General features: G+C 39.8%; 5 protein-coding genes and 1 long non-coding RNA gene across 15 annotated transcripts; 4 read left to right on the top strand and 2 right to left on the bottom strand.

Annotated features, from left to right (window-relative positions):
* The first annotated feature begins 152,650 nt into the window (after positions 1-152,650).
* On the top strand, positions 152,651-159,103 carry LOC120746346. The gene is made up of 3 exons (XR_005698827.1): positions 152,651-152,835; positions 154,282-154,290; positions 159,078-159,103. It is a non-coding gene; the product is annotated as an uncharacterized LOC120746346 (long non-coding RNA).
* A 38,058-nt stretch (positions 159,104-197,161) lies between these two features.
* On the top strand, positions 197,162-208,719 carry spry2 (sprouty RTK signaling antagonist 2). Of its 5 annotated transcripts, none has more exons than XM_040051567.1 (3): positions 197,162-203,192; positions 204,784-204,878; positions 206,316-208,719. In XM_040051567.1, exon 3 carries the CDS (start codon positions 206,364-206,366, stop codon positions 207,363-207,365), a length of 1,002 nt encoding a protein of 333 aa, XP_039907501.1. In that variant the 5' UTR covers positions 197,162-203,192; positions 204,784-204,878; positions 206,316-206,363; the 3' UTR covers positions 207,366-208,719. The 5 variants fall into 5 exon arrangements, with proteins under 5 accessions (XP_039907501.1, XP_039907499.1, XP_039907503.1 ...); XM_040051569.1 differs by lacking the exon at positions 197,162-203,192 and adding an exon at positions 203,199-204,206; XM_040051568.1 differs by lacking the exon at positions 197,162-203,192 and adding an exon at positions 203,199-204,356.
* Positions 208,720-245,885: 37,166 nt separating this feature from the next.
* On the bottom strand, positions 245,886-261,586 carry ndfip2 (Nedd4 family interacting protein 2). Its single transcript, XM_040051431.1, has 8 exons — positions 261,339-261,586; positions 256,425-256,659; positions 256,100-256,230; positions 254,567-254,654; positions 254,132-254,256; positions 251,969-252,035; positions 251,780-251,885; positions 245,886-249,335 (listed from the first exon to the last, which is right to left on the bottom strand). Exons 1-7 carry the CDS (start codon positions 261,363-261,365, stop codon positions 251,782-251,784), a joined length of 777 nt encoding a protein of 258 aa, XP_039907365.1. The 5' UTR covers positions 261,366-261,586; the 3' UTR covers positions 245,886-249,335; positions 251,780-251,781.
* A 21,836-nt stretch (positions 261,587-283,422) lies between these two features.
* Positions 283,423-339,939, bottom strand: LOC120746322 (gamma-aminobutyric acid receptor subunit beta-3-like). 4 transcript variants are annotated; one of them, XR_005698823.1, is made up of 11 exons: positions 339,485-339,939; positions 339,270-339,361; positions 339,095-339,162; positions 316,059-316,279; positions 310,588-310,670; positions 308,238-308,375; positions 299,448-299,600; positions 292,376-292,623; positions 290,967-291,035; positions 285,749-287,651; positions 283,423-285,717 (listed from the first exon to the last, which is right to left on the bottom strand). XR_005698823.1 is itself a non-coding variant. In XM_040051766.1 (10 exons), exons 1-10 carry the CDS (start codon positions 339,562-339,564, stop codon positions 287,280-287,282), a joined length of 1,524 nt encoding a protein of 507 aa, XP_039907700.1. In that variant the 5' UTR covers positions 339,565-339,939; the 3' UTR covers positions 283,423-287,279. The 4 variants fall into 4 exon arrangements, 3 of the variants coding, with proteins under 3 accessions (XP_039907700.1, XP_039907702.1, XP_039907703.1); XM_040051766.1 differs by having other exon boundaries at positions 283,423-287,651; XM_040051768.1 differs by lacking the exon at positions 290,967-291,035 and having other exon boundaries at positions 283,423-287,651; positions 339,485-339,938.
* Positions 339,940-343,127: 3,188 nt separating this feature from the next.
* Positions 343,128-389,888, top strand: LOC120746323 (gamma-aminobutyric acid receptor subunit alpha-5-like). 2 transcript variants are annotated; one of them, XM_040051770.1, is made up of 11 exons: positions 343,128-343,735; positions 344,317-344,398; positions 345,673-345,797; positions 347,531-347,598; positions 350,587-350,807; positions 357,581-357,663; positions 369,153-369,296; positions 378,818-378,970; positions 379,236-379,447; positions 383,199-383,494; positions 386,623-389,888. In XM_040051770.1, the coding sequence occupies exons 1-11, from the start codon at positions 343,720-343,722 to the stop codon at positions 386,738-386,740; spliced, it is 1,518 nt and encodes a 505-aa protein (XP_039907704.1). In that variant the 5' UTR covers positions 343,128-343,719; the 3' UTR covers positions 386,741-389,888. The 2 variants fall into 2 exon arrangements, with proteins under 2 accessions (XP_039907704.1, XP_039907705.1); XM_040051771.1 differs by lacking the exon at positions 386,623-389,888 and having other exon boundaries at positions 343,130-343,735; positions 383,199-384,499.
* A 2,489-nt stretch (positions 389,889-392,377) lies between these two features.
* LOC120746324 (gamma-aminobutyric acid receptor subunit gamma-3-like) lies at positions 392,378-561,448 on the top strand. Of its 2 annotated transcripts, XM_040051772.1 has the most exons (11): positions 392,378-392,882; positions 393,352-393,506; positions 448,531-448,598; positions 493,804-493,895; positions 494,338-494,469; positions 501,042-501,124; positions 517,192-517,329; positions 532,408-532,560; positions 549,646-549,839; positions 552,583-552,696; positions 557,130-561,448. In XM_040051772.1, exons 1-11 carry the CDS (start codon positions 392,827-392,829, stop codon positions 557,409-557,411), a joined length of 1,467 nt encoding a protein of 488 aa, XP_039907706.1. In that variant the 5' UTR covers positions 392,378-392,826; the 3' UTR covers positions 557,412-561,448. The 2 variants fall into 2 exon arrangements, with proteins under 2 accessions (XP_039907706.1, XP_039907707.1); XM_040051773.1 differs by lacking the exon at positions 552,583-552,696 and having other exon boundaries at positions 392,379-392,882; positions 557,130-557,411.
* Positions 561,449-576,716: the final 15,268 nt, after the last annotated feature.

Below are 576,716 nucleotides of genomic sequence, written 5' to 3'. Positions count from 1 at the left end.
TGCATTGCGATGGAGACTGCATCCTCTGTGCTCCTGTTCTGGCGGTATGCGAATTGGTGGGGGTCCAGGGTGGGGGGGAGACAGGATTTGAAGTGTGCTAGGACCAGTCGCTCTAAGCACTTAGTGATGATGGGGGTGAGTGCTACTGGGCGGTAATCATTGAGGCAAGATGGGTTGGAGTTTTTGGGTATCGGGACGATGGAGGTGGATTTGAAGCAGGCCGGTACCACAGCGTGGGCCAAGGACAGATTGAATATGTCTGTGAGCACTCCTGCAAGCTCCCCAGAACACGCTCTGAGAACACGCCCGGGGATGCCATCAGGGCCTGCAGCCTTGTGGACATTGATCCTGCTCAGCACCGCTCCTACATCGGTGGGGGAGAGAGTCAGAGGTTGGTGGTCTGGCGTCATGTCTGCTTTGGTTGTGGTTGTGGGGTTCCCTCGCTCAAAACGAGCATAAAAGTTGTTGAGCTCGTTGAGGAAGGAGACATCAGAGGATGCGGGGGAGGGTTTGGTGGTCCTGTAGTCTGTGATGGTCTGGAGTCCTTGCCACATGCGTCGGGGGTTGGAGTTGGAGAAGTGTTCTTCTACCTTCTTTTTGTAATGGTGTTTGGCTTTTTTGATGCCCTTCTTTAGATTAGCCCTGGCTGTACTGTAGGCGTGTGCATCTCCTGACCTAAAGGCGGTGTTGCGGGCCTTCAGGAGGAGACGAACATCCCGGTTCATCCAAGGCTTCTGGTTGGGGTACATGGTGATCCGTTTCTGGGTGGTGACACTGTCTGTGGTTTTGGAGATGTAATCCAGTACAGATGAGGCGTACTGGTCCAGGTCTGTGTGGGTGAACATATTCCAGTCTGTGTTTTTAAATCTGTCCTGGAGCACTGCGTCTGTCCCCTCTGGCCACACTTTAATTGTCCTCACAGCAGGTTTCACACGTTGGATGAGTGGTGAATACCGAGGTGTGAGGAACAGGGAGAGATGGAGAGACACTGAGCCTCGCGTTGTTCACGCGCCGCCATCTTGACATATAAATCTATATATAAATCTTATAAAGTTTTTATCTGTCTTGTATGAAACTTGTATGAAAAGCATACAAGAGTGAAAACACATATAAGATCCCTTGAAAAATTATATAATGAAACTTGTATGTTTTGTATACTTACTAAAAAAATATATGAAAGTAATGAGAAAGTGGCCACTTTCATGAGTAAATCATGTAAGCCTTATATGATTTATATATGATTTACTCATGAAAGTGGCCACTTTCATGAGTAAATCATATATGTTTTTACTATTTCTTTTCCATATGGGTATGTCAGGCCAGTATTATGAAAACCAAATCGGGTAGACAGTAAGAACTGAAAGAAGGGTGTAAGTGATAAGAAATGATCTATTGTGTCCTTATGGAAATCAGCTCCAGTTGTTTCATTGTTTCAGCTTGCAGGAGGTCAGCTTAAAAAGGAGCAGATGTTTGACTTTAGAATTCGCTATGAATAAAGATGTAAATTCCATAATAGCTGTTGTTTCCTCACAGGCGTTTTACTCACTCCATTTGCCCTTGTTCTTTTATTCCTTTGTTGCTCTGGCTTTGATTTGGTATCACAAGTCAACACGACTAGAAGCAACTCATTCTGTCCCAAGGATTACCAATGTAAGCCGTCATGCTCAGCTGCACTGCAGATGAGCCTCAGCTTTGCTAAACCTTTTTATAATTGCATTTTTATTTATGGAATTCCTGACTATTATTGAGCCGGAAATGAATCATGAATGTAGCTTGGTGAACACTATATGTACAAATGTTTTTTTTTTAAATTGTCAGTTATGAAGCAGAGAAATGAAATGTTTTCATTTCTCTGAATTTGCTCCGCTTGTGATTTATAATGAGGAAGAAATGAGGCATACCTTGAAAAATTACCTTCTCTATGCATAGATCTGAAAAAAACTTAAAGATAGCTTTTTTTTTTAATGCAGCAATTTTCATGTTCTTCACTGATCAGAGAATCAGTGAACTAGAAAAGTGGACAAAAGCACTCCAAATCTTTTGAACTACATACTTTAACCCAGCATTCCCGATAGCATCCAAAAGTTCCTATAGCAGGATGTAACAATTTGCAAAACCCAAGTTTTATTCACAGTGGAACCAAAAAATAAATATAAAATTGTAAGAGAAATATTAGCTCTATTATTGAATTTGATGTCAGCAACAGGTGTCAAAAAGTTGGGACAGTGTCCAGTTTTTTGCCGTGTAGCAGCAACACTGATTCAACAATCAAAGGTCAAAGGAAGCAAATCCATTTTCAATGCTTTTACAGCACTGGCAACTGGAACATCATCATGCTGAACAAAATGAAGCCACTACCAATTAGATTGCTTTCCAGATGGTATTGAATTGTGGATTAAAGTCTGATGGCAGGTTTCTCTGTTCATAATTCTATCAATTTTGACAATATCCTCAACACCACTCACTGAAATGCTGCCCAAACTATGACAGTGCCTCCACTGTGTTTTAGAGATGGCAGTAGACACTCACTGCTGTACCTTTCTACTGGCTTTCTTCATTCATGATTTGGATTTGGATTTTCACTCCATGTGAAAATTCCTGTTGCTACTTGATTTTCAGTCCTGGTCTTGTGTAATACCACATTAGCCCTTTCTCCCCATTTCTCTTGTTTAAGAATGGCTTCTTGCCTTTCTGCTGAGATTATTTCTGAGAAGTCTTTGGCAAACCGTGGTTGGACAAACTAAGGGGAAGGATGTAGCTTTTGGGTCCTGTGTCAGATCTTTCCTAAGGACATGATTTCCAGATACTGCTCATCTGTTGTAGATAGTCTTATTTAGGTCCGCCACTTCTTCTTTAGAACACATCACATATAACACTGAGATATGCTAATTTTTTGACTAATAGTGTAAAGTAAAACAGAGGCTTAAGCCCAAAAAAGAACTTTGGGCAAAGAAAAAAATCTTCAGAAAGCCCAGAGAACTATAGATCAAGACCTCTTTTAAAAAAAGAAAGACCAGGAAATCTGAATCATTGAAAGAAATAAGGGGTGGTTCAAACCCTTTGGACAGTACTGTATTAGACAGTACACTTAGGTGAAGGATGACAGGGAAATTCGATCCTTAAAAGGATCAAAGGATTCATAATTTGGCTAAAAATGACTGCAAAAAGCTCCTAATCCATCCAGTGGAACAACCACTGGATGGATTAGGAGCTTTTTGCAGTCATTTTTAGTGAGGAAATATGCTTGGATGGACACTGGGCTGCACTGACATTGCTTTCCTGAGAAAACTGCCACTGGCAACGGTTAAAATATTGTGTATTCATGCATTGACCTAGACTGGCCTCATTAGCAGGCAATATTTTGTTGGGACAACTCTTATGTGAACTGATCTGGACATAAGGTGATAAACATCCTCTCTACTCTCCAGCATACTTATTACCTTTTGAATCCTTCCTCACTGCTTCTCAAAGTTCTCAAAGGCAGAGTAAGCCTTTTCATTACAGTTTGACACCTCACTGATGGCAGTAAGACCTTCCTTTTTTTTCTAAATGTGTAAGAACTCTTAAATGGTTTAATTGTTTAGTTTTTGTTTACATGTGCACAGCTATTAACACGATGGTAAAGTGCAAATTATGAGGGCTTTAAGAAAAGATTTCTACAGCTGAATCAATTAACTTCCTAGGCTGTAGTTCAATGCAACTTTCATCCACTTTCGGCTTATTGTCCGTATCTCACTGATCCGCCATTATAAAGACCAAAAGCAGCTACCCTCAGTAAAACCACAAGCTGATTGTACAGTGGTGAAAGAACTGAACAATCAAGCAAGCTAAAATTGGATAATTTTCTCAGGAAATGCTGGAGAAAAAATGTATAAAGATTAGAATAAGCATTCACACAAAGATCTTCAATAGTACAACCAATAGAGTGCGGAAGGACACAGTCGCTTGCTGCGTTATTAGTCATAACAACTTTCCATCTTCACCAAAGCACAGGTCAGGTTTAACTTTTCAACAGTTGCCTTTCTAAGAAGAAGCAACATCAATGGAGGCTCACTGCACCTGTGAGTCTTCCAGTGTGGATCGGAGAGCTTTTTAACGGCAGCTTGCCCTGCAGGTCAGCTTGATGAGCAAGTATTTGTGATGTATTCAAGAGTGCACCATGTCGTAGTTAGATATAACGAGATACTGTACACTGCCTGCAGAGTTTTGCCTCACTCTGTCATGGCATGTGGATATATTTAGCATATTAATAACTTAGGGATAACAGACACATTAAGCATGCTAATAGGATGCAGATAATATTTGTCTGCGGGCTTAAGGGACTGGCTTCACAGAAACGTGAGCAGATTTTTTTTAGTTGCTTAGGACCTAATGAAACTAGCTGACAATTCAAAGTGACAAACATATTCATGTTCCAGAGTAGAAAAGGCTGCTGAGTGCAATGGGGAGCTGTTTGGCCTTTGTCAGACAAGTTGTCAGCATCCAAGCCTGCACCATTAAAAAGGTTGTAGAAGAAATAGTTCAAGCGAACATGTAACGTCTGTTAGAAAACATAATGCAAAATCGACAAGCTAGGCCAAAACAAGATCAAAAGTGGTCTAAAGTACTCACATATATGCGAGTGTGTTTGTGTCTGGAAACTCATAGTGAAAATTTCCGTAGAAAAAAAATAATAAATTGCAATTGTTAATATCCAACAAATGACAACATAGTGGCATCTTCACTAGATTTAAGTCTTTACAAGATTTATTTACTTACTTATGCCTAACACCCCTCCAAGCGTCCTCCAAAATGCTCAAGCTGGAAGCATCGTCCCCGTCCGATAACAGGTGTATCCCAACTTTGACACCATGTATTCTTTATTTTTTCTTTTCTCCTTTCTTGTGGGTTCCATGTCAGGGCATGTCTTGTTAAGTTGTTGCCTGGCTTCCACAGCGTATGTCTTATCCATCTGCATCTTCTCTTTCTCTACAGGTAACTGCTTCCCTTTTTCCCCATAGGTTCTGATCTTGTTAGGCCAGGAGACGTTCAAAATTTTTCTTTGGCAGCTATTGATGAATATCTGTATCTTATTGATACATATTGGTGGCCTTTGTTATCCTTTAAGATTCTACACTAATTTCACATTCGCAGATTCTGATCTGGGTGTGTTGCCCAAGTATTCTTGTGTTCCAGATGCGCATCACCAGGACTGAACTGCCAGGCATGCAGGATCTCTTCAGACAACGCTGCATGAGGAAGACGCAGCAGATCCTCTCTGATCCCAGCCACCCCAACCACAGACTTTTCACACTCCTGCCGTCTGGCAGGTGGTTCAGGAGCATTCAGACCCGCACTAGAAGACACAGGGATAGTGTAATAGGAATAGGGATAGGGTAACCCACAAGCCATCAGGCTTTTGAACTACTGACATTCTGTACACACCATTACGGGACTCTACATGCTGTCACTCCAACAAATGCCACTTAAATGTTCATTGCACAAGTTTTTTGCGCAAACTGTAAATACCAACAATTATCTTAAATTCTCTAAATATTTAATACTTTAGTATTTTGTTTGTTTGTTTTATATATTTTTATTATTATTAGCATTATTATTACTGTTATTTTTACTGTTATTTGAGCAAGGTACCGTCCCTACACACTGCTCTCTGGGCGCTGGATTGGCTGCCCACTGCTTCACTAGAGTGAATAAATAAAGTATACATTATTATTTTCTTGTTATTTTCATCTTAAATATAACTGCACACTTTCTATATGCTCATGTAAAGCTGAGGAGCAGGAGCCAAAGAATCGCATTATGGATAAATGTGGCTACACTGTTTCTCTGTATATTACAATGAAACTTGAAACTTGTTTAGGCTATGCTCACCTTTACATCAGCATCTATTCCAAGGAGAAAAGCAGCTGGACTTCTTTAAGTTGCTCGAAGACAATTCACCTCTCATCCGAGAAGCTTCATCAGTTCTAAGGTCAAATGGTGGAGAGTCCCAGATTTAAGCCCTATGGGAGTGTCCCCAAGAGGGGCATGGACCCCCTGTTGATCCTCTACCTAATCACACAAGCCAAGCTGTGGAAACGGGTGTACGTCACAATCAGCCAAGGTTTTGGGTGAACTCATTGTCCTATCATGTGATTTATTCATTAGCTTTATGATCATTTGCTATTTTAAATTTGCATTCTCTATATCATAACACCAGGTATTTGCTGCAATAATTACATTATAGCTGTATAATGACTACAGCAGTGTACTTTTTACTTACATGGTCTAGACCCCTGGAAAAACAGACATTACAGACCCTTCTGTTTGAAATTCAGTAAATGCATACAGTGGTGAAGCCATTAGCCTATTAACCTTTTTGATATTTGGAGTCTAGCATTTAAGAAATAGGTCTATATAATGGTAAACAACAGAAATTGTGAATGCTAAAATAGAAAATAATAACCAACAGCACCAGTGAAAATCAATAAGAAAAACAGTTTTGTTTGTAATTCTGCTTTTGCCACGGGGCTCTTGCTGTTTCTCAGCAGAAATTCACATTCTTGTTATTTCTATTCCGTGAATTTCTACAATGGAAAAAGTTGAGCCTAATAATTATATTTAGAGCTATGAAAGGCAAAAGCTGATCCATAATGAGGTGTTCTGTGTTTCTGATGCCCCATTTGAACTTTTGGCTGCTTCGTTATTTCCCAAGTTGTCACCACAGCAGATGGATCCACATGTTGATTTGACACAGATTTTATACAAGATGCTCTTCCTAACACAACCTTCCCATTTACTCCTGCCTAGGAACAGCACTAGCTTGTGAGTTTGTATCTCCTCCCAGTCTCAAACTAGAGATCCTTCTCATGTAAGGCAAATATGTTAATGACTAGACCATGGAGCTATGAGCCCAAACATGGAGCAGAAAAAGAGATCATTTTATATTTTATAACTTAAGTTTTTTTAACAAGCAAACACAAGTAGTTAGGTAGTTCTAAGTTAACAGAAAATGAGGTATAATTAAAAAATGAATTTTAGAGTGTTTTGTCAGTTTAGTGATTTAAATGTTCTGTTATTTTTGCAGCCGCTTTACTGCCAGTGTTAATAAAATTCCACCCAGTGCAATGTGACTATTGTACTGGAGTTAATTTAGCATGTTTTAGGTAGTAAAAGATTAGCATGAAATAAAAATGAGGTATCTAATCAGAGAAATTCTCTGATGCTTTTAATTCATTCTTATTCCCTTATGATGGTGTTAACTTTTCAATGAGTCTTTATTTAATGATCATTGTCTCTTTATTTTAGATGAAATCTGTCCGGTTAATAACAAGATTAGCTCCTGTTTCCAAGTCCTCACCTTGGATAAATGACAGTTTTCTTTGCTTAAAGCGTTCTTGCCGAGAAGCAAGAGGAAAACTCGTTTACACGTTCATCTGTTTTATTTAAAGGATCTTTTAATTTCTTTCAACAATTCAGTTAGAGATGTGAGTGCTTCCTGTTTTTCTCTTTATGAATAGCAGAGGTAATCCTAAGGTGTTATTTGACACCATTAGTGATATTGTTCCTCCTGCTCCACCTCTTCTTCAAATGAAGATTACAAAAATTTTCCTTCTTTCTTGGTTGAAAAAAAACCCACTAACGTCAGAAGTGCTATTTCTCCATCTGCATCTACACTGTCTTTTCCTGCTACAGCGCGGCCTCATAGTTTAGTACGTTTTTCATCTGTTTCTTTTCCCAAGCTGGTAAAATTAGTTGACTCAATGAATGCATCCTTCTGTTCTTTCAACAATTACGTTGAGAGATTCTGCCTTAAAAGGACAGCTGGAGCTCATCCTCCTTTGTCCCTGCACCACTACTTCACACAGACTGCATCACAGACTGGCTGGCCTTTCCCCTCTTGTCTGCCCTGTGGGTGTTGCTATTTGAGCATTTTAATCAGAATTTCAGCTGTGGATGAATTTTCATTTTAAAAAAGATGTCATTTTGTCATTTTGTTCTGTGATTTACTTTTCCTGTAAATTAATCTCGATTTGGTGTCTCAAAAAACAGGAGGAAAAATCTCGGCACGTCTTTTGTAAATATTAGCAAAACCAAGTAAATTGATGCTGTTAGACACACTTATGCAGTCTGATGCCATGTGGCTTTTGTGTGCTAATGTTTGTTCCTTAATTTCATATATTAGGAGCAGGACTCTAAAAAGGAGGAAAAAATAAAGTAGAGGCAGAAAAAGGCCTGTTTTTTGTTTTTTTAAGGCTCGCCCAGATGTGATGTTGTGACTTTATCTTGCTGTAACAGCAGCAATTTAGACTCCTACCAGAAAAGAATATGAAAACTAACTGTAAGACTGAAAGCCTGTAAGAGAAAGGCAAAATTGCAGAAGTGATTATGTTCCTAGGTTGAAGATGGAGCACATCAGCATACATCTGCACTTGCAAGAAGCTAGTGCCATTACTTTTCTTACCAAATGAAGACACAAGTGCTGTACTGGGACTGTGTGGTTATAAAATGTATGAATGCTGAATGCTGGTTCCCAGTGCTTCATATTAGTGACACTGTGACTTTGCTGTGGCACCAGAATAACCAGATAATCTGTTGTTGCTATGTGCCAACCTCTAGGGCTGAAAAATGAAGCCAGTGTGAAAGTGCCAAAAGCTGTACTTCCACTAATCGCCACTTCGGATCCAAAGAGAGTCGATCCACAAAAGACTTGCATGTTTAAATGTCCAGTTCAACAGTATTAAAAAGATTTACTGCTTTTTTGACCCCAGCTTTTTTACAGCTTCTTTTACATATGAATGGTTTTACATGAAGCTGCAAGGTGGATTGAAATTTTTCAGAATTTTTAACAACTCTATTGCTGTAATGAAAAGCTCCTCTAATTTTAATTCTCTGCTGTGTTTGTGGTGTTGGTGCTTTTTGGAAGATTTATTAGAATCATCTGACAAATACTAACCTTCAGAAAGTTTGTGCTTTAGTTTTTGTGAGTGAAATTCTTTTTTTTTTAGTATCTTAATAAGCACTAATCAGCAGATGGCTCTGTGCTTTGCTCTGTATAATTTATGAATGCAGTTTGCTAACTATTACAGTAAACCTCATATAGTGCACACTATTTGGAAATGCTTTGTAGTATGATCTGTGAGTAGGGGTGTAATTTCCTTGTGATTAAAAGGAATTTCAATTTATTTTATTTGAAATTAAAATGTAATTATATGTACATACAAATACTTAATGTAGATACAAGAATAAGGAAGTAACAAGTCAGGAAACAGAAACAGTTATACTGTAATTTTACTGTAAATGAGTAGTGCAGTTTATTTAATTTTAAGTAGTGTAAAAACGACCTGGTAATTTTGCAGAAGAAGAAAAAAGTGTGCTGTACTTTTTGGGGTGTGGAATGGAAGAAGCTTCTCGGATGAGCGGTGAAACGTCTTCAAGCAACTTAAAGAAGTCCAGATGCTTTTCTTTGCAAGCTCCTTTGACTACAATGACCTGGATGACTGAGAACCTTCACAGACATACTGGAATAGAATGACTTAACCTTCCCCAACTTCGGAGTATTTTGCGGGAACGGAGACTCACGTTATACTCTAAAAAGTTGTAAGTACAGTGTAAGTTAAAAAGGATAATAGTATAATCAAATACCATCATCCACATGAACATAATAATTAGTAAATAATGATGTAAAAAAAAATAATAAAGCTGCATACATCTGCAAGCTGCTTAGCAACCCACCTCTACCCCAGCTCCACCTTTCAGGGTAACAATCATTCCTATCCTCGTTGTTATTGATATCTGCTCTGTTCTGTGCTGGTCTTGATGCTGCTGGTCTTGCTTCTAGCTTTTAACTTGTAAGGGTAGGGAGATTCTAGAACATGCTACCAACTAATACACATATGTGTAAGTTCAACAGATTTAATGAAGCTTATGCCTAAATTCAGTAAGCAAAATCTGTATTCACTCATCTGTCTGCTTTCCTTGGCATTTGTCTCCTAGTGCGTTTCTTACATCACTTCCACTTTTCCACCCTGTCAAACTCAGGGCTGACAACATTTATCCATTTAAACAAATCAGCCTCCGCTCAGCCCACCTCCTCTCCATCTCTGCTTCACCTGAGTCACTCAGAACTCCGTCCAAGCATCCATTTTCATCTTCACCACCACCACCACCGTCTAGACTCCTATCACTGCTGGGATTCTGTTCTGCCACAATGGGTCATCGGAGTGTAATTGCCAAATAGATTAAATAATCATTCTACCTAAATAAATCATGTTCAATTCTCCCAAATGAGTTCTCCTTATTGAATTGAAGATCAACAGTCTCCTTTTCACTCTCTTTGACCTGAGTGGAATTCATTTTGGTAAGAGAACATTTTTGAATGATCCTTTGAAGACTAAACCATTTTTAAGATCAAACACCCGTGAGGCACTTTCATTTTCAGGTGAATTGAACTGAAGAAACAAAGAGGAAAGCACAACCGGTGTTATAGAGTAAGGCATATTTTCAGAGAAATCTATAGTAAAAACAAGACTGTTAAATGACAAAGAACTGATCTCAACCTTGGTAGAGGTTTCATTCAAACACATTAAAAAATGTTTAAATTTGACTGAAAAGTGGAATTCATCACTCTTAATAGTGGCCCGAGGGAGTGCAAAGTGAGGCCGCACTTTGGCACTTTACTGCAAATGAGCCACTCCACTCGAGTGGCCACCTGCTGAATACTGATGATGATTATTGTGTTGTTTGACTTTACACATGTTGTGGTTTTAAAGCAGGTGCATCATATTTTTAGCAATCACTGTAACGTGATCTCGTCTTGGAATTCACTACCACCATCATTCATGGTTTTTATTTGTATTTTTTTCATCCCTGCTACCAAGTCCGATAAGGGGGAAAAGGTACAATTTCTTCCCGAGACTTTCCAGGTACAGAATGATCAAATATTGCTCTAACTCACCCCAGTTTTCACAGCCTTCAAATTGTAGCACTACTGTTCACCCTTACTTCTGCCAGATCTCTACCAGAAGCTTTTCTAGGCTGCTATAATTTATATATTCTTGTTTTTCTCTTCGGTAATGTATACATTCACTAGCTGGTTCCATCACTTTGCACCGAACAGGTACTTTCAGCAACACAAATTTTACAACATAATCCAAGTCTCTCACCTCTCAAAATATCTTTTTCCTGCTTCTACCTCAGTTGGATGTCATATATGCACTGTGTAGAATAATTTATGTACCGTGGATGGCTGTGTTCAAAGTCATCAGCAGAAGGGAAAAGTTTTGCTGTGCTCACATTAAACAGGACTTTAAAATGTGCATATGCGTGAATTGGAAATTGGCATCAGATGTGGGAGTCCTATTAGGGCTGGGTATCGTCACTGATTTCTAGAATCGATTCAATTCCGATTCACAAGGTCCCGAATCAATTCGATCCACGATTCGATTTAATTCGATTCGATTTGAATCTGGGAAATTTTGACAGTCAGAAATATTATAATTCAGATCAGTACATTTACATATTTTTGTATCTATTAAAAGGAAGCTGACACACGCAAGACTTTATCAAAGGTGTGAGCATCACAGCAGAGGCCTTTGTGTCAAAGTAGCTGAAGATAAAACACAGAAAAACATGAAGGTGATTTTCCTGGCCTGGGATTTTATAAAAATAATCTGCAGTACATCAAAAACGAAAGAAAACCATTAATCAACACATGAACATTACCTCTGAAGTTACAGCGGTTTTATTAGAGACACAGCTAAGCGTTTTGCATTTTGCTTAATTTTAAAAAGTTTAAATTTGTTCAATATTGAAAGGCAGAAATTAGGTTTACTTTTCGGAAGTAAGTAAAGGGGGGAAAAAAACGTCGGCCGACAGCACTGTAAACAACGGTAGACTTGTGCGTAACAAGCAAGCGAATAATGCAGAAAAGAGAGAGAGAGAGAGAGAGCTGTGCATGAAGTGTGATTTTTATCCTGAAAAGTCAGCAAAAGTCAGAGGGAATTCATGACGATGTTTATGTGAAGCGTAGTTTGGATCTTCTTTTGCTGCTGGTTCGGTCAATATTGTTTGGAGAGAGATAAAACTAACAGCCATATGATCAGCGCAAAAAGGGCGTAAACACACAGCGCGGACCCGCGGATCAGAATCAGCGAGCTGTCGGCTTTCAGCCCCGACCGTCAGCTGAGAAAGGCGACATCTCACTGATTCTGATCCGCGGGTTGCGCTGTTTGTTTACGTCTTTGTGCAGAAGCCGTGTACCTGCTCTCATTTACTGTCTTAGCTGTTTGGTGGTTGTTGAAATTTTGTGATCTTTCACCTGAGATTCTGGCATTTCGGGCAAAATAAATTAATATTAAAAAATCAATTCAGGATTTTAATGAATCGATTTTAAGTTATCCAAGCCAGAATCGATTTTAATCGATAAATCGATTATAAAAACCCACCCCTAAGTCCTATGTACCCATACAGTGAAAATAATAGAACATCCAACATGCAAAAAGTCAGGACCACAGTAGTTAAAACAAGATTTATTTCTATTTGCAGTAATGTCTAGTTGGTGGTTTTGTCTCCATTCTGGGACCTCCCTTCTGTGCGACTGTAGCCTATAGAAAAGATCCACATAACTACAATGACACCATCAGTTGGTTTTGGACTTTGTATTTTGACATATTAGCATTAATGTTTTGGCTGCTGCCATGTTGGTTTTCTGAAGCCAGAGAGAAATAAGTGAAAGATTGCTAACAAAGCTTGCTAGTGTTAACTAACTGTATTTTTAAACTGTATGGTTGAAACACACTGACATATATGTATTTAAAGCCTCAAGATTTTGTATTATCAGCTGTCATGTTGATATATTTAAAGCCAGAAGTTACTGTATTTGGATGAGGGGAACAAGTGATCAGCTAACGCTAACAAGCTTTGTTGGCAGACTGTATTTTTAAACTATATTGGTAAAACACGATGACACGACTATTTGAAGCCTCATTGTTAGCATGCTACTCTATCATCCAAGTAAGTAACTTCAGGCACAAAAGATATCAACATGGCAGAAGCCAATGCTAAGTCAAGTCATGCTAGCAGGCTTGGTTTAGTAATTGTAGTGCAGTGCAGTAGCCAAACAGACATATCTGCTAATTAATATTAAGTATTAGATTAATAAAGCCACTGAATTCCAGTCTCCAAAACTGAAGCAGAGGCTTCTATTAAATATGATCCAAAAGAAACTACTGCCCCAAACATTTCATGACTTAATTTAGTAGAGGTAAAGCCTGGCAGACAGCTATCAACAGCAGACAGCTATGTAAGTGACATCTGTCAGCCAAAGTTGACATATCCAAAAATTGAAGCTTTACCAGGATTTGAATTGATGAGTTGCTGCAAACTTCACCCACTGTATTTTTTTTATCAATGGGAAAAATATTCACTATTATTATAGGACAAAACAAACTTTTTCATACAAGGCTGTAAACTGTCTTTTTGAAGCTCTAAAATTGAGCCTTTTAACACGGGAGTCTAAGGGACTGACTCTTTCTTTGAAGCCAGGCTGAAGTGGCCATTAGAGGAACTGCAATTTTTGGCACTTCTATGTTTGCTTCATTTTTCAGTCCTAGAGGTTTCCACTTGGCACATTCATTTGAAAGTGGAGGCAGTGTTTACCCCATACAAAGCAGAACAGCCATCAGTCACAACAGACACGACACTGGATAAGTAACATGAAACAAAATGGAAATAGGAGGCTGGGGTAAAGGTGGGTGTAGGGGTATAGGGGGTCTTATGCATGAAAACTATTAAAATAGTAGTTGTCATTTTGTGGACTTTTTTACTAAAATAACTGCATAATAAGTCTTTTAAACTTATTTTGATGATGTTTTGTCAGATTTTCACAGCAGGACTTTAGAATTAAAGAGAAAACTGTATGGACACACACTCAGTTGTTAAAACTGCCTAAGGTAACTGGCAACGTTACAACCAACCAATTAAATCAATTTAAATGTGGATGTTATTTTTCCTTAAAAAGATAAAAATATGTTCTGTATTGCTATCATAGCACAACTGTAGTTTGTTCAAACATATTTTCCATTGTTTCCTACAATTCAGACATCGGACTCAGTTATAATTCAAGATCAATAGTGAAGTGTTTTTAGATCATTTGGGTAAAAGCAAAGGAAAAGCAGGAAATGGAGGGACCAAAACATTGGCTGGAAAGAATAAAGCACAGAAAAAGAGTAAGGATGCTTTTATGACAATGCCACCATTTCAACAATTCTATCACTGGTAAAAGGAAAAGTTAACTTGACATTTCTCAGACAGCACAAATTGAAACATCAACGCTGTTGGACCTCCTGCGAGGCACAGACCAGCTTCACAGCATCGCTCTTGCAGTGCATTTGTTTATCCGGAGACTCCCAGGAAGCTAAAGGTCATGTGTTTCTGAATCAACATTAGAAAATGGATTTGTGGGCTTGGGTATAGTTTTCCACAGTGCACCCCAGTTACATTTGCAGTATCCACTGCAGTTTGATCCTACTGACAGAACAAGTCACTTACTGGGTCAGCAAAGCAAACTCCATCAATTTCTTTTGTTGTTTTGTTTTTTTCTTGCCATCTACATTTATGTTATCGTATATCCAGCATGAAATTTTCATTTTCTGGTGTCTTTTCAAGCAGACGTCGTTGCATATCATGGGTTTTACTGCTGTGTTTATGTTTTAAAGTTAAGCACAGCTCTCTGTTGATCTCCTTTGGCTTTTAATAAGACCCGATATTAACAGAAAATACTGTAGAACCATGAGCTGGATGATGTATAATCGTCATGGGACAATCCATGCCTTTGGATTGATTTTTTATTTATACATCCATCTACTTCTCTGCTTCTTTAATCCCATCTCAATTCCTATGTCTCTGTTTTGAAAGTATATATATAAAAAACATTTCCTTGTCAGTCGTTGCACAGCTGATTTTCTTCTTCACAGAGCACTTTTTATTTATGGCAACATAACTTGATTTATATATCTCATAGCAACAATAATTTGGGCTTTCACACTTTCATATTCATGATTTCTGTGCCTCATGTACAGTTTTGTACAAAAACTCTGAATTTTTGTTGATAGTCTTGAGCAATCATTCTGAAGTTATTCTTTGGACATTGGCTGTTTTTTCATTTAATTTACAATTCAGTCCTACCTGAACATTTCCAGAGAAATATTTTTTGTCTTTTAAGCCACTTAACACTGACTTATGAATTATTTAAGACAAGGATGTCAAACTCATTTTTAAATATCGAGGGACACTTTGACCTTAAGTGGGCCAGACCAGTAAAAAACAGTATTTTAATGTTAAAAAAAGTTCAATTTCAATAGTAATGCTGCTGCAGCCCAAGTCTTTGGGCTGAGAGTGCAAGAAATAACCATGTAACTAGCTCATTGACTTTCCTGTAATTATGAAATAGAAAGTTTTTGTCAATTCACAGAAAATGTCTGACTTTTCTGTCTTTTAATTTTTTATCTATTGGTGTAGTATCAACAGCTGTGGGGAGGTATTTATCAATAGAAAATTGTCAAACTGTCAAAATACAGTTAAAAGTTCAAGATCTCTGCACTCGGTCATATTTAAAGCCATCCACTGATCCAGCAAAGGCCCAACTCAAAGGATGAAACACTGTGTTGTTTTACAAATAACAGCTAGCTTAGCAAAGAACCAGTTTTAAGTTATTTTGCAGCCTGTCACAGAAACATATCATTTGCTCCGATTTCTTTAGCAGAATCTATCAAACAAGTCAAAGAAGGTTTTAACTTCAGGACAGGCTGTCCCAGAAGGTCTGTGGTGTGTTTTGGGTGTGTGAGATGCTAGCATTATATTAGCCGATAACGTCACCCTCTCACTTAAACATACCGGTATTCACTTGCGACGTTAAACTCAAATGGCAACACCCCTTAAGCCATAAAGCTAAAATAAAGTTTAGAAGCGTATTGCTCACTCACTGTTTGTTCGGTCCATTGTTTATATAAAGTCTATGATCTGGAAAGAAGCAGTGAAGATGAAACCATGGCCAATGGAGAAAAGAGCATCACAGGTCTTAAGAGCTTAGAGGATCTTGCATTCCTTTTTGTCTGTTTTCTTGTTGTTTTGCTGATTAAAGATCTTTTGGCAACTTTACTTTCAGATCTGCATTTTACTTCCGTAAAGGTTGGGTAAGCAGGTCTGTGCCCACAAGGTCAGCAGTTCAAATCCCTGAAGCAGCTTTGGGAGAAGAAAAAAAATCTGCAGGAAAAAAGTGAAAGCGTGAGTAATTCTCACCTCCCCAGTGGTCTTGCTAAGTGTTTTCTGTCAGGGCTTAAGCCCTGAATGTTTTGAGATTAGCCCCAAACAGCTTTTGATCTGGGAATTTAAATAAGTTTTACATAATTCTCACCATTTCACCTCGCACCGTCCCTGTCTTTTTTTTTTCTTTTTTTTTTATGAGCACTGCCTGCAGAATTTCCACTGCATAAAATTGCAGGTGAAGTAAGAATCAGCACCATGGACGTGGCAGCTTTTTTAAATCAGCTTTAAACCCGTCAGAGAGCAAGTTCAAATAGTTTATGTGTCAGTGTGTGCACCTTGTACAGTCATCTTTTACTACATCTGAGGGAAGATGATCAGTATATAGTTTTAATCAGGGCAAAGTCTGGGTCAGGGAAAGCAAAACACATTTACTGCTAAGCCCGCAGTAGCTTAACATGGAACCAGTAATAGGGAAATTTAGTATCATAGATAAAAAAAAAAAAATATGTGTTTAAAAAAAAATAAAATCTTTCAATCAGGATAAAATGCTGATTTAAAGAAGTCTTTTGCTGTTTAAGAAAAAACTAGTGTGCAAGTCAAGAGCCATCCCTCGTTTTTTAAAATATAAACTAATTTTTAATATCTTTAAGCCTGTCGGAAAACAATCACCTGTTCTCTTGTTTAGTTAAAAACAATGGAAAATTCTAAAGATAACATAGTTTGACAAGCATATTTTTAAATACTAAACTTCACATATTCGCATGGTGTGTATTGTGTTCTTAAAAAAACTGAACTAAAAAACACTATTTACAGCAAATAAAAAGTATCTGATACTCATGTTCTTTTAAGAAGCAGGAAAAAAATCAAGCAAATACTGCAAGACACTGGACACTCCAGAGATGTCTATGATGTCCTTCAAAAAGCTTGGAGAACTATTCTTGAAGACCACTTAAAGCAGGGGTGTCCAACTCCAGGCATCAAGGGCTGGTATCCTGCAGGTTTTGATGTGTTCCTGATCCAACACAGCTGATTTAAATAGCTAAATGACCTCCTCAAAATGTCTTGAAGTTCTCCAGAGGCCTGGTAATGAACTAATCATTTGATTCACGTCTTGACCCAGGGTGATATCTAAAACCTGCAGGATACCGGCCCTTGAGGCCTGGAGTTGGACACACCTGACTTAAAGAAATGACAAGAATTTTTGCCTCAGAAAGTTCAGGTCATGATGAAGAATAAAGACGGTCACTTATATATTGTACTTGCACATATGTTTTCATATGTTTCAATACATCACTGTGCCTATATTCAATTTTCTTAGCAAAACCTAAAGAAATTAGGGCTGGCTCAAAACCTTTAGACGTGAGTGTATGTATACAAAGTCATATTAACAGTAAATCATTTTTTTTCAAGCCAGTTTCTTGCATCCTTGGTTATTATCTTGACTCTGCACACAAAGTATATGTTAGGCCTGGGTGAAGCATAATTTTAGATGCGACGTATTGATTTTTATCCATTTTAGACATTTATTGACGTATCACATGCCATTTTCTGTTAGAGTCTATAGATTAATCAATATTTTGTGCACACATTTTTTACAACAGAGAGCAGATGAAGGAGCAGATTATTCAAAGTCATAAAACATTCATGTCGTGTGTATATTTTTTGCCTGTGAGCTGGTGAGTTGGTGATATTTGCTTTGTGACAGCAAAATTCTGAGGAAAGATCTGACACAGCACCGCAGTTTTTATTTCGGTATGCACCTTAAGCATGTAGAAGTGATGTCATATGATCTAAATGGTATTTGCCACATTTACATGGATGCAGGGATGATGGTTTTCTTTGGAGGATGAATGAAGGTTAAGGAATTTCAATCTTTGAATCCAGACTATTCAAAAACCCCTCCGCAGCACCGGAGTGACACTTCAAAGGCAGGAATATTATTTTTGGTTCTCTTTATTTAATCTCAGAGATATTATGACACAGTACCCTCCCAGTTATATCCTGTGTGTAACATCTCCCCCGAAAGACATTCACGTGACTGAATTATATAACAAATCTTTGTTGTCATCGTCATCATCATCATCATGGCAGGCTGCTGCCGCCCCAGAGAAAACTTTGAAACCTCTGAAATTTAGTCGGACATGTTCTGGGTTAGAGCTCCACAAATAGAGCTCTTTTGCATAGGCTTGAGGAGAGGGCTATGGGCAAATTGCTTAGGTTAATGACTTTATGAATTATTCATGGTCAGGTCTAAGTGAAATGAGTGAGTCTGAGTAATCCGGCCGACAGTGGTAGTCATGATTCATTTTTTTTCTTCTCCTTTTTGCTTTTCATACTAAGAGTCTCACCTACTTGATGATCTGAAACAAATACTCCGTCTTGTCTTAACCCTACTCAATACACCAGTTTTGTTCTTTGGTTTAAATTTGATTTTTTGGGGATTCAACCTGGGCTTTGTTAAACAAACTATTCAGTGATAGAATGCAAACAGATATACCTAAATTTGTCTTGAATTTAAGTGTAAAATGAATACAAAGGCTATGTCTGTCAATCTGAATCGGTTTAAATCTATCTAAAGAGCCATTTAGAACCTGAGTAGGTAAATGCTGTACCACTGCTTTCTTAAGATCCTACCACAGCATTTCAGTTGAGCTGACGTCTGGACTTTGATAGAGTCACTGCAACACTTTTCTATTTCAGCCAACTTTGTTGTAGATTTGCTGCGGTGCTTGGGATGATTGTTCTGGTCCATGAAGCAATTTGGGCCAAGGTTTAGTTGTCAGACAGATGGCACCACATCTGACTCTGGAATACTTTGGTATACAGCAGAGTTTGTGATTGATTCGGTGACCGCAAGGTGCCCAGATCATGTGGCTGCAAAATAAAAACCCAAAATCATAGCCCCTCCACCACCATGCTTGATAGTTAGTTTAAAGTGTTTGTGCTGATATTCTGTGTTTGCTCATGATGCACAGCACAACGTTTGGAGAAAACCAAACATCTCTGTTTTGTTCTCATCCAAAGGACAGATGTTGTTTGTTCAGAGTCAACTTTGTAAATCTAATCTGTGCTGCCATATTCTTTTTATTAGAAGAGGCTTTCTCCTGGTGATCCTTCCAAACAATCCATACTTGTTCGGTTTATGGAGTCTGAAATGCAGCATTTGCATTATTTTGCAGTTTCTCTGAGGACTGCATGTTCTGACCTTGAGGTGAATTTGCAGGGACATGCACTCCTGGGAGGATTGGCAATTGTCTTGAACACTTTGTACTTGCAAATAATCTCTCAGTGTAGAACGATAGACTTCAGATTGCTTGGAAATGGCCTTTGAACCCTTCATAGATTTGATGGTTAGTAACAATTGCTTCTCTAAGATCATTGGTAATGGTTTTATTCCTTAGCATTATGTAACACACACCTGAAAGCCACAGACCAGAAAACTGTCAACATGTTTGCTTTATGTCATCAACTGGTGACTGTGTGAAATATACCTCTTTCATGGTCCAGCTTATGAGACCAAACAAGTCCTACAAGATAAATAGTTTTAACAAAGTGGCTTTTGATGCCTTATTTAGGTGGAGTTCAAGTGGGTGGAATTTCCCTTTTCTTACAATGCCTGATCTGAAGAGAAGTCAGTTCACAAAAGTATAAAGATAATTTGTTTTGTAGAGGTTTTATATTGGTGCTCAGTTGAATATAAATTGGCATTCCTATTGTGTGGTGTTGTGACAAAAGAAAAGGTTTCAGTCATCGTTCTAATATCAGGCTGATTTCCACCCACAAGAAAGCATTAGCGTGTCATGTAAGTTGCATCACCTGATGATTTTTTTCTTAACTTTGACTTTTCCAAAGATCAAACATATGTTTGCAGATTTACCTCAACAGGAGTCTGAATCTTTTCTCATCTTTTCTTGAATGCACCCCCCCCCTTTTCTTCTCCAAAACCAACCACCCACATCATACACACATGCAGTTGATCATCCGCTCTGGCACAAATCACCTTTTCAGAGACTGCCTCCTCCCTTGTGCAGTTTTAACTTCAATGGGGTTAGCAACACAATTACCTCATCTACTCTTGAAATATAATCTGGGACTGTAAAGAAAAATGAAAAGGGGGAGAGCGAGAGACGTCGGCAGAGGGAAGCAAGCTGAAATGAGGGCAGGTGTAAGAGAGATAAGGAACGTTAGCTGTGCTCATAAGATGATGATTCAGAAAAGGAACGGTGGGGAACAGAGTTCAAATGGGCTGAGCTTTCAAACAGCGCCTTAATCATTCCCACCGTGTATAGCCTCTTATGGTGTGCCAAAACCTCTGCAGGAGCAAAGGATGATTCCTGCATATAAAACTGAGGAATGGAGATCAGAACAGCGTTATATCACTGTGGGAAGATGCCGTGCAGACATGACTGTATAACGTGTGAAAATATCGCACTTTGTATGGCAACCAATGTGTAATATACAGTAAAATATGAAGTGGTAGTTTTAGCATATTGCCAGGGAAAGAATTCATTTCACATCAGGGTCATGCCAGAGTGAAAAAAATAAATAAATAAATAAATGAAAAAACATCTCAGCTATCAGTGAGAATAAACGCAACCTGTCACAAAACACTCAGGTTTTCTTCTTGAGGCTTATAAAATCTAATTACATAGCATTCAAACCTGCCGAGCTTTTAATTGCACAATAAAAGGTTTAGAAATCCATCTATTTGATAACACACTGTCATGGTGCTGGGTCGTTGACCCAGCGTTTTGTGTTTTATGATTATTTTCTTCTGTTCTAGTTATTCTGTGTCCTCCCCCCTTGTGCCGGTTCGGGTTCTAGATTTCCTGTTTTGTTCTGAAGGTCTCTGTCTGTTGTCATTGGGTTCAGCTTGTCTCCTCCGGTCATCATGTGCAGAGGTGTGGACTCAAGTCACATGACTTGGACTCGAGTCAGACTCGAGTCATTAATTTTATGACTTTAGACTTGACTTGAAAAAATGTTCTAAGACTTGTGACTTGACTTGGACTTTTACACCAATGACCTGGGACTTGAATTGGACTTGAACTGGTTTACTTGAAAAGACTTGATATTTCACCCCAAATATAAAATTTAACATGCATATTATATAGAGATTGAAAATGTGACGTCATTCAGGGGTAAAACCGCAAAGGATTCTGGGAACTCGTGACAAGAGGTACTAGCGCACGCAGGCTTTCAATTGAAATCAGTCACACAGCGATAAAAAGAAACACAAAAATGTCAAGAAGCTGTTGTATTATTAACTGCAATAGCCGGTCGCATGACAGCCACGGGAAGCCGACGGGTAAAGAGATCGGTTGTTATCGGATTACGTCGTTGAAGAGAAATTGTTCGAGCCATGTTTCCGAAGTAACAAAGAGGCGACGGATGGCCTGGATTGCAGCCATTCAAAGACCAAATATAACGTCCTAGAACACTCCAGCTCACAGGTTAGTCTGCTCAAGCATTTACACGAAGGTCAGTGTTTTTTAGTAGTTAATACGTCATTTTCATAACATAATTGGTGATATAGGTTACAAGCAAGTCTGGCGCTGAACAGAAATGGTCGCGCTATGCTCCTTTATTTATTGTGCATAAATAGTGAATTGTCCTGACACAATATTGCGTTTCGCTTCTGTTATTATGGTACATTGACAAAAACATATACTTTTATTCACAGGATAAAACAGGTTTTTTGTATCACTAATTGCCCAGTACGATTACAGCATACAGTATTATTGTCACTGCTACATTTCTGTAACGCGTACCAGAAATTATTTTCACTACTAATTAATTACCCTTGAGCTCAAAGGTCCTATTAATAAACGGTTAACGAATGTGTATTTATGAAGACAATTTGTGAGACTGGTAAACTTATGATAGGTACGATGGTCTTTCGTTCTACACGGTGCATTTCAAGGTCCTGCACCCATCCGTCGGTAAACTGTACCTGGGCTTGTTGCAGTGACCTGAAGTTACTAAACTTCACGAGTGTATGCACTCACTCCAAGAACCGTATGATTATAAATATGCATATAAATATGCTACAATGAGATAGCTGACTTCATCTAACTAGCAATTGTTGTCCAGGCTACGTTGGTGATGCAGTTTTTTTTATATGTATGATATTTTTGTCATGCGATTTTAAAGCCAGTCCTACAACCGCATCCAAGAATAACATGCAGCTTATCTCAGAACTGTTGGTGAAAATTATTCTTGGAGCTAGGTTTAATTGAGCTGCATTTTAAAGAGGTGCAATTTCACAATTTGTGTATATTTTCTAAGTTCACTATTTTGTCATGTGTTGAGAAAACACAGATTTTAAAATTACATGGTCTAATATTTACATTTAGCATATAACTGCAACATTCTTTTTTCGTTTTTGTTTTTTTTTTAAAGACTCGAAAGGACTTGAAATTCAAAATTTCAGACTTGTGACTTTACTTGGACTTTTACACCAGTGACTTGAGACTCGACTCTGACTTGCCTGACATTACTTGAGACTTGACTTGAGACTTGAGGATAAAGACTTGAGACTTACTTGAGACTTGCAAAACAATGACTTGGTCCCACCTCTGATCATGTGTATTGGGTTCAGCTGTTCTTCCCTCCTGTGTGAGATTACCCGATTACCTTGTGTGTGTATATTTAGTGGGTGTCGGTCTGTGTTCGTTGTCGGCTCGTCTGTGTTTCATGGTGTCCTGTTCCTCGTCTGCGTCTCTCTGCTGCCCCCGTTCGTATGATCTCCGGTTTGTTATTTAGTTTTCCCAGTTTAGGTTTCCGTTAGTATTTCTCATGCTTCGTTGTCTGTTTCTGCCACTGTCACCTGTAAATAAACCCTCAGTCATATCATCAGTCGGCTGCCTGCATTTTGGGTCTTCCTTTCATTCCACAACACGACTGCTGCCCCAGCCGTGACAGTACGAGCCGACCAAACATGGACCCAGCAGCTTCCGCACCTTCCCAGGAGTTTCGGGAGGAATTGATTGACTCCGTTTCAAGGTTGGTTAACCTGTGGCTCGAACGTGAGGGAGAGGAATTTCACCGCGCTGTAGAAGCCAGGCTACAACAATTAATCTCTGCTCACTCCTGGCTACTGGACTCTCTTCAGCCGCTCGCAGAGAATTTGATTCTTAACGAACTTCACCTCCACCCTCCAGCCGCTACCGCTTCCCGACCCAGCCCAGTGGTGAATGTTTTGCGCTGCCTGCTGGGGAATCTGCGGCCCGGCCCGCCGGATGTGGAATTACCCGGCCGGTCGGAGCTATCTCCGAGAAGGAAGTGACGTTCACGCCGCCGACGCCCATCGCCACAGCCGGGCCCCAAGAGTTCTGAGTTGCCGGCTGTGGTGAGTGGAAAAGACACTCTTTCTGTTTCGCCAGACCTTGTGACTGTTTATACCGGGGCTGTGTTTTTTGAGTCAGCTGCCCAGCCAGTAGCTCAGTTAGCTGCCCAGCCAGTAGCTCAGTTAGCTGCCCAGCCAGAAGCCCAGCCGTCACCTCCATCACATTCAGCCTCACTACCCATAGCCCAGTTACAGTCACAGCCAGACTTATTACAAACTATGTTACAGTCCATTGCCCAGTCAATAGCTCAGTTGGTAGAGGAATCATCAGCCGTATCATCAGCTCAGTCTCCAACTTCACCACCATTATTTTCCCAACCTTTTCTTCAGTCGCCCTCAGCTCAGCCACCTGTTCAGCCATCATCTTCACCTACTCCTCCGGTATTGTCTATTCAACCCATAAAGAACTGTTCTACAACCGCTAATCCTGAGCAGAGAGACAAACCACACAATATTGTTGTCAGTCCTCAAAAGCTGGCCGTTTCAGATACTGTGACGCACTCCAGGGCCTCCCCAGAGGTTGGGTTTCAACCCTCAGCCCACTCTGGACCCCTGGAGGCTAAGAACCCAGCTGAGGACTGCACCCGGCTGTCGCTGCCTGAGCGGGGTCAGTGCTCCGCGCAGCTGCAGTCAGCCATGTGTGTGCCAGGGGCCCCTGTGCCCGCTGGTTCAGTGACTGTTTCCGCTGGAGGTTCTGGAGAGCCCGGCCAGCTCGTCCTTGTCTCCACTGGAGGGTACGAGGGACCGCTCCGGCCTCCTGTCTCCGCTGGAGGGTCCGAGGGACTGCACCGGCCTCCTGTCTCCGCTGGAGGGTCCGAGGAGCCCGTCCGGCCTCCTGTCTCCGCTGGAGGGCCCGAGGAGCCCGTCCAGCCTCTTGCCTTGTCAGCTGGGGGTCTTGGAGGACCCAGCCAGAACATCCTCATGCCTGCTGACGGTCCCGGGGAGACCGTTCAGCTACCACTTGCTTCACCTGCCGCTCCCACGCCTGCAGCAGCCTCCGAGCCATCATCCTCGCCTGCAGCAGTCTCTTCATCAGCGTCGCCTGGTCCAGCTTCAGCATCGGCTTCACCCACGGCGTCGCCTGGTCCAGCTTCAGCTCCGGCTTCATCCTCGCCTGGTCCAGCTCCGGCTTCATCCTCGCCTGGTCCAGCCTCCGAGTCAGCCTCGTCCTCGTCTGGTCCAGCCTCTGAGTCAGCTTCGGCTTCGCCTGGTCCAGCTTTAGCCACGTCTGGTCCAGCCTCCGCTTCAGCCTCTGCCTTGCCTGGTGCTGCGGGGGCCACGCAGCCTTTGGGTCCCAAACTGCTGCCTCGACATCGGTGCCTCGACATCGCCCTAAGCCTGTCCCTACCCCCACACCAATCACAACAGTGAAGGCGGGACCAAACTATGACCCCCCACCCCCACTAGGTGATGGAGCTAATCAAAGGAGCCCAGAGCAATTGATCTGATGTGGTGGCAGAGGCTGTATCAAGACTAATGTAATCTAATAGATAATTTCTATATTGGTTAGAATTAAGATTATTTTTATTTTTCCAGTTCATGAGGACTGTTTTCTTGGCTATGCATAGGGCAGTGAAAACCATATGGGCGATATTCTTTTCTGAAGTGACATTATCTAAGCTGCCCAACAAACACACTAAGGGGGAAGTTGGAACGTTACATTTCAGACACTTCGATAAGTCTTCACATATCTCGCGCCAAAACTTCTGAACTGGTGGACAGAACCAAAGAGCGTGGATATAATTGTCCGGTGAGTTGGTTTGGCAGTGTGAGCAGTTGTTGGTAGACGTAAAGCCCATCTTGAACATCCGATGACCTGTATAGTGCACTCTGTGTAATATTTTGTATTGAATTAATTGAAGACTGGGATTTCTAATTAGATGAAAGGTTTTTAAGCAAATCTGAGACCAGAAGTTTTGGTCTAAGTTAACTGATAAATCCGCTTCCCATTTTGCAATAGGAAGTGATATTGATTCATCTGTTTTAGAAAGCATTCTGTATATTTTGGATAGTAATTTGGGGGTTTTAAGAGTAAGAAATTGAACCACACTTGGTGGTGTTTGTAGTTCAACTTGACCCGGTTTAAATTTCTTTTTTACTATGGATTTAATTTGTTGATATTCTAAAAATCTTTTCTTGTTGATCCCATATTGTGTAACTAGTCCGTCAAATGAAATACATTCTGTTCCTTCTAGTATATGTTCTAAATATTTGATTCCTTTACCACTCCAATCTGAAAAGTTTATCATATTATTGTTTTGTAATATGTCAGGGTTGTTCCAGATAGGTGTACGTTTGCATGGGATTAATGAAGACGCCATCAATTTTAGAAACTCCCACCATGCTGTCAGAGAAGAGCTGATGTTGATGCTTTTAAAGCATTCATATCGTTGGATGTTTGAGCTGATAAATGGTAGGTCTGAGATCTCTAGATTATTGCAAAGTGCTTGTTCTACATCTAGCCAAGGTTCATCTAAGAGGGTATGTTTTAGCCATCCTGAGATAAACTGAAGCCTGTTGGCTAAGAAGTAGTGCTGAAAGTTAGGCAGTTCTAGTCCTCCTTTATCCTTGGTCTTTTGTGGTGTTTTTAAGCTTATACGTGGGGGTTTATTTTTCCAAAGGAATTTGGACATACATGAATCTAGAGATCTGAACCAACCTTGTGGCGGTTTAGTTGGGATCACTGAGAATAAATAATTTATTTTTGGTAAGACCATCATTTTTATAGCGGCAACCCTTCCCATGAGTGATATGGGTAGACATTTCCACCTAGCCAGATCATCTTCTACCTTCTTTAAAAGTGGGATATGGTTTAATTTAGTTAGATCTGCAAGCTTGGGAGAAACATTAATACCTAAATATTTTATATTTCCCGATTGCAGTGGTGTAGAAGAGGAATTATGGAGGGAGCAATTAATCGGTAGAACTGTAGATTTTGACCAGTTAATTGAGTAATCTGATATTGCAAAAGAGTTTATCAATTCAATCACCCCAGAGATATTGGTTTGTGAATTTTGGAGAAAGAGTAACACATCATCCGCATAAAGGCTGATTTTATGTTCCACGTTCTTGCATTTTATGCCCTTAATTACTGAATTCTGTCTAATTGATGCTGCTAGTGGTTCAATAAAAATTGCAAACAGTGAAGGGGAGAGTGGGCATCCCTGCCTGGTGCCCCTCAAGAGACAGAAGCTGGAGGATGTCTGGTCATTTGTTCTAACACAAGCTGTTGGGGAATTATATAATATTTTTAACCAGTTTATGAAAGAGGATCCAAAACCAAATTTGTGTAAAGTTGCAAATAGAAATTTCCAGTTAACTCTGTCAAATGCTTTTTCTGCGTCTAAAGAGAATATTGTAGTTTCTAGGTTTTTACTGTATGAGTAGTCTATCAAATTAAGTAATCTACGTGTATTTGTTGATGAGTGCCTACCTTTTATGAAACCAGTTTGGTCAGGATGAATTAAGAGGGGGGTTATTTTCTCCAGTCTCTTTGAGAGAGCTTTGCAGATTATTTTAAGGTCTACATTTATAAGGGATATTGGACGATAGCTTGAGGGATATACAGGGTCTTTGCCTGGTTTTAGCAGGAGATTAATGTTTGCAGAATTCATATTTGATGGAAGTCTGCCCTTTTCTTTAATTTCCAACAACGTTCTGTAGAAAACTGGTGCTAGAATCGACCAGAATTCTTTGTAGAATTCTGCAGGAAAGCCGTCTGGACCTGGAGCCTTATTATTGGGCATACTTATCAGGGCTTCCTGGAGTTCACCTGGTGTCAGTGGTGAATCCAGTGCCATTGCTTGAGTGTCCAATAATTTTGGAAGAGTTATGTTGTCCAAAAACTGATCAATTTCTTTTTTAGATGGGTTTATTTGTGGTGAATACAACGTTTTATAGAAATCCCTGAAAATGTTGTTTATTTGTATCGGATCATATATTGTGTTCCCAGATGAATCTTGAACAGCACATATAGTTGTTTTTTCTTTATTTATTTTTAGCTGGTTTGCTAGAAATTGACCGGATTTATTACCATGTTCATAATTTTGTAGGCGTAGTCTTTGTACTAAGAATTTTGTTTTTTTATCAATTATCTCATTTAATTCTAGTTTTGTTTTGCGTATTTGGTTCAATGTTTCCTGATCTTGGTGGGACACGTAGGCTTCTTCTAGTGATTTGATGTTTTTTTCTAATTCCTGAATATTTTTGTTTTCTTTTTTCTTTTTATGTGATGAGAAAGAAATTATTTTACCTCTCATCACAGCTTTCCCTGCTTCCCATAGAACAGAAGCTGATGTTTCGGGAGTGTCATTATAGTCCAAATATGAAGTCCACTCTTTTTTAAAATATTTAATAAAGTCTTCATCTTTAAGTAGTGATATATTAAATCTCCAGTTTTTTCTTGGCGTAGTATTATTCTTGTGCATTAGTGTTAAAGATACAGGAGCATGATCGCTGACAGCTATAGGGTGAATCTCAGTGTCTGTAGTGGAAATAATTTCTGGTACGCATCACAGAAATGTAGCAGTGACAATAATATTGTATGCTGTAATCGTACTGAGCAATTAGTGATACAAAACAACTGTTTTATCCTGTGAATAAAAGTATATGTTTTTGTCAATGTACCATGGTAATAACAGAAGCGAAACGCAATATTGTGTCAGGACAATTTACTATTTATGCACAATAAACAAAGGAGCATAACGCGACAATTTCTGTTCAGCGCCAGACTTGCTTGTAACCTATATCACCAATTATGTTAAGAAAAATGACGTATTAACTACAACAGAAGACTGACCTTTGTGGAAATGCTTGGAGCAGACTAACCTGTGAGCTGGAGTGTTCTGGGACGTTATATTTTGTCTTTGAATGGCTGCAATCCAGGCCATCCGTCGCCTCTTTGTTACTTCGGAAACATGGCTCGAACAATTTCTCTTCAACGACGTAATCCGATAACAACCGATCTCTTTACCCGTCGGCTTTCCGTGGCTGTCATGCGACCGGCTATTGCAGTTAATAATACAACAGCTTCTTGCCATTTTTTGTGTTTCTGTTTATCGCTGTATAACTGATTTCAATTGAAAGCCTGCGTGCGCTAGTACCTCTTGCCACGAGTTCCCAGAATCCTTTGCGGTTTTACCCCTGAGTGATGTCACATTTTCAATCTCTATTCTTTGTGATATGACCATATGGGAAACAAATGATCATTTAGCCATTTATTTTTAGCTCAAAATGACAACATTAACACAGTAAAACAGGTCTCTTTCTTAAACAGAAGCCTGTCATGCTTAACTTTTGAGAATATAAGTAAATATTTCTTTAAAAGAACTCTGTCCTGCTTAACTTAAAATTATATAAATTAATAGAAAACAATAGAATGAAAAATATTCTTGTAACAGTGCACATATAGTGCATTTAGTACAATTGGCTTCAGTAGAGGCATTATTTCAGCTTTTGCTCCCGTTTGTAAACCCGCTTGTTCCCATGATTACGCATCATAACTCATCATCATTATTAAAATATGTATTACTTTTATGTATTAGTGATCTATTTGTTGTAATCATCTATCCTTGCAGTTGTTTATTAAACAAAATAAATTATATTATCACACTTCTGGCCACATAGCGCTGATATTCACTGCACATGCCCATATTAACCTTAACCAGAGGGTTTAAAAAAAACAAACCAGTGTTTACATACCATATCTGCTTCTGCCGTGGCCTGGTGGACGAAAAATTGGTTAAGGGTTCCCCGAGCTTTCACGCCCCTCATGTTCTTCATGTGCCCACCACTAGGCCTCTCTGTGTGAGGATCTAAACGTATTCTACGCTAGATTCGACACAGCGAACACCATGAGACCGGACAGTGTGCGCACCGCGGATGACGTCAGTGCGCACACTGTGTCTGAGGAGGATGTGCGAAGGTGCTTCAGGAAGGTGAACGCACGCAAAGCTACTGGTCCGGACGGGATTCCCGGCCGCGTCCTCAAGTCATGCGCGGCTCAGCTGGCTGGAGTGTTCACGCACATCTTCAACCTTTCCCTCTCTCTGTCTGTAGTCCCAGCCTGCTTCAAAATGGCCACCATCGTCCCTGTACCCAAATCCTCCACCATCTCCTCATTGAACGACTGGCGACCTGTAGCCCTGACCCCCATCGTAAGCAAATGCTTCGAGAAGCTGGTCAGGGACTTCATCTGCTCTGCACTACCCGACTCACTGGACCCTCTACAGTTCGCATACCGCCACAACAGGTCCACTGATGATGCCATAGCCCTGACACTACATACTGCCCTGTCACACCTGGAGAAGAGAGACACGTATGTGAGAATGCTGTTTGTAGATTACAGCTCAGCATTCAATACCATCGTTCCCTCGAAGCTGGACAGGAAACTGCAGGATCTAGGACTGAGCAGCTCCCTCTGCAGCTGGATCCTTAGCTTCCTGTCTGACAGACGCCAAGTGGTCAGACTGGGCAGCATCACCTCATCCCCCGTCACACTGAACACTGGTGCTCCACAGGGGTGTGTACTGAGCCCTCTCCTGTACTCACTCTACACCTACGACTGCACAGCCACTAACAACTCCAACATCATTGTGAAGTTTGCGGACGACACTACAGTGGTGGGTCTTATCACCAATGGTGATGAGACGGCTTACAGGGAGGAGGTCAGCGCCCTGACCCACTGGTGTCAAGACAACCATCTCACCCTCAACGTCGCAAAGACAAAGGAGTTGATAGTGGACTTCCGGAGGTGCAGAGAAGTACACACCCCCATCACCATCAACGGCGCTGCTGTGGAGAGAGTGAGCAGCTTCCGCTTCCTTGGCGTACACCTGGCTGAGGATCTTACGTGGTCAGTACACACAAACAAAACAGTGAAGAAGGCGCAGCAGCGCCTCTTCTTTCTCAGGAGACTGAAAAGATTCGGCATGAGCCCCCGCATCCTCAGGACCTTCTATCACTGTGCCATTGAGAGCATCCTCACTGGATGCATCACCACCTGGTATGGCAACAGCACCGCCTACAACTGCAAAGCTCTCCAGCGAGTAGTGCGGTGCTCTGAACGGATAATTGGAGGTGAGCTTCCCTCCCTCCAAGACATCTACAGGAAGCGGTGCCTGAGGAAAGCGGGGAGGATCATCAAGGACTCCAGTCACCCCAGCCATAAACTGTTCAGACTACTTCCATCAGGAAGGAGGTTCTGCAGCATCCGGTCCCGTACCAGCAGACTGAGAGACAGCTTCTTCCATCAGGCCATCAGACGCTGAACACTTCATAGACACCTCACAGTCACTACTGGAACTTTAACATTATGCACTCCATACTGTACAGTAACGCCACTGTTTTGCACATGTCTCACTCTGTATATTTTATTTTATTTTATTTATTTTATATATTCTATTCATTGTTTACTCTATTTAATTTGTAAAATATGTGTACACACACACACACACACACGTAGGAAAATATTTAGTATACACATCCAGAAATGCATATACTATTATATATTGTACATATATTTATTAGTTTCAGATGTAGCCATTCTTGTACTTTGCTTGTTTACATTATTGTATTTTGCACAACTCTGTTGCTTGTGAAGCTCGCACACAAGAATTTCACTCACATGTGCTGTACCAATGTACCTGCACATGTGATGTGACAATAAAAGTGATTTGATTTTTGATTTGATTTGAGAAGCATGCCTATGGAAAAAGTGCACCGGCACACAGTGCAGTGCGCTTTAAAGGTGTTATCGTGCATTTTCCCAGCCAGGTGTTTTCCTTTTCCCATTCCTCCCTGTACTTTTGCAGCCTTTTTTTCCCTCTTTCTCTGAGGGGAACAAACATTGCTGCTCTAATGCTGGGCTTACACTGTGCGATTTTTGGCCCATTTTGAGACAATTTTTGAGTCGTGCGACCGATTTGGTGATCAGCCCGATTTTGGCCTTCATCGTGCATCATTTAGTATACGTGGGGTAACGAGAAGCGGCTGTGTCACCACAGCCGCTCACACTGCTCACGCGCAAACACGTAAACGTCGGTGAAAAAGATGGAGCAGCACGGCTGTGCAGCGTGTGATCTGGACACAAGTGATGGAGGCACAACTTGTAGAACTTTGGAAAGCTCATCCGAGCCTTTTCGATGTGGCATCACAAAATTATCACGACCACAACAACCGTGAAAATAGTTGGATTTACACTGCTGCTTAATCATAGCTGCCTGATGAATGTTTTTCATTAGCAATTTAGCAAAGTTGATGGTGGTGGTGTGCGTGTCTGTGTGAGTGAAAGACAGAGAGCGAGAGAGAGAGCGACAGATTTTCTGTTATAACCTTCATTTTATGGAGGCACAGTGTGAGCACTCAGGTCGCATCAGAGCATCGGGCGGTATAGTGTGAGACCCTGCATCGTGACCTACGAACTTCTAACCCCTGCGAGTCAATCGTGCAGTTTGAGCAGGAGCTGAATAACGTGACTGAAAAAATCGCACAGTGTCTGCCCAGCTTTAGGTGTACTGTCGTCCGATACTTGCACCGCAGTGTCGGCGTTTGTTTCCCTGTTGGCCATGCTTGTTGTTGTGGTCATCTGTTGTCTTCCGGTATTTTCTCCGTAAGCGACCTTTCCTCGACCAGTGAGATGAGCGGTAATCTGAATTGTCATACTCGAATTGTCATAAGTGTGCTGTCAGCTCATTGGTCACAAAGCAGGAGAGGGGCTGGGAATTATGTTTTCAAACAAAGCGTTAATTCCATTAACATTTATAGACTACTTTTGATTCTCACTGTATTACGGGACAAAGTGCGTCCCTTATTAGCTCAATACGGGACGTGTACTTTTGTTTCTAAATACGGGACGATTCCGTTTTTTAAGGGACGATTGGCAACCCTATTTATAATTAGCATTAACTAGCTTAGTAGCTTACATAGTGTATTAGCATAGGATAATATTAGCATAGTCGTGAGGGAACAAATACACACAATAGCATCTGACATACACAACATCATGTAAACAGAACCCACCTTCTGGCATTCACACACAGCAATAAACCAAAACCCACGAGATGCTGATGAGCAGGGCTGGACTGGGAAAAAAAATCGGCCCGGGCATTTTGACTAGAGACCGGCCCACCAAAAATGTGACGTCATTCAGGGGTAAAACCGCAAAGGATTCTGGGAACTTGTGGCAAGAGGTACTAGCGCATGCAGGCTTTCAATTGAACTCAGTTACACAGCGATAAAAAGAAAAACAAAAAATGGCAAGAAGCCGTTGTATTATTAACTGCAATAGCCGGTGTTGTGCCAAAAAGTGATTGTCTGCCAAAAAGTGATTTCCGGTATGTGCCAAAAACTGATTGCTCGTATTTAAATTGCTATAAGTAACTTGTTGGGCTATAATATGTGAAACATATGTCAAATGCATCCCTCATGGATGACATAAAGTCATCTCTCCATCTCTCTCTCCTGCTCTTTTATTTCTCTCTCTTGCTCCATCTCTCTCTGCTGCTCTTCTGTCTCCTCTGTCACAGACTTCTCCACTTTTGATGATAGATCAGCCTGGTGCAACATGTAAGGATTGGCACAATTTGTTAAGATTTTGAGGAGTTTGAGAAACTAACCTTAAGCATAAAATAAAATTTACTATCAGTAACTTCATAGCACCCGCCCAGCAGTATATAAACTCTGTCATGCTAGCTAGTATGCAGTACCAGTTATTCTAAGCGACTGTAAAAAGTCAGCACAACGAAAACAAACTACAACTAAACTTGGTTTATATCTGATGTTGCTAAATCTGTGGAAGCTATGCCATAGCTTCCACAAACAATTCCGTTATTTTTACACATTTGGCAGCATCTGCCTGAAGGGCTTGTTTCTTTTTGGCCCTAATTTTTTCTGCACCTCCTTTCCTTTTTTTGTTCTCCATTTTCTTGTCTATAAGATTGCTAAACAAGGGGGAGGGTGCATCCGACCTCCTCGGCTGTAATTGGTCCAGCCCAGAGTCGATCATGACCAATTGGCCAATCCAACACCTTTCATTATTTATACCCTTCCAAAAAAAAAAAAAAATCGATCGGCCCATAAAAACAAAAAATCGCCAGCGGCCCACCGGGCAAATGCCCGGTATGCCCGATGGCCAGTGCAGCTATGCTGATGAGAGGACACAAGAAACAATGCTGGCTATCAGCAGCTACAAGGGCAGACTAGCAGCACATGGCACAGAGTGGTGCATTCAAGGAGCGTCAGCATAGATATGGTGAGTTCAATGACGTAGGACATATCAATTTCCACAGCGCAAGCACTATCTATAAACAAACCACAACACTTCAACCAAGCAAATAACGTGTAAACAGTGGGCTTTCTAACAATAATGTAGTATTACATCAAATATAATTGAATATACAACTTTTTTTCTTACATCAAATGATGTTATTTAACCCAACTGTTAACTGTATATTTCTGTAAATTTAAGCATTAGTATTCATATTGCCACATTCATTGACCTTGTTTATAGGTAATTTCATTGTTTAATCACATTAAAATGTTCCTAATTTAATGTTTAAAAGCACTTGGAAAAGGCAAAATCCCATGTAAAATTAGCGCAACAAACTATTTTCATTACTGAAAATAACTTTTTTTATGGGAAAGTTATTTTCTTTTATTTTACGGTATTATTTTGGCGCCCCAGCGGCCGCAATATTACTGGTTTTTTTTAGATGTTGTTTTAACAGTGCATGTAAAGAAAATAATAATCAAAATGGAAAAGAAAATAGCATCTTTTTCCTGGTCCTGGCAGCACTTTACTATGACTCAGATACACGACTGATAAAAAACAAAAATGGCAGTTGTACTAAATCATTCTGAAGGCTATTGGAGTTACCCATTTAAAGGTGTTTCATAGTTTTTATTTCAATTTTAAGCCTTTATTCCTGTTACTGGTGGGACTGGATTGGCGCTGGCAGTTTTGAAAACTCTTAAAAATAGTAAAAGGCGTCAGCTTGATACAAAACATGGGAGTCAAATGATGAAGAATTAAAAGGTTGTGCGTTTTGAAGAAAAGCTTTGAGGACAAACTAATGGGTGTTACTAAGATAAGAGGTGTTGTGTCAAAGAACTTTAAAGCAACACTAAAAACAGCTACAGAAATGTGAAGATAGCTGTCAAATCCAAATTGTGCTGGTTTGGTTGAAAAGTACAGGAGATCTTAGGGCCTCAGTCACATAGGCATCAGGGCCGCTGGTAACCCCTTGGCCTGTCATGATACACATTGTGGCAAGCAGGGTTGTAGAAGAATGTGTTAAACTGGGAAATTATATGAGAAACACACACACACACACACAAAACGGGACGCACAGCAGGAGGGATAAGGGAGATCACAACAAATGACAAAGGAAGACTGAGACATATATACACAGGAGGGCCATAAGGGTAGTGGAAACACCTGAGGAACACAGCAGGAACAAATTAAGCTTGACAAGACTGGACACAAAAAAGGGAACTTACTAAATCAGAAAAAGAAATAAGAACTAGAATCATGGATAAATAAACTAAGGAGTGCAGGGAAATAATACAAAGCTCTCAGTCTAAGCAAAGTAAAACACATAAATTCAGGAATACATCATGAACCCATACAAACTCAAAACACTGGGTCAATGACCCATGATCCAACATCTGGTCACTAGAGAAAAATACATGTTCTCTGAGATTGTTAGTGACTGAGGCAATTGAAACAAGGCTTTTGATGCAACACCCTTTTTGCAACTGATTTCACCCAGAGACAGGACTCAGCCTCCAACCACCACAGTACCAACCTGCCAACCAACGGACGGTGGTTTCTGAGCAGTTCCTGGCTGGTCTCTGACTATGTGACTGGGACCTAATGAAATTAATGTGTCAGTATTGCTTTATTAAGCAGTTTTTATCAAGCTGATCTGTGTATCTGTGCACTATGTGTGATGATATAAGGATGAGCAATTAATTTATTTTACCTCCACTACCCCTTTAACCATGGGTGTAAATTACAAGGGGCATGAGGGGCTCCGGATCTCAATTTCCTGGAACATGTATGCTCTCCACAATTCTTCAGTGTGAACATTACTGTGTCTCACAATGGTTTTCTACCATTCGTTAAATGATTAATTTTGCAGAGGTGAACTCAAAATGAATCATGTGTGAGACGCTGTTCTTTTCAACTAATAGCATAAAATGTATTTATAGTGTGAACTAGGTTATGCCAGTAGATAATGTCCTTTTTCAAAGCTTGTTTTTTTCCATTAATGTTTGCAGTCAAGATTACCTTCACTATAAAATTCTCATTAAATTTAATAAGCCCCACTTTAGTTTCATATCAGCGTCTGTACATATAATAACACTAGCGAATTGGAAGTGGTCATGCTTGCAGCTCTGCCCACTTTTAAATGAGCGTTTGTGCGGTGAGTGGCTACATCGATCCATCTCAGGAGGAAAAACAGTTGGAGGGTGTTTTTGATTTTTAAATTAGAGTTTAACTGTGGGGTTTTTAGTTTGTTTTATGTTTTTTTTTTTTGTTTGCACATACAGTCTTTCACTAACAAACATATGAGATGAAAACAAAGCAAAGGGCATGGTGAAGAGCGAGGAGTGAGTCAGGTAGAACAGGTAAAAACAATTTCTTTTCTTTTTCATTTTACTACTAAGAAATGTTTTTTGCTGTTCAGGTGATATCTGTAAATGTAAGTAACTAATTCTGTTAGGCCAAATTATTACAGTATTACATATTATTACATTATTACATATACAAGCAATGCTCCTTTGTTGGTGTGGTCTATAGTCTATACTGCTATATTACTGCTCTGCCTTTGTTTTTGGGCCCCACAATATGCATTATGAAGAGTGGTTAGCACTAACCTAAGGCTCAGTAGCACAGGCCTAGAGACCAGTCTGCAACCTCTGGCAACCACTGGTCGCTAAGGGGAAATGTTTCAGACAAGGCAAGGGGTTGCTAGGGGCTGCTGCTAGTCACTAGGTGGAAGTGCTCACAAAGATATACAGTGCTGTACCAAAAACTTCTTTGTGTCAGTAATAGGTTGCCACGGTTACCCATAGTTTGCATAGAAGACACCAACCAACTTCTCTGCAACCACTTGCAAACTAGCAGCAGTGGCACTTGACAAAGTTTAATACAATTGCACAATTCTAATACTGGAAATGAACATTTGCATTCAAAATTAAAGTTGTGACTTTCCACTGCAGTGGAGGTATTTCAATGGTAAATGGCAAATGGCCTGTATTTGTATAGCGCTTTTCTAGTCCCTAAGGACCCCAAAGCGCTTTACACAACCTGTCATCCACCCATTCACACACACATTTACACACTGGTGATGGCATGCTACACTGTAGCCACAGCCACCCTGGGGCGCACTGACAGAGGCGATAGGTGGACCATTTGTACTTTGAAGGTTATGTTTGTCTCAAACAGTTTAAAGGTTCACTACTGCACTTAATTAGTCCAACACAAATCAGAAATGGAGAATGTTCAGTTTCAAAGTAAAGGTTATATCACACCACTACAACAAACAGATTTCTTAAGGTGTCTGTCTACTGCTGAGTGTTTGCTGGCATATCAGTGTGTTGGCCTCTCAGCAACCAAAGTAATCTCAAAGAGGTTTTGGTGCAGTACCTCTATGTGACCAGTTTCACCTTGCCACATTCACAAAACTCCAGCAACCACTTGTCAGCTACCTGAAGATTACACATTTTTCCCTAGTGACTGGTGGTTACCAGTGGGTTTTTGACTGGTCTCTAGACCTGTTAGACTGATGCCTAAGGTAGAACTAACCAGCCTCTATAATAAACACTATGATGCCTTTTACAAAGGTAAAAGCAGACAGTCAATATAGATGTACAGACTGTCACAAGCACAGTCTGTACTGCATAAGAGCAGTGCTTACTGTATATGCATCAATGAAAGGTTTAGCCTACCACAATAAGTGAATATAAGGGGAGAAAGTGGAGATGTGAGCATTTTCTTTTGTTTAGAATGTAGCTGCAGCTGCTGTAAATGCACCTTAGAACACACATGCATCAACACTACATATGAGCGGGCGGAGGGAGGTTTGGAGTCTTCACACACCCCCGTTCTCTGTTGCCTGTTGGGGCGGGGGGGCTGGGAGGAGGAGTTGGCCGTCCGATTGGGGTCTGGAATGTGGGACCTCCCTGCTGCTGCGGAGTCGGGGCGGTCTGCTTCTCTCCACCCCAGTGAAGAGGGTAACATTACCTGGGTCTAGGTGCAGTTTCCCCCTCCAGGGGCAAGGGTACCTAGACCTGGGGTATAGAGTACGCTTGGGGAGTGTGATTGTGTGTACAGTGTCTATTTATGTCTGTCTCCACGTTGGGTGAGTGCTGAGTAATTGCATATGAGACCATGAGGGTGGGACTGGATGTTTGTATCTGTGTATGCCTGTTTGTCTGTGTCCATATGTCAGGTCGGATATCAGACGCCACCTCTCTAGGGACATCTCAGGACCTCCAAGGTATGGAGGCCTATCTCCCCCCACCACTCCCCCTGCCAGTGGCAGACGCCCTCAGACATCGGTGCATTGGTGGTTCTTGGTGTCCAGGGATGGGCGTCCAGGTACGCACCGGCTCACTCCTGGTGGCTGCTTGTCGGGGCCTGTATCCTGGGGCTCGCTCGGGCCCCTTCGGGGGATGAGGTGCCCTCGGCCTCTCGGCCTGGGGCTCGGTCACTCTAACACAGCTGGCTCACGGGCACGTCACTGCAACCCCCCCCCCCCCCCCCCCGGCTTCTGCTCTGCGGCTGCTGAGTGACCCCTCATCTGGGACTCTCCTCAGCTCTTTCCGGGAGAGTGGCACGGTAGCCCCTCCATTGGTCTTCCTTGGTCTCTTGTGCTCTGAGGGCCTCTGGATGTCTAGAGCCTGAATCTCCTTCATACCTGCTTCATGCCCTGGAGGACGGGGCTGTGGCTCCCCACACCCTTTAGCATATCATTACATGAAGGAACCTTTTAAATACAAGCGCACTCATGCTCACAGGTGTACACACGGGTGCTCACACACACAAACTACACCCTTTTTTTTGGCTCCTACCTCAAAGCACACTGTGCGCTGTCAATCCTACGTGCTGCACAATAATATTCAATATTTAGTATTTACTGTTATATTCACATAGATTATTGATGATGTTGTTTATTATATTGCTCTTTTTGCTTGTTTTCTCTTTTTTCTTTCTCAACAGGTGAGCCAGATGATTGATATATGTATTTTTTGTCTGTTTGTTTTGTTGGTTTTTGTTTTTTGCCCTTTATCACCAATCCTCTTCCCCACTGTTTTTCTTTCCCTTCCTCCCTCTTCTTTCCCCCTGTCAAGTCTGTCCCGTGTGTAGCAAGTGAAAATAAAATAAAATAAACAATAAAAGCAAAGGTGAATCAAATAGACCAATACGGCAAGGCTGGGATGGTCCATTTGGTAAAGTAAATCCATTGGGCATCTTTCTTTGCCTTTAGACAATAATTCTGATGGCAAAAGAACCAAACGGGACAGGCGGGAAAAGAAAAAAAAATAGAATGTAACTGCTGTAAAAAAATCTGAAAGTAAGATTTGAATTATACGGAAAAACGATTGTTTGGAGTAAAAGACACTTCATTCATACAAGTGACTGTTGAAAATTAACAAGTTGAGAGTGAAAATATTGGCTCCTTAGTGTCTTTATGACACTTTTCCCTCTTCCCCAAAATGACGTCTAAAATGGCGAGTGTTTTGAAAGCCAAAAGCAGATGCATTAGAAGACAACCTTGAATGGAACACGGGCAAATTTAAATCCTGAAACTTTTTGATCATATCTCATCTCTGTGACTAAGGCTGTTGTCTATTACAGCGGTCCCCAACCTTTTTTGCGCCACGGACCGGTTTATGCCTGACAATATTTTCACGGACCGGCCTTTAAGGAGTCGCGGAAAAATACAACAAAATAAAACTAGTACCGGTACCAAAAAAAAGAAGATTTATTCATAACACACGTGAAAAGACCCAGGAAAACCAAGTAAACGATAAAAACGATAATAAAATAACGCTGAAAACCGATAAAAACCCTGAAAACCATACATTTCACACCTTAGCCTCAACTCTCGTGGCCCGGTACCAAACGACTCACGGACCGGTACCGGGCCGAGGCCTGGGGGTTGGGGACCGCTGGTCTATTACACAAAAGATCCCTCGTTCAGAACCGTGGGGAGATGCAAATATATTTGGGGTTGTTTCATGAATGGGTGTCCGGTGTTAAGATCTAGCAAATCAAATATGTGGAGCTGTCTGCTGTGGCAACCCACTGGGAATATGGGAGCAGCCGAAAAAAGAGGCTTTGTGTGCAGAGGAGGGGAAAAAAAAGTCATTTCAGTTATTTCAAATGATGACATGTATTTATGCCATCAAATGTCTATCAAAGATTAACTGGCTTGCATGTCTGAAAAGTGAAGCCAACATGGGAATTCTTTAAACTAACATTCTTTGTAATTTTCAACAGCATGTGACTGGTGGTACAAAGAAGTTTTATTGTTTGGAAACCTGCTGGAGGACAGCTATAAATGCTTTCCTGAGGATTTAATGTTCTAGTACCAAGGCTTATAATACAATGATTTTGATTTTGTAAACATAGCCCCATCAGCGTAAAAAAAAGAGGATAAACTATTGTTAACTATTGATTGACAAATCATTACAGTGTGTGATCCTTTCACTTCATTGTCAGATTTCAAAACAGTGAAATGGTAATGGCAGAAGCACCCAGCTCGCGGCTTCATAACAGGATTACACTAATGTTACAATCATGTTAGTGAAAACAATAGTTAAAGACTATGGTGTGACCAAAATTAATGTGACCATGTGCAATGAACCAGTTATTTTATTGCATTTGAAATGGTTGCTTGAAGAACTGGACCAGGTTGCAGTCGCTGTCTTCAAAGTGACTTTGAATCAGAAGTTGTAAAATTTCCTCACAAACCGGTGACTGCAAAATGGCATAGGTGCTTGGCAACCTTGCTCTTATATAGGAACATGAATGGAAACCATGTTCCTGTGTAGGAGTCCTCAAGTAGTTTACTGATTTTCACATTCCACTGCTCTAATCTTCAGCATCTTATAACAGACAGTTTAAAAACTATAAAAAATTTAAAAGCAGAACAAGAGGTAAAGTTTTTTCTAACAATTAATTTTTTCTAGTTTAGTCTTTCCAAAATACTATATTTCATCTATTTTTACAGGGAACAGTCAGGCAAACATTTGACGCACGCGTTTTCTTTATCATCGGCCTTTCTCTTATGCTATTTTGAGAACAGAGAAGAAGTGGCAATACAAAACTGATTTTATACATACCTCAGCTTGCTGTAGTTTAAAGTTATACAATTCTGACCTACAATCTAAAAAAAGATAACTCTGTGACTGAAGGTAAGCTGGGAGAGAGTTTTCTGCCTCAAGTTTATCCTCTCTTGACAATATCTACTCCCTAGCTGCAAAACTTTGCTGCTCCGGGTTTTCTTTTTAAGCACAGTTCACATCTACTGAGAGACCTTCACCTAGTTTTTTTTGTTTTTTTGTTGTTGGTGGTGGTTTTTTTTTGCAGGACCTACAGACTTAACCCACTTCACATTTCTGTGAGAGTTAGAGTGCAGTGAAGATATCAAACTGTACCTCAACGCCATAAAGAATGGCACGTATTAGAGTGGTAAGTGAATTAAAACCAACATATCATGTCTGTTGTAGTGATGGGTCGGTCGCAAACGAAATGGCTCTTAGAGCCGGATCTTTGATGTGAACGATGCGAGCCGTGGTTTTTTTTTTTCTTTTTCCTGCCCTCTCTTTCACTTTTTTTCGCTTCACGCTGCGGGGCGGTAGTTACACTCGCAACAGCAGTAGCACACAACAAGAGCAGGAGAGAGAGGGAAAGAAAGAGAGCCAGGAACAACAACAAGAGACAACACCGTCACATTGGAAAGGTACAGTAAAGAAAATGAGGGACACCAAGAAAAGAAGCAAAGTCTGGAGCCATTTCAATCTTATTGACAAAACAAAGGCAGAGTGTAGAGCAGAGGCGGAGCCAGACATTTGAAACACCCGGGGCTTAGCCCAAAAGGGTAGTATGCATGTGGGATTATTTTTTTATTTTTTTTTGGAGGGGAGGGTAGAAATGACTGAAAGATTAATTGGCTCTGTTTTGAGTTTTGGAACTCATCCCCCAAGTGGAGGAGTTCAAGTATCTCGGGGTCTTGTTCGCGAGTGATGGGAGAAGGGAGCCGGAATTCGACAGACGGCTTGGGGCTGCAGCTGCAGTAATGCAGACGCTGCACCGGTCCGTCGTGGTGAAGAGGGAGCTGAGTGTAAAAGCGAAGCTCTCAATTTACTGGTCGATCTACGTCCCTACCCTCACCTATGGCCACGAGCTGTGGGTAGTGACCGAAAGAACGAGATCGCGGATATAAGCGGCAGAAATGAGCTTCCTCCGAAGGGTGGCTGGCCTCTCCCTTAGAGATAGGGTGAGAAGTTTGGCCATCCAGGAGGGGCTCAGAGTAGAGCAGCTGCTGCTCCACATCGAAAGGAGCCAGCTGAGGTGGTTCGGGCATCTGACAAGGATGCCCCCTGGGCGCCTCCTGGGTGAGGTGTTTGTAATGTCGGGTTGCGTTTAGTGGTTGAGAGGAGGCGGCAAAACACTTAGCAGGGTAGCCAAAAGAATACGCACTCACGCTGGCGTTGGGAATTCCACAGTGTGTTCTTTAATATACCTTCTCTTCATCAACCATATAAGCCCGGTTGAACGGCTGCAGCTTAACAACAAAATGCCCAGTGTTCGTACAACCCATAACGTTGCAAACAAAGGTGTCTGGAGAGGTAAAACATAAAATCCGTCCCTCCTCATGCACTAGCGTGCAAGCACATGTCCACACAATCACACAGAGAGAGAGCAGAGCAGTGGCACAAACTGATGACACCATCAACCCTCGACTTGGGTGTCTTAAAGGGACACCACACCATAGTGGCTGTTACATGTTCCAGGCATGTCCCACCGGGAGGAGGCCCCGGGGCAGACCCAGGACACGCTGGAGAGATTATATCTCTCGGCTGGCCTGGGAATGCCTTGGTGTTCCCCCGGATAAGCTGGAGGAGGTGGCTGGGGAGAGGGAGGTCTGGGCCTCTTTGCTTAGGCTGCTGCCCCCACGACCCGGCCTCGGATAAAGCGGATGAAGATGGGTGGATGGATGGATGTTTTGAGTTTTGTTCAAAAAAGAATGACTTCGTATAGGGAAAAATATATATGTGCTTCAAATATTGTGTGTACTTTTTGTTTTATACAGTTGTCAGCCAGGCATCTAACTATGAAAAAATTACACTCCAAAAGACCCCTGGCTTCTGACAAAACAACCCGGGCTTAAGCCCAGTAAGCCACCCCCACGCTCCGCCCCTGGTGTAGAGTCTACAAGAAAAGGATATCATATAGAGCCGGCTCCACAAACAACATGCACAGGCACCTAAGAACTGTCCACCCATCAGTGCAATGGGAAGATAAAACGCAGTCAGTTGAGTGTGATATTAATATTTCTAAATGCCAACCTTTCCCTTAATTAAAGATCTGGGCGTTCTTTTTTTTCCCTTTTTTCCCATAAATTTTATTGTGTTGTGGTTTGCAGTGTTTTGTGTTGTTTCACTTTAAATTTGTTTAAAAGGAAAAAGCTGAAAATTTAAGTTAAAAGTTGAAATGTAAATAGTTGGTTTCTGTATTTTATAATTTATTTATTACATTTTATGTGGAGTGAATAAATAAAAGTATATTTACAGTGGCCCCTAGAGACAAAACACGTACACACTCCAAAACATGTACAAACTCCAAAACACAACAGAAGTGCTCCAGGATGCTAGGGGCCATGTTGAGCTTTTGTTACCTAGTGGCTACACAAGCCAGGAAGTACCAACAATCGGATTGGCTGTGTGGTAGTAACAGGTAAATGAAGTTTTTTTTTTTTAATTATTTGAATATATATATATGAGTGTTTGTGTATTAATACAAAAACAATAGACATATGAATTCGATTGTGTAATTTAAGTGATCTAGGTAGCTCTGTTTTGGAAGTTCAGTTAACGCTAGAAATGTGTTTTGGAGTTTGTACGTGCTTTGGAATTTCTACTGCTTTGGAGTTTGTACGTGTTTCGTCTCTAGGGGCCCCATAAATATTTATATATAAACAGACATAAAGAAAACCATGTTTTTTTACATTACTAATTCCTTTTGTGCATAATTTTATATTGTTGTTGATAATTAATTAATTAATTAAAGCAACAAAATAACCTGAAGAGCCAGTTGGGAGCCGAAAGAGCCGGCTCTTTTTAGTGAACCGAGCTGAAAGAGCCGGAAATCCCATCACTAGTCTGTTGGATACTAGTGTTCAAACCATGTGCCATTAATTTAGGGCACAAAATCATGGCTAAAGAATATTTTCCCATAGAGTTTTATGCTAATCCAGGCTGTCACAACCCAGACTGGAGCACATATTTAATACATGTTCGTCTATAGGAGCCCCCACACGCTTCAAAGTGTGTCACAAGGACGCGTCGCAATCCCTTCTACGCCAACATCTACCAGCAGGTCTCCTCATCACTGTTTCAGAATGACTCACACAGCTGGAGACTAAAAATAGCTTATAAGTCTCCTTCCTTGGCTCACAATCTCTCCCTCTTATCTCTTTACCCGCTCTCCGCTTCTCCTTTTCTCTTAATTTGTCTCTCACTATTCCCTCTCTCCACATCTTCCACACAAATACCCCAGACTGGTGAATTAGAGTATGAATCATCAGTGTCCTCTGGAAAAAAGCAAAAACAAAACAAAACAGAATTATACAGGATTGGGAGGGGAGGGGATGATGTAGCACAGCTGGAAAATGATGAACTCAGAATATAGGTCATAGCGAGATGATGTTATCAAAGCTTAAATCAGACAAAAGGAAATGATATGGCTCGGGTCCATGTTTGCTATTACGCAAACGTAACCTACTTTCCCACCTGCCTGTGCTGTGATACGGTATTATTTTTTATTTTGTCCACACAAAAAAATCATCCAAATGAACATTGTTCTGTTGTAAAATACACTCTTCCACAAGGCAACCAGAGCTTTACACTCAATCACAGATTTTCACTTGGGATCTGCAGAGTACAACCACAGCCTTGTAGAGATGGTCACTGAGCTGTTCCACTGGAGCGGCTGGAGGGTTAAGTGCTTGACTCGAAAACATCTTGACAGTAGTTGCTGATGCAGGGCGGCGTGTTCCCTGCTAGCTAAAGCTTTTATGTTGACACACAGAGCTCATGTCAACCTTTTATGAAATGTTATCAATTAGCCAGGTAGGGTTTTCCTTCATTGTGCATGAAACCTGCAATTAACTGCAATGAAAATGGCTGTGCCGTAAAAGGCTATATTTAAGGTGGCTCAAGAGCAAATTAAATAAGAGGGTTGTGGCTTTGGTTCAATATGTATTTACAAAATAAATAAAGCAGCCAATATTCCCATTTTACAACTGATAAATATTGATATTTTAATGACACTAGAAGGAATATACTGATATGGTACTGGATAATATCTGCATAAAGTCAAATATAATATGACATATGATGTGTTACCTCAGAATATGAATAAAAGTAAGAACAAAATAAAAAGACTGAAATATAATTAGTTGCTGCTGGTCATATTGCTTTAAGCAATGGTATTAATTCAGAATTTTACAATCAGTGTAAATCCTCTCACATGGAAACACTGGTACTTTATTTTATGTTTGTGGGCAAAAAACTACCAAAAGCAGTTTTGTTTATAGAATTCATGCCAAGATATATTTACAAATGAGTCTAAAACTGGACCCAAAGAAAAAGAGTGAAAAGTCAAATGCTAAAAACTGCACTTCCTGTAATGGCCACTTGAGCCTGGCTCCAAAAGTGAGTCAGTCCTCATAGAATCGCATGTTAAAATGCACAAATTGACAGCAGAAAAAAAAATGCTTTTGGTGACTACAGCTAATTTCTTCCTTTGTCTTCACTGTATGGGGAGAATTTGTGTACAATTCTGTAGTCTTCATCATTTAAGTCTAACAGTCAGACATTGTATTGGGCCGCACGTCTTGATCTTTGAATTCAGGTGTTTTCAATCCTGTTACTACAGGTGTCTAAATTCAAGCACGTATCCAAGCATGATAGTGTAATAGTGTCACCGTTGGTGGTCAGTGGCGGTGAAATTTCACCGACGGTATAATTGCAAAATGAAAATATATAGGAACCACCACAGCTCAGTTATGAAGTCGCAAAGGCACAGATTAGGGTTCACTGAGTGCTGACTTATAGTCTGGACCTCTTGACTGTGCTACAGTAGTAATGTTGGTGCATTTGGAGCATTTTAATGCGTTTATCCGATAAGTAAAAGGGGCTGTGTGGTTAATCTTACTAACAGCCCACCCTAGAAGTCGCTGCTCTGGTTTTGGTGAGCTACAGCCTGCTATACACATTTATTAGCTGATTTATTACCTTTTACCATATGTTGTTGAATTTAAAGTGGAAGTTTGAAGAGCAATGTGTCATCACAGTGGCTACTTGCATTTCTTAAATACAGCTTATGGTGCAAAGTAGGTTACCAAGTCACTGCATATAGATTATTTCTATACTTTGCTGTTTCAAGCATTTGATTAAATATGTTTATTGTCCCAAAAATCCCCAAATGTACTTGTAAATAGTTTGCTTTCTGGTTACTGAGTCAAATCAGTGAGCCAACTACTATGGAGAGGATTAATATGTGACTCTAGAATGCATTTAGGTTAAAACCTTGACCACTGAGTTTTTGCATCCAGCCCTGAACAGTTTTAATTGTAGAAACAGCAGCTCAACACTATCAAAAGAAAGATTTAAAGGCTTGATACAGCTTTGGGAAGCCTAGTTTATCATTTACTTTTGGAGGATTTGTTGACTCTCTGTAGTATTTTATCCAGTTTCACTCCTGTAATCCAATTTTTATGTTTGGACATAAAACCTGTAATGAAATGTATATTTAATAAATACTTTTTCAACTGTAGTCTGGCAAAACAAACATCTGAATCTATAACGGACCGTAATTCAGCTTTCCTGCTACAGGCCTGTTCCTTTAGCACATGCTGTGCGTATTGTACCTGATATTTCAACAGTGCCTTGTTTTTGATCTGCCATGTACTCCATCATTTAACAGCAGCTGATTAAAGTTCAGAATCTAACCAGCGGCCCTCATATACACCCTTGCCAGCTAACTTCCCCCTTACCAGTTTTTGGTGAGGAACATTTGTTCATTAGTAAAACCAACAGCTCACTCCCACCAGACTTTCATCCCTGTATCCAAATACTTGGCATATTCCAAAATATTAGCAAGCGTTTCTTGGCAAGAGCAGGAAGCAGGGATTTAATTTGGTGAACTTTGTGTATTTTAATGGTTTTGATACTAGCAGTGTTAATGTAGAGAGCTATAGCAGCTAATAACAGGCACGGCTCCATATGACTCAAAGCTGGCGTCTGCACTGTTTGAGTGGTAACGCAGACACTGCACCATGATATCAAAGCAACCAGTTCTGCTGTGTGAAGGCACAGTTTGCTTATAGTACACTGTAATCACTAATGACTTAAAGAGCATTTTAACACCCACTCCAACGCATAGATTGATATTACACCTGACAGTCAACCACAATTAATAGAATTATTGCAAACAGCTTGGATTCTCTTGTATGACTTGAAGCATGTTATCCCTGAGATTGAGCTTTGTTTCATAATTTGAGGGCCTATAGACCCTGTGCACGAGAAAATGCTAACTTCCTGGTTTGAGACCGGATGTGGGGTTGTACATTTCCGGTAGCTTTACTTTGCGGTCAATTGGTACTGCAAAGATATACTCCAAAACTCGAAAACGGAAAGATCGTGTTAAGTTACAAAGAGCAGAAGGTGGGAACACTCGCCACTGTTGTGTCATAAAAAATCTAATGATCAATTTTGACGTTTAAAGAGTTTAGATTGATCAGTTGTTTACATCACTCAACACAAGCAGAACTGCATTACTGCAGCAGAAGACACATCGTCCACATTCAGAAGCACATCTCTGTATAGTGACTGGTCTTATGATTTAAACAGGCAAATGTTCAGCATACAAACTACAGGTGAAGAATAGTCAAACCAGATGTTTCCCCCGTTATGTCGATATCAGCTAGTCAATTACACACCTACACAGCATGTTAACAAACCGTGAAAAAAAGCCACACAAAAAATGAATGATTGCTGGTAAGGGTTTCTATACATTAGTATGTACGAAGGGTATGTTGTGACTTACCTTCAAAATTACAGTGGTCCCTCGCTATAACGCGGTTCACCTTTCACCTCGCTGTTTCGCAGATTTTTTAGTGCAAGTTTGCATGTTTTTTTCTTTGTTACATCACATTGTGTCCTGTGTCCTGATCACTGCAGATGATCTCCTCCGTGATGTCTCTCCTGTACAGTACAGAATCGCTGCATCGATCGCTACCAGTGTGACTCTGAAGTGCAGTACTGTATGTCGACGATGTCGACGAAACGTTTTTAAAAAATAACATTGGCTACTTGATTTCAACTATCGCTGGTTATTTTTAGAACATAACACCCGCGATAAACGAGGGACCGCTGTTTACAGATACTGAGAAATATAAAATTTGAATTCCTTTTCTCTTTTGCTCTGAGGCGCGGGGGAAAAATATCGACAAGTCGATGAACATCATTTACAGATATATTGGATGAATGCCCAAGACATCTATAGAAATGTAAATCGCCGCTTGATTCATTCATTTGCTAAACTTGTTTTGGACCGTAAACAAGGCGCGAATAGGACACCGGAAACAAAGCTCCCCACAGGAGTTTCCGCACCGGAAGTAGCATATGCTAACGTGCACATAGTCTATAGTACCACAAAACATTACAGATTTTTCAACAATTTATTTTTTTTTCTTGAGGACAGAACTACAGAAGCGAGCGGTCTCTGTATCTCAAAGTAAAGATATGGCCAAATGTAATTTTGGCATGCGTGAATAATTTCCCCCTTCATAACAATTCTAAGAGGTTACTTTTTTTACAGCTCTAGCATGTTACTGAAGTTAGGAGTGTGGGTGCTTTCACTGACAGGTGTGGCAAACAGCTATAGCCAATAGCTGTTTGAACTAGACCTGCCAAGCTTGCTTGTGCTGTTTGCTTTGATGTAAAGTACAGGGTATCCAGGAATTTCGGGCATCAGTATTATTTAGCAGAATTCTAGCATTTTATATCACTGTTGCGTAGGATTTGGGGTGTGCTGCACAGATGCAGATACTGGCTAATTACAGCAGTTCACTAGCCTATGCCTTGACTCCGCTGACTTAATAAGCACTTTCACACAATCCAGCAAACTATACTGCTGCTTCTGAAGTCTCATCTCTTCAGAGAGAAACTGGGCCTACCTCCAAAGGCCACCAATCTGAACCACGGTGCATCTTTAGCTTCCATGTTAACATAAGCCGACTGCTAGTGTGGGGTGGCGCAATCTAAAGCAGAGATATGGAGTTCAAACTGCCTCCAGGACAGAAATGACTGAATTTTAGTTTGCTCTTTGCAAACATCTACAAAGGCAACATCACAAGAGTGATCTTAAAGCTAAGTGTATGCTGACCCTAACCCAGAAATCAGAGCCTGATCTCCAACAAATAACAACAGCAGTGATGAACAGTCAAGTTTGGAACCTACAGTAAAATCACTGTGGTCATCACTGAATGCTCCTTGGGTTGATTTTCATCATTGCTTTGTGTTGTGGGCTTTGTGTTCATACATAAATACTGAAAAAAAGATCCTATGTGTGTCCTCTTTAGCAAAGGGATTTGTATAATATAAGTGTGCTGGACTATAGCCTCAGGTTTATGTTGTTAACTGGTAAATATGAGACAGTGCATTTCAGGTCATTTTGCAGAGTAACCCAAAAGTAATGTAATGAGTAGTGTAAAAAAAACTATATGTTCTGGTGAGTAACTACAGACACATAAGTAAGTTACCTTTTAGAAAAATAATGAAGGACTGGCTCCAATACGTCCTACAACAGCTGATACCTGTGAGGCTGATGTCTATTGCCAATCCATCTCAAGCCATAAGGAAGATATCAGGCTTTTCTTTAGGTGATATAGTCAGTGGTGGTCCTAGCCTGTTTGGTGCCCTGGGCAAAATTAAACACCCCCCCTGCCAGAGGGGTGTTTAATTTTGCACTCCAGATCACCCATCCCCCAACCCGAGGATCACCACAACATAACCTAATGGACCTACACCTTAGTTCACAGATTAGCTTTGTCTAGGGTTTATTTCTGGGATTTCGCACAACTCAGGACTCAGATCAGGAATACAAAATGGGCTTGGATTTACAACATTACGAATGAAATGTGCTCTATTTGGAAGCAGCAGGGCCTCCTCCCCTTTCAACGGGTTGTGTGTGAGACTTTAAATCATCAAACTGTAAATTATACATTTTAAATTGTTTTTGATCCTTTTACCCCTGGTCCTAAAGTGTATATTTATTTTCTCACTCTTCTTATATTTATTGTTTGTTTACTTGCACTGCTGTAACTGGTGCCTCGTCATCTCATCTCTCTATATACTGTACTGTATATAGCGAAGATGACAATAAAGTTTGCTTTGACTTTAGCACAGCAGCAAGCAGGTGCACCGAGGGCTCTTGCGCTCACTTTATAGAATTTTGAAAAAACATTGGTACAAATTACAAAAGTCTATATCATAATGTCTTATTTTGTTTTATTTTGCGAGTTGGTTATTAGATGCTGGTCCAGCCAGCCAGAGAATCCCCTGCCGCCCTGCCCTCTCCTCCCTGTGTCACAAGAAGCAGGCGCACCTCGCAAATGGAGGGCGCCCTTACTCCCAGCAAATGGGTGGCAGAAAACCGATCAGTGCCTTTGCCATCTCCAAAAATGCGCTGGCTGATGTTGGGGCAGCATGAGTACGAGCAACTTTTTTTTTGGAGATGCCCGTGATGCCGCTCCCACCACGATGCCGCCACGGGCAACTGCCCGTGTTGCCCCTATCAAAAACCGCTACTGGATATAGTCGTCTGCTATGGTGGTTAGCTGTGGTTAGCTGCTCCACATATGAACATGTCTGACTTTTCTGTCATAAAACCTCTAACAATTCACTCAGAACTTCCTGAGCTGTTCTGCATTGCAGCAATAATGTCTGAATGTCACAAAATCCCATGGCGCACCATTTGGAAGGAAAATAACTTTTATTGGTGCAAACACTATAAAATAAATTCAACACATTACATGTAAAGTCATTTTATTACACTTACCCATGAATTTGGAATTAAATCACTCTTTAAACCGGTTCCTTTAATAACCTTTTTTTTCCTTTTTACCCATGGGAGAGAGAAAGTTAAGCAGGAAGGTATCCAGCGAGTGTATTTGATTCTGATTTGGATTCATTACTATTCATGCAATTTGCCAGGCCCAGACACCAAAAGAAGAAAAAAAGTGTGCAGAGAAAGCTGCTCTAAATTAGTTCAAAGACCAAAAATAGCAGCTTTTTGGAAACAAGTATGTAGTAACTAGCTAATATGACTGTCAGTGTGATAAATGACATACTGTATTTATTATTCAGTTCCATATAATGGCATGGGATACTCATCTCTTTTCTTTTTTTTACTGCAGTGCCCTTGCTTTTAACTCATTGTTCAGGCATCTAGAAGTGGACCTAAGGAAGCATTGCAAAGGGTCCAGTTTAGTCCACAGGATGGCCTTTCAAAGTGTGAAAAATTAATTTAATTACACATTAATTTCAAAAGAATGCACTGCTGTTCCATTTGTGTCGATCCCAGATGTACTGAAATTAATGTTTTTTGATCCTTCTCCTGTCATTGTGAAGCAGAATCTAATGCTGGATTGTTCACATACTAAATGACAAGAGATTAAACCCATGTTTCCTGACAGGTTTCCTGACAGGTTAGTTCGAGCTGATGATGTCTTGTTGCTATAGCAATACTGTTCAGTATGAGAGGAACTGCAGGTTCACACATTTTATTTATGTGCCTGGCTGATGAGCCAGTGGTGCAAAGCTACTACCTGAATGCCTCCAAGTCAGAATCCTGTCTAGATGAAGTGATACCAGACTGATGTGCATCTTTGGAGCTTGCTCCATGGCCAAAAGCAACTAGAGTTGAAAATGAAGTCAATGCAGAAGTGACATAAACTGCAGTGCTGCTAGGTGCCAGTTGAGGCTGCAAAAGGGAGTCGGTGTCTTAGAAAGTGCTCAACTTTCCAGCATCACAAAGGATGTTTGCAGGCTGAACTAGACCTCTCCTCCACTTTTGTGCTTTTGGTGTTTTTTGGGCCTTTTTAATGGAATTATCTAACAAAGACCTGCTGGGGGTTACAAATTATCCAAGAAGTTTGTGCTTCAGTTCTGGTGGGTGGAATTCTAGTGTTTTATCAGGCGGCTAACGGCAACATTTTAAATGAAGAGTCCAAAAGAAATGATGACGTCACAGTGGGTACCTCCATCGTTGACTGGTGAAGGAGAGCTGCTTTTTTCCTGCCTCCCTTTCCTCACCCCGACTCGATCGCTGCCGCTCCCTGAGCCTGATTCTGCTAGAGGTTTCTTCATGTTAAAAGGGAGTTTTTCCTTTCCACTGTTGCCAAGTGCTTGCTCATAAAGGTTCATCTGATTGTTGGGGTTCTTTCTCTATTACTAAAATGTGTTTAACTTACAATGTCAAGAATCTTGCGGCAGCTGTTGTGGGTGATTTAAGTTTAAAAAAAGGCAATATAAATAAAATTAAATTTAACTGAACTGCATCTTTGTAAAGAAAAGAAGAAGAAACTCTCAGCTGTTGCCTTATTTTACATGGAGTCACTTCAGCGGATGGATTCACATGTTTCAATTGGCACAACCCTCCTGTTTATCTAGGCTTAGAATTGGCACTGTGAGTACACTAGCTTTGTGACACCCTGAGACTAGATGAACATGTTAACCATGACACTACAGAGTCATTATTAGCCCTTTTTCTGCTATTAGCTATTTGGCTCGATTTGACTCGGTTTGGGTCATTTTTCAATTAAAATCGAGCACCACTGAATGCGTGTGGCTTTATTGCACGTGTTAGGCACAGCACAGAAGCATGTTGAGGTGAAGGTAAACCTGCTGCTAAGTGTATGGCTTTTCGTCAGAGTCTGGAATCCCAGTGTTGTTTTTTGTGTAGCCATTTCAATCATGATTCTACTGACTAACCAATTGGTAGCATGCACTCTGCTGAAATCACATTTTTTGGATTGCCTCAGATTGCTTGGAAACCCAGCTAAGTAGGTACTAAAAAAGTGGCAGGTACTACCTTTAAATGGAAAGTCCTAAAAACCGAGCTGACCCGAGTAGGTACTAGTGGAAAATGGCTATTAGTTTATTAAGAACCCAGTGAACAACTTTTCAATAACACTGCTATCTCTGTGTTAGCAGAGAAAGCTGCCCTAAATTAGTTCAAAGACCAAAAATAGCAGCTTTTTGGAAACAAGTATGTAGTAACTAGCTAATATGACTGTCACATCTTGAAGAAGCTCCATCCCTCCCACAACTCCCACATAATGGTTAAAAAATCAATGGATAACACGGTTAATCACCACAGTCCATCAAAGGGCTCAGGAAATAAAGCAATGCAGTAATTCGAGCCCTACTTTCTCCAGCACACATGTGAACAAGACAGCAAACCCAAATTGTCCAGATGTGTCCAGCAGTGTGAATATATTTGTAAGAGGTAAAAGCATCTAAAGGCAAAGAATAAAACATGGTTTGAATGGGTGACAACAGCTTGTAGTAAAAAGTGCAGCGAGTGCTGTGTAAGAGTAGAAAAGTACTACATAAGTACCAGGCCATTTTAAAAGTATTTAGAGATTGTGACAAGTTGTCTGAGTGAAGATTTTGTGCCTGTGATGTGTAAATAGCAATATCCATATAATAGCACTAGGCTGTAGATATAAAAATGTATTTGCTTTTCATCTGTTTTCTGAAAGGAAGTAATCTTGTTGTGTCTCTCTGAAGAAATACACTGCATTAGGTCACTTAAAACAGTAAATATAAAGGTGTTGGGGTTTTTTATGCTTTAATATGTTTTAATGAGACCAAATTTAGATGCATGCGGTCCAAGAATTAAAATAAACTTGATTGCTTTGCAACAAGGCAAGCTCTTCCTTTGTTGTGTTCTTGATTTTTGAATTACGTCCATATAAAAAAAAAATGCCACTATCTACTTACTTCGAAAATTTCAGCATCATTGAACTGTCTATTCTTTCCCGAGCTTGTTAATGGCTCCACCCTTGAGGAATTCCAAGCCCAAGTGTGCATTATGCTCTCCTTCACTCCCAAAATACGATTAGTAGGCAGTCCCGGTTGCTGACTACGTAATTACACTAGCTGCTGCCTTAGTAAATCAGACATTAATTTCACACAGATTGCAAATGCACGCTTCCATGAAAGGCACTGCGAAACATCCATTGCACCTTTTCATGTATGTAAACCTGCCCCCCACCCTGTTCCCCCATTATGCTATTATCCCACAGAAGAAAGGAATGACATAATACAACACCTTTTTTTCTTTTTTCTTTTTTTTTTTGGAGTGACTTTTCTAAAACATGTTTGTGATGTGAGGTTGCTGATTGTAAATAAAACACTTACAGTGCCTGTGTCGTGTTTCCTTTATAGTAAAAGGAACAGGAGAGAGCGAGAATGCTCACTAACTAGATCCCTTGCCGCTGCAACAGTTGGTGTAGCAATCAATAAAGCATGGACAGCTCAGCCCTGGGAATCATCAGCAGGCCTGGGATACATCTTTGACCAATCAGATGGCTTCAGTGACAGTACCTGTTGCGTAAATTATCCAAAGGCCTAGAGACAGCCGAGTCCAACACCATATGTTATATGGATGATAGATGTGTGTGTGTGTGTGTGTGTGTGTGTGTGTGTGTGTGTGTGTGTGTGTGTGTGTGTGTGTGTGTGCGTGTGTGTGTGTGTGTGTGTTCGTATGCAGCACGTGTGGGAATGCTCGCTGCCTGCGCCTCACATCTACAGCCCGACTACTTCACAGGATGCGGCGTCTGTTCTTTGCCGAGGTTTAGACTCAGAGCCACTTCCTATCCATTTTTGATTGCCGCTGTGCTTGTCAGTCATCTGATTTCGAGGCAAACTGCACAGCCGTGTTATCCGTCCCAGAGACAGTTTCACTTGACAGATTCACTCTGAAAGCCTGGAGGAAGAGCTCAGCTCAGTGAGGCGGCAGAATCATCAGGGTATGTCAGGTAAAGACTAGACGAGTACGACTGTCTGATAGGTATTGAGGGAAATTCCATCGTGGCTTCAGTGAAATTTCATCCATGTCTTTTAGCAGGTTTTTTTAGTCATGTTAGTGGCATGGCTGTAGTATTTGACGGTCAAATAATTAATTGCTTTAGCACCAGGATGATATTCTTAGCTTTTAGCAGAATTTCTTTGACATCATTTCATTTAAATGGATACGATTGTCCCCGGTCCATACCTGAAACTCAATTTGTTTGACACGTATGCCCAGTAGACTTCTTTCTATCCTTACCTTTCACAATAAAAGCCCTAGCAACTGCACTAAATGACTGCAGTAGTCTTGAAATAGCTTGCGGATAAACAATTAAATAAAATGATATACAGAAATATGTTAGAGCAACTTACAGCAGGAGTGATTCTCATTTTACTGGTGGACTCTAGTAGAGTAGCTCTGCATAATTTACAGTTCGGTATAATCCCTGTTAATCTTACACTGTCTCTTAGTGCAGCCCCTCAGTTCATCCTCTGTCTGAAATGGGACTGTCACACCCATATGGAAAAAAATATATATAAATCTTATGAAGTTTGTATCTGTCTTGTGTGAAACTTGTGTGAAAAGCATACAAGAGTGAAAACAGATATAAGATCCCTGGAAAATTTATATAAATGAAACTTGTATGTTTTGGATATTTACTAAAACAATATATGAAAGTGGCCACTTTCATGAGTAAATCATATAAGCCTTATATGATTCACTATATGAAGTTGGCAACATCTGATGCAACTCTTTTATAAATTTTTTCTATTTCTTTTCCATATGGGCAATATCACTGTTTCACTTCAGCAAATAGCATGCTCAAAAAACATTCATGATAATGACATTGTTGCTACATCAATAGATTTTTTTTTTCAAAGGAAATGATTTGTGTAATTTGTCTAGCTCATGGCTTTAAATAGCAAAGTTACCAAGTGGGGTCTTAAGCAGTACACAGGAAACAGCAATTGGCAGTTCAGAAACTTTATTAACACAACAGAGAGTTTAACTAGCAAATTATACAACAGGGAGGGCTCAGCTGGGTCAACAGGACGAGTGCAGGGAAGGTAGCCACTGATCTGTTTTCAGGGGCAACTCAAAGCCAAAGGAGGGTGAGCAGGCAGGTGAGTATGAGAGTTGAGTGCCCATCCAAGTCCCTCAAGAAGTAGTGGACCGGTCCAAGAACAGCAACAGGATTAGAGTCAGAACCACTCTTCAGATGTACACAAAGCTCAACTTGGAGGCTCACAACAGTCCGGCAAAAACTGGGTGCTGCAGCTGGTCCTTAAGTACTGCTGCTACTGATGATGCTGATGAGAACCAGGCTGTAGGGCAGGATCTAGGAATCTAGCCCTCAGGCGGAGCCTAGGAGACCAAGCCCCTCCTCCTTAAAAAACAATGCACCGTAGAGACATGTTGAGTTGACCAGATTATTACGCTTATAATGCAAGTGCATTGAGGTTCCAAGAGAATCCTTGATTATTACTATTTTACAAAACAATAGAAAAAGAACAATTACACATTTTTTCAAAGAAATTAAATTAAATTGAAGTTATTATTAAAAAATGGTCATCATGACATCCACTTGAAACAAGCCAATTTGGCAACCTTGCCCTTTAAGCCAGCTCTTTTCTGATTGGCTGCTCATCTAAACCAGCTTCCGTGTCCACATAATCACCATATTAGAGATACATGTTAGCTCATCTCAGCTGGGTTTCATGCCAGAAAGATGTATTTGCTCAAAGCTGCTCTTAGGTAAGGCGTGACCATTTTTACGCTCTTTTGACTGTCAAACTGTTTGCCTTTTCCAAATGTAAATGAGTCAGCCAATGAGAATGCAAGGTTAAGTGTAAAAGTAAAAAGCCAACAAACAAACTGTTTCAATGTGGAAATTCAAACAATACCATCTTCACTAAATGATTAGAGACTTGTGGCTGTGTCGCATCCTCCTACACAACCTGAATCAGACTTTGTATCTCCATCAGAATGAAAGCCCTTGAATTTCTGCACATGACCATAACTAAAGAGAAACTCTGGCTGTTTCACAAACAGCCCTCAAACCTTTTTGTATTGGACTACATAGGAGTCCAACCTTGTGAAATATTAGAAACATCCATTAGATGGATTGGCATCAGCACCTCTCAGTCTATCAGCAGGTTGGTCTGTTGGGTTCTCAAAATGAATCTTTCCTTCATCTACCCACAACAGCAGTCAGATTTCAGGCATCACACTGACCTGGGTGTCTGCTGACATGGCAGCACATGTTTTTATGAAAGAATGAAGTTAATTCAATGTTAATAATAAGTGGAGCTGTCAAAACAAAAGCCTGTTTTGTTTTCTTTGTGCCAAACCGGAGCAGATTTATTCTAAACATTATGGATGCATTTCAATGTCTTACGGGTGGTAGATGCTCTTGAAGGCTCGAGGTGAAGCATCTACAAACCAGACAGTATGCACAGTATACTTAAAATCTGTCCATCACCACCCACCTACACACACATACACACACACACACACATGTAGCATTGCTGTTTTACCATTTCTCATTCCCTTTATATCTCTCTGTTCTCTCTTTTCAGTTTCCAAGAGCAGGGTGCAGGGAGTCATTTGCTAATTGGTTTTTGCAGAGAAAACGTATTCGCTCGCCTCTTTCTCCTCAATACCCCAGGGCTCCCTTCCTCTTAGATGATTCCCCTGTCTCTTGCTCCTGCCAACTCAGCCGAGCATTCTCAGAGGCTTGTTATTCTTCAGCGCAGTTTAAATCTGCAGAGCTGCAGGGGCTTCAAAAACACTTCCCCCAGACCTGGAATCTGTAAAGTGTTTAAGGGTGGGAATCTGCTGCCTTACACTTGTTTTACAAAGGTAGAAAATTATATTACTTTGCTGTTAAAAGGCTCAATAAATAAATGCAAGGTCCCAATCATGCTGATTATTGGGGCGGAAAAGCTTCACATCATAGCATTTCAAAAAGGAATTCTGCAAGTTTCATGAGCTTGATTACATGAGAGGAGTTCAAATTTAGTGCACTAATTAATTGGTTCAGGAGGTTTTGTAGCAGGCATGAACATGTGCAGCGAGATCACAAAAGTAACAACTTCTGATATCCAATAAATCACCACCCAGTGAGAAATGATTTGTACACAACAAACATGATTCTTCTTTTAAAAAAATGTTTTTTTTTTAAATTGTAAAATAAATACATAAAGGGATACTTTTGAACTCCAAATGAAAGACAGTCAGCTATGTTGTACAGCTCCAGGGCCCTGCTATAAAGACCATCTGAATGTATTAGGTTGTAGGGCAAAAAATAATAAATCCTGTATGTGTTCTGGCCAAGGTCCTTGTTTTAAGTGGTTCCCATGTTCACGGTCTCTCTCTGCAGTTGAATATTGAGAAAATAAATACTTCAGCCATTCATTTAGAACCACATTGTTACTGTGTCTGATGGTGTCCCACACCTGTTGCTCATTCACTTCATAACCCCACCAGTACTTAAGACCCCCATGTGTAATTAACTCATTGTGTACAATAAAGACTTATTGTACACTTGGGTCTTGATTTAGAGTCCGCTCACCTTTTGGCGTTGTTATGACTTGCCACCAGCGGGTCAGTCATGGATTTGCCTCCCCAGAGCCAGTGTAGGATCATCTTGAACGAGAACAAAACAAAAGGCAAAATATTAATTTCCAAGCTCATCAGAATTGTACAAATTCTAAATTAAATCCAATATGATGCACGGCAAAACTTTATTATGAGCTACTGTACTAACAATGACCGTCTGTCGACAGGCACATCTTTATCTTCTTCTTATGTGAGTTTAAAAGTATCACATTCACACACCTTACACAACCTTTTCATTTAACTGTGTTAACATGCTGTGTGTACCCTGGATATGTCTTCAGCCTCAGCAAGCTGTTCTCCCCAGTTTCAATGTGTGAGAAATGAAACAAATCACAGATGGGCACATCTGCTCAGGGGTATTTAGGCGTTTGTAAAAGGAGGAAAAAAAAAAACCGTGAAAGTCTTGAAAACTTGCAAAATATCCCTTGTTTGTAAGAATGGAGTGCACTGGATTGTGGATGAAAAAAGCCTGAAAATGCTTGTCCTCGTTTCACATACTCTTCTGCCAAAAGCATTTCTTAGAGTCAGCTTTTAAGATTGTACGGGCTCTCAGGTGTGATTGTTATGAGCGACGGGTCGTTTATATCATAAATCACTCAAGTAGCTTGTTAATCTACAAGATAATTATTTGGTCACTTGGAAAACATGAAAACATGCATGCCTACAGACTCTGAAGCCAGTAATGAAGTCTTTCAAAAAAGAGAAAAGTAGACACCGAAAATAGAACTTTCAAGACTGAATGGACTGACGCAAATATGTTCATTCTTCCGGCCGCAAGCAGCAAACCAGTGTGTCTCATATGTTCAGAAACCGTGGCACTGATTAAAAGTGGCAATGTCAAACGCCACTATGAGGCAAAGCACCGAAGTCTGAACTCAGGTCCCAGAAAATTAGCAGTCTCAGAGCCCAATATGATCAATCCACAAGGATCTTAACCAGTTCTTTCACCGCCCAACAACGTGCTCATGAATGTTCCCTCAGAGTTGCTTGGATTTTAGGTCAATACAAAAAGCCCTTTACAGATGCAGGTGTTGTCAAAGAAACATTACTTGAGGGTAAACAAAAAGAAGAGCTTTGTGACAAAATAAAGCAAATACCTATGTCAGCATCAACAGCCACAAAGAGAAGTGAAATATTAGCTCAGGATGTGCTGTCCCAGCTGGAAGAAGCTATACATAAGACACCATGTGTAGGCTTGGCTGTAGATGAGTCCACTGATGTGTCTGACAATGCTCAGCTTTATGTAAGGTTCTTCAACAACGATAAGAAAGAGTTCTGTGAAGACCTGCAAGGTGTAACTTCCCTTCAGAGCACTACAAGAGGAGAGGATATTTGCCTGGCCATTAAGGAAATGTTAACAAAGCAAGGAATAGAGCCAAACCAAGTGGTTTCAATAACCACAGATGGATCCCCTGCTATGATGGGGAGAGAGAAAGAAGCTGTAGCAAGAATGAAAGAGGACAATCCTGAGCTAATCTCTTACCATTGCAGTATTCATCAGTCTGTCTTATGCTCCACGCTGTCAGATGAGTATGCTGAGGTGATGAAAACAATGATGAAAATGATAAATTTTCTCCGGGCATCTTCTTCTTGTTAGCATCGCATGCTCAGGGAATTTCTTAGAGAAGTTTATGCACATGCTGATGATCTTCTGCTTCACAACAATGTGAGATGGCTTAGCAAAGGCAGGGCATTGGAGCGATTTTGGTCAATCAGAAGTGAAGTAGCAGCTTTCTTGGAAGAGCTGGAAAGTCAGAAAGCAACAAGCTTTTCTCTCTTTTTAAATGATGGGGAAAACATGGATATTGTGGCCTTTTTGGTTGATATCACTTCACACCTGAATGAACTGAATTTGAAGCTGCAGGGCAAGGACAATTCAATTTGTGAACTGATGACAGCTGTCCGCTGCTTTCAGAGGAAACTTGAAGTGTTCAAAGAAGACCTGATACCTGAAACGTTTTGATAGCTTCAGCTTTGGACAGCAGCTCACCATGTTCATAAAGAACCCATTTCTCATCACTGATGTCAGAGGGTTCTCAAAGGAAGTCACACAGCACTTCAAGTGGGCAAATGCTGGGCCTCTTCAAATGATCTCCAAACAGATGTGGCCCTGAAAGAGCAGTTTGGAAGAACTGAACCTGCCACTTTCTGGCTCCAAATGGTCTCTGAGACAGCTTTCCCAAATCTGAGGAAAGTAGCCCTTGACTATGTTTGGCTCCACATACAGCTGTGAGGCAGCTTTCTCCACAATGAACATAATAAAAACTAAGTATCATTCCAGGCTCACCAATGAGCACCTACACATGTGTATGAGAATGGCCCTGACACCATTCCAGCCCAGATTTAAAATCCTAGTAGAGCAAACTAAAGCTCAATTCTCTCACTGAACAACAGAAAGTGGGGAAGTGGAATATAAGGGGGAAAGAAAGAGAAACTGTAAAATTGTTAAGCTGTTTTGATGTTATCTGTTGAAAATGTATTGAGACTGTTAAGTCGACAGGTAAAAGGGAAAGAAAAAGGGAAACTCAAGCTGCTGCTATTTTTTTTTTCTGAAATTAAGGACTTTGTTTTAAGATGCACAATTTTGCCATTTTATTTATTTTCCCTAATTCATTTTAAACAGCAGCCCTATATCGAATGTAGGCCTACTGTGTGTTTCAGTGTTAACAATAAATTTTGTTGAAATGTTTTTAACCCTTTAGAGCCGATCGGAGCGGGCACGCTCTGTTTTGCGCAACTATTTTTAAATCCCGGTAGCACTGCAACCACGTAAGCTAGCGCAAAAATTTTTTTTGCACATGAAACCGGAGGAGTTGTACTTACATCTTATGCCATCAGCTTGTCCTAGGTCACGGTTTCCTTCCACATATAGCTTTGCAAAACTGCATAAAAAGCACTTGCAGGAACAAAAACATAATATTCCAGAAACACGCTTTGCCGATCCGATCAGCTGTTTGTAACACTTCCTATGTTGGAATAGACGTCAGCGCGAACTTTTGCATTTCTGCCATTACCTGCCCGAAACCGGAAGTGACGTCATTTTCGCGGAAATGTAGTCTTTTTTACCATCAGGGCCTCAGGGCCTATACTGGTCTTTTTAAAAGTTATCTTTGACTTTATGACTTTCTGTGTCGTTTCTGGGATGCTTAGGACTCATATTGCAGTGCTGGAAATAGTTTATTTTGATGCATATGCTGCTTTTTTGCAAATTTGCAGTATAATATTTATTTTCGTTTTTCCTGCAGTGTATAAAAATTGGTGTATTTCAAAAATAAAATTATGAAGACACTCAAAATAAATTTCCTGTGGTGGGAAACTATTTTGTGCAACTTTTTTGTATTTACAGTTTTGAGGGATAAGCCTCTTAAATTTCTCTAACTACAAATATATGTTAAAAAAGCAAAAACGATTTTCAATTTTTTTGTAGTTTATTGCACTTTTTTGCAATTTATGTAATTACTATGCACTTAATGAATACATATTATTAAAATCTGGGCTATAATGGTTGTATTGATGTATAGCAACTTGAAATGCTCCCAAAAATGGCTCCACAGCATGTAAAAATATAATATAAGCTCTGGCGGACTTGGTTCTATGGTAGGTCTTAAAGGGTTAACTTGTATTTTCATTGATTTGACAGTCTATTGTTCATACATTCAGATATTGATTTAAAAAAAATAAGGCTGCTTCTCTATCAAAATCATAACACAAGTTAGACATTATGATGTCCCGTGCCTCTGCTTGAGAAGATTTTCTCCAACTGGACCTCCTCAAATTTTAGTTTAATACCCCTGCTCTAATGCATGCTTTGGTGAGTCAGTTGCCACAGACAGTCATGGTAAAATGTCCAACTTCAGCCATGAATATGACATGTTTGACATGCAACTTTGAGTCAGCGAACTAGACCGTTCAACTCTCTGTGTGTTGGCAACTTTTGGACATTTTTAATGGAATTATCTCATACATAGAATCACCTCTTTGTGAGATCATTCAAAAAGTCTGTGCTACAGTATTGGTAAATAAAATTCTACTACTTTACTAATTAGTTAATAAAGTCATTGTTACACCTACTGTTGGGTCTGTGCTTCACAGGCCCCGCTGGTTTAGAGACTTATGATTGTGTGTTTTTGTGTTTGGGGGTGTGTTTGTGTGACCTCCTGCTCACCAAAAGGGTCATAAAGGCAGAAATTTTACTACAATCTCCCCCACCATTCAACAGGCTGGGGAGGGGGTCAGAAACAAAGGAATGTCTTTGATCATATAGTTTGAACCACGACTTACAAATTTAAGTACAATAATGGCAACATTTAACAATTTGACTCCAACACCTACAGTTTGTTTATTCTGGTCCAAATCAGTTAAAGGGTGTTTTTTTAACTTGTTGCTTTTGTATTTTATTTTCATACAGAGAAAACGGAAAAAAAAAACTCACTATAAGCCATATGAGAATGTTCACAGCACTTATTGGCTTATCAGGCAACAAAATTAGTACAAGAATAAGGTGCTGTATTCTGTACTACCGGATAACTTTTAGTGGACAAATTACACCTAACTCATATTTATTTGAGCCATACTTTACAATTTGCATGCTCTCCACATCTATAGTACTCATTGTATTTACCTCAAACTTACAATGTACCCCTAGTAGTTGGTTGATTGACATTTGCTCATGTTCTAACCATAGAAAAACCCATGTGAACTTCTCTTGGAACCTTAGTAAGACCACTCTATGGTCAAAATATGCTAACCTTTGGCACAAATAAAGTAACACTGAGGCAGCTAGAACAATAATGTTGAGGATTCAAAATACAGAGTATAGAAACCCGTGGATGATATCACCATCCCTACATACACTAATTGTGCACACTTCACAGTAAAATAATAGCTATAAACCTACCAAAAATACTACTGCTTCCACAACAAAAAGAAAAAACACAATCCAGCAAGAGCAGACACATTCACTGTCACCCTCTTGATAAGTTCACATTAAAACTCTCAAGTCACACCCATGTGACTGCCACTGTCTGGTCGGACCCTGGGTGACAGAGAAGAAGTCGTGTCCTCGGGGTTATATGTGCATCTAAGAGCAGAGATGAAGCTCCATAGGCAATGTTTTGTCTGCTGTCACGCTTAGTTTTTTTTTTACACCCTAAGTTTCTTTGACTTTTGGGACTTTACTGCTGTCTTCCTGCTCATGAGATTTTTCTCATCCAGTGAGTAGCTCTGCTGTCAAATTCTTGGATTTGTTGGAAAAAAAATCTTACTACCACTGTTTTTGCAATGTATTTTGATGTATATTGTTAAATTTATGATGTAACTGCTAGAAAGACCAGGAAATAACATGGAGAAAAATGCCCCACTGTAAGATAAATGCTGATTTTTCCATTAATATTCCAATTAAGTGAATATAGGAGAAGCGCTTCTTGATTTTTAGCTTTTACTCCATAACCCAGACACTGACTACATTGCAAAGGCATCAAAAAAAGGGCTGCACTAACCTGGGAAGAAAATGTTTCCTGTAAGGCAGAAGGGAAAGAAAAGGAACACGCATTTAAAGAAAGCTCTTAAAACATTTTGTTATCCCAACTGGGTCTTGATCAATTTGGCAAAGACACACAAGAAAGAAGGTCAGACACCAACTAGGGAGAAACAGAATGATGAAAAAACCCAACATTGTCATCCCTTATGTAGCAGGTTAAAAACTAAGGACAATTTTCTTGAAGCATGAGATCCCAGTACACTTTAGACCTATCTACACCCTCAGACAAAAACTGGTTCATTCCACGGGCAAAACTCCCGAACACAAACTAAACAACGCAGTGTATGCTGTGCAGTGCAGCAAGGAGTACTCAGACCTCTACGTTGGAGAAACCAAAAAGCAACTTCATAATTGCATGGTAAACATTCGGTGGTGTGAAAAGGTGTTTGCCCTCTTCCTGATTTCTTATTTTTTTTGTATGTTTGTCAAATTTAAATGTTTCTCCCATTATAGGGTGAGGCTGTCTCACGATGGTTTCACTCGAAACCTCTACTGTTAATGACCCACACATTTCTTCACACCTTGGCACATGTGATGAGCCACATGATCAATAGTGGTTCAACTGACCTATTGAGGGACAACTCCCACTGGGGATTAAATACCTGGGACTCTCCACCATATGGTCTTAGAACTGAAGAAGCTTCTTGGATGAGAGGTGAAGAAGCAGAAGTCCAGTCGCTTTCTTTCCACGCTCCTTAGACTACCATGACCTGGATGACTGAGAATCTACACAGACATCATACTTCTGTGTTAAATCTTCAGTGTAGGTATTCCATATCTTACACTGTAACCTGACATGCACCTCCGCAGCAGCTGCCATTTCCTCCTATATGTTTCCTGCTACTGGCATACCACACACAGGCACAAATGCTTGCAGTGGCCTTTGCCACTGAGTAGGCTACAATGTAAACACTACATATATTTCAGGCATGAGTATAAATTAAACTTTAACCTCAATTATCCAAATTTGCAATGCGAAAGAAGAGCCTTGTATTGTATGTACAGACCATCCATCCACCTTCTCCCACTTACCTACAGTTCGGCTAGTAGAGACCCAAGACAAGAGTATAAAATAAAACCTGAGATGGACATGTTTTAGAAAAGTATTTATTTGTTCCTTATGGGAACACTAAAATGGGTGGGCATCATGAGGAGCAAGAGGAAATGATCATTCAAATACAGGGATTAAAGTAGACATTTTCTGACAAAAAGGTGGTGCGTGAGTCATAGCACAGTAGCAAATTCCATGCAACGCATGATGGCATTTACAAGACTATTTGGCTTTCCTGTTCTTTCACTCCTGAGAGATGGAACACAGAAACATCCAAGTGTTGCACTAAAAAGAGCTTCAAATATCTTCAGTGCATCTTAAGCAAGTGGTTAAGGGGTAGGGCAATCTTACCAGTGCTAAATGTCAATGGAGAAAAAAAAATGCATTATGATGTAAGTGCAAAATGTGTTACGGAAATTGCTGTTGTTATTATGTCATTTCATAATACTCGACCTGCTCCTTCTGCTAAACTGGGCACTGGGGGCTTTACCTTTCTTTTGCACATCAGTTATCTAAACCGATATTTGCATCTAAACCAGTTTGCAAGCTCCAAGGGTAAACAATTGGCCCAATATGGAAATGCAAAAAAAATTACAGTTCCTCTAATGGCTATTTGAGGATGGCTCAGAAAAGCAAATCAATTTCCAAAGATTCCCATGGTAACATACCCAGTTTAATAGCATTAAAAAGCATTTTTACAGCCTAGTACAAAAAAGTTCTTGGCTGCTATGGATAGTTTGCACTTTCATTGCAATTGTACACTGGAAATTATAGTACCTTATTAGACTGTTGTCCAAACGGTAACTGCTGTTTTTTTTTTCCATTTCTTTTTTTGTTGAGTTCAACCACCTCTTCGCCTTTCACCTGTGTAAGGCTCTTTTCCTGTGACCCCACTCGAGACTGAACGTGCAACCAACCATAAACTCATAAACATGGAGCCCTCAACTCCAGTGGGGATCAGAAAAATCTTGACATAAAAAAAGAAAACTTTCTACAGGAACAGTGAACACTTGTTTGGCTGTCATCCCAAGGTTGCACTACCACTGAAACAGCCAGCATGGTGATACAGACTGTACAGCAACTGTGACAACCAAAGTTGAAGTCAGCTCCCAGTGACAGTAGAGCAGCGAAGGCTTCTCTCCAGAGGTAGTGTAACCACTGTCAGGTATAGGCAGGATCCCATTACCATCCTCATCCATCTCCTTATTCACTTCCTTTTCTTTGTAGTAAGAGGAAGGGGGGAAGGATATAAGTAAGCAGAGATTGACAGAAACAGATGGTCCCGTCTCAACAGAACCATGGTCACTCTCTATCTAACAGTCCTCCCAATGGACCTCACACAGAGACTCAGCTTGGGCAAAGTAATCCCTGCTCTGCTTATGCTGGCCAATCTCTGTGCCCAGTCACAGTGTGATTGACCCCCGAGCAGAGGCAGCTTGCCTGCTGAGGAACCCTGCCAGGCACTGTCTTAAATGGCCAAAGTTATCTTACGCCACTTCTTCATGTCCCACTCTGGCATAAGCTGATGTTTGCTTTGTAGAACTGTTGTAATAGAAAGATGCCCTTTGAATTTGATGAATAAAAGTGAGGCTTTTTTAATAAAAATATGTTTTTATAAAATGTGCAACTTTGATATAGAAGTCTGTTTCATATCATCGTGGTATGTTCAAAGCCTCTTTTATTGTGTGTGCTGCATAGGGAATATTCCATGCAGACAGTTTGGATTTAAGTGCCAAAATTTGTATAAAACGCATTGTTTTCATTTTTAATATTTAATGAGCTTTCATAAATCTTACATAGCATGTAGTTTCAAACTGCTCACATTTGTGCCAGTTGCAGTTTAGCATTTCTGATGTTTGGGAAGCAGTTTGCATAGCTGAGAGGTTGGTCTAATCCTCAAACTTAAAGACATTAATATGACTGACCCACTGAAGTATTTGTACAAGAGGAGGATGACAGTGTAGGTACTTGTGTGCCTCTGCAGAAAAGAAACTACTGGTAAGGGTTAATAATTATTGTTAATAAATGGTAAATTAACATTTTTTTATTGTTAAATAAAAAAAGTATAAAGTAGAATTTTACATTTCAGTTAATAATTAGGATATAGAAATGTATATGGATGGTCTGATAAGGAGCGAAAACTATAATTACAATGTAACATGTAAAGGGTTCCCGACTGTAGTTGATATGCATCTAATGGCATGCCTGAATCTAAATTACAGCCAAACTACAGGGAGTGCAGAATTATTAGGCAAATGAGTATTTTGTCCACATCATCCTCTTCATGCATGTTGTCCTACTCCAAGCTGTATAGGCTCGAAAGCCTACTACCAATTAAGCATATTAGGTGATGTGCATCTCTGTAATGAGAAGGGGTGTGGTCTAATGACATCAACACCCTATATCAGGTGTGCATAATTATTAGGCAACGTCCTTTCCTTTGACAAAATGGGTCAAAAGAAGGACTTGACAGGCTCAGAAAAGTCAAAAATAGTGAGATATCTTGCAGAGGGATGCAGCAGTCTCAAAATTGCAAAGCTTCTGAAGCGTGATCATCGAACAATCAAGCGTTTCATTCAAAATAGTCAACAGGGTCGCAAGAAGTGTGTGGAAAAACCAAGGCGCAAAATAACTGCCCATGAACTGAGAAAAGTCAAGCGTGCAGCTGCCAAGATGCCACTTGCCACCAGTTTGGCCATATTTCATAGCTGCAACATCACTGGAGTGCCCAAAAGCACAAGGTGTGCAATACTCAGAGACATGGCCAAGGTAAGAAAGGCTGAAAGACGACCACCACTGAACAAGACACACAAGCTGAAACGTCAAGACTGGGCCAAGAAATATCTCAAGACTGGTTTTTCTAAGGTTTTATGGACTGATGAAATGAGAGTGAGTCTTGATGGGCCAGATGGATGGGCCCGTGGCTGGATTGGTAAAGGGCAGAGAGCTCCAGTCCGACTCAGACGCCAGCAAGGTGGAGGTAGAGTACTGGTTTGGGCACCTTGTTCACCTGATCTGAACCCCATTGAGAACCTGTGGTCCATCATCAAATGTGAGATTTACAAGGAGGGAGAACAGTACACCTCTCTGAACAGTGTCTGGGAGGCTGTGGTTGCTGCTGCACGCAATGTTGATGGTGAACAGATCAAAACACTGACAGAATCCATGGATGGCAGGCTTTTGAGTGTCCTTGCAAAGAAAGGTGGCTATATTGGTCGCTGATTTGTTTTTGTTTTGTTTTTGAATGTCAGAGATGTATATTTGTGAATGTGGAGATGTTATATTGGTTTCACTGGTAAAAATAAATAATTGAAATGGGTATATATTTGTTTTTTGTTAAGTTGCCTAATAATTATGCACAGTAATAGTCACCTGCACACACAGATATCCCCCTAAAATAGCTAAAACTAAAAACAAACTACAAACTACTTCCAAAAACATTCAGCTTTGATATTAATGAGTTTTTTGGGTTCATTGAGAACATGGTTGTTGTTCAATAATAACATTATTCCTCGAAAATACAACTTGCCTAATAATTCTGCACTCCCTGTAATTGCTAGTAAGCTTACAAATAGGAGTAAATAAATTGTAATTTGTACCTGGCTTGGTTGGTAAAATGACCTTGGCAGAATAAATAAATAAATAATGACAACAATTCAGGCACATCCCTGTGTCAGTATCTAGGCTGTCCTAGATACTAATATAATCGTAAAGCTGTAATATTTGAAATACATCAGAGCTACGGTTTCATTTTCACAACACCTTTAAATAAATGTAAATAACAAGCAATAGTAAATCATATAACCAGTTACTCCTGCAATAGCTCTTAAAAATTACATATTGTTTCAAGATTAATGTTTTTAACATGCTATTTTTGTTTCTCTTTTTGTTTCCAAATGTCCCTCTTGCACAAAAATAGCACATCACTTTCTGTGATGTGCTATTTTCTGTGAGAAGTAAATTTCTTTCTGTGAGAAGTAAATTACATTAAAATTACATTTATGATATGTTAAGTCTAGAGTTTTGTTAATTAGCAATTCATATATGGCACTAATTGCCAGTGGAAACAAAAATTGCATTCTGATTACAGCATGAAAATAATTTCTAAATAATTTCAAATAATTGGTCTGTTTCATGATACATGATACTTAGCATAGATTAACCTACCTTGCTGAACGCTATCTTGGTCTTGCACATTGAAAATTCAGTTATGTGACAATAATCAGAATCAGAATCGTGTTTATTGGCCAAGTATATGTGCAGACACATACAGGGAATTTGGTTCCGGTAGATGGTGGCTCTCAAGCACAGCAATGTAAATCACACACACACACACACACACACACACACACACACACACACACACACACACACACACACACACACACACACACACGTGTCTATATATACACATTACACATACATACACAAAGCTGTGTAAACCAACTATAAATAACTAATCTGAACTTATATACATAAAATACAGAAATGAATGAGGTGGAATGAATACTACAAAATGTACATAAGGTGCAGCTGCAGTCTGGCAGTGGGAGCAGTGTGACAGGTCAACTGTTAAGAAGGGAGATGGCGAGGGGAAAGAAACTGTTCCTGTGTCGGGTGGTCCTGGTCTGCAGGCTTCTGTACCGTCTGCCAGAGGACAGCAGATCAAAAAGTCTGTGTTCAGGGTGTGAGAGGTCTGTGATGATTTTCCCTGCCCGTTTCCTGGTTCTTGAGAGGTACAGATCCTGGATGGAGGGCAGGGGGGTGCCGATGATCCTTTCTGCTGCCCGTACAGTCCGCTGCAGTCTGCTCCTGTCCTGTTTAGTGGCTGCTCCATACCAGACTGTGATGGAGGAGCACAGGACAGACTCAATGACCGCAGTGTAGAACTGGATCAGCAGCTCCTGTGGAAGACTGTACTTCCCCAGTTGTCTCAGGAAGTACATCCTCTGCTGGGTCTTTTTGAGGATGGAGTTGATGTTGGTCTCCCACTTCAGGTCCTGGGAGATGGTTGTACCCAGGAACTTGAAGGTCTTCACAGTTGACACAGGGCTGTCTGATATGGTGAGGGGGAGCAGAGTTGAGGGATGTCTCCTGAAGTCCACTGTCATCTCTACAGTCTTAAGAGTGTTCAGCTCCAGATTGTGCTGACTGCACCAGAGTACCAGCCGCTCAACTTCCTGCCGGTATGCAGACTCATCACCATCTTGAATGAGGCCAATGACAGTGGTGTCATCTGCAAACTTTAGGAGTTTGACAGCTGAGTTCTTGGAGGTGCAGTCGTTAGTGTAGAGGGAGAACAGTAGTGGTGAGAGGACACATCCTTGAGGGGCACCAGTACTGAGGGACTGGGTTTCAGAGGTGATCTCCCCCAGCCTCACTTGTTGCTTTCTGTCTGTCAGGAAGCTGGTGATCCACTGACAGGTAGCTGGTGACACGCTGAGCTGGGAGAGTTTGGAGGAAAGAAGTTCAGGCACAATGGTGTTAAAAGCCGAACTAAAGTCCACAAACAGGACCCTGGCATAAGTTCCCGGGCGGTCAAGGTGTTGCAGGATGTAATTCAGCCCCATGTTCACTGCATCATCCACCGACCTGTTTGCCCGGTAGGCAAACTGCAGAGGGTCCAGCTGGTGGCCTGTAATGTCTTTCAGATGGGCTAACACCAGTCGTTCGAAGGATTTCATGACCACAGACGTCAAGGCGACAGGTCTGTAGTCATTCAGTCCTGTGATGGTGGGTTTCTTGGGAACAGGGATGATGGTGGAGCGTTTGAAGCAGGAGGGAACTTCACACAGCTCCAGGGATCTGTTGAAGATGCGAGTAAAGATGGGAGCCAGCTGTTCAGCACAGGTTTTGAGGCAGGAGGGTGAGACGCCGTCTGGTCCGGGGGCTTTCCTGGGCTTCTGTTTCTGAAATAGTCTTCTCACATCCTCAGTGTGTATTCTGAGTTTCAGGGAGGAGGAAAGGGGGGTGAGAGGTGTGATGGAGGTCGTTGAGTCTGGAACGAGGAGGGTGGTGGTGGTCGTTGAGTCTGGATTGGGGAGGGTGGGGGTGGTCGTTGAGTCTTGATTGGGGAGGGTGGTGGTGGTCGTTAGGTCTGGATTGGGGAGGGTGGGGGTGGTCGTTGAGACTGGATTGGGGAGGGGGAGGGTGAAGGGGGGAGAGGTGGAAGGTGTGTTGGGGGTCAATGTCTGAAGCAATGTCCCTGGGGAGGGGAGGGTGGGGCGTGGGAGTCTGTCCGTCTCAAACCTGCAATAGAAAGTGTTTAACTCGTTGGCCAGGTCTTTGTTTGCTTCAATAGTGGGTGGGGGGCGTCTGTAGCTGGTGATTTCCTGCAGGCCCCTCCACACTGACGCAGGGTCGTTGGCTGAGAGCCGTTCTTCCAGCTTCTGGGAGTAGATCCTTTTAGCTGCTTTGATCTCCTTGGTCAGTGTGTTCCTGGCTTGCTTGTACAGGGCCCTGTCACCACTTCTGTAGGCGTCCTCCTTGGCCTTACGAAGATGTTGGAGTTTAGGAGTGAACCATGGTTTATTGTTGTTGTATGTGCAAAAGGTCTTTGTTGGCACACACACATCTTCACAGAAACTGATGTATGATGTCACAGTGTCCGTGAGCTCATCTAGGTTCTCAGATGCAGCTTCAAAAACAGTCCAATCAGTGGAGTCAAAACAGTCCTGCAGTTCCTGCCTTGCTGCGTTAGTCCACTTCTTCACAGTTTTGACTACAGGCTTGGCACGTTTGAGTTTTTGCCTATAAACTGGAATAAGATGGACCATGCAGTGATCAGAATGTCCCAAAGCTGCCCGGGGCACAGAGCGATAGGCATCTTTTAGAGTGGTGTAGCAGTGATCCAGTATGATGTTGTCCCTGGTGGGGCAGTCTAATTTAGGGAGTTCGTAGTTTAGGTTTGCTCTGTTAAAATCCCCAAGAATAATTGTAAAGGAATCCGGGAATTTCCTCTCCAGGGTAGTAATCTGGTCAGCCAGCTCGCACAGTGCGTTGTTCGAGTTGGCCTGTGGAGGGATGTAAACTCCGACCAGCATGAAAGAAGAAAACTCCCGCGGTGAATAAAAAGGTTTACAGTTGATGAAAAAACTTTCCAAGTGTGGGCTGCAGTGTTTCTGTAACACTGTGACATCAGTACACCAACCTTCATTAATGTAGAAGCAGACTCCACCACCCTTTGTTTTCCCTGAGAGCTCTGTTTCGCGGTCCGCCCGGTGAAGTTGGAAGTCCGGCAGATTTAAGACAGCGTCTGGGACTCGCTCACTGAGCCAGGTTTCAGTGAAGCAGAGGGCAGCAGAGCGTGCAAAGTCCTTGTTAGTCCGGTTTAAGAGCAGTAATTCGTCGACTTTGTTTGGAGGAGAGCGGAGATTTGCGAGGTGAATGGAGGGGAGTGCCGTGCGGAATCCTCGTCGACGTAGTTTCACCAGCGCACCAGCGCAACTCCCCCGTCTACGTCTTCTCCAGGAGCCACAGAGAGCTGCTGCGCCTCCAACTAAAATCTCCAAAAAACTTTCCGGGTTTGTGAAAAATGGATAAGAACTATAATGAGACGACTGCCTGATGTTTAGCAGTTGATTTCTGGAGAAAGTGATGTGGTCTGAGTGACCAAAAGCGCAGAAAATAAACAGAAACAAGAAAAGTGCGAGAGAGCGCAGTACCGAGGCTGCCATCCGTGGCGGCATCTGAACAATAAGAAAAACATGCTGTAGTGGTAAGTGATACAGTTTGCTAGTATTTAAGTATATTATTTGTTGCATTTTGTTGTTACAGCATTTTATATGATATTTAATGTTAGCTGACTTCTTCTGCCTCTTTACACCCAAAGCGGTGGAAGAAAAAGAATCGGTGATACATGAAGTTCACTGGGATTCAGTGTTGTTTCTGTCACTAAAAAAAGCTAAGGGTAGGTCTGCTGCATTTTTTACACATTTGCTGTACAAGTATGAAAGACTTCATACTTCTGTGTCCTGACACAGCAGCACAAATTATTCATTAAATCCAGCATCGTGTCCTTCATTTGATTTTGTCTCCTGGTTTTCTTGTGAGAATGTGTTTGCAGCTCTTTTTAGTGTTGTCGTGGACTGAACAGATTGATAATGTTGTGTTAGAGGAAAGAATAACTTTCCTGTTTCAGAGACTGTCCCACTGTTAGTGTTACTGAGTTAGCTCTGTGGATAAACAGATTGATTTGCGTAACCCAAGCTGTCTCTCCCTCCTTATGTGTGTCCCCAGGCCCCTTCCAACTGCTGCCTGACTCATTATTTAATAAAAAGACTGTGTTTTCACCACACTTACCATCCCAGTCTGTGTCCCTGCCACAAAGCAAAAGGAGAGTATGACAGGCAGCATGCCAAAACAATGATTTTTTTTAAGTGGATTTAAGTGAAGATCAGTTGCTACTTTAAAGTAACCAGCATTGAGCTGCCCTTTGATTTAATTTATTCCTTAAATAAAAAGGTTTTGGAAACACTCTTTGTTTTAGTTTTTTAAGCTCTGCAATCAGTGATGCTGGAAATGCTACAAATTGTTTTACCACAAAGTCATGATGGCCTTTAAATGGAGATTTGAATGTATCACCTGCCGTTTCAAACCTTTTTAGCACATGCCTCTGTTTAGCTTATGGGATATACATTTCCAGTTAGATTATGTGATGTCATACTGGAGATATTTTCAGTCTATTTTAATGTCCATGGGTTTCTGACTTTAGGCAGTGAAATGATTTGCATCTAATAGTAAGAAACAATCATTTCATCATGTAAGTTTGTCCAGTTACTGTTGAATTCTGAAAATGAAGGGACTATATGAAAATGTATTAAAAGTAAACTTTTTTTCATAATATTGTTGAATTAAAACAGTAAATCTTAAGTAACACATTTATTGTGATATTCCAAATACATTGTAGCTTCATAAGGAGAAAAAAGTATTAAAATTGTGTCACTGAATGTAGCAGTCACTGGATGATCTACAGTCAACCATTACATTTACTAACTGTATCAGAGGAGATTGGATGGAGGGCATACAAAGCTTCAAAAAGCACTAGAATTAAAAAGATCTTTTTCTAACCTCAAGAAAAATGAAATAATGAGGTAGCATGCGTGTGTTGTGCATGAATGAAGCTGATGATTGAATGATCAAACATAATGGGGCTGACAGGTCACCGGTCAGTGCAGAGAATGCTGGAAATCAACCAAATCCGCTCCCTGGTCAGCCATTTGGAGCAACTGTATCGTTTTTAGAGTGACTCAGAAAAAAAAAGTCTGGTGCCACATGAATATTTTTCTACTGCTCTGCAACTATGGCTATGAATTAGTGATGGTAAATTTGATTATTTTTACTGAATCGAGTTTTAATGAGTCACTCACCAAAGTGAATCGGATTTTTTTGAGTCATTTGATTCACTGAGTCAGTTGATCAGAGAGTGCAAAAAAATGTACATTTTCACTCAAACTTAATTTGTTTCTCTTTTCATGTAAATTCTACTGCTAAGATGAGTGGTTCTAAAAGAAAAAAAACTATTTTATAGAGCAAAAAAGAGCAAAAACATTTCTAAAATTAAGCAATTTCCTATCAAAATTGCTTAATAAACATTTTTTTTTTTATTAGTATTTTCCTTAAATGTGTCAAATATATATTTTCTCATCTAAATGTCCACTGAGCTGTGAGCCAGGGGGCGGTAATGCACCTTAACATTCGTAGCCAACCAAGAAGAAGAAGAAGCTGTGAGCCAGGAGGGAGGGGGTTAGTGAGTCCTGAGTGATTCGCTTACGCTTACGATTCAGCACAGGAGGGAGGGGGTTAGTGAGTCCTGAGTGATTCGTTCGCTCTATGATTCAGCACAGGAGGGAGGGGGTTAGCGAGTCCTGAGTGATTCGCTTATGCTTACGATTCAGCACAGGAGGGAGGGGGTGAGTAGCTCAAATGTGCTGTTAGCATGTTAGCAGAGCGATGCTACTGTGAACCCAGGAGCTATTGTCTTGATGTGAGCTTCTACCCAGGGTTTTTTCTTCCAGTTCAGAGCAGAAATTTTTTTGTTAAGATACTGGATGTTTTGTTTTTCTCCACAATTTTAATTATAAGCTAGATACATTGCTGCTAACAGCAACAGGGATGAGTCAGTGAGTCAGTTGGGCTTGTGAATCATGATTCATGAGTCAGTAAAGTGATTCTCGAGTATTGAACGATTCGTTCATGATTCGCGCATCACTACTATGAATTATTTTATCCACATATGTGTCTCTAACATCGCTAACAAAGCTTGCTAGTATTTGCTAATAACTTAAATAGTAACATCCTGGAAGCTAAAACACTAGTACTGAGGTTGATAATGTGGAGTCCAAAACTAATGGGTCATGTCAGCTATGTCCATCTTTTATGTACAGTCTATCTTCACCAAGCGCTGTGAGTGTTGAAAGATTGGCAGTGCTCAACGATTGAAAGGTTGAGCACTGTCATCATCAAGTAAATAATGTAACTTGATAGTTTTAAAGGAAAAGTTGACTATATAAATGATAAATCCCTACCAATGTATTTACAACTTGCCAAAGAAGATTATTAACAAGGTTTCCTGCTCGCATATGTTTAATTGTATGGGAACATATTTTATAGGAGACAGGGTTATTCACTTTAATTAAAAAAAAAAGGGTTACATATTTTCTTTTCTTTTTGAAAACCTTTGAGTCTTATAAAATCATTAATTTTTCAGGCAAAGCCATGAGACCAGGCCACTAGGGCTAATAGTTCATTCATCAGTTTCAGCTATTAAGCTATCACTCTTAAGATAATAAGAATTTTCCACTTGTTATTTTCACACCTTTGGAAAAAACTTTCAATGTTAATGCACCCACTCCGTTTCCTGGCCCCCGTACTGCACTTCTCAGTAAAGTCATTGCTTGGAAGTTCATCTATAGCAATGTGACAATTTTTGGATGTTCATAATTTTGTAATCTTATGGTTTTTGACAGAGGTGCTTGGAGGCTTATTACAAAAGGTTGAAAACAGTGTGAAATGATCAAAATTCAACTATTGTTGTTGAACTTGGCTACCCAAGTGATGCTAATTTCCTAAATTCCACAGCTGATCTCTTCAGCTGGTCTCCAGTTACACAGCGAGTCTCTCAAGGTGATAGGCAAAAAAAAAATCTTGGCTTGAGGGATGCACAAACAAAGCTTTTCCTTTTCTTTTTTTTTGTGAGGGGAAAAAAAAAGTTTTGTTATTGGCACAAATTTAAACATATAACATCTTTTGACCTCCACTTGGCCTTAAACTCAAACACAGTGAGATTATTTTCTGCATGTGTGCACAGGCATGCTAGAAATTGTGTGTACTGTATCTGCACGCAATCATACACACAACTGCTCTCTTCCGACCAATTTAACTCACACAAAGCTGAACTAACTATTAATCCCTGTTTTCTCCCTGGGGCTGTCTTCACTTTGCACTTGTCTCTGTGAATTATTGGAGGCCCTGCCTTTTCTTTGCAGGGTTCCATTTATATCAAAGTGCTTAAAAACAAATGTTTCAAACAACAACAGGTCAGCTGCTACCAAAAGCATTTTTTTTCTGATAACCCAAAATCAAAGTGACATCAAAAAAGTGTTTAACGCAGTAAGCATCCACTTGGTCCTGACAATTTTGCAACCATGGTTTGGCTGACTTCCTTTTGAAAAACTGGACCTTCCCAAGTAGTTAAGAATATAAAGCAGTGTAAATGTAAAATGTGTCCTTTCTCATGAAACTCAAGTGTCCATATTGCATGAAGGATACACGAACAGACAGGCTTATTATCAATCTGTGCCATGTTCTCAGACATAATGTCAAATTTTTTCATAGTTCAGTGACTCTCCAGTCAATCACCGTGAGACCGTGAGCCATGCCCAGCAGGCAGCACTGTATCTGTGCAGCCGTACAGTTCAAACTGTGAAAGCTATAGCTGGCCTGCTGTCAGGCCAAGAATCTTTTACAGCCTTATCTCCATCTTACTTTTTTTTTAAATGCCACACCGCCATTAATTATGACCTCGTGCTGAATATGCTCAAGCGATGTAAGCAATTTGTATGGAGCTGGAAACAAAACGCAGCCGTATACATCTGCTTTGCATGTGAAGGCCTTGTAATGTATTGTGCTTAGTCTGAGTTTTTGTGCAATGAGTATGCAAAATGATGGGAAGCTCAAGGGATCTTAGAGGTTTCAGGGCAGAGCTAATTTAGGCGGGGATGTTCATTTCAGTGAACATTAATTTTCATAAGAGAGATCTCGTTGTGCCCTTCTCTTTTATTTAGTCATTTGTCTTCAAGTGTGGATGATATGAATGAAAGCTGTAGGCAAAAAAAACTTCTGTCTTAAATACTTGAAATCTAACAGGTCATTGGCAGCCCATCTAGGCTGTGGGTTTAGTTCCTGTCCCCCACTTTTTAACAATGGAAAAGACTAGAAAGGATTTTAATAAAAAACTTAAATGCCAAAATGTGTTGTACTTCATTTGAATTAAACATCTAGCATGTATTTACACTAAGGAAATTCACTGTCTACAAAAAGAGATAGATAGATAGATAGATAGATAGATAGATAGATAGAGAAACCCTTTTATGTTTCTGTACTGATTAATCCTCTAGTATGTGCAAGCACTTCAATCAAAATTATGGTTTTCATGGTAATATATATTTATCATTCTTGTCCATTAATTTTCAAAATGACAGTTTTCCAAAAAAAAAAAAAGCAGATAAAACAGTAAAAGCAAATGATTATTTTTTGATTAAGTCGCCAAATTGCAGTTATTTACGTGCATTCCTGAACAGAAAAAAATGGTTTTAATGTTAAAAAAAACTTATGTTGATCTGGCTGTTGAGAATGTTTCCAGCTGGTTCTAAACCTAGTTCTTAAAACCTAAAAGGGGACCAATAAACACGTTTTAGAACTTAGTGCTGTCTGGATTGGGTTTTTGATAACAAGTAGAAAAGCCCACAGATGTGAAGAAAGTCACAATACAATACAATGAAAATTTTGAAAACTGCCAGGACTTTATTTTATACAGGTACCATCTTTCCCAACTGTATATATAGAAATCTGGAAGATGATCTTTGTGTGTATAAAACACTGAAACAGAATAACAACCGGTCACGGCAGATTGCTGCCCCTCCCTGAGCCTGGTTCTGCTGGAGGTTTCTTCCTGTTAAAAGGGAGTTTTTCCTTCCCACTGACGCCAAAGTGTTTGCTCATAAGGGGCCATATGATTGTTGGGTTTTTCTCTGTATGTATTATTGTGGGGTGTACTTTATAATATAAAGTGCCTTAAGGCGACTGTTGTTGTGATTTGGTGCTGTATAAATAAAACTGAATTGAATTAAATTGAACAAAATACAGAATTATTATTTCACTTAAAATTAAATTAGCATGAGGCGGAAAGTTACTCAATGCCTCACCCTCACCCTTACCTCATAGCTGGTTACAATGCTCGAAAGAGGGATAGTGACAATACTGACCAATATACAGTAGTGTGCAAAAGTTTTGAGCCAACCTCATTTCTTTATATTTTCTAAGAAAATGAGACAAGGGTACATTGTTCAATGAAACGTGCAAACAAAAATGAAAATACAATATATAAGGCAAAAGCCAAGTTTGTACAATTCTAATGAGCTTGAAGAGTCAATATTTGCTGTGACCTATTCCTCAGCACAGTTATCTTCAAGAATAGTTCTTCAGGCTTCTTGAAAGACATTCTAAGCTCTTCTTCAGATGTTGGCTGCCTTTTGTTCCATTCTGTGTCAACATTATCCCACACTTCTTCAATGATTTTGAGGTTTGGGCTCCGGGTAGGCCAATCCATGACTCAGAGTCTTTGTTTGTGTCTTTTTCTATCCATGTATGTTTTTAGTGCATTGGCAGTGTGCTTGGGACAACTGTCCTGCTATTAAGCTTTTGCCAATAGGAAATTTTTCTGATAGTATTGCATTTTGGCTCAAAGTATGTCATTCCAGTGATAACGCCATCAATTTTGACATACTGAAGATAAACCAAAATAGTTATTCTGTAATTTGACATACCTCAGCCGATCTCGCCTTAAGAATTACTTAATTTCTGATAAAGCCTCAGTAGACCTATCAAATGCATTTCCCAGAGCCTCAGTCATGTACAGTGTTGGGCATGTTACTTTGAAAAAGTAATTAATTATACTTTCTGGTTACTTCTTCAAAAAAGTAGATTCTAAAAGTAATTAATTACTTGAAAAGTAACTATTGTGTTACTTAAAAAAAAGTTTAACCCTCTATAACTGGCCATTTTTAACTACTTTTGATTTTCCCTCTACATTTCACCTTTAAAAACTCTTTACTTTGCCTTGTTTGGTATCATTCTTTTCAGCACAACCTCACATGTTATTAACACAATTGATCTAAAATCAGACAGAAAACATAAAATCTGAGTAGAAAAAGTTATATTTTTTTACTGTAACAACCACAAACATGTTTAATGAATCATATTTCATTAATTTTAATTCAAATATAAATTGTCAATTTTAAAATCCTACGCACAAGTTTTGCAAACAACGTTATTTGCAGCCATTTACCTTTTACCCCTTTTTTAATAACCATTTCAAACTATTTACACAACAATCAGGTGTTCTGCATTCAATAAGATGCCACACAAATTATTTGGGCCACTCCAAAAATTTCTGTCCACTATAAAGGAGAACATCACAGCCTGATACCTGCAGGTCTGACAGCAGCAGGTGTATCACTCCTGTTCTCTACCTGGAGACAGCAGTCACCTTATTGTTCTGACACACAACACAAAACTATCCACAACACTACACACTAACTACACAAGACAACACATTAACTACACACTACAAACATGCTAAACGTCACAAATCTCTCACATCTCAAAACTCGCTCTCTCTCTTTTTCTGCTCTTTCTTTCTCTCTCTCGCTGTCACTCCTAAAGCTTCCCCCCTCTTCCTAAACAACCAAATGTCATGTTGCCATATCATTTTTGATTGGTCGACATGGTGCATTTTTCCACCAACACGAAATGGCAGTTTTTTTGTTTTGTTTTGGGGGTTTTTGTCATAAGCAGAGAGTGCTTGCTAGCGCTGTCCTTAGACAGTAAATGTGACAAAACTATTGAGGAAAAAACGCCGCGTATATATTGTTTATCATGACTCTGGTTTTACGTGGCCTATCAACACAATTTAAAAACTTGTTGCTTTGTCATCTTGAAGTGGTCATGTGATTGGCTTACCACGACTACTTTATTCTTCCTCAGTCAAACAGCAGTGCTCATGCGATTGTTTTGCCCCCTAGCTCCAGGTGTTGTGCCAAAAAGTGATCATCGGGCAGAAAGTGATTGCCGTCCGCGTGCAGCTGCTTGAAGCTGTAGCACCCAGATTACTTACATAGACAGCTACTTCCATGCAACTGATAAGCTGCGGTTGTCACGGTCCTGGGTCTCCTGACCCAGCGTTTTTAGTTCTTTGTGATGTTTGTATTATCGTACTTGTGTGAGTTATTCTATGGTTTCTAGTTTCGATCCCTTGCCCTTCATGTTTCTCTGTGTCCCCTCTGTTCTGTGTAAGTCTGTGTCTGCATGTTTGAGTTCCCCTCTGTGTCTCTCGGTTCTTAGAGTCCTCTGCCTTATGGTTTATGTCTCTGTGTTTCTTAGTTGCTGTCTCCACTGTGTCAAGTTCGCGTCTCTGTGTGATCCTTCCTGTTTTACTTTGATGGTCCGTGTCTTATGTGAATGTGTCCTGCTTTGCTTGTCTCGTCAGTCCTGATTTCTCCCAGGTGTTCCCTCCTTCTGTGTCTCATTCCCCTCGTTACTCCCCGGTGTATTTAAACCCTGTGTTTCTCTGAGTCAGTGTCGTGTTGTCCCTCATGCTGTGTGGAGCGCTCTGTGTCTCTCTGTGGGTTTAGTTTGTGAGTTCCAGTTTAGTTTGTATGACTTTCTCCTGCCAGTGAATAAAGCTGAGTTCTTTGTGTTTAAACCTCGTGCCTGAGTGCCTGCATTTTGGGTCCAACTCCTGCCTGCCGCACAGCGATTCATGACAGCGGTAAGCTGAAGACAGCTTCAACCGTCTGTTTGTTGAAAAATAGTAACGCGACCGCACCGCATTTTCTTGTTAGTAACGGTAACGGCGTTGTAACGATAGAAATAGTAATTAGTTAGATTACTCGTTACTGAAAATAGTAACGCTGTTATTCCCATCACTGGTCATGTCTTTGTTGGATTTCTTCTTTTCATAGATTAGAACTACTAATCTATGACTATATGACCTATGACTCAATGACTACACGTCATTGAGTCGTAGGTCAGTCTTACATGGCTTAACAACCCAAAGAAAAATGCTTTGAAAATGGTCATACACGATTGCAGTGAAAATGAAAGAAAAATCATTGACTGTGAAAGATGTGCTCAATACTGCTTTGAGAAATTTCAAGAAAATCCAGCTCATTGAATTCAAAATATGAGGGGTGGCTCAAGACTTTTGCTCAGTACTGTATAGTATCTTTCTCTTAAAATGTCTCACTAAGTTTATTTACAGTGTTTACAATTAAAGGTTAATTGAAGGTTAATTGCAACAAACTCAGGACTTTAACTTTCAAAAACTGATGACCCCAAACAAAATGTATTTCAGTTGTTTGTATTGATTAGTGCTGATAGTGTGCAGCAGTTTGCTGAGGTCATGTGTGTCAGTGATTATTTTATACTGAAATGGGTCAGCAGCTTTGGCAGCCTATTGATTCCACATAAAAGGCATAATAACAAGTTATGAAGTGTGCTGTTCTTGTCCACTGGACTGTAAGTATTCTTTGTGATGCTATTTTGGGGGAATTTCTAGTTTCTTAGAGAAAAAAGAAAAAAGAACCCAGATGAACCCACTTAGACCACGTGAAGCACAATTGTTCTTGTTACAACTTTAAACTGAATATTTACTACTGTAAATATTTTAAAATAGAGTTTAAATTCAAGTTAAAGGAAAATAATTCATTGGAAAACTACTAAAAAATAATGAGGTAAAATCCATGTCAACTAAAAGAACATGACTTGTACTTTGAGATTAACCCATTATTTCCCCAAGAAACAATGCCAAACCTGTGATGTTTTTCCAATTCTTCATTGCATTTTTAATAATGAGTCAAACATAATTCCTGTCAATCATGAACCCAAATTTTGGTCAACATTTAATTGCAACATAAAACAAACATGAATGGAGAAAGTAACACAGCATTTGCAGGCAGATGATGAATCAGAAAATGAGAAGATATACTGTATTCATAGCGAAAATATTAAAGAAGCTCAAATATTATTATTATTATTTTTTTTTTTTTAGTTTTAACATTAAATTCCATCTCTTAAATGTTTTTTTTCTTAACCATGTCTCACACATGATTTAACCTCCTAAGACCCAAACTCTTTCATGGCATGCATTTTAAATTTTTCTTTGCTATTTGGGTTGATTGGGACCTAAAGAATGTAAAACCAAAGAATTACCAGATTTTTTTTTTTACCTAATTTTTGTTTCTGAGACAAATGAGATCCACATATGAGGACAAATTTTGATAGAACAGTGGCAGTATAATGTCCTCGTAAGTGGATATCAGGCCCTTGTAGAGAAAAATTAAGTATTTTCGTCTAGACATCCCAAAATATGATGTCCACATGTGGACGCCAGGTCCTAGGAGGTTAATTAATTGATTGATTTTGCTGAAGTATTTCCTCAGCTGGCAGATCATATGATCCTTATGTCCATTTGACAATGTAGGACCTGAACTTGTCTCCGCAGTTCTCAAACACAGTGTTTTTAAATAAAAAGACAATCGACATGTTGGCGAATTCAAAATCGCATCAAGTGTGTTGTTGCATTTTAAGCTTTGTTGACATGTTGTCTTTGTACTTTTTTCATTAAGTTACTAGCCAATGATTACATTTTATTTTTATTTAATATTTTACATAGCACCTCATTTTTCGATAAACAATAAACAAAACAAAATTAACTAAAGAGCAGTCTGAAGTATTTACCACACTTAAAGAATCTAATTCTACTGACCTATAATCCTTTTCTTTGGCTTTTTTCTTTATCTAGTTTTACAATTTGTCCATTATTTACCACCAAATGATCGCAATATTAATTCACATAGTATGACTAATAAAATAAAATATATACAGAATAATTCCTGACATATAAACAACCCCCCTGGACCACATTGCAACTGATTTTACAGCATCAGACTGTTAACAATAGTCTCTCCAGCGAGTGAGATGACTGCAGTTCAACCGATGAAGGTTGCTTCTAAAAACTAATTAGAGTGAACACAGATCCCATTTGTGTTGGCAAGGGTCGACCACTTTCCGATCGGATTTTCCAGCCTGTTGGAAATTCACGCCGCACTAATCTTGTTGTGCACTGTTTGTTTTCAGCACGGCGTTTGCGGTGACAGCGTTGTCACATTAGAACAGACAGCTGGGATTTAAAAGGGAAACAGTAGTTCAATCCACTTTTTTTTGTTGTTGTTTGCAGAATATTTGCATTCAAATGTGAAATATTTTGACATTCATAAAAATGAAAGTCTGCAATATAAATTCAAATTGACATTGAAGTGGATCTCTGGCTAATTCTATGGAAATGCCTGCTGGACATGCCGTGCTTTTTTTTTTTTCTTCCACTGTTTTACAAGCAGAGTTCAATGAAAAATATTCATGACTGCTGACAAGTCCCTGTGTGTGGGCTCTGCTTCTCACAGTTTTCACCATGGAAACCGCAGATGGTTGGAATCAGAATGACAATGGCTGATATTATAATCCAAATGGTGCTTGTTGTTGCAGATAGAGAACAATGATGATGATGTGCACTCTTGCGTGATGATGATGTTTCTTCTTCTTGTGAAACTAAAATGAACCACTTGACTCTATGCTATGGTTGAATTCCTGCCTTAATTTACCTTTCTTCTTTTTTTCCCCATCATCCCAGCAGTCTTTCCCTCTTTAGCTAGAGCTGCAACAGAGGTTGCTAACATTTCAAGAACTAGGTTTGTGATTAAAATGTCACTTGGTCAAACCTGGTTAGGAAATTCTGGCTGAGGGTGAGTAAAGGAGACACACTCTGGCCTCTGCTCAACAGTTACTGTCAAGGTCTGGCCCGTAGCACAAGACTGTGGCAGCACTTCAGTGGGAAGATCCCAAATATGGGTCTGTCTTCGTGTAACACTCGCTTCCTACGCAACTCCCACCATGTTAGCTGTCATTCGAAATACAGGAAAATCCTAAGAGAATCATGAATTTGTATGAATAGGTTAGGATTAAGCAGAATATAACATTTTGTGTCCCAAAAGGTACTTCTTTCAGAAAAAAAGATTTTGTCCATAAGCCACTTTGAAAGCTTAAATCATCCTGCTATGTTCTTTTTAGAGAGAAGATATTTTCCCCTGGTTACCCTTCCAAATAACCCTGCTTTACTGTTGTTGGGTTTTGTATTCTATAATACTTACCCCCCCCCCCCCCAAGACCCCAAATTATTGGTGATAATCAGTTGATTAGCAGTAGCTGGCTGCTACTTACCCTCTTAATTTCTGTGGAAGCAGTGAGGATGTACTCTACATAGTATTCATAGTATGTTTAAAAAAAACCTTCCTTTTTCACATCACTACAAATTCTTGTATTTACAATACACTGCAAAAAGGAATCACTTTGTTTTTTCCTTGAAAGGGGGGATTCAGGATTCCACCGATCCTTGATGTTGTGATGACACAATATTTTGTTGGGACCAGTCAAATTTCAGCAAGGTTTTTATATATATAGTATAAATTGTCATCATATAAATCACAATCATATAAGTTGTGTAAAAAGACAATATTACTACTTTTACGCTTGGGACTTTAAAAGTGGTAATTCTAGTTTAATTTTGATATTATTGTCAGTTCTAGAGAACATAATAATGAGCTTCACTTGGGAAGAAAGGTGTGCGTTCTTAGCAACAGCTGTAAAATCAGATTGTGATGATGTTTTTGCTTTAAATTACAGCCTTTTATTGTTGACCATTTTTTTTCTGTAATAATAATGTAGTTACAGATTGTGCCAGCTAAAAAATAACATCTTGTATGCACCCTCAGTTTGTTGCAATCAAAACGTAGTAAACACCTTTCTAAAGCACCCTTGGTCTACATAGTCTTTATATCTGCTGGCGCACTAAAACTAGACTCCCACTCTGTTTCCATTCCAAAGTCCAAGATTTTTGTTTTGTTGTCTGTGTAAACCTTTCCGATGTCACAACTATTGAATCCTGTTAACACAGAATGACTAACAACGAACCACCCACTCATGCCACACGGTACTTAAAGACAAACCCACCCTTGGAGCTGTAGCTAACAGGCGGAATGTAAACAGGATATATACAGGGGCAGGTTTAATGGGGCACGAAATAAGGGTGGAAATTATCATTACATACAGTAACTTGTAAAACTTACGGCCAAGGTTAAGTAATTATAAAAAATTATACGTTATTTTTACGTAACATTTGTTTAACAGTTTGTTCCTGCTTTACAGCTTCGGTTGAATAAAACTCTACCGCTCTTCTCCTATCCTCCCACACATTAATTGCAGGGGCTGAAAATAACACATTCCAAGTTTGCATAGTATAATGTGCGCTCCTCGCTGTCATATGGGGTGTAAATTGTTCATGATATAAAGAAAAGAAGAAAAAGTAACTTATTTAAAAATAGCCTGACAATGAGACTTGTAGACTAGAAAGCAGGGCACATGAAAAAAAAAAAGCTGGTTGTAGTTTATTTTTAAGAACATAATCTGAACACAGTTAAAATCAAAATAGCTAGCAACTTTCACTCTTATATAAGAAGCAATTACTGAGAGGGGGGGAGCAAAGGCTTCACCTTGAAATTTGTAAAGTCTAGAAAAACACTGTAAATGTTAGTCCATCCTATCCACTGCCTGAAACTACTCATTTATTTCCTCTCTTCTTTCATTTAAGTCGCGTTCTTTTATCACACAGAACGGGTTTTACCAGCAGGTGGGTAGGGTTTGTGAATATACAGCCCCTGCCGTGTGCCTGAGGTGGTTGTATCCTTATTGACATCATGCAGAGCCAACAGTAGAAAAAAATCTGTCTGAAATAGAGTGTGTAGACCAGTCTCAAGCCTGAGTACTTGGATCACAAAGATTACTTCCACATAAACTGACCTCATTAAAAAGTGCTAGATGGACGGATGGATTTAAAACAGTTCACATATTTGTAGTTTTTAAGGAACTTTCTGAGTTTTATCATAATACGAATTTGATACTCCTTTCTCTTATACTTTTTGACTTGTACCCTCAGAGTATTTCTTTGAGCCCCTCCATACTATGACTGTATCTTGCAGATCTGATGTCAGGTCATCTGTACAGCTCATTCCACTCCCAGACCCTCTGAAACCTGAGTTTGATGATGTCAGTGTATGTTTGATCTTGCTCATCAAATATTAAAGGTATTTCAACTTTTCTTTGAATTTTCTCAAGAAAATATCTTTCTTTTTTTCTTTCCAAAGTGTGTCTGTGTGACATAAAACCTTACTCTAAAAGTTCTTCTGAGCCTTTCACAACTTGAAATGGGTTATCTATGAATTCTTGCTTCATTAGGTTGTGAATACTTTATGAGGTAAGACATGATCCAAAATGCTTAGGCATCTTCTACCGGTAGGATGTAATGGCTATAAAAATAACCATGGACCTTGAAAGTGACATCATTTGATATATCTGACTGCACAAGGACACAACTATGATTTTGCTGATACATAATGAGGTGGACAATTAGCCAAATGTTGTTGCATTTGCAAACAAATCTGTAGTGGTTTGTTGCATGAAAAAAGCAATATTGATTGACAGTTACAAGCAGCCTTTAGTTTGCTCATCAAAGTCAGATCGTAAAAGAATTTTAATCAAAAACAGTAGAGGTTGATTTGATAATATTACCAGACTGAGTCATTGTTAACCACCCAGTCACCATCGGATCATCTAGGGTTAAAGTTGCTTTTTGTTTTGGCTATATGCTGAACTGGCAAATATTCAGGAAACGGAAGATACTGATCTCAGATTAAGTTTCTTACATCCATTAGGCATTCCAATGTAATGTTTCCATTGGGTTATTCTATACACATGAAAATTTAAAGAGCAAGATTTAAACCTATCCCCAAACTGGTCACTGGGACAGTAGTGTATGTCAAAATTTGTAGCATCATGAAAATAAATAGTACATAGAATAGTACTACTTTTAGAACAAAACAAGGTTGTATATAACAAATGGCTGGACCTGAGAAGTGTACTACACAGTAATATTAGAGAGTTGAGCTATGTTGAGCTTAAGACAGAGTATTGTGTGCCACAAAAGTTGCTGTCTTTTACCTAGCTAATTGACTGTGGTGATTCCAGAAACAAGCTGCTCCCAAAAACGTTATGTGTTCAGTGTAAGTGCTTTCTTTTCAAGACATCTTTTATTTACAGCAAGTTTTAAGTGCAATATACATTTTCTGCTGGGGGGGAGTTTGTTTTATATGAGAAACTTGTTAAGCCACACCCTACTGATGTCATGAATTAATAGGGATGGGAATTGATACGAATGTAACGAATCTGATTCCTTTATCTTTATCAATTAATGATTTGATTCCTTATCTATTCTCTTATTGATTCTCAGTGTGTTCTCGATCCGCTTTGAGAGTCACCATCATCGCTACACAGCGTATCTGTCAAGAATCGCTGTGTGGCAGGCAGGAGTTGGACCCAAAATGCAGGCTCTCAGACACGAGGGGTGAACCCAAAATCACAGCTTTATTGCTGGCGTGGTGGGACACAAATAACAATACAAAAACTAAACTAGGAAAATATAAACTAAACTTTACAGAGAGGCACACAAGGGAACACACAGCTTGAGGGACGACGCGACACTGACACAGAGAGTGTCAGTGCAATATACATTTTCTGCTGGGGGGGAGTTTGACACAGAGAGTGTCAGTGTCTTTGTTCGGAACAAAACAAAACAGGGGCACCAAGAGATCAAAAATGAAAAGTCCACAAGAAACACAGGAACTTGGGTCACAGTTTGAAAACAGTTCAGGAGACCGACCCGGAGGACAGGAAGACAGGTCTAAAGCAGTTCAGTTCAGGAAGTCGACCCAGGGGATGGCACAAAAGTTCAAAACGGGGCAGTTCAGGGGGCTGGCCCGGCGGGCGATGGCACAACAGTTCATAATTCAAAAGGTCCGGAGGTCGACCCGGCAGGTGGTGGCATAGGTGACAGAGCTGGTCCGGAGAAGACAGTGTCACAGGCAAAGGAGATCAGGAGGGCCGGCCGCGCGGAAGGCAGCTGTGGCGACTGAGCGGGAGGTGATGATGCCCAGCCAGTGGCCTGGAAAGTGGCCGGTGATGTTGATGGTGCTGCAACATCACTGGAGTGCCCAAAAGCACAAGGTGTGCAATACTCAGAGACATGGCCAAGGTAAGAAAGGCTGAAAGACGACCACCACTGAACAAGACACACAAGCTGAAACGTCAAGACTGGGCCAAGAAATATCTCAAGACTGGTTTTTCTAAGGTTTTATGGACTGATGAAATGAGAGTGAGTCTTGATGGGCCAGATGGATGGGCCTGTGGCTGGATTGGTAAAGGGCAGAGAGCTCCAGTCCGACTCAGACGCCAGCAAGGTGGAGGTGGAGTACTGGTTTGGGCTGGTATCATCAAAGATGAGCTTGTGGAGCCTTTTCGGGTTGAGGATGGAGTCAAGCTCAACTCCCAGTCCTACTGCCAGTTCCTGGAAGACACCTTCTTCAAGCAGTGGTACAGGAAGAAGTCTGCATCCTTCAAGAAAAACATGATTTTCATGCAGGACAATGCTCCATCACACGCGTACAAGTACTCCACAGCGTGGCTGGCAAGAAAGGGTATAAAAGAAGAAAAACTAATGACATGGCCTCCTTGTTCACCTGATCTGAACCCCATTGAGAACCTGTGGTCCATCATCAAATGTGAGATTTACAAGGAGGGAAAACAGTACACCTCTCTGAACAGTGTCTGGGAGGCTGTGGTTGCTGCTGCACGCAATGTTGATGGTGAACAGATCAAAACACTGACAGAATCCATGGATGGCAGGCTTTTGAGTGTCCTTGCAAAGAAAGGTGGCTATACTGGTCGCTGATTTGTTTTTGTTTTGTTTTTGAATGTCAGAAATGTATATTTGTGAATGTGGAGATGTTATATTGGTTTCACTGGTAAAAATAAATAATTGAAATGGGTATATATTTGTTTTTTGTTAAGTTGCCTAATAATTCTGCACAGTAATAGTCACCTGCACACACAGATATCCCCCTAAAATAGCTAAAACTAAAAACAAACTAAAAACTACTTCCAAAAACATTCAGCTTTGATATTAATGAGTTTTTTGGGTTCATTGAGAACATGGTTGTTGTTCAATAATAAAATTATTCCTCAAAAATACAACTTGCCTAATAATTCTGCACTCCCTGTATAGTACAGCAAAAAAAAAAGCATACAAAATTGCACAAAAAAAAATCTGCGAAACAGCAAGGCTGCGAAAGGTGAACCGCGTTATACTCCGCGTTATACCATACTTTATACCCCTCTGGTTCATGACTATATTCTCAGAGAGCACAATAATATAAAAGACTGATGGCTATGGCTAGAGGGATAGCTTCTGGATGTGAAAAGTACAGTAAAGAAAAGTGAAATTGACTTAAACCTGCATTCTACATGAGGTACAAACAAGCACAACTCAACAAAAGTTGCAACAGAAGATACATCATAGGTCTCCATTGCTAGTATTATTGAATACTGCAGAGTGTTCCCTTTATAAATTCTGTAGTCAAATGGAGGTTAAAGCAAGATATGGTTTATGGTCTGGCATACCTTATCATTGATTATCATGTGAGGATATCCTCAGATTCCACATCAAATATTGTATGCAATGCATAAATGACAGCCGTAGTGCAAAATCTGTAGTACCGAATAGATATCATGGCATCTGTTTTATATAAACTCTTTATTCTGGATCAGTAGTGGTTAATAAATTTGCATTGTGTAATGAGTAAAGCAATGTAATCTACAGTCATCAGTTGTAACTATTTCTTATAAAACATGTTTGATATTTTCAATAATTTAACTTCCTCTTTTTCTCCATTCATGATCAAACCTAGAGCCTTTCCTTTTGTCTCTTTTCTTCAGCATTTAAGGATAAAAAGAACTAAAGAGAATTTGTATTTTTGCTAGTATTGCAGTTTAATACCAAAACTCCTAGCCATTACTGCATTTCATTGTTAAGAAGATGCTGTAAATCAGTACAATGTATGTGACTGAGGTTAAACCTTTCCACAGAGTTAATGGGAAAGAGAAATTTCCTAATCTCCTTGTTGTCCCATGTATTTATTAAGCCACAGAGGTTCAGGTTAGGGATAGGGGGAGTTTTGGGTCAGTCCACATCTACTCCCTTTTCATAAAATATTCAGTGATTTCTAGGTCTAGATGGAAATGACTATAAAAGAAAATCTGTAATGCTGAAATGAATGAGGCATCTTTCAGTTTCTTAAAAAAATGCCTGTGCATAATGTGACTAAGGCAAAAAGCTCAGCTCAAACCAAAGCCTTAGACTGCTAATAAAATGACATTTCAGGAAGTTTTATGACAGGCAAAAATGCATGTAAAGGGTAGGGTATCACTTACGTGCAATCTTCACTCCAACCCTGATTTTAAATTGTTTGCTGGTAACCCAGAGGAAGTCAAAAGGTCAACAAAACTTCCTACCCTTTAAATTCAAATAATATCTTGGGTAGATACCCCACTATAGATTTATCACTTTCAGCATTATACAAGAGTTATTGTTATTTGGAGTGTCCCTTGTGGCTGTAAAGTATTGGGGAAAATTGGGGGGAAAAGCACACCTCGCTGTCAAGCACCGAGTACCCACTCCAGCTTGAATAGATTTTGGACAAAGGATTTAAGCAGCCGGTGCTATCTTCAACCCTCCTCGAGGCTGTGCCACATATCCTGTCAGGGCCACATACTGGTTCTTTACACAACATGACCCACTGCGCTGCTGCTGCATAATACATCACCTCCTTGACACCAAACGGTAGAGACACCATTGCGGCTTACATCTTCCGACTCATGAAAGACACATCTTTGAAGCTCCACTGCGTGTTAACTCCAGAGAGTGTCAGGACCTGACATTGCCTATATATATATATATATATATATATATATATATATATATATATATATATATATATGCACAGCAAAACTTTAAAAACTGGACTGTCTATCTAAAGATAAATTTACTTCTGGGGTGGGGGGGAGGGAATAAAAATAAATAAATAATGATGTGTTGTTATCAGGATGAGGCCAAAGAAGGCCCCTGTTTTCTTACAACCTGACAATTTCGTCTCCCTGTCATATGCTACAAAGATGGAGAAAAATCAGGCATGCTCTCATTTTCCTCAACTGATGCCACTGGGAAGCAAATAGGATAATGCAGCATGAAAGAGGCATAAAGGAGGGGGATTGAGAAGGCATATGATACTGCTAGATAGAGTGTGCTACAGTTTGTTTTCTGCCACTTTAGAAGACAAGTAATAGCCAACGTATGGCTGGATTGAAATCCAATTATTTGGATTTAAATGTGATCAAATGTTCCACTGACTGCCAAGTTAAATTCTGCTGTTGTCTCCTTTTCAGTGAAACAATTGACTTAACCTGACAGCAATTATGTACTTATTTGACAAAAACTTTTAATCAAACTGACTATTGATTTGAGGTCCCTGAAATTGGGGGCAGAATTAAGCAAACACAGTTCACATCCAGAGGCACAGACTTCAAACAGCAATCAGGCTGCTTTGTTAGTGCTCTTACTAGGGGAAGGAAAAAAATCTGATTCTAAGCAGCACATGCACCTTTATGATCAGTGATGAAATTGTTACTTTTGTGATTAAAGTCTAAGCTGAACTGTCAGAGAACATGTAATTAAACTGCGGTTTACTCTTGTCCAATATTCGTCAGTGAAAGCTCTCACTGAATGTCAGAACAAAACAATAAAGAGGCCATGTTGCACAGAACCTTGTCATTAAAGCTTCTAAGTGTCTGTTCCCTTTTGTGACAAATTAATGCAACAGCCCCACCCCATCCCTCCACCACCACCACCCCTTCCAAAACTGGGCGACAAATTATATGTTCAAACAGAAAAGATGCGATGTAACTTTAGCAACTACAGAGCAGCTTTTGGGCATACCAATTTTTTTTCCAATTAAAAGGAGCAGGCTGCAACCTTCTGGGCTGAAAATTGAAGCCAAGGAAGAATTTCCAAATAGTTCACTTGAGGTTAGATTGAGACTGACATAGGTTGAAACCAAAACCCATGTCATTCTCCACCAATTCTCATTTTAAAATGTCCAAATTTACAGCATTGGAATAGATCTTCATAGATTGGTACCAAAAAAATAAAAAAAAGTTTTCCCCTTCATTTTTCATTTTCAATTCAGATCAAACAGTAATCTTCCATTGCCTGTTTGCTCATTTCAACTTCATTTTTGTTGTTTGAAAATGTGTAATGTTAGTTTACTTTTTATTATCTTTAGTGTTACTTTTAGTCTTCTTAATTATCACACGCACGATATTTGTCAGAGGCAAGACTTAGGAAAATTCAAACTTTGTAAAAGTATGGTCACTTCTAACATACTTTGTGAAGGCAGTTGATAAATGACCACCACAGTATCATCAGACACGGAAACAAATTTGACCGAAATGGCAAATCTGCTGTCTATTTTAGTGTTTATTAGTTTTGTAAGTTTGATAAATTTAGGTGGCATTCTTTTCTAAAAGTCTACTTTTTGATTTATTTCCTTTAAATAAAATATTTTACCACAATTAGTTGTAAATTTTCATTTATTTGTAATTAACCATAATAACCCTATATTGCTTTTATGCTCGCTGTTCACCCCATCGCCTGGTGAAAAACACAATTGCCATTTTGGGATCGCTTTGGCTGATTGTGCACCTCGTGATTTTTGTAATATGTTGCATTGTGCCATCAACGACACAGTTGGGTTGAAGAGATGAGTGTGCAATCATGTCCATTTTTTCCAACATTTTAATTTTATATCGTTACAGAAATGCTGTAAAAACTCTCTGCAATATATTTGATTCCACTTTCTTTACTTGTTTTCGGCACATGTGAGCGCTGATGTCTCTAAGCGGCGATACACCATTCTTCAAGAAAATACTGCAGTCATTACCCGTGCCTTAATAACAAGCAAAAATACAAGTGGCTGTGTAAGGATATTACTGGCGACTAAAGGACCCAGGCATACTTAGTCTTGATGCACGCCGATTGTAAGAGATTTCTTGCATGATGTTCTCACATTGCTCAAGAATTGCCAGACATCCAGATTTCCTGGATGCGACATACAGCCACCAATCACAAAGGAAAAATGTGTATCCCTAGACTCATTGGTAAGTAAATCTTTTGAAAAGAGCTTGCTGCACCATAAACCTCCATTTACTACTAGCGTATTGCTGCAGTCACTTGTAGTTTGCATGAAACACAATTGGTTGTCTCCAAACACTTGCTTGAAACTTGAAAAAGTTTCACTACCTCAAGGTTTCAAAAGGCACAACACTAGTGCTGTATTAGCTGATGTTAGCAGTGAATTTTCTGGATGTTGATTTCTTAGTAGCTTATTTAGCAGGCAATTGTTTGTTATTACAGGACTCTCTTTACTTGACCTTTATGTGGGCAAGTGTGGTCGCTTGAGAATGAAATTCTCTGCGTTTTGATGTTGACCAAAACGTCATCACAATAAGCTGTTATATCTCTTATTTTGAAGCAAAATGTCCAGTTGCCTTGAAAACACAGATTGCTGCGGACAGTCTGTAGCCCGTTTGCTCACTGGATGTGGCTTGTAGTCAAGTTTTAAGTGATAATAGACTTGATGCTCGCCTTGCACACTTCCCTGCTGCCACAACACTGTCCACAACTCTCTTTCCGGCTCATTCTGTCCTATTTTTCCTGCAGTCAAAACGTTCCTTATGACTCACCAATGCTATGAATTTGACAAGCGGGGACAACATTGCTAATGTGAACAGATTTCCTGTCCGCTGCGTGCTGCTTGGCATGTATGCTTCAGATGCACTGGATTTCAATAGGGATCAGGCAACAAAGCGACCAGCCGACAGATCGACTATTACTTCACACACTCCTGCGCACACATACACACACACATACACACCCAGAAATCAATTACCTGCTGTTGCCTGAAACAGAGCTTGAGTAAGCAAAAGTGTAAAAAATGTAAAGGTAATTAGCAAAAGGCGCTATGTCGATTTGGAGCCTGGTGAGAGTGTTTCTGTGTGCACTGGTGCATATTTGTTTGTTAGTGTATGCGCATTAGCTCTGGCCGAACACAGCCAAGGGTACTATTGTCTCTCACACTCTGTGCCGCCTGCAAACGTTATTACCTAACACCATCCATCTATACAGCAGGGAAGCTATACAGAATAGCCAGCAAAGGCCAAATATGTGGCTATTCAAAATGCAAGGATGTGGGCACTGCCAAGGGCACTGCAGTATAACATACGCTTAAAATGTAAAAAGCATAATGTCCTCAAATTTTAGGTAGCATAAGGTTGCTCTAATATTTCTTGGCAAGTTTTGACAACTATTTGTTAACAGTTCAGTCTAGAAAATAGAGCCTGAAATGATACCAAAGAAAACAGAGGACCAGCAATAATTCAATACAGTATCAACATTGTAAGGAGACAACAATGAAATACAATAATTTATTAGACTTACTTTGGCACCAAATTACTCCAACCTGAGAGATGTTGGTGCCTGGGACTGCAACGTGAGCATCAGGCATGAGAAATTGATTATTTTATACCCGTATTCTATAATGGCACACAACAGACAATACTGCATCTGGGACACCTCAAGATGCCCAGTGTAAAAACACTAGAAAAAAGCAAAAGAAAAAAGATTTTATATTTGTTTTTTGTCTTTTTCAATCCAAAATGTTAACAGTTAACTGATAGGAGCTCAAAGCAATCTAACAAAGTGGACAATATGCAGTTTGTGAAAAACACCAAATTACGACTGGTTGGTGAACCAAACCTGCATCAACTAGGTCAAGGCAAGAATTTATGGCTCTATTATCACCTGATGTGATTAAGTCTCTCTTATCATGCAGACAAACCTGTGGCTGCTTTTGGTATTTTTTTAATCAAAAGAAACTTTTGAGATGCTCAATAAATATGTCTAATATTTGCTTGGCAGCATACACTATTTTGTCAAGAAAACGAAAAAAAGAAAAATGGAAGAACGCAAAGTGGTAGAAATACATTATGTGACCAAAATTGTGGTAATACCTAAACCTTAACCCCATCAATAATAAATGTGCCTCTACAAAAGCTACTTTGGACCTGTTTTTGGAACCTCCAAAAGCATCGTTTTGTTTAGTCAGCCTTGAATGGTACTGAAAAAGGATAAATTCAACCGTTACATATTTTCGCATGTCCACATATGATATTAAATAGCAAAAAAAATACAAATCATCTTCAAAAGCTAAAGGATTTAGTGCCCTCCAAGTATGAAAATATTTAAGAAGTAAAGAGGAGAAGATGGACTGACAGATTTTTCAGATTTTGCTTTTCCAAAACCAATAAAAAGGAAGCAAAAATAAAAATCTGAACAAAGTGTCATACTTAAAATCTGAGCAAAGTAAAGTTCTGATTATGTAATTAGCAATTCACTTTAACTCCATCAATATGTTTTCGTCCAAAACCTCTTTTCATTATTAGATTTTATAATAGCTCTTCACAAAAATAGAGTTTAAATAGACTTTAACTGCTACATGTCAATCAGCTGTCACAATAAGATGTCACACAAATTATTTGCGCTATTTCAAAAATAGCTCCTGTTCACAACAAGACAGAGGAGCACATCAGAGGCCTGACAACAATGAGGTGTATCACTCCTCCCGTTTTCCACCTGGAGAAGGCATTTACATTGTAATCTGTCTTTGGTAGCTTTTTGGCTAGTAACTGTGACATTTAAACAGTCAGGTCAAACAAAGAACTAAACTACACACTAGCCATACACTCGCTGCCCTCAGAAAATCATATTTTTTATCCTTTCTTCCTGCACTAAACATGGAAACAATATTCAGGGAAAAATATAGTGTAAATGATTTATCATAACTCTGGTTTTACTTGGCCAAAGAATGCAATTTAAAATATAGAGTTTAGAGGCCACACTTTCAACACAAGTTGAAACGGAGACTCAGCAGCATCCTAAATCGGTCACAGGCTGAAAACTTCTCAATATTAACTAGCTTCCGCTAATGTCCATTTGAGGATATTCAAAAGTGAGCTAGTGTGTGGTTGGGGTGGGGGAAAAAATCGATACTATGTAGTATTGTGATATTTTGTTTGCTAATAATGTATCGATACAGGGACAGCAGAAATCGATATTTTGTTACAAAAAAGGTTTTTGTGGACTGGAACTCTGACTTCAGAGCATGTTGATCCTTTTTCTGAGCAAGAATCCTGACATTCCTTCACTGTCCAAATGTGTTTAACTTGTTTTTTGGCAGTAATAAACATGACAGTTTACTTATTTTAATTTAAGACATGTTTTATTTTAATTAAGTTTAAAACTTTTTTATTTAATGTAAAATTATATTTTGTTTTAATTTACTTTCAAATTCTTCAGTTACTGAATGGGCTGCATAGTTTTCATAAATTGCATAGTTCAGAATAGCTATAATTGTACCAGATGGTTGCATTCAGTTAAGTTGGACTAGATTGTAATACAAACCGTTCAGTTTGTCAACAATAAAACTGACTGAAATAAGAGAAAGACTGAGTGTGAGACTTTGATATTAGATAAAATGAATATTGATAAAGTTTACCTTTATGTACAGAATCTGAATATCGCAAAATATTTTAAAAAATTGCAATAATATCGTATCGTGCGTTAAGTATTGTGATAATATCGTATCGTGGGATGTATGGTGATTCCCACCTCTAGTGTGTGGTACAGCTTGTCCTGAATAGTTGTGCTTCAGTTTTGGTTAACTTCTTGTGTCGTATGAATCTATCACCTAACAGTTGTAAATGTGCCAGGTAAGTGTGTCAGTAGGATGAAACCATATGGACTAAGAATATAGGATGCTAACCATGCTTGCTAGCCTTAGCTGATCACTTAGCTCATTCCATCCTCAGTACTTCGCTTAGCACTCTTAGCACCTCAAGCTGTTGTCTAAATATGTCTAAACTTAGGGCCCAGACAAAATCTTATCCAACATTAAACCACTACTTTCCAAGAAAGTATGGAGTCACTCTATCCAGTTCTCTTTGCTATATAATGTATATGTACCTTGTTATCCCTTGTATGCCTGTCTGTCTCTCTTAGTCTTTTTCCTCTCTGTCTCAGAGCTCAAGGTGAGTTAAGCCCTTCACAGCCCAGTGGGCTGGTAACATTTCCTTCCCATTAGGATGGCTAGCTATGCACATGCATTCACACACACATGTACACACACTCACTCACACAGGCAGAGAAGAAAAGGGAAGGCGAGGCGAGCGGCAGGCGGAATGCGGGCAGGCCAGCCAAGGTTTTCCGGTACACGGGTCTCATCCCGCCACACGTCACCCTCAATTGTGGTTAACGCTGCTGTGATCAGAGGCTCCCCGACACTCTTCTGTTGCTTCAGCACCCAAAGGCGAAGGAGGGATAGAGAACAAGAGATTGTGAGGGGAGACGGGGTGAAAGAAAGGAGAGTGGGAGGTAGTACAGGGAAATAAGAAGAAGGAAGGAGAGGAAATAGAATGGAATGTGGGTTTATATATGTGAGTGTTGGAGAGGGAGAGTAGGCAGCAGGAGAGGAACAAACACGGTGGCAGAGGAGGAGGAGGAGGAGAGTGGTGACGGAAGCGACAAGAAGAAGGCAGTGGGTGAATCAGGAACACAGGCTTGAAAGTGCGAGGAAAGGAAGAGGACTGGCGACAGAGTGGTTGAAGGGAACATCGATGCCGGTGTCCCATCCGCTGTTTTTTCTGCTCCTCTCTCCTGTCATTAGCTGGCATCACTGCCGCGCCAATTATCCTCACAACAGTGTGTGCGAGCGGGCTCGCGCGTGTGTGTAAATTAATTAGGAGTGAGAAAATGAGGGATGGAGGGAAGAGTGATCATTCTCTTCATCAAGCACAGACAAAATGCAGGCAAGACACACACAGACAGACAGCCCCTGTGGAGACAGGCTGTGTGTGTGTGTGTGTTCAATTCAATCAAGCTGCTAATTATTTGATGTGTCCATTTGCTGCATGTTTCTGTGAGTGTCCTCCTCTCCACAGCTCCATGCCTCACGCTGGATTCAGTCACGCAATCATATGTGTGAGTGGGTGTGTTTCTCACTTTGTATGTGACTTTTTCTGACTCAGTCTGAACGTGTGTGTCTGTGTGTGTGGGTGCATGCACATGTTGTGCCAGCAGTAGTAGTAGTAGCCTCCCTCAGTTTGTAGTCATTCCTTAGTGTCCCTGCGTGTCGCTACTCTTCTTTCCTTTCTTTTCTCACTCTGTGATAACACTGTCTGTGTCTGTGTTTGTGTGTCTGTGTTGGGCGGGGGCAGAGTATTTGGTTGCAGATGTGTCCCCATCAGTGTATGTGTGTGTTTCAGTAATAGTAGACTAAGCCGAGCAGTTTTGCTGCCCCAGTGTGGCTCGGTGATTCACCTTTTCTCCTCCAGGTTTCCACCTGGTCACTGGAGCGATGCTCTGATACGACCTGACACCTGTCCGCTTGGATGGCCAGCAACAGGCCTCACACACACACACACACACACACACACACGTACACGACTGTGCATAAACACATTCACACTCATACAGACGAAGGTGCATTCACGCTCTTGCAAAAGCTTGACGATAAAGATAGATAAATGTGGACATACAGGACATATGCATGCATGCGCACATATACACAGAAGGGGGAAAGAGGCTTTGTTTTGTTTCCTTCTATATCTAGAACCTTGCAGCATCTAAGAAAGAAAAAAATCCTGGCTTTATTGCGCGCACACAATGCCTCGAAAGCTGACAAAACCCTCCCGTGTTCTGTAAGAGAGTCGTGCCGCGATGTGTGTAAATATGTCAGAGTTTATCTAGAGCTGTTCATAAAGCAACAAGGCACAGTGATTCACAGTCAGCCAGAGTGCATTCATGCAACCTGGCTGGCTGCGCGCTGTTAAAAAAACATGTATTTGTAGATAAGTCTGCCACAGCGAAAGGACAAGTCGCTTGCTGAACTTTATGCTATTTTAAACACTCTGGGGTTGCATAAATATTCAGAGCTACCAAATACATTTTCATAAAAATATTAGTACTTCCCTCTGCTTTGGAATAAACTCAGAAGCAGGTGTAATTTAGAGCAATTAACGCATGTTCAGTTAAAAGACGGAGATGAGTGAAATATTTATTTACATGAGATTTTCAAAATGACTAAGAGTCTGCGCTAATGGCTGTGTGAAACTTCTTTAATCATAATGCTAATGTCAGGGGTAATAGTCTGTTTACAAGGTAGAATTATGTCAGTGTTTGTTTTTTCTAAAATATGACTATAATGGAAAACAGTTTTTACACAGATGGATTTAAAGCATGGGATTGGCTGCTTGGGGCGACTGTGGTAGAGTTGGTCATCTAACAGTCGAAAGGTCGGTGGATTCAGTTCACTTCAGTTTTATTTATATAGCACCATATCACGACAGTCAACTCAAGGCGCTTTATATTGTTATATTTATTTTATATTGTAAAGACCCACAATAATAGAGAGAAAATGCCAACAATCAGCTATCACCTATTAGAAACTCTTGGCAACAGTGAAAACATCCAGCAGAACCAGGCTCAGGAAGGAGTAGCCATCTGCTACAACCGGATGGGGATGGATCAATCCCTAGTTTGTGTATGTATGTGTTAAAGCATCAATGAGCAAGATACTGAAAGAGATACTGTATGATACACTGTATGAATGCACGTGTGACTGGGTGAATGAGACTTTGAGTACTCAAAATTGAGTAGAAAGGTGCTATAGAAGTACCAATTAATTTAATGGATGTTAAAATGTAGATAAATTGGATATCTTTCAGATCAGAGATTATGTTGGCCAGTAACCTAACACTTGAAAGGAAACCCAAAATAACATTTTTGAAGTTTTCCCCTGTGAAATCACAGATATTACATTTGTGAAGTCTTTCTACTAAAATTGTTAAATATCCCATGATATTAATGCTTAAAATTGGCCATTTAAAAAAATGATTAGAAATTTCCCCTTGTGGGACTAATAAAGGTATATCAAAAATCAAATAAATGTGTTTCTCAGTCTGGTAAATGTTCACTCTTGTATTAGAGCAGTTAAACCACCCCCAAGTACTTTGAAGGTCTGTAAATTCAAAAATATTCATAGTATGGAAGTAAAACTTTTCATGGCTTTGTAAATACGCTTAAGCTCATACAGAGAAGAATTCGAGTGATTCTCAGGGGATCCGTTGATAACCATTCACTGATTTTTTCCTGGAAGAACTAAACACACAGGTGAGGCTGACTGTCAGTAATTTGGCAGGTGTTTGGATTTGGTCACAGTTATTCTTTTTTTATTATTATCTCTTTTATTGGGACAGCTGTTGAACATAACAGTAGTTTGCCTTTTTACATTTTCTTTGCTGTCACATTTTAACTTATAATTGAAAAATAAAGAAGACAGAAAAAGAAGAGAAAAGAAAAGAAGAAAAAAACCAAAACAAACAAAAACAACCCCCCCCCCAAAAAAAAAAAAAAAAAACCAAAACAACAACAAACAAACAAACAAACAAATAAAAATAAAAAACTAGGGTTAGGAGGCAGCAGGGCAGGTACACAGAAAATTCAAAAGTGTTAAATGTTTTGGTGCTAATAGTCTTCTTGCAAAAGTAGAGTTAATTTTACTCTAAGCAGAGTCACATTCTTTTAATGTAACTCTGAGGTGTAAAATGATAGTAGTTAAAATCGAGTGTTAAAAATGAGTGTTTCTCTGTCAAATCTGGAGGTGTTACAATGGAAACATTAACTCTTGACCTCTTAACTCTGAACTCCTACAGGGGCTATGACGCCAATAGAGTAAATTCACAGACTCCGCCCCCAGCACGGCTCCAATCGAAGCTGAAGTGAAGCCGTTTCAGAACATTTTGCTCTACATATTTGAGTTGTTTGCCATGCTTGGTAAGTCATTTTTTCAAAGATTGTTTCAATTATTATTATGAGCTTTTACTTCTGTGGCTCTTCGGAGTTGAGACAAAGCTGTGTGAAAGGCATTAGCCATGTTGCTCGGTGATAGCATAATATTCTGTTTTAGCTAGCTGAAAGGTATTGTTTGCAGGCAAATACCACAGCCTTGAAAAAAAGCTTGCATGTGAATTTTCAGTCAAACTTTTGGTCAAATACACCTAAAACAATGTCTAGAATGTGAAATGTTGGTATAATGGTGCTACTTGAAGCCTGAAAACGATCGCCCATAAAAAAAAAAAAAAAAAACGAGCAAACAGCAGTAGCAGATGTCCTGACTGGATTCTACGTTAGCATAGATCCCTCCAGAGTTTTGTGCACACGGTTTAGGTAAAAATTAAAAAGGTTGAGGTTTTACATTTAGTTCAGTATGACCTGTTGCCTGTGTCTTTGTCTTTTGGGAAAATACTTTACACAAGTAATGGCTCAAAGAGGATTCCTTTTTTTTTTTTGTACTGTGCTGCAATTGTTTACTGGATTATTTGTGCCATTAATTAGTGTCAACTAATTTTTATTCAATCTCCGCATAGGATATGCTTGTGAAGATGGAATATAGGGGAGAGCAGAAGTGCGTTGAAGTTCCACAAAGTGATGAATGAAGGACATGCATATTGTATTGAAGAAATAAGTGATGAGAATGCTGTTATTTGCATTTACCAGCTCACCTATGTCAGACCTTTTGATAAACAAAATTCTAATGACAGTGAGAACATGTACACTGTTACATCTTTCAGAAAATGTTTTGACATTGTGGTGCACACTTCAGAATAAATGTTTTTCAAAAACCATTGCGTCTTTTTAGTAAATGTTTATTTCCAAAAGAAATTTCTAGAAGTTCAGAACAGCAAAATTCCTGCTTTTTAGAATTAATTAGAAGATAACTCTTACGTAGTTAAACTAAAATACTCTTTTGAGAGTTAATATATAAACTCTTAACACCAAGTGTTAAATTATCAACTCCAGACAGATTTGGTGTTTAACACTAAATCAGAGTTAACGTACCAACTCTCCAAAAAGAGTTAAATTAACACTCTCTGGTGTGGACCCATATAGACACTTTAATAGTGTTGAAATCAAATCCGACAGTGTTAATTTGGACATGCTGGATTTGCTGTGTAGGTTTACGTAGAACTCAGGGTTGTAACATCATACACAAAATCACACCTCATATGCTTAACATAGTCTGTCCATTTAGACCATATTCCGTAGAAGGTATCCCTCTGAAGTTTAAGAGAAAATTACACTTTTTCCATCGTATAGATCTCTTGTACAGAATGTATCCAGTCTTCTATCGTTGGTGGCTCAGGCTTAAGCCATCTTCTCGTAAGAGGCTTTTTACTTGCGGCCAGAAGGATATACAGGAGTCTTCTGTCATTGGAATTCAGTTTATCCACTGGTGCATTGCACAAAAATATGGTCTCAAAAGTTGAAGGAAAAACAAATGAAAAAACATTTTGTAAATGATCATGGATTAGAGACCAATACTGGCGAATATCTTTACAGTCCCAAAAGATGTGGAAATGGTTAGCTCCATCTCCCCCACATCTCCAACATTTATCACCAATTCCTCGATATCTTTGTTGAGCAGGAGTAATGAAAAATCTCATAATGCTTTTCCAGCAAAATTCACGCCAAACATTAGACCCAGTGGTAGCCCACTGTATCTTGCATGCGTGAGCCCAACACTTCTCTGTAATTGTCAAATTACCCTCCTTTTCCCACTTCGCTTTAATATACAGAGTGCTGTCATTTTTACACAGCCGGATGCTGTTATATAATTTAGAAATAATTTTACTTTGCACTTCAGATTTGGTTAGTAATAAGAATGTTTCTACAAATTGTAATTCGTTTAGGTTCACTTTTAAGTTTTGATTAAAATAATTTCTGATCTGTAGATATCTAAAAAAAATCATCAGATCCCAAGTCATGTTTACTCCTTAAAGATTCAAAGCTTTGAAATGCACCCTTATGGACAAATGAATAATAATTGGTTATACCTTTTGAAATCCAGTTTTTGAATCTATTATCATATTGATTTGGAGTAAAATCTGAATCATATGCACACCATCTTAAAACCTTAGAGGCATTTTCCAAACCACCAATTTTTATTACTTCTTTCCAAGCTGATATCATTATTTGTAGTATAGGTTTATCTGCCATATGTATTTTATTCTGCAATTTTATGTCCGATATTAAAGCTGAAACTGGTATTTCTTTTACTATTGTTCCTTCAACATCTTTCCATCCGGCGGTGTAGTTTGGACAACAGAGACAAATCAACGGTCTTAACTGAGCTGCACAATAATATTCTCATAGACAGGGAAGCCCACGACCTCCCTTTTCTTTCTTTAATTGAAGCGTTTTATATTTAACTCTTTTCCCATTCCAGATATATTTTGACAATGTTCTATCCCATACCGCAAACTGTTTTTGTGGTATGGTAATCGGTAGAGACTGAAACAAATACAGCAGTCGGGGAAGAATATTTAATCTGATTGATTCAATCCTGGAGTGTAGGTCCAGAAATGGAATAGTGTTCCATCTTTGTATATCTGATTTTATGGATTCATTTAGAGGGGCATAGTTGGCATTGAACATTTTGGTGAAATCACGATGTATTACCACCCCTAAATACCTAATGCTATCTGCATCCCATTTCCATTTATAACGATTCTTGATTTCGACTGGTGGTTCATAATTTAAAGTTAATACCTGCGTTTTATTTATATTGACCTTATATCCCGATAAAGAACCATACTGTGATAGTGCTTCCATGAGATGGGGGAGTGCCTGTGAGGGACAGGTTAATGTTAAAAGTAAGTCGTCAGCAAATAATGCTAATTTCTGTTCCCCTCCTGGCGTTCGTACTCCTGTTATATGCTGACTCTGCCTAATCCACTGACTTAGTGGTTCTATAAACAAAGCAAAAAGCAACGGTGAAATGCAGCAACCCTGTCATGTCCCTCGTTCCAGTATAAATGATTCGGTGAGGTCCCCATTGATTTTGATTTTAGCTGTTGGTTTGTTGTATAACTCTGAGATAATATCAATTATAGATTTATCAAAATTAAACTTCTCAAGCACTTTGTATAGAAAGGACCATCTCACTGAGTCAAACGCCTTCTCGGCATCTAAGCTTAACACTAAGGTCTCTAATTTTTGTTTGTCAACTTGCCGCAATATGTGCAAAACCTTTCTGATGTTGTCCTGGGCCTGTCTATGTTTAATAAAACCCGTTTGGTCATTATGTATTAACCTAGGTAATACCATTTCTAGTCTCTTAGAGATAATAGATGTGAACAACTTGTAGTCAATATTCAATACACTGATTGGGCGATAGTTGCTACATTCTAATTTATCTTTTCCTTCTTTTGGTATAATGGAAATTATTGCTTCCCTCCATGAAGGAGGGATAATTTTCTTTTCCATTACCCAATTAAATGTCTTTATCATGGTGGGGATCAAATGATCCTGCATTATTTTATACCATTCAGGGCCGAACCCATCTGGCCCCGCCATTTTCCATCCCTTTAATCTTTTAATTGCCAAATAAATTTCTTCTTTAGTTATTGTGGACAACAGCATTTTATTTTATTCCTCTGTCACACCTTGCAACTTTAGACCTGACAAGAAAGTATTGACAATAGAGTTGTTATCTACAGGAGATTGGGAGTAAAGTTTTCTGTAGTAATTCTGGAAGCATAGTTTAATTTTCCCCAGTTCAGTTTCTATTTGTCCATTAAGAGGATTCTTTATTCTATGTATAGTCCTCTCTGCTTGTTGCTTCCTAAGTTTAAGAGACAGAAGTCTTAGTGATTTTCTCCCTACCTCGCATTGCTGTTGTTTAATAAAAACGATTTTCTTTTGTATATCCATCATATTTAAATCATCTATTTTTTCTTAAGTTTTATTATGTCAGATTTGATATCATCATCCAGCGTCACAGAATGTAGATGTTGTAGCTCTAACAATTTGTCTTCTAATTGACAACGGTTTTCCCACCTAGATTTTTTCAGGTAAGAGGATATACTAATTATTTTTCCTCTAATTACTGCCTTCAATGCATCCCATAATATTCCTGGAGATACCTCCTCATTTTCATTATACTCTAAATAAGTTTCTATTTCCTCTTTGAAACTCTCTTTAATATTTGGATAATTTAAAATGTTTGTATTCAGCCTCCATAAGGTTGATCTATTTTTGCTATTCAGGCAGATCTCAAGATAAACCGGATTATGATCTGAGATGGTACAAGCGCCTATTTCACAGCTTTTAATTCTAAATAGGTCATTCTTAAACATGAGAATATAATCTAGCCTAGAATATACATTGTGTGGAACTGAGAAGTGGGTATACTTTCTGTCATTTGGGTGTAAATCTCTCCACACATCTAGTAGTCCAAAATCGTCCATAAAATGCACCATTCTTCTTCCAATACTCCTCTGATCACCTTTTCCATTTGAAGAGTCTAACTTGGCATTTAATGTGACGTTAAAGTCACCACCGCAAATGAAAATTCCCTGACTCCTTGTTGTTGCCAAATTCAAAATCTGCCCATATAAGGACCAGTCACTGCCTGGGGGAATATACACATTTAAGAGAGTAGTCATTATACCCTGAATTTTACCCATTATCAATATATATCTGCCTTCTTTATCTTTAAATTCCGAAATATGTTCATAGTTCAAAGTTAAGGATATCAAAATTGCCACCCCCCTTCGCCTCCCAGAACTATGGGAGGAATAGAAGACATGTTTGAAACCTAATTTGTTAAGTTTTGCATGATCTTTGTCAGCTAGATGTGTCACAGTTATTCTACACTACTCTGGTTTATTATCAGAGTCAAAAAAGTAACAATTCACTCAGTACATTTTAGATTGTGCAATCTTTCAATCTTGTGCTTCTTTATATCTTACTTTGGATGTTGGCTGTCTTTTGTTCCACTGTCTATCAGAGATGGGCAAATCCGATTACTTTTTTCGAGTAACGAGTAAAGTAAGGGATTACTATTGCAAAAAAGGTAATTCGATTACTGTTACTTTCCCATAGGAAGGCTGCGTTTCTGCGTTACTAAAACCGTGATTTTTTTGCGAGAGTGACTTATGACAATGATGTACTGTTCATGGCAACAGCTGTGTGCAGATCAAAAATGGATAGTATAACGAGTGCGGGAGAGAGTATGACCATGCAGCGTTTAAAGCATGGAAGTACTGACCTAACTTTGAGTTTGATTCCGTAAAAAGTGACAAAAACATTAGCGTCCGCTTCTCACTACATGGGAAGTAAACTTCTTTTTACAGCACAAAAAACCCTAAACGTCCGAGCAAGCACTGTCACTACCCGATCCGTACCGGAAACCCGATCGGTACCCCGCATGCGCAAATCTTACGTCACTTCCTCTCTTTCCCAACATTGCGACATTCAATATATTTGAATGATACGGTTAGCGCCCAGTTAGCTTCTAGCATTTCTCAACAGCTCTGCCTCCTTTTCGACTGCCCGGGACATTTAAACAATGGATAATCCATATACAAACAAATTCATGCTTTTCTCCTCAACAGAGAGCATCCCCCGATTGAACAACAGCGCCGTAAAATAAGAAGAATGGCACCTAATTACAAACTTAATAATATTGACTTAGCAATGTGTCACGTGAAGATTCATCAGCCAGATTAAGTGTTTACTGACAATTGACAGTGATAGCAGACATCATCATCACTATTCCAGTCAATCCTCTCCACACAGACAAGCATAAACACACTCGACTCCCACTAAATCAAATTTAACACACGTTTGTAATGACACCAATTCAGTTTACAATAGGGTTCATTCGCTCGGTCAGCAGGTGGCAGTATCCTCGTACACTGGGGAGTAAACTGCCATTAAACAAACAGAAGAAGAAGAAAACAGATGCACATGCGCGGTACGGATCGGGTAGACCCGATTTGTACGGTCCGACTTTGCACATGCGCAGTAAGGATCGGGGAGTCCTTACTGTCTTTTTATTTTTCATTTTTGTCTACATTGTACTGAAATGCTTCATTATTGCAAACATTTTAAGATATACTTATTATTCTTAACATCTTAACAGATACTGTGACCCATAACTATCATAAAACGCTATGACCGGAAGTAGACACCTTTCGCGCATGCGGGGTACCGATCGGGTTTCCGGTACGGATCGGGTAGTGACAAGCACCAAATACGCTGCAGCTGGAATGGGAAATTCACAGAGAAACTGCCGTATCCTTCCACTGACCGCTGCGGCACACCTGCACCAGGGCAAACCTCCGCCTGCCCTGCCCACTCCTGCTATACAGGTGAAAATAGAGCAACAGGACCGCTGAGTCTTTCATTTTATTTATTTTCTGCTGTGTTTTACGTGCATCTATTTGAAAGAGTGAGTGTAAACACGAAAAACTATTTTATTTTATATGCTGGAATGTGCAGAAAATAGGTTTAAATGTTAAACAAATTTCTTCCAGTCAGAGAATATTGCATATAATTTAATGTTTGCTTGAAGCATACAATTAAAAGATTAAAACTAATAAAAACAAGTTTTAAAATGAGACTTTTTCATTTGATTACATTTTGTATGATGGATTATGCAGAGAAAGTAGAATTGGGCTAAAAGATCTATTGCTTTATTACCTATTTAGGGGATAAATCATGTTTTAAAAAGTAACTAAGTAACTAATTACTTTTGAAAATAAGTAATCAGTAAAGTAACAGGATTACCTGTTTCAGGAAGTAATCAGTAATTAGTTACTGATTACTTTTTTCAAGTAACTTGGCGCACACTGCTGTCTATTAAGATTATTCTACACTGTTTAATAATGGTCAGGTGTGGTCTGGGGAGGTCAATCCATGACTGATATTGTTCCACTGTGTATCCAACAGTGTTTAGGATCATTATCATTTTGAACATAGAAGTTGTTCCCAATCAGATGCTATCCAGCCAGTGTTGCATGGTGGTTTAAGATCTCTTGGTGCTTTTCTATATTCATAATTCCACCAATTAATAGAATGTGCTGGCAGAAAAGCAGCACTAAACCTTGACAAGGCCCCAGCAAGTTAAACCACAAATTTTAAGTTTAGATTCATCACCCCACAACCCCTGATGCCACTGCTTTAAAGTCCAGTTGTTGTGTAATGTGTCATACCTCAGCAGTTTCTTCCTGTTTCTCTTCCTCAAGAATGGCTTTTTGACAGCCACGATTCCATTGACGCCATTTCTGATGCAGCTTCAGCAAAAACCTGATGTTACCAACAACTGTTTAAAGATTTAAACAGTTTAAATCTTAAACAATCTTAAACAGTTTAAACAATTTAAAAACAAGTACAAGGACTGGACTGCAAATGAGTGACAAAAAGTAGCCAATGTCCCAAAAAAACCTTTGAAAGCCCTTCAGAAAGTCTTCAGAAATCATAATGAAGACTGGTGTCAATCTGGTTCAAAGTTGCCACCCCTGCAATCATTTGACTGTTGTCCTTAAAATGTCACCTGCGACTTAATTAGTTTGTGTCTTTCATGGTACGGGTAACTGTACTGTATTTAATGTATTTATTTATTTTTTACAACTTCCTATTCTCAAGCTAGCATTATTTCAATCACCAAGTACAAGATTGAAAATTTAGGCCATATCAACACGACTCTGTGTTTTTGTAGCTTTTTAGCACTTTCACCAGTAATGTCAAATAAATGGTGGAATCTTGCCTTTTTTTAAGAGCCTTATGTAAAGAAAGAGAATGAAATGTTCTTTTGGTGTAATCTCCTTTGCACCCTGTGTCTATCTGAAGTCATTTCACAGAGCTGAAGTGCCTCTTCAAAGCATGTGGGTGTTTGGGAAAGAGTTGGCTGCAGTGCACAGCCCATTTGACTATGTCACTGCAAAGAGTGTGCTCTGACAAGTTGTTCACAGTCCATATGTATCATCAACACCATACTTTTTTCATAATTCAGGTACTCTGTGAAGGAGCAAGCCAGTTATCAAAAATTCAGGAAACTCAAGATTTTTTCATGAAATACATGAGTGCATTAAGTGCAAGGGTTAATTAACAGATCGAGTGTTCTTTTCCTTAGCAAAGTTTGTACATGTTTTATTAATTACGTTCACTATGAAGACTTTGACATCAGCGGGGACTTGCTGTACATAATGTAATTCATGCATATGCATTATAAAGCATGCACAGGAAATACTGTATGTAACTATCTAATTAAATGTGTATAGCAGCTTTTTCTTTTAAATGTAGACTGGGTCACGTTGTTGAAGTGAGAAACCACTGGAGCTCTGGCATGGATAACCATGGAAAATACAACACAAAAAACACACAAAAAGAAAAAAGTTGTATTAAGGAGAATCGAAACTAAAACTTCTACAAGACTTTTTATTGGGAAAAAAATAAGCAAGAGTTTGCAGATACTATTGCATGAATTTTGCTATGCCTGGGTTTCAAACAACAACAACACAACAACAATTATCACTAGGGAAAAATCTGTCAATTCTTGCTATTAACCAAAAACTACATTTGGTTATTGCCAAGCAGTTGAAATTATTTCCTATTTGAGACTGGAGGAGCCATAGGTCAGGACCTCAAAATAAGAAAGCAAAATGCAGGCACAACAAAATGATACTAGCACAAATCTTAGAGCTCACTTTTAAAAGATCTACCTTATTCACAAGTATTTATGCCAAATGCCCTCGCTATCACACACCAAAGGGTTTATGTCTCTTTCCAGGATCGAATTCAACTTAAATTTATTATTTTTATCACAAAAATTGAGGGTTCTGATCTTTTTTGAGAGCTTCTGAAGTGAGCCATGACAGAGTAAATTTGAGATCCAGTGCTATAGAGAGTTAGCAAGTTAGAAGTATATCTAGGCTTATACTCCACAGATGTTTTAGTAGAGGTTATAGCTCAGTGTGGATGGGTGATTGGACAATGGTTCATAATTGACTCTGGCCTTGACAGACAGTCAAAGCAGGATAACCAGAAGGTCTATCAAAGCAAAAAAAACAAACAAAAAACAGGAAAGCCGAGAGAAAAGAAAAATAAATCTTTCACAACTGTTGCTCCACAAATTGGATCAGATTTAAACATACCACTTCTTTCTTACTGTCTGTTGTTTCATGTTCCTTCTAGGCTGAAGAATTGTTAAATATTTTTATTCTAGTTACCATCAAAATATTTACCATTAGCTGACACTAATGAGCAGTAGAGGAACTTTATAGAACGTTTGCTTTTGTTAAAGCAGCAGTACCACACCATGAAAATACCAAACCACCCACGATTTTGTATTATTGGCAAATTGTAATTAAAGTATCACATGGAAAAGTAATTATTCCGCTGTAAGATGTTCCCTTTCAGTGTTACATGGATCAGTGTTTAAGGTTTAGCATATTTTTAAATGATTAAATTCTGATTATTCCACAGAACTGTATTAAGATTTTAGTCACAGACTGATGTTTTATTTATCTTACCACACATGTCTGTGTGTGTCTTAACTTAATGGACATAACTGATCTCTAAGCAGTGGAAGTTCAATCAAGCACACTGGCCTTCTGTTGGTCTCCAGATCGACGACAGTTTGTCCACAAGAACACTGCTGAAGATGTAAGCACAGAGTTTACTTTCATTTTTCATTTCATTAATTACTGTCTATTTTAAATTTCACAGGGCAAGCACTGCTGCCTTACTTGCCCTGAAAGAAAACAATTCAGCTAAATCCATCTAAAGTTTAATAGCATTAACCAGATCTGACTGACTAATCACACAGAGGGATGTACGACCAAAAAGCCCAGAGATTATTAGATTGAGCAATGGGGCATTTGATGCTTTTAGCAAACAGAAGAATTCTTTATTTCAAGGTCTGTCAAAGTTAACACAGTACTACTTGACATGCTTACAGTGATAGCATTAGCATAGTAGTGTTTCAAAGACATAATCTTCATCATCCTTACTTGTTACTATGCCAATATCATGAAATATCCCACATTTTGTGTTTGGACATATGTCCATCTGGCCTCTGACCAATTAACTGGAATCAATAACACAGCCTTGCTTCTAGCGAGGCTTGACAAACACATCTCTATCAAGAAATAGTAAACTAGGAAATGGTTGGCTGATGTGAAAATTGTAATTACTGTCTTAGACTTTATTGCATTATTGGCTTCATTACTGCAGCTGAGTGCTGTATCTATGACTCTGTCCTTTAACCTGTGCACAACCCCCATGCATTAACACAGCATTTTCTTTATTTGGGATTGAGTAACAGCGTAACAGCAGTCGTCTTCACAAATTACTCCCACATTTTCATTCATTTCCCACACGATGCCTCCAATTGTATGATTCAGAGCTCTGGCAGTGGTTTCAGTGGTTTATGTCAATTTGAGCACACAGGCATCAAACGCTGTGAACAGATTTGCTAATTTGTGGTCTGGATGCTGTTGGCCTTTGTTTACATACAGCCATAAGCAAAAAGCTGTGACAGCACAATAGCTCACAAACCATCCTGTCACTGGTGGATTCAAAGAGGCTGCCCTAAAGAAAAAATTCAAATAATAAGGAGGTTAATAAGGAGACAGAAAGATACCCCTAATGGATATTTTACAGGGTGGATATGGGATATTGAAACAGCACAGAAAGGGAATAAGTTATGCCTCCTATGTTTATTTTTTTTTTGAGATTTTGCTCTAGCATGCCCTGATTGCCACACCAGAGCCAAAAAAGTAATACCTTATTATTTCACCAGTTCTCTTCTGGATACAGCGGTGGATGTACTACTTTTAACAATAGAATCCATGGTAACAGCGTGATAATGATGCACTGTTACTTTTCCCCACATTCACATTGTTTGTGATGCTGTTATAGGCTTCTTTCAGACTGGGAAAGTGTGAGGAATGATAAGGCACTTATCAGTCACTCAAGAATTACAAGCAAGCTGGGCTAATATGCTATCTGGGTATTTTTTTAAGAAGATTTTCCAAAAAGTGATTGGTAATCACGTGGTGATTCTCAGGCTTCTATAATTGCTGTAAAGCACTGTAAAGCCAGTTTTTGTTGGTGAAGACTATTTCATGATCTGGACGTCTCTGCGAGTCTCTGTCTCATCATAAAAAGTCTCCCAGGCTTTTGTCAAATGTCAACCAGTCATGTGGAGTCTCAGTCCACTAGAGAACGATCTAGTAACACCTGGAAATGTCCCATGATGTCTGTAGTGCTGATATAAACTGGAATCTGCCTCAGTGCAGGTAGGCATCAAGGACTTCTTCACACTTAGTGAATCCATTTCCCTGTCTGTCCCTGTCATTTTCACTTGGATTCATTTTTTCAGGACCACCTGAAACCAGACACACACAGGACAAACACAAAGTTGGAGTAATGGATTTTTTTTGTAAGGCGTGGCTTTTTGGAGGTCTTGTGCTCATTTATCAGCAATCATTTTGAAAATATCCCAATACCTTCAATACATTAAAGCTAATCAGTTTCATCTGTTAAGAAAGCAATCCAAAACTAAAGCTCACCGATCTATTCTTATAGAAACTGCACACATTGTTTCTAAGGACATGCTGTTAATATATATATATAAAAAATACTAACAAATGCCATTCTTCCCAGTGTGTGTGACTAGCTGCCAGTCTCTGTTGACTGATCTCACTCATTAAGCATCTCTCTGAGACATGCAGCGATGGATTGCGGCGGCTGCTGCCAGGCTAATCACAGGTACAAAGGGAGGAGGTTAGTGAATTTGAATGCCAACAAGCAAAAATACTGGAAAATGCTTTCTTTTCCAAATTTTTACTTCCCAAGATGCCTGAATGATGTTCACCATCTATCACTGTATCATGAGAGAAACCATTTCTCTTTGTTTTGGGGTTTTTATTTTTTCTTATTTTGGCTGTGATTAATTAATAAATAATCCTGTGGCAACATGGGTTTGCTACACAATGTAGCAATGTAGCAGTAGGGAAGGTATTTCATGTTTCATGCAGCAGCTGAATTAGATCTCCTTTTAATGCACAGTTTGACTATTCAGAAACTACAAAATGTTGCTACATTAGAAAGAAATCTCATAAATGATGTTTTGTGTTCCATTTCAAAATAAATAATAAAAATATGAAATGAATCCTAACCCTAGAGGAGGCAGCAGTAACCTGGTTCATGTTAATGGGTGATACAGTGGGGCAAAAAAGTATTTAGTCAGCCACCGATTGTGCAAGTACCCCCACCTAAAATGATGACAGAGGTCAGTAATTTGCACCAGAGGTACACTTCAACTGTGAGAGACAGAATGTGAAAAAAAAATCCATGAATCCACATGGTAGGATTTGTAAAGAATTTATTCGTAAATCAGGGTGGAAAATAAGTATTTGGTCAATAACAAAAATACAACTCAATACTTTGTAACATAACCTTTGTTGGCAATAACAGAGGTCAAACGTTTACTATAGGTCTTTACCAGGTTTGCACACACAGTAGCTGGTATTTTGGCCCATTCCTCCATGCAGATCTTCTCGAGAGCAGTGATGTTTTGGGGCTGTCGCCGAGCAACACGGACTTTCAACTCCCGCCACAGATTTTCTATGGGGTTGAGGTCTGGAGACTGGCTAGGCCACTCCAGGACTTTCAAATGCTTCTTACGGAGCCACTCCTTTGTTGCCCGGGCGGTGTGTTTTGGATCATTGTCATGTTGGAAGACCCAGCCTCGTTTCATCTTCAAAGTTCTCACTGATGGAAGGAGGTTTTGGCTCAAAATCTCACGATACATGGCCCCATTCATTCTGTCCTTAACACGGATCAGTCGTCCTGTCCCCTTGGCAGAAAAACAGCCCCATAGCATGATGTTTCCACCCCCATGCTTCACAGTAGGTATGGTGTTCTTGGGATGCAACTCAGTATTCTTCTTCCTCCAAACACGACGAGTTGAGTTTATACCAAAAAGTTCTACTTTGGTTTCATCTGACCACATGACATTCTCCCAATCCTCTGCTGTATCATCCATGTGCTCTCTGGCAAACTTCAGACGGGCCTGGACATGCACTGGCTTCAGCAGCGGAACACGTCTGGCACTGCGGGATTTGATTCCCTGCCGTTGTAGTGTGTTACTGATGGTGACCTTTGTTACTTTGGTCCCAGCTCTCTGCAGGTCATTCACCAGGTCCCCCCGTGTGGTTCTGGAATCTTTGCTCACCGTTCTCATGATCATTTTGACCCCACAGGATGAGATCTTGCGTGGAGCCCCAGATCGAGGGAGATTATCAGTGGTCTTGTATGTCTTCCATTTTCTGATGATTGCTCCCACAGTTGATTTTTTCACACCAAGCTGCTTGCCTATTGTAGATTCACTCTTCCCAGTCTGGTGCAGGTCTACAATACTTTTCCTGGTGTCCTTCGAAAGCTCTTTGGTCTTGGCCATGGCGGAGTTTGGAGTCTGACTGTTTGGGGCTGTGGACAGGTGTCTTTTATACAGATGATGAGTTCAAACAGGTGCCATTCATACAGGTAACGAGTGGGGGACAGAAAAGCTTCTTACAGAAGACGTTACAGGTCTGTGAGAGCCAGAGATTTTCCTTGTTTGAGGTGACCAAATACTTATTTTCCACCCTAATTTACGAATAAATTCTTTACAAATCCTACCATGTGAATTCATGGATTTTTTTTTCACATTCTGTCTCTCACAGTTGAAGTGTACCTCTGGTGCAAATTACTGACCTCTGTCATCATTTTAAGTGGGGGTACTTGCACAATCGGTGGCTGACTAAATACTTTTTTGCCCCACTGTAAATAACCATAACTACAATCCTAACCCTAGGAAGAATAGCAGACGAGAGTTAAATTTAGAGTTGAAATGCTGTGATGCTATTTACATTCTACTATAAATTTACAGTAGAATGATACGTCATCAGACCTCCAACTAATTCAATAAATAAAAGTATGGAAAAAAGTTAGATTTTCAAACTTTTTTTCATAAGAAGTATGCATCATTTTGTAGACCCTGATATAGGAAGCAGGTATGTTCTTATTTACTGACTCTAATATGCCTTACTGTAAATTTAAAATCATGTTTTGTGTGCAATATAAGCTTTACAATAAAGCACTGTAAGCTTTCACTAACCTTCCCGTCTGTCATTACAGTCATAAAAGAAAAAAATCTCAGAATTGTACTGTAACTTGCTGTTCGTCTCAGCATTTACAGTATTTATATGTACTCACAAAGAACTGTACATTGCTGTACAAAATATTGTATTTTTACAGCGATTTGTTCCACTGTCTGTGTTTACAGTGCTTCAGCCCTTAGAGGGCAAACAGGTGCTCATAAATGTTACATTCCCCAAATCCTAAAACATCCAGCAACCCATCAGACTCCTTTCCTTTAGCAATCTGACCTTATAGTCTGGTGCCAGATCTGCAGAGGATTGCAGTTTCCCTTCTCCATTCCACTGGCCTCTGTGGTGCCAGGCAGGATCAATCAAGGCCTGCTGAGACATTTGAGGGGAAGTGAAGTTGTGTTTGACCCTGTAGGTTTGCTGCCAGACAATGATAGAAAGTAGAGTGGACAGGTTCAGCCTGCCTCCACTCTCCAGACGACCAACCTGAACTGGACTGGACAGCAAGGGGAATAGAGATGAGCAGTGGGATGATGACTGTGTGTGTGTGTGTGTGTGTGTGTGTGTGTGTGTGTGTGCGTGCGTGTGCACGCGCGTGTGTTTGATGGAGAGAGCATGAGTGTGTATGTACATCTGTCCATGTGTGCACTTTCTCATGGGACTCTGCAGTTGTATTTGCACGTGCGCATGTTTTGGTGTTGCCGTGTGCGTGTATGAGGTTACGAACTTGTGATGCAGTCAAGGCTGTAGCTTGGAGATAGAGTCTCTTCTTATGTGACTGTGTGCGTGTGTGTGCGCATGTGTGTGCGTGAGGCTGTTGGAGGGGTTGTGAATGCCTGTCAGTGTGCTGTGTATTTTTAAGTTTGAAAATCCATGGCACATCCGAGGAGTGAACTGGGTGACAGGAAAGAAGGGAAAAGATTTATTTTAGGGTTAAAAACTGAATTTAACCCATCTGCAGAAATGCACCTCAGCTGAGTTTTTCTTATTGTCAGTCTATGATGCCTGACTACTTTGTCATTAAAAATGGATCACTGATAGACTATGAAATCAGCCTGATTTAAAAAAAAATCAAATACTTTCAAATCCTGTAATACCTTCAAATATTTCATTTGTGCATCATTATTTTTACGCATAAAAAAACGTCACTGATAAAAGCCCAGAGTACATGTCTGTGAATGGGAGAGAGACTTTTTTTTTGGCCCGAAGCTCAATGTTCCAGAACCTGTGGGAAAAAATGATGGATTCAAAATAAAACTACATAATAAGCTGGTGTTTTCTGTAAATCTGAACCTCAGTAAATATAAACAGGATAGAGGAAGGAGAAAATAGGAGTCTAGCCATTAAGGTTACTGTTTCAGCTTAAACCTGGAAACAGTAAATCATCGATTAGGAGAGTCACGCTGTCACTGACATTGTACAGTTATACAGCATAGACAATATTACATCCTGACATCCATCACTGTTGCTTTCAGAAAAATGCCAACAGCATCAGTGCTTTCTCAATTTTTCCATGGTGGTCAGATGGTTGTCAGGTCAGCCTGCCAGTTCGCATGCCAATCAGATGGATGACACATTGTCCTATGCTTTTTGGGTGGGCCTCACTTGGTGCAGTATGCTGGATTTTTGTGCTGTTGTCACACCAACGTTAGAGCTAAGTATCTCCTGGTTTGCTGCTTGTGGCTTTTATTTACTGGTAAAACTGGTTACCTGATATCAGACTAAATAGTCAGTTTGTTCATTTCTAACTAACTTAATTTAATTTCCAACAAACCACTCACAAGAGTCAAAAATAACCAACCAATATGTTTGCATCCCATTTGTTCTTGTCTCCTCCATCTCCAGATTATATGCATAGTTTCCTGCTGAGAGCTAACAGTCCCAGTCTAAAGACCCACAAAGTCTATATTAGGACAGTTGGAGGGGTGGCAGTTACATTTAACATAGGTTTGTTAGTCAGGAGAGACTGGTTCATGTCCATTTGAGGAGCTTTTTAGTTTTTTGTTTTACTCATTAGCTTTTAGCTTCTTTCACTTTGATTTGTTGAGTTAGGGCATTTAAAACTTGATCAGCTTTAGGCAGTGAAAAACACTGGGCTTGTGTCAGAGTTTAGGAATGAAAACAAGCATTTTACTATGATTTTAAGAGGTTGATCAAAGTGAAAATTCATTATGATGAGAATACATTATATCTCTGTTACCCCAGAAAGTAGACAAGGCGAGCTATAAATACAAATTTGTCAAAGCAGCTGTGACCAGACATTAGCGCACAAGGTTTCCCAGCCCATCATCTGCAGACCATTTGGTCAGGACCCATTATTGTCACATTTAAAAGTACCAGGTACTCTCATGTTATTTTGTCTTTAATATGCAGGGTCAGTGCTGTGAAGGAGCATACTGTCACCCAAACCACTGTTATGTCATTGGACTGAAGGTTCATTCATGTCATGGCTAGTTTTCACTTAGCTTCATTGCTATTGTTTGTTTGTTTTTTTGTGAGAAATATGATTCACTGGTGCTTGAATCTGATTTTGTGCTGCTGGCTGCTCAGTTTGCTTTCATGCAGTTGAATTGCTCTGTATTCATTATCCTGAAAGCTGAGTTCATGCACTTTGAGTTGCTTTCTCGTGGTGCTGTCTGGAATGCACTTGGGTTGCTGCTAACAACCAAAAAGGGATAATTGTAAAACTTCTGTCTGGGCTAAAAATTTTCCCCTTGTGGTTTGAAGCTGGTTTATGGGGTTTCTTATTAGTGCATTACTAAGCTAATCAGCAGAGTATACTGTACTCAGACGTGGTTTCTGGTTGTTTTCACAATGGAACACATAATTGAAGAAGAGAGAAGGCTTTATTTTGAATGGATTTCTTCTGGGTGTTGTTTCTCAAAGCCTGTGTATATACTACTTTTACCTTCATTATGTGGAGGCGCTTCACGACTAAGTGAAAGACTGACAATCAAGGACAACTCAGCGTATTCAGTCTTGTTCCTGGCCCTCCTTTTTAGGCTTTTTCCAGATGCAAGTCAGCCAGTATCATTCACACTGTTGTTTCCAGTGGTTCGACCCTTGGCCCTCCTTCCCAGCAGCATTGTGCATGCTGTGAAACACAGCAAGCTGACCAATGTATATTCTGTCCTGTCTCACAGTCATTCTCACACAGTGACAGTGATGTGATCAGACAAAAACAGGAAAAAAAAATGTAGTCTGAAGACCCATGTATGCATAATGCACAGCATAATGATGATTCACTCGTTAGCATCATGTGACTATATTGTCATGTTTGCTTTCTGGCCTGTGGTTACACTGGAAAGGCCCTGTGATGGACTGGTGAGCTGTTCAAGGTGCGCTCTGTCAGGGCAAATGCCCGGTAGACAGTTGGTTCTGGGTTCAAATCTCCTTTCTGCACTCCTTTCTGACTTTCTGCATGAGCTCCCCTTAGTTGCAAAAAGAAACAAGAAAATGGATACCAACCTTCTTTTTTGCCTTCTAAGTTACCAACTCCCTGCTACTGTGTTAATTACTGAATGTATCCAATCCAATTTCAAGTGTAAGGATAGATAAAAATACAGAAATGAATGGGTGCTTTTTGACCTTTTTATTATATCAAAAAGACCTTCTACCATCAACTGGCAGTGGCTTTAGAAGGTACCACTCAATTGACAAGCTGTGATAACCCCCCAAAAAGAATAATTACTTCATATTTTTAGAGTGTAGTATAGTCCTGATAGATTTATGAGCGAAGTTTCAGTCATATTTAATAAAACGAGATGCTCACAGAGTAAACATCACACAGTGTTGTCTTTTCATTGCTCTGGTTCAAGCCAATGCTAAAGACATCTATTGATAAAAAAACATGATAGAATAGGATTACAGGACAAAAAGCAAAGCAGCAGCTTCCTAAGAGGGCCTGCGGACCAGCAAGGAGACCCCAGCTCACAACTCCACCTGAGCCTTCAGAAAGAGAGAGGAAAAAGAAAAGAAACACCCCAAGCTTGCCAGAATACCAATGGGTGACCTCACAAAGGCTGCGCCCATTTTTAGCATACAGTCTACTGGGATGCAAAACGTAGAAGCAAGCTAGGACAGTTTTTGGCTCATGTGCCAGGAGAGCAATTTTCATTCAAGTGAGTGGCCCCTATCTTTGACTTCAGTGTATAGTTCCTATAATAAATCCATGGTTAAAATGCTAATAGGGCTATTTGTAACAAAGCTAAAAGGGTGCATTTACTCTCCCGGCTGAGTCCTTGTCGTTGCTTCTATTTGTTGATACAGTATCTCCCTCAAACACCGGAGCCCGAGTGTCTCTGACTATGCTTTTTTTTTCTTCTGTCTTGGTGTAGACTTCTTTAGATCTCCATGTATATATGAAATCAACTTGCTTCTCTCAAACACAAGTGCAAATGGCAAAGCAAATGCTGCTTTTCTTCTAAAAGGGGGAAATGAAAGCCACTGCTCAGGCAGGTGGAAGTTGCCATCTAGAACAAAGAGAGCATTGATTTCGAGTCATTGTTCCTGTACACAGGCCGATTTGCTGTAGAAGCACGAAGGTTGGGTGGAAGGGGAGTGTCTCCATGGGATTACATTGTTATAAAAGCAGAAATTGGCCATGTATTATAGAATTTGTGCGATTCATCTACAGCCAGCTACCTTTTACAATCTAAGCAGTGCGCACTGTGACCCAATAATAAGGTAAATTCTACATGCAGGTGTGGCATTGTTGTGGCGCAACTGATGAAATGAATTACTCAATGAATGCAACCTTTAAAGTGCAATTGAGTATTTCTGATCTCTGATCTCTACCTTTTAAGACCCTGAAAATTCAAAAATAAGTGCTCTTTTCCTCCTACTCCACAGCTATGACACGACCTGTTAAAGTTTATAGTCAAAGAGCCCATAAAAGCAGCTGCACCTGAGACGTAAGCCCAGTCTGCCGGAGGGCTCCCATGTAGTCGAGTTTATAGGAGACAGGCCGTAAAGAGCCACCATCTAAAAATGAGATACCCAGCACTTTAAAAATATTGACACCTACTCCTTAGAAAATGATCGCCAACATGAAAGCAAAGCTCAGGCTGTTCACCATCTACACGCACGTGTGTCTGACAGATTACAAGCAGTGGCTCCAGCCAACACTGCAGTGCAAATTAGCATTAATAACACTATTTGATTCCAAATAAAAAGAGCAAACAAATGCGAACAAGCACACCTGGCTGCACAAATTCAGTCAACAGATGGGTACACGGCAGTCCAGTAATTGTGCAGCAAAAAAAATGCTAATGAGCATTCACAGCAGGGCGCAATCACATAAAAACAGGGGGGATTGACTCATATGCTTGGCCAGCATGGTGTCGGAGGTGACGGCGGTGCCAGGAACGGGGTGGCAGAGAGCGGGACTTGTCGCTGTTTGAGTCTTGGTGTTCCAGCTGCTGGTTGGACCCGCTGTTCTTCTCTGCCATCACTACAACTCCTGGCTAACATGTGCAGGTATTGAACATTTTTACTTTGTAGCCTGTTCCTGTGGAGGGCCAGTTGTAAAACCAAATGCCACAACATGGTGTTAATCCTAGACCTGCAGTCTGGTGAAAAAAATAAATAATCTGTCCAGAATGTTATTTTTGATAGGAAGAAGACAGCGTAGTGTAGCAGAAGTAAAAGAAGAAGAAAAAAGCAGTCAGAAGTATAAAACGGTGCAATTTCAGGTAAATAAAGTTAGCACAATATCCACTGTTTCATTGGTTTTTATTGTTTTAGGCATGGTGGTGGTGAAGTATAGAGATCCAACAGCAGAGTGAAATAGCCAGGGCAGAAGGAACAGAGGTAAGCAAACATTAAGGTGCTTTTTTTTTTTAGGCAACAGCCTCAGGAGGTATACGTCTACAAGAGCCAGAAGTGAAATATGCACTCAGCATGCTGTCCTCTGGACCTTCAGCAAAAACACCTACCAAATGGCATATTTATCAGCTTTCATCCACCCTGACATTCTTTTAGTCACAGCGCTTTTATTTCTTAGGTCCCTCACAGTGGTCACCTCTCAATTGGAGCCCTTTTTGGGTTACATTAATAAATGGCATTCAGATTTTAGCCAGTACCATTTTTTCTTTGTCTGCTATTTTTTTGTTGTTCTTCTGAAATGTTTCTGGCTTTGACCTTTTTAAGTACTTGGAAATACTTATCAAATGGTAATTAAAGTGTTTGTCCATGTTTCTGCGTGTGCACTGTGTGTCAAAAGCTTCTAAAGGCTCCCACTGAATTTTCTTCCATTTTCATTTTTATTAAACAAATAAGAACCCATTATAATTTTATATATAACTGATTTTTAGATATAGCCTCATATTTCAAGAAAATTTCTGATAATGATATTTCTGGTGAAAAACCTGAACATTTTATTGATGCTTGCTGGCAGCAGCATTTATAGCTGTAAGTAAATGTGAATTTTCCATCCTTCTGTTTGTCCAGGGAGCTTCTGTCATTTACCTAAATTACACCCACCGTTTGCTTTTCCACTTACATGAAGTGCAGTTAACAAGTGCCCCAGCAATGCATGGTTGAACCATTTGTTTAAATTTGGGTCGTGCATCACTAGCTGCTAGCATCTTCTCCTTCGTAGCCCAGTTGTTCTTGACCGTGTGTTTTTGCCTCAAGTGGTGAAACAAGCTTGTTATTTCCATCTTAAGCACAATACTATTTTCTTGCATATTTGGGAAAGTATTGTATTTTTCTTAGAGGTTTTTAAGGTATCTCCCTTTTTGGGGATAGAGTTCTTGTTTTCAGTCATTCCACGCTTGTCCTGTTGTAGCACCCACTGGGGACCATAATTGAATGGTGTTACTAGAGCAGTGACAGTGTGATATGATATTATCACATCATGCAAAAATGTATACCAGTGTTATCGTAGATGTCACAATGTGTCACAGCCTTAATTATCATTTATCTACAGCTGAGCAATGCTAGCTTTTTTTCAAGGACATTCCTCGAGCTTTGGTCTCCACACTTGAGTAGACATGAAATTCTGGGCTCTATCGCTATTAAAGCCCATATCCATCCATCTATTCATTTTCATGGGCGACTGGTATCTGTCGCATGGCTGAGATCATACAATACTGTTCATACTCAAGTTTTGTGGATATAAATTAATTAGTTATTATGGTGAAATTAAAGTGATGATATGCTTTAGCCCAGCGGTCCCCAACCCCCAGGCTTCGGACCGGTACCGGTCCGTGAGTCGTTTGGTACCGGGCCGCGAGAGTTGAGGCTCAGGTGTGAAATGTATGGTTTTCAGGGTTTTTATCGATTTTCAGCGTTATTTTGTTATCGTTTTTATCGTTAACTCGGTTTTCCTGGGTCTTTTCACATGTGTTATGAATAAATCTTCTTTTTTTCGGTACCGGTACTAGTTTTATTTTGTTGTATTTATCCGCGACACCTTAAAGGCCGGTCCGTGAAAATAATGTCGGGCATAAACCGGTCCATGGCGCAAAAAAGGTTGGGGACCGCTGCTTTCGCCAGCTGGTAGGTGGTTGCTAGACAACAGAATGACATCATAATATCTGATGTAGATAAGAACCTTCAGGGACCTAAGATTTACCTGTGTGCTAGGTCTGGGTGCTCAACTGATTGTGTAGAAGGAATTCAGAGGCAAACAGAGGTTTCTTTTGTAATTGTAAGAGTTGATGAGCTAACTAGCTTATTTTTTCTTTAATTCTTTTTTTCACATTCTGTTGGAAACTTTGGCTCATATTTGCAGATATTAAATGCTTATTGCTTTTTGTGCAGAAAGCACTTTAAGCCTTTAACCCTTTAGAGCCGGTCGGAGCGGGCACGCTCTGTTTTACGTAACTATTTTTAAATCCCGGTAGCTCTGCAACCACGTAAGCTAGCGTAATAATTTTTTTTGCATATGAAACCGGAGGAGTTGTACTTACATCTTATGCCATCAGCTTGTCCTAAGTCACAGTTTCCTTCCACATATAGCTTTGCAAAAACTGCATAAAAAGCACTTGCAGCAACAAAAACATAATATTCCAGAAACACGCTTTGCCGGTCCGATCAGCTGTTTGTAACACTTCCTACGTTGGAATAGACGTCAGCGCGAACTTTTGCATATCCGCCATTACCTGCCCGAAACCGGAAGTGACGTCATTTTCGCGGAAATGTAGTTTTTTTTACTATCAGGGCCTCAGGGCCTATACTGGTGTTTTTAAAAGTTATCTTTGACTTTATGACTTTCTGTGTCTTTTCTGGGATGCTCAGGACTCATATTGCACTGCTGGAAATAGTTTATTTTGATGCATATGCTGCTTTTTTGCAAATTTGCAGTATAATATTTATTTTCGTTTTTCCTGCAGTATATAAAAATTGGTGTATCTCAAAAACAAAACTATGAAGACACTCAAAATAAATTTCCTGTGGTAGGAAACTATTTTGTGCAACTTTTTTGTATTTACAGTTTTGAGGGATAAGCCTCTTAAATTTCTCTAACTAGAAATATATGTTAAAAAAGCAAAAACGATTTTCAATTTTTTTGTAGTTTAATGCACTTTTTTGCAATTTATGTAATTACTATGCACTTAATGAATACATATTATTAAAATCTGGGCTATAATGGTTGTATTGATGTATAGCAACTTGAAATGCTCCCAAAAATGGCACCACACCATGTAAAAATATAATATAAGCTCTGGCGGACTTGGTTCTATGGTAGGTCTTAAAGGGTTAAAGTATACTGTATAAAATTCGCAAAGGTTTCCTTTCCATATGGGTTACATCTGAGTACAGGCAATATCTCCATGCACAAGTTACATAACAAGTCTTAAAAAGACAAAGGTCCGAACAATTCATAAGCTTCAGTTTTTATTACTGCCAAGCTTTTGTGAGCAAGTTGAAAAGAAAACCCATGACATTTCCCCTTGTTCAAAATGCCATCATGCATCACTCATTAAGCTCAGAGTTAATTTATCCACCATTAACTGTAAAAATTTAGTGTGTTATTTTCTTTCTGCATATCCTGCAGTTTGTGGCCGTATTTGACCATATCCCTCACAAACCCACAAACTATGACCAGGCTTTAGAGCTAGCCCTCTTAGATGACTTTAAAATGTTGTGCCTTCCATCATATTTCAATACAATCAGTAGCGGCACAGTAAGGTACAGGAGCTGCTTGGTTATGAAAAACCATGAAACTCAGAGAACACAGCTCTTGTGCTGATGAGGAGGTTTGGAATTCTGCTGTTAGTGAGTCAACTTGCTGTGGTTCCTAAATGTTTCCAATTTGCAGTAATACCACTTCCAGCAATAGGAATTTCCTGAGTAGAGAGAGCAATCTAACCCTTGCTTGTTAAAGCATTCTTTGAACAAGTCCAGAGTTTGGGTTAGTACAAACCTAGTTTTCTGCCTCCAGAGGTCTACGAAATCACTACTCTTTGAAGCAAAGGAAGCCAATTCCTCAAAACTGGAGAATGAATCTTTGTCCTGAAGAACTGTACTGCAATGCAGCCCTGAACAGACTTCGCTGTGATACTGCCTGTCCAGGCAACAGACTTTTAAAATCTTATGAATCAGTTAGGGAAATTCAAAGTTCTCTGCAGTTTGTCATGTACTAGGCCAGAAATACTACCCCCACATAGTAATTACACATACAGAGAAAAAGGCTGTTCTCCCAGTGGCATGTCCCTGCCATACAGTAATCACCATCATACCTGAGACCTCATAAGCCTGAAACTGGAATATTAAATCTCAAGAGCACATCAATAGCTACTTTAACTATCTGCTCACTAGTGGTACTTGCTCCCGCCTACAATCCCATAAAGACTCATTGTGACACCTGGTCCTGTTGTGGACATCTAATACATATGGAAATTCGCTCATTTTCCAGTATATCCAGAGTATCATCTATCCATTCCAATCCACAAGGACCTGATAGCTGCTGCAGTGCCGCCAACAACTCTGTTACAAAGCCAGGTGAAGCATTAATTTTGACAGTGTCGACTGACATAATTATGGCAATAGGTTATCCGAGAGGAAAGCCAAATTTTCTTTATTTGGCTCATGTGCTTGACTCCTTGCATATCTTACAGCACCAGTCAGGGCCTTACTCTTTCCTACATTTCAGCCCATGCGCTTGGTATTTGTATGTTGACTGGAGTTCGCTCCTGTTTATTGATTGTAACAGCATGATTCCTTTGCTGGCTTAGTGAATCTGCATGTGGCATTCTCCAAGTTATTGAAACCCAGAAGACTGGATCATTCTTTTTCCAACTCTTGTACAGTAAATACACGCTTCGGCTCATTTGAATCAAAAAATAGGTGTCGTCTATAGTGAAGAAATGCACACCGAATATATCAGTTTCCCAAAAATCAGGGGTTTTTTGTAAGTTGCTGTACATCAGGGTTTTTGATGAGGATGGTATGCTTTCAAAACTAGAAATGTCTATGATTTTAAAGCAATTTCACATAGGAACGCAGCCCTGAGCTTTCCTCCAAATTACCTGACAGAGGTGCATTTCACTTCCTGACAAATAGACCACAGTCTGTCAGACTCGGCCCCCACCGGTCCAGCACCATCACACTCAGCACCAGGTCTCCACAAGGATGTGTTTTGAGTCCCCTCCTGTTTACGCTCTACACATCCGACTGCTCCCCTACCCATCTCTCAAACACCATCATAAAGTTCGCGGATGACACCACAGTGGTTGGACTCATCTCAAGGGGGGATGAGTCGGACTACAGAGATGAGGTCAACAGACTGACTGAGTGGTGTTCAGTTAACAACCTCCAACTGAACACCACGAAAACTAAAGAACTTATCTTGGACTTCAGGAAGGGCAGAGCAGACCCCGCCCCACTTTACATTCACGGGAGCTGTGTGGAGAGGGTACACTCCATGAGGTTTCTGAGCGTGCAGATATCTGATGATCTCTCCTGGACTGCAAATACTACAGCGGTGGTTAAAAAGGCCCAGCAGCGTCTCCACTTTCTGAGAGTGCTCAGGAGGAACAACCTGGAGGAGAGGCTGCTGGTGACATTTTACAGAGCCACCATAGAGAGCATCCTAACGTACGGCATAACAACATGGTATGCAGGGTGCTCAGCTGCGGACAGGAAAGTACTGCAGAGGGTCATCAACACAGCCCAGAAGATCACTGGCTGATCTCTGCCCAGCCTGGAGGTCACTGCAAACTCTCGGTACCTCAGCAGAGCTGGCAATATCATCAAGGACCACTCTCACCCCAGCAACCAACTGTTTGAACTATTACCGTCAGGCCGACGGTACAGGTCACATAAAACCAGGACAAACAGATTCAGGGATAGCTTCTTTCCCAGAGCTATCACCGTAGTAAATAAGCACAAAAACAATTGAACCTATTCCATACCGTCACTGTCATTATATTATGCTGCTATTCATACTGTCATTATATTAATGCTGCTATCCTGTATATATTGTACATACTATTGTTTGAGTACTTACGATTGTTTTTTTTGTACTTTTTATATTTTACATTTATATTTATTATTGAAACTTGCACCAAGGGAGTGGCACTCCAATTTCGTTGTACTCTGTACAATGACAATAAAGGCTATTCTATTCTATTTAAGAACTTCCATGGCTGATGTAGCCAGATCAATATTAAAAGGCCTTGAAGCGCCATCGTACAGAGTTTGCGAGATATCCGACTGATTCAGTGTGAGAACAATATATCTAAGCACATGGAGGATTTATATCATGTGTCCTGCCTTCTGCACACTGTGTCTAGGTAGCACAAATGACTAAATGAAAGTGGAGTGATAATCTGCCTTGTATGCATTTGCAAATGCATACATAGCAGATTATCACCTGCTGTGTGCTACACGCACTGAAAAAAAGAACATGATGGATTTATTTAATTCAATAGTGGACATTGGTTGCACACAGATGTTTTGCTTTGGCAGCAACTTAAACAATTGACTTAAATTAACACAAGTTATTCATATTCAATAAACCTGTGTGAGAGGTGGGGTAGACCCTGGACAGGTTGTCAGTCTACCACGGGGCTAACACAGAGAGGCACTCACATTCATACTTATGGGTAATTTAGAATCACCAATTAACCAAACCACGCTAACTTCATGTTTTTGGACTGTGGGAGGAAGCCAGAGAGCCCACGCAAACATGGGAAGAACATGCAAACTCCACGGAGAAAGTCCCCGACTAGATCCTTCTTGCTCTGAGGCAACAGTGCTAACCACTGCGCCACCAAGCTGTCAGTAACAACCACACAATTTCACTTTTTTGAGTGTGTAAGAAAGAATTTTACACAAAGCCCTAACCTTTGCGACAGTCACCCATCATTTCTTATTCCATTCTTAAATTGATGGGATTACTGTGCAATAGGCATTGCGTTATTGTAGGGTATATAGCACTGTGTATTTATATCTATATTTGATGCTTTATAAATAAAACTGAATTGAATTGGATAATGCTTTTTGTGATGGGGTGGAGGGTTTTTCTCTCTGTCCATATTTACCTATATTGCTCTATTTGACCCTTGTGTGTTGGACTTGTGTGCACACTATAAAAGGACTACAAAGGGAAGTTTGCTTTATTTATGTATTTATTTAGTTTTGTTATTCTTGACAGATAAAGATGAAATCAAAACATTACTGACTCATGCCAAGAATCCAAAGTTTAACCTGCTGCAGCATTAGGAAACTATTATTTTGCATCTTGTTTCATAGGTATTTCAACTAAAATGGTAAATGGTCTGTATTTGTATAGCGCTTTAAAGTTAACAAAGTAGGTGAACAAGATCTGAGTCAGTAAATTAATTAATTCATAACAGCATATGGTCATTTTAAGACCTTGCCTGCTGCCCTGAATGTCCAACTGCTTCATTATGCCCCATTAATGACAACATTCCACTCAAACTAGTTTACGAAGTACATTAAGTCCTCTTCAAAAGCTCTGGGTAAGAGATGAGTGGTTTGGAACAAAAGCAACTGTAACACACATTACCAACCGTATTTACTTAGGATAGTACTCACACTTCTGCTGACATTTAGGAATCCTGCACAGGTGTCTTATAGAAAAAGGAAGTTAATAATCTCGCCACAAAAAAAGCGGGGTCTGTTTACGAGATGGTGGCATTATAAAAACGCTGATCACACGCACTTGTTCTCAGAGAATGTGAAGATTTGCTCCACTCAGCCTGAACGAGTTGTCTTCATGCAAATTACTGAATGTTTTTGTTTGTTTATGAAGGGTAAATTGATTGATTGGTTAATTACACTTTGGCTAATTGTTACGTTTACAGTTAACAGACATTAAAACAGATGATTACTGGCGGCTGCGAGAGCAGGACACTACATCGGCATGGAGTAAATGTCCCACAATGCAAACTGTTCAATTAGGAATTCAAATAGAAAAGTTTTTACTCTGCCAGACACAATATTTGTTTTTTGTGTTTTTAAATCAATACTTGGCTAATCTGAAATGATCTGGTTACCATGGTAACACATCTGATGAGCGCCAGTTCTCAAGTAATGAGCAGGTGCATGGTGCAGGATATGAGATCCAACCAAGGTTTTACAATAGAACACCCAGACAGACCCAGACTTTTACTAAAGTAACAGGTGTATCTGTTTGTGTTAACATCAGACTCACCACAGAGCAGATATCTACCTTTGCTGGCGCTAGCAGGCCGAAAGATAACTAAGCAGAAGAGAAATTGTAAGTATGTGTAAGAAAGCGTAAGAGCTTTACCATAGTGTCACTGAGCTTTCAGCTGCTGCTGGAGCTGCTCGATCTACTCCTGTTGCTTTCTGGATGGGAACAGCGACTCAGCCTGTGCACAGTCTATGTGTGAAGCCTCAGTGATTTGAAAACTCCGCACACAGCTCTGCAGCAGGATGATCTTGAATGTTCTTGTCGCTTTTGTCAGTCACAGTAATCACTGTGGAAAGACAGTCTGAAGGAGGTCATCTGACACTTGCTGCCATATCACCATCTAATGTAACATGGCTGGGCTGATCTATAATGACACAGCATAAGCAATTAGTGAATTTACAATAGTCTACAATCTAAATTAGCCCTGTGTTATCTATATTTAAATTCATTCTTTAAATCCATTTAAATACTTTCTTTCGAGATGCCACTACAGGTATCTCAGATACAGATGGGGCAGATGTTCTCAACCTGCTGCTAGGTTTACAAAAATCTGTCACATCTAAAGAGCTGCAGCAAACTAAGCCAGCTTTCATTTTTAGCATGCTCTTGATTGTGTTGCACTTTTGTTTGACTGGATTGGATCTGTTGAAAAGCAGAAAAAGAATAGGTAGCTTGACAAGTTACTTGTATTGTCTTTCCTTTTACTTGGAAATTGCTTGAATGAGCTTTCAGTAAAGAGTGTAGCCCGCTTACTCTTCTCTTCCTCCCAAATATTCACATTTTGTCGCAATTTCTTGAGAAACAAAGAGGGTGGCAGATAGCTGCACTGCTTCCCGAGGGGCAGATCAAATGTGTTCATCTGACCTTACTGAACATGGAGATTACTTCCTATTGGATCACTTCCAAACATTTTGTCTCTCCAGAATATCTCGTTTTTATTCGTCACCGTAGGTGTCGATACATTTCATCATAGTTATTGTCATCACAGAAAAATAGGTAGTGTGATGAAAACAATGAAGAAAATGATTGGTCAATGACATTAACACTGGTTGTGTTGATAGCTTTTGTTAATTGTGAAATGTTTAAGGATGCACAAATGAAGCACAAGTGACAGCTCACTAGATTGTGTGGTTGTGGAAGTGAAACCTCTGTGGATATGACATATTTGGCATGAATAACTGGAATGATACTGTGGCTTCTGTGGCTACTGCTATGCAGAAAATGTGTTTGTGCATTCAGAAGGAGTGGATAGTACGTCATGACCTCAGATGATGCGAGGAAAAGGCAAATCAGCTCAGCGGAGCTGGTTTCAGGTTGGATTGGCACTGTTATGGCAGGGTGATAATACAGCTGGATCTGAATCACTCACCCTGTTTGAGGATGCGGGTGCTCTCTGTGTTAATTAGGCCTCTCTCTGCTACTCCGCGTGCGAGCTGCATTCGGCAGCAAGGTCTGTATATCTGAAAACAACACTCTGTCTCCTCCTGTCATCCTCGTACGTCATTCTTTCAATCGTTCTTTTCTTCTCCACATTTCACCTGGTTGCTTTATTACATAAGTTCCTTACTACGGTTACTCAAATCTCATGGGATATTTCTGCATTTGTCTGAGGGAGTACGCAGAAATTTTAACTCGGCTAATTTGGGAAAAGAAATAGATAAAAACCTCAGCTCTCCATGTTTTGACTGAGTGTCTGTGACAACCAGATATCAAGATAGCAGTTGTAAATGGCAAAATAAATTGGCACTTATGTAGCGCTTTTCTGCTCTAACTAAACACTCAAAGTGCTTACTGCAAGGCACATTCACCTATTCACACACATAAAACACTTCATTCTATCCCTCTGAGTGTTTGTGAAGTATGACGTATGCATTCATGCTCCAGTGAATGAGTCAGGAGCAATTTTGGGTTCAATATGTTATCCTGGGGCACTTCAGCTTTTGGGTTGAAGGAGCAGGGGACCAAACCTCCAACTTTCTGATTGGTAGATGACTCTCTTTCGAGTTTCTGCCAACTTAAACCAAAAAGGTTTGCTAAAATTGCTTAATGCACAGTATATTAAAAGTAAGTGGTAATGAGTAGCTACAATTAATACATAAATGTTTCAAAAGCAAGCTAATGCATATATTGTTTTATATGTTTGCATTGATAAGTGTAGCTAGTAAGTTATGCCACAGGCTAGCTTAATAATTAGAGCTAAATGTGTTAAAGAAATGGCTGAAATAGCTAAAAACCATAGACAAGTCAATGAATGAACCGTTCTCTAACTTGTATCCCCATGTGATGTCTGTGGCGCATGTGCATGTGGCGAATAAAATTTGAACTTGAACTTGAATGTCAAGCATAAGGAAACATTATGGTCCTTTCTTGGTGTGATTTAAAAATATTAAGTGTGTCTACACTCTGGAGTTTTGGTTGAAGCCATAATGTGGGTAATTTTTGCATATCTACTGTGGCAGGGGTCGGCAACCTGCGGCTCCGGAGCCGCATGCGGCTCTTCCTTATAGTGCGGCTCCGCGTGGTTTGGGAAAATAAATTTGTTTTTTTAAGTATTTAGCTGAAGTGTAATTTATTTATGTTTATTTATGTTCTTTTTAACTTGTAGTTCTAAATTGGAAGAGTATTGTGATACTGAAATATAAAATTATATTCTATTATTTTTTGATCGTTCAAAATAAGCGTCACTTGCGGAAGCCGGCATACCCGCCGAAACGCCGTGCCTTTCTCAAGACTTTCAACCCCAGGTAGGCCAATTATGGATCTTCGGATCCACATTATGTCAGCAGCTGTTCTCCACCGTGAACTATGTTAAAAACAAACACCGCTCACGCCTCACAGATGACAGCTTACAGTCTTGCTTAAAAATGAAGTGACTTTGTACAGCCCCGATTTGCAGACTCTGTGCGCAGAGGTTCAGGAGCAGAAGTCGCATTGTAAACATACTGGTGGTGGTCAGAGGGCCCGGTGGCGCCAGTGTCCGGCAGCCTCGCCTCTGTCAGTGCGCCCCAGGGCAGCTGTGGCTACAATGTAGCTTGCCATCGCCAGTGTGTGAATGTGTGTGTGAATGGGTGAATGACTGAATGTAGTGTGAAGCGCTTTGGGGTCCTTAGGGACTAGAAAAGCGCTATACAAATGCAGGCCATTTACCATTTACCATATCACGGCAGACCCGACGATGTTTGCATGAACACGCTTTTCAGCATCTCTTTATAGGCCACTTTTCACACACAGTTGCTGTACGCATACAGCCGGCTGCAGCGTTTTTTAGCTCACAGCCCGACACACCAACAACAGCATAGATGGCACAGACTAGTGATGTGTTGGTCACGAACGAAATGGCTCTTCGAGCCGGATCTTTGACATGAACGACGCGAGCCGGCTTCTTATCGCGAGCCGTGGGTTGTTTTTTTTCCCCCTTTCTCTCACCCTCTCTCTCGCACTTTTTTTCCGCTTCACTCCGCACGCGAGCCTTGTGCTTTGCACTGGGCAGAGGGGGGAGGGGCGGTAGTTACACTGGCAGTAGCACAGGAACAGAGCGGGAGGGAGAGAGAGAGAGAAAGAGAGCCAAGGACAACAACGTCACATTAGAAAGGTATAGTAATCATCCACAACTATTTTCAGTTGCAGATGATAAAGGATTTATTCATGCAGGCCCATATGACAGAGAATATGCACAGACGTTAAGGCAGCGAGGCCTGATTGCGGGTGCCACTCAGGTGCGTCCGCCTCCGCTGCAGGCCACACCCCACCACACACATTAACCAGGTAAAATACATATTTAGGCAGAATTTTGCAAATATCTATTTTTCATTTTTTTAGCAGCTTTTTTTCCCAATTATTTTGTTAAAAGTCAGGTCAAGGCCCAAAGGGGGGCGGCTCACAGCAGTTTTTGTTTGCTACATGGATCATTTTAGTTCAGCTGGGCGTCTTTCCTTTTGTTATATTTCTTTAAGAGTTCAAAATGTGTTAATTACACAAACATAATGTAGTTTTCTCTGTAGCACTTCATGGATTTCATAAGCAACACACCTTAGTTGTTCACACAAAGCATAAAGGTAAAAAACAATATATACAGTGTTATCTTTATTTTAGATGTCAAAAAGTATTTGCGGCTCCCAGTGTTTTCTTTTGCGTGGAAATCGCGTCCTAATGGCTCTTTGGGTGTTAAAGGTTGCTGACCCCTGTACTGTGGAGATAAAACAGGGTTTTTAACCATTTCACACATAGTGGTAACTACAGTGGACAGCTATTCAAAGGCTGTTTTCTTGTATTTGTGTCAGTGTTGATGGTATACTTGCACATAAACCACTACATTGGTCACTGATGTGTCACTCCATACCCTGCCACTCACTATTCGTTTAATGTTACTATAGATGTATGACATATTTCATTGTAATTATTGTTATTTAACCTTTCATGCATGAATTGATGACTGAAGGATTTACATTTTAGGAGGAAATGTGACCACCCATCACATGTCCTGTTGTTTTTTGGTCCCCATAACTTTTAATGTTTTCCTCGTTAGATTCCAGTTTGTGCTCGCTGAGCCGACACTTTGGTTAGGATCTATCTCTGTGTTCTCTGTGTTCTGGCAGTTAATACATATTCTGCCAATTCATGATCTCTGTTTACTGCAGAACAACGTTCTCATCTGCTCTGGCTTTTAGTTCTTTCCAGTATCTTAGATAGGTTTCTTTGCTTTGCATTAAAATTTGGTGTACTCTGATCGGTAACTGGAACACAGTATTGTGAGAATCGTCGGTGTGTTTGAGAGGAGCCAGTTAGTCTCGTCACCATTTGACATAGGAGACTCTTTTCTGGGTTCACATCTTGGGTTTGGAGTGCTTTGGGATGGAGGCTGTCTTGACACTGGAATTAATTTGATTAAAAATTTGAATTATGTCTTAAATCTTTATTACAAATGGGTATTTGCCTAATCTCACCACAGTCCTAAAAGCATGGAGGAGATTCCAAGAGACAGGCAGTTGCTCTAGGACAGTAACCCATCAGCAGGACCAGTATTTTCTACTTTGTGCAAGGAGGAACAGGATGAGCACTGCTAGAACCCTACAAAATGACCTCCAGCAGGCCACTGGTGTGAATGTCTCTGACAAAACAATCATAAACAGACTTCATAAACAGAGGGTGGCCTGAGGGCCTGGCGTCCTCAAATGGGCCCTCAGGAATGAGGGCCATGAGATATGGATTAATAACCATTAATCCATTTCTCATGTAGGCAGTTCCTGGAGGATGAAGGAATTTACAGCACTGACTTGTCCCCACATTCGCCTGACCTAAATCCAATAGAAGACCTTCAAGGACAGATGTTTCTGTCTTTCCAAGACCGCCAGGTTGCACTTCAGACTAATCAGGAGGTGATGTGTTGGACCAGATCTGGGTGGAGATCCCCCAGGAAATCATCCGCTGTCTCACAAGTGACTTTTTAAGATTTTTGCAATTCAATAAAAAAAATGCCAAAAACATAGCAAATAGCCTATTATTTAAAAAATTAAATAAATAAAAGAAATAAAGGCCACTGGGGAACTGATGGTGCAACACAGGCAAACACGTCAGTAACTTCATAAATGAATAATAGAAAGGTATCAGCCTTTTCTTATTTTGGATCTCTAATTGAACATGAAAAGTACAAGTGATAGAGATTTACTCCAGCTCATCTGACAGCAATTCAACTGGAAATTTCTTCTATATCTACTGCTTTGCTGTTCTGACACATAAGATTGTGGTTCTGCAGCTGTTTGAAGTTGTAAAGCTGTCAGTCCTCGCTGCACTCCGGCTTTGTCTCTTCTCAGCCACTCGCAGGTGAGGTGCCATTGATAACGTGGGAGCCCTTCCACTTTTATTTACATCTCCCCTTCCTGCTGTGATTCAAGAGATTAAATGGAGGAAATCCATACGAGATCATAGCTTTCACTTGGATTTACGCTCGTCGGTGTTCTCCAGCAAACGCACAAACGCTCCCTTCAGGATGCTCTGAGGATTTAGCACCTTGGTTTTCACTTGCTGCCTTCTTGCTTGGGACTTACCTTGAAAAAGAGATTGTCTTCCTCTCTTGGTTGAATAAATGGCTTAACTGACTTCTAACACGTTCGCTTTCGCAACCTTTCATTTTTCTGTCTCTATCCTGCTCTGCCGCATTTTCTCTCTGTCAGCAGAAAGTGATGTGGATATCAAATTGGAGAGCAATGACATTCTCGTTGCACTTTGGTCAGACCCGCATTTATTAGAAAATCAGGAGAGCAAAATCCTTACGTAGAGGCTGGGCGCTTAACATGGACCTTCTGTGTTTCCACTACACCTACGCATTGAGGACAAGCACATACACATTCCTGTTAAACACATGCTAACAGATTGCCCATAAATACAAACACAAGAGAGGGACACAAAACAAATTAGAAGAATATGAATCGATATTAATAAAGATTCAGCTCTCTGTTCAGACAGACCCAGCCAAGACCTCTGACTGGCTGCCTTTGAATTATAGATGTCTGAGTGACAGATGAATGGGAGGGAGGAGATTAATGTCTGTCGCTAATCGTGTGCGTGACACATGCACACACCGTCATGCATAAATATGATTCCCAAGAACCGAAACGGAGCAGCCAGACCTCAGCACCGTGGTCACGAAAGTCCGCACACATATAGACTTACACACACAACACAACACAACCACACAAGGGTGCAGAGGCACCCACACATACTAGTGTCAACAGCAGGTTGCGGCGACTTCTTGAACCACACGAGGTATTCACTGTTGTGGTGGAGAATAATGATTGACTGGCTGGAGCCTGATCTGCGTCAGACAGAGTAGGAGACTCTGAACTGTGCTGCAGGCAATTACTTTGTTTTAGAGGAAAAGATGGAGGGGGGGAGGGAAAGAAAGAAATGGAGTGCAGGGGGGGAGAGACAGAAACAGAATGGGGTGGGATCTGGCAGGCTGCTATGAGTTAACAGTGGCACCTGGTGGTCAACTGAATAACTGTTTATGGAATATGACTCAAGAAAATGGAAGGAGGTAGTGTTTTTGTGTCTTATTCTTACCTCTGACTGGTCATGTCACCCCCTTTTGTTTTGCTCCTCCTATTCTGTATTCTATGATTAGCAGCAAAGTTAATGACCCAGATGTTCTGTATATGCATGCAGTTCTTTCTACCCTTGAGGACTTTTATTGATTTTATATTGATTTTTAACCTCTATTCCAATAGTCTTAAAGGTGCTACTTAGATATGCTTGATTGATCAGTATTGCACTCTTGAATTAATTACATTTGACATCTTACTAATTGTACACTGTCAGATTTAGACAACTGACTCTAGCTTCTATGTCCAAATTGCTCATAAGCTCAGCTGGACTGCAGAAAATAGGATGTTGCTGCTAACGTCTTGACTATTCTGCCAGCTAAAGCTGTTTAGCTGACTCTGCATCGAAAAGCATGTAACAGAAGGACCATAATGCACAAAATGCATGAATAAAACTTCATACAAAAGGTAGCATCTTCTATTTTCTTGCTTGCTTTCCTGCTCAAGTGAATAAAACACAAGTTACGCCTGTCTCAGAAAATCAATAACCTGGTAGATGTTCAAACTGATGACATAAATGTTTTTAGAAGTCATGACAACAACAACAACAACAACAACAACAATCTTTATTTATAGAGCACATTTAAAAGCCAAGGGCATGCCAAAGTGCTTTACATAAAAGAATAAAAGAATGACTTACAAGTATATCTTGTAAACCATCCACAACAGCAGTGAGTTGTCAAACCCTATCCACTGTGGAAATAAAGATAGTCAATATGGGGCATTATAAGGAACGCAACCCCTTATTTTGATCCCAAGGAGCTGTAAAGTAAGTCACTACATTTTGCCTTCATGAAGACACAAATAGACTCAAGCAGCAACACCATCAATGCTTATAACTATAATGTTCCCTCACATTGACAGTATCTTGCTAATATTATAGTAACTAGCAAGCAAAGACTTACAAATCATGTATCAAGCGCCCTCTCATTACTAACAGCGAAATTCTGCATATAGCTGTTGTTAACAGCAAATTAATAATGCCAAAATTAGGCTAAAATCACAATCTTGTTCGTTGTTTCTACATGTCTTGCAAAAGTTAATGTGGTAACATGATGGCTAAGAAGATTTTTTTAAATGAAAAGGAGTACAAATTTATTTTAATCCGTCATGTCATCACTGAGCCATTTTGAGGCGGAAATGTATTTTAGCCACATGCTAAACAAGCAGTGTTCTTCTTCTTCTTCTAGTTTTGAAAAAGCTGAATATGTTACCTTTCAGATTAAGTCACTCATGTGCAAAGTTTGTATCTAGGTATGTCAAATTGGTAAAAGAAAAAAAAATCTGAATATTTTACTTAGTTAATTCTTAAACCTGTTAAGCCACGACTCATTTATGCTTGTTACTCATCTCTGTGATAAAGACAGGACTTTATGGATGGTCAGACATGATAGGACGTTTTTGTGGAAACTGTCAGAATACACAGTGTGATGCATTAGAGAATGAGTCAGCTTTCTACTCTGTGGCTTCATCAGTGATGAGTTTTGAACCTTATTATGAAGATAAAGTCTTAATTAATGACCCATCAACTTTCACTTCTCAGTGAATCCCTGTGCTTCATATTTCCTCACAAATCTCATTCAGTGACTCATGTATCCTGCTTTGTATGAATAAGAGACAATGAACGAGGACGGAATAACAAGGCCTTGGGAGTTGTTTGAAGGTATTATTTGAATAAAAATGTTTTTTTTAAAGAGTTTAAGACCTTCTAAAAAGAGATAGAATGTAACAGAGCAGTGATTGAGTGCAGCATGTAATCTGTCCAGTATGAGACATTTTGCAAGCTAATGTTAGCGCAACATTTGTATTAAACTCATGTTACTATCTTACTGACTTATTTTCATAACTAGAAAGTTGACACAAAGTTACAGATTGTGGATTTTTAAAAGAGCTCATAAACATTAGATTAGCTGTCTTCTAAGACAGCGATATAAAAATAATATTGTACATGTTAGGATGGTCTAGGTCAGGGGTCGGCAACCTGCGGCTCCGGAGCCGCATGCGGCTCTTTAGTCTTTATTTTGCGGCTCCGCGTGGTTTGGGAAAATAAATTAGAAGTATTTAGCTGAAGTGTATTTTATTTATGTTAGTTCTTTTTTAACTTGTAGTTCTAAATTGTTAGATTATTGTGATATTGAAATATAAAAATACAATTATATTCTATTATTTCTTCATCGCTCAAAATAAGCGTCACACTCGCGGAAGCCGGTGTACCCACCGAAACGCCGTGAATTTACCGAGACTTTCAACCCCAGGTAGGTCAATTATGGATCTTCGGATCCACATTATGTCAGCAGCTATTCTTCACCGTGAACTATGTTAAAACAAACACCGCTCACACCTCACAGATGACAGCTTACAGTCCTGCGTAAAGATGAAGCTACTTCGTACAGCCCCGATTTGCAGACGCTGTGCGCAGAGGTTCAGGAGCAGAAGTCCCATTGTAAACATAACACGGCAGACCCGACGATGTTTGCATGAACACGCTTTTCAGCATCTCTTTATTGTCCACTTTTCACAAACAGTTGCTGTACGCACACAGATGGCTGTAGCTTTTCAGCTCACAGCCCGACAACACAACAGCAGAGAGAGCACAGACGTTAAGGCGGCGAGGTGTGATTGTGGGTGCCACTCAGGTGCGTCTGCCTCCCCTGCAGCGGCGCTGCAGACCACGCCCCGCCACACACATTAACCAGGTAAAATACATATTTAGTCAGAATTTTGTAAATATCTATTTTTCTTTTTTTTTTTTTAGCAGCATAGTGCTTTTTTTCCCAATTATTTTTTTAAAAGTCAGGTCAAGGCTCCAAAAGCCCAAAGGCGATATAAGGGTGGCGGCTCACAGTGTTTGTTTGGTACATGGATCATTTTAGTTCAGCTGGGTGTCTTTCCTTTTGTTATATTTCTTTAAGAGTTCAAAATGTGTTAATTACATAAACATAATGTAATTTTCTCTGTAGCACTTCATGGATTTCATAAGCAACACACCTTAGTTGTTCACACAAAGCATAAAGGTAAAAAACAATATATACAGTGTTATCTTCATTTTAGATGTCAAAAAGTCTTTGCAGCTCCAGTGTTTTCTTTTGCGTGGAAACTGGGTCCAAATGGCTCTTTTGGTGTTAAAGGTTGCTGACCCCTGGTCTCGGTCTTTTGGGCATATGTGTTATTAATTTTTATGGATAATGAATTTGAGAGGTAGTGATTTTGGGATTATCCTTTATACTTGTTACCAGATTTATTCATTATTTTATCTTGGTTACTTATGCTAGGTTTAAATATAGCTTTATGTAGGTCTGTATAAGTTTTCAGTAATCCATACCATGTTTATCCTAATGCTACAGTACTGTTAGGAGAAACATCAACAAGACCGAAATTATTGCAACTGTGTGCAAAGATCTTGTGGTGTTGTTGCCTTTGAAATGGTTGCTTCAAAGGGGCGATCGTGGCTCAAGAGTTGGCAGTTCGTCTTGTAATTGGAAGGTTGCCGGTTTGAGCCCCGGCTCGGAAAGTGCTATAGAAATACAGGCCATTTACCAATGATGGGGATCAGGTCTGTCTGTGACCACTCACAGTCATTTGGCATCTTCAGACTTTGGTGTATCAAAACAGTGATAAGTACAGTGGTAATGAGGGGGATTCAGTCTGCTACCAGTTTGAGTCAAGTTGGCAATCTGCTTGCGATAGATCATAGATGAAAATCACATATCTGTTGCTGACACATACACAGAAATTCACACTTAATACTTATATTCAGAGTCAGGAAGAACCTTCAGAAACTTCAAAAATTCAGAAACTTATCAAATAATAAAAGCTGGACAGTGGTTAACCTGCATAATGACACAAGCGTTCCACAACCTTCCTTTTATATAGGAATACAACCAGTTAAGTCAAGTCCCCTACTGCAAAGAGATAGGTTTCCACCAGGTGATCTGTGCAGTTTCCTTGCAATCAAAAGTTGTCACCAAAGCTACTTCCATCAGTCTTTTACGACCAAAAAAATAATTGCAGTCTCTGAGCAAACACTGATTTTTGCTAGTCTCAAGAGAGTTGCCATCCTGTTTTCAGCATAGTGTGAAGTTGAAGTTAAACTGATTTCTTTTCGGTAGTCCAGTTGCCTCCATTTCATGTGCTTAAAACTAGCTTTATTTAGCTGCCTAATTAAAACAAAGCTCAAAGAAAAGTTCATGAGGAAAACGTGAAAAAAGTAAAATGGTAAAAGCATTGTTGAAAACTGTGTTCTTTTTGCTCTACTCTGTATTTTTCAACTCCAGTGGATTTTCTAGCAAAATGTTTCATGTCCCTTTCAGCTGAACTTTGCTTTTATTGAGACACCACCTTCTCCACCTCTGCCAAGCATGAAAATGTTTTGAGATATTTTCCCATCTGGTGCTACCACTCTTTTATGTTCAATGTGAAAATGCCACAGATAAACTGTTGGGTAGAAATCCACCTTCAGGCATTTGAAATGCCATCACATTTTTGTAACAAGGTGCAGAACTGTAAGTGCTTTCAAATGTATAAATGTTAATTGCTGAAACGCAGGAACAATATTAATAGGTTGTGTTGTGTAAAAGCCAATAAACAAACGAGGAAGACGTGAGGAGAAATTGTTATACCATGTTTTTTTTGCCACTATTTCTCAAAGGACTGCTGTAGCTGACAGATACTGAGTTAAAAGCTGCCTTGTGATTGAAGAATGGTGTAATATTTTGAAAATTTGTTACCAAAGTATTAGCCTCCAAACCTTTTATTTCGTACATGTCTTTGCACATATTGCACTTGTTATGAGCTACACTTCCAAAAACTTGTTAGCTCAAAAAAATTATCCCTCGAGTCTAGCACGTGATAAGACAGATATGGTTTTAAGATTTTAAGACAAAAAACAAGATAAATTTTCTTCAGCACATTAATTTAAGTTTGATTTTGAAAAGTCTTTCAGCCATTAATGAACTTCCTTTAGATTTCATCCCACATACAGCATCAAATCTTGCTTCTTTTTCCTTTAACCTGTGAGATTATTATATTATCTCATGCCACGTTAGACCCCTAATTAAAGATTGTGAAATCATTATGTAGTTTTAGTTTGCATTATTCTCCTGACTTAGAAGAAGGTGATAACTATTACAGTTATTAAACTGATTTGTATTACATTAGACTGCTGATTTATTGTGACTGAATGATATTATACTGCTGAGGTATAAGAAATACTGTTTTCAGAGAGTCAACACCTTATTTGTCTGATTAGAAAAGAACAGAACATACTGCACAGGAAGTCATAGCTTAGGCTCACTGAGAGAGAGAAAGAATGTGGATGTTTAGGTTTTATGACTAGGTGGAGGGGGAGCAGAAGCTATAAGAATGTGAGGAACGCTCAGACACTTCGAGATCAGGCGGACTTGATTGAGTATTTATACACCGAGTATTGTCCTTCCTTCAGCCCAAAGATCAAAAGAATTGGGAGGATTTAACAAACCACACCAAGATTTGATAAAACTGTATGTTCTCTATCTGCTACGGCTGACTTTCATTTCTGAGACGTGCCCAGTACAAGTGCAGTTTTGTGCTAGTGGCCATTCACTGGCTCCACTGTGACTGTCAGAGGTTAAATGCCGTGTTAAAGGGTACGCTTTTTTTACCCCAAGTTTTTCAGCCTGAGGATTTGAAGTTGCAGTTCTCCATTCACAAACCTATGTCTGTGTCCAAGCTTTTCAGCAAGTCGAAACAGTCGTGCCTGAAGCTTTTTGTCCGACATTTACCGTCCGCACAACTGGACATGCCACTTTCGAGACAAATATCCTGAGAACCTATTCAATTACAAAATCACCTTGGTTTGGTTGCCAGGCAACATTAGTGCAAGAACTGCTGCATGAGTTTTCTGTCAGCCTCTCTGGTGATTTGTCTTGTGTTGTTTATGTACATTAGTTTGAAAGAAATGGGGGGCAGGAGGTGTGGTGGTAGTGAGGGGGGTGTTGGAATGTAACAAGCCCAGTGATACAGACACAAACGCAACTCCTCTGTACTGCATGCAACCACCCACATAACAAAACAGGCACACTCTGACTTGAAATTTCCAAATTGTGTCTGTGCTTTTTAATTGTGGTGTCCTTGGTTTCCCTGTTGAGCACTTTGTGATGTTCCTCATGAATAAATTCCACATTGTTTCTCTTGCACATGCAGACTTAGTATGTTTGATGATTTGTTTTCCACGGGAGTCTGCATTATATCATTGATCTGCGGTCCAGCTCCAAGGATGTGTGTGCATGTGTGTGCTCAGAAAGGGTTTAAAACAATCATTAGTCATGATATTTTAAATCTATGTCTCCACAGGTTTCGCTCGAAAGGTAAGTCGACCACCTGCTTGTCTAAAGACCGACAATTGCTTTTTTAAAACAACTCTTTAACTCTGTAACCTAATGTTACTGTTAATATTTCTTACAGATGAGAAATTATAAAGAAATTAAAAAACAGGCATCCAGGCAAGTGTTACGACCTAATATTGACTTAATTAACTGTTCAACTGGTATCTGTTAGCTGATTTAGCTTTTTAACCGACAGTTCCTGTAAAACACAGACACAACAGACAAAACACATAAATGTAGTTTGAAAAAAAAAAACAAAAAAAAAACCAGAAGTAAACACTTAAATTGGATTCAATGCTGACTGACTGGTATCCATTAGATTATGTTTTTGGTAAACCTACTTTTCACTTTAACTGTTTAAAATTGTATTATAAAAAGTCCAGTTGAAAAAGAAAGTCAGGCAAATGTTATAACTTGATCCCAATTTAAAACTGATTTTATAATCTGTTTGCTTACGTATCTTATGTGCCTGCTCATCTTGTGCATATTAAAAAGTTATATGAAACAGCTGTTAAAAAAACTATTGGGAAGAAAAAGAAGAATAAAGAACATGGCAAATGTTTAGACCTAATATCAACTTAAAGACACTTTTAACTGATATCTTTGTGTTCACCTTTGTGGCGTTTAAAAGCCCCACAGGAAATCTCGACGGAATAAATGGTAAATTGTATGACTTTATACTAACTTAATAACCTGTTCTTCTGGAATCCCTTAACTAATGTATCACTGATCTGTGGTCCAAAACAATGAATAAATGAAACAAATAAAGAACTTGGCAAAGGTTGCAACTTAATAGCAACTTTGTAACCATTTTAGCTGCTATCTGTTAGCTGACGCATCATTTTAGCCTACTTGTCTTTCTGTTTTCACTTATATTAAAGCAGCTTGAAATTTTTAAAGCCTTCTGTCCTCAAATTTTATTTTTTACACATATAAAAAGCAAATACAAATAGTTATTTAATTATGACTTCATAAGGACCGTGTTCCAGACTCTATCATGGGGGGTTTTTGTACTTGAAGTGTTAAACCAGTGAATTGTTGTTATTCGAGACACACGGGAATTTGTCATCCTTTGTGCAGACTCGAATAACTTTATTTGCCCAAAAGAAATAAATGGGCCCGGGTTTGTCTCGAGGACACTGATGCAGCAACATTTTGACAAATAAGATTACAGTGACAGTTTGGGCCGTTACACATGGCAGCAAGCTGCATATGGTCCTGAGCACACGGTTTTGTGACAGCATGGATGTATTTCATTGGTCTCTAGCCCTTTTGGAACTTTTCCTTCCTCTCTAGCTCTTGCAAGATTTGTTTGTATTCGAGTGATTTGTATTTGTTTGTGTCTTTAACGACACTACTTTTTAAAATTATTATATAACAGTTAAATCTGGGCATGGATTTGTTAAAATCTGAAGTTGAAAGTTAAGACACCTACCTTGGTATGTCTCTAAAGGCATTAAAAGATCTACTAAATCATTGTTTTGCTTTTTGAAAAGCAAATAGGCACACTAGTTTGTCCCTATTGGAAAGGCTAGCTGTTCCCTCCACTTAGTCTTTGTTATGGATTATTTTGCTGTATAACCAAAAGAATGACAAGTGGGAGTAATAATGGGCCTTATCAGGTCTGTGTCATAACCGTTACAAGAACCTTCCGGGTCAGAGAAATCTTGTTTTGAAGGGGAGAAAAAAGAAACTCTTTATGCCAAGAGGCATGATAGCATTTATGAACTTGTCTGTAGAAACTGTGGCCCATAAGGTCACTGACAGATGAGCATACAGTTCAATTAGAGAAAGGTTATAGCCAAGCCAAACATTCCCTAACATTATAATTATTAGAAAAGAGGACAAATGTCAAAGACCTCATTAAGCCCCTTTGGTGCCAGTGTGTCCAGTGTATAAATCCAAATAGCCTCCGCTCTGTGCAAAAAGGCAGTGATGTCACCCCCTCTGTTGAAGAACTTAACCTTTTCATTGCCATATAGTCTGACTGAGGTCAACAAGTGTGAAGTACTTTTCCACAGACTCAGCGAAAGGAGACTGGGCATTACATAGAGTGCAAGAAAGCTGCAGCTGTACAGCTGCTGTCATTGAAGTGAGCTCAGCAGTTTGCTTCCAAACCTTTGATCTTCAGCCCCAACATCAGTCACAGTTCTGCTACGGGAGCTAAATCTGCCCAAGTCTTCTTTTACCCAAAATACTTTGAAGACCTGGTCATCCAAACCACAGACAGAAGCAATCAGCGACTGATTTTTTCAACCTTCAACTCAGACCCTAGCAGGAAACAGTGAAATCCTAACCCTAACACCTTCCACTCTCACAATTTTGTCATTTATGTTTGCAGGTAGAAAGAACAGGTAGAGACCAGATAAAAATACTAACTAATTTTTGGTGACATCACTAGGTGAGAAATTCATAGAATTGCATTATTATTATCTACTATGGCTCCGTGTGGAGTGATTAACACTTGTCTTACAGGTAAATATTCCTTGTTTGAAACCAGGAGGAGACATAAACCTAGCCTTGGGGGGTCATAAGATACTGTACCTCTAGTGCCTGTCCCAGTCCTGGATAAATTGACAGTTGCGTCAATTTATGGGCCTCTTGTGTAAAATCTGTGCCAAATCAAACATGTAAATGCATCTTCTTTGGAGAGTATCTGTGCTAAAATTCTGTTTTATTTATATACCACCAAATTACAGCAACAGTCGCCTCAAGGCACTTTATAATATTTAAAAAATCTCAACAATCAAATGATTTCCTATAAGCAAAACCTTGGCAACAGTGGGAAAGAAGAACTCACTTTTAACAGGAAGAAACCTCCAGCAAAACCAGGCTCAGGGAGGGGCAGCCATCTGCCACAAACCATTTGGGTGTAAGCTTAATAGTAACTAATGGTTAAATGCAGAGTGGTGTATAAATACTTTGGAGGTCAGTAAAGAACAAACACTCATCATGGTAAGAGGGCGAGCAGCCTAGGCCTATTTAACCGATTTGGGGTGACCCGATGCAGCCCTAACTGAGCTTAAAAAGTTTTAAGTGTAATCCTAATAGTCAAGAGAGTGTTTGTCTCAAACTGGGAGAAGAGGGGCCTGAAAGCTGAAGACTCTGCCTCCCATTCCACTTTTACATATCCTAGGAACCACAAGAAAACCAGCAGTCTAAGAGCGAAGTGCTCTATTGGGTTGATGTGAGGAAAAAGTTCCAGATTACCACAGATGATGTTCTCTGAAAAGACAACTACAAATTTTGCGTAAAAAGTTTTTTGCTGCTTCCCCTTAATTAGCCAGTCGACTGGTGTTATGTTTAATTAAAGTATTCATTCTTTTTCATGGAATTTCCACCTACTAGTGATGTGCGATACCACTGATTTCCTTTCCAATCCGATACCAAGTAAAATTCAGGGTGGTATCGACAATACTGATCCGATACTTTGTACAAAAACATTTTATTTATTGTATGTTTTATTGTATTTCAAATTATAGCATCATAATGATTACTGGACATCAGATTACTTGTTCTTATCGCTTAATAATGCAGAATTCATCATATAGAAATTAAAAACCTGAAGTTGTGCGCTATTTGTACAAGTTGCCTGCCTGCAGCAATAAAGGACTTCACGAGAGACGTCTGTCTCACCCCAGCAGCACCTGTCCCTGTCCCTCTCCTCCTCTTCAGTTTACCTCAACATATGCTCGTCATATTCTGGGATATGATTTACTCTGAGGTGTTTGACAAGGTTAGTGGTGTTGCCACAACACCTCACTGACTTTCCACATGTATCGCAAACCACGTCCCGGCTCTTTGTGGAGGTAAATACGTCCACACATGACTCCATTTACGCTCATCCATTGTTGTGAGTGCGCACACCAGGGGCTGCAACACATTTAAACAGCCGTATTTTGCACATGACTATGAAAGAGGAAGTAGTTCCTTCCAATGTAGACAATCTGAATGATATAGTTTCTTTCCACTGTGTTCCTGTTAAGGATAAACTACAAATTTACCCTAAATCACTAAAATATCAATATTGTAATATGAGAATCGATTCTAGAACATAAATGACCGGTATCGGAGGAATCAATATTTCAGTATCAATCCGCACATCACTACCACCTACTTGGCACACCCAAATAGAACTCTTATGACAGAAGTCTGAAGCCAAATCATCCACATATCAGATAAAGGTTGTATCTTGTTGTTTCTAGAAATACTCTTGCTTCTAAAACACAACCTAATCATTAGTGGGTTGCAAATTGTTTGTTAGCTCCTAACATTTACCAGATACTTTTTTAGTCCTTTTTCTGTTACTTACCTGTATTTGAAGTCGAGTGAAAAACTATAAATGCTCCTCCATACTGGGTGGTGTGCACTCTCTTTCAGACCCACCTTTGCTGCTGGTTCCATGCTTACACCTATTCTGTTTTCATTACTGACCTTGCAGTATTCCTCCAGAGTAGCCTCATCTTCAATAATCACCTTCAGTTCATCGCCCAGGGAGGTTCTGTCATGCTGGGTTTTCTTACCTTTCATGGAGGTTGCTCCTTCTCTCCCAGCCTCCTCGTCACCCTATAAAGTCCTACCTCTGTTACGAAACAACCTCCAAAAGAGTTCAGCTGTAGCTGCCTCCTGCCTCCTGTTTATAATCTGGAGTGGTCCTCCATTACTGTCACCCCCGTGCACAGTGGCTGTTCCTCATCTTGCCATTGTTAAATCTGACATGGTCCACTTCAGGGACCTCTTTACCCTCTGTGTTCCTGTGCAGCTGGAACAGCTGCCCTATCAGGCAGATGTGACTTAATGCCAACTATTTCCCAGCAGCATCTTGTGACATCCAGTGGTAGGTTTCTTGCTTCCCCAACAACATATCCTGCTGAGCAGGAATTCAGCAACTGCAAAAAGACTTGGATTTGATGGTGTACGGCAAAAAGTAGCTGTCTGTGAAACCTGCAGTGATGAAAGACATTTAGCTTTTTCTACCTTTTTCCAAGTATCCTCAGATTTTTTCTTTGGTTGGCTTCTCTGATTTAAAAAACAAAACAAAAAACAATTTAACTGCCTCCTATTGCAGTTTCATAAGCCACTGAACTGTGCCTCCCCGTCTCACTGTGTCTGTACTTGGATCCTTCTTCTAGCTCTTATCATGCAAACACTGATTATAAATACAAAGATAGAACACCTACCATTAGCTTTACACTCCACTACCACCATAGCAGGGCATTAAAAACCACATGTTCACAATGAGAAAACCAGCTTTTCTGTTTCTTGTCCATTACATTACTTTTGTTGTGACAATCCCTCCTTTGACCCTCAATTGCAGTGTTCTTTTGTAAGTGCAGCAGCTCTGTGGGTTACTGCTTCTATGTGAATCACTGTTGGATTCTCTACATAGGATTTTCAGTAGGTTAGAAAACTTGCAAATGATTAAGTAATGGTTGCAAATTGCCATTTGTCAAGTTAACTGCCTGTGCCATAGTTCAAAGAGAATCTGTTCTCTGTTAGAGTTGTGCCAAGTTAAGCAGTATGTGCTAAAAGTAAGTTCCGAGCAGTAAGTGCTGATCAGGACTTCACCGAGGCGAAGAAACTGCATGCTCAGTGGACAAGCGGACAATCATCTCTGGGTGAGCTCTTGAATGACACCCATTTGTCAACCAGCTTGCTGAAGAATTGCATTTTAACTGGTTTTATAAGCTATGGCACATGTTCATCGATGAATTATAGTGTTGCTCTTTGGTTCCTGACACTGAAATACACAATCTCCAGTACAACATACTTTGCTGCTCAGTATTATCGTTGGCTGTGCTACGTTGTAGAAAAAAACCTGAATTTTTTTGCTGCTGATATAATATTTGTCTGTCCTCTACTTCTGTGGATGTGTCCTTAAACATTTCGGTGAATAAAAGGAGCCTTTCTTAGCTCGCTTGCAAAAATATAAGCTAAAAATATACTGCTATGTTTGTCTTTTCTGCATTTCACCAGCAAAGATGACTGGAAGCTGAACTCTGCTCAATGCTGTTTTCCGACATGAATTTTCACTGAGTCCTTTGAGTTGTCACAACTAAGCTCCTCTCCACCAACACTTGGAAGACTTTGGATTGTTTTTAATGTGTGTGTGTGTGTGTTGTTTCAGGTCGATGAGTTATGAATGAGGCATGTGGATAGAGATTTAAAATTCATGACTTTTTTATCTGTCCCAGCAAACATCATTGGGAAAGTGACGCTGTGTCCCTGGCGAAGAAAAAAGGTCATGGTCAGATGGAGCAATTGTTATGAGGTGGGCAGCTCGAGGGGAAGTTGCTTCTGTCAATCTAAAGGTAAATTAGAGACCATCTATTCAAGAACTAATATTAACTATTTTTTTAAAAATATGCAATCGACTTTAGTGCCATTTATCTTTATTTAAATGCAAACTGTATTGCTATCTTGACTGAGTATTAAGTGTTGTCCAGGACGTTGGCACAACCATTGGAAACTTTGAACCTTCTTCAAACTGTTGTTCAACATAAAAATGATTGCTGAGGTTTCTATTACATGGATTGGCATTGAATTAAGTACATACATCAAATCAAATCAAATCAAATTAAATCAAATCACTTTTATTGTCACATCACATGTGCAGGCACACTGGCACAGCACATGCGAGTGAAATTCTTGTGTGCGAGCCCCACAGGCAACAGAGATGTGCCAAACACAACAACACAAACGAGCAAAATACAAGAATGGCCAACCTGAAACTAATAAATATATGTACAATATATAATAGTGTATGCATTTCTGGATGTGTATACTAAATATTTTCCTACGTGTGTGTGTGTGTGTGTGTGTGTGTGTGTGTGTGTGTGTGTGTGTGTATACACATTTTTACAAATTAAATAGTAAAAAAAAAAAAAAAAAAAAACAATAATAATAATAATAATAATAATAATAATAATAATAATAAAATATATAAAATATACAGAGTTGAATATGTGCAAAACAAGTGGCATTTATATACAGTGTGGAGTGCATAATGTTAAAGTTCCAGTAGTGAAGCTGAGGTGTCTATGACGTGTTCAGCAGTCTGATGGCCTGATGGAAAAAGCTGTCTCTCAGTCTGCTGGTACGGGACCGGATGCTGCAGAACCTCCTTCCTGATGGAAGTAGTCTGAACAGTTTATGGCTGGGGTGACTGGAGTCCTTGATGATCCTCCCCGCTTTCCTCAGGCACCGCTTCCTGTAGATGTCTTGGAGGGAGGGAAGCTCACCTCCAATTATCCGTTCAGAGCACCGCACTACTCGCTGGAGAGCTTTGCAGTTGTAGGCGGTGCTGTTGCCATACCAGGTGGTGATGCATCCAGTGAGGATGCTCTCAATGGCACAGTGATAGAAGGTCCTGAGGATGCGGGGGCTCATGCCGAATCTTTTCAGTCTCCTGAGAAAGAAGAGGCGCTGCTGCGCCTTCTTCACTGTTTTGTTTGTGTGTACTGACCACGTAAGATCCTCAGCCAGATGTACACCAAGGAACCGGAAGCTGCTCACTCTCTCCACAGCAGCGCCGTTGATGGTGATGGGGGTGTGTACTTCTCTGCACCTCCGGAAGTCCACTATCAACTCCTTTGTCTTTGCGACGTTGAGGGTGAGATGGTTGTCTTGACACCAGTGGGTCAGGGCGCTGACCTCCTCCCTGTAAGCCGTCTCATCACCGTTGGTGATAAGACCCACTACTGTAGTGTCGTCCGCAAACTTCACAATGATGTTGGAGCTGTTAGTGGCTGTGCAGTCGTAGGTGTAGAGTGAGTACAGGAGAGGGCTCAGTACACACCCCTGTGGAGCACCAGTGTTCAGTGTGATGGGGGATGAGGTGATGCTGCCCAGTCTGACCACCTGGCGTCTGTCAGACAGGAAGCTAAGGATCCAGCTGCAGAGGGAGCTGCTCAGTCCTAGATCCTGCAGTTTCCTGTCCAGCTTCGAGGGAACGATGGTATTGAATGCTGAGCTGTAATCTACAAACAGCATCCTCACATATGTGTCTCTCTTCTCCAGGTGTGACAGGGCAGTGTGTTGTGTCAGGGCTATGGCATCATCAGTGGACCTGTTGTGGCGGTATGCAAACTGTAGAGGGTCCAGTGAGTCGGGTAGTGCAGAGCAGATGAAGTCCCTGACCAGCTTCTCGAAGCATTTGCTTACGATGGGGGTCAGGGCTACAGGTCGCCAGTCGTTCAATGAGGAGATGGTGGAGGATTTGGGTACAGGGACGATGGTGGCCATTTTGAAGCAGGCTGGGACTACAGACAGAGAGAGGGAAAGGTTGAAGATGTGCGTGAACACTCCAGCCAGCTGAGCCGCGCATGACCTGAGGACGCGGCCGGGAATCCCGTCCGGACCAGTAGCTTTGCGTGCGTTCACCTTCCTGAAGCACTTCCGCACATCCTCCTCAGACACAGTGTGCGCACTGACGTCATCCGCGGTGCGCACACTGTCCGGTCTCATGGTGTTCGCTGCGTCGAATCTAGCGTAGAATACGTTTAGATCCTCACACAGAGAGGCCGTGGTCTGCGGTGTGCTGGTTTTCCCTCTAAAGTCTGTGATCGTGTTTAAACTGGCCCTGATGAGAAGCATGAACAGAGACTTTGCCTCCTCCTGTGTCTTATGTTTTACGGAGTCGTGGCTCAGTGAGAACATCCCAGACTGCGCGCTCAAACTGGAGGGCTTCCATCTGCTGCGCGCGGACCGGCAGGCCGCTCTCTCCGGTAAGTCCAAAGGTGGAGGTCTCTGCTTCTACATCAATAGTGGCTGGTGCACAGATGTGACAGTGATTGCTCAGCACTGCTCTCCCTCTCTGGAATATCTTTTTATCCACTGCAAACCGTTTTATTCTCCGCGGGAGTTTGCTTCATTCATCCTGGCCGCTGTTTACATCCCGCCAGACGCAGATGCGCAGGCAGCTCAGGGCGCACTCGCGGAGCAGATTCTCCACACGGAGCGGACATTCCCGGACTCTCTCATCATTGCTCTTGGGGACTTTAACAAAGCCAATCTGAGCCATGAGCTTCCAAAATACAAGCAGTATATTAAATGCCCGACCAGAGAGGAGAGGACATTGGACCACTGTTACAGCACGATCAGCGGGGCCTATCGCGCGGTGCCCCGCGCTTCACTCGGACTTTCTGACCACGTCATGATCCCGCTACATTTAAGGTTCCCATTGAAACCCAGAACATGGATCCAAAACAGAATTGTGAAATTTTCTGCTGACTTTTGCTTTCGTGTTTCCGTGTTTCGTGTTTCCGCTGAACTTTTTTGTTCCGCTGAAATTTGTGATTTGCCCACTTGGTTGTTTACTAAAAAAGAGATGGTACTGACCTTAATTAGCACTTCCATAAGGTCATAATGATTATCTTCCAAATCCATCCATCTACCCATTCTTTTTCTGCCACTTAAACAAGTCCAGGTTACAAGGGCAGCCGAGAGACATAATCTCTCCAGCACATCATGGGTGTGCTGAGGGGCCTCCTCCATTTGGGGCAACAACTCATCCCTGACCTAGAGTGGGCACTCCACAGTTTTCCAGCTGACAACCTTGGAGCTTTAGAGGTGCTAATTCTAATTCCTACCCCTTCACATTTGACTATGACTCACCTGAGTGCAAACTGAAAGCCACCACTTGTTAAAGCCAAGAGAACTATGTCAGAGAATAGAGTGACTGTGATTCATGTGATTGCAGAGCGAAACGAAAAATGAAGCCAACGTAGGTTGCCCAAACCTGCAGTTCCTCTAGTGGGCACCTGGGGCCAGCTCTAAAAGTGAGTCAATCACCAGAGACTCCCATGTTAAAATGTCAATAATAAACAATGAAATTTATAAGTTTACAGCCAGCTATATAAAATGTTACATTTGATATTTGAGTAGTGGTAAGGCATAAAGCTAGAGGTCAGTCAGGCGTAGCTGGCAGCTGTTGTCACCAGTGCTTATTCAGTTCATGGTGGTATTCATGATTTAAATGCAATTATCTGACTAAAGCACCTGCTATCCGGTCTTTAAATGATGATGTATGAACCCTGCTTCCTGGTCCAAACTACTCTTTATTTACTAAGGCTGTTGTGTTTTTAACATATTTTAATGCTTTGTATTGTTTTTCTACTTAATCTGAACAAGCCCCTAAAAAATTAAATCAGTGATCACCGTCGGCCTCTCTCGGTTTTTATTACCACTGTTCATTTTAAAGCTCAGTTTTTAAAACCTTACGATGTAACTACAGCCCAGTCCATGCAGCAGTAAATTAATGACTAACCTCGTGTTGTGGATGGATTATCTCAGTTGTTCTCCTGACTGAAGTTTGGTCCCTTTACAGCATCTTGCCATGAGATTGTATTTGTCCCTATATACCAGCTAGCCCAACTTCAGTAACCCTACAAACATCACTCCTGTTTAGTTTTCTGTCTTCATTTATGGCAGAAGCTGTATGTTTTAATTTTTAAGAAATCCCTCAGTCAGAATATGGTATATCATGTTTGGGTGGAAACTAGCGAGCTAACTCCCTGCTAACTTCTAACTTCTTTAAATTTCATAAATGCTGTTTTCATGGATGCCTGGATGTTAAACTTAATTGTTACACCTGGTAGAGCAGCAACACTGAACATTTTATTAAAGATGAAAGAATTAAGACAGTTTATAACTCTCATAACTCTGCTGCAGTCTTCGTTTGACTTTGGGACCTGAAGCAGAGTTTGGACCTGGAAACAGCTAATGACGTCAGACATAAAGACCAAATACGGTACAGAGAAGTTTACTTCAGTTGTGGTGAGAGAAAATGTAGAATTTTTATTTCTGTTTAGCAGGTATGCTTGTTTTCCAGTGTACTTGTAAGTTTATCTCTAGAACTACCAAGAGGCTGAACGTGTGGCAGATAGGATGTTGAGTTGGGGCAGAGTGGGTGAGAGCGGGGAACTGTGTGATGATCTGAGCAAATAAAGAGCAGAGCAGCTGAATCTGACAGGTTTCAGGCCTGAAGAGCATAGCTGAGGAGGTGAAGGGCTACAGGGAGTGCAGAATTATTAGGCAAGTTGTATTTTTGAGGAATAATTTTATTATTGAACAACAACCATGTTCTCAATGAACCCAAAAAGCACATTAATATCAAAGCTGAATGTTTTTGGAAGTAGTTTTTAGTCTGTTTTTAGTTTTAGCTATTTTAGGGGGATATCTGTGTGTGCAGGTGACTATTACTGTGCATAATTATTAGGCAACTTAACAAAAAACAAATATATACCCATTTCAATTATTTATTTTCACCAGTGAAACCAATATAACATCTCCACATTCACAAATATACATTTCTGACATTCAAAAACAAAACAAAAACAAATCAGCGACCAATATAGCCACCTTTCTTTGCAAGGACACTCAAAAGCCTGCCCTCCACGGATTCTGTCAGTGTTTTGATCTGTTCACCATCAACATTGCGTGCAGCAGCAACCACAGCCTCCCAGACACTGTTCAGAGAGTTGTACTGTTTTCCCTCCTTGTAAATCTCACATTTGATGATGGACCACAGGTTCTCAATGGGGTCCAGATCAGGTGAACAAGGTGGCCATGTCATTAGTTTTTCTTCTTTTATACCCCTTCTTGCCAGCCACGCTGTGGAGTACTTGGACGCGTGTGATGGAGCATTGTCCTGCATGAAAATCATGTTTTTCTTGAAGGATGCAGACTTCTTCCTGTACCACTGCTTGAAGAAGGTGTCTTCCAGAAACTGGCAGTAGGACTGGGAGTTGAGCTTGACTCCATCCTCAACCCGAAAAGGCCCCACAAGCTCATCTTTGATGATACCAGCCCAAACCATGTACTCCACCTCCACCTTGCTGGCGTCTGAGTCGGACTGGAGCTCTCTGCCCTTTACCAATCCAGCCACGGTCCCATCCATCTGGCCCATCAAGACTCACTCTCATTTCATCAGTCCATAAAACCTTAGAAAAATCAGTCTTGAGATATTTCTTGGCCCAGTCTTGACGTTTCAGCTTGTGTGTCTTGTTCAGTGGTGGTCGTCTTTCAGCCTTTCTTACCTTGGCCATGTCTCTGAGTATTGCACACCTTGTGCTTTTGGGCACTCCAGTGATGTTGCAGCTCTGAAATATGGCCAAACTGGTGGCAAGTGGCATCTTGGCAGCTGCACGCTTGACTTTTCTCAGTTCATGGGCAGTTATTTTGCGCCTTGGTTTTTCCACACGCTTCTTGCGACCCTGTTGACTATTTTGAATGAAACGCTTGATTGTTCGATGATCACGCTTCAGAAGCTTTGCAATTTTGAGACTGCTGCATCCCTCTGCAATATATCTCACTATTTTTGACTTTTCTGAGCCTGTCAAGTCCTTCTTTTGACCCATTTTGCCAAAGGAAAGGATGTTGCCTAATAATTATGCACACCTGATATAGGGTGTTGATGTCATTAGACCACACCCCTTCTCATTACAGAGATGCACATCACCTAATATGCTTAATTGGTAGTAGGCTTTCGAGCCTATACAGCTTGGAGTAAGACAACATGCATGAAGAGGATGATGTGGACAAAATACTCATTTGCCTAATAATTCTGCACTCCCTGTAGAGATTGAGGCAGAGCAGTGTGAAAAGTTGACGAGACACTGCAGGTCCAGTGAGGAGAGGCAGATGTTGTTCAACTTTCACTGTTGTACTCTTACAGTAATTACTTTACTAAAGTCGGTCACCTAATTTGTTGTAGTCAACTGTGAGGTCTGTTTTAAAATGCATGCAATGCAATGACCTGTTTCACAGTGAGTTCTCTGCCTTTTTTTTAACACCATTCTTCATCCAAAATTACATTTTTACACATTTTTACATTTTCCATTAAGTTCTTCTTCTACAATAATTAAATTATTAAAACGTTTTAGCTGCTGTGTTGTTCGTTTTACGCCTTGTTTATAATTAAATTCTTATATTTAAACTGTACAATTATAATAAAATAATAATCTTTTTTAAACAATAAAAAACACATAAAACTTCATTTTAAATTCTTATTTTGTTAAATTTTACTTTAAAATTAGACAAAATTTAACAAGTTAACTTCTTCAAGAAATCACTTCTTTGCCATTGCTGCTGTTATTGTGGGACTAGCAGTTCTAAGAGGTTTAGAATACTGTTCAATTCAATTCAATTTTATTCATACAGCGCCAAATCACAACAACAGTCGCCTCAGGGCAATTTATATTGTAAGGTAGACCCTACAATAATAGAAATAATAGAAAAAACATCTGCCGTGACTGGTTGGGGTGAGGGGAGGAAGACAGGACAAAAGACATGGTGTGTAAGAGAGCCAGAGATTAATAATAAGTAATGATTCAATGCAGAGAGGTGTATAAATACATAGTGAGTGAGCAAGGTGACTGAAGAAAAAGCACTCAATGCATCATGGGAATCCCCCGGCAGCCTACACCTATTGCCGCATTACTAAGGGAGGATTCAGGGTCATCTGATCCAGCCCTAACTATATGGTTTAGCAAAAAGGAAAGTTTGAAGCCTAATCTTAAAAGTGGAGATAGTGTCTGTTTTCTGAATCCAAACTGGAAGCTGGTTCCATATAAGAAGGGCCTGAAAACTGAAGGCTCTGCCTCCCATTCTACTTTTAAATCCTCTAGGAACAACAAGTAAACCTGCAGTCTGAGAGCTAAGTTCGCTTATGGGGTGATATGGTACTATAACATCATTAAGATCAGATGGGTCCTGATTATTCAAGACTTTGCATGTGAGGAGCAGGATTTTGATTCTGTTGGTTCTACTATTATGGATGCTGCATGCTAACCAAACATGTTAGTGTTAGCTGATAACTTAGCATTCCACTTTCCTTGTCGGAATATAGCCACTGTGGGCTCCTAAAAAGCAATATGGTGCCGGCAAAAACACTAATTTTGATGGTTTAAAACCCTGAGTCCAGAAATCGTCCATCTTTTATATACAGTCTATACATATATGCAGGTATACATAAAGTTTGGAAGTGCTCTACACCACAGGGGACTGAAAATCTCTATGAGGCCTCCTCCTTCCATGTAGATTAAGTGAAATTTCCAATGCACTTCAGTGTGTCCCAGTACACATTTATGGACCTCTTGGGAATGTAGTTGTTAAGTCCATGAGTCCATGCATTTGGAATCTGCCATAATGTGCATTCAGCTGAAAGTCTTGCACTAAGTACAGTCTTACAGGGCTGCTAGCATGGCTGCAGGCAGTCTTGTCCCTCTTGAAATGCAGCATAACTTATTAAAATTGCTGCTATTCGCATATACACATGCATTAAATTAACATGGAGACCTTTTCTTTCATTATGCAAATCATACAAGATGATGTTAATATATAGGTTTGAGTTTTGAAGAAAGTTTTCAGAGTGTCTTCATTTCTCTCTCATCCTAACAGTCAATGAGACATATTCTTATGCAACTTTCCACAGGATGCAAAAGATGATGCTCTGGTTCAAGTCTTCCTTATAGCTGATCCCTCAGGAGTCACCTGAGCAAGTTGAAGTTTAGGTAAATCTGATATCAGTTCAAGCACTGCCTCATTTGTATGTCTTTTGAAACTCGTGGATAGTGGCGAGAAGGCCCGCTGCCAATCATGACTCATTATTAGAAAAGAAAGATGCCTCTGCGCTAAGTTCTGTTCAAGCTGATGGATTCTAGACTCTCACCGGTGCCCGACAATACAGCTTGAGAAGATCTGCTATTTGCATGGTAGTCAATATAGACAGGCCTTGCATTTCCAGTCAGGAGCACAAGAAAGAGAGAGGGTGGTAGAAACTTTAAAAAAAAAAACTGAGTGAAGATCACTGTGCCATGTGTGAGACTACGCTTCTAATTTCACAATGTTTTGCTTGGTGAATTAAAAATTCTATTAGAAAAAAGGTCTTTTTTTTCTTTTTAGCTGACCCAATTGAACTGTTCATGGAGAAAAAGAGAGAAAATAGAGAGATAGTGAGCAAGCCACTACGGGGGAAGGAGGGTTAGTGGGGAGAAATATTTCAGAAAGATGAGAAAATTAATTCCCGGGGTCTATTCAACTCATATCGCTCCTTCCTATCTGGGATTATACTTGGGCTTCAGAAAGAAGGTAGAAGGAGTGAGAGGAGCCAGACAAAGGACAAGGATAAAGATGGGATCAGATGGAGGTGAGGAAGGGGGAGGGCAGCGGGTGGCTGAAGTGGGGGGAAGGCTTATCGACGTGACGCACACCTGGGCCGCCGTCCTCCACCTCTCTTCCGTGTCTTTGAGATGAAAGCTCTTATAGGCCAACGGCTGTGCAGAGGTCAGCGTCTCACCCACACTCGTCCGTCGTATTAACCAAAACCCCTCTCAGACACAATGCTCTTCAGGTCTGAAGATGCCGGGCTTTTTTTTTTCTTTTTAAATATCCTCTCTCTCTGTATCTATGGATTTTAACCTCCTAGGACCTGGCGTCAACATATGTGGACATCACATTTTGGGTTATTTAGACCAAAATACTCAATTTTGCTCTACAAGGGCCTGATATCCACTTACGAGGACATTATGCTGCTACTGTTCTATCAAAATTTTAAATGAATATCTTCATATGTGGCTCTTATTTTTCCTAAAAACAAAAATCTGGTAAAAAACAAAATCTGGTAATTCTTTGTTTTTACATTCATCGGGTCCCAATATGCCCAAATATCAATGAGAAATTAAAAATGCATGCCGTGGAAGACTTCAGGTCTTAGGAGGTTAAAGATGGCTTTTACATTTTGATCAAACTCAAAAACATGGAAGTGTTTATAGGCACAACATCAAATCTGAAGGCAGAACACATGGTTCCCATGCCTCTAGGCTCATACTTTCTGCAGACTCCGATGATCAAAGACCACAGTGCGGATGGCAGGATGGAAAGCGGGAAGATGGGATGGAGAGAACCGACAGATGGAGAGGAGGGCATGGGCTTGAATTAAGCACACAATGAAGACAGTTTCTTTTTGACTTATGAATATGTCTGAATATTTTAGTAGGAACTGAAGCAAGAATATTAAGAAACGTTCAGACAAGTATTCTGGCAAAATAGAGTCCCATCAAAGAGAGGAATCTCACATATATAGGTTCCCAACTAATCATATGCTATGGTTTTCCAAAGGGCAATATAAACCTGTAGCCCTCATATTCAGTTTATCAGATAGCTCTTTTATTTCATCATGTTTCATCCTATAAACTTAGTTACCCAACGCTAAAATTAGCTAATCCAGTCTTTAAATGATGATGTGATGAATCCTGCTTCCAGGCCCAAACTACTCTGCGTTTAATAAGGCTGTCGTGTTTTTAACATGTTTTGATGCTTTGTATCTTGTTCTATTTAATCTGAACGAGCCCCTAAAAACAGTCAGTGATCACTGGGTTTCTCTCGGTTTTTATTACCTCTATTCATTTTAAAGCTGTGTGTCTTAATTTTTCAGAAATTCCTCAGTCAGAACATGGTACATTATTTTTAGATGGAAACTAGCGAGCTAACGCCCTACTAACTTCTAACTCAGTTAAATTTCATAAATTCTGTTTCTATGGATGACTGGATGTTAAACTTAATTGTTACACCTGGTAGAGCAGCAACACTGATCATTTTATTACAGATTAAATAATTTGGACAGTTTTTCAACTCTCAGTGATCCCGCAGTGATCATTTGACTTTGGGACCTGCAGCGGAGTTTTGGCCCAGTCACAGCTAATGACGTCAGACTTGAAGCCCGGATAGCGTTCGAGCTCTACCCTCTTATGTATGCTGTATGCTCACACCAGGTTAAAAACAATGACAGAAAAGTGCCAAAATACCAATCTATGGGCTTCAGATATGTAGTCAACAGACCAGTAAGCAATATCTTGGGAGCTGCTGTGATCCTTTTTACAGTCTATTATTAGCATAGTTGCTGGCATTTAGTTTTTTTAAAAACTGTGACAACATAAGCAGAGCTGTTAGAATTATTTAAGTTGGATTGGTCATCTCCAGATTTCTACTCAGAAGAAATGAAGGTGAATATTTCTCAACATCACCCTGCCATCTGTTACGTCTTGATTCACAGGGGGGTGAAGCATTTGGCAGTCATGGTCCAATTTAATGGAATCAAAGTTGTGGCGAACTTTTTCTTGCTCTAATGACTCAAAATATTCACATGACTTGAATAAAAATACATTTACTGGCTTCAGATGTTAACCTGCCACAGCAGCGTGCAGCCTTTTCTTTTCTCTTTTTTTGTCAAGCTTAGCAGAATAACAAAATGTGCCTTATCACTGCTGCACTCAAACACCCGAGGGATGCTGGGCACTAGGAATGCATTGTGCGACTGCTCATTTTCTGCAATATAAATAGAAGTTATCCTCATAGGAAAGGGGTGGGGAGGTGCGCCCCATTGTCTTTTACTAAGAAAGAAAGCTTTTCTGTCTCGGTGGACAGCCTGCTGTTTGATTCCAGCACATAAAACCGACTTAACGTGCAAGACAATTGCTAAAGTGTCAAGACAAACGCGTACAGTGGCAGGCAGACGTGCCACTGAGTGACCCACATTTCGCCCTTAAAAAGCAATTATAGGAGTTCGATGTACCTTGGTGACTAACTTCTTCTCCATATAGACACTGAAAGACCTGTGGGGGATAGGGCCACCATCCTGCCACAGTACAATGAGAAAGAAAAGAGAGCGAACTCATTGGAGATGGGGAGCGAGGAGGAGAAATGAGGCGCCTGGACATACTGAGCATTAATATTTTACGTCCTCAGCTTCCATTTGTCTCTCTTAGCCCGTTTTTCCTCAAATCTAATAAACGTCAGGGGTGTGTGAGCAAGACAGAAAGAAGCGGTGCCGAACATGTATGCCGCCTATGGTGCACCATCATTTCTACATCGAGGCTCCGTAATGACCTTCTTACCCAGCTGAACTATTGAAATTACTTTCTCAATAGAATGCACCTTCAATCTTCAATGTTGTTTCCTTTCATGGGGGGGAAATTTCACCTCTGCACTCTAAATGGCACAGGTTATTAGGCGAGAAAGGAACCTTAGTAAAGTGAATGCAACGTGCGAGGAATAACACATCTGAAACATGAATGTAGTGGGATGAATCACTCCACAAGTTTCCCATGGACCCAGACAGACAGATGGTAAATGTGAAGAAAACGTGTCTATCACCTAGTTTTAAAACATTTAGGTAAACGAATGGAAGCTCTAAGGAAGGCCAGATATAAGTTTTTTATATCACAAATACTAGTCTATTGAGGATGTGCATAACTGTGAGGTGAGTGGAAAGTGTTTTGACTCTTATAACGTAAACTCTTAATGGGGAGCAAGTTAGGGAGGTCAATGATTAGACCCTGCGTAGGAGTAGTGATGAGTGGGAGCTGTGAATGTCAGCACAAATGTACTGGGTAACCTTCATCCAACACAATCACAAAACAGCTGTGAGCCACAAAAAAATAAATGTATGGCACAGAAGGATGGGGAAGGATTTTCCTAATATGGTGATCTCAGGCTTTCAGTACAGAAGTTGAATGAACATGCAAGTAAAACCGTATTTACACGAGGGGCAGCCAATCAGAAGAAAGTTAGTTTTATGGGGGAGAGAAGCCAAAACCATCCATCCGTTTTTCTACCGCTTATCTCAGTCACAGGGGCTACTTATGCTTTCATTCCATCATCACACTAATACCAGCCTAACCCCTGGTCAATACCCAACATAAGCTTGTGAATGGTTCTCACAGAGCTACAGTTGGCTGCTGTTCTACTCAACTTGATTCCCACAGAAAGATCAAATTAGCTCCATTAGTTTAGAGGGAAGAATCGAATAAAAAGTTGCCTCATTTACATGAAGATCGAGTCAGGTGAACAAATAAATTGATCCCATTAGATAGTAAAGATGTTAAGCCTTTGGCCTAATGGAAATCTTAATTATCGCTAATTGCCCTGAAGGAGAGCTTGCGCCGGTCGCGGAAAGCAGCATTAAGAAGCAGCTGCAGAATCCGAGACAAAACGCACACACAGGCACACACTCAAACACCGATACAGAAGTACAGAGGCTTTTTTGGTCTGACCTCCATGGGGTTAATTTGCCTCAGGCTGGAGAAGATGAGGTCACAGGTGTCCGTTGGTATCTCAGGTTCAAAGTGCGGAGTGCTGTGGAATAATTTAAAATCCTGCTGCACCTCTTCAGTACTTTCTTGCCGTGGCATTTAGCTAGTGGTGCTCCACTATAACCTGTTAAGGGTTAGAGTGTTCATTAGCGAAAGACTGGCAAAAGCTGGACATGTCAATCAATCCGATGATACTGATTGTGCATCAGGATGAATTCCAGGCTTTTCAGGAAAATGTTTTTATTAACTGGAAATAACATAAACAACGTTATGAATAGATAAAATTCAGAGAGAGGCAAAGATTGTTTTTTTTATCTAGGTTTCCCCTTTTATATATAATTGTGTAGGCAGATGCACTTAATGTCTGGAAAGCAAATATTGCTTGTTTAGTAGAAAAAATATTTTGCCAGCAATTAGCCTGAAAACATAATTATAAAGCATAGTAATAATCAAGTGTACATGTAATGTTTTTAGAAGACATGAGTTTGCAACAGATGATGTTTCCCTCTGGAGTTTAAATAGCTGTATGAAAAGACCCTGCCGTCTGTCAATCTTCTACTAACATTAATCGCTAACCAGCTTTAAAGGGCTCTGGCTTCCTCGGCTAAAGTCTGATATTTGAATGAAAGCAGGAGCGTGAAAAGTCAGACGTGTGAAGGGGGATAGAGGGTATTGTTGTGTGATGATGAGGAGGATGTGCTAAACCCCGTCAGAGATCTTAAAGTAATAACTGATCAATTAGAAAAATTATATATTTGGTATATAACACATGAGAGCTGTTGAAATAATAATGTCTACTTTATTGATCCCCATGGGGAAATTCCTCTCGGCATTTAACCCATTCACTCACTGAAGCAGTGGGCAGCCATCGGGAGCAGTGTGTAGGGACGGTACCTTACTCAGGGGTACCTCAGGGTAGCTGCTCAGGGGAATCAAACCCCCAACCTTCCAATCATGGGGCCATCACTGTACCTATTGAGGTATCCCTGCCATAGATTTCAAGTTCCTAAAAGTCTTATTGGTGCCCAGTGAAACATGTTTTTGCAGAAACACTCTAAAAAACAAAGGGCTTACCACTTTCCTTCAAAATAACACAACTAAAAGTTGACGTGATATATATTCACTGAGCATCGAAATGGGGAATCCAGAAATCTTAGGCGACTTTGCTGGGCTATGACAAGCTTTATATGGAGAGACACTTACGTGCCCCCTTAGTATGTATACCTGATCAACTGCTTCTTAACAAAAATATCTAATCAGCCAATCACAAGTTGGCAGCAACTCCTTCCATTTAGGCATATAGAGATCGTCAAGATGACCTGCTGAAGTTCAAGGGAGGATTAGAATGGGAAAGAAAGAAAATTTAAGTGAATTAAGCATGGCAATGAATACACTGCACTCAAAGCCAGGATTTTCTGTCAATATGGCAAAAGGTTTCAAATAATGAGGTCACTGTGCATAGAAATAAATCCTGCTAGGAAGGATATTCCTAATATGGCCATTAAAGGGTAGACAATCAGAAGAAGGTTATCTTATATAGAAGGGCAAGAATGTTAAAATAGACACTGGAAGGCACATGTATAACATATAACAGTGATTCATGCAAAGCCTCTTTAATAGAATGAAATATGTCACCGGGAATGAATATAATAGGTCCCCTTTACAAGAGGTTAAAATGCGGAGAAGGAGAGAGAGGATAATGTCACCTTTCCATTACTGTATAATGTGGTGTTATTAGGATTGGAGAAAATTTCTACTTCAGCTAACATGGAGATGAGACTGTCATCAGTAGAGGCTATAAGAAGGGAAATGTAGCTTTTTCACTCTAGAAAGGCTGAAATTTCTGTTGATTTTTATTTATTTATTTTTTGGGTCCCAGAATCGAGCTCAGTTGGTCCACAATAAAATAAAACCCCTTTTGTGCGCAAAAGGTCAAGCAAAGAGGGTGTCGCTGAATCAATCCCCAGCTTTGTCGCTGAAGAATGCCTAGATTAACTTTGACGTCACATTTTACATTCTCTGTCCTTTTTACTGCATCCCAGTCGAGGACAATCACCTCCATTTTCAGGGACAAGACCGATGTTGGGTTGTTGCTCTGCTAATAAGGTTTCCATTGCTTCTGGGAAGGGAAATTTAACTGAGGAATCATGTTCATTAGCGCAAACAGGCAGACGAGCTGTTTGTGAAATAAATGCAGCTGATTAGACGGTGGAGAAAAATGAGAGCGAGAGGAAATGGGAGAAGGTGGAAGAGGGTGGGGAAGGTGCCTGTGGATGGATGTGGCGGGGGGTGAATCTGGAAAGATAACCATATCAAAACCGAACGCGAGAGACAGAGAAAGAAATAGAGAAAGACAAATAAATGGCAAGAGAACTAATGCAGCATAAAAAGCCAATTTCCCAAACCTCTGAAACCCCCTCCTGGGTGGAAACAATTACAGCAGACAGGCAGACAGTTTTGATTAAACAAGCGAACGCCTTGACAGTGGAGATAAACTTTAGAGAGGATGGGCTGACACAGACTCGTGTTTGCTGCAGAGTATGATAGCTAATTCTCTGCCACTGATCAATGCCTGCAGTGAGAGGCAACAACATTGTAAATGACAGTTTAGAGTCGGATGCACTGAAATCCCGACCCCCCCCCCCCCCCCCCACACACACACACACACACACACACACACACACACTGAAACGCATCTACACACACACAGCTGCAGAACTCAAGAGGCTGAACTTTACATGACTTCCTTCTGTTATCGCGCATCGCTCTGCCAGTTTCTCGAAGAAATGAAAACGGCGTTAATTGTATTTATTTGAGGACTGTGATAGGAAGCATGGAGTATCTTACAGAAAAACTCATTTCAAGAATCTTCAAATGCAATTACGCTGGATGGATTTGCTGAATAAGACAGAAGACAAGGGGCTGTTTCTGAAATTTTCAGTTGAATTAATGTGTTGAAAGTAAATAAACTCCAGCGAGAGAGAGAGAGCAAATTGGCTAACATCAAACTGTGCTGCCAAAGTATCAGCAGGGGGGGCACTCTGGCATCAGCTGAAAGCTGTAGATTGTCATGAAATAAATAATGTTTATCTGCGTTGCTTACTCTTTGAAAGATGCGTCTCTGGTGGAATCAGATCGTAATTGCCACAATTTTGTATTTCAGATGTTCCAAATCTACTTTTAAGCTAATTAATTATGCACTGTTTCCTATCTGGCCAGTTCAAACCCTCTCCTGGAGAAAACCTAGTCTCTAACTGGAACATGGCAGCACCATGTGGGTTTGCAAAGTTACACCGGAATGGACTTCTAGAAAAATGTCCTTTAAACAGACAAGACTAAAGTGGAGATGTCTAACCATAATATCAGCACTACCTTTGGTGAAGACCAAGAAGAGCATATCAGGAAAAACACCTCATACCAACTGTCAAGCAGGGTGGAGGGGTAATGATTTGGATTTTTGTTGCAGCAACAGGACCTCAGCACTTTATAGTTATTGAGTCAACTATAAACTCTTCCATATGCCAAAGTACTGTAGAGTCAAATGTGAGACCTTCTGTCCAACAGCCAAAAATAGGTCATGGAACAGGACAGTTATCCCAAGCACACCAACAAATCTACAACAGAAAGTCTGAAAACGATAAGAATAAGAGTTTTGAAATGGGCCGGTCAAAGTTCAGGCTGTAACGTTTAAGATTGTGGTCGTATCATATGAGAGTTGTATATAAGAGGGAAAAAATGTAATCAATAGAAGCAATGTTGAAAACAAAAGTGGTTGAAAATAAATCCGCAATGATGTGAGACACTGATAAAGACATACAGAAAATAATTTAGTTATTGCTACTAAAGGTGGTTCAACAAGCTACTAATTTATCAGGTGTACTTAGTTTTTCAAAGGACTGTGTAAAGAGCTGTTCATGTCTTAATAATCATAATGTATCTTTTTTTTTTTGCCTAAATGCTAGTGTCATGTTACATAAAACAGGAATAAATAGATTATATGAATAAGCTCATTCAAATTTTCTCTTATTGTGAGAATGAAATCTAAGCTAACCCTGTTATTTACACTGAATGCCATAGAAGCAGATTTAACCTGTAAAAGGAACATTGCTTTGCAGTTGGTAGTAGTACAATATAAGATCTTTGATGCTGTATTTTAAGGCAAATAATTTTCAACACTGTATGTAGCCCAAGGCCAGGTAGTGACAACAGTTGCTATGATACAGTTCTTCTGTTTTCTTCAAAGCAGGTCTTGCTCTCTCTGATCTTTGGTCTCTTGCACTCTATAGATAGATTCCAGCAACTCTCCTGGTCCTGTTCCAAATATCCATCCCGTTTCCCGTGCAGCCCATTCGCCCTCCTCATTTACAGATGTAAAATGACAAGATAAGTGTGGAGGATGGCAAAGATGATGAGAGCAGATGCTGGAATTTAAATGGTAGTTTATGAGGAACAACAGATGCGAGAGGGAAGGGGAGGGCCTGACCATTTCTGGAGCAGGATGGCAGCCTTTGGCTCTAAACTCATTACCGCTCAAATCAAAAGACTGTGTGGAAGGAGCACGGCGCCGCCACTGAACTCCACGACCACGTCTCCTTTGTAGAACAGAACTTTTCTTTCCACCTCGTCATTTACCCCCCAACCACACCACCCCCTCCCCTTCCTTTCCTCATGTGAAGATGACAGGCAGCGAGACTTCACACGGCCGCTGCAAACTGGGTCAATAACAAACTGAGACTGAGAAGAGCGAGAGGAGAAGGAGGAGGAGGGGAGTGGGCTCATTCCTGCTCTTTTAAGACGTGAAAAATCAAACGCAACAAAAGGCTGATCTATCATATGTCATTTTGTTTTAATTGCTGCTCCCTCTCTCTTGTAGTGTGTGGGTGGACACGCATTAGTGCAGGGCTGAAAATATGCTCTTTAGCTCCTGCAGATGGAACCGTCATGCCGTGGCTCCCTCTGCTGTCTGTTCAGGCAGCATCGCTTCACACTGTCAGTGATTAAACAGAATTAGCATGTGTGTTTGGATGAATTGCACTCTAAATCTATGGCGTTATTTTTGTGCCACTATTCTGAGCGCACGTAAAAAACATTTGCAGGTGCAAGTGTTGTATTATGAGGAGAAATTTATTTTGAGCGAAGAAAAGCTGAATTTAAGTGAACAAAATTCATTCCTGTGTGCAAAAAATGTATTTCAGTGTTTGCTATTATCCATACACACACACAATAGCAGCCCCCCTCGCTCAGTTTTTGCATTTGCGCTCGCTCGCAATGTGTTACTCGCGCTCAACTCTTTCTCTACACCATTATATTTGTGCCACAAAACCAGAAAATCACAGACTTGGATGCAAAAAAAATCTGATTGGCTATTCTGGTCTCCAATCAGCTCGAAATGACGAAATGCAATATCCCAGAATCCATTTCGTCCAAAACTCAAACGAGGCAGTGGCGGAGTTTGAAATATTACTCTTTCTGGGTCAAAAAATAAACCTTTAAGATATTTTTATGCTAGAATGGTGCTGTGTAAACTTCTAATATCTGCTCGATTCATCAAGACATCACATATTTGCATAACTGCGCCATTTTCGGGTCCAAACAAAGCGAAAAAGGAGCGAAGGCACACACAACAGCCATGGTTCGTACTGCAATGTTCGATTGTACCTGTTCTGACAAACCATCCTTCTTTGGCAAAACGTCCTACCGTAGGTGGTTTATGCATATTTCTGCAGTCACAGAGTCATTCCAGCACAAATTTAAGTAGGTATGACGGTTTGCCACTTAATGTTGCCCATCAGAGTATGCTTGTAGCTTATATTCTTAAAGCCAGGATGGCCAGGATAGCAGCCGTGAGACAGTTCTCTTCCATCTCCAGATATCTGTCGGTGTGCTCCAGGCATTTTCATTCTGGTAGGTTCTATATATGTTCATATCACTCTTTATAGCTTAATAATATTATCGTTGGTGGTCTCGGAGGTTATAGAAATTGCGAACAAACATCGAATGGAGTGACTTTGCAGCCATACGTGCTATGTGACGATTCACTAATTCTTTCACACAACTGTAGGGAAGCCTGCCTATGAAATGGATGTAATATCTTGCCCGATTATCAATGTGGGAGTTTGCATCAACTTTACAATTATGGACACATAATATGGCAACGAGATTTTAGCAGCTCATTGAAAAATGTACAATATTAGTTGTGGTAGGGGGTGAACCATGGCAACACTCGATTCACTACCTTGGTTTGAATGACGACGTACTCACAGTTTGGCGGCTTGAAAGTAGCCAAATCTTGCACCCAGCCGTTAGTAAATTGGATGTCCGCCTCCAGCGACTTGTAATTACGAGACTGGTTCGCAGTGTAAGCGCTTACTCTGCAAACAAGATACGTAAAGATATCGGGGTAGGACAACGGCGGTAGGTCATCTGGGTTTCCACTCCACGGCTGTATTTCATACGGGTCCACATTACCGATGCACGCTATTTTTTTTTTTCAAGTACCTCCGCTTCGCCTCTGGACGCAATCGGTCTCTATACCGTCCGTTTTCTTTTGAGCTGATTTTAAGCATGTTTCTTGTGGTCGTCGTTCCAACACAGTGCGTTTGTTTTGATTTGTAGACCCGGAAGATGGCGCCGCGCTCCCACAATACACTGCGGCGTGACGTCAACTCAAAGCCCTATGTAACGGTGTAGAGAAAGAGTTAAGCGCGCACGGGCAGAAATGTTGAGAGTGTTGCTCACGAGCGCAAATGCAAAAACTGAGCGAGATTGGCTGTTATTGTGTGTGTATGGATAATAGCAAACACTGAAATACATTTTTTGCACGCAGGAATGAATTTTGTTCACTCAAATTCAGCTTTTCTTCGCTCAAAATAAATTTCTCCTCAAAATACAACACTTGCACCTGCAAACTTTTTTTACGTGCGCTCAAATTATTTTTACGTGCGCTCAGAATAGTGGCACAAAAAGAACGCCATATAAATCAATCTACAGCAGAGTAGGCAGGTCCTTACAACATTTCTGCGCCATTGACGAGAAGCATACCTGCCGAAACATAAAGTATTGTACAGGTGGGAACGGAGGCTCTGATATTACATTTACTTTAAGACATGTTACATGCATGGAATATATACAGAAGTAAATGTGGGAAGTAATGAAGAACAAATACTTTGTTACCATACTTAGGATTTTCACGTATCTGTGCTTTGCTTGTTTTTTCATGAAAACTTTTACTTTTAAAACAAATCTCTGTACTTTCTGCTCTTTACACTTTCGAAACAGACTTGTTACTTTGGGTTTAACGCATTTGATGGGTTTTTATTTCACCTCACTGCAAGCCTTCAAACATCAAACAGGTTTGAGCCTAAAACGTAACACATGAAATGCAATCCTGCCCATGTATTAATCACCACAGGATGTTGCATAAAAAGAGATGAAAGAGGCCAAAAAAACATGTGCCACAGTCAGGGGTTAAAGTGGGCTTTTTGGGGGATTGTTTTTTGGGGTATTTTTTTTCATATAATACAAAATAAACGAATCCAGACTAACTGTGATATTTAAAGGTTGCATGAAAAATCTCTGCAGGTTAGTGCAGAATTAACAGGTTAGTTTGCTGCACTGTGATGGATTTAGTCTGTTACTGTTGGACAGTGGCTTGGTGTTTATGGTCAGAGTTGGGTTACTTAAAGGGTAGCAGAGAGTTTTAACTGATAATGATTACATTAATTCATTGAATTCCACCTTCATACCAACTGTATAGGGCATAATATAAAGACAGCATAAACATCATACTGTCAGTGTAGAGGATGGAAATCAGCCAGGACTGCTCATAAAACATCTGCTGACATCTTGTTGAATTTAGTTGTGTATATCCACAAAGAGCAATAAACCTCAGAGTAACAGTAGCACAGATCAGATGATCACAGCCTGGACATTAAGAAAATCTACTGGAGCTCTTAATAGAAAGTATTGTGAGTTGTGATTCCTTTCCCCACGCTGAGCCACTATAACTGATTTTAGGGTTATCTCACCTCCTGAATCCCACTTTAAACCCTGACTGTACACAGTCGGTTCTACTTAACTGATTCTGGCTGAGTACATTTATTAGAATTAATATTTAGACTGAAATAATGTTTTTATTTCTATCTACTAATATTATTTTGTAATTACATAAATATTATGTAATTTAGCTGAAATCACTTCATGCCATGTATCCATGGACTCTTCCAAAGCGTGTAGATTTTCTTGACAACACTGACAATCTGAAATAAAGGACTAGCTCATTCTTGGCAACTATGGGCAAAGTGTAAATAGGATGGTCCTAACTTCAGATTGGTAAATTGCTAACCTATGAGCATCTAGCATATGTTAGATTACATTCAGATCTCCCTCTTGCTCATCAGGTTAGGTTTCAAACATGGTTGCAAATGCCAAAGCACTCTCTGGACAGTAACCAATGGGTGACATCACAGTGGCTACAGTCACCTTGTCAATAAAGTCTAGGTAGCTAACTGTTACCACAGTGTGCAGCTACTTTACTGTGCAAATTGATGTCAGAAGAGAGTGTCTTTATATAATGAGGTATCTTCATATGCAGTTATGCAGTCAGGGTTATAAACTCTGTTTATCTGGCCTCTATAGATCGTTTCCGTCAAGGCTTCAAAGCACTAAATTTGATTTGCATAATATCACAGTGTCTAGACCCCTCTTTTAGGTATATCCTATAGACAAAACACATAATAAACAAATATAATTTTATTAATAGCATTTTTAAACATTAGGTTTTCTTATGTTAAATTATTTTGCCCATATTTCTGTTGTGAAAATGTCATATTGTGACAGCCAGAGTTTTAATAGTTAAATTAAAGCATCCAGTAGTACTATTAAGATAAATAAATCAAATACATCTCAGTATACCTATAAAATACTGTAATTTTGACATGACAGAAGAAATATCAGAGGGCTGATGAAGCACTGAAAGAATCAGCTGTCAAAAAAGGAAGAAACCATCTTTTAAAAGACCTGGACTACTTTTCTATCTTTGATGTTATATTCAAATTTCTTGTGGGACGAGAATAAGAGGAGGTGGAAGTGCTTTCATCAGCACTGTGCAGTGTCTGAAGTCTGTCCTTCAGGCTGTATGCCAACCCAACGACCATACCCGTGTACTGCCAAACTGGGATTTTGAAAATTGCGAGGAAATGGAGCCTGTCCTGAAACAGCCACCAAAACACCAGTACATACAACCCGCTTCTCTGTCTGCTGCTCAGTCCATCAACCTTTAGATTTCTGTATGAAAGGCAGCCTGGAAGTTTTCTGACACTTCAGCTAATCTTAAATAATTCCACTTCAGGAAGCCTTTAATTTGGCTTCGCTGCATTTCAAAGACGGTGCTTCTCTTTTCAGTTCAAAGCCAGAATCCAACTCTTAAGTGTAATGCATGTATTCACTCCTTCCACTTGCAGGTCTCTGGGTGTTCTGAGAGCATTATAAAACGGAGAAGCACCTGCAGATCCATATTTATGTGCATTTGGACAAAAAGGCAGCGTTTTTTTTTTTTGTTGTTGTTTTTGTTTTGGGGGGGGTGTGAAAATGAAAACAACTGTCACATGGGCAAGAGAAAGCATGGTCATGGTGTCCTCATAAATTAAAAAAGAAAAACCACCCACGGGGGTTAATGAAGGTTCTGAGCCAAATTGGTGCATAACAAATCTGTAAAATTAAATGTGCATGTTAAGAGCTCGTGTGGGAGTTTTTGTGTTTACTGTTCAACTGGAAAAAAAAGGGTTATAGTTGAACAGCAGATTTCAAAGTGCAGATTTACAATGTGGTGAGAGGACAAAACCTTTTTTCTGTCCCATAAAAGGAAACATAAAGATTGCTGGGATAAAGGTAATGCAATTTTCTGTCTTCTTTTGTGATGAGCTTGCAGCAAGGTCAAGTATCAACAACAGCTTCCAGTTGATCAAGGGGCCGATCTCCCTTGGCCTTTTACCTCCCATTAGCCTCTTGTATTTGTGCCACATGGATAGCAGGTGTTCATCACCAGACTTGGGTCCATGATGACGTCTCTTGCCAGCTGTTAAATTCTCTCTGACTTCACAGTTTCTCTGTGGGGAAAGCCACTTGATTTTTTTTATGAAAGATTTAACTGCAAATGGTTTCTGGGTCAGTTCTTTCCACCTTTCCACAGACATGCAAACTGACATAATAAGTTACATGTACCACATGGGATACCACCTCAGTGAACTGTCACAAAACAGGACAATGAGGATATTAACAGTGATTGAAAGTGAAAAAAAAAACAATCATACATTTTATTATGAGTATTTTAATGTACATTGGATACAGTGGACTTCACTATCATTTCGTCCTTTGGAATGTAAACTGCGTGTTTGCTTGAAGACATTGCTATCAAATGGCAAATTGACAGATTTGGTAATGGGTAATTACCTAAGGAATGAGGTTACAGATGCAAGTGGTTTCAATTTCAACCAAAAGACGATTGAGAGATTTTTGAGAGATGTTTAGAGGCGCTCAGACACATATGGAGGAAGCTTGAAGTGGAGTCACTGCTCCTTGGTGGAAAAAAGCAGGAAGCTTAGGTAGTTTGGGTATCTGATTGGGTGTAATGTGTTACTGCATAACTGAAAATTGTAATGTGATTACAGTAAGGTAACATATTAGTGTTTGAAATTCAGTAATTCCATTACAGTTACAATTATGTTGTTACTCGTGTTACAAATGTTCTTCTTGGAGGTGAATCTGCAATACATTACAAGTCCTAGGAGAAATAGTACGTCTCTCTAATCTTGGATTTGGGGATCTTAGAAGGAACTTCTGGGGAAATGGGTAGCCTGCTGCCAGTCTGACGCAACTCCAGATAAGAATAAGAAAGCGGTTCGACGAAGGGATAATACATGTCTTTGTCTTATGCAATGCTTTTTCAATAACCTGTTCTTGACAGGTTGCTTCATCCTGCTGACAGTAACATAACAATATTTTCCTAAATGTAACCAAGAGTTGGTGCCTGCTTTTCCTCCTTTATTATGAAGGTCAGCTTAGCATTGGCTTTCAGTTGTTTGATTCGGAAAGCCAATGCTAAGCTTCCTTTCTTTTTTTGTTCTTTTTATATCTTGGTTATTGTCTTGAGTGAGTTGACCTGTGCATTATTATCAATCAACCTGGCATACATATTGCATCTGCATTTTCTCACCTGTCAGTGTTCAATTGTTTTTATCTCGGTTTTAGTTACAGGGTTTTCAGTGGGGGAAATAATGATTTCATCCCCTGCTGAAGTTGTAAGTTTGCTCATGCTGCAATGGACTGAAACCTGGTAGCATCTGTGAGGTCCCCCTGCCCAACAAAGCACTGTACAGGTCCATCTTAAGTTTGGCAGTGAACATCTAAATGATTGAGAGAAGGCCTGGAAGAAACACCAAATTTTTCTGCTAAGTGTACAGGACAGCTTCCCCGCACTGAGAGGCCACTGAGAACTGAAGATGAATGTGTCTTCCAGCATAACAGTAACCCAAAACAGGCAACGAAGGCAACAATGGAGTAGCTAAAAATGCACATTAAGGTCTTGGAGTGGGCCAGCCAATCTCAGTACTGAGATTGGATGGAGAAGAAGTTTTCAGTATCCAAGTGGCAGCCAAGAAACCTGGAAGATTTGGAGAGTTTATGGAAAGAGGAGTGAACCACAATTCCTCCTGAGATGTCTGCAAAGCTGGTGGTTGTGCTTGCTAAAAAGGGTTTCTCCACCAAGTTCTCGGTCATGTTTTGTTTTTGGATCAAATACTTATTTCACTCATTGATGTGCAAATCAATTTATAACTTGTAAATATTTCCCCCACTGTACATGTATTTGAAAAAACTATTCAAAACTATCCAGAAAGTACAAACATTATGTAAATGCTGCAGTTGGTATTAAACTAATTTTACTTTACAAATGAATAAGCTAAAATCTTTTGTGACCACTATAGTAATTGAGCATCATTCTGTACTACTCACATGGCAAACAAAATTATTTCGATGTAGTCTAACTACTCAAGGATATTCCATTAACAGTGTGAAGTTAGAATCATTCAAGCCACCATAGAATACTTTGCACAGCGAAAATGCCAACTTGGTGTATTTCTGAGAGTTCAGCTGTGCTGTTATCCAGCGGGACAGACTATTCCAATAATAATCCATAACCAGAGGGAATTGTCTCACAGTCCCCACTGACTCTGGACTCTGCTGCCAAGCCTGGCTGTTAAACACTGTTCGAGACCACTGCTCTCAAGTCTGCTCACGTTGGGCCCAACAGCAGATTGCCCTGCTTGCTCTAACGCAGCACCACTATTGGCTCATGGCACATTGGGTATGGCTCAGGCATCATTGGCTTCCTGAAAACATTAAGGTCTTTTCTACTGCTCAGATGGTCCACTATAGAACCTTTTGTGCCACGAAGGGAAAAGAATGGGGAAGGATTTAAATGGAGGGAGAGGAGGGAAAGAGATTGACGTGTCAATGGAGGAAGAACTGGTGCTCACTGATATGTAGTCTGAGACAAAGCTTTTCTTTTTCTTCTTCTCCTCACTGGGATTTATACGCACCGTAGCTTTATTCACATCGAGGAAAAGAAAATCACATCTTTAACCTGATATGACCCAGAACTAATAGTTTTTTGAAACAGAGAAGAGATGCGATCGGGGAAGCATTAGGCTAAAAATCAACTTGTCTTTTCCTGTACAGACAAACAGAGCCTCAAAATAAGATCTTGTTCCTCCTGTGACCTAAAATCCTATTCCATTGCTGCATGGCTTTGGCAATGACTTAATCTTTTCTAAACTCTGAAGTATTGGGACTCTATTCAACAAAGACAGCACTCCAGAACTGATGGCTTGTGATTTAAGTGTTGAGTCGTGACCAGATTCAGAATAAAGCTGCAAAACAACTCGTTGTGCCCAAAGACTATTGGAAAATCCATTACTGATATTTATGGTGTTAAACTTTAGCATTTAAAAAGTATGACTTTTTTTATCTAGACGACTGTGGATTACCTGGAAGAGTTGTCAGATTGCTTTGGCTGAGTCGAAACGATGTGCCTTACCTGCTGGTACCTCATCCTGCCAAACAAACAGGAGTACTGGCTCTGAGCTGCGCCTCATCCATCACCGGAGTGTTTGAAACACTGTTAACCAGATTTAACAAGTAGAGGATAATAAATTTCCCTGTTTTTCTTTTGCTATGAGCCCATTAACTCCATGCTGAGCTCAGTGAGGGACTATCTGTTTTCCACATTTCCGAACAGGGATAATCAAAACGCTTATTATCTCAGGTACCGAGCCCACTTCGCTGCCTAAAACAAAAGCACTCTGGAATATCTCCTGCCTTTTAATGTAAAAGTCACGTCTACTTTCTGTCCATACGCGCCTAAAAGCTTTCAAGTCCCAGTTCATAATTAACTGTTGGAACCGCTGTTGAACGTTTTGCTCAAAAATAATTATGTAATTCTTAATCACAGGAGATAAAGGCATTATTGATAATTTGCATGAATGAAGCATAAAGCAGGTCTGGGATTTGGAAGGGGAACTTTGCTCACAGTGCTGCATGCTCACTTGCACATATACTCGGAGTGCTTGTTTCCATTGCTTAATTGAATTTGGCCCTTGTTTCACCCTATTTAGAATATGAACAGTGTTAATACAAGTAATTGTGACTGAGGCTCAGCAATAGAGAGGCCACTATTATAAAGGGCCTGTGATGCTCTTAGCTGTAAATTATATTGTTTTCAGCAGATTTGTATTTGTGTTCAGAGTCTAAACTTAAACAGGTAACAAAGGCAGTGAGCACTCGGGTTTGCAGCACTGTAGCCTCCATTTCCACCTGTGCATGCTCCTAGGGTAGAGTTACTTTGGCGTGGGTTGTTTGGGAAGTCTCTTTGGGCTGCTTTTCATCTTTGCTTTGTTTTGTCGCATTTTGTGTTCAGAAGTAAAAACTAAAAGAAAGCTGGTATGCGAGTTCTTGTCAGGATACATCTCTGGAACTGTTGTCCAGTGTTTATATTGTTAACTGCTAATTATACAACAATGAATTTCAGGTCATTTTATGTAGTAAAGCGGAAATAATCTAACAGTGTAAAAGAATTACTTTCTCCCAACATACCGCATTACTTCTTTTGAGTAACAACCCCAGCACTGAGTACAACCAAACACTGAACAAGTCAAAACGTATAAAGTTGCAACAAAAGGGGAAAGGGAAGAAGCTGTTTCCTCAAGTGGTCATGAGAGCCACCATTAAGTAAACCCTGTGCCCATCTTATGCTACTATCATATTATGGAAAGCAATGGTTGGAGACTGCTGCACAACCACAAATTATTGCAACTTAATTAAGTTTCTTCAAAGATGGGAAACCATGTCAGCAGACACTTGCAATCTGTTGCCATCTTCAAAGTGAATTTGGTACATCAAGATGACAATAAAATGGTAAGACAGTGACAGTCTGCACTTGTTTGTGGTTAAGTTAGCAACTACATGAAATCTGCATGTTAAATAACTCTGATAATTTGGCAAAAACTACAAATCTATTGCCATCTGCATACCCAGAAATTCATATTAAACAGAAACTCACATTAACTCTTTACATTTAGAGTCGACTATTATAGATATGAACCAGTGTAACTGATGCAGGAGGGGCATGTAAGTACAAAATGGCATAGGCACTCAGCATGCTTGCTTTTATATAGGAGTATAATTAGAACACAACCAGTTGGCGACCAGTTGAGTCCAGTCCCCAGAGACAAGTTGCTCTTCTCTGCGCAGACTTGCTCAGATTAATTTAAACTGTTTGCAATCTGTCTGAGAGTGACTGCAGTCATTCTGAACCAGAATGCAGTTATTTGGTTGCCTCTGGTCCCACTGCTTGCCACAACCACTTTCAATTGGTCTCCAAAAGCAAAAAAAGAGAATATAATCACAGAGAGATAAGCACAAATTAGTCCTAGTTGCCAGGAAGTAGCCCTGTTGTTTGTACTTTACTGTGACAGAGCTGTTAAATGTTTTATTGTTGCATGCTAAGTTTCAAAAATCACTTTGGGGTCATTTCATCTCAAAATGCCCCTCAGTATTCTTTCTTTACAGCATGTAGAGACTGAGCGTCACAGTGTCAGCACTTAAGTTATTACATTTCCAAGATTCAGTTTTTACAGGGAAAATGATTCATATCTTAGAAATCTGGCTGACTCTAATCACCCCCGTAAACACCTTTTATACACTGTTTTCTGTCACTCCTATTTCCCCGTTTTCCAAAAACCTCCACAATATTGAAGAGTACAGTTATGCAGTTATGTTCCAAAACCACATTAATGGGAAATCTGTCAGTGTTGAAATAAAAACAGAATTCTGCTGTAATGGCTCACACCCTCAGACTAGCATAGAAAATAATAGTGGGAAAAAGCAGCCCACACACACTGACCAGCACACATCATGAGAAAGTGGCATGAGAAAAGCACTTAACCCCCAACATCTCTAGCAGAGCAGGATGTAGAGTTTGCACGGGTGAATACCTGTAATGCCATGACTCACCAGCACTTGCCTCCACAGGCTACTCACCAAAATGAAATTTTGCTCAAGCTTGCCTGGCAACAGAAAACTGTTGCTGCACATGGTTTTGTACACAAATACTGTTGCCTTTTGTTTTTTGGGTTTTTTTTTTTTTTTGTCATTTACTGATGAACATAATCAGCAGCTGGCAGCTTCTTTTTGCTTGTTTGTTTTTTCAGCTTGTGAATTTTTTGCTATTAATTTGAAGAACAAAGAATTGTTCTTTCACTAAATACAAATAGCTAAATACAATAAATCTGGCACTTGTCATTCGTATTTGTTACTAATGGAGAAAATATTAGTATGTTACTCGGGAACTGTTCCATATATTACAGCAATTTCATTTGGGAGTTCTCTGAAATCCAATCATTCTTAATAAATTAAGTTTAACTTGATTTCAGTCTCAGCTCTGTGAGTGGTGGATGGAGAATGTACTCAAGTAAATGTACCGTTAAAACAAGCTAAAAATATCCAATTACCAGTGACAGCTTGATTCAACAGCCTATATATATTTGCTGCATGCAACTCTTCCTTGTGTGTTTATGTATTTTTTTTTATTGTCAGTATCAAAACTGATTAGAATTTATCTTAAAAGTTAGACTATCCCTGGCTTTCTTGACTATAACAGGCTGAAGACTGAATTTATGGAGGCACATGCAGCTTGAATTTTAAGTAAAAATCCAAAGGGTGTGGCATTTGTGTCATCATCCTTCAGTGATTATTAACAGTGAGCAAAATTAGCTGGGGTAGCTTAGAATTACAGTCACGCCAACAAAACACCTCACAGCACAAAACAGGGTCCAATACAAACATACAAAAAAAGGGATGTTACTTCAGATCAGTTTGTCTGGATTGACTGGTAAGCCAAGAGTAGATAGAAAATCTTTTATCTTTTTACAGTGGTCTGATTTTTCCATTTCACCACTGGGGAAAAACTAGGGTCAACTTCAACAATGCAATCCACACATCAAGAAACTGACAAAATTATCTTTGTCTGGATAATGTTAGCTAACGCATGCATCCCTATTAACACATAGATTCATTTAGATACAAGATTTAATGTATAGTAAATTACTATGTTGAGTAGTGATGTGCAGTACTGCAAATTTTGGTATCGATCCGATACCGATACTGATACTACTAACCTATAAAGGAAGTTGATGTAGGGGAGAGCAGTGTTTGAATCATTGTACATTTGCCAGATTCTGAACACATTTTAATGAACACCAACACAACAGTGTTGTGGTTTTAACTGCCACAGTAATTAATTAACACAGCTGTCTTATATATTGAGAATGTGTTTTTTTTTTTTTTAGAGAGCTGGGATGTAAATGTGGCTGTCTTTACAAGACTTTGGGTCAGCTTCTATTGCTTAAATGTCCTATAGGCTATAAAGAATGGTATGTTTTCTTTTTTTAAAACAAAAAATGAAAAACATGTGTTTAACACAACTCAGGTGGATACAGTGGATTGAGGTTAACTGGTGGTTCTAAATTGCCCATAGGTGTGAATGTGAGTGTGAATAATCGTCTGTCTCTCTGTGTTAGCCCTATGATAAACTGGCGACCTGTCCAGGGTATGCCTGGCCTCTTGCCCTAAGACAACTCCCCCCCCGCACCCCCACATAGTAGACTTTAAGGATAGAAACAAACTATCGCTCCAGTTGCGTTAGTATGGATTTTGGGTAGTATAAGAGATTTATTAAATTATAAAACAATGCGTATTTTATATTTTTCTTTGTTTTTTTCATATATCAACTATTGTGTTGAAGTTTGGGGGAATACATATGAGAATACCATAAAACCTTTAAACCTATTACAGAAGAAAGTTATACGAATAATTCATAATGTTAAATATAGAGAACATACAAACAAATTATTTATAGAATCAAAATTATTAAAATTAGGAGCTTTAGTGAAATTACGGACATTATTAATTATGTTTAAGGCTAAAAATAATATTTTGCCTTTTAAGTTACAAAGAGTATTTTTGATGTGTTCAAGGGGAGAAGAGAATAGAAGGAAATTTTATTTTAAGCATCAGTTAGCCAGGACTACACAAAGATTAATGAGCACAACGGTTAGGGGTATAAGACTGTGGAATTCACTTCATTATAATTTAAAGAATTGTATAAATTTACAATGTTTTAAAAAGTGTTATATGTTTAAAACGATAACTCAGTATGAATACTGATACCAGTGTTGGCATTGACACTATCATTATTTGGATCGATCTGCCTACCTGTGTTCAGTTAATAAGGATCATTAATTTAGCCAAACTCCTGGGGCTGCTCTGGTATATTAGCTGGCTTTGCTAACGCTAGCCATCACCAGATTTGTCCCATTCAGATACAGTGATGGTAAAAAGAAAGCACGCCCTCTTTCACTTGTTACATATCACGCAATAAAAAGTATCAGATTCTTAGCAGGTCTTAAATTTAGATTAAACAACAATACTTAGCATATTATAATATGTCATTAAGATATCAAGAATTAAGTCAAAATGCAGAAGCACTGTGGACAACTCAGGACACTCTTACTGCTTCTGTAATAATTAAGAGGAGTGGTGACTGGTGATCAAGAATTGATCGTTAGCAAGCGTGAGCACATCTATGGAAGCAGAAGTTCTGCCAGTTTGCTGGTCTGGAACATTCAGGTATGTCCTAACACAATGCTAAGGAGAAAAGACATCAACAATTATCTTAGAGAAGCACTTATTGCTGCCTATCAATCTCTGAAGGGTTATAAGGCCATTTTCAAACAAATAGAAGTCATTCTACAAGGAGAGGCTGATACAGTCATGTGCAAAAAGATTACTTTAAGTTACTGATGCTAAAGGTGGCTCTACAACCTATTGAATCATGTCGTCTTGTGAAAACTTGTTTCAGATGTATGTATCTGGAATTGTACTGAGCATGAGCTGGACACAAACTTGGACAGGAAAACGCTCACACAGTTTATTTATGGCCATATATGTCATTAATAACAATGCTTTTCCGGAAGTTATGCAGAACTCCATAAATTACAAAAAAAAAACATTATTAAGAACACATACGTGTGGTACTAAAGCAACAAATAATTCAAATTAAATTTCAGTTTTGGCACTAATCCAAAATTTTTTGGATATAAAGTTGAGACAACTACCTGCAGATAATTGCCCCAGTATGTGATTATATTAATATTAAATTTGACATCATTAGAATACATCCATTCATTGTAAAACATCAGAACTTTGGGGGCCTCTGGTTTAATATTAAACAGTACAAGTTGAGCTTATCGTATGGCTAAGGTGGCTAAATAAAAATAATGGATAGGAAGTGAATACATCCCTCTGAAATACAGGGAGCAGAAGATGGAAGCATTGCATCATCAAATCAAATACATATTTTTAGTCCTACAAGAAAGAATAATTCCTGAAGTGGAAACAAAAACATATTATACTAAACAAGGTCTTTGGTTGAGCTACATTCAGAGATGTACTCACACCATCACAGTGAGCCCCAAGAGGTCCAGCTCTCTGATACTTTCTCTAAGGCTGAGTAAACAAAGCTTTATTGAAATACCATATTTTGCAGCCCACGCATTATGCATAAACTCTTATACATTGACACACTTGGCAAATGTTGTGATCCCATCAGAAGCGGCAAATGAGAATAAGGTTCTACGAGAGGCACCTGGCAGAAGGATTATTCTGATTTTCCACCGCATCTGTCCATTTCAAGAACCTTTCTATACCACCTGGCATTGATCCAAATAGCTCAGTGACACTGCTGAGGTGTCCGTGGCTTTGCCCGGGGGAAAATATCTATTATCCCCCTCCACACACACACACCACACCCCTCTTCCTTGTTTTTCTTGCCTGGCAGAGGAATAACCGTTCAACGATCCAGGGCTTTCACCTCTACTCTGATAAAGGTTATCTTGGCAATTTAGTGCTGGCAATATCGCATTATGGAGAGAGTTATGAGGCGGAAATCAAATTTTGCTCCCAGTGACTCTGAGGAGAGGGAGGATGAAAGGTGTATGGGACTGCACAGTAATGATATGGTAGAAATTGTTGTGTGTTTGTGTAAGCAAGATGTGTGTGTGCACGGGTGTCTGTTTGCATGTATTCTATTCGATACAGTCTGGCCTGCAATTTCACTAGAGTGAAAAGTGCCTTTTTTTTCGAATTGCTTCGTCCATACTGCAGGCATATATTGTACATGAAAGTATTTCTCAGTGGGAACTTTCAGACAAGCTGCTTGATGGATATGTTATGTCAAGCTAATAAGTCTCAGAAGCGCTAGCTGGGATTTGTAGGTTGTGTTGTGGCAACCACAGAGCTTGTTAGATTGTTTGTTTTTCAGCCACCAGGTCATTGGTGTCCCACGTAGGTTTAGGGTTAGAGGTAAGGTTTGGTTCACCTGTGTGGAAAACCTAAATGGCAAATATTTTTAGAGAATGTCTGTAGAGCCTGAATATAGGAGAATTTACTTGCAATCTAACTTCATCTAGTTTCTCAAAATTAGCTTGTTAAGCATGTGACTGAAACAATACCCAGTTCTAATTATGAACGGGTAACTTTGTGGAGATAAGTGGTCTTTTAACCTGTCTTCCTTCTCTCACCCCGACCAGTTGCCCCTCCCTGAGCCTGGCTCTGCTGGAGGTTTCTTCCTGTTAAAAGTGAGTTTTTCCTTCCCACTGTCGCCAAAGTGCTTGCTCATAGGGAGTCATATGATTGTCGGGTTTTTCTCTATATTGTAAGGTAGACCCTACAATAATACATACAAAGTGCCTTGAGGCAACTGTTGTTGTGACTTGGCGCTTTATAAATAAAATTGAATTGAATTTAATTGAACATGTCAGTGTTTCCAGAATGTAGTCAACTAAATATTGTTTTCTTGCCCCTTCCATCTAAAGTGGAAATTCACAGCTACAGTAGCTAGGAAATAACTTGCTGTCCGTCTGCAGCGAGGGTAGGCTGTCATGCACTTCTCAAAAAAGTTAAAGGAACACATTGATCTGGTCATTTAAGTAGCAGAGGGCGTTGTTAATCACCGCGTGTTATCACCTCATGCGGTGATTCCCGGATCCTACAGAGGTTACACAGGTAGTCCTACTTCTCTAGGATGGCACATTGATGCATGTCATTGCCAGACAGTTTCTTCTGCATCCCAGTAAAGTTTCCAGAGCATGGAGGAGATGCAAAGACACAGGTTGTTTCTCTAGGAGAGCTGGACATGGCTTCAGAAGGTCCTTAGCCCATCACCAGGACTGTATCTGCATGGAAGAAAAGGATGAGCACTGCCAGAGTCCTACAAAATCATCTCCAGCAGGTCACTGGTATGAATGTCCCTGACCAAACAATCAGAAACAGCCTGTGAGGAGATGAGCCTTGAGGTGAGGAGGATAATGATGAGGTGGAAATGAGGGAAGGGAGAGAGAGTAGCAGTTGAGGAGGAGAAAGATACAATGAAAAAGAGATGACGAATATATATGCATATATATGTGTATACTGTATAATTTGAAAGAGCTATTTCTGATCTTTAAACTAAAACTAACTTAGAAGGAATATAATATATGCATGCCCAATAAGCTGACACCTTAAATCCATTATGATATACTATAAGTCATATAAGGCGGTGACCACAAGTAAAAAACATGATTAGGCGGAACAGCAATGTCCATCTCAGCCACTTTGTTCAAGATGATACTTTTAATAGATTAACTCTAAGTTTATGACAATGCATCAGTTTGTTGGAAGATATAATTACACACTAATCATTGTATATTTATGAGTACTTTTTTTTTATTAAATAACCTCAAAATGTTACTTACTCTTAATTTAAGTTTATCTCCATTAATCCTGATGAATAGATTTTTAAGCTGTTAGGTGTCTGATACAATTTGAATTAAGAATTCTGGTCACAAGAGTGAAATACGCTGAGGTTTGTGTTAGCTTATGTATGCCACTAAATCAAGCTCACCCACAATCACAGCAGATCAGTTGATTTCTTCACCAGACTAAATAAGCTGATGACTCAGGTGATTACCCTCCACAGATCCAATTGGTAAATCTCATATGAGACTTGCACTTGCAATGAGACTTGCTGTCCATATGCACTTCATCATATGGACAGCACTTCACATGCAATGTGTGCTTCTGTTATGAGGATATCCCTGATAATCACTATAAATGTGCTTTTTAGTTTTATTTCTTTGTAGTATTATTCAACATCAAATACCAAGAGCCTCTTGCCTCTTATCCCAGGGGTCAAATATTATTTTTATCCAGATGTTATTTATGTGGTAAATGTCTTAAAAAATTTTCTTTTTGCTACTAAGCAGCTGAAGGAAAATGTCCACCTAGTGATGCCAGCCCTCTTTTGAAGGTACTTTTTGGACCACTTTTAACACTAGGGGGCAGTGTTTTACCAGTAGGTGTATTGAAATGTTTTTGGATGTGAGCTATTGGTGTCTGAATCAGTGGTTCTCAAATTTTTTACATCATTCCTCACATGGCAGGAAGAAATATTTCATGCCCCATCTAAACAAAACAATGACAGAAAAGCCTAGCTGCAACTTTATTTAGACAATAAACTCATTCACAATGAATCCTTCAGTAATTTTTGATTTAAACAAACAATATTCATTTCAAACAATTATTTGTAACTTTTGTCACTAGAATACTTCATTAGTCTGCACCACTTCTTCAAAAAAGTAACAAGTTAAACAGAATGCGATCATTCCCAAACATGGAAAAATAACCCATATAGCAAAATTGGTGTGGCCCGGATCTGGCCCAGACAATGTGCTTATACATGGCCCACATACCGCAAAGAATGACGGCCGTTTGGTGGCCCAGATCTGGCCAACACAAGACCAGTTGCAGACACACTGCTGGCCCCAGATGTCAGCCTAGTGTGGAATTTAATCAAGTCATGTAATAGCAACATGTGCCGGAACATAGTAGTGTGAAAGTAACATGACAAAAGTCAGACTGTTCGGGCAGTCAATGGACTGATTCTTGTATTCTTCTGTATTCTGATTCTTTTCTACTCTCCCAGATAACTCAAAGTGCTCTATATAACATGCCACATTGACACACTTTGTCTAAACTGAGTGCTTCCTAACTACATTCAGACTCTTGACATGCAGACTGGAGCCCATATGGAAAAGATATATATAAATCTTATAAAGTTTGTATCTGTCTTGTGTGAAACTTGTATGAAAAGCATATAAGAGTGAAAACAGATATAAGATCCCTTGAAAAATTATATAATGAAACTTGTATGTTTTGGATACTTACTAAAACAATGTATGAAAGTAATGAGAAAGTGGCCACTTTCATGAGTAAATCATGTAAGTAGGGCTGGGCGATATGACCCAAAATTCATATCTCGATATTTTTTTAGCTGGGTGGCGATATAAGATATATATCTCAATATTTTTTAAAGCCATAAGTTAAGAACAAAAAGAGAGTTCTTAGTCACACTGTGTCCCAGATGTCACACAGGCATTTTTACTTACATACAGCATAGATTTACATGAAGAAATTACTCAAAAATAAATTATCAGCATTTATTAAATAATCATGCTCCATAAATAAAAGAAAACAATGTTGTTTTTGTGCATAACAAAAAGCTCATAATTGTGCAGTCAAAATGTAAACTAACAGACGCTGAGCATAATAACAAAGACAGATTTCACAGCTGCTCTGTTCCCAACTTCTACCGCGTGACTGACAGCCTTGAGTTTGAAATCCTCTTTGTAACCATGTCTCTGAACATGTGCCATTTATGGCCCTTATACACACACAATACGGTAATATTACATTGAAGCACAGTACGTATCACTCCGCGAGGCTCCAGACTACGGTAGCCGTAATGCTCCAACAATCCATCAAGCGGTGCAGCTTACCAAAGTCGTACTAAAACATTTTTTTACAGATTGCTGAGCGCCGTGTACCACCTAAAATCGGTTTGCGGTCAGTAAGCACAACCAGAATTCATACAGGCGTGCTGTCAACTTTTGAGAAAATGAAAGGATTTTAGGCTGTGCAGCCCCTGTGGGCTGCATGTCGTTAGCATGGTTAGCTCGTTAGCATGGTTAGCTCGTTAGCATGGTTAGCTCGCTAACACGTTGACGCCGTCCAGCCCCACATCTCGCTAACGGAGATTTGCCATGTCCATCTTGTCGCTGCCTGCAGGTGAAGCTATGGGGGAGGAGGGGGAGTTGTGTTCAGTGAAGGAGAGGTGAGGCCGAGTAACGTTGCGTAGAGACAAAAGTGGACGAAAGAGAGGCAAACTTGTGGCTCCACAAGTATAATTATAAGGTAACGTAGACTATATCGATATAAAGGATATTGTCACATCTTATATCTCGTATGAAAATATATCGATACTTTTAAAAACTCGATATATCGCCCAGCCCTACATGTAAGCCTTATATGATTTACTCATGAAAGTGGCCACTTTCACTACCTGTCAGAACTCTGCCACAAACTTTGAGAACCACTGGTCTAAACCAATATGATCGGCATTTGAATAAAACATCATCTTTTCACCCTCCCATCTCTAGGCAGCTAACAATGAGAACAATAACAGCTAGTTATGGGCTAACATTATGAAAGCTACCATTAGTTGGGATAATGTTAGCTTATGTCCAGTAATCACACTTTCCCTCTGATAAACAGCTTGATTACATTCTTAATCCTATCCGTTTCTTCACTAAGCACCAGGCTGTAATGTTAGATCCACTTCAAATATAGTTTAACTAATGCTGGCTAACAGCATCTAACATAGCCTCTCTTAGCTGCTAAGAGAGGCTAACAGCAATAAAAGCAGCACCACTTATAAAGAGAAAAGTTCAACATATCCTCAACTCACCTCAGCATCACTGTCACCATAGCCAGGATTATGCACCTGAATCATTTGACTCTAATCTGCAATCTACTGACATTTAGCAATGAAACTTATACACAGTGTAATTTTAAAAACAAAATTGTTTGCAACAAATAGTGACCAAATTTAAAGTTGGATGATGGGCTAACGTTTTATTTGTTTTGTTTTCACTCACTGATTAGGTTCAGACATCGAAAATGGCATATTTCCATTTTGGAAATGTCTGTGTCTTTGGTTCACAACATTAACCCTCCTTGGAAGGTTTGAAGTTGAATCAGTGAATTTAAATGTGACACCACATGCTTCTTTACAACTGTCCACATGTGATGCTTTGGCAGTGTGAACCACTTCACTTTTGCCATGACCAGTATGTGGCAACGCAACCAGCAGCTTTCTGTGAGAATCCAGCATTTTTGACAAAATGACAGCATTTGGCAGCCCAGGAATGACAATGGGGAGGACATTCAGCACACAGTGCCAGACTTCTGTGCCTGAATGATTAAAAGAAGCAATATTCGTGTAGCCCATTGAAGCACTATTTGGATCATTTTACTACAAAACCAGAGGCAGAAAGACCAAAAAAAGTGCATTTTGTTGCACCTTCCCATATTATGCAGATCAGAGACCACACTTTAGACGTAGCATTCGCAAAGTAAAGCTGATAACTTGTGTTGTGGAGTGACACCTCCTTCCTTTGAACAGGAAATTAGGGAAACACATTACTATCATGGCAGCTGAGAGAACCTACAAAACACACCATCACATCACACCTCCTGCATTTGTCAGATGCATTAACACATTATTATATTCACAGTTTACCCAGCTCCCTGGAGAGCAAGGAAATATGTCGTTGCAAGGCTCATTCTGCCAAAAGGTTGCCATGACGATGTAATTTCACTCCTTTTTTTTCCTCTTCAGTTTCAGTATATTCATTTCTACTTCTTCATGTCCAATTATTAAAATATTACCATTGTAACATGGTTGTCTAAGGATGTAATTTTTTAAAATAGTTTGTAAAATGGAGTCAATGTGCAGCATTTTGCACCTCTGTACTGAAGTAGTCCCTAAAAGCTCATGCAACTAGTATGCACTGGTGTCTCTCACTGTTAAGGACAGAGATTTGGTTTTAGCCAAGCTGGGGCACTTTGTTTCTACCATGCTGAGCACACACAGGTCACAGTATCTATGAATAAAAGGAGGAAACTACCTTTGTCTTATTAAAAGGAGCATTCGTGTGTAAAGGAGTTAAATGAGAGGAAAGACTGTATATAAAAGATGTAGCGATGGTGCAATCCGTCATTGCACATGATTTGAGATGCTGCATTTTTAAGTCTCTGTGTTTGAAGGCAGAAGTGACCGTATTTGGAGTTAAAGGTGGACTGTAAAAGTAAAAGCTAAAGCTAACAAGCATGGTTAGCATTAGCTAAATCCATAAATCATAGGGGACAATGCACAGATACATGTCTCCTCAGTACTGCTGCTGCCCCTACTGTTCCAGGGGCCATTCCTCTAACTCAGTGGTTCTTAACCTGGGTTCGATCGAACCCTAGGGGTTCGGTGAGTCGGTCTCAGGGGTTCGGCAGAGCCTCCGCCGCGACATGCACGGCTCATTTTGTGCACCAGTAAAAAACATATGAATGTCTTGAATTTGGAAAAAATCATATTTTATTATTCACTAAAGAGGGGTTCAGTGACTGCACATATGAAACTGGTGGGGTTCGGTACCTGCAACAAGGTTAAGAACCACTGCCTAACTCCAGGATCCCCATGGACGTGACAAAAACAAAAACAAGGAAAGAAAGAAAATCACCCACCATACAGTTAATATGAAGTGGGAAGCTATTCAAAACTATGCCGTTTGCATATAGAACGTTATCAGCCCACAAGGCCAATATCAACCACTGCTGATGCTTGGATGAGTATAATATGTCTATCTCAATGAATGAATATTTGACCTCATTGCTTGCTTACAGACACTTCTCAAACACTTCAAGCTTGAGTGCACATATGTCACAAGTGTCGCTAAAGGTTGCAAACATGTTAGCTTCCTCTCACACTCCCTCACCTTGCGCCCTTCTTCTCCAGTACCTCTTAATGTGATAGGTGGCCAGACACTATGAGACACATGCACACAGATTTATTTAACATATCACAACAGTGACCCCAGCTGGACAGCCAAAAACCTGAGATATGGTCTGAGTTTGTTTGGCTCCTTGTCTCAGTATACCTTCTGAAGAGGTCACAGCTTTACACTCAGAAAAATAAAGGTGCCAACTGGAACCAAAAGTGGTTCTTTAGACTGATGCCATAGAAGAACCTTTTTTGGTGCCACAAAGAACCTTTCAAACAATGGTTCTTTGAAGAACCAGCCAAAGGTTCAAATTAGTTGGGAGCACCTTCACTTAATTATAACAGTGGTTTTGTAAGGAAAACAGTTCTGTATACCGGATACTAAATTGCATTAACGTCAGTGGCTAATGTACCTAGCATAGCTAACCGTTACTGTTAGCACAACATTAACAGCAAGCTACAATGACGAATAACAAAAACAAAACAGTAAAAATGTTTTAATGAAAATGTTTTATCTTTTCCAACAGTCCCCAGAATCCAGAGCTTCAAAGACCAGTAGGTACTTAAGACCGTTATCCATTTTGCTGTCACTGTCCGTGAGAAAATGTTTTTTTTTCGCTTAAAAAGTTCAAGGCCTGCTGCTTGCGCCATCTTTCTGCGCATGCGCACCCCAATGATTGACCCCCCTCTGTCCCCTGCCATAGTATGACGTGTTCTAACGTCACTCTCTGGGGGGGGGTCTTTAGGCTTTGGCCCCACCCCTGCCACCAGTATATTTTTAAGCAAGTATTTCTAACTTTTATTTGAATATTCAGTTTCCTACCATCTGCTCTTAAAGGGTAATCAGCAGTTAACCCGCCCTCCCCTTTCACACACACACGCACACAGACAAAACACACAGTATAATTCACACCCTCATTTTTGTGAATAAATATTTATGCCATTTTACACCATCAAACTTAGATAGCTAAGGATGAAGAACCTTTTGTTCTTTAAAGAACCATTTGTAATAGCTGAAGAACCATCCACAAAATAAAAAGGTTCTTTAACGTATGATGGCTCTTTAAAGAACCATGAAGACATTTGAAGAACCATTTAAGAACCTTAATCTTTCTGAGAGTAGCCCTTTAAACCAACAGAGGTAAAAACAAAACAAAACATGAGCTTAAATTCATCCGCATCTTGAGGCTTTTGCTGCGCCACAGCACAGGAGAATCCCAGCGTGAAGGATTGGGTAGAGTGTCAGAGAGAGCATCTACAGCGTCTCTGGCTGGTTTTATAGCTACACTGACACTTATTTTGTTCTTTTCTCCAGGACAGCTGGTCCTGTTGAGTTTGTTCCCACTTGAGTCATTTTCATAGGTCCGCAGTCCTGAAATGTGTTGGATGAACACAATATGTCTCTTTCTCTCTATGAAGCCTCTTTTTTTACCCTGCCATTGAACACAAACTTCTATATACTCACCGACACGCGGCTGTTTACAGACAGGGAATGCAGACATGTCAGCCCGAAGGCCCTTGAGGTTTCCGCTTCTGCTAATCTGTGACATTTCCTAGAGTGCAGAAGCTTCTTTGCAAAAGCAGAATGTATTTTTACACACTCAAGCTTTTCCTAAAGGCTGACATTGTTAGAAACCTTTTTTTTTTTTCAGGGGAGGGCTTTACATTTTTTTCTCTCTATATTTCTCATTTGCAGTTGCTAACGAGCTCAAAACATATGAGGGTCCACTGCATAGGAGCCAAGCGCTGAGCGTTGCTGAGGTCAGAGCAACCAGACCATCGACTGCGGAGAAATGAGGCATGTATGCTAATTTGTATGTCTGCTAAGGGTGGGTTTTTCATTTTGCTGAAGGGAAGCCAGTGTACAATGATTAACATTACAGGGGCAAGCAATATTCCCAGAGGTCCCTGCTAATTTAGCTCATCATACTGGATGAAAATTAGATGAAGGAGAAGTTACTTTCAGCTGCTCGCCACAAGGGGTAGCATCGGATGTTTGACTTGGTGGATTTTTTTTTTCTTTAATGCCAGATGCTTTTCCTGAAACACCCCCAAAGAGATTTGTGTCTCAGCGTGGGGGAAATACTATCATCTCACAATAGTTTCAATGTGAGCTCCAGATTTTCAAGCTATAAAGTTACTCACAATGAATAAGTTAGCCTAACATAGTCATTTTAAGTAAGATTTAATTGTTTTTTTGAGACATCGATTTTCCATATTTTTTCTGGGAACTAATTAGATTTTACAGTAATGACTGAAGCATCATCAGCTTAAATGATGGTGCTGCTAGACTTGATGTAACCCAACACTGACCACCACAGCCACTGTGTATCAGTCCAACACACAAAGCTGTTAGAAAAATAAATACTCAAGTAAAGTACAGATGCCTGAAAATTCCATTTAAATACAAGAACGAATATTTATACTTGGCTATTTCCCACATCTTTTGGTTTACTTCCTGCTTTATTTTGAAGGTTAGACACAGGGGCGATTTTAGCCCAGTTTTGGGGGTGCTTCAGCACCCCCAAAATGAATCAAAGCACCCCCAAAGATTTCTTACTTTTTTTGACAATATTTGCTGTTTTTGTGACACACTACTAAAAATATGAAAAGCATACAGTACTGTACTTGTTTGAGACGTAACATTTTAACAACAAAAGTATAGATAACCCCCCTCCCCCCTCCCAAAATGGTTTGTTCCAGCTCGCCTCTCACCTACTCTGGCTCTAGCTCTTGCTGCTAGAGCGATGGTGGCTGAGACGCAGTGGAGCGGAGGTGTAAGTGCCTGGCTTACAACAGGACATGTTAACTGCATTTAACCTTCAGTTACTCTTTATATAGTTAGGTAGGAGTCAGACCATGTTTCTTTTTAGCTGAAAAGCATTACACCCAGGTAACCTGCAGTGTTGGAAACGTGTTTTCCGACAGTGTTTGCTACTCTACAATCCGTCCTGCTCTGTAGTAAATTCAGCGACATTTGACCCATTGAAATGTATACAGCATATTTAAAATCTAAAACATTAAACTGTCCGCAGCCTGCTGTTGTTACCACTGTCCTGTTTGAAATGGATACTAACTGACTGAATGCCCATTAACCTTATAACTCCTGTTGTGTGTGTGTGTGTGCGCGCGCGTGCGTGCGTGCGTGTTTGTGTACAGACAGACAGCCAGGTTCATAATGGATATAAGGAAGTTTTTTCAAAAAAAGGAGCCACATTCAGGTAAAAGTGTAAAATCAAATGATCCGTTAATCAAGAATAATGTTGGATCAGTGTTTCAATATTTATATCTTTTATTAGATGTTGGTTATTTGCCTTTTGTGTTCATTAGAAAGTACACTGAGAGAGGACTTTTTGTTAGTGATCTTAATAGAATTTTTTTCATATTAATGTAATTTTTCATCTAATTGAATCTATTTGTGTATGATTGTCAGTCCAAAGAGGGAGAGAGGAAAGAGGAGAACGTGAGGAGAAAGGGCAAGGTCAGGAAGAACCAGGTAAGAAAACAGACAGGGAACAGTGACAGGCACAACACAAACTGTTAAACTGACAAAGAGAAAAAACCTGATTTTACTCACACAATCTGGAAGTTGTGTTCTCCCTATATTAAAGCTGCTATACAGAATCTGCAAAACAAATTGGGTTGAAACATTTTTGACCCTCTTTAACAACATCCCAACATAACATTATAATTGATTGGGGAGATTAAAATTAATGATATATTTTTATGTGGTATTCTAAAAATATTTTAAGCTAGCTTGTTTCAAAGATTCTGTACAGCAGCTTTAAATGTTTTCCAAAAGCACACATACACTTAACTTATTAGTGTTTCTCAAACTTTTTACAGTGTGTACCACCTGATAAAAATGTCAAGCTCTCCCAAGTACCACTATGAAAGCATGAAAGTCATAAATCTTACAACACAGAATTATTATTATTATTGAATTAGTAAAATTAGTATCTGCAATAAAGATTGTTTCATACATTGTATACATTCTACCACAGGCAAAGTTGCCTCCATTTTTATAGTTTTTATTAATATTTTGTAATAATTTATTTGTAATAATTTATTCTGTTTTGGGAGTGTTTTTTTTTATGTATCTGTATTATATTATACACACACATTAAAAGTGAATCTCTGTCCAAAAAATGCACTCAGTTTACTTTTCACTCACTATGAGCATCACTCATTATTCTCCTCCAGTAATTAAAGTTAGGATATGGGTTTTTTTTTCTATTCCAATCCATTCTTCTTTGGTAGCATTTAAATAACCTTTTGTCAGATTTGATGGTTTTGTTACAGACTTTTCAAAAAAGTGTTTTGCTTTTCTTTCACAAATGTGGGATTAAATTGTGTTAAAATGTACAAAACAGTGATGCCATGTTTTGTGACGAGGACCCAGGCACAGAGAGACTTGATGAATTTAAGAATCTTATGATTTAATAAAGAAATCTGCAGATTTGTACAGAGATGGTAAAATTATGATGACTGATAATGGAGACAACAGACAATGAGGACAGGGAGGAACAGGGGTTTAAATGCACCAAAGTGACAGTCAGAGAGAACTCGGGACAACATTTAAGGATGCAGGGACTGACAGAGACAGGTTTATCTTGCCTGGCTGGGCAGCTCTCTGGGTGCTCAGCACCCCCAAAGCTCTGATCCTAGAATCGCCCCTGGTTAGACATATTTTTTCATTAGTGTTCATTAGCGTCTAATGAAGCTCTCCTGTTCTTTTGTACACTGGCGTGTATTCAGGCTGCATCTGCCATCTGTATCAAGTCACCTCAACCCCTTGTTCCCAGTTAGATTTTTGATGCTTTTTGAATTAGTTTGTGTTTTCATACTACCTTCTTTATAGAGCACTTTTAATCACAGTTACTGAGATTATAAAAGTTCTCATTTTTCCACCAACCTGCCTTTCCACAAATGTATAAATAATTCTAGTATGCCTGTGTATTTTACTTCTTCTTCTGATGGTTTGCAATGTCCTATAGGTTAAATGTTACACTCAATTTAGCATTATTAATCTGCTATAATGCTAATTGTAATGCACAGACAGAACAGGGGAGCCGTGCTGGCTTAGCTGAACGTCTGCACACACACACAGAGAGAATGAGACACACCAGAGCTTATTTCCCACTTTAACTGAAGCTAATCCTGTTTATATACATAAAACAAATCTAGTAGAGATGAGTGGGTAGAAATAAGCTAAAAATGTTATTTTAACAAACCCAACAACAACAACATTTGCCTGGTTCTTTATTACTTTTTCAATCTATTTTTATATGTGTACATTTTATATATGTGTAAAATAGCTGATAGAAAGCATATACTAACCTGTTATATTAGCTAACTTAAGATTTGAAGATAATTTATCTGAACCCCAAATACTCACCTTTCAGTTGTACATCTATAAATGTCTACTTGACCACTTGCTCCATTTTTTCTCTATCAGCCTCTCTCAAAAGTATCAGGTAGATCTTCCAGGTCCATATCAATAAATATGTTTTATTTTCACCTTGGTTTAGTCCCTGCTAATGTACTATTCTAGGTTCTGAAAAAGACAAAGAAGACATGTTTAGGCTTGTAGCATACTGGCATAGACCCCGTGTAATATCAACGACGCTTAGCCAACATGAATGTATGTTAGAAAGGCTGAGTAATTACATGTTAGTCATTATTTAATTTATTTTGATTGTATAAATACATTAAGCTTGACTACGAGAATCAGGGTGGTGTAGTCATAATGGTCAAAGTGTTATATGGGACCAAAGTATAATTACTTCCCTCAACAGCTCACATTTAAGCTATTTAATGGAAAGAAAGGGACCACCAAATAATATCCAGCAAAAGCAGAATACATTAGCAATGATCAACATGATCATGAAGATAATGCTAGATAGCTATCAAGCATCACAGCTAAAACTAAGCATGAATCGATTATTGAATTGAATTGAATCATTTAGGGTTTATGTGTGTGAAGTTTTTATGTTTACTGGTGAAGAACTAAGTAATACATTTAGCCAGAAAAATAACAAGCACGAGTCACAAGTTAACTAAACAATCCTGATAATAACTAAAGAAATTAAACTAGCTTAACTAAACTAAAAATTTAAAAAAAAAACAGAAGTACAATACAAGAGATTTTAGTTACATAAATATTTTATAAATGCTATAAATAGTGCTTAAAACAGAACAGCTTTACCCAGGTGTAGCTGATCTTGCAGCAATTTATAGCTATAGCTCAACTCTCAGCTATAATTCTCTTCTGTTAATCTATATATAGACCTTTATGATGGCATTAAAATCTTTTAATCATCTCACATAAATCCAGAACGTTACACTAACCTGATATTTTGCAGGAGAAGGAGCTAAACAGTCTGAGATTCATCAGGCTCTGGACAGTATTTTAATTACAGAGAGGACCAGTAAAATGTACTGAAAAATTACAGCAGAGGGGTGAAAAATTACTCCCATACACTGCAGACCGGATTAAATCTCTGACCGGGGCATGTAATATTAAAATCGACCTACTTCCACAGCAGAAATGAATCCTTTCCTAATGGGACAAGGCAATGTGTGATTTGATGTAGTTACTATATATCACATATTTAATAGTTTGCATCAAAGTCAGTAGAAAATGAACAATAAATGAGTTTGAGCAGCTTGCTTTTCTCTAAATGTAATTTAGGATTCATCCCCTTTCCATTCTTTGTTTTTTTGTGCTGTCCTTAATTAAAGTGAATAATGATATTATTATATCATTGCTATTTTTGGCAGTGAAAAGCATAAAAAATCTGCAAAGTCATTTAATATTGTTTTTACAGTCTTACAATAAGACAATTAGAGTTTTCCTTGTAAAAAAAAGACTGAAATGTGCTGCAAATTTAAGCCTATTTCAAGGAAGACCTTTAAATAAGTATAAAATTCACTATATTAAATTATTTGTCAAGATTGCTATTGCTGTTGAATTTTTACCCAGTGAATAACCAGGTTCTCACCACCCACACAAAAAGCAAGGCTAGCTGAGACTCACTCAGTACTCATATCACGACTCGTAGCGCCAATAGCAACTATTCTGTGATTCCCTTTTCTCCTTTCCAATCCTGCCCTGGCCGAGCTTGCTATAAGCATCCACTGAGACGCTTCAGCACAGCCTTTCTATGCTGCATGTATTGTCTGTATTGTAATGAAAAGGGAGGCAGCAGAGAAGTCAACAAGACTTGGAACAGATTCTGTATTCAAAGAACTCCACAGTGTTGTGCTCTTCGTTTTAGTGCACACAGTAAAACACAGAATACAGAATAATGGAAGATTGGCACATCAATGTAAAGTGGGACTAGCTGTAGAAAGAAACTGTCTTAACATTTTATTGATTATGTGCTCAAGGTCACAATGTGAGATTTATCCATTAAATGAAACGGGTAGATGTGACAATCCCATTTCTGTGGATTTTACTTCTGACATATGAAGTAATAACAATGAAAAATCCAGTTCATTTTTATTTAGGTCATTCCTCCAGAGTCTACTTCAATATCACACTCTCCTGATCTGAGCCTGTCAGATTTTATTCTGTGGCTGTAGGCAATAGTGTCTCTAATATCAGCCAGTCAGCTCTAGCTTTAAACTCAAGCACTACCAGCCAATCAATAGCCAAAGCGATTTTCTGTTAAGGTCCCATCAAGCCAGAAAGCTAAAAGCGAAACACCCAAGTTACCCAAGTCATAATAAAAGTTACCCTATGCACTGGATCCTATACTATGAGCCTGCTATAGGGCATGTGCACTGCAAAACGCCAGATTCATCCGTTCACGGCATTGGGTAACTTTAGCTGGACTCCAACACCTGCGTCACAATGATTTCAGTCTACTATGTTGGCTGGTTTTCGACTTCCCTTATGTTTATAGATTAGGACTGAGATTTGCCCATATATGGGACTGTAGTCTTATGCTGGGCTTACACTGTGCGATTTTTGGCCCATTTTGAGCCGATTTTCGAGTCGTGCGACCGTTTTGGCGATCGGCCCGATTTTGGCCTTCATCGTGCGTCGTGCATTGTGTAGTATACGTGGGGTAACGAGAAGCGATTGACACCTCACGACCAGCTCCCGATCATCAATCGCTTGGTCGTGAGGATTTCAAACCTGTTTGAAATCCTCGCGACCGTCGTGAGGGTGTCACCGCAGTTTGTCACACTGCGCACGCGCAAACACAAATGTCAGCGAAAGAGACGGCGCAGCACGGCAGTGCAGCGTGTGATCTGGACACAAGCGATGGAGGCACAACTTGTAGAACTATGGCAAGCTCATCCGAGCCTTTTCGATGTGGCATCACAAAATTATCACGACCACAACAACCGTGAAAATAGTTGGATGGACACTGCTGCTCAATCACAGCTGCCTGATCAATGTTTTTCATTAGCAATTTAGCAAAGTTGATGGTGGTGGTGTGTCTGTGTGAGTGAAAGACGGAGAGGGAGAGCGAGCGACAGAATTTCTGTTATAACCTTCATTTTTATGGACGCACAGTGTGAGCACTCAGGTCGCATCAGAGCATCGGGCCGTATAGTGTGAGACCCTGCATCGTGACCTACGAACTTCTAACCCCTGCGAGTCAATCGTGCAGTTTGAGCAGGAGCTGAACCGCGCGACTGAAAAAAAATCACACAGTGTCTGCCCAGCATTAGGCTTAGATTGTTAACTGACACACAACAGTGTGTAATACGTAATACTTCCAAGACCAAGAAAAAAAACAGTAACCTGTGCTTAAAAAACATATATCAACTCTAAGGGATATGGTTGTTGTTGCTAAGATTCAAAATCAAAGAAAATCTTGATGTCCAAGAAGGTTTTTAGAAAGTGCAAATTTTAAAACCCTTTTTTCCTCGTAAAAGATGTCAAATGAACAGTTCGTGATCATGCCTGCTAAAAAGCCAAGTGCCCACATTAAAACTTTGACATAAAGTTTTAATAAAATGACAGTAACTGCATTTTAAACTATAGCTGATAATATTTAGCTCTGTACACACACTTGTAATACAGGGAGCACTGTTCATTTTTCTGGCCTGAAAGTTGGCTTGGCTGCCACCTTAGATGTTTAATATTTTTCTATCTGGAAGGTAGGCAGAGTTGTTCTTGATTAATAAGTATAAGACTCCTAAAACTCCCCACCATAGCACCACCCAATCTGCCTAATCTGCCCCAAACCACCAGGTCCTGACTGAAAATGAATTGGAAACGAGAGAGTGTGCTTTACCACACAAACCATCACCGTAAATGCATGTGCCCTCTACGTGGGTATTCATAAAGATGCATCTTGGAAAGTGAATGACTTCTGGATTCACCATGTTTCTTAATAAATGTAGTTGCACAGTACTAAACCTGGCAGCTGTAATGGCCCACTCATCTGGCTACAGGATCACGGCCCAGCAATACAGCAGCTCCATCTCAGCGTGTGCCAGCGAGGGAGGAAAGGTGATGGACTTGGGAGTCTCGGTCCTTTTACAAAGCTATTTCAAACAGTTTGCAGTGTCTGCTTGAAAACCCAGACACAGTTCATCTCCCACAGCAGCAGGGGTTTTAGGTTTCATTTCAATTTTCTCTACTTTTATTTTATGTGCACAGCATTCTGACCAGCTCAGCGGGGGAAGTGAGAATCACCATTCAAGTATTTTGGGAAAAGAAAAGAAATTCTATCGCTTGTGGCGCAGGACAAAAACTTTTGGAACTGCAATAACTCAGCCGTCATTAAATACTCAATTTCCAGACTTTACTGGCTCCAGGGTAGATGATCATTTTTCACGCTTTATTCAGCAGCCTGAGTGTATGGGACAGATGTAAAGCCCTCCAACACTGGAATGACTAAATTAAATTAATAGGCTTTTTACTGTTAGGTAGGATCCAAAAAAATAAATCTGGGGAAACAATGGTATCAAGCTATTAGACTGAGGGGTTCTAGATAGGGTTGCAAAGGTTAATTTTCACTTTCTAGCACTTACATTTTGAATAGAAATACTAAAAGCTTCTTTAATTTAGCAGTCTTTGCTCTGTTTGATTCTAACTGGTAGGGGCAGGAATGTAGCCAGTAAAGAGCCTCAGTGTTATACATCTATTCTTGATTGCAGTAATTCCCTTAAGGAAACACAGTTCTGAGTGAGGAAAATTAGTCATACCCTGAAATCTTTACCCTTTCGCTCATGCCTGGCTCATCGGCACAAGTGTGTCTGCTAAGGATCTGCTACCATTGCATCATTGTGCCGCAGATGCGAAAACTCATCTGTTGACACAGAAATTCATGAGAGTGAGAGGAGGAAATCGCTGACACAAAAGGAAATAGAATATCGACGAGACAAAAATGCAAGGAAACATTGTGTGCTTGACCTTATTTTATGTAAGGCAAAAGTCAGACTTCTAACTTTAAAACCACCTTTCCACAACTGTAAATGCTTTTAATTCAACAAGCCCAGCAAATCTTCAATCTATTACAGTTTCCATGATTAGACTAACATCTTCATGTGGCCTATAGTCCCAAATAAAGGCAGGAGATAGGCCATAACAGATGGTAACTTTGCTCTTAATTAAGACTGTGTATTATGTGTGTTACCCGTTCATTAAATAATTTAACTCATATTGAAAACAAAAAAAAAATAAATAAACAAAAGATGGCAGAAATTGTGCTTTTGTTTTTTGGAGTAGTTTTGGTATGCGTTTCCTGAACTTGAAATGTGTAGTTCTCAATGCAGGTTTGGCCAAAACTTGAATAGCTTAACTTCTTAACTTCCACCAGATCACCAGCAACACAACACAAGAAACAGACAAGAAACAAAGTCACTGACATCTATCAGCCAGGACAGAGTTACAAAGACATTTCTAAGACTTTGCTACTCCAACAAACCATGTTGAGAGCCATTATCCACAAGTGGATCAAACTTGAAACAATGGTAAACCTTCACAGGAGTGGCCAGCCTATCAAATAAATCCCAAGAGTGCATCAACAACTCAATCAAAACATCACAAAAGAACCTAGAACAACATGCAACAAACTGCAGGCCTCACTTGGCTCAGTTGAGGTCAGTGTTCATGCTTCAACAATAAGAAAGAGACTGGGCAAAAACAGCCTCCATAGGAAAGTTCAAAGGCGAAAACCACTACTGATCGAAACGAAACCAAAGTGCCAAAAAAACATCTTGATAATCCAAAAGAATTTTAGGGGAAAAAATCGGTTGACTGTTGCTCCCCATTGCTTCCATCAGAGTATGAGTGAAACCAGTTTCACAGTTTCACATAGGGCCTCGTAGGCTGGCAGAGACTTTTCCCCATCGTTTGAAAACTGCATTTTTATATTTACTCAGGTTAACTTTGTGTAATATTAAAAGTTGTTTGATGAGGTGAAACATTTAAAGGTGAGAAATATGTAAAAAAGAAAGAAAGAAAGAAAGAAAGAAAAAGAAGTCAAAGAGGAGGCAAATACTTTTTCATGCCATTATACAGACAAACTAAGTGCTGTTGAGCTTTAGGAAGAACTGCATGGGAGTATGTTTGCGTAGGTTGATAACCCTTCTCCGTAAGCAAATGCCTACCGAAACTGACACAACTGCACAACTCATATTAACAAACTGCCACAAACATCAAGAATTAGCTGAGTAGACTGTTTCAAAGGCCACTATGACAAGAAAGAAACAAACTTTCACCCGTAACACAAGAATTCACACACTAATTACAACACAATAATAATAATAATAATACTCACACAAAAGGACAAAAATCAAGTCTGACCAGATATAGTGAAAAAACAGATCTGGTTGTTTCAGAGCTTAACTGAAAATGTGATGTTTGATAGTTAACAAACAACAACAGAATGTGTCTAAATTATCAAATGTAAGTGACGTAAAGTGTTTATTACCAAAAAGGGGGACATTACATATGTAGCACCTAAATAAACAGAATTATTTTGCAAGTCTTGATTGTGCCTTGGCTCATTTTGTGTATGTGTGTGCTGCTGGAGACATGTAACATGTTATCAAGAACAACAAAGCTTTAAGGGTAAATGAAGAGCAGCCAGGGAGGAACAAAGGAAGACAAATTGTAGAAAGAAAGTGGGAAGTCTTGAGAGCCTGCTGACCCTGATCCAAGTTAATTTGCCAAGTCATACACTGAGCTGATTAAAGTGACCTCTCTCAGCAGTGTGCTTCTCACAACTTCATAATTATTCTGTCTGAAATTGATCAGACACTCTATTACTAAATTAGAGGAAAACGGGGGAATGGAGATGTCCAAGTCCATTGTTTTCACTGAATCTCTTCTGCTTGAGTTCAGGCTCGCTGAACACAAGCTAATTGCTCTTTTTATTATTTTGCAGGGACACAAGGCGGGTAACAGTCTGTCTGGGCCTTTTTGTAAGATGATATAAGTGTATGACTTGACTACTAAATAACAACCATTCAGTCTTTCATCCTTGAATCTAAATCCAGACTCACTGATCCGCATCCTATTTTCATCTTTATGCCATTCTGCTTTTCTTTATTGGTGCCCATGTGTTTATCATAGTCATTTAAAGGAATGTGACTGATTTTGAAGCTAGTTTAAATCTATTATTATATTAGAAAATCCACATGCTATTGATTGTAGCCTGTAGTATATGGAGATGGCCACACAGTGGCGCCACTTTATAATTATTCACAAGAGCTCTGGGGTAACTACAGTATTGACTTGCTAATTAGTTGTATCAATTCTCATTGATTGCTTTTGGATTTAAATCCATAGCAGCCTGGTAGCAGAGCTTAAAAAGGTGTGAAATAAGAAAAGTGTCCTGAGGTGTTCAGTAAGATTAACTCAGTGCCCTGTACGTCAAAGGAAAGTCAATATGAGTATGTGAAACTACTCCATCTGGCACTGCATCTCACAGTTTGTCTTCAGCTTACCTTGATTTTAGAGGGAGACAGTAGTTTTCCATTAAGGACTTGGGAGTGTGGGAAAAAAAGAAAAGTGATGTTGTGTTTCAAAGTAAAATTACTTTACTTTAACTTAAAAGCATCCCTGTCAGTTACTAGCAAGCACTTCGATAAATAAAGCCACACCATCCTTTATAAACAGTCACAATTTGCAGGCTGTATAACAGTTTGGCATCTAGCCGTAGTTGTTAGCTTGGAATTAAAGAGTACACAATCTCCCTGAGAAAGGAAGTGGAATTGAAGTGAACTTGTGCTGTACTTAAGTAAATGTACTCTATATATTATATGTTTTTGTTGTTATATTATAGTCAAATTTTGAAAATGTAATCATGTATAAAATGAATTTAGCTGTTACATAAACAGTGAGAAGTAGCACAAAAAAGACAGCAGTAGAAAAAGGCTACCTAAGCAGTAAGGGTAAAAGGAAAAATCGATACGGCATAGCATCGTGATATTTTACATGGCAATGTTGTACAGGAACACCAAATATCAAGATTTTCTCAAATAAAATGTAAATACTGTAAATACAAACAAGAGAGGTCATCTGTACACACCCACCACCCTGAGACCATGTCAGTGAAGTAGACTTACATTTAACTGCCTCAACTGAAAAACCATCGAACACTGGACACACTTAGCTCGACAACCCAAGCTCCTAACTCTGAGTAAGTTAACAGCTCAATCACACGAGTAAAAGCAGGGCGGCAAGATGCTTGCAACTACAAACTCTATCTTATTGCAACATTTACGGCAGGTTTTAGTGTTGGTACGCTTGTCAATCTCATTTTCCAGCAAAAACAATAACTGAAGAGGGATAACTTTATCTTATTGGACAAAATCAATATTGACAAATTTTAACTCTGAGGCCATAATTTACACTTGGAAAGGGGTGATAAATCCTAATATAGGTTAATTCAATATTCATCAACATAATGTTACACAAATGTACAAAACCACTACCTAGCAGTTATACTGTACTTCACAAGATGTGCTCAATTACCCACCTTCTCTCATAATGCAATGTAATGTAACCGTTACATTTTTTCACTTTCACAAAGTACACAAACTGCATTAAGTAGAAAATACTAATACTGTGCTACCCATGTACCCTGTAAAGTTAGCTAAAAACGAATCGAATGGACTGACATTTTGTTTATTTGCAACCTATAAACACCCTCACATGGTAAGCATATGACACATTATTTTCAGGGGACTGCTCTGTAACGTGCTTCTTTTATTTAAAAAAATGTGTCAGCTATAAGAAACTGAAGACTTTACGGGCCCAAGCACACATATTTCCAAAGAGGTTAATCGGCTTGATCAGACTGGGTGTGAGTGGCTACTTTCTGGCATTCAATGGTTGAGCACCGGATGCGATATATCCGCTGTCACAACAAGCGCTCTGCGGCCCCCCCCTCCTCAGGTTGACGCCACATACAGCGCAAATCCCGACCTCTCCGGAAAGAGAGAGAGAAAAAAAAAATCACACTCACACGCGAGGGGAAAAAAAGTACTTGCAAGACGTTCTGAGCGTCGCGGATAAAACACACGGAGTGAAAACTACCTGTAAATGGGAGGTTTGTCGCCTGCTTCTCTTCTCTAGTTCCCGTCTTTTTCTTCTTTCCTTTTTTAAGTTTGCTAATAAACTTTATCGTGCGGCGGCTGATTGAAGTTATCGCGTGCTTTAACGCCTCGTGCTGTTGCGCAAAAACATGGGATTTACATCTTAGCGCCGCTTCTCCCGAAGGAGCGCTCCGGCTGGAAGCTTTGTCAATGGATTTTACCGACGGTTTTCCCGACTGAAGTGTTGCCGCAGGGAATACTCGCCCCCTCAACTTGGATTTGTTTCACCTAAACGGGGGTCTAAAAGTGTCGCGAGCACGGTAAGTGTGACCTGTGTAGTTCTTATTCTTTTTTTTCTCTTTTTTTAACAATACGCATGCTCTTGGTTGAAGCTTTGGACTAACAAACTTTGTTCCCCCTCACAGTTTTCTTAGCTGTGGTTTTGTCACTCCCGTCCTTTAGGTTGCACTTGGCTCATACGTGCACTGTTATGGTTTTAACATAGCTGCTGGCTTAGTTTTGAGCTCATTATCTTAGTCATCCTCCCCCTCTTAAGTTTATAAGGTCCCTCTTTCCCTTTTAACTTCTAAAATTAGCCACCGCCTTCCCTTTGACTAATGACTCATTTAGCTTAATTGTTCACCTGACCGCTGGTGTCTGGTTATTAGGAAGTAGCAGTGTCCAAGTTGGCACGTGTTTGCTCATACGTGCACTCACAGTTTGCACTGTTTCCGTCCGCTGCTGCGAGCTGTCCGCTTAGCTTTTCTTTCTTTTAAACTTGTCTTCCGTGCCGCACGCTTGCATGTTTGCATTATAAATCTCATGCACACAGTGGCAAGGCGCTTATCGGTTGCGTATCAGAACCCGCGCGAGTTATTGGGCTTTCTGGTTTTACTCAGCATTCAATTTTTTTAATGTCTGTTTTTTTTCTTTTTGGCTGATGCTCTGTTTAGTTTTAGGAAGCTCGATCCTGTCACAGAGCTCCAGCTTCCCTCCCACTGTCACAGACTTCTGTGTGGAGGCGTCTGTTTTAACCAGGCTTATAAAACCAAAAGAACCCAAGATATTCCCAAAGATGTCCCACCATACACAAAGCCTCTGAGTGCACTCCCACTTAACATGGCCTCTTTCTTTGCTCCAAACAACTTCTTCAAATCTTGTCACTCATCATCTTTTCAGCTGTCTAACAATGTAAAAATGTGCTCGAATGGGGAAGGTTGCTGCAGGCCATTTGCCACTTGCCACAGGAACAAACAAAAGCCGTTCCTGTATTGTAACTGAAAAGAGGGGTGGCCTTGGTCCCTCCACTTCTCGAAAAAGATTGCATTTAAAAGGTAATTAGCACGAGCACAAGAATCAAGACCTTTTTTTTTTCTTTTCGTTTTCACCACCCTATCACTTTGGTGTGAGGCGGTGGTTTAAATGAGCCTGTGTACAGAGCACTTTTGTTAATACATTCAAAGGGAAACTATGGCTGATCTGGGGTGAGTATCCAGTAGTTGGGAAGTCGAAGCTGTTGTATTGGTTTGCTTCATCTTAAACTCTTATTAGACACTGGTGCTCTTTGCTTTTTTTTGTTTTTTTTTTTGTTTAATAGAAATGAAGTTGGTTTCCTCTCCTCTTACATGCATTCTTTCATGCGCTTCAACTCCTCGTTTGAGTTATCAGTTTGACCCACATCAGTCTTCAGTGTTTAAAAAAGAAATGAACTTTGATCATCAGAGTATGCAACCTCTAACGATGGAAATGTTGACCCTGTGAGAGACGGGCGTAGAAAATGTGAAACATGTCATTTGACACGTAATTTACCTCTGATGTTTTTGCTGTGTCAGACGATATTTTGACTGTTGGCTGATCGTGTTGGTTATTGGAAGGTTAATAAAGTGAAAAATATTTTTTACTTTTCCTCAGCCAGTGGTGATGTCTTCTAACATCTTATGATAGAACGACAATTTCAGATCTGACAGTTGACTACCAAGCAACCGATTGGCTTTTCTGAGTATAAGGTAAACAACCGTCATAGCATTAATTGATGTATTGATGCTGCTATAATCTGGTTATTTTAACGTTTTGCCTTCTAAAATAAAGGTTAAAGGTAGAAATTGCACATCGCCATGCCCCGAAGCTCAATCTGACAGATTAGTGATGCACTTATAATAGGCCTAATTTTATCAGCCTTTTGACTGACATAAGCAACAAAGCTGCTGTGATGAATGATGACCTGAAATTTTTCTTCATGTCCAATAGAAGAGGAGGGGAGGGAAATCTATATTTTAGGATAAATATATTTTTTAAGATCACAATTTACCTGGAACAGTAGGTGCGTTACTAATTATAAAGCTTATTAGGGGTGTCCCAAAAGCAGTGTATTAATGATAACTGATATATTATAAAATATACAATTTTATAATCTCATGAATAATTGTGTAATTTTCTATAGGAGTGTTTAGACCTTCTTGCCGCCTGCATTGGTACATTGAGTTGAACGAAGTTAACAAAGCTGTCATTGAATTTGTCTGCGAGCTTTGTTTTTATTGGGGTTTTTTGGTGGGTGGGGGTTGTGTTTTTAAATAGATACCACAATATAGTGAATTTTTCCCATGCATATAGTACGCAAACTAAAATGGCCAACCAAAAGAGTCATCATTTGAGAAACTGAAGTTTCAGCCATTTTAAGCCTTGTTACATGCCAGATCGATGACAGGAAGCGTGAGCGCTGCAGCAAGGGTCTGTGGTAGGACTTGTACCAAGGGCAAGATTCTTCATGTTCAGCAGCATGACCTCACAGCATCAATTCATTACCAGCATTGCATAGCTGGTATTAATTTCACCTCGTGTGTCTCAGTCCCCATTGCAGTCTGGGCGTTTTTCACACGCATCCAAATGCCTGTTGGACAACTTGTTTTAAAGACTCATTTTAGATGAGTGTCTCGCAAAATAACAAATTGTGAGTCCTTGTAAGTCAGACCTGCAGGATAGTGTTGTTCTTTTGTTGTTTTAAGCTGCAAGCAAATTTTCTTTCTTCAGACATGGTGAGTTATTGTCATACATGCGAGAAAACAGGAAGTTTTCACAAAATAGCAGCCGGAAAGCACCTAAATTCAAATATCAGAGGCATAAACGTAAGGTCTGGGAGTGGATTTAGATTCAGCTTTGAGCAAACAACCTTTGGTTATCCTGCCTTTTGAGAGCAGACAAAGACTCGCTTGTGATTCAAAGGAAGCCTTCATAAAATTGATTCTGCAGGCCCCAGCAGACAGCAGCTAGTGACTTAAAACATTACATCGACTGTGCGATCTAACAGATCTTTTCTGCCACACTGATGTGTTTGTTAGACCTAATTTCCATAGTGGTGCTCGTACTGACATCGGTTAGGATTTGCATGGCATAATTTGCATGACGTGCCACTCCATACGGATATAAACTGTGTGTTTCTTTGACAGGACTTCAGATGTGTCCCCTGCCAGCCACAGTGGCCCTTCAGTCACGAGATGTTTTCCAGAAGTCAGAACGACAGCGACGGGGGAGGAGGGCAGCGGGGGTCATCATTGAACCGGCCAGCGGGTACACTGAATGACGAAGGGAGCTCTGAACCACGGACTCGGCAGACCGATGACGGTCCTCCAAATCCCGGGTTGAACAAAGGACAGCTGCCCCATACTGAACCAGTGCTATCTCTGGATCAGATTAGGATAACTGGGAGTAGCAATGAGTACACAGAAGGGCCCACTGTTGCCCAAAAGTCTTCAGGTACTCAGGATACATCACAGGGCTTAGGAGGCAGTGGACAGCAGGAGACTCAAAAAGAGAGGCCTTATAATCTCCGCAACCTGCACGGAAAGTCTTCCACGCCGGGTGCTATGCAGTCTTCCAGTGTAGACGACTCCCATAGCAGCATCAGGACCAGCGTGGGAAGTGTTTCTTCAGACCAGAGGCTTATCGGCAGCCCAGAGAACGGCGAACAGATAATCAGAACACAGCCCAAGCGTTCCGAACTGAACTCAGAGGAGCTGAAACCCCTGAATGAGGAGTCCAGGCCAGTAGTGGTGATGACGAGCAGCAGTGTCAATAGAAATCAAGGTAAACACTCGGTTAGGTGTGAGGACTGCGGCCGATGTCAGTGTTCAGATTGCCGTCGCCCACGGGTGCTCCCTTCCTGTTGGATGTGCGGCCGGCGGTGCGTGTGCTCAGCAGATAGTGCAGTGGAGTACGGGACGTGCGTCTGCTGCATCAAAGGCCTTTTCTACCACTGCTCCAGCGACGACGAGGACACTTGCACAGACAAGCCATTCTCGTGCACGCAGTCCCACTGCTGCGTCCGCTGGGTCACCGTGTCGCTCCTCTCCTTGGTCTTGCCCTGTATCCTGTGCTACCTCCCGGTTAAAGGATGCATGGCAGTGTGTCAGTGCTGCTATGACAGAGCCAAACGACCCGGCTGTCGGTGCAAGAACTCAAATTCAGTCCACTATGAGGATGTCCGGAAACCGACGTAGTGTGTGTGTTGAAATGGAGATGGATAGAATGGCTCTACGCTCGCTCAACTCGATAGGCATGTAGTTGTGTAGATGAAAGGTTTTAATAGAGATCTAATAATGCTGTTGTGCTTAAGGTTTTGTATTTTTCATCTAGGTTATTACAATATCTGCTGAAAAATGGCCTTAATATGCTGCCTTTTTAAAGTGGGCTCAGAAAAATCTCTGTACTAAAGGCATGGGAGGTGCATTCACTCACCCTAGCATTAGGAGTTTCACTTGAAAGGTAAACCAAAAGAAGCGCTCTACATTTAAAGGTATGAAGACATATTCAACTACTGTCTTTTTTTTCCTCCTTTTTTTTTTTTTTAATGTCCTGAAAAATTTGTTCACTCAAGTGCCCTCGTTGTTTTATTGTTATGAGAGTCCAGCAGATAGTGTCTTCTCTTTTTTTTGTTGTTTTAACATTTAATACAACTTGTATGCTAAGAACAGATTCCTGTTACTGACTGTAAAGTTTTAATTGCAAACGGTGTGCGTACGTCAGAAAACGAGTTGAACAGATGTTTTATTTTTGTACATAATACTTCAACTGGGAAAAGTTTTCTACCATGCCAGAGGCACCTTGATGAATCCATACCTAAACTAATCAGCCACAACATTAAAACCACTGACAAGCGAAGCAATGATGTCATTGCAGTATAAGGTTTGCCCGGGAAACGTACCGCCCATTTAAACGTTGTTTATGCAAAGCCCCACCCTGGGACAGGGGACAGTGTTCCCATCACACTTCATAAACTGCTCAGGAACGATTTGAAAGAACACGTTAAAATATCCCAAACTGATCAGAAACAAAGTCACCAACCCACAACCCATGACAGTGTCCCCACTACCAGACACAACATTAATCACAGTGTTTTTTAAGAAAAGGGAGACTGGTGGTTTTAATGTTTTTGGCTAATGGGTGTATATGAATCAGATAATTGACCTTTTGTTTGTTTGAAATTTTGTTTTACATTCACTGGAATGTTTCTTAATCAAGTTTATGTAATTTACAAAAGAAAGATCTTATCCCTTCTACTTGTAAATTGTACAGTGACCTTATATGAAAATTCTATTTTCTAATTCCAACATTGCCTAGTGTAAAGTTAAAACTATATATTTATTTGAAGGTTTATTATTTTATAATGATAAAATATTTATTTTGAGAAGGCATCAATGTTTCGCCTCTTTGTGGGAGAAGGGGTCACTCTGTAGTCACTGCAAGATCAGAGATGACCCTGTACGAGTGTCAAAGCTGGATGAATATTTCACTATGGATTAGGAGACAAATATATTAACGTTTGACATTAAACAACCCTGAAGTCTGACGGTAGTTGTTCCTGTTTTTGTGTGTATTGTTCCTGTTTGTTGGTGTGTTTCTCACTGTCTGAATATGCTTCTCTTTACTGTGGCATAAGAGCAGCTCCGTTTCATCTAGATTTACACTTTCCTTCATATAATTTAAGGTGCACATTCTCAACATTTTTAACTGAGCCTCGGCACGAAATCCGAAGCAGGGCGGTCATTAACCGGTGCTTTGGAATTTTCCCCACAACGCAATCGCTTAAATTGTTTAGAGAGATCAAAACCGGAAATGGGAACACATTAATGTTCACCTCATTAGACAAAGCCTCTGGTAAAGCCCGTGTGTGCAGGAATGCGATCGTCGCCTCTTTTCCATCTTCTAAAGTCGAACGCTCCACCTGTGTTTTTGCAAATATGCGTTCATGTAAGCCTGCTATTACGTTCTGGCCGGGCTTCAGGTTTGTTTCATGCAAGATCCACAGGAGCCTGCAGATACTCAGTCCCCTATTTTTTTTTTTTTTTTTTTTTTTTTTTTTTCCTTTAATCAAAGGTTTGTTCAGGAATTCCTTGGTTTTGAGTGTCCCTGCAGGGGAAACATAAGCCTGAAACATAAAGCCCCTGACACTTGTTGACAGCATACGGACGTGTTTGCAGTGCGGTATGCATTCAGGGAAGTGATTGACATGCCGAGGCCCAACCTGCACTCACTTGTTTGTTATTCATCCAAAGCCTTTGACTGATTGGGGAAAGGGGGTGTTTTACATAATTATCAACTTTCACCTATTTTACAGCAGTGGCAGAGGAGATGGAAACATAACGGGTAGAATCCTATTAGAGACAGAAAAGAGAGTTGATCTCGTGTTTAGGCTTCATCTTTGCAGCCACAGGCCTCTACCCCTCCATTATCTCAGCTGTGAATGAAGGAGGGAAGGGTGGGTGAGGCAGAAGGAGTGGGTTGTTAGGAAGAGGGGACTACAAAGGGTTAAAACCATCACTTTGAATGACAAAGACCTAACAGTTTACCCCTGTATTCAGCCCGGCATGCATTCATCCTGTTTTCAATAGTTGAAGGGAGGGGGGGGTTATTTTGGCTCCCCAGCGCTCTTCTCTGCTACCTGCTCCTACTTTGTATTCCCATAGGGAGATGGCTTTCTTGTTGGGGGTAGGGGGAGAGCAGTTGGTTGGGTTCAATAAGGGAGGGGGGGTCAGTTAAAAAGAAGAGTATGTTTGTTAATGCTACTGAGAAGTATTATTTTCAGCTCAAATTCACCAGCTCTTTCTTTTTAATACATTTTTTTTTAATCCCTTTTATTGCATGTTCGCTCTGCATTAGCAGAAGTCACGTTTAGATTAAAGGCATCTTCGGAAGATGTATCTCATTTGTCTCACTCAGTCATTTCTTTGGGTTTTTAAGGGTTTCACATTACTTGAGAGGGAAGGTAAGCCACTGGTGTGCTTTACTGATGTATGTGACCAGGAGGACCAAAAACAAACAAAAAAAAAAAAAGAGTAAAAGTTGGTACACAAAAGAATAAATGCAGGAGAAAGGGAAAGCTTGTCGCAGTGATTTGGCAGCGGAGAGGACTGAGGGGGGGTCGGAGGAAGAGAGAGGGGGAAAAAAAAGGTCCCAGAACGGCTCTCTTTGTTGGTTTTAGCCGCAGTGGCCCCTGCGGTTCATGGCGGCTGTGGGGCAGAGCAGCCTATTCACCCTGCTCACCAAGGCAGAACGCAGCACAGGAAGACAGGAAGGAAGCGAGGCTATTCTTCATGGATGCATTGTCTGTCTGTCTGAAGGTCGGCCAGGCATAAGCAATCAAACACCACTGTGAGAGAACGAGAACGAGCAGAAGAGGAAATTGAGGGAGACGGGCACCACCCTGTGAAAACTGTCAAACATATTAAGATCACAAAGACATATGGCCCTGGCCCCGGAATTACTTGCACTTTGCTATACTATTCTGCCCACCCCTGAAAACCTAAACAAATTACACAACACATTTTTATGTATTGTGCAATTTGTCGATTGGCACAAAGATGCCAGATGGCAAATATAACACTAGTTAAAACTCATATATACAAAGTGATATTTAATTTCTCTTTTTTGAATTTGTCAGAAGGTTGAAAAAAGCACTCGACATTCAAAAAAAACAAAACATTTTTTGGCAATTATGTCATGCTTAAGGCTTTACAGGGCTTATGTAAGAGTAATGTAAGTGTAATTTGGCTGTCAAAAGCCTGTGAATTTTTCACCCTGGTGATTAGTATGTCTCCATTTGGATTTTTGTATTGGTACACTTTTATGTAGCACACTATCTGCACTAATTTTAAAAAAAAGATACAGGACAAGATATTGTTTCTCTGAAATCTAACACTGTTAGTTGCACTCCAGGAAATTACATTTTCACAGTTTAAAGAAAATGTTGTAGCTTGCATAAATGCTATCACTAATGAAAACGGAGGTTTCCTGCTCTCCACTTCCACTACAGTTTTAACAGGATGGGTTTTGAGAAAAGTTTAATGTTAATGACACACATGCATTCGCTGGACACTATCAAGTACAGCTTGCTTGTATTGGATTTGACTATAACTTTATGTTGGGGGTCAGGGGAGAGCATTTGGTTTGGTTCAATGAGGGGGGGAAAGCTGTTAAAAAGAGGGGTTGATAATCCTAGTGATAAGTTGTATTTTCAGTTTCAATTGACCAGGTCTCTACATGTTTAAATATATATATGTACATAGATATTTAAATGGAATCTTCGTGATGTCTTTTTTTGCTGGAAGCAACAATTCTTGAGTGCTGAGCTGGTACTAAGGAGGCCAAAGTTTGCCAGGAAAGTATCCCCTACCATTACATCTCCACCAACATGAACATTCGATACAGGGCAGGCTTCATCTTTGTGAATGAAATAAATGAATTGAACTGCTGATTAGATACTCGTGTATCAGCAAGCAGCTGAAGACCTGTACCTAACAAATTGTCCAGTAAGTGTAAATTACCCTTATGTTTCCAACAAGTTTTAGCTCTTCCCTTGTGTTAAGGTACAAAGTACTATCCTTAGAATAACATAAAGAACCACAGAAGTTGAGGCTTGACAGAAAATGTAATGTGTGCTTAAGTTTTAATTAAAATTGATCAAACTTAAAACTTTACAGTTTTTACAAATGCACATGAAGAGACTTCAGGGGCTCTGTAGATTTCACATTTTTCCATCACTTGAAATCTCTTTTTGTTTAAACATGGGATTATGTGGATCTATTGGACTGGACAATGTATTTACATATTCTTTGTCCCAGCAGAAAAGTACAGTGAATTTCTTTTAAAATCCCTTGGATATATTTCTTCCTGTTTAAAAGGAGTTTTTCCTTCCCACTGTTACCAAAGCACTTGCTCAGAGGGGGGCATGATTGTTGGGGTTCTCTCTGTTTTCTCTGTGTTATTGTAGGGTCTTTACCTCATAATATAAAGGGCCTTGAGGCAACTGTTATTGTGGTTTAGCGCTATATAAATAAAAATCGTTTGAATAAAAAAAAAAAAACCACACACACACACACACACACACACAACACAATGCTTTTAAATCCAAAACCATCCATTTTAGATTTAAAATAAAATGTTATCTGTTGTAATACAACGTATATACACCTATAATGTGCTCACTTTACTTTGGGAGAAAAATCAGTTGAATAAATTCAACTGGCGGTGTTAAAGAGAGGCTGTGAGGCTTCAACCCCACAGAATGTAGGTGTAAAAGAAGAAAAAAAATCACCACACCTTTCTTTTCTCTACCAGTGAAAATGTTTTCTCAGAAGCTGAACTTTTCTTAATTGTTTTCCGATGTGGGCGGCAGAGGCACATCTAGAGCTCAGAGCCGAAGCGCATCCCCCCACCTGACTGTGGTTTTACTTTCCACTGAGTTTGTCCTCTTGCTACTGTCATACGTCACTTTGTGCAGTTCGAGGTACAGGAAGTAACTAGTGGCATTTTTGGTGTGAATATGGATTATGTGATGCCTTCGGAGGCCGCTTCATCACCCTCTCCTATGTTACTCATCACTGGTGTGAATATTTCCAAAATGATCTCCTATTGTACGAGAACTTTGGCCTGTTTTTTTGTTTGTTTGGTGTTGCATTCTCATATTCACTAACTAGGATACATGCGAAGCTTTACAAGGTGAATTACGGGGCGTGCCTGTGGTTAAAAAACGAAATCTTATGTAACTCATTTCCATCCCGGTGACAGCTGAACTACTGTTATGCCTTAAGGAGAGAGATTATAGAAGCCAGGAAGGCAAATAGAGGGAGCAAAGGAGACACTGGAGAATGCATCTGTCATAACAGTTTAGTGGGTGTGAAGGAGATGAAGGGCGTGTGAGTGTGCGTGTGTGTCTTTGTGCAGAAAAAGCTGCAGACAAGTCTTTGCATATGTTGGAAATGGTAAAAGCCGGACCTGCAGGCGTGCGTGTGTGCTAGAGTTCATGTATGCATGTGTATTCTTGCACACGTGTGTGTATCTGTCAGCATAATCAAGTCTTTCACCCAGATAATGAAGCCCCAACTGGAGGCCTAAGTCTAATAGCGGCACTTAACTTCAATCCACCACAGGAAGTTGGCTATACACACACACACACACTCAGAGTTGGTCCGTTGCTGACAGCCAGTGGATATTTGTTGGCGACACCATGGCTGCAAGGTTCTTTGCAGCTTAGCGGCCAATTGTTGTTCACCCAGATACACACACGCACACACACACACACACACACACACAAAGAGCTTAGAGCTTCAGTTGTTATCCTGAAAGGCAATCCTGATCCCTCTGCTACACAGTAGGACAGACACACATAAAAAGAGGAATTAGTGCGGTCTGACAGCTCACTATACCACATCACATTTAGTGTGTGGATGTGCGCAATGGTGGCAATTATGTGTGTGTTTTGGGAAGGTGCGTGGGCTTGTGGGTGCATGCGTGTAACCGCTAACAGACTTAGAATTATACAGTAACAGTTTACATTCTGTGAGGAGAATAGCAGACATTTAGTGCTCATACAGCTTTAGCCAAACACTGTTTGCACACAGAGAAGGAAATAAGTAGGTCAGCTGCATCAGTTGGACACCAAGTTGTTACCACTCTGATAGCAACTTTCTCCAAGAACTGAAGAAAAACTCGAGAGGAAAATAAATTGCGTCAAGTCTCTTAAAATGCTGTTTAAAAAAAGTTGTTTCCTCTGTATATCTTTAATGACGGACTGATATGATGAAATATCTTCAGTAACGAGAGCTGCTGCATCACAGCTGCTAATTCAGCGAATCTGTGGTAACTGCCACAGTTTTTGAACTCTGTTTGTTCCATGTAGCCCGTATGGTTAAAACTAAAAACCAAATTGTTTTGAACTAAAATCATTTATAAAGCTGTCGTAGTATGAATTTGGTAATGCTGTAAAAGTACAAACAGACGTGGCAGAGTGAAAGAATTAATGAATGAAGCCAATTGTCATGCTTGAAAACTGCCGTCACTCAATGAAAACTTGAGTGACGTTCCCCTTCAAAGTCCAGGAACGCAGAAATAAACATAATTAACATTGTTAGTGAGTTCATTTTTGACTTTTATCAGTAGTTTTCCAGGCTTTCTGAAGATCTTTTAAAGGTTTTCTCTATTTATATTTAGTCTAGTCCACTTAACACTAGCCTATTAAAGTATTAAAGTCACCTAACTTGAGGGAAGATACACAGAGAACAAAACAAAAGGCAGCCGACATCCCAAGAAGTACTCTGAATGTCCTTCAGAAGCCTCGAGAATTATTCCTAAAGACTACGTAAAGAAATGTTCAAACTATTGAAGAAATACTGACTTTGAAGTTTGTTGGAACTGTAAATCTCAGTTTTTGCTTTTTCATATTTTACAGCAACTCATATTTTACTAGGAAAATGAGAACGAACGATAGTCGGGTCAAGACTTCTGTACAGTACTGTACATAGTTATCTAATCCAGATTTGAAACAACACAAATTAAAAACTGAACTAAAACAGTCCATCGCTGGAACATTGCTCTATACCAGTGTGACAAATCGTTGAGTAAGGTGTTTTATTATGCAAGCTTCAAGGGTTGGTTTTCTTCATACAGGAAGCAACATCATTGTTTACCGTAGAAGCCTGGCTCTCATGTGTAGGTTCCAGGCAAATATCTTATCATTGTATTGTGGCTTCTGCTTTCTCTGGTCACAATTTGCAAGAAAACTTCTCCTTTTTCAGGTGACATCATGTAACCTGAGCATTCACAGGCCCTAGTTATTCAAATTACAGCACAAGGAAAGAAGGTGAGGGCATCTGCAAGTCAAATATGTAACTGTCATGGAAACATATATTTATATAAGTGCGTGCGTGCACACACAGGCTCATGCATGCTATCGCTCTGAAATCTGCTCAGCTGTGAACGAGATAGATGTAAGAGCTAACGTCCTTCCTCCTATCTGGAGCGGACCATCGTGTCAGTGAAGAGTTCAAAGTAATTCTACGGTTATATTACTGTATATGTCTCCACTGTCATCCTTCTGATTTAAGCGAGAGATTGGGGAAAGCAGAGGGTGAAACCATGTGGAACAAAGCTGTGAAAGGAAAAGATATTATCAACCTGTGTGTCATTCAGCTCCATTAAAAACAGATTTTCCTTTCTTATGCCTCAAACTCAATGATGCGCTTAGGATGTCTTGGAGGTTAAACGACTGTAACTAAAACAGGCCCCACTGCACTAAAAATGCGCTATTGTGTGCGAAATACACTTGAGGCTTTGCCTTCTAAACTGGAGAGTTGTGAATGCTACATTAAAAAGCTTACATTGCTTGTTTTTTGGTATTTTCAGACCTAATCTAACTTAATTTTATGCTATATCTTTGTGGCGTAATAAAAAAGAGAGATTATGTCACTATGTACAGAAATTTTTTTTTGTCAAATGCTAGCATGCCAGATTTTGGGGAAACAATATATCTTACCAGTCCAAAAAAACAAGTTTTAGCCGTAGGCCTAAAAGCTCTCTTGTGTCAGTGAAATGTTATCTCTACTTATCTGAGGTTTCTTGTTTTCTACGGTCATGCATCCAATGCATTGTTTGTCTACTTTTTATTAGTGTCACGTGTTAGCATCCTAGCATTGGCATTTAGCTCAAAGCGCTACTTGTGCATAGTAAGTTTAGCAGAACTTCTAATGAATAACATTTCATGGAAGCTCTTTACTGATTCCAAAAAAACCCCCTGAAAATAAAATTGGATAAATTGTTAATAGAGAAGATAATTTTAGGGTTAGTTATTTGTAGAGATAGTCATTTATTAAGGCCAGAATGATGCTAAACCAGGAGCTATTAATCATATATAGAAACAGTGTGTTAAATCAGAGCGTCTCTGATGCTACATAAGAACTGCAATCCGATTTCACTGCCTTAAAGTGTCCTGCGGCTTTATACTCTTTCTTTAGACAAGTCTGACTGACTCAGTATTTTCGAATCTTAACCACAGAATGCATGCATGTACATGCTGCAAAGGAAATGGGCTAGTGCTTAACATACAGGCAACCTCTGTCCTATTTTAAGCACTCTAGCTAACAGCACAGTGGATGTTTATCACATTTTACACTAATGTATTTTTTTATTTAAAAAAAAAACACATCTAAGCTGATTGCTAAATTCTTAAAGTCTGAAGGAAACTTCCTCCTTCTCTAACACGCTCTGCGCTGGAGGAAATTGATCTCTTGTGTCTGTCAGGCAGCTATGAGAACACTGCAAGCCACAGGGTCTTGTTACCATTCACAGGTGCAGCACGCTGACAAGCTGATGATGACAGCCAATCCCGGCCAAACTTTGCGTTTTTATTGTGTGCACATGAAAACGTGTATATGTATGCGTGTTTCCCCGGCCTGCAGACAGAGATTTGTCAATGACTGTAGAGATTGTCGACATACCTGAGATTCCTTTAGATTCCCAACAACAAGACAGGAGGTATATAAGACAAAGAGAGAGGCTTTGTGCCAAAAGCATCCACTCTGCAGTGAGTGCAGGTGCAATATTTCACAAGATAAAGCCTCCTCTGTTTAGAGGAACACATTGCTTTATAGCCGTGACATATGGAGTCCTTTAGAGACTCCAGAGAGGGGTAGAGTACACCTTTGGAATGCTGATGGGGAAAAGAACAAAAATATAGCAAAACTTACTTCATGATCACATTTAAGTTCAATTGCTTGAAATAGCTCGAAGAAAGATGTCTGGTCCATTTGTCATAAGGTGCATTATGTGGTTTATTTAAGAAGCACTATCACAAATAATGTAAAGAATGTGTATAACGAGAAGATAGGATTCAGTTCAGTTCTCAAGCTGTAACGTGACATAATATGTGCTAATGCTGGCAATGTGACTGAGTTTCAAAGCTATGCAAATATTAAACCAAACTTTGTTTAAGTAATTTCAGTTCAGGCAGCTGCAAAAGCTGTTAGCCAGCTACAAGGCTGACATTGTTACTTAGGGGAACAAAAATGTCTGGTAGACAACACCTTTACCATTGCCATTGAAATTCCAGATAGAAAACTGAGCTTTCTAACACATGTTTAGCATTGCTAAAACGTATATTTTCATCTACACCACAATCTTTCCCAAAACCTAACACGTTTTGGTAGAACAAACAGCAGACCTGTTGGTTTTCATGTCTGCAATTGTTCCAGCACTTCCACGTGTTGATGGTGTCCAGTATCCCCAGTATCCATAAACAAACAAGTTTGCCACTTTTTGCACATTTTAGAAAGCAGTGCTAATAGTTTTAAATTAGGCTAACTGGTGTATATAGGGTGGACCATTTATATGGATACACTGTAATAAAATGGGAATGGTTGGTGATATTAAAGTCCTGTTTGTGGCACATTAGTATATGTGAGGGGGCAAACTCCTCAAGACGGGTGGTGACCATGGTGGCCATTTAGAAGTCGGCCATCTTGGATACAACTTTTGTTTTTGCAATAGGAAGAGGGCCATGTGACACATCAAACTTATTGGTAATGTCACAAGAAAAACAATGGTGTGCTTGGTTTCAACGTAACTTTATTCTTTCATGGGTTAATTACAAGTTTCTCTTTGTTCACAGCCATTGACATGTCGAAGAGGTTAACATGTGAGGAGCGGATCGAAATTGTGTTGATATCTGGTGAACGCAGTAACCGGGTCATTGCAGCAGATTTCAATGCAAGACACCCTACGAGACTACCCATCTCCCATGCTACAGTTAGCAAACTGCTTGCTAAGTTTCGTGAAACTGGTTCAGTGTTGGATTTGCCAAAATGTGGACGCAAGAAAACTGTCACTAACAAAGAAACATCAGTGGCTGTCCTTGCTTCATTCAGCAAGAGCCCACAGCGTAGCTCTCGCCGCATGTCACTGGAGAGTGGCATTAGTCGAACATCCCTTCGGTGGATATTAGCTACTCACAAATGGCACCCTTACAAACTCCAGCTACTGCAGCATCTCAATGAGGATGACCCAGATCGGCGCACAGAATTTGCAGAATGGGCAAAACAAAAATTGGAACAGGACCCTCAGTTCACACAGAAGATTTTGTTCAGTGATGAGGCTTCACTTTTTTGTGAATGGTGAAATTAACAAACAAAACCACCGCTATTGGTCTGACACTAACCCACATTGGATGGATCCCTCCAAGACTGTTGGAACAACAAAAGTGATGGTTTGGTGTGGTATATGGGGTACAACGATAGTGGGTCCATTCTTCATCAATGGAAACCTCAAGGCCACTGGATATTTGAAATTGCTACATGATGATGTGTTTCCTCTTTGTGCACTGAAGCTGGCACGTTCCCTTAGTTTTTCCAGCAAAATGGTGCACCACCACATTATGGGTGCCAGGTCCGAGCATTCCTAGATGAACAGTTTCCTGGAAAGTGGATTGGTCGTCGTGGGCCAGTTGCCAAGGTCTCCCGATCTGACCCCCTTAGACTTTTATCTTTGGGGTCATCTGAAGGCAATTGTCTATGGTGTGAAGATACGAGATGTGCAGCACCTGAAACTACGGATACTGGATGCCTTTGCTGGCATTTCTCCTGCGGTGTTGCTATCAGTGTGAGAAGAGTGGGAGAAGAGGGTTGCATTGACAATCCAACACAATGGGCAGCACATTGAACACATTTTATAAGTGATCAGAAACGTGTAAATAACTCATGAAAGAATAAAGTTACGTTGAAACCAAGCACACCATTGTTTTTCTTGTGACATTACCAATAAGTTTGATGTGTCACATGGCCCTCTTCCTATTGAAAACAACAAAAGTTGTATCCAAGATGGCCGACTTCTAAATGGCCACCATGGTCACCACCCATCTTGAGGAGTTTGCCCCCTCACATATACTAATGTGCCACAAACAGGACTTTAATATCACCAACCATTCCCATTTTATTACAGTGTATCCATATAAATGGCCCACTCTGTACTTTCCTTTAGCTATACTCAGCTTATCTTGCATTTTGTATGTTTGTTTGTTTCTGGCCTTTTTTTTAACCTCTGCCAATGTGGTTATTTTTATGTTTTGAGACAGACATTTGGCATGGGATAGTCTTTGAGTGTAGTTGATTTCATTTTATGACTTTGTTATGTACATTACAGTAACACATTACAACAATTTTAAATGCATAACAATTTGAATAAATGTACAATAGACCGTCTTGCTGTGAGTCAATAGTCTTAACCCTGCGTCACTGTGCTGCCCTATGACAAATCTCCCTGAATATTCCCAGATATTTAAGGTAAAAAGGGATGGGTGTGCTCAACTATCCACTACTGTTGGGGCTTTTTGGAAAAGCAAATAACATGTGATCCACTTAGTTCCAGAGGAGTGGATAGGAGGCATTTTCAGAAATGAATTTCAGACAGTTTTGGGATAAGTTTGGGAAGTTTCCTTGTTAAGTCTGATGTCATTAGCCATTTTTCAGTATGAATGGTCTTTTGGATCCCAAAATCAAACACTGAGGTACTACTGAAAGTCCAAGTTCTTCTAGATCTAATAAAATGATCAGTGTGGCTGTTCTAAAAGACGTTAAAATAAAGTTTCACATCCAGATATCCATAAAAAACATTTCCAACATCTAATAAAGTTCGAAGTTAGCAGGATATTTGTATGTGTTGTGGTTCAAAGAAACGTTACAACAAAACTTCTTGTCAAAACTGTTATTTACTTCTTTTTTATCTTTAGCCCCTTGTTGCGGACATTAGGTCTTGCTTGAAAACCGAAACATGTAATGTGATGTAATAATAATCTTTTCATTTTAATGTGGAAATCTTTTTTTTTGTTTGTTTGAGTTTTTTTGCCTGTCCCGTTTGGCTCTTTTGCCATCAGAATTATTGTCTAAAGGCGAAGAAAGATGCCCAACGGATTTACTTTACCAAATGGACCATCCCAGCCTTGCCATAATGGTCTATTTGATTCACCTTTTATTGTTTATTTTATTTTATTTTCACTTGCTAAATACGGGACTTTAATGTGGAAATCCGGTAAAAACAAATCCAGATGAAGGAAACACATTTGAACACTACAATATAGTTTTATTGATGGTGTTCTGGTCATCATGCCATCGATATGACGATATATTACCATATCGATATGGTAAATGGACTGGTTGTTATACAGTGCTTTTCCACCCTGACTTAGCATTCAGTGCACTTTTTTATATGCTTTTCCCATGGAAGTGCTTCCTATCTAACATCCACATACCGATGGATGCATCAGAAAGCAAGTTGGCTCTCTGATGCATCTTCCCCAAGGACATTTGGCATGTAAACTAGAGCAGACAGGGATCAAACCACCAACTTTACGATTAGTAGGCGACCTGCTCTACAGCCACAGCCATGAATATAGACGTGCTGAAGAAAGTTTTCAGCTTTAACGTTGCCTTTACAGATGAGCAACTCCCTCTGGTTTGTGTTCTTTGACATTTTTAAAAACCAGGTTGTCTAATTACTATTTAATGCAATCACCAGTTTTGGTGGTTGTGGGCAGCATTGTCTTGTTCTCATGTTTCACATTAAAAACAATTTTAACCCGATTTCATTGGGGTTAAAACTAAACTGATAAAGAAGAGGTACAGTTTAATTTACTTTTAGTAATATTTTATTAGTTATACTCATTACTCTTTTGATTTATATATCTAGATTCTAGGATATGAGTCATACAACGTACACAGATATGCTGAAGAATCGTTTAAGGGCACCTTCAGAGTTGCGGACCTTGGTCTGGTTTGTGTGCTTTGACATTTTTAAAAATACGGTTGCCTAATTACTGTTTTAATGCAATGGTTTTTGTGGGCATTGGGTTTTCATGTTTAATGTTAAAAACTCTTTTAACCCAATTTCAGTAGTGCTGAAATTTTGAATTGATAAAAGAGAGTTACAGCTTATTATACTTTTAGAAAATATTCATTATATAAATCAACAGAGTAAATAGTTTAACCCTTGGATGCACAACATGGTCAAAAATGACCCCAAATAGAAACAATGCATTTTGCTATAAACTCGGTTGTTATTCTTCAAAATCTTTAAAACGAAGAGTTGTTATATTTTCATATTTGAGGTATTGCTCATAAAACATGTTTGTGACATGAGGCCCTTTGCATTTTTATTTATTTTTTCATTAATTTTAAGAAATTGCAATTTTTGTATCACTTGTATCACTTTTGTATGTTTGCTCTGCATATACTGCAGAAGCTGGGTCTTCCCTCTGAAAGGCACAAGTTGTTCATCCACTGTAACACAATCACTGAGGATGAATTTCTGCCTGCAGTTGACCAGGAACAGGTCCCATATGTAGCGGAAAGCTGCCATGTGGTTTGTTTTCAGTCGGTAGGCTCTGGTCCTCTTGTCATCAAAGTGCAAGAAATGGTGAATATCTTTAAATCTTTGAATTGACATAGTGGCCTTGTACAATGGGTTATGCAGAGGACTCCCAAAAAACACACCGACTGGTACATCCCAGTTCTTCTCACTTCCTGCAAGAATGGTCAATCAAATGAAGGCTTGGAGTTTATGTTTGATTACATTTTTCTGCTCTTTTCCCCTGTCTGTGGCTTCTCTTTGTGTCTCCATGTTTGTGCATGTGAGAACCTCTTCTATTATATTATCAGACATGAACATCTTCCATGCATCCATTGCGGAGACAGTACTAAACCCAGGTGCAAGCCCTGGCCGACTAATTCAGAATATTGTGGTTAGAGCAGTAAGAGGGGCTCATTCTGTTAGACTCAATATCCATTTCCTCTTCAGAGGACTCATCCTCTGTGTCTGACTGGCCTTGTTCAGTGGGGGAGGCAATAGTCTGGGTCCTCTATATCTTAGATGTCAGATTCTGAGTCAGTGCCTCCGATGGGCTCTTCATCCCATCCATCCTGGGTGGGGGCGATCGTAGCTCAAGAGTTGGGAGTTCGCCTTGTAGTCGGAAGGTTGCCGGTTCGAGCCCCGGCTTGGACAGTCTTGGTCGTTGTGTCCTTGGGCAAGACACTTCACCCGTTGCCTACTGGTGGTGGTCAGAGGGCCCGGTGGCGCCAGTGTCCGGCAGCCTCGCCTCTGTCAGTGCGCCCCAGGGTGGCTGTGGCTACAATGTAGCTTGCCATCGCCAGTGTGTGAATGTGTGTGTGAATGGGTGGATGACTGGATATGTAAAGCGCTTTGGGGTCCTTAGGGACTAGTAAAGCGCTATATAAATACAGGCCATTTACCATTTACCATCCTGGATCATTTGTAGGGCAAGATCCACAGGGATCCTAGCTGGCCTCATAGCAGCCATGTTACTTTAAATATTAAAAAAAAAACATCAGAAAGGACAATGTTTGAAATGCACAGGAAACTATAAACAGGGCTGCACATAAATGGTCTGCAGGTGCACATTTGCTGTCACAATAAAAGACATACCAGATAAGAAGTTGGAACGCTCGTTTGTGTACATTAGATGTTCTGGAGGAGGACATACATTTGTTCAGAACTCTTAAAGATGTCGAAGGAGCAAGCTCTGTAAGCAATTACTTTGGTGTTTCTCCACCACAAAAGAAGCACATATTCTCTGAATTTCCAGGAATACTTTTATTTTGACAGCGAATTCACACCTGTGGACCACTTATGTGCAGCCCTGACTATAAATCATGTATGTTACTGTGTAAAAATTAATTCTTGATCCATCAGAAGTGTAAGTGGATCAGTCAGAGTTGCTAAGAATGAAAGTTTCATAGAAGATTCCACAGGAACTGCTTAGGGTTGTTTTTGACCCCACTTGTGGAAGAGTGGGGTAATGATACAAAAACTGCATTTTTTTTTAAAATTATCCATCCATCCATCTTCATCCGCTTTATCCGAGGCCGGGTCGCGGGGGCAGCAGCCTAAGCAGAGAGGCCCAGACCTCCCTCTACCCAGCCACCTCCTCCAGCTTATCCGGGGGAACACCAAGGCGTTCCCAGGCCAGCGTGTCCTGGGTCTGCCCCGGGGCCTCCTTCCGGTGGGACGTGCCCGGAACACCTCACCTAGGAGGCACCCAGGAGGCATCCTTGTCAGATCCCCGAACCACCTCAGCTGGCTCCTTTCGATGTGGAGCAGCAGCGGCTCTACTCTGAGTCCCTCCCGGATGGCCGAACTTCTCACCCTTTTTAAATTAATGACAAAATAAATAAAAATGCAAATGGCCTCATGTTACAAACATGTTTTATGAGGAATACCTGGAATATGAATATATTACAACTTTGCATTTTAAAGATTTTGAAGAAAAACAACCCGTGGGGTCATTTTTGATCCCACGTGTGCATCTAAGGGTTAAGAAACCAAACTTTTGGCTGATTATGCATTCTACATTTACGGGTGTGTGTTGTCAGCAGCCAGTGTAGCTGCTTAAATGTAGAGCTGTAAGAAAAGATAATTCAGTTCACTGCAATGTGCAATCTACTGACATGTAGTGGTGATATTTTACAGACTGTGCCTTTAATTTGCCATAAAACGAAGAATTTGCAATTCTCATCTTCTTGAGAAGAAAGTCCATGTTGTTTGTCAAACCCCCAAAAATGTGGTATCAGTATAAAGCTCAGGATGCCCTCTTTACAGTACAGCAATAATCATACAGATTAAATTCATTTTTTCTTGATGTAGATGTCTCAGATTCATTTCCATTGCAGAAGACAAGAAAGAACTGCTGGGTGTTATGACAGAATAGAAATGTCCTTAAATATTCACAGATCTGAGGTTAAAAAGAAAAAGGAAAAAAAAAGAGATTAACATGCTAAATCACCAGTTGTGTATCCAATAGTATTTGGGCTCATAATGATGTGGTGGCTAGCTAAGAATCTATGTTTAGGCTAATTTAACCTCCTAACACCCAAACTCTTTCATGGCATGCATTTTAAATGTTTCTTTGCTATTTGGGTTGATTGGGACCTGAGGAATGTAAAACCAAAGAATTACCAGATTTTTTTTTTTTTTTTTTACTTAATTTTTGTTTCTGAGACAAACGAGATCCACATATGGGGACATTGGTTTTAAATTTTGATAGAACAGTGGCAGTATAATGTTCTCGTAAGTGGATATCAGGCCCTTGTAGAGAAAAATTAAGTATTTTCATCTAGACATCCCAAAATATGATGTCCACATATGTGGACGCCAGGTCCTAGGAGGTTAAACACTATAGGACAAAGAAGATTCTTCTCAATAAAAGTTCATGTTGAGCATTTGTGATAAGCAGAGACAACTACCCTCCTATGACAGGAAAAAGATGCAGAAAGGGGACTAAACTTCAGGCAAGAGAGTCTCTGAGATTATCATTATTATTATGTTGCTTCATGGTTTAGAGTACTTGCTAAGTCTAAGCTAAATGTTCACAATAAAACCTTGACAAAAATCAGATATTTGGTGTCCAGGACACCGTCAGTCCATGGGCTGTTGTGTACATCATGAGTTTTTAGAAAATTGTTGCCATTAAATAAATAAATGAATAAATAGGAGTGACACTAAATATGAAAACAAAATGCTCTGTTCTGATTTACTGCACATATGTTTGTCTCTGATAGCCCCGCATGTCTTACAGTTTAAAAAGTGGCTAAAACTTTCTGTGTACGTTCCATGTCTGTAGGGCCGCTGTAGACCACTAGACAGAGATTGCCTCATTGCTGGGACCCTGAAGTTAGAGAAAACAAGACGCACACTTAACATGTCATTTCACAGCGAGGCATCTTGAGAAGCAGCACTGCAGTTGAACTGTCGCCAAAAGCAACAGAATTCCTTCAGCCTGGAATGCCTGCTTGATTAATATAGAAAACAAAGTCTGGCTTGAACTCATTTTGGTGCAGAATTGTGTCACTTTTCTTGCTAGTTAAGTTGCCTATCAAAATAGCAAGGCATGTCTGCCAAGTCGACTGAATCAGTATAATCAGCTTTTAGTTTTGGCTTTATTTTAACATCTATAAATGTTTTGGCACCAAACTCTGAAATAAGAAGCCAAGCTTTTATCGGCTTTTTGTCATTTGTTAATCAAAGGAAAAATCAAAAGTCAGTTTTCATTAAAGCACTTGTATAAACAGCAGTTTCCCTCTGTGCAAGCTGACACCATCACTGGACACACGGGTGTGCTTGTCATTTTGGAATTTAGTGTGTATACAGGTGATGCATGTATGTGGGAATCTTGTGTTTGTGTGTATATGTGTGTTTACCCAAAGAGGAAGTTCCTGTGGTGAGACGGTCCTAAGCTGAACACACACACACACACACACACCAGTGGAAAAGCTCTGGAAACGGCTTCCTGTGGTCATCCGTGCTCAATAACCCTGAAGAAAGAGACCCTTACAGACCAAATTTCACTGTCTCTCTCTCTCTCATAAGGGCCTGTACTACCCAAACTGTCCACTTGGTTATAGCCACTCTTCAGCTGTGGCATACAGGCTTTGGTGGATGAACAGAGCCTTCAGAAACATTGAATGTATTTAAAAAATGTATGCTTATCCAACCTGATATGGGGAGTGTTAGTGCACAGCCATTGTCAGATCTCTCCAGTGATGTTCAATCGAGTCTCTGACATTCTGGTATCTGGACATTCACACAGTGGTCCCAAAGCCACTCCTTTGTTATCTTGGCTGTGTCCTTAGGGTCATTTTCCTCTTGGAAAATGAACCTTCGCCCCAGTCCGAGGTCCAGAGTGCCCTGGAGCAGGTTATCATGAAGGATGTCTCTGTACATTTTTGCATTCACTCAACCCCGAATAGTCTCACAGCTCCTGCTGCCAAATAAAACATCCCAACAGCATGATGCTGCCTCCACCATGCTTCACAGTGGGGATGGTTTTGGCGTGGTGATTCCTCTAATCCTGATATTAAGCATTCAGGCCAAAGAGTTCAGCCTTTGTTTCATCACACTTTTGTTTTTAATGGCCTGAGAGGCCTTTAGGTGCCTTTTCCAAACTTCAGGCAAATAAGGAGTGACTTCCATCTCGCCACTCTACCATAAAGGGCAGACTGGTGGCACAGTGCAGAAATGGTTGTCCTGTTACTTTACTGATTACTTATTTTCAAAAGTAATTAGTTACTTAATTACTTTTTAAAACATGATTTATCCCCTAAATAGGAAATAAAGCAATAGATCTTTTAGCCCAATTCTACTTTTTCTGCATAATCCATCATATAAAATGTAATCAAATGAAAAAGTCTCTTTTTAAAACTAGTTTTATTAGTTTCAATCTTTTAACTTTATGCATCAAGCAAACATGAAATTATATACAACATTCTCTGACTGGAAGAAATTTGTTTAACATTGAAACCTATTTTCTGCACATTCCAGCACATAAAATAAAATAGTTTTTTGTGTTTACACTCACTCTTTCAAATAGATGCACGTAAAACACAGCAGAAAATAAATAAAATGAAAGACTCAGCGGTCCTGTTGCTCTATTTTCACCTGTATAGCAGGAGTGGGGCAGGCGGAGGTTTGCCCTGGTGCAGGTGTGCCGCAGCGGTCAATGGAAGGATACAGCAGTTTCTCTGTGAATGTCACATTCCAGCAGCAGCGTATTTGGTGCTTGCTCGAATGTTTAGGGTTTTTTTCCCTGTAAAAAGAAGTTTTCTTCCCACGCAGTGAGCAGCAGACGCTAATGTTTTTGTCACTTTTTACGGAATCAAACTCAAAATAAGGTCAGTACTTCCACACTTTAAACGCTGCACGGTCATACTCTCTCCCGCACTCGTTATATTATCCATTTTTGATCTGCACACAGCTGTTGCCACGAACGTCGCACTCGCTTACATCATTGTCATGAGACACTCTCGCAAAAAAAAAATCAGTTTTAGTAAAGCAGTAACGCAGCGTGCTTACGGGAAAGTAACAGTAATCTAATTACCTTTTTTGCAATAGTAATCCCTTACTTGTTACTCGAAAAAAGTAATGCCCATCTCTGGTGGTCACCTCCCTGACTAAGGTCCTTCTACCCCAGTTGCTCAAGTTTTTAGGTTTTTTTTTGGGGGGGGGGGGGGCCTTAATAATAAACACCTTCATTTAGAAACTGCATTTTGTGTTGACTTGTGTTATCTTCTTCTTCTTATATTTAAATGTGTTTAAATGTGTGTGACAAATATACAAAAAAAACAGGGAATCGGGTAGGGGTACATGCTTTATCACACCAATGTAAGCTAAAAAGATGTTTTGCCATCAAATTGTTTCCAAGTTATGTTATCTTTTTTTTTTTAAAGAACGACTTCAGCAGCAGTTTGGTTATCACACGCTGTCAGCAATGAAAAGTGCTGTTCTGGGGTACAAGGGGGATACAGCCAAGAATAGGTCAAGCACTTGCCATGTAGACTTGTCATTGTAGCATCTCCAATATGTGGTTACAGCGTGTGATTTTTAATAATAATAATAATAATAATAATAATAATAATAATAATAATTATGGATTGCTAAATAATATAATAAACTCAAAAACCCTGGGTCAACGACCCAGGCATCCTAACAAAATGAGGTTGCTAACCCTCCAGCATTGGCATCAACCTCAAACAACTACAATCACAATAAAGATTATTACAAGAACATAAGGACATTCCAATATAGCTTTTTCCACAAAGTCATCCTTTTGAAAGATTTGGGAACATCCTTTGAAGCCCAGGGCTCTTACCTTGATTTTGAAAACAGCAGCAGAAAATTAAACTCCTACCACTGACAAATAAATTAATCTTTATTTATTTTTCACTCTCTTTGGGAAAGTAGTAGTAGTATCACTTTTTCTTTTCAGAAAGACAAGGACAATCCTTTTTTTTTGTTCTTAAAAACAAGCAACCCTTGCAGACTGCAAGGTACTTTTCTACAAGAAAAGCCATCAAATCTTTTTTTCCACAGGCCAGCACAGTTTGACTAATAATATTCAGTGTCAGGATTCTGAAAGTTACAATAGACTACCCAATTATCTGTGGGCTCTTCGCCACAGATAATTCGGTATGACACATCAAATTTTGAACAAAACCTAATAACAGACAATAGGCAGGAAACTGAAACTTGGGGCCATTTAACAAGTACCCGAAGGCCTAATTAATTTGTGCTTAATTTAGGCTTGGCTAATAAATGACACACATCATTTCTTGCTCTGATTTGATCATTGTTTTTTTGGACTTGCCTCTCATAAATTGAACTTTATGGAGGATCAGTATTAGTAGAGAATATAGTTAGCCCTAATTTAATAAATAATCAATTATATATTGATGTTAAAATAGAGAAATTGTATTTTAAGTAATTTTGAAACTAGACATATAAATTGGCCTGGGAAAGTTTAGAGGCATCAATCACCAATACAATGACTGGCTATAATTTAAGAACTAAAAGCTAGTTGGTTATTTGTTCATTTTTAGACACCAGAAATAACTCAGTCAGGTTTAGGCACAAAAAATGACTTTTGTCAAAGCCATTGGAGTGGTTCATATATTGCCAAACTTGACAAAGATCAGCAATTTCTGTCCCTGGAAAGAGAATGGGCTGATATATCGTCAAAGTGTGTGTAAACTAAGTACCTGTCTCATTCTAAATGAGATATTCACATAAATGAACACAGCAAAATGCATAAATATCATCCACTTAACACACGTCTGTGTTGTCCAAACGTTATCTATTCATAGTAGCTTTTAGTCAAAGAATTGGTTTCTGGCCATTGCTTCACAGCAAGAGAAATACTATCTGTAAGCTTGGTTTTGCTGGGCTCCGAATACTCGCCCTTATGCTAAAGAGGATACAATCAAGGATCTGGTCATCGTGGTCCAAGCTAAGTGTCATGTTACTGCTGCTTTAACCAACCCAGTACCCTGTGTGACTCTGTGTGTTTTCCATACGTTACATCCTTCTTGGAAGGAGAATCCTTCGTGTTTAGACTCACATGTTGCCGCACATATTCAGACACACACGGGTTGCTTCACTTTGAGCACACGCAGTGAGAGCACCAAGCGATCGCTGTAAAAGTTTGCTGTTGCTATCGACAAAGCAGCCTCTGTTCTTCATGTTGTGCCCCTAACACAACCACCCCTCCTTCCTACCCTCCCACTTTTCTCTCTTGGATATTTCATGGCTTCTCCCTTCTATATCCCACCTATTTTCTGTCTCTTATTCTTCGTCATCACCCCGCCACGCCCCCAACCCCGTTCTCTTAATTTTTCTCTCCTCACATTTCGGATGTAGGGCAGGAAAAAGGAAACAGCGCCAAGCTCTGTTTGACATGGGGAGAGCAGGGACTGAAGCAAAGGGATTATTTTTGAAGGGTTTGTGTGTGTGTGTGTGGGGGGGGGGGGTGTTCAGTGCCTGGTTAGTAGAGGAAGGAGCTGAGTGAGAAGGGAGGGGAAGCAGAAGACGGAGGGTCAAAAAGAAGGAAATTCTGGTTACACAGCTTGTGTGGGCTGATGCAGGATGTAAATTGTGGGCAAAGATGCTGGCAGGGTATTTTAATAAAGATTATGAATGAGAAAAAGGCAGATAAAAGGAGAAGCAACGATGGCTGAAAAGCTTCGTGTCCGGGTTTGATTCATGTATGCACGGACGCTTCTATTAAAAGATCTGAGTTGTTGCATTCAACATATCTATTATTTTGAAATTCTGTGGTGAGAGTGTTAAAGAAATAACGCTGCAAACCTCTACTTCTGTATGTGATGTGAAAAATGAAATGGTAAATGTCAGCCTTTGATGCCAGTTTCTAAGAAGCAGACTTGTTTTTACAGCAGCATTCATCCATCGTGGAAAAGACAACTGCAAAAGAAAAAAAAGGTCAATTGTAAATTCACCTCAAATCAGAAGCAGAGGAATACTGCAATTACAATGTGCTTTCAGTGGTATAACTGATTGACATCAATAGCAGCGTTCTCTGCAAGACTGAAATAATAAGCTGTCCACCTACATTTACTGACCACAACTGACTGTAACTCTCTAAAGGATAATGTAGGAGGTGGAGGTGACCTACTAAAGGCTTAGCAGGTTGGTGGAAGGTGGGCTGTGTATTTTTCTTTTAAAATTAAATCTACTACTCAGTATGTTAGTGCACAGTTGTTGGGAATGTGAAAGGGATCTTTGTAGTCCAATGGAATATTTTAGGTTCTTTTAGTTTGTTGTTTTGGTTTTTCAAGCCTAAAGCTTGTTTTGTTGATGTCTTTCAGTTCAAAAAACTGCTGCCACAAACCATTCGGAAATTAGCAGTACTGAACAGACCAATCACAATAGTTGGGGGATGTGTTGACCAATGTGCAGTTAAATTTCTGGGAAACTGCATGTTAGGTTATGCCATAGGGTTTCAGAGGAGTTTGCGGTTACAATCTAGTTATGGTGCAGATTTCCCGCTGAAGCTTAAATCTCCAGTTAGTGGCTAGATGTTCCGCTGTGCTCACAGGCTATCTAGCTACCTTTACTTTTAGTTACATAACAGAAAACCATTAGACTCTTAAATAACATGATACGTAGCTAGCTAGCTAAGTATCATTTAGCCGCTCAAGAGTCAAATATCTTTTTCAGGGGTGGTTGTGGAGATACATCGCAACCTCCCAGTCTGAAAAATTAGGCTAATGCAAAAATATCAAAAAAAAAAAGCCTTTTCTCTGTTAGCCACTTAACTCCAAAGGGCAGTCAATCCCCTCAGACTTTCATGATGAAATCTCCAGACCTCCAGTATTAAAAAACATGCCTGGTTCAAGATACAGTTTTGGTCTCTATGAATAGAGTCTGTGGTACAGACAATCCAACAAGTTTGTGCTTCAGTTTTGAATGAGTGAAATTTTAGCATATCTGTAGTCTTATTGTATATTTAGCAGATATTGTCACACTCTAACCTATTGTCCAAATATGGTCAATTCTGGCATTAAAAATCCGAATTGGCATCAGCCGAAATGCTAACATTTAGGCTTAAAAATACTGTTCAAAATCAAAAGGCCTCCACTACGTTCAACTTTCAGCATGGGGAAGGCACTAGTCCATGCATAAAAACAAGGAAAACCTTCTAAAATGCAGATATATTCAATACTAAAGTTTTATGTGTAGTTGTGCAAAAGAAAATAGCTTTATATGGGAATTCAGATTTGCCCAATGAGGCTAACATGTTTTGGTCAAAAAAAGGAGGGAAGTGAGGGAGATAAAGACACAGGGTGAAGTCATCTGGGCGTGTGGAATAACTGATGGATCTGGAGGAAAACGGGATGAGCAAAGGGAGATTGTAGGTCAGAATGTAAAGTTGGAATTAATTAAGGCCCATGGCAGCGCAAATGAATGGCTCATTGTTATCATGGACAGACAGCGAGGAGGAACAATCTGAGCTTTGTGCTCCGAGTTCACCTCTCCGTCCCCCCTTTCTTTCTCATTTTCTTTCCGGGTGCACAGATAGATGGTAATGCATTAGCTTGGAATGACAAACAAAAACCCAAACACACTTTTCACATGAGGCAAATGAGATAGTAGTCAGAGCAGGAAGCAGTAGTTGGCCATTATTTATTCCAGCGGGGCTTAATGAATGAAAGCTATATTTGTTTTCAATTTTTCACTTAAAAAGCACCATTTATACACTTCAACTGTATTACTATGGACACCCCAAATGAATTGCACTGCTACTACACAATAAAACATACACGTTGTAGTTTTAAACTGATGTATATGGGTTATAGTGACACTGAGGGCTCTGGTTGAATGGGATAGGCAGGTGGCTCTTATCTCTGACAGACAACAGCATGGGGACACTCACTGCATTGTATTCGCCACTTCTCTCTCTCTCTCTCACACACACACACACACACACACACACACACACACACTCTTGAACACATTCATCCAGAGGCCGGCTGGCTGGCTCAGGACGAACCATCTGCTTTGGACGACAGGAGCCTTCCACTCTTCAGAGGTGATGTATGGAGTCTGGCTGCTACTTGCCACCTCACCCTGCAGTCACAAGTTCAAGCACTTCATCATATAGAGGTGGAAGTCGGTCAGGCTCGAGCGCTAATTGCTTTGAGTGCTTTGTTGTACGACATTCCTGGCTTGTTGTTACTGAACTGAAAATGAGTATTTGAAATGGAAAATGGAAAAATGTTTTGTCTTTAAAAAAAAAAAAGTCATCTACTTTGTTTTGTCTCTTGATTTAAATTTGCAGCAGTCTGAGTCTGTGGGTGGCAGCAATGGCAGCCATAGATATTTAAACAATGACTGAGTCACAAAAGGTGGTAAGGCATTTCAAGCAATACTGAAGTGCTATACCTTTGCATTCTGTGTCATTTTCAGCAGGGCGCAACTCCTCTGAATTCTGAGTGGATTGAACTCCACAGCAAAGAGACTCTCAGCTGGTTAAAAGGAAAAACTCCCTTTTAACAGGAAGAAACCTTCACCAGAACCAGGCTCATGGAGGGGCAGCCATCTACCGCAACGGGTTGGGATGCGAGGAAGAAGACAGGACACAGCATGTTGTCCTGATTAAAAACAAGTATGATTCAATGCAGAGAGATCACTGTTTGTCCCAAAGCTTGACTTAAAGTCCAGTATTGAATCTGCATCTGAGCGATCCTTCTTCAATGCAGCAGCTCTCTCAGGATACTTCTTCCTGAGCATTACTTCTTCACAAAGCCAGTATGGCTACAAAACTCTAAAGCTGCCACATGACACTATGATACTAGTTATTGCACAAGAAGAAGAAACAGAAGATGTTACTCTGCCGCATCTGTACTGATGGATTTAGGGTGGTGGGCTTGACTCTGAAAAGAGTACAGGGTCTCCTTTTGGTGTCCAGAAGTAGTAGCAGTGATGGAGCCATAGTGGCACAGTTCCTCCACTAGTGTCGCACTCTAGCGTCACTTCTGGTGACCTCTGTGCTCCTTTCTTCTTGTGCTACTTATAGTCTCTCCAGGCCTTAATCACTTGGACCTCTAGGTCCACATTAGAGCCACTGATTGGCCGTCAGTGACGTGCCCCCTGAATGGGGATTGATTTTCACAGCCTATAGACACGCTGCTTAGTTGGGTAAGTTATTTTCATTAAATCTGACAGGGTGTCCACTGGCACAATATTAATATTAGCCAAATATTCATGGCTCAATAAACAACTTGAAATATAAACAGTGTTGCCATGCTAGCATTAGCATTTGTTATAGCCTGAAGAGTCACTAGCTTCGCTGTAAGTCGGATTTTACATCAAATTTCTGTGTACATGAATTTTACACAAACTGCAAAAGCCGATCCATGTCCAATCCAACTGGGGATAATGGATTAATGAAGCATTTAACTGTGGACCACTGTCACCTGAGGAGCTGTGAAAGTACTGCGAGAGGCCATTTAAATGACCATAATAATGCTAGAAATAAATACTTGTATCAAACTTTTTCAAAAACACAAAATTGCAACTTAAATTGAATGAATATACTTTACCTGACAAATTTTTTAACAAGTTATTCTATTTCTCTCGATTGTTACACAAAGAATTGTTGGTTGTGTGCACTGCTGGCATTTAATGGACAAGTTTTTTTCAGACAAGGGAGAGCCTTTTTTTCAGTGATAACCCCCTTGGACTTAACCTGCATTGCAGTCCAGTCAAGAGGAAATACCCACCTAAGCATTCAGAGAATTTCAGATTTACACCTCCCTGATTCTGATGGGTGCAGATTTATTTGTTCTTGGCCTTAAAAGATTGCTCTTAATGACTTCAATCTGGCATTCAATTTCAGCCATCTGCCAGGGAATCAGAGAGCATTTGCCAGTGAGAGCTGTTCATTCCTTCCACCTAACTGGGATCAATGCATCAGAAGACTGCTCTCCTCTGCGTTGACATCTCGATAAGTGGAAAATTGGGCCTGGAAATGGCGTTGAAGAAGGTTTACAGAGTCTCTCCACCCTGCATAATTGCAGCCTAGAAGCTGGCTGTAATTAATCTTTGAGAAAACTTGTCAAATTATTAATAGGGCCCTTAAGTGATGGCCCTGAAAGGAGGCCACTGTTCAGAGATGGAGGAGAAGGAGCGAGTGCCTTTGGAGGGGCTGTTTACTGTGAAAATATGAAGAGGTCACTCTCCAGGAGTTCCACGTGTCAAGGCTTTCCACACATGAAGGAGTTAAAGGGAACGGAGGCCCTCCGGAAACCAGAGAACTCACGCTAAAGACTTGAAATGTCATCAGGTATAAAGTGAGCTGCTCTACAGACACTAAATGGAAGACTGATTTATGTCAACACACCAAGCCACCTATGGTTTTAGGAAGCGCTCGTGTTAGCATGTTTTCAAGCACATAGGCTACAGCCTTTCAGTTCCTGTTTCTCTACCCAATTAATCCATGAACATACTGATATTGTTTATGTTTATGTCTTCAGAAATCAACAGTGTGGGTGCTTGGGGAAAAGCACCCACCTATCCATTAATATCTATCTACAGAAGTGGGTGGTGGACTGTCTTAACCACAAAAAGAAAAAAAAATCTTACTTTCATCACACTTTTATTACAGTTTAGAAGAGTTAATATGTCCACATAAGCACTTACATTTATCATAGACATTAGGTGCGAGATACAAGGGACCAAAGGGCCTCTTATTTGCACTTGTTGACTTTTAAAAGTCTATATGACGTTTTTTATTTCACCATTCATAGTAACCACACAGAGAAGGCATCATTTAAATATGTTAAAGGTTTCTTTAAGCAAACAGTATTATTAAAGTTCTACATGACTGGGCCAAGTGTCCTTTTTCTTGGAAATCAAAATATGGTCACCCTACCCCCTGATATGTGGACCCCTGAGTCCACATATCAATCGAGCCAGCCTCAACTTAGAGGAAGTTGGGTTTGTTTTTCAGCCCAGATGGTTCAGCATGTGTCACCACGGCTAAAAGGGAACAGTTTCATGTGGCTTTAGGCTCAAAATACCTCTTTGACCCATTAATCTTATTTCATGTCATACTGTACACCCCTCAGGCACATTAAAATGTCAATAAGTTCAAGTGGCGGTCCAGAATAACGCGTGGAGAGAAACGATGCAAACAAAAGCATTTTTAAAAGTAAATATCCAGCATTAACCTCAGTCTTGAAGCAACGACGCATGACCTTAGCTTGCAAAATTGGTGTAAGATTTCTGTCTGGCTACACTAGCTGCTCAACTACAGGTGTTCTGACAGGCCTCCGCTCTCACTCTAGTTGCCTTGAATAGTTTTTGGCAAATGCATATAAGTCGCAAATTTAAGTCATCACAAACATAGGGAAATGGCATTAGAACTGCAACTGTTTCCTAAATGACAAAGGTCACATCCTTATTCAGTCATTTTTTTTTTGCAACTATCTTGGGCGTCAATTGCAGCGCAGGACAATACAAAAACAATTTAGAAAATTCCAGGAAAGGATTAAAGTAAACTTTCTTTTCCCCACAATTGTCCCACGACAGGACACATTCATGACACAAAGTCTGGCCAAAGACTTGGAAGAGATCTTCACATCTCATTGATAAATTCTTTGTTCTCCTAAAGGAATAACCTTTGGAGCCACATTAGAGCTGTGAAAATGCTCTGAAAACCTCTCTCTGCATGTTGTGTGTACGTGCAGTCTTGCGAAATGTCACAGCTCTGTGTTTGACATTCGACAACAGACAGGCATGTGTCCTGGAAGCCATTCCAAACCCATTCTTCCAGTGAAAGATGCCTCGAGGCCCTGCTGTTTGTCTTGACTCCTGAATAAAGGAGACGTGTGTGTACATGCGAGCGCCGAAAGCGGAACACGCAGCTATTTTGTAATCCCGCAACTCTGTGTTTCATGCCCACTTGAAAGCCCTGCTGCCTTGTGCCAACGAGATTGCGTGTTTCCTCACAGCTACAGGGTTAAATAACTTTGTGTGGGTGACTTGTGTTGTATTTTAATAGTGGTTTTGGTACTGTAAACATATTAACTCACACATGCAAGCGTTGGTGGTTTACGTTTTCGCTATAAACCCATTGTATCATTCAAACAAACCTTCCTTTCGTGAGATTATTTGTTTGTGGGGAGAAGGATTACAATTTAGATTAAATTCAGAATTTAACAGGGAGCCTATAAAGACAAGCTAATATGGAAGAAATATGATTTATATTTTTGATATACTTTCACCACAGCATTTTAGAAAAGCTGAATGCTTTTCAGGGAAGGTTAGTGTAAGGAATTACAGTAGTCTGGTCCAGAAGTAAGATATGCTTGGGCTGGTTTTTCAGCATTACTCTGAGATATGATGTTCTAAATTGTAACCAGTTGCATAATAATAGTAATAATAATAATAATAATTGCAAAATAAGGTACAGAGATTTAAAAAATAGGCATTCCATTATATCACACTGACAGTAATTTCCAGAAGAAATCTTTAACCCCACTGTTCAAATCATTTTCAGCTCAAACACATAATTTACCACCTAATGGAAAATAGCAGCCAAATCTGCGGTCCGATAAGGCTGGTGAATCAACACTTGTGAAACATCCCCAGAGTCTCTGCAGTGGTCTTCTATATTTACACTCGGCTTATTTCCAGTTTGAGCTTATCGCAAACATGATTTGACTGTTATTAAGCCACAAGTTATTTTCTGAAAGTCACCACTAAATGTTTCCAGCACATGTCTTGATGTGAAAAACATGACTTCTTATTTTCACACCATGATAAACATAGTACATAAACAAGTAAGAAATATCTGATTTCTGATAGCTGTTTCCCATCTTGTTGCTGGGCTAAGCTATCTCACAGATACGAAGTTAGTTTAGTCTTCGCGTCCACCTCTCTGCAAGAAAATGCATTTTAAATTTAAGTCATGCAATTTAAAAACAAACAAACAACAGCAAATAAAAGAAGAAAGTTTCATGTTTGTGGTTTGATAAGATCAAAGCGCTGACACCAGATGAAGTTCTACATTTAGGTTGTCTATATTTATATGTGGTTTATTTCCTTCATGAACGTATCGTCAGTGTGATCAGATCGCTACCACAGTACAAACTTTTTTTTCCGAGTCACTCAGAAATGTTTCCACAAGACACTGCTATATAAGTGAAAGTCAAAGACAGCTTTACTGTCAAAAATTATATACACATGGCCCTTAATGTACACTAAAACAATATAAAGATAAGAATAAAAGTAAAATATAACAGTAAATAACATGTTGAAGCTCTGGTGCTAGCTCAGTACTTTGGGAAAAGATAAGAAAGTGATCTCAATCTTCTTGTCCAGCTCATAGTAAGAATTTGAACAAGTGTAGTTTGAGTATTTTTATCTTCATGCTTTAGACTTACAGTGCAAGAACCCAAATGTTCAGTAGATGAAAGTCACACTCTTAAAAATATCCAGCAAAAAGCTGATGCAGGACCTGAGAGGAATCTGGTCCTTCAGTTTATCCGTCTACTGTTTGTTGAAAACCTGATCTGATGTGGTTTGAAATGGTCTCAGTGGAAGGGTGGCTGTCAAGAAGCCTTCCATAAGGAAGGGAAATTGGAAGCAAAGACTGAGATATGCCTAGATAGAAAAACACACAATGCAACACTATCAGTCATGGATTGACCTCCCAAGGCCTCATTTCTGAAGCAGTGTGGGATCATCTCAACAGAGAACAGAAAAAAAAAAGGCATCCGACATCTAGAGAAGAGTTTTAAAGAGTTGTTCAAGAAGCCTGGAGATCTCTTCTTGAAAACTACTTTAAGAAATGACAAGAAAATTGAAGGTGGTCATACCAAATATTGACTTTCAAGCCCATTAAAAATGTAAAACTGTGTTTTTGCCCTATATACTATATGATGATGCATGTATATTTCAATCAACTGTATCTACCTGTTTTCCTAGCAAAATATAAAGAAATCAGTGGTAGCTCAAGACACTTGCACAGACTGTAATAATATAACTTAATTTGTCATATTGACTGCCGAAATGTCATGTTCTAAGTCAATTAATGAGACTGGTTGCTGTAAAATTAGTGCATTTTACACCATGTTAGGAAAAATATTAGCAAATTCTTTTTGGCTAAGGCAAGCTTTTTGCTATCCATCAGTAGCGACACCCACACACCGGAAAGCTTGCGTGCCAAATACACACACGCTTGGCAGTAGGTGGGCATCAAGGCCCTCAGATGCTGACAGGGTTTGTCGGCACAGTTCTCCGTCTGCCTTTTTCTCTCTGCATGTGAGAGGTTTACTTTGGGATCGGGGCAGGGCCAGGCTTCACCTGGTCAGACCGAAGGCAAGAGACGTTCAGATAGAGCAACGGAGGGAAGAAGGGAGGGAGGAAGAGAATGCTTTTCAAGGGGAGGCAAGGGCCTCGTAAAGGGAAACATTTGCAAACCGAAAGGGAGTTATGTAAATGGGTTGGTCATTAAAGCCTCTAAAAAAGAGGAGGCCAGATTGGGGCCAGGGGCAGGCGGGTAGGCAACTAGGGAACATAAACCCATTATATGAATAGGCCTCTCTGTTAAGAGTAAGCCCCACTTTCTTTTAAAGATTCGATTTTGTTTTCAGGTTATAGCCTTTACTAAAATATTAATTTAAGAATACCCAGAATATCGAGCAGTCATTATTTCATGTAGCAGTGAGGCTTTTATTTGCCTCATCCTTTCAGTGGAGCTTCCCCTGGTAGACAATGATTGCTATTCTCAGTGTAATTCTGTGTTACATTAACACTGTAGGCTTTCAAAATAAATGCACAGGGCTAAAACTCATGCAGAGTAACTCTTTAAATAGCAACACTTTACAATACGATCCACCACTAAGGGCACAATTCCCCTATAATTAAATGGAATTTCAATGTATTTTATTTGAAATTACAATATAATTATATTTCAGTCCAAATACTTAAAGTACTTAAACGTAGGTACACCTTCGTTTTACAGGAATACTAAGGAATTTCTTGACAATTTAGTGGAAAAACAGACGGTATGTCCCCATTTTACATTGTAAGTACGCTGTACTTTTCAAGGCACGGGCCCTATTATGGAGTGCCTTAACTTTGCCTTTTTACCTCACTGTTATTCTAGTGATAAGTTCCAGCATTGTCTCCTGTGTTATAGGACATATCTTTTAGTTCCCTAGGTGTGTCATTAAGTGTGATTTATAATCCCGCAACACGTTTCTGTTCCTATAGTGAGCAAAGAGGGGGTTTTCACCCACACCAGATATGCTCACGCGCAGCTCTCCAAAATCCCAACTGGCCATCACTGGCAACAGCTGACTACCAAATGCCAACCAGTTCACACAGGATCGGTTAAAAAACATCAAAGATAAAAGAATACAGCATGAAAAGCACAGGCAGTGGCTGGGGTAGACACTTTTCATTGTTTTTAACACTCTCTTCAGATCTTTGTATCAGATCTTTGCTTTTCTCCATTGCTGGCTGATGCACCAACAAGCCCAATCAAGAGTGGCCAACAGACCGGTTGTACCACATACTTTGTACACTGGCTCCATTGACAGCAGTGCTGTCTGCAGACGGATGGGCCATCCCCAGACTGCCAATGTGCTACTCTTGCTGAACCATGAATTCCACTGTATCGGTCCCTCCCTGTGACTCATCTTTCTGTCTTTTTCCTTCCAGTGTGTCTTTGTCTCTGTCTTCATATTTAGCGTGTCTTCTTATTTCTATGTTCAGTGTGTTTCAAAATTGATAAGCGATCATGTCTGTATCAGTCTTTTTGCTTTTCTTTCATGTCCTGTGTTAGTTTTGCTTTTTGTCTGTCTGATTGTCCTCATTGTCTTTATGTCTGATTATTATGCAGCCCTCGGTGTATAAATTGTCCTAGCTTCCCCTTTGTCCTCTTCAGATCATCTGTTGTACTTCCCACTTGTGGTCCATTTCTGTTCCCCCTTTGCATCTATTTAGTTTTTGGTTCTGTTTTTGCCTTCTAGGCCTTGTTAATGTTTGGAGTTAATTATCAGGCTTAATAAATTTTCTCACCTTTAGTCAGCTTATATATAGCCTTTGGGTCCTAAATCTCTACAAACTATGATATAAGCTCAGGTTGCCTTGGTAGCTCTTTAATGTATTTATCACCCTTCTCATGTATCAGTTATCAGCATCTCCACTCCCAGTCGTAGTCACAACTATTTAATTCTTGACCTGCTCTTATTTTGCTGGTTGTTGCTTGAAATTGCAAAATATCATAGACTTTCTGTGTTCTCCAGCGGCTACATGTCCACTAGTCACGTCCTGCCAACTGCACCAGCTCCACTGCTAAGCTTAAAGACTTTCTTTTTGCTAAAAGGAATGCCATCAAGATGCCATGTAAGAGCCATGTTGAAACTGTGGATGTAACAACAGCAACAACCATTGTGACAGGACAGAGGATGTGGTAGTTGTGTGTCGCGGGGTTCATGATGACTTCAGAGTTGGTAAAGCAGAATTTTAGCCACAAAAAGTTGTTCAGCTGGCTGGCGATTACACTGAGAGAGGACAGCTCCAATTTAACCCTTTCATGCATGGTGGTCACTACAGTTGACAGCTATTCACAGGCTGTTTTCTTGTATTTGTGTCTTTGTTGATGGTATACTTGCACATAAACCACTACACTGGACACTGATGTGTCACTCCATACCAAATCCATAAGTCAAAACGTATGCTGTCCACCTAAGTGGACATGTAACAAACTCTTTGAAAAGTACATGTTTATAAAAATGAAGTTCAAAAATATTTTGAAGATGAATAAAAATACTTAAGAAAAAAAAATCCTGATTGAGGTTGTCATACTGTTAGATATTGCTCTACTTTGTCCAACACAGTGAAAGGCCTAATAAACACTGTATTTCAGATCTCCATCTCTCACATAAAGATCTCCTTTTCTGTTGAGTGCCTACCCACAAGTAGGGCCTCAAGGAGATCCCAATACTGGAGTTCTAGGTCTTAAATAGCCACTATCTTTACTGTATTACTAATACACAAAGAAGGGGACATTTCATCCAAAGAATTCTGAAAAGACTTTTCGGACACGTTCGTGTGTGTTCACTGGTGACCACACTGTATATCGAATATGCCTATTCAGTATACAATGAGGTAGATACAGGTATTTTCTAAAAGTGATTTTGTTGAAGTACTCGCTTCTTTAAAACAGGAAGGTAATTTAATTGAATATTAAAAGGAAGAAATGGTTAAACAAAGCAGTGTTTTAAAAAAACAGAATGCTGCCTTGTGGAAACCGGTTCTGGCACACATAGCTGTTGTCAGCGACATGAAAAAGGCAGCGGTAGAGAGAGACCGAGGGGGAACAACGTGCTGTGTCTAATGTGACACCTATCAAAACTCAGTGTATAATTTACACAGGAAGGAAGAACAACACCTGAGCCCTGTCTGTCAGGAGGCAAGAAACAGCTTGTAGCTCCAAGCATTTCACAGTTCACAGATAAGCGAGGTGACACACACGCACACACATACAAGGGTACTACCAACGTCTTAGTCATCGCCCACTATCATTTTTTAAAATACCTTTTTCTGCCCTGAATGATACAAGAAAAGTGATGAAGTATGATTAATACTACAGTACTAGTTTCCACTGTAATTAAATTTCCACAATATGTCACTGTAGTCCAACATGGTCAGACTCAGAGCCAAATAATATTAATTGTACCCAGGATTTATTTTTCATACATAAAGTATGCAGAAGCAGTAGTTCACAAGGACCTGTAACTGCTTTACTGAAGTCAAACCTCACCATGGAGTGCTTTTACTTCCTAGTTCCCACAGGCGATGAGAACATATGTAGACAGCGCCTCCTTGTGGTAAAAAAAAACATATGAAATTATTCCCACCATGAATGCTGTGAACATAACCACCCACTATGATCCACAAGTCAATTTGGAGAATTCTGAGAATGAGGGTTGTCTGATTATGAGATCTGTGTGTTAGTTTGTTTATTTAATGTGTATTTAAGCTGCCACATCACATATATAAAAAATCCCAATGGATCTGTGTGGTGACAGAAATGATCATAGTGCTGTGGCTCTTGGGATCTCTAGATTTGGCTATCCTGTAAATCCATACTGAAATATATTAATAAATACTAAATTGATCTGTTTCCATTGTATGTACATGTATTCCCCAGAGGAACAATCCTAAGTAGTTTCACGTCTATATAAGTATTTATGACGGATTGCCTTGAAATTTAGTGCAGGTATTCATGTTACCCAATTATTTTTAATAACTTTTTTGTCATTTTCTAAATGGTATTTCAACAAAAAGCAAAAATTTTACTGTAATTTATATGTGTTATCAAAAGAAAACGTGTTCATGGCATGGACTGTATCCAAAAGATGGAAGTAGCCACTGTGATGTCACTTTTTTCTTTCTTCCTTTTTTTTTGGACTCGCATTTTGAAGCCTCAACATTTGCATTTGCTCGCACCATTTTAATTTGTTTCGGAGCTATGAGTCATCAAGAACGCTAAATTATTAGCCAAAGTTAGCAAGCTTGGTTAGCAAGTGCTAATTAATTCTAAGTAATAAAATTCATTGGACAGTCTGTATCACAGAGCAAGCTATATTTGTGAGATTTGTGTTTATTTAAAAAGTTGCAAACAGCTGTCAAACTTTCCCTGAGATTGCTGCTAATAGCAACTGTTGTCAAGCTTAAGCAGAAGAAAAAAGATGCACCTGATCAACATATCTGCCTGACATATTAGCATTCACATTGCAAATTTGGTAATGTCCTGACTTTAGCGTTCAGTATATATAATACAGTACAAAACTGCTATGATCACAAATATAAAGCAATTGGAAAATAATCACTGTACCACAACCTCCTGCTTCTTAGACTGAAACCTTATTCAAGTCTTGGGACTTTTTTGTGGCTTTAACTTAAACTGTGTGTTAATACAGTTTGTCCCTTCTTCTGTGAACTGACAGCGAGCCACTTATCTTTATTATCACGATGATAATTAATGACCAACACATTTTTCTGCTTCAGACTCGTGGTGCCTTCTCACATGAAACTAGGCTTTTAGATGATAACGCAGACAGCTGTGTAAGGACAGAGAGCGTAGTTAATAGCCTGAGGCGCTGGTGTGTGAGAACACATTGATCTAGCACAGAGCAAAACGTACCCCCAGAGCAGTCCTAAAAAGCCTCTGGCTTATATTTATCAAGTCCCTTCGACAGGGACCGCTGAACTCGGATCAGTGGTTAAGTTACGCCACCATTAAAACTTCAATAAAGCTGCGAGACTAAAATGGGTTCCAGATCCCGGCTGTAGCATAGCTGACTTTCACAGAACGTAGAACATAAAAACAAGAGAGCAGAACATCAGTGAGCATCTCATAAACAAGGAAATCATTGTTTTAGATCAGCTTCACTCTTAGATTTGAGGGCTAATAAAAACACACAAGCTCTTCATCTTTATTGGTCACACTCTGGTACTGCACACCTATGCAGCATCCCTTTTCCCCCATGCAGCTGAACTGATTACATATTGTGTGGTAAAAGGGATATATTTACATTTCATGTCAACTTCAATTGATCTTTCTTTTTTTGGCATCGGTTCGTTTTGGGGTTTTTTTAACAGATGGCCAAAGAGTATTTATAAGTGCTGCTAGATGAGATGGCTGAAGTTTCGGCTGAAGGTTAAAACGGGGAAGTTTACCCAGAAGAAGACATACAGACACTTGAACAGCAAGTCCCAAATTCTTTGAAAGGTTTGAGCATTTAGCATTTGACAACATTTATCCAGGATGTCATGGAAGTCGCCCAAAACTGAGTTTAAGGAGGTTCTCAGATGAAAAGAACAGCAATACTGCATTACGAAGCCAGATAAGATACAGCATGGTACTTACATAGTACTTTTCTGCTCTGTTTAACCCTTTCACACATGGTGGTCACTACAGTAGACAGAGGCTATTTTCTTTTATTTGTGTCAGTGTTGATGGTATACTTGCATATAAACCACTACATTGGACACTGATGTGTCACTCCATATCATCCACCTAAGTGGACATGTAAAAACTATTTGGAAAATACATGTTAAAAAAAATGAAATTCTCAAATCTTTTTTTCATGCCTAAAGATGAATAAAATACTTGAGAAAAAATCCTGATTGAGGTTGTCATTCATGCCTTTCATGAATGTTGTCATAATTCAATGCATGAAAGGGTCAATATGTAGTACGGCATTCAAACTCCAGTGGACTAATCAGGGGAAATTGAGATTTCAGTATCTTACCCAAGGATACTTCGACAAGCCACTGACCTTCCGATTAGCAAACAACCCCCTCCAGTTAGGCTCATATCATTACGGCCACCGACACATTATATTATGGATTTATTGTGATCCTGCCGTGGATCTTTATGCCTTTAGTGAAATACATCCTCAGTTGCATTGATGTCCACCAAATTGCAGAAAATTTCACTTCTTTACCTTCAAAAACTCCCACTACACCTGGAGTGTTCTGCACTTGGATGGATGAATGAGTTTTTCCTTCACTGTGGAAATGATCCTCCGCTCATCCACAGCTGCTGTCACCACTTCAGCGTTTTTATTCAACCACAGGAAATAAAGGTCGAAGCCCATGTCTGACTATAAAACAAATTTGAATCTGACTAGATTCACAACTAAAATAAAAATAGGGGGGGAAAAAACATGTTTCTTTCCAAGAAAGCACAAACATCATTGTAAAATTCAATTTCTAACTTGTTGCATTTTGATGACAAGAGCTAAAAAAATAAAAAATCCAGAGGCAGTGATATATGAAGGGTTTTTTTATTTTTCATTTTTATGGGCATGAGGTTTAAATTATGTTAATAGGAACTTAGCTGCAGACATAAAAAAGGCAGTTTGAGGTTCTCTCCTGATGGGACGCGTTGACCTACATAAACTATAAATCTTTGGCTCCATCTAGTGGAGTTGATGAAAACATTCATTTTTAACCTTTGCTTTCAGCTTTAGAGATAATGAAAAATTGAATACATCTGTAACTTAAAATTGGTATCCCAAGCTACATGAAAATAAACTTGAATGTATTAATACATGAATGTATTAATAGATATATGTAGGTGTATTATATAACAACTGTTTGAATGTCATTATTTGAAGAAAGACTTCAACCTGCAATCCCATTCAGCGTTAGAGAGGATTAAAATCCCCTCCAGGTTTAATACCTCAGCTTTTCTGGCACTTTTTACTTCCTAATATTAATTTGTGTCATTTCAGGATTGTTTTTAAATATATTTTAGATTGTGTTACAACTTTAGGCATCTATTCATGATCCCTTCATTGGCTTTAACTTTAGATTTGCATCGCCCTTTATTGTGAGACGTTGCTTGGTAGCTTGCAATCATTATCCTGATGAAAGGTGCGAATCGTGCTTCACCTTTGGACCGGTGACCTCAAATGATCTTCAAGTGACCTTCTTGATTTTTAAAGCTGAATCAGCACCTGTGGGTGTTTTCACTTTCTGTGTGCGACTCATCTTGAGCAGATATCCTGTGTCAGCTTTCATTCTGGGTAAAGCTTTGTGTGGTGATAAGCAATAAAGATGATACACAGGCTTTACTTGGCAGATTAGCTCTCAGATTTTTATAATTTACTTGGGAAAGCTTTATCCCTGTGAAGCCAGAACCAGGAAATTATACCAAAGAAGTCAGAGGGAGAAAAACAAAATGACGCTGATCATGTCGAGATCACAGAAACTCAAGTATCTGACAGGACAGTAGTATGTTAACCCCGTAACCTGTAAGTGGAACCGTGTAAGTAATACTGCCAAATGAGTTCAAGCAGACGCCAACATAAAATGTCAGGGGCAGACTTTTGAACTTTATTCTTATTTTTGAAACACATTATTTATTTGTCATCATTATTCCAGTTATAATAAATGCATAACAACCGCTTCAGAACATGTTACTTGGACATATTTTGGACAAGAGAAACAGTGTGGCTGCCGCCTCGTTTTTTCCCCTCCTCATTTATATACAAAGAGAAATATTTTGCACTAGATTAATCCTAACATTACCCACTCATTTGGGAGGGAAAATCATGCAGCAGAGCATCAATTCACCAAAAGATCAGAATATTGCTGAAAGAGGCTTTAGTGGGATATGATGAGAGTCGAAAAGATAATAAAAAAAAGTTTGGCAATTCTCAAGCTGTCACAGTTTAGGCTAAAAGCGATGACACACACACACACACACACACACACACACACACAAATATTATTTTCAAAAATAAAAAGTGCAAAAGGCAAATTCTCCACTTGGGATGATTTAAGAATTCAATGATGGCTGAAGAAAACCTTTTTCTAAACCCAGATCCAGTTTTGCAGATTCATAAATCATACTGTACAGAAGTTCTTCAAAGTGCAAATATTCTGAATTGGCATAATCTGGTATATACACTTCTCTTTTCTTAATGACAAAAATAATAATTTAAAAAAAAAAAAAAAAAAAAAAAAAGTTTATTTTTCTTTGTCCAGTCAGGCTCCATATTTAAGACGCAACAGCGTGTCCCCAGACTTCATCGCCGTCATCGCACTCACTGGAAGTCACAACGTCAGCTAACATTGATTTATTAAAAAAAGAAAAGACAAAGAAAAGAAAAGAAAAGAAAAAAAAAAGAAAAAAAGAGTCACATCACTGAAAGCTTCTCACGCCATGAAAAGAAAGAGGAAGAAATCCTAAATGTAATCAGAAAAGCTGAAACCTCAGGGAGATCCGTGTGTTGGCTTTTGTCCGAGTCATGCAGGTCATGCAGAACCAGCTTGTCCAATAACAGCCATTTCACTCCCTGATGTCACAACTGGATCTCAGTCTCTGATGATTAAACTACTCAACTACGTCTACTTCATTATCACAGGACCTTACAGCCACAATAATCGTAGGTCATTACAATTCAGTAAATTGCATAAGACTCGTGTATTTCAAGGAGTTTCTCCTCGAGCCTGGCATGTCGCTGCCCTCTATGTAAAAATGCTTATTATCGTTTTAAACTTCAACAGCACCGAAGCAGGAGATGCATACGAGGCCCGCTTTAGGGTCACTTTCTACTGATCTGACCGTAGCAGCCTGAAAACAAACTTTTCCCACCGAGCTCTCGCTGGTTAGTGCCTCTGTAGAAAACAGACACTGTTTTGAAGATGAAAAGGCAGCCGTTTCACTGCCGACCGAGACGAGGTGAACTTGTGCTGTGAAATAGTGAGGGTTGGGTTTTTTTGTTTAACCCAAAAAGAATAAATTAATTAATTAATTAATGAAAGCTTTTCATTTTTCTTTGATTCAAAAATGTTACCAAAAAAAAAAAAAAAAAAAAAAAAGGCTGAGTAATGATTGTTATTGAAGGGAAAGGAGATTTAAAAAAAAAAAAAAAAAAAATCAATTCAGGAAATCTGCTGGTGCAAATGTTTCCATCGTTTCTAAGGGAAAGTCGCTGCAATGAAAAACAAGATAAACAAGAAGCTTTTATTCGAGTAATATCAGATGCACCGATGTCAGCAGGTAACCCGTATCGGCTGATATTGGCTTTACTGACTGATACCAGGAATATCAGCAGATATTTAGTCGGTCACATGACTCAACCATGGGAAACTTCAAAGTTTTTCTGTTTTTGGTTTTTAAACAGGGAAGCTCTGTTTATGACACAGAACACAGAGGGAAACAGTAAAAGTAAAAACAGCATCAGTATGACTTGTCAATTTATTTATTTTTTAAAAACAACCACTTTTTTTAATTTGCTTTTGTTCTCATTCCTTTCCCCCTTCACTGTTTTATAGTTGAATTATTTAGGTTTTCATACTGTAATTAATTGGATTCATAAATATCGGTGGCTGTCATTCCCGATATCAGTCAATAGAGCCAATATTAGCCAATGCTAAGTTTCTGCCAGCACATCTGTTATCTGATATCGTTTTAAGAAAAGCTTCTGGTTTGTCAGTAAAGGTTTCAAGCTCTTCATCACACATGCAATGTGACATCATCAGTAAATATTTGCCAGTGACTGATATCAGTCCAGAGTGCCGTTATTGCTGATGCTAATTTTTGGCAGCTGTATTATCTTAAATTATTATAATAGAAGATTCCAGTTTGCAATTTCAAACACCTTCCATTGGCTCAGAGCCCCAACTTAACTGACTGAAAAAAAGGGGGGAAAAAAGTTATATTATTTATTATATTTTGAGCCAATTCTAGCTAAGCAGAGCTTCGGTGTTCGGTTCTGAGTGCCCTTATAATGGAAACTGTTGCATAAATTTGATTTAAAGAAAATCTGAGATGACAAAAAAAGGACTGGCGCTGTCAAACTGCTACATCAGCGTTAAATTAAGACTTCATTATAACACCCTAAGCTTAAATAATATGGAACGGCAAAACTAGTGCTTAGTTCAAGCTCAAGAGAAGTTCATGAAACAATCATCAGGGAATTTTTAAACACACCGCTAGTATTATTGTAATGTTTTTGTTAAATAATTAATGTATTTCATGCTACTTTTAACTACATTATTTTTAACATTAATGTGCCATGAATTCTATTCATTTTATAATAAAACCATATAAAGTAAACAGTGGTGTGTTTTAAAATTCCACGAGTGACTAAAAAGTCTGTCAGTTTGAATCCTTAATTCCTGTTTGTTTCAAGTGAGACAAACAAGGCTGTTGGAGGGGAAATCTGAATATCAAAGTCTCATAATGGGTTTTCACCTCCTACACGTTTTCTATTTTAAAATTCCAAATGTTACTTTATAGTCATGAAGGTTTTGTGATTCAGCTTTAAGCTGTTAACACTGCTGTCACCGCATGGCATCACATAAGCTAGCTTAGAACTGCCAAAGCTATTTTTATGTACATCCTACACTGTTTTGTTGTGCTTTGTGAATAAATGTTAACTCTTAAATTCGCCTCAGGCCAGGTTTGTGTGACACATGAGCTGGTCTGGTGTTTCCGTCACATGATCCAAGAGAAGACAGTGTGAAAAGCTTTGAATCAAAGGAAAATGAAGTGGGGGTGGGGGGGGCAAAAAGGGCCAGGGATGAGACGTGATCATCAAAGTTGGATTTTTCAGCTGAGCTCTGAAGCAGCTGCTTCAGAGTGAGCCGTGTTTTACTTTTAATGAAACTGGTAACTCTTTCTCCCTACATCTTTTCCTCCATTCCTTCCCCATCTCCTCTCTTCACTGCAAGGCTCTTTAGTCAGGTCATTCAAGGGGGAGGGAAGGACGTTCACATTGGAATGGAGCGGTGACGGCACAGAGAACCTGGAGGGAATGAATTCCAGTCATTAGGGGCGAACAGTGACAGTTATTAAACATGAGAACATATCTGATCTGCAACTTCCTGTCTGTAAGTGCATCAGTACCACCTTTAAACTGCACATCTGTCCTGATGACCTTTATCTGGACACTATGTTTCTCCCACACTGTACAAACTGGCACTGTCCACTGTCAGGTGGACACTGTAAACATTTCTACACTAAACATGAGTCGTGAAGCTTCAGCATTCACGACCTTGAACAAAGAACCTCAGGGCTCGTGTGACTATGACTTCCGCTGACTAAATTGTGACACTTCCAAAGATAAGAGATGTTGTGACGTTGGCTCTAGATTTCAGCACACGGTGTAAAATGATCACTGAAACTCACTGTGGCGTGGTGCAGTAACCCTGTACTGGTCCCGTGTAGAGCCTGTGCTTTACTCCAAGTTGTCTACACGCTGCAGCTGTTTACTGTTTAGGCGGTGCCAAACATATATGGACCAACCAGTTTGTGGGCTACTCTTACTTGTGTTGTTGTTGGCCCTTGAACCGGCCACAGAGCAGACAGAGGTTCTAACATAACCGGCTGAAGTGAACCCAGGAACACACAGAAGTGTCCACTGTTCAGCACACTTTTCAATCTATCAGCAGGAGCTGCGTGCTGCTGGGTTTTTGGAGAATGGTGCGTTTTTCTGTTTTTAAATGACGATCATCTGTAATTACATCATGAAAGGATTACCATGAATGGGGCTGTGTCTAATTTTAGAACTGACAAAGATCACCTGAGCTGAAGATAATAGCTATGTGCTGCTTTAAGCTGCGTTTAACTTGGAAAGCAACTCTCCTGTCTCGTTCTCTTCCAGGTACAGATCCTCTGTACGGGTGCAGCTGCTCACCAGGCTTTAATTCTGCAAAGTGGCCAGTAGACTGTGTGCACGTTAGCATATGCTACTTCCGGTGCGGAAACTCCTGTGGGGAGCTTTGTTTCCGGTGTCCTATTCGCGCCTTGTTTACGGTCCAAAACAAGTTAAGCAAATGAATGAATCAAGCGGTGATTTACATTTCTATAGATGTCTTGGGCATTTACCCAATATATCTGTAAATGATGTTCATCGACTTGTCGATATTTTTTCCCCGTGCCTCAGAGCAAAAGAGAAAAGGGATTCAAATGTTATATTTCTCAGTATCTGTAAACAGCGGTCCCTCGTTTATCGCGGGTGTTATGTTCTAAAAATAACCTGTGATAGGTGAAATCAAGTAGCCAATTATATTTTTTGACGGTGCAAAACGTTTCGTGGACATCGTGGACATACAGTACTGCACTTCAGAGTCACACTGGCAGCGATCGATGCAGCGATTCTGTACTGTACAAGAGAGACATCACGGAGGAGATCGTCTGCAGCGATCAGGACACAGAACACAATGTGATGTAAAAAAAATAAATAAATAAACATGCAAACTTGCACTAAAAAAAATCTGCGAAACAGCGAGGTGAAAGGTGAACCGTGTTATAGTGAGGGACCACTGTAATTTTGAAGGTAAGTCACAACATACCCTTCTTAAATACTAATGTATAGAAACCGTTACCAGCAATCATTCATTTTTGTGTGGCTTTTTTCACGGTTTGTTAACATGCTGTGTAGGTGTGTAATTGACTAGCTGATATCGACATAACAGGGAAACATCTGGTTTGACTATTCTTCACCTGTAGTTTGAATGCTGAACATTTGCCTGTTTAAATCATAAGACCAGTCACTATACAGAGATGTGCTTCTGAATGTGGACGATGTGTCTTCTGCATGCAGTAATGCAGTTCTGCTTGTGTTGAGTGATGTAAACAACTGATCGATCTAAACTCTTTAAACGTCAAAATTGATCATTAGATTTTTTATGACACAACAGTGGCGAGTGTTCCCACCTTCTGCTCTTTGTAACTTAACGCGATCTTTCCGTTTTTGAGTTTTGGACATGATTTTGGAGTATATCTTCGCAGTAGCAATTGACCGCAAAGTAAACCTACCAGAAATGTACAACCCCACATCCGGTCTCAAACCAGGAAGTTAGCATTTTCTCGTGCACAGGGTCTATCAGCAGCAGCGAGGTGCTGAGACACATGTTACGAGTCTTGGCTGGGTTATTCGTTCACTCAGTTCCCACAGCTCCCACAGCTCACAGCCACAGGGGAAAAAAAACCCTGCATGTAGGTCGACCAACAGTTCCGCTGACATGCCATGTCTTTACCACAGCCACCTGTCAGCTCTGCGCCTACCACATTCACGAACGAGACCCTGAAAGACTCTAGTCCTGACTTCATCTCATCAAACCTCCCCAGTTTAAGCTGGAGCTGTAAACCAAACACCTAGAAAACAAATGCAGATCTGAATACTTCACATACTGAAAAACTCTGATCCAGTTGAACAAAGCCAGCTCAATACAAAGATATTGATACCTTTAGTAGAGGAAGAAGAGGCGTGTTCTATGAGATGTGGCCATGTTCTCTGACATATTGCGAACTTTTAGATAGTTCACAAAACCTCTGAAGAACAGCAGGAGACCTGTGGGAGAGAGAATCATGAAGTCACTCTGACACGGAGGCTTTTTGGCTTTTAGGGACGATTACTGACTGCAGCGCACTCACCGAGCAGCAGGAAGATCCACCACAGCCAGTACTGACCGTTGAAGTAGCCAGTGAAGTAGTCTGAGAACTGGACACACACAGGAAGAGAGAGTTTGGCTTTAGTGTTATCAGAAGGAAACAATTGCTGTGTCTAATTTGCTCTTTATACAAAGTGACGCTCTCTCATAAAGTCCATTAAAAAATACAAATCCCACATCGATGAAGCCTGGCCAGCAGTCATGTGCTCTCACACTATAGATAAAAAAAACAGTTATATGAGGACTGGGGATGGTATGAAATCGGCTTACTTTGACTAGTGCATGAATGAAAATAAATGAAAATATTGCTAAATGTGTTGTGTGGAAAATGACAGCTGTGTATAAACAGGGCAACCTCTGAAAACAGAAATATGACATTTAAAAAAAAAAAAAAAACAAGTCAAACCTCAAGGTCACCCTAAAACACACACACACACGAGCATGAGTGTGCAGACATTAACACAGGATGCAGTTAGCATTGTTTTTAAGTGTGTTTAATGTCCCCCTGTGAGTTCTTCCGCAGCAGCAGCTGCAGTTCTATCAGACGCCCAAATCAGACTCGCTCTCGATATCTCAACCTACAACAATGAGACAGGAAGCACGGGCGTCGCAGGTCCTGAGCTTACTCTGAACAGCTCTCAGGGCTCTGCTGGCCTCTTGGCCACGTCATTCCTGGGGGAGGTTTTTTTAATCCCAGTGAGACTTTTGACCTTCACAAATGAAAAGATATAATAATAACAACAACACTCTGCAAACTTCAAAGACATGTGCAAAGGAAATGAAACATCACAAATACCACCACCAGCTTGAGAGCTTTTCAGCTGCAGCTCCCAACTGATATAATAATGCTCCTTCTACTGCGAGCACAATTAAACTCTCGCCTGTAGACCACATTAGACTTAGTCTTTGTCAACCCAACTGATGAAACTTCCAAACAACAAAGAATATTACAGATTTATGTCAATCTTTCGCGTTTCAAAGCCAGTACACCAGAATGACTGAGGATGCAGATCAGCAGGTCGTCTGCTCAGTAGCACGAGCTGATTGTTTGCCAGAGGCTGGTAATGGTATGAACACTGTATGAGCCTCTGCAGTAGTAGTAGTAGTTGTGCACAGAGGAGCAGAGCGTATGACATTGCCATTTTCCCCCCATTACCTACTAACCTTGTGTTTAACATAAAAGGGCTATGAACTCTGGGTAATGGTAAATGGCCTGTATTTATATAGCGCTTTACTAGTCCCTAAGGACCCCAAAGCACTTTACACATCCAGTCATCCACCCATTCACACACACATTCACACACTGGGTGACACCCTTAGACAAACTATGCAGGAATGGTGATTTGGAGAGAGTGCGTAAAGGACTCCGAGTGTCTGACAGAGAAACCTCATTTAGTTCACGGCTTGGCAGCAGTACGGTCCAAAGCCCTCAAGGTCAAAGTCTTTGGGTCTATGACACTGAGACTCGTCCCTAAAAAGCTAATCCTGTAGCACTGCTCAGAGGTTCACATGGTTGTATAGGAATTTCTTTTATTTATGTGACGCATCACATTATTTTATTGTATAATGCCTTAGTGCCACTAGATTTTAACATGTCTCACACTCATACAGTTAGACAGATGGTTGGGGTCTGGTAAGGAAGTTGGGGGAAGCAGACAACTCCACAGGAAGAATCTTTTCTCTCTTCGAGGACTCTGGGAGGTAGCAAGGGAGTGTGAACCTTAAGGTGTGAAACAGCTGTGTACTGCCTTTTGTTCCTGGAGAAGGTATTTAACTGAGAGCCATGTTAGGCTCAGTGAGACTCTGCTGACCGTCTGCCCCACGATCATGCAGGCTCTCCACCAAGCTTGGTTTTCTGTTCTTTGTTTGTGATTAAAGAATGTTAGCTACCGCTCACCGCTTGTCTGCAGGCTTTATTTAATGGAAAACATCCACAACATGGTGTAGCTGTAGGAGAATAATATTCAAATGTTCAGTAATGGCTCCATTCTCATTCACTTAAATATAAGTTTTAAAAAAACCAAACTGCACAGATTCTTTCCAAGATTGCTGTTGAGTTGCTCAACTTTTCGTTAAACCCTGATCCTCGTGTGTAACACTGACCTCCATCGTTCAAACACAACAAACAAACAGTGGAAAAACATACCCTGACAATGAGAATCCACTTGATGAGGGAAAGGCCGAAGCCGCAGATGGCCCCATAGCGCCCCGCAATGGTGTTGGTCAGACAGAACGACAGGCAGAACCCGATCCAGTTGAACAGGAAGGCCACTGAAGGAACATCAGGAAGACTTGTTTTTATTTGGGCATCTAAGTGACTTTCATTTTGAAATCAGCAGTGGATTTTTTTAAATTATATGTTAAAAATCTAAAAGTAACAACAGTCTCAGTGGATTTGAGCGTCTCTCTAAATGTTTATCCACTGAATTATGAGTGAGACTCGAGGGTTAATTCATCTGTTATCAGCGAGTCACATGCTGTTTTACGAGTGTGTTGCAATCTGGGCAAAGCAAACAGCGCTGCTACCAGGTCTCTTTACTTTGCACATAAATAAGCAAACAAAAGAAAACACGAGACTCACTAAAAAAGGCCAACATGAAGATCCCGTCGTTACCCACTCGGAGCTGATCGGCGTCACTGAAGTCGTCTCTGGGAGGGAAGTCATCATCCTTACACGGACACACACAGACGTACAAATGTTATGTTATTTTAAAAGTCATAATGTATTTTGGAATTAGTAAGTCACCTTAACAATAACCTTTAAAGTGCTGATATAACGTGCTCAGAGCATAAATTCAAGTTAACTGAAATGCAGTTTTACTTGTTCTGAATGGGAAGACTCAGAGCTGGTAGAAATAAAGCCTTTCAGCATTTATTTTGGTCCCAAGTGTCACAAGCGTGGGGTAGTCAAGACAAACATTTTCTGGCATGCTTTGAGGTAGGGGTGGGCGATATAAACGATATACGATAGAAACGATATAAATTTGGCCAACAATAGAGATTTTGACTATACCGCTCTATCGCGATAGCGCATGTTAATGTCATCAAGCTGCGCCTGTTTTGGTCGAAAGCATCGCAGCGGCTAAATCCATTATCATCTGCAAATTATGCCGACAGTCATAGCAAAGAGATGAAGCACTTGTGAAATATGGGGAAAGCCAAAAACTGCGCTTCCTCCACTTCCGTAACATTGATTCATTAATGTTGAATTCTCTCGCAGCTGCTCTATTCCCATGTTGTTGCAGTATATTAATAACTAACCTCGTATTGTGGATGAATAATCTCAGTTGTTCTCCTGACTGAAGTTTGGCCCGTGTATAGCATCCTGCTATGCGATTGCATTTGTCCCTGACCACCAGAATCCCTCACGCTAACTTTTGTCGAGTGGAAGAAAAGTTGGGGTTCATCCTCCAGCTTCACTGTGCTAATGTTATGCTAACATACATGGTACAACATTATATACCAGGTAGTCCAACTTCAGTAACCCTGCAAATGCCACTGCTGTTTAGTTTTCTGTCTTCATTTATGTCGGAAGTGGTAGCAGAGCTGTACGTTTTAATTAGTTTCAAAAATCTCTCAGTCAGAACACGGTATGTCATGTTTTTAACTCTTTAACTCTCAGTGTTCGTTTGACTTTGGGACCTGAAGAAGACGGAGTTTTGGACCCAGATTACTCCACGAAGCTCCTCACTACAGCAGCCGTAATGCTCTGACAATCCATCAAGCAGTGCGGCTTACCAAAGTTGTACTAAAACATTTTTTAACAGATTTCTGCACGCCAAAATCAGTTCGAGGTCAGTAAGCACAACAAGAATTCATACATAAAGCGCACTCTCGATTTTTGAGAAAATTAAAGGATTTTAAGTGTGCCTTATAGTGTGGAAAATACGTTATACAGAAGAAAAGAATATATCGCAATATATATCGTTACCGCACGTGCTTCAGATTATATCGCGATATGAATTTTAGGCCATATCGCCCAGCCCTACTTTGAGGTGAACCACACCCAGACCAAAGACCAGTAACCACAAGAATGTTTCAGTGCAAGAACTTTAACCCAAGCATAATAAGAGGGGATCTGAGAGGGTGACCGTGTGTGAGCAGGGCTCCTTACCCGTGGCATCACCTCCACTGCTGAGGCAGCCATGGCAGCTGCTTTGGCCTTCTCTGCTTCATCATATGTGGGCAATGAGGTGGCAACGCTGTAGGGTGGAGGCACAGGGAAGTCACCTCGGAAACTAGTCTCTGTTGAGAGAGAGGAGGAAAAGAGTAAGAAAAGGACAGAAAGCACGCAGGATCAAAGCGGAGCTGTGCACTTCCTATAACGCTCTGAGACCGTCCTGGAAACTAAAGTGACTCAAAGCTACAAACACTCCAAACAGTCACCACAGAGCTGCAATCAGAACAAACTCTGTGTGCAATTAAAGTCAAATTAGTACCAGGTGGTGCTGCAGCATTTGCTCCCAAGTCGATGGAAGCGTATGGAGGTGGTGCCGTGTCCACTGCCTCCCCCTGAGTCCTCACGCCCGACGCTTCCCCTGCCGCGGGGACTGGGGTCGGGCTCACCTGAGTCTGACTCTGGTCCTGGCCAGATGTGCCGGGCTGGGCTGTGGCAGAAGTGCACGGCTGTGGCTCGCTGGCGCCGGCCTCCGAAGAGTCGTCCTCATTGTGCAACTGAATATAACAAGAAGCAGATCATCAGCCAAAACCAATGCTGCTGCTCGAGGGGAATGCACACATGCACACACTCTCGTCCTACATCTCTGAAAGACTTGAGAAGAAAGCACCAGAGTGTTGGCAGTTTCAAAGTCTGAAAACTCCAATTCTTCTGACTGCATGAAAACAGCTGCCAGTCGACTGAAATAACAAACCAGAAAGCAAAAGATTTCAATATTTTCATATATATATATATATCTCAAAAAAATATATAAATCAAACTCTGGTTTCGCTCTCAAAGGGAGGCCCAAAGTTGGGAAGCTATGGCCAGTCTAAACAAAAAAACACGCACCTATAGCAATGTACGGACAAGTTAGTTGTTGTATCAGTCAGGTAAACATAAACAAACAATCTGAACATGTATGTTTCAGTCTCATTTTGAGTGCTTTAGGTTGTTTTCAAATATAAGCGTCTGACAGAAGAAGTTGTCAGTGTAACACCAGAGTACTTGTAGAAAAATCAAATAAGCTCAGCGAGCTGTGAAACAACAGGGGTAAACAAAGTGTAAAAATGACATGTTTTTTGGATTCCGTCTCACTAATAAAGGTGAGGCGGTATGGACTATTTGCTGGAAAGTTGTGGCTAAAGGGGGCAACACTTCAAAGTGGATTTTTTTTTTTTACTTTTTGGTGACCTCAAAAAAGCAGCAAATGCCAGTCCTCCAGAGAAAATGTATGGAGTCAGGATGTTGTAAGAAAACACCCAGAGTGTGTGGCTAACATTAGCTCTGATAGCACTACAAATTTAATATTGGGCACATGTGAGTTAGTTCTGACACTGCATACATACAAACAATCCAAAAACAGCTACACTATGCTAACTGTATGTTCCATCTTGCTTACCACTTCACATTTATGTCTGTTAGCACTGGGAAGCATTGCCAGGGCACCCACACCACTGCTTCGGAACATGATGGGTGCTGACATTAATAATTAGTTATGCCTTTAGCCCTTTCAAAAACACAGATAAAGTTAAATACTGTATTACCCCAGTGAAAGGTGATTACCACTATATAGGAGACTTTCTTAGTGGTGGCAGGTTCCATTATTCTTGCTTAGTTCTAATTCCTTAGCTAAGCATTACATATTAATCCTTGGTCTTTACCCTTTGGCATCTGTCAGAGCTGTACTCAATGAAAGCTAACACAATCTGAACCCTAAAGAAATGAACTGTAGAGGCTTAAGAAATGTTCAATTACAGTGATACCCTTAGCCTGCATGTAAGGAGGAGTAAAATGAGTAAGAGCAGTACGGTTTGCCCTAAGCAGAATGTTTGACACAGCAAGCACAGATACATAAAGCCACATCAATATGTCAACAGAGGAAGGTTTCTGGAAAAGTGATCTACATGTAATAAGTTAATGACAGACCACCCAACATCTGAGAGGGTCATCTACAAGCCTAAGCAGATTTTTTTTTTGACAGGTCTTAGAGCCAAACACCTTCTGAAATTACAGATGATGGTTACAGTATAATCGAGAGGGAATCACCTCCGCCCCTCTGTTCCAAAAGGGCATCCATGAGAAAGTTCAATCTAGTCAGCTCCTGGCCAAAGGCATAAGATTGTAGTTTTAGTATTAACTAAACTACATGTAACTTTAAGGACAGTGCTACGTGACCCAGGAATGGCAGGATAACCTGACAGACTCATTGTGCGTCAGAATGCTGATAACCCAAAGAATAACAAAAGCTGTCTCAAGGTGGTTAAGCAAGTTTAGCTTGTTTAAAGTCTAAGAACAAATTCCCTAAGAGCACAGTAAAGTGCCTGTAATCAAAGAGGCAGAACCACAGGGAAAACACTGATCTAAGTTGAGCTGACAACTTTCACAATAATCCTCAGTTCTTGATTTTCATCATCAATATAATTATTGTAATAGCAATAGTTTGGGTGGATCACTATACCGCTGTTCTACAGGACCGTGTTTATATTAAAAACAGCAGAGCACCACAGTTCTGTATCTTTTATACCAGCGATAATATAAGAGAAGTGAAAACCAAGAAGTGAAGAAATTGCAGGCTTTTTTTAAAAGATTTTCCTCAGAAAGACAAACTTGCAACATTTCTCTGTATATGCTTCTGTACTGATAGCTCATTTAAATGGTGGTAGAAATCACCACAATGGTCAACTCGTGTCTTCAACCTGCAAACAAACTCAAGAAGCAGATCACCCGCCTGAAACGACACCATGCACCAGCAGATTTAATGATAGTTTTGTTGTATGGTGCCATTCACTAGGGTGAGAGCCCAAAACTCCCATGGCCCACTAATGTTTAGGTCCAATCCCCTTGTTGAACCTTCATAATGTGTAAATGGAACTGCAATTTGCCAAAAGTCAGTTGGAACCTCATTTGTCACATATGAATATTAGCTGGGACAGCCATGCAAAAAACAAAGAAAGCAACTTAAATTGAACTCAACATACAAAAGTATGATGTTGAAGACTAAGCTTACAAAAAGTACAATTATTGATGAGATTATGATCTGTGGGATTGACACAATCTTGAATTTAATTTTAAATGATCACAATCGTCAGTAAACAGTTACAGTGATACCTTTAGTTGGGTGAATTGGTATGCTGTTCTGCTGACTTGTGTTGATCTAATAGGCAATACAACACGCTTGCCTCTAAAGTTTGAGCCAGATACATTCACCAAGTTTACAGTTAGTAAGAGCAGATTGATTTGATGTCACTGCAAAGCTTGAGGCAGTTTGGGTTTGACATTCAGCTTCATTACATGTCAGATTTATCAATTAGAAATATTGACTAAGCATGTGCCGATATCAGATTTTTACTTTAGGATTGTAAAGGTTTAAAAAAAAAATTATAAACTCAGCAAGTCATGATTTTCACTTCATGATTATTGTACTGAAAAAAAATCCTGATTAACAAAATGATTGCTTTATATGTAAAAAGTTGGAAGGAAAAAAAAAAAAAGGCGGCAAACTTCAGTTGCCTTGTGACGCTTGAAGCTATGCAAGTTTTCATTTGAAACTCATTTTGACTCTGCGTCAGCAGGACTGAATTCCACAATTCTGATAATCTGCTTAAAATGATGTTTTTGAAAGGTGAATCTACCATTTGAAACCTTTTCCATGAAGTAATGGTGGTTTTCGAACAGTGGTAAAACACCGCGACAAACAGGGGAAACACCCTTTGTGATAAGTAATGATATCACGCAAGTTGAAAAGCCAGAGGTGACTAACAAACCTAAATAGCTTCTTTAATAAGCACAGTCACAGTGAAACCTGTTGGTTTACCACACCGATAGACTTCTGAAAAACTAAGATCTTGGCCGTCCCAACCGACTTTTGAACCTCCACCAGCGCTGGGTCAGCAAACAAGGCAGGGAAGTGAATGAGCGGCCGACGACTGGCTCAGAATCAAGGACAAAGCATAACTGCACCCCCACGCAAGCACAGGGGATTACATAAGATCTTAACAACATAGCCACAAGCCTCCTCATGTGTCCAAATACACCCGAACCTCACAGCAGCAGTGCCCCATACCTGTAGTATTATTTAGAAAGGAAACAGAGCAAGAGATGACAGTGTAGGCATACTGTGATGAACACTGGGTTTTTTATTTGTATATTTTTTTGTTTGTTTTCACAAACCACAATATCAGATAACTTATCCGTTTGGCCACATCCAAGCCATCCTTGAGAATCCACTGTATTGTGCTGGAGTTTCAAAAAAAACAAAAAAAAAAATAACTTTGTGTGAATCGCTGCTTTGTTCAGGGCTGAAAAGTTAAAAAGGACATTGCTGATTTGCCTTGGCTCATACCGAATGCTGTGGGATTATCAGCCATAATACAAGGCACAAAGCATACTTTATCTCCCAAGGTTCATAGCTGCCTCCAAAGTTTTACCAACACTGCTGTTACACTACATTAACAGAAGGAACAAACTCCACATGCTTAGGCCAGTTCAACCAAAGAAGCCATACTCTGAGGCTGGTCTCCATTAATGTCTTTGACTAACAGTAGTAGCATTAGTTTTTCCCTGCATTACTATAGAATTTTATGATTCTGCGAAGACATAATATAAGTCATATTTCTAAACAATTAGTTCGTTAACACTTATTTGTCACCGTCATTCCTTTCTCTTGATTCGTACCAGCCCTTTAAGCTGCGGTTTAAGCCGGAAATACAGCTTTAAAAAAAATACAACCAGAGGGAAAAAAAGGCCCTCTTACCACATTTAATATGAGCCAGCTACTAAATCCCTATGCTAACCACTTAACTTACAGCTAAGCTTCTCACAATTTATGCTGCCAAAAACCGTGTAACTACACCTCTGTTTTAATGTACACATGTAACTACAAGTTAGAGAGTGTATTTTATGTGTGTAGCGCTGTTAAAAGCATTTTCACTTAAACGGCCTTCGTGACTACTCTTGGCTGGCCAGCTAACGGAAGTGGCTAATCAAAGGCTGGGTACCATAGCAAAACCAATTTAGGGGAAAAACACAACACTTGTGAAAGTTTGCTTTTTTTACGGCTTTTTGTCTGTCCCACATAACGCATTTTAAATAGTCAATACAAACAATAAGCATTAATTTTTTTGGCAAGGGCCTGGTGCCTGTGACGGGTGGCAGGCCGAGCTATCAAACGGTGTTTTGATCAGCTTCCACTCACCACTTGGTATCGGCTCGCTGGGTCCATCTTCGACAAGGTTCAGCTGGCTAAACGAGCCAGCCGGTGAGAACTATCAAAAAAAAAATAAGACTTGGGTTTACTCCGATGTGTGAGTCACGGGCAAGAGATGTTGATTCCAGAAACAACGCTAAAGAACCGGATTCTGAGCGATGAAAGAAATGGCTACAACCTACAATGCATTCACAGAAAAATACCGTTCTGTGTAAAAACCTTCACCCACTTTCAAGCTGGTCTAAAGATGTCACACTTCCGGTTAAATATTTCAAACTAAAATGTATATAATCGGTATTGCGCATTAATGTTATTATTACTATTATCGTTGTTATATTCATCAAGGCATATATGATCTTCTACTTATCTAATTTACCTTACGTTTACACCTAAGCTTTAAGAGTTATTATTATTATTAATATTATTATTATTATTATTATTATTGATAACAACCATATATTAGCATTATATTTTCATTGTAAGTATAAAAAAGGTACAATTAATATAATATTAATATCTAATGCACTTGGTTTCTATCCGTGCTTGCTTTCAGCTGAATTGTTAGGCAGTTAATCTGTTAGAAATTCTTGGGAATGTGATGTGTTACTGTCTTTTAATATTATTCAGTTCATAACGTTTTAAGATGGCTGTTCTACTGTCGGTTTTACTTTTTCTGTACCATTTCAGATGACAGTCAACGCTCACTAGACGCTTTATTTTGAAGGCGACTTCCTCTCGTTCCAATTGTCGTTCGACCAATTGACTCCTTCCTCGGTGGGTTGATCTCAGATTTCCAAGGATTGAGAAAGGGTGATGACGCAAATACAAAAATAAATAAATAAATTTGACGAGAGAAACCACTAGGTGGAGCCAAATTCCTCTTTTATCTCTGAACCACAACGACCCATTTCCATCCATAAAAAACACCAAAATTTTAACACTATCCTGTTGCATGACTAAAAACAAGGTGAACATAAAATAAGATCGTTATTCATTTTCACCAAAAACCCTGGAAACCTTATTGCTGCAGTTTAAGAAATGAGATCCCTCCTTGTTTAACACAAATAAGCAGGCCCTGAGCTACCAAACACCCTTATCAATAATATAGATATCATCTCTGGTATTGGTATTGCATCGATACTGGAGCAATAGGAGCGATACTTTGTTTCAATCCTATACGTTTAATACACTGAATTCTGTTAAATAAATTGTTGTTATTGGTGAGTCATCTCATCAATCATGACACACTGGTCTCCCTTACATAGACTACATAAATATCGGTATTGGTATTGGCATTACTGACTCTGTACTTACTTGGTATTGGATCGACACCAAAATTTGAAGTACTGCAAAACAATATCAAACACACGCAGAGAGCAACCTCAGATAGATTTGACCCTCTTTGCTCCAGGCTGGGAGTGCATTTAGACAGCTCACTGTCTAAAAGAAACATTCCTCTATCCCCACCATCAAAAATCATGTTAAAATATATGTGTGTGGATATGAGCAGAGGGGAGGCGGGGTAAACTCTTTATGTCCGTTCTCAAATTTACTCCGTCATGTGGTCTCGCCTCCCCAGCTAATCCTGGATCAGCATTGGATTGGATCAGTGCATAACAGGCTCTGGTTGATACTTCTATCAATGCAAGTGCTGGAGTTTCAAGGATAAAGCACAAACAGCTTCAGATACTGTTGCAGAGTGACTTAAAAGCAGTAGCTTGGTCTCTCGTAGAAGCCTAACAGACCAGAAGGCATCATTAAAACAGAGCACTGAGGACAATTTGAGTCCAAATCCTCTTTTGATAAATTGTTAATAGATTTTTTTTCCCCTCTCCAAACTGCTATACGTGCATTTTCCCTCCACACGTATCATTGTTAACCAAAGTGACTGGCTCTGCTGCACTTAACTACACATCACTACATCTGCCCTGATCTGTTGCATTATTACATCATTGCTGGATTTGCCAAAAAAAAAAGCAAAAAAAGGTTAAACAGAGCGAACAAAGAAGGCACGGAGGGGTATTGATGAAAGGCTCTTCTTGAATTAAATATTAATCCCATTCGCTAAGAAGAGGGATTATTGTAGTACATGTATCAGTTAAGTGACTCATGCTGAGAGAGAAAGAGGATGGATGGAGTGGGAGAGGTTGGAGAAACTTGCGAAAAAGGGAAAAAAAAGAGGGGGGGGGGGGGTGTAGAAGCATCATAGAGGTTTGGGCCCCGTGCAAGGCGATTAGCAGCATTAATGATGGAACTTGCAGCAGTGATGGATGAGTTCTTGTCTACACCTTTACTGCAGCAGCAGACCTGCATGAGAGTGAAAAACACTGGAATTCATTCGCCCAGCTCGCTGTTAGAACCCCACTTTTAGAGTCAATAACAGCCCTTCAGGACATCCATCACTGACACACACCCACACCTACCCACACACACACACACACCACCATCCCCACCGCCGCTGCACAGTTGGGATGTTGTTACTTGGCAACATCATTTCAAGGTAAATAGGTGCTATAAAAAGGTGTTATATAAAGAAACAGTGGGCATCTCTGTCAGATACTGCAGCTTTTGAGCGTGGCAGAGTCCCTCTCATGCCCCTGAAAGCTTTGCTGTTTCACTGGAGGTGAGCACTTTGTTAGATGCTGATGGAATCGTGCATCACAAGGGGAAGACATCTGTTTAGTTTCGCGAGGATACAAGCAGCAATTTAATTGCCAAGCTGCTGTGCATTTGGGGCTGAATTTGCATTTTATGTGTGGAGAAGTGGCAATACAGGAAGGTTTTAATATACTTCCAAATACGATGTATGCACTGTGAGAAGAATTGTTCATAATTCTTGAGCATATTTCATCTGAGGAACGCAATGAAAGTTATTTACAGGGTTGTGGGGTGTGTTTGTGTGGGAGGGAATCTAAAAGGCGACTCAAACAACAATTTAAAATTGTGTTATCTAAACTTGCCAAGTAGGAGAGAAATGCATTCCTGTAGGTGTAAAACCACTGTTAAAACCACAGCTAAAACTCCCAAGGTGCATTTAAACAAGGACTCTCCATTAAACTTCTGTGTTTTAAAATGTGCAATAGGTTATTAATAAAATAGACATGACAGTGAACACAAAGATATTCAGACAATTTGGTGGGCTATTTACTAAACTCAGAGGATAGAAACAAAGTATCAGTCTTATCGTGCTACTATCATTCCGATACCAATACCAACGTTGGTATTGATACCATTTGGATTGATTTGCTCATCTTTAGGGCCCACCCAATCATAAATCTTCAATTTAACCAACAAACAAGAGAGAGTGATGTATTTCCTTGAAAATGTGATTCAAAAAACATGAATAACACAGGCTGTTGACTGTAACTTGCTAAGGCCAAATTATAGGCCTTAATTTGTAAAGACTGATGTGTGACCCACCTGCACTTGTATATAAAGTTCAATACAATAGGAGTAAATTTGGGTCACAGTAATGAGTAATATCACAAACTAACCACCTCTTATTACTAGACTGAATTAATTTTTATAGAAATAAATACATTTATATAAATATGTAACTGCAGATACTTGTAAGTAATTTCAATGTGAATTTCTGTTAATACTGTAGCTCTTCTAGTATTGTGTGCAGTACCTTTGCACCGCTCCACACTTTGGCAATTCACTGCTCTGACATGTGGCGCTAACTTTGGTAAAAGTACTGAGAATAATGACAGTACAGTTTTGGTTTTGATATAAAGCTTTTTTTACCTGAATACTCAGAGAGCTGTATACAACTTCCCTCATTCACCCAAGCACCATTTTCTGCACCTAAGTTCCATCTGTCTAATAATCACACTCTGATGCTTACTAGGAGCAACTTGGGATTCAGTATCTTGGTATCCAGACTGGCCCAGGCAGGGGTTGAACCACCAACCTTCGGATTAGTGGATGATCGGCTCTAGAAAGTGAGCCCGGGCTGGTATTTGACTTATTTGACTTACTTTAAAGGTATTGAGGTAATGCTGTTTTAAATTTCCACCACCTGGGGGCAGTGTTTGACCAGAAATTTCTAGTATTTTTTGCCCATTCTGGTTGTAAGACACAAAAGGCAGTGTTTGGCGTTGAGAGTAAGGGGGATGACGGTGCAGTGGTTAGTGCTCTTGGCTCAGTGTTGCTTCACTGACTGAAAGTACTGAATTTCAACCTCCTAGTGGGCTGGCACCTGAGTTTGTAGAGAATTTTGACTGTAAGAAGCAGAAGAAAATGGTTCGATCTAAGAACTATGAAAAAAAAAAAAAAAACAGTTCCGGTCACCCTGTTATTTTCTTTTAGTGGCCCTAATTTTTCTTTTACATGCTTCCTGCAGAGACATGAGTAAGTTAATTGAGGATAACAGGGAAGGACTGGCGACCTGTCCCCCTAAGCTTGATGACAGCTGAGAAGCCATTGCTCCTACCTGGTATTTGCATGATCTCACCAGTCTAAAAGAAACATGCATTTCTTTGGTGCTGACTGTGGCAATGTCCAACATTGTTTATTATTGTCTCCTTACTTCAGACAATGAATCGTAATTAACAATAATTCATACGCTTCCTGCTGTTGTGCCACATGTATAAACGCGCACAACTCTTTTGCTGTGGGAGATCCTTAGAGGAAAGACTCCTACAAACAGCTGTAAGCAAACAGCTCATCAGCTCCTCTTCTTTTGTCAAAACCACATTGCACACCCACATGTGTCTCTTTTAATAACATTTGAATACAGCTCTGTGTGTGTGCGTGCGTGTGTGTGTGTGTGTGCGCGCGCAAAGTACAAACAAGCCTGTATTATGTACACGCATTACAGTTTTTTCCTATTGAACCACTGATTCTCTGACTTCCATGTAATCCAACTTCATACCTTACTTACATAATGTATCACATTTATAATGTTTGCATCAGTAACCTGGTTACTGAAATGTGATTCTTACTCAGCAGTGTGGGAAAGTGAATTACATGATCAGAGCTTTAAAAGCATACTCAAGTTATATGAGAGAGAGCCCCATGCCCCCCCCACACACACACACACACACTTCTTGGCACCCCTCTGGCTGCCGGTGCCCTGGGTGCTGTCTAGTTGGACTTTGCCAACTGGCCCTGCAAAAACCTGGACACAGCTTGATGCCACTTCAGGCTGGAGCTCAGGTTTTAAAAATACAAAATCTTCCTTTTGGGAACAATGTATTATTATTATTTTTTTTGGTCTAATACACTATATCTTTGTTTCTTTCAAGATCCGAAGGAATGTAAATATTTTATTTAAAATCATTTATTTAGAAGTTTCATAATGGCCAAGAACATTGTCAAGGCTTTGATAAGGGTGGACCGCAGAGACTGAAGCTCCTGTAGTGATAATCATTTATCAACAGGGCACTTTAGTTGTTGAATACAGCAGCAAACTTATGTATGACCAGGGAATTTAGAACAAAGTAGATTGATTGTTGCATGGAGTCTGAAAGATGGTGACCTTTTATTAGCTAAACATATATATATATATATATATATACATTTAAGCAGCATTTACACAGTAATAACCTATTTACTGTAGGTATTTGTTTATTTGTTTATTCATTTAGAGATCAGAGTAATATTATAATATTATAATGATAATATTTTAATTTTAGTAGAAATATAATCAAAACTTTAACAGTATTATACTGTAAAATATACTTCAACTCTGCAAAATAGCTATTTAATGCTGGCTAATAAACACTGTAAAATGTTATAATGTAGCTTCACTTAAAAAACTGTAAACTCAACTAAAGTCACTGCAACCTCAATGGAAAAGTTATGCTAAGTTTTTTATTTTGAGTGTGTGGTACATACAAAGAATGTGAACCTTACAGTATGTTAGTTTTGCAACATGGTTATATTAAATTTAGGCAATGTCACTATGAATAAGCTGACTGGACAGGTCTCTTTTATTAGCGCCACCATGTCTAAACCATAGCAGGTCCAACTAACATCTTGTAAACCTTCCATTTCCGTCACAAATCATCATGACTGATTTACATTTCAACTAAATTCAAAATCGAAATACAAAACAGCCGAGACAATGGACAAAACAATAATAAAGGAGGATATGAAGGTAAACACTAACAGCATTTGCACTTGACATGGCAGAAGAGTTCTTGAGACACTATTGATTGCAACAAATATCCATGTAATTAAGTAAACTTACACTACTGTAAATTCAGACAAAAACACTAGCATCATTTAGGTAAGGACACCGTAATTGACAGGAAACCTTGTACAGGGTGTACCCTTCCAGCTGAGATAGGCCCTGCAACCCTGAACCGGAAAGCATTTAGAAAAATGGATGGATGGAGGTTGTTTGTGTTTCTAGTGCAACAGACACATTTCTTCCAGTGTGCCTGTAGCTACATTGTTGCTTTTTCGCATGTTCAGCTCACGTGCTGTGCACTGACTGAAAGACCCTCATGGAAATGCTAGCCATTTACTTGACGTGCTATTGAACGCATCTCATTTTTCTCCATAAATAGTACCAAAATTACACAGTTCTCTCTGGGAAGCTTGCAGGAAACGATTAGGAAAATGATTCTGACTACCACAACAACAACAACAGGATATTAAGTGTTTAGTAAACACAATAAATAGAAAATGTTTTGCTCAATGTATAATGACCTGAATTAGTGATGTATAATGTTCAGAAAAAGAGTTCACAAGGCATGTATTTATCTGATACACACTATGTAGATTTGTTGAACATGAAAAAATTAAATGCTAAAAAGACATATCTTTAAATATAAACCAACAGTAATTTTAGTATGTATGCCACAGTCAACACAGGCAGAATAAAATCTCTTTTCAATAATAGTAACTGGGAGCTACGAGCAGCTAATTAGTGCAAAATGTGAAAAGAGAGAGCATTAATCACATGTGCACGCCTCTCCCTGTGTCTGCAGATGAGCATGTGGGCGTATAAATGTGTGTTTGACAAAGAGAGGGGTGGTGGAGTAAATACAGTGTGTGCACTGCAGGTACTTAAAGTGGCCAGCAGAGTGCAGAAGAGACAAAGTTATCGTTCGAGGCGCCGGGTTCAACGTCACCATTATTTTAAAACATGCCATGTCTCAGTCTTTTGTTATTAATATAAGTCAACTTTATTTTGTAATCCAAATGTGCTTTTTGTTAAGATGAATAAAAACATGTTTTGACGGTTTAGAAAGAGTCAAAATTAGCATTATAGTTGTCTCAAAATACAAGGCTTTGTCCAGAAATGTATACACTGCAGCGTTTTTGCAGAGTTTTGCTTTGTCTTTGGAAATTGTTCACAGAAAAGAGCGTGCTGAGTGAATCACTGAGTGGAACAAACTTTAATAAATTCAGTCGGTTGTCATTTCCTCATGCAGAGAGACTGCAACCAAACCAGGACGATAACAAGGACTTGTTAACCTTTCAGAGATGTATGGTGACATTTAAAAGATACTTTTCAGTCTACGCTCATCTTCTCCCTGGCCGCCACCGTTCACTTTGTCCTGATCATAATGAGTCCGAGGAATAGAAGTACTCTTATCACTGTAGGGATGAATTGAAAGAGAGAGAGAGAGAGTGCTGTAGGAAGATTTAAATTATTCCACTGCATCTGGCAGAGATGAATGTGGGCTGGTCATTTTTGGCAGTGTGAGAACTTCCTATAATGGTTGAAACTGACTGCACTAATTAGGCTTGCTGTGAGAAAACTTCACTTAGACTTGAATATTTTGAATAAATGAAGCTGTCTCAACCAAGAGATCAAGTTTTTTTTTTATAGCTAAGCAGAAAGTATCCAAACTGCAGGGCTTTAACGTCACAGTTCTGCTGCAGCGTGTTTAAATTGAAATCTCTTAAACACATTAAAATGAATATAATGTATAGACCTAGTCGTTGTGAAGTCATCCTTACCACAGTAATTAAATTAAATTCAGATTTATTTACATGTGTTTTATACTAAAAGGTCAAATCTGTTAATGACAAGTTAGCCTCTCAGTAAGAAAAAAACTGTCTTCACAGACTATTTTACATGAATGGGTCTTAGCATCAGGCTGTATCCAGAAAGACTAGACAGTCCTATTTTTATATGCTGTGTAGCACGAACTCTTTGGAGCAGCCTTTTACATGTTCTCTTTCAGGCTTATCTAGAGGTTACTTTGGCCGCTTCTGGTTTTGTCTATCTGCCTCTGGGTTGTTTTTGAATAAATTATTGCCCAAACCATATTTTATGTCTGTGTTCAAATCCTCGTGAAACTAAACTATACAAGGTATCATCTTTAATGCTCTCTGCTGATAGGGTTAACTCACAAGCCCTCTTTCTGAAAGTGTAGTAGAAGTGAGTAGCGTATTTCTTGCTATTGCTGGTAGAACTGGAGTAATTGGCAGAGGTTTGTTGGCCTTTGCTAAACTTTACTTAAAAGTCCTTAGATTCAGTTTCTGTAGCATGGCTAACTGATTGAGTGATGGAATATTTCTATTGAGACTGACCTAGAAATGATCCACCAGCCAACCACTGGAGAAACTACTGAAACTACTTTTGTCTTTTTACGAAATGCTGGTGGACATTTTAAGCCATTTGCAAGAAAATATACGTTTGGAAGGAGAGCTCTGCTGACTTATTGGTCTTCAACAAACTTAATACTACACTCACCCATCACCCCACCTTGAATATATATTGTATGGTGAGACAATGACCTACCTGGGTAGTGTGCTAACTTGGCGATTATATATATACATAGTGATGAACGTGGACACAAATTCAGTACCTGGAGTCATTAGGTGTTTTAGGTCTTTCAACTGCAAGTGCTCTGTTTAGCAGCCTTTGACCAGCTGAGGAGGACTGTTCTTTCACATGCCCCAGTAACAGGCTATAGGTTTGCACTGCCACCTCCATCAGCAGCACTCCTCCATCACCCTTTTTTCCTTTTTCTGGCTTCCTCCATCTGCTTCTCTCAGGGCACTGTCAGCTCCATCACAACTACTTGCTTAGACATTTAAGCGATAATAATGAGTCTTCAAGGAATCCAAATTGCTTCCCCAGGTCCACACACATATTCTAAGGCTTGGGCCTTTGCTTGGGGATTTGGGTGTTCTGACAAATCTAATTGTCTGTTTTGGTGGTGGAAGGTACTTGACAATGGTGTGGCTGAAGGACTCTTGATGGATATTACCTTTAGCACATGGCTGCTGCAGCAACAAAAATAGCCTTCCCTCACTGCTTTTGAATAGCTGCTAGGATGTGCTCCAGTTTTCCTCTTTCTTAGCAGAAATGGCATTTTTCTTGGTCTTGTCTCAATAGAAGAGATTAGAGTACGTAGACTAGGAGGAACATTATGTACAGAGTGGATGATCAACTTAGTGTAGATGGATACAGCTTTTTTATTACTTTAATATCCATCTCTGATTACCACGTTGTCAACTGTTCAGTTTGCACATAGAAATCCAGCGACCCCTTACAACACACCTGGTCCATAGGGAATTCAGAGCTGAGCTGGAAAAGCTATCATGGACCTCATTAGAGCTTTGCAACAATGCTGGGACTGCACTTGACCCAAAGCTTCGTCTGCTCTTCGTTCTACCCTCACCTCAGTGCCAGCCTGAGTGAATGTCAGGTAACTGGACTCCCTGTAACTTCAGCAGATATTTTCACCTCAACACACAAGAGAAGATGACTTTGGTAAAACGTCTTAGCTGTTAGCTTAGAAGTTAGTACCAGCAACCTTTATGAGTTCACACAGCGATGCAGTTTTCATCTACTTGGCATATCTAAAAGGAAATCTTAGATTAAGTAACTACAAAATACATATACACATTTTGAAAGATAAATTGTAGTTCATGAAACCATGCTTGCTTAGCATGTTGCTAAAATGCAACCTAACCCTGCCCCTAAGGCCATGTCCACACTAATACGTTTTCGTTTGAAAACGCATCTTTTTCTCTCCGTTTTGGCCTTCCATCCACACTCAGACGGTGTTTTTGGTCAAGGAAAACTGAGCTTTTTGAAAACGCTCTCCAAAGCAGATACATTTGAAAACGCTGTTTTCAAGTCGCAGTGTGGACAGCGAACCCGGAGCCTTTTCGAAAACGATGACATATTTTAGTCATGTGTTGCAGTCATGTGACCAATTAAACTAAGATAGAGGAGGGCATTATACAGCAGTTGTTTTTTTTCCTCTCAATTTTAATAGCCCTATTGAAGATTAATATCAGTTTGTACATGCTTCAGATAGCTTTTCTTCAAATTCTTTAACACTCGCTTTTGCAATTTTGTACTTTTGTGTTACTCGCAGCAACAACTCCACCTCATTGTTAGTCCATTTAAAAAACTCGGTGCTTTTCCTCGACATTTTTCCGCGACGTTCCAAAGAGCCGGAAAGTAAATAATGACGCAGGTCAAATCTTCTTACGTTTCACCCATGTGAAATACAGGAACGTAAGCGTTTTGATAATTTCAGTGTGGATGAAAAACTGTTCGGAAATGCTTGAAAATGATAGTGTGGACGCGGAGCGTTTTTAGACGAAAACGCCATAGTGTAGATGTAGCCTAAGTGATTTACCTGTGACTTGGTGGATGTTAAGAGGTTAATTCCTCCAATTCTTTTCATAATTTTGGTAAAGTCAGGTTAAAATTTATTTCCTTTTCACATTATACATGAAGTAGTTATTCGATGGATGATATAAAAATGTTGATTGTAGCAGTTTAACAACTGGAAACAATCGAATAACTTCAAACCAAATTACAAACATGATCAGTCTGTGCTCATACAGTTTAAAAAAGACTGATAACATGATAAACATTTAGCTTTGTGACAATAGCTCTTTCTCAGTTACATCACATTTATTTAAATCATTCCTCAAAGACAGCTGCTGCAGTGCTTGTATGTCTTACTTCTAACATATTATGTTTGATTTAATTAGCAGAACAAGTTCTGATGCACAGCTGCAGTCATGTTGAATTAAATCTAGCATTAATCAGAATTATATCATTTTCACTGATGCAAAGCTATGCTGTGCAAAACCCTGCTCTCTCTTTTTTCACAAAGCCAAACCACACTTATGATCGTCATAGTCATAACAAGTCAGTATTCTCTTTAATCTGTCTCTAAAGAGACTTTTTTTTCTGTAATACTTTTTTGCAGTGAGCAGATGTGATTGGAGATATGACTGAGGTTTTTTCTGGGTCATATATATTAGGATGTTCTTCTTTATAGTATTGAATGTTTAGGGAACAACCCTTTAAATGTTTAATGATCTGGAGATATGTATTACGCGCTTTAAGAAAAGGTTGGGTTTTTTTTTTTTTATCAAATAGAACATAGGAAGGATGAGCCATTAAAATACTGTATTGCATAGTACATCCTGGCCGGTTTGTCCTGACGAGACATAAAAGAGAAGGTAAGATGCATGGAAGAGAAGATATAATGAGCAACAGAAGAGAATTAAGACGACTGAAAGAAGAGAGCGAGACAGAGGGCAAGAATGGGAGACAGAGAAGTAGGCTAATACATTTCTGCTGCTGTTGTGTATCACTGAGCTCATAAAACAGAAAGGCATCATCAAAAAGCACATAGAAGAGTCAATGTATTCCCCCTAGTCTCCAAGAAAGTCTTTTGATGCTGAAACAGACTTTCTTTCTCTCTCCATCCATCCTTTCTCCCTCCTACTCTCTCCCACGCTCCCTCCATCGCTCACCATGCTGCTGATGAATTAAAAGAAAGTATGTCAGTTGGCAGGCAGGGAGGGGAGACGAGAAAGAAGACATCAGAAAGAATTCATTCATTGAGTTAGTTTTTCCAACATAAACACAGGGTCTGACTGCTCAGTGCCTCACAAGTTTTTAAGGTCTGAAGGGAGTTATTTGGGTCAGCTGTCAGGGCTAAGAACTCACCTGAATCTGTACACTTTGCACTTTCCGTTTGGGCTGACACAAATGTATCAGGATATTTCATTTTTACATCGGAACAACTTGGCCTCCGTTCATGGGCTGGCTCGTTTTTAGCAAACAGCTGAAAACACATCTACTGGAAGCAGAAGGTCTAGCTGTTGCTATGTGACTGCTGAAGGCTTGTACAAGAGTACAATGCAGCATTGCTAACCTAAATGTTGAAATGTCTTTGTGAGTGCAACAGCACAGCAAGCTCTTATTATTACTATTCAAAAATTCATAAAATTTTTGAATAGTGAAAATTAGGTAATGGTAGCTTCCCAAACAGCCTGCTCAAAGTCTGAATAAAATAACTTCTACATGTTTTAAAGCAACTTTTTTCTTAGCTGCACATCGATGAAAGTTAGGGTTAAACTCATTTAAAACCTTTTATGGAATTTTTCCCAATTTGCCATACTTAAAACAGAAGAAATATAATGCAAAAATGTTCCTAAGAGAGTTGATCTGAAAGAAATAAATACATTCTACAAGTATACCTATTTAGCATGTGGCTAAAATGCTACCTACCCTTTACCCTTCAAATATTTTCATATGGAGGAAAAAAAACAGCATTAAAAAAAAAGTAAGTACCGTATTTTCACGACCATAAGGCGCACTTAAAAGTCTTAGATTTTCTTCAAAAAGTGCGGCGCGCCCTATAGCGCGGTGCGCCCTATGTGTTGTAAGGAGGACGTAGTAGAGAACACCATGAGAACGTTAAAGGGTGAAGTGTGGGCGTTGATCGTATATACCGGGACAATCGCACATACCTGTATAAAAGAACAGGTATGTGCATTATGCAGGACATCGTTGTTTTAACAACCCTGAAAATGGCAAAGAGACACGCTTACGAAGCACAGTTTAAACTGAAGGCCATGAGCTACGCGGAGGAACATGGAAATCGAGCAGCGGCGAGAGAATTTAAGATTAACGAATCGATGGTTCGCAAATGGAGGAAGCTGGAAAACAAGCTCCGGCAGGTCAAGAAAACGCAGCTGAGTTTCCGCGGACATAAGGCGAGGTGGCCCGAGTTGGAGGAAAGACTCGAGCGGTGGATCATCGAGCAAAGAGCGAGCGGGAGAAGCGTTTCGACGGTCACCATTTGGCTAAAAGCAGTTTCACTAGCTGAAGAGATGAACATTGAACATTTCCAAGGAGGTCCGTCTTGGTGCTTTCGTTTTATGAAACGGTGCCATTTTTCCATCCGGACCAGGACTACGGTAGCGCAGCAACTTCCAGCGGATTATAAGGAAAAGCTGGCCATCTTCCGCTCCTACTGCAGCAAACACATCGGCGACAAAAACATCCAGCCCAGCCACATCACAAACATGGACGAGGTCCCGCTCACTTTTGACATCCCGGTGAGTCACACTGTGGAGAAGAAGGGGACCAGCACGGTAGCGATACGCACAACGGGGTATGAAAAGTCTTCTTTTACTGTTGTGCTTGGCTGCCATGCTAATGGACAGAAACTGCCGCCTATGGTGATTTTTAAGCGAAAGACTTTGCCTAAAGAGAAGTTTCCAGCAGAAATCATCATTAAGGCAAATGAAAAGGGCTGGATGGATGAGGACATGATGAAAGACTGGCTGAGGGAGGTGTATGTAAGGAGACCAGGTGGTTTTTTCCACGCATCACCATCGCTGTTGATCTGTGACTCTATGCGTGCCCATCTCACAGCCGATGTGAAAAAACTTGTGAAGCAAATGAACTGTGAGCTTGCTGTCATTCCGGGAGGCCTGACAAAGGAACTCCAACCGCTGGACATCGGTGTGAACCGCCCGTTCAAAGTAAGGCTGCGAGCAGCCTGGGAGCGATGGATGACCGGTGGAGACCACAGTTTCACTAAGAGTGGAAGGCAGCGCCGGGCGAGTTACGCCACAATTTGCCAATGGATTGTAGATGCTTGGGCTAACATGTCTGCTGGCACTGTTGTTCGAGCTTTCGCAAAAGCCGGCATCGTTTCCGAGGAGCCGCACGGCACGGAAAGTGACTCTGACGGTGAAGACAGTGAACCTGGCATGTTTGATGGAGATTTAGCGCAGCTGTTCAATTCAGACACAGAGGATGAGGACTTCGATGGGTTTGATTGATGATAAAAATGTGAGTACCAAACTTTGTTTTGCTCCTGCTTTATTTTTAAATACGCACACTTGTATGCTTGTGTGTTGTTGATGATGACGATTATTGGTAATAAAAATGTGAGTACCAAACTCAGTTTTGCTCCTGCTTTATTTTTAAATATGCACACTTGTATGCTTGTGTGTTGTTGATGATGACGATTACCGGCAATAGAAATGTGAGTAAGGTACCGAATTCAGGTTTGCTCCCGCTTTATTTTTAAATACGCATACGGTACTTGTATGCACCCTATGGTCCAGTGCGCCTTATGTGTGTGTTAAATACAGTAAAGGCACACATAACTGAGACTGCGCCTTTTAGCACAGTGCGCCTTATGGTCGTGAAAATACGGTAAAACCAAATCACCATTCAGAGAAAAGTGAGCCATGCCAAATGCTAATTAGCCGAATCAGGAGAGTAACAATAACTGTGATCTAACTTTATCTGACGCTAGTGGAGATTAACGTGGTAAAGCTCCTTTAAATCTCATATACAGTGTCTATTAAAGATTTATTCATGCAATAAACTTTTTTGTTTGGTTGGTTCCTTAATGGAAAAAGCCCACAGCATCTGTTCTTGTTGTCAATACCAACCGATGTCTATGATCCAGAGTAGGACCGGGCGATATGACCCAAAACTTCATATCTCGATATTCTTTAGCTAGATGGCAATATACGATATATATCTCGATATTTTTTAAAGTCATAAAGTAAGAACAAAAAGAGAGTTCTTAGTCAAAGCTGTGTCCCAAATCTCACACAGGCACTTTTACTAACATAAAGTGTGGATGTACAAGAAAAAATTACTCAGAAATAAATTATTAGCATTTATTAAATAATAATGCTCCATGAATAAAACAAAACAATGTTGTTTTTGTGCATAACAAAAAGCTCACAATTGTGCAGTCAAAATGTAAACTAAAAGACGCTGAGCATAATAATCTCGGGCGACCGTGGCTAAGGGGGTTGGGAATCTCATCTGTAACCGGAAGGTCGCCGGTTCAATCCCTGGGCTCTCTTCCCTTGTTGTTGTGTCCTTGGGCAAGACACTTTACCCTACTTGCCTACTGGTGTTGGCCAGAGGGGCCGATGGCGCGATATGGCAGCCTCGCTTCTGTCAGTCTGCACCAGGGCAGCTGTGGCTACAACTGTAGCTGCCTCCACCAGTGTATGAATGTGAGAGTGAATGAATAGTGGTATTGTAAAGCGCTTTGGGTGCCTTGAAAAGCGCTATATAAATCCAATCCATTATTATTATCCGGTTGTTCAGTGATGACGCGACGAATCCTACTTCCGGGTCTAAAGTAGTCTGCGTTTAATATGGCTTTTGTGTTGTTAACATGTTTAATGTTATGTATTTTCTTCTATTTGATCTCAAAAAGCTCCTAAAACAGTCAGTGATCCCTGTTGACCTCCCTCGGCTTTTATTACCACTAATCATTTATTTAAGCTCAGTTTTTAAAACCTTAGGATGTAACTACAGCCCAGCCCATGCAGCAGTATATGAATGACTAACCTCGTATTGTGGATGGATTATCTCAGTTGTTCTCCTGGCTGAAGTTTGGTCCTTTTACAGCATCCTGCCATGCGATTACATTTGTTCCTGACCACTGAGAACCCTCACGTTAACTTTTATCGAGTGGAAAAAAAGTTAGCTTGTTTATATTATGCTAACATAGCTGTGTCGCTAGCGGTCACGTAGCACATCATTATATACCAGCTAGCCCAACTTCAGTAACCCTACAAACGTCACTGCTGTTTAGTTTTCTGTCTTCATTTATGCTGGAAGTGATAGCAGAGCTGTACATTTTAATTTGTTTCCAAAACCCCGCAGTCAGGACATGCTATATTGTATTTATATAGAAGCTAGCGAGCTAACTCCCTGCTAACTTCTAACTCCGTTAAATGTCATAAATTCTGTTTTCATGGATGCCTGGATGTTAAACTCAATTGTTACACCTGGTAGAGCAGAACGCTGATCATTTTATTAAAGATGAAAGACTTTAGACAATTTTTCAACTCTCAGTAATGCCATAGTGATCGTTTGATATATGGACCTGCAGCGGAGTTTAGACCCAGACACGGCTAGTGACGTCAGACTGAACAATCGGATTATAATAACAAAGACAGACAGATTTCGCAGCTGCTCTGTTCCCAAGTTCTACTCTGTGACTGACAGCCTGGAGTTTGAAATCCTCTTTGTAACCATGTCTCTTAACAGGTGCCATTTGTGGTCCTTATATGCACACAGTACAGTAATATTACCTTGAAGCAGAGCACGTGGCTCCTCAGTAGCCGTAATGCTCCAACAATCCATCAAGCAGTGCAGCTTCGTAGCTTACCAAAGTCGTACCAAAACATTTTTTGAAAGGTTTCTGAGCGCTGTGTACCACATAAAATCGGTTTGCGGTCAGTAAGCACAACCTGAATTCATACATAAGGCACACTGTCGATTTTTGAGAAAATGATAGGATTTTAGGCGTCAATGCGTTAGCGCGGTTAGCTCATTAATGCATTGATGCCGTCCAGCCCCATGCACGGGGCGATCCGCGGTAACTCGTTAACAGAGATTTGCCCCGTTAATGCAGTTATGGCATTAACGTCACGCTGACAGCACTAAAATAGTAATCTTCAAATGTTTTCTTTTTACCGACCAGCTCCTCTTTGATAGCTGCTGTGTCCATCTTGTTGTTGCCTGCAGGTGAAGCGATGGGGGAGTTGTGTTCAGTGAAGGAGAGAGGCGAGGCAGAGTAACGCAGCGTAGAGACAAAAGTGGACTAAAGAGAGGCAAACTTGCGGCTCCACAAGTATAGTTATAACGTACCATAGACTATATCGATATAAACGATATTGTCACATCTCATATCTCGTATAAAAATATATCGATATATTTAAAAACTCGACATATCGCCGAGTCCTAATCCAGAGTGCATCTTAACTCAACACCACAGGCATTTCAGATTATTGATTATTACATTCTGATTATTGATTATTACATTCTGGAAGTGGCAAAAATATAAGTGCTATTAACCCAATAAATCATGAAAAATTAGCTTTACGTTTTTGGTGAAAAATACACAAATTTGTTCATGACAATTTAAGCAAGTAACACACTTTTGAATAAATTTCTAATAAACAAAGTGTGTGAAACTCAAGTTGGACTTGGACTTCTATTTTTAATTACTCAATTAAAAATGGTCAATACCTATATTACTGGGCTTTATGCAGAGCCCTTAAAAAAGTGGGTAGTCACTATGGCACTCTATATAGAGTAGCTGCAGTATATCAATTAGGGAGCAATTGATTGCTGATCAAAATAAACTTAATTAATGTATTTCTTTAGCATCATCATTCGGTCAAAATTTTAAAATTACCCAATAATTAGATTTCCAACTAATGAAAAGCCAGAATGCTTGTGCATTGAACTATAGTGTTAAGTATGGTAAGCTGTATCTACTTAAAAATATGATATATCTCCAAGCACGGTAAGTATGCTGTGGCATCACATCTTGTTTTTTTTTTTGTTTTTTTTTACATAACTAGCACATTTCTTTCCTGCATTATTTTTTAGTACATGCTTCTTTTGTTGTATAATTTGGTGCTGTTGCAACCCCATTTCCCCACTGGGGTTATAAAACTTGTATCTTCTGTCTAATTCTTGACAAGGAAAAAAAAAGTAATTAAATATTCATATTCTTTTCACTGCATTTATGAAAGTAATAAGTCTCTCAGTGCAGAGCTTCAGAGCAGCTCACACATAAATCTTTGCTTCAGGTCATACCCCATCCCCACCTGAAAATCAGCAAACCTTTGGAGACTCATTGCCTAAATGAAGGACTTAAGTTCCACAAGAGTTTGACAACATTCAACAACATGTGCCCTGAAAACCTGGGCTACATTGTTCAGCAAGGGATCCAGATCCTTTTTTGTTCCCATTTGATGAAGTTTAATGGTCCTATTAGTCATTTTTTTCACATTTGAACTGCTTCTTTATTTATTTCTGAAGTATCCGGTCAATAAGATCAGAGTGAGTGATAGCAGAAGGGAGAACGGATGATGCCTCTGTTTTCTTTTGTTCCGATAACCTTTAGTTGACTTTTGCTTGATGGCCCTCTAGAGTGCTTTTTATTAGTAATTTTGGCATCTTGTTTGCCCGAGGTCATCTATCACAATATCCCTGTCAGATTCCAGAGTAAGAACAGCAATCCCTCATCTGTTTGGATGCTTTTAGAAAAAAAAACAATCTGACAAAGTTGAAGAGTAAAAAGTTTATTTTTGTCCTTTCAAAACTGAGTGCAGGGATGACCTGGGGACCTGATATGTTAGAAACAATTTCACAAGAGGAGAAGACTCTTACAAATCTCAACTTCAGTTTCTTTGAGGCAAGGCAAGACCTGCACCACTGCGAGTAGGAAGTTAGCCAGGTAGGTACATCTGGATAAACAAATCGACTGGATTTGCTATTTATACCTACCAACGCTTCCAAAACCCTGCTGCAACACATAGTTGGAAGCTTGTTCAAAAGGCCAGTTCTCTTTGAGGAAAAATATATGTATTGCTATCAACAAGCAGTCCCACTCACATGCCTCCCACAAACTGCTGAACAGTAATTTCTTTTATGATAAACTGCAGTATATCTTGGGGTTAGAACCCTTATATATATTATAAAGACACCAGAGGAAAAAGAAAAATTCTAATTTCTCACACATACCCCAAGGGACTTATACTGTAGAGCGTTTGGAGCAAAGAAAGCCAACCTCAGCTTTTTCTCAAGTTATTGTACGTTATGATATAGCCAATGTGTATTTTCTTTACCTGAGACAAAAGGAAGGTCTTATCCAATATACTAAAGAGGCCTAAAGTCCTCTCGGTCCTGATTTCCTCATGTGTATATGCTTTGATTTCAGTTTTGCATTTGAGTCCTGCATATTAAGGTCCTATCCTGCCTTGAATCACGCAGCATTTTATGACACATTAGTTATCATTAATCTCTAGCTCTTGTCCACAGTTTGTCTTTGGCCTGTCTCCCTCCTCTCACCTCCAACCAGTCGCAGCAGATGGCCACCACTCCATGAGCCTGTTTCTGCCAGTTATTCCTTCCTGTTAAAATGGAGTTTTTCCTTCTCACTGTTGCCAAGTGCTTGATCATCAGGGGTCATCTGATTGTTGGGGTTTTCTCCCCATTATTTTAGAGTCTTTACCTTACAGTATAAGTGTCTTGAAGGGACTGCTGTTGCAGTTTGGTGCTATGAATCGAATCAACCCAATTCTTTATGAATAGTAACTAAAGATTTAGACATTCACTTCTTTAATTAGGAGACTTTACTGTTATCATACTTGAAACCGAGTTTTTTGGGTTTTCACAATCAAACTGCTGCAGTCACACTGACTTGATTAGAGTCTCCAGCTACATTTCATAGTATTAGCACAATAACTGAACTATTATGTCCATTAACTTTCACCTCTCCAGGTCAGAAACTGCTGGAAGGGGCCATGATTTCCTCTCTAATTAACTGCAAGTCCTGCTTAAACACTATTCCAGCACACTTGCATCGCTGCTTCTTCCTTAATCTTTACCTTATAGTATACAAACGCTCCTTAAGGAGACTGCTGTTGGAATATAAATGAAAGTCAATTCAGTTCAATTGAACACATCCTGCCACACTGAGAACTTTTTTTTTTTTTTGCCGCAGACAGAAATGGTAGGGCATACAAACATATTACATTCAGATATAACTACAAGCACCTAGGGAAAACCCATTCTCCTTGACGACAGCTAACATCCATGCCTATTTTTAGCTTCCAATTTTAGTTGAACAAAATAATTAAATTGAGAAGACTTCCCCATCTGTTTTCTCAGAAATATTGGTGCAGTGCCATTTTAAAAAAGTTTTGCATCCCTAAAATTTGGCATGTTTTCACATTGCCTCATTCAACAAGCTTTAGAACTATGTATGCATGAACAGTAGTGTGCCATTGAAACTGGAATCCAGCTTTGTGTTTTCCTGCTCTTCCTTTGAGCTGCCTGTTCCATAGGTATTAGACTTAAGTCATTGAAAAATGATTCACTGCTTAGTTAAGGGTAAGCACATAACAGTATGTCTCAGAGGTATCTTTTTACAACTTGCTCCAAAGAAACTATATTGTGAAATAGATAGACTAACCCTTGATGAGTTACATTGCTCAGATTACCTATATACACCCAGATGGCACATAAAAGTTATTTAAATGCAATGTATTATTAATACATGGTGTTCAACCTAGGTTTATTGTCTTTGAAGAAATGTTGTGCCAGCAGGTCTGTCTGAGCTGTGATCAAGTTTTGAGAGCCTTTGGAGCATTAAGATTTGATGCTGAATCTATGCCAGAAAAACTTAAACTCGGACTGACAAGTTTGTCTTTCAGCATTATAAGAAAACATGTAATCTGTGCTTTGAACACTCTGACCTGCAGGATTAACAACTTAATTTAGCTTGGAGAGAACCTTATTTTAGCATTTTTAAGGTAGCTAGCTAATCTACTAAAGATGCTACTATACACTTCAAGTCTGCTAGGCTTGCCAATTCTTCCTATATCCAGGAACCTACGGTACTCTTGTAGATTATCACTCTGGCATGCATTCAGCAAGTTCATTTGACCATATGATATTGTATCCTAGTGTAAGTGGTCAATTACAATATGGATTTGAACTGAAAATGGAAAAAGACAGGAAACAAGTACCTTGTTGGAGCAAAATTGTCTGCTTCAAAACGAGATGTCATCCCCACCAATCTCTGGACTTGTTTCACTAGTTTCCCAAGTTTCTGTAAGGATTTCCCTAACTTTAGGAAGGTGCATTTTCTTGCTGTATGATGTATACAATACCAAGTACACAAGTACAATGTATATCATTTATTTGATGTTTTAACATGGAAATCTACCGAAAAAGGAAGAGAAACATACAGAGATATACAGTATAAATCTAAGCCTAAATACATTTTGTGGCAGCACAGAACATTTCACATTCCATTATGGGACCAAGGCCATACAACACCTGAAGTATTCAATGACTTTTTTTTATTTTTTTATTTTATTTTTAAATATTTATTTATTTATTAGATGTAGGCTCACACGGCATTGTGTCATTTCTAAAATGAGCAGCTGACAGCTCTTATAAATGAGTTTGCAATAAATCTTTTTTTTCTTTTTAATTCTCCAAAGTTACGAATTGTAGTTGCATGCATGATAAACAGGTATCTAGAGTTTATAACACTTGCCTTCTTTTACTCGTAAACTGTGCTTTGTAGTTCAGTAATTTTTTAAAAAAATGACTCACACATTGACCAGTTGTAATGCCAGCACATCATCCAAAAGTCATTCAAAGCAAACCAGTTAGCCAGGAAGATCTTTTTAGACACGTGTTGTAAAAGGTTTTTTCTTTAGCTTCCGTGTTCAGTCTTATTTACACTAGACTGAAGCTTCATCAACATTATATGGGTACAAATATTGTCCTTCAAACTACACAAAGCAGTTTGAATCTTCTTTGGACAGACTGGTTTCATTACTTTTTTGCATTAATGCAAGATATTCCCAATCAATGCTCTGTGACCAAGACCAAAGTCAAAGACATTTTCTTTTACTGTGTGTTCATTGCAAAACAACATGTAGCGCAATTACATACAAAGTCTAGTCAATTTCACGATGACGATGTGGAGACAAATTTGTATCTGAGTGAAATAAAATTGTTTCCACATTACTGTAAATCACTTGATGATTGAGCAATATTTTCTAGATTTCCAAAAATATTTTGTAGTCTCCATTTGTGCTGGTAACACACCGTTGGGTAAAGTTTTTTTGGAAAGATTTCGCCTTCAAGGGGATGACATGTCCAATACCAGATGAACTACTTCACAGAGTTACCGTAGAACTTCTAATATATTTTAAGGCTTTTGCTAGTTGGAATTATATTACGATCAGGTAATGGTCCAGAATGAACAGGGCCCAAAAGTGCAAATTTTGTTTGTTCTTTTTGACTGGCTTATGACAAAAACATAATATTTCCATTTTTTATTTTTTTCACAGATTTCAGCAAAATATTACAGATACTGTATTTGCAAAATGTAATAAATAAATATCTGGGTTTATTTCTCTTGAAGCATAAGCATATGCAACTATTAAAACCATTTAGTGCCATTAGTTACAATTCCCATTGGAGACCATATTACACACACCCTCTGTTGTGCTTCTGACTGGACTGCAGATAATTTTAGTATAATAGCATTATTATTGTTGTTATTATTATAATGTGAAGCAGAATGTCTGTTTCAGGTCATCTCTGGAGCGACTTTGTAGGGCTAGATGCTTGTTAGGTTGCATAAAAGCGTACATTTTTCTTAACTTTATGCCTAAGCAGACTTATGTATTATTTCGCTGCCATTTCTTTCTTGTACCCTGATCTTATTTGCCTCCAGGCCTGTATACACAGCAGAAAATGTGATTTGGGGGTCACAAGAGCTCTATATTAATCAGTACTGAGGTCAATCCTTTTTCCAGTAAGCAAACTGCAATTGTGCAGAAACAATCCAAGTACAATACATTCAGTTCTTAGTCATATATCAACCTGTACAAAGAAAACTTGACTGATTGTATTCTGTCAACAAACTCACAGTTATCAATAACCTTTTTTTTCTCTACATGTATTCTTGTACATGCACAAATAGTGGATGTATTCCATGTATCTGCAATTGATCAAGAATGCTTCAAATGTACATCCTCAAGTTATAACTGGTTGATGGCTCTGGGACCTTAGGTGGAATGGCACACAGTTTGTCAAAAGAGTCTGACAGTAGAGCTATTTTTAATCCAGAAAACTATTATATGTTGACATTTGTCCATAGTTGAGCAAGCAGCAAGAAAACAAATAATCTACCAATGCCATTCCTCTTTCAGTGGCTCCATATCCACTTTCCATCACACATGCACATGCACACACTAGTAAAGCACCATCTTTTTACTTTCTCACTCTATTCTATTTGTCACTCACAATGTAGGAATGGGTGTTACATTCTGATGGAAAAATTATGATCATGGCTCATTATCCTCTCCCTGAAGAATGGATCTGATACATTCAATACTAGTATGTGCTTTTGTTTACACGACAGATCAGTTATCTTGGTCCATCTTCGGGCTCTATGGAATCCATTTGCATCACTCAGTACAGCTGAACATACATACAGTGTCTTGAGTGGAGTTATTGGGTAGGAATGTCTTCAGAGTGCCCCACAAATGCTCAAAACTAAACGGATGCGTGAAACAGATCTGTTAGTTTAATTCTTTCTACTAAATTATGTTAATTGCCAGTATGACAATCACAAAAAGATCATTTTCATTTTGGGGTTGTACACGCAGGGATATATGAGATGTGAACAAAAACTTCTGGGAACAGGCTCCTGAAGAAAATCAAAATCCATACCAGAGTTTAATTTGGCTGAGCTACTGTTCAAGGTCATTTTCACAGCACATCTTAAACGTATATATATATCAAAGGACTAAAACATGGCACCATGGATGATCATTTTTGTCACCACTGGTTATGGGTGTCAAATATGGAGCTTTAATGTTAATGTTTTAGCAGTTGCCATGTTTGTTTCTGGAGCCAGAAATGAATGAATAAAAAGATGGAGTCCTAAGTTAGCAGCTAATGCCAGCTAGCTGGTTGTGTTCATAAATTATATTGGTTGAGCTACTTGAAAGGTCTCTACCTCACAGCAAAGCATCAGATAACCAATTAAAATGCCTCAAAAAGGCGCCATGAAGAAACCTACAGTGAAGCAGTCCAATTTAACGACTGAAAGAAGTAGATGAGGCCCCACAGAGTCCAATCACAAGAACTGACAGACAATGTGATCATTGGTTTGAGCCCAAAACAATTATCCGGGTAGGTGAGTTATAAGAAAATTAGCCCCATGTTGCTGATGAAGTGGCAAACTATTCATAGAGACCAAAAGACTTTTTTGTACTGCCGATTTGTGGTTTTTAATTTATTAAAGTTGGGCAATTTAATTAGGGGTGGCTGTAGAGTAGGCCTTCCACTAACTCACAATTTAGGTTGGTGGTTATATCCCTGGCTGCATTAACACAGTAGTTCAGAATAGACTCATTCCTGCCGCTTGTATCCACAGCTTGTGATCACAGGTGAGGGTAGGGACATAGATCAACTGGCGAACTGCTCCAGTGCGAGCATGAGACCCACACCTCATAGAACCAACAGAACCACATCATCTGCAAAAAGCAGTGATGAGATTCTGAGGGCACCAAAGTGGAAGCTTTCTGCCACCTGGCTATGCCTAGAAATTAAAAAAGTCTACTGACCCAAATTTAAAATGAGCAAGAGCTTTGATTTTCAGAGGCCCATCCCTGGAACTTTTTGATCCCACCTCTCATAGCTATATATAGATATATATATACATGTATATATACATATACACATTTATGTATATACACACCTATGAACTTATGTACAAAAAATGGGTCTTTTATTCTATTACCACAACGGAGATGGTGCAAAAGAAAACAAGAATAGGTTAGGAACTCAAATGAAGACCTCAAGACGCAGAGTACAAAAATATCATAATATTTCATGAGATAAGTAATAACTGTATTGCCCAAAAGGCCCTTGGCAGTTTTCTTAAACAGTTTTTCTAGAATGTTGGAGAAATTTAAGTGCAATTCTGTCATGCTATCACTTGAAAAGTGTTGTTGGTTGAAGGTAGAAGAGGAAAGAAATGGCAGTTGTCATAGTTGTGCTTATTATTTTCTATTCCCCTTATCAAATGACCAAAAAAGTTATTTCAGCGACATTTTTTTTGTTTGGTTTTTAAGAAAAAGACACCCAAAAAATTCAGAACCTGAGTCATAATCATTCTGAACAGAGGACAAAAACCTCCGCTTCAAACTCCTAACCTCCAGCTGGTCATCGGTAGTCAGTCTAGGGTCAGTTCTAGGGTTCTGTTAATTAACATAGGAAACGGGCACATTTGAAGAAACTATGTTACCTTTCAAATGAAGTACATTCATTTTGGCCGTACAGTTTTTTTTCAGGATGTTCCAAGTAGGTGATAAAGTCTTTAAAAAAGGGTAGATATTAGCCTAAACCTACCCCTAAATGGGTTGCCAGTGACCTGGGGGATGTTAAGAGTTTGAAGATATTGTGTTTGGGTAAAGGTTTACCAGTTCAATGCATGATAAATTGTATTTAGTAGGAAGTATATTATTAATGCTATAAACAAACACACATTGGTTTGTTGCTGTGAAGTTGTGCTATTACCGAAGGCAAAAAGTACTCATTATTTTTCTACTACGGCTGATCATTACATGCATTAATAGTGCATAGGGTAAATGATTTCTAGGAGTTGCCTGCACTTATCTGATCACCTGTGTAGTATAAAGATTTCTTACTGTTTTGATTAGAAAAATCTTTAACTTAACTGGTTCTTGTTTCTTTTTCTTTTTTGCAAATACTGTAATATTTATTCAATTGCTGGCTTTGTATCTTGCTATTTACACATTACTGAGAGGGCAAATGTGTTGGGAAATGACTGTCACAAATCCCAATTACAGTACATACTTTCAAAAACAAAAAGAACTCGGTACTAAGGGTTCAAAGACTGCAAATATAAAAACAACTTAAATGAGAACTTGGTCCAAAACTCGGTAGTCTTTTCTCAGTCTCTTTTTCACTTTTGTCTTATTGTGTTACAGTCTTCAACGTGGCAGATTCCATCATGTATAAAAGCAACAGAGAAAAGGAAGAAAAACAAATGAAATGAAAAAAGTCACAAAAAAAACAAAACAACAAAAAAACAAACCAGAATAAAACACCTCAACAAAACAGTCCAATCAGACATAGTAGAGCCAGTAGATGAGGTTGAAGATTGAGAACACGGAAGGGAAAATGATCCGTGACCAGCGATCAATGGCATTTACATCCGTCAGGTCGGGGATTTTGATTTTTAACTGCGAGGACCGCCTCCGCAGGCGGCTGCGTTTCATCTGAGCGGAGCGGTCCAGGGAGTGACGGCTAGCAGAGCATGGACCGATTCCGCCACTCTGCTTGCGATACTGGATGTGCGATGAGGCAGTGCTGTCCAGCTGCACCATGGACTGAGAGTTCCTAATGTCTGCCACGCTGGTGGTGATCTCACTTCCTGCCACTTCATTATGGATTTCCAGGGTGGTCAGCAGAATGTTCCCATGACCATGTGGCTCTGCCTGAATGGAGAAAGAAAACAGTTATGAGTACCAGCACTTTAGGAACCTTCCCTCCAAGACCAAGAATTGAAGGAATCCTGAAAGAAAGATTTTCATGGCCGTCTGGGGTTTAAAGTCCGTACCACCCGAACCCTAGCTCCATTGGTTGGAATGATTATTTTTTTGTTTCTTGGGAGAAGAATTTAATTTAAAAAAAAAAAGCATTTTCTGATTGCCCCTTGAGTGAGTATTAGCATTATTGTTAGGGTTGGGTCCCGTCACCTTTGCAACCTAGCCCTCAGACAGTTAAAATATCTTGCATTGAAAAACGGAACTAACACTGGAAAAACAGGAAAACAGGAAAACATACATTGCAATACAAATACTGAAGTAACAAATGGGCCTTGTTAAGCTCATTGCTACTTTGTTTCCACCAGTATGACATTGCATCTATTAGGATGCAAAAATGGGAGGCTCCTTTTAAAGCACTGTTACGCATTTTCTTTTCTTTTCTCATGCCCGACCTCATCTGAATTCCCCCATGAGATTACATATCAAACATCGTTTTTTTCTTTTATCTGAGCCCTTGTGGTTCAAACACTTTCAAAACAAAGTGTTGAAAAAGTTTCGAGGATTATTGTATTTCTTCAAAGGATGGATGGCTTAGTTTTACTCAAACTCTGCATCACATCATATAAAAATAAATAGGAGCTACCGTAGACTTCATATTAATTTTGATTTTGGCAGCTTACATAAACAAATGTATCTGTCAGGCATTGTTGACCTTTTCTGCATAAAGCCCACGCAATTGTGCTATGCAATCAAAGTGAGTTTGTTCTATCAGGTGGCAGTAATGGAACATCGGCTGTCCAAAACAAGGCTAACCAATAATCCAGACTGGAAATATGTAACACCACCTGACATTCGGAGGACACTGGTCTTTATTTTTCAAGTTGTAAAAGGTAAATTATTGTAACTTTCAACTTTAAATTCACAGTATGAGATGCCCTCTTTTTTTTTAAAAAAACAAACATTTTTGAGTAATTTTCGATGGCTAGCTAGCTAACTTAGTTGCATGTCCATTAACCTTGTTGAGTTTCATTAATGCACGAACACCATTCTGATTGAGACCATAAACTCAACTGAAAAGTATTTCCTGAGGTCACAGATAAGAGACAAGTGAAGAGTCATTTTCCATAGAGTTTTGTCTCTGTGGAGTTAGTCAGCATTACTCCCTCTACTCCTTATTCACTCCATTGTAGCAATGGTTTGGAGAAGCTACAACACGCTTTGGCTGAATAGCACGTTGAACGCATTTACTATATGGAATTAGGTCTTCAGTTTGCTAAAATCAAAAATGAAAAAAACAAACAAACCCATATTTGTCACATTTTAACATGCAAATATTCACAGAATTGACTTTTTTTTTAACATTGTGACTATAACTGTAATCATGTTGCATTGCTGCTGCACATTAATATGCCAATATAGTCCATGATAACACATTAAATTGCTAACCTGATACATCAGTTGAATAGAAGTTATTTCAGTTCATTCATTGTCACATTCAACAGTTAAATTCAACACGAGATACAATACATCATAATCCATGCTTATGATTATAGACAAATCAACATTAATGAAAAGTAGTGATTGCTCATGCAAATGTAGCAACTGTGGAAGTCCCATGGTTCCATGGTTGTTTGAGTTAGAATTAAAACCGCTGCAAGAAGCTTGTTATTGTGAGGTGTTTGATTTACTAATTATTAGCCTATGCACTACCTCATCCAGAAGTTTTATTTTTTATGTACTACACACTATATTATATTTCAGAATATTTTATTGTTTTTTTTTAAAGCACTGTGATCTATCTCTAGTCTGCTTACCTGGTGATGTGAAGCACTTAGCATACAGGCTTTTTTGGAAACAGGTTATACTGTTTAAAATGTCAATATACACTGATTTTCAAATCATTTAAGACATATTTTTAATTGGGAAGCATACGGCAACTTGCCCGTATGTGAAGGCAACGTTAATGCTGTACAGCAACTACAGATTTTAGAGCATCACGTGCTGCAATCCAGACGACACTATTTCCAGGGATGGCCTTAATTGTTTCAGAAAGATAATGCCAAAATGCATTCTAGAGATATGCCCATATCATGGCTCTTTACAAATGCCTACTCTCTCCCAGTTATATCATTTAAGAAAATCTCTGTCAAAGAAGGCCTTGTAGAGTGGTAAACATATTTTTATTGCAAATTTAATGAAAAATGTGCTACATTATGGGTTTAACATTTGATAAATTGCCTTTGTACTATTTTTAATTTAACACAGGCTTTAATTAATTAGTAAATCACTCATTTCTATTTTTATTTTACACAACATTCCAAATCTTGTGGAAATAGGTAGAAATCTATCTTTGTACTTATATTTAACATGTAGTACAGCTACATTTCTGATTTTAGTGCATGTACTGCTTTCACCAGAGTCTGACTGATTTATGGTCATGCCAGTAAATGACATTATTAGCTATTTGAACAATTTGATGGTTACGTAGAGATTATGCAATTTCCCTGTTGTCAAATGTGTCTGGGATGCCACAAACACAATAACCGAAGGAGTAAATAAATTAATGGTTATGGAAAAAGGTTAGGCAAATCTGTTTCTTTTGTGTGTCTAAAAGAAAAAAAATACTGGCTGATACAGCGCAATATCAGATTTTTAAATCACCAAATATGGGTATCAGTCTTAAATATCATATATCAGTCGGGCTCCAGTAATCAAGAATTACCACATAATAAAAAAGCTTATGGTGGCTACCAATCATCGCTAGACTCAATACAACTTTTTGGAGTGTAATAAACCTGAGGTTAAATATGAACTGTTTTTCAAGTCTTATGTTATTAAATCAAATAAAACAGTCACTTTAGTATCTTTCTTTGTAAATTTGCTGCACTCGTTCCCTATATTCAGATTAATTTATTTGTTTTGTATACCACTGTGCATGGTGGGGGACCTCTGCAGTGACTACCCACTGGCAGGTGGACTGCTTCACCACATTCTTACATGCGCTGTGAAAGAAATGGCTTCACTGATGACTTCAATGAGGAAAGATATACAGACAGCATGCATTCAAAATGAGCTCTGAAAGGAGGAAACAAGTCATATCAGAAACACCAATGTGGCAAATCTGCGATGTCATGGAGATGTCTGCGATTGCTCAGTTTATCACATGGATGGAGAAATATTTTTGCATCAAGGCAAAAGAAAACGCATCCATGTCTGCTGATGATGACGGCGAATTGAAGGGTCTCACTGAACAAAACAACTCACCGAGCGTGAGTGGCGAAGACCTTTAACCTGATTGGACCGTTTTAGGGACGCGGTCCTACTACCTGCCTCCTGAGGAGATGAAGATTTTCAGCCACATGCTGGGAACAAATGTCTGAAACTTTTTTTTCTCCATTTAACCAATATATTTTGTGACTGAACACTATGAATAAAGTAAAGCAGGTAAACAGCATACAACGTTCCCCTTTTGTTATACATATCCTGATATGTGAATATGAAAGTAAAGAAACTGATAATTATTCTTGAGAATAACTAACATACAGCTCCATTCACAGGTTTAGTTATCCTGCTAGGACTGTGGACATTGATATTTTTTCAGTACAACAAAAAATGTCATGTCATTCACATTTTTCACTCATTTTCGAAAGTGTCTAACAGGCAACAATCCCTATTGTAGTATCTCACTCTTAACTGTTGAAAAGAAAAGAATCCTTTTAATTTTGAGTATTAACAAAATGCATTTGGACAAACTTATTCCACGTTAATGTCGACAAATCACAAAAGCCATCAATGGAGTTATAGAACAGCACATATTAGCCCTTCTTTTCTCCTATTTTCTTGGTGCTAAAGAATGGCCATATTGTCCAGCAATGGCACTGGTACTCACATACAGCTAGAGTTGAGCAGGTACAAGTTCTGAATGATCTGCTCCACTTTTACTAGCATGCACTGCCAAAAAGAAAAAACAAACTTCTGAAATCAGCTACATATATCACATACAAGTCCAGCATCACACCATTTCATTTGGCAAGACATTTCTCTTCAGTGTACTCACACTCCCAGAACGTTTTGGCAGCGCACCAGCTGCCGTCCAGCCGTGCTGTCGGCTATATAGCATGCTAGCAGGGTTTGCCTTTAAAACTAAATAGACAGTGTTCAAATTTTATTCAGTATCTACAACGTATTATCACCCACGCCACATTTTATCAGCCTTCCTGCCGAGCTAAATCCTGCAACTTCTCAGTTCATACAAAGCCTCCTATTTGGGCCTGTCTATTAACTTTTCGAAGTTACGCAAACAGTGTAACGTCAGCAACACCAGCTACACTATGGCTACATTAAGCCTAGAAAACTCTTACCTACATGTTTACTGTCAGTAGTAGTGCATTATATTCAGGTGCTGGTAACAAAAAAATATCTTAAAACAATAAATAGTTAATTTTTAAACAACAATAACGATGGCATTTGAAATTAGAATGAAGAAGACTCGAAAGTTTTCATGTTTGGCTTTTGATTTTAAAGGCAAAGCATTTTCACTGCTGGCTTTTGTGGCAGATTTGAAATATTCACAAATATGTAACAAAGTTCCCAGATTCCCTTGGTTTTCTCTGCTGCTGTTGTGATAATACACACTCAGGTATCCAGTGATCAATAATCAAATTCAAACCTACCCTTGCCGCGTCGTACTTAGCCGCCCTCTCGTTGTTGGCCTTTTCTGCTTTCTCTGCCAGTTTCTTTTGCATTTGTGGGCCCCTCCCGAAGAAGATGTAGTTGACGAAGGCGTACTCAAGCAGGGCCAGAAAAACCATGACGAAGCAGCCCATCAGGTACATGTCAATAGCCTTAACGTAGGGGATCTTTGGGAGTGTCTCCCTCAAATGGGTGTTGATAGTGGTCATGGTTAGCACAGTGGTGATCCCTTCAAATAGAAGAAAAAACATTGTATTTTTGATCTATATATTTACAGCAAATGCCTACAGCAGAGACAACAACTGGTCTACAGATTCTCGGCAAGCACTAAAACACTTCTTCTTAAATAGAAAAAAGAGAGAAAATGAAATTGCCAGAAATGATCCTCAAGGCTACGCACTATATAGTTTGTATAGAACAGAGATGTCAGTAGCCCTCAGGAGATGTTAGCTATGGCAAATATGGTGCCAACTTTAAGAAATCCAAGTCTTTTTAAGGACGAACATGTCTACTTTAGAAAGACTAGGTATCTGAACCAAAGGGATAACAATTGGTTGGACTGTTTATCTAATGAGGTGATGGAGTGGGCTTATAAAACATGACTTAAGTTTAGTTGGCTTTATCTTCAAAATCATCTTCCTGTGTATTTTTGTACCATTTGCTGGCACAGCCCCATCATCTCTAATGAATTTTCTCTATTAGGATGTTACTCTTGAAGTCTACTAGAATCCTGAAACAACAATTCACGTTTGCTCTTTCCACAAGTTTGAGATCCATGAAAGAAGGCACAGAGTAGGAGGTCAGCACGACGATCAAAAATAGAAGCCATGTCTTGACATGCTCATGAAGAAGTGATGAGATTTTTGATTTATATGGATGTATTGTCGTGTTTTTATGCTATTGTACCTTGTTGAAAATAACAAAAATGCAGGTAGGTCTTCTGGGTCTGACTAAATAGACAATAAGAATCAAAAGAAAAACTCAAAACATGTTAGACTGCAAAGAAGCTGAACCTAACATCTGGCTTACTTGTTGGGTGTATCTTACACACGAAATATTTAAAAACCCACTTGCATGTAGTATGCCATTGCTGCCCTATATAATCGGATATCTTGGCTTACCTCATTAAAACAAACAAACAAAAAACCCTCACCTCTCGGACTGTTATCCTTTTAATTGAGGCTTTTAAACTAATCACAGTAACATTACTGTATTTAGATCACTCAGCAAAATGTTTCAAAGACAAACTGTGGAGGAAGTCTGCTTTTTCTTTCTCCGAGGCTTCCTCATGACCAATCTTCATAATCAATCCTGGATGGTATATCTGACGCTTAATTAGTCCGAGACTGTCTTTAAACAGATGCTGCTGTCTCGACCGAAACCTTAAGGTCACACTGAAAACTCCAGCAGATGTCTTTGCCATTACTACAGTAACAAGGCTATTTTTACAAAAAACATGTTTGTACTGTGGCTGTTTCCATTGCTAGTTACAAGCACGACTGACCTGGCAGAGAAAAAAAAAAGATTATGGTGCTTGCTATCGTCAAGAACCAGAGAAACAGCAAGAAATTGCAGCAAGGGTGAGGGCATGTATTTGATTTGAAAATCCTCATAAAAAATTTGCCCGTTGTGAACAGAATCAAATATAAAAGCGATCAGCAGGCACAAGCTGCTAGGTAGGTGCACAAAGTCTGCCTCATTGAAATTCAAAGGTCTGCCTTGTAACATCCAACTGCCCCCTTGGTTACCAAGCAGAAATAACTCATCAGAATAGTGTTGCATGTATCTAGCCCCCAGCTCCTGGTAACCTTAACTACTAGGGATAAAACACAGCATTGACAGTAAGAGCACCTTCACACATGGCAGAACGACAGCATGAGGTGAGCCTCGTAAAATTATAGCCACATATAGAGCTGGATGAGGGTCAATGCATTTTACGATGACCCCTGAGCACCCACCGTAAGAAAGGATGGGCAAACAGCATGAACACTGAATTCTCTTTAACTCACACAGGCAAAGGTTTTTGGTTCATGTGCCATAAAGTAGAGCAACGAGACATGGAGCAGTCAGAGGGGGGTCGCGGAGGAGGGTACAGGAGAACTAAGGTCTGTCCAAGCCTTCGTGTGATTTATTGGCACATTACAAGGCTAAACAGCACTCGCGTGTGTGCACTGCAGGTCTGAATGCGCATGAGCTTGCTCGCACATGCTCAGTGCCACCACCCGTACTGGATGGTGCAATCTGGTTTTCTTTTTTTTCCCTCCACATAATGACAGTCTTGTTCTTTATAGGTGTTCGCTGAGCTGTACCATTAATCTCCGTCCTTCACTCCCTCTCTTCTTCCAGTCCCCACTTCCTTTCATTTGCCCCCTCCCTCGCTCCCTGTTCGGACAATTTAATCAAGGGGCCACGCGCATGTGGGCCTCCCTCCTCTTTCATCACGGTGTTACACTCTCTGGGGAGAAATATAGTTTGATGGGGTTTCTCTTGCTCCCTTTCCTTCTGGTCTCCCCCCTCCTCCTTCCCCCCACCTTGTCTTGTCTCATTGTTCCCCGCTTCTTAATCTTGCCATCATTTTGTGGTGATTTCCCTCTTTGCTCATGCAGCACATTTTTTAAGAGTCCCCTCCCCCACCTTTCTCTTGTTATATGTCCCCAAATCTCTTTTCCACCCAAACAGCTGGAACAAAGGCGCACGGCAATCAAATCTCCTCTAATCATGTGCCAATAGGCCATTAGGAACACAGCTCCACATTATGAAAAGAGAAAAAGATATATCATACAGAATCCCGTTATGCCTGTAAATTGACAGGCACAGGAGGTAAATCAAAGCAGTGTTAATTGAACACTTCAATTCATCACTTGCAGACAGCGCAAGCTGTCAGTCTGATAGGACTGCACGCGGGGCTTAAAGCACATAAAAACGTAGTAATACGTCCATAAAGATGTGGTTTGACAATCATTAGAAAAATGTCTTTGTTCTTCAAGGGGTACAGGCAGTCTGGTAGGACTGCAAACTAAACTAAACAGATATACTTACATCTTGGAAAGCTAAGAAAACTTGGCAGCAGACTGTAGAGTTTCAGCTTTGGCATTCGAAGTTCTGGGGCAGAAAGCAGAACTCTACTGACATACTTCTACTTTTTCTGACAGTAAAATTAAGTTATTTTAGTGCATGCGCAACAAAAGTGGTAACTAGCATGGCTGTTGAGGGCACTGGAGCTAAGTGACTGATGAACATGAACAGATGATTTTGGAGCAAATAGGTCTCTATCTCAAACTTTGGAAACTACCCCTTATGTGCCTTTGTAACTTAAGAGGTCACTCAGTAGCTTGTAGAGTTATTTTGTACCCTTAATGACAAGTTTTGACGCCTCAGCATATATCAATAAAGATGTGTTTTTTGGGGGGTTACTCCCAGTAGATGTCCAAGAGGTAAGAGTTAAAGATTTATCAGACCTTCTAAGTTCTCACTGGTGATCCACACATCAGTGGCCTCTCTGTGCTGAGCATGCTTTCCCCTCTGCGTGTGGGTTTTCTCAGGGTATTGCTTCTTCTTTCACAGTCCAAAGACACGAATGTTAGATTAACTCACGATTCTAAAGTGGCTTGAGGTGTGAATCTGAGAATGAATGGTTACCTGTCGGTTTTAGCCCTGTGACTGACTGGTAACCTGCCAATGGTGTATCCCACCTATCCAAATGGATAGATGGTTATGATATGTATTATCTAATCTAAAACAGCCTGACATTGGAATTGTAGCACACTGTCTATAAACTTTAACCTCTCAACATTCACCAGGTCAACATTAAACTGGTTAGATGTTAGATGAGGTTAGATGCTAAACACAGCCATCATCAGGAAGTATAAAATTGACCTTTCAAATCAACTCTCTTACATGCAGTCGCCCTTTTGCTAAAAGATCTCCAGTGTAGTATGCTTAATAGGTAAAAATTCCATATGAAGATTTCAAAAGTTTGAACAAACATATACTGATTTCAAACTTATGTGTCTTATGTTACTCTAAAAGTGTTCTTGTACAGCTAACTGTACCCTAACTGTACACATAATACGAGTATGAATAAAGGTCCTGACTGTGGAAAAAAGCTTGCAATCAGATTAAGGTGCAAGCAGGTAATTTGTAACTTTGCAATCCTTTGGAATTGCTCAGGAAAATGAGATTCTCCTTCAAACAATTCAATTGTTTGCCTGCTGCCTCCTTGAATTGATTTCCTCCTGATCATTACACTGCTTTTACCGGCAGGTGTGTGCACACACATAGACACAAAGAGCAATCCATGCACACACACAGAGCCTCTTCCACAATCAAGATATCTGCTGAAAGCTCAAAAAGGTCCATCAGGAGTAGAGAATGGACCTCTGGTTGCCTTTCTCCTGTCGAGCTACATGCCGGATATTGCAGCTATCACACATACAAAAAAAGCAGACATACACTCCAAGGCATACGATAATGACCGGATATTGCATACATGCCTTGACGAAAAGATGCGGAAAGAAACCGTGCAGTAACAGTATATGCACACACACACACACACACACACACACACACACACACACACACACACACACACACACACACACACACACACACACACACACACACACACAGAGATTCCCTCCAGGGTAGCAGGGGAACAGATGGATGCTGCTGAAAGGTAATGGATCAAAACATGTTTTCCAAAAAGCATTATGATGTGTTAAGGTCATTACTGGTCCATTATCTATCCTTACAAACTGAACTGAAGGACTGAAGCAGCAATCAATTGGCATGGCCAGATTGAACTATTTGGCCCCTGGGCAAACATTTACTGCTCACCCATCTCCAGCCACACCTGAAAGTTTCCGTCAAGTTTGTCCACCACGGCAGAGCAGCACTGCAGATTTATTGCCTTTCTTTGGATTTTGGACAACCAACCTCAAAAGGTCACCTTACACTTTTAGAAGCTGAATAATTACCCAATCAGTCATGAACTCATTCATTTAAATCATTAGTTGCAGCCAAACTTGACTACTTGTTGGCTACTACTGCCAACTGATTACAGTCTGGGATTTTAAAGGTCTGGCCCCTTCTGCCTTAATTTGCCTAGTTGGGATAGTTAAGTGTTATGAAAGCATTTTATGAAAAGTCAATAAAGGAAAACAACTACAAATATTCCTAATTCAAGATTAGCACATAAAGCTGTGCTTTCATTTTCCATGGCATCATTTATTTAGCACAACTTGGAATTTCTTTTTTTTTTTTTTTGGAAAAGTTTGCCGGTTGCGGGGGCTTTGCTGCATGAATCCGTGGCTTGTTGCCAGTTCAGAGAGAGCCTTCTCTTTTCACTGTGAAATGGCTCCAAAATAGTCCCTGAAGGGTATCGGACAATGTTAGTTCTCTCCAACCACCTACAGCACCTCTAACAATGGGAAATCTTACTAACGAAAGGCTCACCATCTCATCATCTGTTTGGTTAAAAATGTGTTACTTAGTTTAACCAGTAGCGTTAAACAATGATATTTCACACAATTGTTATATTATGTAACACACTTTCTGACATATTGTTAGAACAAAAATGATTAGAGAACTAATAAAGACTTAGATCAGACTGTTCTAAAAGGTTATACTAATACTGGGGGACAGAGTGTAAATGGTGGTGACTATCCAGATAAGCAAGTAAGCAACACACAACTGATTGTGTATTACATGTTGAACTTATCTTATGCAGAGTGGCTGTCTGATTGCAGCTATTTCATATCTAAATTATTTATCACTCCAATGCTGTAAAAAAAAACACATCCATTTTCTTTCTTTGTTGTATGTATGACTGACATTTCTTGCTTCGTAAGAGTAGACATTGCTGAAACACAAAAATTTGAGGAAATATCAAATTTCCTCAATTCTCAGATATTATGCCATTTGTGGCATAATCTTACCACAAACCGCTTTGATCCATCGAATAATGTCATAGTTTTCACTATGTTTGCTGGGTAGTTAAACTCCATAAAGTAGTGATTTGCTCAAAGTAACCAAAACGTTATTTTGCTAACTGCAAAGCAACATTGAAGTTAGCATTAGCAATTACAAAGTTGAGAAGTTCAGAACAGTGTAACTCGGGACTCGCCCACTTCAAGTCACCAGTGGTTACTTTGCCTGTCGTCACTTGAAGTGGTCTCTGGTTGCCATGTTGCTGCTAATAAATGTTCAACACAATCTTAGTACAGACAGTATGCTGTTTTTACAGCAGTATTCACAGCTAGTACTTACGGCTAAACATGGTTTATGGCTACCTTGCATAATATTAGCGCTAACAAAAGCTATATCACATATACTTCTTTTGAGTTTCATCTTGTTTTGGGGTTTATAAAAACTAAAGGAAGAGACCACCCTCTCTCAGAAATAGGCAGTAGAGCTGTTTCCTTACTCCTTAAGCTTGAACTGGACCTCTGTTATTTAGAGGTGTAGCTTAATGAACACTTAATTACCTATTAGCATGTCAATTATGAGTGTTGTGGAAAGCACTATGTATAAATTGCACCTGAGATATTACCTTGGCTGCCTTCATATCCTGACCATTGCACTTGCCTGATGTGTGGTCGGCTCAGCTTTACACAAAGGCAAAACTATGCTTCAGCCTCCAGCTTGAAATCTCCATAATTACATACCACTGACTTGTTTACTTGATCTCTGCATTGTTGAGTGCTACTAAACTGCACCACTCAAGTAGAGGTTAAATAATGCCCATTAGATATGTGATGAATTTGTAGCTCCTGAAGGCTTCTCAGTGAATTTGTACTTTTGCCCTACATAAACTGTCACAATGGATAAAAACAGTCCATTAAGACATACAGGATGGCACTTTTCCTCAAATCTATCACCATTTAGTCCATCCATTTACAGGCCAGTTCCCAAAGCTCAGACACAATAACAGGAGAAGTTCAGACTCTTTTGGGAATCAAGCTGAAGGAAGAAAGGCAGCTTCTGATTTCTACCAGTCCCCGACCTCATCTGAGAAAGAAAAATACTTGCTCTTTAACAGTCACCACTACTTACCTAGAGCCACTCTGGCTGCTGACGCATCATAGTTTATCCAGAAGGACACCCAGGAGAGGATGGTAATTAGGATTGATGGCATGTACGTCTGCAAAATAAAGTAGCCGATGTTCCTCTTCAGCTTGAAGCTCAGAGACAGTCGAGGGTAGGCACCTTAAGATAAGCGAGACAGAGACGAGTGGTTGAGAGATAAAGTAGGCAAGAACCTCTGAAGGTTCATGGCGTGTAATATAAAAACTGGTAAAATGAAACATATTAACATCCCTTAGACGTTATTTTTGCATTCACTTAATAATGTTTTAAGTTTGTTCTTCTGAGAAGCATGCAGGGACACCTCGTGTTTTTGTTTCAGTTTCCACAGCAACCCCAGCAGCATGGGTCGCCATGGTAACAAGCATCCCCTTCAAAAGCGCAAATGCACACTGACTCGCTCTCACACGCGCACACAAAACTGCAGTCATGTATCAGAGAGATGTGACACAATATTCAGGACGGTGATAAAAATTTCACCACGTTTTGATTTATCAATTCTCCACATCATCCACCTCCATAATTCATGGGTGGATTCTGAAGGATTCGGCATTACAAGAATGCTGAGCTTTATAAATGCATGTAGCGGTGCTTCAGAGGCTTCATAAGTCAGGAATTTCAAATTATAGTGCTGCTTTTGAGAGAGCATTTTTGCCATTAATTTTTTTTCCATGACCTGAAATATAAACAGCGCTTCATGCACAGTCATGCACAGACTCTGATATAAATGGCGTGGCACGGTTTCTCATCAATCTCCTAGCATTATGTCTCTATATAGATTTTATCTATGGCTTGTTACTCCCACTATTCTTAGACATTTTTCCATTTTTGTTTTACATTGGAGGAGAAGTGGGGCCCATTATGCTGTAATTGCCAATCCGTGGGTGTCAGCCAAAGCTACTTATGGTGAGCGTGGGTCCAATCGACTACACACTTGTGTGGAGTTTCATAGAGTCACTTAAAAAAAACCAAAAAAAAACCGCACACCCAATCTCATTAAGATTCAGCACCAGCTGTATGTTAGATAGCAATAAAAATGGCAACATATAATTTCAAAAACAGGCCATACATCAAATGTTATTATGTACTCTAAGTGCTATTGACTGATTTGACTTTTTAAAGCATTCAGCACCCACAAACCCCATTTTATATCATGATGGATCAGTGGAATTATTTAGTATGTCATGCACAAAGCCCACATTAACTCATTATACTCCCAAAGCAGTCTCGCACCAGCAGGCTATAATGCAGTGTTGGCCCAACTGGTCTATATGGGATTTGTTTATTATACTGAAGATATTCATAGTTCCCAGAAAGTGAATCCTACTAGGTTTAAATTCATTATTTTTCCACCTACCTATCAAATTTTTATCACCAACAAACAAATGAACAACAAAGTCTATACATGTACCACAAACACATACCAGACAATATACACGTACACTGAAGTCAACATGAAGAAAAATATTCTTTATTGATGCAAAAAAGACGTTTTTCACTTGACCTTCGTGCCTTCATGAGTTCTGAAATATTTTTTAAAAAGGTCCCTGAAACAAAATGACTTTTGCTTGTCTTTTGGTTTTCACTTAATTTATTTATCAAGTAGATAAAATTTGTTCAGTTTTAATGCCACTTTTATTTCTTTTTATTTCTATAACTGTGTCCTTCAAGATAAAAACCATGTAGAAATACAGAAGTATATAGACAAAAGGACTAGGCCACCTACACATTACCCCTGCAGGAACTGCCATGCCATGAAGCTCCTGGCGCACAGTTTTAGTGCTGATCTTAATGCCAACTCAGCAGAGTGTTGGCAACTTTTACACACTTTGCACCTGAGCACTTGGTAACCCTGCTTTGGGACTTTACACAGCCACTTCATGGCTGAATTCCTGTGGCTCCTAAAGCATTTGCACTTTGCATTAAAACCAGCTTATCGTGGAATAGGGTAGAGAGGGTAGAATTTTCATCAGTTGACTTAGCAACCTATTTGTTTACCGCACTAAAATTCAGTGAGCTCTTTCGAATGACCCACTTTTTGACAAAATTCAGATTAAGAGGTGTGGCCTGATAGTTTTGTCCATCTAGTCCATCGGTCTCTAACCTTTTTTGCACCACGGACCGGTTTAATGTCAGAATAATTTTACGGACCAGCCTTTGCGGTGTTGCGGATAAATACAACAAAATAAAATGATACGACCAAGACAAAAACTGTGGTATTTTGTAAATATAATAATAAACGCAAATTCACTGTGTAATTGTGTAACTTATTAGCAGCGTCCTCCAGAAATGTGCCAACAACACAGAATAACATCCTCCTCTCTGCCTCTTAGTGCTCTCTGATCGCTATGGTAACGCGTAAATATTTCTTTCAAAATAAAACAACTACAACACGGGAAAACACCCAGGGAAACCGAGCTAACGATAAAAACCCTGAAAACCATAAATTTCACACCCGAGCCTCAACTCTCGGGGCCCGGTGCCAAATGACTCATTACGAATGACTCGACTAATTAGAAACATGAACACATGCTAAAGTAATATTACACCTAACTAGGTGTAATAAAATATCCCAAATTATCCCATCACTTCCACTTACAAATAAATACAAGTAAAGCATGTAAGCCTAAAGTAGGGATTTTGGTGTTAACAGATCCTCGTGCCAATTTGATTGGTTGTTCCAAAGTTACCTCACCAAGCACCAGACATCCATGGATGTTGTTTGGTATATTTGGTTTTCCAGTCAGCTTAACAACAATCAAATCTAAAGTAAAAGCTACATCTTAGGGTTAGAGACACAAGTTGTTGGTTTGAGAGTCTAACCCTTGTCAATATCGGCAAGAACGTTTATGTAGGCAGGTTTGTCAGAACTGGAAAGGCTCTCTAATCCTGTAAAGACTTTACTGATTAGTTTATGGGTTCAGTCAATCATTTTGGGTTATACTGAATAAAAGAAAAAAAAAAAATTCGATTTCTAAAGGAGGGATATCTAGGGTGTGCTCACTAGCTGACACATTGCCCCGATACTGTGTGATTGTGAAATTCTACCTGGATGTATTGATTAAAATGAGTTACAAAAAACCTTATTTGGCCAAAACGAAGAATTTGACTCCGTTTGACTTTCACTAATCAACTGATTAGTTGCTTAAATTATTCACTGATCAATTAATTGTCTCAGCTAGCTAACTCCATAAGCTTCTGTGTTTAATTCTTTGTGCAACTTTAACCAAAGCTTCATCTCACAGTCGAGCATATGTTAGAGCTCATATAAATACACAAAGTATGCGTTGTTTATCACATTCAATGATTCTCCAATATTTACAGTTTTGGCAGCAGTGAATAAACTCCACACATGCTGAACCTACACTTCACTGCAGTGTGAATATAGGAACAGACTGTGGCAATATCCCATTCACTCTTTTAGATGCAGCTTTAATGGCAACTCCTCCAGCCTAAATCGGAGCAGAGTATCTCCGCAGTAGCAGATGCAGAAGTGGCTCAGAAAAAGAGGAGGCTGAGGTTCACTTGTGTGTGGGTGTAGAGCAGTACTGGCTGTAACTGCTATACCAAACAACATCGGCAAGTGGGAGGAACACCATGTGCGAGGGCGGGGAGGAGAGGGAGGAGAGGGAGGAGAGGGAGGACGGAGAAGAGGGGGAAAAAAACAGAAAAGGCGAAGAGTTAAGGTGATGATGGCAGTCATATAGTGGAGTCTGGGTAAGGCTGAAGAGGTGGAGGTGGTGACTTTTTTTGTCTGCTTTGACACGCTGATCGCAGGAGTGTTACTGTCAAGGTTTAGAAGCAATGAGAGGCTGTGCTGTATCCACTGACAGTTTGATTCTGGCAATGAGACGCATCTTTAAGGGATCCACTGACCCCATACGCGCCAATCTTGCACTGGATCCTGCTGCTCAAGCTTTCTTTATGAAGGTTGTTTTTTTAGCTTTCCGTGTTTTTATGTTGGGCTGACTACCTGCAGCTCAGATGAAGCACTGCATGATATAACTGCTTGCATTACTGGCTTTTAATAGTGTATCGCAAGTATGCAGCAGAAGTCTTAGTGAAGTCTTTTTTTCTAACACCGTTGCTCGGCAAAAGTGAGCCAGATTTGTCCTTGTGCGCAGTCTGCAAAAGCTTCTTAATGAATTTCAGTCCTACATTAATTAAAAATGAGTACTTTCAGGGCTTTTTTTTCTAAAGCTGTTAACGAAGCATTTCTTGTTTTCTAAAACACACAAACTCGAAGGTATATTCGAGGCTTAAAGAACAACGAGTCACAGAATTAAAACCACCCGCTTAGTAGGGGTGCAACGATACACAAAATTCAGGGTTCGGTTCGGTTCGATACTTTGGTGTCACGGTTCGATATTTTTTCGATACAAAAAAAATGTTCATGCCTTTTTAATTTGTCATTTATTAAAATTATAAATATATATTTTAACTCAAAAGTACAGTTTTTAAATTTAACCCTAACCCTTGTGCGTGTTTTTTATTTTGACAGCGAATGCGCACCTGCGGACCACTTATGTGCAGCCCTGGTTATTTAGCTCATCATATTGCAGCCACAGAAATTATTTTGTCCATGAAACCATAAAGCTGCACTTTCTTTTTGCCTTATAGTCTGATTTGTCATAACTTCTCCGTTTTGTGGTAAGCTTTTCTTTGGCTGTCACTTCTTCACCCTGACCTGTCTTATTTGGCTCAGCAGAACTAAAATATATATCTGTCTGTGAAGGTTCTCAGTCATCCAGGTCATCGTAGTCAAATATATATCCTGCTGCTTTTACACACGCACTCACATAAGCTCAGCGATTCTCTGCGCGATCAACCTCTCACATGTTTAAGCTTGCTGCGTGAGATTTCACTTGTCATGTTTGCATAGTAAGCTAACAATTAATAAGACGATGTCAGAGGAATTGGTGCACAAATTATCATCACTCACAGATCAGTGCTGTTGCTCTCTATACACAGTTCGCGCGATTGCAAAGTGAAAGCAAAAAAATAAGCGCAAATCCAAACGCGATTGCAATATGTCACATATTGACAGTGGCTCACCGATGCCAATGACATAATTACCCAGCTACATTTCTGAAAGAATGCAAAAGTATTGACATATATTTTTCCTTCCTACGGGCAGGGCAGCGATAGATTTTGGTAGCCCGACTGAAAAAAAATCGCTAGCCCCGGGACGTCGGGCTAGCGATATTGCGAGCCCTGTATCTGATTGAGGAATCACTCATCTTTGGAAAAGAGAGTTTATTACAGAGAAATGTCTCTTTCCAAAATAAAAGCTATACTATCCGCTTCTTCTGGGCTATATTCTCAGCAGCATATTAAACATATAAGGAGAATCATGTGCTAACAGCTGTCTAAATGACTCGGCTAAAGTTAGTAGCATGCTTGCTTGTTTTTGTCTGCTTCCACTTGTCTTTGCACTAGGATGATGTCGGCGTAAATGTGCAGTCATATTCATTGTGTTCCCACTAGTGCTGTCAGCGTTAATCTCGTTGAAATGACCTTAACGCCACAACATGGCAAATCTCCGTTAACGAGCTACCGCCGATTGCCCCGTGCATGGGGCTAGACGGCCAACACGTTAACGAGCTAACTGCGCTAACACACTAGTTCCCACCCATGTAATTGAGCATTGCGTGGCACATCCAACATACTGTTTTACTTTAGTCCATGACTCGCTTACCTTCAGGGTCATACGTCACATGAAAACCAAAATAATTCCAAACGCCAGATCTGAATGAGGGTCCATGTTACAAGGAGAGCTTAACTTCTGTCTCGCTAGCTTGCCCTGCGCTCTTCCTGCTAACGATGCTGTCTGTGTTGAGCGCTCAGTGAATCTGCGTTCGACTACTCCGCCTAGGCTGCACTGTCGAGCCTAGGCGGAGTAGTCGAACGCAGATTCACTGAGCGCTCAACACAGACAGCATCGTCAGAAGGAAAGTTGATAAAATAAATTACAAATTTTGTATTGTTCGATACATATGCGTACCGAACTGAAAGCACTGTATCGAACGGTTCAATATCGATACGAATATCGTTGCACCCCTACCGCTTAGTATTTTGTTGCTTCTCTGTTCTGCCAAAAAGAGCTCTGACCTCCTGATGCACACACACAGAGGATCTCTGGGGGTGCCGGACTTTGGATCCATTAGGTAACATCAGTGAATCAAGCTTGTTCTGATGCTTGATTGGTTTGGGACTAAGCGAGCTTTGTTGTGTTCCTCGAGTTGTTCCTGAGCAGACTTTTGAAACCATGGTAGCAACATCCATCTTTTCTATACAGTCTATTAAATGTTACCTAACTCAGAAATGTTGCCCTAGTGGCCATACAAGCATTTCCATACGGACATGCAGATATTACCCTCGCATGCAAACAGACAGTTTGTGTGTGTGTTTAAATGAGAAACACTGATGTGTTGAGGGCCTCATTTCACATGAATTTATGATGCCCTGAAACCCGGGTTTTTTTTCTTGCAGCGAGCAGGGTAGTTGGCATCCAAGCACACCTTTTAAAAGCACTAAGAAAAGTTATATTAAAGAAAGCCCGGAGGGAAAACAGGAGGAAGAGAAAAGAGGGAGAGAGATAGTGACAGATTGGAGGGATAGCAGGAAAGGAAAAAAAGGGAAGGGAACTAAAGGCTTGCTAGTGGCACATGACATGGACAAGACCTGATCATTAGGCAGCCTGGCAGGGAGCCTTTGATGTGCTTCACACATCCTGAGCGGGCGAGCAGACCACCGGACATTAAAATAATAGCCACCACCCACAAGGGACAAGCCGCCTCTCATAAACAAGAGACACGCTTGCATCGGCACACTTACATGTGATTCACATGAAGGGCAGAGACACCCGCGTATGATGGTAAATGGAAAGCAGCCGCACGTGCAGTACAGACAGAGAAAGGTGCACGCGTGCTTCAACAGCATCTCAGCGTGAAAAAACAGAAAATAACGCAGAATGGCCACAACAGAAATGTTACGCACGCTTGAGAAGGCAAACAAAGAGTGATTTACTGTGCATGTCCTTTTCAGACCCAGCGTGGCACTTCCTCATGAGCATAACTTCTGTGAGAAATTACATTATTACTAAATGTCACACAGCTTTTTATTTCCGAGGCTCCGGAGAAGCCGCCTCTCTCGATGTGTCCCCTTTGACCAGATTATATGGTCGCTGGTTTCGAAATGTTCATAAACACTCTGCGTTCCGGCGTAAATGTACACATTCAGTAACAGTCTGATTCATTTTGGACCTCAGTGGATGGGCGACGTGTCAAATCAAAGTTCATGGAATATGATTGAAATGAGGATTACTTGTTAAAATAACTCCTCTACAGCGATCTGACACACATGAATTAGAACATGAAATGTGATACGGTAAATCCTTCATATACATTGACTTTACAAGTTGCCTTAACCTGTCATTTTGCCTTCTAACTATACTGAAACTCTTCCTCAGTGTTTCTTGTCATCCACATTTCATTAGAGGTTAAAGGTCATTAGATGATAAATAAGGTCTGAGATCTGCTGGCTCGTGGCAATCTGTTTATGCTTTGTGTTTCTGAAAGGGAAAAAAATCTGCCCACATATCGGACTATCACAATATTTGAATCACTGAATATCGGCTGGGCTCTAGCAGCAGGATGCTTTGTAGTGCAGCGGGAGATTTTAGCCCACAGAGAGTGAATATAGTAGGGTGTAACAGTATTAAAGTAACATCCTCATCCTCAAGTGTCACTGTATTGTGATGACAGTGAATGAAGCTATACAAATAATTCAAAAATGTTGATACAACTTTTATGTTAAGATACAATTTTCTTTCAAACCTACATCAATTTAGCTGTTTCAACATGAGCGATTTCTGAAAGGAACAACATTTTAGATCAGATCTGCAAACAGCTGTGTGACTGTTTAATATCATTTTTTGTCCCATCTTCCTCCCCTCAATCCCAGCTGTTCAGCAGGCTGCCTTGCCAGAGTCTGGTTCTGCCGGAGGTTTGTTTCCTGTTAAAAGGGAGTTTTTTCTTCCCACTGTCACCAAGTGGTCACTCATAGGGGGTTGCCTAGTTGCTTGGGCTTTCTCCCCATTATTTTAGGGTCTTTACCTTACAGTATGAAGCATCTTGAAAGGATTGCTGTTGTGGTTTGGGGCTATATAAATCATATCGTATCATCTATATAAAACTGAATTGAAACTGAGGTTTTCATAAATAATAACTACAAACTTAGACATTCACGTCTTTAATTATGACTATTTATTATTATTGTATTTGAAACCAATTTTTCAGGGGCTTCACAATCAGACTGCTGCAATCACACTGACTTGATAAGAGTCTTCAGCTACATTTCCTACTGATAGCACAATAACTGAACCATTACATCCATTAAACTTCACCTCTCTGGGTCAAGAACTGCCAGAAGTGGGCATGATATACTTTCTAATTTACCACATGTCCCACTTAAGCACCATTCCAACAAGCTCGCGTTGCCTACTGCTGCATGAGGGATACTTCAAAGACGGCGCATTTCCTCATTTCAATCCAATTAAAAGCACCAATATATATATTATATCTGTTGATATAAGATCAACAGACATTTTGGCATGTTTGCTGCAGAAACTGATGGAATAATCAGCTCCCGGAAACAGGCCAGTGCATGAAATGGACAATATGATCTAAAATGTCACATCCCCTAGTTAGCCTCACCGTGCATTATTCCCAGAGGTAATCCAGCTGATGAAGCATTTACCTGTGGAAAAGACTACGTTCTTGGACACCAGCTTGTAATCGACAATGGAGAACTGAGGCAACTCGATCCGTGTCACCCCCGTCACAGCCGACTCGCCTCCCTTCCAGTAGAACTCGATGTCGTCTGTGGTGTAGCCATCTGTAGAAGAAGAAGTGCGCAGACACACACACATGCACACCAAGGTGTAACCATCTGTCTAACCATCACTGGAGACCAAGACATGCAGTGTTGCTGATCATCCAACTGGGCTGTTATTTGGGAAGGAAATAAAAAAACACTTTTGAAGTTGTTTCCAAGTACCAGGCGCTTTTCTTAATAGCTTTACTTGGGGTTTGGAAAATGTCAGAAGAATTATAAAATAGACATGTCCAGTGCCATTAGCAGATCTTGCTTTAGTATTTTTGTGGGGATGATACCAAAAACAATATAAATACAAACATCTACAATGTGCCGAGACATTGGCTCTAACTAGCCTTAAACTCTATGTGTTCCTGATAAGCCTAATCCTATCCTGCCGTATTGTTGGCATGCCAGGTGTAAATCAGTGCCCAATCAGAAGGCTGACATGAAACCAAGTGGTGCCCTGAGGATGTCTGTAAAGGACGAGCAGAGACACTCACTGCTGCTAAGTGATACAGCATTCAAACGCTGAGGAGTTCTCACAAATAAATATGTGAAATGTCTAACTTAAATCTGCTTGAATCAATATTTTTATATCAACATAACACGTGTAATGGCATCCCAGTTATTCGTAATAACACACCCTACAGAGAGATGGGATGCCCTGTCTGTAACGAGCCCTTTTGTGTCTTTCAGCTCATTGTTTTGGCCCACGCCATCACGGTTTCGTGTCACTGTTTCTTATCAGCCCTGTTTAAAGCCACGATGGCCTGCTCGCTATCAGCACAAAACAGAACAGGGCCAAAGTCATTTGCAGCATTTAGCAGCTAAATGGCCACATATAACCTAATCTAACCTAACCTTGTTACTCTAAGTCAGTTGGTGATTCCTAATTGGCTGTAGGTGTGAATGTGAGTGTGAATTTCCCTCCATCTCTACATGCTCGCCCTATATAGGCTGGATAGGCTCCGGCACACTGGACCCTGAAATGGATAAGTAAACTGATTGTTAACAAAATATATCCAATCGGCCAATCGCATGACAGCAACTCAACACATTTAGGCATGTAGACATAGTCAAGAGCTGAGCTGATTGTGAGCACAGATTGAAGAAGAGAGATTAATTTAAGTGACTTTGAATTTTACACGGCTGTTGGTGTCTCACCGACTGATCTCAGTACTTCAGAAACTGCTGAGATTTTTCTACACAGTGATGAATGATCCGAAAAAGAGAAAACATCGACTGAGGGCTAAGTGTTTTGCACTATCATGTCAATATGGAATGTTTCCAGGACTTTGCTGAATTTGTGCCACAAGAAAGGCAGCTCTGAAGGCAAAATAGGGTTCAGCCTGAAACTGGCTAGGTGTACCTATTAAATAGGCCAATGGCCTAAAAGAGCTAAAAAATAGAGCGAATACTAGACTTACATTGGTTAGGTTAGAACAATAACCCCTGTGTTGTTCTGCATAATTGACACAGATTATGTAGACGTATGTTCAATATTATATTTGCTACAATAGAACCAGCAAGCAACCAGAGGAAAATGCATGACAGAGGGTAAAGTCTTGCACAGACTCCTTTTTTTTGAGGTTTTCTTTTATAGTCTCCAAAAGTAATTGTTATTTTGTCATCAATGTTACTTCATTACACCCACCAGGTTACTGACGAACTACTAAGGAGTTGTGTTAGGGTTGAATTTTAGCAGCAGGTTTCAGAAACTTGACGCTGTTACTTTTCAAAACTACTTTCCTACATGCATTTTAACCTTACAGTACTTCTGTTATAAGATTTACATTTGTAAAATAGGTGAAAATTCCATTTATAGAGGTAGAATTGAGTCTGAAACTATTCCTACCCTAAGTAGCACATGGCAACCTAGTGGATCTTTACGAGGTTAAATAAGGTGCAAACATTTGCAAAAGAAAGCATGACTTCTAACTAAATAACTGCACTAGATTGGTCTTTTAAACTTTCCAAAATCTTTATAGAAGTATAATATTGAATGAAATTTGCTAAGTATTTGTCATAGTCATATATACTACCCTCATCCATCTGGTACAGATTTAAAAGAAAGGCTACAGAACACAGAAGAGAAACACACACACAACCGCTGCTGTACCTCAGGTTGCACATTCTTTCATGCATCTGTAACATTTCACACATGAGACACTCTGCCTGTGCGTCGCTGTTGATCTGTCAAGCCCACAAGGTATTAGGCCTGTCTACTCACAGCTCTCTATCTCCAGAGTGCAGTTCTGTTCATCCAGAGGATACCTCCTGAGATCCATCATACATGCTGCTGTTGTAGTTATCCTGAAAAAGAAGGCATGGGGGGAGAGGGTATATTTTAGTTAACACATGTGATTTACTAAAATTGTTCTGAAAGACGGATCAGAAGGAGAGTGAAGATGTAAGGGATTTGAGGTGTTTTAAAAATAGCAATGCAGGTAAAGCAGTTACCTAACAGAATAAGGGACTGCGGGAATACAATTAGATTACAGCATTAAGGTGAAAGCACCTATCATCTTTAAAGGAAACCAAATGTCCATTTGCCTTTTCAACCTGTCCCTCAGCTGGTTTCATATTACTGGAGACTACTCGCATTGTCATCTTAAAATAAGATTATAGCACCACCTCCTAGTTAAAATGCTGACTGTGTAACTGTATACCTAATTAGACTATAGATCATACAAGACAAGCAACGAACATGTTTGCTTTTGAAACATTTTGTGCTCCCCTTTCACCAAAACTGTCCATCCCTCCATCCTGCGATCAAGTAAAAATTTGTAAAAATAAAAATGATATTAAGGAAATGCATCCTTCCCTGTTCAACTGAACTGGGTCATGAGGAGGTATCTGTGCCTTTTGTTTATCAGATGTGCGAGCTCAAACGACTGATAATCAGACAGTTAAAAAAAGCAGCAAAGTGAAATGCAAATTCAAAATGATTTAGGCTAAGTCTGGCCTGATTAAAAGCTGGCTGCTTGGCAGTTAGCCACTGGATGTATTCACTGAGCAAAGACTGAGATGAGGCTCCATTATGTGATATTATTATGCAGCAAAAATTACAGCAACATAATAAGAGGTCTTCAACAGTAACATTAACAGTAAGCATTACCACACATATTATAGATTATATGGACTTCCAACACATTTTCCAATACATGACACAGATTATCAATATCACTGAAGCTTCTCTGCTACCTTATCTCTTCATTTCATTATGGTAACAACAAGAAAAAAAAACTACCTACACTGTATTGATTAGCAGTTAAAAAAATTAGTTGATTTACATTAAATCATTAAAGTAACAGTTTTTAAATTAGAACATATTGAAAATCCATGGATTTGGGGACATTGGAGTCGAAGGCGTTTAATCAAAAAAAAAAAATGTTAGCTAATATAACCCAGTGACATGAAGTCCATTCTGAAATAACCAAATGCCTGTGTTACGGCTTTTTACTTATTTATTATTCATTACTGCATTTATCAAAAACACAAAAACTGTTGAAGTATCTCTTTTTATTTGGCATACAGCTAACTACCTAGCTAGCTAACTAGCTAGTCTGAGCTGTGGGCTTGTATTGAGCAAAAGAGAGTCCAATTGCTGATTTGACCAAATTTTCAAAAGACTCTACAGTAGCATGTGAACAGCCGCAAGGAAACTGTTGCTTCAGCTGGACAAACTAACACATGCAGCTAAATTCAGCCAACAAAGACTCAATGCACAATTTAACCCCATCAAAAATTCATGTAAAGGTACAGGAGAAGTCATACAAGCTATAAGACATTGGTATAGCTTTTGGGTTGGAAAAATAAACCAATGCAGAACTTTACCAGATCACTGCTGACCTATGTAAACACTTTCATTAGGAAGTTATGGGCTCATTCACTCATTTTGGGTCATACAGAATAAAACATTAAATCTGTATTTAAATCTCAATCACGCTGTGTTTCAAACAGCAGGATTATCCCTGGTACTCTGAGTGTTCGGTATCATGGTCAGACCTGCCCCTCCTTGTCACACTGGATTTTTTAAACCAAGACAGCAACAACAGAACCCTCATTTCAAGGTTTCAAAATGATACTTCAGAAACCAGTTTATAACTTCAAGGTATAACTGGGTCAATCCTTAATACCATCTATTTGAGTAACAAATAATGTTAGGCTAACAGTACTCTTGTGCCCTCGAGTAGTCTGTATTCAATGCAAATTCAATTGCTAGCCTATTATCTTACTACTACAGTATCCCAAAGACTTTAGTAAGGAAGCTAACATTAACTTGTAGAAAAGATCTTCTGAAAAGTGAATAACTCTTTGACTGTATCTTGTGTCAGAGTGAATGGGATCCTGTGAAACTAAAGCCCGAAATTGTACAGTTCCGTTTTTATCATTTTACCAAAACTGTTCCAGGTTTTGACTGTAGTACAATACGAATCTGTATTCTGCATTTGGGGCACCACAAGCTGCTATCAGGAGGGCTGAGTGTGTGATTGGTTTTAAACAACTGGTAGTTGCACATTTTTTACCTTTCATTTAATCTTTCTTTAAATTACAGACAGTTTCTGTAAAATGCAATTAATAGACCATATTTGCAAAAATGACAAACAGCATTGTGGCAAAATGCAACTTACAATGTAAATACAAACTGCTTTTGAGAGCTTAAAATTGTATTTTTTGCTGCTTTCCCTAATAAACAGCAAACACACAAATACAGAGTGGCTGCCTTGAAACCACGATAAAAATCTGCATTCAACATATCACTCAGCTCTATCTGGCATTCATTTATGTAACAGTTCATATCACAAACACCACGTCACACGTCTCCCTCTCCTTTTGATCTCTTAAAGCACTGAGAGGTCTATAAGTAGTCCACAGGGCTAAATGCTATGAACTCCACTTGCATAATCAAGCATAGCTGCTTGACTATAAAGTATGAACACTGACACATGCAAATGCAAGTGTGCAAGTGCACACACACACAGACACACACATGTTTTTGCTTTGCTCTAATAATTCAAAGCTTGCATCCATAATAACAGGTCACACTAGCTCTTCTGAACCTGCTTGTCGAAAAGATCAATGGAAATTCAAAACAAGGGCTTTATGAAACAAACATCAAACAATAGCTGAAGGCTGAACTTTGCATTGTGGATCATGTCTAACCTGTCCGCACTTCTTGCCGTAGATGAACTCTAACGGCAGCCCTCTTTAAAAATAAAATAATAAAAATGCTAACACTGACATGCCCTTCAGCATGACACAAAATCCTCTCAGCTGCTGCAGGACTGTGCCAAAACAAGGCTTTGAACACAAAGAATTAACTTGGCTCTGAAAAACATTAGGGAATATTCTTGACCCTGATCATCCTTTTGTTGCTTTTTGCGTGATAAGTGTTGCTTATTTGCAGGGCCCAGAATTGTCCAGAACAGCTTTCATGGTTACTGTTGACTTTGTGAGTTTGATTTTGATTCAGTTTACTTATTGTTTTATTTTGAAGGTTAGAACCCATGTGATTTTCTGTGATTGCACTATCATTTGTTCTTTCCCTTGGTAGGGTCTGATTACGTTCACCTGTTCCTTATTACCCTTTTCTCCGCTTGTCAGGTTGTGCTCTCTTCTCAGTCTTGTTCTCAGGTCTTCTCTATTTTTGGATTTGGGATTTTTAATAAACCTGCCTTATGCAGTTCTTTTGTTATTATTTTTCTGACTATATATAATCATAGGAACTTTTCATCATTTCATTTATCTAAATATAGAGGCTCATTTTAAGAAAAATTATTTTGAAGGATAAGGTTGCTGTCACTCTGTATTTTCCTCTATGAAATAAAATGACCAAAATCAACAATGCTTTCGAGTGTATTGTATTACTTTTAGACTGCTTAACTTTGTCTTTGAAACGCTAAGCCCTACTTTTGATGAAAGTATGTGTCACAAAAAATTAGTAGAATTTTTAAATTATATATACAAAAACCTCAATATTCTCCTTAAACTCTAAAATAGTAGTATTTGCAAGGGACTATTTTTAAGTGGAGGATTAATACACACTTGGTGTTCTTCTGAGTGTTTACTGCAGCATAATGATGTATGTGGGATTCAAAATAAACTGCAGTGCACATCTATGGTAATCAAGGCAGGTGTCATGCAGTGCAACAGCGTGGTTCTCTGATATGTTTTTAATTGTTTGGGGCCTCAACGACACTTAATGGCACCAAAGATTAAGCTATATGAAACTTTAGCTATATAGCAAGTCAAGTGGGATCAAGTTTGCATAAGCTGTGGATTTGATAACAACAGGAAAATGACATTGTTGTTAGAGCGAGAAACTGAGGCGGGTGCGTAAGGGGAATATCCACTGCTAACAAAACTAGAAGGAGCCCTTTTTTATTCATAACATCAACTCAGTTAAACTTCTGGAATATCGATCTGGTCAGTTAAGAAGCAGAGGGGGTTGTTAATTAGTTACAACTGTACTGCCGTTGATTAAATTAACAACAGGTGCACCAAAGGGGCAACAATGAGACAACCCTGAACACCGGAATGGTTTTACAGCCACTGACATTTTTCCGCTCCTTATCTTTTCTGACTGTTTTTTCATTAGTTTTGCATTTAGCTAAGGTCAGTCTCTCTGCTGGTAGCATGAGGCGATACCTGGACCCTACAGAGTTTGCACAGGTAGTCCAACTCCTGGAGGATGGCACATCATTACTTGTCGTTGTCAGAAGACTTACTATGTCTCAAAGCACAGTCTCAGGAGGAGACTGGAGATTTCATAAAACAGGCAGTTACTCTGGAGCTGGACATGGCTGTAGAAGGTCCTTAACCCATCACCCGGACTGGTATCTTCTTCTTTGTGCAAAGATGGACAGGATGAGCAGTTCTAGAACCCTAAAAAATGACCTTCAGCAGGCCACTGGTGTTAATATCGCTGACTAAGCAATCAGAAACAGACTTCATGAAGGTGGCCCGAGGGACCAACGTCCTTTAGTGGGCCTTATTCTCACTGCCCAGCACTGTGGTGCCTGATTGGCATTTGCCATAGAATAGTATAATTGGCAGATTCTGGCCAATTGTCATCAATGAGAGCAGTTTCAACCTGAACACCAGGCTGATGTCACAACACTCTGACTGCAATTAGGTATCAGGATGAAACCCTTGGACCGACTGTTAGACCCTGTGCCTGTGCAGTGGGTCCTGGGTTACTCCGGGTGCACAACAATGGTGAGAGTAGGCAGGGACTCAAGATTACCACTGACTCTCATGTTCATACAACCTAAATTCAATGGAACAACTCTGTGGCATTATGTTTTAGTCCATCCAACACTGCTAAAATGCACCTCAGATTGTCCAGGAACTCAGTGAGCCCTGGTCCAGATCTGGTTGGAGATCTCCCAGAACATCATCCATCATCTTATTAGAAACATGCCCAACATTGTCTGGTATGCATACAAGCATGTGGGTCCATACAAACTACTGAGAACCATTTTGAGTTGCAACAAGGAAATTTTGGCAAAATAAACCACCATTTTTTTTTGTAGTTGCAAGGAGGTTGCCGTCCTACTTTTACTCTAGTGTGACTGAGTCATAAGATAATGTACAACATGGAATCCTGAGAATGCTAACATGTAGCCCAGTCAAAAGTCCCACTGTCTCATTAAGAAGAAGACCTGCGAAGATAATGCGGTGACAAGCAGAACACACCTGAGTCCATAGAGGACAGTCCCATCTGGATGCAGGCGGATCATGCGGTTTTTGACTGTGACTCCATGGACGAAAGACTTCTTGTCATTGAGAAAGTAGGTGTCGGGGACCCAGAGCTGGTCAGCAACCCTGTTGTCAAGTGTCAGGTTGAGAGGGATTCCCACATAGGCCAGGCGCTTGTCCCTCCAATACTGCTGGAAATACATAGTCAATGTGTAGTCCTGTGGATAGAAAGAGAAAAAACACAATAAAAGGTGGGTACAGCTTATTGTTACATGTTATACAGGCAATCACTTCAGGTTTTCTTTCACAGGAAACAGCAGACATTAAAAAGCAACATGAACAGCTTTTGAAGGAGTGTGGGCCAACTGGTTCACACACACACTCTAGCCAAATTCTCTCAAGTGCCTTTGCCCTGTCTTTTGCAGTACAGTAACCAACACAGTAATGTGCCATTGTACAACAGTGTGTGGGAAGGCTGACTCATGTAGCTGCAGCTTTATTGAAAAAAAATCAAAGAAAATTTCACCTGATCTTCAACTAATTTTTCTCCCGTGGTTGAGCATTCCTCATATAGGCACAGTGATTCACAAAACCTCCAAGTTGACCTATAACAACAGCCCAGAAGCTTTTTAAACATACGTTCCCTTTCATTAAATTCCAATGGGGTGACACTTAGGCTGTTAAAACACAGTGAATTATTGTCATCTCTGTTCCAGTGGCTGTTTTCTCTCAACGCGCTTTAGTTGAATGCAGCTCTTCTGTTATTCTCCATAGGCGAAGGAAATGGAAACACATGCTTTAAGTAACACTTTATTGTTCTATCCTCTAAGGTCAGTGCTTATTTGTTAGTCTAACAGGCATTTTGCAACTACCCAAATGCAATCAAAAAGAACTTTATCTCTAGGGTTGCACTGCAGTATGCAAAGTTTTTGAAGTTCTTTAACTATATTAGTAGATCAAGTTTGCTGTTAAAATATATCACATACTCTGTCTTACAAATAAGATGAATTTATAATGCATACTTGTTCAATCAAATACAATCTAAGTTTGTGTTTGTTTCAGCATACACAGTCTGGCATGATCACTAGATTTTGGTGGTACAGTGATTATATTTTACTCCTCCCTATCCTTTGATTTTTCTGAAAATCGACAGTGCCCCTTATGATCCCGTGTGCCTTATGTATGAAGTCAGCTTGTGTTTACTGACCTCGAAACGATTTTATGTCGTACACGGTGCTCGAAAATCTGTCAAATGTTTCAGTTCGACTTTGCTAAGCTACGAAGCCGCACCGCTTGATGGATTGTCGGAGCATTACGGCTACCGTAGGCAGGCACCTCGCGGAGTGATACGTACTGTGCTTCAACATAATATTACCGTATTGTGTGTGTATAACCGCTTAAGTTTTGTGGATATTACACGCCTACAGCACAGCCAGGGCTAATCTAAAGAAGGGCATCAAAAAAGCCAAACACCATTACAAAAGGAAGGTAGAAGAACACTTCTCCAACTCCAACCCCCGACGCATGTGGCAAGGACTCCAGACCATCACAGACTACAGGACCACCAAACCCTCCCCCGCATCCTCTGATGTCTCCTTCCTCAACGAGCTCAACAATTTTTATGCTCGTTTTGAGCGAGGGAACCCCACAACCACAACCAAAGCAGACGTGACGCCAGACCACCAACCTCTGACTCTCTCCCCCACCGATGTAGGAGCGGTGCTGAGCAGGATCAATGTCCACAAGGCTGCAGGTCCTGATGGCATCCCCGGGCGTGTTCTCAGAGCGTGTTCTGGGGAGCTTGCAGGAGTGCTCACAGACATATTCAATCTGTCCTTGGCCCACGCTGTGGTACCGGCCTGCTTCAAATCCACCTCCATCGTCCCGATACCCAAAAACTCCAACCCATCAAGCCTCAACGACTACCGCCCAGTAGCACTCACCCCCATCATCACTAAGTGCTTAGAGCAGCTGGTCCTAGCACACTTCAAATCCTGTCTCCCCCCCACCCTGGACCCCCACCAATTCGCATACCGCCAGAACAGGAGCACAGAGGATGCAGTCTCCATCGCACTGCACTCTGTCCTCTCACACCTGGACAACAACAACACCTACGCCAGAATGCTGTTTATAGACTTCAGTTCAGCGTTCAATACAATCCACCCCTCACAACTCATCAGGAAACTGACAGACCTGGGCATCAGTTCCCTCATCTGCAATTGGTTACTGGACTTCCTGACCAACCGCCCCCAACATGTCCGGCTGGATAACCACTGCTCATCTACCATCACAATGAACACCGGTGTACCACAAGGCTGTGTGATGAGCCCTTTCCTCTACTCCCTCTTCACCCACGACTGCAGACCGGCTGATGGTTCCAACACCATCATTAAGTTTGCAGATGATACCACGGTGATTGGCCTCATCAGTGACAACGATGAGGCTGCCTACAGGGAGGAGGTGGATCGTCTGGCTGAGTGGTGCGACACAAACAACCTGCTGCTTAACACCGAGAAGACCAAGGAGCTCATCGTGGACTACAGGAGGAATGCTGACCCACATCCACCTATCCACATTAAGGGGACGGCTGTGGAGCGTGTGAGCAGCTTCAAGTTCCTGGGAGTCCACATCTCCGAGGATCTCACCTGGACGACCAACTGCTCCAAGCTGGTCAAGAAGGCTCACCAGCGCCTCTTCTTCTTGAGGACTCTGAGGAAGAACCACCTGTCCTCAGACATCCTGGTGAACTTCTATCATTGCACCATCGAGAGCATCCTGACCAACTGTATAACAGTCTGGTACGGGAACTGCTCTGCCTCGGACCGGAAGGCGTTGCAGAGGGTCGTGAAAACTGCCCAGCGCATCGCCGGAGCACCACTTCCTGCCATAAAAGACATCTACAGGAAGCGGTGTCTGAAAAGGGCTGGGAAAATCATCAGAGACCCCAGTCACCCATCACATGGACTCCTCACCCTCCTGCCCTCTGGGAGGCGCTACAGGAGCCTCCGGACTAAGACCACCAGGTACCAGAACAGCTTCTTCCCCACAGCTGTCAGACTCCTGAACTCTGCCTCCTGACATCTGACCCACGTTAAAACATGGACTGAACATACACACACCCACAATGGACAACTGTACCCTCAAACACACAATAATAACATGGACTGAACCACCACTCACAACCACCAGCACTTTATATAGCCTCTGTAGAAATTATATCTCACTTATCATAACTGCACTACTGTATAGCTCTGTAATAATCATTCTGTACATACGATAATTTTTAACCCTACAATTGTTTACAACTTGCACAGTTCCCATTTCTGTATAGCTGTATATCTCAGATTTCTGTAAAGTTATTTATTTCATATTCTGTATAGTTTTTCATATTTATATCCTGTTCATAGCCTGTACATAGCTTGTGCTCACTACAGCCTGTACATACTTATAGTTATAGAATATTCACAACATACTTCACACCGTGTACATTATAACATTCCATAATAGACCCATTTCTGTAATATACTCACATATCTATATTATTGCTATTATTTATTGTAATATATCTATATCACTAAAGCACTTCTGGATGGATGCAAACTGCATTTCGTTGCCCTGTACCTGTGCATGTGCAATGACAATAAAGTTGAATTCTATTCTATTCTATTCTATTCTATATTATACATGGTTATGCTGAGGATATGTCTGCCAATTTCCACTGGAAATGCCCTTTGGTTAAACTGTCAGCAAGGAATTTGCATTTGCACTGATAATCTTTTATATAACTTTAATGCACTTAAAAAAGCTGCTTGTTTAAGTGAAAATACATTGATGGGATTTTTTTTTTTGTACTAATAAAGTTGTGGAGTTGTAAAGTATTTTGTCTAGTGTCAATTATATCGTCAGTTTTATCGTTATTGCAAATTTTGAAATGTATATCGTGATAAATATTTTTGGTCATATCGCCCTGCTCTAATGCCAGTACACCAATATGGTGAACCAAGTATCCAGCATTAGCATTTATAGCACTGTCAAGATTAATGTGCTAGCATGCTGCCGTTTTTTGCTAATTAGCCTAAAGTGCAAGGTAGGCTAGCTACGGACAGCCTTAAAAAAGTTGCTAACATAAATGTCTTTGTCTGGATAAATACTGGGAAATTATTTATTTCATATAATATAAATCAGCATTAAGTGCATGTTCAATAAATACACATTGTTTCTCAAGTTTATGAGTAATTATGTTAAAAAAACAAACAAACGAAAAACAGTTCTCTGTTCTCTGAAAAAAAAAAAGCCACAAACTCAAACGAAATCTCACTCTGTGACTACGTTTTGCAGCATTTGCATATACTGAAGTGTTTATGTAATAGTAGCTCTTGTGTCTTTCTGTATAAAGCTCACCATCTGGCACACAAGTCAAACAATTACTGGCAAGAAGTACTTAAAGCCCAGCCATGGGTACACTCATAGCCCTGCGAAAATCCAACATTTAAATACTGTTGTGTAAGTAAATACTTTTGTTTTGCTTTGATTCGAGCCGTATTTGACCAGTGCAGAAGCAGCAGCAACGATAGAGGACAGAGCCCCTCCCTCCCTCCACATCACATAATCCACTTAACCAAGCTAACAGTCCCTCTCCTCTATTTCTGTGTTTCTGCACCTCTCCCCCCTTTCTCTCGGTCTCTCTCACTCTCTCTTTCTCGGGGCAATGCCATGATCTTCCCTCTTTACCTGCTGTGACGTTGTAATGAAACCAGCCAGCACCAATCTGGCACTGGTAGAGGCACACATGTCCGTGTGGTGCTGCAGTTTTCAGGTTTACCGAATGGCAACAACAAGAACCAACCCCCCCCCCCCAAAAAAACCAAAAAAACAAAACATGATTATAACCGTCCAGTGTGATGAGCACAGCTTTCCAAAATGTTCATGTGTGACAGAACTGTTACATAACCCAAGTAGTTGTTTGTCTCTTTGCAAGCGCCTGAAACACTGTGTTACTAATGCATACAAAATGCTCGAGGTTTTGCATTTTCATGACGAGGGGGGGATCATACATTTATGCAAATTGAGGCGACTGACTTTGTGTTAAATAATTGCTTTCTTTTCACTTGCTCTTCACAGTCAGTAAATATGGTTTCCAGGTTTGGTTAGAGCACAGAGATGTAAAAGTGAAGGGCTTAGTCAGCACAGGATACAGATTGGGCCCACAGCATGACAAGGAAAGCTCGATGGCTCTGAGCCATAAATGTATAGTGGTGGAACCAAGGCCTCTTTGGTAGTCTCTCCTCTCAATATTGCCATATGATGGTTTTTACAAATTATGCGGCATAATCAGGTAGCAATGACTTTTTGCGGTATTACCATCTTTAAAACAAGCCATTGCCAAGCACAGGATTCGGTGATTCTGTTTAAAGTATGGTACTTATATCTTTAAAATATTACTGTATCAAAAGTTGGAACAGATCTCAGAATTTCTTTACTTATTTATCATGCAGAAATATTGTTAAAAAAGGATTAATCTTTGTGTATGTTTACCGCCACATTCTTTCTAGCGTCTGTGAGGGAGCTCTGGTATGCTCATTCACAATTTCGCATTTGTATCATTGGACTATACTAGTGTAGCTTTGCTGTTTCACAGTTCAAAATAATCCTTGTTGATCTCATACTGATCTGTGGTGAAGCCCTTCAGTTTATCCTCTGCCTGAAGCAAGCTGTTTTATTTCCCCTTCCTCTCCATTAAGCTAGCTTTCTCCTGATTGGTTCAAACATAAGAACAGTGGGTGCATGGGGCACCTGTGCTCACAGCCAGAGCTGTGTGCCTGAGATGACCATAGCGTCTCTCACTGGTATCAGCCATGAGCAGAAGAAACCAGTGCAAACTGAAAGCCTAGAAAAGTCTGAAGCCCAAGTTCCATGTTTAACATCAACGCCCACCAGTGTAATAGGAGTAAGGAGAACAAAGACGCCTTTTTAAAATGCAGCACATTTTATGTTTGCTTGAAGTCTGTATTCCAGATTGAAGATCAAGCAACAGTCATATAAAAGCAATGACTGCAAAAATAAGTTGCTTTAAATCAGCTCCCTAATTTTGGAACTGCTAAACAACTGTGTAAAAGGCATCTTTCACTAAGCAATTTAGATTTGTAGATTTCAAAAGCATGACAAAGTCTTCACATGTTAACACATAATGGAACTGAACTCTAAAGTCTTATAATTTCTGAAATTATACCTGAAATTATAGCAGGTCTGTAAACTGGAACAAAGCCACAACCCTGCCTATAAGTGGTTAGTAGTATTTTTCTCAGTTAAATCGAACACACTAAAGAACAGAACCTTAAAAAAAATTATAGTAAATACTCTTTATAATCTGGACTGTGCCATTTTACACTGAATACCAGGAGACATTTCAAAGCAGCCAAGCCTCTAATTTTAAGCCTTACCAGTCCCCAAATACATCATATAAAACAAATCACCAGTGGTCCAGTTCTTACAAAAGAGCGAACTATACATAGAAGCTAAAACTGCATTTTTCTCCAGTTTTAAACACTTTCACTTTAGCTTGATTTCTTTGGCCTCCAGAAGTTGCCATTTGATGCCGTTACAGCCATTTAGATGATCTACCACTAAAATGCTCCTCCTTTGTTCTCGGAACTGATGGTGGCACGAGGAGGAGGTGACAACAGGGTCTCAGAAACATGATGTCGGTATCTGTGACTACTTTCTCTTATTCCAGAGACGCACACAGCACTGGCAGTTAAATATGCTGTCAGTGCTATGCTGCTATATTTGCATTTAATCCTTTTTCAGTTCTTTAAATGACAGGAAAATAAATTCCTGTCATTTTTTAGGAATTTGTGACATAGAGGGCAATAAGTGTTATCAGTCAAAGTCCCATTAAAGTAGTCTACACAGCCTGATCCCAGCAGGTGGTGGAAATTAAATTTGCTGTATGAATCAGTACCATAGACGGTCCCCCTCCGTCTGCTCCATTACCGCCGTAACTTTACTCCCAGTAAATGACGCCCTATCTCCTCCCCCCCTCCCTGGGAGTAGTATCATGCATGAGGTTTCTATCTCCTGGCGGAGTGTCAGCAGGTGGGCAGCCCAGTGAGCACCTCGTAAGACATGAATGATTCACATCCATCGTGTAGCCTGTGCAAACAAGGGATCCTCATCAATCTTGCATGGAGACAATCAAAATGAATATCATATGAGGATGAATACAGCTTTGCGTTACCTGCTCTGGGACAATATTTTCTGTTTTTTTTAAATGTGATTTTTTTTATATTTTGTACTGGGACTACAGATTATGAATTATTGGCATGTCTCACGACACTTCAATTCCCACAATGCCGTGCTTTACCACTGTTGTTTGATTATTCGCGTATGTTTTCCACAGAGATAATGACAGTGACCAGTGGAAATGATTTCCAACGAGCCTCAATTATTCAATTAGCTCGACTGGATAATCACTCCCAATTCAGGCTGTGTGAGAATTCAGATAAGCAACATTTTGGCTGTGAAATGACCCAGATTCAGCGTAATCTGTCTTTCTTGCTCTCTCTCTCTCTCTCTACAGCACTAGCATCTGAACTTTTATAGCATCTAGGAAATATGCTGTTTGTCACATGTCACTTACAGTCACTTGCATATGCTCCAATTAGCACATCACAGAGTGCACCACAATAGAACAAAAGGAAAAAACAAACATGCTAATAAACTGAAAAAGAGAAGACGGATCATTGTTCCATCTGACACTTATCGAAAGTGTCAGACTTCCCCATTGAAAAATAAATTACTCAAGATTTTCCCCTGACTTAACTTCCCATTTTGGTGCACGAGAGGAAAAACGTTGGCATGATATGTAATCACTGTGTACTCCATATGAACCCCCGTATGGTAAAGCAATTTGAGTCCATTTGATGTATTTTTTTCGAGCTCCCCTGGGGGACGGCCCTGAGGCACCGTACCACTGCAGTGCGGGGGAATCCCTCAGCGAGTTCCTATCCCCCTCCTCCTTCAACTGCCATAGAATGGTAAAAATAGCGCTGTCTCTAGCTCAAACACAGGGAGGTGATTGAATTGGACTTTTTCCTCTAAATGACAATTTTGCCCTGCAATTTATAGGATAATTTCCTCACTGTCTAATATCGTATGATGCATTGCCTCATAACAAAAAAAGAGGGGAAGGACAAAGGGAAGAACGACGGAGAACAAATAATGTACAAACATTTTTCTCCCTTATGAACAGCCATTATGACTCTGCGCCACATAATGTACCTGCGTACAGATTGTTCTTGCTTTATTTATTGGGGTCTAGCAAATTGTTTCTCTTAAATTGATGAACAATTCAATGGAATCTGTTATTTTAGACACTATTTGATCCATTTCTGCCCTTCCCAGCATCGTAATTTAGCTTTTTCTTTTGTTTTACTAAACAGGGTCCTACAAGTTTGCTGTATGCTTAAATAACAGATGTGGTTAAAGAAGGCAGCACTCAAGGGCAAAACCAGTTATTATCTGCCAGAGATTAGGCATTACATGTTAGGCCTGAATAGACAGGATATAAACATTAGCTTGTTATCTCCTGGTTCAGTCTAAATAATCTATGCATAAAAAGAAAGAAAAAAGGACACATGAAGGAATGATTTGAGAAACTTTCTTCTTTTTGTAGCTTAAGAAGCGTCACAGTGCTGAAAATGTGCAAACTTTTACATTTTCTTGTATTTTGCATTTTGTCTGTGTGTGTAGTCACCTGGGCTATATGTAGTAGGACGTGAACCTGTTTTCCACCAGATATCAGCTCGCAGACGATCTCCAGAGCGCATCCAGCAAGCTGCAGTCCACGACTTTGCACTTGGACTGTCCAACCACAAGATTCTGAAAAATTAGCTAGTAGATCATTGATGGACACCACAGAGGGCCGTCAATGACTAGAAGGGGAGACACAACGCACGACAGGGCCAAGGCTACCCATCTGGCAGTATCTGAACTTTCAAAATTAGAGCACCAGCAGATCTCTAAATAATAAAATGCTACATGCACCACAACCAGGACTGGCATTATTTTTAATATATCAAAACCAAGAATTAAATAAAACTTTATTCTTTATTTTTGTAACACTTTATTTTATTAAAAACATTAATTGGAAGACAATTATGCTAGCACTCATGTATCTGTTAAAGTCTAGTATTTTCCGACCACTATATTGATTAGCCCAACCATAAATCATTAGGCTCCAGTCAAAGGGAACACCTTCTTCTTCACTGACCTCCCGCACATACTATATTTGTCCATAAAGCTTCTGATTGACTGTCACATCCCCTTCACTGAGTCCCACAATGGACTTCTACCCTTTAGAATGGCATTTTAGAAATTAGGCTTTATTCATGCCTTCATTAACAAGCTGAAAAAAAAAACAAGCTATTAAAAACACAACTTTCCAAGTCATGTAATCGAATCATACAAAACTAAAGAGATAAAATTGTAAATAATTCTGGCTAACAAATAGCAAGCTGTGTTAATCAATAGTGAGCTAATAAAAAACAAAATAGACAACTGATAACTGGATGAGCTCAGACAGCATTAGCATGAGTAGGGCTGGGCTATATCATACCGTTCACGGTAATACCGGTGTAATGTTGGGCAACGATAAGAAAATGAAATATCGCGATAGAATATGGGTAAAACGCGCAAGCGCAGTGCCTTTGTTTACATACGCACATGGCGGCGACTCAGAATGAGAAGAGCGAAAGCGGGTCATTGAATGAAACGGATGAACCAGAATTGGTTTGTAAAAATGCTGCAACTTCAGTGGTGTGGAATTGGTTTGGCTTTCATCCGTCAGATACACAACCGTCAGATATTTTTGGTAGAGCATGCTAGCGGGCCCGTCGTTATTACCGTGTTTTTTGGAAAATACGGCACACTTAAAATCAATCCTTTGATTTTTCTGAAAATCGACAGTGCCCCTTATAATCCCGTGTGCCTTATGTATGAAGTCAGCTTGTGTTTACTGACCTCGAAATGATTTTATGTGGTACATGGCAATCGAAAATTTGTCAAATGTTTCAGTACGACTTTGCTAAGCTACGAATCCGCACTGCTTGATGGATTGTCGGAGCATTACGGCTACCGTAGGCAGGAGCCTCGCGGAGTGATACGTACTGTGCTTCAACATAATATTACCGTATTGTGTGTGTATAACCTCTTTTTAAGTTTTGTGGATATTATACATGGTTATGCTGAGGATATGTCTGCCAATTTCCACTGGAAATGCCCTTTGGTTAAACTGTCAGCAAGGAATTTGCATTTGCACTGTTAATTTTTTATATAACTTTAATGCACTTAAAAAAGCTGCTTGTTTAAGTGAAAATACATTGATGGTTGTTTTTGGGTTTTTTTGCACTAATAAAGTTGTGGAGGTGTAAAGTATTTTGTCTAGTGTCAATTATATTGTCAGTTATATCGTTATCGCAAATTTTCAAATGTATATCGTGATAAATATTTTTGGTCATATCGCCCTGCTTTAAGCATGAGACACTCTGAAGGCTTGAAGTTTGCATTTTGACTGCTGGTATCTTAGTTTCTGAGAACTGATATTCAAATATAGTTAGACAAGGAGGTACAATGCTAAGTTATCAACAAACACTACCCTTCATGAACTTTAGTATTGTAATATTACTGTAACCGTAATATTGTTACATCACGAAACAATAAGTAGTCCTAATTAGTAACAGACTAATAAGCAAGCGAGTGCTGGGAGTTCACCATGTTAACTTGTAGTTAAACTGTCAGTCACTGTGAAACACATTTCATCATATGGGCCACACCTTCAAATGGGCCAAACCAGTAAAACAATCACATAATAAACTGTAAAACAGAAAAACTAGATGTTTAAAAAAAAAACAAAAAAACAAAAAAAACCAGTTTATAACTATTCACCTGGGCCACAGCAATAATTTTAACAAACCTGAAACAGCATAGCCCACGTGACTTCACTGCAATTGTCAAGCCGTCCAGTGGGTCAAACTAGACATTTTAGTGGACTATTTCCCGTCCCCACATATTATCTGGACCACATATTTGACACCCATTAAAAAATGTTTTTGAAAAACCAAAAAGAAAAGAGTCACTGTAGTTAGTGAGACGTGAAGCAGCAATGCAGCAGCTCTCTATTCTATCATCTCCTGTGATAATCAATGAAAATAGCAATTTACAATAGCATTGGGCTCAGATAGTAAGCCAAACCGTGCTACTGGCAAACAACTGATCTGCTCAGCCAACCATTACTAGTGGCAAGTGAGTGGAGGTTGATAGTCCATTTTCAATCAAGTGAATTAATAAGACTCTGAAATGAAAATGAAATACTTGCTTCTTGCTATCTGCTTGTCTTCTATTAAAAGTTTAGCATTAGCATGAGGCACTGACAGCTAGCCAAATTATGTAGCTGCCAGACAGCAACTCAGAGATATTTTCACAACTTAATCATCAACACAACTGCCACTGTTACTAGAGGCGAGTTAGCAGAGGCTTTTAATTTCTTTGGATGAAAGCAAGGTATGCTGGGTTTTACTGGAGCTAGACTGAGGGCAGGAACCTTTATAGGCTATAAAGGTCTTAGCATTAAATTATGCTGTTGAATATATTGTTTTGACTAACAGAGCTTAAGACAAGTGTGACTTTTCATCAGTCTGGTTTGTAGTTTTTAATTCAATAAAAAACAAAGTGTAGTGATATCAGCAAAACTCTATCCTGCCTGCTTTAAATCTTATATAGCCTTTGCTATGTCAATTACAGTGACCATACTTAGGCTTTTGACTGATGACCTTTGCAATAATCAACATCATAAATCCAGCTTATAGTTTACCTGCCCTTTCTCATTTGCTACAACATAATGTCTGCTTGACTGGCAAAGAGAAAGGAAATGAAGCTGGCGCCTGTCAGATTCGAATTCCCCAAGCCCATGCATTGAAGTGTCTGTCTTAAAGGTGTATGCAAGGCTCAATGTTCTCCGGAAGGGACAGCCACCCCTCCTGAAATCACACATAAGACCAGGAAATGCCCGCTCTGCTTATTCTAAATCTTAGTGATCATCACTTCATCCTACAGTGCGCTCTCTCCCGAGGCCAATTACATTCCATCAGGCAGGAAGCCGGATGCCGGATAAAAGACATGGGGGTATATTAAGCCACACTCGAAGCACAGAGAAAAGATACGCTGTTGCTACATAGCTAGACCTACATAAGATAATGAGGATGACATAGTTAATGCATTGGCAACATCTGACTCCAAGATGTATTTTATGCAATAAGACATAGATGTGGTTGGCACAACAATTAGACCTTAGACCGTTTGTGTGACTTAATTAATGTTAAGCAAACAGGAACTCCACAATTGACAACCAGAGAAACCTGTGAAATGTGAAGGCACTTGTCAAGGCAAACAAATCAAAAGGGCTCGTTGTGTTGCTGTTGCTGTTTAAAAAAAAATGAAAAAAACAAACCGAGCAGGCAGCAGGAACATTTGGAGAAACAGCAATGGAGCTGGAGATCTTTTCACCTCTCCATAATGACTGGGTTTTTTTCTACTTTTCGACACCCACACGCAAGCGTGGGTGTACGGATGACTAGGTTGTTCAGCCTGTTACTGAAACTACATTCACAGTGCAGACTCTGACCATTTGTGCGTGCAGGGACCTGCACCTTCATTGAGCTGTAATTTAATTTCCTGTGATGACTTTCATAAGGTACACGTAATGGGTTTGGATATAAAGACCTTGATAGCTCTTACTGCAACAGAGATTTGCGCCTGTTGGTCCACTCTTGCAAGAGAAGGTCGTGGAAATGAAAAACACTCCCACACATGGCACTCTTATTTGGCAAATAAACTTTCTTAATAACAGTGTTTACGTTATATTTCAACCTCCAAACCTCACATTAATCTGACAGTCCTGCGTATGTCTGAAAAGTAAAAAGTCCTCTCTCTGTGACAGCAAACCAAATAAATGACACATTTTCAAGTAAGTCCTTCTTAAGTGTACAACTAGTTTCCTCTGCCTTGGCACACACATAATCTGTTTTGCCTTGCTCTGATCTTGTCCTAGTATGCCTTTCTCATCAGCCGAAGGCCCTCGGCACACCGCAAACAAACCTCAGAGGTAATTAGTGCGCCTTTCTCAGACTCTGCAGCATCTGCTAGTGCAGCAGCTCGCGCCGACTGAGCGGCAGCTACTGGTAGAGTCAACCTGCCCCACCAGGTGGATTTCTGGACGAACCAGATGCCATATTCACATTTCCTGCCTCACAAGTTTGCGGGGTATTTCCCACAGCTACCCCCTCCTCTCCCCACTTTCCGCACGTCTTTGATCTTTTGCTTTCTCCGCTCTCCTCTTTCCCTCAGCCACTCAATAAATCTTTAGCTCTTCCAGCTCTCCTCTTGCTTTTATTTCTCAGATCTCCTGATGCGCTGATTGCCCGTGTGCTGTGTCCAGTAAGATTCCCAAGGCTAAAAGCCCTGCACAGACCATCTTGGACTCTGGCAGAAGCTGATGAAATATAAAACCCACCCCACATCAAATAGAACCAGTGTTGCGATATGCATAGGAGCCAGGTGAATCACTGAGGTAAACAGCAAACTACAAACAACAAACAGCAGGTTCACTTTCCAAGTGTCCAGCATTATTAAGAGCATTTTTCACACCTATAGTTCGTTTACTCTGGTCCGAATCAGTTGATGACTTTGTAAACTTGTAGCTTTTGCCCATGTTTGTTTTAACACAGCAAAAATCCAAGTGAACTCAAAGCAAACCAAAACCTAAAGGATTGTGCACATTACCTGGATTGTGGGGGTCAAATCTTAAGCATTATCCTTTGAATGAAATGGCTTCACCATTATTAGAAGTTAGAGAAGCAAGCTTTCCAAGTTTAAAATATTAAATTTAGAAATCAGAAACAGAAAGAACTCAGAGAATTCACTTGTTCCACATGCTGTCACGTTACAGCCTTTTTCCAAAATTGATTAAATTCGTTTTTCACTCCAAAATTCTACACACAATACCCCATAATATCATTCAACATTGCGATGTCGAATATCTATAGACTGGTGGTCTTTTCTTGACTTATAGTCATTGTAGAAAAATAGTTTCAAATTCAGTATAAAGTCAAAGTTCAGTAAAGTTAGTTTCCATGACATCAGTTTGAGGTACATCTTCAACGTCAAAGTCTTAGACTTTCTAGAAAGCAAAAGATTATGTTCATGAATAAAACAAAGCAAACATATTTTTTAAAAATTCCCTGATAGAAGGAGAAGAAATAGACTTCCGCAATCCGCAATCTCATGCTTCAAAATTCATCACTTACTAAACTGACTCGGATGCTGACATCATGGACAGGGAGGGTTAACTGTGAGAGTCCAATGTATTAAGTTCACCATGCAAGACTAAAATTGCATTTAAATGTAGAGGTTTCTTAAAACAGGGTTTTGTCAAAATTAAGTCAAATTAAATTAAGTCCTTCTTTGCAATAATCAGATCCGTATTCCTCATGTTCTGAAAGATGGTTTGACCCGACCTCTAATCTACATGGAAACATGTCAACTGCAATCATCCATTGTTCAACCCAGGAAAGGGTTCAACAATGTTTGCTAGATAGTTACTTTTTTTTTTTTAAAGTCACAATTTCCAATTTCTAAACTACAAGTAATTTGTGGACTGTCCCTATTATTCTACTTTGAAACTAAGTATAACCAACAGTGTCAAAGAATCCAGATTTAAATGTAGGAGAAAATTATGCAATTGCCAGTATCTAATATGCATATTTTTTTCCCCTACTTAATTCCGTTAAGTTAAAAAAAATAATGATACTCATTGAAATGTTGTGAATTCCCAAGTATTTTTGCACAGTGCTGAAATTATTTCCCCAACTAAATAGTTGAATAGCATTAATGAGTCCGATTATCTCAAGATGTCTATCGCTACGTTCACACTGCAAGTCTTAATGCGCAATTCCGATTTTTTTTGTCTGCTTGTTCACACTACAAATAAAATGTGACAGCAAACGCGCTCTAGTGTGAACCCTCAAAGCGGCCCGCATGCGCAAAAGAAGACGTCACACACAACGCGCTCTGTTTAGACCCAGAGCAAACAGTATTGTTTGACTGATGGCCCTTAATATAAAGACTTGTTTCGGACTTTACGTTTCCCAATTTTGCTTTAAGTTATTTTGTTATTTACATATGGCCTAATAATTATCCTTATTGCTGTTTTAGAGAGGAGCGGTGCTTCAAAAGATAGTTGCAGATTTCTGTCAGAATCTGCAGATTATACAGTACAAATAAAATGTTCACGTTTCTCCAACGTTGTCTTCCAAACAGTTTCACTGGATGGCCAGCAAGTGTTCGCGATGTCTTCTCCGGCGCTGATAATTGGCGTCTGTCTTGTGTCAGTGACGTAAAAGACGGATTTAATGCGACATGACGGTTCAAACAGCAGTCGCTTTCTAAAACATCAGATATGTATCTGATTCAGTACCACATACGAAAGTGACCCAGATCGGATTTGAAAATATTGGATTTGTGCTATTCACACCGTCATACCATGACTGGATATGGGTCACATAGGGTTTGAACGTAGCCTATGTGTCAGTTTCCAGTCCGTTACAAGATCAATTAGTCTTCTCTTTGAACCAGATTTGCACATCCGTCACCCTGTAACATTGATGCCAGTTTTCTGTTAGCTCACACCGTTTGACATCTCCTTCACCTCAAACTATAACTTGTACCTTCCATGACTGACCTGAACCCTTTTTCACCTGATCTCTCTGCCACTATTGCTTTTTGACCTTTGGCCTAAACTTCACCCTTTTCTTAGCGGGGACCTTTAGATGCTTTAGGTTGTCCTAGTTTTCTATAACAGTGCGAAAATTTTGGATCTCTATTTGGATTTTTGACCTGCACTCAAGCTGCAAAAACAGCTTTACTCTCAATCTCTCCAAACCTTAGGCACTTGTCGTGTGTTTGCGTTGTACTGTACAACAGTCTGTTTTTGTGTTTGCTTGAGAAAGAACGTCACAAGCCTGAAATCTGGCAGGAATATGTTCAAATCTGTGCTCCTTGTAGAACAAGCTGAGAAGGATCCAAGACTCATTTCAGCGTAGCAAGCAGTGCTTGTCTCAATAAACCCTCAACTTTTAAGACAAATTATCCCAATTATGCCTGTGGGGCTGTTCCAGTGGGCTGGTGAAGGGGAATTGTTATTGAAATGAATGCAGGATAGAAAATTGTCTTTTTGTTCCACACAACACAGACAGCAACATTTATCTGGGCTGTGCTGTTTAGTGTTGATCAATGGCCTGGACAAAAGCGCTCATTATCTATTTCCCTGCAGAGCACGCGTCCCTGTGCTAAAACCACAGACGGTCCCCGCATTGGATGAATATCATTCACCAAATGTCAAACGCTGAAAGTAATAAACAGCTCCACCAGTAATGTTTTGGCTTCAACACTGGCTAACAGCCACGAACAGCCCATTTAACGAGCGCAGATGCACGGTCCCTTGGGAATGGGTGGCAATGAGACATGGAGCAAATTAATTATCAGTTTAAGTATGATCTCAGCTGTCTGACTCCCTGGCTGTTCAGCTACTCTTCCTCTGCTCTGTGGAGAATAGTCTGCTGGGTTAGCAAGCTAATTTTAGCAACTAAACTGTTAAGAAGGAAAGCTTTTAGCTTTTTCACCTTGTACCCCTGCATGACAGCATTCCTCAGAAACTAAAGGTAAGAAGTCCCTCTTCAGGGTAAAATTTTATAACAGCCATTATCATCAAAAGGTGAATTGTTTTTACTATTTTTAGAATACTCTTACAGTTCTATTAAAAAACACAGACTTAATTATTCCACACCAAATCACAGATGATAAGAAACAGCAACAATTTCATCCTAATCATATGAGTGCACATTTTAAGAGTGCTGTATATTGTACGGTAAAGATCCTTCTGCATAATGAAATACCTTGAAAAATACTGGATTTCGCACAGCGTGTTACAGACACTCATGTTTCCCTCAATTCACAACAACAATCGTCTCAATGTGTTTCTTATTGTAAGGTAAAGATCCCACAATAATGGAGAGAATAACCCATCAATCACATTAGCAAAAACCCCTGCGCAAACACTTGGAGGCAGTAGTGAAGAAGAACTCCCTTTTAACAGGAAGAAACCTCCAGCAAAAAGGCATTTGGTGAGGGGTAATAAAGCTTCAAGCTGCAAAAACAGCTTTACTCTCAATCTCAGTTTTCTGTTAGCTCACACCGTTTGACATCTCCTTCACCTCAAACTATAACCTGTACCTTCCATGACTGACCTGAACCCTTTTTCACCTGATCTCTCTGCCACTATTGCTTTTTGACCTTTGGCCTAAACTTCACCCTTTTCTGAGCGGGGACCTTTAGATGCTTTAGGTTGTCCTAGTTTTCTATAACAGTGCGAAAATTTTGGATCTCTATTTGGATTTTTGACCTGCACTCAAGCTGCAAAAACAGCTTTACTCTCAATCTCTCCAAACCTTAGGCACTTGTCGTGTGTTTGCGTTGTACTGTACAACAGTCTACAAAAAAAAGCTTTTTTTTGTAATTCTAGCTAATCTTACATCTAAATACAGGTTCATAAAGCCAATTTCCTCCCAACTTAAATGCAGCTTTCGTTTACTGGCTGTTTTGTACATAAATAACAACATTTGTTTCATAGTCATAATTTAGCAAACACAGATATTAGTCTTAATGTTACAAAAAAATCATAAGACAAAAACAAGGAAACATCAGCAGTCACACAGTGTATATGTCTGTCATTTTATTGTGAAAATCAATGACAAGACCAAAATGTTTTCACATGTGTAGGAACAAATTTGATACATTTTAGGGTGGTTTTTTGCACATTATGTCTGTGCATGATTCCTGATTTTTAAACTGCTGTCTCCCAACTAATCCAAGTCTTTTGCATCACTGTTTTTTTTTTTTAATTTTTAGAGAATGGCCTTTTTGTATATTTTATATTTTTGTGTAAGCTATCATAGCAAGTAGTTACGATTGGTACAATTTCATGGTCTCAGTTAAAACCTAATAGTGAAAAGTAGGTTTGCAACTTTTATAACCCTAGTTATTTTATAATATGTATTGGTTAATCTGTTATTTTTTTTAATTGTTCTAGCCCTATCCCCTAACCCTGTTTATTAAGAGTTCCTCACTGAGATTAAACGGTGCCCCTGCTGTGAGAGCAGCTAGTCAGGGTTTAAAAAGTCAGGACCGGATTAAGCAAGTAATTAAAAGTAAGTAATTTCAAACGTACTCAGAGTAAACATGAGATTAGAAAAGGTGAAAGAGAAAGGTGGTGGTATTATAAAATATTCAGTGGGAGTGGTCGTGTCATGTGAAAATTTAGAAGTAAGTTTAATGTATTTGTAGCATCTCCAGGTCATGGCCTACTTAAATACATAAAAACTGAATATGAAGGTGCACATATTCACCAATATTAAGATTGCATAGTAGGCATATAGTCACAATAAGTCCATATTCTGCATGACCACACTCTATAACTATGTTTTCAGTCAGTAATCAAGCAATTATTGCTTTGGTTTTTTGTTTTGGTTTTTTTATTGTTTTTTTATGACCTTGTAAAGTATCAGTACCAGAAGAGTCATTCTCCCTTGTTAACACCTATAGCAGCTGATACACTGTATAGTAGAAATGGTGCTATTGAAAGGCACTTTGAGTGCACTGTTAGAGTAGAAAAGTGCTATATAAGGACCAGACCATTTACCATTTACTCTCAGTGAAAACAAAATACTTCATGCATGCACTCGATGTACAGTTCATTGCTAGCTTTTGATATTTTGGGGTGTGTGTGGTTTGATGATCTTATGCAGATATTTTGAAATAATGAGATGAGAGAGCCAGCCCAACAGACCAGCCTTTGTCACTGAAGCATCAAGCACACTGTACCTACTACTTAGTAATACTTTGTTTAAACACATGCCATGTCCCTCTCTAGCCGTAGTAAGGTAGACGAAAGGCTACAATTAATGTGTGAAGGGATTCTGGTGACACTAAACTGTGTAAGCTGACAAAGCAGCATTCCAGCTAAGTTATAAATAACACAGAAGAAGACTGGCTTCACTACACCAGGCTGTGATTACTAGTCCACCTTCTCTTCCCCTCTGTTTGAAAATCTCTTAAGTGCTCCATTACTACAGGGCGTAGTTCCTCTTGTGCTGACTTTTTTCCACTACCAGTGAACTGGAATAGAACCTGTGGATCTTAGTAGCATCTGCCAAATGCAGCAGTTATATACAGGGATGGGAATCACAGTATGATACTTTTACAACAACAGTGGTGTTCTATTGCTTATACAAAGCATATATAGCTCAAGACAATCATCTGCAATCTGTGTAACTGAAGAAGAAAAATCGGGAATTATCGGGTGTCAGTATGTGGGCATTTCATTATTATGCACTTTTAACATGTCAGTTCAATTAATTAGCTCCCTGATTGGCTTTTTCCTGCTGTTTGCCATTATCCCCTGTTTCTTGTTCTTCTGTGAGTTTCTTCTTCATTAATGCAAGTTCGTGACCTTGCATATCAAAAAATAACACAACCAGGAAAATATTCTTTCTTTTAAGTTGAGTTGATGCAATATGAAATGATACTGTATTGCACTGTTTCCCTCCTATCTTGATGTCATTGTGTCAGCTTTGGCCTCCATGCATTCATCCACCATCTGCTCTACTCTGAAAGTCTCTGCCTTCAAACTTTACACACACAGAACTCAATGACTTGAACCTTGATGGCCTCTAAGAGTTGGACGCTCCACTATGACCATCTGAGTTCCATTTGAAGTCTTTTACAAACCCTAGAAACAACTTGTCACAAACCCAAACCCCATTTCAGAATGGCTATATTGGCAACAACCACTCAATGAGAATAAAACATCTCCAGAATTATTCCCAAGGACATGGAGTAGTGACCTTCCTGGTAAATATGGTTGAAGCCCAAAAGTCATCTGCCTGGTCGAAACTGACATATGCTGGCAATGTCACATAGACTAGAAGTCAGACCGTCTCTTAAGAAGCAAATAATACAACTCAGATTATTTCAAAGAATGAATTAAATGAATTTATCTTTGTTCTGCTTTTTTTGACACGGTGACAACTATTATTGTCGGTACATGGTTATGAACAAATTAGTGTTACTGGAGACTGTTTTAAAAAATAAGCAAATTAATACTATGAAGCTATTTACAGTTTTGTGAATTAACTCAGTAGGATAAGCACAGGATTTAGAAGCAAAAGGTCGCAGGGTTTGAGTTAATCTCAAGTTAGAATGTTTTTTTCATCCTGTTTTGTCTATTGAGAAATTGTTTACATTTCATTTATTTTTTATTCTAATTAATAAAAAGATATAAAATAAATCTTGAACACAAATGTTCTCAAGACGGACTTCTAGGTCTTGTTGAAGATATACTTCGAACTGACTAGATGTCAAGAAAAAACCATCAGCTGATGCTTATCCAATACTGCAATGTTTGCTGGACTAGGATATTTTTCAAAATATATAAAAACACAAACACACACTTTTCCGACTTTCCTATCGGAACACATTAACCCTGGAGTTGCTCCCTTGTTCCAACATCTGACTCCCAAGGTAACTAAAATGTGATGTATTGTACTTTGCTTTCAGGGGTTAACTGGAAGACGAATTGTTGTATTTGAACTTCTGGGATCAATAACTCATAAAAAACCTTATTCAAACACCAACAGCACTTCCTTTCAGTCACGTTAAGCAGACAACAAGCTAGAAGGTTATTTGCATCCAGACACATCATTTTCCAACCTGGACAAATAATGCTGGTAGAAGTTGGCTATGAGTCATATGAATATGGAAGATCTTCAAGATGCAACAACAGAACAAAATTACTCGAGCATTCACACTTCTGAATAATATAGACTGTTTTAAGAACATTATTTTATAATTTTCAGCTGATGCAATGAACATTTAATAGTATTTCTGCTTAAGCCTCTTTTGTTTGACCGTGTTATTACAAATAGCTTAGTTAGCTTTACTCAAAGAGATTTGTACTCTCAGACATTTAACAAAAAAAGAGAAATTACCTCTTGTTGCATAAACTCAAGCAAAAATTAAACATAATCCATAATCCTATGATGTATTTGTTGTACATAGCTTCTAGCAGAAATAGTTCATCTGTGAGATTCTTGCAACATCTGGAAAAAAACACCACTTTTCTTGCCTCAGACTAGTGGCAGAAAAGTCAATTGTCAAAGTAATCACTGAGTCACTGGTATTGATCAGTACCCGCCCACACTTATACACCCTCCTCTCGCCAGATAAATAGTGACAGTTTTCTAATACTATATAGTGAAATGAAACACTTTCTTTTTTTGTCCTTCTCAGTAGACTCAATCAAGATCACCATTATGTCATTATGACATCTGTGTTGATGCTGTACATGTACAGCAGTCCCACGCCTGACCTGACTCTGACTGCTGCACTTGTCTGTGTTGTTATAAAGAAAGAAAGCACATGGGCTCAGGAGCCATCAGCTCTAATAAAGATCCTAATGGTTGCACCTGCACATGCGGTGGGCTGTGAAATGTAGCTGAGGAGAGGTGTTGGTCTGGAAACACAATATCCGCCATTCAGTTCGATGCCGGAGTCCTTAAAATCTGTCGCCGGCAGCCGGGTGACACGGTGCCACTCATTTTGCAGTACAATTTGGGTCAGCGTTGGCTGATATTTTAAGATACAATAGCCTGAAGTGACTTCCCGGCATGTGCACGTGTCAAAAAAAATGGCATCAGCCCATGAATTAGCAAATCCAATCAGAGTTTCGTGATAGCTGTCTGCTCAGAGGGGCCCTCATGGGAGGACAATGCTAACTGTGGCTTCTGTGGTTAACAAGCACAATGAGAAAGGGTTTCTTTTTGCAGATAAAAGAGGGCTTCAATGGAAAAATGTATTTCCTTTACTGTGCCTGGATTGTACAGTATGTGGACTATTGACTGGAAACTCATGGCCGCTGCTTTAATCCATCCTCTAAGTGAGTCAGTGTCTGAGGATGAGGATTGTTGGAAACAGGAGCAGGAAGCTGTATTATGTTGGAGGGTTTTCTTTTTTCACACCCAGGCTTCTGTGTATGTGGGGTGCTGGCAGTGTGTGAGATAAAGCTGTTTTAGTGCTTACAGGAAATCCAACCCTTCCATCTGACCATCGCATAATGGACTTGAAGGGGGGGGGGGGCTACAGGAACTAAGGATATTTGATCAAAATTATCATGTGCAGCCCTGTGCCATTATATAGAGTGTATAAAATACTGAATGGTGAAATAAGTTTTTAAGCTCTTAGATTTATGGGTTATACTTAGTACATAGTGCAGCCTGTCTTATGATGCAGGTTCCCCAAACTTACAATGCAATTCTTTATTTACTGTTAAGGTATTTTAGACAAAAGTGCAAACACGTTGTATACTTCTTACAAGAAATACTTGTGGTATAATTTGGTTTGTCTGTCTGTTAAAATGATCAGTTGTTACTGCATTGTTCTACCATATGAACCAAGAAGCAAAAACATGCATTGAAAATCACACCCTAAATTCAGAAAAAATACATGGAAAAAGTACACGGTTGTTTTTTTTTTGTTGTTGTTGTTTTGTTTTAACAAAAGCATTGAAATAAATACTATAGAGTAAAAGGTACAATATTTGAATCCAAAATATAGTGGACAACAAAGCAGCCTAAGAGAAATACTTAAAGTACATTAAAACTGTTAAGTTTTACAGTAAAGTACTTGGTAAAAATGCACTATATTACATGCAACACAGCAGTACTCTCACTCAGCAGCTTTGTTGGGAGGCAGGAACATTTGGGGGGTACAGGTACCACCCCATGACCCCCTTCTGTATATGCCCCTGGCACTGAGGCAGAGGCAGGACTGCTGTGGATTAAGGGTTCGTGAAGTGTGACTCCACTCACCATGTTGACTTCTGACACCATGTCTATGCTGGCCACGTCTATGCTCATGCCAACAGCGACAGGGGGCCCTAGAACAGAGTAATTATGTCATGATTACAGACCTCCACCTCTACGTCTGACCACAACACTGTAAATGGCGCCAAAAATAAAGCTGGGGGATAAATGCGGAGCATACCTCCAAAGTCCGGCCTCAGTCGGATGTCGTATCCTTTAAGTAGTTTATCCACCGTCTCCTTCACAAAAGACATGTTGCCCGGTTCATTGACGCTGAAATGACAGCAGAAGCAAAGAAAAGAAAACATCACCTTGACTCCCGCATCAATCAGCCCAGGCAATAACCTTGGCTTCTCAGAAAAGAAAGAAGAAGAAAATAATGAGAAGATCACTCACCTTTTTGCGCAACACACAATCGAACCGATAACCAGTGCGGACAAGACGCGAAATTGACGAAGCTTGTGCAAAGCAAACATCCCCCCTTTTCCTTTTTGTAATTGTAAAGCACGAAGGCAGCAACAGCAGAGAGCTCACCCCCCTGCAATCAACAGCCGAGACGGACACTCTTCAAATCCAGAGTAAATCCATCGATTGCCCCCCCAAAAAAGCAAGAAAGTAGACTGAGCCGCGGAAAAGTCAGCAGCTCGCTGTGGATGGAGTCAGATGTGAAATATGGGCTGACATCGCCTCCCTGTCATAAATATTGGCTCCGCTTTCCTTTTTGCCGTCTCTGACTGTGCGAGAGGCTCTTACATTCAGGAGCTGAAGCGCATATTGATGAGGAGAGAACATACAGGGGGGCGATGCTGCTGCTGCTGCTGGTGGCGGCGCTGGTGGTGAAGGCACTCGGCTTGTTCAAATTAGAAGCGAAGCCCCAACACTTAAAACACTGTAAAAAAAAAAATGCTGAGGTAGAATCTGCAAATTCAAGCTTTTCATTTTATATATTTGGTGAGCTGTTAAACTCTTTTTCTTTTCTTTTTTAGGGAATGCATTTTAAACCAGACTTTTGTTAAAATCCACTTATTTCTGCTAATAAACCTTGTGTCTATTTTTGGCCCTAGAATTTATCAGCAGGGGCGCATTTGCGGTTTCTTTTTTTGTTTGTATTTTTGTTTGTTTGTTTTTTGAGGACGGTAAAGATATATATATATATATTTTAAATTTAACAAATAAACATCAAGTTGCTTGAAAACTGGGGGCCAGGGGGGCAGTTCAGCAAGTTATAATTCAAATTTATGTTTACATGTTTATGTATGCATTCAGCAATAAATAAAGTGGCTGACTTGTAACCATATGGCAGTCGCACTTACTCAGAGTCATTGAGTAATGATAAAAAAAAAATGAATGTGGGGATTCCATTTTGTCAGGGCTGTGCCTACTTTAAATGGATCTGCCTTTTTAACAGGTTTCTTCCTGTTAGAAAGGAGTTTTTCTTCCCACTGTCCCCAAGTGCTTGCTCAAAGAGGGGTTTGTCGGGGTTTCTCTCTATTACATAGGGTCTTTACTTTACAATATAAAGGACACTGAGGTGACTTTTGTTGTGATTTGGGCTATTTGAAAGACATTGAACTGAAGTGAAAATACACATGTTGTTTAGTTAAGTTTGTTTCCACTGATTACTTATCTTCACTTCCTCGATTACCTCAGCAATCAGTGGACATGATTTTTAGAACACTAATTAAGCCGTTGCCCCACCCCTTCTCCCACTCTCAAAAACACCCACATTACAAAGCACTAAACCAAACTCTCTTATTAAAATTCTCATTTTTTACAGTGCACCCCACACCATCTTCATCCTTCCCTTGGGTTTCCTGTAAAAATGGCGGGACCTGAACAATATGGAGTGGGGACAGGCAGCATTTATCAACCCATTAATCGATGCTTATGATTTATTGGCCTGTTATCTGTTGATGGCCCTTTTGTGTCTGATTTAAAATGTGTGGACTGCACCATAAATTATTTAGAGAGTCGGGGTCAAAAATTCGTGAACAGGCTAATTAGGACCGCGTGCACACGCGGACGCGCTTGCACAAGACCCAGTGGAGGAGCCTGGATGAGGAATGCGCGTGCTGTGATAGTTCATACCGGGTGTCATAGATGGCGATCAGCTTCTTGTTTCCGTTAACAGCATTCCTGAAAGAAGAAAGTTGATGACATCATTAATTAGAAAATAACAGGAAGACACTGAAAATGAACTTCTTTCCTCCCGTTTGCAGCTTCATGTTTCCCCGAATTTAATTGTGGTTATAAGTTTATTATTCATTATTATTATTATCACTGGTGTCTTATGCGTGTTTGAGCCTGTCTGATGTGTTGTGTGACTGTGCTCTGCATAGCCTCGTATTCCACCCATTATTGCCTGCAGTAACGCAGAGGTCTGAAACAGTGGGATGCCTGCAGGGCAAAATATTGAAAGCCAGTCGATTTCCCCCTGGAGCCCCCTCCAGGATAAAAAAACATCTCACAACACCTCCCCCAACCCTTATCTTCCTACCACAGAGAGAGGTGGTGGTGAGTTTGGGGGGGGGGGGGGGGGCTTTTTCGCCATCACTTTTATTCACACTCGTCCAAACGGTCAACACTCCGCGAGCTTGTTCGCACCAGGCGCGGTGCTGAAATCACCCTCCGAGGGTATTCTGGCTGCAGCTCCCGTCCGCAGACTGCACCGCCAGACGGATTCAAGAAAGTAGAGGGAGGTTAAGTTTACCACCTAATTATCGTCTACGAAACATGGAACTCGGCTACCCTCTTATGGCAATCGTCAGGATGATAACTACTCTGACGTGTTTCTTGCGAGCGCTTGTTTTAGTGGCTCAGGGTTAAACAAGCCGACCGAATGCTGTTTCTCTCACAGTGATTTGCCCCCAGTCTGTGTTGTCATGCGGGTCGCAGACTCTTCACCTCTTCACACATATGGACACACAAGTCATTTCACTTCGTTACTCATAGTTACTGTCACGAATAATGACACATTTTATGACTTGGAATGGGTGAACAGTGGAAACAGTGTCAAACATAAGGCCAGGGGGCCAGAATCGGCCAGGGGGCCAGAATCAGCCAGGCAAAGACTCCAGTCCGGTCAACTGGACAGCTCAAATGTGAAGAAGTGTCTATATTTGTAACTTTTAACTGTGCTTTCATAAGTTTTACAGCTTTTTCCATTGATAAATATGTCCCACATGCACCCCACGCTGCCTTTACCAAACAATTAAAAGACAGAAAATATCCTAATTTTTTCCTTTCTTTACAGTGAATAATCTTTAAAAAAAAAAAAAAAGAATTGATTAAAAAAAGAAATTTTCTGTGAACTAATGAAAGTTGTACAGTTTACAATTACAGGACAGTATGAGCAATGAAAGCTCTTTCTGCAATTATACACATTTATCATGTTGTTTTACTTGTCTGGCCAACTTAATAAACCAATTATTGATGTTTCAAAACCTGACTTTATTTCAAAACCCAGTAGAACTTTGTCTATTTTGCTTTATCAATAATAAACAGAATAGCTACAGCAACTATAAATACAAATATGTTGGGATAGCAAGTGAACTAACTATAAGGCACAACTTAAACTGTTAAATAGTCATATAGGTGGATGAAATGAAAGGGTTAAAAGAGTGGACAGTGGAGGTAGCACAAATCCAACCAACAAACAAATTCTTTTTAAATACAGATAATAAAAATCACAAAAACAATCTCTGCAATAGTAACAAGTTATTAATTAAGCTGTTTTAGTGAAATATTTGTAAGTATTGATAACACACAGCTAGCATAACAAAAATAGGCTAAGAGTCCAAATTGCAGTCTAAAAATACATGTATAAAATTGTTACTATTAGCTAGCGTACAAGGATCAGCTGTTAGCTAATGGCTACATATAGTAGTTCAAACAAATAGGCTATTTAGAAAGATTGACTAAACTACTGAAATCAGGCACTTCTTCATAAGAAATAGCAAAAGCTAAAGAGGCCAAATTAAAATCCTGGTTAAAGGATTTCATTAGTGTGCTGCTACTGTGTGACGTTTCAGGTGCAAAAGTCCGTGGTAGTTTGAGCTCCCATATATTGCATGCTTCTTTCACATCCTCATTAATGGATGATGTGGAATTCTGCGCATCTACCTTCCAGCCCACCAATGGGGAGCACCTATTTGGTAATTATTAGCCTCTGTTGCGGCACTTCATTCTCTCGCACCGGCAGTAGGCGGTACAGGAAAGGGCACAGAGACAAGAAAAATGTGGAGCGAATCCGGTCTCCTCCGAGGTCGGTGGACACCAGCGAAGAGGCGCCCCGTGTGATGATGCTGCTGCAACACCTCTGGAGGCGATGCGGGAAACGCGGCGCAGCAGGCACTAAAGAATAAGCGAGGCGGTCAAGCCTATAGGAGGAGCAGAGCAGACAGACTACTACAACAGCTGCTGATGGGGAAGCGCTGATTGAAGGAGAGAGAGAGAGAGAGAGAGAGAGGGAGAGCAGAAAGAAGCTAAAGAGAAGGAGGAGGGGAGAGAGAGCCGACCAGCACGGGAATTTAGTGATTGGACCCGCGATCTTCCAGTTTCGCCGACTGGAGACCCCAAAGCCTCCTGTCGCTGTTTGGAAAGAAAGCAACAAAAACTAAACCTTGCTGGTCATGGATCCTCGTGCAGGTTAGCCAGTATTTTTCCTCCCGTTACCTCTCTGTTTTTTCCTTCTGATGAGACAAATAAGTGTGAGTTTCATGGGTTTTTTCGGTGATGGGGAGAGTGGGGGAAAGGTGGAGAAGAGGGATGGGAGGATAGGGGGTGGCCCGTTTATTGTAATAGGCTGGATTGGAACGCAGTGGAAGCTTTTACACAATGGGACTGATACTGCAGGAAACATGCCTCTCTATGAGCCTCTTTTATTTACCAGCCTATGTGGTGTTTTTGAGCATGCCGAGTTGTTTTTTTCTTTCTTTCCTTATTGGAATTTTTACCAAAAAATTAATTAGTTATTCTTGTTTAATATTAAATAGTTGCACCTTGCACCCCCCCCCCCCCTCACCCCCCGCCAAATGAACCAGAGATTGTCCCGCTGCTTGATTTAGTGTTTGCTGTAATGCTCTCTGTATGCAGTGAGGTGAAGACTTTTCCCGTGTCTGGCCTTATGGGGAATCCTTGACCTCAGTGTTGTTTCTGTGTTATTTATTGATTCTGTGATGCCCTTTTTTATTCTGTTCTTTGTCTCCTTCTGGGTGTGCGTGTGGTAGCTCTCAACAGTAAAGTGAGCCGGATATCCGTTACGGCAAGGCTCCTCGTTTCTCTCCTGCTTCTTTGCAGATGTCAAAACAGGTAAAGAGATTTAATAATAATAATAATAATAATAATAATAATAATATTATAAAGTTTAACAGTTATATATAGCTTTTTTTCCCATGGAATGATACCAACGCATGTATTGGTATCTGATCGATAGTAGTGGGATAGGATCGATACTTTGCTTCTGTTCTCTAAGTTCAGTATCTAACCCACTGAATTGTGTCAAATTAATTACTTTTTGGAAATGGAAAAATATACCTCAACCATCTCTTATTGCGACTTGACTGTCATGTTTATTTTTTACGATCTATAGAGCAGAAGTTGACTGAAAGTGCATCAGGGACAGGCACATTTATGTTCCCGGTCTCCAAAAAACCCGGTTTTAAAATACATGAAAAGCTGAAAAGTGTGTTTTTCTGTGTTAACTCTTTATTTTGGAAAGTAAAAATCACACTGCTCTAATGGTCATTAAAATGTGTTAGAATTTACAAATTGATTATCTATCTCATAAATCAAGATTTACTAGTATCCCCTACATAAGCTGCTTTTATATGCTAAAAGTATCGCTATTGGTATCGGCTTTGGCAATACTGGCCCTGTATTTACCAAGTAAACAACTATTGAATTCAGAATCAGAACAGAATCTGATGCTAAGTGACTCACTACACTATCGTATGGTAGAAGTTGGTATTAAACCCAAGTACAACTTTTTATCTCTATAACGAAATACATATTTTGAACACAACACTATAGCAGTTGTTACTTCACATTTTTTCGATATTGTGTTCATTTTGGAAGGTTTTGAACTTTTTTAAAAGGCTAAGTTCAGTTTTGCTTTGCGGTCAAAAGCATTGTGACAGATTTTTACGCCTCTATTTGCAGGTGACTCAAAGCAACTTCGAATTTTTAGATCCCGCTCCCTTTGACTGATTGCATATCCGAGCTGTTCTGTGCTCTAATGCCGCTTAAGCAGGAAGATCTGTCAGCAGTCCACTCTCATCCAAGTCGATCAAACCCCGTTTATGACCTTTTGTGCGTTTCCCTCTCTTCGCCGCTTGCCGTTCTTTGTAAAAAGATCCTCCATGCTGCCTCGCTCCCCCGCTGTATTTAAAGGAAGAACTCATTTGTTTGTATTTGGATCACATGTCAAACCCTTAATTACCTCTACTGGTAGATTTGAGGCAGCGCTTGTGTTCAATAATTAATCGCAACAAGCCTGCCGTTAATGCGGCAAGCCAATTAATCACAACAATTGTGTTGTGTTGTGTTTCTGAGGTCTGCTTCCTTTGGTTTCCTTCCTCTCTCAGTCTCTGCCAGTCATCCCCAGAAGCTGAGAAGGAGGTGGGCACCAACGACAACAGCACAGTCTTCACCAGAATCCTGGATGGGCTCCTGGACGGTTACGACAACAGGCTTCGGCCAGGGCTCGGAGGTTCGTTTCCAGCTATTTTGTGTTTTTCTTTTTTTTTTCTTTTTGAAAGGAACATTTAGTAGTCTTAGTACAATAGTGCCACATTTGAACCTCCCACTGTGCTAACCTTCTAACCCTACTTTGGCCAGGGGAAGCCTGGTTTCCTGCTGTGATTTCATGCTCTGATTCATTGGAGAACGCTGGGAGACTGGCAGGTACACGGGGGTTCAAACTGTGCAAGCAGATGTGGAATTTGCTCGCGTGTCAGCCGAGGTGAAGGTGCACGCATGCAGTTGTCAGGTGCTTTTGTTTCCTGTGTTCCCCGCGAATGCATATGGCTGTCTCTTTTTCAAGCAAATCAATCAAGCCATCCTCAACACGGCCTCGATTCTGTGTGCTAAGGTGTTTTTATTCACTTCTCACCCTGGCAACAGGAGATAACCTTGAGAGGCAACAAATTGCCATTCAGAGATGGAGATGCTTGAAATGAAAGCTTTTGATTTTTCCTTTCTGCAGTCGTGCTGTTTCCCGTTGAATTTCTGCAAGCTCCTGACACTGGTCTGGTTAGGCTTGTTGGTCACGTATATACACTACTTGTTCCACGTGAGAAGGAAAGAAGGGCTTTTTTGTATTTTTGTTTTCATGCCACATGCCTGATGTGTCATTGCAAAAGCCCGTCCTCTCTCACATCCTGGTAACGGTTGCTACCTTTGACAAGAGGGCCTATAAATATATATTCAGGCTTTCATTCAACAAGCTACTCTGCACAGAGTGACCAAGCCCAGCTTCCCCTGGTCCACATTGGTATTCAGAGAGTTTTGTGATTTTGGAACAAATGAAAGAAACAAGTTGCCTGTTTTTCCTCAACATCTTTAGAAGGAATCCGCTGACAGAGAAATCATGAATCCAGGTTGCTTTGTGTGGTTCGTGTTGAGTGACCACACTGAAACCATTGAGAGGGGCATAGGGAGGTGGGTTCAAATGCTGACACTATTGTTAAATATTGATTTAATTGATCCTAACCATTTGCATATATTAACATTAAACCCGAGCATTATTTGCTTCACAATGTTATACCTTTAAGATGTAAAACTAGTGATTTGTGTATCCATAGAAAATTATTTTTGTAATCAGGGCATCTAAATGAAATTATGTCCGTTATGATATAGAAACTGGACAGTGGTTGGACAAAATAGTATATATGCTGAATTACACAACAATAGGAAGAACTGATTTGATCAGTAATTGATTAACCTCATAACATCCACCAAGTCCACCTATATAGGGTTAGGGTTAGGCTGCACTTTAGCCACATTCTGTGCAATCAAATTACACGCATTTATTATAAGATTTTCACTTGGGTGTGCCAAATCTGGGAAATATATCATCTGGTAATGGTAGGCATCAACCTATTGGCAAATAATATGATAACTGCCAATAAGAAATAAATAATAACCAAAACGTCACGTGTCATAAACAAGCAGAAAAAGAAAATCATATTAACTAATGGATAATTTGCTGTTGTAAAGATTGTTATCAGCAGTGATGCCATAGACTTCCTGTCTTGTTTGAGTAGTTAATAAATGCTAGAAAGTCCCGCATTAGGAGTTATGAAGAAATAATAATGAGCAGCTCATTAATTATGACGTCCTTCCTGATGGGTTGTTCATTTGTGTCCCTTTTAGTGAAGAGCTGCCTCTTCAGTGTCTCTCTTTAACCTCCAAACCCTGTTTCCATCTGTTCTCTCTCAACAGAGAATGTCACAGAGATCAAGACAAACATTTTTGTCACCAGCTTTGGCCCCGTGTCTGACACGGAGATGGTGAGTTCATCCACAGCAAACACTACAGAGAGAGATTGGCTAAGGTGGACAAACACACATACAAGCGTCTCCAAAGCCCATCCAGACAACTGTCGGTATTTTTAGATGGAAACATATATTTACATTTTATGAGACGACTACCGCTTTCTGGCTCCTGCTGTTCTCTGGAAGTGAGCTCATGTCCTAGTTGTGTCTTTGAAGATTGGCTCCTTTTGGCTACTTGGACACGAGGCAAAATTCATGTGGGTGATTTAAACTTTTAATGCAACGTGACTGGCCTGTATGGAGCACAAAGAGTGCCAAAATGAAGTGAATAACTACATCATTAAATAATGAATGAAATGTGTCGTTAACTCATTCAAATGGGAAATCAATCAATCAATAATTTATTAACTGCATAAATAATTTATTGAATACATAAATAATCAAAATATTGATTCACTTTATTTAAGAAAAAGAAAAACATATTTAATTATTTCATGGCTGTAGTGCTGCAGTGCGTCACCAAATAATTGAAACTGTTACTGCAGCTTGTCAGCAGACTGTAACATCTGCTGCTTTTGTTTTCATTCGAAATGCATTCTGGGATACCTAGCTGTTCCGAGTCCACTGCATCAGTCATTATCTGGGATTGATCTGTCTTGACTGGCTGTGCAGGGCAACCAATCAGATGATAGGGTCTGCTGACAAGCTGCAGTGACGGTTTAAATGACTTCATGTTGCACCACAGCACAGCAACCATGAAATAATTAAATGGGTTTTCTTTAAATGATGCATTAAGCATATATTTAATTATTAATTTAAATATTTATTTCCAATTGTACTTAATGAATCGCTTCTACAGATAGTATGATTTTTGTTCCCGAACTCCTCAAACACAGCTGCTTCGGTTTTGATGAAACGGTCATTAAACTATTTACTCCGAATAAAGACTACAATTTTTTTCTGTGTATTTAAATATAGAAACTGTGTGATCGAGGCGTGAATGGACCTCACTTTTATGCATGCAAATCGAATGGAAAGCTTGCACGTTCAAAAGCACGTCAGACGAACATTTTAACGGTCACCAGTAGGTTTCACTTTTAAGAACTGGGATGTTTTTAGTTTTGTATGTGCCGTGCCTTTAATATTCTGCACCATTAATATGGGTGAAAGACGTCACAGCGCACAGATTGGAGAATCTTTTGAGACATTTACAAGCAAAGAACCATGATCAGCATAAAAGGGCGCAAGTCGCAGTGAACAGAACAGAACGGTGTGGCTGTTCTTTTGAGATAAAGTACTGCTTTACCTTTGTAGTCATTTCTATGTTTCATTTCTTTCTATGTTTACTATTAAAAGTCCCCATCATTAATATTAATGTGAAGGTTAAGGTTGTGCCCATTCCTCTTTTAGTGGCTGTGTAAAGGTGTAGTTTTAACCACTGTTCAAAATCATATTTAGAAGTAATTTACAAGTAATTAATCTATTTATGCTTGCGATTTATTGGTAGATCGGCATTTAGAAATAATGCCAAAGACATGTATAAGAATCAGTGTAACTAGCTGATAGATGGATGATATTAGCCGTACCATGTGCAGGATGGGGACGTCCTTTCTTATTAGTTAGAAATTCCTATTGCATTTCTAATGTTAGTGCTTAAGTATGCTTTCTTTACAATTCTCAGCTATAACTATACCAAGTTTTAGGCTCTTTAATGATGTATTCTTTTATTTCCTTTTGGCACTCTTGTCGGTCCATAGACTTATTCCAACTTGTCTGAAATGAATCATCTCTTTATTAATCCTACGAACTATAAGGTTCTACCTGGATAGTAGAAAGCATTAAATCTCCCCTTTCATTAAATCTCCAGTTACACCCTGCTCCATCCCTGGCACGCTTTTGACACAGCAGTGATCAGACTTGCTACTTTGTCAGAGGAGCATGATTGATTGATTAATTGTGGCAGGAGACCTGAATGTTTCTACAGTCCATAAAAGCTTATATGTGAGCCCGATAACGCCGTTATTATTCAGCGGGCTGGCGTGTTGTTTTAGTCTCTTGCTCGTTTGTTTTTCCGAGCTCAAAGCGAGTTGATATTTCACACATGAGCAAACTCAAGATGGATTTAAACGCCGCCGTGTTTAATCACAATCGCTGAAAAGTCTTCATCGATTTATGAGGACATACAGGAGGATCTGTTTTCCCTTTAGCTTGTCCTTTATGTCACATTTTGAACGTGAGAAAAAAAATCTTTATTCAGTTTATTTAGGTTTTGTGCAGGGGAAAAAAAAATCACACTGATGACGTAGAATCTGAAAAACTGACAAAATGGGTGTATTAAATATGATACTTTGCTTTGAGAGGTTAAAAACACACAGCCAGAGGAAGATCTGTTCCCTTTAGCATCCTCAGTGATAAAGTAATCATTGAGCTGACACACTAGTACACAAGCCAGTTGCACGTGATTACTCACAGCACAGCGCACGGCTAAATCTTCTCATATTTTTTCCTTTTTAATCCCGTTTAATAATGCAAACTGCACCTGTTAACACTGTGATGTTTCTTTTTTAAAATTGTTCCCCACAGGTTTGTAATCAGGGGATAAAGAATGTAACCGTTTTAACAGACATGCATCTGAAACTATTTTTTAAAAAAATTTCCAAAAAAGGACTTTTTGCTTCTCTACAAAATCCAGGGTTAGACTTCCAAGCTAGGTTTGAGGTCATTGGTGACGATGACGTTAACCTCAGGTTGACATCCACCAGGTCACTCGTGACCAGTCTAGGTTTAGGGTTGGGTTTCGTTTGAGTCACATACCAAACAGGCGGATTTCACATGCAGTGTCAAACATGCATGATACTAACCTAACCCAAGACAAGTGGTTTAGTAGCTGGTGGATGTTTTGAGGTTAAGAAGGTTGATTTTATATTTTCTACATGTTTCGTTTGGGCGCTTCTTCACTTAAAACCCAACCAGGATCTTTTTCCCCTTTGCTGTTCGCCTTAGGAGTACACCATAGACGTGTTCTTCCGTCAGAGCTGGAAGGATGAGCGCCTGTGCTTCAAAGGGCCCATGGAGATGCTGCCATTAAACAACCTGCTGGCCAGCAACATCTGGACCCCAGATACTTTCTTTCTTAACGGCAAGAAGTCTATAGCTCACAACATGACCACGCCCAACAAGCTGCTGAGGCTCAAGGATGACGGCACCTTGCTTTACACAATGAGGTATGATGGATTCCCTGTATAACGAGCCGTGACTAAGAACAAATGATCAAAAAACATTCACATTCAGAAGCAACGTGTAGCCGTACAGAGGCTCAAGGTTTCTCAGGATTCTGAAGTGAACCTCATAGTTATCTGTCCTTCATCATTTACTGAATATTAGACCAGACAACAGCAGCAAAGCCAATATTACACAATAAAGCTTTGAATGTAGAAAAATTGATATGCAACTCAGCCTGCAGGAGAATACTGACATCCAGTGGACAATGAGAGGTACGATTCCTCATAGAGATAGTTCATACCAGCAGTAAGCCTATTTAAACACTTTTATTCCTTTAATTTTTTTTCCCTTTTGCTAATGCTGAGAGTCACAGACCAAATCTCTTTTCAGGGAAATCATTCATTATGAAAAAGCGTCCTTGTTGTGAACTTGTTTTTGGCAGTAATTTACTGGTAAGTTGGAGCCAGAAAGGAAGGAAAAGTAGGCCAACAGAGACCTCCAAAAGGGTGATCGCTATGCGCTAAACCACTAGCAGATATGGATAAACACCAGTGTAGTCTAAGCTTTAAAAATGAGGAAAGAAAGCGTAGTGAAAGCACCCCTACGACAGAGAAATTATCATGTTCCTGTTAGCAGGTCACAGAGTGACCTTTCGACCAGTACATTAAAATAATTCTGTGCTCATTCTCAGAAGTCACTGCAGCTGCAGGTCTTAAACAGAGACTCCATCACGGATGAGAGCACTTCATCTGATAGCAACGACACACGCAGGAGGAGTAACGCAGCACGGAGGGCAGATTATCTGTATGCAGCCGCCGGTGACATATATACGTTTCCAAAAGAGGACACATTCACACGTAACACACATGAACCAACTCAAAAGCACACACACACTGCGGGTGTAAAGCAGGTTGTAAGATCTAACATGATGCTAACCTTTGACCTCAGAGCTTAATAAGTAAAGGGTTGCGTGACTGGTTCATCTCTGTAAGTGTGAAGTGATGGAAATGTATAGACACGTACATTTATGTTCAAATGGAAAAAAAATGTAAATGTGCGAGTGTGTTGTTGAATCTAAAAATGGCATCAGATCCTCTGTCACAGTAGAAAAGAAGCAGCAGTAGGTCTGCTTTTAATCGTGTGATTGTAACTGAACGGTTGTCGTTACCAGCAGTGCTTAACCATGTGCAGGTTTCCATATTATACACGCACACACACACACACACACACACACACACGAAAACATCAGGATCAGGGTACTTTAAGGTAACAGCTAACTGCAATAGCTAGCTAGCTGGACACCTATCTATCTAGCTCTCTATCTATCTAGATAGATAGATTGTTCTGGCCTCTATTAACTTTAAATATGTTTTTTAATGGTGGTTGACAAACAGCTTCTACAATAAGTAGATTGCCCTCATTTTCTCGTGGCTCTTTTGTCATTGCATATCAGCAAGCACTTGGAGCCAACAAGGAAAATAAATATATATATAGTCACAGAAACTACTCAATTGTTTAAGAGCTTTAGTCTCTATTGGAACATTACAAAATCATGAAAATCCTCTTGCTAAACATGCCCAAAATATAAACGGAGGTCAGAGTGTGTACAAGTAGCTCAGGATTCAGATACTTAGATATCACTCAGTTTCAGACTGTTTGCTTTTGAAGTCATGGCCTGCACCAAGGCCAATTATAACATAAATAATATTGAATATTGTACACAGTATGTGGAGTTATGAGTTATTCACATCTTCTTGCACTCTCAGTGTATTGAACATGTCAGTCCCCATGTATACAGCAGATTAACACACTCAATAAACAGAGGTGCAGACATACAGGGAGTGCAGAATTATTAGGCAAGTTGTATTTTTGAGGAATAATTTTATTATTGAACAACAACCATGTTCTCAATGAACCCAAAAAACTCATTAATATCAAAGCTGAATGTTTTTGGAAGTAGTTTTTAGTCTGTTTTTAGTTTTAGCTATTTTAGGGGGATATCTGTGTGTGCAGGTGACTATTACTGTGCATAATTATTAGGCAACTTAACAAAAAACAAATATATACCCATTTCAATCATTTATTTTTACCAGTGAAACCAATATAGCATCTCCACATTCACAAATATACATCTCTGACATTCAAAAACAAAACAAAAACAAATCAGCGACCAATATAGCCACCTTTCTTTGCAAGGACACTCAAAAGCCTGCCATCCATGGATTCTGTCAGTGTTTTGATCTGTTCACCATCAACATTGCGTGCAGCAGCAACCACAGCCTCCCAGACACTGTTCAGAGAGGTGTACTGTTTTCCCTCCTTGTAAATCTCACATTTGATGATGGACCACAGCTTCTCAATGGGGTTCAGATCAGGTGAACAAGGTGGCCATGTCATTAGTTTTTCTTCTTTTATACCCCTTCTTGCCAGCCACGCTGTGGAGTACTTGGACGCGTGTGATGGAGCATTGTCCTGCATGAAAATCATGTTTTTCTTGAAGGATGCAGACTTCTTCCTGTACCACTGCTTGAAGAAGGTGTCTTCCAGAAACTGGCAGTAGGACTGGGAGTTGAGCTTGACTCCATCCTCAACCTGAAAAGGCCCCACAAGCTCATCTTTGATGATACCAGCCCAAACCAGTACTCCACCTCCACCTTGCTGGCGTCTGAGTCGGACTGGAGCTCTCTGCCCTTTACCAATCCAGCCACGGGCCCATCCATCTGGCCCATCAAGACTCACTCTCATTTCATCAGTCCATAAAACCTTAGAAAAATCAGTCTTGAGATATTTCTTGGCCCAGTCTTGACGTTTCAGCTTGTGTGTCTTGTTCAGTGGTGGTCGTCTTTCAGCCTTTCTTACCTTGGCCATGTCTCTGAGTATTGCACACCTTGTGCTTTTGGGCACTCCAGTGATGTTGCAGCTCTGAAATATGGCCAAACTGGTGGCAAGTGGCATCTTGGCAGCTGCACGCTTGACTTTTCTCAGTTCATGGGCAGTTATTTGGCGCCTTGGTTTTTCCACACGCTTCTTGCGACCCTGTTGACTATTTTGAATGAAACGCTTGATTGTTCGATGATCACGCTTCAGAAACTTTGCAATTTTGAGACTGCTGCATCCCTCTGCAAGATATCTCACTATTTTTGACTTTTCTGAGCCTGTCAAGTCCTTCTTTTGACCCATTTTGCCAAAGGAAAGGACGTTGCCTAATAATTATGCACACCTGATATAGGGTGTTGATGTCATTAGACCACACCCCTTCTCATTACAGAGATGCACATCACCTAATATGCTTAATTGGTAGTAGGCTTTCGAGCCTATACAGCTTGGAGTAAGACAACATGCATGAAGAGGATGATGTGGACAAAATACTCATTTGCCTAATAATTCTGCACTCCCTGTACTGCCGTTCACATAACTGCACATTATAAGACATTTACACACGCCCCGCATTTTTTCTTCAGCAACATGCATGGGTGTCAATGGAAGCTCATCAGTTTTCTCCTCTAAATGCAATTGCGCACCGCATCATTTGAAAACCATTACTCAGCGGAGAAGCGGCCGGGTTTACAGAGCAAATTTCTATGCATTTGTCTCCATGGATAATTCTTAAAATGCCACGTCTGTCAGCACACCGCAAGCTTAATACATTATTATCATTATAGCCAGATACCAGATAGGCTGCTACATCAGCTGTATGGAAGCTCTGTATTACTCATGCAGGGAGTGCATTGCACACCATTGTCATTAGGTACAGCTCAGTTGCCATTATCATTTGTGCTGATGTGCTGCTATTGCCTATAGACTCTCTGACTAATCATTTGAACATAACACCACACTCACTAATATGTTATATGAATTGTAATGGCAGGTTCTTATCAAACTGTATTTTTTACGTTTTAACACTTTCAACTGTTCTTCCTTTGTTATTTTTCACACCTTATATTGATTATATAACTGTGAAACACTCTCAGAATTATGGGTACAGTGAAAGTCCCTATCCATCCTACAGTCCACATTGATGTTACCCGCAGGGCTAATTAGTGGACCTCAAAGTATCTATATGTAATTTTCTGATGGCCAGAAAGTAAATATGTGGTCCCAAACTGTAAAATTGAAACATTTCTACCATTTCCTCTGGCGTTTAACATCCACCAGAGTGCTGAGGCACTTAGGGTTATGGCTGAGGTCACACGTTTATGAAGGGGCATAGTTTAAAAATGTAATGATTTTATTGTTTCTACTAAATTGTCACCAGCTGTTTAAAACTGGTCTCTGTCATATATAAAACAGGGCACAATAAGTACCCCCTGCCAAGGGTATGATGACAGTACCTTAGAGGGTACACCTCCCCCCTCCCCAGTGGTTTATGTATAAATAAATCTGACTTACATAATTTTGCCAGTAAATAAACTAGTACTGTGGTACTAGAGTGAGAGACTATATTAAATCTCCAAAAAGTTGATTCTGTTCATCTGGACGTAGCGTTTTGTGGGAGAAACGTTTCGTCACTCATCCAAGTGACTTCTTCAGTCTTAGCTGACTGCACGTTTCCCCAATCTTATAAACAGTACATTTGCATAATGACTGAAACCAGCCCACTGAAGGAACAATGGGCTGGGAGGTCAGTTCCTTAATCTTAATTATGCAAATTCTCATGACCATTGATCAACAACCACTGACCAAAACCCACTGATCAAAGACCAATGATTAATGGCCATGAGTACCATTCGGAGACAGTTGGGGAATGGCTGCAATCACAGCATTGTACGATGGCCACTTAAAGCCACGCGTCGCACAGAAGCAGACCAACACATGGCGACTCACACAAATGCGGCATGGGCTCGAACCGTTTCAGGTCGTCTGAGTTGCGAAAAGTATGTATGAACAAGAAGTTCGGAACAAACGTATATTAAAGTATTTCATTAGCTTCTATGTTAAATATGTTTTCAGATAGCCTCTTTCATTGTGACAATTCTAAGTTTTTTCCTCCTTGTATCAGAAAACACATTTTAGCCGAACAAGATTTTTCTGTTCCCAGTACAAAGGCAGACTAGCCCACAAATTCCGACACGATGGGAGAGTTTCGGAGAGTTAAGTTTTTTCGTGGTTCGGGTCCCCCGTGTAGGATTGATACACGAGTTAGCAGTTCTTCATAATATATGCAAACTTTTTAGTGTGACAAGACAGTTGGTGCGGCATTGTGCCTTGGTGGTTAATACAGCATAAAGCTCCTGGACTCTCTGGCTCTGTTGTCCGACTTCTCCAACTTTTCTGCAAGCTCAGGCGTACCAGAAACGTTCGATTTCCCATCGCTGTGTGAGCGGCCATGTGTTGGTCTGCTTCTGTGCGACGCGTGGCTTTAAGTTCAAGCCCATGCCTGCCTTTAAGGCATGCAGGAGTCAGTCTAATCCGTTATTTAAACTAGAGATGTCCGTTATAAACTATGAGATGCGTGGCTTTTTACTTTTAAAGGCACCGAGTTAGACTCTGCTCTCTTTACAGCCATCCTGGCTAATGGGGCTACATGAATAATTAGAACATGGTATAATAGCCGACAGCCATGTTCTCATTTATTTATCCCAAAGACACTCTTTCCTCTTCCGCGCAGAGAACCCTCGAGCTGTGTCGACACAGTTGGATGGTACTGCACTGATGTGGAAAGCAAACCGAGCCCCCACCGCCACGAAACATTCGCCTTCGCTAAGCCCAGAAGTGCAGAAGTGGCCTCCTGTCCCACTTTGTTCTGCTTCGTTCACCTTAATGATATAATTGGGAAACCTCCTGCAGTCGCCGCATACTGTACAGGCAGGGGGTACTGGAGCGTAAAACAAAAACACGTCCCGTGTGGATTGCGCGCCATCCTCGGTGACACATTTGTCAGAAAGATTATAATAGAGTTCAGTTAAGAGGAAAAATAGCTGCTACTCTGTGACTAATGTTGAGGTATGCATGAGCGGCTAAAGCAGAAAAAAAGTCCAACGAGTCATTTCATCTAAACGTATGTTTGTGTGCACTTAGTTTATCCTTCATTCAGCTCATTAACCTCATTGTAGTCACATCACCGCTGTGCTGTTAATATTTGTCATCACGCAACGAGTGGAAGTACCCAGAGGGATTTGATTTAATCTGGGACAGATAGCTAAAAAAATAATTATGTTTTGTGTGTTGTTGGTTTTTATGCCTGATTTAATTAATCTGGCTGCTGTTTCAGGGCACAGAGAGGTGTCGTCACAGCGGTTGAAGTGATAACGCCATGTCTCGGATGACTGTGAATACCCAATAACAAATAAAACATTAAAAAAAAAACTGTCGTTATGTTAATTGAGGATTTAAAATGAGTGGAAGGTGACTGATGAACATCATCAAATCATGCTAATGCTCTCATTTGTTTATAATAAAAATGTGTTTGCCTTAAGGTCAGTTCAGAAGAAAACAAAACTGAAGCAACCTCAGTTTTTTTTTTTCTTTTGGTGGGGGAACAACCAATCCCTCTGACCACCAGGTGGCAGTATTGTCACTTGTGTGCTAAGGGAGAATTGCTGGATTTGCAAGTGATGAGAGTACACCACCATTTTACTGTTATGTGATTAATTTCCTGGCAATTTCACCTACTGATAGCACTGATTAAAAAACAAAAAATATCTCAAACAATGTGTGTTTTCAGGTCCCTTCTACTCTGTATCGCTCCCTTTATGATAGATAGCTGAGTAAAAGATGTGATGCACCCCATGTTACACTATAAGTGACTTACTGTGTTATATATGTTTTGTCTTAGATTGACCATATCAGCAGAATGCCCCATGCAGCTGGAGGATTTTCCCATGGATGCCCACGCCTGCCCTCTCAAATTTGGCAGCTGTGAGTAAAAAAACAAAAACAAAAAAACCCTCCTGTGAATGTCGATCCCTATATTTATTTTCCTGTCTGCTAATCCCAGCTACTATGATACACAGTGGAGATTTTCCAGTCCAATGCAGCGTTTTATACAAAAGTTTAATCTCAATTTAAAAAAACAAAAAGAGGCTCTGTTTATTTTGGGGATAATTAATTCACTCATTATCGAGATTATCAAGATTGCTGAGTTTGCAATCCACGATTTTCTTTTCTTAAAGCAAGACTGTAAGACTTTTATTGAGCACAAGACTTTGGCATTTTCCATTATACCATACTTGTCACTTTTGTCTGCAAAGTTTTTTGTCTGCAAAAATAAACTAAATGCAAAACTTTTAGATGTATTAAGTATTATCTTAAGGTGCAATGTAGAGCTAAATGCTGAACTTCCACAGTACATGGAAAGTAAGTTTTGGCATACTAGACATCTTAGCAAAGAACCAGTTGTATCTTGACTTTTTTATACTTTCTTGCGAATGGTAAATGGTAAATGGCCTGTATTTGTATAGCGCTTTAGTTAGTCCCTAAGGACCCCAAAGCGCTTTACACTACATTCAGTCATTCACCCATTCACACACACATTCACACACTGGTGAAGGCAAGCTACATTGTAGCCACAGCTGCCCTGGGGCGCACTGACAGAGGCACCCTAATAAATAATTTGTTTCCATTTCTTTAGTTTAATCAATAGAAAATGCAAAAGGTAACACAGTTTGATGTATAAAAGACCATTTTTGATTCAATAAGGTGATTCCTAAAAGACTATAAAGCAAAAATGTGGTATATCTCAGCATGGTGTGCAATGTGTCCTTAACACATTTGAGGAAACTGGACAAATGGAGGAACAAGAAAAACTGGAAGGAAAAGTCAGCAGCATACAAACAGTTTTGTAGAGTCATGAATCCCTAATTTAATATGTTTGCTTCAAGTTGTTGTCCGTATGTACAGAGGTGTTCAGGATTAAGCTACAATAGTCAGTGTCTACAGCCATCTATAAAACATACTGGTGCCTCTGTCATGGTTTGGGGCTGCTTTTCAGCCAAGCTTCATTTTTCAACAATGAAGAAGAATGATCCCAAACACACTGCCAAGGCAGTAAAAGCGTACCGAGATAGAAAATCAGTCAGTGGAACACTATCAGTCATTGATTGGCCTCCTCAGAGTCCGCACCTGAGCATTGTGGAAGCATTGCAGGATCAATTGACAGAAAATGTAACATAAAGCAACTAACATCTTAAGATGAGCTTTGAATGTCCCTCAAGAAGCCTGGAGAGCTATTCTTAAGGATGTCCTCAAAGACATTAGAAGAAGACGTTCTTAAGAAAGCTCAGGATATGTTTAAAAATAATAATGGTCTTTCCAAATATTGACTTTGATATATATATCTATACATTCGTATCGATATTGAACCGTTTGATACAGTGCTTTCGGTTCGGTACGCATATGTATCGAACATTACAAAATTTTAAATTTATTTCATCAACTTTTCTTCTGACGATGCTGTCTGTGCTGAGCGCTCAGTGGATCTGCGCTCGACAGTGCAGCCTTGGCGGAGTAGTCGAATGCAGATTCACTGAGCGCAGGGCAAGCTAGCGAGACAGACCAAATTCATGGGCTGCATCCTCCTGAGGCCGCATTTGTAGACCGATTACGTCACAGCGACGCGCGGAAGGCTGTCCAAATTCGTAGGCTGTGTCCCAATTCAGGGTCTGCACGCTTGAAGTCCGCATTTTAAGTGCGATTACGTCACCGCCACGCGACGACGGCTGTCCCAATTCGAAGTGTACTTCAAATGCATACTCCAAATGCCCCGTCGATTCCCCCAAATATCAAGCGTGGTCCGGTGCACGCTTCGTGGTCCCTTATATCCCACAATTCATAGCGCGGCGGTGGGTGTGGATAATTTTGCCGCAAAATACGGCAGAAGGGAGCTGCAAATATATATATATATATATATATATATATATATATATATATATATATAAAACACCCAGCACGCCCCTGCGGGCGGTTTATCCTTCAAGCTCGGGTCCTCTACCAGAGGCCTGGGAGCTTGAGGGTCCTGCGCAGTATCTTAGCTGTTCCCAGGACTGCGCTCTTCTGGACAGAGATCTCCGATGTTATTCCCGGGATCTGCTGGAGCCACTCGCCTAGCTTGGGAGTCACCGCACCTAGTGCTCCGATTACCACGGGGACCACCGTTACCTTCACCCTCCACATCCTCTCGAGCTCTTCTCTGAGCCCTTGGTATTTCTCCAGCTTCTCGTGTTCCTTCTTCCTGATATTGCTGTCATTCGGAACCGCTACATCGATCACTACGGCCGTCTTCTTCTGTTTGTCTACCACCACTATGTCCGGTTGGTTAGCCACCACCATTTTGTCCGTCTGTATCTGGAAGTCCCACAGGATCTTAGCTCGGTCATTCTCCACCACCCTTGGGGGCATCTCCCATTTTGACCTCGGGACTTCCAGGTTATACTCGGCACAGATGTTCCTGTACACTATGCCGGCCACTTGGTTATGGCGTTCCATGTATGCCTTGCCTGCTAGCATCTTGCACCCTGCTGTTATGTGCTGGATTGTCTCTGGGGCATCTTTACACAGCCTGCACCTGGGGTCTTGCCTGGTGTGATAGACCCCAGCCTCTATGGATCTTGTGCTCAGAGCTTGTTCTTGTGCTGCCATGATTAGTGCCTCTGTGCTGTCTTTCAGTCCAGCTTTGTCCAGCCACTGGTAGGATTTCTGGATATCAGCCACCTCCTCTATCTGCCGGTGGTACATACCGTGCAGGGGCCTGTCCTTCCATGATGGTTCCTCGTCTCCCTCCTCTTTTTTGGGTTTCTGCTGCCTGAGGTATTCACTGAGCACTCGGTCAGTTGGGGCCATCTTCCCAATGTATTCTTGGATGTTCGTTGTCTCATCCTGGACTGTGGTGCTGACACTCACCAGTCCCCGGCCCCCTTCCTTCCGCTTAGCGTACAGCCTCAGGGTGCTGGACTTGGGGTGAAACCCTCCATGCATGGTAAGGAGCTTTCTTGTCTTTATGTCAGTGGCTTCTATCTCCTCCTTTGGCCAGCCTATTACCCCAGCAGGGTACCTGATCACGGGCAGGGCGTACGTGTTGATGGCCCGGATCTTGTTCTTACCATTCAGCTGACTCCTCAGGACTTGCCTGACCCTCTGCAGGTACTTGGTGGTTGCAGCTTTTCTAGCGGCCTCTTCATGGTTCCCATTCACCTGCGGGATCCCCAGGTACTTGTAACTGTCCTCTATGTCTGCAATGTTGCCTTCTGGTAGTTCAATCCCCTCAGTTCTGACTACCTTCCCTCTCTTTGTTACCATCCGACTACACTTCTCCAGTCCGAACGACATTCCAATGTCATTGCTGTATAGCCTGGTAGTGTGGATCAGTGAATCGATGTCTCGTTCACTCTTGGCATACAGCTTGATGTCATCCATGTACAGGAGGTGGTTGACAACTGCTCCATTCCGTAGTCGGTATCCGTAGCCAGTCTTGTTAATGATCTCACTGAGGGGGTTCAGGCCTATGCAGAACAGCAGTGGGGACAGAGCATCTCCTTGGTAGATCCCGCACTTCAATCAATCAATCAATCAATCAATCAATCTTTATTTATAAAGCACTTTTCATACAAAAAAAATGTAGCACAAAGTGCTTTACATAGTTAAAAGCAGCCCACCCCACCCTCCAACTCACTCCCCACACTCTCATTAACATAAATGATGTGAATACACACATATCCCCCCCCCCCCCCCCCCCCACACACACACACACATACACACATGCGCACACTTAAAGAGTAAAAATTGGGCTGGGCTCGCATGAGCCAAGTGAGGAAACACTATAACAGGGAGCCGTCTGCACCGGGAGCCGGTCACAGACCGCAGCCTCCAGGCTGGGCACACAGCAGGAGGGAGGCAAAGGAGCCCCCCAGCCAGGCTGAGAGGACCCCCAGAGACCCAGCAGCCACGGTCGATCACAGCCCCGGTTTCCTCAGAGCGCCCTCTGAGGAAACACTGGAGATATGACACAATAGGATATATACAGGGTAAAATGATAAAATAAATAAGAACAGGATACAATATAAATATAAATAGAGTAAGAAGATTAAAAAATGAATAATAATAAAATCAATAAATATTAGGTAAAGTCTAAATTAATAATAGAATAACAGGATAGAATAAATAAGCATAAAATAAATAAACGTTAAGTAAAAGCTAAATTAAAAAGGTGGGTCTTGAGCCTGTTCTTAAAAACATGTACGTTCTTGATGGTGACTTGTGCTATGGGCTTGGAGTTGGCCTCTAGTGTTGTATGCCACATCCCCATTGAGTTCCTGATGAAGGCTCTTAGGGTCCCATTGATCTTGTACAATTCTAGGCATTCCAGTATCCAGCTGTGGGGCATTGAGTCATAGGCCTTCTTGTAATCAATCCAGGCAGTGCACAGGTTGGTCAGTCTGGTCTTGCAGTCTCGGCTGACTGTTCTGTCTACCAGTAGCTGGTGTTTTGCGCCTCTGGTATTCTTGCCAATTCCTTTCTGTGTCCCACTCATGTATTGACCCATGTGCCTGTTCATCTTAGCCGATATGATGCCTGACAGGAGCTTCCATGTGGTACTGAGGCAGGTTATTGGTCGGTAGTTGGAGGGGACCGGTCCCTTCTTGGGGTCCTTGGGGATCAGGACCGTCCGACCTTCGGTTAGCCATTCCGGGTGTCTCTCGTTAACTAGCAGCTGGTTCATTTGTGCTGCCAGACGCTCGTGGAGTGCAGTCAGCTTCTTTAGCCAGTAGGCGTGAACCATGTCGGGCCCTGGTGCTGTCCAACTCTTCATACTGGAAACCCTTTCTTGGATATCTGCCACTGTGATGGTTACTGGACCCTGTTCAGGGAGGTCGCTATGGTCTGCCCTCAGATCCACTAGCAACTGAGCATTGCCGTTATGGGTTGCGTCCTTCTCCCATATGCTCTTCCAGTATTGCTCCGTCTCCAGCCTTGGTGGTGCTGTTCTCTTATTATTATTCTTCCCTTGCCACTGAGAGTACACCTTTGCTGGTTCTGTGGAGAACAGCTGGTTTATTCTCCTGCCTTCTATCTCTCTGGTGTACCTCCTCAAGCGGCTGGCCAAGGCTGTGAGTCTTTGCTTGGCAGTTTCCAAGGCCTCAGGTATGGACAGCTTGCTGTATTTCTTATGCACCTTCTTTGTCGCACCTTTCTGCAACTCCGTTAGTTGGCTAACCTCCCTCCGTGCTACTTTGATCTTGCCCTCTAGCCTCCTTCTCCATGGAGGGTACTGCCCCTTGTGGCTGTTCAACTTGTAGCCAAGCATCTCACTGATCACTGCTGCCATCAGCTTGTTAGTGTCGGTAATCGTGGTTGTAGGTATTGTCCGTAGTGCTGCATTAACATCATCTAGCAGACCTTTAGACAGCCGTTAGCACATGATTCTCCTTATGGGGACCTGATATGTTTAATATGCTGGTGAGAATATAGCCCAGAAGAAGCGTATAGTATAGCTTTTATTTTGGAAAGAGCCATTTCTCTGTAATAAACTCTCTTTTCCAAAGATGAAATTACAAAATTACTTTGTTGTTTCAGCAACATTAAATTTAAAAACTGTACTTTTGAGTTGAAATATATATTTATAATTTTAATAAATGACAAATTAAAAAGGCATGAACATTTCTTTGTATCGAAAAAATATCAAACTGAACCGAACCGTGATAATATATATATATATATATATATATGTGTATATGTGTGTGTGTGTGTGTGTGTGTAAAGAAATGAGGGATGGCTCTAGACATTTGCACTGCACCCTATATGTAATTATTATTTAGCTATAATAAGCTAAATGCTATACTACAGCTGTTTAGCAGTTTGTTAGAACATCAAATCAAGAAAAGTCAAAGTCAGTGAAAAGACTCAAGCATATCAGTTACATAGCTGAAGACCTACTAAAGATGTACCTAAACTTTATGTTTTAGCTTTCTGAGTCTATATTTATGGCTCTGTATCGACTATTAAAAACTTCAGAAGGGAAGAGATTACCGAAGTCCTCCTACGCTTAATTAGGTTAATGATTGGAAGGGTTGTCCCCAATGCCCTCTTAACTTGACGCCTTGTCTGTGTGCCCTCCCAGCAAGGACGCATATAGAAACTTGAGTGGCCCTGTGGGTATTTAAAGACAGAGCTGGCCAAATGCCACACCTAAGGAGCCTGTTGCACTAAAAGGATGAGACTCCTGGATTGTCAGTGAGATGCAGCCCGCCCACATTCACCACGTAAAAGAAGCACAACGGATTGCAATCCAATTATGGAAGCTGCTGGGCTTTCCCATGGCAAAATCTAACCTCTCCCCCTGCATTACCCCACAGGTAAACGGTGTCAGTGTGCAATAACAACAGGCAAAGGTGCTCTTTCATCGTTCCATGTCATTATAACTACACAATGCATTGCTAGATCTAAAAAAATAAAGTTTCTGATGTTTCCTGTTTTTACCATCACATTCATTTTAATGAGCTAATCATCAACGAACCAATGTTCTCTCGGTTTGTTTTCAGTTGCAGCTACCAGAAGCTTTAGTTAAAGCCATCACCAGCTCGCAAACTAGCTTTCACTTGATCTTGTCATCTTGCTATCTGGTTTTATCTGTAACAGAGTGCAGTAGGTGGATATTAGATATCTCAGTAACCTAAAGCTTTACCTTTGCTTGTCGTAAAAAGTCTAGATTTCAACTGAGTCATTTTTACCTGATAAAACCTGTAAGTATTTTGCTTTGTAAAGCAAATAGCAAAAACTTCAATCAGTATTTTCCAATTGGATTAATGCATGACAAGCACAGTCCTGGGTCATATTCATGAAAATCTTAAACCTATTTTCTATAGGCCTCTATATCCTCTCCCTTTGTAACATTGTAATGATTTGTCATGCTATTAAAGCATGGAGGTTTACTGTACACTAAGTCGTCCTGGGTAAAGGGTAACTAATCCCTTACTCTGACCTACTAATTTATCTTCTGTACGGCCTTAAGCTCTACAGTTCTCAAGTATACACTGAGGATATACACTAAGAGGAGTAATACTAATCAGTAATCAGTGGGCTTATAGTCTATTTTTTTATGTAGTACTTCTCAATTCAGTTAAGTTCACCAGCACTATATGACTTCAAAACAGTTTAAACAAGTCTGCAGAATTATATACTGGAGACCATTAAAAACAATAGAGCTATAAAAAGATCCATGATGAACTGACTAAAAAAGCAAGACAGTTCTGACAGTCATATAGCATCTGCACCAAGGGCAACAGAGACAGAAGAACAATTGCCAAAGAAAACTACTTTCTGCAAAATTGCTGTGTGATTACCATAATTGACGGCTCTGTGATAGAAAAAAAGGCCAGTCATTTGGAACTTTGCAAAGCTGGTGTTTATGGATAGGCGGGTGTTTAGAAATTCCTCGTTCCATGAAACGGGGCATAAAAATGCAGATGATGATGTGAGGTGCACAAAACCTGAGCCCCAGAGCGGTGGGAAAAACAATCAAGCGTGGTCTAACGACTTAGCCTGCCTTCCCTTCAACCCACAATGATCCCACTGAATGGCAGTGAATCATTTTATGATTGTTCTCCTTCTTTGAGCCTTTATATATTCTAAGATATGAACCTCTGTATTATTTCTGTAATCCCACCAATCAGAGCTCAACTTCGCCTACTCTGTAATGACAGCCTGTTGAGCCAAAGTTTGACCCTGACCTCTGGACTGCCACCACCATTCAAATGATGTTACTTGTCATTTACTCAAACACCTATAATTACACTTCGCAAGCAATATTTTGTAGTCACGACAGTTTCTGACTACATGTTGCTATACTTGTCTAGATATAGGCGGTAAAACAATTCCTTCCTTTTTGTTGGTGCCAGGTCTCACATAAGCCCATATGGTGCAAATAAATCTCACACCAAATAAGGGGAGGCATCAAATTGGAAAAATCGACTAGGCTAAATATCAGCCTTGTTCCACATTTCAGCACCAGTGCTGGTCAATGGAAATCAGAGCACTCAAAGTAAAGTAAAGCATGCAGATCTCAGGATCCATGGGTGTGCTGCCAAAGTACATTTACACATTAGCGACTTAATTCATTATTCAATCAATTATGTTAGACATGGAAATAGGATCAGCCAGGTCCTAATGGCAAATCAAAGTCTTTTTTTATTGTTGCAACAAATACAAAGAGAGATGATTTACACGAGCAGTGATAATCTTGTTAACCAATAATTTCCGGTATAGTTTTCATCAAGGACCTTTTTTCAGACCAAAACAAGGCAATAACGAACTAAAAACTAATGCACGAGAAAAAAAACCTATGATGAAAAGTACTGACCCTTTCATCAGCAAATAAACGAGATGAAAATATTCTGGAGAGATGAGATTCAAGTTGGTGCTCAAGTTGGTCTGCCTCATGTTAGAGGCCGGTTGTACTGCTCTATCAACAAGGAGCTAGTGCTTTTTGCCCTCTGTTTGTATTTCTAATGCCTTTCTGACTTGTGCTTATGTGTTGGCTCATGTGCCTACTCAGCTTGGTGGCTACAATGCCAGAGAGGAACGTTCATGTTTAGAAAAAGTAGGTAATTGGGTGGTCATTTGATGGTGAAGGTCGTTCATGACTAGGATTGTTCTTTCCTGTCTACCTGTGCAACCTCTGTAGGGTCCAGGTATCATCTCATGCTACCAATAGAGAAATCGACCCTAGTCAAATCAAAAACTAGTGAACAGTCAGAAAGAAGGAGGAGGGAAAAAATGCCAGTAGCCTCAAGCTGTAAAATCATTCCCGTATGGGGGTTGTGTCATTGTTGCCGCTTTGGTGCACCAGTGGTTCATTTCATTAACACCAAAGCAATTTAAACTGATTAACACCCCCCTCTCCCTCTTAACTGACCAGATCTTTATCCCCATAAGTTTAACTGACTTGATGCTATACTCTGACAGGATAGAGTTAACCTCAGTGCATGTCTACAATCATCTGTAAAACATGGTGGAGCCTCTTTCATGGTTTGGAGCTGTATTTCAGGCAGTGGTGTTGGGGATGTTTCCAAAATTGATGCAATTGCGAACAGAACAGTTCCATCAGATTTTGATCCACCATGCTATACCACCTGGAAAGCTTCTGTTTGGCAGCAGCTTCAGTTTTCAGCATGACAATGATCGCAAACACACTGTCAATGCAGTAACAGCATAATTGGATAGATGAACACACAATAGAACACTATCAGGATGGATTGGCCTCCCCAGAGATCGTCATGACAGAGAACAGAAGAAAAGGCAGCAGAGAAGCCTGGAGAACTATTTCTGAAGACTACCTGAAGAAATTACAAGAAATCTTGTCTAAGGAACTTTAGGCTATATTGAAGAATAAAGGTGGTGATGTCAGCTGTGGACTTTCAAACTTGTTTAGACCTTATAAGCTGTATACTGTACATTTCAAGAAATTGCTGCACCTATTTCCCATTTCCCTAGCTAAATATGTAGAACAAAGGGTTGCTCAAGGCTCTTGCATAGTATTGCTTATATACCTTATATGTACTGCAGGTGATAGCTGAAACAGTCAACGACAGCACAAATGGGCTAGCTGACAGTGAGAACCAATAGGTTAAACATCTAGCTAGCTAACTCCATAACAATTCAAGTATCTTTTTAAAACAACCATAAAGGAGCTCTTTATGAGACAGAAAGCCTACATGTATGATAACTCACCACGCCTGAGCTGCTAATATCTGCCTAGCCTGTGCATCCAGCTACAGAGAATTTTCAACTAGTTTTCACCAGAAATAAACTTAAGTAACATAATTGATGGAATTAACATGCTCCTCAACCTTTAAATGCTCAGTTACTACAGTATGCGGCAAGTATTGCTTTTATTTGACGTGTATGCCCTACTGAATATTGATTTGTCAGTAACTTGTAAGGGAAAACACACTTTGCCTTTTGAAATCGTCTGCTTTTACTTTCTTTAATAATTCAGACAGCTGCACTTAGAGTGTGTGGAACTGCAGTAATTTATGACTCCGACTGAGCTGTAGCTGCTTTTGCTTCACCCATAAGGAAAGAGCAGCAAAGCGTTAAGCGTAAAGTGTTTAGAAGTTGGCAGAGGTGCACTGTGTTTCCTGCCAAAGTGTTTAGCTTTTCCTCTGCCTAATGAAATTCACCAGTAATCCCTTATCGCAATCTAACTACCCTCCAATTAAAGGTCTCAGCCTTTGGCCTGACAATGCCCAATTTTAAACACTACATACAGTCTGGAGCACTACCCATCTGCCAAGTGAACACCTAGAATGGAAATACTCGGGTCAAGATGTGATCTGCCGGCCTACTGTTACGCAAGAACAAGCCAGGCTTTCAGTTGTGTTTGTGATAGTCAGCATAATAAGTTGTTTTAATGGAATTTCAGCTCTTCTTGTGTTGTATTAATAGATTTAATGTGCATAATTGTCTTTTTCATGCCTCCAGAAATCTCTTGATGAGGGAACAACACTTGGCTGCACCAATTTCACCGTGCACGCCTCTTTAAAAGTTGTTTATCACTGCCAAAGAACTAATCACTGCTTTCTGTCCCCAGTATGAAATATGCAGCCTTTGGAAAGCATCAAAAGTAAAGAATAAATGCAAAATGAAGGCGTCTAGTGTAATTGGGCCCTCCTCCCTCATTATTTTTCCTCTCTGCAGATAATTCCTCTCCCTGTCTCCCACCTTAAACTTTCTGCTTCTCAAATGCTTTCCATAGTATTCGCCAATCTTTTCCAAATCTTGACATGACCATGATTAAGTTTTTGTTTTCTTTCTTTTCCTTTCGCCATTTTCTCCTCCTCAAAGTTGTTGTTAGTTTTTTTTGTTTTGTGTTTTTTTTTTGTTTTTGTTTTTTTTTGGGGGGGGGGGGTGTTAAAAGAGGGCCATGATAGATCAATGTCCAGCTATGCTGCAGTATTCAACATGAATCAGTGTAATAGCCAGAGATGTTACATGGTTTGCTCCCTGTTTTCATCACAAGTGTGATGCAACACATTTTGGTTAATCTGACTCCGTCTGGGTCCGGCTGCTGACAGGGAAGCTCACCCCTGACCCAGAAGTGTGGTTTAAACAAAAATAGACTAAAAAATCTGCCCCCCCCCCCCACACACACACACACACACACACACACACGCACACACACACATTTTGCTCTTGGCCTCAAGCCTGCAGTCTAATCAAAAAGTGCTAGAGAGGCTCTGCATCAGCTCCACACACGGGGAGCTACACATAATGAGTGATGACAGGGTTGTAACTTACTCTAATATGTTAATAATCTACTCTGCTGTAAACAAACAGGGTTTCACTTCCGCTTTGAATGTCATCATATTAAGAGCAAAACACTTAAATCAGAATAATCTTTCCTGTCTGTCTCTCAGATGCCTATCCTGTGTCAGAAGTCGTCTACACTTGGACTGAGGGAGCTAAAGAATCTGTGGTGGTGGCAGAGGATGGCTCCAGACTCAATCAGTATCATCTTGTTGGACAAAGTGCTAACACAGAGGATATACACACAAGCAGGGGTATGTGCTATTTTAATAACTCTGTAGTAATAAGTGAAATAAGTTGTGGCAGAGATAAAAGTAATACAACTTAATCCCAAATGATGGAATATTTTGTGATATTAGGGAAAAAAATAGAGATTAGGTAACACAGTAATATAAGAACTGGAGCCCCAGTAGACAGTTACTGTATAGGATACATAGTACAATAAAAACAAAAATAGGATGACTTAACTATTACCGTTGAACACAAATACAAGCTGTCAACGGGACAAACACTACACCACTCATTAATAAGGATAGAAATATTCAATAATTTTCTAATTATTAACACACACAACAAATCCAACACTGCCTACTTGATCGTGCTACAAATTACAGGAGTTTTGTAAAGCTTAGTTTAACCAATAGTTTAGTTTAACTTAGTTTAGCCCATTTGTGTAGGCATATAAGGATACTTACATATGTTGCTGGTGTTAATGCAGTTTAGCTACGCAACAAGCTAGCAGTTACTGTTTCTAACTCGAGTACTGGTTATTAGTGGAAGATTGTATTCATACAAACATAGTATTACAACATTGTCTACATGTCCACACTTAATATGGGAACTTTATTTCTTCATCATAACTGTGGTGCTACAATGGCAAGCTAATGTTAGCTTCATCGCTTCAGCTAGCATCACAACAAAACTGTAAATATTCAGTGGCATCAAAACTGTACCTATGAACTAGGTTGTTTTGAACAACCTATAAAATGTATCTTTTGGCAGGAAAATGGGAAAATAAGTAGAGTGATTTACTGAAATATTAGCAAACATAAATGAAAATACAGAATAAGGCAAAAACAGAGTATGCATAAAACAACAAGTTGAAAATGTCAAATATTTGGTATGAGCGCCTTTATTCTTCAACATAGTCTGAACTATTTTAAGCTAGCTTTCTTTAAGTAGTCTTCAGGAATAGGTCTCTTGAAGAACATTCAAAGCTTATCTTTGGATGTTGGCTGTTTTTGGTTTGTTGTCTGTCATGATGACGCCACTCTGCTTAATGTTAAGATAGGGGCTCTGGGGAGGCCAATCCATGACCCATCATGTTCCATTGTGTGTTTATTAAAGCTGTTGCCAATCAGATGTTTTTTACATGTATTGTTTGGTCGATGAAAATCTGACAATACTTTGCTGCGCTCATCATTCTATCATTGAGAAGATCCCCAATATCACTTGCTTGCTTTGGAGCAAGTGGCTGCTTTTTGTTCGGGCTTTTTTGTCCGGTGTGTTTTATCGATGACTGTAGGCACTTACACTTACACTATTAGGTTGATTACACATAATAATGACAAGTTCAACTGAAACCTTTAAATTTGCTTGGATTCATCACAACATAAGACACGTTGAACTAATTTTGGGTCCAGTTCTTGTAAAGTTTGGCCCTTCTTTTCCTCAAAAATGGCTTGAGGCTATCCTTGACACTGGCAAACAGCAAATGGGGCAATTTCCATGTTGATTCTATGAGGACATGACTTTCAGATGGTATTCATGTCCTGTTCATCTTCTTTTGTCCTACACTTGTCTAGTTTCCTTAAAACAGTGTACGAGTGTACGTGATGTAACATTTGGCATTTTCAAACACTTTGTGTTTGAAAAGCATCTTTTTACAAAGAGCCCAAACATACCATTTAAAATGAGTTCATTGATGACCCGTCCGCTTCTATTTGTGTTAGTTGTTTTTTATGCTTCAATGACATATAGGTCAGTGGTTTAAACGAAAAAAGTTTTCTCTGCGAATGATCAGGTACAAGGACCGACCTTAAAACAAGTGAAAGAGGAGAGTGTTCAAAGAAATAACTATCATTCAAGAACACTTTAGAAATACAAGTTCATTTGAAGGAAAATATAAAGAAATGATGGGTAGCAGAAGACTTATGCACAGTAGCGTATAATCTGATACATTATCTACACCTGGTGCTGATGTTTTCATTAAAAGGTGGAGGCTCTGTAAACTCATCCACATATTCACGTCTTGCAGTTGTTATTCTGGGCAAAGAGTTGTTGTAGCATTTTATCGGGATTCACTCTTCGTCCATAAACCTCAACTACTGTACAAAAACAATTAAAACCATATGATGTTATAAACTATTTGTACCATCTGTTATTTAAGTAATAATTCTGAGTTAGCTCTTTTTTACAGGTGAAGAGACCTTTGTCAGCATATTTGTTTACCATCAGAGCAGATTTAATGAAACAGATGCAACTGAAATGCCGACGTTTAGCTTTAATTTAAGGATTCGGACAAAAATATTGCATCAGCTGTATTTATATACAAACTGCCCTATTTTCTGGAGCTAAAATATTATTGGGGAGTTGACTCTGGCTTATTTCTGTATTATTTCACAAGTTAAGCAGGTTAAAGGTCCAGAGATGATTCCATGTGTGGCATTTGCATTTGGAAGTTGTTTCTGTGAACTGAAGCAAAGGTTGAAGGACCTCTTAAGGCAAAGAGAATATTCTATCCTTAGACTGGAAAACAAACATATCTGAAAGGGAGCAGAAACTTGTCAAATCAGCAGTTCGGCTCTTGCTGAGAAAAAAAGAAAGCATTGGAGAGCTCGTCAACAGAAACAGGTCCTTAAATCCATAAAAGACAAAAGTGGTAGATGTTGGCAAGATCATTTCCACGGGAAAGACAAAAAAAACCCCACAGGATGCACCAAGTGTGGAAGTCACTGCATTGATTGCAAGATGCAAAACATTTATGTTTAGCTAGCCATGCTAGCTTGTTGGACAGATGAAAATACAGCAGAGCTGGGAAGAAACAAAAGGAAAAAGATCTAAAATGACTCATAATCTGAATAAAGTAGAGACAACTTGATGCAGGGGTGAGCATAGCTTCCTATGACACTAGGTCACAGGTGTTTGTTGGTGATTTGACAAAACAAAAGTGTACTGAGCAGTGCTTGTACACACTGAGCGACGTGCAGTCAAGTTAACTGGATGTCATCTCAGCCAACAGATGAACAATGAGCCAGACCATGCTGACAAAAGTAACCCAGGAGATTTTGAAAAATATAAAAAAAAAGGTGGACTATTGTGCAGGCAGCAACTAAACACTGCTACAGTAAAAGCCTCAGCAGGAAACCTTTTCTCTGCTGATTGGCCACGGGTTCCAGACTTCAGGAAGTCATCATCAAAGGATCACTGACAAAGTTTTAAAAAGATTTTATTACGATTATATTAAATTATTGCACTACATTTAATTCTCTAAAAAAGGGACGATACATAAGAATGTAATTAGTTCATTAGTCAAATCTATATTTTTCCTTAACCCCTTAACATCTGGATTTAAGAGGTTAAATTCAACTTTGGGTTAATTTAACTTTGATTGTTCAACTTCAAATATGTTGTGTTGTGTACAAACATTATGAAAATTGTGCCACTGTTCAAAACTTTTTTTTTAAGTTATAAAAAATCTTAAAAATTGTTAATTATTTATTTTCATTAAATAAAGAAACCTCAATCAGAACATAGTGCAAGCATTGCATTGTGTATTTTTCATTAGCACTGAGGTGAATTATGTTGCACGGTACGAATTAGTTAAGGTGATGTAACTAATTCTAGATTAGGGAAGATAAACACTGTAGGGAGAAATGGATGTGCTGCGAGAGGAAATGTGGGAAACATTATCAGTAGTTAAGAGTCAATGAGTGGAGGCTAGTGCAGAGTAGCCTATCCCTCTCACAACCAGCTGTCTACAGGCTCGGACAGCCCTGTCAAACAACACTTATCCCTGCACACACACACACACATAGAAGCATGCGCGCATATGCACACATACACAAATCGAGAGAGACCTGAGTCCTAGGGTTAATCCCCCATCCAACCACCCATCAGCTTTTGCATAAGAAGATGACATCACAGCTCAGTGAGGGATTGGCTGGGTGTGTCTGTGTGTTTGCTGGTGTGTGCATTTGTATATTTATCTTTGTATCAAATGTCGTCACTGTGACAGTCACACAGCAGGGTCATTGTGACAATAAGCTGGAGGACCAGAGGTTACTTCTTTATTGTGGGGGTTGGGACTTTAAAGTTTTTAGGCTTTAAGGTGAAGCGTTAAACCGGGTTGCTTTTATAGGAGACATTTTACTTTAAGGTGATTATACAGGAAACGATTTAAGTGAAAAAATAATCATGATAATAACAATTTAGGTCTTTGCCAAGCTAGAGTAAAAAAGAAAAGTGTGTGTGTTTGTGTGTGGCCTTTGTGCATGTTGGGATTGGACGGCCTCACTTTGACACGTGGGGCTGGTAGGGTGCGGTGTGGGTGTTGAAAGTCATCTGCTTAATACTCTTATGTAAAACCAAACTGTAATACACTTTCCTCTAGTTTCTAGTAGAACCGTTATTAAAAGTGTGGATTTCCCCTCCTTTTTTTATTTGCGTACCACAGCTCTTTAAATATTTGCTTGGTGACTCAGTGGTTTAAGTGAAAGGCTAAAGCTCTTGTTGGTTAAAGGACTGATGACTGCCTGGCTAGTAGGTTATGAGACTGAATGGTTTGAGATGTTAATTAATGTGCTAGTTAATGGTAGAAGCTAGTAGCTCACAGAGTAACTGCATGTTTATTTCTAGGATCTACTAGGTTGAGGGTCAATTTTAGCCCAAAAGTGTAGATGACACTCAATTTGAAAGGTAAGATCTCAAAATTTCAACAGCTTAGCATTTGGTTAAAACAAACCCAGCTCTAACCCTATGACAGGTGGATGTGAAGTGGTTAAATGGTGGCTTCTTGCAAATGTGAATACTTTTGCAAGAAGCCAAGAGTTACATAAGTCTAGTCTCTAACTGCTGCACTGAAAAGCATTTGGTTGACTACACTGTAAAAAAAAATGTAATATAAAAGTATGTTACTGTGTATTTTACAGTTTTGTACTGTTCTTCTAGAATATCATTAAATATACATAAATAGGTTGTGATTTTACATTTCAAATGTAAATCAACGTAAAATCACTGTAAATGTAATAAAACATCATTTTCTTGTTTTTTAAATGTATCTGTCTGTACATATGCATATTTAGATTGTTAAAATACATTCACAAATGTATCATAATTTCACAAATATTTGTCCGTTATTTGAAAGATTGAACTGTTTAATTCAAATCTAATGCTATGGAAAAAATAAAATGATTCTTATAAACTTTTTTTTACATCAAATAATTATTATTATTATTGTTATTTAGGGCAATTGTGGCTCAAGAGTTGGCAGTTCGCCTTGTGATCAGAAGATTGCCGGTTCGATCCCCGGCTCGGACACTCGTTGTGTCCTTGGGCAAGACACTTCACCTACCACCTACTGGTGATGGCCAGAGTGGAATTATAAAGAGGAATTGTAAAGCACTTTGAGGGTCTCAAAAAGCGCTATATGAATGCAATCCATTATTATTATTTAAACCAACTGTTAACTGTATATTTCTGTACATTTAAGTATTATTATTCATATTGCCGCATTCATTGACCTTGTTTACAGGCAATTTCATTGTTTGATCACATTAAAATGTACCTAATTTAATGTTTAAAAGTTTTTGACTTAGAGTTTAGTGTAGGTTTAGCCACATGCTAAATTATGTGATTTTCAAAAATTAGTAAATGGTCTACTTCAAACTATTAAAATTTGTTTAAAGCATCTCCATTTGGATCATTTTTTGTTTGCTTAGTTGCATATTTCTGCCACTAACACCACCCAGAAAACCCTAAAGCAGGTGTAAGTGATTTGAGTTTTTGAACAAATATAAACAAATCAATTGTACTTGCACAAAAATTGTTCTAAAATATACCCACCCAGCCCCCAACCTAACATATAGAGGGCTGAGGCTGGATGTAGACCATGTGGCTGTGCACATGGGTGTGCAAAAAGTCAGAGCAAACCAAAATAGCACAGTATCTAAATTTCTTGTCAAATGAAGTTGTAAGAATGTCGCATCATCCAACCCTTTGGAGATAAATTAATCCAACCGATTCCTTCTCATATGGCTGATCAGATATATACAATATATACTCTAAGTATAATAACTATGATACAGTATTTATGTTCATATGTTGTATTTGATAGTACTAATGATATTACCCAAATCATCGAGCCACCATCTGGTGTCGTGCCTGCTACCACAAAAAGCTAAACATTATCCGAGAATTCCATTTATCTCCAGGACCAAAGGCGGTAAATCATTCATGCAGCTCAAAGCTTCTGTCTGGAAACTGTCCAAATCAGTGGTGGAGATTGCTGATGAGCTTGAGCTCTGGGGTCACATTCAGCCCAGAAGGTTAATTTACTGTTTATATCTTTGACTCTCTCACTAATAACTTTGACAGACCAAATATGACACTCTAAGATGTGCCAGATCTGAGCTCTGGTTTTTGATCTTGCACTTTTCCCTATTGTGTTAAATGAAATATTGAATGCAGTGAACAGGTGTTACTGAGGGTGCAGTGACAGATGGGAATTAAAGGTTCTACTTTCTGAAATTTTCTTTTCTTAAATATATATAGCAGATGTTCTGTTACATGGTCCTAAAAGTTTGAAGACCACAGTAATACAAGGAAATCTGATTGCCTCAACTGAATGGCTTTGGTCCAACATGTTAGTATGTAGAGTAGTAGTGGAGGAAAACATTTCAGTCTTGTTAACAAATAATTATATAGATGCAGTCCTAACCTGTAACATTGCATCTGTCAAAACCTTTATGTCTAACTGTATGCAGGGTTACAGTTTGAGATTTAAGATTAACCTCGTTCGCCATGTCCACCTAGGGTTACGGTTTGGGGTTTTTTTTTTAGCCACAAGCAAAAGGACACACTTTCAGAGAAGAATACATTTTGGCATTACAGTTTTTCAGTGAAAAGCTTTTCAACTGGGCCTTTCCAGACAAGAAAAAACTTTAACAAATTTGACCTCTAACCATAACTCCAGATGGGACCACCTGGTGGTCGCTAAGCAGTTACATTTAGTAATATTAGCTATTTATTGACAATGAACATTGATAATGAGTGGCTCCATAATACAGTGGCTTATACATTTGCCTAGCAAGCCAGATATCCCTGGTTTGAGTCTGAGAGGAAACACGTCTCTCGGTTGTGTCAGGAAGGATATCTGGTGTACAGATCTCCGAAAGCAAGTGTGTGGCGTTACATGTTGTGACCCCTTGTGAATACGGGACTAGCTAAAAGTAGCTAATGAACAGTATTCATGACGTTTTGTGTGTCAGATGCTGGATGGTGTTTGACTTTAATTACAACACTAATCTGAGGCACTCCCCCTTGAGGATGTGAAAGTGGAGATAAGTGAGGGAGTTTTTCTTTAAAGACCTGACATCTTTAGGGTCACGGCTTCTTCCGTCTCAGATACTTTCCTTAAATAACTCCCTGACTCTAAAAGCAGATAAGGCTTACTCTAGCAACAGTTACGTCTATAGTTTGCAGGGACCTCAGGGCTTGTCAGGAACCTTTGCGACGTCAGTGTTGGAACAAAACACCATATCCTGTGAACCTCTGAAGACCCATCTGGTCACCAGTAACCCATTTAGGGTTAGGAATGGGCTTGGTGTTAGCCTTAATGTCTAGCAAATATCTAATGAACAGTTTTTTTAGTTTGTATCTTAATACTTTGCTTTTAAGGTACTATAAAAACACTACCACTACCCCTCCCATTATGTCTAACCCTGACACTTGATGCATTGACACTGACTTACCGGGTGTTAAGAAGTTAAATGATCTAGAAGGACATTTTCCAGAGAATAATAAATCATTTTAAATGCTGTGCACACAGCTTTGGCAAAACAGGGCAAAACAGTTTCCCTCCAACTCACCAGTTTACCAGCATGGCTGCATTGTTGCTTGACACAAAAGGGAGTTCCCCACAAACACTGTGAAATACAGATCCTTGGGAGAAAAGTAAAATCCACCAGAGGAGCATGGTCTTCCTCTTTCCTTTGCCCCCGGTCCTTTCAGGATCCATGCATCAAGTGCAAAGGTAACCCTTTGCAAGGGATGTGTCTGGATGATTCCAGCAGGTGTAGAAGTGGACTGGGTAGTTGTGAACCAGGTGGCCTGGAGTCATGAAGGCATCAGAGGGCCCGAGCGATTAGGTAGAAGAGAGAACTAAGCATGCTGGGGAACTCCAGATCGAGGCATGGCAGTGACAGTGACGTTGATAAGTGTGTGTAGCGGCCGTTCGCCCTCAGCACAGGGCAGCTGCAAAATAGAGAAATTTCCCCCGGTTTTAAGCTGATGTCAGCTGATGAGTTCAGCGCGCTTTCTGAATTGCTTTTTCTGTCCTCCCCAAGCCAGTCAGTTCCATGAAGAGCGTTGGAGTTACCAGAAAAATAAAAAGAAAGAAAGAAAAACAACATAAAAAGAAAAAAAAGAGGTATGCAGATATATCTACACGGCTATCCCCCCTCCATCCCACCAGTGATTAGAAGCAATGAGTGTCCGTCTCCGTGGCTTAGAGCGTGCGCTGAGGTGTGTGTCAACAGCTAGAGATCATCCTTCATGTGTGTTTGACTGTGTCTACGTGTGTTAGAGCCTGGATTGGCAGGGTGGAAAGGGGCGGGGTTTGGAGCTCAGCAATGGATCCCAAGACAGGAAGCCTCAGCACCCCCCTCAACCCCCCCGCTTTTTAACTCCCTCTCTTTGCGCTCACTGATGGCAGGATGCAGATTGTAACCAGGGATTAGGGAGGTTCAAAAATCCGATTGTGCCTGGAGAAAGCCTCATGTATTACACTGTGTGTGTATGTGTGTGTGTGCGTGCGTGTGTGTGTGTGTGTTTGTGAGGGAGAGAGAGAGCGGCTTGTGTACGTATGCCCCAGTGTATGGAATACAGTCATTAGATTTTTCATAGTTTACCAGCGCCTGCAGTCACAAACTGCTGCTGGCAATGGAGATTTTTATTTAAAACCCTCAAATGCAATCTTCTGTTGTTTATCAGAGTATTCTGTCCTCCCACTTCCCACCTCTCAACACACTTTTTACGTCCCACTGTCACGGCCCATTGTTGAACCCAGACATTAACTGCATAATAATCTATTCTCGTGTTCTCACAGTAATTAACACCACTTACGCTAATTTTTCCTTTTAATAACAGACCTGAAGTCAGGTTCATTTTGCTGTTATGTTTAACTGAAATGTTCTCTTTACACATTTTCACCAGCCTCCAACACCTCTGATTATTTCATTAGTCTAATGGTAGAATAGTGGAAAGAAGGGGAGCTTCTCAAATGACACTTTTCATTCCTTTTATGCAGTGACTGAGCACCATTGCAGCCATTTTACTTGTTTTTTTTGATCACACTGCTGGTAGTTTGTTCTAAAATAAAGACATGCCCAATGCGGTAGACTAAACATCTTTTGTTCAGTAAGGAGGTCAAGTCGCACATTAATAATTCCTCTATTCTCAAAGCGCATCTTTAAGTAGATATTTCTGTTATTAGGACGCTGTTGTTTGTTGTCCTTATCTAACCTTATATCCTTTTTATTTGCTTCTTTCCCCTCAGGACAGTATACAGTGATGATGGCCCATTTCTTCCTGAAGAGAAAGATTGGATATTTTGTCATCCAGACGTATATGCCATGTTTCATGACTGTAATCCTGTCCCAGGTGTCATTTTGGCTGAACAGAGAGTCAGTTCCTGCCAGAACTGTTTTTGGTGAGTGAAGCTGCTTACGTACTAATCCTTTAAAAAAAAAAAAAGTAAAAAACTTCTTATTTAACTGGGTAATATTTCCATCATGCGCATTCATACCAGGGAGAATAATAACAGTCGCTCACTGAGCAGCAGCACTGCACAAGCTGACAGTTAGGAGTTATTAAAGTGCCCACCTTCACTGAGTGAGGCCAGTCTGTCATTTGTTTCCAGCCGGCTCATAAAAACTAAATTTAAAATCGTCATGTCTAACTTTGTTTGCACCCAGGGGTGACCACTGTGCTGACCATGACCACACTTAGCATCAGTGCGAGGAACTCGCTCCCCAAAGTGGCCTATGCTACAGCCATGGACTGGTTCATTGCCGTCTGCTATGCTTTTGTCTTTTCTGCCCTCATTGAGTTCGCAACAGTGAACTACTTCACCAAGAGGAGCTGGGCTTGGGATGGCAAGAAGGCTATGGAAGCACAACACCCTAAGGTACAATTTGTGGGTACTTTGATACACATTTAAGAGTTTATCCTCAGATCATCCAGAAATACCAAAAACGCAAACTTAGCTATGACCTGTGGTTATGAAATATTAGCAGTTGGTTGCAGGGCCTACAAGTGTGGCAGTGTATTTGAGGCATCAGCTAAGTTATTACAAACCGGATTGCAAAAAAGTTGGGACACTAAACAAATTGTGAATAAAAACTGAATGCAATGATGTGGAGATGGCAAATGTCAATATTTTATTCAGAATAGAACGTAGATGACAGATCAAAAGTTTAATCCGAGAAAATGTATCATTTCAAAGGAAAAATATGTTGATTCAAAATTACATGGTGTCAACAAATCCCCAAAAAGTTGGGACAAGTAGCAATAAGAGGCTGGAAAAAGTAAATTTGAGCATAACGAAGAGCTGGAAGACCAATTAACACTAATTAGGTTAATTGGCAACATGATTGGGTATAAAAAGAGCTTCTCAGAGTGGCAGTGTCTCTCAGAAGCCAAGATGGGTAGAGGATCACCAATTCCCACAATGTTGCGCAGAAAGATAGTGGAGCAATATCAGAAAGGTGTTACCGACCAAAAAATTGCAAAGACTTTGCAGTTATCATCATCAACTGTGCATAACATCATCCAAAGATTCAGAGAATCTGGAACAATCTCTGTGCGTAAGGGTCAAGGGCGTAAACCCATACTGGATGCCCGTGATCTCCGGGCCCTTAAACGACACTGCACCACAAACAGGAATGCCACTGTAAAGGAAATCACAGAATGGGCTCAGGAATACTTCCAGAAACCATTGTCAGTGAACACAATCCACCGTGCCATCCGCCGTTGCCAGCTGATACTGTACAGTGCAAAGAAGAAGCCATTTCTAAGCAAGATCCACAAGCTCAGGCGTTTTCACTGGGCCAGGGATCATTTAAAATGGAGTGTGGCAAATGGAAGACTGTTCTGTTGTCAGACGAGTCACGATTCGAAGTTCTTTTTGGAAATGTGGGACGCCATGTCATCCGGACCAAAGAGGACAAGGACAACCCAAGTTGTTATCAACGTTCAGTTCAGAAGCCTGCATCTCTGATGGTATGGGTTTGCATGAGTGCGTGTGGCATGGGCAGCTTGCATGTCTGGAAAGGCACCATCAATGCAGAAAAATATATTCAGGTTCTAGAACAACATATGGTCCCATCCAGACGTCATCTCTTTCAGGGAGACCCTGCATTTTTCAACAAGATAATGCCAGACCACATTCTGCATCAATCACAACATCATGGCTGCGTAGGAGAAGGATCCGGGTACTGAAATGGCCAGTCTGCAGTCCAGATCTTTCACCTAAAGAGAACATTTGGCGCATCATAAAGAGGAAGGCGTGACAAAGAACGCCCAAGACAATTGAACAGTTAGAGGCCTGTATTAGACAAGAATGGGAGAGCATTCCTATTTCTAAACTTGAGAAACTGGTCTCCTCAGTCCCCAGACGTCTGTTGAGTGTTGTAAGAAGAAGGGGAGATGCCACACAGTGGTAAAAATGGCCTTGTCCCAACTTTTTTGGGATTTGTTGACACCATGACATTTTGAATCAACATATTTTCCCCTTAAAATGATAAATTTTCTCAGTTTCAACTTTTGTTCTGTGATTTATGTTCTATTCTGAATAAAATATTGACATTTGCCATCTCCACATCGTTGCATTCAGTTTTTATTCACAATTTGTTTAGTGTCCCAACTTTTTTGGAATCCGGTTTGTATCATATTCCACAAGAAACAAAGGAAGTGTTGCAAATGATTGATTATGTGAAATAACAATATTGTTGTGTTATGTTTTGTTATCTGACTGGTGCAAATGGTTATCTAAACTTATTGTGGAAATGACAGTCTTCACTAGTGGGGATAGTTACTAAGCTTTCTTCGTTATGAATGAGCATACATCTTTTTATTGAATATTTCAAGAACCAGCAAAAAAAACAGAAACTCTTGTAGAGGACATAAAGTCAGAGATAGAAACAACAAGGAGCAGGTGCATCTAGTACAGGTAGAGCTGCTGCAAAAACCCATAGAGCCCAGCAGCCAGCGCAACAAATTCTGGATCCTTGGCTTTTAGTTAGCAGTTAGCATTAGCAGCACATGCTGCATCCGATGTGAAAGTACCTTTATGCTGCGCACTGTGACTCACAGCCATGGTCCCGGGTCAGCCCTGACTTTGTGTTAAACTAATCCTAAAGTATTTCTAACCACTGATATACCAAAACTTTATCCTTTCAACAGCTACTGAAAGTTAGGGGACCTAGCTTCTATCGAATCGTACTTGTACTTGAAACTTGAGTGCAGAGTTTCACACATATTTTTTGGCTATATCCACACACAAATCTTTTTTACACACACACAAATTCTTTTTACACATACAAATCTGTTTTACAAACACACACACACACACATTCTTTTTACACATACAAATCCTAATTTACAAGTACAAAACTGATTTACAAGTACAAAATATTTATGACCACAATTTGAGCCCACACAATTTCACTGACAAAAAAACTGAAGCACAGTTATTTATTTGATTATTTGACAGATGATACCATAAAAAAAATCCAGAAGAAATTCAGTGACTCTACTCTAGGCCTCTAGGCTTATCTGAGAAACAGTACTACTTACTCTGTGGTACTATAGGGTTTTAAACAGTCTTAAGGTCATTACACACCGAACACACTGCAAAAACACCAAAGTGAAATTCCCAGTTCTTCGGATCCAAACTTGTTGTGTATTGTATAAACAGGCAGATCACATTTCACATGCACTGTGAAAAAAGTTATATCATTATAAAGCAATGATAAGCTGTTTCTGATGTTTCTGAACAAGAAAAGGAAGAAACTGAGATTCTGGGTTCCTCTAATTCTCATCAGGCAACACCAGGAAGAATTTCATGGTTTGATCCAGGAGTTAAAGCTGTATGATGACCACTTTCATACATATCTCGGAGTAGTGACAGCGGAATAGTTTGAGCTGTTGTTGGCAGAGTTGAGACCACATCTGAGGAGGCAAAGAAATAATTGCAGAGAGCTGATTGTATGTACAGTACTGGTGTGCCAAACATAATCTGATTGGTCAAATTTCTGCTTTTGGATCAGAAAAAGCAAGCTTGGTTCAAAAAAATAAATGCCGCAATTTTGTCCAGCAAAATCACATCCGGTGTGTCAAGGCCTTCATGCCAAACTAATCATTTTCTGCCTTTAGCTACACCGTTAGCAAACAGATATTAGAGCAGTGTTACATTTACGTGGCACTGAAGCAAGTGAACTTCAGTATAAGCGTTGAAAAAAACAGTTAAGTACATAAATGCACTGTGAGTCATCAGGATATTGAAAGTCACTTCACAGCATGGATTACTATACATTCTGCTTGGTTTAGTAATCCCAGTGATGTCTAGGACAACCACCAGGCATCTGTTAACAGCTGCACTAAAACATATATACACAGTGCAGTCATCATAAATAAAACTCAAACTGACAGAACACCAGTGGAAATCATGCTGCTAACTGATTGAAATTCAATAACTCAGCAGCCCACATTTTACCAGAATGTTCTGCCAGAAATATTTCACCTCAGTAAGGTCACTAATCACTCCAGACAAAACGAAAAACACAGATTCTTCTCAAGCCAGAAAAAAAAACTGTAACAGTAGAGCAAAATGAGGCTTGTAACTAACATTCTACTCAACGTGCTCTGTCCTGCCATAGAAACGAGACCCGATGGTTCTGTCCAAGAAGCCCAACAACGTGTGCTCGGCAGGTGTCAACTACACCCCCAACCTCACCAAGGACACGTCCATCTCCACCATCTCCAACACGACATCGGTACACCTGCGTTCTGCTGAGACCAAGACGATGGACCCCAAGAAGACCTACAACAGTGTCAGCAAGATCGACAAGATGTCGCGGATAGTGTTTCCTGTCCTCTTCGGAACCTTCAACCTCGTCTACTGGGCCACGTACCTCAACAGAGAACCGTTGTCGAAAGGAGTTGTCATCTCAACGTAATCGCTCTTCTTATTGTTCCTTTTTTTCAGGGGCGTGGGGGGGGGGGGGGGGGGGCAGTTCATGTCAGGGAGAAGGGAAGGTTGAGCCTAATAGAAGAGGGGTGATCCATAATGAAAGCGGCCATTGCTACATCTCTGCCTCCAGACTAAACAAATGTGAAAACAAAGAACAAAAACTATACTCACCTATTTAGATCAAGCACTTTGAATGGATGCAAGGCTTCACGATTCCCTTTCCTATTTTTCATGGCCTAAAAAACTGCTTCTTAAGACTACATTAACAGGAGAGAGGGTGCTTTGCTTCTTTCTCATCTATTCTGCTGCAGTTTGCATGATGCTCACCCCCAAAAAGGGAACATGGACTCCTCTTTGTCTTGAACACCGACCATGTATATGTCAGTCATTGCTTGGTCACTACTACCTGGAGAAATTAACAAAGTAATTTAATGCTTCATGTTCTTACTGCACCTGGCTCATAAACTCTGCAATCTAACTCGCATTTGAATTTTAAAACATGATTTTAAAATGTACCTAATTCTGCGCTATGAGAAAGACACATCTCTCGAGATTGATGCTGCAAGTGCATTAATAATGTCGTTTTATGTCTCCTTTTTAAAGAAAAACTAAAAAAATCTTGCCAATTCTTTTCCTCTGCCTAACGCAGAGGGTGCTTGTGTCTCTTGTTGTACATTTTTACTTGAAGATTCAAGAACTGTTGCTGCAGGCCTGGTTTCCCAAAAGCACTGGCAGTAAGAGTCTCAAAGTAAAATGTGAGAGGAAAAGAAGTTTTGAATTAAAAAGTCATCATTTAGGGCCAGCAAGAATGTTTGAAAAAAGCGGGGGGGTTTTCTGGCCTACTTACACGAGGGTGACTGGACGGCTGTGGCAGATGTGTTAGCACAAATTAAGGATTGGATATATGTGATTTAACAGAATTTTGAGCCTGGGTCACTCAGTTGGGAAACCAATATGCACAGTTGAGAGACCAAATGGAGAGCAAGTCACATACAAATCAGGACAGCGATGTGGACAGTTTTGGGACTGTCGTTCAGAGATGTCCAGACACGCACCCTGCTAATGTGTCCACAGAGAAAACCAGACTCATGTACAGTTCATAACCCTGTTTTGGTTTTTTAAAAAACTGCTGGTGAAATTTACTAAATGAGTACTGTGACAATTTTGTGACTTGTAAGGCACTGACACAGCTGCTATGTATTTGTAAGTGTTCCATTTCCAAATGTGGGGAGGAAAGTATTTAACTTAATCATATGAATGTGGTTTTCTAAGGGTTGCGACAGGTAATTTGCTGCACACTGTGCCGTTATTTAACACCGAAAAGAGCATGCCTTATATTGCACCTGGATGCGATAGTTGTCGCAAGGAGCATTAATTTATGTGGAATGCCAAGGGGAGACGTTATCAGAATGAGCATGTAATTGGTTCGGGTATATGGCTGTGACAAATCTTTGGATCTGCCCTGTCAGCTGCTCACGCTGAACAGTTCGAGCCAAGCCCCACATATTTAGTGTATTTTGATATAACAAAGCAGAACATGCCGCAGAGCATCGGGGGCAAGGAGAGAATTACAAGATGTATACAAGCCATGGCTGTATAGCTGGTAGCAAGGTTAGTTTTTTTGCAGTGTGCACAGCTGTTTGTAGGTTTTTTCATTGTGTTTCATCAAATAGGCAGCGGGTCATAGTGAAAATAGCAGAGAGCTCAAAAAATAAACAAATAAACTCAAAAAATACACACTGAGCTCTGTAACATCACAAATCGACTTCATACATTTTGTCTACTTTTTAAGTTATGTCCCAAAAGTATTTTAAGAAAAAACTGTAATGTTTGTCAAAATGTCACTTTAACTGTGACAAAGGTGTTGGAGGTGTTCCTAAATATCAGGATTGTGCAGGTGGCTGTGAGTCAGATTCTTTCTTTTGACTTTAATAAATACCTGCAGACCCTTATGCAAAACAACACATTGCACGGTCACAGTACCGGCCTGGGTTTGCAAGTCGGTTGGGATTTGACAGTTAATAATGTTTTGTGTTGTGCGACACATCCTGCACATGGGCTGTTAAACACATATTTTAGGTTTATAAGGCAGAGCTGGTTGTAGTAAAGTAATAAAGCAGTCTTGGGCTGCGTCAGCCTTTTAAGACGACAGTTTCTGACGCAAGACTAATCATTGACCTTTTTAGTAGATTACCTGCAGAACTTTCCACTCCCACTGAGCTATTCTTTTTCACATAGAAAAAGTGAATCAATAATTTTCTCACTCATGCCTCTTAATAGCAACACTTGAGAGCTCAGTTCATGCTTTGCACAAAGTCAAAGTATTCTGGGTCATTTAAGCATCTTCTCAGGCTGTTGGAAAATGTTAACTCCAGTCTACAGTGTGTTTGTGAAAGTGAGGTGCTGGGGGGAAAAAAGATGATTATTGTATCATGTTTCTGGATTCCAGCAAAGCTATACTAGAAAGAAAACCTCACGCATATATCAGCAACAGGAGACAGAAATTCAACAGCTCAGCGGCTAACAGGTGATCAAAGATTGATTGTACCATGAACTGACTCATAACGGTCCACAAAAGTGCGCAACACAGCAGAGCTCTGTCCTCTCAGAATTACTTACTATTGGGTTCAATCGATGGGGTCAAGTTTATCAAAATTGCACCCTGATTTGCATTAATTTACTTCACCTCCGCGAGCTAATCCAATGTCACTGGACTGCATTGATTTTTTTTTTCTCAGAATGTTTCTCTGTTTTGAAAGCTTGGTTCGACGAGGCCTTTAAGCTGCAAAGAATTTGGGGACATTAGGCCGAGTGTCATGAGAGAATCATGTAAATAGCCTTTTTCGTTTTCAACGTAGTTCTTTGCTTTGACACAAAAAAGACAGATTGTCACATTTGTGTTCTGAAGCCCTTAGTAGAAAAAAAAAGCCCAATGTTGATGTTAATGATGTTATTGTCTTCAATATCTTTTTTCTTCTGTGTACATGTGTGAGTTTGTTTCGTTCTTGTGGCTTGTAGAAGAGCTGATCAAAAGTGATCTTTGGACTGATTTGTATTTTATATCTACAGTGACTTAATTAAAGTGACGAGCACACATTTTGTCATTACAGCTCAAGCCTACCTGTTGCACAGCATGTGTTGGTTTGTGGTGAGACAAACTCAGGAATAAGAGGACCCCATGCTCCCAACAGAAATATCAGTTCTTCATATCTATCATATGGATTTTGAACACCAACCTCTCTCACCTGCTGCTGGGAACATTGTCCTCAAAAACTTTAGGCCGCTAAGCAGATATTTATACACTAGCTTGGTAAGAAACCATGTAAATAAGGGTGACATAAGCTGCTATCTGCTTTGCATTTTGTACTTAAGTCCACCTTAAGTGATTTTATTTTGACTTTGTGTGCCAGGATATGCTGTGGTATTTTCGTGCTGTTTAACTGATGTTGAAGCTGTCATTTATGGAAATCTAAGATCCAGCTTTCTGTCAGATCAGACAATGTTTCAGTTTCAGTGCAATGGCAGCCAAGTACAGGATACAGACGAGACATCTCCCCTCCACCAATCTGTAATCTGTCTGTTCCTCGACTTCCTGTTTGTATCTGACACATTATCAAGTAACAGTACACACTTTCTGTCTGTGTATTTCTGATTAGGTCTGCAGTAGTTGAGTTCTTCAACAAGTGTGTTTTTTAAACTAAACAGTTGTTTTTATTGAGCTTTATTTAAGCCTTGTTTTCTAACATATAACCAAAGGAACTATTACTGTAAAAAGTCACTGATAATGTCCCTGACAAACACATATAGCCTTCATTACTTTTTCTGTGGACAGCAGCTTCAGTCTGACAGAAGTTCACTGTATGGACAAAAGTACTGGGTCTCACCTGTTATTCTTTGAATTCTTGTATTTTCAGTCCCATTGCTTCAGCTGTGTAAAATCTAAAGAATCTAGGCCTGTACTCTTTTGTGCTTTTATTTGGGAAAGAATGGGTCTTTCTAAAGAGATCACTAATTTAAGAGTGCTACTGTAATAGAATGAGGCATTGCAGCAAGTCCCTTCATCTAATTTTTTGTACCTTTCAGAAATTCCTCAGTCAGCTGTAAGTGGCATTTTTGCAAAAGTGGAAGTTTTTAGGGATCACAGCAACTCAGACACCAACTGGCAGGCCACGTAAAGTTAGAGAGTGAGGTTGCCAAGAGCTGGGGCATATAGTGCATAAGTGTAATCAACACTCTGCTGAAGTGCAGAGTTCCAAACCTCCTCCAACATTACCATCAGCACAAAAAACTGTATAGCAGGAGCTTCATGCAATGGGTTTCCATGCAGCGCAGCTCCTGTAGGTAGCCCAGTATGTTTGTGCAAATAGTGTATCTCTACAACTATTAGCTTGTCCATAAATTTGGCTAATATGGTAATATTCATGGAAAATTTACAATAACTTTGGTGATCCTCTGACTTTTTCTAGTGCTGTCATCAGATCAAAATTACTGTGGCTGGTGGGTAATATATGCAAAAAATAAAAATAATCCTCCAGTCTATAAACTAAAAATAACATGAAAGTTCAAAAATTTTCAAAAAGAAATTCTTTTGACTGTTAACAGGCTAAACAAATACAGCTTACATGATGTTATACCAGCTTATAAACATCTGTACCCGCTGCTAAACGCCAGCATATTGGCGTCATCGTTGTTAGCATGTGGATATTAGCATTTAGCTGCATGTAGAATAATAGTAGGCAGACAGATGGATGAACACTTAAATTCAATACATTATAAATCCTCTGATGTTAATTCTCAGTAATTTAATAAATATTTCTGACTGATAACAAGCTAAAATAACATATATGTAAAGTGGCCTTTGTTATATACAGCATTAATGTGTTATGTTTGATAATATTTGTCATCTTTTTATCAATTTCTACTATTAGTAGCATGCTGGCATTAGCATTTTACTGCATGTAAAACAGTGATAGGCAAATAGCAAACACTGACCTTCTAAAAAATTAATGAATTGAAGAATGAATTAATAAATCTATGTATAAGCATATTATACCATATTATTAATCATCTGAATAAAACAATGCTAATATCATAATAGGTTTTTAATGCTAGCCAGCTAAATTAATACAACTAACATGATTTATCTGCCTATTAATATTACACTTATTAGCATCAACCTTTTAGCTCTGTCGGTGTTAGCATACTGTGCTTTATAGCTACATATTAGCTACATATAGAACGTTGACAATATTTGGCAAACAGACAAATGTAGGATTTTATTTTTTCTGCTGTAGAAAACTCAATCATATTAACTATAGGACATCATATATTTAGTACTACCCACATTGTAATTCTGTCATTTCCAAAAATTCGGCAAAGCTAATATTATGTTAATATGCTAGGGGCTGAAAGAAGACAAGTAACTCACGTATATCAGCTCATTCACATGAGCTGTCAGGTCAGAGGATCCCCATAGTGCTGAAACCTGGTAGACTTCCTCATGTCTGTGCACATCTTTCTTGGCGTAAACCAATGCACCCATCCATTTAACTATCTCTCTTTCTGGCCAAGAAACAACCCCACCCTCCTTCCTTCAGCCACTGTGACAGACTCATCTGCCATACATCTGTTAGAATAAGGGATTTAGTTCTGCTTAAGTTGCTTTCACCCATTCAGGGAAGCCCCTTACAGCAAAGCGCTTCTGTCCAATTTAAGCCCTGACTGGCCCAGCCCTGATGACAAACACTTGTTTTTCTCAGTGTGTTGTCTGGACAGCTGTGGCTGATGCAAGTTAGGAACAAACTTAGGGTTGATTATATGTACTTTATCCCAAGCTAGCTCATGGGCAGTGAAGCTGACTGATGCTTTGAACTCTTGGCTGGGGAATTTATTGCACATCCAGCAGCTGGTTTAAAGGACACTTGCGGAGCTACAATAGCAACAGTTGCCTGTTCAAGTAAGGCTAAAGGTGACCAATAAAATGCATAAAGTTGCTCATGTTTTTTTTTTTCAAGAACTTTTAACAAGAATATTTACGAAGAACCCATCAAACAGACTTTTGCTTAATTTTGCAAAAATGCAGCAAAGCCATTGTAGCTGGGCTTAAAAACGTATTTGTGTCACTCATTCTTTGTTTTATGTACTGTATTTGTTTTGTGTATTATACTGATAATGATCAAATAAAAAGGATTAGCAAAGATGCTATATAGTACATTGCAAACACTACTGTAGCTCAAATGTTGCTTTGTTGAATCCTGATTAAAGCTGCACATATAAAAGGAAATCTGACACTGGTATGTCTGAATCCTGTTTGATTGTCTATTGATATTAAATGCTTTGATGAACTACTTAATGCAATTTGGGTCACTTAGAAACATTATTTTTATAAGTAATGCAAATTTGCTTTAATTTGATATAATGTGAAATTCATCAGAAAACTTTTTCTTTTCCATTTTTTTAAGTTTGATCTGTCTAGTATCTAAGAGGGGATACAGAGGCCCATTGTCACTGTGTTTCAGTGGCATATGATATGCTGTGGTATTGTTTTCATAATGATATGGTAGATGATGACATATGTTTATATTTTCCCAGTTAATGAAGCTGTCAGAGGTTTTAGTTTGACAAATAAACTCTTTATAGCTTAATTAAATGGGACCTGCTAAGCAAAAGTCAGCTTGTACTGCTCTATTAGCGGAGCAGTACACACCTTTGTGTTAACCCCTCAGCTTTTCAGTTTCATGCACTGAATAACCTTCATTTATTAGGGCGCACGTCATTGTTTTCCCATACAGCCTTACACACAGCAAGCCAAATGGCTTGCTGTGTGTAATGATGACATATTTCATCTGAGATAAAATCTTTGGGAAATGGTTTTCCTAATGATCAGTCGGCCTTTTGCAACAGACAGTTATCAGCCTAGGCAACAGCTTTTATCACTTGTTATCAGTCCTGCACATATCAACAACAGGTGGTGTCATCCACCTACAAGGTGGAGACTGTTTTGCCCGTCTAAATTTAAGTAATAATGAGGAACTGTCAAGCAGATTTGCCTTTTGGACAAAACTTACGTCATTTAAAAAAACAACCTTTTTATGTTTACACCAGAAAAAAGATTGTGCTCTGTATAAACTGATCAAGTACATTTCATTTGACCAAATTCCACTGAATTTTATATTCTTCTGATATTTCAAAATTACATCGAAAATATACATGTACATGTAGTTAAATAAGTCAGCATATTGGGCATAAAATATTTTGAGTGTTGGAACTAAAAGCCCTTTTGTTATGTGTACAAACAAAAAGGTCCTGGTTTGGGATAAAATGCACACTTTTCAAATATACATCACACATTGCAAAGTTACATTTGAAAGCATGCCTTGCAATATTAGCAAGCACTTTACATGACCTTTGTCACACATAGATGTCGACAAATCTGCTCATCACTGATTATAATGGATAACTGTTTTGTGAGCTTGCTAGAACGTAGAGGAGTGAGCCTACTGACAAAATGCACTCACAACACACTTTACTACTTAAGGAATGATTCAGTTCCTTATAAATGGTCATTTACACTGAATCAATTTAATATTTGATGAACAAAACCTAGGACTTTGACTGTTCACATCATACTTTTATCCACAAAGATAATCACAAGCTGCTAATTCTTCTGAATATCTAAACGATTGCAAAGCTATGACAAGAACATCATGTAATTTCATCACTCATAAAAGGAGAAACCATGTCAGTCCATTCACTTTTCAAATTAAGTTTGGGCAAACAGTCTTATCACACAAAGTAACAAAGAGGACAGAACTTGCACATTTATTTTTTTATTCTTAAAGTGTGTTTTGCTGACAACACTGTTACTTCTGTGAGTTGGTAAAATAACTATGGCAACACGATTTTCAATTAATTATGTCATCATTATCAATCAATTATTCCTGCAGGTCTCCTAATACTGTCACTAGTGTGGATAGGCAAAAATAACTACATGTACATGCTTCTTAATTCATTGCATCAGAATTATTAATGAATCACTCCTGCTGGTCCACGCTTGGTCAGCAGGTTATTTCTTTCTGCAACACTGCGGGAAAGACTTTCTCTTTCTCGCCGCCAGGGGGCAGCGAAGCCTCTCGAGTGGCACTCACTAGTTCAGAAAGGAAAAAAGTCTGGCAGGTTTGTAAGCTGAACGCAGGGCTGCCCTGCTGAGCTGTGGGCCTATTCAGAAAAAAATTACTGTGAGGAGGAGAGCTCGCGGTGACTCTGTGGCACGTAAACGGACGTGTAAAGTCTGAACATAACTTCCAAGGGCGATCATCATCATCAGGCAAACTGCAGATATCAGTTCGCACTGAGTCAAACTACATATTATGCTGTTTACTTATGAATTGATGCTTATTTCTGAGACTTTTTCTTTGAATGAAAGGAAGTAACTGAGTTTTGAGAAGTTCCGGTTCTTCTTTTAAGACTAATTAACTAAAACAAGATAATATTGCTAATAATGATAATAAAAACATCTGATGGTAATAATGATAATAATAATCACCATCATCATCATCATCATCATCATCATGCCAGAGTCAGAGCAACAAAAGAGGGGGGTGTTTCCGTGTGCAGTTGTGATCCAGGTAGTGTATGAGTCACGCAAGATGCTCATCTCCTAAGGTTCACCACCTCCAGCAGCAGCAGAAAGCGTCACCCTGCCACTCTGGTGCCCACACAGGGAGAAGGTGGAGGGAGGCACCGTCGCTGGATCCCGTCAACTAGACTCCCAGCACCCCCCCCCCCCACACACACACACACACACACACACACACACACACACACACACACACACACCATCCGCCCCTTACCCCCGCCTCCCTACCCCTCCCACACACACACACACACACACACACACACACCATCCTCCTCTTGCTTCGGCTACCACCGCTTGTGTTGGGCTGGATCTCACTGATTTATCGTCGGGTGCCTTTCCCGGAGGAAACCCTCCCCAAGAAGGAGCGAAGAGGACCAGGAGGAAGTGTGGTGGAGGGAGGTGGGGGGCGGGAGAGAGCTCGCGATCCGCTGCTGTGGTAGTGCTGGTGCTGTTGTTGTTGGTGGTGGTGTTGGAGGTGGTGGTGGCTGTTCGGTGCACATGACGCGCAGGAGAAAAAAGTGCGTGGGCGGATGAGGAAGTTGAGAGCTGGGATTGATGGTTCCACACCTTTTCACTGCGCTGGCACTTGATCGCGGCAGCAACGCAGCAGCAGCAGCGGCAACAGCAGCAGCAGTCCACCGGTTCCTGCGATCAGAGGTGATCCGCGCGTGGGAAAATGACAATCAAGTTTGTGGTCACCCTCCTCACACTTTTGTTCGCTGGAGGTGCTCGGTGAGTGTCATTTGCACCTTTTCTCTCTCTCTCTCTCCCTCTCTACGATCAACAGCTGAGAGCAGCGTTAAAGCTTCAAAAGTTCGACTGTTGTGAATGAAATCCCATACATGTGTGAAAGAGCCTGTGTGGTAATGCATGGTTCTTTTTTCTTTTCTTTTTTTCCTAAGGGTTTCCCTCACACACACGCACTCCAACAGAAAAAAAAAGAGGGGGGGGGGGGGGGGGAATAAATGACAACACCATTTACTGCTGCGCCCAAATCCACAGTCTGGGGGTCTCACTGTCATTTACAGCAGGCTCCAAGTCACCATGAATCAAACATGTTCTTTTTTTTCTCTTTTTTCTCTGCGTCAAAGTTTTCATGACAATGTGTTTCTTTAAACATGATTAAGACCTCTCGTTCCCCTCCTCTCCTTTTCTCCTCGCCCCCTCCTCCACCCCTTCTCTTTCTCACACACACAAACAGCTCTGATTTACGGGAATATGGCGACGACGATGAGGATCATCAGGACACCACTGTCAATCAAATGCTGGTGCCCAGGTCGCACCAGGAGGATGCAACGCTCATTCTGAACAATTTGCTCAAGGAGTACGACAAGACTCTGCGCCCAGACATCGGAGGTAAGGATCAGAAGTGGTGGGGAGGAGTTGGAGGCTTTTTTGGTTGGAGGAGAAACTTTGGTGATGCTGTCCAGGGACTGGCTCTGTGCCTGAGCTGTCCATGGTGCTGAAACTAGTAATGCTGCTGTGAGGGTGGGAAGATGACATCCCCTTCCCCTCTCTCTCAATCATTTTAAAATTAGGTTTCTTCAGTTACGCTGGGACAGATTTGGTGGATTTGGGTTTGCTGAGATCTCTGCAAGAATTAGGGATAAAGTCCTTTTTAAGTGTTGGGAACTTTATTTATCTAGTGGGAGATAAAAACTACAGGGGCATCTGAATTTTTCAGTATTTACATCATTTACATGACTAATGGTTATTTGTGTTTCTATCAATAAATTAACAGTAAATGGAGAGGAAATAAAATGTGTCCACTTCTTGGGTTTCTGGCAAATTATCTGCAAAGCTAATTCACTTAAATGCAGTTTAATTCAAAATGCAAATAGGACCACGTTCTTGTGTTGGCTCTACATAAGCCAAATTTACAAAGATGTACAGTGCTGTGCAAAATTATTTAGCCACCCGTCATTTCTCTATATTTTGTTAAGAGCATGGAAATAGCTGCAGAGAAATGTGGGCAAACATGCATGGAAACACAACATAAAAGGCAAAAAGAGTTTGTTTAAGAATAATGGCAGTCAAACTAAATATTGACTTTTAATCTTGTTAGAATCATACAGGCTGAACTCTCTTCAGGAGTAGTTCTCCAGGCTTCTCGAAGGACATTCAAAGCTCTTCTTTAGATGTTTTGCCTTTTGTTTCCCTCTCTATCAGTACTGTTGAGGCCTGGGCTTTGGGGAGACCAATCCATGATCACGATTGTTCCATTGTGTTTTTCCTATTCAGGTATGCTTTTATTGCATTGTCAATGTGTTTGGGATCATTGTCATGGTGAAATATTTCCACTCAGATACTTTCCAGATCATATTTCTTGGTATATCAAAATCTTACAGTGCTTTTCATGTTTGTAATTCCATCAGTTTTGACAAGGCAACATCACTGGCTCTCAAGTCCTGTGTCAGATCTTTGCTGAATTTTTTTCTAGCTTTTTTTAAGAATGTGACTTTCAGCTACTGTTCAAATGTATGCTGTAGATAGGTTTTTAGGCCTACTTGTCCAGCTTCCTCAATTTTTTTAAGGAAACATTGCACACCAAGCCCAGATATGCCAGTTTTTCAGTTAAGTGTCATTTTGGAGGGTTTCGGGGTTTTTTTTGTTTGTAGATGCGAGTAAACCAATGGAAACAAATTGTGTGTTTTTGCGACAGGCTGCAAGTAAGAAATTGGTCCTTTGCTAAGTTGTCTGCTATGTGTAGACATAACACTGGCTCATCCGTTGATCTTTTGAGTTTGGTGCCTTTTTTATGCTTAACAAACAAAAAAAAGTCTTGCTTAACACCAGCATGTTAGCATGAGCATTGTTAGCATAGTAGCAGTGACAGTAGCATTTAGCAAAACGTAGCACACCGGTTGGCTTTAACCACTTCAGTTTGAATCAAAAGGTCATTAAATAAATCAAAAAACTAAGAATGTAAATACGAGCACACCGTGCTATCTTATCTGGCTATCACTCCCAAACCACAAAGACATTTATCGCTTTCACACATGTAATAGAATGAGTTACCCACAGCTGGCAGGCCATGCCCAGTTTGTGCTGTGTGTGTGTGTGTGTGTGTGTGAGAGAGCGAGGGTGACGACAGGAACACGAGTCCAAATCCTCCCTTGATTGCACCCACATTCTCACTGCTGTGGTGCAATCAAAGCCCTGAGCTCCTTGGAGGAGAACATTCCTCTTCAGTGAGGTCTCTAATCAAATGGTTTCGGTTTGTTCCCCGGAGTCCTCTCATTGGTGGGCTGCTGGCTGGAAGGCTTTTCTGTGATGAACGTGCAATCCCGGCTTCTGTTGCTGCTGCATTTTAGAAGTCATTTGGAGAAATCAAGGCAGCCTGTCTTTATGGACATGTGGTGGAGGAGTCAGAGGTGTGGTGGTTTCCAGTGAGGCGATTTTCACCGGGGTTTAGCACAGTGGCTCAATGTCATTAGACTGACTGCCTTTACTATATTAGCGGCACTATTCTGAATGTGAAGGCAGACATTACTCCAACTGTTTCTGCTGTGACCTTATTTTTATTTCTCTCATATTCCAATTTACGCTCGACACTTGGTAACATTCTCCTTGTGTTTCTTTTCCCTTGATTCAGAGTTTGCATTTACAATCAGCAATACAATCTGATATGTGTAGGCCATTTGGGAGCTGCTCTACTCTAATTTTGTTTTGCTTCCCGCAGCTCACTGTGATATTTTCCACTTCCACTTCACTTAAATGTTGAAATAAAATGCAAGCATTTTTGACAAGCTTCCTATACAGAGGTAATTTTTGTCTGAAATATTCTGTATTTTCCTATTAGTTCGGCCTACATTAGGATGAAAGACATTTTGTACCAACAGCCATTCAAAAAGTTTTCAGAAGCTGCATACAAAGTCCTGCTTAAGCAGAACTCAAGGACATATCCAAAGAGTCAACACGGGGGGGGTTGTGCAAACGCAGGTCTCGCTGGGATGAGACCTAAGAATGGATTTCTTATTGAAATGGTAGTGATTTCAAAGTGAACAAATAGTCAGTGTGTCTCTGTTGAGCTACACTTATTGGTACACTTGTGCTGTACGACAACTGAAGTCCAACTTGTGAAGTATCCGGAAAGATGTTTGCACCATTTGACTGCAACTCGACAGCTACTGGCAATTATTTTTGCATAAATTTCATGCGTAAACTGTGCAATAAAATATAGATCTAGCCATGCAATAAAAAAACCAAAGACAATGTTAAAATCAAATAAACCCTGCTTTATGTCTAATGTCCAGCAGAGGGCGACTCCTTAAACTTTTATACAATTTGAATTATTTTGCAGCCAAAGAGAAAGTTTGGCTTCATTTATGACTTCAGTGAACACATTACTGTTGGGTTTGTGGTCTTGACTATTATTTTCAATACTGATTAAGTAAATCACAGAAACACTGTAAATAAAAAGGAGAGTAATGCAGGGTACACTTTGGAGCAATAATTCCCAAATTCCCAAAAACCAGAAAACCCCAGGGAGCCAACCCCTAAATCTTCACTCTAATCAAAATGTAAGAGACAGTGAAGCATTTCCATGAAAATCTGCAATTTTTTGTTATCACAGAAGCACCTTTCAAAGGATGAACCAGATTATATGAATTTCATATATTCGGCTTCCTTCACCTTTTTGCCATATTCCAGTTCCTCTAAACTTTGTCTTTCTGCCATTTTTTCCCTGCTCAAAAAACTCTTAATCCTCTAAATGTCATCTTCCCCACTCTGAACACTTTATCACCTTAGGAGCTCTTTTAAGGGCTAAGATACTTGGTGAATCACTTACCTATGCCAGGATTTGGTCCAGACTTTAAGAGTGAACATCATAATTCTGAGAATTTTTTAAAAATTTCATCTTATTAAGCCTCAGTCAGACGCTACACTCTTCACCCTCAGGTTTATACTAAAAAGCCTTGCTCATGAATTTTCAGGCTCTGGTGGGAAACACTGTATCTTCCGATCATTAATAATGTTTATTTGTCTTTCTCGGAATGCTTGAAATGATTCCCAGATATCATCAACAATTATTTTCCTCCCTCTCTCTCGCGTTCACCAGCAGCTTGCTCGGATCGGTTCAGCCTGGTAGTTCACCTTGCGGGAAGAGGGGAAGAGGGGGTGGGCGTGTGGGGGATCACCCTACGGCTCTGCTTCCATAATTAGGGATGAAATTTTGATGAGATCCAGTTGACAAACCTCAGTGTCGTCCATGAAATGTTAATTTCTTAGCAGGATTATGTGAAGCAATGGAAGCACGTGTGTATGTGTGTATTTGTGTGTGCACGCTCGTGTGTGTGTGTGTGTGTGTGTGTGCATGGGAAAACGTGCACAGACAACACACTTACAAACATACTTGGAGATGACGCTGAGTCAAAGACAGATCTGGGACATTTAAGTCATTGTAAAAGAGAGTGGGTTCTGTTGAGATCCGCTGCAATGAATCTCTGAGAAAACACACACACACACAGCAAAGAAAGTAAATTCACACGTCGGCACTGTGAGGCTCATTTCCAAGACACACCTTGATTTTGACTAAATCAAAGTCATCCTCACACACACACAGACACATATAAAAACACTGTATTTCTGTTTGCCTCTTCTCGTCTGTAGTTGTGCTTGTTTATAAGCCGCTGGCTGTGGAACCAGAGCACATACTGTTGTTTTAAGCAAATGTGAAATTTTACTATTAATTGGCTGCTAATTTCTAAGTTGAACATTTGTGTCTCAAAGCAAGGTTCACTTCTTCAGCACAGACAATCTGCATAATACTAAATTCTTCGACAGTGAAGACAACAATTTTCCACGCCTGAAAAAAAATCTGCTACTATTAGCTAACTAACATTGGCATTATCAGTACTGACAGAGAGAAGTGCAAAGAAATTCACCACCTGGTTACTTCGTACAGCAATATGCAAATTGAAGCACAGCACAAAGTTATTAATAACGTTATTCTGTTTATTTTTTTCATTGACAGAAAACAGCTTTTTAAATTGATACACTATGGGTACAGTAAAGACCATACAAAGGCATGTAGAACAATATTTTATTATTATATGGTATGACAAAAAAATAGTCAAATACAATGAAACATAAAAATGTAACAATACTTTTGCCCTAATTAGATCTTAAGTTTTATTATGTTGAAATAAATAAATACAAATAGCCTCAAAATTCACATCAGAAAGGAGTTTGTGTGTGTGTGTCTGTATGTCTGTGTGTAGTTGAGTGTGTATTTATATCTTTGTGGGGACCAGACATTTGAAATTTACTATACATAAGGACCAACAGCCCTTATGGGGACCAAAATCCTGGTCCCCACAAGTTTGAAGGCAATTTTGAGACTCAAACTTTGATTTTCGTGTAGGTTTTGGTTAGGTTTAGGGTAAGGGTTAGGCATTCTTTTTTCATGGTTAGGGTTAGGGACAAGGGAAAGGATTACTTCAATTAGAGGTCCCCATAAGATATGAATACCCAACATGTGTGTTTGTGTGTGTGTATTATAATCCTAAAACTATGTGAAATGCTCAGTGGTTTCAGTCAGGCTTTGACTAATCAAGCTTTTGTCCCTTATGCTTCAGATTTTAACTAATCTATTTTTTATAAATTCTCTGAAATTCAAAGACCTTTGAGATATTTTACTTTAGAATGGATAAAAAGGTTTCAACACAGTGAAAATCAAAAAAATCCAAGAGACTACAGTATAACAGGGTTTTTAACTTAGTGTCTCTGTTTGTTTTCCTCCTGTCACATCCAGTCTTGTGAAGTGAGCAGCGAGTCTAATCTTCATATAAAGTGGGTGACTGGTCCACTTGAGAAGGGAAAAGCTACCCACATATCCTCCAAGCAGAGCAAGTGTTGAGCCTCACCTTAAGCGATAAGAAGCAGTTCCCCTTAGATGAAGATGAGATGCTTTTGTGTCCCTATTGTGTCACTTTCCTTTTGGATTCAGAGTGTGATCACTGTGTGAGATCTGGGTGATCCTCATGTACTGTGCAAAGATGCAAAGATGCATTGGTGTATGTGTCAGTGTTTGCGTCTGTGGAATCGAGGACAAAGAGGGCTGGAGTGGAAGGCTTTGTATGCTGCGAGGGCTCTTCAGCCACTCACATTTAAAGTTTGGAAGCCAGGATGATTCAAGGAACTCAATTAAACTTGGGTCTGAGGCGCATTCTAAAAATACAAAGGGCCAACAAATTAAAATCTTCATTTAAGACAGATTCAAGTTTTATTTTGACTCCAACAAATATCACCCTGCTGTCATTAATACTCAGCAGAGCACCAAATGGGACTGAAAATACCTCTTAACTGAGGCATCACTTCCTTCTGCTAAAAACTACAGTGCATTAGTTTGATTTATGCGACACCAGTTCAACACAACAGTCTATATATTGCAAAGTAAATACACTACAGAAAGACAGTCCCATTAATCTGATGATCTCTATTAATAAGCACTCGGAGACAGTGGGGATAAAGAACTCACAGCAGAAACAGGCTCATGGATGGACAGACATCTATTGCGGGGTGAAAGGAAAAAAAAACAGAAAAGAGAGATACATGCATAGTGAAATCACAAATAACAACAACGACCACCAACAAGCTACAGAAGAAAGGGGGCATATCTTTTGTTTTGTTTTAATGATATTAATGTTCATCCATTCTCTTCTTCTGTGCAGTCTTTCTCCTGCTTCTCTGCATAGGCAGAGAAGCCCATGCCTCCCTCTCACCAACCACCTCCTCCAGTTCACCCACTTGAACACCAGGCCCGCTGTATGTCCTGGATCTACCCTGGGGCCTCTTCCTGGTGGGATATGCCCAGAACACCTTCACACAGGAGGGACTCAAGAGCCATCCTGTTAGATGGCCGAACCACCTCAGCTGTCTCCTTTCAATGTGGTTGAGTAGTGGAGCTGCTCTGAGCCTTTCCTGAATGGCCGAACCCCTCACCCCATCTCAAAGGAAGAGACACCCTTTGGAGAAAGCTCACTTGTATCTGCGATCTCGTTCTTTTGGTCACTACTCAGAGTTCGTGACAGTAGGTGAGCGCAGGGAAGTAAATTGACTAAACCGAAAGCTTTACTATATAATATTTTGCTTTAAGAATATATAAAAGTTATTATTATTATTATTTTTTTATTATTATTATTTTTATTTTGCCTGTCCCATTTGGTTCTTTAGCCGTCAGAATTGTTGTCTGAAGACCAACAAGGATACCCAATGGAATTACTTTGCCAAATGGATCATCATGGCCTTGCCATGGTACATTTGATCAACCTATGTTGTTATTATTTATTTTATTTTATTTTATTGTCAGTTGTTACAGATGGGACAGACATGACTGAGGGACAGGAAAGGGAGAAAGAAAGATGAAGGAAAAGAAAAACAGAATAGAAGAGGGACAGTGAGAAAGGGCACTTAAAAAGAGAAAGAAGAAAAAAAATCTCCTGGATCACCTGCTGAGAGAAAAAGAAGAGAAAACAAGCAAAAAAAACCAAACAGAGAAACATACTAAACACAACACAATCACGTTAATCTAGCTAAGTGTAAACAGCAGTAAATACGAAATATTCAATGTTGTTGTGTAGCAAGCAGGACCGACAGCGCACAATGTGCTTGGGAATAGCAGCCAATAGAGGTGTAGTTTATGTCTATGAACAGTGAACACCTGTGTGCACACCTGTGTGGATCAGCGTGCTTGTATTCAAAAGGTTTCCCCATGTAATGGTCTGCTAGAGGATGTAGAGAGCCATAGCCCTGTCCCCCAGGGCATGAAGCAGGCATGGAGGAGATCCAGGCCCCAGACATCCAGAGGCCCCAGAGTGCGAGAGCCCAAGGAGGACAACCGGAGGGGCATCCGTGCCACCCTCCTGGGAAGAGCTGAGGAGAGCCCCAGATGAGGGGTCACCCGGTAGCCACGGAGCAGAAGCCAGAGGGGGCTGCAGTGGCGTGCCCGCCGGCTCTGCCAGCAGCCAGCTGTGCCACAGTGAACCGAGCCGCAGGCCCAGAGGCCGGAGGCCGGAGGCCCGAGGGCCCCCTTTGCCCCCGAAGAGGCCTGACCGAGCAACAGGCACCAGGCCCCGCCAAGTAATCACCGGGAGTGAGCTGGTACATACCTGAGCGCCTAGCCCCGGACACCAAGAACCACCAACGCACCGACCCCTGAGGGCATCAGTTACTGGCAGGAAGTGTGGTGAGGGGAGATACGTAGGCCTTTGGAGGGCCTGGAGTTCCCAGAGAGGTGGAGTGGAAGACCCGACCTGACATATAGACACAGACAAACAGGCACACACAGACACAAACAAGCATTCCCACCCTCATGCACACATATACAAATACTCAGCACTCACCCAACGTAGGGATAATAATAATAATAATAATAATGGATTGGATTTATATAGCGCTTTTCAAGGCACCCAAAGCGCTTTACAATGCCACTATTCAGTCACTCTCACATTCACACACTGGTGGAGGCAGCTACAGTTGTAGCCACAGGTGCCCTGGGGCAGACTGACAGAAGCGAGGCTGCCATATCGCGCCATCGGCCCTTCTGGCCAACACCAGTAGGCGGTAGGTTAAAGTGTCTTGCCCAAGGACACAACGACCAGGACAGAGAGCCCGGGGATCGAACCGGTGACCTTCCGGTTACAGATACGCTTCCCAACCCCCTGAGCCATGGTCGCCCCAAAGACATACATGGACACTGTACACACAATCACACTCCCCAAACAAACTCTATACCCCGGGTCCAGGTACCCTCGCCCCTGGAGGGGGAAATTGCACCTAGACTCAGGAGATGTTACCCTTTCCCCCGGGGTGGAGGCAAGCAGACCGCCCCAGGATCCGCAGCAGCAGGGAGGCCCCATATCCCAGATCCCAATCGGATGGCCAACACCTCCTTCCAGCCCCCCCGCCCCGATGGCCAGCAGAGAACAGGGGTGTGTGAGGACCCCAAACCTCCCTCCTCTCGCTCATGTGTAGTGTTGCTGTGTGTTGTTCTAAGGTGCATTTAAAACACGGGAGAGCATGGTGCTGCTGCCAGAGAGCAGCAGGTGTTAGCACGGCCCCTCCCCAGAACCCTCAATGTCTACATGGATTTAAAATTGAGAGGTGGGCACCGGCGCCAGAGGTAGGTTTGAATACACAGACCGTCCACTGGACGCCGTTAACGTGCCCACCCTCAAGACCCTATATGTATGTGTTATGAGAGTGTGAGTAATGTGGATGTCTAAGTTGTGGAATAAAATTGAGGCACAGGTGGCCAGAAGGGGACAGAGGGGGGGAATGCCTCCCCTGCACCCTGGTGACACACCCGCACCCCAAGGCCCTACACGTGTGGGTGGGTGTGTTGGAGCGGGAAGAGGGAGGCAGCCGGGGATGGGGAGGAAAAGAAGGGAGGAGCAAGATGCCCCTCCCTGGGGCCAGCTCCCCCGCTGACCCCAGTAGGCACCCCGGTCCTTCGGCACCCACCAAGGCAAGGGAGCCCAGGCCCATCCAGACCGGGGCCTATGGTAGCAGAACCGCCCAGCCCCACAGGACCCGGGGCAGCCCACCCGACCCCACCGCAGAGGCGACTTTTGTTGTAATTTGGCGCTATATAAATAAAATTGAATTGACTTGAATTGAATTGAAACTGGGGGTACCCCAAAGTGTTCTGTATATTTTAGACAATAATTTAGGGGATTTAAGAGTAAGAAAATGTACCGTGCTTGGTGGTGTTTGCAATTCAACTTGACTGAGGTATAAAAGTTATTATTAAGAAAAGACTCCTCTTATGCCACACTTTGACTATGTATAATTTTTGTCTTCATAACATTACAGAGTTAGAAAATCTTGCCTTTTCTTGCCTACAAAACTACAGTTCTAACTAGTCAGGCTTGCTGTCTTTGGCAACATATATTATGTCATTTGGAGGCACTAGCTAGCAACTGCCTGGTGAAGAATGCAAGAAGCAGTGTGTATGATACTGGTTGCCTTTTGTCCTTTCACAGTTCCAACTAATTAGACCAACCACATTATCTTCTTTCCTGTCCTGGGTCTGCCCTGGATCCCTCCTGGTCGCTATGGGAGGAGGCTCCAGGGCAGACCCAGGACACATTGGAGAGATTACATCTCTTGGTTGGCTTGAAAACCTCTTAGTTTCGCCACAGAAAAGCTGGACAGGGAAGTATAGACTTCCCTGTTTAGGTTGCTGCCACCCATAACTCAGCCCCGAATAAGGGGAAGAAGATGGATGGATAGATGGATGGATGGATGGATGGATGAAAATTATTCTCTTTCTCTTTACCATTTTCACACAGCTGATAGGGAGCTGGTAAAAAACAGTGCTGCGTTCTCCTACTCGTTCACCTGCAATAACAGATGGGTCGAATGGTCATCATGAAAGACCCCCATATATCAGTCTTTCTGTTGGACTGACAAGACATGTCAGAGGTGAAGCATCTTTTTTCACCTATTCCCAACAAACAGCAGCACTGTCTCCCCGGTCAAACCTGGGTGCAATATGATACCACAAACTGCACTATAGACAGTTTTTGATATGGCAGTCTGATTTGGGCCAATCAGACTGTTTCTTACAATTTCTGTGTCATGTGTTGCATTGTGCAATTGCTTGTCTGAACTAGCAGTGGTACTTTTAAGCAAAAGGTCATGGAAACAAACTGAAGATGGGCAATGGGGTGGGTGGACGCGTATATTGTGACAGGTTGGGTGTTGGGGGTGGTGTGCAGACTTATGAAATGTCTTCGATGTCGGCACATTTCATTTTGTAACAATTTTTCAACCAAAGACAGACATTAAGCCAGTTATTCAACACTGAAATGTCTGTTGTGTTATGTGTTATGACGAGATAAAACAGTCCCCGAGAAGACCAATAGCCCGTTGTCAACGGGGTTGATATTGATGTAGTCTGAACATGGTATTAGCAAGTCCAGTAACGATGTCCAGCGTAAATTCACACTGGGCATCAAACAAATTGGAACCATTTTTCAATCAAAAGTCAACATCATGAACGGGTGTTCGAGAAACCACTGATTGTGCTGTGCTGCAAATCATACAGACACAAAATGTCTGATTTGATCAGCACAAAATGAAGACAGTTTCTGCAAGTTAATTCCTTGATTTTTTTCTTTCTTTTCAGAAACAATAAAATAACCTTATACTATCATGCTGTTTGTCTCGCTTACATAAAATGTACAGTTCAGTTTCAGCCTGGATGCAGCTGAATATTGCCAGGTAGCTAATTCAGTTTCAGCCTGTGTGTGATCGCAGGCAGTAACTGTGACTGAAGGCTGTAATTGTCTATAGCTAACAAGCTATTGATCTACATTGACTGACCAGGTCGCTGCAATCATATCTGCCATTATTGCCTCCCCGAATATGTCTGACGCTTACAATTAAGTCAGTGGGTGGCAGTGGAAAGTGAAAGACTGCCTGCGCATATGAATGGGAAGGTGCTGTGCATGTGTGTGTAGTTTTATTCATCTACACTCATTTGTGGCCACTGATATGGCTTTCCCTACACAGAAATATTATGCACATGAGCTAAACATGTATGTGTCTGTGTTTGTGCACGTTCTTCTGAAGTCTACAGAGAGAGACACTTCAGAAGGATTCAGATAAAAGGCAGGTGTGTCAGAAATAGAAACTGAAGCTGCTCAGATATTGTTGGTTTGCAGCTGTTTCCTGTCTCTTTTACTTCTATTTCCATCTGTTTTTCTTCGTCTTCATTCAGCTCCCCCCCACCACACACACACACACACACACACACACACACACACACACACACACACTCCTTTTTCCACTGCTACTGCTACCTATGAGTATCAATAATGACGCTCAAAATTTCAGAGTTGTCAAAATTCAGGCAAAAGTTTGACCTGCTTTACATGTGTATTAAAAATGTCATAGACCCATTTCAATCACTTCAGGGCAAAGCATGCAGAGCAGAGGATGGGATGTAGGCGCTGCGACATTTGCTCAATTCTACTCATATTCTTGTGCATTATACGTAAGCAGGCCTGCATTTTTGCCTTGTTTGATGAATGATTTAGGTGTATCCAGTTTCCGTTATTAAAGCATGAAACGAGTGGAAATCAAATTTGAGAAAACTTAACATTATTTGCAAAGGAAGTTCAGACTGTGTTTATATATTCTTTTCTGTACCACTGGGCCCAAAATAGCAAGGAGGTGTTTGTTTTGTTCCCAAGCGCTGTGATTTCACATTGATGTGCAGCTTTAACTGAGGGGGGAAAAGTGAGTAGAAAGAAAGTGTTGTTAACTATCTGTGATGAAAGGGGCGCTTTCCGGCTCAGAAAGGATACAAAGGGATGTGCTAGCACTACTTCACAAGTAATCCAGGTGCTCAAGTAAGAAAAGAGATAAATGTTGAGAAGATGAATCGACCCGTCCACTTTCTGTTGGGACTGAAATGTCTCAGCAAGAGTGCACTCATTAAGGTAGTGCCATTGAAACTCTATAATATATAGTGTGTGGCCCAAACACAGAGCGAGCTGCCTCCTTTTCTTTGCCACTTCCAGTATTGCAAGGAAGAACGTAGGCTAGAGACTCTTTGATATCAAATGATAAATGGTTGAGCCGACTGTAATTAGTGGCCATTAGTGGATGTATATCATCTGCACAGTTATTTAGTCATTACAGTTGCCTGACTCATTTTTACTTTTCCCCTCAGGCTGTGTACTTCTACTAAACCGTTCAATGTGTTTTTATATGCATAACACAGCTCATCTGTCTCTCCTCCAGTCTTCACTGTGCCCATCCCTAACATATGCGCCTGAAACAAAAAGTTGAGGAAATAAACTAATGTCTTTGCAAACACACAGTGGCATTAAGCTCTAATTTAAAATCAAACCAGCAGACTGAAACATAGGGCAGAAAAGTTGGCATGAAACTGTATGTGCATCTGTTTGGCATGGCTTGGTTATGTACTAAGAATGATAATATTAACGATAATAACTGAGTGCATCCATTGGTACAGGCTTAGTCTGATGTTATTAGTGAAACTGGGCCGGCATGTTAGGATGCTAGCATTAACTACAAAAATTGATCATTGCCCAAGCATTACTTTGAGCAATTGCATATAGTTGCAGCAATTGCAAGGTGACTGCACAGGTCCCCAGGTAGGTAGGAGGAAACCTGTCTCCAAACAGTCACAGTCCAACTCATACTGACCTCAGTCACCCTAATTTATAAAGACACCCCTTGTAATTTATAAAGACAGACAGATGCCCTCAAGTTGCAATCCGTCTGGTCAGTCTGTGATGATGAGTCGAACTTTACTGTGTTGCATCTCTTTGCAATAGAACACACAACTCAGCTGACTGCCAAATGGATGAATCCTGGTTGTATTCCTAAATAAAAATAATGTTTTTAATAACTTTCTCATTTTGCAGTTAAATGGCCTTCCTGCTGAAACTATTCTGGCTGGACTAATTTCTGTGTACGCAGATTTGCAATTGATTTGTGACTTTTGACGACTTTGTGACAATAATCAGCATATTGTCACAAACTGATTGTGTGTATTTGCCAGTTTTACCTCATCTGCAAACTGAAAGCAAATTGACAGCACTGATTTCATCTTGTTGCCGTTTTATCACCATCTTGACGCACCAAATTTGCTTTGAAGACGATAACTGACTGCAAATGTTCACAGACCTGGTCCCTGTCTTTAAAGCCACAATTTCAGGCAACAAGTTAATTGCATACATTCACAATAATTTGTGTCATAATCTCCCACCGCCGTTTTCTCCTGTGTCACCCGTGTGTGGCTGTAGCACTAAGGCCACACTTATTGTGATTCTCATGCAAAACTGTGAATCACACCAGGGGCCAGACACATGTAGTTTATTGAAGTGCTTTAATTTAGTTCATCCTAAACCACCTTTTCTTGTACAACTTATTCCATATATAGGTTTTAAAAAGCCTTTATAAGATTTAGCCTTTTTTGTGTGTTTTTATAAGACAACTCATATGTTTCCAGTAATATGACAGCCACCTTATCAGTCAGTGTAATTGCGTTACGCTAGGTAGCAGTGAGTGCTGTTACTATACAATCTCAAGGTGAATATTGTAATTAGCATCTTTAAACAATGTCATTACTCATTACTTTTCTCTTGCATAATACTAATGGCAAGTGACTACCCGCTCTTAGTCAGCATCAACAAGATGACAGCTTTCTTCTTTTACAGTGAGTCGAGCTGCAATCTGTACTATTGGTGATAAAACAATGATAATCATTAACACTAACAATCATGAGTAAGTAATGATGAAACGAAAACAACCTGAGCAACTGAACTGAACAACATGGGATGATCATTGAACTATTTGAATATGACAGAATACAGAATATTGTTGCTCGTTAATCTATTTTCAGTTTATAGACTCTCTGTTCCTTATTTAGAACTTCACATCTTTTCTGTTGTGCGACGTAAAGCAGAAATGGTCAAATGACCAATGAATACAAAGCTACTTTATACTTGGTAAAGATCTTACCTGGTCTACAGGCCTTTTTCTGACATGAGTACTAGACTAAGATCATGGTAAACATCATATATGCTAACACCTTCAGCTGGCACTATTTAGAAGTGACTTTGAGTGAAGTGACAGTGGCAGTAGAAGAAAGAAAGTCAATAATGATCAAACAAAGCACTATATTACACCTATAAATTATATCTATCCAATTACATAGAGGATAAATGAGCACTGTCCCTGTTTCACTTAAACGCTAAAAAAATGAATGAAAGAAAAATCTTTTTTTTTTTAATGTATTGACGCTGACTTGAGCTCTCCGGTAGACAAACCAAAGCCCTGTTTCTTCACTACAATTCTTGTGGACATTATGACCTATTGATTTTTGGTTACTCTTCATTCTAACTAGGACAACATCAATCCTTCAGGCACCAAAACATGTATACTTGTCGGTTGCAGTAGGAGGAATGAACGAGTGAACCTTTAAAGTAGGAAGCTAAAGGTCATGCAATGCTGAGAGAAACTGCAAAAAAAATGCATCTTTATGCATCTCAGATGCTACAGGACTCAGTTAGCCTGTTAGCATGGTAAATGCTAAAGTTTATAAAAGTACAATTACGAAAAGACCAAAGGGCTGCCAAAAGAAGGAATCTTCTCTCTAAAAAGAACATGTCAGTACAGCTTTGGTTTGCAAAGTTGCATCTAAACAGTAAGACTACTGGACAGAGAAAACAAAATTGGAGATGTTTGGCCATAATGGACACCACCATGTTTGATGAAAACCAAACACTGTATATCAGCACAAACACTTCATACCAACTATGAAGAGCAGTGGTGGAAAGGAGATGCTTGGACTTGTTTTGCAGTAACAGGACCTGGGCACATTGCAGTCATTGAGTTGACCATGAATTTCTTTGTATATTAAAGTGTTCTAGAGTCAAATGTGAGGCTATCTGTCCCATAGCTAACACTTGGCTGTCATTGGGTCCCAGAACAAGACAATGATCCCAAGTTCAGCAGGAAATCTACGACAGAATGGCTGAACATGAAAAGACTCAAAGACCCAGCCAAAGTAAAGACTTCAACTGACTAAAAGACTGTGGGAGGGCTTATGAGAGCTGTGTGTAAATGACCTGAAGAAATGTCATTTATGATTCCTCCACAAGAATATGAGAGATTGATAAAGTCGAACAGAAAGAAGTTACTCTAAGTTATGGCTGTTAAAGGTGGTTCTACAAGCTACTGAATCACGGGGTGTACTTAGTTTTTCAAACACAGTTTCTACATTTTGGCTTAGTTTAATAAAAATGACATGCTGTAATATCTCAGGTTGTATTCAAAATATTTTAGTGCCTGCTAGTGACAAGATGACTTTTATCATGACCTGATATGGGAAACCGTGAGAACCAAAAGAGGATGTGCTTTTGTTTTTCACAACTTTACAACTCTTATTATGGCTAAAATATATATTCAAAAATATTGGAAATTCACAAGTTTCTCAATTTTTGTCCAAAACATTAACATCTCAAATATATCTGAACAGCCTGATCTAAACATATATGAGCAGACCATGGCAACAATCCACCAACGAGCTCTGACCCTTTACATAGACTCTCTATAACAGCATATACATGACTTATTACTTCCCTTTAAATGTTTTTTTTTTTTTTTTTTTAGCTTTGTGTCAGTTTGACATTATATGAGTCTCAGCACTCAAAGTGTTTTTGTGACTGACTGTTTCAGATCTTGGAAACAGTGACATAATGTTCTGAAAAACTCTATGTGGTCCTATTTGGTAATTGCCAATTTTCCTATTGAAATGCTTTTTAACATCATTACATTCAAATCATTAGATACAGTTGATGAATTTGCTTAATATTTTCCTAACAGGCTATAATTTTCATCACTGTAGCTACTCTGTTGGAACAAACTAATCTGGAAAATATGGAGAGAAATGGAAAATGTACTAATAGGTTTACCAATTACAATTAAATGAAACTGCTGCTTGAACCTCAACATCCACCAGGTCAGCAGTTACATGGATAGATTTAGCAGGGGCGCAAGGTTCAGTTCACATTTGTAATGAATTTTTACTTATTTAACATACTCGAGGGTAAATCATACACCAGGCATACTGTAAGGTCAAATTGCAAGAGAATTGATTTGAAAGATAACATCTTTCTCAGTGTAGTTTCTGAAAGTATGCTTGTTGCATGAAACACAAATAGATCCTAACCCTAATAATCTTCAGTCTTACCAGTGAGCTGCTTAAGGTTAAGAGGTTAAACAGCAGGAGCAACAGTTTAACCTTGCATCAGTGGGGCTCAGGAGTAAGAGTGGGTCGTCTACCAGTTAGAGGTTGGTGGTTTGATCCCCACTCCACCTGTCAACGACGGAACGTGGCTTGTAGTAAAAAGACTACAACATAACTCTTGGGTTTGCTGTAGAAGGCAACATCAGGGTAGAAAGCAATAAATTACGTTAGCAATAATACTTCACTACCAAAGTTAATAGTAGTGAGACCAAAAAAGTGGACCACATCAGTCCAGCTCTGAGGTCTTTACACTGGCTGCCTGTCCGTCAGAGGATAGACTTTAAAGTTCTGATGCTGGTCTATAAAGCTCTGAATGGTTTAGGACCAAAATACATCAGTGACCCCCTGACCCAGTATGAACCTTCCAGATCCCTCAGGTCATCTGGATCCGTTTTTTTATCAGTTCCCAGAGTCAGAACCAGACACGGAGAAGCTGCATTCAGCTTTTATGCTCCATATATCTCCCAGAAACTCCCAGAAAGCCTCAGATCAGCTGAAACACTCAGTTTATTTAAATCCAGGTTGAAGACTCACCTGTTCTCAGCTGCATTTGAATAAAACACCAAATCCACACTTTTACGCTTAAATTTCAAAACTTATATTTTAACTACTGATTTTATCTACTGTTCTGATTTTATCTACTGTTTTTTTAATCAATTTTAAATCATGCTTTTTATTTGTTTTTGTTTTTTAATGTCTCTGTAAAGCACTTTGAATCACCTTGTTGTTGAATTGTGCTATACAAATAAACTTGCCTTGCCTTGCCTTACATTAAACTGGTCAATCTACTTACCTCATGGTGTTAACTAAAAAGTCCTGACATGGGACATGGATGGAGAACTTCTGGGGGTTTTCTGTTATGATTTGATGGATGATGGATGTCTTATAAGGTGGGACCTCCATAGATCACGACTTTTTCACTTTGTTATGATCATTGGGTTTTTTTGCACTGGTGTAATGAGTGGTGGCGTGATAGCGAGTGGTGTACTCTTCCATTATTACATAACAATATCTGGTTTTTGGATTGCTGGCATGTCTAAGCACAAGTTAATCACTTCAGTTTGTTCCACCCTGCCATAGAGATAATGTTTTTGGTAGCACAAGTACTCATAAAACCTAGAGTGGGGTCATTTTAACATTATAATTTGGCTTACATCCACCAAGGTCTGATGATTTATTGGTCGAAAATTGACAAAAACCTTTATAACCCTTGTAGAAACTCTTATTCTTACAAGTGTGGTGTGTATTGTCAACATTTATAAGGTACTGTATAAAGATTTTAAATATCATTTCACATCTGACCCCTGATCTCTCCTTACAGGTCAGTGGATTGATCTGAAGATCAAAGTGATAATACTGTCATATAGAGCTATTTAAAGCTGTTTTGCTACCATTAATTGTATTAAAACAGCAGTCCCCAACCCCTGGGCCATGGTACCGGTCCGTGAGTCATTTGGTACCAGGCTGGTTATTAAGTCAATATCGATTATCCATCGTCTACTCTGACATACTGTTCATATACAAAATAGTATTCCCTTAAAAGTAAAAGTAAATACTGCCTGGAGAGTGAGCTGCCTTGGTTTGAGGTTGGTGCTCTTTGAGTGCTTCTTGCTGTGGAATGAAATGAGGGAGACAACAAGGGGAAGGTCTTGGAAAAGGTGGAGCCCACGATATGCATGAACTCTAGGAATTTCTGGGGCTACCATAACAACCAGTGGGTGATATCACAATTTACTGCCTTCATATTGCAAAACCATCAGGACGAAGTTGACATTTCCCCTAACCTTGTCACCAGCAAATCAGATGTCGTAGTGATGGAGTTAGTGTTGTGTTGTACCATGCCAGAGTTACGATTGTGAGCATATTGGTATGCTGATGTTAGGATTAATCTCAAAGCACAGCTGTACCCGCGGCGTCACAGCTGCTAGCGTGCCTTGGCAAACAGCCGATGCAAACAAGTTTAGAACTGCAGTATCCTTAAAATCCAGTTTTATAAAGCATGCAAGGGAGGCAAAACAAAAAACAAAAAAAACCAGCAATGTGAGCTGTCACCAGCAGGAGACAAAGGGTTGTGTAACACTTTTAATCTTTGAATGCTAGAAGGGTTGTGCTATCCAGAGGGCCTTTGGGCAAACAGGGTGATAACTGTAGCCCTGCTTTGTCAGTGGCTTAATCGTATGTAACATTTTAACAGCTGCTTTATTGAATTCCCGCACAAAATTGCAGCGTTTCTAATAGTTACTCTTTGCACCCCTGGCTCAGATCTTTGTTGGCTTTGAGGCCAACTTGGCCCTTGCAGGCCTCTTCTGCTTGATCTTCACAGAGCTGACATTTGGCACAGTGGTAACACCTCACCAGCTGAAAGGACAATTCTCACACAAGCCTCCTCGATGGGCTATTTCAAGTCCAGTGACATTTCATTAGATGAAGAGGAGTTTAGAGTCCTGGCAAATGCTTCTCCTCACATCTCAGGTAGCCAGGCTAGTCGAACCGACAGTAACCTATGGGAGGGTGGTACGCCAGTTTCACAGACATGCCAGTGTGAGCACAAGTCGCACACGTGTGGAAATGGCAGATGCGAATGTGTACACACTTGCAGACTCACACACAAGCTGGTGGATGTAACCTTTTATGGGCTCTGTAATGCAAATGTCTCTTGCCCTGTGTGTGTGTGTGTGTTTGGGAGGCTTAATATCTGAGTATAAATCATTCTTTTCTTGAGTTTTGCACTCCAGTTTGTTTGCAGAGTACTCGACTTGTTATTCTTTGGGACAAGGAAGGTGGTTCTCAAGCTGAATCTTTGAGGTACACTTGGGTGAAAGGTCTGTAACACCTGCTCACCAAAAAGACAAATCTTTTCATCATTGCCCCAGTCATGTGGTAAATATCCAGAAACAGACTCCCTCATCTGTTTTGGGGGGATTATGATGTGCTGGCGCAGTGGCTTAAGAATCCCACATAACACCAAAAAATCAGCACGCAATAAGCATATGCATATGTCAAAGATGGACTTCTGGGTCTGAAAAGTGAAGCCAAAAGTTTAAACCTGCATTCTTTCTAATGATCAGTAGGGGGCAACCTCTCTGGTTACAAAGAAAAGTTTTATGAGGAAACTACCTTCATCTTTGCTCAGTAAATACTTTCCTGATGAATTCATGATCTCTCTTCTACGTTTAATTTCTACTGAATAGAAGGTGCTGTTTGTTTCATAACTTATTGTACCTATTAAGTCAAAATAGAAGATGCAGAGTTTGCATTAGGGTGGATCTAGCTTATGATTCACAACCCCCTACCACCTTTCATCATCACACCTTGGTTTCCAAACATTAGGACAAGCTGAAGGCTTCATTACCGGACTCAATGATATCACAGTGGTCAATTATTTTATATCCAGTCTATGCTAAATCTCCATCCTGTCTCGTGATTGGTTGGAAGGGCTTAGACTGGAAGGGATGAAAGCTGTCGGAGGACGGTTGTTGTATTTTCCAATTCTGATTTTTTTTTTCGATTTTATATTTAAAATAGCTTCAAGCAGATGAGCTCCATGTATACTGTGTATTAAAAAAGGACCTAGCTGTCATGATGTCACCCACTGACTTTGGTTTCACCATTTAAAGCCTCACAGTGGCTGCTGGAGTGTTAATATTTTGGCAGCAAAGTTATAAACCAAAGGACATTTGGGTCAGTTTAGTCAGAAACGCCCTAAATTGGTCATTTTCTCTTTGAAAATTGACCCAAGGTTAAATTGTTAAAATTGTCATTTTGAGGTTGTTAGCACTGTTGCCGTCTAGAAAGAAGGTCCTGTGTTTCAATCCACCATCTAGTCGAAACCTTTCTGTGAGGAGTTTCCCCATGTTTGTGTGGGTTCTGTCTAGGTACTGTCTAGGTATGCTGAATTTCAAAGCGAACAACTGAAGCAACTACCAATGGCAGTGAAGAATTTCTTTGAGTGACATGGTGATGACCTGGTAGTAAATACATCAGAAGGCTGCTCAGGAACGCAGAGTCTGCAAGCCAAGCGACCAGCTATCAGCTTCAAAAAGATGTGCGATGAGCATCCAGGGTGGATGCAGCTTTCTATCAACAATATCCACTCTCATCCAATGAAATCTATTGCTGTGCTCCATTTTTGCCCTTTTTGACTGAGCTGCTAATTAAATGCTGAGCATATTTTATTAATATTGATATCCATATCATGACATGTATTGTCATCTGCCGTGGAATATTGTGAGTGGGACATTGTGTCGCCATGGTGATGTCTACCAGTGTGTTGACAGGCATTGTGATCATTATAAGTTCTACTTACAGATAAAATGATCTCTTCGATTTTGTTGCATTTTACAGATTAAATGAACAAATTAATATATTTGTTTCAAAATCTGTACGTCTTTAATGGATGAAAATACGGAGCTACTTTCCAAGCGAACACAAGTGCACTGACAGAAATATTTGCAAATTAATGCAGTTACTTGGGCTTTTTTTTCTTTTGTTTGGTAAACACACACTGTCCGAGGTGGCAAGCATAAGACCTTGACCAGGAATTTAACTTAAAATATTTAATTCTTGTGCAAAGAAAGGTAGTGGAGCTTGGTAAAAACCTTGCCTTTCATTCCTTCAGCGTTCCGGAGTTAATGAGAAACCACAAAGGAATGGCCAAGCAATCATGTAGAGCTTTAAAGCGCTGGACTGATACCAAAGTGAAGTGCATTAGGTGGTAATAAGACCAAGCTAGGCTTGGATCATGGCTGACACATTTCCCATCCCCGTGAGCTCCAACCATTAAATCGATTTCCATCTGAGTCTCCCATGTCCACTCCACTCCAGCCAAAGCTCCGCCGGTTAGCCAGGGATTTGGGAGGCGTGGACAGACTTTTAAAACATAGAAGGAGACAAGAGGGGGAGCTTGAACCTGTGCGGTCTGTACTTCCAGTTAAGGCCAGTTTATTTAGCAGAACTGCTATGTACGCAAAGTATTGGTATAACTTAAACTAGGTGAGGAAAAACAAAACATTTTAATTCACAGAAATAAAAATAAAAACTAGACTTTGGTGGAAAAAAGAATGGAAGTATCAAGTAACAATATTGTGTACTCACAAAAATTAAAAATAAATATAAAGTTTTCATGTTTATGTATCTGGTCACATTTGATGATCTAACCTGTCTAATTGGGCTTTGGTACATTCTTTTATAGAGACATGAGGATGTCTTCATGAAGTGTTCATATTGTAATCCCCATTCTGATGTTCTTACATTTTGTCCCTGAAAAACTATGTTGTTGTTGTTTTTATTTCCTTATTCCAACATCCCTGTTAGAAAACTGACACTAAAACTAATGACTAATCTAAAATGAATGAACCCACTCCTAACTGTGATGAAAATAAATCTTCAAAAAAATGAATCAATCAGGAAAAACACAACTATAATGAAGCTTATGCATAAGTTCAATAAGGAAGATCTATAGTCTCACATCTGTCTGCTTCCCAGGTGTTTGGCAAGCACTTTCACTTTCCTGCACTATCAAGCCTTTTTTGACATCACAGGTCTAGTCCAATCATCTTTTTGTCTGCCTTCTTCACTTAAAACTCACTGCTCATCTGTCATTTTCCCATGCAGATGTCTTTGTGCAACCCACTCCTCCCCATCTCCACCTCTCCTATGTTACTCAGGCTCAATCCAAGCCTCCATCTTCATCTCCACCATCAGCATCTAGACTCCACAGGGTCCTGCCCTGATTCCTATCACCACTGGAATTCTGTTTTGCTGTTATGAGAAGATAGAATTAAGCAAAACAGCTTAATTCAATTTTGTATATCAATAAATCTTGTTCAGTTCCTTTAAATTCAGTTCAATTCAACAACAATTGCCTCAGGGTGCTTCATACTGTAAAGTAAAAACCCTCCAATAATACATAGAAAGCAGAGAAAACCCCAACAATCATATGACCCGTTTTGCAATCATTTTGGCAACAGTGGGAAGGAAAAAGTCCCTTTTAACGGGAAGAAACCTCCAGCAGAATCAGGTTCAGGGAGGGACAACCATCTGACGCGACCGGTTATTCCTTCTAATGAGCTCTCTTTATTGAAATACCTGTAAGGTTGACCACTGAAAAAATAAAAGTACTTTGTTTCTAAAGCCTTTCTAGGGCCTCCAATATTATTGTGGTTAGCACTTTTCCATGGGAAGCAAAAGGCTGCTGGTTTGATTCCAGCTACTAGCAGAAATCCCCTTTGGGGTTGCACCCTGAAGGGGATTTAGTATAAAACGTTGTAAAGTCAAACATGCAGAGTAACTCTTTGTGGCAAGAGAACAGCCAAAAGTAGCCTTTTTAAATCTACTCTGGTCAAATGACTTTGTTAGTTTTAAAAGAGTTTATGGAGTATTTAAAATGCCACTTTAAAATAATAGAACAGGTTATATACTAACTTTTATTTCCACTGTTCTAATTTTTACAAAATTATTTGTCATTTGTTCTCCACAGCAGTTCAATCAAATACCCATAAAAGCCTTATAATGCCTAAATGTAACAAAGAAAGAAAAAAATAATTATATAAATAATAGAGAATAATGACACAGAATGGCTGTATTTTTCACAGTAATCAAAATAGAAGCTTATACTAAAGTTTAAACACATGGCTGGCTTTTCAGAAGTCTTTCTTCTGAGTTCATTACTTACATCCAACATCAGGTAGCCTATATAATGAATCCATCCATCCATCAATGAGAGTCTCCAATGTAGGGGGGTTGCATGTTTTTTCTTGTATATCATACGCTATATGGACAAGAGTACTGAAACGCTTATGCAGTCCCCCTTACAGGAGCTGCTCGGAAAGAAAATCTGTGCTACGAAGCTTCTGGTGCACAGTTTTAATGTCGATCTTAATACCAGAGGTGGTTCGGATCTCTGTAATGACTGAGTCAGCAGATCGTTGGAGACTTTTATGCACTATGCGCCTGAACACTCAATGATTCCACTCTGTAACTTTACTCGAACTGCCACTTTGTGGCTGAGTTCCTGTGGTTGCTAAATACTTCCACTTAGGGTTAAGGTGTACAACTTACAAGTGATCATGGAATATCTAGAAGAGATGAGATTTTACAAACTGACTTGTTACAGTGCTACGCTCGAATTCAGTGAGGTCTTTAGAATGATGCATGGTTAGGTGCTTGACTTAAACACCAGTGACACTGAAACTGAAAACACCTGAATTCAAACTCACCTAAATTTGACAACAACTAACAGACGTCAAAGGGGGAAACAGTTAAGTTATGTGGTCCAATACTTTCGTCTATATAGGGCATTTCTAAATTATACATCACAATGTGATCTAACAGCACTGTGGACATGTCCTCTTCACTTGAGAGATGTGGGGCCTTGTTTGTAAAGTTTACAGCTTAATAGTTATTTAGTCCTTTTATCGAGATTTTACGAGGATAGATTCCCATGACAACATAGAGGAAAAGGCTATAAATATCAAAATACCCAGCAAAACCTAGCCATCTGGAAAGTTGAGACTCAGTGATAGACTTTCATTATTTTGAAGGAACCATGTTACGTATAATTTCCCTGAAAACAGCTGCACAGTAAAGTTTTAATGTGAAAGGCTGCCCGGCATGGCTGCCATCAATAACAACCATCCTCACCACAGGGACCTCAAACTCTCTAAATTCACAATGTGTCTCCTCTAAAAGTTAAGGGCTGTTTGCACCACCTCACAAAACCTGCATTTGTTATGCATTTAATCATGAAAGGCAAAAGACTTAAACAATGCTCATTTAATTATGACAGTAAGTTGATATAACAGATACAGTTTAATATAGGCATTTTAAATCTTCCATGAGATTTCAGTAAAGCTAAAGAAATAAGCTGGATGTTTTTAAACACTTAACCTCACCAGAGACACATGCGCTGTCTTTTCTGGAAGTCTGAAAGTGCTAAACACATCCCATACACTCCTTTTGTTTGGTTCCCGGTATGTTCCATTGTTGTGCTTTCACACGGGGAGCCGAGTAATGCATAATTCATTGTTTACCTGATGGACACAAAGTCTAATTAAATCAGTACAGTGTCTCCAGCTGTGACGAGCGTCTCTGGTTTTTGCTTCTTCGTGTTAAAGTAACAAAGTTGGTCGTGGGAAAGTTGCGCTGGCGCTTACTGAGAACTGAACTCTTTGACCGATCTCATGTCAGTTTAGCAAGACAGCAGGTACACTTGTGACTACATCTGATATTCCAGTGTTCTTACCCCCCACCCCCCCACCCCCCCCCCCCAAAAAAGAGGGGAGATTATAGCATTAGACTGTTTTGGCTGTCGTCCAAGGCCTATTAGCATAATTATAAATTTATTCTGTGTATCGTGGGATTAACCTGAGTGGGGACACAAAGCCCTGCATTTGCATCTATTTGCACCATAATCTTCAAATTGTGTGAACAAAGTCATAATGACTCTAGCTTATGAGTCACCTCAATTCACTAAATAATTAAGGCAATAAATGAATGATAGACTACTCATTTACAAGCGACAGGAGACGAATTTTATTATTTAGGTATTCGTAGAAATGTAATTTGGGGGTTAATTCACGAAACACCCGCTTCTTTGTATGATGAAAAGGTGTGTACTGAGCATCTCTTTCTATTGCCTGGTGGCGATTCATAAACAGTAAAATCTTACCCTTTTGCTTGGTTCTCATTAAACTGAAGGAAGCTGAAAGAAGAAACCCCCCCACCCGCACTTCCTTCCAAGATCTATAATATTTGGTTCAGGGAGCTGAGTACAATCTCCACAGTACAGTGTGTGCTCGCTTGGTCTCCCACACACCCACACACAATTACACTGGACTTGCACATACACCTACAAAGCTGGGCGATATCTGTCTAAGGGGAAAGTCTTTTTATTAGGGAGTAAATGAGGTTTTTTTCCCACCCCTTATTTATGCATTCATAAAGGGAATATATGAGTTTTTGCCAATCCACAAAACACCTGATGTCATCTTTTATCTCTGTCTGCTGAAATGAACGAGTTTATGTAACACGTTTGCTAGCCAAGCCTCTCCAAGGGTCAGTCGATGAAGCTGCACACTTCAATTTAAATTATATTTAGAAGATTTGTGTCAGCAATACCCTGCTTTAAATTCATTAATGTGTACTTATAGCTAGAAGTCCAGTGCAGCCCCAGTTCTGCTGGATGACAAAGGTAAATAGGAGATCAGACAAGAGAAAGGAGGTGTAGGAGCTTTGCTTTTATTTAAAAGCATGAGGCATGCGAAGTTGAACTTTTTTTTAACTTGTTTATGTTTCCTAAAATTTTAGACCTTCTAGATTAACAGATTTCATTTCTCTACCTTTATTTTCTGTGAATTTTTAACTTAAAAATATCAGACTTCTTCTTTAAATGTTATGTTTAATAACAATGCAAACAGTTAAAAAGTAGCATGTTCATAAATAACATGAGCTTTCAAATAAAAACACAGGTGAATCAGTCACAATTCACACAGCATTACCATCACAGGCTAAAGATGGAAAAGTTGCCAGCATCTCCATGGGGGCAAATTTCGCAGGTTGACCGGCCAGGCTTCACCCCCTGAGGGTTGTGGCTGCGATGATAGAGGCTTGCCCTGCGTAGCTGAGAAGGTTTGCTTGACAATTTTGGGGCAGAACAGAGTGTTGGTTGTTAAATTGCTGGTTATACATCAGAAATACATTCAAACTACCTTTCTCTGGGCTTAGTCTTGAGAGATACTGCAGACAATGAAGGTAAGATAAATGCTAGAAATATTGGAAACTCTGGTTGTTCTTGATTGCATCATTGTTTGCCTACTTTTGTTGCATCTTTGGCTGTGTTTCTGTGTTCTGTCACATATTTACAAAAAGAAAAACACAGAAATGTAGTACAGTACAATATGAAGACAATAGCTCATTTAGGCATTGTTTAATGGTCTGCCGCATGGTTTTGCACTTTTTGTTAAAGGTAGTTGTTTCTGAGTTTATGAAACAGATTCAGTGAGAAAATCTAAGGGTTATTTGCATGTGGACACTTTATCAATTCTCTGCCTGCTTAAACTCTAATGGTCTTTTGACTTTCTTCTCTCTCTTTACTTGTACATCAAGGTCTTACTCCGAGTCTGGTAGCTGGCTTGAATACAATGCCTGCGGCTTTATATTTTTTTCTCTTTTTGTGCTGATTCGCAAAAAAGCATTATGTTTTAATACTGGCTCCTACTGCTTATTTCGATAATGGCTATATGCTGTATTTGTTATATTTCTGGCCATTATATATAATTCTTGCTTATTTAAAGTAAACGTATTTTGGAAGTACACATTTCACCTCAAACTAAGAAGATTGATAACACTTTTATCTCCAAATGCAGAAAATGAAGATTCCACCACTAGTTATAAGTAGCTTAGCTTAGCCCAGGGCACCAATGGTACCACTCAGCTTTCTAGTGGACACATGGTATCAATTTGAAAATTCTACACTGCCTTGTTCGCAAGCTATTGCATTCACAAGATTTTCGGAAAACTTGACCTCTGACCTTGAGGTTTAGGTCACTGAGATTCGGACTTACCCGAGATTTTCAGTAGATACACCGAAGGTATCAATATCGAAGTCCTGTTATCTCATTCACAAACATGGGTGTCCATGTTGCCTAGCAGGGTTACAACAATATCCCATTCCACTTTTATGGCCGTTGAGTAAAAAACGATTAAAACAGCATAGGTTTAACAAAATTCAGCACATCCAATGTTTAAATCATGACTCACTTATGTAGTCCATGTAAAACATAAAACAACACATAACAGATTTATGTAATGCTTTCTTCTTTGGTCCAGTGCTTGCTTTTTGCCTAGGAAGTGCAGATAGCCAACAAATGGTCAAATTTACAGTAGCACAAACTGGCTTTGGCATTAAAAAAGTACTGAATCACTCTTTGTGACAAGATTGCATGTAAGAGGTTATTGAACTTGCCATGTTCAATAAGTGCTTAAAGGTTTTTTTTTCTCATGATACAAAATGCAGGGAGGAGAATATTTAAATCAAGTATGCAAACTGATTAACTAATGTTTGCGACATGCAATTTACTGCTAATTGCGCATAGAAGAAAAGCAGGTCTTATTGTTTGGGCTGGATATTAAAATGAACTGACTGCAGCTGTGTTTAGAAAACAGCAACTTGTGTAATAACCAGTGTTGGGACTAACGTGTTATTAAGTAACGCGTTACAGTAACTACGTTATTATTGTGGTAACGAGCACGTATAACCGGGAACGCGTTACTCGTTACTGGGATTTAGATAGGCTCGTTATTCGTTACTTCGTGTGGTGGCTATCGTGGAGCTTCTACAGATTCAATAACATTAGCAAGTAGTGGAGGCCAGCAGGTGGATGAAGGAAAAGGGAGGCAAGAGGAGAGACCCGAAGCGGCCGCAGGTCCGAGTGTCAGGTGAACTGAACTTCAGGTAAGAAGTTATAACCTGCAGTCTATCTGGGTCAGATATGAACCAAGTTTAGGTGGAGTTTATTTTCGTTATGCTAACTTTTTCGTACCGGGTGCTAGCTAGCATGACGGAGTTTCTATACAGCTGGGTGGGTGCTATGTTACTGATGTTGAACTTGATTTTGTTCATAAGGTTAATTATTAGAGTTTCCAACCGTCCTGTAAAAAATGGAGTCGTCTCGTATTCAGAGAAAATATTATGCGTTTCGTATTGCGGTGAAAACGAACACAGTTTGTCCCGGACTTCAGCTACAATGAAAAAGACACAAAGCTGGAGTTATTCTGTGTTTACGCTGCACAGCTGCCTCTTCTTCTCTCATTCTCTCCCCTCCCTCTCCTGTTTCTACTTCAATCATGAAACTGATCAATGATCAGCTGATCAGCTTTTCTCTCTTGTTTATTTATCGCCCACTTTGCGCCAGAAAGAGGAAACCAGCGGATGTCGCGGTAAACAACAGCAGCACGTTTAAGCTTGATCAGCTGTTGTTAGAATTTATTTAATATTAATTTCTAGTATCAGCTGATGTTTGCTGGAGCCACAGCTGTAAAGCTGCTGGTCATGATATCGGTTTGGTTATGTGGTGAGAGGGAAACATGAAGATGAAACCAGGAGATGTCCTTACTGAATCATCAGAGCTGTGATGGAGAAACAGGTTTACCTTTTAGGTGACATGAATGAGTTGAAGGGAGGTTATGAACTGTTTCTGAGAGACAAATAACACCAGGATCGTTTCTAAGTAGCTGACAGCTGGTAACTGTGCAGGGGCGGGTCTAGCAAAGTGTTGCCAGGGGTCCATGTAGGGCATTAAAAGGGAAAGGGGGGCACAAGGAAATACTTTCTTATTCTCATTTAAAATGTCTCGCTTTTAAAAAAATAATTATCTGAGTCTTACAACAAACGATTGATAGATTGATACATATATACCATCAGAACAGTGTACATCACTGTCACAACAGTGTTTATTTTCATTCAAAGGCTTTATGATTTTTCCTATAATGGTGGGCCGGTCTCTAGTCAAAATGCCCGGGACGATTTTCTTTTGTCCCAGTCCAGCCCTGTAAGCAGCTCATCTGCAGTCTGGTGTTACCTACATCTTCCTGTTCAGAAGGCAGAATTTCCGAGTTCTGAGTACAATCGAAAGCACCACGACTGCAGTTTTTGTGTTGGATGTAAAAAGCGAGGATAGAATGGCTAGGATAGAATCGGGTGTGGGATTTCTCTCGTGGAAATGTGCACATTATTTTTTCCTTTCTATTGGTAGGTGGCACAGTGCACTTGTGGCAAGTAAGCAAACTAGAAGACTGGCAATCGTCCTGGGTATCCAGTTACGGAAGCAACACATTAACAAGAGAATTCTGAGTAAAACCAAAGTTACTTTCTCTAGTAACTAGTTACTCTGAAAGTAACGAGTAACTTGAAGTAACTGAGTTACTAATCAACAATATTCAACATTTGGACACCACCAGCTGCTAGGCCCAAGGCTGGAGCCCACCAAAACAACTCCCTGATAACGACTGTGTGATGACTATTCTTCCCGTCCCATGAAGGCCACCTGGGTTGGCTGGCAGACTGTTTACTTAGCCTGATAGAGCAAAGGACACTGTCTCCGCTGAACTATGGACACGCACACACATACACTTACACTGATAGGCACTCACTCATCCCCCCTCCCTTTCCAACGCCTTCGATGCTTGTTTCCGGCGAGGGAACACGGCGGGTCTGTGTGCCGCGCTGGAATGATAGCGCTGTGCAGGGTGGCTGCTGTGTTTCTTTGGATTACTCCTCACCCCCCACCTGCCCCTGTGGCTTGTCATGTCTTCACAATGTTGTGCTGTGGACATTTATGTGCTTTTTTGTGCAAAGGAGTTTTTTTGTTTCCTGTTCTCATGCTGTCCTACCATGGAAGCACAGCATGAGTAGGGGTCTCTTTTTTCCTCTTGTACTTTCCCCACTGTAGTGTACATTTCAATGTTTTTTCTCTGATTCTACCAATCTCCGACCTGTATCCCCATGTAATGTTTGTGCTATATGTGTAAGGTCGGGGGGGGGGGTCCCATTTCACTGCAGGGCAACCTGCATGTGATGAATAAAGCTTTGATTGATTGATTACTTTTGATAGAAGCAACTAGTAATGTAACTAAGTTACTAATTTAAAGTAACTTACCCAACACTGGTAATAACCTGTAAAACTAACCACACATATGAGTGCTATTTGAGGATTATGTTTACACTCTGTTTTACCCTGCATAGCATATCTGACCCTAACATTCCAATACATTAGTGAGTTTTTGAAGCTATTTTTCAGGACTAGCTAAGTGCGATACATCAGTTTTTGGTTTGTTAGCTTGTTTGGTTTTTTTGGGCAAGGGTTTTTTTCCTCTTAAAATTCTACGAATCAGTACAGCTTTTTCTTTTTAGTGAAGATAAAGGAAGGTAGGAGCTGGAATATACTGAACTTAATTTTTTTTATTAAAGTTATTTCAATAGGGTATTGCAATGATTTGTCAAACTATGTGTGTTGACAGGTTTTCATATAAAACATGGTTCCAACTCAATAAAAGTGCTGTGCTTAAATCTGTATCTTGCAGATTTACACACAGAAACCAGATCTCCCACAAGACTTCTTTCTAAGGAGCATCAAATCTGTCAAATTAGGCAGGACTCACATCCTATACATCATCTTTGATAACTCAGCTGCTCTGAACTTACAGTATCTGCCAGAGGTGAGACTGTCAACTGATGCTTTTTTCCCCTTCTTTTTTTATTTGAATGGTAGAATTTAGCCATAAACACAGCCTGTGCATGAAGGACAACCGTTTCCCAGTAGTCGGGTGATTGCAGCTGCTGTCCCTCTCAGCAGTGCAGATGGCTCGCTGCAGCTTGTCCTTGGAGTGGGGAGCTGCTGAAATGTTACAGATGTGGGTCAAATAGCATTTGGCAATCATTTTTAGACTTCCTGCTTGCAAGAACCAGATGGCTGCTGTTCATCATATGCAGCAAGCCGCTTTAGTCATTTAAAAAATTCTTTAAGGCAAAAAATGGTCTCACTGGTGGAGTTTAAACCCCATCAGGAACAACCAGTTTGATGATATCTGTTTTCAGATTTCAAAGCTAAAAACTGCGGTGAGTGGTTTCAGGGTGTGGCCAACGCGTCTGTGTTGATATAAATTAAAAGAGTAAACCATTCAGTGCTCATTTTACTAGCCAATCACTGCGCCCCAGGGCAGCTGTGGCTACAATGTAGCTTGCCATCACCAGTGTGTGAATGTGTGTGTGAATGGGTGAATGACTGAATGTAGTGTAAAGCGCTTTGGGGTCCTTAGGGACTAAGTAAAGCGCTATACAAATACAGGCCATTTATAGGCCATTTTAACCGGCTGGGAAAAATCAAACTCTTTCTTTTTCCTTCTCTGTAACCTTAATCCAGGTGTTTCTGCTGTCTGTTTCCATGGTTACAGCAGGAACAGCCAGTAAGAGGAGGCATCATGTTAAAAATTTGCCAAAATGTAAATAAATAGGTTATAGGATGAAAACCCTGAGGCATTGTCACCTTTAGTCACATTTCTTCACAAAATCTTGACCACTGCTCACAGGTGTTACTTTCACCCAGTGAGCACATTTCAACGCCTGGCACCTTTGTTGAATACGTCACTTGGCAGTAAATGAGAAACTAAGCATCGGAGGGTAGGGTTAAAACAAAATCATGACAATCTTATTTTCCTCTGGACTCCAACTTCATGTTCTGCCTCTCTAAAACACCTTTATTTAAGCTGAGCTCCAAGGATTGGCTTTAGGATTGTTGCTAGACATATAGCTTCAGAATAAAGGCTGATGACGAAGGGCTTTGTTCTATATGCAAAAGAAGAGGTACCACACACTTACGTCAACAATATTTTTTAAGACACTTGACTTGTTAGGAAAGCTATATGTGGGTTTGTCATTGGGCATATGTGTCTTGATGTAATTAAAAGCAAAACTGCAAATCTTCTTTTTAAATAATTTTTGAAAAAATAAGACCTACAGGTGTGCACGTGTGTGTTTTTCCTAGTTCTCAAGTTACGCAACTGTTCTCATCCAGACAGAGGAAAACTTGAAATGGAGAGAGCTGAGGTTGGCCCTGACATTTGGCTCAAGTGCTAAGTAAATAAATCCATTATCTAACAAATTGACTCGACTCATTTCATTAAGACTCGGTTTAGAGAGCTTTTTTTTAAAAAAATCGATATCACTTAATTCCTTTAGCTCTGTTTATGTTTTCTGATGCTCCTGTTTGACATTTTTTGGTCATCGAGAATTTTTTGCGTGTTTTTGTATGTGTTATGGAGATTTGCTGTTTTGCAGTGAGTGGTGCGGTGCTGTGTGGGTGCTGAGAAGCGCTGGAAAAGACAGACCAAAGAAGTTTTTTCTCCATCGGAGCTGCAGCTGTTATATACACAAATATTAGGTGGTGCTGTGAGAGTTTGAGATTTAATACTACATGCACATTACATGTTATTTAATTGTGGGTTCCTGCTTAGAAATGCCCATACCAAACATAGAGTCTATTAACTGTAAAATCTTTTTTAAAAAAAGCTATGCCTATTAACTTGTGTATCAGTGTGTGCCCTTTAAATTTGTTTATGTTATAGTTTTTGTAAAATTATGAATATAGACTCTCTACCTCCCTTCACTCCATTTAGAGTTAATTGGCCGAAAAGAGCTGACTGACAACATTAGTGCATTAAAAAATGTTATCAGACATTCAGTAGCATTTAAGAGAATTCTTTTTGTTACAGTAAACACAAAATATGATGTCGTGATAGCCATAATCAACACATACTGGGAGTCAAACTCCAAAAATTGTTACTTCAGTCCTCCTCTGACAGCATCATCTTCCCAGATGGTTCAGTCCAGTACCATCTGGAAAGATGTCCTTGGAAACTGTTTGTAAAAAGGGCATACGGTTTCAAAAAAACACACCACACATGATCAGATGAACCATCTGTCTGTAACCCTTTGTAATAACCATTACTCATACACTAATAAACTGAAAACTGAGGACTAAACTTTACTAAATAGTTTACTAATAAAAAGCAGTGGGAAGAACACTAACAGTTTGTGTCATTTTTTAAATTCTAACAACAATAGATAAGGTTTCATTTTGATGACATTTATATGGTTTTATTTTTTATTATATTTTAGTTTGTATTTTTTGATTGTTCTCAGAGCCAGTCCTCAATCCCAGTTTGTTGTTTCAAAGCCGCTGGGATCTGAAAGATACCCACAAGGGTTTGATTAGTATTGGTAATGCATGCGTTATAGTGATGTGTCGGTCACGAATGAAACGACTCGTAGAGCCGGATTTTTGAAGTGAACAATGCGAGCCGTGGGTTTTGTTTTTTTTTTTCTTTCTCTCACCCTCTCTCTCGCACTTTTTTTCCGCTTCACTCTGCACGCGAGCCTTGTGCTTTGCGCTGGGAAGAGGGGGGAGGGGCGGTAGTTACACTCGCAGTAGCACAGGAACAGAGCGGGAGGGAGAGAGAGAGAGAAAGAGAGCCAGGGACACAACGTCACATTAGAAAGGTATAGTAATCATCCACAACTATTTTCAGTTGCGGATGATAAAGGATTTATTCATGCAGGCCCATATGACAGAGAATGTGCATGTTCTTTTTGTTTTCATATTTTTCGTATTTATATTTAATTGTGTTGTGGTTTGCAGTGTTTTGTGTTGTTTCACTTTAAATTTGTAAGGAAAAAGCTGAAAATTTAAATAGTTAAAAGTTAAAATGTAAATAGTTGGTTTTTGTATTATATGATTTATTTATTACATTTTATGTGGAGTGAATAAATAAAAGTATATTGACGGTGGCCCCTAGAGACAAAGCACGTACAAACTCCAAAACAATTAATAACTCCATAGCACATAAAAACTCCATAGCACGTACAAACTCCGAAGCACGTACAAAACACAACAGAAGTGCTCCAGGATGCTAGGGGGCAGTGTTAGGCTTTTGTTACCTAGTGGCTACACAAGCCAGGAAGTACCAATGACCGGATTTGGTGTGTGGTAGTAACAGGTAAATGAACATTTGTTTAAATTATTTGGATATATATGAGTGCCTGTGTATAAAGACACAAACAATACACATATGCTTTCAATTATGTAATATAAGTGATCTAGGTAGCTGTTTTGGAAGTTCAGTTAACGCTAGAAATGTGCTTTTTGGAGTTTGTACGTGCTTTGTCTCTAGGGGCCACCGTATATATTTATATATAGACATATATAAATAAAACCACAGGTTTGGTGTTTTTTTTACATTAGTAATTCCTTTTGTGCATAATTTTATATTGTTGTTAATAATAAGTTAATTAAAGCAACAAAACAACCTGAAGAGCCGGTTGGGAGTCGAAAGAGCCGGTTCTCTAAAAAGAGCCGGAAATCCCATCACTAATGTGTTACAGCAATTCTGAGAACAGCCTCACTGCTGTTGTATTTTAACCCAATCTGCTATCGTTTCCCAGACCTAACAAAGTAGTTTTGTGCCTGAACCTAGCCAAACAACTAACCACAGTAAAAGTACAGTGAACATAAACATAAATAGTTAAAAAGTTAAACTTAACATTAACCTTGGCTTCCAAGTTTCCAGTGGGGTTATTTACACTGTAGCCACCCCACCTGAATTAAGTGACCATTATTTTTTTATAACAAGTAGTTATTAAACATGGCTCTAAAATTTGCAGGCTGAAGTACTGTAAAAGGTAGCAAGCACTCAGGGCAAACCAAGGCAACTTTATATTGTTTTTGTGATTTGGCGCTATATAAATAAATATGAACTAAACTGATTAGAATTGATTAGATTCCATTCCTCTAATGTCACACGTAAAAACAACCACCTTGGCCACTGTTCTTAACAGGGTTTTGTTTCACTAGAACTACTGTTTCGCTACAGCGTATACAGGATAGATTCTCGTGTAAGCTTGTTAATCTTCCAAGATGTACCTCAAAAGGTAAAGTGTTCTTTTCTGCTGATTACACTTTGTTTTCTAATCAACATGCTTTGCTCCAAAGTGGAGAAAGAAAAAGCAAAAGGAAACCTCTGCAACGTCTGCCCTTGTGTTGACACGCTTCAGTCAATCTGTAATGCCAAAAGGGTGTTTTGAGATTCTACCAACAAGGACTACGTGGCCTAGTTATGATTACCACAAAGGAGCTGACACCACAGGGCTGACACAAATATTCCTCTTGTCACCTCTTATTTACATGAGTTCCATTATGACGAGTGTGGCTATATATTACACTAACAATAAGAGATCATTACAAACGTCAAAGCAGAAATGTACAAACAGCGATTTATTTTTATATTCAAATTACACGTTTCACTATTGTATTAGTTTTTTGTTTTTTTTAAAGAACACTCATGTGTAGTTTTAAAAATGATAGGGGCACAGAGTAGAAAATGCTAGACAGGTTGATTTGATAGTTACTAATCTTTACTCTAAATAAGAGCATTAATGATTTCCATATTACATCTGGACTAGATAATTAGCTGAAGCCTTTCAAATTTGAACAACTAATAATTGAGATTCTATTTATTAAAACTAGTTAAGTTTTAGAAAACTATCTTCACAGTATGCAGTAAAAAGTAAAAACTTTGCTGGAAATATATTCAGTTTATTTTTTTGTTGTTTCACTGACATAAATTGCCCATTTGAACCCAAGCTAAAGGTAATGTTAGCAGTAAAGCTTCACACAGTAATGGTGAAACAGAGGTCATGCATGAAATGATCTGTGATCGGCGTGGATGACACAGGCTGTTCCAGTGCAGCATCGAGTATTGAGTGATGGATTACAGTGTGTGCATACTACTCTGTAATTGGCATTTACTGGTTGACCTATAACTGATTAATTAACTGTTGGTCTTAAGTGGTTTCTGGACTACTTTGTAATTTTAAACATCATTTAAAATGATTATCAATGCAAACTTTTCTTGCAGCTTATAAAGGAAATGATAATGACAATAATTGTAATAATTTAAAATAACACACACACTAGCTTAAAATAAGAAACATTTCAAGTTTTGCTGACCTTCCGATCCACCCTGACCACCTCCCTACATATGCTTTGTTTCTCCTGTAGTTGTTGCTCCAGCCACCAGAGGGCACTGTGACAATTAAATCATCAAATGTTACCTCAAGCAAATAGCTAGAAAATATTGTGGATTACTTTTAGGAGAAAGGACACACACTCAGTTATTTAAAAGCACATTTTCAAGGTCAGATGATGATGAGGCTCCTTGGAAATGCATTTGACAGCCCACGGAGGCCTGCCATATTTCCATTGCAGTGCTCCTTGGATACTGAACATATGGGAGTTGAATGGTCAGCTGGGATATGCACGCTTGCATGTACACACAAGAGTGTTTGCTGTGGTTGACAATCCGCGATGCATTTGTCATGCCAGCCAGGCCAAGCAGGCATAAAAGCCCTTTCTTCTTAATCGAGGCCCACAGGGTAACTGGGTAATACAGATGGGGCCTGTCATGCTCTTCTAAAAAGCAACACAAGGAGGAGGATGAGCAACATGAAGTGGAAGAAGAAATCATCTGGCCTGTGTGGATCACGTTTCTCGATTAAGAGGAGAAAACTGGGTTGATAGATTTGAATAGATAGGTAGCTGTTGTACTTTCTTTCCATATTAATAAGAACATGGTTCTTCTGAACTTCATTTTTCTCTGTGGGGGGATTAAAGAGGGCAAAGAAGCTCTGACTATAGAAAAAAGAACAGCGTCATGATTATAAATGCACCATCGCACATAAATCTGCCGTGCGTTATTTGGTCATACGTCAGGTCAGCTCACATTTTGCGAGGCTGTGCTTGTTCAAAGGCTCACTCTCACTTTCAAAGGGAGGAAAAATAAATGATTGAAGGGGGGGCTGGAAGCACTGTAATGTAGCTCTTTCCTTTTTCCAGTGATAAAGAATTCTTTACTTGTCTATGTCAAGCATATCTTATGGAGAGTCTCAGTGTTGCTGTCTGCCATGATCAGCCACTGTGGTGTAAATTAAGGACAATTCCCGTGAGGTTGTCACACTTGCTTAGTTGTAATAGATCAGCTTCCCACCCAGTGCTCCCCTTCCCCCGTTTCCTCTGTAAATGGATCTCACAGGAGGGACAGTGATGCTCACTAACACCTTGATTACCTCCAGGTGTTTCTCCCTCACAGTCCAAAGACATGCAGATCACTCAGGCTGCAGGGTACAGTACATGGCCCAGAGGTTTAAACGTTTTTATTTCTGTTTTTGTCTGCTGGTGGTACACTGGCAGCATCTCCTGAAGGGCTTTCCCACTATATGCTGGAGTACTCTCTTGTTACTCTGAATTAACAATGAATACATTGTGGTTATGTATTGTCTTGTACACCTTCAGTGCCAGCTTCCTCCAAATGGACAATAAAGATTTGATTCTAAGCCTGAACTTGGGCTCGATGCCCAGTAAAGGTGCCAAAAAAAAAAATTCAAAAGAAGCCCTCTGGGGACTTGAAAATGATTAAAAGCAAAAGATTAACATAAATACTTCTCCTCGAAGCACAAGTATCTATGTGGCTAAAATATTGTCTTCCACCAAAGAGATAATTCCATCTAGCACTGCTTCCAGTTACTTTCTATTGAACCCAGCAGCTGTAAATGTGTGTGGTAAGCCACTGAGGGATGGTACCTTATTGACTTATTTTGTACAGAGCATGCTGTGAGTTTTACAGAAAAGAGAGCCCGACTAAGCATCTTAATGAGCAAATCAGCTCTTTGTTAACAGGAAAGAGGCACATGGACCAGGCAAAAAACATGTCATTTCATGATTTTGTGTGGTGAAAGGCTCCTGTGTCTTACTGCGATTTTCCTGGACATCTTCAACTTCTGGACTCCTTTTGGCTAAAGGGGTATTTGAATTATTCCTTTGAACTGAGCAAATATATCAAAGATGCAGTACACAGGAGATATATCTTAAGAGAATCCCTTTCATGCTAGGGTTCGAAATATTTATCATGAACATTACACGTTTTCAGTAACAGTATATAAAAAAAAAGGATTTAAAAAGTCAAACAAAAGGTGGGTGGGCTTGAGTAGGTTTGCCTCCAAGCAGTCCTTTGGCCCTTTTAAGATGTTTATATTGGCTGTAAACAACGCTAGATGGTAGGAAAAAACTCATGATGAAGCTCTGGTTTTGGACACAACTGTTTTTTTAATTTAAATGGCAACAACAGCAGCCTGATTATAACTGGGGGGGATAACAAAATTAATAGTTCTTACCACCATTTTAATGATATATCAGTAATGAAGCTCAGAGCTGCAATGGGTACCTGCACCGTAGCAGCGAGCCTAAATGGACGAAGCTGAGTGATGATGTCACTGAATGAAATTTTAACCTCCTATGAACTGGCGTCCACATATGTGGACATCACATTTTGGGATGTCTAGACCAAAATAATAAATGCTGTTCTACAAGGTCCTGATATCTACTTACGAGGACATCATACTGCCACTGTTCTATAGAAATTTTAAACACATGTCCTCATATGTCAATCTAATTTTTCTCAGAAACAAAAAACAGGTTAAAAAGAAAAAAACTAAATCTGGAAATTCATTGTTTTAGGAGGTTAAAGGGTACCAGTGGTGGCTGAGGTCATGGTGCTATGGAAAAATATTAGAGAAAATAATATTAGAGAAAATAACCTTGGCACTTTCTTTCTTCCATTTTTTCCTCCTTCTCCTCATACACCAGCACAAGTTGTTTTAAATTCAACAAGTGATTAGCAGGATCTGACACTTGGAGTGGGTGATCAAAGTTTTCATAAGCTCATCAGTGAAATGATCAAATCTGTAGGTTTCTACTGAATTACTATGGAGAAATACTACCAAACAGGATGTTTTGGAAAAATTATTATGGCCGCATACCATGGAGCACTGGAACAGAAATCCCCCACAGTGATCCAACTCCCTCCCAAAAGGCTGCCGGGTTGGAGAGGTCAGATCCTGAAACACCGGAGATGTGGTAGGTGGTGTTTTTTGGAGCAGATGCAAGAGCAGGTGTGGAAGTTTCAGATGAGGGAGCAGAAATCAACGTAGCATGGATAGAGTGAATCATGTTAAACATTTGCTTAAGGCACTGATTGGTAACCTCCTGCTGCTCACACAGAAAGCAGAGCCTGATCATGTTGGCCATGCAGCGTGTCTTGTTCAGACAGAGCTGTGCAAAGTCCATATGGCCAGATTGTTCTGTCATAGCCAAGTAAGGCAGTAATGGAGAGCTCTCTAAAGTAAGACCAAGAACTGACAGTACGCAGCTTAAAGGATCTATTAACAGGAAACTCAAGGTATACATAGAGCCTTACCAACAGGGATTCGGGGGTCACGTAAATAGGCAAACGGACTGATTCTTATATAGCACTTTTCTCCTCTCCTGGAACACTCAAAGCACTTTATACAACATGTCACATTCACACAACCACTTTCTTCTATGGTTTTTCAGTGCTTCTTAAGCTAACATTCACACACATTCATACTCGAATGGATGCATTGGACAGCAACTTGGGGTTAGTATCTTGCCTAGACTGGGGGAGCTGGGGGACCAGGGATCGAACCACTAACCGTCCAATAAATGACCTGCTCTACCTCCTGAGCTACAGCCACCCCAAGGGTCATGACTCAGGGGCCACTGTCTATCAGAAAAGAGAGGGGAATTACTCTGTGTGGTTTGAGGAATGGAAGCCTTAATGGGTCCATTAGACTTTCTAGAACAAAAGGGGTGGAAAGGTGTTTTTTCAGTGGACGTGGACCAGCTAGGAGGAAACAGGTGTTCCTGTATTTACAGTGGGAGAAACGTTTCATCACTCTTCCAAGTGACTTTTTCAGTCTCAGCTGAATGCAAATTTCCCTGATCTTATGAACAGTACACTTGCGTAATGACTGAAACTAGCACCACTGACGAACATTGAGGAGTGAGGTCAACCTTTCAGTGACCACTGATCAATGGTCAGTGGTCCATTGAAGGAATGCTTTTCAGAGACAGAGAAACCGGCAAATCACAAAGAAACACAGGACTCAAATGAAAACCGGATAACTGCAAACAATCTGGTGGAAAGTGGAGCTTGAACTAATCGCTAAATGGTCACCGAATTTCTGATTATAATCAGATGCATTGGCTAAAGGACCGGAAAGCAGAAGTTTCCACCAGCAGGTGGAGCCCATGGCAGAACCTGCCCATCCGCAGCTGAAAACAAAAACATCACAGAGGGAAAGAAAACAGAGGAACCCTTGACCAGCCCAGGATCATGACACTCAGAGAGTAAATGACAAGTTTTTGCAGACACATTGGTGACTTTCATTCAAACTATGGGTGACTGTGGCAACAATCTGCCAGTGACCAAAGCAATCACAATGAGATGTTTGGTGCAGCTCCCTCTCTTTGTCACCTAGCAATTAAAAGCACCCACTTGCCAACTGATTAGAGAACACATGTTTTTACACAGAAAATACACATTTTGGCAACAAGAGGGTGCCAGCAGATCTTGGACTGGTCTTTAGCCCTTTGTGACTTAGGCCTAACGTGCTCATAATGACGCCCTTAAAATTCAGCAGAGCAAATGTTAATCACGCTCATCATCTTGGCTTAGCGTGAGATACTATCACTATCTGCTTATCTGAAAAGCAGCAGTAAAGATGCACTCTAGCTGAGACCTATTGGAATGTCCTTAGTTAAAGCTCACACAAAATGAAAGTAGGGGCCATAAATGAAGAACATAAAATCTCTGTAACAAAATCTTACTTAATTGTTGAGGACAGCAGGTGACAGTTGTCGCAGACATTCGTTAACATGGTTAGTTATGCTGAAGGTCAGGAAATCAGATTCATTTAGGTGTACCCACTGGAAACCATGAATGCCTCCATTAAAAAACTGCCAATCTATCTAATAGGTGGTGAGGTATTTCCTCTGCAAATGAACAGTTTGAAATCCTACTAGATACAAAACAAGGGTATAACAAAAGATGAGTTGATGCATCATCTGTATAAAATTTGTATATATATCAAACGCTTCAGCACTATAATACAGTGGTGAAACTGAGCACTCCTGTAGATAAATAGAGAGTCAAGATATAATCACAGAAAACATTTTCCTTGGTGTAGTAAGCTGAATTGCAGACCTCACCGAAATCTTGCTAATTTCAAAAAGTGCAACTGGCTTGTTGTCCCTCATTGTCCAGTTGGTGGAGCAGAACATGCTCTTGGACTTGAATCAACGCCTCTCGGCAGACCTTCGCCGGCTCAAACTGTTTGCGTCAGCGGGACAGTGCAGCAGGTCCCCCGGGGACAAAACACACAGATGTGCACATATTTACACACCCACATGTACTTGAATCTCTGCGACTCATATCAGCATCACGGAGCACACCAAAACCATATGACTGTGAAGAGGCTGATGATTTAACAACAGAGAAAGTCTTAAGCATCAACGAACCATAATGGAGAAAAGAGCTGAAAGTAATGTAGGCCGCGGGTTCATTAAGTGGTTTGTTCTGCAACATGTGACAACTTACATTATTAGATTACATGCAAACTGTCATCCGCTTAGTGCTCTTAATTGATAGTGTGGCTGTCTGTGGATATATAAAAAAGAGTGAAAAGAAAAGCTTCCAATTACTGCCCACTGCTTTAACTTAAGACTTTCTCCTCACTTGTCTTTTTAATCAGCTGGGGAGATTTAGCCTGAAATATATTTTCTTTGTCAGCATCAGCCTGCTTCATATTCTTTCTGTCTCAGACAATCACACCTTGAAGCTGCTCACTGAAAAAAAAAGATATTCTTGGATAGTGAGCAGTATAGCTAATCAGGGATGGGGGTTAAGCAGTGTGCTTAAAGACACTTTTTCTTATGGAAAGAACTGGTATAAATGTGGAAAGATCAAACATCATTTTTGGACTTTTACAGTCAACAACACACTGAAGCTGACTTCTAATATTCACAGCAGCAGTGGTTCAGTGTAACACTGGAAACGTTCAATACCTGTGTACCACAGTGAAAATATGGGTTGCAATATAATGTTTTTTCTTGCTTATATTTAATGTCAAATGCTTCAAATATATTTATGAAGCATGCTGTTTACATAACCAAAAACTAAACAAGCAGATGCTTTGACTCATGTCAAAGTTGCAGTTTCCATGAGCTTAGCAAACCCAAAATGACTTGAATCCATAACAGCTGTCAGCACTTTTATGTTTTACAGTTACTAAAGTCTGGTATTTAGAATAAAGTCAAAAATATTTATTTCTTATAAAGTTTCAAATATATATATTTTTTAACTTTCCTGATTTAAATTCAAAGTCAGTTTCTACAGTAGTAAACACTGACTTCATTATCCATCTGTGCCAAATCAAATATGCGGATCCATCCACAGCGGTGACCCTGTGGGAAATAAGAGAGCAGCTGAAAGCACCGCAGTCCTGGGCATGGATGTTTACCACAGCTATATAAAGGGGGTGACCTTTCTTGTGTACCAAATATGGCAGTGATGACAAGATGTTAAATTGCACAATAGATTGAGGCAAATGTGTGAATTATTTAACAGAGAGAATTCCCGAAAAAAAGGAAAACAAACTTTTAAAAAAATATGAGTAAAACATGAAACTGCTTCTCAAATTATGGTTGAGCCTCTAAAAATTGGGAGGCGGTGTATAAAAACTACAGTAATTCCTAAATGGTGAATGCAATAATTTATTTAAACCCACTGTATTTAAAGCTGAAAATCTCCACTGTTATGGTGTTTAAAATAAATAGATTTTTTTTTTTTTAAATTGTGCATTTATTCAAATATTTAGGTACCCAACTGTGAATATTAAGAGGTTAGTTTGTGTACTGCTGAAAATGAAGTAGTAGGCATTAAAAGCATGTTTTGATTGTTTCATATTTTATATTCTTTATATTCAGAAATGTTTGAACTATGTGAGAATATGATGAGGACAACATCTGTGCCAAACATAGAATTCAAGAAGCGTCTAAAGTAAGAGTACAGACGCATTTCAAACTGTCCCACGTTTCAACAGATGCACGACTGAGATTCTGACAACCACCATAAAAACATCATAAAAACAACGTGATACCCATTTATAGGTTCAGGTACAGGATACTAAATATGGCTGAAAGAGTTTGTCTGACATTTTTTAAGTTTACAGTTCAATTCAGTTTTATTTATATAGTGCCAAATCACAACAAAGGAGTTTTTCCTTCCCACTTGACAGTGGGAAGGAAAAACTCCTTTGTTGCAGGAAGAAACCTGCTTTAGAGCCAGGCTCAGGGAGGGGCAGCCATCTGCTGTGACTAGTTGGGAGTCGAGATGGACTATTTAAGGAAATGTTAGTTTCCTTAAGACCTACTAAAGGAATTGCATGATGTTTTTTTTTTTTTTTTTCGTTATTGGTTAGTGGATTAGTGAAGATTATACAGGAAAGCGACGAAAGAGCACTGGAAGACAGCAGCAAAGGGCTGAGGGTAAGCTCTGTTTTAGGCATATAGTCATATGGTTCAACCAGTGTACTAAACTGGTGTCCAACATTGCGTGATCATCTGCTTGAAGCCACAATCTGTGCATATGGACGATTAAACGTCAGCTTTAATAGAACAGGCACAACACTTCGCTCTGTCAGTTCAGTTCTCTAATGTACTGACCTCAGAACAGCTTTCCCTCGTTCTCTCGCTGCACTTCAATGCTGCGGTCTGATAATGTGAAACACTGCAACTTTAGCCATTATTCTACTCTCACCAGGGAAATGGCTGCTGTAAGATAACACAGTGCCAGCAGACCAAGCGCAAAATGGATATAAATAATAAATGTGAGTAAAAGGAGTACAAATATGTATAAGGCATTAATTAACATTGATAAACCGTACCAGTGATTGATGCTGGACTGTGTTACGATACCTTTCAGATATCCTGCTCATGCATTCAGTGTAAAATACTCAAAGCCAAACATTGAGCTGAATGAGCACTTTGCAGCTACTATATTGTTTGGGCCACAGGTGAAAGTACAAGTCACAGCTGTGAGCATTAAGCACCTGATACATGCTTATTATGAACTGATTTCCTTTGGTTCGCTTAATATGGTTACAGCATTAAAGTGCATTATATCAGTGACGAAGTGGAGGCTAACTTTTTTACTACCTTTTTCATACTGAAACCACAAGCACTGCTCATCTTTACAATAATAGCTCCTTAATGTATCGACACATGAATCATTGCTCTGCTTGCTTTTTTGTTCCCAGCCAACAACTCCCCTCCCTACACTGCCTTGTGAACACTCACAAACCCTTGATTTGTGGCCATTAACAGCTGTTTTATAGGCTGTAAATCAGTATATGCCAGAGCCAGATTAATCTGCCAGTGAGTCCAAAATATGAAGCTACTATTGGATACCTCACAACACTAAACACGTTTCCTTTTTTTGTCAAATGGCAAGAAACCCACTACTGCACATGTCAAATGATGATTTGTTGGTCCATTAATCAACCGATAATCATTTGTGAACAATTTTGATAACTCATTATGGTTTTTTTGCTAGCTTCTCCAACCTCCATGATAGTGACGATTTCATATGTTAAATTCCCTGGAACATTTCAATAATGTTTTAATTAAAAAGCACTGATACGTTCTTAAAGATAAACCATGATCATGATCTTCCAAACAGAAAAGACAAAGAGATGGAGGGTTCCTCACAGTTTGTGTGTTTATTCAGCAGTGCAAATGTCGCGCACGGTTGGGTTTATGATTTACTAAATTGTGGTATGCAAACCTTTTTACTTTTGGTGTGAGTGAAATATGCATAAAAAGACTTTCAAAATGATTTTCCCACCCTCTGCCCCTCTTTCGTATGACTGCCACACTTAATGTTACTGGGCTACAGCACTGATAATCTTATAATACCCAGTAAGAATGGATAGGACCAGTGATGGAACCTAATTTACTCAAGCACCTAAAGTACAGTTTTAATGTACTTTTTCATTATTTAAATATTTCTTTGTTATACTGCTTTCTAATTGATGTGAATATTGTATTTTTGTAATATAACACTATTAAAAAAACTTTATTTTCTGATTTTAAAATATAAATCAACTAATATATAATGATTCTGTATTATTATGGGCAAAGCTACCTATCAGTAAAAAGGTAACTTAGTCATCCTTATCTGCAACATTAAAAGTTATATATACATTAATAAATTACTAATTAGAATTTAATAATGAAATATATACAATAGAGTACTTTAACTGCATTCACTGGGCCCTCTTTAGGTACACCTATTCAACTGCTTATTAGTGCAAATAAATCAGCCAATTAAATGGCAGCAACTCAGCGCATTTAGGCATGTAGGTCCGCATGTACAATATGAATCCTCCACAGATCAAACCTTTATTCTAAGGAGCTTGGAAAGAAAGTGACCGGTCTTCTTTAAGGCATTTCTGCTCTCATCTGAGAAGCTTTTTCAGATGGTGGACAGTTCCAGGTCCCACTATAGTGGGTCAGCAACCCTGTTAAGGGATTAAATATCCCTTTTCCCACCCCTTAAAAAAACAAAAATATAGATCCACACTGCTTGTACCAGCAATACAGGCAAGTGTGGGGGATAGGGACACAGACTCATGAATAGATGGACATGTCATAAACTAATATTCATCATGCATGATGTCAACTCAAAATGATTTCTTGAACATGGCAGTGACTTCAGTGTTCTCAAATGGCCTCCACAGTTACCAGATCTCAGTCCAGAAGAGTAGTTTTGTGATCTGGAGGAACGGTAGATGAAATGAGAAGAAGCTAATTTAAAATACTCACAATATATATAAGTATATATATATATAACACCCAGCACGCCCCTGCGGGCGGTTTATCCTTCAAGCTCGGGTCCTCTACCAGAGGCCTGGGAGCTTGAGGGTCCAGCTGCGGTGTCTTAGCTGTTCCTAGGATTGCGCTCTTCTGGACAGAGATCTCCAATGTTGTTTCTGGGATCCGCTGAAGCCACTCGCCTAGTTTGGGAGTCACCGCACCTAGTGCTCCAAGTACCACTTGGACCACTGTTACCTTCACCCTCCACATTTTCTCGAGCTCGTCTCTGAGCCCTTGGTATTTCTCAGCCAATTACGTGGCAGCAACTCAGCACATTTAGGCATGAAGACACGTTCATCTGCTCAAGTTCAAATCGAGCATCAGACTGAGGAAGTAATATGATTTAAGTGACTTATGTGGCATGGTTCAGACAGCTGATTGGTATTTTCCTGAATAGCCTCTCTAGGATTTACAGTTAATGGACCAACAAAGGAGAAAATATCCAGTGAGCTCTTCTATATATACAGACAGTATGTACAATATGAATCCTCCACAGATCAAACCCTGGTGGGTTACATGAATAGGATGAGGGACCTATGGATATATATATATATATCTCTCCATCCATCCATCGATTCGCTTCTGCTTATCCTTTTCAGGGGCTGGATTACTTTTTTCAGGTAATGAGTAAAGTAAGGGATTACTATTGCAAAAACGGTAATTCGATTACCGTTACTTTCCCGTAGGAACGCTGCGTTACTAAAACTGTGATTTTTTTGCGAGAATGTCTCATGACAGTGACGTAAGCGAGTGTGACGTTTGTGAAAACAGCTGTGTGCAGATCAACAATGGATCATATATCCGTGCGGGAGAGAGTATGAGCGTGCAGCGTTTAAAGCGTGGAAGTACTGACCTTACTTTGACTTTGATTCCATAAAAAGTGACAAAAACATTAGTGTCCGTTGTGTGTGGGAAGAAAACTTCTTTTTACAGCAAAAAACCCCCCCTAAACTTCCAAGCAAGCACCGAGTGCGCTACCACGTAATGGGAAACTCACAGAGAAACTTGCGGATTCTTCCACTGACCGCTGCGGCACACCTGCACCAGGGTAAACCTCCGCCTACCCCACTCCTGCTTTACAGGTGAAAATAGAGCAACAGGACCGCTAGTCTTTGATGTTATTTATTTTCTGAATTTGAAAGAGTGAGTGTAAACACAAAAAACCCCAAATATTTTATGTGCTGGAATGTGCAAAAAATAGGTTTAAATGTTAAACAAATTTCTTCAAGTCAGAGAATGTTGCATATAATTACATTTTTGCTTGATGCATAAAGTTAAAAGGTTAAAACTAATAAAATAAGTTTTAAAAAGAGACTTTTCCATTTGATTACATTTTGTATGATGGATTATGCAGAAAAAGTAGAATTGGGCTGAAAGATCTATCGCTTTATCACCTATTCAGGTTGTAAATCATGTTTTTAAAAAGTAACTAAGTAACTAAGTAATAGGGGTGCAACGATATTCGTATCGACATTGAACCGTTCGATACAGTGCTTTCGGTTCGGTACGCATATGTATCGAACAATACAACATTTGTAATTTATTTTATCAACTTTCCTTCTGACGATGCTGTCTGTGTTGAGCGCTCAGTGAATCTGCGTTCGACTACTCCGCCTAGGCTCGACAGTGCAGCCTAGGCGGAGTAGTCGAACGCAGATTCACTGAGTGCTCAACACAGACAGCATCGTCAGAAGGAAGAGCGCAGGGCAAGCTAGCGAGACAGAAGTTAAGCTCTCCTTACATGGCAAATTGAACCTCCCCCACCCTCATTCATATCTGGCATTTGGAATTATTTTGGTTTTCATGTGACATATGACCCTGAAGGTAAGTGAGTCATGGACTAAAGTAAAACAGTATGTTGGATGTGCCACGCAATGCTTAATTACATGGGTGGGAACTAGTGTGTTAGCGCAGTTAGCTCGTTAACGTGTTGGCCGTCTAGCCCCATGCACGGGGCGATCGGCGGTAGCTCGTTAACGGAGATTTGCCGTGTTGTGGCGTTAAGGTCATTTCAACGAGATTAACCTGAAAGCACTAGTGGGAACACAACGAATATGACTGCACATTTACGCCGACATCATCCTAGTGCAAAGACAAAAACAACAAGCATGCTACTAACTTTAGCCGAGTCATTTAGACAGCTGTTAGCACATGATTCTCCTTATATGTTTAATATGCTGCTGAGAATATAGCCCAGAAGAAGCGGATAGTATAGCTTTTATTTTGGAAAGAGACATTTCTCTGTAATAAACTCTCTTTTACAAAGATGAGTGATTCCTCAATCAGATACAGGGCTTGCAATATCGCTAGCCCGACGTCCCGGGGCTAGCGATTTTTTCAGTCGGTTTACCAAAATCTATCTCTTCCCTGCCCGTCGGGCTATTGTAGGAAGGAAAAATATATGTCAATGCTTTTGCATTCTTTCAGAAATGTAGCTGGGTAATTATGTCATTGGCATCGGTGAGCCACTGTCAATATGTGACATATTGCAATTGCGTTTGAATTTGCGCTTGTTTTTTGCTTTCACTTTGCAATCACGCGAACTGTGTATAGAGAGCGACAGCACTGATCTGTGAGTGATGATAATTTGTGCACCAATTCCTCTGACATCGTCTTATTAATTGTTAGCTTACTATGCAAACATGACAAGTGAAATCTCCCGCAGCTTAAACATGTGAGAGGTTGATCGTGCAGAGAATCGCTGAGCTTATGTGAGTGCATATATTTTAGTTCTGCTGAGCCAAATAAGACAGGTCAGGGTGAAGAAGTGACAGCCAAAGAAAAGCTTACCACAAAACGGAGAAGTTATGACAAATCAGACTATAAGGCAAAAAGAAAGTGCAGCTTTATGGTTTCATGGACAAAAGAATTTCTGTGGCTGCGATATGACGAGCTAAATAACCAGGGCTGCACATAAGTGGTCCGCAGGTGCGCATTCGCTGTCAAAATAAAAAACGCGCACAAGGGTTAGGGTTAAATTTAAAAACTGTACTTTTGAGTTAAAATATATATTTATAATTTTAATAAATGACAAATTAAAAAGGCATGAACATTTTTTTTGTATCGAAAAAATATCAAACCGTGACACCAAAGTATCGAACCGAACCGAACCGTGAATTTTGTGTATCGTTGCACCCCTACTAAGTAATTAATTACTTTTGAAAATAAGTAATCAGTAAAGTAACAGGATTACTTTTTTGGGGAAGTAATTGGTAATTAGTTACTGATTACTTTTTTCAAGTAACTTGACCAACACTGGTGCCTACATATATCTATCTATCTATCTATCTATCTATCTATCTATCTATCTTTGTTAATACCTCAAAATACAATAAAAACAGCGGCAGGTTCCAAATCCTTATAACATGCTGGTCACAATCCTGCAAAAAAAACAAAACTCAAACCCACTATTACACCATCTCACAGGGCTAGAGGTACAAGAGCTCTCACACGTACTCTGTGCTTAACCTTGCAATATGTGCTGTAACCAAAACAGCTCAAACGGCACTCACACTATTGTCTAAAAGAGGCTGTGCAGTTGTTGCATTCAGTGGCCCTCAAAAGGTAGAACATTATTTTTTTGTGCGATGCAGTGAAGTGTGAAGTTTGTGTGTCCCGTCTATACGCCAGCACACAAGTGAATTGCTACAGTTTGGCAGAGAGAAGCATGGGAAACATGTACAAGCTTCTTTGAGTGGATTGAATTAAGCCATGAAAGAGATTAATCTTTTTTTATTTTTAGACACATTAAAGGGTGTGCTGACATTTTTACAAGTTTGTCTTAAAGAAAAAACATTTCAGATGACGACGAGTGAAATGAACAGATTTTGTTTCCTGTCCCTTAAACAGAAATAACAGAAGCGATCTCTTTATAGCCAGCATTAGCAGAAGAGGCTCTATTGGCAAAGAGCTGAATGTGATGAATGCAATCATCACAGTACTTCAAAAATTAAAAAATCAATTCTTGTTCAAACCAGTATTTAGCAATTTAATTATCGTCAGTCATTTGGTCAAGGGATCATTTAAGTAATTTTTTATTTGGCATTGACTAAGATTCTACAGATTCGAAAGCTAAAGGTTCATGCTGGAATGCTAACGTGCTAATTTCTACTCACTGTTGAAGCACATTAGCAAGCCAAGTGTAACACCCTTGTCAATAGTTGGGATACAGATTTTAATAATTACATGAGTACCAATTGCTAAGGTTCGACTGCTGGAGCAAAGTGGATGAATGAGTTTGAGGAACTTTTATTCATTTGGATAATATGAATAATAACTTACATATACAATAAAAAAAAACAATAGCATTACATAAAAGGAAAAATGGGCCCAAATAATGGAAAACAATAAACAAAACATACCTCTGGGGGATTTGACTCAGTGTCTCTAGTGTCCGCTGACACCTCTTATTTGAGTGAGTCCAGCAGTAAAGTCTCTCCTTGCAGGATGTGCAGAGGAACAATGAAATGCAGTTCTGTCCGACCACTTAAGTAGAATTTGTACATTTCAAAGTCCATCCAAAGAATTTCAATTTATTTTGAGATCATACATGTTAACAAATCCTGGAGGGGTGGCTTGCCATCTTTGGACCGGGTCATCAATGAGTCATTCATCAAAAAAATGTTCAAAACTTATTAGAGTAACATTAAAAAAGAATCTGCTGCTTAGACATTCATACATACGTTCTTTCTTATCTTTTCTTCATACATACTAGCAACAGCAATAGCTGCTATAGCCATTAGCACATCATTGTTGATGGCTTAGCTTGTTTCTGAACAAGAATGTTGAGAAGTTAACTCACCCAGAAGAGTCCCAGCAATTAGAAAACTCTCCTCCAACTAAACAACGGTTGCCTGAAAGTTTGTTTCCATAGCTTCCTCAGCAAAATCCAACAAAAGAAGGCAAACACGTTTCTCTCTTGGGGCTCCCACTCTATATATTTCACAGATCATCAGGTTTGTGAAGTATATAGATTATATCTCATCAAAATAATTTTACTTAATAAAACTTTTTAATTAACTCAGCATTTCAACCTCACTCATAATTGAATGAAACCCTTAATAATGCTCTAGGGTTACTCAAGATTTTGCTAATTAGCATTCGGGCATTTTTCAAAGCACACATGGGAAATCAAAGTATTGTACAAACTGGAAATTTGAGCTGTTGATGCCAATAAGTGACAAGGTAGAGGTTTTCCAAAGTAGCATAGTTTGTCCGGAGTAGGATCTTAAAATCTGAAGCAAATCAGCAAGCCATGTAACAGCTGAGATACTTTACTTAAAAAATTATTCTACTCACTCAGAGTCTAAGTACCACATGAGACGTCCATCCATTCATTAATGTCTCTTAATGTCTTTAAACACTTATCCACTTCAGGGTCAGTGGGGGCTGGAGTCTATCTCAGGGGACAATGGTCAACAGGCAGGGTACACTCTCAACAGGCTGCCAGTGGTCACAGGCCTAAAAAAGAGATAAAGAAAATCATTCACACCTTTGGCCAATTTAGAATTACCACTTAACCTAACAAGCATATCTTTGGACTGTGGGAGGAAGCCCGTGCACCCAGAGAGAAATTTTCACATTTATACTGCAGGAGCCACTTCTATTATCCTTGTGCATTACAGGCAAAAAAATACTACTCAGTTTTCATTGAGAGCTGGTACTTCTAATACTCTTAATACTCTTTTTTATGATCTCACTGTATTGGACAGACTTTATCTCGTTGTTAGTGTCATCCATCCATTCCCTTCTGCTTATCTTTAGAAGGATCACAGGTGTGCTGGACCCTAACCTAGCTTCCATAGGGCAAAAGGCGGGGTACAACCTGGTAAGGTCGCGAATCTAACACAGGGCTGACACAGAGAGACAGACTGTTAGTATCATGCTGTTTAATTTTTGTTGGCCATTAGCTGAGGTGCTGCATTGTATCCTGCAAGGACCAGGAAAAACAAGGGGAAGTAAATATTTTTTAGACAAAAAATAGCTCTATAACTCTAGACTATTTGAATATATACATCCCTAATTTCTATATAACTAGTCTAAACTAAAACATTGGGTCATTTTGTCAGACTATACGTCAGACTATACAACTTAGCTAACTGGCAAATCAGTAAATGTTAACCCTAAAATAATTTCACATCCAAAGTTATATGAATGCTTTATTTTTGTTTTGAACACATATCATAGTGTTATTTTCCTTCAAAATTTCAGCTTGTCTCAACGTCATAAATGGCCTGTTTAATGGAATCCTGAATGCTGCAAAGCTGAGAAAACAACACTGATCACTTCATTGGAGCTGAAAGAATGTGGACTACTTTTAGCTCCCACTGGTGCTTTGGTCCTTCTTTGTTCATGAGAATAGAAGCAGCATTTGGGCCCATAAATTCCCAGTTATATCAAGTTAGAACAAGCGGATAGCAGTGGAAGCCCCATGGAAAAGATTTTTTTTTTAAATTCACTTTATGTTGAAACCAGGTCACCACGTATGGAGTTAAGACGAAAATCCATAGAGAATATTGAATGAAACACAAGATTAATTTTTAATTTAACATTTGTTCACTAACATGAACCATCCATCCATGTATTTTACTTCTGCTTATTCAAAGTTGCATCCTGGTTGAAGAAACATCCTATTCCCCAGCAATCCTTTACAGTTTCTCTTGGAGTATCCTCAAGACACTTCTGGGTCAGATGAGGCAGTCCTGGTCTACCATTAGTCATCGCAATGGCTCTGCTGTCAAACAATCAGAGATTGTCTTCTGTTTTTTTTTTTTTAAATCATTCTACAATGCATCTTTTGTCCTGTCTTACCCCCATCACTCCAACCGGTCACGGCAGATGGCTGCCCCTCCCTGAGCCTGGTTCTGCCAGATGTTTCTTGAGGTTAAAAGGGAGCTTTTCCTTCTCACTGTTGCCAAGCACTTCCTCATTGTTGGGGTTTTTCCTCTATTATTGTAGAGTTTACCATAGAATGTAAAGCGCCTTGACTGCTAACTGTTTTGGAGATTTGAGCCCCAGCGACCCCGGTATCGGGGGGCACAAGGGGCGAGATTCCGTAATAGGCTGTAACTTGAAGTCGTATCCATAGAAACCTCTGAATCTCACCTAAACCTCATATAAACCATTTCTACAACCACCAAACACACACACACACGCAGCCAGTTTTTGCTTTGTGCAATCGTTTCAAATGTTGTTGCCAAGCAAAATAACCCAAGATCCTATGTACCGCCTGGAAATGCTATTAATTGCCATGGTAACCAGAGCTGCTCCAGGAAACACTGTGGAGCTGTTCTGACTTTAAGGGTGTTAGTCTTTCTCTTCTAGGTGAACGATGAAGTGAATGATGATGTTTGTTTGCAACTTGACTATATATTTGATTCTGGGGTCTGATTATGTTGCAGGTTTACACTTCAGGATGAAAAAACTTGACAAATGATACATTCATGTACAATATGTGGAGGGATCCTGTCCCTCCACAATTCTTTAAAGAAATTTTTCCTAGTATACAACAGTATGTCCTTGACATTATTAACAGCAGTCTGTCTTCTGGTATGGTTCCTGCAAATTTCAAACATGCAGTAGTACAGCCACTGCTTAAGAAACCTGGCCTTGATCACACAGTTTTAGCGAACTATAGGCCTATTTCCAAGCTGCCTTTAGTCTCCAAGGTTTTAGAGAAAATTGTTTTTAATCAACTGAAAGATTTTCTAGATGAAAATGGAATCTTTGAGGTTTTTCAATCAGGTTTTAAAACCCTTCACAGCACAGAATCTGCATTATTAAGGGTTTTTAATGACATCCTTCTGGCATGTGATTGTGGTAACCATGTTGTTCTTGTCTTGCTTGACCTAACTGCTGCCTTTGACACCATAGACCACAATATTCTAATTTCTCAATTACATGATGTAGTGGGTATTGGTGGCACTGCACTTAATTGGTTTAGGTCTTATTTGTCAGATAGAACTTTCTCTGTCAGCCTTCTCGGTTACAAATCATCTTCTGCTCCTCTGTCATGCGGCGTCCCACAGGGCTCAATTTTAGGGCCACTGCTCTTTTCACTGTATCTATTGCCTCTGGGTTCTATCCTTAGAAGGCATGGGATCTCATTTCATTGTTATGCCGATGACTGCCAACTTTATTTGCCACTAAAACACAAGGATGGCATCTCCATAAAACCTCTCTTGACATGTCTAGATGACATTAAAGCTTGGTTGGCTCTAAACTTTTTAAATTTTAATGAAAAGAAAACAGAAGTGTTGGTGTTTGGACCCAGTGGTCCCTGTGAGTCCTCCTCTGTTGTTTTAGGATCCCTGGAAGTCTATTTTAAATCTGTTGTTACTGACCTTGGTTTTAAGTTGGACACTGATTTTAAATTGGACAACCAAATCAGAGCAGTGGTGAAGTCCAGTTTTTATCATTTAAGGCGACTGGCAAGAGTAAAATCTTTTCTTTCGAGGCAGCACCTTGAAACAGTGATCCATGCTTTTATTTCTTCCCGCCTGGACTACTGTAACTCACTTCATGTGGGGGTCAGTCAGTCATTGCTCTCACGTCTGCAGCTGGTTCAAAATGCGGCTGCACGACTCCTAACAGGAACTCGAAAAAGAGAGCATATAACCCCCGTGCTAGCCTCTCTGCACTGGCTGCCTGTGTCTTTTAGAGTTAATTTTAAAATTCTTATGTTTGTTTTTAAATGCCTTCACAGTCTTGCCCCGCCTTACCTCTCTGAGCTTCTTCATCCCCACATACCCCGTCGGTCTCTCAGGTCAGCTGACCAGCTGTTCCTGGAGGTACCGAGATCCAGGAGGAAGCTCAGAGGGGACAGGGCCTTCTCTATTGTGGCTCCAAAATTATGGAATAATTTGCCCATGCATGTTAGAGAGGCCCCTTCACTGTCCACTTTTAAATCACGTCTTAAAACCCACTTTTATTCCTTGGCTTTTAACCTCAGTGAGACTTAGTTTTCTCTTTTAATTGAAGTAGTTATTTAATTAACGATTTCACTCTTCTTTTATTTGTGTTTTATTTATATCTCATGTAATTTTATTTTACAGTTCCAATGTACAGCACTTTGTGTCAGCTGTGGTTGTTTTAAAGTGCTTTATAAATAATGATGATGATGATGATGATGATGATGATGATAATAATAATATGTGCTCACTTTTATTCCTTCTGGCTTTTGCAGAGAAACCAACAGTCATAGATGTGGGCATCTATATCAACAGCATTGGCCCTGTGTCATCCATTGATATGGTGAGTTATGGCTTTATCTCCATCGCCTGCCCCATCTGCACACAAACACATTTGTCCACTGCCCGATATTAGCATCATCAGACACGAAAGCTGTCATTCCTCATGCTGTATTTGGAGGCCACGTGGCCCATCACAGCTGTTTGTGTTGTGGCAGAAGCCAAGAAAGACAGGTGTGGACACTCTTTTTGTTTCCCTATGTCCTATGAATAAGCTTGAATTCATCAAGTTGGTGAGTTTAAAATTGCTGCTATGAAAGCATTCTGCTATTCAATTAGACAGCAGTTTGGGTCTCAGTAGAGATGAGCCTCATTTTATTCCAGTTTTCTTCATTTAGTTACTGCATCTTTTCCACTGGCATGAAAATCACAAGAACAAAGTTCAACTGTGAGGGGGAAAAAATGGGTTTGGAGAAAGACCAGGACATGGATCAATGGCTTTTTCATAATGGAGGGTCTGATCAGATTCAATAAAACATATGAAGAGCTGAAGCTGAAAGGTTGATGAGCAGTAATGAGAAAATAGCTACTTTTCAGACAACTAAACGCATAAGCAGTCTGTTATTTGGCCTTCAGTGGAGTGCAGCAGACTAAATTGAAGCAACCTCCTATTATTTTGAATCCAAAGGGTCTGTTCTGCCGCTGTCAATAGAGTCAGATATGCATATTTTTCTCCTTTAATTTCTGTCTTCCAATATAAAAAATGTATTGGTTTACAAACAGACTAAATGATGAAAGTACTTCATCTGAACCTGCTCAGTCACAATATGCTTAGCTGGAGCAGTTGACTGGCTGTGTAAAATATTCCCAATTATAAAACAGATGCAGCCTTTTTGTATTCAAGCCCAATGGACTACATTTTAAAAGAGTGCACTGTACAAAGTTGTTTTAAGTCTACCTATTACACTTTCACTGTGGACTCCCACAGCAGAGGATGTTTAGGTTTTCTCTAAAAGTGAAAGCGGATAAATTCAATTTGGGATGCAAAATGGTGTTGCTGAACTCACAGTTCATTAAGTTGATTTTCTACTTTGTACTCCAAGGAGCCGGCAGGACTCGCACAGTCATTTTGAAAGATAGTCTTTGGAACTATTACTAAGGTTACCAAACTGTGACCAAACCAAATGCCAGCTAGGGCCAGTGTTTGACACTTCTTGTCCCGGTTGATTTGCTAACACTTCTGCTTGGTGTGTTAATGCAACTGAAATGGGGAGGAAACAAGAGCGCCTAATTTGTCATGAACAGTACAGAGAAGCACCTAATGCAACATATTACGGCTCAGCCAAACACATGTCCACTGTTTTGACAAAGAGGTTAGTCTACAGTAAGCCTTTTGTGTCATTGTATAATCTATAGCTATGTTATTTTCCTCTGCCTTCTTCACAGTAAAAGCCAACCTGTATTTCAGCAGATGAACTCTTTTAATATATAACCCTCTGAAGTTCCCTTTTTAAAAGGCACAATGCAGTTAAATATAGCTCCAATATAGAGCGTTAAACTGATGGGCTGCCTGTAGAGTTTATAGCTATTGGTAATTTCCAACCCTAGATGATGGCCAGTAACCCTAACCCCTAAAACTAAGGCCTGATTTAGGCTTCTGCAAGAAATTGACAGTGTAACTTTTAACTTTACGCCGTAACCTTTCATGTAACCTGACGTGCACCTCCGGAAAAATCTAACTACATGTTGGGTCGACCAAGCCTGCAATGAGTGAGTGGCCTGGAAGGTTAAAATGAGTTTCTGGTTATGCTGTAGATTTCTTGCAGAAGTCTAAATCAGGTATTAGTGTTTGGAGAGAAGGACCATTAAGTACGTTTTGATGTGTGTCAGACTATTTATTTGTGCAGCAGATTTTAATTGACTAAAACTAAGAGACGACATTTTTGGCTTTTGACTTTAGTAGAATCTAAGTCTCCAAGTTTCTAAATGTTGTCCATTTATCCATTTTCTTCCACTTATCCAATTGGGATTGGGGGTGGGGCTTATCCAGTCTGTTGCTGTGCTACCACAGAGAGGCAGACAGCCATTCAGAATAACCCAAATAAACAACATGCAAATTCCACCCATGAAATGCAAGGCCAGCATTTACAATTCTTCCTTGTATACGTTGTGCTTTCAATGTTGCTGTGTGCTAATTCCATGGATTTCCTCTGGCATCTTTTCACAATCCAAAGACATTCATATCAGGTCAGTTGTTGATTCTAAATTGGTTGTATATATGGATGTGAGACTGTGTGGTGGTTGGCTGTATCCCTGTGTTTCTGTAATGAAATGACACCTGGCGAGGGTGTACCCTGCCTCGCTCACACCCTATAACTGTAAAGATGCACCCCAACGCTCCAGCACCCCGGTAACCCAACGTTTATGAATGGCTTGTATTCTGGGACCTGTGCTACAAAAGGACTTCAACATACTCCAGATATCTTTTCCTTACCCTGCTTCTCTAACCTTACATATTATCACCAGTCAGGCTGATATCAACATCAGCCTGACTTGGAGGATTTTGTCAACTCACCTTTTTAAAACTGTTTTTGGTTAAATTTCTGCCTGTTTTATATTGTCTGATAGCCACCATCAACAGTGGCTATCAGACAATATAAAACAGGCAGAAATTTAACCAAAAACAGTTTTAAAAAGGTGAGTTTTGAGTTGTTTTTCCTGATAGAGGATTTAACATACACAGAAAGAGGACCAAGGGCTTTCACTATCTGGGATCACTATCTGGGATACAAATCTGTCCGGAGCACACAGTTTTGAACGGATTGAGTTGGAGGAAAACAACCATTTCCCTATCTATGAGTGTATTTATATGAATGAGGAAGTGTTTGCAAATGCTGACAGGACTAGTAGCATTAGTATATTTTATTGAAAGACAAAACTACAGTATTAGAGAATAAAAATAAATTATAAATAAAATATAAGGAAAGCTGACCAAAACACTGACTGTGTCAGTTAACAAACTAATCAGTATCACAGCTCTATCATTAAGATGTGTGAAGTCCTGACTTATAATTACAATTGTGTATTCCAATAAATGAACTGGCTACATTGATTAGATGTGCATGAGCAATCTGAGCCTTATTCTTTCAGCTGCAGCCCCGGTGGTGTTCAACAATCTAAGAGGAAGCAAAGAAGAAAAGTAAGTTCACAGCGGCAAGCAGGCTTACTTGGGTGCTCAGTCTTTGGATTGTTTCACTGTATTCAGACGCGCATAACAATACAATTGATTGAAGCCAACAATGAAAAACAAATTCATATTGATCCTAAGTGGGGGCACACAGAGACTTTAGTCACTACAATCCACAGAAACATCCTAGAATGGCTTCTGAATTGTTGTTGTTGTTTTTTCTTTGTGTTGTGATTTTGGGTCTCGGGCCTACCATACCCTAGTTACCAGGACTTTGGAGAACATCTTTTAGCAATAAAACCTGACGTCTTTTGATACCATAGGTTTCATTGATGAAGGGCCAGAACAGCGTGAGGTAACTGAGGAAGTCCGCTCTGACAGCTCTACTTTTCACTCTGTGAAAAGCGATCACTCTATTGAGATGGATGTTATAAATAATTTCTTGTAAGTAATTATAATCAAGCATGGGACTGGCACTTAAAAATGCAATAGAAGAAGAGTTTTAAATGCACTGAATGCATTTAATGTATATCAGAGGAAACAAAAAACATAAAGTGAAATCTTAATAATTGTAACTTTGTGTTAAACATCTCATGAGAATCTTGTTCTGGACTGTACAGCGCTGTTCATTACAAGTATCCACCCACCTACATGTTGTAATTAGCATAATAGAAGCTAATGTATGGCAAACTGATCATTATTCTAACAGAAGCCCCTTCAGGGTGATTCAGCAGTTAAATCAGAGATTCTTGATAACACTGAAGGGGCTCATTTTCCCATGATGTCTTCCTGCCCCCAGATTCCTGCTCCTTACACAGCGACATGAGTACAAAATGCATCAATCAAGTGACACTACTTAAAACAAGTCAACAAAAAAAACTGTAAAAAATGCTTTTGTTACAAACTAAATTACAATACAAACCAAAGTAGGAAGAAAAAGGAGTGAGAAAAATCTCTGTGGTGAAAGAAGAGATGAGACACCCTAAATGTAAAGTCTGGGGAAAAAAAATTGTGGCACTGGCCACGCCCCCAGATTTGCTGCCCCCTAGTGGCCCCCTCTGACAAGATTGTTGTAAATTGGTAATAATGTAATAATCATAAGAATCAGTAAAGCAATGATTTTTTTTTAAAACAGATTATTATGGATTTCAAAATTATAAATATTATTTGTTTTTCATATGTGCCTATTTTACATGATATCAACTTTAATTTGAAATTAATGGCACACATAATTCTTTTTTTTTCTTCTAGTAACCTAAATCTAACAAGAGCATAATAAAACTAGAAATTCTGTTTTTGGTGTGTCACCCCAGTATTTTTAGTGTACTGTTAAATACATCCCAGTTTTTGTTTTTGTTTTTTGTTCTTTTTCTTATGTTAAAATGAAATGTGTAGTTAAAATTCTTTATACTGCTAGAAAGAGGAAATAAGCTGTATGAGAAAATGAATTTGATGTCCCTAATTGTGGTATAATTTTTTAACTGGTTGCTAAGCCTGAACACATCAGATACTTTTTAAAAAAAATTGTATTTATACAGCACCAAATCACAACAACAGTTGCCTCAAAGTGCTTTAGATTGTACGGTAATGACCCTACAATAATACATTGAAAACAGAGAAAACCCCAGTAACCATATGACCCCTATGAGCAAGAGTTTTGGCAGCAGTGGGAAGGAAAAACTCCCTTTTAACAGGAAGAAACCTCCAGCAGATCCAACCTCAGAGAGGGCTGGGCATATGCTGCGACCGGTTGGTGGTGAGTGGATGAAGACAGGAAAAAACAGAATTTAATTATACACCCACTGGTCACTTGTTTGGGGACACCTGTTCAACTGCTTGTTCTAGCAAACATCTAAGCAGCCTGTCACATGGCACGTGAACAGTGGTGTGTAGGCATGTTGAAGTTCAGTTCCAAGCATCAGAACAGGGTGATTTAAGTGTCTTTGAATATAATGCTGTCATTGGTGCCAGACTGATTGATCGAAGTGTTTCATAAACGACTGCTCTATTGGAGTTTTCCCACACAACCATCTCTAGGGTTTACCAGTGTTGGGTAAGTTACTTTAAAATAGTAACTTAGTTACATTACTAGTTACTTCTCTCAAAAGTAACTCAATTACTTCAAGTTACTCGTTACTTTCAAAGTAACTAGTTACTAGGGAAAGTAACTTTGATTTTACTCAGAATTCTCTTGTTAATGTGTTGCTTCCATAACTTTGCCAGTCTTCTAGTTTGCTTACTTGCCACATGTGCACTGTGCCACCTACCAATAGAAAGAAAAAGATAATGTGCATATTTCCACGAGAGAAATCCCACGCCTGGACCGTCATTGACTGCTGCCATGATTCTAGCCTACGTCACAGCGTCATGTGCGCCTTTTACATCCAACACAAAAACTGCAGTCGTGGTGCTTTCGATTGTACTCAGAACTCGGAAATTCTGCCTTCTGAATAGGAAGATGTAGGTAACACCAGACTGCAGATGAGCTGCATACAGGGCTGGACTGGGACAAAAAAATCGTCCTGGGCATTTTGACTAGAGACCGGCCCACCATTATAGGAAAAATCATAAAGCCTTTGAATGAAAATAAACACTGTTGTGACAGTGATGTTCACTGTTTTGATGGTATATATGCATCAATCTATCAATCGTTTGTTGTAAGATTCAGATAATTTTTTTTTAAAAGCTAGATATTTTAAATGGGAATAAGAAAGAAAAGTATTTCTTTGTGCCCCCCTTTCCCTGTTAATGCCCTACCTGCCCCCCTGGCAACACTTTGCTAGATCCGCACCTGCACAGTTACCAGCTGTCAGCTACCTAAAAAAGGATCCTGATGTTATTTGTCTCTCAGAAACAGTTCATAACTTCCCTTCAACTCATTCATGTCACCTAAAAGGTAAACCTGTTTCTCCATCACCTGTTCAGCTCTGATGATCCAGTAAGGACATCTCCTGGTTTCATCTTCATGTTTCCCTCTCACCAGATAACCAAACCGTATCATGACCAGCAGCTTTTTTGCAGCTGTGGCTCCAGCAAACATCAGCTGATACTAGAAATTAATATTAAATAAATTCTAACAACAGCTGATCAGCTTAAACGTGCTGCTGTTGTTTAGCACGACATCCGCTGGTTTCCTCTTTCGGCGCAAAGTGAGCGATAAACAAACAAGAGAGAAAAGACGATCAGCTGATCATTGATCAGTTTTCATGATTGAAGTAGAAACGGGAGAGGGAGGGGAGAGAATGAAAGAAGAAGAGGCAGCAGTGCAGCAAAGACACAGAATAACTCCAGCTTTGTGCCTTTTTCATTGTAGCTGAATTACGGGACAAACTGTTCCTTTTCACCTCAATAAGAAACGCGTAATATTTTCTCTGAATACCAGACGGGACGGTTGGCAACTCTAATAACTTATGAACAAAATAAAGTTCAACATCATTAACTTCATAGCACCCAACCAGCTGTATAGAAACTCCGTCATGCTAGCTAGCACGCAGTACGGAAAAAGTCAGAATAACGAAAATAAACTCCACCTAAACTTGGTTTATATCTGACCCAGAGAGACTGCAGGTCATAACTTCTTACCTGAAGTTCAGTTCACACTTGGACCGGCGGCCGCCTCGGGTCTCTTTTCCTTCTGCGTCCCTTTTCCTTCATCCACCCGCTGGCCTCCACCACTTGCTAATGTTACTGAATCTGTGGAAACTCCGCGATAGCCACCACACGAAGTAACGAGTAACGACCCTATCTAAATCCCAGTAACGACTAACGCGTTCCTGGTTTTGGCATAATAACTAGTTACCGTGCTCGTTACCACAATAATAACGTAGTTACTGTAACGCGTTACTTAATAACGCGTTAGTCCCAACACTGGGGTTTACAGAGAATGGTCGTCTGACAACAGAGTAGATAGTGAGACACAGTTCTCTCGGTGAAAGTGCCTTGTTAGTGTTTGAGGAGAATGGAGAGACTGCTTTCAAGCAGATATGAAGACAACAGTACCTCAAATATTCACGTGTTACAACCAAGGTATGCAGAAGAGCATTTCTGAATGGTCAACATGTCCATTGGGTCAAACTTGTTACTAGCAATGTGCCAGTGAGTTTTTAGCATACTTAATTTAAAAAATCTGTCCATAAATAGAACATGTAACATAAAAGATGAAAACATAAATCAGTAGCTCAATATAAAAATGTGTAATAATAAAGAGATGAAATAAAAACAAGAATATAAAAACCTGATATCGTAAAAATAAATAGCACATTACATGATAAAAACAACAACAACAACATGAAATAAATAAAACAGAAACAGCAGTAGGATCAAGTATGCATTAATAAAAAATTTGTGGATCTTGAAATTTTCTCAATTTGATAGTCAGAGGAGGGGTGTTGCAAAGCTATGGAGCTGCAGTGGTTAGCTTTAATCATGGAATGTGTAAAAGCAGTCGTTAAGGGGAAGAGCAGGAGTACACATGTTCTGTAATGTACTCGAGTGCTAAACGAAGCATACCTATACAGAGAAATAAATGGACCTTGTAGTTAACAGCTAGCCAGTGCAGAGAAGCTGCCAGTGTAATGCTTTTAATTTCCCTTGCATCCTATGTGTTGTATAAAAGAAATATCCCTGATACAACACTAAAGCCAGAAACCCTTTGAGCCAAAGTTGTCCTCAGACAGTGCTTTATCCTGAGATCTTCTTAATAGGCATTTGCTCTGAATACGAGTGCATTCTCAGGTCTTTGCTGGTATTATGTGGCTGTATCCTTGAAAGACTTCTTTTACAAGATATTGAAAAATATCAGCACAATAATAGGGCACAGAGTAATCAGCATTTCTAAAACGGCTCTCACTTAAAAAAAGAAAAAGTAACCCTAACCTGAAAAATGTAGTACCTTTCTCTTGGCCTGCAGTTGCAAAACAGCCACTTGTTTATTTTAAATGTCAGCATCATGGTATTCGTCCTTAATCATTTTTTAAAAGTTTATTTAAAAAGTAAAAAAAAATAAATCTGGATGTAAGCATAGGCTACATAGAGCCATTTTACTTTGAACTTCACTTTTTGAAATCTTAATATTAACATTTTAGCCATTACCATGTTTCTTTTTAGGGGCTATATTACAACAAAAGGGTTAAGTTCTAACTTGGTAGTAAGCTTGCTTACCAGCCACAGAGTGTGCATTACTAATTAATTATGTTAATTATTGCTTACTCAGAAAGTCTAGTTTAGTGACGCTAATTTGCAGAGCCAAGTCCTAGCATATAGCAGTCGGCTAAAACTCCATGTGTCAGAATAGGGTGAAGATTTTCATAGCCCTAACTTTATGACTTAACAAAAATATGTGAAATATTAAAAGAAAATCTTATTGTACATTTGTTTTAAAGGGGTAAAATATCCAAATATCCAGTGGCCTCAAAACTCTTTTTGTATCAGGCTGTAAACACAGTTATACTTTGTAATGGTAACAAAGTAACACGTTATTGAAATAACATTACTGTGTGAATAATCCAGTAAGCACATTTGTAATGCAAGAAACTATATAATTGTAACTGTAATCTTATTACTGAATTTAATGTACAGTAATGCGGTAAATTACTGTTATTGAAAATGTGTAAACGCTTTACTTTGCAACGTGTTACAGCCAACACTGTCAATGAGTACTGTAACGAAGGGATTTCTTTGTCAAGTAATTCAATGAGATACTGCATTACTTAAAAAAAAAAAAAGTAATGCGTAATATATTACTTTTTTGGCATAACCAGTAGTGCATGGTAGTCTCACTCATTTTTGGAACCTTTTTATGGAAGCTCTAAATGACAGCTCTCCCAGCGATCAGCTTCACATTGTAATGGACTCGATTTGCATTTAGTATCATTTTAAGCATGTAGGCAATCCAACATCCAAAGGAGTAATTCATTTCTGAAATAGGCCCAATGAGAAAACTCATTAATGATGCTTAATTATGGTAATCAGGGAAATTTCAGAGAGACAGAAGAAATCTAGCATATAACATATTTTTTAAAGTTTATTTTGATGAAGGGTGCATTTGAACAGAATCTATCATTTTTCTCCTAAAACTACTGTGTCTGTGCCTGTTACCTGTGCTTTGTTCTAATTAAAGCTAAAGAGGTACACCTGTGCCTGAGAAAACAATACTGAGGGGGTGCTGCTTTGATTCAAATATGACAATATGACAAGACAAGAGTGAGAATATGCTGGAGGTAATTCGAATGGTACGAGCTCCAAATTGCATGTTGCTTAAGGGTCACCATCCAAGTACCCTGAACATCCACTGATGTTGATTTAAAATGTAGTAACCTGAATAGATCTTGCACCCTCCTAGACAGGAAGCAGTGGCCAGAAGAAAAAAAGGAAGTTTTCAGTTAGCCCAGAAAACAAGAATGCTTCACCAGAAAGCCAGTGGAAATAAATTAGTCCTTGTTATGTTGCTATGACCACAAGCAATCAAGCAGATATGGGTTGAGTATCCAAAAATTGTACTCAAGTGAGAGTAGCATTACTTTATAATATTATTACTCAAGTATAAGTGAAAAGTAATCAGCCAAAAAGTTACTCAAGTAAGAGTAAAAAATTAGTTTGTGAAAAGACTACTCAAGTAGTGAGTAACTGGTTGTAATGTCCGATTTATTTTTTTTAAATGAATGCAAACAAAAATATCAGACAAACAAAAATAAATAAATATACAAATTTTAGTTATTTCAAATAGAATGTATGTAAAAACAAATTAAGGCACAACAATTCTAATTTCTAGATTAAGTTTTTTACAACAGTCTTTTTTAACCAATACATACAGTAAATAATATAAATATATGAACAGTGCAAACAGAGAAATTAACAGGAGAAAGGGGGGCACAAAGAAATACTTTTCTTTCTTATTCTCATGTCTAGCTTTTAATAAATAATTATCTGATTCTTACAACCAAAGTTTTCATCTGATGTAAAATGCATAGAAGTCCATTACTGTATATAGTAACTATTAAGTCTAATATATAAACTAGTAAGCTATAGTAGTTTTTCCTTTGTGAAGGTACCATCTGTGCAGTCTGTAATTCCGTTGAAGAAAAATGTTGAATTTATTTAACTATTGTGGAAAAATAATTGATTCCTGTGCATTTTTTTTTACACGTGCATTAAATTAAAGTCGATTACGTTGATTAAGCATTATGAGGCGGAGGGTGGGGGTGGTTCCCTATTTGTTTTGCTGTGAGTTGGCAACCCTATTAGTTAGGTTGTTTAATATTTCTGCTAAGTACTCTTTAAAATACCAGAACAGGGAGTATGGTGTAGGTTTAAGTTTATTAGATTGGTCAGTTTTGCTGAACTATGAAATATTTTGGGTGCAGTGTATTTTTTGCATACAGGTATAACAGAATAGCTTTAGTATTTTGTTTTTTAAAACTTGAGTATCAACTCCTACAAAATGCAGCAAGATATAAAAAAAAAATCTATTATACATTATACGGGATGCACGGTATCGGCAGATATTCAAATTTATGATTCGGTATCGGTACTGGACATAAAAAAGTGGCATCGTGCCATCTCTAATAGTAAAGCGAAAGGTACCCTTCCAGGTCCTTATGAAATGCTTTGGGTTGTCAGTTGAATCCAACAGAAAGCCTAGTGGCGTCAGGACACAATTAGAGCAGAGGCTCCAGCCGTCTATTCCAGCCCTAACCCTAATTGTGGTCATAAATATTTTGTACCTGTAAATCAGTTTTGTACTGATTTGTACTACAATAATTTGTGTGTGTGTAAAAAAGATTTGTATGTGTAAAAATAATTTGTGTGTGTGTAAAAAAGATTTGTGTGTGGACTGCTGCCTATGCTGCAAAAACCCACAGAGCTCAGCAGCCCTCGCAACAAATTCTGGATCCTTTGCTTTTAGTTAGCATTAGCAGCACATCCTGCATCCGATGTGAAAGGACCTTTATGCTGCCCACTGTGACACACAGCCATGGTCCCGGGTCAGCCCTGACTTTGTGTTAAACTAATCCTAAAGTAATAATGGTATTTCTAACCACTGACATACCACAACTTTATCCTTTCAACAGCTACTGAAAGTTACAGGGACCTAGCTTCTATCGGATATTTATATAGAGATCCTCCAGCTTCAAACTGTATTACCCTTCAAGGACCTGCAGTTTAAAAAAGTGCCCCTCCGACAGCCAAACCCATCTGTTCTCTGATTGGATAGTTAAATTTGTGATTGACATGGCATTGACCAATCAGATGAAAGGAAAAAAATAGGGTCAAAATTCGTACTTGTAACTTTGTTTCACATGTATTTTTTGGCTAAATCCACAAATCTTTTTTACGCACACACAAATTCTTTTTACACATACAAATCCTGATTTACAAGAACAAAATATTTATGACCACAATTTGATCCCATATAACCCTAACCTTAACCATAAACTTATCTCTATCACATACTGTTTTCCAAAGTGAGTCAGTATCTGAAAGTGAACAGATTTAACGTACATAACGCTTTGTTAGGTTGATTTTCATGTCAGACGTAAAACACGTGTAGATTCATGTGTATAGACTCTAATGCCTCCCAACGCGTAACATACCAACGATTTGTCACAGTCGTCGGTATGTTATGCGTTGGGATGAGAAAGTGTTGAAATGTCACTTAACTTTGGACCTCTGACTTCTTCAAGGTCAAAAACAGCTTAGCCCTGTGATAGACTGGTGACCTGTACACGCCATAGCCCATCTCTCACATTATGATAGATGGATCTATCCGATAGATTGGATAGATTGCTACCATATGGCAAACTCATTGTTTGACAGCTTAAATTATGTCAGATACTGATAGTATGGGACATTAGAATACGTCTTGTATAAAAGACAAAGTATTGAATGTTTAATTTTGTCCTTGTAAATAAATGAAAAAGTCTTACTTTGCTTGTTTCACAATCCAATTTCACCAAAATTTGGAAAAGTTAAATATCTTTGATCACGCAGTTTGCTGTACCTGTATCACACAGCTGCCTCTAGAATGAAAACTGCCTTTACAGCTCCATCACTTTGGAGCCAGAGAACCACATTTTACTTGAGTTTTATGCCTCTTTTCAGTTCAGCAACTTTCTGAAGCCTCTGCTCCCTCCATCTCTCTCTGTGCGAATTCAAACATCAAAATGACAGCACAAATTATGTTCTTTGAAGACAGAAATCATGTCATGGAAAAATGGATAAACAGGCCTCCCTTTACGCTCGGTAAAAACATAGACGACTCAGTCACCAACTCAGGGTTGAAATTCCCCAATTTTTGCGTCAACTTTTCCATCTTGGGTATGTTGTTAAGGTTTACCTTTGTGGTCAGATCAGCACGCACCACAGCTACCACAGCAGGTCATAATTTATGGAAGACATAAAGTGATATGATGAATTTGACATGTGTTCTTAAAGGATTTACAAACATGAAATATACATGTATATCCTTTATGGTTTTATGTTTTTTTTTCACATTCTTTCAACAATAAACTGATAAAAATCAAGTAGCCATTCAAATGTGTGAATTCCTTCTTTTTTCTTCAATTTTAACTGACAGGAAGACAGAACAGCCTCTTCAAAAAAGAGCAACAACACACACACACATGTGCACACACACTTGGGAGTAATAGAGTTGTTGTGAATTAAAAACTCAGCAGCCTGTAGTGGGTCACTGGGGCATGGCTGAGCTCAGCTCGCTGTGGGAGTCCAAACTTCGTCTCAGCGGAGAACAGGATCCCGCTGCGACCGTCCAGTGATTTTCCTCTGCGTAAGCGCTGATTGGCTTCACCCCGTCAGGGCCGATGGATGCTGGTCAGTGAAATGTGAATCCCCAGCCGCCTCCGGAGTTCTCTGGACTGGAATTAGTGCCAAGTCACAACTCTTTTATCTCTCCCTGTCCACCTCTGCATCTTCACCTCTCCCCCTTTTTTTCATCCACTTCTCTGAAAATATCACAATGCTAAACAGAGAGAGAGGGAAAACAACTAATTTCTTCAGCTTGGCTTGGCTTTTTTGTCAAAGCTCCACATTTCCACTGCACTGCACTCGTCGTGTTTCTTGAGTCCAATCCATCATGTGTCCTGTGTGTGTATATGTGTGAAAAACTAAAAAAAACAAAAACAGGTCAAATCCTCAGTGTGCCATCAACTCGTAATCGTATTGATCACACAGAAGCAAAATGACAACATATTCAGCAACCAACTCAAGGATGCTTCTCATCTGCCTTTGAACAAAACATATTATCTCTCCTCATTTTGCACTCGCGGTAATGGGCACAGGCTGGGATGATGCAACGCCAAATGAAGCTGATAGTAATTTAGGACATACTGTGATGAATAGTTGAGTGATTAAACGGCATTAGGGGCATTAAAGTCAAGTGAAAGTGCGGGGCTTTTATAGCTGGTGCTGGGAGAGGCAGATAACAGAGCCAGTAAATTAACTGACAAAGATGGACACTGACATCTACACGATGCTGTCGATGTCTATGCTTGCCAGTGAGTGGGTAGCATTTTGAATTTGTTCCTCTGCATTTGCACAACACCAGTATGTATCAGTTTGCAGTCGAATTTATTAGGACCATCTGTTCTGTCATTGAAACATACTAAAACCAAGTGTAAGCTATAGTACCATACTGATAACAGGCATCAAAATGTTATGTTGCTGGGTGTTACCCAGTGTTTTGTGTTTAAGTTCTACTTCTTGATTATTGGTTATTCATGGTTTTGTTCGCTTGATGTTATTTGTTGTTCTGTCTTCCTTGTGTTCCATGTGTCATGTTCTTTTAGTCTGTCTTTCAGTGTCAAGTCTGCCTCTTTTTGCATTGTCTCTTGTTTCCTGTTTTATTTTGATAGTCCCAGTCCTGTGTGCAGTGAGTCTAGTTTTGCTTCCCCTTGTCTCGTTATGTCTAATTAACACCCGCTGTCTCCCTCCTGTTTCCATTCCCTCATTACTCCTCTGTATATTTAACCCTTTAAAACCGGTCGGAGCGGGCACGCTCTGTTTTGCGTAACTATTTTTAAATCCCGGTAGCTCTGCAACCACGTAAGCTAACACAATAATTTTTTTTGCATATGAAACCGGAGGAGTTGTACTTACATCTTATGCCATCAGCTTGTCCTAGGTCACGGTTTCCTTCCACATATAGCTTTGCAAAAACTGCATAAAAAGCGCTTGCAGCAACAAAAACATAATATTCCAGAAACTCGCTTTGCCGATCCGATCAGCTGTTTGTAACACTTCCTATGTTGGAATAGACGTCAGCGTGAACTTTCCCATGTCTGCCATTACCTGCCCGAAACCAGAAGTGACGTCATTTTCGCGGAAATGTAGTTTTTTAACCATCAGGGCCTCATGAGCCTATTCTGGTGTTTTTAAAAGTTATCTTTGACTTTATGACTTTCTGTGTCGTTTCTGGGATATTTAGAACTCATATTGCACTGCTGGAAATAGTTTATTTTGATGCATATGCTGCTTTTTTGCAAATTTGCACTATAATATTTATTTTCGTTTTTCCTGCAGTATATAAAAATTGGTGTATTTCAAAAATAAAACTATGAAAAACTATGATCTGCTTGGAAAGAAGTAATAAAAATTGGTGGTTTGGAAAATGCCTCTAAGGTTTTAAGATGGTGTGCATATGATTTAGAGTTTACTCCAAATCAATATGATAATAGATTCAAAAACTGGATTTCAAAAGGTATAACTAATTATTATTCATTTGTCCATAAGGATGCATTTCAAAGCTTTGAATTTTTAAGGAGTAAACAGGACTTGGGATCAGATGATTTTTTTTTAGATATCTACAGATCAGAAATTATTTTAATCAAAACTTAAAAGTGAACCTAAACGAATTACAATTTGTAGAAACATTCTTATTACTAACCAAATCTGAAGTGCAAAGTAAAATTATTTCTAAATTATATAACAGCATCCGGCGGTGTAAAAACGACAGCACTCTGTATATTAAAGCGAAGTGGGAAAAGGAGGGTAATTTGACAATTACAGAGAAGAGTTGGGCTCACGCATGCAAGATACAGTGGGCTACCACTGGGTCTAATGTTTGGCGTGAATTTTGCTGGAAAAGCATTATGAGATTTTTCATTACCGCTGCTCAACAAAGATATCGAGGAATTGGTGATAAATGTTGGAGATGTGGGGGAGACGGAGCTAACTGTCAGGCTCAGGAGAGACTCGGAGGCAGATCGTCACTTAAGTTCACAATTTATTTACACACAGACACCAGGTGCGGATATATACAGGTGAGGGGGCACAGGAAGAGGGTCTCCGGGGAACACAGGCACGGGAAAGGGACGGGCTATGTACACAATCCTTCACTGAAGCTCAGGTAGCTCGGACTCCGGCTTAGCTCACCAAACGGCGGTCCTCAGGCTGGCGAGAAATCTGGCACAGGAAGGAAGAACAGGTAAGTTGCGGCACGAAAGAAACTCGGGAAAAAGCTCAGATTTGCAATGACACTGACGAGTGTTACACAATAATCCAGCGAAGAAGCACTCTCAGCAGCCGCCTTAAGAAGTGAATAAGATGAGACGATTGTTTGCAGGTGTCCGAGCCAGGGGCTGGAGCCGTCATGACTCCGCCCCGGTAGAGCGCAGTGCGCGGGAGGGGAGAGAGAGAGACGCAGCACAACAAAAACACTTGTAGCCATACAGAGTCAGCCGAGAAGGCACAGGGTCATGACACTAACCATTTCCACATCTTTTGGGACTATAAAATTATTCGCCAGTATTGGTCTCTAATCCATGATCATTTACAAAATGCTTTTTCATTTGTTTTTCCTTCAACTTTTGAGACCATATTTTTGTGCAATGCACCAGTGGATAAACTGAATTCCAATGACAGAAGACTCCTGTATATCCTTCTGGCCGCAAGTAAAAAGCCTCTTACGAGAAGATGGCTTAAGCCTGAACCACCAACGATAGAAGAATGGATACATTCTGTACAAGAGATCTAAACGATGGAAAAAGTGTCATTTTCTCTTAAACTTCAGAGGGATACCTTCTACGGAATATGGTCTAAATGGACAGACTATGTTAAGCATATGAGGTGTGATTTTGTATATGATGTTACAACCCTTAGTACTACGTAAACCTACCTGCCCTGCTGCCTCCTAACCCTATTTCTTTTCTCTTTTCTTCTTTTCTTTTCTTTTTCTGTCTTCTTTATTTTTCAATTATGAGTTAAAATGTGACAGCAAAGAAAGTGTAAAAAGGCAAACTACTGTTATGTTCAACAGCTGTCCCAATAAAAGAGATAATAACAACAACAACAAAAAACTATGAAGACACTCAAAATAAATTTCCTGTGGTAGGAAACTATTTTGTGCAACCTTTTTGTATTTACAGTTTTGAGGGATAAGCCTCTTAAATGTCTCTAACTAGAACTATATGTTACAAAAACAAAAACGATTTTCAATATTTTTGTAGTTTATTGCACTTTTTTGCAATTTATGTAATTACTATGCACTTAATGCAGACATATTATTAAAATTTGGGCTGTAATGGTTGTATTGATGTATAGCAACTTGAAATGCTCCCAAAAATGGCACTACAACATGTAAAAATACAATATAAGCTCTGGTGGACTTGGTTCTACGGTAGGTCTTAAAGGGTTAAGCCCTGTGCTTTCCTTTGCCCTTTGTTGCGTCATACCTCCTCATGTGTTTTAAGTCTCCCCGTGTTTCTGGTTTTGGTGTTAATTCTAGTTCCACATTTCTAGTGTTCTTTTCTTAGTTCTTCTCAAGGTTTTTGGCTTGTTTATTTCGTGTGAGTTTACGTTTATGGAGAAGTTTCCCCAGCAATAAAGCTGCCGTCGTAAGTTATATATCCCTGTTTGAGTCCTGCATTTTGGGTCCAATCCTGCCTGCCACATAGCTTCACATGACACAAAAAATGGGCACACTGTGGTCATAAAGGGCTGGACAAGAGACAATACTCAAGAAAGAAACTGAGAAACTTAAATGATGCTCAGCTGGTGCAAAAGGGCCCAACATGTGCCAGACAAATTTCTCCTAAACCATTACACCAGCAGCCGAACCTTTGATGTGAGGCAGGAATGGATCCATACCTTCCGACCATCCAAATGTCACAGCAGAAATCTTATCAGGGCAGGTAATGTTTTGTTATGTCACCTGGTGTGGTCTTCTGCTGCTGTTGTCCATTTGCTTCAAGGTTCAGAGATGCTCTTCTGCTTACTTTAGTTATAACATTTTGGGTTTTGGGGGGATTGAGTTGAGTTTGAGTTACTGTTGCTTTCCTATCAGTACAAAGCAATCTGGTCATTCTCTTTGACCTCTGGCATCAACAAGGCACTGTTGACCAGAAGACTCATTGGATATTTTCTGTTTTTCAGACCCTAGGATTCAAAGCCACATTCAAAATCACCTTAATCAATTCTCTTCCCCATTCTGATGCTCAGTTTGAATTTCAGCATGTGTACATGCCTAAATGCACTGATTTGCTGCCTTGTGATTTGCTGATTAGATAATATCATTTTAAAGAACAAATGAAAAATATACTTGGTCAGTTAGATATTTGGTTAGGTTTAGGTATCAAAATTTGGCTACTCAGGTACCCCACATAGTTACTTAGGTTACTTAGGTTACACAGTTTGGGTTGTATATGCACAATTTTACAGCATGTGTTACAAAGCTACAGCCTTTACTAACAATTTTCTACTGGGGATTTTACTTGAGTCTGCCTGTTTGCTTTTTGGGGATTACTATAGATGATGACAACCTGCACTGATTATTAATTAACTTTAAAAAGTATATAATGTGTGAAGTGTGCTCTAAAACAGTGAAAAAAAAGATACTTTTCAATTTTTAAAACATAGTGATATTCATTAGATTAACAAGTTAACTGTAGATACTTAGGCTTCTATCTATATTTGGTGCAATTTTATAACCAGGTTTTTCAGAACAGTTCTCTAGGCAAGAAATAAAAAGCAAAAACCCTCTAAAAAATAGATTCTGTGTTCAACATAAAAGTTTCCTCTTGACATTATGCATTTTTGCAATTTCACAGCTATTACGAGACAATGTTGTACTGTAACATCTGCAGTTGCTGAATATCAATTGTTGCTTTCATCCAAACACGGATCCTTTAACCGCTAGTGAAAGCTCTTCACCACTCAGTGTCAAAGCAGATAATTTTCACCTGTTTGGAAGTGATAGGCTGCTATTTGGGGCCGTGCAACGGTTTGTGTCACAGCTCGGCTTTTTAATCACAGTCACTGAAAAAGAAACATACTGTATCTCTATACTGATACTGCAAATTATTCAGTGCTTAATTAGTCATGATCGTACTACGTTACCTATGCCAGCGCCTTATTCAGTGTTTGACTTCAATAGTGAATGAAAAGGATTAATGGCAGAGTAATGTGCTCCGATCCTTTTCTTGAAGGTGAAAGGCTCCAGTTGTGGAAGTATAGGAAACGCATTGTTGGAAAATGGCACAAAGACAGCAGACAGATATGTCAAAAAGACCATCAAATGTTAGCGTTTTCAAAAGATCTAAAATAAATAGAGGAGAACTACCGAGGCATTGTGAGTGGCCTCCTCCAAAGTTATATACAGTATCAAATGGCATTGATTTTAGCTATTAGTAACTCCTATCAAAACACAAAGCAAAGACGTTTTACATCTGCTGTCTACACTAATAATTAACCAGGGAGTGGCTAGTCAGCTACCTGTGACTTAGCGATGGAACATATATCTTGCATTGGTTGTTCTTTTATGTCCAAGTCAGCTTTATTGTCATCGTAACATACACTCCATACAATATATACAGCTGTTGAAATATCCAATGTGAGCTGCAGAATGTGTCATTAATATCAACTGTTAAACACAGCTCCTTTAACTGATAGCACATTAAAATCAAACGTCCACTACAAAGACGACAATTAACATTTTCTATTTTGATTCTTTAAGTTTTTGTAACTCTTGTCTCTCTTGTCACATGCCATTTCAAACACATCTGTAGTGAGTGGAGAGGGATTGATACTCCCACTACAGACGGCCATTTATATTAGACAGTCTCTAAGACAAAGGGGGAAAAGCAGTGTGTATGTTGTCTCCCAGACAGTGTGAGTGTGAACATCTTTTCTTTGTGCTTTTTTATTATTTGGACTGATAAACCCACTGAAGAACAAGTTCTGTGTGAGTGAATCTAGACTTTTTCTGCTTCTTTTCCCTTTGCTTTGATCACTTCTGCTTATTGAGTCTTTTCACTTTTTGTTCTTCTTTCATTGGTAGAGTCTTCAGAGGTTATTTTCATTTTTTCGCCTCTTTTCACAAATCCTTTCTCATCCAGGTTTGAGATCAAGGTCGTCCTTTGCAAAGTTGAGCTAAGCAAATTAGCTGATACTTGAGTCCCAGAGATATAGACAGTGAACACATTTATCATTTCGTAATTTAAAGGGAAAAAAAGAGACAAAGAGAGGGACAGTGATTCAGATGAAGAGGACCGATTATTATTCTCACTGGCACGCTATCAATCTAGCACAGCCCTCAGTCTTCTTGGCACAGAGATGCTGCATCTATTAGTCAGTATGTGCATTTCCAAGATGCTATTACTGACCCAAAACATAAAACAGGTCACGGCAATACAACGCAGCCGTGCTTTTAATTTGTTTTGATTGGGTGCTGTCAATTCATTTGATTTTGTTCACAGTTTTCTGCAAACAGGGAGCCGGCAATCAGCACTGTAATTATTTTGATAGTCTAGTGTGTGCCTGAGTTGGGGATTATAGGAGATAATGGAAAAACGATGCTTTTTATTTAGTTTTAAGGTTTTAAATTTTATTTATTTTCCTTAATGTAACGCAGCAATCTTTTTTATTTTTTCCCCCTTGCTCCCAATAATTCAAATAAGTACACGGATGGATGAGTGGATGAGTCAGCCAAATACATCATGAATTAGAATGAGATTATAAGGATAAAGAAGTGAATATTTTAACTTGAATAGTATTATAAGGTAAGATGAGTAATAGAAATATGTGATTTATCAACAGTCATGAGAAGCTCTGACAGAATGAAACCTCAAGTTACTGGCAGTTAGGTGCATATTTAAACCTCTATACTGATTTCTCTCTCTCTCTTTTTTTTTTATCTAGCATACACAAATGGAAATACAAGGACAGTAAGGCCACATTGTAGATAACACATATTCCATCAAATCAAATATCATTTCGTTCATCCTCCAGGAAATGCCTGCCTACTTTTGCCACATGATCCCACCAGGAGGAACCCAAGGATCCAAGGATTTTATCCTGTTGTTGCCTAGCCTGTAGAGGTCTGTACGTCCCTCCATTAATATGCCTCCCCAGACCAGAAGTTACTTGATACTTACTCAAAGTTACTTACTCAAATGGTGGAAAGTCCCAGATTTAAGCCCTATGGAGTGACCTTTGTCCTTTAGATGCAGATGGACCACCGAGTCTTGTCCCGTCAAGGTGGCTCTTCTATGTTGTGCCATGCGTTTATGAAGTGGCAAGGTCACTCCTTTGAGGACACCAATGTTCACATTTTGGACAGAGAAGATGGTTTGAAAGAATAGTGAAAGAAGCAATCTACGTCCACTGTGAGCGACCATCTTTGAACAGAGGCGGTGGTTTATGACACCAACTGTCTGCCATCTATCTGTTTGTTCATTTTATCTTGTGCTTGTATTTTATTGTTCTTATTCTGCCATTGTTTTACTAAGTGTTTTATCCTATTGTAAAGTGTCCTTGGGTGACTTGAAAGGCGCTCATAAATAAAATTTATTATTATTATTATTATTATTATAATCCAGTTTTGAGATCCCTTCCCAGACGCCTTAACCCCTACTCATGTCCTGGGCCTTTTGACCTCAGGAAATCACATAATAGGGTTTCCCCTCAGGCTGTGCTTTCATCTGTGAAAAGGGCACTGGTGATGGACCTGCGAGATCTGGTATTCTATGGCAAATGCAAGTCGGCTTCACTGTGCCGGGGAGTGAGCACAGGGACCACTACAGGACGTCGGGCTCACAGGCCACCTCATGAAGTCTATTTCTGATTATTTGATCAGAGACATTCACAGCAGTGACCTGCTGGAGGTCATTTTGTAGAGTGCTGGCAGTGCTTATACTGCTCCTCCTTGCACAAAGCAGCAGATGCCTGTGTTGCTCATGGGCTAGGGATCTTCTATGGCCCTGTCAGATAGACTGTAGGTAGTAGTCTCTTTGTACATAAGGCCATGTTCAACAGGAGCATCCACCATTATAGTAGGATATATTTTACAAATGAGGAAAAGCACAATATGGCCCCTTTAAAGTTCACCTCTTCTTCAAAATAAGACTTTCCTATTTCTATCTATTTATATTTATATTTTTTTAAATTCCCGACACCTCAATTAGTGGTGATGGGATACTCCGTATCCATAGCAGCTCCACTTATGTGATCAAGGCTGACAAAAACAGGTGTGTTTTTGTGTAAAAGCTTTCTTTGTGCAAGTTAACGGTAAATCGTCCGAAAAGCTTGATTTTCCCTTTTGAATCATGGCTGTGAATATCAGCAGGGATTAGGAGTCCACACTGGACTCGGGGATTCTCATGTTTATTCCTGTTTTATTCATCCTCCGTGACTTTGGTTTTCCAACAACCCCGTGCATGCACTTAAACATCGTCAGAATGGAAAGAAAGTGTACACCCTCAGCGCAACGGCAGCCGGGGACGGACTCACTGAATAATTGAGTCCACAGAGATTGAAGGACTTCCTGAAGCCCCACTCCAAACAGACAGAAACACCTATTTTTGTGGCAGGGCCACTTACTTACGAGGAACACAAACAAGCACACACAGAGATTCACTAACACGGATGCACACACATACATATCTAGCTATCCATCTGTCTATGATTAATACACACATGCAGGGAAAAAACATCAAAGGCTCCCACCCTCTTCAGAAGAGACTCTTAGACTCAAAAAGGGAACATTGTGTTTCCCTCCCTCTGCTTCTCATTTCATTTCTGTTAAATATCCACTGCTCATTTTTGCTTTATGCACTGTTGAGAATGTTTGTAAATCTGTTACGGGTTACTTGGCAATATCTCCATGTTAAAAAGTTTGATTCTAGAGTGGAGATGCGTTTACAGCTGCAGCAATGTTATTTCACTGGATTTAACCACGATTTAGCTTCTCGGTGAGCTGGCCGTGTAAAATAAATATCTAGCTTTCAAAATTGAGTATACTCTTCTTAATTTAAGTCATTCAAGTGCCTCAAAGAAAATCACACAAATATTGGAGTGAAAAGCAAAAACAAACTTTGTGATCATATGGTGGTTTTCAGTCGCATAGTTAAGAAGTATTTCACTTGATGTCATACATATTTATGTGTATTTATTGGGCACATCAAAACTAAAGAACCTTACTGATGCAGTGAGATATATTTGAGTTTGAGTATGTCTGACTTACAAAGTTAGACCACTGGTCAATCAAATATTAAAGGTCTACCATGAGCTTTGAGAAATAAAGCCTAAATGGCAAAACAGGCACATTGCTGGCCCCCCTTGGGCCTTCAGACCTGCCTTGATTTCCTCATGGCCCAGATTCAGCAAAGTGCTGAATACCTTCCTTAGAAATGTTGGTCTTTACTGACATGACAACACCACAGTGCTGCAGATTTGTTGGCTGTCCATCAGTGAATTCCACCACAAAAGATCTCACCAGATTGAGATCTAGTGACTGTGGAGGGCATTCGAATACACTCAACTCATTGTCATGTTCAAGAAAAAAGTTTGAGATTTGATTTGTGCAATTGTTCAAATTTGGTGAGAATCAGAGGCGGAGCCAGACATTTGAAACACCCGGGGCTTAGCCCTAAAGGGTAGTATGCATGTGGGATTATTATTTTAGAAATGACTGAAAGACTGAAAGATTAATTGGCTCTGTTTTGAGTTTTGTTCAAAAAAGAATGACTTCATATAGGAAAAAATATATCACATATGCAGGACACCATAAACTAGTTTTTTAATTAAGCATCAAGGCAGAACAAAGTCGGGTCTGTATCAAGACACGAGGACTAAACCCCAATTCAACCAGACCAAGAACTGATCCAGAATTAAAACAGGACTACAACAGTTCAAAATCAGGACTATTTAGGATTTAACCAAGACAGAACCAGAATCAGAACTAGATGATAGTAGCACTAAAAATCATCATAGACCTGCACTACACTTATTTTTTAATTCTACCAAAGTACAATATTTAGATTCAGAAAAGTTTATATAATTATTTAGCCTTGTTGTGCAAACAAGCCTGCATAACTTAATAAATATAGAATTTGAAAAATAGCAAACCTAAAAAGAAACACTAGGTACGAGATACATGAGTACCTATGATACGGTGATACTTTTGGTAAACAACCATTTGACTAACATGTCTGTCTCACCTGCTCTTGTTCCATCTCTGTTCTGTCCTCATTCTCCTCTCTCTCTCTTTGTGTTGACAATCATCAAATATACAGTTGAAACCAGATATTTATGTACTCTTCAGATAAAAACACTTTTTTAATTGTAACATCAAATCAGACTAAATGTTTATTTTTTTAGATTGATAAATATAAAAAACATATTTGTTAATTTTAAGAGTAAAGAGAGAAACTATCTGTATTTCTTAATTGCAAATGGCACCAAATTGTATTCAAAATTGAGCCACACTTATGGAGGTCCACAATTCTTTTCCTGGTGTTTTGGTTGACATCTCTTGATTTTCCCATGTCACAGAAACAGGCTCTGTGTTTTGCCTTATATGCATCCACAGCTGTGCCACCAGTTTACTCACATGGACTCTACTAACCTATCAGAAGCTTCTTCAGCTCAGAATGGAATCGTCTGTAGTTTTCTTATTAATTAACAATAAACTTAGTGTATGTACTCCTAAATTTGATGAAAGTGATAAAAAATAGACAGCTCTGTCTCTCTTTATTCTGACATTTAACTAATTCAAAAGATATTTCAATATTTATCCAAAACAAAACAAGTTTACTCTAAATTGATGTTGTACAGTAAAAAAATGTTCTTGTATTTTCCATAAAGTGTATGCAAATATCTGGTTTAAACTGTGGATATACTGCTGTGTATTGAAATCCCTCTTGTTTTGCATAGAAATATACTGAACAACATACAAAGCATAATATATAAAATAACATTTACCTGAGTTTTTTTCTTTGAAAGAAGCCTCTAATGTCCATTCTTATATTTCAGTACATAACTGAAACCGATTTAGTCGGGGAGGGTAAGAACTGAAAATATGAAATAAACACACGTAAGCTAAGACTCTAAAAAAATAGCATTTGTTCGGCTTTTCATTTCGCCATTTGTTGATTCACTTGAAGAGCAAGTAACGTAATATTGGTCAAGTGATCAGTTTGATATCAATCTTTCGTGATGCACCGTCATATTTACATTATTTGTACGGTACGAATGATTTGCTTTGGTACCTGCTCAAACTTAAGCTCTCCTTAGTATGGCTGGCTCCGTTTCTCCAACAGCGCACACAGGCGGCAGCTGCCCCGCCCTCTCGCTCAGTCGCTTAGTGCCTGAGCTCGGATCATACCAATATCAGGGGGGATTCACGCACAGTCGCAAATTCCCACAGTGTGCACTATGTGCTTCGAATATTGTGTGTACTTTTTGTTTTATACAGTTGTCAGCCAGACATCTAACTATGAAAAAATTACACTCCAAAAGACCCCGGGCTTCTGACAAAACAACCCGGGCTTAAGCCCAGTAAGCCACCCCCACGCTCCGCCCCTGGTGAGAATGTGAGAACTGTAACCTAAGTTCGGAGCTGACAGGAGCGCCATTCGGTGCGGTCTTCTGCTGATGTAGCCAGTCTGTGTCAAGGTTTGACATGTGCAATCAGAGATGCTCTTCTCCATATGTTTACGTTGGTTGTAACGAGTGTTCATTTCAGTTACTGTTGTCTTCCTACCAGCTCAACACAATCTGCCAAACTGATTTCTGTCATCAACTAGGCATTTTCTGTTCAGGCAACTGCCACTCACTGGAACTTATTTTCAGACCATTCTCTGGTTTTGTGGGAGAATCCCAGTACATCAGCAGCCTGTCTGGCACCAACAACAGTTCAAAGTCACTTAAATCACCTTTGGTTCCCTTTTGGTTCCCATTATGATGCTCAGTTTAAACTTCAGCAGGTCTTATTGACTATGTCCACATGACTAAGTCCATTGAGTTGCTGCCATTTGACTGGCTGATTAGACATTTGCACTAGCCAGAAGCTGCAGACGTGTACCAACTTAAATGATCAGTCAGTGTAGCCAGCAAAAACAGCACACCAAATGGTAAGAAAAAAATGCATCACGGACAAGAACTGTAAGACAGTCTGACAAAAGTTGGTTGATATGGCAAGCATGGGCTGGCTAACTAAAAGGATGAGATAAAGGTGAGAAGGAGGAGGAAGAAAGTCCAATGAACCTGACAGGAGCCAGCTAATTAAATGATAAAAATAAACCTGGACTGACACACCGTGACAGTTCTTCAGAGTGCTGAAGGACTGTCACCTTAAAATTTACCGGTAGCAAGCACTGCAACAAGTTGTCAAAAAATAAAGTCAGAACAACCTGCTCTGAACTCTCATCAGTACACCTCAAGATCCCTGGTGCTGCAATCATTTTAACATCACAGAGAGTGTAAATCAATTCTGCACACAATGACGACGAGTTTAAAAAAAATCAGCACAGGGCCTCTGTATTTGTTGACGACACACAACACCAGCAAAAACTAAAATAGGACACACTCAAGGCTCATTTGTGAGATCCTCAATTTTCTTGATTTCAGTGTTTCTGAGGCTGTCCCCGCCATTGTTTATGGAGATAATCTCATTCACATGATTTAGACTTTAATTCACAATGTTGGGCAACAAGACATTGCTTTCATTTCCTCCAGACCTCACAGAAAAGGTGCCTTTTGCTCCCGTCTTTCTGTATGACTAGATTTCAGAGGGCAGAAGTTGACAACAGTGTGAGCAGTGTTAAGCACTCATGATTTAGAGAAAATAACTGCTCAGGCAGAAAATTCTTTGTTCTTGCATGTGACAGGGAATCTTTACTTCTTTTTTTTTTTTTCAGATGTCAAACGTTACTTTAAAGAGCCTTTTAATGTAGTCTCTGCGCGTGGGAGCATGAGTGCAATTTTGTGCACGTCGGTTCGTGCTTTTTTGTAAATGTTCCGCGTTTGACCTTCAATGATGTGACTCATTTTGGGTACCCAGAGAGTGAAGCAAGAAAAAAGTCATAAGAAAAAGGTTATCTGATTGCAGTGCAGAAGGTCGCCGTTCTTCTCCTTTTTACGCCAAAACAGCTTCATGAGTTAATTCAGGAAAGTAAATGGCATTCACTGTCCTTAATTGCAGTTTCTCATAGTTGAGAATCCGCCGTTTCCTGGCGACATTAGTAATAAAATCCTTTCTGTCTTACATAACTGTCATTTGTGACCTTTTTAAATGGGTGGCACCTGTTGATTCCAGAGGACACGCAAGGTAAACATTTGGCATTTGCACTCTACATCCACCTTTCAAGCTTGGAAACTTTTGATTTACATCTATTTTTTATCTCGTTATAAAAAACATCAAATTTACTTTTATGTGAAGGGAGAACATTAATTTCACCACTTCTAAAATCAAAATGTTTTGCATTTTCCACAGTTTAAAAAAAACAAACTTATTTGTCTTATACTGCACGTTGGTAGTGGTAGATAACTAGCTGAAGCAAGGTAACTGTTTTCTGATTGGCTGCCCCTCTTAACCGAAAGACTTAAGCAGAAGGTGGGGCTCCTCTGCCTGGATATCAATGTCAAAGTTGGTGATATCATATCAGGTGGTTGTCCCTCTCATTCAAAATGAACCATGTAAGGATTCCTAAAATTTATATGAAAACTCTTTTCTGTTGGTCCCGCTTTTGCTGCCGAAGTGGCCCTGATCCATGGAGGCATGGACTCCAATAGAGCCCTGAAGGCGTGCTGTGGTTAGCAACAGCACCTTTAAGTCAGGGGTGTCCAACTCCAGGCTTCAAGGGCCGGTGTCCTGCAGGTTTTAGATGTGTCCTTGATCCAACATAGCTTATTTAAATGCCTAAATTACCTCCTCAACATGTCTTGAAGTTCTCCAGAGGCTGGTAATGAACTAATCATTTGATTCAGGTGTGTTGACCCAGGGTGATATCTAAAACCTGCAGGACACCGGCACTTGAGGCCTGGAGTTGGACACCCCTGCTTTACGTCCTGTAAGCTGTGAGGTGGGGCTCCATGGATCAGATTGTTTGTCCTGCACACCTTCTTCCCTTACTTTGTGGTTCAGTTCAAGTGCCCATTGTTGGGGCTTTTGGTGGTGGGCAAGGGTGAGCAGGGCCACCCTGACCGAGCTGCAGCTATCCAGAACCATATGTAAAAAACGGTGATGCTCTGTGTATTCCGACACTTTTCTATCAGAACCAGAATGAACTTTTTCAACAATTTGAGCTACAGTAGCTCGTCTGATGGATCTGACCGCATGAGCCAGCCTTCACACCCATTAACGTATTAACGAGCCTTGATCCCTGCCACTGGTTCACCACTGTTCCTTCCTTGGACCACTTTTAATAGATACCGACCACTGTGGACTGGGAATACCCCACAAGAGCTCCAGTTTATGAGAAGCTCTGATCCAGTCATCTAGCTGTCACTATTGGGCCTTTGTCAAACTAATTTTTACTGCAGATTTGTCTTTGAGGACAAAATATTCACTTGCTCACTGATATCAATGCCATTGGTCATAATCTTATGCCTGATCTGTGTATGTTACAAGTATCTACTGTTTTTATGTTGTAAGTCCACACTTCACCCTATTTTACATATAATCTGGGACTTAAAAGTGCAGCATTTTGAGGCACTGCTGAAACAACTACCAGCAGCAGTTTCGTGTTCCTAAAAAGGAGGAGGGGCAGATGCTTTACAATGCACATGCAGAGGTAGCTCAACACCTCTCCACCATCTCATGCAAACCTGTTCTCTTAGTGTGGTGAATACAGGTCAGTGGAGCCGAAACCTAGCAATGAATTCCTAGTGTGAACACACTCCAGACCGTGATAGACACGCTTAAATACGCTTTATTTCCAAATATGATGTTTTTAGGGCTTAAATGATTGCTCACAGTCAGAGTTGTGCACAACTGCCGAATAAAGGAGCTCCTATGTGACAGTATAGTGGAGGAATATGTGTACTTTTGAGGATGCATCTAATGGATTCAAACAAGGGGGAGCTGTGAAAGCACAAAAAAAGGGGGTTTTAAAGAAGAGATACACAAGATGCAGCAAGCCTCGCCAAGTATGGTAATAATAAGCAGAACAGGAGGAGCTCTGTGTTTGAGGAGGTAGACAGCAGTCATCAAAGCCTGTAGCATGACATGTACAAGCAGCTGCTGCATTATGCGAGCATGAAAACTAAAGACTTTCTCAGTATCTTGATTAAACAGGACTGCAGGGACTGGCTTGGATATAATTTTTGAGGGTCAGCACATATTGATTAGCTGACATGGTAATAGCTCCAGGACCCTTAAATCATCCCCTGTAACCCCCTTCTTCTCCATCATATCTTTCTTTCAATTTAAGACTTTCCATTCATGTCATTTCCCCTCATCGCTTCCCTGACCCCTATTAGATTTCATTACCTTCTGCTGTTTCCTCTCTAATTTAATTCCTCTTCTGTTTTCTTCATTCCCTCTGCTTGTTTTCCCCTAGGAATCATTGTATACAGAAATCTAGAATTTGAAGCAAAACTCTTTAATCGGTATATACATTAATTATGAGCTGTTTGTGTTTGAAGGCCTATTCCTAAAGCTGGCTAAAAAAGGACTACCTTCTCCAGCAGACTGTGAAAAGCCTCGAGGTATCAACATTGTTCTAAGTACATGCTGGCTGTTTGAGATAAATAAACAAGAGAAAGATCATTTTGCACTTTAAAGCAAAGAACTTAAAATGATCCAGCTGCTGATACTGGATGTTCATGAATTCGTTTTGACTTACTTTGAAGAAACGTAAGTGTTATGGTGGCAAAGGAATGTATGGTGAGTCATTCTTATACAGTATATGTTCAGGATGTGGGTTGAATACCCCTGAAGAGATGAGTTTGGAACCATTCGCTTTATGCTGGCTGTCTCTTTGTTTTTATGCAGAACCTAATGTAAAAATGATCTGCTCAAAGTGAAACAATGAGCAATGATCAATAAAAACAACCATAGGTTGAAGTGTGCAGAGTCATGCCTGGCTCATTGTCAAAGGTAAAGCAATTGGACTACTGAATGATTGTATCCAGCTGTCTAAACAATATGGTTTAATCAGTGTAAGAAATCAATAAAAAAGAACAAGTGGAAATGTAGCAACGATTGTGTGACATAAATATCACCACTTACTCTAGGCAAAAAAAGATGGACTTAGCAATAAACCCCAGCTTTTTAAAGTGGGGTTTATTTATAATAATATGGAGGCAAACTGCCATCTACATACACAGGAAGTGACATGAAACAGAAATCCACATTAACCACTTACATTCAGACTCGCGACGGAAACTAGTTGAAAAAATAAATCTGAAATTCTTCGAGAAAGAGTGATGTCGTTGTGTGTCCTGCTTGCTTTTATAAAGGAATATAACCAGAATACAAGCAGTCGACAAGCAGCTGAGTCAAGTCTCCTATTGCAAAGAGGTGTGTCGCAGCCAAGTTATGCTCATCGGCACAGAATGACTACGATTTGTTACAACATGTTCATAATAATCTGTCTGTGTTTATAAATTACCCATCCATCCATCCATCCATCCCAGCTGCCATGGAGCGAGAAGGCAGGGTACACCCTGGACAGGCTGCCAGTCTGTGGCAGGGCTAAAACAGAGAGACAGACAATGATTCACACTCACATTCACACATACAGCCAATTTTCAATCACCAGTTAACCTAACCCCACGAACTGCATGTCTCTGGACTGTGGGTGGAAGCTGGAGTACCCGGAGAGAACCGATGCAGAGGCAGGGAGAACACTATATACATGCAAACTGTCTGATTGCAGTCTGTCCAAATCAGACTGTGATTGTTTAGAAATAGGTTGACTCCCACCTGGTCAAAAGCTTAATCTGTTGGTTACCCATAGATTGAAGGTCATAAACGCTCAACCTTGGGGGGACCAGTTGCAATCAGTTGCCTAATACAAGGAACACCAAAACATGGATTTTTCCTAGTCACAATCAGGTTGGACTGAGCCATGAAGTGATGTGCTAATTGCTTTATATGTTGACACAGCTTTAGAGATAGAATGAGGATGTCAGTTATTCAGAAGGGACTCCAAGTAGAGCTACTGCTCCTCCACAACAAAAAGAATGATTTGAGATGGTTTGGACATTAGGATGCCTCCTGGGTTCCTCCAAGGTGAGGTGTCTTTGTGCATGTCCACTCTGAAGGAGACTCTGGAGTGCAAACTATCTCTGTCTCTTTGCTTGCTTGGGGACAATGCTAGAAAATGGATTGATGGATGGCAGATCTTCACATTTATCCCTATTTGTTCCACATTATGTTCCTGGGTATTTATCAATATTTGACTTCACATTCACTGACTCAGCTCTAGCTGAAAAAAGTGATGAGTAAATACATTCCTGAAACATGATGTCTAACATACAGTGTCTACTGGTGGCAGATAAATGAGCACTACAGCTGTTTCTGCTGCTGCTGCCAGCATACCCTACTACTGGTATCAATATTAAACAGGACAAACAACAAGTACATCATTTATCTTAGACAAAGAATCACAGGTGCTGATTGGACCTTAGGATAGATGTTCAGTGAAGCACAGCCGGCAGTCTGTGTCATTTTTCATTTTTGCCTCCTACACCCTCACAAATTGTGTTCGAGTAAACAGCCAGGTATGCAAATGGATTTCTTTTGTTTCTTTCAAAAGGTCCTTCTATTTGATTCCTAGGAATGAACAATACAAAAGCATGTTCATGATATTAGCTCCATGCGCACACACACGCACACATACACAAAAGCAATCTTCAAAATACCACTCATATCCTCAGGTACAGGACAGTTTTGTTTATTACACGTATGACAGAAGTTCATCATCACCCCTAAGCAGCGGATGAATGATCGTGTTTACCGTTTTTTTCAGCCCGTCACACACACAAGGAGCATCACCGCGAGGGCTGCTGGCAGGATAATGCTACACCATTGCATTCTGGGTCATTGTGTTTATTTGGGGACAAGGTGGGTTGGGGTGGGGAGCAGTAGTGCAGATGAGGAGAGTACACTCTAAAAACTAAAACTGCTAGGCAGTTACTTAAAATTTTTGAGGCAACACTTTTACACTGAAAAATATTGAGTAGATTGGAAACCAGTCAAATCTGTTCAATATACTTGATCAATTGAATAAGTAAAGCTTAAACAAATTAAGTTGAAATGAATAATCGTAGTTGTTACACACACATGAAAAAATTATGTAAATATAACAGATATCATGAGTTAAAAACAAATGTAAGTGAAAACCACACAAAAAAATTGAGTCAATAACACTGACAAGCTTGGTCAGTGTAACTGAAACACAGATGGTCAGTTAATCCAGAATTTTGTTCCATTTACTTAATTTTGTAAACTGAACTTAATCAAAATTGTACTTAAAATCAAATATGGTAAAGGGCCTATATTTAGTCCCTATGGACCCCAAAGCGCTTTACACTACATTCAGTCATCCACACAATAGTGATGGCAAGTTACATTATAGCCACAGCTGACAGAGGCGAGACTACCAGACACTGGCGCCACTGGGCCCTCTGACCACGAACAGTAGGTAAAGTGTCTTGCCCAAGGACATAACGACCAAGAGTGTCGGAGCTGGGGCTCAAACCGGCAACCTTCCGATTACAAGACAAACTGCCAACTCTTGAGCCACAATCGCCCCATTTGAGAAGGTTACAGTAAAACAGCCTTAACGTTACATTAACAGTTTGCACCCAGGCCACATAACCTGCAAATTTTCCAGGTGGCTCCCCCGTGAGTTTGTGTCTGTTGACTGCCATTGTGATGATGGAAAATTTCCTGTGAGGCTATGTGTTCTTGCCACTCGCTAATACTCAATTACTCTATGTTATCCTGTTTTACTTACACTTTTAAGTTGTAGTTGCTGACAATAAATAATATTGATTTGAATAATTAATGATTTTAGTACAGGATACTGATGAGTATAGATACCCATTTCTCAAATATTTTTGATTCAATTTGAAACAAAAATATTAAGTACATGCAAAGAAGGTATTCTGTGAACCACATACTGATTTTTTTTTGTCTGGGATAAATGTAAATAAATACCTTAATTTAACACAAACACATAAGTTAAAATTTCAGACATCTATTGCAATTTATCAAACTCAAATAATTACTAAAAGGATATTCATAGATTTTATCAGACTCATCTAACTTATATTTATAGTGATACTTACTAAGTCTCTGAATTACTTTTTAGAGTGAAAAGGAAATAACTAAACATCATTTGTGGTGATGAAGTAGCATTAGAACCACTCCAGAAGTGGACACATTACTTGGAGATTTAAAAAAAAATAATAATAATTTTTCTTCTTGAAGGATTGAAGATGTAGCCCAGCGACCAATTTCCCAGAGTCTGAGAGATATAAATATTTCACTTATAAATATTTATAACAATTATGCTGCATTGGTTTTGCCTGAGGAAGTACATTAGTCAGTGATATGTGTTTAAGTTTGAGATTTGTTTGTTGTTTTTTTTGGCAAAGCATTATAATAAAGTGCAAGACAATATTTCAGAGCTCGCAGGATTCTACTTGATCAGCAATGAAGTAGAAGCAGTAATGAAGTAGAGTTCATTATGTGCAGGCTGTAATGGTGGCATATTCACGGAAGCCTGAATTGATTTTCTTTTGTTGACTTGCTCGTAATTAACCCTGATAACACCAACAAACTTAACAAGCACTGCTGCTACTGAGTGAGCTTCCTGCAGACCCCAAGAACAAACTACAGTAAGGAAGACTTTCAAGAACTAAAACCAGGGTTTTAAATTTTTGGTTTAAAAAGTGATGGAGTTCTCCGTCATTTCCTTCTACCTGTATGCTTGTACTAGAGAGGGGATGCCAGGTATTGTCCATACTCTATGCTGGTCCACCTCTGCTTCAGTGCTTCAGGCCAGTTATCCTGCATTCTGCACCAGTGCAAACATAATTAGATTGCTATAAATGTGTAACCCATTATCAGTGCTAGATTTGCTGAAATCAATTATATTATGTGCAAACTGATGTTATGTTAATTAAACATAAATTTCGAACTGAATGATTATTGCAGCGTTGGAACTGATGTTTATGTAAATGCTAAAAAACAAAAAATGTAGGGCATTCATCATAATTTGGATGGCTGCTATAATATATAATATATGTGATGCCTTTTATACAGATAAAAAAAAAAAAATAAAGATAAAGGAACACTTACCTGCATACTCTCTCCACATGAGAGGATGCATTGTCAAGTACCAGAAGGAACCCAGGATCCACTATACCAGTGGAAAGTCTGACAATGGGTCTAAGATTTTCATCCTTATACCTAATGAAAGTCAGGGTGTCGTAACTGTAGAGTTCTGTGCGTACCCCCATGGATATGCCTCTCCAGCCATCACTGACCCACCACGTTTATGCTGAACGACATTACAGACAGCATAATGTTCTTCACGGTGTCTCCAGACCCTGTCACATCAGTCACATGTGCTGAAGGTGAACCTGCTCTCATCTGTCAAAAGCACAGGGCCAGTGGTGGATCTGCCAGTTCTGATATTCGATGGCCATTGGCAATCGGGCTCCACGGTGATGAAGAGTGAGCACAGGGCGCACTACAGGATGTTGAGCCCTAAGTCTGTTTATGATTGTTTAATGAGAGACATTTATACCAGTGGCCTGCTGGAGGACTCTGGCACTGCTCATCCTGTTCTTCCTTGCACAATGGAGCAGGTATCGGTCCTCCCGATGGGATGAAAAAAAATAGACAGAAAAGATTTCATTTCCTGTTTTTGGAGGGTTTCCTCGTTGTTGCCCCTCTAGTGCACCTGCTCCACCTGTGCAAAGCAGCTGAAACTGACTAACATGCACCTCCCTACCATGCCTTGAATCACAGTGCTACATGACACATTCACTTTGGATCAATTATCACATTGTTGTAGTTATTTAACAAACACAGCGATATCAGATTGTGCTCTCATGCATGCATGAACAAAACATTATAAATGATATGAGCATGATTAATATACTGGATAATAATGGCTAAATAACTGTAATTTTGTTTAATAATCAGGTCACACACTTCATGGGACAGGTTTAAAAAATGAAAGTTTACTCTGATGATACCCAGTGAAAGGTCCCTTTTTTTTTAACAGATAAAAGATTACTGGCATTAATGGAACGGTCAAAGAACATCAAACCAAGACATTGCTTAAAAATAAAGAGAGATAATAACATCAGCAGAACTCAGAATTAGTTTTTTAAATACTGGACAATGATGTTTAACACAATCATGACCCTTTCCCTGATGGGTGGTATTTAAAGTCAGAACACAGAACACAAATTTTAACTCAGAGAATTGAATTCTCAGGGATAGCAAGATGTTTGTAAAAAAATATATTCTTCCTTTTTTTAAGTGCTGTTTTAATAGTGCAAGGTGTTTGAAGTTTTCAGGAAAAAAGGATATATGTATCTGTACTTAGGTCCCAGTTTCAGGGATGACCGGTAGGAAAACCAGTCTAAGAGAAACAAGCATATAATCATTGCTGTAAGCGCTCAGAGCATTATTTAAGGAAAATTAGACATAATAATAATAATAATAATAATGGACTGGACTTATATAGCGCTTTTCAAGGCACCCAAAGCGCTTTACAATACCACTATTCATTCACTCTCACATTCACACACTGGTGGAGGCAGCTACATACCAAATTGTGAAAATTAAAAAGGAGTTAGTGTGCATTTTAGTGCTGGGTAATTATTATCGATGCATTCATTTGTAAGCAGCATTCAACCAGAGTTTGGTTAGCATGCACAAATATTGTGCAAAGTGATAAAATGAAGACAAACTTAACATAATCAGAATTTTGGCAGAATCCAATATCGGTGATTCAATCGGGGACAGAGTTGCCACTGAGCTGCTGGAAGGCTCGTAATATTCTCACCGCTTCTAAGCAGGAAGCGGTGAGTTGCACTGACGTCAGCTTGAAGGTCACACCAGTGAAACAATTACATTTTGCTTTGAAATCAATCTCTTCCAACCGGTTAATAAAATATTGATGGCTTCAGTTAATACTGTGCACTTACTACAAGTGCCAAGCAGAGATTGCTTGGTGGAATTCTTTTTAAGAGCAGGGCAGTAAGATTTGACTGGAGGTGGCTGGGATCATGTAAAGGCTGGAGGGAAAAAAGGGTAATCAGTAGTTTTACTTAGAGTTCATATTCGCTTAAATGGTTAAATAAGTACAAAAGGAAAATTATATAGCTTATAAGCCTTCCTTGTCACAGCATCCATCTTTCCATTTTCTTCCACTTATTCAATTCAGGGTCATGGGGGGATAGCTGGAGCCCATCACAGCTACCATAGACAAAGATGTGGGGTACACCCTGGATAGGTTACCAGTCTGTTGCAGGGCCTAACACAGTAATTTACACCTATGGGCAATTTAGAGTCATCAGTCACCTACCTACCTCCTTAACCTGCATGTATTTTTGGTGAAGTCACCATGCTGCTTCCACTGTTAACTCATAAAAAAAGGGATGTCTTCCAGCAAGTCACGGGCAACCTGTTGTTCATACTAGATAACATAATTAATGTTTCTCCAGGATCATCAATGTAAATCATCAATTACAATGTTGCGATGATCTAAAACTTTTTCATAAAGCTAACAAGATCGATTAGATTTATATAACACCAGCAATCATCTCAGGGTGCTTTACATTACTTTGGAATATTATAGATGTGCAGTTTATATATATATATATATATATATATATATATATATATATATATATATATATTAGGGGTGCAACGATACACAAAATTCACGGTTCGGTTCGGTTCGATACTTTGGTGTCACGGTTCGATATTTTTTCGATACAAAAAAATGTTCATGCATTTTTAATTTGTCATTTATTAAAATTATAAATATATATTTTAACTCAAAAGTACAGTTTTTAAATTTAACCCTAACCCTTGTGCGTGTTTTTTATTTTGACAGCGAATGCGCACCTGCGGACCACTTATGTGCAGCCCTGGTTATTTAGCTCATCATATTGCAGCCACAGAAATTCTTTTGTCCATGAAACCATAAAGCTGCACTTTCTTTTTGCCTTATAGTCTGATTTGTCATAACTTCTCCGTTTTGTGGTAAGCTTTTCTTTGGCTGTCACTTCTTCACCCTGACCTGTCTTATTTGGCTCAGCAGAACTGAAATGCTTTTACACGCTCACTCACATAAGCTCAGCGATTCTCTGCGCGATCAACCTCTCACATGTTTAAGCTTGCTGCCGGAGATTTCACTTGTCATGTTTGCATAGTAAGCTAACGATTAATAAGACGATGTCAGAGGAATTGGTGCACAAATTATCATCACTCACAGATCAGTGCTGTCGCTCTCTATACACAGTTCGCACGATTGCAAAGTGAAAGCAAAAAAACAAGCGCAAATTCAAACGCGACTTAAATATGTCACATATTGACAGTGGCTCACCGATGCCAATGACATAATTACCCAGCTACATTTCTGAAAGAATGCAAAAGCACTGACATATATTTTTCCTACAATAGCCCGACGGGCAGGGAAGAGATAGATTTTGGTAGCCCGACTGAAAAAATCGCTAGCTCCAGGACGTCGGGATAGCGATATTGCAAGCCCTGTATCTGATTGAGGAATCATTCATCTTTGGAAAAGAGAGTTTATTACAGAGAAATGTCTCTTTCCAAAATAAAAGCTATACTATCCGCTTCTTCTGGGCTATATTCTCAGCAGCATAAGGAGAATCATGTGCTAACAGCTGTCTAAATGACTCGGCTAAAGTTAGTAGCATGCTTGCTTTTTTTTGTCTGCTTCCACTTGTCTTTGCACTAGGATGATGTCGGCGTAAATGTGCAGTCATATTCGTTGTGTTCCCACTAGTGCTTTCAGGTTAATCTCGTTGAAATGACCTTAACGCCACAACACGGCAAATCTCCGTTAACGAGCTACCGCCGATCGCTCCGTGCATGGGGCTAGACGGCAAACACTTTAACGAGCTAACTGCGCTAACACACTAGTTCACACCAATGTAATTGAGCATTGCATGGCACATCCAACATACTGTTTTACTTTAGTCCATGACTCGCTTACCTTCAGGGTCATACGTCACATGAAAACCAAAATAATTCCAAACGCCAGATCTGAATGAGGGTGGGGGAGGTGCCCTGCGCTCTTCCTTCTGACTATGCTGTCTGTGTTGAGCGCTCAGTGGATCTGCGCTCGACAGTGCAGCCTAGGCGGAGTAGTCGAACACAGATTCACTGAGCGCTCAACACAGACAGCATCGTCAGAAGGAAAGTTGATAAAATAAATTACAAATGTTGTATTGTTCGATACATATGCGTACCGAACCGAAAGCACTGTATCGAACGGTTCAATATCGATACGAATATCGTTGCACCCCTAATATATATATATATAACACCCAGCACGCCCCTGCGGGCGGTTTATCCTTCAAGCTCGGGTCCTCTACCAGAGGCCTGGGAGCTTGAGGGTCCTGCGCAGTATCTTAGCTGTTCCCAGGACTGCGCTCTTCTGGACAGAGATCTCCGATGTTATTCCCGGGATCTGCTGGAGCCACTCGCCTAGCTTGGGAGTCACCGCACCTAGTGCTCCGATTACCACGGGGACCACCGTTACCTTCACCCTCCACATCCTCTCAAGCTCTTCTCTGAGCCCTTGGTATTTCTCCAGCTTCTCGTGTTCCTTCTTCCTGATATTGCTGTCATTCGGAACCGCTACATCGATCACTACGGCCGTCTTCTTCTGTTTGTCTACCACCACTATGTCCGGTTGGTTAGCCACCACCATTTTGTCCGTCTGTATCTGGAAGTCCCACAGGATCTTAGCTCGGTCATTCTCCACCACCCTTGGGGGCATCTCCCATTTTGACCTCGGGACTTCCAGGTTATACTCGGCACAGATGTTCCTGTACACTATGCCGGCCACTTGGTTATGGCGTTCCATGTATGCCTTGCCTGCTAGCATCTTGCACCCTGCTGTTATGTGCTGGATTGTCTCTGGGGCATCTTTACACAGCCTGCACCTGGGGTCTTGCCTGGTGTGATAGACCCCAGCCTCTATGGATCTTGTACTCAGAGCTTGTTCTTGTGCCGCCATGATTTGTGCCTCTGTGATGTCTTTCAGTCCAGCTATGTCCAGCCACTGGTAGGATTTCTGGATATCAGCCACCTCCTCTATCTGCCGGTGGTACATTCCGTGCAGGGGCCTGTCCTTCCATGATGGTTCCTCGTCTCCCTCCTCTTTCTTGGGTTTCTGCTGCCTGAGGTATTCACTGAGCACTCGGTCAGTTGGGGCCATCTTCCCAATGTATTCTTGGATGTTCGTTGTCTCATCCTGGACTGTGGTGCTGACACTCACCAGTCCCCGGCCCCCTTCCTTCCGCTTTTGTTGTTTTTTTTTTTACTCGGTGAAAATGAACAAAATTCGTATTGAAGTAGCAAATAACATATATATATATATATATATATATATATATATATATATATATATATATATATATTAGGGGTGCAACGATACACAAAATTCACGGTTCGGTTCGGTTCGATACTTTGGTGTCACGGTTCGATATTTTTTCGATACAAAAAAAAATGTTCATGCCTTTTTAATTTGTCATTTATTAAATTTTCACGGCACATTCCGCACCACATCTCTGTGCGTTCATCATTTGTTTCAAGCCAGATCACCTCCTGCAACTACTTTTCCGAGAATACGTGCTTCTTTTGTGGTTCGGACTCCTTCTGACATTTCTTTGGAGGTGGAGGAACACCAAAGTAATTGCTTAAAGGAGCTTGCTTCTTCGACATCTTTAAGAGTTCTAAACAAATGTCTGTCCTCCTGAAAATCGTATGTACGCAAACACACGTTGCAACTTCTTATCTTGTGCGCATTTTTTATTTTGACAGCGAATGCGCACCTGCGGACCACTTATGTGCACCCCTGGTTATTTAGCTTGTCATATTGCAGCCACAGAAATTCTTTTGTCCATGAAACCATAAAGCTGCACTTTCTTTTTGCCTTATAGTCTGATTTGTCATAACTTTTCCGTTTTGTGGTAAGCTTTTCTTTGGCTGTCACTTCTTCACCCTGACCTGTCTTATTTGGCTCAGCAGAACTAAAATATATATCCTGCTGCTTTTACACACGCACTCACATAATGCTCAGCGATCCTCTGCGTGATCAACCTCTCACATGTTTAAGCTGCCGGAGATTTCACTTGTCATGTTTGCACAGTAAGCTAACGATTGATAAGACGATGTCAGAGGAATTGGTGCGCAAATGATCGTCACTCACCAATCAGTGCTGTCGCTCTCTATACACAGTTCGCGCGATTGCAAAGTGAAAGCAAAAAACAAGCGCAAATTCAAACGCGATTTCAATATGTCACATATGGACAGTGGCTCACCGATGCCAATGACAGAATTACCCAGCTACATTTCCGAAAGAATGCAAAAGCATTGACATATATTTTTCCTTCCTGCGATAGCCCGACGGGCAGGGAAGAGATAGATTTTGGTAGCCCGACTGGAAAAATTTTGCGAGCCCTGTATCTGATTGAGGAATCACTCATCTTTGGAAAAGAGAGTTTATTACAGAGAAATGGCTCTTTCCAAAATAAAAGCTATACTATACGCTTCTTCTGAGCTATATTCTCAGCAGCATATTAAACATATCAGGTCCCCATAAGGAGAATCATGTGCTAACGGCTGTCTAAATGACTCGGGTAAAGTTTGTAGCATGCATGCTTGTTGTTTTTGTCGGCTTCCACTTGTCTTTGCACTAGGATGATGTCGGAGTAAATGTGCAGTCATATTCGTTGTGTTCCCACTAGTGCTGTCAGCGTAAATCTCGTTGAAATGACGTTAACGCAACAACACGGCAAATCTCCGTTAACGAGCTACCGCGGATCGCCCTGAGCGTGGGGCTGGACGGCCAACACGTTAACGAGCTAACTGCGCTAACACACTAGCTCCCACCCATGTAATTGACCATTGCGTGGCACATCCAACATACTGTTTTACTTTAGTCCATGACGCGCTTACCTTCAGGGTCATACGTCACATGAAAACCAAAATAGTTCCAAACGCCAGATCTGAATGAGGGTGGGGGAGGTTCAATTTGCCATGTTGCAAGGAGAGCTTAACTTCTGTCTCGCTAGCTTGCCCTGTGCTCAGTGAATCTGCACTCGACTACTCCGCCTAGGCTGCACTGTCGAGTGCAGATCCACTGAGCGCTCAACACAGACAGCATCGTCAGAAGGAAAGTTGATAAAATAAATTACAAATGTTGTATTGTTCGATACATATGCGTACCGAACCGAAAGCACTGTATCGAACGGTTCAATATCGATACGAATATCGTTGCACCCCTAATATATATATATATATATAAAACAATACAACAACAAACATTGCTTCTGAAATGAGATCAAATGTCAACAGAAAACTAAAAAAAAAATCAAATCAAATGAGTCTAAATGCAGTAATTTAAAGTTTTAAGGTCAAATTTGATCTAAGTGAGAATACCACAGTCTCCTGGGTGAAAGGCCTTTGCTTGCCTTATTTATCCACAGAGATCTCTGGGATGCACTTTGTTCTACTATACTGAATGGGCTTAGCTTGAAAAACTTCAATAAATATTTTCTACATATCACAAGTGACAACGACAGCCTCTGTTGTTTTGAATAAATTGAAGTAAAGTGAATCTATCACCTGACTGAGGAGCATATTTCTGTTAATACTATACCATAGTTGGGGTTTCTGGACCTGGAAAGTCTGAATTACTAAAGGGGCAAAAGTCATATTCATTAATGAAATGATTTTTTGTAAATGAAATATTTTTTTCTACTTTTTGTCATTCTCACTGTGAATTGACATCATGATTGATTGAAGGAAGAAGTGTTACAATAGAAAGGCACAATTTACTGAGTTTAAAGGAAGCAATCAAAATCCACACCAAAACCTAGTGGGTTCTTTCTTGCTCGTGCTTCACCTCTTTATCAAGTTTCATGAAATCTGGCTCAGTAGTTTTTGTGTAATCCCGCTGACAGACACCCCCGGTGAGGCCCTCCACATGGCAGAAAAACAATGGAAAACTCGTAATTACAGGCATGAAAAAACTGTTAATCCTTAGAGCCCTGTCACTGCCAATCTAGACACTTTATTATTTTTTTTTAAACATTTCTGGCTCTGGGAGTTCTCAGTGAAGCTTTGACTGAACACACAGCCATAAAGATAGGATATCGGCTCTCTCAGGAAACATGTTTTGGTACCTGAATGTGGAAAATGTGGATGAAAGACATCTGTAAGTGGCGAGGAGCGAAGCTGCCTCCATGCAAAAAAGATGAGGCCGGATAAGGAGGAAGCTATTTGTTCTGATGCCACTAAAGTCAGGCTAATTAATTTCAGTCAGACGTGCTTTGCTGTCAACATCCTTTGGCTTTATTAATGGATTTCATATTATCTGATTCTGACTGGTATTTGCATTCTGAAAGAGTGGGGATGTATTTGTTGATTTTTCCTACCATCCTTCATTTGCCAATAATATTGTGTTTGTGTGTGCAAAGTAAATGACATTTCATTTTATATGGCAAAATGTAGGTATCACTATACAGGATTTCATAGGCAGAGGTTTCTCATGAACAACTGTCATCTCCACCTACACCTTTTGGTTTCATGATTGTGGGTCCAACTCCAACTCACATAAGGAGTAATGCATTTTTAATCGTGTGAGGGTTTCCTAGCACTTCATGTGCCTGCTGTCTGCTGTCTAAAAAAACATAGTCGGGGACAGGAGAGAAATAGTGTGTCACATTCTGAATATTTTAAAGCCTAAAATGAAACATTTATGCTCTAAATAATGAACTTACAACCTCTATTCTCTGACTTTACATTAGAGAATATACAAAACAAGACACCTTTGTTCAGCTCGCCTAGGTCTTTGCATCATTCATTTGCTTCTTCACAATGGCTATAAGTAACAGACTCCCTTCATGCCTTTGTTTTCTGACTTTGAAATGGATCCCAGGAGAAATAATGAAAGCCTCCGTTGTTAGTTTCAGTCATATCTCCCGACACTCAGTGTGGCTTCAGTGTTTTGCATAATGTCCATGAATAATGGACCCATCTTGGAGGTACAGTCCCAAATACAACCTAGTTTTAGCAGAAAATCCCATTTGAGCATTGCTGTGAGTTCACCTGCACCGCGTAGAGCACGTAACACTCGGCGCTTCACTTGACTGAATTATTGCGTGCCATAGTCAGTGTGGGCTCTCCCCATCATCATCTTCAAATGATCAACAGTAGGGCAGCAGTAATAGTGGAGATTTTGTAACAGCTGTTTTAGGCAGGTCAAGTCTGGCTTGTCTGTTTTAGTAAAAGGTAAAAAACATTTAGAATGTGAAATTGTGTTCTTGTGTACAGTACTGTGCCCTAAAAACAGCCTTTGTGAGGTTATCTGTTGAGTCACCATTTGGGTAAAGACAAAACTGTCCATTATGGAAGATTTCTCTCCCTCCCATTCTACTTTTAAAAGTAGAATGGGAGGGAGAGCCTTCAGTTTTCAGGCCCCTCTTCTGCAGAACCAGATTCCAGTTTGGATTTGGGAGACAGACACTATCTCTACTTTTAAGATAACGCTTAAAACTTTCCTTTTTGCTAAAGCATACAGATAGTGCATCATGGGAATCCCCCAGCAGCCTACAGCGTCACCTGATCCAGCCCTGAGTATTTTTCACTCACTGTGTGTTAACAGACCTCTCTGCACTGAATCATACTTGTTATTAATCTCTGGCTCTCTTCCACAGCATGTCCTTCATCCTGTCTTCCTTCTCTCACCCCAACTGGCCGCCCCTCCCTGAGCCTGTTTATGCCGGAGGTTTCTTCCTGTTAAAAGGGAGTTTTTCCTTCCCACTATCACCAAAGTGTTTGCTGTGTTTTTCTCTATATTGCAAGGTAGACCCTACAATAATACATACAGAGCGCCTTGAGGCGACTGTTGTTGTGATCTGGCGCTGTATAAATAAAATTGAATCTCTGCAGTACTGGCATAGTTTACGTCTTATCAGTACAGCAACTCCCTCCAGCTGCTGTACTGACCTTCTGCTAGCCAAATTGGAGGTCCTCATCTCCTGCCCAGTGGTATCAGTAGTTCTCAACCATCTGACTTAATAATACAACGATGCACTTGAACTCTTGGCTTTTTCTGCTTAATTCAAAATGATTTCGCATTGTTAAAAAAAAAAATAAATAAATAAAAAAAAAAAAAAATATATATATATATATATATATATATATATATATGACATTGTAGTTTATAGTCGCCAGTCGATCGTGTAGTTTAACATGATCATTTCCTGTGCTTACTTCCTTTTGGGATGTGAGTAAAACACTAAGAAGCAAATCTTAAGCAATCGTGACTTCCTGATTTCACTTCCAAGTGGGGAGTAAAAGATTAAGATGTCAGAGTGCGCCATCATAATGTCTGTATGGGAAGTGAAAGAGTGAGGGATGAATTTAGGCTCTGACATTGGAGTTTTACCACCATCCTTGCCCACACACTGTTGTTACTTCCATGTACAAATGACAGTGCCTGGCCCACACTTATTCTCCCAGTCTGCCATCCTCCAAATGTACATGAAGACAGTGAGTGGGGAGTGACAATAACAACTCTTCTTTGAAGAGGAATGTATACTCAGAGGCTATACTCAGATGTGGGGGTGGAGGTGGTGCCAAAGAAGTGATGCATGAACAGCAGCAAGCATAGATTTCAGTGGGAAACAAGCAAATTTAGAAAATAAGTGAGCAAAGCACTAATGATATAAGTGCAAACGAGTTTCAGTAGCAGGATGCACTATGTGAGAACAGTTAAATTGACTGCCTAAACTATCTTCTAGTGTATCTGTAAATTTGATCACAGCCAAAACTGCACACAAAGCAGGTGTTTCACTGTATTAATAAAGCAATAATAGCAGCCATTAAGATGTGTAAACTATGAAGAGTGTGTAGCCAACTGTCTTGCAGAACCCACATGTATCTGCAAGATAAATGCTTTTAATTGCCGCCCGAAGAAGAGTGAAGATCAATGACTGACATTCTTTGTCAGCTCTAATTTGCCTGGTTATATTTAGCCGTTATTTAAGTTCTCGGGAGGAATCTACAGGCTTCAATCGAAGTTTCATGTGTGTGCTAAAATCTCCGAGAGTTAATTCTGCTGTTTTACAAATTCCAAATACTTGAAGTGTGTTATGGGTCGAGGTTGGTGGATTATAAACATACCTGTGGGAAAAAAGCAGCAAAGAAAAGGTGGATTCAAATCCACTCTTCTAAGACAGAGATAATATTAACATTCCCAAAAACACAACATTGGATTCAGTATTTTTTTAAAAACCTCACAATTAGACGCAGGGTTGGGCTGAGGTGAAGGAAATGTGCTGAAGCAAACAGTTTGTGAGATGGTGTAATTTAATTTCCATATCAAAAGCATAATATGTATTGAATGTTTGCAGCGAGGGCTGCAGTGCTTTTGTATTTTTCTTTGATGTGGACACATTTGTGTTCAGACAAACACATTCTTGGCTCTTCTCGAAGGATTCGACTGGCTGCTTAGCACACAGACTTCAGGCTGCACGTCTCTTTCTGCCTTTATTCTTCTCTAACACGGGTTGTCAGATCTTTATATTGACTCTACTTTTCTCTTCCCAGGAGTACCAGATCGATATTATCTTCGCCCAGACTTGGGTGGACACCCGTCTGAGGTATAACAGCAGCAGCATGCGGATTCTAACCCTCAACAGGTATATTAGATTTAGTAAAGACATACTATAAAGTTTAGCAAAGACATACTGCAAATATACAGGAACGTTTATTAAAAAAAACTCCTAAATATATCAGCTTTGTGGGGGAATCAATACCAATGTAGTGATAATTATACTAGATCTCTTTTTTAAAATGAACTACTGCTGTGGCTATTTTTCACCACTTTAGCATCTACTATTTGAACATTTTCATATGATAAAGCAATATTCTTCACTCCCTCTGTCTCTCTCTCTTTGGAAGAGGTCTCTAATTAATGGAACAAATTGATTGATGTGCTTTGTTTTTCCCTAGTTGCCTGAGTATTTTATTATGCTCTTATTGGGAATGAGTGCAGCTCGTGCATTTCAAAGAAATCTGACGGAATCAGTCTTACCTCCTTTCCTCTCTCTCTCTGTATCAATTTCCCTCTTTTTCAACCAGCAATATGGTCGGTCTGATCTGGCTGCCCGACACCATCTTCAGAAATTCCAAGAACGCCGATTCTCACTGGATAACGACGCCCAATCAGCTGCTCCGGATCTGGAACAATGGGAAAATACTTTATACTCTGAGGTAAAACCCTTCAAAACACATGGAAACACACAGAACAGGAAGATAAAAGAACAAAAAATCGAGAGCAGACATATCACAGCCAATGACTGCTGGTAAAAAAATCTTTTCATGAGAAATACTCCCTCTATTCTGATTCTTAATGCCAACTGTATATTGTGGCTAAACAAAATTCTGCCACCAGTGTTGACATTGAGTACAGACAATAAAAGACATTTGGACTTTAGTCTGTCTAAAGAGCCAGATGGATGAACCTATCTGTATGGGACCATAGCAATCCAGATTTGTGGCTGCAAAAAAGACAAAAGAAGAAAGAAGTCAATGAGGAAAGACTTCTGTTGGCTTTACTGGCAGATTCACTGTTTTTTTCATACATTTTAAATTAAGTCCAAAAACAGTACCAGAAAACAGGATTTACCTGTGATATTATTGGCCAACAACTTGTGACTGACAAGTCATTAGCCAATCAGGCTGCAATCTCACAGTCACATGTGCCCCTCGTTATCATATTTGATTTCGAAAGACCAAGATGGCAACAAAAGAAAACATTTGAAGCTATGGGTGATGTCACTGTAGCTCTGTCTGTAATTTAGTGTTATAACTCTTTAAATGTTTCTTGTTGCCCCCTGGTGGGATGTGATGGTATTGCAAGTGGGTCTTTTACAATAAATATGTTTTTGTTAAAGGAAAAAAAGTTTCATTTTGTAGCTTTGTCTAAAATCAGATGTTTGTATTCACAAAGAAATAAAAAAGAAGGAAGTCATCACATTTGAAAATCCAAACCCTAATTTCTCTGATACTTTGTTCTTAGCAGGAAAGAGCTAAAACTGGAGCATTGGCTGTCAGGTGCTAAAAGTAAATCTTCGAAAGTAGAATCAACCTGAACATGCAGATTGCTATCCATTTGTATCTTGTCTTTCTGTTAAAGAGATGAGACTTGCCTTTCTTAAGGTGTTCTGTGACTGAAGTCTAATAATTAATACCAATAGACCGCATTGATAGAACTATGAACAGTCAACTGCAAAACCCCAACTGATCACTGCGTAAGGCCACCCCTCCTTCAGGCTGGTTCTGCCAGAGGTTTCTTCCTGTTAAAAGGGAGTTTTTCTTTCCCACTGTCACTAAGTGCTTGCTTATAGGGGCTCATGCAATTTTGGGGTTTCTATGGAATACTTGAGGGCAGCAGTCTCCAACCCTTTTTGGGCCACGGACAGGTTTATGCCCGACAATATTTTCACGGACCGGCCTTTAAGGTGTCGCGGATAAATACAACAAAATAAAACTAGTACTGGTACCGAAAAAAAGAAGATTTATTCATAACACACGTGAAAAGACCCAGGAAAACTGAGTTAACGATAAAAATGATAACAAAATAACGCTGAAAACCGATAAAAACCCTGAAAACCATACATTTCACACCTTAGTCTCAACTCTCGCGGCCCGGTACCAAATGACTCACGGGCCGGTACCGGTCCGAGGCCCGGGGGTTGGGGACCGCTGCTTTAGGGTCTTGACCTTGTGAATTAGCGGCATATAAATGAAACTGTTTAATATATATTATTGTTTGTTAGATGGCGTTATCTTCCTTTCCATTCATGCAGAATGGGCCAGTGTATGCTATGTTTGAGGAGGTAACAAAAGGAACAACAGGGTGCTTTCCTTTAGCATTCAAAGACCAGCCAGTATTATAGCTGCGCCATATTATACCGTTCACAGTAATACCGGTACAATGCTAGGCAATGATAAGAAAATGAATTATTGCGATAGAATATGGGTAGAACGCGCATGCGCATTGACGAAAAAGCACGGCGTAACGGAGAATGAGAATGGGGAAAGCAGACTGTTGAGTGAAACGGATGAACCAGAATTAGATTGTAAAAATGGTGCAACTTAACTGGTTTGGTGTTTGTCCGTCAGATACACAACAAAGCACATTTTTTTGTAGAACATGCAAGCGGGCCGTCGTTATTGCCGTATTTGTCGGACTAAGGTGCTCGTAAATCTGGGAGTAATCTGGGTTCTAAACTCCGTCCTTTAAGGTCCCGAAGTCAAACGAACATCAAAAACTGTCTAAATTCTTCCATCTTTAATAAAACGATCAGCGTTGCTGCTTTACCAGGTGTAACTATGATGTTTAACACCCAGGCATCCATGAAAACAGAATTCATTACATTTAACAGAGTTAGAAGTTAGCAGGAAGTTAGCGGAAGTTAGCTCGCTAGTTTCGCTAGTTACCTAAGCATGATATAGCATGTTCTGACTGAGAGATTTGTGAAAAAAATCTAACGTACAGCTCTGCTATCACTTCCAACATAAATGAAGACAGGAAGCTACACAGCAGTGACGTTTGTAGGGTTACTGAAGTTGGGCTAGCTGGTATATAATGATGTGCTACGTGATCGCTAGCGACACAGCTATGTTAGCATAACATAAACAGAAAAGCTGGAGGATGAACGCTAACACTTTTCCACTCGATAAAAGTTAACGTGAAGGTTCCTGATGGTTAGAGACAAATGCAATCGCATGCCAGGATGCTCTAAACAGACCAAACTTCAGTCGGGAGAACAACTGAGATAATCCATGCACAATATGAGGTTAGTCATTAATATACTGCAACAACATTGGAATAGAGCAGCTGTGATAGAATACAGCATTAACGAATCAATGGTACAGAATAGGGGTGGGTTTTTATAATCGATTTATCGATTAAAATTGATTCTGGCTTGGATAACGTAAAATCGATTCATTAAAATCCTGAATCGATTTTTTAATATAAATTTATTTTGCCCGAAATGCCAGAATCTCTGGTGAAATCTCACAAACTTTCAACAACCACCAAACAGCTAAGACAGTAAATGAGAGCAGGAACACGGATTCTGCACAAAGACTTAAACACACTGTCGGCCTACGTTTTCTTTTTTCGTTTTATATACTTCCGAAAAGAAAACCTAATTTCTGCTGTTCAATACTGAACAAATTTAAACTTTTTAAAATTATGCAAAATGCAGAACGCCGTGTCTCTAATAAAACCGCTGTAACTTCAGAGGTAATGTTCATATGCTGATTAATGGTTTTCTTTCGTTTTTTGATGTACTGCAGAATATTTTTATAAAATCCAGGCCAGGAAAACCACCTTCATGTTTTTCTGTTTTATCCTCAGCTACTTTGACACAAAGGCATCTGCTGTGATGCTCACACCTTTGATAAAGTCTTGCGTGTGTCAGCTTCCTTTTTATAGATACAAAAATATGTAAATGTACTGATCTGAATTATAATATTTCTGACTGTCAAAATTTCCCAGATTCAGATCGAATCGAATTGAATCGAACCAAATTAAATTGAATCGTGGATCGAATCGATTCGGGACCTTGTGAATCGGAATCGAATCGATTCTAGAAATCAGTGACGATACCCAGCCCTAGTACAGAAGTAGAGGAAGCAAGAAGAATGAGTTGAATAAAGTTTGATTTATCTGACTGCTTTGTTTCGCTTAATGTGCCTAATAATCCCGTGCACCTTGTGGTCCGAAAAATACATATTTGACTTTTTTATTTGGCACACTGCAGTTAAATGTAGCAAAGCACCTCTTTTTAACTTCAGTGGATATTATACATGGTTATGCTCAGGATATGTCAGCCCATTTCTACTGGAAATGCCTTTTGGTTAAACTTTCAGCAAGGAATTTGCATTTGCACTGTTAAATGTTTATATAGCTTTAATGCACATAAAAAAAAAACAGCTGCTTGTTTAAGTAAAATAAATGGATGGTGTTTTTTTTTGCGCTAGTAAAGTTGTGGAGTTGTATTTTGTCTCGCAGAAATTATATCGTCAGTTATATCGTTATCGCAAATTTTCAAATATATATCGTGATATATATTTTTGGCCATATCGCCCTGCTCTAGCTGCCATGCAAAAACGCCTTCAGAAATAAAATTCACTATTTGACTGCAGTTGGTGAGTCACATAGACAAACAGGAAGACACAGACAGAGAAACACAGAAGGCAGATCCAGAACAATAAAGAGTAAAATAAAATCTCAGAAACATTACAGTTGTATAAATCATTTTGGTAACAGCAAATAATCTGATATTGGTTGTTGTAGAAAGCAGCACCTCCCACACATACAGAACACACAGCAATGCGATTTTGATTTGTATCTTTTTAAATTCTAACTGCATCTTTCTCCCTTTACATGAGTTTCTGTACCACATAGCATTCTTTATCTTTGGTGCAGTAAGATAAAACCCTTGTGTTTCTTTTCATTTTGTTGCTTTTGCTCTGACAGCCTTTCAGTGGCTGAGTAATGACATACAGGTGAAGGTGATGGCCTTATGACAACCCCCCACCCCCACCCACCCAACTGTGTGACTGCACCTACAACAGAAAACACTCAGGATTCGAGTGGACGGGTTCCTTTTAAATTGGAGTGGCATCTGGGTTTATGAGTCCTCAAGCTCTGACATGAGCTTTTTTTCTGTCTTGAAGATCAAATTTCACCTGTGCATCTAGTATTTCGAGCTACAGCTGGCCTAATGGCAAGGAACCACCTTGAGTGTTTGTTTTCAGACATTTTGTGGAGCTGATGCACAGCTGCTGCTATTTCAGGACAGTTCAGGTCCCGTCATGGAGGCAAATAAATTCAATAAACAGCATTAGGGGCGACCGTGGCTCAGGGGGTTGGGAAGCGTATCTGTAACCGGAAGGTCGCCGGTTCGAACCCCGGGCTCTCTGTCCTGGTCGTTGTGTCCTTGGGCAAGACACTTTACCCTACTTGCCTACTGGTGTTGGCCAGAGGGGCCGATGGCACGATATGGCAGCCTCGCTTCTGTCAGTCTACCCCAGGGCAGCTGTGGCTACAACTGTAGCTTGCCTCCACCAGTGTGTGAATGTGAGAGTGAATGAATAGTGGCATTGTAAAGCGCTTTGGGTGCCTTGAAAAGCGCTATATAAATCCAATCCATTATTATTATTTCCCAAAATGACTAGGGTGTAAGACTCTGGCATTTCATTCCTTTGTCTTGACTGGCAAATTTCAGTTAGTTCCCTGGGTATGCTGTGATGCCTGCTTGTGCAAATACTCAGAAGGGAGCCACTTTTCAGACAGCCCACTTCCATTTTTAATTTATGGGAGGAATAATTGTAGCAGGATGATTTTGGATGTTGTAGAGGTTAATAACAGTGTGATCATGAACTTCTAAATTGAGCCATAAATATGCCTGTTATCAACAGGGGTTCAAGATTAAAATGCACTGCTGTGAAACACCAAGTTTATACCTGCACTAATCAATATTTTAATATCAACAAAAGACTTAATGATTATCTCTAATGTGAAAGGGGTCACTTGTGGTGACACACCCACAGGAATTAGCAGCCGATGTGGCTGTTTCCATCAACTCTACAAAGTATTTCAGTAGCAGTTAAAGGGGAGTTCAAAAAATCATTTTGTAATCTGATACTGGATCTTAAAACAGAAGAAAGCTGTCTTCAGTAGAAGAGGGAACTGAACTAAAATTTTTTGATTGGCTGCATCTCCAAAACAGGTTTGAAAAGCAGGTGGGTGGGGCTTATGGTAAATTGGCCAGTTGTAATGTAGGGCTTTTCTATTTTTCTTGAGCACTCATAGCGCTTTATACAACATGCCTCATTCACACAAACACACTTGGCCTAAAAGTTTTTGCTTTTTTAGAGCTCATTTTATTTTTTCTAGCGTTTCTTTCTGTGATGGATTTGAAAAGTCTTGCTTCGTTAGCAGGTTATTAAGTGTCAAAGAGACATATATTTAGGCCATATTCGCCTTGACTGACACATCTCTCTCATCTCCGCCGTGTTCGTTGCTGCTTGTTCTTTTTCACCTCAGCTCCACTCTCACAATTTGGCTTTTCCGACTCCCGACAAGGATGGAAGCAAAAATGCAAATTGGAACTGTACATCATCTGCACTTTGTTCACCTCGGAACAAGACGAGCGAGGCAGCCCCCTTCTGCTTTGACAAAGGCTCTTCCTTTGTGCTCCAAGTCAGGCGTTTAATGAGGAATTGTAGCAGCGACAAAGACACAACAACACAAGTCAAAGAAAAAGCCCATTTTCATGACTGTCATTTTTACAGCCCTTATCATTTTGATTTATTAAAGTGACACGTAGAGCATATAACTTGAATTGGATTTAAGTTTTTACCTTACTTGTATGATGTGTCTTTTTAATCACTGCTGCTTTTCCTTAACAGCCGGTGTATTGACTTGTCCAGTGATCTTAGCTGAGAACTGCTGTTTTTAGAAGCTGACATGCCTTGGATTCCTGACATGTGTGAAAAACCAGACCTGATACTGATGATGAAACATTTGTGCCATTTTCAGGGATTTTACACACCAACCAAGCAACCAAGTGTGAACCTGTACCATCTGGGTGGAAGCCAGTGCTCTTATACTGTAGTGCATAATGTGATATAAGCAGTGATGAATCCAGTGCACTCAGACCATGTGCTTCATGGGCCGAGAAATGAAGCATCCAAAGCAGTTTACTGCCTTGAATATCTTTGTCTAAGTGCTTCTGTCCCTCTGCACTTGTCTTACTCTTCAGGATGACCATCAACGCAGAGTGCCAGCTGCAGCTCCATAATTTCCCAATGGATGAACACTCCTGTCCTCTCGTCTTCTCTAGCTGTGAGTATTGGGATTAGCATGCACACAGACATGGAAAACACGCATAAATATGCAGATACTCGTGCCTATACACCTCTAGGGCAAGATTTTGAAAGCAGGCGGGAAACGTCCTGGAGAAAAAATGGAAACCAAATAGAAAGTGAACTAAAGGCTAAGCGAAAAAGTGCTATCAGTCAATCAAACTTTATTTGTATAGCATCTTTTGTGTGGGCTAGTGCAGTTCAAAGTGCCTTACAGATGACTGAAAGTATGAAAACAGTAAAGAAACATATTAAGGACTTATTTAGGTATTAAAATCACTGGAGCATTTGAGCATCATTCAGTGATGAGTGTCAGGGCTGGGTCTTTTTTTTCCTCCCAAACTATGAATTTGAGTTCATGTAATGGTAATCCCCCACACACAATAACTAAGAAGTGAGAAAAGAGAAAGCAGCTTTTTGGATAATACACTTTGCATATTAATCATCAAGGAACTGACCTAACAGCCCATTGTTCATTCAGTGACGCTAGTTTCAGTCATTGTGCAAATGTACTGTTTATAAGGTTGGGGAGACCTGCAGTCAGCTGAGACCTAAGAAGTCACTTGGATGAGTGAAACGTTTGTCCCACTGAAAACGCTACTTCCAGATGAACAAAATAAACTTTTTGGGAGAAAGCAACTACTTTCAGCTACCCCCTTATTCATGAGTGTCACCGCATATGGCTTCTTTACATTGTTAAATCCAGAAGCTTTCGATATGACCCTTGGTCAACACAACCGAATCAAATGATTAGTTCATTACCAGGCCTGGAATTGGACACCCCTGTCATAAGGGATTGTTGGAGTTTTTTCTGTGTTATTGTAGAGCCTTTACCTTGCAATATAAAGGGCCTTGAGGCGACTGTATAAATAAAATTGAATTGATTCACAGTGGGTAGTTCCATGTGTTTGATTTGGCAGATCCCCTTACACAACCCTAAAGGGATTTGTGTCTCTTTCCAGGATCAAACCAGGGATTTTTTGCTTGTTAGGTGAATGTGTAAACCACCACACTATGAAACCATGTACAACATTGTTTGAATGTGCAAAAAGTTTCCACAGTCAAATCATAGTGAAAGTCACCTTAGTTACTGAAGTCCAGGAGTTATAAAATACATAAATGGATTTAGAAGTCCTACATCCACACTTAAGGAAGTTACTTCAGCAAATGGATGGGTACACCCAAAGTATCTTTCTACTCAATTTTGAGCACTCAAAAAGCTCAAAGAGAGTCTCATTCACCCAGTCACACACATGCAGTGCTTTTATCTAAGCACTTTTATATCTAACTTTCACACTCAAATCATTGTATCAGCAATTCAGGTTTAAATATCTTATTTAAGGATACTTTCACACAAGGACAAGAAGCACTGGGGGTCGCTCCACCAACCTTCCAACTGGTAGATGACCCGCACTACCACCTGAGCCACAGCCGCCCCAAACAAACAAAAGGTGTCAGGTTGTTAGACTGAATCTTATCTGGAATCAAGTAACCAAAAGAACAGCAGAGTAGATCCTGAGTGTCTGTATGTTGATTCAACAGGGATAATATTAAATTAAAGTTGACACCTAAGAACTTAATGCATTATTTATATCTCCACCATAAATTGATGCAGGAAAAGTACAAAGTGGATGATAGAATGTAAAACGTTAAAGTCCTGACCCTCAAAATATCCTTGTGTCTAAACCCAACCAAGTAGTTTTTAATAACTAAGCTTAACAGCAAGTGAAAGTAGAAGACAAATGAGAAAATTGTTAGAAAGTGTAAAATTGTTAGAAAGTGACAAAATACAGTGGTGTCTGCAAGATGCAAAGAGGATATCCTGCCTTGGAAACTGTTATCTCTCAGCAGTCGATATTACTGCATCTGGTGTGTCAGAGCGACGTTGCCAAAGAACACCTTGTGTGTAATATGGAGACAAAAGACGCATCTGGCAAAAAAAACAGCATTTTTTTTACCCATCACGATGAAAACTTGTTGGCCAGCCAGCTCAAATCTTGATGTGGTCCAGTATTTGAAAGTGAGCTGTTGCTTCCACATTGTTAGAATACAAATAACAGTTGATTGCTGAATATTTAGTAGCAAGGAAATTACAATACTGGATTTGTTGGATAAATGGCATCCTATCACGGTACCACGCTGGAAAACAGCGCCTGAGAGTGACCCATTCTTTAACAGATGTTTGTAGAAGTAGTTTGCATGCCTAGGTGCTTTATTTTATACACCAGTGCAAGTGACTGGAACACCTGAATTCATTGATTTGGACAGTGAGTGAATACTTTTTACAGTGTAGTGGATGTTTTCATGAGATGATCATATTAGGGATATCGGTTTTCAGTGGTATCATATAAGGGAAAAAATGTCTGAAATGGATTATTGAGCGCAGGCTTATACAAATCATATGTTCAAGGTTGCTTTTCAGGGTTTCAAAGCGTTTTACAACGTCATGAAAAAAATTATCATTGTTGGCAGCTTCAGCCACATGGCACTGGACCTGCTGTACGCCATTTAAAATCTGGAAATATACAACTGACCATCAGAAACCAGATAAAAGAAAAGAAAATGTGATAGTAGTATCCAGTGGTCCACAGTTGTAACATGTAAAAGAAAATTTTATTTGTGTTTCTTTCACAATACCCCTCACAGACAAAAGCACCTCGTGTCCCTACCACCCTGCCCACCCGCCAAGCTGAAAAGCACTAAACACCTGAAAATGCAAATGCAAGGGAGGAGGTGCAGATTTTCTGGCACAATATCTCCATGCAGTCCCTTAGTAAACAAGGACAAACCCAGTTTTATTGTTTAGTGGCTGAAAAAGGGGGGCTGCTAATCCTCAGCAAATATCCTCTTTTTTAATTCAGTGGTCTGTTTGCAGTGAAGCTGCTCTGCTGCTCGAGTTACAGTCTTCCAGGGTTGCATTATTTCTAGAGTATGTTATTTTTAAAAGTATTTTTTTAATTATATAAAATTTGAACCATAATTCAAAGTAAAACAAGAGTCTTCAGTATTGTTATAAAGCTGTTTAAAATCCCAGATTATTGCCATAAGCTCTATCTATCTATCGACATATATATATATATATATACATATATATATATATATACAGTGGGGCAAAAAAGTATTTAGTCAGCCACCGATTGTGCAAGTTCCCCCGCTTAAAATGATGACAGAGGTCAGTAATTTGCACCAGAGGTACACTTCAACTGTGAGAGACAGAATGTGAAAAAAAAATCCATGAATCCACATGGTAGGATTTGTAAAGAATTTATTCGTAAATCAGGGTGGAAAATAAGTATTTGGTCAATAACAAAAATACAACTCAATACTTTGTAACATAACCTTTGTTGGCAATAACAGAGGTCAAACGTTTACTATAGGTCTTTACCAGGTTTGCACACACAGTAGCTGGTATTTTGGCCCATTCCTCCATGCAGATCTTCTCGAGAGCAGTGATGTTTTGGGGCTGTCGCCGAGCAACACGGACTTTCAACTCCCGCCACAGATTTTCTATGGGGTTGAGGTCTGGAGACTGGCTAGGCCACTCCAGGACTTTCAAATGCTTCTTACGGAGCCACTCCTTTGTTGCCCGGGCGGTGTGTTTTGGATCATTGTCATGTTGGAAGACCCAGCCTCGTTTCATCTTCAAAGTTCTCACTGATGGAAGGAGGTTTTGGCTCAAAATCTCACGATACATGGCCCCATTCATTCTGTCCTTAACACGGATCAGTCGTCCTGTCCCCTTGGCAGAAAAACAGCCCCATAGCATGATGTTTCCACCCCCATGCTTCACAGTAGGTATGGTGTTCTTGGGATGCAACTCAGTATTCTTCTTCCTCCAAACACGACGAGTTGAGTTTATACCAAAAAGTTCTACTTTGGTTTCATCTGACCACATGACATTCTCCCAATCCTCTGCTGTATCATCCATGTGCTCTCTGGCAAACTTCAGACGGGCCTGGACATGCACTGGCTTCAGCAGCGGAACACGTCTGGCACTGCGGGATTTGATTCCCTGCCGTTGTAGTGTGTTACTGATGGTGACCTTTGTTACTTTGGTCCCAGCTCTCTGCAGGTCATTCACTAGGTCCCCCCGTGTGGTTCTGGGATCTTTGCTCACCGTTCTCATGATCATTTTGACCCCACGGGATGAGATCTTGCGTGGAGCCCCAGATCGAGGGAGATTATCAGTGGTCTTGTATGTCTTCCATTTTCTGATGATTGCTCCCACAGTTGATTTTTTCACACCAAGCTGCTTGCCTATTGTAGATTCACTCTTCCCAGTCTGGTGCAGGTCTACAATACTTTTCCTGGTGTCCTTCGAAAGCTCTTTGGTCTTGGCCATGGCGGAGTTTGGAGTCTGACTGTTTGAGGCTGTGGACAGGTGTCTTTATACAGATGATGAGTTCAAACAGGTGCCATTCATACAGGTAATGAGTGGGGGACAGAAAAGCTTCTTACAGAAGACGTTACAGGTCTGTGAGAGCCAGAGATTCTCCTTGTTTGAGGTGACCAAATACTTATTTTCCACCCTAATTTACGAATAAATTCTTTACAAATCCTACCATGTGAATTCATGGATTTTTTGTACCTCTGGTGCAAATTACTGACCTCTGTCATCATTTTAAGTGGGGGAACTTGCACAATCAGTGGCTGACTAAATACTTTTTTGCCCCACTGTATATATATATATATATATATATATATATATTAGGGGTACAACGATACACAAAATTCACGGTTCGGTTCGGTTCGGTTCGATACTTTGGTGTCACGGTTCGATATTTTTTCGATACAAAAAAAATGTTCATGCCTTTTTAATTTGTCATTTATTAAATTTTCACGGCACATTCCGCACCACATCTCTGTGCGTTCATCATTTGTTTCAAGCCAGCTCACCTCCTGCAACCACTTTTCCGAGAATACGTGCTTCTTTTGTGTTTCGGACTCCTGACATTTCTTTGGAGGTGGAGGAACATCACAGAAATTGCTTAAAGGAGCTTCTTCGACATCTTTAAGAGTTCTAAACAAATGTCTGTCCTCCTCCTGAAACTCTTATGTACGCAAACACACGTTGCAACTTCTTATCTTGTGCGCGTTTTTTATTTTGACTGTGAATGCGCACCTGCGGACCACTTATGTGCAGCCCTGGTTATTTAGCTCGTCATATTGCAGCCACAGAAATTCTTTTGTCCATGAAACCATAAAGCTGCACTTTCTTTTTGCCTTATAGTCTGATTTGTCATAACTTTTCCGTTTTGTGGTAAGCTTTTCTTTGGCTGTCACTTCTTCACCCTGACCTGTCTTATTTGGCTCAGCAGAACTAAAATATATATCCTGCTGCTTTTACACACGCACTCACATAACACTCAGCGATTCTCTGCGCGATCAACCTCTCACATGTTTAACCTTGCTGTGGGAGATTTCACTTGTCATGTTTGCATAGTAAGCTAACGATTGATAAGACGATGTCAGAGGAATTGGTGCGCAAATTATCATCACTCACCAATCAGTGCTGTCGCTCTCTATACACAGTTCGCGTGATTGCAAAGTGAAAGCAAAAAACAAGCGCAAATTCAAACGCGATTTCAATATGTCACATATTGACAGTGGCTCACCGATGCCAATGACATAATTACCCAGCTACATTTCCGAAAGAATGCAAAAACATTGACATATATTTTTCCTTCCTACGATAGGCCGACGGGCAGGGCAGAGATAGATTTTGGTAGGCCGACTGGAAAAATCACTAGCCCCGGGACGTCGGGCTAGTGATTTTGCGAACCCTGTATCGGATTGAGGAATCACTCATCTTTGGAAAATAGAGTTTATTACAGAGAAATGGCTCTTTCCAAAATAAAAGCCATACTATACGCTTCTTCTGGGCTATATTCTCAGCAGCATATTAAACATATCAGGTCCCCATAAGGAGAATCATGTGCTAACGGCTGTCTAAGTGACTCGGGTAAAGTTTGTAGCATGCGTGCTTGTTGTTTTTGTCTGCTTCCACTTGTCTTTGCACTAGGATGTTTGTCTACCACCGGACATAGTGGTGGTAGACAAACAGAAGAAGACGGCCGTAGTGATCGATGTAGCAGTTCCGAATGACAGCAATATCAGGAAGAAGGAACACGAGAAGCTGGAGAAATACCAAGGGCTCAGAGAAGAGCTCGAGAGGATGTGGAGGGTGAAGGTAACGGTGGTCCCCGTGGTAATCGGAGCACTAGGTGTGGTGACTCCCAAGTTAGGCGAGTGGCTCCAGCAGATCCCGGGAATAACATCGGAGATCTCTGTCCAGAAGAGCGCAGTCCTGGGAACAGCTAAGATACTGCGCAGGACCCTCAAGCTCCCAGGCCTCTGGTAGAGGACCCGAGCTTGAAGGATAAACCGCCCGCAGGGGCGTGCTGGGTGTTTTTATATATATATATATATATATATATATATATAAATAATGTACCAATTACTAATTGGATAAAATGAATGCAATGATGATAGTGTAGCAGTATAAGTACAGCTGTTGACTTAAATTAATCGGTGGGGCAGTGAAACACAGCTCCCCGACTAGACCAGTACAAAATCAAAAACTACTCAGGATGTTGGAAGCAGTCGAGATGTGCAGGAGACCTTGAAGTGGATATTGACCAGAGCTCTACGTATTCCATATGGACAAAGTTATTCGCCCATTACAAAGTGGAAGCATTGTATTACTGCAAAGCAAACCACAAAGACACAGCCATGAAAGTAACGTAAAAGTTTCCAACACTCTGCTGACTCAGCAATTGCAGAGTTCTGCCATCCTGTGGCATTAACATCAGCTCAAAAACATCATAGTTATGTAATTTTCTGGCACAATATCTCCATGCAGTCCATGCAGGTGTTTGTTATTTTGAATCACAAAAGTCATTATTTTGGAAGGAAACCTTTGAAACAAGATTTAGAATTAATTACGTAAAAGTACTAAATCTTTTTTTTAGCACAATCGGGCGAAGGAACACTTTTTCCAGATTTTTTGACTGTTCCTTTACGTAGTCAAAAACTCCCCAAATATCATAAAAGAAAATCAAGTCAATAAAAGCAATGCAAGAAGCTTTTTTGCTGCCATGAAATTAGTCTCCCCTGCATCTCATTAGCAAGCCCATCATCGAAAAGATAAAAATCACATTCGATTATGTTTGACAGGTCATTCTGTTGGCCCAGAAATCTTTCTCTGATTTATTTTACATAATAATCATTACCCAGTGCAGCTACAAATGGCAGTATTTGTCAGCGCCCATTATTAAACCTCCACCCAGCATTGAGTTCAGATAATCCAATTCCATTTTCAAACATATATAGAATTTGTTCACTGTGTGATGACACAGTACTGCAGTTACTGAAAGAGCTATTGACCGTAAATTGGCTTCCATTATGTCTCTTCTCTTAGTGAAAGGTTTCACAGTAAATAACCCTTTTTTCCAAGGTCCATGTGGTTGGACATTTATCCTCCATCAAAGAGAACAACATCTGTCAGCAACATCACGCAAACCCATCTGAGTTGAATTTCAGGAAATTTGGTGAACAGGTAAACCTCGACTAAAGGAAGAACTTGTTAAATATTGATGCAGATGATTGATGACTCTGCCTGTAGCAGCAATGGACATTTTCCATTGCTGCTACAGGCAGAAAATTGCCTTTAAATTCTTTCAATTCAGTTTTATTTACACTACCAGTCAAAAATTTGGACACGCCTTCTCTTTTATTGTTTTTTCTTTATTTACATTGTAGATTCTCACTGAACCCATCAAAACTATGAATGAACACATATGGAATTTTGTAGTAAATAAAAAAGTGTGAAATAATTCAAAATAGGTTTTATATTTTAGATTCTTTAAAATAGCCGCCCTTTGCTTTCATTACTGCTTTGCACACTCTTGTCATTCTCTCGATGAGCTTCTTGAGATCGTTACCTGAAATGGTTTTCCAACAGTCTTGAAGGAATTCTCAGAGATGTGGAGCACTTGTTGGCCCTTTTGCCTTCACTCTGTGGTCCATCTCATCCCAAACCATCTCGATTAAGTTTAGGTCAGGTGACTGTGGAGGCCAGGCGATCTGGTGCAGCACTCCATCACTCTCCGTCTTGGTCAAATTGTCCTTACACAGCCTGAGGTGTGTTTGGGGTCAGTGTCCTGTTGAAAAATAAATCATGGTCAAACTAACTGCAAACCAGATAGGATGGCATGTCGCTGCAGGATGCTGTGGTAGTGTCCCCAACAGTGTCACCAGCAAAGCACCCCCACACCATCACACCTCCTCCGCCATGCTTCACAACCATGCATGTAGTGACCATCCGTTCACCTTTTCTGTGTCTCAAAAAGACACGGCGAGTGGAAGACCAAAAATCTAAAATCTGGACTCATCAGACCAAAGCACAGATTTCCACTGGTCTAATGTCCATTCCTCGTGTTTCTTGGCCCAAACACTCTTCTGCTTGTTGCTTTTCTTTGGTCGTGATTTCTTAGCAGCTATTTGACCATAAAGGCCTGATTCGCGCAGTCTTCTCAAAACAGTTGATGTAGAGATGTGTCAGCAGCAGAGGTGACTCTTGGTCTTCCTTTCCTGGGGCGGTCCTCATGTGAGCCAGTTTTGTCACAATGCTTTATGGTTTTGGGGTCTGCACTTGAGGACACAGTCAAAGTTTTAGTAATTTTCAGAACTGACTGACTGACCTTCAGCTCTTAAAGTATCGATGGACTGTTGTTTCTCTATACTTAGCAGATTGGTTCTTGCCATAATATGAATTCTAACTGTTGTCAAATAGGGCTGTCAGCTGTGTACTAACCTGACTTCTGCACAACACAACTGATGGTCCCAACCCCATTAAGACGGCAAGAAACTCCACAAATAAACCCTGACAAGACATACCTGTGAAGTGAAAACCATTTCAGGTGACTGCATCATGAAACTCAATGAGAGAAGGCCAAGGGTTTGCAGCCCTGTCAACAAAGCAAAGGGTGGCTACTTTGAGGAATCTAAAATATAAGACACATTCAGAGTTATTTATCATTTTTTTCTTTGCTACATAATTCCATATATCTTGTTTCATATATTTGATGCCTTCAGTATGTAACTACAATATAGAAAGTAGTAATAACAATGAAAAAACATGAAATGAGAAAGTGTGCCCAAACCTTTGACTGGTAGTGTATATAGGACCAATTTACAACAACAGTCAGGTGCTTAATATTGTAAGGTAAAGACAATAATACAACAATACAGAGAAAAACCAACAATGAGACAACCCTCTATGACCAGGCAATTTGGCAAAGGTGGGAAGGAAAAACAGTTTTAATTTAGCCACTGAAGCTGAATTACCCCTGCACAAGGGTCACCCAAACAAATGGAACATTGGCTTAAAGGGAGGGGGAATAGAATAGTGTAAGATAAAGGTTATTTTGAACTATGAATCTCCTGTTCATTTCTTACAGTTTATCTGTGACTCACCTCTAGAATAAAAATATGTGGCTGGGAATTAGCACGATAGGTTCCCTTTATGGAGCAACAGAAACTACATTTGTATCTGTCATAGAATGAATTTCAAGAAATTCTTGTTTTATATTTATTTATTTGAATGTCCCCTATTCTGGAGACAGCATCCATCTCTGCACATGTGTTTTTGATAACCTGTTTATCCATTTCAAGGCTCCAAAAAAGCCAATTTCCATCAGTCTTAATGGTGCAGTACAACTGAGCAGCAAGTGTTTCTCTCAGGTCGTCTCCTTCTGTTACGCATAGATGAGTTGCCAGCCTATAAGTGGCATATTCCACGGCAGATGGTCCACGATATGAAGCGCTGCTGTAGGGGAGCAGGAGGATAGACAGAGAGAGAGAGGGCCAGAGCCAGTCATTGAACACTAGAATGACATCTGAAAATGAAGCCACAATTGTCCCTCACTTTTCAGCTCTGTCCAATCACGTGCAGCCTTCTAGTGTGCAGTAACATCCAAATACATTTCTGTGTTACCACTCAAGGCACGCAGCAGCTGATGTGTTATAATACCGTCAAAGTCTAATGTTCAAGGCTTTTAAAATGTTCTCTCTTCATCATGAAGGCAAATTAGAAACCTCCCCATTACGGCTGCAATCAGTTTCATATATTGAGATGGAACATAATATTCTTGATGGATGCGTTCATGGCCTCACTAATTTCACTTATTAATTCAGAGTATTTTTCGATAGCAGCTGTATTCCTGACAGGCATTATGCAAGCAATCCGACACCGTGAAAACATGTTTTGAATTAGTGGCTTCACCTTGTTTCAAAGATGCTTTTAAGCTGCTCTATCTTTCTTTGTTACTCTAGTCTCTTTATGGTAGTGATTTCTGTTAAATGGCGATCTCAGTATAAAAGGTAGCAAACGATAAAACTAACAAGCCATCATTACAGGCACTTTGCACTCATGCAGCTCTCCACATCAGAGCTGTGCTTCAATCATTTTCTTTAAAAATACCTAGTGTGGTGCAACATATGAAGGATATTTACATTTCAAAAGCATGCATCATTAAATATGAGAAATGGAATATGTGTCACAAAATGCTGGCCATGAATAAGAGTCAGAAAAAACATGTTACATATTCAGTGCTAGGTTTAAGTAACCTTACAAAGTCTGCACTGTAAATTAAAACAAGACCTCCTGTGAGAGGCCACATAGTGCTTCAGGCTAAATGGTAATGCATTTTCTATAGCTGTGTTATCGCTGTAACATTTGACAATCAGCACTTCAAAGAAATGATGGGGATTTAATTAGTTTGCGGGCATTTGTCGTGGCACAACTTTAACATATTTAAGAGGCCAGTCACTGAACTTACTACCATTTATTGCTATTGCCATTGACCGGCGGAGCCTGGTTCTGCCTGAGAGGTTCCTTCCTGCTAAAAGGGAGTTTTTTCCTTCCCACTCTCACTGTCACCAAGTACTTGCTTGGGGTGATTGTTGGTTTTTGTCTCCATTATCGTGGGGTCTTTACCTTACAATAAGAAGAACGTTGAGATGATTGTTATTGTGAATTGAGGAGAACATGACTGTCTATAATAAGCTGTATGAAATCCAGTATTTTTGAGGGCATTTTGTTCAAAAACACAAAGGTCAGCTGCATAGTGGAAGAGAAAAAAGAGTAAAGCTTCAAATCATTTTGATTCTGTGGACAATGATTGCATGCTTCACTTCTAAGAGAACCCTTTGATTCCATAAAATGTTGAACTTACATTGGCATGGCAGAAGAGTTGCGAATTCCTCTTGGCTCGAGTATTTCATCCACTAATTGTTCAGATATTTTGGTAAAAGCCAAAAAGTGTCAATCTGACAGTGGTGTTACATATAAAGTCAAGAAACTTTCCAAATTCCAAAGCATTTATCCTCTGGGTTCCAGTTTTTTCGAGATATTTCAGTCCTGACAAGGGGTGTAGGACCTTCACTGACCAACAAACTGACATTGCCATCCCTAAAGCTGTGCTGCTAGTGTGTAACAATCAAGAAACATCAGTGTATCTCAGTGCTGTTGAAACAGACTAGTCATGCATTAAAAGATGCAATCAGCAGTCCTCACTCCATCATGCTCAAAAAAAGAAAGCACAAGACCTCCATCATGGCTGCCACAGGGGTTTTTAGAGTACTTGAAACCCCCACAAAGGTTCATGTTCAGTCGTGGCTGAGCATTCATGTCGCTCAGGTTTTGTGTTCTTGTTTTCATTTTGAAAAGCTCATCTAAAATGTCAAACCTTTGGGTGTCACTGTGAAGAGCAAGGGATGCAATCCAGTGCTTAGAGTTTAAGCATATTCCCAAAGCAGCTGACGCTGGAAATGAACCTCGACTGACCTTCTGTACAATGTGCTTGCAGGCTCTTTCTTTTCTTTTCCTTCGCTTTTTCAGTCAGCTAATCGTTACTAAGTACAGTAAACTCTTACTTTTGGACAGAAAGTCCTTTCTTCTTAAAATAACTTAGTCTATTTATATGTATATATGTGTATACTGAACTTCTTAATCCTTTAAGTGGTTGTGATTCAGGACCACGGGCTTGTTGAAAAAGAGGAATGATGTCTTCTATTAGCTTGCATTATATAAAAAAGCTAGAAGAAATCAAATTTAATTAACTGGCTTTGTTTAGAGGGATGTGGCAGAAGAAGGCCTCTCTTGTCTTCTTTGTTTGGAGAGTTGGAAGGGAGAATATTAGAATCAAGGCCAGAGACAGCTGTAATTTATAAGATTGTGAAAGAACATGTGGCTTCAGGGGGCTTTTAAAAGCATGAAGGCTCTTGTAGCTATGGAGATACACTGGCAACACAATGGTAATACTGTCTGCAGAAAAGATAACTGTAAAACACACACCAAGAGAAATATGATGGCAATAATATTTGCCAACTACATCCCTCTTGCATCATGGTGATTGCTCCTCTTGGTTATAGATGGCTATCCTCTAAATTAGACCATTTACATAATTAGTCTGGTTGCCAGTACAGGGCACGACAAGCCTTGCCACTTGCTCATTACTGCTGTCACTCATTTTTGCATGTCAAACTGGTTCAACTTGTCAATTGAGCTCAGCTTTTTTTCTTTTACTTAAAAGGAGACACCAGTGTTGTTGATGTATTAGCTTTCAAGAAAATTCAATTCCCAATGTGCTTGCTAGTGCTTGTGTCTAATGTCTACCCCCGAGCAATACCCTGCATGTGAAACTGTGCCATTTTAAGGTTGAACATCTCCAGAATTAGTACAGAACATAGTTGCTCCAGCTTTAAAGCCTTTTGAGCAGGCCATTCTCCTTGTAAGCACTCCATGGAAAAAGCACTTTTACATGTCACTGAAGTGGAACAATGGGCTTGTAACAGAAGTATATATGGGAAACACATATCTGACAACACGCTACATTAAAAGAAAAATCTATTTTTATTAAGAAAAAGGCAAGCCACTTCTATTATCTTTTTCTTTAAAAGTAGCCTAGAGGCTGTCTTTTTACCATTACACTTTAACATGTACCAGGTCCCCAGTTGCCTGTTTTGAGTTTTGAAAGAAACTAATAGATAGAAACAGTCAGTCAAAATCTAGTAAGATGTGTGGGTACATAAAGAATGGTGTCTGGGTCCAGATCCAGACTGCTGGCCACCTATTGGTGAGGGCATAGAACAGAATTTATAATGGTCTCTAACAAAATAATGCCACACTTCTTAATTATTTTAAACAACTCACAATATAAAACATTTTTCTTTGGACAAGGTGTTTCCCTTAGATTATAAAATGTATTCACTTGGACAGTTTGTATTTTGGAAAACACTTCCCCCAAAAAACACTTTCTGAGAGGCAGACTCACTTTAGCATTCTCTTGAACGACTAGTGTCCCCACAAATTCAAAACCTCCACATCAGTGCCGGTATAAGCAGTAGAATTTAAACAGGAAATAAAAAACCTTCTTTTTAAAGTTTTCTTCAGAAAGTCACATGTTTTCAATAGTTTGAAAAATAAATAAATAAATAACCAAACTCTGAACCGCTAAACCTCTGAGCCACTGTATGGATGTCTCATTGAAATTATTGTAGAAACACAGCCATACTGCCAACGCCACGATAGGTGTGCGAACAGCTGTAACAAAACAAGAGCCGCAACAGTTGTAAGTTTTCTAATGTAACCAAATTTTCTTTTCTTGTAACGTAACAGCACTGCTCTTTAGGCAACAGCAGCTCAACCCAAATATGCTCCAATAGCAAAGTTTGGCAGCAACTTATTTAATTTGAATCAATTTCTCGGTATTATAATAACAACGGAATTTGTTTGGTACCCTAAAAAATACCGGGTTCGTGACTCAAAGCATGCGCTAACCTCATCATCTGCTAGGTTGCCTGTGACCCATCTAGAGTTAGGCTTGGGCTAGGTTCATTTCTACCCATAATATGTCATTTTTACCTATTTGGTATTCCCAAATGACTATCTTATAATGCCCAAATTGCATCTTAGAGAGATGATTTGATAGATGACTTCTGTTTTCTGGAACTGTGTTGTTTAGCATGAGACTCAACAACACCCTAGCCCTACCAGTAAACCGTTTACTGGCCATCAGACAGTGTTGGGGAGTAACGGAATACATGTACCGCTGTTGTTCTGGGAATCCATCCTACCTGGCAAACCATCCTACCCGTTGTTTCTGCGCATGCGCACAACACGAAATTAACTGCCAAACCATCCTACCTTTGTGAATGTCACCTACAAGCATACTTAAACAGCTAAAATTAAGTGGCAAATCATCCTACCTTTCTTAATAAGAGCTAGAAACATACTCTGACGGGTAAGATTAAGTGCCAAACCATGCTATCTTTGTGAATGTTACCTACAAGCATACTTTAATGGGCAAAGTTAAGTGGCAAACCGTCATACCTACTTAAATTGGTGCTGGAATTACTCTGTGACAGCAGAAATGTGCATAAACTACTTATGGTAGGATGTTTTGCCAAAGTAGGATGGTTTGTCAGAACATCGTTACGTATTTAAAATACAAAATATGCGTAACTGTATTCCGTTACAGTTACCATTTAAAAAGGTGGTATTCAGAATACAGTTACTTTGCTGAAATAAAGGGATTACATGGTGGTTTTTTCCTGTTTCATATGTTCGGCTATGCCCTCTCTATTTTTGGTTTCCATGCCCCAAACAAAACGCGCATTAAGAGGCTCTAATGCCTGTATCTCAATCTCGCGGCCCATGTCACCCCTACTTGTATGGCGTTATTTTTGTGCCACTATTCTGAGCGCACGTAAAAAAAAAATTGAGCACACATAAAAAGAGATTTGCAGGTGCATTTTGAGGAGAAATTTATTTTGAGCGAAGAAAAGCTAAATTTGAGTGAACAAAACTCATTGCTGCGTGCAAAGAAATGTATTTTTGTAATATTCACAAAAATAACACCATATACTTGCGGCCGCATAATGACGTGAAGAAATATTTTAAAAAAATTATTCACAAAAATGATTTAATATGAAGGCAATAGGCAGAGTGTTACAGGCATCGCCCTAAGAATGTAGCTTCATGGGCAGTGTAGTCCGTGCTGCAGGGAGAATGGACTGCCATACCCGTTATGTGTCTGTGAGCGAGGAGGGAGAAAAAGGAGAGTGGAAAAGTACGAGTTGTCACTGAGCAGAAACGGGAGCTGGAAGCATGTAAATATAATAATAACCACTGCAGCCAAAAAGAGTGCCTGACGAGCCCAGTTGTAAGTAAGCTATTAAGACTCGACTGTACAGTTTTTTCGTGTTTTTCTCCGAAACAATAAGTTCTGTTGAAACAGCCTTTCAACGCCTCTCTCTGTCTCTCGCTAGCAAAGCTGACCCAGATAACAAATTAAAACTAGTTTTCAGCTACGAGCCCGACACGGAACCCGATGTATTAGCCAGAGGTCCCTTTACTACGGTTCGGAGCCGCAGACCTGTTTTATATACATGTGAAACAGTTTTCTATACGAGATCGCTGCAAAAAATGCAGTCTTACCTAATGTCCACCCTACTGTTACTCATTTTATATTAAGATTTAAAAATCTAGTCGGTATTGGTATGGCGAGTAACCTTCAGTAAAAATAATAATTCACATTCATGTAGTTGTAAAAAGCATGATAATATAATAGGTAATCCAAAGTATTCAGAATACGTTACTAATGAAATACGTTAAAATACATTTTGGGGCATGTATTCTGTAATCTGTAGTGGAATACATTTTAAAAGTAACCTTCCCAACACTGGCATCGGATGTATGTTGCTTTAAGAGGTTAAGATGAAAACTACAGTAAATAATTCAAGAGAATTTGTTCACTATGGTTGTACATAATAGATTTCAAGGAAACAAGTTGTTCAGTTGGTCTGCAGTCCACTCAACTACTAACAAAAACTGGCTGTATATAACATATATAATTTAGGCATAAAATAAAAACTGCATTGTTGCAACAATCTTTTCTGTATTCTTTATTTCAACTTTTATTTCTACCCTTCTCTCCCTTTCATATTCTTTCGTTTACACCAAATTCTCCATGTGGTTTCCAGACGGCTACCCACGAGATGAGATTGTGTACAAATGGAAGCGAAACTCAGTGGAGACATCTGATCAGAAATACTGGAGGCTTTACCAGTTTGACTTCATGGGGCTCAGAAACACTACGGATGTCCTCACGACTACGGCTGGTAAGTAAAGTGCTGAGAAAAGTTCAAGGAAAGGTTGAGAACTCTTCACTTCAGTGAGAGAGAACGTGCTGAACTATAGCATTTCATTCATTTTTGACAAATAATAGTAAGAAACTAAAGAACATAGGCAATAGTGGAGGTCACAGGGCAACTGGAGTTGGCAGGGGTTCACAGCTAAGCTGAAGAACTGTTCAGCCTCTCGTGCTGCTTCACTACCTTGGCGCCTCAAGCTTCGCACACGTTAAGATTAGCACCATGCCCATAAATGTAATCATATAACTACAAGCTCAAAGCTCATAAGTATTCCCCTCGGGTGTAAGGCCAAATAGGTTTTTCCACTGACATTAATCACCAAGATTAAACATTAAAAAGGAAGTTTAATTATTCACTTCTTTCCATCTCCCTTCCCATGCTGTTAGACCTTGTGTACTTTGACAATTTAATGTAAGTTTAGGAAGAAAAAAAGTACTGTTGCCCCAACAGGTTCCTATAATTACATGCACATTTGGGACTCTTAATGCTCTTAATGTATATTCATTCTTCCACATGACTTTTGGAGATGAACGAGGGATCTATCTCGAAGAACACTTCACACCAATTGTTAACCCCTTTTAACCTTGTTTATGAGTTGCATGTTCCCCGTGGTTTCAGCCATGCGCTCTTTTGTCTTCGGAGAGACGTGCTCAGATCTGCATAATGTGACCTGATTCAGCTTTCTAAGAGCTGAACTTTCATTCATTAATATTCGAGGAAGTAGAGTATGATTAGGAGAGCGATAACAGGGAGTGGCATCAAATTAAGGTGGTAATAAGTTGTACTGCTTTATTCTTGTTTTACAAAATGTAGAAGTATTGTCCTTTTTTGTAGTCCTTTTCTTTCCAGTGCTTAAATACAGCGTATAAACTGTATAAAAAGTAAGGAAGCATATGTTTGGCCGGTTATTTCTTTGTTGGAACAATGCTTCTTGGCAATAAATCTTATATAGTTTGATAAGCATATTTATTTCCCATTAAATTTTGCCACATTTGTAAGAAAAATACAATGCAGAGTTGAGTATGTGGGTTGTGCCCTTGAAAAACCAACCAAATTGTCTCTGTGAGTGCCAAACACCTTATTGTGCTACTGATTCTTGTTTTGAACTTCGGGTGAAATCAGGTGTGTACCTACAAATAGCGGCATCTGTGAACATGGAGCTTGCTATAGTGTTCAGTTGGTGTCTGCTCTAAACATACTACCCTTGACTGATTTGGATAATTTGATTTGTTTCTTCAGACTTCAATCACCCAATCCAGTAAATCACACCAAACAGCAGTCAATGGCAAAATAAACTGTTTGGCATTGACAGAGAAATCTCAAGGGTTTAATGTTGTACCATCTAAGGGGAAATAAACAGGCTTTCCAACAGCATAAGATTTATTGCCAAGAATCATTGTTACAACAAAGAAATATTCGACCTAACAGAAATTTCTTTGCTGGTGCTAGTTTAGTTTATTTGTTTCAGATCTGTTTTCATGCTTTTTAGTGGGGAGGGCTGATGTACAATTAAAAAAAAATGAAATTTTGCTATATTATGTTCTGAAAGTGCAACCAAAGCTTTGCCTCAGCAAAGAACAAAGGTGAGAGTTCATCAAGTACAATGATATTTTTAAAAACCAAATGAAGCCAACTGGGAAGCTGATTTCATAATCAAGTCAGTCCCTACAGACTCGTAAAGATAGAGGCCCAACTTTTAACTTCTATGTATAGTTTCCCCCTTTATAACATCTGTATGGTAGTTAATTTTCTTTTAGGTCATTTTTGCTTTGACTGCTCTGATACAGGTTATTATAGCTTCAGGGTCTGTTAGATCTCATTTCCACTAACTGGAGTAATTGAACATAACCTCGGTAATTTCCAGCCATGCAAGAAGTTTGTGATTCAGTTTTGGTTTGTGAATTCCTAGTGTTTTTTTTTTTTTTTCAGATACTGTTACTTATCAGTAATTAGTAGATATGTGTATGTATATATATATATATATATATATATATATAATTTTTTTTTAAGGTTTATACCTTGTGGTTTTTTGATTGATTGATTACCCACTGTGAATACTGATGAAATCCCCTGTTTATATATAAGAAAAAAATAGTGTTTCATCTTTGTGTTTCTGATCACAATACAAAATGAAAAATCAAAGTGACTGATGAACACTCTCATTCCAACAGTGACGGCCTTATAGATTATACGTTTTCCTGGACTCCTGCTGTATCGTCAAAACACATCCAAGCTAATTTTCTGCTGAGCTGCTCAAAAGCAATGGCAAACCTACACATCTACCTCATGCTGTTCAAGAAAATTAGCCATTTTCTCATTTATTACCTCGTTTCTTTTTCCTGTTTCACTTTGCTGGAGCGCTGTCTCCACACACATGATGATTAGATCCCCAGCTAAAAATACCTATCATTAATTTACATCATGACAAACCTCGAAAGTGCTGCGTTTCGCTTCTTCTTATCCTTCTTTTCCTCTCCCTCTGTCTCCCTCTTTGTGCTTTACCCTTCATCCCTCATAAACACATGGGTATGGGGCTGTTTTAATGAGGACTGAGTGGACAGATCCCTGGCCACAGCGCCACTGGGGACACCCCGCTGCAAATCCACCATCGTTATCAATTCAGCAGTGTCCTCTTCAAAAGGCCCCGATGTGGAATCCCAAACACTTCAGCTTTTTATTTAACCATCCCACTTCAAGTTCTCCAAAAGCATTTATGATGCCCTTTTATGCAGAAAAATTTCAAAGATCTTTTTACAAAGATTTCTTCTGTTGAGAGAAAGGTGGAAATCCCAAGCCCTCACTCGCCTCCTCACGATTCGCATTTTCCATATGATGTTCCTTTTCATAGTCATTCAATATTGGCCATTAACCCGGACATGACCACTACCAGCAGGCAAACAGACATTACAAAATTTAATTGTGCGGTCTCTGATCCTTTCCCTTCCCTTGAACAGTGATTGCCCACTCGTAGCTTAACAATCCGCTTAACAGCAGATGAGTCGATTTAGTTGAAGCAGAAGCAGTGATGTTTATTAAAGCAATAACACAAGAGCAAAACTGTAACAAATGGATTAAAGCTTAACACTCCAATTTAAGGTGCTGTTGTTAACAGGTTTACATTAGTCTGTGGGCTTACAGGTTATGCTGAAAATAGTATTTTGAAGACTGACACATTCATTTTTTAGGATTTTACTACTGTGTGAAAGCTGGACCTGGATCGTATCAACTTAACAGCTCTGCTCCGGTCTTAAGTGGATTTGGGAAGGTTTACACTCTACCAAACGCAGCCTAGGAAGCTTTTCTCCAAGCACATCAATCTGGTGTGTTACATTTTCTATTATCTTTATAGTTACTTAGTACCTCTACAAACCTATGATGTCCACCTTTTATGTACGGTCTATAGTTTAGATAAGATAACCTTTATTAGTCCCACTCGTGGGAAATTTGTTTAAAAAAATTGCTAAAACTTTAGTTACAAAAGATTACGAGAAAATAAAGAGGAGATAAGAAAGAAGCTCAGAATGAGCAGAGCTGCTGTAACAGGCTGCCACACGCAGGGGGCGCTGGAACATTTGTCTTATCTTTTACAGATAATATTTGATTTATCTTTTAGATTTATCTTTTACAGGTTTCCTTGAGCTAAACAAATAATGTTTAGAGCTAACTTAGTTTGATAACTACAGTTACTAATATCTGTGAATAAAAATGATGGTTTCTACCATTAAAACCCATGTGGTTTCATTTTAGCTCTTCTTCTAAATCAGACAATCAGACAATTAAATCAGACAATTTACTGCACACATGTTAAAATTAAATATTATAGTTCAGTCTTGGAACTTTTCAGAGATCATTTTCATTATCGTTATGCAGTCTGAGGATCAGAGAGCCCATAGGTCAGGATAAACCTGGCTGGGGAAACTTTCAGTTCACTCATTAAGACCTACTCAAGGTCCCTTAATCCCCCCCAAAAACAATACTGCTGTGAGGTCAGAGAAGCTTATTTCTGTGTTTGAGTGAGTAAGTGATTTAGCTACGGACTTATCTCTAGGCAGTTAAAAACCAGACCAGGCCACTCATCACTAGCCAAGCGATGCTACTGACTAACCAAAACCATACGAATCACTTGGCTCTTCAAATAACTGGAGTTGGTCTCTAATTTACCATCACTGGCATGTCACTGGTGTTGACATATATGCAGGCTTCTCCAAAAGTGAGTCCTCCGTCCTCCTGCAGGATAGCCAACAAATTAAAAAATGAGTAAGAAAAGTAACATTTAGAGGCGTTTTCTTTACAAAATGAACAAATTACATCAGCAGAATCTCATCCCAACAATTAGTTTGTTACCAATCCTTAGGCAGTGGTTCAGCTATCGAAAAATAACTTAAAGCATCCCAAATGTTGCTTAAACTAGCATTTTACATGGCAAACACCAGAAAATAGTTCATTGTGAGCGGGTGGATAGCCCAATGAGTAGTTTCAAAGCAGCCCTTCAATAAATTATTAATAGTTTTTGCACTGTGATGGCATAGTTTACTCAAATTATATTTACAAAAGTGTAGAAAACTTTTAAAACTTAGGACAGGAAGACTCTGATACATGTTGAAAGCAGGGGCAAGCTGACTTGTGCTGAGCTCATTAATAAAACAGCTTTCCCATGAATTTTCCTTGCAGCTTCCCAAACGGAAAGTAGTATGGCATGCAGAGTCTGTAGACAACTGTAGGACAGCCCACTCAGGCTAATAATTATTCTGCAGAAGAGTATAAACAGAGGGGTTATTACTGTCCAAGCAAAATGTAAACACAGGGTTTGCTTGTTACGATACACATTTAGAGCCCAAAAGTCACCATGCTGCACCTGGTGGCCGTCTATCTGGGAAGGTACAATGCTCCAGCCTCCACATATTCATTCATATTATATTATGCATTAATATTACATAAGGTAGATGGCATTATGGTATTTGCAACAATAACTTGTGGAGTGCAAATACGGAGAACAATTCAAGCTACAATAAACAGTTGTTTTATTTACTCCTGTTGTTCCACTTCTAATAGGCCTTTAATCTGCTTTAGTAGTACAACATATATCATCCTAGACATTAATGGGAACATTAAGTATAATGAAATAGTTTTATAAGGTGAAATGGAAGAAAAACCAAGTAGTTTTATGTTGGACTGACTGTGCTGTGATTAAGATTGTCGCTGCAGAGAAAATGAATCAGATTCCCTTTATTACACAGTCTGATTGCAAGAATCCCTTTTTAATATGGCATTTTTATATTGACAGCCAGCGGGGCTTGGCAGACTCCAAAAACGGAGGTACAAGGAGTTATACTCATAAAAAACTAATTACCGTAGTTTTCGGGTCACAAGCTGCTACTTTTTTCCCACACTGTGAACACTGTGGCTTATACTGATGTGCGGCTAATGCATTTTTTTTTCCATGCAGCCAAAAACATTTTGCCTGGTAACAGTAGACCAATTAAAATGATAAGTAGTGTATATATACGGTATATATTTTTATCGGTTGTTAAGAGACGTTGTAATGTTGTTTGTGCACTGTTCCGTAAAAAAACCCATAAGCAACGTAATTTGTGTGTTACCGATACGTACGTATACTTAAAGGTAGCCGTGTTACAGGCGCTGTTCGAGGAAAAAAAGAATTTGCAGTACGTATTTTTGTATGTTATCATAACATTTATGTTACCTTACGGATTAAATTAAACGTTAAAAATCCTCACGTGTAGTATTTCTCTGTAAATATCTCATATTACAGGTGAAACGTATACGGCTTAAAATACGGTGCGGCCTGTACAAGTACAAAATTGGTTTTCTTTCTACAATTAGAGCATGCGGCTTTTAATCAGGTGCGCTCTGTAGTCCAGGATTTACGGTAGATACACTGCACATTTTGTCTCTATTATGCCAACTCTTGTCAATGTGAGCCTGAACAACTATCTGATGAGTTTCACTAAACTGTAAAAAGAAAAAAAAAAATCTATAAATTGTGGAACAATTTCAGAATAATGTCCCATTAAATTAACATTAAACATTAAATTATAAAAACCATGAATATTGCATCATCTATAAAACATAATATCATGAAAAGAATCTGGGAATGTGGAGAAATCTCTGTATGCAAGGGAAAAGGCCAAATGTCTTTTTTTTTAATCTGGACTAAAGACATCCAGTTTGTCACCACCATCTCTGATTGTGGCAATGATCGAAATGTATTAGTGCTTATGGAATTGGCAGTTTGCACATCTGGAAAAGTGACATCAAGAGTCTGGGGGATGAACAGGCCCGCCTGTAGTCCAGAACATCTGGTGCAATACTACAAAGAAGATGCGGGACCGTTGAGAGTCCTGTATCAGACAAAAATGGGACAACATTCCTCTCCCAAAAGTCTGCTCTAACCTTCAACGTGAAACTGAAACTGCATTATCTATATTTATTGCTTCTGCAGTCTGCACTCATACAACCTCTTAGCTTTTTAGTTTTTTTTTATTTATTTTAAATGATTACAGTGGGGCATTCTTATCACAGCTATCATGATTTATAGCTAATACCTAACAAAAAAATATCCTTGATTAGCCTCACTAATGAACCTGTACACTAGATTAAGCTTAATTGTTACAATGTTTCAGAACTGATTAACTGGCTTTCTACACTTTACGATCATGTCAAATGTTAAATGCAACATATCAGTGATCTGGATCACGCATGATCCATGCAGTCACAGAGTAAGCAGTATTTGGCAGTTTTAAAAAATAACTAGTCCTAACTGGAGAGCTCAATTAAAGATGGAAAGAAAGCAAACATCTTTTAAAATCTCACTGAGATCTGAACAACTTTAATAACTAAATGCTGATTAGGAACAGAGCATCTCAAAACTCTATGATATTTGACTTGGGTCATATATTCAGACAAAGGTGGTCGTTTCTATAGTGCCCTTTAACAATCATAATTTGCCTTCCATTTCAAAAGTGAACAGTTCAAACATATTGGGGAGCCTTATTTTTGTGCAAAAGCTTGTTTTTTTGAGACAGTTGTAGTCATCTAGTGGCCATAAAAAAGAAGATATGTTTAAGGAAAATATGTCTGTCTTTTAAACATTAGAATTACTCGGTCAGGGCTTTGTGGTTCTACCAAAGTTGCAGTTTTCATCAACATTTATCCATGAGAACATGTCTTGATTTTATCCTATTAGACATTCATGTTAATTGGAGTTTGAAATGTTCGGGCGACTCCTCCTGGAAGTCATTTGACTGGTTATTTTGAAGTTCCTGACTAAAGGAATAGGGAGCAAGCCTATTTAGTGTCACTTACGTGGCCACAGGGACTTAAAAACAGCATGTATAATTATAATAAAGAATTCAGTGATTTTACTCTAAAATACAGTTTCATTTGCACCTCAATCCACAGCTACTACAAAGTATAACACTTTCCTGTTTCTACTAGAATCAGCATGATGAATCAAGCCCGTGGCTAGAGGTATCAGTCAGTCTACTCAAAAATTACACACTGCCCGGCACAACCACCACACATAACTATACACATACATACAGGTTACTTTTGATGAGTAAAGCAGGAGATGATATTTTAAAGTCTTTCAGCACGTTGGCAAAATGATTAATTTGAGGAAATTTGTCACACGTGTGTGTATGGAGCACTGAACAAATGATGGAAAGATTCTGGATGAGTGCTGTCACCTCTTCCGCTGCTGTACACCACTTCATATCCAGCGTCATCCACATTGTGTGCTGCCACCAGCTTGTATTAATAACTTGTCAACAGAAGTGTTTGATCCAGTCAAGTGACGATCGGTACCGCCCGCCTAAAAAAGGAGCGTTCCTGCCCCTTCTGGAAATTTTCACATTGATTTTCTAAGTGCAAGCTTGCAGAAAAACGGCTCACTTGGCAGCTGAGTGGTCACATAGATGTCATTACTCTTTGACAATGACAATAGTTGAGCAGAAACTGGTGTAGGAGTAGGTATCTATTTTAACAATGAGGCTGAGTATGTGCTTGATACCTTTCCTTCTGCTTCCCCAAGAGAGCCTTTTCTGACTCCTTTGTTGCACCATGATTTTTTCCTTAACAAAGTTGACAAGTTTTATATAAACTTCTTTTAGTCTTTAAAAAGACAAATTGGACCAGACTGAAACATACCGCTGTGCCTCTTGCTACGATCTTCCTGGATGTCTTTACCTCTCTGCGCTCTTGTCTGACTAAGTGCAGCTATACTAGCATAGTTATCTATTAACTATTAGCTGACAATGACAAGTAGGGAAGGATTTTTTATTTATTTATTTATTTATTTTTACAACTGGTGCTTTAGGAAAAGTAGCAATAAAATACTATGAAAACACAAAATGATTTGCATTATGTGCTAATTCTCTATAAAGAATCAAAAATAAAATTATTTACTCTGCAGAAAAACCATCCCAATCTGTGTTATGTAGATCATTATTACTGCTACAGATTTTAATTGGTCATTTTAAATATGTTTTATTTAGTTTTTTCTACAGTAATTCATAATATTCTATAAAATCATAGTTTTGAGCTTTTAGTCAGCTCAGAAACACAGGCCTATTTTTAGTTTAAAAATGATTTACAATATACTTTCTAAAATATTAAATAATCATACCTGATTAAACTGCCAATCTACCTAAAAAGTAATGAAAAGGTGTATTAGCAAAACACCTGGTTAAACTTCATACGTTTGGTCAACCAAGATATTTCTCAGATATGCCAGTTGCTAGTGTTGCTACTTGCCGGTTTTATTAAACTGTAAAAAAAAAAAAAGGCCTGTATTTGTATAGCGCTTTACTAGTCCCTAAGGACCCCAAAGCGCTTTACACATCCAGTCATCCACCCATTCACGCACACATTCACAACTGTAAGCTGTATGCGTTACTGTCTCAGTCATCAAAGCTTTCATTACTGAAGTGTTAAACGAGTTATTAAAAGTTTTGTCTTTAACAAATGTTGTTCGGGGTGATTAGCGAGATAAAACTCATGCGCAGATAATAAATGAGAGTTCTTGTTTACGTGCTAATGCTAGCTAGGTTTCCCGCAAAACGCAAATGGTAACTGATCTCAAGGCACTGAGAGCAGAGCCAGCAATGGCGTTCCTCACGTGCTTGTCCCCCGTCATTCTCTCATCAAAGACCAGAGGTTTATTTACAATGTTTAAAAGACCTACATGTAGAGTGGTGAATTGTTCTTTAATGTCAGTCAGGGGCACTTTGGATGGGAAGGCATGTTCACTTGAAATAGGTGAAACATATCCAAGGCTGTCAATGAGCAGGACAATTGATATCTACTTCAACTATATATTATATAAAAATTCAATTAATTTTTTTATAGTGCCAAATCACAACAGAAGTCACTTAAAGGTGCATTATATTGTAAGGTAAAGACCCTACAGTAATACATAAAAAATCCCACCAATCAAACAATCCCCTATGAGCAAGCACTTGGCAACAATGGAAAGGAGAAACTTCAACTCAACAGGAAGAAACCCCCTACAGAAGCAGGCTGCCATCTGTTGTGACACTGTGGAAGAGATCCAGATTATTAATAACTAAAGATTAAATGCAGAGTGGTGCATCAACACTTAGAGAGTGTAAAGAGGGGAATGAAGAAGAAACACTCAGAGCATCATGGGAAGCCCCCAGCAGCCTAGGCCTGTTGCAACACAACTAAGAAAGGGTTCAGGTACTCTTGATCCAGCACTAACTATAAGGTTTATCAAAAGGGAAAGTTTTAAGCCTAATCTTATAGGAGAGTGTCCTGTTTTCTGAATCCAAACTGGGAGCTGGTTCAACGGAACACCAGAGCTGAAGGCTTTGCCTCCCAACTCTAGTAACCAGTAGCACTGTGAGCCTGCAGTCTAAAGTAAAGAGCTCTGTTAGGATAACAAGGAACGATGAAGTCTTTAAGATAACATGGGCCCGATCAGACAAGATCTTGTATGAGAGGTGAAACTTTTTAAATTTGACTTTGGATTTTCCTTTCTTTTTTTTAGTCCTCATCAGAACTCTTGCTGCAGCATATTCAATCAACTGAAGGCCTTCCAGGGAACTTTTAGGACGGCTAGATCACTCTGACATGGGGTGTTTCTAAAGAACATCATTTGGATGTCTGAATTTGGGAATTTCAGACTTATAAGATACAGTGGGAAATAAAATTCCATAGGGTGTCTCAGCATATCAGAGGAGTGTGTCTGACTGAAAACTGAAAAATCTCTTACTGACATTCTGATGTCAGTGTCATGTAATAAGACCTGAGATAAAGGTCGTATGGATGTCTGTGTTATCTTGAATATAAGATGAACTGCAAGAGGCAACCGTATCTACATCAGACAGTGCGATGTAATTTTTAAGGTCATGACTTATGGAAACACATATTGCTGCTGAGTTTTGGATTTTTTATTTTTCAAGCTCTGGAGTTTCCATTTGTAAATTTCTGACCCCAGAAAATGAATGCAGCATAAGTAATGTGGTGCCAGTACTGAACACTTTTCAAGGGCATTTTAGATTCCTAGCTTCAACAAATATCACTTGGACAGTAAATGGTGTATTCCAATGTCTGAGGGGTCCTCGGGGTCATGTCTGGTATGCCTTAAAAAAATCACAAAATGCAAAACCTTGCCAGGGCTGTGCCAATCTCTCTGCCCCTGAGCACATTCGTAATCACGTAAGCGATCCCCCCCTACTCAGTACCACCAGCATCACCGCACTCCTACTTCACTGAACACCCAGTAAAAGTGATCATTTCAGTTGAATCTAAAGCATGAATTCAGCTGTTAGAGGACAAAAGGTTGCCTTATTCAGATGTTTTATTCAAAATGACATCATCTGAATAGCTCCAATTATCAAAAGGCAGTCTTCAGAAATATTCAAAATAATACTCGGGTGATATGTAGACCTTTGTCAAAGTTTCCGAACAATGGCTTTTGTTCAGCAAGAGTTGTAGCTCAATATCTCCCCACTCCTGTCAGTTATTGGCTGCTAAACAAGCATCCTACAGTAGTGGGACCATTAGAAAGGTAGCGGAGTAAATTCTGCCACTCTTCTCATTTATCTTCTTTTCACGATGACAGTGCCATTATACACTTGTTCGTGAGAGAGAAGTTTTTCCTACTATTTTCTGGGCTCCATTAAGCTTCTCTATGCTCCTCTCTTTGAGTCCTTTGCTGGATTAAATATGAAGGACAGACAGAGCGGGGTGGGGAAAAAAAGACAAGGACAGGAGAAAGCTGGAAAAAGGTGCTGAATTAATTTGCGGAGAGCAATTTTATAACCAATTAAAAAGGATTTTTTTTTATGTCCTAAACGATGTCTTCAAAAATTCCAATTTTGATGAATTTCAGTGAAGTTTTACTTCACTTTGATGCACAAAAATGGTCTTAATTAAACATACTGAAGATATTTCCAGCGAGCAAAAAAGTTGTTAACTCTTTACCCTCCTGCAGGTAACCTTTGTTTGTCTTTTCTGATCTGAGCAGTGTCTAACATATTTTGGCCTGCTTCCAGAACAAAATGACAAAACAAAACAGATGTGCATTAGAGGTCTGTGAGGGCGATCCCTACCTGTACAGCAGGGGTACTGCTGTACCCTTGGAAAAACCATTAGAACCATGGAAAAACATCAAACTACATCTTTATTGATTTATACTGAGGTGTCCAAACGGGTGTATGTGATATCCCCGTGTTGGTGTTGTACGTGCATCATCATCATAATGCTGGTCCAGGATTAACATTGCAACCGACCAATCATTGAATGTCATACCTTTGCAATGTGGCACGAAAAATTTAAATATGCCCTTTTTATATATAAAACTCTTTACTGGTAAGCATTTCAAGTGTCTTCTTTATTAATTTATAGCATATAATAAATGCATTGTCAAGTTAGCTTTGCTGTTAGTCAAACATAGGTTACTCATTGCTAGCAACAGTTTTTAGTAGCATTAACTGATCTTCATGGTTAATGATAACTGAATCCTCAGACAACATCATTGGTTAGTTGCCATGCTGATCCTTGACCAACATGATTTTGACAATGTAGAAACAACAAAAACATGGAGATATTAGATTGTGTGTCATAACTCATCATTAAGGGTATAGGGTTTTAGGCTAAAAAGGTTACGACTGACCAACCCAGAGACAATGATAAGTGGAACGGTACCTACAGTGGGGCAAAAAAGTATTTAGTCAGCCACCGATTGTGCAAGTTCCCCCACTTAAAATGACGACAGAGGTCAGTAATTTGCACCAGAGGTACACTTCAACTGTGAGAGACAGAATGTGAAAAAAAAATCCATGAATTCACATGGTAGGATTTGTAAAGAATTTATTCGTAAATTAGGGTGGAAAATAAGTATTTGGTCACCTCAAACAAGGAAAATCTCTGGCTCTCACAGACCTGTAACGTCTTCTGTAAGAAGCTTTTCTGTCCCCCACTCGTTACCTGTATGAATGGCACCTGTTTGAAGTCATCATCTGTATAAAGACACCTGTCCACAGCCTCAAAGAGTCAGACTCCAAACTCCGCCATGGCCAAGACCAAAGAGCTTTCGAAGGACACCAGGAAAAGTATTGTAGACCTGCACCAGACTGGGAAGAGTGAATCTACAATAGGCAAGCAGCTTGGTGTGAAAAAATCAACTGTGGGAGCAATCATCAGAAAATGGAAGACATACAAGACCACTGATAATCTCCCTCGATCTGGGGCTCCACGCAAGATCTCATCCCGTGGGGTCAAAATGATCATGAGAACGGTGAGCAAAGATCCCAGAACCACACGGGGGGACCTGGTGAATGACCTGCAGAGAGCTGGGACCAAAGTAACAAAGGTCACCATCAGTAACACACTACAACGGCAGGGAATCAAATCCCGCAGTGCCAGACGTGTTCCGCTGCTGAAGCCAGTGCATGTCCAGGCCCGTCTGAAGTTTGCCAGAGAGCACATGGATGATACAGCAGAGGATTGGGAGAATGTCATGTGGTCAGATGAAACCAAAGTAGAACTTTTTGGTATAAACTCAACTTGTCGTGTTTGGAGGAAGAAGAATACTGAGTTGCATCCCAAGAACACCATACCTACTGTGAAGCATGGGGGTGGAAACATCATGCTATGGGGCTGTTTTTCTGCCAAGGGGACAGGACGACTGATCCGTGTTAAGGACAGAATGAATGGGGCCATGTATCGTGAGATTTTGAGCCAAAACCTCCTTCCATCAGTGAGAACTTTGAAGATGAAACGAGGCTGGGTCTTCCAACATGACAATGATCCAAAACACACCGCCCGGGCAACAAAGGAGTGGCTCCGTAAGAAGCATTTGAAAGTCCTGGAGTGGCCTAGCCAGTCTCCAGACCTCAACCCCATAGAAAATCTGTGGCGGGAGTTGAAAGTCCGTGTTGCTCGGCGACAGCCCCAAAACATCACTGCTCTCGAGAAGATCTGCATGGAGGAATGGGCCAAAATACCAGCTACTGTGTGTGCAAACCTGGTAAAGACCTATAGTAAACGTTTGACCTCTGTTATTGCCAACAAAGGTTATGTTACAAAGTATTGAGTTGTATTTTTGTTATTGACTAAATACTTATTTTCCACCCTAATTTACGAATAAATTCTTTACAAATCCTACCATGTGGATTCATGGATTTTTTTTTCACATTCTGTCTCTCACAGTTGAAGTGTACCTCTGGTGCAAATTACTGACCTCTGTCATCATTTTAGGTGGGGGAACTTGCACAATCGGTGGCTGACTAAATACTTTTTTGCCCCACTGTATATAGGACTTTCAGTACAAGTCTCATTTGCCCAGTCAAACACATTATTCTGTGCCAAAGTGCTTTACCACACATTCATATTTCAATGACTAGATTAAGGACAACCTGGGGTTTAATATGTTGTCCAAAGACACTTCAACATACAGGCTGGATATATCTGTATCCTGAGCCCCAATCCCTATGTCTGTAGATATGTGGTAGGTCTTTACAGCCTTAGATGCTTTAGATCTCTTTTTCCTCTTTTTTGGGGAGGTGTTTTCATTCACTGACCCCTAGCTGTTTTTGTTAGTGCTTCACCTACATTCTGTCACATCATGCACAATTCTGCTTTTGTTTAATATCTAGTGAGTGTCACTGCTGCTCTGATGAAGTCCAGAAAAAAGTATACCGTCTAATGTTCAGATTCTTTTTCCATCCTTTGTTTTGATGACAGAGATGAAGTTAAGAGCTCAGCATGATGTAGCCTCCAGCTAGACATCAGACTTTTTTAATTACATATGAGCCAGTGTGCTGCTCGGGATCCTCAGGGATGAAGATCGGTAGTTTGTGAGTGGATATAAGTGTAACTAAAAAATAGCAGGGTCACCTTACAGTATTATAAAACTTGAAGAGGATTTTAGAACTGCAAAAATGAGCAAAGGTTTCTTTCTTTTGAGAGAAATGAAAATACTCTACAGCAATCATGCCACACAGTGCAGGCTAGCTTCCAAAGCTTCCCTTTTATTAATTTTGCAATAGTTTCCTCAAGTGCTTACATTGTGTGTCGGTCTCTATTGACTGGTATTATCAATTTAACCACAATTTCCACAATGTTGTTCATTTAACAGTATGTTAAAGCCCCAAAAGAATGTCATGGATTTAGTTATTGTGCAGCTTGTTTAGTCTTTTTTGCATTTCTACACTTTGGGAAGCAGTAAAAAGCAGAAAGAGCAAGCTTTTAGAAGTTTCTGGTTATAATATAAATTTTCTTTGATATCACAGTAACGTTTAAAATGGAGAAGTTTTCAGCCACATTCTGAAGTTGTAGATGGATCTTTATTCTGTGGTTTCCAAGAGAATTTGTTGACATTTTCTCACAATATACATCATTTTTCTGCATAAGTATTGACACGCAAAGTTTAAATTTATTGTGTGTTATTCGATTTGACAGCATTATTACTTCATGATAGTATCTTTTCTGACTTTCTTATATTATTTGTACTTTTTTGCCAGTTGTTTCCACATTCCATTTTCCCTTCCTCAACAGGTGACTACGTGTTAATGACCGTTTACTTCGACCTCAGCAGGAGGATGGGCTACTTCACCATCCAGACCTACATCCCCTGCATCCTGACTGTGGTTCTCTCCTGGGTCTCCTTCTGGATCAAGAGTGATGCCACGCCTGCAAGGACGGCTTTAGGTAAGCTACACAATTTCTCTGCAATCTGAGTTAGGTAGCAATACCAAGGATCTATTTTTGAATGAAATAGCAACTCCATTGCCACTTCATCTATGTCACTGCAGTTGTTACCTGTAAAATCTTTCAAATTACTGGAATATATTCACCTAGCATTCGTTTGGAGTCAAAACTGTTGAGTACGTGTGCATGGGCATAATATATTAGTCATTTGCAAATGAATATGTACGTGACAGTGGGAATTTAGAGGTGCATTAAACCATCATGAAAATTCATGTCCCATCAGCTTGCTTGTTTCCGTTTTATACTTTGTTGTAGTGTTATTCTTTCTCCTTGCATGACTTGACAACTGTTTTGAATTATTTTCCTCTCTGCTGCATGCCTATCATTAGTTCATTTGCTTTCCTGTGGATGATGATGTTGTGCAAGGTGCTGCTGATTTAAGATGGAACTCGAGGTAAGTGTTTGATGAGTTCATGACCACCCCATCCATTCATAGCTTCATAATTTTATTTAGTTAGGACTTCTATTTCCCCCCTGTGGGTGCCTCATTACAAGCTCATGCTGCGCGGACAAACAATGTTCATATTCACTGAGCTTTGATTTAAATTCTCTTTGAGGTCCTGACTTTTTAAAGAGATAGCAAAAGCTGAATTTTGGGGACATAGAAATGTATTTAAACTGTCCATGACATCTCGTACTGGCTTAAACATAATGATTGTGGCGTCTGAATGCTGATCACAGTATAAACACCTACAATGTTGATGTAGAGTAGGGAACAATTTGATATTAGGTGCATACTAGATGATATATGGCACACAGATAAGCATACAGAGATAACTGGTTAAAGCAGACACCAGCAACAAACAAATACATTACATGTATTATATTTTCTCACTAAAAATCCAATTAAGCGCCAGTGCCCCCTGTACCAAATTAACTGGTTAACACTTTGAAGTCCAACTCATCTTTGCAGTTGACCCTCTAACCCTAAGTTAGAATATGTCACTTAGTAAAAAATGTAATTAACTTGTTTCCCCACAAGTTCTGGCATTGGTTTTGGCATGGAATATAGTAAATAATGATTCCACTGACACACATCAAACACTTTGCCTTAATATGGCATCAGGGTTAGGAATTACTATCTATGGTGATTTAGTCTTCGGGGGTTTAGGCATAGGGGTTGAGGAGCTAGGGCAGGGGTCAGCAACCTTTAACACCCAAAGAGCCACTTGGACCCAGTTTCCACGCAAAAGAAAACACTGGGAGCCGCAAATACTTTTTGACATCTAAAATGAAGATAACGCTGTATATATTGTTTTTTTTTTTACCTTTGTGCTTTGTGTGAACAACTAAAGTAAGTAAGTAAAGTTTATTTATTAAGCGCTTTTCACAGACAGGCAGTCACAAAGCACTATACACAAATATTAAAATAAACCATACAATCAATAGAATTATACACAATGTAAAAGATCAAATGTAAATAATGTAAAGAATATAAAATACGTAGATCAAGAAAAGGCTTGTTTGAACAGAAACGTTTTTAACTGCTTTTTAAAAGAATCCACAGAGCAACTAAGGTGTGTTGCTTATGAAATCCATGAAGTGCTACAGAGAAAATTACATTTTATTTATGTAATTAACACATTTTGAACTCTTAAAGAAATATAACAAAAGGAAAGACACCCAGCTGAACTAAAATGAATCATGTAGCAAACAAAAACTGTTGTGAGCCACCACCCTTATATCACCTTTGGGCTTTTGGAGCCTTGGCCTGGCTTTTAAAAAGTAATTGGAAAAAAAAGCACTATTCTGCTGAAAAATGAAAAATAGATATTTGCAAAATTCTGCCTAAATATGTATTTTACCTGGTTAATGTGTGTGGCGGGGCGTGGTCTGCAGTGCCGCAGCATGGGAGTCGGACGCACCTGAGCGGCACCCGCAATCACGCCTCGCTGCCTTAAAGTCTGTGCTCTCTCTGCTGTCCGTCGGGTCTGCCGTGATATGTTTACAATGAGACTTCTGGTCCCGAACCTCTGCGCACAGCGTCTGCAAATCGGGGCTTTCATCTTTATGCAAGACTGTAAGCTGTCATCTGTGAGGCGTGAGCGGTGTTTGTTTGTAACATAGTTCACGGTGGAGAACAGCTGCTGACATAATGTGGATCCGAAGATCCATAATTGGCCTAACTGGGGTTGAAAGTCTCGATAAATGCACAGCGTTTAGGCGGGTACACCGGCTTCCGTGAGTGTGACGCTTATTTTGAGCGATGAAAAAATAATAACATATAATTTTATTTTTATATTTCAAAATCACAATAATCTTTCAATTTAGAACTACAAGTTAAAAAAAAAGAACTAAACACAAATAAAATGCACTTCAGCTAAATACTTCTAATTTATTTTCCCAAACCACCCGGAGCCGCAAAATAAAGACTAAAGAGCCGCATGCGGCTCCAGAGCCGCGGGTTGCCGACCCCTGAGCTAGGGTCACATTTATCCTGTTGTATAGAATTTTTACCTATGACCTTAAAGGAAATCTTTTAACAGAAATCCAAATGCATAAGCAATACATAAACAGAATTATAAAAGGTAACATCTTCTAGTTTCTGCTACTTTATTTGTTTAGCACATAGCTTCAGTGCAACATGTCCTTAGCACTTTCCTCATTAGCCCTTAAATCTTGATGCCAATGATAATATAGTCTTTCAAAAAGGGATAATGGAAATGTCATGAGATTCAGTTTTATTTAAAAAAGAAAAAAAAAACGTCATTATTATAAGGTTACATGAAAGTCATCCTGGCATTCATGGGGAACAATTCACTTCCAATCTAGTTGACATCTGTTGAAAATAAAGCCTTTTGTTACGTGATTTACTTTTTGGTTGGTCACTCAAATTATCCCAAATTTCCCCAGGTAAGACCCCCAAATATCTAAATCATACTGTTATCTCCACTGCAGCAGCTGGCTTCAAGTGCCTTGCTTTATGGCACTTTGGTGACACTTGATGGTAGCTAGACTCTAATTAACCTCTTTCACACAAATGTTCTCACTTGACCCAAGAACTAAACTTAAGATTATTTCTCCAACCTCTAGCCACCTTCACCCCAGCTGTCACTTGGGTTGAGACAATCCACGCCACTCTGAAGTTCTTTAATTCCTCTCAGTCCCTCCTGCCCTTCATCAGCCTGCCAATATTACAGAAGGTCATCTGGATGGTCTCTGCGTTAATATCTAAGTTTTACTGGAGTTTTGTCCCGCCCTATTCATTATCAAGCTCAAAGAAAACACTTCTCTGAACAATGAGGCCGCCACCAATAATATAATATCATTGCTTTGGCTTCACTGGGCCAAATGAAAGCTCTTTTCTTGTGCTGTTAATGAAAGCAGATGATGACAAGAGTATGTGTTCGGCCCAGCTTGCTTCTTGCTCGTAGGCTGATGCAAGTTGACACGATGACAGTTTAACATCAAAACAGTGTGAAGAGATCAAGAGAGACACAACAACTCGAAGGTTTATTTTGAGTTTGTTTATAGCACTAAAGGAGTTGCTCCTTCCAAAAGCAAATTCTCTTATCTTCCATAAGCCTCAGATCTATTAAACTAAGATATATTGGACAGGTTTTATTCTATACTAATTCCTCCCCTTTTTTTAACCAGCATATAAAGATTAAAGCTACTATGGTTTTTCTACTTTGCAATGACAGCTGCTTTGTAATGTGAATCACACACCTCACAGTGTATGTGTGCCAGTCTGACTCTCCACTCCTGTGTCAGCCTGCCTTTTTAGCCTGCATAGGACATAACCAAGTCACTTAATGCTTACAGTATGTGGGTGGCAGTGTATTACATGACCAAAGGCAGTGACAGACTTGTGATCTCCCTCTCACAACAGGTAGCGCAAAAAAGCAGGCAGCCCCAGTCCTGATAAACATCCAGTTTCGGGTCAACAACAGAAAGTCATTTAGCCTTCCTCCTCTAGTACAACGCCCCCGTTTTAGAGTCAGCCTGAGACCTGATCCCAAAGCTGAAAGGGGAGAGGAGAGATAAGCGCAGGAAAAGCTGGACACAAGGGAGGAACAGAAAAAGAGTGTAAAGCAAAGTGATGGCCTTTGGTACTTAAAGGCAGGGAGAAATGTCAGATGGACGGAGTGGGATCAAGTCGGATTGAAGAGAAACTCGAGTCCAAGAAAAATACAGAGGATGCCACTGCCCCTGCTGACCCTCCACCCAACCGCTAAAGGGAAAGTGCCTCGACAAACCGTTAACATGTTCCAGGTGGATTTTCCAAAGAGCTCTCAGTCATACATTACTGCTTCAGCAGGATATGTGGACACCAGCGAGCTAAAAGTAAGTGAGCTGAGCTCAGGCTGATTCCCATTAGACCTCAATCTTTGTAGCGCAAATGGATCTTGACATAGATACAGGGGGTTGGTGATGGGAAATAAAACCACCCCAAGGCAGAAGCTGAGACTGTAGAGCTTTGGGGGTGTGAAGAAGAACCATGGTGCTGGAATTAATTGAATCTACTGGTAACATCCATCATCATGCTTCATAGCATTATCCAGAGAAATACAGAGTATCACTTAGTGTCACCAGTTTACTTCAAGGAGATCCACAGAGAACAGAGTCTTCCCCAAACTCTACCATTTTTGCTTTTAATTGTATGTACCTAGGTTTTAAGATTTCTGCCATTAACCCATCTTATAGGGGGCAGCTCAGTGAAAAGAAGTATTTAAAAGCAAAAGAAATAATAGCCCGAATTGTAAGGTACTTTTGAAGAGACGCTTCACCACCAAGTCTCAGAAAGGATTTGCAACATTTTTGTAGAACACACAAGACCCGTGTCTCCAGAGGAAACTGTGCAAAACCTAATAAATTGCCTTAAGCATCAGTTGTGACTGGAGACAACAAAACTGAGAATGAAAACAGTCTGGAGGGAATAAGAAAGAAGTGAGCTACCAGCCCTCCTGTAGCCTCCTCATCTCTGCTCGAGGCTATATTAGCTACTACAAGCATAACAGAGCTGAATCTCTGACCTGTTAGCAAGAACACTTTAACTTGGTGAAGAAACTATGTTTCTTTGTTTCTCCTGAATGCATTTTACTCATTTTTTAAGCTAACAGTATGATGGTTTTGGATGAATGCCATGCTATAAATTGCTTTACTGCTTTTTAAATAAAGCCATGAAGCCTCACATTACTTGCAAGGGTTTTTGTACCATTTTGCAATCCCCACATGTTCATGCCTAAACGCCAATGAGAGACTTTGTATTGAATTGTTCAAGTGTGGTCTGAATAAGACTCTTCAAATGGAAGAAAAACTAGATGGTGCTGGGAAATTGATGAAGATGCAACCACTAGCTGGTGGTACAGTGGCATTTATTCATTGATTCAAGACTTTCGTAGCTTGTTAATGAGAAAGAAAAGCAATATTGTGATTGCTTCCCTTTTGTCAGAGGGGGTTAGACTCTCTAGGAATTCAACTGTGGCTTTTATAAAGGCTGTTGTGACCATTATCCCAATAAGTCCTCTGAATTTAAAGCTAGAACGTGTCATTTTTAACTCCCCCAGATCCTAATCAGTCCATTAAGGTCCATTCCGGTAACAGAAGTTCAGTACTGATCACTTTAAGGCACAAACCACAAGGGTACAGCTAAGCACTCCCTGTCGAGCATATAATACAGGCTCGTCATCCAGTAACTGAAGTAAATCTGTTTTCTGATCTGATGACCCAGTGACTATGGTAGGGCCCATTTAAACACAAAAATTACCTAATTTTTCAAGTGCTGTCTGTGAATCGAAAACTGGAATTGCACATTTCTTGTGTTGCCAATGTTTTGTTGGATCATCCATCCACCTCAATCTCCTCCATCTGAGGACTGTCACTTTTCCTTTGCTTCCAAAAGAAAAGATTTTTAATTTATAACGCCACTAGAGAACTTATCACTTGAAGAGGAGCATTTGTCATTTGGGGGCATTTGCTAAACCAGCTGATACTGATTGTTTTTCTCAGTTTGACAGTCTCTAGCACCCACAGCTCCACTCTGGACACTTGTCATTTTCTTCCCAAGAAATGCTCTTCAAACCCAAACAACAAAGTGTTTGGTTAGTACACATGATGTATAATGTTCAAATAGTAATTTACTCAAATCCAAATGGAAATATTCTAAAACTCTGAGTTACTTTATCTCCAATATTCAATTTTGAAAAGCACTCTTAAACGCTCCCTTTTCAACAGTGCCAAAAATGTTAGCCATAAGATAACGATTGTGTTAATTCTTATATTGTAATTGTAACACAAATTTAAAGAAGTTATTTGTGTCCAAAGTTGCTTAAATGTCATCTGACCATCAGAAGATACGCAGCTGAGTAAATATATTGTAGAGAGTAGACTCCCATCAGGCTATTTACTCCCAAGTGTCTCCTTGGTCAGAGGGCATGTAGGGCCATTTGACTGATTACACGTCTGGGTCGGGGCTTTAAGTCAGGCCTCTTCAGTCTGCGGGAAACACCTTTAATCACATTAGATTGAAGTTGCTGCGTGTAGCATTTTAACCTCAATCACCAGCACATTAATTTGAACACATCAGCATAATTACCATAAACAAACAAGGCTCTCACCGAGCAGACTGTCAGCTCTTATATATACTGTATTGTACTTTGTGTTGATGCGGTGGAAAGCCTGCCAGAGTGCTGCATAGCTCAAATCATGAACACCCTGAATTTTGTAAACAATACCAACTTTTAATCCGTTTCAACTATTTCAACTGCATAATTTCAATTTCACTTGTCAGAACACATATATGTTTTTTGGGGGGTGGCTTTGATCTCTAATCTTTTTGTAGCATTTCTGGCTATTTAAAAGAAAATATACCGATAGAATACAAACAGCCTTTATGATGGGATGCAAATCTGGTTTTGAGGCAAAAATGTCAGAAAGAGTTATCATTTGTTTCACAAATTTGATTATCAGTTGAAGAGCAACAAGATGGCAATCACGAAAAAGCCAAGTTCAAGACTTCAGTAACAACAACACCATCATGGCATCATCCTGGAAAACAAAATTGCCTGTTATACAAGCTACAGCCTCAAGGGCTGAAAGACTGAGCCAAGGTAGAACTGTCGAGACTCTGCAGTCGCCCTGATGGACAATTGAGGCTGGCTCCAAAAGTGATTCGATCAATAAATTCACAAGCTTAGGCCTCAGTCACAGAGGTATAGAGGCTGATCGGGGGCCTTAAGTGCTTCAGTCAGATAAATATCAAGCTTACAGCCTCAGCATATATACATTTTTGCAACTCATCCATTTGGAGTTTGTTTAGCCTTAAGATTAGGTGTGATAAGACAGGCAGCTGTAGCCCATAGCTGGCTGCTAGCCATCATGTTGGTTAATTTGAGTCTTTGAACTGGACCTGTATGCATAGGTTCAGTTTGGTCAGTGCAAGTCATTTATTTAACACTAGCACACTGCAAAAACTCAAAATATTTTATCAATCTTATAATCTTGAACCTAGAAAATTTTCACTTGTTCCGTTGGCAGATTTTTTCTCTAAATACAAGATATTTTTGCTTGAAATAAGTGAAAAATCTGACAATGGAACAAGTGAAAACTTTCTACTTTCAAGATTCACTGTCTTAAAACAAGTTCATATATCTTAATGAAATATTACTCTTTAGCTGATTGTGTCTTATTTTAAGTGCAATGAGATATTTATGACTAGAAATAAGACAAATATACTTGGTAAGATTTTGAGTTTTTGCAGTGCATTGCACACTATATGAATTCAGATCACTAACCAACCTAGCATTACCTGATAAATTTGCACTCCATTCTATCATGCAGTTGCACTAAATGTAAGCAAAGAAACAAGAACCAATAACAACAAAAACCACATGGCTGCAATCATAACGCTGACAAAGTGTGCATTCCAATAGGAGAGGCTACATCCATCTTTCATTTACAACTTTTGATCAAGAAAGATTCATAAATACAATGCTGAGGTTTATTTCCAGAAAACAAATAAAATTCAGTATCTTTTAGTTTTTCAGTTCAAAGAGAGAAAGCTCTATAGTCTCAGTCACAGTGAAAACTCATGCAGTCCTGTGACCCGGCCACTGATCCTCCACTGGTACTTCTCTGTACTATTTATAGACACACCAAGCTGTGGTCTGTTCCACCTGGCTTACCCCTGGACACAAAACAAAGGTCAGTGTCTGGTATTTGTTAACATATTGTGGCAACAGCCAGTACCAACCAGACACGTATGACAGTTTTATACCAGCTGTCATGTGTTTGAAACCTCATGAACAAAACCAGAAAATCTGTTCTTTCTTGCTGCTGTGATCACACCGCCGAGATTATTTTGCATTCGCATTGATGTGTCAGTGGCATATTTGCTTTCTACAGGCATATGCACTGGAGCTTTCTCACTTCTTTGCGGCGGCACTTTGTTTTCCGTTTGTAGATGCGAGACACCGTGTGGTTCAGGAATCACCCAGTTGCTATGGCATCATGTAGCGCCAATTTCCCCAGAATGAATTAATCTATGCAAAGACAACCCGCGACCTTGATTTGAAATAGCAGCCAAATAAAAAAGAAAGGGAGGAAAGGCACTGCCAGAGCGCGTGCCGTTTTATTGAGATCGTACTGTTTTCAGCATCTGATCAGATAGTGGGATCTAAGGTATGAGGAGAAGAGTTTTTCATTTACCTAGTTGAGCACTTAAATCTAATGAGCAGCGAAGAAGGGAAAGTCTAGACGAGCACTAGACCAGAGGAGGTAGCTGGAAATAGATGGGAGCAACTCGTCTCTATGGAAACCACAGGCAAAAACAGTGGCACACACACACACACACACACACACACACACACCACCACCACCACCACCACCACAAAAGACATGTAGGAGAGAAGAGGATGAAAGAGACCGAGAAGAGAGAGGGGAGAGGAAGGGTGAGGTGCGGCGTGGAAAGAAAAGAGGGGAGGGAGAGGGAAAAATGGCGAGCCCATGACAATGATGTGTATGTGTCACAGCAGTCGATATCGATGCCCCCGGTGGGCATTACTGTCACCGGGCTCATCTCTCTTAAAAAGAATTGATTTCATGTCGCCAAGCGAACACAGCGGTCTCCCTTAAGACACCATGGGGAGTAATTACTCCACGGTGCCATTAATGACACAATAACACACAGTTAAAAGTTACCTCCAGACAGACCCACACAAACAGCTGTGGAAATAATGATGACAAAGGGCATCCTATCAGAATTTCAGAATCTTCTTGCATCTTGCTCATCAGCCTTCGCAACAAGAATGAAGATCTGGAAATCTCAGCAGAGAACTGGAAACACTGTAACTGATCAATGCAAACGTAACTCCTGCAAAGTTAAATTGTTGTAATGAAAATACACTCAGAGCTACTTTGTTATTAGGTACACCTTGCTAGAACCCTTTTTGCCATCTTAAATGCCTTAAGTCTTCATGGCATAGACTTACAAAGCAGATTTATACCCATATGACATGATGGGTTTGCAGTTTGTCAGATCCGGCACAAATCTTTGGTTCCGCCACATCTCAAAATGGCTGTTTGGGATTAAGACCTGGTAACTGTGGTGGTAATTTGTGTATGATGAACTCATTGTCATGTTCCAGAAGCCAATCTGAGAGAAAATTATTTTTAGTGAGGTTGCAAGCAGCCAATAGAAAATGCACACATGAGAAGGAATTGACGTGATTGGCAACAACACTCCAGATGAAACCATGCTTCATGTTAGGACCCTACTTTAAAATGTCACAACAGAAATAAAGAATCATCAGACCAGTCAGTGTTTTCTCCCCAGTCTTGCAAGCTCCACCAGGAAGTCCACCCGTCTTCTCTTCGTCCCGGTGCATGCTTGATACAGCACATGTGCATTCAGTGCCACATAATTGATCAGTGGACTTTGATCAGTGGGTTTCACTCATCAGTGGGTTTCACCCACTGTGGAGTTTTGATGAGTTACTCGCATCAGCATGATTGGGTGAATAAAGTAAAAACCGTTCTGACAGCTCAGAGTAGAAAAGAGCTATAAAAGCACTAGTCCATTTACTATTTTAGTTACTGCTGCTTTGTATGCAGCTCAAAGCTGTTTGAGCAACAAACATGCTGATGCCAGAGAATGAATAAGCCTGCAGCTCATTGGATATTTTCTGCAAAACCCTAAAGATGGTTGTATGGGAAGATCCCAATAGATTGTTGGTTGGAGACTTGTCTGAGTATTTCAGTAACTGCCAAAATGACAACAATCACAGCATTTTACTGAGATCTACTTTGTAGACAGAAGAACTCAAATGTAATAGAAATGAACAGACATTACGTTGGCCTCGTAGTCTTTTAAATAGCAAATAGCTAACAGGACTGAAAGACAAATAAAGGGTGTTAGGAAGGTTTTTGGAATTCCATGGTGGATGTTAATCTCTTGGAAGGTCAGATAGAATAGGCTTTTTGTTTTGCTGTAGTTTTTTTTTTTTTTTAATGATTGCTCTAATTGCCCATTTTTTTTAATTGGATGGACTTTTTGACATTTTTACTGTGAGGAATATTATTACGTAAAATAAATCAACACAATTAGTTAAATACAACCATTATACAATTCTGAACATGGCTGTTATTACTATTTTTTAAGAGCTTGGTTACCTCCCAAAGTAACGTGCTCTCCAGTTACGGTGATTATGCACAAGCTTTTAGCAGGTGATTGGCAGTTATTGCCCGACATGGCTATTACACATCTTCAATTCAGTGTGAGGTTTTTTTTGCTGTAGGGGTCAAGCTAATGCAAACGTTCCAGCCTCATTTCCATCACTCATCACTGTCATTAAAAGAAAAGTGGACTGATGAGAGCTCTGCCTCTCCAGAGGCCGACTAATGACCACATTCTGTACATCAGTCAGGATGTTAACTGTCAGCATGACGCGGCCTCTCACTATAACAGTCAGGAATAAATCGCAGTGGAGAATGCCGCTTTAACATTTCGCTATTACATAATCACAGAGTCCAATTTCTTCTAAAGAAAAATTAATTGTTAGACACAGTTAACTAGACATGTGACATGATAGAAGGCTAAAGTAGTAGATGGCATGTTAAAATTTAAAGAGGAAATCTTTATCTCCTAATTGAATTTTAAAGTAGCATGTTATTAACTATTGTCTGTTTTAATTTGGTTTAGAAAAAGGAGGTCATAGTTTTTGTATTACTACATTTGATTAAATCCAGAAACCAGAGTCTAAAATGTCCCCAATCTAAAGACTGAGGTTTTTTCACTACTTTGTTTTTTCCAAATTAACTTTTTATTTAACCATACAGACTTTGTGTTTAAATTTTGACTTCTTCATAATTATTTTGACTCATAGGTCTTATCTCCTTAGACACTGACTGATGTCAACATTGCAGCAGTAATATTGATTGAGATCAATGCCATCACGTTTTGCTACTACTTAATTATTAACGCATAAGTATCTTGTGAATAGTCATTATTTTTGTTCAGTAACCTATTTATTTATTTGACAGACACTGTGGCTGTTAAGTAATATCCCGGTTGTAACCATGTTTTTATATAATATAGAAGAGAGCCTAATTATTTATGTCCATTTATGATTCATTATCCATGTTGCTGTATATCTGCGCAGGTGTGTCTTTGATGTCTTTACATAACAGAGAGTGTCTGTCAGTTCTCTGATCTCTGGTAATCTGATCTCAGGCATTATTAATGTGTTATGGCTGTGGTGACCACACAACAGTATATTATTATTAGAATTTGTAGAATTACAGTTTACATTTCAGACCTGCATGAGACACGTGGTGCCACTGTGGACCTGTGCTAGCAAAGATTAGCAAGCTCTGGTCAGGCTACACAAAGACAGGCACTCATTATGCTCAGCATTGCACAACTATGCCGATGTTTTCACTCAACAGCAGCATTATGTTCTCTGCCACTGCTGCTGTTATATAACTGAAAGTGGCAGCTATTTTTATATTTTGTGGTTGAGTGGGTCAATAGCTCAAAAACTAATTTGAATTTCAGGGGAAAAACAGTATAGCAGACTGTTGAAAAAAAAATGCCTGCTTTTGACAGGTCTTTAAAAAAAATTTTTACCAGTCAATAGTTAACACTTTATAGAACCCCCAAGGTTGTATGGCCTAAAACCTGTTGTATATTTATCACAACAAAATCAAAGAAAGCTTTTTAAAAATCTTATTCCATATTTCCAAAACTTCTCTTTGTGAATGTTCAGGTCCCACTACTTTCCCCATCTCTAGTAGTTTCTTATTAATTTGAGGAATTTGGAAACGAAGAGCAGCTATTATTTTTAACATTTACACAACATTTACACTGCTGTAACTGTTAGCCATGTGACAGGCTGGCGACCTGTCCAGGGTGTGCCCTGCCTCTAGATACACTAGTAAGGATACACTAGCAGATACAGTAAGCAGAAGATGGATGGATGGATAAAAGTGAGTTTTCAAATTGTCCAGTCATAAAAATATGAAGCAACTACACCATGTTAGTCATAGCCTATGTCTCCTTGTGCCTTATTGTGTTAGCACTGATGTATACAGAAAAAGGGCTAATCTTAGTCTCCTTAGATATGGGTTCAAATTCCCAAAGTAGGTAAGGTTGTGGGGGGACAGATTTTTCTATTTTAACTGCATTAACAAATTGGCCAAAAATAAATAAATAATTACATTTCCAGAAGAAGGTTGTTATTGTTTTAATAAACCTTAAATTTTAAATATTTAATGAGCTGTTTTTATATAGTGTTTACTAGAGATGGACCGATCCGATATTACGTATCAGTATCGGTCCGATACTGACCTAAATTACTGGATCGGATATCGGAGAAAAATAAAAAATGTAATCCGATCCATTAAATATCACGAAAGCACCTCACAAAACTTGCAACACGCCGTAACTCACCTCAGAACGTTAGCACGTCGGAGCAGTATGCATCACATGATAGAGCGGCTGTGGCATGCGGGACCTGGCGGTGGTCTGGATAGCATTTGGAGCTTCGCTAGCAACCCGGCATTTCATCTCCGACAAAGTTATCCCGAGAGAAGTAAAGCAAGTGTGTAAGTCCATCTCTGAATGTTTGTAAAGCATTCCTGCGTTAAGCTTAACAAGCGATATATGGAGCGACTGCCTCTTCTTGCTGCTACTTCAATCATGAAACTGCTTAATGATCAGCTGATCGGCTTTTCTGTCGCGAGTCTGTGTCTCTAGTTTGCTTTTGGCCCACTTTGCACCAGAAAGAGGAAACCAGCGGCTGAACAACAGCAGCACGTTTAAGCTTGATCAGCTGTTGTTAGAATGTATTTAATATTACTTTCTACACCAGGATCTTTTTCTACGTAGCTGACGGCTGGTAACTGTGCAGGGGCGGATCTAGCAAAGTTTAGCCAGGGGGGCCGATAGGGCATGAACAGGGAAAAGGGGGCACAAAGACATACTTTTCTTTCTTATTCTCATTTAAAATGTCTAGCTTTTAATAAATAATTATCTTACACCCAAAGTTTAAATTTGATGCAAAATGAATAGAAGTCCATTACTGTATATAGTAACTATTAAGTCTAATATACCCTAGTAAGCTATAGTACTTTTTCCTTTGGGAAGGTACCATCTGTGCAGTCTGCAATTTTGTTGAAGAAAGATGTTGAATCTATTTAATATTTCTTGAAAAATAATTGATTTCTGTGCATTTTTTTTCACACTGCATCAAATTAAGGTTGATTACATCGATTAAGCATCATGAGGTGGAGCGTGAGGGGTGGTTCCCTATTTTTTATTTATTTATTTTTGTTGTTGCTGGGAGTTGGAACCCTATTAGTTAGGTTGCTTAATATTTATGCTAAGTACTCTTTAAAATACCAGAATAGGGAGGATGGTGTAGGTTTAAGTTTATTAGATTGATCAGTATTGCTGAACTATGAAATTTTTTTTTTTTTGCATATAGGTATAACAGAATAGCTTTAGTGTAGTTGTTGTTTTTGTCACGGTTTGCGGGGCAAGCCGTGTGGGATTGTAGAAAAGGACCAAAAAGGCAGCAGCTCTGGTGCAGGTGAGTGTTTATTTACAGTGGTGGGTAAGTACAAACAGCGGTGGCGACAAAACATGAAACTGGAGACCTAAACTGGGTAAACTAAGAAGACAAACCAGAATGAGGATGCAGGGAGGTCCGGAGAAACACATATGGGAAGACGCAGGGAGACCAAGGGGAAACAACACAGACGAACCAGCAACTACCATAACAGAAGACATAACTTAAATACACTCAGAGAACACAGGGAGATTACACACAGGTGGGGAACACAGGTGACACTGATAAACATAACGAGACAGGGCAGGAGTGAACACAACGTGACGCATACTAACGAGAGACTGTCAAAGTAAAACAGGAAGTACACAGAGGTTCAGACAGGAGGAGAGAGAGCACGGGGAGAACACAGACATAACAGGCTGGGGGAAACATGGAATAAACACAAAGAGAGACGAGAGCTCATAAATACACAGAGGGGCACACAGGGGGTAAGAGTCACAAAGGGAAAACACTTAGGGAACACCACAACAGGACACCTCAGAAAACATGATCTAAATAAGGAGCGAAAATACAAGGAACCAAGAATACTGGGCCAACATGGCCCAGGACCATGACAGTTTTAAACTTGAGTATGAACTTATACAAAATGCAGCAAGATATTTAAAAAACAGTTTTGTTGATTAAAAAACACTATATCGGATTCATATCGGTATCGGCAGATATCCAAATTTATGATATCGGTATCGGTATCTGACATAAAAAAGTGGTATCGTGCCATCTCTAGTGTTTACTGCTGTTATCTGACAGAGTTGGCCCTCATATTGCTAATTTAGCATATACTTCAAAATAAAAGACTTTATTTTTAGTTGGTCTTTTGTTTTAAAAGAAAAATGGAATTCTTCCAAAAAACATAAATGCATAATATACGGAGATGCTACAATGGCCAAAGTGCAAACGCATATGGAGGAAAACGCAGGGGTCATAAGAGGTAACCCTGTGCTTAATACGGGGACTTGGTATCACCAGGCCAATCCCACTTTGAGACCCAATCAGGACAGAGTCCCATATGATACAAGAGAGATCAGTGCTCTCAGATACCTAATGTAGGACATCCTTACCTGCAGATACCAGTTATACCAGACTGGTATCTGCAAACAGCAGAACTTCAGACTCTAAGACTCAGCTGGATTGGCTTTACATGCAGCCAGGAGCAGCTGGAAGAGGCTTTCAGTCATAAGTCCAAGTCTAAAACAGTGGATAACCTCAAATGTGGGTACTGAAGAGAACAACACAGCTAACACAGATAATAATCATACAACTGCTAAACCAGACAAGATTGTCCAAGACCTGCAGGAAGAAAGAAGTGCTGCAGAGCTGTGTGTGCAGTCTTCAACCTAAACCACTGAGGCTTCACACACAGACAGGCTGATCTGCTCATCCAGGGAAGGAACAGCGACACCTGAAAGAGGAGCAGAGGTTCAGTTGTGAAGTTACTGAGCTTAAAAGTTAAGCTCTGCACCAATGAGACCCTTCTTTGAAAAAAAAGATTAAAAGCCACTGAATTTGGACCAAGAACTGCATAAAACCAAAGCCTCATACTTTTAAGCATGAGTCTTTGGTTTACATAAAGTCATGGAGGAGCAAAAACAGGAAAGCAGCAACATCGCGGATGAGCTTTCAAAAGAAGAGGCAAAGAAGACTTTGCATCTGCAGGAGACCCTGCAATGAAAGCAAGAGAACAAAACCATTATCACCATCATCACTGGCCAAACTCGAGGCCCGAACTAAGATCATGTCAGAGAGAAAAGTCCAAAAGGAAGTAGCAACCATGGCTAATTAAATCATTCACTTCACTGACCTCAACACAGTCATCAAAAATGATGATTATATACAACTACAAAGCTTTTTAGACTTGGGTTTACGCTCTGGATTAAGTTCAGATGCAACTTCAGGTTTAGGTTTAGGTCGGAGAAGCTGTTTTTTTTCCTGACCTGAAGTAAAGTGTTTCCAGTGTCAAAACACAACTGTGAAAAGTGCAGAGTTTTTGATGGGAAAACATTGTCAGTGAACACATCACTGATATAATCAATGATAATGTATTTGAGAACATATTTGCTGTTTGCTGTTGAGCTGTTTCTTCAACAGCAAACACCGAAAACTGATATTTGGTTGTTTATAAAGAGACAGGACTACATCAGGACAGTTCAACTTTGGCTGAATGAGTGAATTATTGGATATGACCAATAAAAAAGCATAAAAATAAAATATCAGAATAGTGATGAGTCATTTTGGTACAAAAGGTAGTAAACAGGATAGAAAGAAATGTTAAAAAAAAAAAATATGTAGAATTTAAATAAACTGTACTTTTTGCTATGTTTTTTTTTTTTTTTTTAAATAAAAAAACAGGATTCTTTTTATTTTTCGTAGTTGTTTTCTTAAATATACTGTATTCCCCATGCAAACAAGGTATTTGCAAGGAATCTCCATGTGTGTCACTCTTCTTTGGCCATCTTAACAACTATTTATCCGATTGGTCCCGAATCACATTCCTTTGCAGATATACAGAAATAACAAACACAGAATGTGCTTGCTGAGTTGTGGCTGCACTACTTGCACCACTCCAGAGACAACTCAGGATCCGCCTCATAAGCCTCTGTGTAATAGAAGTGCTTAACCCACAGATCTCTTTTTGAAACATCATTTTGATCGTAAGTGGAACGAGAGAGAATAAAAAGAAAAATTACATTGAATCATTTGATAATTACGACCGCTCTGCTGCACCACCCTCAAAACGTATCCCGCTGTGGGTGTTTAATAGAAAGGATTGATGCAAGACTGGGGACATCTACCCAGAATACCCCATATGCATTATTAATAGCGATTAATAAAGTGCTGCTCACATGTTACATAATCACTGACATCTACATGGGTCATCCTACTGCTGACCAGCAATTCATCGTGCATGCTTTGTGAAGTGACTCTCCTTCCTATCCTCATGCTTCTGTTACTTTTGCAGGAATCACCACAGTGCTGACCATGACCACGCTGAGCACAGTGGCCAGAAACTCTATTCCTAGAGTGTCCTACGTAACCGCCATGGACCTGTTTGTCACCGTCTGCTTCATGTTTGTCTTCGCTGCCATGATTGAGTACGCCATGCTCAACTACTACTCCTACAGTATACGCAGACCTCCCCCAAAGAAGAGAATGGTAAGCCTGTGGTGAGTGTATGAGTAATGAGTAGCAAAAAGGAGGACCGCGTGCATCAAACTTGCATTATTTCTAACAACCACCAGACTTATTGTTTGCAAAAAGGAGTGTGATTATATAGAAGGCTATGAGAAAACAGGCCTATGTTTCACTTGATTTATGAGCTCTGTAAGCAGTTTTTCAGTAGGTTTATGGTCTCAATCACTCGCTTGAAGTCTTATTCAATCCAACCTGAGGTTCATTTTGTAAATTATGGTCCCATTTAGAGTAAAACAGACAATAAACCAGGGTATGTTAGGGGACAGCTATATTGTGATGGACTTGTCACCAGAGATGGGCGGTAACGCGTTACTGTAATCTGATTACTTTTTTCAAGTAACGAGTAAAGTAAGGGATTACTATTGCAAAAACGGTAATTAGATTACCGTTACTTTCCCGTAGGAACGCTGCGTTACTGCGTTACTAAAACCGTGATTTTTTGCGAGAATGTCTCATGACAGTGACGTAAGCAAGCGCGACGTTCGTGGCAACAGCTGTGTGCAGATCAACAACGGATAATATATCGAGTGTGGGAGAGAGTATGAGCGTGCAGAGTTTAAAGCGTGGAAGTACTGACCTTACTTTGAGTTAGATTCCATAAAAAGTGACAAAAACATTAGCGTCCGTTGTGCGTGGGAAGAAAACTTTTTTTTTACAGCGAAAAAAACCCCTAAACTTCCAAGCAAGCACCGAGTGCGCTACGACGTAATGGGAAATTCACAGAGAAACTCGTGGATTCTTCCACTGACCGCCGCGCACACCTGCACCAGGATAAACCTCCGCCTTCCCCTACTCCTGCTTTACAGGTGAAAATAGAGCAACAGGACCGCTAGTCTTTGATTTTATTTATTTTCTGCTGTGTTTTACTTGCATCTATTTGAAAGAGTGAGTGTAAACACACACACACACACACACAAAAAATTATGTGCTGGAATGTGCAGAAAATAGGTTTAAATGTTAAACTAATTTATTCAAGTCAGAGAATGTTGCATATAATTAAATTTTTGCTTGATACATAAAATTAAAAGATTAAAACTAACAAAACAAGTTTTAAAAAGGGACTTTTCCATTTGATTACATTTTGTATGATGGATTATGCAGAAAAAGTAGAATTGGGCTGAAAGATCTATCACTTTATCACCTCTTCAGGTTGTAAATCGTGTTTTTAAAAAGTAACTAAGTAACTAAGTAATTAATTACTTTTGAAAATAAGTAATCAGTAAAGTAACGGGATTACTTTTTTGGGGAAGTAATCAGTAATTAGTTACTGATTACTTTTTTCAAGTAACTTGACTAACACCGCTTGTCACTAGGATTAGGATTAGGATTTAACTGTATTGTCATTGCACATGTATAAATACAGGGTAACGAAATATATACTACTGTATGAGAATGCAGTGCTCTTTGTGTGGTAGCAGCCAAAATCCCAAATTTAAGACCACTGTTTCCCAACCACTGTATTTGCCGAAGAAATGATCATGTGTGCCGTGGAAGATTATCTGGTTCCACCTGATTAGTACTCTAAACAAGCGATCCCCAACCCCCGGGCCACGGACCAGTACCGGTCCGTGAGTCGTTTGGTATTTCACATCCATGAGAGTTGAGGTGGATGTGAAATTTGTTGTTTTTAGGGTTTTTATAGTTTTTTACTGTGATTTTTTTCATTTTTTTTATCGTTAACTTGGTTTCCCTGGGTCTTTTCCTGTGTTATGAATAAATCTTATTTTTTATGGTACTGGCACTGGTTTTATTTTGTTGTTTTTATCCGCAACACCTTAAAGGCCGGTCCGTGAAAATATTTTCGGACATAAACCGGTCCGTGGCGCAAAAAAAGGTTGGGGACCGCTGGTCTAAGCAACCGGCAGAACAATTACATTCTCTTCCACTAGAGGGCAGTTGAACTACACTTCCTACAAGGACTGGGTAGCCAATTGCCATTAAAACAGACGAAGATGAAGAAGAAATGACATAATAGTCATGCTGTGAAACGACACAGTGCGCAATAGCAATAACTAAATATTTGAAAAGAAAAAAGTAGTCAATCTGATCTGGGTCCTGGAGAAAACTCCGACCCAGATGAAGGCCCTAGCATGAATAGCGGTCAGAAGAAAGCAACAAGGTATACTGGGGACAAACCGAGCCAATTCCACTATACCTGGTGCGCGGGGAAAAAATATCAATAAGCTTTTTGTGACATTTTTTTTGGTGGTGTGCCGTGTCATTTTTCTAATGTGAATTATGTGCCGTGGTTCCACAGGGTTGGGAAACACTGCTTAAGACTATAAAATGGTACCTGAAGCCAAAGAGGCTAGGTCCAGCCTTCATATGAACAATAGCAAGAGAAGAAGGGATTCTGAGAAGAACAGAAACCCACAAACAAATAAAGACAGACTACAGACCAGAGCTGGACTGCAACAATAAAATCAGCCCTGGCAGTTTAAGTCCAGACAGCCCACCATGATCGCTCTTACATACACATTATGTATATATTTCATTTTGTTTGATTATTGGTATTAAAACAGGTTTTAATCACGTTGGTACAGTCGTTGTTGGGTTAGGATAGTTGGTTTGCACTACAGCATGTGATAATTAAAAGCTGAAGTTTAGCTATTGCAGTGGCTCAATGTCAAAGTAGCTATTTACTTTACCTGAATCATTGAATCTCTCCCTTCCTAATTATGTCCCTCCATATATTTTCTTACAGCCTTCTTCTTCTACTTCTACTTGTCACCTTTCTCCACCTCTTCCTCACTCTGTTGTTAGGACTCCTACTCCTGCACATCTCCACAGTTTCCATCTTGTCATAAGTAGAAAAAAGGTGACCAGACTATATTTTTATCAGTTTGTTTCCCTTTTAGATCTGTGTTTTCATTGTAACCACATTTCCAGTTACCTGTTTAGGAATGATAGGTTACGGTCTAGCCCTTTTACAAAGTTGTTGCCTATTTGGAACACCCAAATGGAAAAGCTTTGAAAAACAAAACTATAATGCCAAATTCATGCATGAAACACGAAACCCTAGCAGGTTGCTGACGACCCGGTGGGTGTAAAGTGGTTAAGGTGTCTGAAGAGGAAAGAACGCGACTGAATACTTTCTTTCACTGTCTTCGCTGTAATCACACCAACCTTCAAAAACTGATATTGATTCGATCCATAGGGTGCCCATATATATATATATATATATGGGAAATACACAATATCTACCCAGGAGTTTGACATGTCTGTATTAGCACATGTGTGCAGCTGAATGCATTTCTTTTCTACCCGCCACTCCTGTATGAGAGCCTACCACTCTGTGTGGGCGTTCTCAAGGCTGCACCTGCCGCAAATGCTTTAATGGCGTCGGCGCACATCTACTAAGACTGAGTCAGCCACTGTTGCTGTCATTTCCCTCTCTCCAGATCCCCTCCCTATTCATTATTTTCTCCCAGTGTAGAGGAGTTCTGCTGAATGTGTCTCAGGGCTAAAACAGACTGCCAGCTCAGGCTGAATAATTAAGTTGTGTTACATACAGTCCCCTCCTCTGCATCTCTGACTCTTCACTGTATTCTGGCCCGCTGTGTCTGTGGGAAAGCCCCCCCCCTCCCAAATCACCACCATTCGTGTCGTTCCCTTGTACTGCCCACTCCGTCAAATCTCTTACTCCACACGACACATCTAACGATTCCTCTCTCTCGCCTACCACCCTTCCTTCAACAGAGTAGTGGAGGACGGGAAACCTTTTAAAAAAGATTTTAACCCAATTAGTTGGTCTCGCATGATTTCATAAACATCAGGGAGAGAGTCATGTAACAGATTTTCTCAGGAGGTACTTATTTGGCAATGGGGTCTCAAAAATTCTTTCTACAGCTGCATTATGTGAAAGAAAAAATAACAAAACATATTTCTTAGCCATTTGTACTTTTGTAAATCAGCTTGTTTGGTTTACAATATGATTGAACACTGTCATTAATTTCAACATCACAGAAATCCTTGTGCTGTTAGAAATTGATTACACAAAATGTTATTGTTGGTACTGGTTTATTTATTTTTTGTTATAACTAATAACAGCAGAAATATGAGAATGGCACATCGCTCAAAAATCTATTCAGCTTATCAATTGTGTGCTGAAAGTTGGAGTTTTTAAGCACTCAAACACATCGATAAATATATGCCATGGCTTTGTGTCTTTATAATCTTTCTATTTTGGAGAAATGATAAATCATACAGAGTGTGGTAATTTACTGAAGGCACAATTTCTCCTTTAATACTTTAATGAAATATAGTGCAATACAACAAAAAGGTCACTGCTTGAAAATATTAGCAATCATCTGAACAATGGAGCTTTTTATGAAGTGGTAGTGCTCGAGACTTCTTGTTATGTTGTGCAACTAGCTTATTAGGCTAATGATGATAATATACGTCAGTATCTGCATCGTTTTACTATAGTTGGTGACCTTCAAAGAAGTAGCCCAGGCTCGTGGCAAAATGTGAAATAGTTTTGAACCTAAAGTATTTAAGTGGAAAGAAGAATGTAATTTTAGCATTCGTTTTTGCAATTTTTAGCATAAAGACATAAAAATACTAACATTCACTAACTACCTAAAAGAAAAAGAAAGGCTTGCAACATAGCCAGGATATGTGTAATGCTACAGTTACAGGTGGTTGGAGCCCACAGCCCAACCACAATTATTGTAACTGTATGCAATGAACTTATAATCTTGGGTGACAAGGTTTGCAAATACTTGCAGTTAGCTGTTGTCTTCTAAGTATGTTTGGTGCCTCAAGACAATGATAAAATGGCAATAAGGTCAAGTTGGCAGTTACAAGAAAGTATTTGTTTATCACAAATTTGTTGCTGTCTGTATTCTCAGAAATCAACATTAAACAGAAAGTCACATTTACTACTTCTTCAGAGTCCAGCCTGAACCTCATAGATTTGAAAAAGACATTCAGAAATCTCTCCACATATAGTGACATAGTTGCTACTGGACACAATTTTAACAGAAAAATAACACAGGAGCTTGGCAACCTTGCATTTTGACATAGCAAAGAGTTTGCCCATGGACTGGGCTAACCACAGTCTATTAATGCAGTTAACATTCATCAGCACAGACTGACCAACTGATTGCAGCATGTTGACAATCTGTATATGTTTATACAGGGAGTGCAGAATTATTAGGCAAGTTGTATTTTTGATGAATAATTTTATTATTGAACAACAACCATGTTCTCAATGAACCCAAAAAACTCATTAATATCAAAGCTGAATGTTTTTGGAAGTAGTTTTTAGTTTGTTTTTAGTTTTAGCTATTTTAGGGGGACATCTGTGTGTGCAGGTGACTATTACTGTGCAGAATTATTAGGCAACTTAACAAAAAACAAATATATACCCATTTCAATTATTTATTTTTACCAGTGAAACCAATATAACATCTCCACATTCACAAATATACATTTCTGACATTCAAAAACAAAACAAAAACAAATCAGCGACCAATATAGCCACCTTTCTTTGCAAGGACACTCAAAAGCCTGCCATCCATGGATTCTGTCAGTGTTTTGATCTGTTCACCATCAACATTGCGTGCAGCAGCAACCACAGCCTCCCAGACACTGTTCAGAGAGGTGTACTGTTTTCCCTCCTTGTAAATCTCACATTTGATGATGGACCACAGGTTCTCAATGGGGTTCAGATCAGGTGAACAAGGTGGCCATGTCATTAGTTTTCTTCTTTTATACCCTTTCTTGCCAGCCACGCTGTGGAGTACTTGGACGCGTGTGATGGAGCATTGTCCTGCATGGAAATCATGTTTTTCTTGAAGGATGCAGACTTCTCCCTGTACCACTGCTTGAAGAAGGTGTCTTCCAGAAACTGGCAGTAGGACTGGGAGTTGAGCTTGACTCCATCCTCAACCCGAAAAGGCCCCACAAGCTCATCTTTGATGATACCAGCCCAAACCAGTACTCCACCTCCACCTTGCTGGCGTCTGAGTCGGACTGGAGCTCTCTGCCCATTACCAATCCAGCCACGGGCCCATCCATCTGGCCCATCAAGGCTCACTCTCATTTCATCAGTCCATAAAACCTTAGAAAAATCAGTCTTGAGATATTTCTTGGCCCAGTCTTGACGTTTCAGCTTGTGTGTCTTGTTCAGTGGTGGTCGTCTTTCAGCCTTTCTTACCTTGGCCATGTCTCTGAGTATTGCACACCTTGTGCTTTTGGGCACTCCAGTGATGTTGCAGCTCTGAAATATGGCCAAACTGGTGGCAAGTGGCATCTTGGCAGCTGCACGCTTGACTTTTCTCAGTTCATGGGCAGTTATTTTGCGCCTTGGTTTTTCCACACGCTTCTTGCGACCCTGTTGACTATTTTGAATGAAACGCTTGATTGTTTGATGATCACGCTTCAGAAGCTTTGCAATTTTGAGACTGCTGCATCCCTCTGCAAGATATCTCACTATTTTTGACTTTTCTGAGCCTGTCAAGTCCTTCTTTTGACCCATTTTGCCAAAGGAAAGGACGTTGCCTAATAATTATGCACACCTGATATAGGGTGTTGATGTCATTAGACCACACCCCTTCTCATTACAGAGATGCACATCACCTAATATGCTTAATTGGTAGTAGGCTTTCGAGCCTATACAGCTTGGAGTAAGACAACATGCATGAAGAGGATGATGTGGACAAAATACTCATTTGCCTAATAATTCTGCACTCCCTGTACATTAGTAGTCAATTATATGCAAACTTTTGTCATTCTGTCAGTTTTAGTCTGACTGTGATTGTGTGGAGACAGGTTGTCTCCCACCAGGCAACCTGTGCAATTGCATTTCGATTAAAATTTGGCTGCCGCAACTACTTGCAGTTGGTCACTGAATGTGAAAAATTGTAATCACTAGGTAACCATGAGTTTTGCTTATTGCAAAGACACTGCCATCCTACTTTTATAGTAGTGTCAAAAAATGTCTTCAAGTACCTCTAAAATGTCTCTGAATTATGGAGTTGTGTGACCCCGCCCCCCAAAAATGATGTAAACTAGATCACAAATTGGCTGTTGATGTTGGACCTGGACTAGCACTGAGATTAGAAGCCGAACATCAGGTACACTTGTTGACTAACTAAAGCCTAAGATTGCTAGCCACATTGACGATCTGGACTTTCTATGCCTAGCTGTGGCTTGTAATTTTGATGTGACAGTCATTGCTTCGGGAATAGATTACGTAAGTCTTAATTAATTCACCTATTCTCTCTCTCTCCGTTTTTATCCTAGGCCTACTCGTCTTTCAACATGGGTCCCACCCCTCGGCCTATGATGCCCATGGGCAACTCCTTGTTCTGGCATGACTATGATGACAGTTGTCTGCACGAGTGCCTGGATGGAAAGGACTGCAAGAGCTTCTTCTGCTGCTATGAGGAGTGTAAAGAAGGCGGCTGGAGGAAAGGACGGATCCACGTCAACATCCGCGAGCTGGATGCCTACTCCCGGGTTTTCTTCCCCACCTCGTTCTTGCTCTTTAACATTGTGTACTGGGTCAGCTACCTCTACCTCTAGTCTGTCTCAAGCCGTGATGTGTGGGCACTGCTGAAACAGCCCGCGGCACTTTGCACCACGGCTTGTGATTTGAGGTCAGTGCTAAACGTAGGGGAAGAAATGAGGTGGATCTGCTGTGTGGGACTTGTGAGGGACATGCTGCCTCTGGAGTGATATGACGTATTCAAAAATACATGTGTGCTCGGGTGCACAGTGTAAAGGCCATGATACTTTGAGCAGTGCCACTCCACCGTGAATAAATCGCTCAGCAGTAGAATAACAAGCCGCCAGCATTAACTTGAATGGATGAGTCCCACTTATGACTCTCTCAGAAACCAAACAACAGACAGCTGTGACTTCAGAGACATTTGGGAACAGGGGTTGCAGAGCTGACTCTTGGTCGTGGAGATGGCGAAGCACCCATAGTGCCTTCTTTAGAAAGGGTGCGGCACCGAGAGAAGCAGCTTCAGAGTTCCCTTCATTATCTTTATTACCTCATCCATCACACCGCCGCATGCTGAGCTGTTTAGTCTTTGATGAAACAAACCCAGAACACAGTTCTCACCACTGGAGATGTTTAAAAACCAACGCTCACCATTCATTTTGTAGCACATTAGTTTTAGTTGTACCCTAGAATTAGTTCCCTTTTTGAGAATAGTTGTTTTCTTGTTCTTCTTCTTATTGGAACTAGTTGTTCTTTCACAGCAGGTCACATCAGCTGTTACTTGTTAAATATGGGTTCAAGCCAGGGGCAGTGGTTGTTTGGTAAAATCTTATTTATTGAGTCAGTGACTGTTTTGTTGAACATGACTATTTTGTTTGAACATGCCGTTTACAGTACATGCCAAGAAGATTTGGGAGTTTTTAATGAATGCTGGGCTATATTCGCACACAACAACTATATAAAAACTGCATAATGTCTGCAGACTGATCTAAAACTACCTGGGCATATTTTGTATGTTGCAGTAAACAGATTGGGGTTGGAGTACTGCTGCTTTTTTCCAAGAACACATCAGTTTAAAAAAAAGTGGGTTTTTTCTTACTTAAATAGACTTTGAGTTTTTAATATAATTTATGCATCACTTAGGCTTAAAGAAAAAATTGGATATTTCCAAAATTGTACTTTATATTCTCAAATAATGGTCTTTATTTAGCTCTTTATTTAGTTTACTGGTAGAAGACTTTTGGGGCTTGTAGGTTTATTTTAGAGAGAGGTTTTAATTCCAAATGTATCGTTATTCTAGTAACAGCAAAATGAATTTAATGCATTTACCTTTTGTCTATATTGGTTCTATGTATATAATTTATAACTGAAATAGAGTAACAAAATATTAACTGGCCTTTTTCCCTGAATGACATTATCCCTCCTTATTTTTTATGATCCAACAATTTACTTGTGCTTCTTTCAGGAACACTTACTTTAGAGAATGAATAGCATGACTTTCTTTGCCAAGAGTTCATTGAGGAGACTAATTAATGTCTGAATGTGAAATTAGCAGCCAGTAGCTAGCAAGCCTGATGCAAACACTGAAACTTGGGAGAAGCATCCAGATCTGCCTAAAGGGATATCTGCCAGGACCTGTAAAACTTACAGTTTTTGGACTTGTAAATTCTTTGGCAACTAAATACATAAGTTAGCACTTTTACTCTTTAGGTTAAACAGTAACTAGTTAGCGAGTTTTACGTAGAGCTATTAAACAAACTTTAGTCTTTTTGTTTTTTTCTGAGTTGACAGTTGTTAAATACAGTTTAACATTTGGCATACCGAAATGAGAATATACACTGTATATAAAAGCTAGCCAAGGGCCACTATGATTGGTTCAAGTTCAATGTTGAACACAGTTCTCACCCCCCCACCCCTCGAAAAATTATAAGATACAAATGATATAGGCCTGAGTAAAGACAAATTGTTGTGCCAAAAAGAAAATAGTTAAACGGGTACATTTTCGATTTGGCCACAAGCCACTTAAACCCTGAAGAAATGCATAAATGCTGCACTTGGCCCATTCAGTTTCAGAAGTATAGCTTGAGTGTATTAAATTGAAGCCCTGATGAAAGCTTCAGTTTTTCTTACTTTTTATTTTCAGTCGAAAAATGAAAGTAATCTCTGATGTCCTGCCAGGCCCTTAAGGCACATCGTCCTGTGCCCAGGTGGAAATGATCCCAGGTGCTGTAAAATAGGTTCTACATATTGTGATATCACATACACAAATGCACACACACAAAAACACACACAGATGCTACATTGGACAGTGTTGAAAAATGGATGATACAAGATTCTTTTTCATGACTCTAAATGGAGTCCCACATGCCCTCCTCAAACATTTAAAATTGATGCCATATGTGGAGGCGTGCAGACACACACGCTGGACTGGGCCAGTGGCATTTCAGACATGCTTTTGTTTACTGTAAGGTGTTTTTTGCAGTTGTTTGGCTTTGTAGAACAATCAGCCCTTTTCCTCTCTCCTTCCCAACACACACACTTTTTCCCTGTTCAGAGAAAAGCTTTTATGTAAGTTGTATCTAATTAATGTTTCTATTTTCATACAGGTATATATGGAATGTATGTTAGGCCAGTAGCAAGGCCAGAGTCAATCTGGTTTCAGTTCAGTCAGTTCGAGCAGCTTAGATGAGTTTATATTTAAGGATCCCACATATTTTATTTATGAGGCCTCCAAGAGCCATTTGTGTCCTGTCCAGAGGTTTTTAAGTAAAAATCAAATAGCCTCAAGGTTGCTGGACAAAAAAACAGAACACCCAATTAGTTGTGGGCCACATCTTATTCTGCTTATTTAACTTCTTTAATGTCCACCAGGTCATTGGCAACCCATGGAGGCTTTGGAATTTTGATTTTAGCCCATGAAAAAAATGTATGGACATTTTCAAAAACTAGGAGATGTTATATTTCAAATGACGTCTCATATATAGAGGCATTACACTTTTCCTTATAAAAGATTTATCATTTGGATTTTCAAACAGTTCAACTTTCTACAAAAAGGAACTGTAACCCTAACCCTAGAAGGAACGCCAATGACCTTGCGATAGTTAAACACTTAACCTCTACCATCTTTCAAATTAAATTTCATGGGATAATTTCCACAGAATTTTTTCCTATTGGAGCTACCATTTACCATCAAATGGTCTAGGGTTAGGGTTATAGTTACATTTTCCTGTAGCAGCACACTAAATAGGTACATTTTTCAGAACTAGAGCATACAAGGGGGTGGACATTATCCCTACCCCTAAGGCTCACAGGTAACCAGGTCAGTATTAAGTGGTTAATACATTAGCTCAAAAGAAATGGTGACACACCATTAGTAGTTGATGGATCTATGTAGTCTGAGGAGCTTGGAAAGAAAAGCGTCTGGACTTCTTTAAGTAGCTTGAAGTCGTTTCACCTCTCATCCGAGAAACTTCTTCAGTTCTAAAGTCAAATGGTGGTGGAAAATCCCAGATTTAAGCCCAATGGGAGTGTCCACCCAAGAGGCACGTGGACCCTCTTGGGTGGACACTCCCACTGGGCTTAAATCTGGGATTTCCCACCATTTAACCTTAGAAGCTCCTTTGACTACGATGACCTGCATGACTGAGAACCTTCACAGACAACAATCTATGTAACTAACTGTGTAAGAACTGACTGAATTGACCAGAGCTTGGGCAACACCGCAGTAAACTCTCCTCACCTCTGATATTTCTACTACACTTTATAAGTGTCTTAGTCCATGTAGATACTTCAATAAAATCAAATATCACTATTTTCTACGTCTTAACAAAAACCACCTGTGTGTTTCAGTTGACTGGGACCTGTGTTTATAAAGCCTCTTTGCAATCAGAGTACTAACCCAGGATCAGCACTGGCGAGCATAATGAAGTCGCTCATGAGCCTCTCCCAGAGACCTCATCACCCCCATTAAAATTTCCCAGCTCGTGTGAAAAGTGGAGAGTCATTGGCACAGAAAAGGTGTCAAAGAAATCACTTCCCTTTTTGCCCTGCTCACCAAGTTTGTTGTGATTGTCAGTGAGATCTCTGAGGAGTGGGGCGGGGCTGTAGGATTTTCTAAAAAGCCACTCTGCTCTTGGATCAGCACTCCAAGGGGAAATATTTTATGAAAACTGACTCTGGAGTGAAATAGATATCTTTTTTCTAGTGCGTGGTACATTGCTTATATTAATAAATAACGTTTTGGTCAAGTGCTACTGTGATGTCTTTTTGTGTGAAAGTCTTTAAGAGTGTTGCTTAGTGGTTAGTCAGGAAAAAAAGTTGTGTGTTACAGCAAGCCTCTGGTAAAGTGCTTCAATTGCTTTGCTGGAAGGTGTCAAGCAAAACAGTTGAGAGGGTTTGGAACTGTAAAAAGAAAACAACTGCAATTTTTCCTAGGTGAATTTCCATCACTGGGGGTTTACTTTTGTACGCAAAAGGAGATCTACTCTATATGCTTCCTACTATCCTTTCACTGGACTTCAATGCCATGTCACTTTTCTCCCAGTTCCCAAAGGTCTGAAGAAGATGGATTATTGATACCATTATCAAATGTTTGACCATGTGTCAAAGATTGAGGTCATAAAAGCTACAGATGCATAACTCTTTTGACCCGAATTTGCCAAAAAATGTCAGTTCAAATTTGCTTTATTTGTAGAGCTCCAAATAAGCCTCACCCCGTGATCACAACCTCGGTGACTTTGACCGAGGCATGACTGCTAGTGTCAGACAGGCTGGTCTGAGTGATTTCAACACTCCTGACCTTCCTAGAGTGTCATATACAACCTCTAGAGTTTATGCAGAAAGGTGCAAAAAATCTGCTGGTGATAACAATTTGCAAATGGAAATAACTTGTCGATAAAAAGGTTAGGAGGAGAATGTGCAGCTGCTCCAAGCTAACTGGAAAGTTACTGTAAAATCGTGTTATAATAGCAATAGTATTTTAATAGCAATATTGAAAGAAAGTACTTTAGGGACAATGGTTCATATGTGAGGCTTGCAAAGTTGGCGTTGGAGGAAGAGGTTTGGCAACCAGAAGACATGACTGTGTCTCACTAACACCTTGTTTTAACTCTTTAATTGGTGTCACCAGCACTGGCTCTTTACTTTCAGTTTCAATCACTGGCTGAGTTTAGGCTCCAAAAACACTTTGGTTTAGGAAAAGACTGTGCTCTGGGTTAAAATGCACCCATTCACGACACTAACCTTCAACATGTAACATGACACTCACTAAGGGCATTTCAAGTGGTCCTTTAAAAGCTCTCATATTGAGGCTCAGATCATACTATTGTCATGACCTGGCACATCATGCCACCCACGCCAAAAGACACCTGTGAGATGCCAGCGGTTTTGACAAAAAGGATAAATCATTTGCCCTGCGGACTGACAACCAAGTCTTTATGGCTCCTCCAACCCTAAGGGGGAAAGACCATGTTAGGTTCCAGTCCTGTCAGTCTAGAACATCAAGGTTGAGGCTGCAGTGGACACAAGTCTACCAAAACTGTTGAAGACAGCAGCAAATCATTAGAGTCGTTGTTTTCTGAGGCTGCAGTCTGTAGGCTCAATCAAGACAAAGGACCTGATTTAATTACATGTTGTGCGTGCACACAGTGACAAGTAAGAGCTAAGAACTCAGAGAGTTTTGTGACTGATCCTGCTGCATATGTATTTCTATGAGTTCTTTTCTAAAGGGGTAAAATATAGCAATCAGACTTAACATTATGACCACTGACAGTGACAATGAATACAACTGATTATCTCGTCACCATCACACCTGTTATTGGGTGGGATAGGGAGCAAGTGAACATTTTGTTCTCAGAGTTGATGTGTTAAAAGCAGGAAACAATACGAAGAATTCTTAATAATAAATCCTTTGAGTCCTCTGATGAAGAAATTTCTTATCCACAAATATGATTAAAGAGAAGATTCACCTAAGTGACCCAAGAAGGTTTCATTTGATTAAGCTCTTGGTGGTATTATCTTTAACCTTGAAATGACTACTAAGTTCCAAATTTACAGAAAATGTATTTGGCTAGTGCACATTTATTGGTTTTATAGACTTTTAATCCAATGTTCTGATTGGTAAATTCACAAATTAGGACGTCTCTGTACAAAGAATGATTTACAACTGTCCTGAGGCAGTCTGCTTGCCTAATAACAATGATACCACTGATATCCAGTGACAGATGCATGAGCATGTCACTGCTTTACCCCGAGTTTGGTGACCTAGTTTGAAGCAAGCAGCATGAACAGAGTACAAGCGAGAGACAGACAAATAAGTGGAGTCAAAGGGTGGCTGTTCCAGCGTAGCTCCACCACCGCAAAAACTGGAAGAAGCTCCTGCCACCTACGCGGTGCAAAAAGCAGGATGGCATGCTTACGCTGCAGTGAATGCGGAGAAAGAAAACCCCAGCACAGTGTAAAACTGAGCTGTCAGAGTACGTGTGTGTGAATTTTACTCATGAATTTGTTCATGCCTGTGAAATGACAGCTTTGCTTGAAAGAGGAGCTGACATGCCTTGTGAGAAAACCTACTGTAGGCAATATGTGCATACTGTACTTTTACTTTCATAAGGTAAAATGTTCATGCGTGACCACATGGCTGCCTAAGTGAGGAGGGAGTCCTTTTAGTAGTTTAGTGTGTGTGCATTAATGTCACTACTGTGTTTGTGTATTTGTGTGTGTGTGTGTGTGTGTGTGTGTCTGTGATATGATATGAGAGTGTGTTCGTCACAGGAAAATAAACCAGTATTTGTGGTGCACAGATGTAGGATTAGTGGCTGTGGGTGTTTTTCCTACATCATCGTAATTATGTTTGTCAACATTGCGTCTGACCAATCGCATTGTTGTGATGTTTAGCTTTGTAATGTGTAAAGAAAAAAAAGAAATGCTTTTATTTGTATAAAATTCTCTTCTGGAACAAATGGTAAACATTAAAAACGTTTTCTTTATTAGTTTGTATAATATAATATATTATCTAGTTAGATTTCCTACTAGATCCTACAAATTTAGGTTACTCATGTTGGTTTGCTAATAACATAAGCTAACTCAAATGGCTAATGCTAACTGAATGCTCAATGTGACTGGTCAGGTTATGCTAAAGGAACAACACCAAAACACGGATAAAAAACTGGGTCTGCCACAGAAACAGAAAGTGCCATAAAGAGGAGGTAGGTAAACTTAACCAAATCTTGAAGATAACCAGAGGAACCTAAAGTAAACACAATGCAGGACTCGGAAACAGAAGGAACATTTGGCACTGCTAACGCTAGCTAAACACGTTTACCAAAGTTCTGTGTAATTATTTTAGCATTGTTTAAAAAATAAAATGAAAAGAGTTTAAAAAAGGTTTTTTAAAATATTAAGCATTTTTTCAGAATATGAATCCTGTGTAACAAGGGATGGACATGATCCCAGTACATCCATCTGATAGCAGTACAAATCACCAAACACGCTGATGCAAGTTACCATTTTTGTCACAGAAACGTAACGACATACCCCTACCTCTTAATTAAGAAATCTTTCAGTGGGCACAAGCGTGACTCCACATGGAGTTGTGTGGGAGGGTGTAGCAGCCAGACTGGATGTGGGCCAGAGATTAGGAGTGAAGAGGCAGACTAAGGAAAGGAGTTGTTCTTTTCTTCTACCACCGTCATGTCGCATTGTGCTTGTAATATACAGTGTTGGGACTAACGCGTTATTAAGTAACGCGTTACAGTAACTACGTTATTATTGTGGTAACGAGCACGGTAACTAGTTATTATGCCAAAATCAGGAACGCGTTACTCGTTACTGGGATTTAGATAGGCTCGTTATTCGTTACTTCGTGTGGTGACTATCGCGGAGCTTCCACAGATTCAGTAACATTAGCAAGTGGTGGAGGCCAGCAGGTGGATGAGGGAAAAGGGACGCAGAAGGAAAAGAGACCCGAGGCAGCCGCCGGTCCAAGTGTGAACTGAACTTCAGGTAAGAAGTTATGACCTGCAGTCTCTCTGGGTCAGATATAAACCAAGTTTAGGTGGAGTTTATTTTCGTTATTCTGACTTTTTCCGTACTGCGTGCTAGCTAGCATGACGGAGTTTCTATACAGCTGGGTGGGTGCTATGAAGCTAATGATGTTGCACTTTATTTTGTTCATAAGTTATTAGAGTTGCCAACCGTCCCGTCTGGTATTCAGAGAAAATATTACGCGTTTCTTATTGAGGTGAAAAGGAACAGTTTGTCCCGTAATTCAGCTACAATGGAAAAGGCACAAAGCTGGAGTTATTCTGTGTCTTTGCGCTGCACAGCTGCCTCTTCTTTCATTCTCCCCCTCCCTCTCCCGTTTCTACTTCAATCATGAAAACTGATCAATGATCAGCTGATCGTCTTTTCTCTCTTGTTTGTTTTTCGCTCACTTTGCGCCGAAAGAGGAAACCAGCGGATGTCGCGCTAAACAACAGCAGCACGTTTAAGCTTGATCAGCTATTGTTAGAATTTATTTAATATTAATTTCTAGTATCAGCTGATGTTTGCTGGAGCCACAGCTGCAAAAAAGCTGCTGGTCATGATATCGGTTTGGTTATCTGGTGAGAGGGAAACATGAAGATGAAACCAGGAGATGTCCTTACTGAATCATCAGAGCTGTGATGGAGAAACAGGTTTACCTTTTAGGTGACATGAATGAGTTGAAGAGAAGTTATGAACTGTTTCTGAGAGACAAATAACCCCAGGATCCTTTTTTAGGTAGCTGACAGCTGGTAACTGTGCAGGTGCGGATCTAGCAAAGTGTTGCCAGGGGTCCATGTAGGGCATTAAAAGGGAAAGGGGGGCACAAAGAAATACTTTTCTTTCTTATTCTCATTTAAAATGTCTAGCTTTTAAAAAAAAATTATCTGAATCTTACAACAAACGATTGATAGATTGATGCATATATACCATCAAAACAGTGTACATCACTGTCACAACAGTGTTTATTTTCATTCAAAGGCTTTATGATTTTTCCTATAATGGTGGGCCATTATAGGGCCATCTAGTCAAAATGCCCGGGCTGATTTTTTTGTCCCAGTCCAGCCCTGTATGCAGCTCATCTGCAGTCTGGTGTTACCTACATCTTCCTATTCAGAAGGCAGAATTTCCGAGTTCTGAGTACAATCGAAAGCACCACGACTGCAGTTTTTGTGTTGGATGTAAAAGGCGCACATGACGCTGTTACGTAGGCTAGAATCATGGCAGCAGTCAATGACGGTCCAGGCGTGGGATTTCTCTCGTGGAAATATGCACATTATCTTTTCCTTTCTATTGGTAGGTGGCACAGTGCACTTGTGGCAAGTAAGCAAGCTAGAAGACTGGCAAAGTTATGGAAGAAACACATTAACAAGAGAATTCTGAGTAAAACCAAAGTTACTTTCCCTAGTAACTAGTTACTTTGAAAGTAACGAGTAACTTGAAGTAACTGAGTTACTTTTGAGAGAAGTAACTAGTAATGTAACTAAGTTACTATTTTAAAGTAACTTACCCAACACTGGTAATATATGAACAACTGTTAAGAGAAGAAACTAACATGGCAGACATTGTAAAGCTCAGTAAGTAAGCACTGTTGCTGCTATCAATGCATTTAGTTATCCTAACAGCAAAATTAACCCAGTAGCTGACACGTAACTAAAGCTCAAAAGCCAGAGAAATGGATAATAAGCCACAGGTGAACTCAATCAAGGTGGGAAAATAGGGGGGTTCCTGTCACATGAGGAACCAACCTCATGTGACAGGAAGTAATCTGAGGAGTAAGGATTGTACAGCAAGTAGGTAAGGACAAAGGAAAATAACACTATACAAACTATTTGGTTATTAATACAATACTGTCAACTTGGCTCTTTGTGTGTTATTATTAATCAGTTAAGTCACAGAGACAGTGTCAACATGTGTGTGGAGCTACATTTAAAAAAATAAGTGTTTTAAGTTACAGTTTTTATAGCAAGCTCAGTGCCATTTCATCTAAGCACATATGACATCACTCAGTTGGGTTATTTTTTTGTCCTACATTGGTTTATGTTAGCTAACTAGTGAAAGACCTAATAACTCAACAGAAAACAAGGAAATTAAAACGTAAAAAAAAAAGTTTTCACAAAAATCGACTGGCTGCTGCGATGGATTTTGTGTTGAAAAAACACCAAGGAAAGCTTGTCCAATTTCACTCCTTCCACTAAGTGGCGGATCATTGTTGGTTGGCTACACTGAACACAGCAGTTCGCCATAATGTTGGGGTTTGTCGAGCATTTTATAAATGACTTTATTGTTACGAAATCAGTTTCACCCCGTTCTTTTTATTCCTCGGGCATCCAGAGATGGCACCGGACCCAGTAGTCATTTTCACAAAAACTTTATTCATCTTTATTTAAGCAAGCATCTTCTAGAAGGGAAGACGTGCAAGGCCGGTGTCCCTCTGCAGATCTTCGACTTCTTTGTTTGTTACAGTCAGAAGTGACCCCATCATAAAACCCCCATGGTGTGCTGCAAACTCTGTGTTTGTATGTGTATATGCACGAGCACGTGAGTGCCTGTATGTGCGCGTACCCGTATGTCTATGTGAGTGCACGTGAGTGACTGTATGCGCGTACCTGTGTGCATGTGTGAGTGCACGTGAGTGAGTGTGCATGTAGGTGTGGGTGCGTCGTAACAGTCAAAGCACTGTGTGTGTGTGTCTCTGTGTATGTGACTTCCTGCCGGTCATAAAGGTAATCTCCTCACCCAAGCTACACCAAATTCCTTTAGACAACATACAAAACACAGTTAACATATTACAAGCACTGAGACCCCCACTCTGCATCCACTAGGCCATTGGCCTCTTGTTGTCTTACATTTACAGATAAGGCGGAGAGTCTCCTGCAAACCTACTTCTAAGTTATAACAATTATGGCCGTTTATTAGATTCAAGTTAAAGCATCAGTATCCCCCAACTGTAGCTTCCTGTCTCCTTTTATGACAGCAGACCCCCAGTGTCAATAAATTCCTTTCCCTCTAAACAATTACACACACTCTCAGGCCTACAGCTAAGCCAAACTGAAACACAGACAAATCCTTCCTTATTCCTCTGATCTAAACAAATTTAACACATCATATTATAATAATTATTTTCTTGTACTCACATTGTGGAGGAGAGGGTGTTCGAAAACAACAAGTTAAGGTATGATGTCGTCCCCCTCTGTGTTTGATTTTTTTCCCTAGTCTTGTATACAGACCATCCCACCCACCTGCTCATAGTGCTCTGCGAGGAGAGGGCTGAGCGCTGCAATCAGCTGGCAGAGCAGATGTCCACAAGGACCAATCGGAACTATTTTATGCTACATTAAAGTGTAATTCAACCCCCAGTCTTTATTTTCCTGAGCACACCCAACCAGTTTGCATGACAACAGGTTGAATGCGCATCACACCTTTCTTACCATTGCTCAAATGAGAATGCTAATAACCCTCAGCATCTCTGCAGAGGGGGGAAATTGCTACCTTTCTTTTTTTTTGTTGTTGTCATTTCTAGCATGAAGAATAATGTGGTGAAGCTAAAATATTTCCACAATTTGCTAAAAGAATTTCTAAAACAAGCGCTGTAGATGTTTTTCTTTTGTTTCTTGGTTTATCACACACATCAATCTTTTTTTAAAAGCCTTTTTCAAACAAGTAAAACCCAAAACAAAGTACTCTGAATTGAAAGAGCTGGAGAACAAAGCAAAAATAGATTTTAGCCTCTTTAAGTCTTTAAAAAGTCAGTAAAGACAGACTGTGCAGTGGGAGCATTGTACATGTCCTTATGGCAGAGCATCTGATAACTGGTGCTAAGATTGGAAGGAAAGTCTTCAAGTTTCATGAGGACATTTCACCTCTCATCCAAGAGGCTTCCTCAGTTCTAAAACCAAATTGTAGATAGTTAAACCCTAGTGGGGGTTGTCCTTTAAGAGGGTCTTTGACCCACAACTTTGGCTCTTGGCATGAGCCAAAGTTTGAAAAAAGGCATGGGCCATTATCAGCAGAGGTTTTGGTTAAAACCATGGTGAGACCTTGCCTCATCCTGTCATGTGACCTATTGGGGTCACCCGACACAAGATGCGATAATCCCTGGTAAGGGATCATAGTTGGCTGTCATAAGCCACGCCCTCTGTTCACCGATGGTCAGTCACAGTGGACATAAGCTGTGTCCCAATTCCTAGGCCACATCCTAGGCCGCCCACGTAGACTGCAAAGACCGGGTCCTTCGCTTATCCAAGCGACTTTTATATCACGTTTAACCTGAGTAGTGAAAGACCACGGGAGGTCTGAAAACGATGTGTCGGGAGTTTGCTGTTCTCACTGGCTCTAATGAGCCTCGACCTCCCAGTCAGCTATCGAGCTGATGGGTAACAGACACTTCACATCAGACACGTCAGCGTACTTTTGCAACTGTGTGCTATCTTGATGAATCAAACTTTTAAGATATTTTCAGGCTGTGTAAACTTCAAATATCTGCTTATTTTGTGACCCAGAAAGAGCAATAAGAGTAATATTAAAACTAGTAATATTAAAAATAGTAGCTGCCACTATTGCTGGAAACTGGAATTGGCTGGGGCAATGCACTATGAATACTGGGATATGGCCACGAAAGATAGACCCAACCCATCCGGGGAAGTGAAGGATGCATTTGGAGCAGCCTTTGAATTGGGACAGCCTTCGTCGCCTGGCTGTGACGTAATCAGCCTTCAAATGTGGCCTCCGAAGGATGCGGCTTAGGAATTGGGACACAGCCTATGTCCACTGTGACCGACCATCGCTGAACAGAGGGCGTGGCTTATGATGTCTTGATGTCTAGATGGCTTCCTTTACTCCTCTTTTCTTCTGCCTTTTTTCACAGACTACCATAACCAGGATGACGACACAGACACATTTAGCAAATTATTAACAATGAAATTGAATAACTACAATGGACATTTGATCTGTGCCATAAGATCAAGACAAAATCAGAGAAATCACTTGCTTTAAGAACTGGGAATATTATTTAACTCTGAATGTAGGAAACTGCAGTATCAGCAGTCAGTTTTCACAGGCTAACAAGCACTGAGCCGACTGCGCACTGTCTCATAAAGACAAGCCACACCACATGACTCCTTAAACCATGACTTGAAAATAAAGAGGAGCTTTTAGTATCATTCAGCTCTGAGCGATGTTTTCAGATCTTTCCCTCAGGCTGTATGAACCACTAACAACATCAACTGTGTGCACAGGGCAGCCCGGATGTTGCCTGAGAGGTAAAGCTCAGGGCAGTGCAGTCTGCAAATAATTTAAACCAATTACACTTTTGATCTCTCCCCATCACACACACAGAATCATTGCCTAGGTCCCACTTTTACTACAGTTTTCACATGCCGTGAGGTGGTTCACGGAGGGAGCGATCAACGATCCTGAGGGTAGTGCGCCGAGTCAAACCTACCCCCTCCCGCTAACCCTTCTACAACATCATATTAAACAGAGACAGAGCATGTTTTTCAGGTATCCCATTTTACGATGGCACTGGTATGGTACCGGTAGGTAGAGTAGATGGCTATAATAACTTGGGATCATAGCAATGACTCTATCTTGAGAAGATCTGAGCAGGGCTGACAGATATATGAATAAATACTCCATGTGTGTGTGTGTGTGTGTGTGTGTGTGTGTGTGTGTGTGTGTGTGTGTGTGTGTGTGTGTGGCCTTCACACATATTGCTCTCATGGTCCATGAAAAGGGAGTATCTGCAAGTGACTTGGCAGCCTGGACTGCCTGGTCAATTTCTACCAATATAACAATGTCATATTAAATGAAGATTAATCATTTTGTTGCCTGGTAAAAAACATCAGTTGCTGGAAGCACACACTTGTGGGAATTCTTGGATGCATCTTGTAGCATTTCCAGTGCCTGTTTCAGGCAACGTGACGCATCTCGAAAACAAGGTCTATTAAAAGCCGACTGCTTTTCCAAATCTTCATCTCCAACGAGTGTGGAGTATTTCTTGGTTTAATGTCATCATTTACAAGCATTAGGACCCAACGTGAATTTGAATTATGTTAAAGCGTTTACTATTAAAGCCACCAAAAATGGCTGGTTTGGTTAGCTGAAAGGTTTTAAGGAGTGTTATGACTGAGGCTTGTGAAGTCTGGAAAACTCTGCAAAAATAAACTGATTGTTTATCAAATGCTAGCCAATAAATATGATTATTATGATTGTCTTGCAAACCCAACAGCTGTCGTAAAAGAAAACATACGAAAATTCAAGATAAGAGACCTGTTGAGTCAAACATACAAAGTCAATCAGAGACTATTGTTTTTGTCACATAGTCTCGACCTGTCTTCACTGTGAATGGGTTTAGCTACACTGCAAACTATAAAGACAGCTTTAGGCTAAATGGTTACCTTATGGCTACAAAAACAGGTCTATAACATTATGGTTTGCTGCATGTCTCTGATTCAGCTGTGCAGGGCACATATAAAGTTTCTTTTGGCTGCTCCCTTATTCACAGGGGGTTGCCACATCAGATGGTGGACATTATTACAAAAGATGTCCTTCCTGATGCAACCTTTCCAGCGATTTGTGTCTCCTTTCAACCAGGGATCTTTCTATTAGAACCACTATAGCTCCAATAATCATATTTCAGACAGGCTGCTGAAACATAATCACTTTCATAAAGCCGAGGTGGCGAAAGGCATACAGCAAATACACAGTAAAATTTCCATTCAATTGAAGGCGTGCTTCTAGTTTAAGATCCCTCTGATCTTGAACCAAAAACTGCAACTGTACCCAACTGTACTCAAAGACACAAAGATTATGTTATTTCAAGTTGTTGCCCATAAAACAATAAATATCTCCCTGACCTTGAGCAGAATTTGGGTGAAGGTGATTGCTGTGTGTAAATTTCACTAAAATCTGGCGAATACTCTGGGAGGAACAGCGATTTTTCTGAATTATAAATGGATGGACGGCACTACGAATGGGATCATGGCTTATTGATGCACGTGGGGAGCGGAGGCTGGCTGTGCGGTGTGATCCATTAGACGAGCTACTGTAGCTCAAATTGCAGAAGACTGGCAAGTTTATCAAGTTTTACTAAAATTTTATGCAATCCAAATGAAATTCTTTTAGTTCACCTTCTATAAACTTGAAAGTTCATTACTTGTGTCTTGACTTCCTTTTTTCTATTTTTCTGTCACAGGTTTTGCTGGATATCTGCTGAACAGCCTCATGTTTATCTTTCAAGACTGTAAAGGTTTTTTAAGATAACTTAAACTATTACTTAACCACATCTGCTAGCAGACTGCCTGTGACCTGTCTTCACTCTTTTATCCTTTACCTTGTTAGACATTACCTTTCTTAGAGTTCAAAAGAATTTACAGAGCAACACTCAACCAATAAGTACTCTTCATCACGACACGGACAGACAGCTCCAATTGTCTGTCTCAGGTCAAAGTCATATTTATTATGCTTAAAAGTATTATTGTAACAGCCTTTGCATCCCCTTCTTGGTGGTACTTTAAAGTTTTATTTTCAGTTAAGAAAGGAGGAAAGTGGAAAAATTGATTAGAGTGACAGCTGGTTGGAATAGCACTGCTGCAAATTTATGATGGGGTGATCCTTTCTAGTGATAATGGAAAAATCTGGACATGGAAGATTATCAATTTTCATTCTGCCTTAACCATCTGATTTTACTGCCCCAGCAGCAGGAAACGCAGGATAAGCCAGATGGGGTTGGATAACGTATTTCTGTGGGGTAATAACAGCGATGCCATTAGCTGATTTTAGGGAGCAGCATGTGAAATTCTTATGGTCAGTAATAAGGCTGCTGCTGCTGCTCATTTTTGATGATGAATCTGTGATGAACCAAATCTGTGTTTTTCATGCTGAAGATGACTTATGATCAAAGCAAAGGGAATCATAAATCTGTGTCAGCAATCTCCTTTGTCAGTGTCTAGAGGGAATTCATCATTACAGTCATGCAACACTAAATTTTGATTGAGTCCTGATCAGTGACAGTATCAAATGAATTCAACAAGATATTCATTCATCAGCTGCAGCATGGAAAAGGCTGTACTACGGGCTGCAATAAGAGCTGCTTAGCAGAACAGAAAAAGAACAAGGCTTCAGTCGCACTTTGGAGAGCAGAGCAAGCTGTAATATGTATGTGAAAGTGGTACAAGTAGAATATCAAGTATGAATGAGCATTATTTGTAAATTATTCCGTGTTTGCAAGAGAGCACATCAGGAGAAGTTCACCATTTACATGGGTTATGTTATTTCTTGCTAATGGTTCTTGCTTTTCCTGGATTTTTCTTTAATGGGATGACATGCAGGGAACCAAGACACAGTTAAGGAGTTCCATAAGAAAAATCAATCAATGAATGATTGAAACTGGAAGATGTAATGTTAGACAGTCCTCCTGATTCTATCAACATGTATTAGGAAAATTGGCTGCCCTGTAAAAAAAATGGCTGCCGTTCTAAAGCACAACATTTAGGTCCAGTGTAATAGCTAGCAAAATGCAGTTTGGTAACAGCTACAACATTTGCTGGCACCGCCCCAGTCATCCTCGTTTAGTCTTCCCCAGTTCTTGCTTAGAGTTATAGGGCCATACCGTCAAGAAGCAGGTTTAGATGTAGATGTAGGTTTCGTTAGCTTAGCCGTCTTGATGCTCTGGCATCATGACATCCTTGTTTTAACCATGATGACAGGAACTTAAGGTCAAAGAGTAGCTAGCAGAGCTAGCTAAGTTATTGCTAGACTTATTGCCATGCAGCTCCCTGAAAAATGTCATTTTTAAAAAGTGCATTAACTTGTGTACTTTCAAGGTGCTGATAGGAGGACTTTGCTAGCTAAGTCTCTTTGTTGTTGTTTTTTTTTCTTCATTTAGCCTATAGATTTTCCACCATGATCTTCGTATTATTTGACTCTCTGATCGTCCGCAATCAGAGAGTCAAACTAGTCAGACTTAAGCGTCACCTCAGGTGTCTTTCTTCTGGGACACAGATTCCTTGTTTTCTGACTATATATAAACCTGCCTTGAAACTGAAGGAAACAGAAGTCATAAAGTCATATGTACTTCCCTGTATACATCATGTATAGTATTATGTTTAATGTACGTCAAAAAACTAATTCAGTCTTGAGTTAGTCTTCTAACTTAACAGACAGTGTTAGCTCAGCTGTAATTTTTTTTATTGTTGCAATCAGTGTTGGGACTAACGCGTTATTAAGTAACGTGTTACAGTAACTACGTTATTATTGTGGTAACGAGCACGGTAACTAGTTATTAAGCCAAAATCAGGGTCTATCTGGGTCATATATAAACCAAGTTTAGGTGGAGTTTATTTTCGTTATGCTGACTTTTTCTGTACTGCGTACTAGCTAGCATGATGGAGTTTCTATAAAGCTGGGTGGATGCTATGATGTTGATGTTGAACTTTATTTTGTTCATAAGGTTAGTAGAGTTGCCAACCGTCCCGTAAAAAACTGAATCGTCTCGTATTCAGAGAAAATATTACGTGTTTCGTATTGAGATGAAAAGGAAGCAGTTTGTCCTGGACTTCAGCTAGAATGGAAAAAAACATAAAGCTGGAGCTGCACAGCTGCCTCTTCTTCTCTCATTCTCTCCCCCTCCCTCTCCTGTTTTTACTTCAATCATGAAACTGATCAATGATCAGCTGATCGGCTTTTCTCCTTTGTTTGTTTATCGCCCACTTTGCGCCAGAAAGAGGAAACCAGCGGATGTCGCGCTAAACAACAGCACTACGTTTAAGCTTGATCAGCTGTTGTTAGAATTTATTTAATATTAATTTCTAGTATCAGCTGATATCAGTTCTGAGTACAATCGAAAGCACCACGACTGCAGTTTTTGTGTTGGATGTAAAAAGCGCACCTGACGCTGTGATGTAGGCTAGAATCATGGTGGTGGTCAACGACGGTCCAGGCGTGGTATTTCTCTCGTGGAAATATGCACATTATTTTTTTCTTTCTATTGGTAGGTGGCACAGTGCACTTGGGGCAAGTAAGCAAGCTAGAAGACTGGCAATCTTGCTGGGTATCCAGCTACGGAAGCAACACATTAACAAGAGAATTCTGAGAAAAACCAAAGTTACTTTCACTAGTAACTAGTTACTTTGAAAGTAAAGAGTTAATGGACTCTTTACCTTTTTTTTTAAATAATATGTGGCTTCGCGAAGAAAGTATTTCAAGATGGGATCTGTTTCCTGAAGCACCGGATGGTTGAGTTCATATCATTATGTGGGGATGTGGTCACTTATTAAACTGACTTCTCTGCATGGGCAAAGGCACCTGGCCAACTTATTGTGAATCATTTATGCAGCAAAAAATAGTTGTAAAAAACAATTAAAGCTGGATGGTTGGGTGGCAACTGCCTAAAGGCTACAGACAGAAAATTGTTGCTTCAAAGACTCAGACTAGTTTGAACTTGGCACAGAATATTTAATCATTAAAATAGAGGGTATGTGAAAGTCAAAGTGAAAGGCAACACTTTACACCATCACCATTAATTTTGGTTTGATCAAGGCTATTAACCCCTTGCAAACAAGTGGCAGTTCAATCCGCACTCTGGGCAGGTCTCATGTTTGTGATTTTGAGATTAAAAAATCTTGTTTCCTCAAATAAAGCTGTCTGGTATTAAAAATGGAGACTAAGCATGGTTTCACTGCACTTGCAAATTGGATAGTGGGATAAAAACATGCAGTGCACGAACAAATGTATCTCCGGAAACCTGCAAAACATTTGGGCCTCATCTGAGGGTTTTCATTAATGGAAACTTGAGGGAAATCTGTTTTTTGGCTTGGTTTGTCTGACTTTCAGAAGTGTTTATAACTCAGCGGTGGAGAAAGAAGAGGGTGGGAGATTGAGGAAGGGTTAGGAGTTTTGGGCTTCATCTTATAAAGCAGAGTACCGATGGCTACCTTAATGCACCCTGTTTTTGTCTGGCTTCTCGCAGTTATGAATCTGAGCATGGGGATGTTTCACCGAAATAGCTCCAGTTGTTGTTGCATAAAGTTACTGTATATCTCAGTTTCTGATCAAAACATTAATCTGTTGGGATCATCTGTTAACCCACTGCTGATAAAGACCACAGACATTTATTGCAATCAATTTCTTCAACATAATTCTTTGAGTAAAACAAACATTTCATGGTACAACAACAGTGCGGTTAAATTTTAGTTCTTGGATGTATTGGTCATTGTTTTTCTTTTTTTTTTTTCTTTTTTTCTGCCTGTCCCGTTTGGCTCTTTTGCCATCAGAATTGTTGTCTAAAGGCAAAGAAAGATGCCCAACGGATTTACTTTACCAAATTGACCATCCCAGCCTTGCCATAATGGTCCATTTGA

Source organism: Simochromis diagramma, unplaced genomic scaffold, assembly GCF_900408965.1.
Source record: "Simochromis diagramma unplaced genomic scaffold, fSimDia1.1 OVJJ01000107.1, whole genome shotgun sequence".
Taxonomy (NCBI): Eukaryota; Metazoa; Chordata; class Actinopteri; order Cichliformes; family Cichlidae; genus Simochromis; species Simochromis diagramma.
The sequence above is the reverse complement of the archived record's forward strand: the minus strand, read 5'-3'. Positions and strand labels throughout refer to the sequence as shown.

Excerpts from the sequence above, each read along its gene's own strand:
- LOC120746322 (XM_040051766.1), bottom strand. The coding sequence starts at position 339,564 with ATGTTTGCTTTGCACAAGCTTCGTCAATTTCGCGTCTTGTCCGCACTG. Across the intron at positions 339,362-339,484 it reads ATTGTGTGTTGCGCAAAAAG|CGTCAATGAACCGGGCAACA; the intron begins GTGAGTGATCTT and ends CTGTCATTTCAG. Across the intron at positions 310,671-316,058 it reads ACTGTCCTCTATGGACTCAG|GATAACTACAACAGCAGCAT; the intron begins GTGTGTTCTGCT and ends CTTCTTTTTCAG.
- LOC120746323 (XM_040051770.1), top strand. Across the intron at positions 350,808-357,580 it reads ACCTTGCTTTACACAATGAG|ATTGACCATATCAGCAGAAT; the intron begins GTATGATGGATT and ends GTTTTGTCTTAG. Across the intron at positions 379,448-383,198 it reads TGGAAGCACAACACCCTAAG|AAACGAGACCCGATGGTTCT; the intron begins GTACAATTTGTG and ends GTCCTGCCATAG.
- ndfip2 (XM_040051431.1), bottom strand. The coding sequence starts at position 261,365 with ATGGACCCAGCGAGCCGATACCAAGTG. Across the intron at positions 254,655-256,099 it reads CAGTGGAGGTGATGCCACGG|GATGATGACTTCCCTCCCAG; the intron begins GTAAGGAGCCCT and ends TGTCCGTGTAAG. Across the intron at positions 251,886-251,968 it reads GTGGATCTTCCTGCTGCTCG|GTCTCCTGCTGTTCTTCAGA; the intron begins GTGAGTGCGCTG and ends TCTCTCCCACAG.
- spry2 (XM_040051567.1), top strand. The coding sequence starts at position 206,364 with ATGTTTTCCAGAAGTCAGAACGACAGCGACGGGGGAGGAGGGCAGCGG.
- LOC120746324 (XM_040051772.1), top strand. The coding sequence starts at position 392,827 with ATGACAATCAAGTTTGTGGTCACCCTCCTCACACTTTTGTTCGCTGGA. Across the intron at positions 448,599-493,803 it reads CTGTGTCATCCATTGATATG|GAGTACCAGATCGATATTAT; the intron begins GTGAGTTATGGC and ends TTCTCTTCCCAG. Across the intron at positions 494,470-501,041 it reads AAAATACTTTATACTCTGAG|GATGACCATCAACGCAGAGT; the intron begins GTAAAACCCTTC and ends CTTACTCTTCAG.